Source organism: Peromyscus maniculatus, chromosome 2, assembly GCF_049852395.1.
Source record: "Peromyscus maniculatus bairdii isolate BWxNUB_F1_BW_parent chromosome 2, HU_Pman_BW_mat_3.1, whole genome shotgun sequence".
In the NCBI taxonomy this organism is placed as follows: Eukaryota; Metazoa; Chordata; class Mammalia; order Rodentia; family Cricetidae; genus Peromyscus; species Peromyscus maniculatus.
In genome coordinates this window covers 156,619,663-157,163,504 of record NC_134853.1, presented here as the reverse complement: position 1 = coordinate 157,163,504, position 543,842 = coordinate 156,619,663, and the positions used below count along the sequence as shown (strand labels likewise).

The 543,842-nt window shown below is 47.3% G+C and overlaps 10 protein-coding genes and 2 pseudogenes across 74 annotated transcripts; 4 read left to right on the top strand and 8 right to left on the bottom strand.

The window, feature by feature from the left end:
* Positions 1 to 8,177: 8,177 nt before the first annotated feature.
* Positions 8,178 to 13,812, bottom strand: LOC102918683 (very-long-chain 3-oxoacyl-CoA reductase-like; annotated as a pseudogene).
* A 12,745-nt stretch (positions 13,813 to 26,557) lies between these two features.
* On the bottom strand, positions 26,558 to 29,447 carry Camk2n1 (calcium/calmodulin dependent protein kinase II inhibitor 1). Its single transcript, XM_006980893.4, has 2 exons — positions 29,282 to 29,447; positions 26,558 to 27,898 (listed from the first exon to the last, which is right to left on the bottom strand). The coding sequence occupies exons 1-2, from the start codon at positions 29,445 to 29,447 to the stop codon at positions 27,828 to 27,830; spliced, it is 237 nt and encodes a 78-aa protein (XP_006980955.1). The 3' UTR covers positions 26,558 to 27,827.
* Positions 29,448 to 43,643: 14,196 nt separating this feature from the next.
* Mul1 (mitochondrial E3 ubiquitin protein ligase 1) lies at positions 43,644 to 51,429 on the bottom strand. Its single transcript, XM_006980892.4, has 4 exons — positions 51,055 to 51,429; positions 47,189 to 47,276; positions 46,497 to 46,617; positions 43,644 to 45,397 (listed from the first exon to the last, which is right to left on the bottom strand). Exons 1-4 carry the CDS (start codon positions 51,172 to 51,174, stop codon positions 44,668 to 44,670), a joined length of 1,059 nt encoding a protein of 352 aa, XP_006980954.1. The 5' UTR covers positions 51,175 to 51,429; the 3' UTR covers positions 43,644 to 44,667.
* A 30,565-nt stretch (positions 51,430 to 81,994) lies between these two features.
* Positions 81,995 to 84,399, top strand: Fam43b (family with sequence similarity 43 member B). The gene has a single exon (XM_015999330.3). The coding sequence runs from the start codon at positions 82,463 to 82,465 to the stop codon at positions 83,453 to 83,455; it is 993 nt and encodes a 330-aa protein (XP_015854816.1). The 5' UTR covers positions 81,995 to 82,462; the 3' UTR covers positions 83,456 to 84,399.
* Positions 84,400 to 115,027: 30,628 nt separating this feature from the next.
* On the top strand, positions 115,028 to 142,548 carry Cda (cytidine deaminase). The gene is made up of 4 exons (XM_042272159.2): positions 115,028 to 115,376; positions 128,934 to 129,045; positions 137,982 to 138,039; positions 142,062 to 142,548. Exons 1-4 carry the CDS (start codon positions 115,223 to 115,225, stop codon positions 142,176 to 142,178), a joined length of 441 nt encoding a protein of 146 aa, XP_042128093.1. The 5' UTR covers positions 115,028 to 115,222; the 3' UTR covers positions 142,179 to 142,548.
* An 11,527-nt stretch (positions 142,549 to 154,075) lies between these two features.
* On the top strand, positions 154,076 to 172,456 carry Pink1 (PTEN induced kinase 1). The gene is made up of 8 exons (XM_006980888.4): positions 154,076 to 154,536; positions 162,002 to 162,277; positions 163,022 to 163,122; positions 164,987 to 165,169; positions 165,592 to 165,755; positions 167,529 to 167,656; positions 168,115 to 168,351; positions 170,887 to 172,456. The coding sequence occupies exons 1-8, from the start codon at positions 154,150 to 154,152 to the stop codon at positions 171,142 to 171,144; spliced, it is 1,734 nt and encodes a 577-aa protein (XP_006980950.1). The 5' UTR covers positions 154,076 to 154,149; the 3' UTR covers positions 171,145 to 172,456.
* A 371-nt stretch (positions 172,457 to 172,827) lies between these two features.
* Ddost (dolichyl-diphosphooligosaccharide--protein glycosyltransferase non-catalytic subunit) lies at positions 172,828 to 181,374 on the bottom strand. The gene is made up of 11 exons (XM_006980889.4): positions 179,117 to 181,374; positions 178,884 to 178,994; positions 176,781 to 176,867; positions 175,975 to 176,078; positions 175,767 to 175,861; positions 175,151 to 175,244; positions 174,738 to 174,886; positions 174,160 to 174,307; positions 173,571 to 173,691; positions 173,360 to 173,466; positions 172,828 to 173,269 (listed from the first exon to the last, which is right to left on the bottom strand). The coding sequence occupies exons 1-11, from the start codon at positions 179,274 to 179,276 to the stop codon at positions 173,120 to 173,122; spliced, it is 1,326 nt and encodes a 441-aa protein (XP_006980951.1). The 5' UTR covers positions 179,277 to 181,374; the 3' UTR covers positions 172,828 to 173,119.
* Positions 181,375 to 181,676: 302 nt separating this feature from the next.
* On the bottom strand, positions 181,677 to 220,317 carry Kif17 (kinesin family member 17). 4 transcript variants are annotated; one of them, XM_015999322.3, is made up of 15 exons: positions 219,806 to 220,317; positions 210,126 to 210,272; positions 209,297 to 209,398; positions 204,083 to 204,272; positions 200,433 to 200,885; positions 198,537 to 198,646; positions 191,701 to 191,854; positions 190,645 to 191,201; positions 189,758 to 189,835; positions 188,179 to 188,396; positions 187,426 to 187,657; positions 186,749 to 187,007; positions 185,246 to 185,316; positions 183,722 to 183,842; positions 181,677 to 182,414 (listed from the first exon to the last, which is right to left on the bottom strand). In XM_015999322.3, the coding sequence occupies exons 1-15, from the start codon at positions 220,034 to 220,036 to the stop codon at positions 182,236 to 182,238; spliced, it is 3,102 nt and encodes a 1,033-aa protein (XP_015854808.1). In that variant the 5' UTR covers positions 220,037 to 220,317; the 3' UTR covers positions 181,677 to 182,235. The 4 variants fall into 4 exon arrangements, with proteins under 4 accessions (XP_015854808.1, XP_006980949.1, XP_006980948.1 ...); XM_006980887.4 differs by having other exon boundaries at positions 183,722 to 183,839; positions 185,246 to 185,313; positions 219,806 to 220,233; XM_006980886.4 differs by having other exon boundaries at positions 185,246 to 185,313; positions 219,806 to 220,222.
* A 1,846-nt stretch (positions 220,318 to 222,163) lies between these two features.
* Positions 222,164 to 233,180, bottom strand: Sh2d5 (SH2 domain containing 5). Of its 5 annotated transcripts, XM_042272153.2 has the most exons (12): positions 233,089 to 233,180; positions 232,652 to 232,750; positions 229,970 to 230,147; positions 229,492 to 229,619; positions 229,107 to 229,187; positions 228,722 to 228,796; positions 227,852 to 227,998; positions 226,575 to 226,826; positions 226,249 to 226,423; positions 225,806 to 225,914; positions 225,157 to 225,316; positions 222,164 to 224,092 (listed from the first exon to the last, which is right to left on the bottom strand). In XM_042272153.2, exons 4-12 carry the CDS (start codon positions 229,588 to 229,590, stop codon positions 223,889 to 223,891), a joined length of 1,302 nt encoding a protein of 433 aa, XP_042128087.1. In that variant the 5' UTR covers positions 229,591 to 229,619; positions 229,970 to 230,147; positions 232,652 to 232,750; positions 233,089 to 233,180; the 3' UTR covers positions 222,164 to 223,888. The 5 variants fall into 5 exon arrangements, with proteins under 5 accessions (XP_042128087.1, XP_042128086.1, XP_015854812.1 ...); XM_042272152.2 differs by lacking the exon at positions 229,970 to 230,147; XM_015999326.3 differs by lacking the exon at positions 229,970 to 230,147 and having other exon boundaries at positions 226,249 to 226,420.
* A 6,731-nt stretch (positions 233,181 to 239,911) lies between these two features.
* Positions 239,912 to 270,070, bottom strand: Hp1bp3 (heterochromatin protein 1 binding protein 3). 15 transcript variants are annotated; one of them, XR_013049418.1, is made up of 13 exons: positions 269,921 to 270,058; positions 264,151 to 264,343; positions 263,684 to 263,783; positions 262,251 to 262,404; positions 259,693 to 259,852; positions 257,444 to 257,587; positions 256,134 to 256,214; positions 254,465 to 254,616; positions 249,891 to 249,981; positions 246,672 to 246,924; positions 243,762 to 243,873; positions 242,571 to 242,699; positions 239,912 to 241,622 (listed from the first exon to the last, which is right to left on the bottom strand). XR_013049418.1 is itself a non-coding variant. In XM_076565504.1 (13 exons), the coding sequence occupies exons 2-13, from the start codon at positions 264,244 to 264,246 to the stop codon at positions 241,328 to 241,330; spliced, it is 1,674 nt and encodes a 557-aa protein (XP_076421619.1). In that variant the 5' UTR covers positions 264,247 to 264,343; positions 269,921 to 270,070; the 3' UTR covers positions 239,912 to 241,327. The 15 variants fall into 15 exon arrangements, 14 of the variants coding, with proteins under 14 accessions (XP_076421619.1, XP_076421622.1, XP_076421625.1 ...); XM_076565504.1 differs by having other exon boundaries at positions 246,672 to 246,831; positions 269,921 to 270,070; XM_076565507.1 differs by having other exon boundaries at positions 246,672 to 246,831; positions 263,684 to 263,780.
* A 13,159-nt stretch (positions 270,071 to 283,229) lies between these two features.
* Eif4g3 (eukaryotic translation initiation factor 4 gamma 3) lies at positions 283,230 to 517,182 on the bottom strand. Of its 44 annotated transcripts, XM_076565487.1 has the most exons (36): positions 517,000 to 517,182; positions 464,159 to 464,234; positions 443,520 to 443,648; positions 418,091 to 418,186; positions 416,652 to 416,765; positions 413,476 to 413,508; positions 411,533 to 411,592; positions 402,453 to 402,632; positions 401,895 to 402,009; positions 393,996 to 394,093; positions 391,991 to 392,113; positions 375,232 to 375,340; positions 369,520 to 370,341; positions 344,134 to 344,222; positions 338,544 to 338,787; positions 335,166 to 335,299; positions 333,828 to 333,947; positions 328,115 to 328,285; positions 325,962 to 326,159; positions 321,917 to 322,063; positions 321,306 to 321,542; positions 320,021 to 320,125; positions 318,952 to 319,084; positions 315,172 to 315,266; positions 314,100 to 314,193; positions 310,856 to 310,973; positions 308,359 to 308,576; positions 307,006 to 307,121; positions 301,918 to 302,090; positions 298,279 to 298,404; positions 297,243 to 297,324; positions 295,987 to 296,085; positions 290,432 to 290,578; positions 288,407 to 288,488; positions 287,081 to 287,227; positions 283,230 to 284,387 (listed from the first exon to the last, which is right to left on the bottom strand). In XM_076565487.1, the coding sequence occupies exons 4-36, from the start codon at positions 418,118 to 418,120 to the stop codon at positions 284,206 to 284,208; spliced, it is 4,941 nt and encodes a 1,646-aa protein (XP_076421602.1). In that variant the 5' UTR covers positions 418,121 to 418,186; positions 443,520 to 443,648; positions 464,159 to 464,234; positions 517,000 to 517,182; the 3' UTR covers positions 283,230 to 284,205. The 44 variants fall into 44 exon arrangements, 43 of the variants coding, with proteins under 43 accessions (XP_076421602.1, XP_076421615.1, XP_076421605.1 ...); XM_076565500.1 differs by lacking the exon at positions 443,520 to 443,648; XM_076565490.1 differs by lacking the exons at positions 411,533 to 411,592; positions 416,652 to 416,765 and adding an exon at positions 452,430 to 452,545 and having other exon boundaries at positions 517,000 to 517,146.
* On the top strand, positions 499,828 to 499,918 carry LOC121827721 (U6 spliceosomal RNA; annotated as a pseudogene).
* Positions 517,183 to 543,842: the final 26,660 nt, after the last annotated feature.

Genomic DNA, 543,842 nt, shown 5'->3' with positions numbered 1-543,842 from the left:
TCTTCAGCACAACACAATCTGGGTTAGAACACTAGGAGAACACCCCCAGCAGAGAGTAATTGAGTGAAGCCTAGACATTGATTGCTCTCATCCCACTCTGCCAGTGGTCACTGTATGACCTGGGGGAGAGGCGGGGCTTGGGGCTCACTTCCCCATCTGTTAGAAAAATGAATAGGATGGGAATGGTTTCTGAGCATTTTCTCTCCAATCTGACATTGAGAATCATATGGGGTCTTGAGAGACAGCTCTGTGGTTAAGAGCACTGGCTGCTCTTCCAGAGGACCCTGGTTCAATTCCCAGCACCCACATGACAGTTCACAAATATCTGTAACTCCAGTTCCAGTGGATTCAACACCCCCACACAGACAAATATGCAGGCAAAATACCAATGCATGTAAAATAAATAAATAAATAAATAAATAAATAAATAAATAAATAAATAAATAAATAAATAAGGAATCATTTAAAAAAAGAAAATCGTATGTATTTTTATTACGTGGTGTGTGTGTGTGTGTGTGTGTGTTTGTAGGAGGATGCATGTACACACGTATGCATGTGTGTGGAGGCCAGAGGTCAATGTTAGGCATCTTTTTTGGTTATTCTCCACCCTGTTTTTTGAGACAAGGTTCTTTGCTGAGCCTATAACTCACCAATTCAGCTAGACGGGCTGGCCAGCAAGCCCCAAGCACCTTCCTGTGTCCATCTGCCCGGCGCTGGGACCACAGCGCGTGCCATTCTGCCTGGCTTTCATGTAAGTGCTGAGCATCTGAACTCAGACCCTCAGGCTGCCAAGGCTGTACCACCTGAGCCACCTCTCTAGCCCCTAAACGAGTTTTCCAAAGACTGGACGGAAGTTAAGGAAGGGCGTTTCTAGTTTCTGTGCCTTGTTTTATCCAGGAGGGTGACACTGTTGGCCTCCACATATGGTCGCGGAGCTAAATGAGACCATGTCTGTGCAGGTGGATACAGCTGTAGAGCTCTGAGCCCATTCTCAGGTGAGAGAAGATGACTCAAGCCCTTTGGGAACCCACATGGAGATGAGCTCCACACACCACCTCTGGAAGGCTCCAGAAGCCCACTGGCTGCTATCTTTAGAAGGAAAACCGGGGCCCAGAGAAGCAAGGAGAGTGCTCCTGGGCCAGGGGGGACATTAAGACGAGAGCCCAGTCTTGTTCCAGGGAGGACTCGACCTGCCTCAGCTCAGGCCTGGCCAGAAACCTGAGTCCTGCAGGGTCTGGGATCACCCAAGGATCTAAGTGAGGGTAAGAACCCCCAGCAGGTTCCCCAGCTGCTCTATCCACATGTGAGACCGCGCACAGGCGATGACACCCACCCCCAGACACCCCATGGTGGTAACAATGGTGTTTGAGTAGCAGCTGCGGAGTGGGCGGCTGAGGGAGGTGTTGTTTTCCACTGAGATGCTCACATGCTGGGAGGAGCATGAAGATGCCGCTGCCTGCAGCTACTGTCTTGGCTACTGGCATGACTGGAGGACACCGGTCCTCAGGGAACATGGCAGGGATCCACAGAGTCACCCTCAACTAAAATCCCTGAAGTAGGAAAGGATGTTTAACTGGTCACCCTTTGCTGACTGCCTGTCACTGGCTGAGCCCCACATGGCGGCTAGGAGCTGGGGTTCTCCGGTCAGGTGCCCTGTGTTCAAATCCAGGTTCGGTCGGCTCCTCCCGGTGCAGCTGCAAACAGATTTGAAGCTCTTCACTCCATGGTTTACACGGGTTCGTGATTTAATCACCGTGTCTCTGTCAAATGTCATTGAATAGGCTAAAGGCTACCCGAGATGTCATCAGCACACAGAAGGCTCATAGAGGGCTCTTGGAGAGCACTTATGACGGGTAGGGGAGCAGGACTAGGCAGAGGGACACTTGGGATTTCTCTGCCATGCTGCAAATGAGCTTGGGGCAGAACTGCTCAGGCAAAGCATGTGATCTTGACTTTGGCCAAAGACAACTCCAGGGAGACAACAAGCCTGGGAACTGTGGGGTGTGTGCTTCATTCCTGATGGGGGACTTCCGCAGTGTACAGCACCATCCACTAAAAAGATGCTGAACCTAATAAAAAATAGGTAATATCATCTCCACCTCCCCCTCATCGCCACGGTCACTGTCACCATCATCATCACCTTCCCTAACCCACCACCATCGGCGGCAGCACCACATGACCATTACCATCACCATCATCACTACCACCACTATCACCATCATCACCACCACCACAAGCATCACCACTACCACAAACATTACCATCGTCCACCACAACCACCACCCTAACCATCATCACTGTCATCACCATCATGCAACATCATCCTCCTCGCCACCTTCATTATCACTGCTACCACCACCACCACCATCACCACCACCACCATCACCACCACCACCACCGCTTCAGTCAGAACCAGCAGCAGCGTCACCTTGGGAAGCAGATGCTACTAACATTTTACAAACCAAGCGGCTGAAGCTCAAAGAGCTCAGTTGACTTTCCCAAGGATGCACAGCTCGTGCACGGGGGGCAGCACTGGGAAACCAGACCTATCCCGGGCTGACTGCAGTCCTCAGGCCTCTTCACCACGAGGTCCAAGTCTGACCATCCTAATCCCCCTGCCCTCGAGAGCTGCAGAGACGGCCAACCAGCTCGCCGCGGTCAGGTGCTCGCTTCCCGTCATCAGCCAACTCCAGCATCGAGACACTGTTAGAGAGACAAGGTCTGTCTCTGCTGAAGCCCTCAATGCAAGCCAGGGGAGTCTAGTGCCCTTCACACACCTTCTAAACATGATCGTGTCTACTTTCGGGGAGTAGAAAAATGGCACCCTGGGAATGGAGGCATCAAAGACCTGAATGTCACGGAGGCACCCAAAGCCCTGTGACATCCCTGACCATAGATACCTTCCTAGAGAGACGCCACTGAGACCACTGGGGACTCTGAATGATGACGTGTAAACTCACCTCCACCCACATAGACCGCCCCCTTCCCATCATACCACCACCTTTCACTCCCACCAAGCCTGAGTGCTCTCGTGTCTCCTCCCTACAGACCACACTCTCTTCCTTCACTGCGGCTCCTCCTCACTGCCTAGTCACTCTCTGGACCTGTCTGTTTGCTTTCTGTTGCTGTGATAGGCATGATGTCCAAAACAGCCTGGAGAGGAAAGGGTTTATTTGGCTTACGTCCCGATTGATCATAGTCAATCACTGAGGGAAGTCAGAGCAGGAACTCAGGGCAGGAACCTGAAGTCAGAATTGAAGCCGAGACCATGTTTACCTACCAGCTTCTCACGGCTTCCTCGGCTTGCTGTGTTTATATAATCCAGGACCACCCACCCACCCACCCAGGGTGCACTTTCCACAGTGGACTGCGTCTTCTCACATCCATCATTCATCAAGAAAATGCCCCCACAGATGTGCCTGCAGGCCAATCTAATGGAAGCATTTTCTCAATCGAGGTTCCCTATTCCCAGATGACCCTAGCTAGCATCACATTGACCAAAAATAAAAAATAAAAATAAACTAACCAGCATGGGGCCCCAGCTTAGACAGCAGCTTCCTTGGGAAGCCTCCTCTGAGTGTCCCCAGTGTTCCCAGTAACCTGTGCTTGCCTCTCTCCTAATAACCTGGAGGCTTTGTGAGGGCAGGAGCCACTAGGGAACGGACAGCCATTTCCAGAAGCAGGATCAAAGGAGCGTGATATAAAAACTGTCATTCTTGAGGCCCTTGATCCCTCTTTACCCTGACACAGCATCCCACATGCACCTGGGACTAACAGCCAGTGAGGGAACAAATGATGGTGTGAACGTCAGAGGGTCAGGGAGAGAAAAGAATCTGGAATGGGCTGCCCCAGTACTATAGAGGTGGTCCTGAAGGAGCGAGCCCTTGCCCCAAAGTCTGGACACTTCAGCCTCATCCCTGGTCCCTTTCCTGTCCCATGCCAACCAGAGGAAGGTAAGCTTGGCGTGGTGGGGCACAAAGCCAGCCTTGGCTACATAGTGAGTTACAGGCTATATAAGACACTGGAGAGAGAGAGACAGAGACAGAGACAGAGAGAGAAAGGAAAAGGGGGTGTTCCAGAGGCTACCTCAGACCACACAGCAAACTGCACCAAGCTTGCCCACTTGCTCTAGCCATAAACAGAGCCTAAGCCCCTACAAGATGCCCCTGTAGCCCCCTTCTTTGGAGAAGCAGGTGGAGGAGTCACCTCCTCCCCATTCCTGCCACTTAGAGGCCCTCCAGAAGCTTCGGGAGTCTACGGCCCCCCTGCTCCCACTTGCCAGCTCTCTGTGCCTCTGGGCAGCGAAGCTCTGCTGGGGAGGTGAGCGTGGGAGGTTGGCACCAGGGAGGTTGCAGGTTGGAAGTCAAATTCTAATCAAACCCAGAATCCCTCCCGTCTTCTCCCTCTGCTCCGAGGAAGGTGTTTCTGGCTGGGTTATTACTCATTTGTTCTCAGAGAACTCTCTGTGGCTTTGGAGCTGAGAGGAACTTGTAAGATTGGGAGGAAAGAAATCTCTCCCCGCTGCCCCCCCCCCCCCAGGCTGCTTCTTGCTCTTATTATTGCCTCTCTCTGTCTCTCATCACGGCAGGACCTTTGAGGAGAACCAAGTGCATCTGGCCCATCGTAAAGGCACAAGTTGCTGGAGGGGCCAAGCTGTCAGAAGCCCCAAGGCTGGGAACAGTTTGGGGGGGGGGCAGTGCCATCAGCCTGGATATTGGAGAAATTACAGACGATGGATTCTCACTGCACAGAGGGCAGAGGCCACAGCGGGTGGGACAGGCTTTCTCAGAAGCAGATATCAAAGGAGTTTAAGACTAAAACTGTCTCTTTGCTGTTTGGTTTTGAAACAGAGTCTTACATGTTACCCAGGCGGCTAGCCTAGAGCTCACTACATATCTGAGCATGACCTTGAACTCCTGATCCCCCTGCCTCCATCCCCATTAAGTGTTGAAATTACAGGCATGCATTACTATCCTTGGGTTATGTAGTGTTGGGAATTGAACCCTAAGTTTCGTGCATGCTGTAGACAAGCACTCTACCAACTGAGCTGTATCCCTAGCCCCTCCCCCAAGCTGAGAGGTCCTTTGATTTCCTCTCTTCATAGATCTACCTCAATCTGAGTCACCTTTGAAGTGACTCACATCACCTTTGAAGTGCCCACATCTGGGCACCCTGTTTCCAGTCTCCCCCTAGCACCCTCTGCTCTACCCAGTAGCACAGATGAACTTCAGAAATATGGTACTGCAGCCAGCCTGCGGTGAACTCACCCCGCTACAGCCAGAACTGAATCCAACTCCCTGGACTGGCCTGTGAGATGCTGCCTGCTAGGCTCCCGTTGCCCACTCAGATTCCCTTTCTGTCTTCGCCTAAGTCCAAGCCCCAGCCGCCGCCGCCGCCACCCAGTTCCTTCTGGTCCCCAAAACACGCCAACTCTCTTCCCAAGGTCTTGTTGCAAAAGCCACTTCCAAAAGGGGCTTTCCCTGGCCACCTGTTCTAAAGTAACACCCACCCCTGTCGCCACAGGCCACGTGACCCATCCCCCCAACTCTGGGCTGGAATTGCGCAGCAATCCGAGAGTGTAGTAAACTAACAGAGCTGGAATCACATTCCCCAAATACTCTTCCCTGGGTGGTGCTGGGGCGGCTCGGGCTGGAGGGAGAGGGTGCAGCAAGATGCATTTGTGTGAGATTAGGAAGGAAAGGGAAGCCGCAACTGCTGTGTGTTTGCACATAGGGCCCTCATCACTGCCCTGCTGGCCCATCTTGGTGGTGACAGGCGAATGCCCCCTCCCCCGCATCAGCGATCTTTCCTTTCCATTTCTCCAGCCCGGGGTGAGAATGTGGAGCTCTGTGATGAAGGGCGCGCCAGCCTCTCCAGCAGGTCGCCCTGGGCATCGAGGTCGGAGGTCATGTGCAGGAGGTTCTCGTTAGTTGTTGGGGAGCTTTTGTCTGTGTGACTCAGACCTAGAAATACCTGGGAAGAAGAAACCTGGATTGCCTCCCTCAGATTGGCCTGTGTCCATATGTGTGTGATGTGGAAGGGCCCAGACCACTGTGGGCGGTACCATCCCTAGGCAAGCGGACCTGTGGCCTTTGCTTCAGTTCCTGCCTCCAGGCTCCTCCCTTGATTTCCTGCCTTGGCTTCTGATGACAGATTGTGAGCCAAATACCGCCCCGCGCGCGCGCGCGCGCGCGCGCGCGCACACACACACACACACACACACACACACACACACACACACACACGTCGCTTTGGGTCAGGGTTTATCACAGCAACAGAGAAGCAAACTAGAGGCCCATTTTTCCTTCTCCTCCCACACCCAACTTTCCTTCCCTGATGAACTGCACCTACCCCGCCCCAACCCCAGACACAGAGGCAGCAGCCTGCATAGCCTCCCACCAGTTGCACACTTCAGTCAGCCCATAGAAAAGCCCTGATCCTGCCCCACCTGTGGTGACACCACAGGGCAGATGGAGGCCAGAGACACTGCCTCCACCTCAGCCCTCAGCAGAGCCCCGCCTTTCTAGCTAGCACACTCATGGTACTCCTGATGACAAAGGTCCCAGCTGCCCTTCCCCAGTACTCCAAACAGCATCTGGCACACAGTTGGGTGCTCAATAGTTATGAGTACTATTAGCTGGCACTCTGCTGACTAAGGAGCCACTCGGGAAGAAAAAGATCAATCTCCTACAGGCTGTGTACTTGCCTGGTAGGTACACAGCCCCCAAGGAAATCCACTCCTACCTGCTTCAAACGGCATCCTTCCCAAAGCAGTTCCCCAAGCTGGCCCTAGCTCATGAGCATCCCTTCCTCTCACTGGCCATCCCCTCCAAAGAACGCCTATGGTTCCTGTGCCCCCTGCTCCTTCCTCCCTAGGATCTGGTTTCTGCTTTGTGGAGAGAGTCAGCCATGACCAAGGTCACCCGTACTCAGCTGCGGGTCCCCAATCTCCTCTTCTTCGCCTACTGCAGCCCCCTTTCCCTCCTCTCCAGTGTGGACCTCTTCTGACTCCCAGTCTTTCCTCTGAGTTTTGAGTTTCGCTTTTCAGGACACTTGAGGCGGTACCCAGAGCCTAGATGGGCCAGGCATGCACTCTACCACTGAGCCACACACCCAGCCCCAAGTCTTTCCTCTGATTTTTTCCCCCAGGTTTCGCCTTCCAGTCCTACCCTACACAGTAGCCCCCCCACCCATTACCTGATCCATCACCTACAAAGTCATAACTTCAAAATGAACCCCAGTTTCTTCTGCAGCTCTCCAGAGTCCCCCCACTCCAACAGCCCAAGAAGGTTGGGACCCGTTGACGTCCTGGGGCACAGATGCAACAAGCGGGGATGCACTTTGTAAGCAGATACTCTTGCCACCAAGCTCCACTCCTTACCCTGTTGCTGATCTAAGCCTGTTGAGGCTGTGGGAAGACCTGTGGGTGAGGAGAACCTAGAGCCTCGGTCACTGGTAACACCCATTGCACATCGGACTTAGACATGGGAGGAGCCAAAGGCCTGCTGAGTGAGTGTATGTGTGAATGAGTGCACAAGAGGTAAGGAAAGTTCATCTTTTTCTGCATATTCCAAGTTGCAGGAAGCAGGCTGGGGAGGCCAAAGCACACCTGCAGGGTGGGAACACTACGATCTCACAAGTACATTACCAAATTCCTTGGGGGAAGAAGGAAGGGGTATTTGGCAGTGGTGATGGATCAGCGTGGATGAAATCTTAGAATACCTCCCTATAAGGTCCTCGATAATTAGACCCAGGGGAGGACAACCAAAGGCCAATCAATCTTAGGCCACTGTGGTAGTATGCTGTGTCCCCTAGACACCTGTCACAGCCCAGGGCCGCAGCTGCTTCCTCAGTCACCTGGGTCTCTGCCTCTGTAAAAGAGGACATCTGGTGGCCAGCACTTAGTGTTCCTGGGGTGACTCTGATATGCACCTGGTGCTTGGTAGATTCAGGTAACCCTTCTGCTGCCCTGCATGAAGGCACCCCATCTCTACCCAGCTGATGAGGACAGGAAGTTCAGAAACTGCTAAAGGCTAGACCAAGAACGTGGAACCAGCAAGAGCTTTGCTGAGATCCGAACCAGGCCTGTCCAACTGGAACCTGGCTCTATCCTCCCCTTTCCCACCCCCTCCCTCCTCCCCAGCATGATACTTAAATTTTTAAATTTTTTGGTATGGTTACATCATTTTTTATTAAAAGCATATCTATGAATTCTAATGGGACACCAGCTTAGAATAATGTTATTTTCATGACCCATCACTACCACAGGAGTCTGTTGGGGTGCTGTGCAGACATAAAGAAAGCTGGGGGTCCACACAGGCTGCTTTCCTGGATCCCAGTGGTACCACAGGATGTTGTTGGTCTTGACGTACACTTTGGCCCACTTGCCTTTACATTTCAATCATACTATATAGTGTTCAGTATTTACGTACCTTTGAACAGAAAAGACGTGTTACGAGGTTAACATTTGTTGAGCTATGTGTCAGAAAAACACTCTGTATTTCGATTCTCTTTATGTCATTAGCTACTTTTGAGAACGGTTCCATATAAATACATAAGCTGGAACATATATTTAGAAAACCTTAATCTATGTAAACTGCACTGTATCCACCCATAACAAATCATCTAAGCCCCGTTCCCTCTAATGTTAAACAACAAAAAAGTAGCTAGCCATTACACTTATAGTAGGTTCCAGACAATATCTAAGGTGGCCATTGGCATTCTGGGCCAGAGGGGTTCTATGTCTACTTCTGTCATTCTGGGATTTGTTCCTTTCTGTCAAAGTGTTCCCACACATTTGGCAAGAGCATTTGCATTAAACTTCAAGTTACTTCTGGTTATATCCAGAATATGTTTTTAAAAGCCTCTAAAAGGAGTTTGTTTTCCTACAATTATGCCAACATTTGGCCATGTTAGTAATTACTGAAATAACAGTGGAGACTCTGAGGACAGGCAGGTACCCTGTGTGAACTTGTACAGGTCCAAGCATCAGGTGCCCTGGGTGAACGTGTACAGGCCCAAGGATCAGGCCAAGGGGCTCAATGACTCATGAACACTTAGTTCTTCCTGGTTTTCTTCAGATAGTGATTCTGCAAGGACTCGCTATCGACTGGGTGTCAGATCCCCAGGTGATGGAGTTACATGTGGTTGGTTGTAAGCTACCCAGTGTAGGTTCTGGGAATCGAACTTGGGTTCTCTGGAAGAGGAGCAAGTACTTTTAACCACTGAAACAATCATACAGCCCCACATGATACTTTGTACAGAAAGCTCCTGCAGCTATCTGTGAGATTTCTGATGGGTATGTAATCCCTCCTCTCTGTGTCCAGAGTGTCCAGAACCTGTCCTGTGAGTTCACTGTCTGGTTGAACATATTGAAACCCATGGTTATTTTTTTAAAAATCCAATGAGGCAAGATTGAGTTCATTGAACCCATGAGTGTATGGATCACATACCCAATGGTTTGGGACTGCAAACCTACTGTTTTAATTGCAGACTTCACAAAAATCTCTGCAGAGGGCTTATCCAAAGTCAGCTTGCTTATTTTTACCTGTTTTGTAGCTACAAAGTATGGCAGGACACTCTGCACAAAGATACCCTTGTTCTTATACTCCTCACGGAGGCACTGAGAGAAGAAATCTACAAAAGTCTCAGTTGTAGAGTAGGAAGAGGATGCGGGAGCATGCCACTGGCAGATGAGATGTTGAGAATCGCCCCTTTAGATCTTTCTATCATGCACGACAGCACCAAGGATGTCACCTTGCAAACAGAAAGAACATTAATATTCATCAGTTTCCTGATGGTATTGCAAAGTCAGGAATTTCCAAAAAGTATTCCAGATACTCGTATGATATCCCCATGTTGTTCACTAAAACACCGATTTCAAGACCGGCCATGCCTGTCTTAATTTTATCATAAATATCATCCAATGTAAAGTCAACAGCAATGGTCCTTGTTTCTACTTTGAATTTACCTTTGATTGCGCTGGAAACCTGATTCAGTTTATCCTGGGACCTGCTGATTAGGACAACCTTCATTCCACGCTTTGCTAACTCTTCTGCAAGTTATTTTCCAATCCCATCAGTGCCATCTGTAACAACTGCCTATTCTCTGAGCTGCGGGCCAGCCCAGGCCTCGTTGCCCACGCACCACACCTGGAAGGCCCTGAAAGAGCGAGTATGAAGCCCGAGGGGCCAGGTAGGCCATGGTGCTGGCACCCACCCAGTATAGGAAGCCAGCAACCCGGCCACTGGAAGAGCACTAAATTTTTAAATTTTATCTATAGTTGTGTATATGTGTCTGTATGCATGTATTCTCAGGCATGTGTGGGTAATTCTCAGAGGCCAGAAGAGGGTGTCAGATCTCCAGGTGATAGAGTTGCATGTGGTTGGTTGTAAGCTACCCAGCGTAGGTTCTGGGAACCGAACTTGGGTCCTCTGGAAGAGGAGCAAGTGCTTTTAACCACTGAACCAATCATACAGCCCCACATGATACTTTGTACAGAAAGCTCCTGATGGGTATGTAATCCCTCCTCTCTGTGTCCAGAGTGTACAGAACTTGTTCTATGAGTTCAGTGTCTGGTCACCTGCCTGCTTCTCAGACCAGAGGTGACTCAAAGATCAGACAATATAGCCCTAGAGGCTACTTATGTACCAACAGATTACTGTTGACAGTGGATGGGTGGATGGATGGATGGATGGATGGATGGATGGATGGATGGATGGATGGATGGATGGATGCATCTATGGATAGATGAATATATATATGGACAAATTCATGACTGTAACCATGTATACATGGAAAATGAATGGGTCAGTAGGTGGATGGATTCATTGGCAGATGGATGAGTGAATGGATTCACGGATGGATTGATACATGGATGGGTCAATGGGGGAATGCATACATACAATGCAAGAAAATGGATGTATACATGTATGCATGGGTGGATAGATAGATGGATGAACGAAAAATTAGGAAAGGGGTACCCAGCCATGGTGCACAAATCTGTAACCCTAGCTAACTCAAGAGTCAGGGCCAGTATTGTGCACAGGAGTTCAAAGCCAGCCTGGGCTACAAGGCAAATATCTTGTTTCCAAACAAAACAAGATTAAAAAAAAAAAAACCCTTAAAGGAGGGAGACAGACTGTGGTTAGACCTTAACAATAACTGTCATTATGGCCATTTAAAGTGATATCTCAAGACAGGTGATGAAAACCGATGCAGACCCCTTGCCCAGGGGCCACCAAAAGCCTCAGAAATCACAGAAGCCCCAGGGAAAAAAAAGGATCTAAAGGGGCAGGGCTAGAGAGAGGGCTTGAGTTAAGAGTTAAGAGCACTTGCTGCTGTTCCAGAGTACTGGAGTTCAATTCCCAGCACCCAGGTCACGTGGCTCGCAACTGCCTGCAACTCAGGCTCCTGGCCATCTCAAGTACCTGCTCCGGGCAACCTAGGGTACCTGCTCTCGTGGGCACATGCCCACATGCAGATACACACACCTACATATAACTTAATAAAAATAAATCCTTTACAAACAATCAATCTGAAAGGATCAAATGGCATTAACGCCTTGGAGGTGAGGCCCGCCTGCCAGCATCTCTGCCCTTACCTCAACCCGGACCCCACCCCCCAGGACAGACTCAGATGCACTGGCTGCAAGGGACAAAATTCCAGTTGGACTTGATGAGGCGTCATTACATGCCTACTATGTGCTTGGCACAGCCATTTTCTGGCCAGCTGACCAGCTGGCTGGCTTTCACCGGCAGGCTGGCAGCCTGACAAGCCAACTGAGGAAGTCGGAACTGCTGCCACAGCAGTTGGCGTTTCCTTCTCTGTCAATGCCCTTGTCTCCCTGGATCCTGGAAGTGTGATGACAGCAGTGGTCAGAGTGATTTAGTTTCATTTCTGATGTGGCCCGCCTGGGGACCTGTCATCGTCATCAGGTGGTGACAGTTTATGGCTGTGGGTATTTAAACAGCTTGGCTATTTGTTTCAATAGGCATCATATAAAATTATTAAAGTAGCAGATGAAAGATGGAAGGCACAGCCTGGACTGTTTAAAGAAAGATTACCCATGAGCCATCATTCTGAGAAAGGAAAACATTGGCAGGGTGTGTCCCCAGGGAGTCCAGGTGGTAATTGTGGAGGTACATCCCCTCAAGTCCAAACAAAGGGTACCCCGAGTCTGCGTTCCAGCTACTGTTGTTTGGGGGCAAATAAAGTTTATTCTTCCTGATAATAAAGGCAATACACCTTCACTGTAGAATATCTACAGGACAGCCAGGGCTATACAGAGAAACCCTGTCTCGAAAAAACAAGAAACAAATATCTAGAGGGCTATGATGTAACTCAGCACAGAGAACTTGTTCAGTGTGTGTGAGACCCTGGGTTCCACCCCAGCACTCCAAAAAATAAAATACTTAGGCTGGGGGAGAGATCAAACTGGTTATTGTGGTACACATACGTGGTGATATATTGTGTACCCTAATAAACTTGCCTGAGGATCAGAGGACAGAGCCAGCCACTAGTTTAGACATAGACAGGCAGTGGTGACACACACCTTTAATCCTATTACTTGGGAAGCAGAGATCCATCTGGATCTCTGTGAGTTCAAGGCCATCCTGGGCTACATGAGATTGGTCCAGTATAGGAGAGAAACAGAGCCAGGCAGTGGTGACACACACCTTTAATCCCAGCACTTGAGATCTCATGCCTTTGCTTGGGAAGCACACACACAACTTTTAATCCCAAGAAGTAATACGGCAGGGCAGAGAAAGGTGTATAAGGTGTGAGGAAACAGGAACTCACTCTCTTTAGGCTGAGGATCTCATAGAGGTAAGAACCAGTGGCTGGATGTTCCACTTCTCTGATCTTTGAGCTTTCACCCTGATATCTGGCTCTGGGTTTTTTTTTTTTTTATTAAAAGACCATCTAAGATTTGAACAGCACACATATGTAGTCCAGCATTCGGGAAGTAGGGGGCAAGAAGGTTAAAAATCCCAGGCAAGGGTCAATGAGATGGCTCAGAGGGTATGGGTGCTCGTCACTAACCTGAGTTAGGTCCCCAGAACCCACCTGGTGGAGGGAGAGAACTGACTCCTGAAAGTCATCTTCTGACCTCCACACATACACAATGGCACAAGCACACACACTGAATCAGTCAGTCAGTCAATGAACGGATAGTATCCGCTGAAACATTTGCTCAGTCCCATCTAGCCGTGAGATGTCTTTACGGCTGAGTTCATCACAATAAAGTGAATTTATTAAAATAAATAAATGAATAAAAGTTGCAGGCCAGCTGGGCAACGCAGAGATTTCCAAACCAACCTTGAGTATAAAACTGTCTCAACATAATCCCAGCACTTGAGAGGCAGAGGCAGGAGGATTTCTATGAGTTCATGACCAGCATGGTCTACATAGAGAGTTCCAGGACTGCCAGGTCTACATAGTGAGACCCTGTCTCAAAAAAAAGAGAGAGAGAACAAAAACTATATATTAGCCCATACCCCAGAGAAAATATGGTGGACATTTTCTTCCACCTCTTTATTTCTTCTTATAGAGATTTGTTATAACAAATATGACAAAAGCCACTTACAATAACTGAATCTTAGCATGTGGTGCGAACTATTTTACATACCCTGACAAACAGTAACCCACTGCATCTTCTCAATGCTGCCCTTGAACGGTGCCTTTATGTCGGCCTCCTGTACATGAAGACAGAGACACAGAGAGGCTCAGTTGTCCAAGTCCACAGTGAGCAAGCGGCAGAACTACAACTCAAGCCACCTCAGTCACTGTCTGTACCATCACAGACGCCATCTACATTTTCCTTGTTGTCCTGTGCATATGACATCTGTAGTTTATCAACAAGTTTTTTACTTCATTTATTTTATTTCCTCACACTGGAGGTGGAACCTAGACACCCCCCCCCACACACACACACACACACATACATCCTTAGTAAGTGTTCTTGCACTGATTTACAACCTCAATTCTTGAAATGTCATTTTTGAGGCAGGATCACATGTAGCCCAGGCTGTCCTCTAACTCATGAAGTAACTGAGGATGGCTTTGAACGCCTGACCTTCCAGCCTCCACCTCCCAAGTGCTGAGATTGTAAGGGTGCACTACATCTGGCTCTTGAGTATTATTTTGTGATTGTTGCCAATAATTCCGAGTGGATGAACTAGTTCACTTGGTCATTCATCCCCTCGTTCTGGGTTTTTCCCTGGTTTTTGGGATTCTGTGCCCTGCACAGCACGGTGACTGAAGTGTCACAGAAGAAAGGCCCCTGGCTCTAGGCTCGTGCTCCTGAGAACACGCCCACCCTGGGCACCGGCAGGCAGAGCTGGCCCAGCTCCCTCCTGAGCCCTGAAAGCAACAACTCCTGGCCTCCTCCCCACCCCATCCCCCGTGAAACAGCAAGCCTGGGATCAGAGCTCTGCAGAGACTCCCACTTGGAACTAAATATATTACAAGCATATCCCCACCCACTTCCAGGGAGACGATGTGGGCGGTCAGCCTGTGTGGCAGGGGGCGAGGACCTGACCCCCTCACCACACCTGCCTGCCTCAAACCATGCTTCTGCTGTGGGCATCAGATGACAGCCATCTAAGAGGCCTTTGAAGCTGGAAAAGGACATATGCAAGAGGTTGTTGTTGTTACAACATGAACTCAACAGGGTTCCCTGGGGAACTGCTATGTGCCTGACATTTGTGCAAAGCCCTGAGGAGATGGAGACAAGCAAGGGAGAGTCCAGCAACTGCCCCAAAGGGAAATATGGGCTGAGAGAGGAGGACAGACCAGCAGTGATGCACACCAACCCACGATGGGTTCACAGGACAGGGAAGCAATGGGATTCGGGAGCCTAAGGAAGGGAGGAGGGTACTCCTGGAAGGCTTCCTGGAGGCCGAGCTGTCTCAGCTGACACCTGTCCTTGATCTTAGCCAAGTCATTCAACTGAGCCATGGAGGCCAAACAGGATTTAACTGAATAGTAAGGGCAGGAAACGAGACATAGGTAGGACATTCTAGAAAGAATAGTGAAGCCTGAGTGTTGTGGACTCAATGAGAAGTGGAGGGAGATGAGGAAGACAGTTGTGCGAGGGACATTATTCCTGAAATGAATGTCTGCTTACCCCGGATAGGGAATCAAAGTCAGACTCAAGTAAGGATCCAGTGAGTTTTGTTGGGGTTACTTAAATGAGTATAGGAGAGGAGTTACAAGAACAGAAATGACACAGACAGCTGCATCACCAAAGACACCCCCCCCCAGCATGAATGACAGCTCCCGAAACCTAACACTCTGAAGCTCAGTGCTCGACTTATGATTCACAGGTTGGAGAGTGTCTCTTCCAGGTAGCTCAGCTTGTCTGAAAGTGTCTCTCATCGGTCCTTACATTATATAAGATTGGGGGTGGAGAAACCAGTACATCTGATCAGTTTCAGGGACTTCCTGGGGCTTCTTGGTTGTTTTCTTCATTAAACTGCTTTCTTTTTTAAAAGGATTTTATTTTAATTATATGTGTGTGTGGATAAGTGTGAGTTTGTGCAGGTGCCAGAGGCACAGGACCCATCAGAGCTGAAGTTACAGGGGGTTGTGAGCCACTCCTTGTGAGTGCTCAGAATCAAATTTAAGTAGTCCTCTGGGAAGAGCAATATGTGCTCTTACTATGAAGCCAGCTCTCCAGCCTGACTTCCTGAGCCTTAACATGCTTGAATCTTAACAAGTCTCCCTATGGGATGCAATATTCCGTCTTGCAGGAGATTACCACACACTAGCGAGGACCACACCTTCCCCATTGTCCCATTAACTGTGAGGGAAGCCTGGAAAAAGCACCACACACTCCCTCCCCAGGCATTGTCATTTTGTGGCCCAGGTAGCCCAATGCAATGAAAAGGTATGCTGGACATCAGGGCCCTGGTTCATGGGATAGCCAAGAAGTCTTAGGGGGATCCTGCCTGGCCCAAGCTTCTACCTGCTCTTGGTGTCCATCCTCTAACATCCCCTGTGATGGTTGGTATTGTCAACCTGACAGAACCTAGAATCCCCTGAAAAATGGGCCTCTTGGGTACACCCAGGGGGGTGTCTTGATTGTGTTAATTGAGTTAGGAAGACCTGTCCACTGTGGGCGGCATCATTCCCTTGCTAGGATCCTGGACTTGACATGTGAAGAAGGAGTAGAACAACAGCATGCATTCTGCCCTTTCTGCTTCCTGCCTATGGGTGTGACCGCCTGTTCAAGCTCCTGTCTAGTTTGACTTCCCTTCCCTACCCTTGAACTATGGGCTGGAATAAACTCCCTCAAGTTGCCTTTTCAGGGTATTTTATTATAGCAACAGAAAAAAAATAAGACACCCCTTCCCAACACACCCCTGCCCCAGGAGCACCCCAAAGCTCAGACCTGAGGATGGGTCCCCAGGAAGTTCAAGAGCAGAGCTTGTTATTTATTGAGTTTGTTCATGGTGCTGGACATCCATGATAGTTGTTGCTCTTCCAACAGACCTCTGAGGCTGGGGTTCATAGCTCTATTTTCCAAAAGGGGATCAGAGACCAGAAATAGTAAGGCCCATCCACCCACACGCTGCGTTCAGGTTAATGGAAGCATCAAGATGAGTAACTAGCAGGTATTCATCCTCCTTGTGGATGCCCTTAGATAAAGTATTTCTCCAAACTTTGATGAGTGACGTTAGGACTGCCATCTTTTCCTGCTGCTGGGGTTGTGGGACTTGCTGAGATGTCCACCCAAAGAACATAGCGTGGAGACTGCTTGGCATCCAGGGTAAATCTGGCATCCCTCAGAGTTCACCGCAGAAGAGGATGGATCCCATGGTAGGCGCCAGCCACACTGCACTGACTGAGCTCCCTGCTTTGGCTACAAGAAGTCATGCTTCCCAGCTCTACTGAGACTCCAGGGACACCTACCCCGTCACCCTCTGAGCATCTCAGAAGTGTCCCTAGAGCTGTCAGCCCTGCTCTGTCAGTGGTAGAGGCACTGCCAGGTCTCAGTGGTCCGAGGGAACTGCCCAGGGTGCTCCAAGATTTTCAGTAAGAAAGGGGAAGCAAGGAGTAAGGCTCTGCTGTGTGACTCCACCCAAGACCCTCCACCTCTCTGTGCTTTCATTTCTTCACAGTGGCAGGAAATCTGCAGACTCTAAAACCCATGGTGTTGTGTTCATTTTCTCCTCCACAAACACTGACTTAGACATTATTCTACAGACAGCAGCAATAAACCACACACACCCTCAAGAACCTTCCTTCCAGCAGCGCCTGGGTCCCCGTGTGTCACATGGATCCATTAGTGAGCATGCGCAGCTTAGCTCAGGGCCTGGCACTCCCTACACACGCACCTTTAAAGGTGGTCTTCCCTTGGAATAAGAATTGGATAAGGAAACAGAGGGAAAGCATTTGGGTCTTTGGATTGTAACTGCACGTGGTGAGATGGCCTATCACAGCAGCCTGTGTCCAAGAAGTGACCAAGGCACAAGAAGTGAAGGGCCAGTCACACTTTAAAGTCTCCTAGACAGGATTTCTGGCTCAGCACATGGTAGGAGCTAGCTTCTTGGTTCTGGGCACTGTCCCTGTACTGAGATATTTCCCACTATCCCTGGCTTCTACCTACTAGGTGGCAATAACATTTCCTCTTCCTACCCACGGTGGCCATCAGAAGTGTCTCCAAACATTGCCAGCTCCCCTGGAGGTCCAAGTGAGCCCCCACTGAGAACTACTGCTCTACTACTCTTCAGGATCTGGTGGGGGGGTAGCATTGGTATAGTATGTACCTAACATACATAAAACCCTGGGTTCGACTCCCAACACATGTAAAATGGATGTGGGTGTGCATGCCTGTAATGTCAGCACTTGGGAGGTAAAGGAGGGAGAAGCAGGGGCTCAAGGTCACCCGTGGTTACACTGTGAGGACAAAGTCATCCTGGGATACAGGATACCCTGTAGACAACACACCAACAGACAATGAACTTGTATTCTAGAGTCTCTGTGATCCATTGTCATCCCCTCCAGAACCCCTGTGATTCACTGTCATCCCCTCCAGAACCCCTGTGATCCACCCTCACCCCCTCCAGAACCCCTGTGATCCACCATCATCCCCTCCAGAACCCCTGTGATCCACCCTCACCCCCTCCAAGACCCCTGTGATCCACCATCATCCCCTACAGAACTCCTGTGATCCACCCTCACCCCCTCCAGAACCCCTGTGATCCACCCTCATCCCCTCTAGAACCCCTATAATCCACTGTCATCCCCTCCAGAACCCCTGTGATCTACCCTCATCCCTTCCAGAATCCATGTGATCCACTCTCACCCCCTCTAGGGTCCCTATGATCTACCCTCATCCCCTCCAAGACCCCTGTGATCCACCCTCACCCCCTCCAGGACCCCTATGATCCACCCTCATCCCCTCCAGAACTCCTGCGATTCACATCATCCCCTTTCCTCCCAATCACTTCCCAAAGGACCTGCCCTGGCTCAGGGAAGCCCCAAACTTGCCAGCCTCTGTCCTCTGCTTCTGGACACTCCTACCAAGAGCTCCTGCCCCACCTCTGCCCCTTTGAAATGTTTTATTTTGTATCATATGAGATTGGCACACAGGTGGAGGTTAGAGGAGAGCTTTGGTTGTGCCTTCCCACCTTTTACCCATCGAGCCCCAAACCGTACCTGTGCCCTTCTGCCACCCTGGAGCACCATTTCTGTGCGACCAGCCCTTATCCTAGGAGGCACTCACTCCATCTTAAAGTAACTGTAGCAAGGGTCTGGCCTTCTTTGCTTCCTGTCTCAGACAGTCCCCCAAACCTCCCCCTGCTACCAATAGCACTTTGAGGGCAGGAGGTGATCCTGGCTCTCTGGTGTCAGTGGTGTATTCCCAGCGCTCAGGATCTGTAGAGGACAGCAGTGACAAATGTAACTCACGCACAGTGATATTTGTTACATTGTAACTCAAATGCTCAAGTTGATACCAGGAGCCTGCATAAAGCCACCAGTGAAAGAGCCTTGTCATCCCCATAAGTGGATAGAGGTGAAAAGCATGAGCCAGGTCCAGCTGTTTCCACTTCTGGCTCCTTCCAGAAGACAGTTCCTCAACCCCTCAAGGCCTCAGTGTCTTGGTCTGTGAAATGGAGATAATCTACAGATAGTACTCCCACGGGGTAGGAGTGCTAGGAGAATTGAATAAAGCATGTGCAGAATGCTCAGCACTGTAGTGCATGTCACAAATTAAAAGGCACATAATGGTGACATTGTGCTAGGATACAATGCAAAGGCCACACCCCCTGCATTAGCGTGTGGGATCTGCTCAGCAGTCCTGGAAGCGTCCAGAACAGGAATTACCATCCCAATGCCATAGAAGAGGATGCTAACGTTCTTTGGGAGCCAAATGCCCCTGGCTTGCAACACCTACCAAGTGAAGGAACGTGGGGAAAGCTGCTTCCCTTGGCTCCCTTTGGGACCTAGCCTGGGAGACTTCTTGGGCAGTAAGAAAGAAGGTTGATGGAACCAGAAAGTGGAGACACCGCGGGGGCAGGGAGGGCAGGGAGGGAGGAGGGAGGAGGGCCAGCAGGGAGGCCTCCGGGGAGGCTGCCAGACTCGGTAAATAATTCACACAGAACTGAAGACAGTCGCCGTGCATGGGGGATTGGGCCAGGTCGCAAAGGCTCAGACGTCTGGAGGGGACTTGTGGTCTCTCCTGTCTGCGAGCCAAGAATTCTTGTGGCCTAGGCTGCCAGGAAAGCACTCCCAGGTGCCACTCCCCGCACTGAGGGAGGGAGCTCCCCGGAACTGCCCTGGCGGGGCAACCTGCCTGCCTGGCCGGCATCTCCGCCCAGCCATCCCCATGGCAACCAGCTGGCCTGGTCCAGGGTTCACTGCCAAGTAGATCCTTGGCCTCCCCCTCCCCCAACTCCTCACCCCTACCCCCGCCCCGCGCCCTGCGTGCCTGAGGATGGGCATCTTACAGTCTGTCCCGGAACTGCAAAAAATAGCTGTGAAACCGCCTCCTTGCACTGGGACTGACCAGACCATGAGCATCAGGGACCAAGCCTAGCTGCATTTCAGTCCCAGCTCGGCCACTTTGCAACCGTGGGGAAGCAGGCAGGTGCGATTGTTGCTCTGTGCCTCACTGTCCCTCATCCGTAGAAGGGGGATGAGATTCAGATAATTAAATGGTGAGAGAGCAGAGCAACCATTGGTCTGCAGCCAGAGACTAGAAGAAAAAAAAAATTTTTTTTCACATTGAGAAACAGAGTCCCAGAGAGACAAAATACACTTGCCAGGGATGATGGTCACACAGCCAGCCCGGGCGACTGGCCGAAAGGAAGGACATCCTGAATCCTCTGTGAAGCTCTGGGGTGGGTGCTGACAAGCTGCTGGGACTCCCCTAGAGGCCTACCCCCACCCTGTTGAAACTCAGTCACTGAAAGGTCACAGACCAGACATTGTGGTTTCTAAACCGGAAAAGGCCTCCCTCCAGCAAGCGGTGTCTCCCCAGTGCCAAGCACAAGCCCCACCCCCTCTCTGCCTGCCAGAAAAATTGTTGAATGAATATGGACTTAATTAATGAATTCACTAAGTTCATCTCCTCCATAAAACACCCTCCTAGGGTGAACTCCTGAAACCCTCGGCCACCCAGCTTCGCCCGCAGGGCATCTCTTTCCCTGGCCATTTCCTGCCCTCACTCTCCGCCTCCTCCATCACACCCCTCCCATCAACCATTCTCTTAGGAGTTCCCAGGGCAGACTTCCGGGTCCTCCCCAATACAGCTTGTCCTCCCAGTGGTTTCCTCCCCCTCTTGGTGACCCTTTGTCCTCAAAACAGCTGCCTCTAGGTCAAGGCCCTTGTTCCAGGCTCTGAGGGTGTGCATATCCCCCTTGTTGGGGACAAACCCTCCAGTGTGAGGGATGTCACCTGAGCCAAACCTGTGGATCATGGAGCAGCTGAGGGAAAAGGTTAGGAAAGCCGCCCCCCCCCCCCCCGACCCTATCACCACCACCCCATCACCACCACCCCATATCTGTCTGTCTATGATTCTTAGTCCCTCTGGGATGGGGTCCAGGTCTTTGGATATAAGATCTTTGTCTCCAAGCTGCCCAGCAGGCTTTTGGTCCAGCTGCCAGGCTTCCTGGGTTACCGGCATTGCCTGAGATTTATTTTTGCATATGGTTTGGGATAGCCTCTGCTGCTGAATAAGGACCACATGGTTTTCCCCCTTCTCCTTCCCTCCAATAGGCAGATTGTGTAAACCAGAGCAGCTGCCTGAGTTTCCAAGAAAAAGATTAGATGCTGCACAGTTTCTAACCAGGATGACAGTTTCTCCACAGGAAGTCGCTTCTATTAATTTGTTAAAAATTTCTTTTTTTTTGCACGGCTCCATCTATCGGTCATCTTGCTGCACTGTGGGGTTTTGCAAATTCTGGGTCTTCCTCCCACCCCACAGCATGCCTGGAACTTAGGATTTCTCTGAACTTTTGCCTCTGTTGAATGTGGAACTACCGGACAATGGCTCACTCGATGGCCTGTAAACAAAGCCTCAAGTTGTGGAGGCACTTCTGCCCCTAAAACATGGAGTTTGCAGGGCGATTGCCCTCCAAAAGATGCAGTGTGCAAAAAAGAAAAGGGAAAATCCTGCAACCCAGAATCCTGGCTGACCCCACTGTCTCAGCCCAGATGACCCAGGACAGTCTCAGATGACCCCACTGTCTCAGCCCAGATGACCCATGACAGCAGTGAGTGTCATCTGTCACCTGTGTCTCTGATACAGAGAACAGGATTGGTTACCCCCCCCCCAAAAAAAAAAAACCCATCACTCAAATCACTGGAAAAATATCAGATAAACCCTACCTGAGGGGGTTGACGAATTAGCTCGGTTGGAAGAGTGCCTGCCTAGCATTCGGGGAGTCCTAGATTCTATCCTCGGACCTCAAAAACTGGGAATTTGTGGTGCACACCCAGCCCTTAAGAGGCAGAGCAGATATTGGAGGATTCGAAATTCAAGGCCATCAACTACTACATGCTTAAGTTCAAGGCCAGCCTGTGCCACAAGAGAACATGTCTCAAATCAAATCAAAACACTGGGTACTTGACTTGGAGGCCAGCCTACAAAACAGGTCTCCAGTGCTCCATCAGCAGCCCAGCCTAAGAAACTAACATGATCAAGAGCTGCCCAAGGAGGCATGATGACTAACTGTAATGTGTCCTCCAGTGTGGAAGGCAGGAAGACAAAGGGCATTATATAAAAACTAATAACATCGGAATTAGCTGTGGGGTTTAGTTAGTAACCATGGTCCCATGTTGGCTCCTTAGTCGGGCAAAAATTGCCAGAATAGCACCAGATGGTAGGAATAGAAGAAACTAAATCAGGGTTATATATGTCAACTCAACATTGTCTCCCCAGTTTGTCATCTGTATCATCATGATCATCATCATCATCGTCATCATCATCATCATCATCATCATCATCATCACATTTCTCTATTGGAGGCTGGGAGCACATGCATGCCACAGCACACGTATGAAGGTCAGAAGACAACTTTCCAGAACTGGTTCTTTCCTTTTCCCATGTAGCTCTTGAGGATCGAACTCATACTACCAGGCTCTGGGGCAAGTGCCTTTACCTTGATGGGCCATCTTGCCCTCCATCTGTAGGTCATCTTGAACTAGTCTAGAGCTCCAAGGGTATTTTATTTTAAAGTGGGTCACATGTTTGAGTGCCAGGCCATACCCAAGATCCAGCTGTCTTAGTTCCCCGTTGTTGCCGACATTAAGGAAGTAGATTGCTGATGCTTTAGAAGCCCCAAGCGCCTGTCTTGGGGTTACAATTGCTGCGATAAAATGCCATGACCAAAGAAGCAGCCTGGGGAGGACAGAGGGGTGTTTTGGGGCTTACATATCCTGAGTCACAGTCCATTGAGGGAAGCCGAGGGAGGAACTCAAACAGGGCAGGAATGTGGAGGCAGGAGCTGATGCAGAGGTCATGAAGGGGTGCTGCTTACTGGCGTGTTCCTCTTGACTTGCTCAGCCTGCTTTCTTATAGAACCCAGGACCACCAGCTCAGGGGTGGCACCACCCACGATGGACTGGGCCCTCCCCCATCAATCACTCATTAAGAAAACGTCCTACAGGCTTGCTTACAGCTGGATCTTAGGGAGGAATTTTTTCAATTGAGGTTCCCTCCTCTCAGCTGACTCTAACTTGGGTCATGTTAACGTAGAAACCTAGTCAGCACGGCCCCTCTGTCCCAATCTCACTTACATGGGGGAAATGATCATTTTTGAAGCCAGGACATGCCCCTTGTTTGTTCCTCATTATGCCAGGTACACATGGCAGACACTAAGTCAATACCTACTGAATGAAGCCCCAAGTCTTGTCTAAGGAAGTGACCCAAGCAGAGAGCTAAGGTCATCCCTCCCCAGGGCAAGTCAGTACTGTGGCTCCCATCCAAAGAAGGAAGGCTTCCAGCAGGCTGGGTGGAAGGGGTATGTAAGCTTCTGGAGACTCACTGCCTTTGGGGAACAGGAGCACACATTTATGTAGGAACCTTGGAAGACAATGGTGGTCATAGAGGTCAGGCAGGCTGACTCCATGAAACCATTCCCATCTCCTCAAGCAAACTCCTGCCCTTTGCATCCCAAAGAGTCTACCTCTGTCTTTGAGTACAGTAGCCAAAAACTGTATGCAAAAACATGACAAAAAGCAGGAATTTTTCCAGTGATTTTGGTTACCCACTGCTTGGCACAGCGGATGATCCTGGATGCTCATATCAAGGGCTGTCACTTACTGAGTTTCAGGCCTTGTTCTGTGGAGATAAAAGTTCCCATCTATGGCCGGGCGGTGGTGGCGCACGCCTTTAATCCCAGCACTCGGGAGGCAGAGCCAGGCGGATCTCTGTGAGTTCGAGGCCAGCCTGGGCTACCAAGTGAGTTCCAGGAAAGGCGCAAAGCTACACAGAGAAACCCTGTCTCAAAAAACCAAAAAAAAAAAAAAAAAAAAAAAAAGTTCCCATCTAAGCTTTCCTGATACTTCCTATCATCCTTATGTTATAGAAGAACCAGAAAGGCAAAGACCTTGAGAAATGTCCCAGGTCACAGGCAGGATAAAGGTTTCAAATTCAAGCCATCTAAGTCTTGAATCTACTTGCCACATAAAGCGAGTTCCCCCTCCCTGTGTGCCAGAGTCTCCTCCTGGGTAGACCTTGAACACCCAGAAATTGCTGCCTGCTCTGCAGCCGCATCCCAGGCTCATCCCTTCATCCGTGGCAGACAGCAGGAATCTTTAAGCTTCTCTGTTTTAAAACTTAATTTGCCAGTTCTTCCTTTAAAGATATCTTTGATATTCCTGCAGCCTGTCAGCCTGGACAGGCCACAGGAGCGGACTCCAGGGAGATGGATGCTTATTGAAAACATTCAATTAGCCAAGTTTAAAGGATGCAGCCCTGGATGCTCCAGGTCGATGCTCAGGGGTTTGGTTACCCTCCCCCACCTCCATCTTTTAATAGCCCTTCCCCATATTTATTGCTGCCCTCTCCAGCTACTTCAGGCATATCCAGCGCTTGTTATAATTTGATATCTGCCCAGTCCCCAAAGTGCCTTCTCAACAAATGCTCACCCGATGCTATAGTATATTTAAGAGATTTATTTTCCTTGTTACTGAATGGAGGCCTCAGGAAAGGCAGACTCATTCCAGGCTGAGGACCTACCTTCACTGCCCAGTGGCCTCCAGCAGGAACATTTTAATACATCACTTATTAAAAATGGACCTTTGGCCTTGGCCCAGGGCACCCGGCAGCTCCAGGCGCGAGCTGACCACATCCACACGCTGCCCCCTTCTGACCCCTGACGCAGTCTGTTGTGCGGGATGGTGGAGATAGGCAGGGTTTCAGAACAACACACCAACACAAGGACCTTTACAGGCTGAAGGACAATAGCTGAAGCAGGGAGCAGAGCCAAAGTCTGTCTGCATCCTCACCCTGGACAGTAGGCTCTGGGTTCCAGTGCTGCAACTGCAGCTAACAAACCAAGGCCCTTTGCAGGAGTCGTCCTTCCTGAGATCTGCTTTCTATTGTGCAAGCAGGATACCGACAGCACCCATTCCGTAAGGCTGTTGTGAGCCTGGCATTCAGGAAAAGCCCATGGGAGGTAGGTGGTCTCTCCAGCTTCTTTGGTGGCTGGAAAGTGAATGTCTCTAGATTTCTAGGGTTGCTGAGACAATCGTGTGAGAAAGTGGAAAGAAAGTATTCAGTGACAGGCAGTGCTGTGTGGGTCACTGACAGACCCCCCCCCCAAAAAAAAACAACCATTTCACCTGGCTTCTGTCCCTCTTAGCATATTATTGCTTGAACAAAGAGCAGGCCCCGCCCCTAATTCTCTCCCCAGTACCCCTTGGCCTTCTAGTGAGGAGAGCACACGGCATTGCTTGGCTCTACGGAGCCTACAGACCTTCAATTCCAAAAAGGGGGTGCCTGGGGTCAGGAGGGGAAGACAGCCACTCAAGAAGAGGACCCTGTGCCTGGGAAAATGAAGTTGGCATCTGCAAGCATCTGCAAGCTGGGCACTGCCAGTTCCAGCTCCCCCATCAGTCCCAGTAATGATCACAGGATGAAGAACCCTGGGCTGGGACCCACGGAGGCTGTCAGCCCTGGGAAAGGAGATGAGACATTCGCCCTCCCCTCCCAGCCCCCCCCCCCAGCCCCTGTTCTGCAACCCCTCCTGTGGGGACTCTTACCTGATGTCTGAGTCACACTCAAGCGCCTGTCACTGTGAGCTGTGTTGTGACTCCCTGGCTGACAGCTTTACAACAAACGTATTAAAAGCTCCAGGCAGTGGGGCTTCTACATGCAAAACAGCCCGAGTGGGGGGGGCCCTCCTCCCAGGTCCTCTTCCCCACCCCACCCCCACCCCAGCACCCTGACCCAACACTGCCTCCAGCTTGACAAGAGAGGGAGCTACTGCCCACCTTTGCAGACAAGGTTTCCAGTGGGTGACTGGAGGCAGGCACAGCAGATGCCTCCCTGACCTCCTGGCTATGCACCCCCAGAGAAGAGACTCGTCCTCGGTTAACAGTGGGCTCTAGAAGTTACAGAGAGAGTGTACCCCTCACCCAGCCCCTGGGGTTGTTCAGTGGGTGTTACCAGGGGCCCCACACGGAAGGATTCGGCACACCCGAGTGTTGCTATTCCTCTCCTTCACCCCATGAGGCAGCAGCTCAGGTATCTGCTCTTTGCAGGTGAGGAAACTGAGGCTTACAGAAGTTCCAGTTCAGAGAGCAAGGAAATCAGAGCTGGGAACTGAAGCCTCGTCCAGTCTCCTAGCATCCCTCGGAACAGGACTGACAGCCTCCCGCCCCTACAGGATGGCCAGAACCTTGGGGAAGCCAGAGGAGCCCAATTCGCAAACTCAAAGCCCACTAAATTCATTCTCTGGAAATGACTTGGCCCATCCAGCCCACGGACAGATGTCCTCCCTTCCCCCGCTGTTTTAGCCCACAGACCAAAGCCACCATCTCCTCATTCCCGTCAGATGGACAGCAAGTACCCAAGAAACAAGGCCGAGGAAAGAGAGGAGACACAGGAAGAGTTCTTTATTGTACATCGGAGAAATAGCCCTGTGTGCTGGTTCAAGGTGCAACATACAGAATACAGAACTAAGAAAAGAAGGAGCTGGGGGTGGGGACCTCTTGAGATCCAAAGTTGCAAACAAACCAAAGGAAATAAAATAAAATAAAATGGTCAAAGATTCCTCACGCAAGAGGCATTTTTTTGCAAATACCATGCAAAACAGGCAGCTGGCGAGTCTTAAGAGAACCCCTATAAATAACAGGAAAGACACTCCGAGCATTCCTGTACAAGGACTCAGAGCACAGGGAAAAAGAAACCAAAATGCCTTTTGGCGTTTCAAGATATTTGGCACTCTTGTGATTACATTTGTTTTTGTTTTTTTACAGTTCATTAAAGAGAATCAAGTGACACAAAGTTGGAGAAGGGGAGGGGGGGCTCACACAAGGGACTCCAAGGGGGGGTAGAAAAGCTCAAGCATTTTTTTTCTTTGTTTTTCTTTTTTTTCTTTTTCTTTCAGACATAGAAAACGTGTTGTTGGAGTTAACCTGGGCAACAAGCTTCACTGCAACAAAGAAAACACAAGCTGTGCCCTTCATCTCTTGAAAATAAGACAAGGATTCGCCTGAAGCGTCATTCCTTACAGAAGTTACCTCCTGCTCTTAAACACATTGCTGATAACTTCAAAAGGTGACCGAAGCAAAACAGTATCTACAGAGATCATCTTCCCCGGTTTTCTTTTGTACATCCAAGAATAAACAACAATTTAAAAAAAATAAAACTGGACAGCATGTCACATCCAAGTGCACAGGATCATTTTTGCAAGATTAAATAATGTAAACATTGGGAACAGCCAAATCAGCAGAGACCACAAGCACCTTCAAGGACTCGGTGCTGCTTCAGGAAGTGGTTCAAACTCCAGATCTATAATTGCACAATATTTACCAGATATAAAAAGAAACATATTAATTTTGACAAATAGCTGCAACTGAGACTTTTTTCTTTATATGTGTGTATATAGTGATTTTTTTGTGGTTTTTTTTTTTAACTTTTATTTTTGTAGAGGAGCCCAGAGCCTTCTCCTCTTCCTCTTCCTCCTCCTCCTCCTCACACCTCATCTGTCTGCCGGCCTGACATGAGACACAGGTTGTTGATTTCATCGTAGGTAGCAAGCTAATAATACATTTCAAAGTGCTTTCTCCTCCTCATGCTTTCTGCCAAGAACTGTATGGCCCGCACTCTTCTTTCTCTTTCCCTCAACTCATTGTCTTTGGGGCAGTTAGACACCAGGAGGTGCCTTGTCGGTCATATTTTTCAGCACGTCATCAATTCTATCATCTTCAATAACAACTGCAAAAAAAAGAGGGGGGGGGGAATGTGAGAGAGCTTGGGCCTAGCCAGGGGTCTCAGACATTTGGTCTGTGCCCACTAGGGGGGTGCAGAGGAGGACGAGGAAGGAAGGCTGTCTGCTCCCAGCAGTGTGAACAGCTCCATCGCCCTCGACTCCTGTTCAGGGGTCCCTTCCCTGCCTAGCTCTGAACTGCCCCAACGCCTAACCCGCGTTCTAGCTGTATTCTAAGAAAAAGCGAGCAAAAGGGAGCCGTCCCAGCGGCCAGGCTGCAGCCCGGGCACACTCTGGCCCTGTCCTTTCCCAGCCTGGTGCATCCATTTACAAAGAAGTATCCGAGGCCGAGAAAGGAGAGGAAGGGAAGCTGAGCTCTTCAGGTCACTGGTGCCGATGGACCAGGCTGGGTTCAGAGAAGCCGGGAGCCAGGAAGGGAGGCTGGGATCGGTTCCCACGCCGATCCACCGCCGGAGAGTTCAGGCCTGGCCTGCGCCGGTGTCCCCCTCCCGCTCGCCTTCTCTGCGCCCGGGGCCGGTGGCCTCCGCCCCTCCGCTCTCTGTGCCACCGCAGAGGGCAGAACCTCCCTTCGCTGCTGCCTGGGGCTCTGCCTCCTGCTGTCTCTTCCGCCTGTCTCACCGTCTCCACTTAGCCCTTCTCAGTCCCTCTAAGTCCACGGGATGATCCTGTCCAGCACTCTGGGTCTCTACGCTGGGTCTCTCTGTCTGTCATCCTCATTGTTGCAGCTGCCTCAACGTCCTCCCTAGACTTGAGTCCCCGGCTCTCGCCTTCGCTCCCGCTACAGCTCCCTTGCTGGAGCTTTGTCTCCGGCTCTCAGCCCACCTCGGTTATCTCCTCCCTTCACCTCGGCGACTCAGTCTCTTCGGGCAGCACCCTGCGCCTGGGTTTCTTGAGGGCTTCTCCAGCTCCAATCGCCCAGGCTAGACTAACCTTCTCCCCTCTGGCATGTAACAGTGAAGAAGAGCCCGTGCGACCTGAACGCCCCCTCGTCTTCCCCGCAGCCCCCCCCCACACGCAGACCCCTAGGATCCCCGGGACCCCTCCCCCAGGATGGCAGAGCAGAGCGAGTGCAGCTGCGACTCCACTGCGCAAAAAGGGGGAGGGGGTGTGAAATCTAAAAGCAAACTTTGGTGCGGATGAGGACGCGGGTATAACCCTTGGGCCCCGGTTGCTACTAGAGGCCACCACGCCCCCGGGTGACCCCGAGGCTAGCCGGGACAGATGGGGACATGCGCCCGAGGCCCGATCCAGCTTCCGCCGCAGGAGGGATCCCTAGATCCTGCAGGAGGTCCCCCGCGGTTGGGGGACCCCTGCGCCCCCGCCAGGCCGCAACACCAGCACCGCAGGGGGGTAAGGGACGAAGAACTCACCGCGCTTGCTCCGGCCGATCTGGCCCAGCTTGGGCGGCCGCTTGTTCTGCCCCGCGCCGAAGAAGTTGTTGGTGTCCTGCAGGCGGCACGAGAAGATCTGGCCCACGTCGCCGCCGTCGCCGTAGGGGCTCAGCTTCTCGTCGCCGTAGGGCAGCACCTCCGACATGGTCGCGTCCGGGGGCTCCGAGGCGGCACCTCCTCCGCCCGCGTCCCCGCCCGCGGAGGACAGGGTCAGCGGCGCTGGGGCCGGGGATGGCCGGCCGGGGACGGCCCTCGGGGCTGCCGCGGCGCTGGGGCCGGCGAGAGGCCGGGGGGACACCGCTTGGGGCAGGAGCGCGCAGCCCGCGCGAGCGACCCAGCGAGCGCCCGCAGCTGAGCTGCGCTGCGCTCGGGCTCCGCGCGCGAGTGGCTGCTGCTCCGGCGGCGGCGGGCAGGACTCACATCCTCGGCGCGCTCGGGCGCGGGGCGGGGGCCGAGCCGGGCGGGGCCTCGACGCGCGGGGAGGAGGGTGTCCCTGCGAACCCGGAGGGCGCGGGACCGAGGGGGGCGCACCCCGGGGAGCGCGCGGGCCGGTCCTGCCGCGGCTGCGGGCGGCTGCGGCGGCGGCGACTCGGGGACTGGGGAGCTGCAAGCGGCTGAGGGGGAGGGGAGCGAGGAGGAGGGAGGGCAGGGGGAGGAAACCCGGAGGGAGGGAGGGAGGGAGGGAGGGAAGAAACCGAGAGGGCGACCGGGAGAAAAACAGAAAGACAGAGGGAGGCAGGGGGAGCGGCGGGAGGGGGGTGAGGAAGGAGAGAGAAAAGCAAAGGAGGGAGACTAGATCTACATCGGAGAAGCAGAGCAGAGAAGCTTGAGGAGGGAGAAACAGAGGGAAGGAGAAGAGAAGGGGGAAAGGGAGGCAGGGACGGAGGAGCTGCCTGCGAGCTGCGAGCGAGAATGCCCGCCCAGGCTGGAAGCGAGGCGCCGGAGGAGGGCGGGAGGAGGGGACCCGTGGGCCTCGGGGAGAGATCCCTGGAAGCCAAGCGACGTCACGGGGCAGCGCCGGATCGCGGCTGGCTTCCTGCCCCCGCCCCCTGTCCCCTCCGTCCCGCCCGCGCCTAGGGGCCCCGGTGCGCCCCGCCCCTCCCGGCTCTCGCCCCTCCCGCTCGGTGTTTACCCGTCCCGGAGCCTGTGCGCGCCGGCTCGGCGGGTTGTGACTCTCGAGGGGAACCCAAGGCAGTGGGAGGGGAGGGGAGGGGACCGAGGACGCACAGGCCAGGGAAGGACGCGGATGCTGACCTCCCTGGAGGCCAGTTGCAGAGGCCAAAGATCCGTGCGCACCCGGGCGACCCGTGGGTACGCCTCTCCCTTCCCCCCATTACACTTGTGCCCCACTTAGACCCTGCCAGGCATCCCTAATACCTCACCCTTTGCCCCCGTGCCCACGGATTTGCCAGGAAGGCCTTTTCCTCACTTCTTGCCCCTCTGTGTGGGGCCCTGGCTCCCCCGGGACAAAAGGGAGGGGTGAAGAGGGGCAGCCCCGCCTCCCACAGGATAGGGGAGAGCCTCATTACGCTGGGCTTGCCTGGGATGCCCGGCTCCTAGCGCCCTCTGACTCCGCTGGGGACGTCCGGGGCCTCTACCCTCCTCCGGGACCTCCCTTACAGCAACAATCTTAATAAAGCCCTGGGGAGAGACTGCGGCCTCAAAACTAGAAGCGTGCTCATGCACCCTGAGAGGGAGATCCAGGCAGCCCGAGAGACCTGGAAGGCGCATCTGCCAGCCAGATGGTAACTCCGAGGGGGCAAGGTGCGTGAGGAGTGCTCATTATCCTCGCCTGAGCCCGGGGCACCTGCTCTCCCCGCGGAGACTAGACCTGCTCAGCAGAGCCGGCCTAACCCCAGAGAGGGGTAACCAGCCCAAGGTCGGCCGCCTGCTGGAGGAGGCAGGGCTAGGAAGCTAATCCTTGTCACCAGGCTCCGAGCTCACCTAGCCCCCGCCTCCCCTTCCAGGCAGCAGAGGGGGAGGTTCCCATCAGCATCAAAAGAACTCTCCTTCAGGTTCGCCCTTAACATCGAGAACTCCAGTGAGTGGAGCTGAAGGAAAAGGACGACCGTTTGATTGATGCTCGTAGGTTTAGAAGAGGAACTGCCTGAGAAAACTCAATCTAATCCCCTCCTCCTCAAAAAAAAAAAATCTCTTAAAGGGCTGGCTGGTTTCCAGAGGCTAGACCCCAGGGGGTGAGGAGGAGGAGAAGGTAGAGAAATGGGATCGAAGGCTGTGCCAAGTGGAATAAGCCTGGCCTCTGGGTTCCCGCCTGATCTTAAATCCCAACCCTGCAGTTCCCTAGCAGTGAGACTTGGGGCAAGTGATCTATCCTCTCTGAACCCACCAGCCCCCCCTGTAATGCAGGAAGAGTGGCTGCCCAACTGCGGGTGTGCCCCCTCAAGACAGTTGAAGAGGGAGAAAGCGAAGCCAGGCTCCCGAGGCGGGGCTGTTAGCGGATGCACAAAAGACGAATAAGGAATGGCTTAACCATTCCCGCTTCAGAGGCACCTGCGCTGGGAAGCCTCCCTAGAGATCACCCAGCTCAAGCCTGTAATTCGCACATAGAAAACCAAAGCCAAGAGGGCCTGGGCTAGGCCTGAGTCCCATGGCTTGTCACTGGCAGAAGCAGCAGGTCCCCAGACAATGGGTGCTCCCCTCCACAAGCCTCTCCATTCATTAAGGCTCTTCTGAGAGTCTGCTCTGAGGTTAGCTCTGAAGCCAAGGGCTGAGAGAGAAGACAAAGGCCGAAAGTGCTCTCTGGTTTTGCCCCAAAGCATTTTTCACATCCATTATTGACCTCGAGTCTCAAAATAAGTGCCTCCTGAGGTAGAAAGAGGAGAGGCTGCATTTCTGTTAGTTAACAGAGTGGGGCAGTGACTTGGTGAGTGACTTGGTCAAGGTCACAGTCTAGGGATGGAGCCAGAAGGGCCTCCTTCCTTGCCACAGCCCAACACAAAGCAATTTACAAATTAAGTGGAGGAATCTCCACACAGACTGTGAGGGAAAGGAGACAGCGGTTATGTTTACCTTGCCTTGGACAAAAAAGGTTGAAGGTGGTAGCACTCTCCGTTGCCAACTCAGTGCCCACCCCTTTCGTGACACACACATGGCTTCTGAGCACATGAACACTTGAAAAGCATCTCCAAGGACTCAGTGGTAGAACACTTGCCTAACTCTGCACGATGCCCTGCGTGCTAGCTCCAGTCCTCCTGAAAAACATCTCCACGGTTATTATCTTTAAAATAACAGCCTTCAGAAAAGGGCAGGGCTGGGAGAATGGTCTGGCCCACTTTGCAGATCAGGTAGCTGGAGGTTAAGTGATCCACCCAAGGTCACATGGAAGTTCTGCAAGGGAAATTGGGAGTCTGTAGGTCCATTGCCTGCCTCTGTGCCTCCCATCTGCATCACTCTGTCCTTGACCTTCTGTTTCTCCCAGTCTGTTCCCTCTAGCCTGAGTCAACATATGTCTGGGGGACTCCATTTCCACCTGTCTCCACTCCAGAGGCCCCCAGCTGTGCCAAAGATACCAGATCCTGGGGGTCAGGGGCAGTAAGGTAGAGATAAAGACAACTCTCCCCTGTGCCCAGAAAGGAAGTTATCATTACATAGTCTGGGGACATCAAGTTCCAATCTCTGCTCTGTCACTTCCTAACCCCAAGTTCTATTCACCTCCCTGTGCCTCAGTTTCCTCTCCTATCGTTATTGTTTAAATATAAATTTTCACACCGGTTCTTGTGTCCAATGTTTGATTCCCCAGCTGGCAGCACTATTTCAGAAGATTCTGGAAGCTTTAGGAGGTAAAGCCCTGCTGAAGGAAGTCAATTGTTGGGGACATGCTTTTGAGGGTTCCCTCTCTCACTGATTCTGGCTTCCATGATGTGAACATCCTCTACCACATACCTCCTACCTCTGGGAGCACTGAGCCCACTGGCCACGAACTGAACCCTCCGGAGCTGGAGCTTAAAATAATTCCTCTCCATGAGTTGTTTCTGCCCAGCATGCTGTCACAGCAGAGGACAATGCGTGGCTGCCCTGTCAGCTGAGGTTAAAAACCAGTTACAGTCAGCGGTCTCCTCTGTGAAAGGAGATCAGCCACACACCGTGGGTGCCTGAAGCGAGTGGCTTTCTTCCCGGTTCTGTTCTTTTGTTTTTGTTTTGTTTTGTTTGTTTTTGTTTTTTTAGACAGAGTCTTACTGTGTAGCCCTGGCTGTCCTGGAACTCAGAGATCTGCCTCCTGGTTGCTGGGATTAAAAGTATGTACATGCAGACAGAACACTGTATACATAATAAATAAATAAAGCTTTAAAAGTATGTTCCACTATTCCTGGCAGCTTTTTAGTTTCAGTTTAGACAGGCTCTTACTATGTAGCCCAGGCAGGCTGAAGCTCACGGTCCTCCTGCCTCAGCTGCCTCAGTGCTGGGGTTGTGGGTTAGCATTCCCAGTTCTTTGTGGCTTTTAATAAAGTGCTTCTCACTCTAGTCCTCTGACTATACCATAAACTGGGAAACCTGAGGAAGAGAAGAACTCATCTTCCTTTCCGTTCTCCCAGATGTGAAGTAGAGGGCTGGGACTCTGTGAGGCCCTCGGTTCAATCCCCGGTACTAAAAGGGGGTGGGGGTGGGGGGTAGGGGCCCCAAAGTCCAAGTAGACAGTAACGGCTTGAAGCAAAGACAGGGACTCCAGAGCCTCATCTCAGCTTCTTAGATTTCACCTGAAATTTCATCACTAGGTTTAGGTATTTTCCATGGGTCCTTCCAGCACTTTCTACCGTGAGAAGTTTGTATCTGAAGTCCCTGCTGTACCCTGAACACCCAGAACTGGTGAGACAGAGGAAGGAAGAGTCAGTATAGAGGCTCCCTCTGTCTCCATCCCCTCCCAGCTCTTCAGATTGGGAAACTGAGGCACAGACAAGAGTAGGGAAGAATGTGGCCATTGCACATCCTCTGATGGTTAGGTTCCCAGCACCCACGTGGCGGCTCACAACCCTCTGTAATTTCAGTTCCAGGAAATTCAGTGCCCTGTTCAGCCACCAGGCAAACACTTGGTTCACAAACATAAAAAACACCCGTACGCATTTTTTCAAGCCTTGATTTCAACAGGAATGGAGTCAAACCATAGCTACTAAGGGGGAGGGGGGGACAAAAGAGAAGGTGACCCCATTCCAGCTCAGAGAGACCCCAGAGCTCTGACCCCAAGCTCCTCCCCATCCAGCGACTGCTGTCTGCTGTGCCCGCGTCCTGCTGACTACCCTACACGTATCTCCACCCCCGGGACCTTGGGAAATGGCTGGGATTGTTACCAGATTGTTACTCAGTCTTACAGATGAGGGCACCCAGGCCAGAAAAGTGAAGTGACAGCCCAAAGCCACCCTGAGAGTGAAAGGCCGCAAGCTCCAGGCTGGAGGCCAAGCTCTCCCATTGCTGGGTGGCAGTGCCTCCCTGAGGATGCCAGGAGTTAGGAAAGCACGGGCGGGCTCATTCATCTGCACCTCACCCTAGCCATGGAAACCTGCCCCAGGCCAAAGGAACCAATGAAAGAGATAACTCTCTTCCCAAGATGCAAAGCCTTGCGTGCCAAATTTCTAGGGACCTGGAGGTCCTTCTGATGATGGAGAGAAGGCTGGGCCAGCCTAGAAACAGCACTGTGGTGTCTCTAGTCAGTGTGCCCTCAGGACAGCATGGCCGTGCTTTGCACTTCCAGCCCAGAGCAGCAGAACCAACTAAGAAGGTCCCTGGATCTGGGGTCAGACCCAAGAGAGCTCAAGCCTGACAAAGAAGATGTGCCCACTAGCTGCTGAGCCCAGACTCCCAACCAGAAGGCCAATGAGCAATACTCTGGATGCATCCCATAGGACTCCCAGGAGAGAAAGGAGTCCTTTTCATCACAGGGAGAGACAGCGAGTCCCAGATAAGGAAGACAGCTGCCACTCAGAGGCACCGAGACCAGGCCTCCAGTCTCAGAAGTTCTGCTTAGGAAACCAGTGAAGCTGGAGTTAGTGGGGGCAAACCAGGAACGTCCAGCCTGAGCTCCCCCTCCCCCCTGCTTCCTTCCCATGTAACCTAGAGACTTCACAGCTCTCCTTGAGCCAGAATTCCTCTCAGCCACAAAATGAGAGAGACTGAGGCTCTGTCAAGGTACGGACTCCATCTGTACCTTAAAGCAAGGGCAGAGGACAGTTCCGTGCAGCCCCTGGGGTCTGCAGAGATGGGTAGAAATTCCCGTGTACCAGGAAGAGCTGGTAGCTGAAGGGTAGCCCATGCACAGTTAGGAAGGGCCTGCCTGGCAGCCCCTGAGCAGGTATGGTGGGGTGCAGAGAGCTACTTGATCCGGGGGTGGGGGTGGGGTTGGAAGCAGATCTGCCCAGGTGAGAGACACTGGCCTTGAGGAAGACTTACCTCAGAGAGGTAAGTCTCAGAGGACGCCGAGTCCGAGCACGGAGGAGGAAGGCGGACAGTGCCAATGAGAAGTGTCTCAGTGACAAGGGACAGACACGGAGGAAGCGGAGGAGAAAGGGCAGCTTCGAGCAAGAGAGGCAGGAAGCACCAAAAAGAAAAGAAAAAGAAAGAAAGAGAAGAAAAAGAAAAAAGGTAAGAACAGGACAGAGGGGACGAGAGCGGGCAAAGAGCCAGGCTGGGGAGAAGCAGAATTTCTCCCAGAGAAAAATCAAAAGCTGAAATCTGTGTCATAAGGGTTTTTTTCCCCCAAGCATCCTTCCTCAGCGTGAAGTCATGCGCATATTTTAAGACCGTTTGATGCATTATGCATATCTAGTTGTTGAGTAAGGGAATGATGGCTAGTGTATTTAAAGACTTTAGTGCCTGGGAAACTATAGAGGGAGAAATGTGAGGTCCCCTTCCCCCCGGACTTTTCTGAGTGTCTACAAATTCTCACATTTGCAGCCACTGTCCTGGTGAGCTGGGCGAAGACCATGGAAAATACAGAATTTTTGTTTCATCTTGAGCAGGCTGGGCCAAGGTGGTCCTGGGGTCGACAGCCCAGGGTTCCTCCTAGATTCTCCTCTCAGACTTCTGAAGCCTTGTCCTCCCAGGCCTCAGGGTTGAGAAAATTGCTCAGGCCTCTGGTCACAACCTGTTTCTCTTCCAAGTTCCCCGGAAGCCCTCAACTATGGGGGCACAGCACCACCTGGTGGTCATATCAGATGCTGCCATGTGGGAGGACTCACTTGAGTCCTGGAAAAGGGTGGTACAGAGGAAGACAGTGAATAATCCATTACAAGCTGCTTGCTTGAAGCGCCCTCCTAAGGGGCACCTGGCTAAGGAGGGAAGGCCATGAGGAGCAGGAGAATCTTCTCATTTGTACCCCCGCAGGCACTCAGAACCCGGGCACACTAAGAGCCTCGTAAACATGGGTTGAGCTCTTTGGTGGCCCCCACGCCTGGTGACCCCAGAAGGCATTGAAGAGGAAGAGTAAAAGCCGCAAAGGCCCTCCTTGCGATGCCCGCCTAGGTTACCAGCTCAGCCTTGCCCACCCCAATCAGGGAAGGGAAATGCCAAGTCCCTCGGCTGGCATCTGGGAAACAATAACGCAGCTGCAGGGAAATGACTAATGAGCGCTCCAGGGAGCAATTCGGGACATCAGGCATGGAAACTTATCTCATTCAAAATTGTAAGTTAACGCTATCTAATTAGAGAGGAAGTATGCTGAGCTCCCCGGCTTTCCACAAACGCCATCCTGCGCCTGTGGCACAGCCAGGCCACTCAGCTCCCAGATGCCCAGCTCACAGGAGGGCCCCCAAACACCTCTTCCCATTCTCCATCTTGTGGACATCCAAAAATGTCTGAGCTAGATGGAGCTTTGGAGAATTCTGAACTAAATTACTCCTTTTAGACTTAGAACTGGGGCCCAGAGAGGTTCTGCCACTGGGTCACGATCACACAGCAGCCAGGCATGGTTGTAATCACCATTCTGGAGGCTGAGGCAGGAAGGGCTTGAGTTCAAGGCCATTCTGAGCTGTATAGTAAGACCCCATCTCAAAAGGGGGAAAGAAAAAAAATTACCAGCAATGAAGCAGGACCAGAGAAAACCAGTCTTCCGATCTTTATGCTTGCCGTTGGGGCCAATTGCCATAGCGCCCTGGCTTTCTTGTGCGGAATCCTCAATCCTGGGCAAGTCCTTACACGTAATGCCCCTCCTATACAATTCCCCCTCTTGGTGCACAGGCCCTAAAAGAGGGCCTCCTTCTCACTCTGTGTTTTCCCATGGTCTTGAGAGATCCCTGTGAAATGGTTATTCAACCCCAAAGGGGTCACGACCCACATGTTGAGAATCACTGGCTTAGGTTCCGCCTGAGTGTGTCTGTGACCCACCGAAATATTGGTATCACTATCCCATGGACTGGACTCTTGGATGGACTGGCTCTTGGACTGAATACAAAGAGAAAGGGGGAAGCAAGCTGAGCTTTCACGTTCCTCTGCTTTGTAATCTGCCCAGATGTGAGCAAGATCCGCCCAGATGTGAGCAAGATGCTCTCCACCATGCCTGCCCTGCCATGACAGACTTGAATAGACACCAGGAGTGAGGCCATTGCTGCGATGAGCCTGGACATGTGGCCTGGATCTACAGGCTAAAATCACCCTAGAATACCGTGAAAAGAACTTAAGGGGCCATGGTGGGGGAGATCTGGACCACCAGAATGAGGAGAGAGAAAAAAGACAGCAAAGATTCATCTCATGAAGTTTCCGAGGTGAACAAGAACTCTCTTGGGAACTGGGGCAGGGGCCATCCGTGTTACATTCTGGGTCCTTCTGACCACATCCTGAGAACCTGAGTGATGATAAAATGAAAGGTAACGGGCTAACTTGTTTTGTGGAGGAGATTTCCTTTGTTTTCCGTCTGTTCCACAGTTACTGCTCCCTCCTGTCAGTCAGACCCACAGTGAGAAACAGAAACACATGACGAATGTGCAGCTGGGCGAGTTTGCAGAGGCAGCAGATATAATCATTAAGGAGACTAGTACCATGGAAGAGAATCCTCACACTCTGCCCTGGGACCGGGGGAAAGCGCCCTGTGAGCAAAGGCTCCAACTGTGAACATGTGAGTGCATTTGAAGAGAGATTGGATAGGAATGCAATTGAAGGGGTTTCTTGCCCAAGCAACTGTCTTTGGAGGTGTTTTTCCTGGGTCGGCCGCAAAGCACACAGACGCCACTGCAGCTGGAGTACAAGAGAGCCAAAGTGTGTCTCCAGCGCGCAGCAAAACTTACCAGGTTGCCAATGTGATGCTGTATAGACATGCAAAAAATGCAAGCGTTATAGGGCCAGAGAGGCTTGCAGCGAAGTTCCAGAGAGTGAGTTAATGTAGCCAGTGTGTGTGGCAGGTTCAGGTTCCCTGGGAGGCTCTGAGAAGCCACTGTGTGAAACCATCAAGGTCAAGCCTAAGAGGCAGTGGAGACCTCGGGATGTTAGAGACACCAGGATCATGGGACAGAGGCTGTGTGCTGCCGGTGGCAGAGCTGGAGAGATATAGCCACTCAGGTCTTCTGGAGCATAGATGATGCCATAAGTTCCAGATGCTGGACATGGGCTCCAGGGTTTGGTGTCTGCCCTGCAGGGTTCTGGTCTTGCTTTGACAAACTCTTTCCTTGCTGTGCCTCTCTGTTCCTTCCCATATTTGCTCTCTGTCATTGTCTATCAGGATGGAATTTGGTTATTTCATAGGGCCCACAGTGGAAGAGTTGGTCATGGGTCTTGGGAGAGACATTAAGCCTAGAGTTTTGGACAATGTTGGTTTTATTAAGACTTGGGGCGGTGGTGGCGCACGCCTTTAATCCCAGCACTCGGGAGGCAGAGGCAGGCGGATCTCTGTGAGTTCGAGGCCAGCCTGGGCTACCAAGTGAGTTCCAGGAAAGGCGCAAAGCTACACAGAGAAACCCTGTCTCGAAAAAACAAAAAAAAAAAAAAGACTTGGGGACTTTTAGAGATGAACTCAACACATGTTGTATTGATATGGCCACGAGGGGTAGAATGTTTGTATAAAGTGGTGTGTTCAATGTCAAGGTGACAAGGAGTGGACTTGTGATGGCTAATCATTCCTGTCAGTTTCTCCGGATACACAATCACCCAGGAAACACATCCTGAGTGTGTCTGGGAGGACATTTCCAGAGAGTTCTAACTCAGGAGGGAAGACCCACCCTGGACTGGGAGGCAGCATCCTATGGAGAAGGAAGCTAAGCACCAGCTTTGACTTTCCTCTGCTTCTGACTTGTGAACCAGCCGCCTTGCCTGCCCCACCATGATGGGCTGTTTCCCCGAAAACTGTGATCCAAAATAACTCTTCCTTCAAGGTGTTTTCTGTTCGGCCTTTGGTTATAGCAATGAGAAAAGTAACCAATTGCATCCACAGCTAAGAGCTTAGGCCCTGAAGTACTGGGCCTCAGTTCAGTCTTATTCCTCCTGTGTATTTGGTGAGACCTTCCACCCCTCGGGGCCTTGGTCTCCTTTTATTTAAAGTAAGAATATGATACAGGTATACATGCCGTATTCCCATAACTTGGCTCAGGCAAGAAGGTCAAGAGTTCAAGAAACACCTGTGCTACATAGCTGTGTGAGAAAACAGAACGGCAACACAATCTACTTCCGGGTGAGGAAGGAAGAACATCACACAGTGTGTTAGGGTACCCCATACTGACAGCCTAAAACCGCTCTGCTGAAGGAAGCTGGGCAGTGAGGCTGGGGGCAGTGATAGAGGAGAGTGTATCTTGGGATCTTAGAAGAGCAGGACTCAGGAGAATGACCGAGTGACAGGAGACACACAAGCAGTCGCCAGGGCAAACAGACAGCAGTGAGAGGACAAGGACTCCAGGGCTGAGTCAGCACGAGTGAGCTAGTGAGGGCAGAGGACACCCTGCTGCGGCTAAGGGAACTGGCTTGGGTTTCCAGTCAGGGAGATGAACTTGGAGAGGTGGCTTCCAAGATGCCTGGGAAGAGGTGAGCCTTGAACCTGTAGATAGATGGCAGGGAACTTGAAAAGAGCTTAAAAGAGGAGGAACGTAAGTGACTTAGGGGATCATTCCAGACTCATCTCCCCATGACATGCTGGTTTGCTTCTAATGATCCTCTGATGCGCTCCAGCCGGAAAAACCTCGGACTACAGTAGTGTGTGTGTGTGTGGGGGGGGGGGTTAATAATCATTTTTATGTGTGGGGATGTTTTTTATATGTACCACCTGCATGCCTGATGCCCTCAGAGGCCAGAAGAGGACATCAGCTCCCCCCCTCCCCGAACTGGAGTTAGAGATGGTTGAGGACCACCATGTGGTTGCTGGAATCAAACCTGGGTCCTCTGGAAGAGCAGCCAGCGCTCTTAACCTCTGAGCCATCTCTATAAACATCCTTCCAAACCCACACTGCCATTTTAGTGCCACTGGCACAGGATGAAGAGGTGGGACCAAAAAGCAATTAAACAATTTGCTCCCTCCCTCTCTCTTCTCTCCCTCCCTCTCTCTTCTCTCCCTCCCTCACCATGTGATGCCCTCTGCTGTTATGACACAGGATGAAGACCTTCAGCAGAGGTTAGTGCCACGCTCCTGGATTCCCCAGCCTCCAGAATTGCTAGAAATCCACCTCTGTTCTTCATAAATTACCCAGCCTCAAATTTTCTGCAATAGGAACAGAAAATAGACTAAGAAAATGTCCTTCTGAGATATCCAATGAGCCAAAGAACTGTCCCCTGTCCCTGTCAAGTAGGACTCACTCCTTGACAAACAATAGAATGCACTGAAACACATTCCAGGCCCTTTAGGACAGAACTGGGTGTCATTTTACTTCGGTAGGCATGAAATACACAGTGTTTGATGGATGAACAAATGCCCCTCAGTGACATCCAATTCAACATACCCTCCTGCTCTGCAGGATTCCCCAGCATCAGAGCCACGGCCCAGCTGGCCTTTCTAGGACTTGGGAGCAGGCCTGTGAAGGGCATGAGATTGGCCTACTTTTTTGCATTCCTGTTTGCTTTTTAAATGTTCCACTAGAATTTTGAATGAATTGGGATTCTGAAGAACGCCTCCCAGCCCATCCGCCACCAGGGTCTTCTGGGGAGGGGTTTGACTGGTGGATGATGTGCTGATCCACTGGTAAAAATGCTGTTTATGGTAAGAGTGGTCTGTCACTGTGGGCTCTGCACCTGTGGATTTAACCAACCACAATCAAAAGTATTTATGAAAGAAACTGAGCATGTATATATTTGTTTTCTTTTTTCTTTTTCTTTTTTTCTTTTTTGCTTTTTCAAGACAGGGTTTCTCAGTGTAGATATGGTGCCTGTCCTGGATCTTGCTCTGTAGACCAGGCTGGCCTCAAACTCAGAGATCTGCCTGGCTCTGCCTCCCAAATGCTGGGATTAAAGGCACAGGTGTGCCACCACCACCTGGCCATATTTGTTTTCTTATTCCCCGAACAGCACAGCATAACTTTTCACCCAGTTACCTGGAACTTCCTTATATTAGGATAATCTAGAAATGACTCCATGTGCACAGGAGGATGCATGTGTAACTTAGGCATTCTAGGCCATTTTACATAAGGGCTGAGTATCTGTACATCAGGTTCTCCATGGGGGTCCTGGAACCCAGGACCATGGACACAGAAAGACAAGGCTGTCTTCTGGATAACTTCTCTTACTGGGTTTCCAGGCCTCAAGAGACCCCAGCAAAGGCTGCAGTCTGTACAAGTTAGGCCGAGGCAGCCTGACTTGCCACGCTGGTTCAAGTACTGGAAATGAATTGGGGGTGCCAATACCAACCATGGGGGACTAAAAGCATTAGCACGTAATAGATGCCTGCATGGGTATTCCAAGCCAGCAGCAGTTATTCAAGATGACTGCCATCTAACCCTGTGTGCCAGGGATCAAAGGGGCAGGGAGAGGAACAATAGGCAGATTTGGGACACATCGGTCCCACTGACAGCTCCCCTTCCTGCCTCCATCTCCCTTAGCACCCCTCAACACAACCTTGGCCCTACATATCGGTTTAGACCCCCCCCCATGAGGCTTGTAAAGTGGAAGGAAGGAGCGGCCACAGACGACAGGGGTAATAGCAAAAGTCAGCCCAGGGTCAGCTATGCTGGGACCAACCAGGGACCTGAGACCCAGAACCTGGCACCAGGGGACACACCCACTTCCTGCAGCTGGGAGACTTCTGCTCCCAAGTCTCCCACAGTGGGAGCCACCTGCAGGAGTCCACTGGGGGACAGACGGGCCACCTGCCTGCCTCCTAATCCCTCAGATTTGTTCTTAACTCTGGCAAAGGCAAGGCTCTAGGCCCCACTGGGCCCTTACAGCCGCCACAGAGGAAGGCGAGGGAAGGCGGCCTCTCCCAGTGGTCCCCTCACCCTGCCGGCCAACGGTCTTCACACTTCACTCACTGTCTGTCCCTCAGCACGGTCAAGTCCTCCTCTACCGACTGCTCTTGCTGACACAGGGACTCTGAGGGCCCCACAGGAACTACTTGGAGTTTCCCGGGCAAGACTCTCTCTTGTTCTTTCAGCTTTTTGTTGGCTTCCAGCTCAGGCGGTGGCCACAACGTGCTAGTGAGCTATCAGCCCTCGTGAACTCACTCCCCGTGGCTTGTACAATCATTGGCACAGCCTGAGGGCGGCGGTGAGGCTCACTCCCTTTGTGATCGCAGGGCTGGTTTCTGGGATGTTTTTAACTTTTCTAGCTGTTTGAGTTTTGTGTCTGGGTGTTTTGCCTGCATGCATGTCTACACACCATGTGCATGTCTGGTGCCCACATAGGTCAGAAGAGGACAACGGATCCCCTGGAGCTGGAGCTGGATGGTTGTGACCACCATGTGGATTCTGAGACTTGAACCCAGATCCTCTGCAAGAACAAGCGACACCTCTTAAGCACTGAGCCATCTCTCCAGCCCCAGCTGTTTTGAGATGGAGTCTCCCTATGTAGACTGGGCTGGCCTCGAACTCACCAAGACTGGCTTGTCACCATGCCCTGCTTACTGGAGTAGCAGCTGGTACAACACTGTATACACAGCACCGAATATTAACATCCCCTTGCTGTCCACCAGTGCCCCCCTCTACCTCAGCTGCTCCAGTGTTCCAAACAAGACAACTATGTCAGCAAGGTCAGGTGGCACCCCAGGCCAGCTGTCTAGGGTAGTATTTAGGGCTCACTAGAGTCCCCCGTGGGCATGGCAAGCATGGGGACCTCAACAACCACGAACTGGTTCATCTCGGGGAGCCACCTCACAACCAGAGGAAAACAGAAGTCTCCAAGCTCCATCTCACCCTGTCATGGGGAGCTTCAACTCCACCCCAGGGAAGCCTCCTCTCAGCCACTCAACTCTAGTGAACAAAGCAAGAGACACATGTGACGCAGTAGTCTGTTTAATTTGTGCAGCTCACTCGGACAGCGCACGTACCGGTGTCAGAGCCTGGAAGAAGCCCTTCTCCCCCACGAAGGAGGACAGGTAAATATTCAGAAGAGGAGCTCCTGAGTGGCTCCTGACCGCTCAGATGAAGGACAGTCTCCCATTTCTCTTGCACTCACAGGTGTGTGGGGGGGGAGCGCTGCTGGGGCTGTTGACAGGACAGTGACAGGCCCGCTGTGAGGGTGCCCAACAACTACCTTTCTTTGGCAAAAGCAAGCAGAGAAACTACAAAGGCCAGCGGCCAAGACAGCAGTGACCTTCACTCGCTTTCAGTGAGGCCTTTCCACAGGAAACCAATAGAATGCATTGAAACACAGGCCAGGCCCTTTAGACAGAACTGGTGTCATTTACTTCTGTAGGCACGAAATACACAGTTTGATGGATGAACAACCCCCTAGAAACACCCAGACATGTCTCCTGTCCTCCTGCTGACCTGTGTCCCCCACACGTGGGCCAGGCAGGCATGCTGATCTCACTTCCTGTCGCCTTCTCCACATGTGTGCACACATTACCCAGAAAACAAGTAAAAGAGACACAAGCAGCCTGTCCTGCCTGACAAGTTTTAAGAAATTCCTTGCCATGGACAGAAGCAAGAAGAGGAGTCTGGGCAGTCTCCCAAGAGGCCACACAGCAAGGCCCTCAGAGCTCGGCCTTCCTCCCAAGCTAAGGGAGTCAGCACCCCGGGGAGCAAAAGTCGAGACCCGGCCTTGGTGCTTGGACAATGAGCTGGTCTTGTTCAGTCACACACACGATCTGGCTCCTGAGAGGGGGACCTCCCAACAGCCCCCACCAGGTGCCTGGAACTGGAAAGGGACCTGTCCAGTTGAAAAGCGACCCCAGCTGTCGGAGATGTGGGGCTCGACAGTATCCCCTCCATTGTGCCTAAAGGTACAGCCAGCCCACCAAAGGCCTCAAGATAAACCCTGACAAGGGGAGGGACGTTTACAGGGTGACTGAAGGACCCCTAGCTGTTGTACAGGGGAATCACCCTGGTGATCTCCCGACGACAGATCGGGCACCTCTTGGGCTCTGGCAAGGCGAGGTAGCACTGGCGGCAGGAACAGACGTGCCCGCACTCCAGGAAGACGCAGGACTTGAAGCTGCTCAGACACACGACGCAGGCGCTCTTCAGACTCTCCCTGTCCTCGGGCGAGGCCTGGTTCAGCAGGTGGGCCTCGTGCTCACGGAACTCCTCCTGGAGCTGCTGCTGGCGCAGGCGCTCCTGTCGCTGCAGGTACTGCCTCCGCAGGATGAAGAAGAGGGTGGCGCAGCTGGCAAAGCCGAACACCAGGACCAGAACCTTCCAGAGCCGCACACTGGACTCCTGCCTGTGCAGCAGGCTGTCAAAATCCTGACTGCTCAAGTAGTACTGCATGCCTTGCTTGGGGGGCTGCAGGCGGACGGAGTTGTTGTCCAGGACCAGTTCGCCAACCCCAGTCAGCGTGGCCCCCACCTTCAGCATCTCCTCTGTCTCCTGGATGCCTTTGGGCCGCTCGCCACTGATGTAGTGGCCGATGGCATCGGTGAACGACTGCACGGAGGGGTGGAACTTCTCGTAGATAGTCTCCAGGCCCAGATCCACCGAGTCGAGGGGCTTCAGCACCCGCACAGCCACAGCTACGCTGTCCTCGTGCGGCACGAGGTCAAAGGGCACAGTGTTAGTCCTCTGGTGAATAATCTTGGAATAGTCATTCCTAAAAGAACGCAAGGACGGAAGATGAACTAAAGAGGAACAGGTACCCGACTCCCACACACGGGGCCACCTACATGCAGATACCACCCCAGAACCCACGGGATGGATTCCGCCATTGTAACTGGAGGCTGGTCTCTAAACCAGTCCATTCTAGAGCAGTGGTTCTCAATCTTCCTAATGCTACGACCCTTAAATAAAGCTCCTCATATTGTGACCCCCCCAACCATAAAATGATGTTGCTACTTCATAACTGTAATTTTGATACTGTTATGAATTGTAATGTAAATATCTGTGTTTTCCAAGCTGGGCAGTGGTGGCGCAACACCTTTAATCCCAGCACTCAGGAGGCAGAGCTAGGCGGATCTCTGTGAGTTCCAGGACAACCTGGTATACAGAGCGATATCCAGGACAGGAACCAAAACTACAGTGAGAAACCCTGTCTCAAAAAAACAAAAAAAAAGGGGGGTTGGGGATTTAGCTCAGTGGTAGAGTGCTTGCCTAGCAAGCGCAAGGCCCTGGGTTTGGTCCTCAGCTCTGGAAAAAAAAAAATCTGTATTTTCCAATGGTCTTAGGTGACCCCTATGAAAAGGTCCTTTGACATCCCCAAATGACCCAGAGGTTGGGAACCACTGTTCTAGAGTATTAAATCACTGAGATCATAGCAAGGAGGGTCCACTTTAGATCCTCAGGCTTCAGTGGGCAACAGAGGTCACCTTTAGTGTTTATTCCTTGTGTCGATGTCATAAAAAAATCTGCAGGGGTAGATGGGAAAATGGTTTACTTCACGTGATGGCTCAAAATTATTGACCCAAATCCACAGGTGACTAACATATAAGTGAGTGGTTCTACAGCTGCAGTGTGCTAAGAATCAATGGACTCAGGTCCCTTCTGTAATCCGGAAGTGCCAGGGCCTTCTCTGCCTGTCACTGGCTGACTCACAGGTTCTAAGGGAAGTGCACATTGCACACAGCAGTTCTGGGGGTGTGGAGAGGCAGCTCTGCAGCCTGTCCCCAAAAGGCTAAGGACCCAGCAAGGCCAGGCCCAGCCTCCAAAGACAGAGTGAGCTTCCAGCCGGTGGAGAGTGGCGAGAGAACACGCACCAAAGGTGGGTTGTTCGGTTCCACACCATCTTGTGCTCCTGAAGCGTCAGCCGCTGGATCACCCCCTTACAGTTTTCCACAAACTGGCTGTTGAGTGTTTCTTTAACGGACCGCACCGCTCCTGTGGAGAGAGCAATCATGGTCCTTCTGAAGGACGGCGCTGCCCTGGTTTTAAGGTTTCAGCGTGCGTTTGAGCTGAGTTTCACTAATTGATCAACACAATGGCGTCTGCATCACCGTAAGGCACGTTTGGGTAGCACTCTGAAGATCACCTTAAACAGGCGGCTCATTTGAGTCAAATCATCCAGATCTTAACTATCTTATACCACACCAAGTCTCTCTATAGTAATCAGAGACCCACAATGGTTTGGTCACCTTGCCCAAGACAACAGGCCCCAGCTCCACTCAAAAGCTCTTAGGAGGGCCAGCAAGTGGGCTCAGCAGGTGAGGAGCCACTAAGTCTGACAACCTGAACCCTGGGACCTACTTGAAGGTGGAAAGAGAGCCAACTCCCCCAAGTTGTCCTCTGACCTCCACAAGGGCAGAGTGCCCCCCTCCCCCCCCATGAACAAGATAAAATACGTAAGTACATAAATAAATGTGAAGGGGGGGGGGGGGTGTCAGCCAAGACGGCCTTTACCTACTACTGCAAAGAGGCAGTTGCTGCCACTCACACTAAAAAGCAAACACACCTTCAATGACAGCGTAAGGCACACACTTTCCCGGTGCTTCTGAAAGAATGCCCTTTAAATCTTCACCCAAATGGATCTTCTTAGCTCCCTAAATGCAAAAATAAATAGATATTAAGTTGGCCACTGAATACTGACATGCTCAATCAAACTTAAGCGTGTGGGGGGTGGGGGTGGGGGATGAGGAGACTGGACAGGAGGGAGTATCTAGACGATCCAGTTCCGAAGTCTGGCCCTGAAACCTGACCATACACGAGCGGGTGCTCTGGGCTCATCTGTACCGAGGTTGGAGGTGTCACCATTGGCTTCCTGTTGAACAAAACACTCCTTTAACATGAACACTTTTACACAAAAATATAAAAGGTCTAGCCACTTGGCATACTGTAGATGAACTTCAGCAAAGACGGGACTGGATTAAGCTGGATCCTTGGTAATTTTGAACAACTTCACTTAGGATTCTGTTTCCGAAACTGGAAGGGGGGAGGGACCACAATCTCACGGGATTTTTTGGGTGGGATAAGTGAACCTTGAGGTATGGGAAAACCCAGTGCGTGGCTGACTCGTGGAGCCTTGCAATACTCAGACATTCCATGACCAAGAAAAATACCGGAGTAAGATACAAACTCAGCTCTGTGCATTCTGTAACCTAACCACAAAATGAAAATCTAAACTCAGGAGTCCCGCGGCTTCCCAGGAAGGGTTATTTCATCCTTTTAGGAATTAGGTCTCATGTATCCCAGGCTGGCCTGGGATGCTACATGCATCTGAGAATGTCCTTCAACTCATTTTCGTTGTCCTTTGTTCTAGGGTTTATTGTTTGTGTATTTGTGTTTGGTTTGGGGGGGTTGTTTTGTTTTTTGAGACAAGGTCTCACTGTAGCCCTAGCTCCCTCAAACTCACTCGGTAGACCAGGCTGCTCTGGAACTCAAAGATTCACCTGCCTCTGACTCCTTAGCACGGGGACCTTCTGATCCTCCTGCCCAACCTCCCGAGTTCTTTACTACAGGTGCATCCATCACACCTGGCTTATGGAGTGCTGGGGATCAACTCCGGGACTTCATGTAGACTGAGCAAGCACTCTACCAACTGAGCTATATCCTCATGTCCTGGCAAGGCTTTTTAAGGTCATCCAAAGATGGGCCCAGGAGAGTTCATCAATTCCAAGAGTCTCGAATACAGCCAACTTGAAGTCAAATTGGTTTTGGAGTCAAGAAAGTGAAATCTCAGTTACACTCTGAGCCAGCCACTCCAGGAGTAATTTAGTAATTTAATTAGGTGAACAGCTGGGCAGCTGGACTCCTACTGGGATGCCATTTGTACAGCAGACCCAGTTGCCTCCTCATAAATTGCTTGAGTCCAAAACTTCTTTCACTGGAGGAACTCCACGGTTTTGTTTCTGAGCCCTTACTGAAATCAGCCTGGTGAAAAAGGTCGTAGGTTCAGGAGTCCACCTTTCATACGAGTGCCAAATCAAGCCTTTGGCTGACGAACTGTGAAATTTCAGCCAAAACAAAACCATTAGCTTGTACTGATCATCTACCACTTGTCAAACACCGAGTTAAGAATTGAGATATGAATAAAACAAAGCAAGATTCTCCCCTGACCTTTAAAGGTCCATCTCTCTAGATCAGCTTGACAGTTCCAACAAAACAATGCTGTCAACTAAGAAAGGAGGGGAAAAGCCCAGTGTTACTGGAGTTAGGGTCAGAGCTGTGCCTTGGCATCCATAACTAGCCAGGCTCAACCATCTGTCCTCAATCAGTCTACTAAAAAGGCTAAATAGTAAAAAGCAGAAAAAAGACATTTATCCACGGTAGCCACATTGGGAAGGGGAAGGCAAAGATACCCAGTGGTTCTGCCCCAAATCTTTCTTTGGGTCCTAACATGAAAGTATGGGTTTTTCAAATTTTTACTTTATGTATTAATTTTTATGTACATGAGTGGTTTTGACTGCATGCTTGTCTGTGCGCCACGTACATGCCTGGTACCCACAGAAGTCAAAAGATCCCCCGGGACTGGAGTTACAGATAATGTGTGAGTTGCCGTGTGGGTGCTAACAATCAATTCAGGTTCTAGAAGAGCAACCAGTACTCCTAACCACTAAGCCATCTCTCCAGTGGGAAGCAAGGTTTAAATGGCAGAACTGAGCGGTCAGGTTAAGGTATGGTCCTGCCCAGCACCACTGGCTCAGCCCGTCCCTCCTACCAAGGTCATCCCGACAAATTCCTCCACTGACCCTGCCCAGGTCCTTGGCTTTTCCTTCTCCCAGCAGCAGGAGCTTCCTGGGGGGAATTCCAATTTCTTGGAGTCCACTGTTTCAATAATCTGATAGTCAAAGGGAAGGACACACAGAAGTCCTTACTCCTGCCTGGCTGTTACACTACACTGGAACCCAAAGACCTATCTTTTCTAAGCTGTCTTGGCTGCATTCCTCTTGCCGGGATAAAATACTGGGAGACCAACAACATAAAGGAGAAAGGTTTATTATTTGGGTTCACAGGTCAAGGATTCACTCACTCATGCTGGGGAAGTGTCTTGGCTAGTTTTATGTCAACCAAACACAAACTAGAGCTATCTGGAAGGAGGGAACCCCAATTCAGAAACTTCCTCCATAAGACCCAGCTTCACTAGAGACTGATGGAGGAGGGTGCAGCCCATTGTGAGTGGTACCACCCCTGGGCTGGCAGTCCTGGGTTCTATTAGAAAGCAGGCTGAGCAGCAAATGAGGAACAAGCCAGTAAGCAGCACCCCTCCAGGGCCTCTGCATCAGCTCCTGCCTCCAGGTTCCTGCCCTGTTTGAGTTCCTGTCCTGACTTCCTTCAATGATGAACAGTGATTTGGAAGCATAAGCCAAATAAACCCTTTCCTCCCCAAGTTCATTAGGTCATACTATTTCATCACTTTGATGGAAACCCTAAGTAAGACAGGAAGTCAAGGTAAAAGGAGCTTAAAGAGGATGGTCATGTGATAAAAAGAAATGGTTTGCTTTCTGACTGGTTAAATAAATGAACCTCTAAATTTGCTGCTTTCCGGGTTGGAGCCACACCTGCATGTCCTCCATCTCCACCCCAAACATCACCCTGTTTAAAGTGGCTACTCCCCCTGTGATGGTTAATTTGAATTGTCAGCTGGCCACAATCTAGATTCACTTGGAACCGAGTGTCTCAATGAGGGGCTGTCTGGATTGGGTTGGCCTGTGGGTGTGTGGGCTTATCTGTTAAGAAACGATCTTGACTGCTCTAACTGAAGTGAGAAAGCTTGCCTGTTATGTTGTGGGTGACACCATCCCTAGGTTTGGGCTCTGGACTCTATAACAGAAGAGAAATCAAGCTGAGCACTAAGCATGCATGCCTTTGTTTCTCTTTGCTCTTGACTCAGATGTGATTTGACAGCTGCCTCAAGTTCCTGCCTGGACTTCCCCGCGAGGATGGGCGGTCACCTGGGATGGAAAGCCGAATCAACCCTTTCTCCCCTAAGTTGCTTTCTGTCGGAGTATTCTACCTCAGCGAAAGAAACACAACGAAACTTTCCGTTTTTAACTATCCTTCCACTTTCCTCTGCCTTACTCCAACACTGCTCACTCCACCACACCGTCCGATAACGTGCAGATGTCTCGCTGTCCTAGAATGAGCTATCCACGAGGACAACGACCTCTGTTTCTCTCACAGCAGTTTTTTCGAGAAATAATTTTAGGACAAATCGGTGACGTTCAGGGTAACTCCAGGGACTTCAGAACGGAGGGGCTGGGCAGCCTCGCTGCAGCGGGTGGCCGGGGTCCCCTCAGGTCGTCCTCTGAGGCCCTGTGGATCCCCGGCTCGGCGCGGCTCGGCGCGAGCGGCCGGTGAGGCCAGGCCGGCTCCCGCACTGACCTTGAGCTCCTGGGCGACCTGGGCCTTCTGCCGGTATATGGAGTACAGCACGGCGGTGACCATCGAGCTGGTACCCAGCAGGATGAACTGGCCCAGCGAGGGCCGCGACCCGCTCTCCATGACGACGCCGAGCCGCGCCAGGCGCCTGGAAGCGACCCGCAACGCCTACGCCGCCGGGAAAGCCTTCTCAGAAAGCGTAGGCCCGGCGCCCGCTGATGACGAAAGCCACGCCGGAAGTGGGGGCCGAGCAAAGGGAACCGGAAGGACGATGTTGCCGAGGTGATTGCGATGCTGCGGCGGCCTCATGGGAAACCGGTCGGATCCCAGGAGGACCTCACGGAGCCGCCGCGAACGACTCTATGACCGTGTCGGTTCCACGAGCCGGCTGTGGCCGCGTGGGAGCGCTCCCGCCGGGTTTCGAGGCTTTCTTGCTGGCTTATCTTTAAATTTTATTTTATTTATCCAGTGAGTGGGTGAGAGCGTGCCACCTTGCGTGTGTGGCGAGCAGGATACCCTGTGACAGTCAGGTCTCTCCTTGCACCTTTGTGGGTCCTTGGGATCGAACTCAAGTCCTTAGCCATAGCGGCCAGCGCCTTCACCCACAGAGCTATTTCTCCAGCCCTTGCTGCGTTATTTGATGCCGCCGTCATCAGATGGGGAGCGGGGTAAAGTGTGCGTTAAGTACTAAGGAGTGTTACTCATTTAAGCTATCGGGTGAACCTTGAAACCTGGATTATATTCCGTCCTCTTTAAAGATGAAGAAAATGCGGCCGAGGGGGGTGGGGATGGGGAACATGGTCAGAGCCATAGTGCTGAGGAGAGCTGGAGAGCAATTAGCCCAGCCGCAAAGGCCTCACCTCTGCGCCAGCTGAATCACTAAAGTAGCTCTTAATCTACCACCACCACCACATAAAACGGCATGTTTACTTAATAATAACTGCAACTGCGTTTATTGAATGGCTATTACGTGCCATGTACTGTGATTACGTTTCCTAGGTTTGCATTCTACCCCACAGTGACCTTAGGGACCAAACCCAGGGCCTTAAGTGCTCTTCCACTCAGCTCCATGCTAGCCCCTCCAGGCCAGCATTTGATGCACACCACCACCATAGTGCCGGTTTCAGGAGAGGAAACTGAGGCTCAGGTTAAGAAATAGGCTCAGATCTCTAAAACTGGCTTCAAACCTAGGAGGCCCATCAAGGACTCTTCCAACTCCTCTCAGGCATCTGCTTCCTAAAACAATCAGGAACCCCCAAATCCTCACCAGCACATCTGCCTGCAAAGCCTGTGTTCTTCGAGCAGCATCCTACATGTTGTACTTTGAATTTTTCAAAATGGAAGGATACATCTGTTGTCCCAAATCAACATTATTCCTTGGAGTGTTTTTTTTTTAATAGCGAAAGAATGAAAATGATTAATGTCAATAGTCAGTTGGTTGAATATAATTTGAAATATTTGTTGAGGCAGGGAAAATGTTGGGACATGAAAAAGAAGCCCCTTACCCAGGAATTTGATTGAAGCCCTTTGCCAGAAAATAATTCCAGTGTGGGAAGTGGTGAGACAGCTAGCCAGTAGAGCTTTGTGCTCACTGTCAAGCCTGAATTCAGTTCCTGGGACCCAAGCTATAGGAGGAGAGAACTGACTGCCAAAAGTTGTCCTCTGACTTCAACTCACAAGCTATGGCAAGTACACACACACACACACAGACACACACACACGCACACACACACGCACACACACACACACACTCACACACTGTCTCTGTCCCCTCACCCCTCAACCTACAGGTTGGAAAATAGAAAAGCAACTGCAAATGTGTTTGATTTTGATCCTATTTTTGTTTGTAGTTTTGTTGTTGTTGTTGTTGAGACAGGTTTCACTGTATAGCCCTGACTAGCCTGGGACTCACCATCTAGACCAGGCTGGCCTCAAACTCAAGAGCTCTCTCTACCTCTGCCTCCAGGGTGATGGGGTTAAAGATGCACTCTTCCACAACCAGAAATCCTATTTACTTTTAAAAGGAGATTGAAGAATATATTATTTTCAGGTTTTTTTTTTTTTTTTGAGGCAGGATCTCAGATAGCACAGCCTGGCCTTCAACTCACTATGCATCCAAGGATAACTGTTGTAGAATATTATTTTAAGATGTGTTACATTTGTTTATGCTGTGGAACATTTGCTTTAATGATGCACAGATGTGTTGCATTCTTTTATGTTGCATTGGTTTAACTCTGTGAAGCTGTGTTGCTGTGCCTGTCTAAAACACCTGATGGTCTAATAAAGAGCCAAACGGTCAATAGCAAGGCAGGAGAGAGAAATAGGCGGGGCTGGCAGGCAACGAGAATAGATAGGAGAAATCTGGGAGACAAAAGAAGAAAGAGCAAAAGAATAAGAAGAGGATGATGCTAGGGGGCAGCCGTACAGCCACACAGCCAGCCACAGACTAAGAGTGAAAGTAAGATTTACTGAAGAAAAGGAAAAAGCCCAGAGGCAAAAGGTAGCTGGGATAATTTAAGTTAGAAAAGCTGGCTAGAAACAAGCTAAGGCCGGGCATTCATAAGTAAGAAAAAGCATCTGTGTATTTATTTGCCAGCTGGGTGGCGCCCCCACTCCTCTGCCCCCAACAAAGATCAAAGAGTAAAAGAAAAAAACAACCAACAACAGATGACCTTGAACTCCTCATCTTTTTGCTAACGTTCCAAGTGCAGGGATTACAGGCCTGTGCCGCTCCTGGCTTAGAAAGGCATGCTTTCGGGTCTCTGGAATGATCCACAAAAGACTGGTCATATTTAGTTTCTTCCATAGAAGGAAACTGGTGCCAGGAGAATTTTGGCCTCAGTTAAGATCCCTAAAAGTCTAAGGGAACTCCTCAGGCTAGTGAGGGTGACAGTGGAGAGCTGAACCTCCTGCCTCGGTGTCCAAAACACCCTAAAACCAACAATTCCAGTTCCTGCACCCAAGCTCTGGACTAGACACGAGGAGATGCAGTTATTCAGCCACGCCCGTCTCTCTGGCTGTTTAAACCTTTGTGGGGGGTGGGGGGGGGCGGTGGCGCAGAGGCAGAGACAGGCAAGAGATGTCTTTTGTCCTAGGCCTGATGGCAAAGTGCCACCAGGCCAGGAGTAAGGGGACAGCTATTTATTCTCACCAGGGAAGGAACTTGAGTTCTGTAAACAGAATGGACGGTGAGGTGGCCGACCAATGGGAGCTGCAGAGAGTCTGTAGAGGAAAAAGATGAAAGCTAAGCTGTGGGAAGCTGGAGGCTAGGTCACAGAACACAGAGCATGTCCTTGAGAAGAGAGGCTTGGGGCCAGATGCTGCAGGTCCTTATGTGGTAAGCCAGAACTTCACCATTGTTTGGGGGTAAGATCCAAAACCCCTTGAGATGAGGAAGGCTGTGCTAACTTGTTTAATAATCAAAATTCCTTTATCCTTGGGTCACTGCAAGGGAAAGAACAAAAGAGTGGCCATAACATTGAAATCTAGGAGTGTCCTCACTGCATATAGGTTGGGGGCCCTCGGCTACTGGTCGTCCTTGCCTTATACTCCAGGCCCTTGTGTGGCCTTCTTGGAAGTGTGTTAAAATGCCCATCACTCTTAAAAGAGACGGGTTGGTTGAGGGCCGGGCGGTGGTGGCACATGCCTTTAATTCCAGCACTGGGAGGCAGAGCCAGGCGGATCTTTGTGAGTTCGAGGCCAGCCTGGACTACAGAGTGAGTTCAGGACAGGCTCCAAAGCTACACAGAGAAACCCTGTCTCTAAAAAAACGAGAGAGAGAGAGAGAGAGAGAGGGAGAGAGAGAGAGAGAGAGAGAGAGAGAGAGAGAGAGAGAGAGAGAGAGAGAGAGAGATTGGTTAAAATAACCCAGCCTTTCTTTCCTTTCGTCTGCCTAAGGCTGAATTCCTTCTGGAGTGGTGCTGAGCACATCACAGACAGGCTGAAGTGTACAGCAGTGGGTTACAGCCATGTTAGGGATGAGAGTTGGACAATTTCAGCTGCCGCCAGATGTCCCCAGGGAACCATTTCCAGCTGGGGATGGCTGTCCTCACTGAGTCACAGTGAAGGATGAGCCTCTCTGACTTGGGGAAAATGAGCTGAGCTCCTAAGGCAGGAGAGGGTGAAGGAGGTGACCTGGGCCCGTGCCACTAACTGACAGTACATCACCTCAGCTCCAAGATCACATTTCCCTTCAGAGGAGCAAAAACGGCCTTCCAGTCACTGCATAACATAAATGCCTGTAAGGCGTTTGCTAGGGTCCAGGGACCAAATAGACTTGAGAGCTAGCATGTTAGCACCTGCAGGGACATTGCCAGGTGAGTACCACAGGGAGCAGGAAATGGCAAAGATGACAACATCCGAATTCCCGCCTTGGGAGGACAGCTGACATAATTATCAAAATTATCTGATATATTCAGCATATTTCTTGTGGTGTTAGGTCCAAAATCCTACACATGCTAGGCAAGCACCTCCCACCAAGTTGTGCCCCAAGCCTGAAAATACTTTTTAAATTAAAAAATCATTTTATTGTATTATTATTATTAGTGAAGGTGGTGGTGGTATGAAAGGGGCATGCCCGTGCCGTGGTGCATTTATGTGGAAGTCAGAGGACAACTTTTGGGGGTCACTTCTCTCCCTCCAGTGGGTTCTGGGGATTGAACTCAGGCCATGAGGCTTAGGTAACAAGAGTTTCACCCACTAGCCCATCTCACACACACCAGCACCCCAAACATTTTTAATGAGCATTTACCCCTTCCAGTATTCTCTCTTGTACAGAGATGGGGTGCAGGACTTGCTTCCTGACATCGCAGAGGGCACAAGAGAGACATTTTTCCTTTAAGAAAAATCAGAATTCATAAAATGGAATATGTTATGGAACAGATTTATCTTTATTTTTTATGGGTGTGTGTGGTTTGCCTGCTTGTCTGTACATACACCATGTGTGTACAGTGTCCATGGAGACCAGAAGAGGGTTTTGGGTCCCCTGGAACCACCTAATGTAGGTGCTGGGAACCTGAGAACCTGGACCCTCTGCAAAACTGATGAACGATCTTTCCAGCCCAGAACGGATTTATTTTATAAACAATAACAACAACAAAAGCTAAAGGGAGCAGTAAACTACCAAGCTATGGGTGTCTAGGATCAGTTAATCATGCAATTAGAGCCCAGCTTTGATGGGGAGCTTCCTAACAGCCATGGCAAAAAGGAAAGGCGGTGAGGTACAATTGAGTGAAAAACGAAGCGAACAGCCAAAAGATTGCAAGTCAAGGTCATTTGTGCAGGCCCCAAAAGGAAGGGACCCAGTTATTTATAGGTCAGTGAGTTGATCACTGCCCACCAGTGACAGCTCTGCTATCAGAGCTCCTAAGCATACAGGCCTTGAGAGGTTCTTAAGAGAAATGGCATCCCCATAACACCCAAGCCCACGCTAACAGCTTTCCAAATGCTAATCATCCCCAAGGATCTCTGCAGATGAAGCACATGTTGAAATCTTTCCCTTATGTTTGTTCTGTTTCTGATTTTTTGTGCCAGATGTTGCTATGTTACCCAGGCTAGCCTCCAACTCCTTGGCTCAGATAATCTTCTTGCCTACTGAGTAGCTGGAACTATAGGTTCATGCTACAGTGCCTGGCTTCTTTTATCCAGTTTTTAATTGTTATTTTTGATGTGTTTATAGTGTTGGGGATTGAACCCAGGGCTTTGTGTGCGCTAAGCAAGCATCCCACCACTGTCCTACACCCCCCCAACCCTATTCTGGTTACCAAGAGGTCTTTATATATTCTTGATACAGCCCTTGACCAAATCACATACATGACTTGCTGGCATAGGTCTCCAGCTTGACCTCTCAGCCTGTCACATACAGACACCATGGCTCAGCCAGATGAAGTCACAGAGTTTACCCTCAACTCTTTTACATGCTTGAGTAGATAAACTTCTATGTATTTTTCTGAGATTGGGTCTCATGTATTCCAGATTCACTTGGAAATTACTATGTAGCTAAGAATGACCTTGAACTCCTGATTCTCCTGCCTCCACCTCTCAGTGTGATGGACTGTCTTCCTTCATGCTCACCATGTCCAGTTTATGTGGTGCTGAAGACCTATGGTAATATATTGTGTATCAAATAAAGCTTGTCGCCGGGCGGTGGTGGCACACGCCTTTAATCCCAGCACTTGGGAGGCAGAGCTAGGTGGATCTCTGTGAGTTCAAGGCCAGCCTGGTCTACAGAGTGAGATCCAGGACAGGCACCAAAACTACACAAATAAAGCTTGTCTGAGGATCAGAGGACAGAGCCAGCCACTATATTAAACATAGATGCCAGGCAGTGGTGGCACACAGCTTAAATCCTAGCACTTGGGAGGCAGAGATCCATCTGGATCTCTGTAAGTTCAAAGTCATATGAGATTGATTCAGTTTAGGAGAGAAACAGAGCCAGGCAGTGTTGGCACACACCTTTAATCCCAATGCTTGGGAGTCACAAGCCTTTAATCCCAGCACTTGAGATCTCATGCCTTTGCTACCAGTATTTGGGAAGCACACATGCCATTAATCCCAGCACTAGGAAGGAAGTGATATGGCTGGGCAGAGAAAGGCATATAAGGCGTGAGGAGACAGGAACTTGAGAGCTTTCAGCTGGGGAACCAGAAGATTCATGGAGATAGGATCTTGCCTTCCATTCAGCCTGAGGATTGGATAGTGGTGAGAAGTTTCTCTAGTGGCTTGTTCCTTTGTCTCTCTGATCTTTCAGCATTTACCCCAATATCTGGCTCTGGATTTTTTTTATATTTTTATTTTAGTTTTACGTGCATTTGTGTTTTTGCCATGGGTGTCAGGGTCCCTTGAAACTGGAGTTACAGACGGGTGTGCGCTGCCATGTGGGTGCTGGGAGTTGAACTCGGGTCCTCTGGAAGAAGAGTCATCGCTCTTAACCTCTGAGCCATGGCTCTGGATTTTTATTATAAGACCATTAAGGATTCGTGCAATAGAATCATCCCATTTAGTTCATACCGTTGGCCCCAGAAACAACCTGGCAATTCCCATCCATAATCACATTGCTTATATTCAAATATTTATCAGCAACAGCCCATGTGAAAAACTAGTCTGGAAGCCAGGATTCCTGGATTCAAATCTAGGCTCAGGTCAGCCTGTGACTAGGGAAAATGCAAATTATTTGTTTGAATAAACTCACTCTCTAAAAAAGCCCTTTAACCCTATCTTGGGAAATTTTCAGCTGTTGTTGCAGTTGATAGTTTTGGCCACGTGGGAGCGCCAAGAGCACAGACACAGAAGATCAGCGCCCAGGAGGGAAACCAGGCTCTAAGCATGGGGGGGATGAGGCAGGGAGGGCAAGAAAGATCTGGGTTTTGTTTTTGTTGTTGTTGTTTGGGGTTTTTTGTTTTGCTTTATTTTTGTATTGGTTGATTGGCTTTTTTTTTTTTTTTTTTTTTTTTTTGACACAGGGTCCCATGTATCCCAGGCCTCCATCAACCCTACTGGGTAGCCAAAGATAGCTTCAGACTCCTGCCTCCACCTCTCAGGTGATGCACCAAGGAGTGCATCACCAGGGCTGCTTTATGTGATGCTGGGGATTGAATCCCCAGTCGTGTGCATGTTAGGTGAGCACTCTGCCACCTAAACTACATCCCCTACCCAGGCAAGGGAAATTTAAGGAAGGCACCGAGGTAGCTGTGACCCCTCCAGGGCCCAGGAAATTCTCAGACTCACTGCTCATCAACAGGCCCTGCAGCAGGATCTGCAAATGGTCTTTACCTCCAGCCTGACTTGGGAAGCAAGGGAGCCACATAGCCAGAAGGAGGATACCCACACCCTGTGGATTAGGACAGGGGACTCAGGTCAGGCTTGGGAGTCAGGTGCCTGAGAGCTAGGTCAACCATGTCATCTCTGGCAAGGCCCATCACCTACCTGAGTGTAGGAGGTAGTGGTGGTGTGTTGGTTTAGTTTGGTTTGTTTGGTTATTGAGACGAGGTCTCCTGTAGCTCTAGATAGGCCTTGAACTCACTATTTAGTCCAGAATGACCATGAACTCCTTACGTCCCACCTCATCTCCCAAGCACTGGCCCTGAGTCTGTCCAGTGGATAATGGAGGTAGCTGACTCCTCACGTGTCTTCCTCTGGGAATTCAAACTAATAAAAACTAAGGGAAGGAACGCGTTCTTTTCTCCATAACTTGGATCGCCATTTCAGCATCATGAAGTCCCACTTCTCCCAGCTAGAGAAAGGAGAATGTCCCCACTTTTATGCTATACCGCTGAGTTCAGACAAGCTGAGCCTGCAAACTCCCAGACTGGATCCAACTGTGCATTCTACAGAAAATGTGATGGACCAGCCTGACTCCATCTTAAGAATGGAAGCCATCTTATTACAAGGTCAAAATAAGTTCATTCCTGTTTCCTGTAAAACTTCAGTTTGACCCTGTCCTGACCCGTTGTCTGAATTCGACATGTCCCACACCCTATACCCTGACCTCCACCCTGATAAGATATTCTGCCAAATCATTTTGAAATGTCCTACCAAGTTCCTATGTAACCAAACTCTTGGAAATCCCTAGTCTTGCAGATTCTGAGCCATATAAACCCCACTTGCTCCTGCATTTGATGCAGTTCTCTCAAGCCCCACTTTAGAGAGAGAGCCCTGTCCCATAGAAAATAAAGCTTGCTTAATTTGACCCAAAATTTGGGTAGGTGGTCTTACTCTAGTTCGGGGGGGAATTAACAAATGCTCTGAATATTTAGGTGTGCTTAGCCAATGGGTCAATGTAGAGGATGTTTTTAGCCTGCAATTACAGAATACCAGGAGGGCAGGGAGGTTGTGCACGCCTTTAATCCCAGTACTTGGGAGGCAGGGGCAGGCAGATCTCTGTGATTTCAAGGCTGGCCTGGTCTACAGAGTGAGTTCCAGGACAGCAGGACTACACAGAGAAACCAAAACATGTGTGTGTGTGTGTGTGTGTGTGTGTGTGTGTGTGTGTGTGTGTGTGTGATGGTGTGTGTGTGTGTGTGTGTGTGTGTGTGTGATGGTGTGTGTGTGTGTGTGTGTGTGTGTGTAGAGCTTATATTAGCCAAGAATTCACTATGTTACAAAGTCATTCAAACTCAAGGTTAAGGGGAGACCAGGGAAAAGTCAAGGATGAAAATCTAAGGAGACACCCACCGTCCCATTCATAAAAATGCCTCCTTAAGTCTGCTCTCGAAACATCTTGTTTCACTTGCTCCAATCCTCTCCTTGACTCAACTGAAATTAGTCAAAGGGACTGGAGATAGTTCAGAGGTTCAGAGCACATACTGCTCTTGGGAAGGACCTGAATTCCATTCCCAGCACTCACATCAGACCCGAAACTCCAGCTCCGGGGGATCCAACACCTCGGCCTCCGTAGGGACCTGCACTAGCTAACACGTACATGCTCACACACGTACGTAATTAAAAATAAAATAACTAGCTGGGATAGCTAACCTGGTTAGTCTTTGATATACCTCAATGAGGAGACCTCAACTGGGGGATTCCCTCAATCATTTTGGCCGGAGGTCATATCCATGGCGTATTTTGTTCATTGGTAATTGATGTAGAAGGGCTCAGTTCACTGTGGTGATGCCTTTCTAAGGCAGATGAGCCTCGGCTGTTTGTGAGAACAATGGTTGTGAACCAATATACACCATTCCTCCATGGCTTCTGCTTCAGTTCCTGCCTCCGGGATCCTGCCTTGAACTCCTGTCCTGACTTCCTCTGATGCTGGGCAGCAACCTCCAAGCTGAAATAAACCCTTCTCTCCAAGGTGCTTTTGGTCAGTGTTTTATCACAACAATTGGAAGCAAATGAGGACAGGAAGTTACAAACATAAGGGAAAACCTCAGGCTGCGTGTGAGTGGGAAAGGTCGCATCAAGGCTGGCCACGGAGCACAGATGCTACTCTGCTTGCCGAGTTTGAGATAAGAGATTGCAATGTGGTCCAGGGACAGGAGTCTCAGGGCAGGGGGAGGAGCTGGCCATCTAACAGTGCTTCCTATTTTAAGTCTGAATCATCACACCTTTTATCTACGGAATCATTTTTTAAAATATGTGTCTATGTTATGGCTATTTTATTTTGATTTATTTTAATTAGCATTGGGCCAGTGAGATGGCTCTGCTGGGAAAGGTGCTTGCTACTTAGTGTCATACCTGAGTTTGACCCCCCAGAACCCACATGGGAGAAAATTGTCCTCTGACCCCTCAAATTAGTCCCATGATGCTAGAGTCCACATGAACAAACATATAACATACATGATTTTTAACAAGTTTTTAAAAAATGAGTATCTGGCCTGGGTAGTAGTAGCACGCACCTTTAATCCTAGCACTAGGAGGCAGAGGTAGGCAAATCTCTGTGAGTTCGAGGATAGCATTGTCTACAAAGTGAGTTCCAGGACAACCAGGGCTACACAAAGAAACCCTGTCTTGAAAAAAAAGAAGAGGAGGAGAAAGAAAGGAAGAAAAGAAAGGAGAGAGGGAAGGAAGGAAGGAAGGAAGGAAGGAAAGAAGGAAGGAAGGAAGGAAGGAAGGAAGGAAGGAAGGAAGGAAGGAAGGAAGGAAGGAAGGAAGGAAGGAAGGAAGAAATTATCTTCCATGAGGAGCCAGTGTTGTCTTGGTTATTGCTCCCAATGGGACCTGACCTCATCTACTGGCACCCACACTGGCTCTCCTTGCCCACTTCCTCTTTATCTGTCTCCAGAGCACTCACTACCATGCAAGAGGTAGACCCGCAATGATGAGTGATTATCACTGGTCACATAAATTCATCAAGACCACCAGATTATACTTTCTGTCCACCTGTCATACCCTCAACTCTTTAATATTTTCTGGCACATAGCAGGTGCCCCGGTATGTGTTTGTTAACTGGATGAACTGAAGGATAATCCACCTGGGCAGGCAGGTGGCATGATGGTCTTGTAGATGAAGATGCTGGGGCTCCAGAGGACCACGTGGCTGGGAAATGGTAGCTCCAGAAGTAACACTCACCACCAGAGGCAGGGGCCACCCTCAGAGTCCTTCTCACTGGACCCACAGCCATCCTGGGAGGAAATGTGGGCAGGAGCTTAAAAAACAAAGGAGATGCTCTGGGGTGTTGGGGCTGGTTACTAATGAACACTAAGAGTAAGAAGAGGAAAGCCCTTGTGTTCACGACTCTAGGGTATCACTGATAATAGGAAATTTAGATGGAGATGGGAAAACAAACATCTTATTTAGCACAGACACTGATCCCAAGACACAGCCTGACTTTAACAACCGCACAGTAGGAGGCTGTGCGTCTTCCAGGGAGGAGATGCACTGGTCTGAGATGCTTTGGAGAAACTTAGTGGAGACCTTTCTTCCAAGCCCAGGACATGATTACAGTCTGGCCTGCCTTTTCTGCAAAAGAACCAAAAATGAGGCTGGATTCTCTGGTTCCCACCCCCCACCAGCCTCTCCTCAGTTAACCACCCCCTTCCTTCCTGCGCCTCCTGCATCCCCGCCCCGTTCTTTTGGTCTCAAGTACAACTTGCATGTTTGTTTATCATCTGCTAAGACTTAGGCTGGGGAGCATGGAGCACATCCTGAATCGTGTCTTCTCCGCTTCTGGGGCCCAAGTGCAGGCATATAGTGGGCATTTAGTGTTATGTTCACACACACAGAGCAAGGACCCAGTAAAGAGGGGACAGGTGAATGGGGATGGCTACATCTGTTAGAGATTTGGTGCAGAGGAGCACATGTTTCTCTGTCTACTCCCATGTGTATCCCTGGTGGGGTGCAAGCAACTGTCCAGAGGTTGGAACAGCATCAGAGATGAGAGGGATGGGAGACAGACACCTTCCGTGTGTGTGTGTGTGTGTGTGTGTGTGTGTGTGTGTGTGTGTGTGTGTGTGTGTGTGGAGGGGCAGCACTCTGGCCATGTGAACTTAAAAAGACTTGCCTTTTGACTGGGAGCAGGGGTCCAGCCTTGAACCTCACTATTTCCTAAACTTCCTTGTCCAGTCCATTCTAGAAGGAATCCTGACTGCTCACCTTCCCTCTCTCTCTTCTCCCCAGCTCATAGGCAGAAAGACTACAAGGCACCCCCCCAAAAAAAAAAAAAAACATGCAGAATGGCGGTTGCTATGAGCAGCAGGATCCACATGGTACTTGACATCCATGGTTTTAGAAGTTCGGTTGCTATGGTAACAAATACCATGTTTTCCAGACTAAAGACTAATCTCTGGTTCAAATCTGAGGGAGAGGAGGCTCTTTCTAGACATCTCCTGGAGTGGAGGGGGTGGGAGCAAGCTTTCTGCTGAGGATTCTATCAACATCAAGGAACTGACTCAAAGCTCACTGAGCAGCAGGAGAATCAAGCTACACCCAAAGCCAGTCCAGGCTGAAGGACAGCCCAGTGCCCTCTGGGCAGCTACTCTGGGCACTGTGGTCTCTGCAGAGCACGCACGTGACGGGTGCTTCCTGAGGCCAGCTGCCGTGTCTGGTGGCTAGTGTGTGAAGAGCAGGGCCTGAAAGCCAGATGCTAATTCCAAACCAATATTCACAGCACAGCTGCTGTGAGCCACCTGTAGCCCTAGATAAGGGGGGATCCAGACAAAAGCCTACGCTCTGCCCTCAGGAGTGCAGCTGGAGCTGGGTGTGGCAGCCCATGCCTTTACTCCCAGCAATTAGGAGGCAGAGGCAGAGTTCCAGGACAGCCAGGGCGACGTAGATGTCTCAAAAAAATAAAAAAAGTTTGCGAGACCAGCAGTTGGAGCTCCCCACCCCACCCCAAACCTGCCCACAAGCGTGACTGCCCGAGTTCGGATCCTCAGCAGCCATGTAAAAGCCAGGTATGGTGACACACTGTCTATTATTACCTTAGCACTGGGGGGGGCAGAGACAAGTGGAAAACAGATGCTCAGGACCCCCCCTCCTCCTCTTCCTTCTCCTCCTCTTCGGGCACAGGGAGAGACTCTGTCTCAATGAGTAAGGTAGAGAGGGACTGAGGAAGAGACCTGGCATTATTCTTGGGTCACCACACACACATGCATGCACACACAAGCAAACACACATACACTACATATACACATACACAAAAAGGTGAAATAATTTTTTTTAAAGGACACACATGCTCAAAGCCGGGCATGGTGCCACATACCAGTAATTCTATCGGAAGGCTAAAACAGGAGGATCACAGCAAATTTGAGACAGCCTGGGATACAGGTGAGACCTGTGTTAAGGGGTGGAGGGGGGTTGGGGGCGGGGGACAGATGGTAAACCAACATAGAAGCAAGGGGAAGAGATGGCCACAAGCCTGGCAACCCAAGGAGGATCCCTAGAAACCATCTGAAGGCAACATGAGAGAGCCTACCTACAAAGCTGCCCTCTGACCTCCGTAGGCAGTGTGGTGGGTATGGCCACCCCACACACCATGCATACACACACACACACACACACACACACACACACACACTAACAGCAACAACAACGAAATAATAAAATACTGGCAGATGGGAAAGACAAACGATGACAACTTTTGCCAGCCTGAACACGTGTCTGCGTCTACCAAGCACTCAGGAGGCAGAGGCAGGTGGACCTCTGGGAGTTCAAGGCTAGCCTGGTCTACATAGAGTTCCAGGCCAGCCAGTGCTACATAATGAGACTCTGTCTCAAAATAAAATAAAATAAAATAAAATAAAATAAAATAAAATAAAATAAAATAAAATAAAATAAAATAAAATAAAATAAAATAAAATAAAATAAAATAAAAGGTATCGTGGTTGAGGATTGCACCCTGGATTCTCCTCATTAATTCAAGAAAATCACAAGAGTCCTTAAAAGCCTGGGAAGCCAGAAAGACGGTCCAGCAGGTCCAGGTGTTTGCCGCCAAGCTTGCTGATCTGAGTTCCATCCCCAGGACCCACATGGTGGATGGAGAGAACCAACTCCCACGAGTTGTCCTCTGATCTCCACACATGTACCATATCATGCAACACTCACACACAAATATGTAATAATATTTATTTAAAATAAATAAAAGAACGTGGAGTAGACACGAGGTACCCAGGAGCCTGGGAAGCCTCTGGAAGCTGAGGAAGAAAGGGAGACAGGCTTCACCCAATCTTGTGGCTCTCACTTGGGTGTGTGTATGTGTTTGTGTGTGCATATGTGCGTGAAAGGTTGTGTATGTGTGTGTGCGCGTGCGCATACAGTGCTAGAAAACACTTTGACAAATGTACCACTGAGCTGCACCCTAGCGCTACACCAGAATGGAAGACAACACATGGTCTTGGCCTAGATACTGTTGGTGTCTGCTCTGGAGACAACAGGATACCCACACAGCTTGTGTGGGGTGTATGTGGAGAGCTGCAGCCCAGCTGGAGATCAGAGAGGCTGGTGAGGGTGCTGGTCGAAGGCAGGTGGGCTACAAGCTGCTCTGGGAAGGTGACATTTGGATGAAAATGTGAAGGAGGGTTGAGAGAGGACTCAGGGTATCTGAAAACTGTCCCTGGGTGCGGGGACAGGCAGTTTGGAGAATGAGAAATATAGGGCATTGAGAGTTAGCACTTGCCGTTGTGAAGCAGTCTGTGGAAAAGGCTATGCAGGGCTCAGCTGCCATGCCTGCGGGCTTTGGTTAAATATGGGACAGGAGTGGAACTACCTTCTCAGATGGGCCCCTCTGTTGAGAATAGCCTGGGAGCAAGAAGAAGAAGAGAGAGAGGATTTCCAGGTTATCCTGTCAATCAGGGACAGTAGCTCGGGCCAGTAAGGGATGAGGAAAGAGATCTCTGGAAGCAGAGTTGACAGGGGTTGGCTCACATGGCTAAGATGGGAGGGAAATAGAGGAGGACTCTGGGTCAAGGATAAAGGTCTCGGCCAAAGCAACAGTGCACCCTCAGTGTGGCTTAATTCTGAGTTTATTTGGCTGCCAAGTGGAAAGATGGAAAGAAGCTTGGAATTGAGAGAAGAGGTCCAGGAGACAATTCATTTGGAGATGGTTAGCATATAAGATGATGTGGAGGATCGCCCACCCACCCGCCCCACCCCCACCTTCAAAACTCTAGCAAAGAAGCTTGGTAAGAAGCAGCCCATGGAGAGACAAGGATACCAGGAAGAATGGTGAAGAATGTCTGCAGGAAAGAGCGGTCGACTGTGTCAATGGATGAAGGCTGAAAATCGACCACTGTGTTTATCAGCCTGGCGGCTGGTTGTCCCTGACCTTGAGAAGCGCTCAAGTGGAAGCCAAGGCCAGACGTTAGTGGATCCAAGAGCATGAAAGAGAACAGAGGACAGATTTTTTTTTTTCTACAAAGAAAAATGAGAAATAAGGCTTTGTACTAAAGTGGGATGTAGGGACAAAGGAGGGCTTTGGTCTGCTGTGTTTTGTATGATAGGAGAAATGAGAGCAGGTTTATATGCCGATGGCAGAATGATCCAAAGAGAGGAGAGGGAGCCACAGATAACCGGAGGGAAGTGTAGGGAAACTCGGAGCAGTGACTGAGCAGGAGAGGGCTCCAAGACAAGGCCAGACTGCTGCAAGCAGGGTGTGAGCCAGAGGGAGGGAGGGAGGCTGAGCCAGCACAGATGCTGGTGGGCGCAACCGAGCCTGGGGAAGCGCGCTTCCTTCCGACTGCCCCACTTTTCTCTGGGAAGTAGGAAGCAGGGCGGCAGAGAGTGAGGCTGGGAGGGAAGTGCGGGGGCTTGAAGGGTGAGGAGGCAAGGAGGCACATGCCAGCTGCTGGGAGCCAGGCTAACAGTGGAAGAGCAGCCTCACTGGGGTCATTTCCCATGAGCCTCCGGGAATTTAGTGTGCCCTGGTTTTTCCTTCTCACCCGGCATGGAGGAAGTGGACAGCTGGGCTTAGGCAGATTTGGGGGTTTGCTTAGGCTAGTAAAAGAAACAGGGGGCAGAGTGTTTGCGGGGCTGGGAGAAACTAGAAGAACCCCTCACAGCTGTCCACTGGCTAATGCTTGGAATCTCTGGACCGGTCTGGCAAAGGGCATGAGGCTAAACCCAGCAATGAAAACATGGAGGGGGAAACTGTGAACTGGGCGGAATCATCTTGCTTTACCTGACTGGGCCCAGTGTACACAGGAGTCCTTATTAGTGGAGGAGACCCCAGGAACCTTGCAGCTCAGGCTGAGGAGATGGCTCACATGGCTAAGATGGGAGGGAAATAGAGGAGGACTCTGGGTCGAGGATAAAGGTCTCGGCCAAAGCAACAGTGCACCCTCGGTGTGGCTTAATTCTGAGTTTATTTGGCCACCAAGTGGAAAGATGGAAAGAAGCTTGGAATTGAGAGAAAAGGTCCAGGAGACAATTCATTCAGAGATGGTTAGCATATAAGATGATGTGGAGGATCGTCCACCCACCCACCCCACCTTCAAAACTCCAGCAAAAAAGCTTGGTAAGAAGCAGCCCACGGAGAGACAAGGATACCAGGAAGATGGAGTTTGGTCCCCAAACCCATGTACAGGTCAAGCATAGAGGCCTGCTGGACAGCCAGATTAACCTAATTGGTGAGTTCCAGGCCAAGTGAGAGACCCTGTCTCAAAATAAACACGGTGGGTGGGGCATGGTGGCGAATGCCTTTAATCCCAGCACTGGGGAGGCAGTAAGACAGGTGGATCTCTGAGTTTAAGGCCAGGCTGGTCTACATGGTGAGTTCCAGGACAGTTAGGGCTACATAGTGAGACATACCTCAAAAACAAACAAACAACAAGAACTATAAGGGCACAGCAACTACGGAAGGACACCCAAGGTCACCTGGCTTCTGGCTTCGGTGTGCATGTGCTTACAAACCTGCATACAAGTGACAAGACCGATATGATGGCCCCAGACGCTGGAAGGGGCAGGGAAACAGATGCTTCCAGAAGGAACCCAATCCACTGGCAGCTTCACGGTATCATAATAGAACCTATTTTGGACTTCTGATTTCCACAGCTGTAAGAAAGGTAAATCACTAACGTGAGGAATACCGGAACAGCTACCCACTACAAATCACTGATGGCTTAAGCCACTGAGTTCATCGCCATTTCTGACGACAGCAATGGGACATGAATATGGAGGTGTGCAAGGGACAGCAGGTTAGCTGAGGATAAGCCGAGAACACTGGAGTCAGAAGGACAGTGTGGGACTGCGAGACAGCTCAGAGGCTCAAGGCACTTGTCATACAAACCTGACAGCTTGACTACCAGGGTCCCACAAGGAAGGAGAAAGTTGCCCTTTGACTCACACTAATAATTTTAAAATGAGGAAGGAAAAGGACGGTGAACTGAAGGCCTTGCTGGAGATGAAGAGTCATAAGGGAGGCTCTTCTGCCACAGGGCGACTTAAGGTGGTATTTTGAAGTGGTTACCATTCAAGGCCAAAGGAGATTTAAGGTGGTATTTTGAAGTAGTTACCATCCAAGGCCAAAGGAGATTTAAGGTGGTATTTTGAAGTGGTTACCATCCAAGGCCAAAGGAGATTTAAGGTGGTATTTTGAAGTGGTTACCATTCAAGGCCAAAGGAGATTTAAGGTGGTATTTTGAAGTAGTTACCATTCAAGGCCAAAGGAGATTTAAGGTGGTATTTTGAAGTGGTTACCATTCAAGGCCAAAGGAGAGGCTCTGGGAAGGAGTGTGGCAGAGGGGGAAGAAGACAGGCTCTTCAGGGCGATGGGAGGCTAGGATGCTACAAGACCACTTTAGGGGGCTGAAATGGTGGGTGCTTATGATGCAGGACTGGGATTCGCAGAAATGGTAGGTGAACCATTGTAGAAAGGAGCAGTAGGTGGTTGAGCCAGTGAAGAGGGGCGGGGGGTTCCAGATGTGGAAAATGGATTTTGAGCAACCATGGTTAACAGTACTGTCTCCCGCAGAGCTAAGGACTGGAGAATGGGGCCAGGAACCACCCAACAGAGACACAGCTGCAGAAAGCACTATTCTTGCCCAGCCTCCCAATACTCACCTGGACCAGCTGCCCAGGATGCCTAGAGTCAAGCTGGCCCTGGGCAGTCAGCAAAATAGACCAGAATTCTTATGTGGCAGTGGGATGAAGTGCATGCATGTGAGTGTGTTGGTAAGTGTGCACTTGAGTACATGTGCATATAAGGTCAGGACAACACTCACCTTCTTTTGTTTGGTTGGTTTTGTTTGTTTTTCGAGACAGGGTTTCTCTGTGTAGCTCTGGCTGTCCTGGAACTCACTCTGTAGACTAGGCTGGCCTCAAACTCAGAGATCCGCCTGACTCTGCCTCCCGAGTGCTGGGATTAAATGGGTGCACCACCACCGCCCCGCCTCCCACTTTTGTTGCTGTTATTGTTGTTTTTGAATCAGGATCTCTCACTATTCTTGAGCCAATCTAGTCATCCAGGCTGAGTGGTCAGCCAGCCCCAGGGATCTATCTACCTGTCTCTGCTGGAGCTATATAGCCCTGGCTTTCCTGGGACCCACTATGTAGATCAGCCTGGCCTTGAACCTATAGAGACCCACCTGCTTCTGCCTCCCAAGTGCTGGGATCGAAGGCATGCACCATCAAATCTGGGCATTTATTAATTTTATTTGGTGAGGATGTGTGTGTATTTGGTAGGGAGAGAGGATGAGAATGTCCCAGTGTACATCCTGAGATCAGAGAGCTGCGATCTTGACAGCCCCATAGCAAATATCTGAAGTAAAACCTAAAGGGCTTTGCAGCTCCACTCTGGCCTCCCAGCTCATTTGGCCTCCATGTCATAAGGATATTTAAGTGTCCTCTGACTGGAAACGGGGTGGGGGGTGCAGTATCTTGTTTTGTTGTTTGAGACAAGGTCTCTTATAGTCTAGACTGGCCTTGAACTGCCTATGTGGTTGAGGGTGACCTTGAACTGCTGATCTTCCTACCTCCACCTCCCAAAAGATCAAATTACAGGTGTGCACCCTTGCTTTATGCAGTGGGGGGGGGTCACACTCAGGTTCTTGTGCATACTACACAAGCACCCTACCGACTGAGCTACATCCCAGCACCCTCCCCTGCCCCTCTTACACAGCCTCTCCTTTGGCAACACCTCTCAAATGAAGTTACTTCTTCAGATGGGGTGGGAGTCCTCCACCCTGTGATTAGCTGAGGAGCACTCCCACAGCGCTCTTCCACTGAATATCCGCATCACCACTTGCACAATCTGTTTCATGCCTATATTCCTCCAACACGTCGCATCCCTTTCCCAAACAAGACTCCGGGAACCTTCAGAGGAGGGACTCCCAGGGTCTTGCTCCCCTCAGCACCACCTTGTTCCCCATATAATTTCTGACACATAGCATGCACTCAAGTCACTTGATGACCGAGTATATGAACAGTGGCCAGATGTGCTTAGATGAGGGGCTCCCGTTGGGGGAGAAGGGGATTTGCACCAGTACCAGTTTTGGTGCAAGAGGGTGGGAACTCCAAAGCCACCTCTCTAGCCTGGCTGGAATCCCATCTGCTTTGGCTCAGGGCCTCCCAGCTGCAGGTATCTGCATTCCTGAGATGAGTCTGTATCCAAATCCCAGGCTCTGTTGACACAGCTCTGTTCTTTGCTATGCAAACATGATTTTGCTTGAACTGGACTGTAATTTGATGGATGGACCAAGGGCTTATCTCAGGGGTACAGGTGCAATTTGGGTAGCATTTCATCCATCAACTCTGCCTCTCATTTACATTCATTCCACTGGGCATCTGAGCATCTCATGAATCCTAAAGGTGCCTTTACATCCCAAACCCTTCAGTTAGGAACTTTGTCACACTCCCCCTTTATTTAGCCCCACCCTGAGACAGGGTCTCATGTAGCTAAGATGACCTCAAACTGCCTACGTAGCCAGCGGTGACCTTGAATTTCTGATCCTTCTGCTCCCATCTCCTGAGTGCCAGCATTATAGATGTGAACACCTTCATGCTGGGTTTATGTGGTGTTGGGGATCAAACCCTGGGCTTCATGCATGCTAGACAAGAGCTCTATTAACAGAGATACATCTCTAGCCCTCTCCTTATTTTCATTTTATTGATTTACTTATTTGTGTATGTATGCCGTGTACATCTCCATGTGGCTAAGTATGCATATTAGTGCAAATATATACACCTGCACGTGGACAGCAATGATCACTTTTGGTGTCAATTGCTTTTCACCATTTTTGAGGAGTGGGAGTTCAAGACAAGGTCTCACTATTGTAGCTCTGGCTGTCCTGGAACTCACTGTATAGGTTGGCCTCACACTCACAGAGATCCACCTGGCTCTATCTCCCAAGTGCTGGGATTAAAGGGGTGCACCACTATGCCCAGCTTCATCTTAATTTTTGAGACCAGGTCTCTCAGTGGCCTAGAGTTAATTAATCGGCTAAGCTGCTGGCCAATGAGTTCCTGTCTCTATTTCCCCAGCTCTGGGGTTACAGACATTTGCCACATGCCTGGCTTTTACATAGGTGCTTAGGGATCCAAACTCAAGGTCTCATGTCTACACAGCAAGAACCTTATCAATCAAGTCATCTCCCCACTGATAACAAAATCTCTTTATTTTCTTAGTCATAAATATGCATGCGTAATTTTGTCAAAGGTTAGAAGCATGTCACACCCACATTCAGTTACAACCCTGCCATTCACTACCTCTGTAACCATAGGCAAGTTAATAAACCTCTCTAAGCTCAACTCCCTTGTTTAAATGTGGTGGTTTGAATGAGAATGGCCCCTATAGGTTCATATATTTGTATGCTTGGTCCACAGTTGATGGAACTGTTTGGGAAGATTGGGAAGTGTGGCCTTGTTGGAGGAGTGTGTCACTGGGGGTGGATTTTGAGGTTTCAAAAGCCCATGACATTTCAAGTTACTGTGCGCTATCATTCTCCCTCCCCCCCCTCTCCTTCTCTTTCTCTCTCTCCTTTTTTCTTCCTCTCCCCCTCTCCCTCTCTCTGCCTCCTACTTGCTAATAAGGATGTAAGCTCTCAACTACTGCTCCAGCACTATGCCTGCCTGCCTGCTGTTATACTCCCCACCCTGACAGTCACAGACTTACCCTCTGAAACTGTAAACCCCAATAAAAGCTTTCTTCTATAAATTGCCTATAAAATGAAAGTGTATGGCACACTCTGACACATGGCTTTAGAGAAGTGTGGATTTAAAGGCAAGTGTGGCTCATGCCTGTAATCCTAACACATAGGAGGCTGAAGCAAGAAGATCACCATGTGTTCAGGTCCAGCACAAGCTACATAATGAGTTCTAGGCTTGTCTGGGATATACATTGAGCCCTGCCTCAAAACAAACAAACAAATGGCATATTATTAGAAATGATTATAGCTTCAAAGAAAGTCAATTATATTTTGAAACAGGTTTGTGGCAGAATTAATGATATCCATCAGTGTAAGACATATGTGCAAACATAGATTCTTTAGAAGGATGTTTCTGGGCTGGGGAGATGGCTCAGTGGGCAAGGTACTTGCTGTGCAAGCGTGGGACCAAAGTTTGAATCCCAACGGGGTCACATCCCCATGCCACTCCAGGTGCAGTGGTGCAGGCCTGTAAGTGTGGTGCTGGGTACTCTTAGGTGGTCAGGCAGATCCTGGGGCACTTACTGAACAACTGAGTCCAGCCAATAGAAGAACTCCAGGTTCAGTGAAAGACCCTGTCTCAAGAAGGAGGGTGGAGAGTAATAGAGGAGGTACCCATTCTCAACCTCTAGCCTTCCGATGAGCACACACAAACATGCACACAATTCTATGTGCACACACACACACACACACACACACATACACACACACACACACACACACACACACACACACACACACACGGTGGGGGAGAATATGCATTCATGTCAGGTATAGTGGTGGACTGTATACCTGTAATCCCAACACTTGGAAGTTGAGGCAGGAAGACTGTGAATTCAAGACCAGCGTGGATTATACAGAGAGACCCCATCTCCAAACAAACAAAGCAACAGGAAGAATATTCATGCACAGATGTCTACGAACCCAGCACCGAAAGGCGGACCCCTCTCCCCCTACAACTTCTTTGCATCCCCCTTGCAAACCACAGTTCATTCCGACTCTGAGGCTCTAATCACTTACAACCACCTGGATATGAAGAAACTTGTACTTGAAGAGCATTGAACACACGCCAAAATCTCTAAATAAAACAGTTGCCAGCCTTCAGCAGAAGCATTGTACCAACTGCTATCTGCCTTTCTCAGACAGGAAAGACAAGCCGCCCAAGGTCACAAAGTGAGTCACTGTCGGAAGTGAGGCTTTTTTCCAATAAAAGCGCATGTACTGTCCTTTAAGAATAATGTACTGACCTGCCGTCAGCCAGGAGTTTGCTCTCAGCTGCTTTTCTTGCAGTGGAGAAGATGGGACTCAGTCACACAGCAGGAAGATGGCTTATATGCAGCAACCTTTTGAGGACCTACTATGTGTCAGAAACTGTCCATGGTACTTTTGAGGACCTACTTTGTGCCAGGAACTGTCCACGGTACTTTTGAGGACTTACTATGTGCCAGAAGCTGCCCATGGTACTTTTGAAAAGTTACAGTGTGCCTGGTGCTGTTCAGAGCATTTCCAAGACCATAATGTGTGTCAGGCTGTGCAGGGCACTCTTGACAAACTACTCTGAGCAAAGCATGATGGTGCATGCCTGCAATCCAGCACTCTGGAAACTGAGACAGGAGAGCATGTGCATTCAAGGGCAGCCTTGGCTACATATTGAGTACCAGGCTACAGTCTAAGCTACAGAATGAGACAGGGGAGGAAGTGAGTCTACAATGTGCCAGTCACTGTCTAGGGCACTGTGGAGTGAATGACCAGTACCTCAGACAGGAGCCCCTGCCATCAGAGTGAAGAGGGGCTTATTCATGAATGGAGGAGGATGTAACTGAATCATCACATAAGTGATTAGTTAAGTGCAATTCTGATCAACATTTTGAAGGCAACTTTGAGGAACAAACTAAGGAGAATCAAGAGAAGTCAGGGAAGTGTTGCCCAGAAACACTGCCTAGACAGGAGCAGGTGCAAAGGACCAGAGGTAAGAAAGTGTTCACTGTTAGAGGGACCAGAAGGAGGCATCATGGCTTGGCTGGGGCAAAGAGGTGTTTGTGGGAGGGGGTCACAGGAGAATGGGGGAGGGCAGGGATCACCCAGAGCTTTGCAGGTGAAAGGTTAGGGGTGGTACTAATTAAATGTTCCTGCTGAGAGACAGAGATCTCAAAACTTAAGACAGTAATGGCATTTAGGACCTCCCGGTGTGGCCCTAATCGGGAGCAGATTCACTGCCCAGTTCTGACTCAGGTTCTCAGGAGGCAGAGGGCCGCATGCTAGCGGAGGCTGCAGTCACCCGATGACTAGATTGGGACTAGAGGGCCCCCTTCCAAGTCAGCTCCCTCACAGAGGTGGTGAAAGGTGCTGGCTGTCAGTGGGAGGCCTCCATCCCTGGCCTCTGGGCCCTCTCACAAGGTCGCTGTAGTAGTGTCCTCATGACATGACAGCTGGTTCCTGCCACAGTGAGTGACCCAAGAGAAAACAAGCAGACTGCAACGACCTTCAACCTGGCCCCAGAAATCAGCATCACTACATCTCACCCATTACTTAGCCATCCCAATCCATGGGGGGAGGGACTCCACATAGACATGGACACCCAGAAATGTAGCATGAATCCTTTTTTTTTTTTTTTTTTTTTTTTTTTTTTTTGGTTTTTCGAGACAAGGTTTCTCTGTGTTGCTTTGCACCTTTCCTGGAACTCGCTTTGAAGACCAGGCTAGCCTTAAACTCACAGAGATCCTCCTGCCTCTGTCTCCCGAGTGCTGGGATTAAAGGCATGAGCCACCACCACTCAGTTGTAGAATGAACCTTAAAGGTACTTATTAATAAAATCAAACTCAGAGCCAGATATTGGGTTGAATGCTGGAAGATCAGAGAAGCAGAACAAGCCACAGCTACCTCACCTTGCCAGTTCCTCAGCTGATCCTGTTTCCTCAGACTGGAAGCCTCTGAATCCTTATCCAAATGGATCTCAGCTGAACTGTTGCTCAAAAGCCTGCATGCTTAAGCAGCCAAATGCTGCTAGTTTCTGGTCTTCACGCCTTATATACCTTTCTGCTTTCTGCCATCACTCCCTGGGATTAAAGGCTCACTTTCTGGGATTAAAGGAGTGTGTCACCATGCCTGGCTGTTTCCAATGTGTCCTTGAATTCACAGAGATCCAGATGGATTTCTGCCTCTGGAATGCTAGGATTAGAGGTGTGTGCTACCACTGCCTATCCTCTATGTTTAATTCTGTGGCTCTTCTGTTCTGTGACCCCAGATAAGTTTATTAATGTGCACAATATTTCGGGGAACACAATACCACCACACAGAAGTGAGCCACCCTAGGAGCTATCTTGGAGGCCAGCCACAGCAGGTTTGTCTTCTCAACTCTGTGTGCTCATACCAAGGGTCTAGTTTTGAATTTGCACTCACTTGATAAAAAATAATTCCTACAAAGGCAGAATGTCCACATCAGGGGAAAATGAGGTATTTATTCTAGCTTTTTCATTTGGCAAAAGGAACATACATAAATAAATACATTTGAATTACTGGGTGGATATGCACCAAGTTATTTTGTTATGTTATGTTTTTTTGTTTGTTTGTTTGATTGCTTGTTTTGATTTTTCCAGATAGGGTTTCTCTGTGTAACCCTGGTTGTCCTGGAACTCTCTCTGTAGACCAGGCTGGTCTCAAACTCACAGAGATCCACTTGCCTCTTCCTCCTGATTGCTGGGATCAAAGGTGTGCGCCACAACCAACTGGCTCCACGTTGGTTTGAAGTGATCCTCTTGTCTCTGTTTCCCTAGTCCCTGGGATTACTGGTGTCGGCCACCAAGTCTGAGTTTCAGAGCACATTTACATTCCTAGAATGAATAATAATGAGAAATAATGAGAATCTATAAGCATTTCTTTTCTTTTCTTTTCTTTTTTTTTTTTTTTTGAGATCTTATGTACCACAGGTTGGCCTCTAACTGCAGGCTCAAATGATCCTCCTGCCTCAGCCTCCTGGGTTTCCTGGACTTCAGACACGATGTTACCACACTCAGCCACTATTTGTGTTCATTTCCTGAGCACAAAATTAGAAGGCATCAGGAAATCACTAAGGAAAGCAATTTGAGATGCTCCCGTTCCTGCCAAGCCTCACTCCACAGCAATAAAGGAAGAGAAGTGGCTGACACTACAAGGAGGAACGAGATGGCGGCCACAGAGTATGATTCAAAACCTTTTGGGAGAAGGGAAGGTTGGGACCAACCAGCTCAGCAGAGCAAGAAAAGAATTCCCATCAGCCAACATGCCTGGCGGTAGTAAAAAGAGGGTCCACCAACAGCCAGCAGGGGGAGCCACAAATACCTCCCCCCTCCCCCCCACCCCGCCACCCCCGCCTCTGGCTTGGAAACTCCAGCCCAGGCCCTTAGATGGACGATGCAGGACTGACCTCTAGGCTGCAGAGGCCAGGCACAGCCTAGAATGAGGCGGGCACAGGATGGGGACCCCCTGGCCCCATCAACACACTCAGGCTTATGCACCCATCTCTAAGGCAGGAGACCCTCTAGGGATGCCAGCAAGCCCAGAAGAACTCAAGACACTTCCTCACTGTTCCTAAGAGTTTCTAGTCAGCTCTCCCAACTCTTGGACGGGACTGGACTACAGTGGTCACTAAGAATTTTAGGAAAAAATTGTAGTTGTTCGACTTGTCTTTAAATATATAAGAATACAGAAAAGAAACCCAGGAAGATGGATGCAAGAAACAAAAGATTAAAAATAAAAGACAGCTATAATTAGAAACCCACAAAGGAAAAAAAGTCAGAACAAATTCAGCAAGGTTGAAAAATCAATATGCAAAAATCAATTGTATGTCTCATGCCAACAATGAGCAATCTGAAATGGAAATTAAACTAATTCCACTTACATAGCACCCAAAGAGATAGCTTAGGAATATGACCAAGGAAGCAAGAAACTTGTGCATGGAAAAGAGAAAATCTTGCTGAAGAGGGGCTGGGGAGATGGCTCAGTCTAGACAGTGTCTGTTGGACAGCACGCATTCAAATCCCCAGCATGCAGGGCTCAGCTGGGTGTGTGGTCTGCAATTCAAACTCAGCGGGGAAGAAACAAGCAGATCCCGAGCTTACTGACCAGCCAGACTAGCCAACTGGTGAGCTCTAGACTCAGTGAAAGACCCTGTCTCAAAAGATAAGGTAGAGGGCTGGAGGGATAGCTCAGCCGTTAAAGGCTAGGCTCACAACCAAAAAACCAAAAAGAAAAAAGGAAAAAGATAAGGTAGAAATGGGGAGTGGAAGACACCCAACTTAACCTCTGGCCTCAAAATACATCTGGACTTGAATATATACACACATACCACACCACACACACCACTGTGTATGTGTGTGTGTGTGTGTGTGTGTGTGTGTGTGTGTGTGTGTACAACAAAATGCTGAAAGAAAGTAATGATATAAATTAACAAAAAGACATCCTGTATTTATGAGTTGAAGACTTAGTACTGCCAAGAGGTCAACACTATCTGGAGTAATCTACAGATTCAATGGAAACTCTATCAAAATGCCAATGGATGCCAAACAGCAAAAAAAAAAAAAAAAAAAAAAAAAAAAAAAAAAAAAGGACAGTGGCGCACACCTTTAATCCCAGCACTCAGGAGGCAGAGGCAGGTGGAGCTCTGTGAGTTTGAGGCCAACCTGGGCTACAGAGCAAGTTCCAGGACAGAGAAATCCTGTCTCAAACACACACACACACACACACACACACACAAAAGGTTGTTCAACAAGAGAAAAAGCATCACTGCACACACTGGGACTCAGCTTTGAACATCATTTACCTAATAACCATTAAACACTAGCTACCAGTACATACAACACAACAAAATGTTCTAACTAGTATAAGACAAAGGCTGAAGAGATAGCTCAGTCTGCAAAATGTTTTCACAGCAACCCCCTGGAGACCTCATTTCCATCCCTAGAACCCACACAAAAGAGCCAGGTGCTGTGACAATTGCTTATAATCCAAGCGACGGGAAGGGAAGGGAAGACAGAGGACCCCTGAGGCTCACTGTCCAGCCAGCCTAGAGTCAGCTCCAGCCCAGTCAGAGACCCTGTCTCAAAAATAAACACAAGCCAGGCATGATGGCTTTAATCCCAGAACTTGGGAGACAGAGGCAGGAGGATCACTATGAGTTCCAAGTCAACCCGGTCTAAACAGTGAAACCCTGTCTAATTAACTAATGAATAAGATGGAAAGTTCCTGAAAGAGGTTGTCCTCTGGCCTCTCACTTGCACACTCACTTATGCTGGGACACACACGTGCACACACAAACGAAGAGAAATAGGGAGGTGGTAAATGATGATCTTAAAACAGCAGAGTCTAAGTTAGAAATGGAAGCCGATAGGCATGACTGTACATGCCTTTAATACCAGCTTTTAGGCGGCAGGTAGATCTCTGTGAGTTCAAGGCCAGCCTGATCTACATAGAGATGTCCAGGTCAGCCAGGACTATATAGTGAGACCCTGTATTGGTTTGGGTTATTATTGCTACGATGAAACATCATAACCAAAAGCAAGACGGGAAAGAAAGGGTTTGTTTGGCTGACCCTTCTGCATCCATAGCCCATCTGAAGGCAGCCAGGACAGCAGCTCACACAGGGCAGGAACCTGGAGGTAGGAGCTGATACAGAGACCATGGGGAAGGGGGGATCCCCATCCTGCTTAGAGGCTTGGTCCCCACCTCTTGCTCAGACTGCTTTCTTACAGAACCCAGGACCACCTGCCAGAGATTGCACTTCCTAATGGGCTGGGCCCTCACCATCAATCACTAACTACGAAAATGCCCTCATTTTAAAATTAATGTATTTAAAATAAAGTACAGAGGGAAAATATGTATATAATATATCAGGCTTTGTTTTGAATGGAATCTTTCCCCCCAATCCTTAATGTAAAGATTTTGTGCTATAACTTTTAAAGCCATACAAATAAGAGTGCTAAACTGTGGACTTAAAAGTAGGTGTGTACATAGTTTTAATCAGTATTACTTGGAAAATAAAAATCTAACAACCACAAAGAAAAAGAAAGAAAGAAAGAAATGCCCTACAGACTTGCCTGCAGCCTGATCTCATGGAGGCGTTTTCTCAGCTGAGGATCCCTCCTCTCCAATGACTCCAGCTGTGTCAAGCTGACATTAAACTAGCCAGCACAGACAGGAAGCTTGGGGCTGGGCTTCAAGATGGCTTCATGAGTAAAGATGTTTGCTGCAGGAGCATGGGGTCTGAGTTCGGATCCCAGAACCCATGTTAAAAAAAAAAAAAAAAAAAAAGAGCTGGGCATGGCTGAGTGGGCATCTATAAATCCACATGCTGTGGTGGGCACAGACAGAGGATCGCGGGGCTTCTGCTGCCTGCCCAGCTCCAGGTTCAATGAGAGTCCCTACCTCAAAGAAATAAGGTGGAAGGTGATAAAGCAGGACACCTAATGTCTCCCTCTGGCTTCTCCCTCCCGTGTGTGTGTGTGTGTGTGTGTGTGTGTGTGTGTGTACACGCAAGAAATATGGATATGCATATAAAATGACAAGTGAAATGTGTGAAAATGGCTGTCTTTGGAGTTGTGACTAAGGGTAGGTTAAGAGATTTTTATTATTATTATTATTATTATTATTATTATTATTATTATTATGCCACCTATATGCCAACAATTTGACTTTTAAAAGAAATATAGGAATACACAAATACACACACATAAGGAATAAAAACTAAGCTGGGACAGGGCTGACTGCACACCTGTCTATGAAGCAGTGGTGACTAGCCCTGGGAGCTCTTCCCTGAAACAGAAGCTTCTGGAAGCCCCAAGCTCTGCTTTCATTAATGGCCTTTCCTTGTATGTGAATGGACGTGAGGCTGTGTCTGAGGCAGCTGACTCTTCCAAAACCATGAGCTTAGAGGGAGAAGACCTCCCTCTAAGGGTCTAAGGAGGAGCCTGGGGAGACAGGGAACTGAGTGGGGAGAATCCAGGCATTGTAAGGAGTCTAAAGAAGTGCCTGGGAGGACAGGGATGGAGTAGGGAGACCCAGGAGGCTGGATGAGTTGCTATCCATGTGCACAGGATTAGCAAGTATTAATAGAATAATTGCCAATGTCAAATGTTACTTGGGGGGTGGAAAGACAGCTCAGTGGTTAAGAGCACATACTGCTCTTGCAGAAGACCCGGACTTAGTTCCCAGCTCTGACCTTGGGTCACTTAGAATCACCTGTAACTCAAGCTTCCATGGGAATCTGAGGTCCTCTTCAGGCCTCCAAGAGCACTGCATCCAAGACACATACCCACATACTTAAAATCTTTTAAAAAATTTTTTTTCAGTATTGCATTTGCTGTGTTTTCATATGGTTCCAGATGGGCACATCCTAGAATATGTTTTAAAGGTGGTGGGAACAGAAGCCACACCCCCAGCATGCAGAAAGGTGAACCAGACTGGGAATGGAATGGGGGCTATCCAGGTGCAGCCTGTCTTAAATTCTCTGGTAGGAGGAGCTGCCAGGCAAAAGGCAAGGATAACTGGGGCGTTCTTTTTTCTTTTCTTTTCTTCTTCCTCCCTCTCCCCAACCACCCTCTCTGAGGTAGGAGCTCACTCTGTAGACCAGGCTGGCCTCCAACTCACAGAGATCAGCCTGCCTCTGCCTCCCCAGTGCTGGGATTACAGGCGTGCGCCACCACGCCCTGATCATTCAGCGCGCGCGCGCGCGCGCGCGCACACACACACACACACACACACACACACACACACACACACACACACACACACACACACGGGGATTCACAGTCTTGTCACTGTGCCTACGTACATTCCACCGAGTTTGGCTTGGTTTTGAACTCAGCCGGAGCTCCTTTGAGATCTGGAGGGTACCTTCATGTGACCAGTCCCCAGGACCCAATGAAAGAACTGTGTTGACGGTAGGAAGCTGAAAGGCTCTTGGACCCACATAAGAGCCCTCCAGGAACTCTGGGAACCTGAAGAACTTAACAAACTCAGAAAAAGGCAATACCTGTCTTGCCGAGTAGGGCTGTTTTCCAGTACTCTAGACCACCTCCCCAGTAAGAACCAGTCACTCCCCAGGGGACGGAGCTGAGTGCCTAGACCCTTTGCAGCAGAGGGACAAAGGTTGTAGGGAAGGGCCAGCTCTGGGGTCACTGAAGGGACCCATCTCCTTCCAGCCTTGTGACCCTGGACTGCCTGTCTGGAGGATTTAAGAGATAGTGATTGCTGAACACCTGGGACCTCAGAAGGCATCTCTGCAGATAGGGCATTCATTATCTGTCTAATCTTCAGAGAGCCCGAGGAGGCTGCACTTTGACCAAGGGAAGAGCTTTTCTGCTGCAGCTCCCACAGACTCAGATCGGCCCTGGAAACCCCTCCCCACCACTAAAAATCCTCTCCTCGCTTCTGTCCTGACCACTAGCCGCCGGTGTTGCGGTATGACCAGTCCCTCGGCTCAGGGGAAGCGGCCTGGCCCACGACCTTGGAGGAACCTGGGAGAAAGCTTCACCAAACGACAGTACTTTTCCACTGCACTGCGCGGCCACCTCAGCAGGCTTTGTGCTGTGCAGAGAAGAGGCAAAGGGCGCCAGGCCGGCCCCAGCGGAACCCACCCCAAATCTCCGCTCTCGGAGATGGGAGTAGTAGGGTCGCTCGGTGGGTGAGGGGCAGCAGGCAGGAATCCTAGAAAGAGGAGGGGCTCTCCCTGGGAGCCCGGAGCCCACCAGTGAGGCTGGTGAAATTTGCATCCGTAATTCCCTCCGCAATGTTTTGGGGGATTCCCACTCCGTAGCCACCCCTCTACTTTCCATCCTTCCAAAGATAAAGCTTAAAACAGTTCCAGCCCGCCGGTGCTGGGTCTTGGGAAGCTCGAGTCTGCGTGCGTTGGGGGGGAGGGGGAAGAAAGGGAGGGGACAAGAGAGCTAGCGGTCCCGCCCGGTGATGTAGGCAGCCCAGGGAGGTGGAGCCGCGACGCCTGAAGGAGTTCCCACCGCAGCCGTGCTCTAGGTCTACCTCATCCACCACCAGCCCCTGCTCCAGAGACGTCCCTGCCGCCTCCCGATGGGCGGTAGGGACCGTGGCAATCCCCCCACCTCCATATTCGGACCTGGGGGACATCCATTGCTCCAGACCCCTGTCTCTTCTTGCTTCCCAGACGGCTGGAGTCATTCCTGGGGGAAGCTGTTTCGGGCCAATCAGCCGCCGCACGAGCATCTCGGCGGCCAGCCTGGCTGGGCACCGGGCATCTACGAAGCCAGCCCTGCCGGACACGGGACATCACGCAACGATTGTCTCCGGCCTCCACCCAGCTTGTCGCGAGTCCTGGGCGGTGGACTTCTGAGCTCCTTTGGCCTCCCCAGGACGCGAGTGAGCTCCCCGCGCTCCCAGCCCTTGGGGCCGCCGCGATGCTGCCCTGGAGACGGAACAAATTTGTGCTGGTGGAGGACGAGGCCAAGCGCAAGGCGAAGAGCCTGAGCCCCGGGCTCACCTACACGTCGCTGCTCTCCAGCTTCCTGCGCTCCTGCCCGGATCTGCTACCGGACTGGCCCCTGGAGCGTCTGGGCCGCGTGTTCCGCAGCCGGCGCCAGAAAGTGGAGCTTAACAAGGAGGACCCCACCTACACCGTGTGGTACCTGGGCAACGCCGTCACCCTGCACGCCAAGGGCGACGGCTGCACCGACGACGCCGTGGGCAGGATCTGGGCGCGCTGCGGGCCGGGAGGGGGCACGAAGATGAAACTGACGCTGGGCCCGCACGGCATCCGCATGCAGCCGAGCGAGCGCAGTACGGGGGGCTCGGGGGGTCGCAGGCCGACGCACGCCTACCTGCTGCCGCGCATCACCTACTGCGCGGCGGACGGGCGCCACCCGCGCGTCTTCGCCTGGGTCTACCGCCACCAGGCGCGCCACAAGGCCGTGGTGCTGCGCTGCCACGCCGTGCTGCTGGCGCGGGCTCACAAGGCGCGCTCCCTGGCTCGGCTGCTCCGCCAGACCGCGCTGGCGGCCTTCAGCGACTTCAAGCGGCTGCAGCGGCAGAGCGACGCGCGCCACGTGCGCCAGCAGCACCTCCGCGCGGGGGGCGCTGCCGCCTCGGTACCCCGCGCCCCACTGCGCCGCCTGCTCAACGCCAAGTGCGCCTACCGGCCTCCACCCGGCGAGCGCGGCCGCGGGGCTCCGCGGCTCAGCAGCATCCAGGAGGAGGACGAGGAGGAGGATGCGGAGGAGGAGGACTCCCGGGACAGCGAGGGAGGAGCCCTGCAGCGCGAGAGGCCGGAGGTGCTCAGCCTGGCCCGGGAGCTGAGGACGTGCAGCCTGCGGGGCGCCCCGGCGCCTCTGCCGCCCGCGCAGCCCCGCCGCTGGAAGGCATGCTCCAGGGAGCGTGCGGCCCAGGCTCGCTGAGAGCGCAGGGCTAGGACTCGGGCCCTAGACCCGGCCCAGCAGACTGACCAGGACTCTAACCCGGCCCTGCCCGCTTCCGCCCCCCTGGTCCCTGGCCTTGCTCCTCATCCTAGCTCAGGGTGAAGCCGGATATGCCCTTGATTATTGGGGTGGAGAGGAGTCCACATCTCCCCACACTGGGAGTTTCCCTGGTCCTCCACTGTGGAATTGCCCCCACGCTTTATGCCAAGTCTCCCCACAGACCAACTTGCTCTCTTCCAAAACAGCTTCTCAGGAGAAGGGGAAATGTTTGCGGGAACCCTGGAGGTTGGGTTTTGAACCCAGGACCCCATCTAGGGTAGGAGTAATGGTCCTGCCCTTAGTCTCTTGTTCCCTGTGATAAGAACACCCTGGGGAGATTTCAGATAAGGAAGAGAATGGAGTGGGTGGGGAGAATTGAGGAGAGCCCCACCGAGGACTCCCACCTGGGACCATACACACAGGGAGAAATTCTTGGTCATACTCTTTACCCTTTGGAAGGCTCCTGACACTTCACTGCTCTGCCTGTGAAAGGGACTGGGATGGTCCTGTCTACGTGCAAAGGACAGAGTGGGACAGTCTACCAGCCCTACACTAGGCAGCTATCCAAGCCTCTGCCTTGGCTTTCCTCCAGGGCTTCACTCATCCCCTCTCTTGCAGACAGATAACTGGTCTACCTAGGTACCCTGCCTCCTGGACCAAGATGGAACCTCTGAAGGAGGTAAGGACACATGCCCCAAAGAAGCCAAGGCTTTCAGGCCAAGCAGGTCCTGACCACAGCTGTCCTTCCATGCAGGATGAGGGCGGGAGAGGTGTGAACACAGAGGGGAAGGGAGACCCTGTCCGGGTATCTCCACAAGGCCATCAAAACCCAAAGATCTATGTCATCTACTGATCGATGTAAATAAAGTGGATATGCTTTTGCAGCTCTGTCACCCCTCCCGTGTTGTGTTTGCCAAGTCTGCGGGGGGAGACTGTCATCACGAACCCCAAGGACAGAAGGGCCCAGAAAATAGCCCTCTTTAGCATCTGCAGCCACCTCCCATGATCCCCGCCCCCCCCAGGCTGGGGATCGCTGCCTGGAAGCTGTTCCCGGAATGCCAGGGGAGGAGGCAGTAACATATGCTTTGTCTGAAAACTACACTAGCCAAGTCCCAGAGGAGCAGCCCCTGTCTATCTGTCTGTCTGTCTCTGCCTCCCACGATGTCTGTACACCAAGGTATTCAGATGCAAGTCTCTCTGGGGTATTTGACAGTTAGGTTGTGTGTGTGTGTGTGTGTGTGTGTGTGTGTGTGTGTGTGTGTGTGTGTGTGTTGTGTTGAGTTGGGGGCTTCTCTTTAGCCATGTTATGTGTCATAGCCTGTGTATAGACCATGGCCCCACCAAGTGGCTCAGAGACGAGAGGAGAGCAGAGGGTAGGAGAGGAGGACGAGCCGCCCAGATTCCTTTTGAAAGACTGGAGAAATGTGCCCAGCCCCTGCGACAGTGAGGCTTGAGCTCTGATAGCTTCAGCCCTGGGCTGAGCTGGGCACTGATCCCAGAGCTGCTGAGAGCCTACACAAGTAGCCTGGACTGTGGCTGGTGTTCAAAATGACTCTTTCCCAGACCTACTGGAACAGAGGGTTCAGCGGCCACCGCACTGTGGCTGAACCCTTATAGGGTCAAAGGTCTGCTAGAGAAAGCCAGAGCTGGCTCTTCCCGTCAGGCTGACAGTGACCGACGAGGCAAAGATGTCCCGTCTGTTGCTTCTCTTGTACAGCTAGTCAAGGCTTCTGTTGGTGTTTTTCCCATATAAACAAAAGAAGAGATGACATGTTACTCCTGGAGAGGACTGTGGGCTTCAGGGGAAGCTCTGGAGTTGGTTAAGACAGCCTCACCAAGCAACAAGGTCACAAGCATGCCCTTCTGAACCCAAATGGTTCAGCAGATATTCTTAAGCGTGTCCCACCCATGGGTACTAGGGCTAGGTGCTGTGGCTGCTGGCGCCCTCTCCTGAAGTTGGGATATTCTCACTCAAAACACTTAGAATTAAAGGAGCAGACACTGGGTGATAATTTACAGGCTTGCTCCCAGCCTCTGGCTCCCTCTCCCTCTCTTCTCCTCTGGCAGCCTCCCAACACCAAAGGCATACACACACACTTGTACAGCATCCCTCTTCCCTCACTCAAGCAGTGCTTTCCAGACCTGGAAGGAAAAGGCCTGGGAGTGGTTTTCCTCGCTACACCTCCATTTCCAATATGTGTAGTGGAAGGAGGATTTGACCAACATCTGTCCTCCACTAGTAAAGGATGAGGTAGGACACCACAGGCGAGTCAGCATGGCTCCAGCCGCCACCTGGCCAGGATCAGGCGTTTGGGGGCTGCCCCAGAACCCTGGCAGCCCTGCTATCCAGAGAGGGGGTGTGTCCCGAAAAGCACACCCACTTCTCTGATCTTAGGCACCAGCAGTTCAGTAGCCTGATGCCTCTTTGTAAATCAGGAGTAGGTTAAACGAGCCTAGAACTCACTAGGTACCCTAAACTGACTTAGAACTGACAGCAAATCTTCATGTCTCAGCCTCCTAAATGCCTTGATTTTGGTGCCAGAATTTGGTGAGTTCAAGGGCAGCCTGGTCTACATAGCAAGCTCCAGGCTAGCCAAGGTAACATGAGACCTGTCTCAAAAACAAACAGTGGCCTGGTGGTGGTGGCGCACACCTTTAATCCCAGCACTTGGGAGGCAGAGGTAGATGGATCTCTGTGAGTTCGAGGCCAGCCTGGGCTATAGAGTGAGTTCCAGGAAAGGTGCCAAAGCTACACAGAGAAACCCTGTCTCAAAAAACAAAAAAACAGTGTAAGCCACCACACCTGTTGGACTATCTGTGTATTTTTTTATTTTATTTTATGTGCATTAGTGTTTTGCCATGGTAAGTTTCCCCTAAAACTAGAGTTACAGACAGTTGTGAGCTGCCATGTGGGTGTTGGGAGTTGAATCTGGGTCCTCTGGAAGATCAGTCAGTGCTCTTAACAGCTGAGCCATCTCTCCAGCCCTGGACTATCTGTTTTTTTTTGTTTTTTTTTTTTGACTATCTGTTTTTAAAACACATTTTTCCCGTCTTAGATCTGTTCCAGGTGCACAAGAACAAAGGGGCTGATAGAATGTGGAGTCTTCCCCATCCTGCTCTAACTACAGCAATGTGCACTTGTGTAAGCACCCCCCCCCTTTTTTGGCTGGGGTAGGCTCACACATATTAAGGCATCACTCTACCACTGAGCCTATATTTGGCTGGCTTGAAACTCACTACATAGACCAGGCTGCCCTCAAACTCGCCAAGATCTGCCTGCTGTTCTGAGTACTGGGATTAAAGGCGTGTACCACCACACCAGGCTGTGTGTGTGTGTGTGTGTGTGTGTGTGTGTGTGTGTGTGTGAGAGAGAGAGAGAGAGAGAGAGAGAGAGAGAGAGAGAGAGAGAGAGAGAGAGAGAGAGAGAGAGAGGTCATAAGTTTTGTGTTTTGTTTTGTTTTTTTGAGACACGACCTCTCTATGTAGTCCTGGCTGATCTAGCTCTCACTATATAGACCAGGCTGGCCTTGAACTCACAGATCCTCATGTCTCTGCCCCCAACTATTGGGATTATAGATGGTTGTAAACTGCCACGTGGTTGCTGGGAATTGAACTCAGGATCTCTGGAAGAGCAGCCAGTGCTCTTAACCTCTGAGACATTTCTCCAGCCTCAGATTTTTCTCTTTTTAAGTAATTGGATGTCCCCTGAACTTTCTAGCCTGAGATTTGGGCTGTTGGCTGACTTGGCCTGAGATATACTATCAGAGCACTTTAGAGGTTCTCAGACACAGCAATGGTGGGTGGGAAGTGTGGCCTTAGTGAGGCCTGAAACTTGAGGATGGGTACCAAAACTCTCCTGAGAACTCTGGAGCTGAAATCCATCTCTCCTGATGCCTCCAGAGGGACTGATGAGTGTGACATACCACATACATAGGTCGATGTATATACCAGCCGACCGTCTTGGCTCCCCAGTGTGTATCTCCATACTGCTCCCTGGCTTCCCAGATGTCATGGTCCATTGCTACCTCTAGGCCTTTACATGTGCTGTTCATGAAAGTGGAAATAGTTTTCACTTTGGCTGATGTTTTCAATCCTACCCATCCTTCAAGGTTCAGCCCCATCTACTAGAAAATTTCCTTAATGTATGCTCTCTACTCCTGCCTCTCTAGGGAGGATCTCTGTCCTCAAACTTAACCCAGGGCTTGGTCTCTGCTTTCCCCATGGTCCTTGAACTACTACGACCAAATGTCTCATCCCTCCTGCTCATCCGCCTTCAATTCTGCACTTTCTTGTATATGCATATCTTGTCTACCGTAGGGCAGAGGGTTGGTAGTGCTCAGTAATTACCTGTTGAATGAACACATGAATGAATGAGCCAGATGGAGGAGCCATCATAGGCCAGGAAACAGAGTGGGTGGAGGCACAGTCCCTTTGCCAAGCTTCTGCTGGGAGATTCGGAAGGAGAGCTATCCTCAGATGCCCTGTTCAGATGGACGGTGCCTGGGGAGATCCACAGTGGAAGTGAAGCCTCTGTTCACATGTCTGCTCAGCTCCCTAAAGCCCCAGGTTGGGGTCCTCTCCCTCTCTGAGCTGGGCTCTCCCCCATGCCAGAGCTGATCTTTCCTTCCGAGAGCAGGCCCTGGTGATGGCAACTGGTCTTCCAGACATACTGGCTGAGATTGGTACTTGGGTGGGTGGAGGAATGACCACCTAGCCAGATGCGGTCTCTTGATTAATCCACAGGCAGCAGATCTCAGCTCAGGCTGAGTGAGACAAGGTGAGCACCAGCCTGGTGGACTTGACAGCTGTGTGACTTCAGACAGGTTCCTCAAGACCTTTGGAGCCTTGGTTTCCCATCTCTAGGTAAGCAGACGTCTTAGACGGCTGGAGGATAATGTAACTTGTGTAACGGAATACCTCTCTGTGAGGCAGCTATTGGCATTTTACCTGGAACTCTCCTAAGGCAGAACTCAAATGAGATCAGGTGCCTTGTGCTACAGGATGTCCTTCTGTACGCTGTGAATATGTGTTGCTCTCATTGGTTGATAATAAAGCAGTTTTGGCCAATGGCGAGGCAAGATAAGGTTAGGCGGTACAATCAAACTGAGGACAGAGATGAAGAAGGGTGGAGTTGGGCCAGATGCCAGCCAGGTGCTGAGGAAGCAAGACATGTGAAAAATGAGGTAACAAGCCATGAACCATGTGGCAAAGCATAGATAAGAAATATGGGTTAATTTAAATCTAAGAGCTAGCTAGTAATAAGTCTAAGTCATTGGCCAAGCACTTTTTTTTTTTTTTTTTTTTTTTTGATTTTCGAGACAGGGTTTCTCTGCGTAGCTTTGCGCCTTTCCTGGAGCTCACTTGGTAGCCCAGGCTGGCCTCGAACTCACAGAGATCCGCCTGGCTCTGCCTCCCGAGTGCTGGGATTAAAGGCGTGCGCCACCACCGCCCGGCCTGGCCAAGCACTTATAATATAAGCCTCTGAGTGGTATTTTGGGAAGTGACTGCCAAGTATAATCAGGTGTACAGGACAGAAAGCTCCACCTCCAATTACAGCCTTATCTCTGGAACACCACAATGTCAGATCCAATACCTTGGACCTTTTTCATGTGTCTGTGTGTGTGATGTTAGTGTGCACGTGTGTGTGTGTGTGTGTGTGTGTGTGTGTATGTGTGTGTATGGATGTGTGTGTGTGTATGGATGTGTGTGTGTGGATGTGTGGATGTGTGTGTGTGTGTGGATGTGTGTGGATGGATGTGTGTGTGTGGATGTGTGTGTATATGGATGTGTGTGTAGATGTGGATGTGTGTGTAGGCCTAATACTGATGACAGGAATCCTCTTTCATCCCTCTCTCACCTTATTCTTTAAGTCAGGGTCTCTCTGTTGAACCCAGAGTTTTCCATGCCTTGGGGATCTCCTGTCTCTGCCCTCCAAGGCTGGAGTTACAGGTAGGCTATCACACCCAGCTGACATTTATATGGGATCTAGGGATCTGAACTCTGGTCCTCACACTTTCATAGCAAGTGCGTTAACAACAGAGCCACTTCCAGAGCCCTCGCCTGACTGTTTCATTTTAGTACCCAGGACAAAGCCAGATACATAGTAAACACTCAGAGGTAAGTGCAGGAAGGAAGGAAGGAAGGAAGGAAGGAAGGAAGGAAGGAAGGAAGGAAGGAAGGAAGGAAGGAAGGAAGGAAGGAAGGAAGGAATGAGTATGTGCTCCAGCAATGCTGACACACAAACTTCCCAGTCAAACTATGATGATGCAACTAGCCTGGCAGAAATGAAAATATTCTAGAGACACTTGTCAAAGAAATGGGAATTTTTTTTGTTTGTTTGTTTGTTTTTGTTTTTCAAGACAGGGTTTCTCTGTGTAGCTTTGCGCCTTTCCTGGAACTTGCTTTGGAGACCAGGCTGGCCTCGAACTCACAGAGATCCACCTGGCTCTGCCTCCCAAGTGCTGGGATTAAAGGCGTGCGCCACCACTGCCCAGCAGAAATGGGAATTTTTTGCAGGACTCTTGGGCTGGCAGAAGGGAAGGGAATGAGCCAAAGGGAGTTCTCATCTCAGGAAAGAGACATACGTCTTGTCAAGCCACCTGACGGGATGAGACTAAAGCCAGAACAGTGACAGGTCATGCCTTAGCCAGGCCGCTTAGTTATGCATGTCTTTTGCCTTCTATTTACACTGTAGCATCATTTCAGGGTCACTACATGGGCTTGTTGGGAAGGGCCATTGCATCTTGTCCTGGTTAGTTTTCTGTCAACGTGACCCAAGTTAGAGTCATTTGAGAAAATGGACTCCCTTTTGTCTGAGGGGGGTGGGGTGGGGCATGGGGAGGTTCAAGACAGGGTTTTTCTGTGTAGCCCTGGCTGTCCTAGAACTTGCTCTGTAGACCAGGCTGGCCTTGAACTCAAAGATCTGCCCGCCTCTGCCTCCCGAGTGCTGGAACTAAAGGCGTGTGCCCCCTCTACCACCACCACCCAGCAAGAAGATGGACTCCTAATTGAGGAAATGCCTCCCTAAGATTGGTGTATAGGCAAGTCTGTAGGATTTTTTTCTTGATTAATGATTGATGTGGGAGGGCCCAGCTCACTGTGGGTGGTACCACTGCCTCCGGGCAGTTTGTCCTGAGGTATATAAGAAAGCAAGCTGAGCCAGCCATGAGAAAGCCAGATAGCTTTAGCTTCTGCCTCCAGATTCCTGCTTTGAGTACCTGCCCTGACTGCCCTCAGTGATCGAGTGTGACCCGAGAGTTGTAACCTGAAATAAACCCTTTTCTCCCTAAACTGCTTTTCAGTCATGGTTTTTTTGTTTGTTTGTTTGTTTTTGTTTTTGTTTTTTTTAATCACAGCTATAGAAACCTGCACTGACCTCTTTGTCCCTGTTCCTCATGTGGTCATAGCTGATACATCTCTTTTTCCTGCTTCTGCTTTTCACTATCAACTTGTCTCTTTTAATTGGCCTGTTGAGAACTGGGCTTGTTGGGCCCAGGCTGTGTGGTGGTTTGAATGAGCTGGTGGTGCCATTATGGCAGGTTTAGGAGGTGAGGCTTTGTTGGGGGAAATCATTGAGGTTTCAAAACGCTGTGTCATTAGCAGTGTGTTCTCTCTGCTTTGAGCCTGAGGTTAAAGATGTGAGATCTCAGGACCCAGATTCGGCCACCATGCCTGCTGCTTGCTACCCTGCTCCTCTGACATGACAGACGCTTATCCCTCTGGATCCATAAGCCAAATAAACCCTTTTGGTGGCTTGAAGGAGAATGGCCCCCACAGGCTTAATGTTTGAATACTTGGCCACCAGGTGGCAGAACTCTTTGGGAAGGGTTAGGAGGTGTGGCATTGCTGGAAGAGATGTGTCACTGTGGGCAGGGCTTTGAGGTTTCAAAAGACTCATGCCATTCTGTAGAGGGAGTTTTTTGTCAGACCGCCGGCTCCCAAATGCACAGAGACTTATTAATTATAAATGCTCAGGCGATAGCTTAGGCTTGTTACTAACTAGGTCTTACAACTTAAATTAACCCATATTTCTTTTCTACGCCTTACCATATGGCAGTACCTTTTCAGCACAGCATGTTCATCTCCTGCTTCCTCTGTGTCTACTGACATCCCGTGACTCCACCCTTCTTCTTCCTCTCAGTTTGGCTCTCCCACCTAACCTCTTCCTGCCTAGCTATTGGCCAGTCAGCTCCTTTGTTAAACCAATCAGAAGGCACCTTGGCAAAGACACATCTTCACAGTGTACAAAAAGATTATTCCATAACACCATTCTGGTGTCTTTCTCTGCCTTGTGCTTGTGGGTCAAGATGTGAGCTCTCAGCTACTGCTCCAGCACCATGCCTGCCTGCTGCCATGCTCCTCACCGTAATAGCCATGGACTCTAACCCTCTGAAACCTTGAGTTCCAAATTAAACACACTTATTTATTTATTTTTATTTATTTTTTTTTCAAGATAGGGTTTCTCTGTGTTACAGCTCTGGCTGTCTTGGAACTAGCTTTGTAGACCAGGCTGGCCTCAAACTCACTGAGATTTGTCTGCCTCTGCCTGCCAAGTGCTGATATTAAAGGTATGTGCCACCACGACCCAGCAAACACTTTCTTTTATAAGTTGCCTTGGTCATGGTATTTTTTATCACAACAATAAAAAGATAACTTTATAGGCTATAACTGCCATATTTAGTAACAGTTAATTTTGATTGCCAACCTCATTAGATTAAGAAACGCACAGGGTGGGGCTGGAGAGATGGCCTAGTGGTTAAGAGCACTGACTGTTCTTCCAGAGGACCTGGGTTCAATTCCCAGCACCCACATGGCAGCTCACAACTGTCTGTAACTCCAGTTCCAGGGAACTGACACCCTTACTCAGGCAAAACACCAATGCACAATAAAGAAATTAATTAATAGGAAAAACCGCATAGGGTGTTGGAGAAGCACACCTCTGGGTATGTCTGTGGTTTGATGGATATGATGTTTACAGGGATAATTAGATCCTTTGGGATCCAATCTAATCAGTGAAGGCACTGGTGGTGCCATTAAGAGGTGGCGAAAGTCTGGAGAGGGGACCTGACTGGAGGAAAGAGGTCACAAGAAGTGTCCCTAGAGCTGTGCCTCACTCTGACTCCTTCCTGTATTATCCCCCTGCTGTCTGTTGCCTAAACCACCATGATGTGAACTGCTGCACTCTGCCACACCATCCCCACCACGACCGACACAATCCTTCAAAACCGTGAGCTAAAATAAATCCTCCTCCCTCAGTCTGCTTCTGTTAGGTCCGCTGTTCACACAGAGGAGAGAGATTCCCCAGTGCACAAATGCTTCAGAGCTAGAAGGAAGTGTCAGGGAGAGGTGAGGATCATGGCCATCATCAAGGGGACCCTAGCTAGGAAGATGAGGCCGACACTGTTGCATGCTGGGAATCCTTGAGAAAGAAGACCAAGTGTCCTGGCTTTAACAGGAAGTATGGATAGACTCCTGTTTGACCTGCCCAGCATCATCCCTTACCTGTCTGTAGTAGAAGGTGTTGCTGCTTCTTCTGAAACCCACAGATAAACTCTGTCTCCAGCTTCCCCTCTACTTGGGTGTGATCATGTGACTGCATTAGGCCACTAGACCAGTGTGTGCAACTCTTGGACCTGGATCCTGGGTGTGTGTAAATGGTAGTTATCTTATTCCCATGCCTGCCTGCTAGGCACCTTCACCCACGGTGTCCTTGGACACCATGCACCAAGCATGGCAGAGATTCAGCCAGCCGGGCCCCTCCCATCCTCCCCGGTGCCCACCACCACCAAGAACAGAATGAGCTTTTATCATGTAACGTCACAGACATGTGGGGCTTGCTTTGTTTTGTTTGAGACAGTGCCTCACTGTGTCACTAGACAGCCCTAGCTGGCCTGCAGCTCACTAAATAGACCAGGCTAGCCTCAAACTCAGAGAACAACGTGCCTCTGCCTCCCAAGAGCTAAGATTAAAGGCATGTGCCACCAGACCCACTGAGCCTTGTTTAATGAAGTCTGTAGCTGACTGGCTAAGGAGGGCCAGCTCTTACCCTCCAAGCAGCTGCCAGGGGGTCTTTCATGAGGCCAATCTTCCCACAGCCTCAGACCCCGTGGCTCCAGGGAGCTGACTTTGTTGTGACCAAATCCCTGACAAGAAGCAGTTTCGGGGAGGAAGGGTTTATTTGTCTAACAGTTCGAGAGGACACAGTCCATAATGGGGGAGGCATGGTGGTGGAGGCTCTGTGGGCATGGGAGCATGGATTGTAACTTCTCATTTCTTTACATCTCAGTGGAACAGAAAGCAGAGACTGGACAGGAAACAGGGTGAGGGTGTAAACCTAAGGCCCGTCCTTCCCACCCACCCCACCCCACCCCCTACCCAATGACCCATTTCCTCCAGAGAGGCTCTGTCTCCTAAAAGTTCCACAACCTCATGAGACAGAGCTGCCCAGCTGGGGACTGAATGTTCAAACAGATGAACCTATGGTGAACACTTCACATTCAAACCGTAACGGCATGTGGTCACATTCAGCACCCAGGGGACTTAGTCCTGGGACTTTTGTTAAGTACCCAGGGGACTTAGTCCCAGGACTTTTGTTGAAACTGTGGGGAAAAGAGATGTTCATTTTCTGCTAGAGTTGCTGTGAGGGTGGAAGGTATGTCTAGTGTCTTTGGCAGCCACCTTGCTACCATGAGGAAAGAGAACTTAGACACCAAGGGCTCACAGGGAAAAGCAGATGGGACACAGAACACAATACCAGGTCCTGTGGCATCCCTGGGTCTCAACAATCCTGTTCAAGTCCAAAGTTTTCTGTTCCTTAAGACAATAAGTTCCATTACCCCTGCCCCCCCACCCCGCCCGGATCAGTATGAGTTAAGCTTTCCGTCTCCTATGTCTAGAGAGTCCAGGTCTCATAGTCCACCATTGCTGTAACCATCCAACGGCACTTTCGGAAAAGGAAGATTGTCAAAGCACCTGACTATACAATATCCAGCCAGTCATAGGCTCTAGGAGCCCCAGACCCCTTCTCTACCTGGGCCTACCTGGCCTTCCATCCCAGCTGGCCCTCATCTACCTTCGAAGTCTCCTTTGTTTGTTTGTTTGTTAGGTCTTGGGTTGTTTATTTTGTTGAGACAGGGTTTCTCCATATAGTTTTGGTGCCTGTCCTGGAACTCACTCTGTAGACCAGGCTGGCCTTGAACTCACAGATCCACCTAGCTCTGCCTCCAGAGTGCTGGGGTTAAAGGCGTGCACCCGGCCGAGGTCTCCTCTCTATAGCCCAGCTTCCTTTGCTGTATTTGTTACTTTCTTATCACTATGACAACCCCAGGAAGAGAGGGCTCATCCCGGCTCTCAGTCTGAGAGTGCAGTCCATCATGGCAGGGAAGCTCTGGTAGTGGGCGAGATGAAGTCAGGAAGAGAGAGAGAAATACCAACACTGTTCAGCCACCTCTGTTGTATTCAGTCCCAGCCCCAGTGCATGACATGGTATCACCCACGGTCTACCCACCTCAACTGACCCAGTCTAGAGACTCCCTCACGGACATGCTACCAGGTTTGTCTTCACGGGGATTTTAGATCCTGCCAAGTTGACAATCAATAGTGGCTGTCACAGGTGTTCACAGCACCTGTCACTCGTATTTTGACAGCACCTCCCCCACATCTCCTACACACAGTCCGTCACCCTATCACAGCCTCTAGCCTCCGTCTGGATGCAAGAACACCTGTGGTCACCGCTCTGGACAGTCACCCTCATCTGTCTGCGATGGCTGCGGGGTGAGCACTGGGTGGGGAAGTCATTCTCAGTCGACATGAATTCCTGGTGCTGGGGTGGCTCAGACCAGTAGCGGAGCAAGCCAGTCTTCCTACCCAAGCCCTGGGACCTTGTACCTGTCCTGGCCATGGGCTCTCCTGTGGCTCCCTACTGGGAGGCAATGACCTCAGCAGCCCGACTTTAGAAAGTATCTGGACAGGCCACGCAATGGGCTGGCCTACTGGAGGACTTTAAAACAGCTCTAAGACAAGACAGCTGATCTAGGCATGATGGCTCAGGCCTATAGTCCCGATGCTTCTGAGCTAAAGGCCGGAAGATGAGGCCTTCAAGGCTATCCACAGCTACACAGTGACTTTGAGGCCCACTTGGCTACAGGAGACCCTGTCTCAAAAGCTAAAAACATAAATAAATCAAAGAAATCTGGAGTGAGGTCAGCCGGTACCACCCTGGACTGAAGGGTTTTCTATCTGCCGGACAGAACTCGCCACATGGGAAATGAGTCAGACTTGCAGAGAGGGAGGAATAGACATAGCAGGGATTTCCTGGAGAAGAGAAATGGAAAACCAGGAAAGGGAGATCTCACTGTAGACCGCCCCTGCCCCCATACCGCCCCATCCCTTCTGGCCACAACAGGCTTGTGAGGTGAGGGTCTCTCTGCATCTTTCCACAATATGAGAAATGGCCCAGGACACCCCTGGGAAGGACCCCAGCTGCCTCTGAAGCTGAGAGTGGGAAAGGTTTCAGCAGATGGGATAGTCTGCCTCCCAACATAGTCTGCCTGTGATCTCCTGTCCTTTAGGGACCGAATGGGATCCCCCGCAGCCTTCAGAATCAGACAGATGCTGGGGGATCAAAGAGAACACTCTCTGCCACCTCTCTGCCTTGCTCAGTCCCCAGAGATTTCACTACCACATCAGCCGAGGCCACACCCCGTTAGCTAGAGACCCTTCTCTCCACTCTGCAGGCTCAGACAGTGGTGGGTCCTGGGAAATCTGTAAACAGGACCTCCCTGGGGTAAGCACCACTCAGGAGACAGCCTAGGCCCTCGGGAGAGACTGAAGGCCTGTCTGCAAGGATGCAGCCTGAGACTTTAGACTCCTTAGAGATCTATTAAATTTCATTCAATTCCTCTCCCAAGATCATAAAAGCAACATGTTTTTATTTGAAAGCATAAAATACCAAATACATAAGAAAAAGTGAATACCCTGCCCCCCAGGCACGGCTGATGTCCCATCTCCATACCTCAGCACACACACCCACCCACACCCACACACACACACACACACACACCTACATAGTTGATATTACAGCCTGAACCACCCCCCTCCCTGCTCATGAACATAATACAGGTTTTGCAGCTTATTTTCACGAAAACAGAGTCCTTCTTTGACATTATCCTGCAAGGAGCTGTGTTTACACTTACCTCATGCTTGGCCCTGTAGCTTCCTGGATTTAAGTCTAGCTCGTTCTTTAAATAGCTGCCAGTGTATTCGACCCTTCCTGTTTAGTATGCTGGGGCATCACTGTTTGAAAAGGTGTCTAGTAAGTGTCTGCTGCATGTAGCTCATCAGAACACACTTGGGCTGGAGAGAAGCCTCAGCAGTTAAAAGCACTGGCTGCTCTTCCAGAGGGCCCAGGGGCAATTCCAAGTATCAACACCATGTCTTGCAACCGGGGGCTCTGATGCCCTCTTCTGGCCTCGAAGGGTACTGCACACAACTGGTGCACAGACATATGCCGGCCAAACAATTATACACATAAAATAAAAAAATAAATACGCCAGGTATAGTGGTGCACCCCTTTAATCTCAGGCCTCAGGAAGCAGAGGTAGCAAGGTCTCTGTGTGTTTGAAGCCAACCTTGACTACATAGTGAGTTCCAGGCTACCCAGGGTTACATAGTGAGACCCTAGCTCTAAATAAATAAATAAATAAATAAATAAATAAATAAATAAATAAATAAATAAATAAAAGAGTTCGAGGCCAGCTTCGGCTACATAGCAAGCTTGAGTCTATTCTATCCCACATGAGAGCAGAAAGAGGAGAAATGCAAATGGCTAGAGAAATTATCATAAATGTGAATGGTAATTATTAGGAGTAACTGCTAAAAGAAGACCAAGAAATAATTTTCATTTCTTTGTTTATGTGTTTTAATCATTTATATGTGAATAATAGGGAGGAGGCTGCTTGTGACAGCCTGCATGTGGATTTCAAAGGACGGTTTTGTAAAACTGCATGCAAGAGGCCTTGGCAGGTTTGAGCCAAGGTGCCCCAGAGCGGGCAGCGGCGTGGCCAGTGTAAAGTTACTCACACCATGCAGACATGGTGTTCACATGGGAAGGTTTATTATTAAAGCGGGAGAGCAGAGGGGATAGTGAGGTGAGAGAAAGAGAGGGAGAGATAGCTGGGCAGCGGTGGCGCACGCCTTTAATCCCAGCACTCCATCTCTGTGAGTTCGAGGCCAGCCTGGTCTACAGAGTGAGATCCAGGACAGGCACCAAAGCTGCACAGAGAAACCCTGTCTCAAAAAACCAAAAAGAGAGAAGGGGGAGAGAGGGGGGTGGGAGGAGAGAGTCAGGGGGAGAGAGGGGGGGAGGGGGAGAGAGGGAAGAGAAAGAAAGAGGGAAAGCAGAGGTGTGCACTACCTCATGGCGAGAAAGGGAGGAAGAAGAAAAGGGGAGGGTTTTCTCTTCAAGGAGACGTTAAGTAAGATGACGTCAGGACGCTGGGCGGTTCCCCAAGGGCTGGGTCAGAATGCTAACAGCTCTATGGAGATGGTTGCACCTCCACACAAGTTTTAGGGATTGAGCCTCAGGTCACCACAGTTTTGAAACAAGTGCATTTACCTGCCAAGCCATCTCATTGACCCAGAAAATAATAATTTTCAAATAAGCTATTGAAAATATGTCCATTTCATAAAAAGAAAAAGACAAAGTGGGGGCGAGGCAAAAATCAGAGAACAGGGCTCCCCTGCAGATCCCAGTCTCCCCAGCAGGCTCAGCGGGGCCGGTGCAGCGCTGCAGTGAGGTTGGCTACAGATGCATCAGAAAGGCTAAGAAGTAGACGGAAGCTGAGCTACCTACCGGGAACAGCTCTAGACCCCGGGGCATAGCCGCCAGACAGGAGCGCTGCCACCCCACACCCCCCACCTCCCCACCCCCACCCTCCCACCCCCGCCACTGACTCCAAACCTCGCTGCCCAGGACAGCTGCCAGGACATGAATCCACCAATGCCCTTCACCGCAGTAAGAAGCCAGGACCAAGCTGGCACCAGGGCCATGCCTCTCTGCAGCTGCCACAAAAGAACCAGAGCATGTCTGCCACGGTGCACCCGGAAGAACCCAGGGCCGCCTCTGCCTGGTGCTCAAGTCCCTTTCTGATTTTTCTGCTCTTCTGAACAGAAGCCACATTGAGCAGAAGCCCTAGCTGCCTGGGTGCTGGGGAAGTGCCTTCTCCGGGCCTCAAGGCTCTAGAGCACAAGAAGCCATGACAAGAAGCAGGCAGCTGGAGGGGCACTGAGCAGGGGCATCTTTGGTATCTGCTCACAGCCCACTCATCACTTAGCCTCCATTTCCATCCACCCCACTTCCCCTTCCTTGACCTCCAGGAAAATACCATAAAGTGGTGTCACCTAGCTAAGGTAAACCATGCCAATCAAATAAGAACTGTTTGAAACTGGGTGTTGTCAAGCATGCCTTTAATCCCAGCACTTGGGAGGCAGAAAGAGGAAGATCTGAAGTTAGAAACCAGCCTGGCTTACATAGTGAATTCCAGGACAGCCAGGCCTATGTACAAAGGCCCTATCTTAAAACACACACACACACACACACACACACACACACACACACACACACACACACACATAAAATAGGAGCTTTATTCTTTGCTCCTTAATGATCATTCACCATTCCAGTGATAGCTGCTGCATCCCACTCCTGCATGGGGGATCCAGGGTGAGATCCCTGTCTCCATGTTAGCCACAGCTCCATCTTGGTGATCTATATTTATGCACTGAATTGTAAAGTTTACTACCCAAAAACCTCCCCACCCCACCCCCCCAAAAAATGGCAGAGAATGAAATCAAGGTTTAACACCAGCAAAAAAATTTGAGCATGACCAGTCAAGAAGAGAGAATACAGATAAATTCTGGGGTGCTGGCTTCTGCAATGCATGCCTTGAAGCATGCAAACATCCTCCCCGACCCCTGCGCCTCACTCTGTGGCCTTGGCCTTCAGCATGCCACTTGAACAAGCCAAGGTTTGTCATCACGGATCACCTACACTTCACTCAGGAGGGAGCTGAGGCAGACATTGGCCATTCATGCTGAGCTGATGTCATCCTCTGTTAACTTTTACAAGTGGCCAAGGAGGTTGAAGGCACTCGGGGAGTTTCAGAGGGTCCAGAGACAGATTTCTCTGTGTCTTCATGTGGAAGAATTGGTTACTATGCCAACCTAAAACTTATCTCAGAGCTATTCATTCTCTCTCTCTCTCTCTCTCTCTCTCTCTCTCTCTCTCTCTCTCTCTCTCTCTCTCTCTCTCTCCAACCAAGCATAAGGAACAAGGAATATGCAATTGCCAGATGTGAGTCTCAACTTCCAAACCAGTGGCTTTTTGTGGGGTACCCTGATGGAAACATAGTGCCTTGGTCACTAGAACCTCTAAAGAAACAGAGGCCACGGTCTTGAGAAGCAGGACGCCCCAGTTCCACTTCGGTTTCTGTGATAAAATACCACCATAAAGAAGACTTAGCGGAGAAGGGGCTTGTTTGGCTTACTATTCCAGGTTACAGCCCATCGTTGCGGGAACTGAGGCAGCTGGTCACATCCCAGTGCCAGTCGAGAGCAGAGAGAAATGAACGCATGCATGCTCACAGCCCAGCTCTTTCTCTGCACTTCTCCAGTCCAAACCCCAAACACAGAGACGAGTGGTGCCCACGGCAGGATGGGTCTTCCCACGTCCACAAACCCAATTAAAAAGAAATCCCTCACACACAGGCCAACCTGAGCTAGACAACAATGGGCATCTGTCACTGAGACTCTCCTCTCCACTGATCCTAGACTGTGACAAGCTGACAATTAAAGCCACCCATCACAGAGAACCAAGCTTTATGTCCCCTGAGCCATGGATTATGGAAGAGAAGTGTCTCCTCATACTGGATTCTGGCTAGAACATACGCCAAATCTTTCATTCCAGATACATCTAAGGTTGTCTTTTAGCTGATACTAACCAAGCCTCAGTAGGTCGTGTCACTGGCCTGTAAAGACAGGGGACTATGGTGGCGAGCGTGGGAAAAAAAATGGGGCTTCTGTACAGAAGCAATGCTGTTTGGATACCACGACACTAGATATTTGTTGATCTCCCCTGAGATCACTGGCTGAAGTATGGCAGGCCAAGGTAGAATAAATGTCTGCTTCCCTGGGGACCTATCTGGGTAACATCCATAATGAACCGGTTCCAGTGTGACCAGCCGGCCACCAGATGGCAGCCTGGCCCTCTCAGGACTGGTACCATGTTGAAGGTTGAGTCACTGTTCTTGGCAGTTGGACACAGCTGTGGTGGGGAGACTAAGGTTAGACACTAACTGCTAGACACCTCTGTAAGAGAACCCTCATTTTATTCAGGTCACCCACATTCTCTGCCCAAAGACAGTCTTCTCTGGCTTCTTTGCTATTAGATGAAAGCTTATTATTAAGTTTGGACAATGAGATGTAAATGATGGAGCATCCTTCTTACCATTCCCCCACATTTCCTTCCTGCTCCTCGGGATGAGTCTGTGAAGACCAACACTTCAGTGGCCATCGTGGAGCCTGAGATGAATTTGGGGAAGGTGTGCCAGGGTACACAAGGATAAGTCTCTTCTCTTCTTCTGCCATATGCGTTCCTGGGCTCAAACTCAGGGCATCGAACTTGGCAGCAAGTGCCTTTACCCACTGAGCCATCCTACTAACTGTGAGATGAATTTGGAGATGGAAGGCAGAAGCTTAGAATGTGGAAACTGAGTCCCTGAAGACAGTGTGGGTACTAGGCTGGAAGAGAAACAAAGTTATATTTGATATAAACCAAGCTGGGTGTGGTGGTACACACCTTCAATCCTTACACACCAGAGGCAGAAGCAGGGTTGCTTTGTGTTAATAATAATAATAATAATAATAATAATAATAATAATAATAATAATAAATACCACCATTATTTGGAATTTTCTGTAATGTAAGTTGTTTCAGGGTTTCTATTGCTGTGAAGAGACACCATGACCACGGCAATTCTTATAAAGGAAAATATTTAGTTGGGGTGGCTCGCTTACAGTTCAGAGGTTCAGTCCATTATCATCATGGTGGGACATGGCGGCATGCAGACAGATATGGTGCTAGAGAAGGAGCTGAGAGTTCTACATCTTGATCAGCAGGCAGCAAACGAAGTCTATGTACACACTAGGCATAGCTTGATCATAGGAGACCTCAAAGCCCACCCCCACAGTGACATACTTCCTCCAACAAGGCTACTCCTACTCCAACAAGGCCACACCTCCTAAGAGTGCCACTCCCTATGAATTTACCAGGGCCAGTTACATTCAGACTGCCATATAAGTCACCCCAATACTAACACGTAGAATAAATCATGTGTCAGAGGAGAAATCCAAAATGCAGCAGTAACTGGACATGAGGGCCATCTGGCTGCAAATTCTGTCACCTATTGGTCCCCAGGGTAGATTCAACTCATCTGGCTTGCTAGGCAGGTGTCTCCTTCCTCCCCTGTGGCTCCACGTTTGTCCTTCTCAACTCTGTGTGCTTGGTTGAAGAAAATGACTTTGAAGGAGGAGGGCTATTCTTCACTCCTGGGTTTACAGCATCCACTCCAGGGTTTACAGACTCCACTCCAGGTTTGCAGCATCCACTCCAGGTTTACAGGAGCTCTCCACTCCAGGGTTTACTGCAACAGCTCCTCTTGGTTGTGGGAATCTCAAAATAAGCTCTCAAAATACAGCAGCAGTGGTAATAAATGTAAAAGGAATGAGGCTGCAAGGCACAGGAGGCTGAGGCAGGAGGATTGTGAGTTTGAGGTCCACCTAGCTTCAGAGTGAGTTCAAGGTCAGCCTGGTCAACTTAGTGAGCCCTCAGCTCACATGATGACAACGAATAGCTCAATGGCAGGAATTTGTCTAGCAATACAAGGCCCTTAGTTCAATGTCTGGTGCTGAGAACAAAAGGATTAAGGGATTACATGTCTAATCAAAAGACAAATGTCAGGGTTTCTTTTCAATTTTTTCAATTTTTTATTTATGTGTATGAGCATTTGCCTGCATATGTTTGTGCACTGTGCAGCCTGCTACCCATACAAGCCAGAGGAAGGTGCTCAATAGCCTGGAACTGGAGTTAGAGACAGTTGTGAGGTACCATGTGAGTGCTGGGAATTGAACCCGGGTCCTTTGTGAGAGCAGCTGGTAATCTTCACCACTGAGACATTCTCCTGCTCTGCTTTGTGTGTTTGGAGACAGGCTCTCAGTACTTAACCCAGTCTGGCCTGGAACTGGCTATGTAGACCAGGCTGGCATGTCCCTGCTTCCACCTCTCCAGAACTGGGCTTAAAGGGTACTTTACCACCTCTGGGTCAGTTATTTTTATTTTTAGGACCAAAAGACTAAAAATAAAACAAAGCTTCTCATCTTTGGACCCATCGGATCTATGGCTTTGGAAAGAAAAATTTACTAACTGCTAACAAACATTTACCTTATCATTTTATGAATGTGGGCAACAACTGGCGTCAATTATCAGTTCCAATGACTTTGACCCCAATACAAATTCTGTTTCCATGTCACTTTATTACACTGATTAAATTATTGACTGATAAGTATTTTTTATTCTGACTGTTCCTTCAAAGTAATTAATAAGCCTATTTCAAGATCACACTGTTTGGTGCATTCATTAAAATGTGTGTATATTAGCTGGGGTATGGTACAAACCTTTCATCCCAGCACTCTGGTAGCAGAGGCAAGTGAATCTAAGTCATTTTGAGGCCAGCCTGGTCTACAGAGTGAGTTCCAGGCTACCCCAGGATGTATAACAAGACCATGTCTAAAAAAATTATATACACTAATACCACAAATATTTAAACTATTCTAACAACTCTTTCAATATATTTCAGTATTTTCAAAATGGTTCCCTAGGCCTCACAAGACTCCTAAAGGGGTCTACAGCACAATCAAGGTTGATGATTCCTAAAATAAAGACATTTTTACACTATTAATATCAATATCAGGCAAGGACTAACAATTTTAATTTATTTTTCATTTTTTAAAGATTTATTTATTTATTATGTATACGGTGTTCTGTTTGCATGTATCCCTGCAGGCCAGAAGAGGGAGCCAGATCTCATTACAGATGGCTGTGAGCCACCATGTGGTTGCTGGGAATTGAACTCAGGACCTCTGGAAAAACAGTCAGTGTTCTTAACCTCTGAGCCATCTCTCCAGCCCTATTTTTCATTTTTTTTTTTACATGTATTATTTACTTGGAGAGGATGAGCGTGTACCATGGTGTGAAGGTCAGTGGACAAACTGTGAAAATCAGTTCTGTCCTTCTATCACTGGGACTTGAACTCAGATCAGCAGGCTCCTTTACTCACTGAACCACCTCCCTGGCCCTGACTCTTTTTTAAGAATAAGAAATAGAGAAGTCGGTGGATCTCTGTGAGTTCAAGGCCAGCCTGGTCCAGATCCCAGGACAGGCACCAAAACCATACAGAGAAACCCTGTCTTGAAAACACCAAAAAAAAAAAAAAAAAAAGGAAGGAAAGAAATAGAGAAGTATGTATTTTAAATTAATGAGATATAATAATCACAAACACACACCCTTACAACAGAAAGATATAAAGCAACATTAAAATATACATAAATTAATAGCTGTAGTCAGAAGTCAAAAGACCTCTTCCAGAACCTGATAGACCAGTTAGACGCAAATATGACTCTCTTTCTCTCTCTCTCCTGTGTGTGTGTGTGTGTGTGTGTGTGTGTGTGTGTGTGTGTGTTAGATAAAGTCTCACTATGTAGCCCTAGAAGGCCTTGAAGTCACTGTTAGACAAGGTCAGTCCTAAACTCACAGGGCTATGCCTGCCTCTGCTTCCCAAGTGCCAGGATTCAAGGCCTGTGCCACCCTGCCACGCTGAACATGAAGAACATGATTAAACAATTCCAAATATCATATAGAAATTCATGCTTAGCATATCTAAAATACACCTATTTTTTCTATATTTTACACAAAATAGTCACAAAAATAAGCTTTGTGTTAAGTCACCAGCAAAATGATACGTTACCAGGTCTGAGAAAACAAAAACAAGACGTGCCAACAGTTATGAACTTTTAGATGAAAAAAGTCCCTTCAACTGGTTTACCGAACTGACTTAAGAGAAAACAGAAAACCCTAAAGTCCTACAAACTTTTTTTTTTTTTTTTAACAAATTCTCACTGTGTCCACTTGCCTCAGCCTCCTCAGTTGATAGGGTTACAAGCATGCACTACCAAGTTTGGCTCTGTTCCTAAAGAAATCGATACCTTAATTTTTTTTTTTTTTTTTTTTTTTTTTTTTGAGACAGGGTTTCTCTGTGTAGCTTTGGTGCCTGTCCTGGAACTCACAGAGATCCGCCTGCCTCTGCCTCCTGAGTGCTGGGATTAAAGGCGTGCGCCACCACTGCCCGGTTCTGGTTTGGTTTTGGAGACAGAGTTTCTCTGTGTAACCCTAGCTAGCCTGAATTTGCATAGTAGACCAGCTGGCCTTGAACTCAGAGCTCTGCCTGCCTCTGCCCCTGAGTGCTGGGACTAAAGCCATGAGTCATCACCTGTGGCTTTAAAAAAAAAAAAAAAGAAAGAAAGAAAGAAAGAAAAAAGAAAATACTTAATCAAGATGGGTTTTGTTCTTCTCTGTTTTCCTGGGGACAAGACCTAGAACCTTCCACAGGCTAAGCAAAGCCCCACACCACTAACTCCACCAGCCTCCTCAGGAGAATTTTACAAGGAAAGCTTACCCAGACGGTAAGAAGTAAACTATTCCAACCTTACCCAAAATTCCTTTAGAAATTAGATAAAGGAATTTTCAGAGGAAATTGGAAAACCAATTCTAAAGTAAATGCAGAAGAGCACATTCCAGGGGGAAATGGTGAGGATGTGTCTTTGGAAAGCAAACTTACTCCAAGTTGTGGCCAGAGGACTGGCAAACGGGGTGCAGTTCATGGCGTAGAACTTGGCCCGGATAAATAAAATCTTCACTTTCATCCTTAGCACAAGGAAAAAGAAGAAAGGGGAAAGAAGAGGAGAAGGAGGAAGGGAAAGAGGAAGAAGAGAGGAAGAGAGAAGAGGAAGAAGGCAGGAGGAGAAGGAAGAGGAAAGAAAAAGAAGTGCTGGGCCCTGGTCTCCCTCATTCCCCACAGGTTCCTTGGTAGCTGTTGCCTTGCTTGCTGACCTTGACCAGATGTCCTCCATATGCTGATTCCCTGCCGGTTTCCTTCCTCCTGAACAGCCTTACCAGAGGTTCCTTGTTTGTGTATCCTGCATTTGGCATAAACAGCTAGGATGCAAGTATATAAAACATCTGTAGCGAACTTCTGCCCTCGGGGTTCTCCCACTGTGCTGTAAGCCTGTATTTAAGACATCCTCCCTCCTTCAATAAACGGCATTCTGCTGTGAGGAATGACGGGCTGTTCTTGTCTCTGTTTTTGATCCTCAGCCCCTCGTTCGGACATGGTGAATGGGTAGTAACATGGGCGTTACTGCTGCAAAGAAGGGCTGGATAGATGACACAGGGGTCAAGAGAGCTTATTGCTCTTGCAGAAGACCCAAGTTCAGTTCCCAGCAGCCACATAGAAGCTCACAGCCATCTGTAACTCCAGTCCCAGGGGATCCTATACCCTTTTCTGGTCTCATAGGGCTCCTGCATGTACATGGAGCATATAAAATCATGTAGGCACACATATACACAAAATTGAAACTATAAATAAAATAAATGTATAAGTAAAAATGTTTAAGTAAACAGTTTTAAGGAAGATGGAAGACAACAGTTATGGTGTGGGTAAGAATGAACACACCAGAGGGACAAAGAGAGAGTCCAGTTATTCACATATAACTGTGTATTAGTTACTTTTCTGCTGCAATAAGAAAATACCACAATCAAGGTAAATTACAGAATGAAAGGGGTATTTTAGCTCATGGTTTCAGAAGGACTAGAATCCTCCATGGCAGGGAGGTATAGTAGCAAGTGGCAGGCAAGGTGGCAGGAGAACAGGAAACTGAGAGAAAAAGAAAGAACCGGAAGTGGGATGCAGCTATACAATTCTCAAAGCCTGCCTCTAGTTACACACCTCCTCCAGCAAGGCCACCTCCTAAGCCTTCCCAAAAAGTGCCACCAACTGGAAACCAAGCATTCAAATACCCAAGTGTATGAGGCTATTCTTAGTGAAACCATTACATTCCAATCCTTGGACCATACACAGCTGTACTGTAGATCTCTAGAGAAAGGAGAATATATTCTATTACTGGTGCCAGGATAAGTGGATACACACATGGGAAGGAGTTAACTTAGACTTTTGTTGCACATCAGAATTAATAGAAATCAATTCTCGCCAGCAGTGAGGGCTGGGGCGGGGGCGGGGGCGGGGCGGGGCAGGGGTGCATGGCTTTAATCCCAGCACTCCAGAGGCGGAGGCAGGTGGATCTCTGTGAGTTCAAGGCCAGTCTAGTCTATTGATCGAGTTCCAGGACAGCCAGGACACACAGAAACCCTGTCTCATGGGAAAAAAGAAAAGAAAGAAATTAATTCTCAGTGAATGAAAACTTCGAGGTGAAGATTTAAACCTTCCCAAAGCGCACCCTCCCGCATATGGTCTTACAGATCCATGCACAAAGGACTGGGATCTCCAGGTCTCAAGGTCAACACGTCCCTCATGTCACTAGTTCCCAACAGATGGCCCCCAGTAAGGGGGTACCAGCTTCTAACTCAGGAGTTTGAGGCTTCTAGCTTGCCCTCATTTTAGTTATTTTTTAGACAGAGTCTCACTGTGTGTCACCCCACCCCCCACACACACACCTGCCGCCAGACTGTCCTGGACTGGCTATGTAGACTAGGCTGGCCTTGAACTCACAGAGATCTGCTTGCCTCTGCCTCCTTAGTTCTGGGATGAAAGGTGTGTGCCACCATGCCCGGTTCCCAGTGGTGGAACACCTACCCAGCTTCTTCCTCTGTGCCGCTCCGATGGGTGCAAAGTCACGTCACATAGTCTTCTTTCATTTCTGTGAAAACTGACTAAGGAAGTTGACCAAGCGCTTCCTGTGCACGCACATTACTCTGTTTCCTAATGTGTCTTGCTGATTTCCCATGAAATTTAGTTTACTGTACTAAACTGTTAGAAACTGCCGTTCATGTTTTTTCTGTTTCGGTTTTTCAACCTTCAGCTGCGTTTGTTTACAAAGTCCTTTACTGAAGACAACTTGAGTTTCATGTGGCCAAGTGTGAAGGCTTAAAAGTTTTGAAAAGCTCTTTTTGTTGTTGTTGTTGGAAACAGTGCTTTATCTACAGCCCAGGCCAGTCTCAAACTCCCAGCCATCCTCCTGCCTTAGCTTCCCAAGCACTGGGACCACAGACATAAGCCATTGTCACTCTGGCTTCCTCTGTGGATGCCAGTTGAAGGCTTTCCCCTGCTTTTCTATTGGAATGTCTGCCTCCTCATTGAGTTTGGGGGTTTATATAGTTAGTTTAAATATATAGTAGAGATCCTTATCCTCCAGGAAGTGTTAGCTCCCTGATAACCTGGTCTACACAGGAGCTTTTCCTCCTGTGCCTGGAGAATGCTATATCCAGGACTGAGTCCCAAAGCTGGGTGGGGGTGATCGCATCACGGCTGAAGGGGTGCCAGGAGCCTCTGATAGCATCTTCTGCCACGCCCTCTGTCTGCCATAAACAGCCTGCCCCCATCATTTAAGGCTCCTCCTGGGCTCCTGTCATCAAGATCGCTTTCCCAGGCCGCCCAGCCCTCCCCTCCCTCTAGACTATTAGTTCTTCAGTACTGCCACAGGCCCCGGGTCCTAATTGTGTGTCACAGTGTCTTCCGCCTGCTGATGTTCCGTCCCCTTCACTAGAGTGACAATCTCAAGGCAGGCACCAAGTCTCCAGCACCTCTCATTGCCAGGTGGCACCCAGGGCAGGGCCTGTCACACGGCCTTCATTACAACAGGAATTAACACTTGTTAAACCCTTGCTGGCACCAGGCATCGCCTGAGGGGTGCATGGAGCTCAGCTTGGTTCTGGCAACCCTCCTGCGACTGGGGATGGCTCAGGGGCTAGAATGCTTCCTGTGCTTTCAGAGTTCGGTTCCTAGAACCCATATCCAGCGTCTCACAACCACCGGTAACTCTAATTCCAGAGGCTCTGACGTCCTCTTCTGACCCCCACATGTACCCACACATGTGTAGCACATACTCACACAAAGACACATAAATAAAAACCAGGGGGAAATCGTACAAAAGGACAGCAGTCCTAGGAACTAGTCCATCATTCGGCGTCGCGAGGTTGACAGAGACAAAGCTCAGACAGGTCTAGGCTAGCAGGGAGTGTATTGGCTCCACTAAGGCAATCTACAAGTATGCCTTCAGGCCTGGCTAGACTCAGAGACAGTTTCTTCCCTCTCCCTCTCTCAGCCCTGTTTCTCGGCAGGTGGCTTCACTTTGCAAGCAAGCTCTCTGGACCAGTGGAAGCTGGCTATGATGAGCTGCATCTCAGTTTGCCAACCACAGTGGCTAATACATCCCCGCCAACTCAGCAGAAAGAGGAGGCTTCTGATTGGCTCGTGCTGACGTACCCGCTGACGATGATTGGCGGCCCACCAGGCGCTCTCCCCTGAAAGACCCAAAACAAAAGCTGTAGAAAAGTCTGTCTGAGCAGAATTGTGGCCTGGTGGATCCCATCTCATCGAGGGGACACCACTGTTATCCCAACTTCCTGCGAAGCTAGTGCGGCCCAGAGCTCACTTGCCTCCATCACGGCAGCTGTATACCAGAAACAGAATTACGTGATTGTTCTCATCCACAGGCCTGCTGCCTGGCCAGCCCACTACATCAGCTTCTCTCAAGTTCTGGGGAAGTTGAGAGCCCAGGACTCCAGTGGCAAACAAACTAATGTTCTGGTTTCCTGTCTGTTGCTGTGATAAAAGACTGACCAGGCGGGGAGTAGTGATGCACGCCTTTAATCCCAGCAGAGAAGGCAGAGCCAGCAGGTCTGTGAGTTCAAGGCCAGCCTGGTCTACAAAGCTAGTTCCAGGACAGCCAGGGCTGTTACACACAGAAACCCTGTCTTGAAAACGAAGAGAGAGAGAGAGAGAGAGAGAGAGAGAGAGAGAGAGAGAGAGAGGGGAAAGGAAGGAAGGAAGGAAGGAAGGAAGGAAGGAAGGAAGGAAGGAAGGAAGAAAGAAAGAAAGAAAGAAAGAAAGAAAGAAAGAAAGAAAGAAAGAAAGAAAGAAAGAAAGAAAGAAAGAAAAGAAAAGAAAGACAACTTTGGGAGGAAAGGGTTGATTTGACCCACACTTCTGTCACACAGTTCATCCTTGAGGGAAGTCAGGACAAGAACTCAAACAGAAGTTTAAAGCAGAGACCAGGAAGGAAGGGCGCTAGCTAGCTTTTCTACAGGTTTACGCTTAGTAGCTTCTCATACAGCTCAGGGCCACAGGCCCGGGGAATGGTGCCGCCCACAGTGAGCTGGATCATCCTCTATCAGTTAGCAAGGCACTCCCCACAGACATGCCCACAGGCCAGTCTGATGTGGGTAATCCCTCAGTTGAGATTCCCTTCTCAGGTGACTCTAGGTTGTATCAAGTTGACAGCTAAAGCTAACAGAGACTATCAGGTGCAGTGACGGTCAGCAAACACCACAAGGACACAGGACAGATAAGCTCCCAGGCCTCCATCCATGACCCATAGAAAGTGTGGTAATGTCTTTCCCTCCCCTCCCACTCTCCTAATGACATCTGCCGTGTGACACTGACAACACAGACAGACAGACAGACAGGACAGACAGACAGACAGACACACACACACACACACACACACACACACCAGAGAGAGAGAGAGAGGGAGGGAGGGAGGGAGGGAGGGAGGGAGGGAGGGAAGGAAGGAAGGAAGGAAGGAAGGAAGGAAGGAAGGAAGGAAGGAAAGAAGAAAATACTCTTATTGGATATTCTTCCAGCCAGGCAGTTGGCTTTTCTTAATTTTGTATAAAGTAGAAATAAGAGCATGTTTAGAAAATTCTGTTAGTACTGTTGATCTATAATTTATCTCTAAGTTGCCAAGTCCACTCAACCACCATTCAAACAGCCACCTGATCTCTTCCACGTGGAATGGTTGGGTCGTGGCTGCTTCCCAGTCTCTGCACAGCTGAGTTAGCTATGGATATAGTCCCCATCCCTGACCAAGTGCAGGTTCCGAGCTTTGACGGAGTCAAAGGCTGAAACTAGCCTGGAAGTCATGGGCTCCTAGTGCTGTGGAACCCGGGAGGCTGACCCTGGTGGGGGACCAGGCTTGTCAGCAGTAGCAAGGGACACAGTTCAGCATGACCAGCTATGGATTCTGAGGCATTCTGCTCAGAAGCAACCAGATCTCGATTTATGCCAGGAGGAGTCAGTATGCAACAAGTTTGACTTTGTTTTTAAAAGGTGTTTTGGTTTTTCAGTACAGGATTTCTCTGCAGCCCTGGCTGTCCTGGAACTCTGCCTCCCGAGTGCTGGGACTAAAGGCATGGGCCACCATCACTGGGCTGTTTGTGAAAGTTTTTAATGCAAGTTTAAGCATGAAAGGAGAGAGAGAGAGAGAGAGAGAGAGAGAGAGAGAGAGAGAGAGAGAGACAGAAATGGGGGAGGGGGATAGAGACTTAAGAAAGGATGAGAGGAGCACGAGAGATGGTTAAGGGGCTGGAGAAAGGGCTCAGCGGCTAAGAGTCCTTGCTGCTCTTGCTGAGGACCTGAGTTCAATTCCCAGTCCCCACATCAGACATCTCACAGCTTCCTGTAATATCAGCTCCACGAGATGCAGCGCCCTCCTCTGGCCCCCACTGACGCTTGCACTCATGTGCACACACTCCCACAGACACACTGCACAGAAACACATACTGAAAAATAACAAATATTCAAAGTTTTTTAAAGAAAAGTATTATAGTTCAAACTCAAGAGGGAGTGCAAGCCAAGCATCTCAAGAAAGACAGTAGCTGTGGTGTGTGTGTGTGTGTGTGTGTGTGTGTGTGTGCGCGCGCGTGTACGTGATATTCTGCGGCCTTTGAGACTACACAGCTACACTGTTCAAAGGATTTAAGGTTTAAGTGAATGGTTTTGGTATACCTATTTTCTTTTTTTTTTTTTTTTCTTTTTATTTATTTATTATGTATACAGCATGTATGGCTGCAGGCCAGAAGAGGGCACCAGATCTCATTACAGGTGGTTGTGAGCCACCATGTGGTTGCTGGGAATTGAACTCAGGACCTCTGGAAGAACAGCCAGTGCTCTTAACCTCTGAGCCATCTCTCCAGCCCCCAGGTATACGTATTTTCATTGTAAGAACTTTAGTATATGACATTATAAGGTTGTATTGCTCAGGCCTACAAACTTCTAAGATAAAAATATGGGTTAAAAAAGGTCAAAGGAAAGCCGGGCGGTGGTGGTGCACGCCTTTAATCCCAGCACTCGGGAGGCAGAGGCAGGCGGATCTCTGTGAGGTCGAGGCCAGCCTGGGCTACCAAGTGAGTTCCAGGAAAGGCACAAAGCTACACAGAGAAACCCTGTCTCAAAAAACCAAAAAAAAAAAAAAAAAAGCCAAAGGAATCCCTTCTTTCTTTATTTTATTTATTTGAGATAGAGTTTTCCTATGTAGCCCTTCTAGCCTAGAACTCTCTGTGTAGACCAGGCTGGTCTCCAACTCACCTCTGCCTGCCTCTACCTCCCAAATACTGATTAGCAAAGGCATGCCCACCACACCCAGCCCTTGGAGGAATTAAAGGCTTACATTCTGACTGTAAACAAGGTTCAAAATTTTGCTCGTAAATTTATTGGAAGGAAAAGTACAGATTCGGAGACAAGAAAGAACTACAATTAATCCAAAGTTGACATGTTCTGACTTAAGAATGGTCCATTTCTCAACACTTTGATTTTGAGATATCTCTTTGAGAGAGAGGAAAAAAGGAGAGTGGATTTGGTCTTTATGTCGGCAAACTTCACAGAGATTTTATTGTTGTGTCAAAATTCTTGACTGTTGCTGGGCAGCAGTGGCTCATGCCTTTGATCCCAGCACTCAGGAGGCAGAGCCAGGTGGGTCTCTGTGAGTTAGAGGCCGGCCTGGTCTACAGAGCAAGATCCAGGACAGGCACCAAAACTCCACAAAGAAACCCTGTCTCCGATAGATAGATAGACAGACAGACAGACAGACAGACAGACAGACAGACAGACAGATAGATAGATAGATAGATAGATAGATAGATAGATAATTTGACTCTTGCCAGGCAGGCGTGGAGGCAATTGCCTTTGATGCTAGCACTTGGGAGGCAGGCAGGTCTTATCGGAGGCTAGCCTGGTTTACACTGCTCTGCTCTGGCTGATCTTGCAGAGGATCCAGGTTCAATCCCCAACGTCCATACAATGGTTCACAGCCACCCGGAACTCCTGTTCCAGGGGATCTGATGCCCTCTTCCGACCTCCACAGGGGCCAGGTACACACATGGCGAACAGACATACATGCAGGCAAAACGTTCATACAGTAAAAACAGAGATATAAAATTTAAAAAGAGAAGCCAGGTGGTGGTGGTGATGGTGGTGGTGGTGGTGGTGGCAGCGGCGGCGGCGGCGGCGGCGGCGGCGGCGGCGGCGGCGGCGGCGGCGCACACCTTAACCCCAGCATTTGGGAGGCAGAGGCAGGTGGATCTTTGAGAGTTCGAGGCCAGCCTGGTCTACAGATCCAGGAAAGGCGCAAAGCTACACAGAGAAACCCTGTCTCCAAAAACAAAAACAAAACAAAACAAAAATTTAAAAGAGAGAGAATATGGCTGCTACTTAAAAAAAAAACACCCTCAGGAGTGACGGGTTCCTTTCCTTCCACACGTCCCCTTAACTCCCGCTCTCCTCTGTGTGTGTGTGTGTGTGTGTGTGTGTGTGTGTGTGTGTGTGTGTACATGAGCGAACACGTGTGTCTGTAATATGTGACTGTGGGTGCATACTTCCTACGGCAAGCTCGTGGGGGTCAGTGGGTAACTTGGCTGTGACAGCTCTCCTCCACCTTTGCATGCCGGGGCTCTAACTCGGGTTGTCAAGCTTTTGGGCAAGCATTTGACCAGCTGAGCCCTCTGGCCGGGTCCCTTCCTCTTTTTACCTTCTCAGGGTGGGATGCATAGACAAGACTACCCACTGAATTCTCTGAGAAGCCTGCTATGCCGAGGACACTGTCACCCTTTTCCCAGTAGGGATTACACTTGGCCCCTAAACGTTTATCAATCAGATTCACTGACCTGTCTTCACACTGGAAGTCCCCATCCAAGGAGAATGTGCCAAGCTGGAGGGGTAAGAGCCTCTTGAGATCTGGATGTGGTGCATGGGGGGACCTGATGGAGGGAGATGTGGGGAGAAACTGAGGCAAACCCTGCCCACCGGGCGCTGGCACTGCCAGGTGTGGCCTCATCTGTATACGGTTGAGAGCTAATGGTCCTGGACGCAGAGGTGTCTGCGTGCAGGGGCAGATGCTGCCCCTCCCCCACCTCCTTTCTCCCAGGCACCAGCAGCACACAAGCCCTCACTCAGAGAAGTTGCTGATTCACTCCTGCATGCTGGCCATCTGGGGACATGCGGACGTGCCTGGCTGCACTGCCTGGAATTCAGCCCATTCTATATGATCTTGGCCAGGTCACTCACTTGTGGACAACAACCAGGTTGGTTTAAAGTGTTCGCACAGGCCATTTCTAGATCCTCCCATCAGGCTCCCTGTACAGCATTATCAGCTCATGTTCACAACCACTGTCTGACAGGAGATGCCAAAGGCACGTCCATTTTGTAGCTAGGGAAACTGAGGCTCAAAGAAGTAGTGCAGCTCTCCCCAGGGTCATAGAGAGAGCTAATAAAACAGAGACCTGGAGTCCAAGCCAGAGCCCACTTTAATCCAAAGTTCCCTGGCTTCTGTTGTTATCCTTGCTGCAGACAGAGGAGACTGCCGACCTTCATCAAGGAACCAGCTAACATTTGTGGGAGAGGAAAAAAGAAACAAGGGTATAAATCCATTTCCAGTACCACCAACCCAATGTCCATGAAGAGAAAGGAAGGAAGGAAGGCCGGGCTTCCCTTCAGCTGAGATGTTTTAAATACTGAGTTAGGACAGGGCGGAAATGAAGGCAAACCACCGAAAAGAGAGACGGTCCCCAGGCTTTGTACACCTTCTGTCTTGGCACACTAATGTAGTTGCCTTTCAACCTCATCCTTTATCTCAGTTTAAAAAAAAAAAAAAAAGTCATTGCTATTCCACGGGCTCTGGACACTTTGAGCTTTGGCCTCAGGTCACACAGACCCACCCAGAATCCTCCTCCCTTGGACGGGGTGTCTACAGCCATCCACTGAATTGGCACCCGCCCTGTGACCCACTCATGATCTGTGTTGGCAGCGAGTGAAGTTCTTAAAGGAGACTGACTCACTCGTGGGCACCACACATCGGTCCACCCTGGGACTCCCCAGCTCAGTCCTAAGGGCCATATCTTCGGAGCCTCAGCCCTGGGAGCCTCCCTGCCAAGTCCTGGCCAGCATCCCACCAGCTTGGGAGCCTCTAGGTCTCTGGACTCGCGCAGGGACACACCCCGGGGGAGGAGCCACCTCTCCTGGCCAGTGCAGGCAGCCAGCCAGCATCGGCTTCCTCTCCTCTGCTGCAACCAGCTCACCCACGCCGGACCGACATGGCCCAGGAACGCCCCTCCTGTGCCGTGGAGCCCGAGCACGTCCAGCGGCTGCTGCTGTCCTCTTATGAGGCCAAGAAGTCAGCCTACTGCCCCTACAGCCGCTTCCCTGTTGGGGCTGCCCTGCTCACCGGGGACGGGAGGATCTTCTCTGGTAAGGGCTGGCTCCGTGGTCCCCTCCCTGACATCCTGCATGGGACCCAGAGTGGAGAGTAGAGCCACGCGGTCCCCTCCTCACTGGGCTTCTCAGGCTTCCCGCCCAGGCTGTGGGGCAACTCAGCTGTTTGTTCTTCTACACAGTGCATCTCTGTTCTTAGAAGTCTGGGGTGGGGAAGGGAGTTTGCAGGTGAGGCTGGAGGGAGCGGCCAAAATCAAACGCACTCAGGACCCGCAGGGCAGGAGAGGATTATCCGTTTCAGAACGTCCTGTATGCCTGGTATTCACCTGATTTTCAGCAAATTCTTCCTCTGACCTCCTGGTCTAGGTTAGATCCATATTTAGATGAAGAAGCTGAGGCCAAGAGACAGGTCCTAAGTCACAGGAGGCCCTGGTGATGGGAGCTGGGGCTGGGGCCCTCCAGGGTCTCACCTTCTTCCTGCACATTGGGTGCTAAGAACGACTGATGAGGAGCGGGCATCCGGCGGACAGCATCTTAGAGGAGAGGATCCAGGCACAGTGTGGGTGTCCAGCAGTCTGCACTGAGTTAACACGTATCTGCCCTGAGCTCATTCTTTAGATTCTGGTTTTATAGACACCAGAATGGGCTGCAGGTGGCTGAGGGGTGCTTGCTCACATGCACAAGGGTCTGGGTTTGGGGCGAGGGCAAGAGGAGAGGAAAGAGGAGGAAGGGAAGGAAAGAGGGAGGGAAGGAAGGATCTTGGTAAACTTAAGAACACTCTAGTTGGGATATGTCACGGACAGGAAGCAACAACAGTGCCCCTTTGTAAGTCTTGGTGACTAAGGTTCTGTGGTTTTCCTGAATCACCTGGGCATTGTGTGACACTCTTCATAGGGAGCCTATGACAGACCAAGACACAGATACCTCCAAAGGCCAACTTGGTGAACCAGTGAGATTTATTGGGGTTGCTTACAGTAATATGGGTGAGGGATCACTTACAGGAGCAGAAATGACTCACAGACAGCTGCATCACCAAGGCCCACCCAGCATGGGTGACAGCTCACAAAGCTGGGAACCTGGAGCACAAGGCACAGCCTGCAGGCAGCTCCACAGGTTGGAATGTCCTTTTCATGTGCCTGTTCTAAACCTCTTTCAGACAGCTGGCCTGGTCTTAGAGTCTTCTTTGAAAGTTAGCTCTCTTCATCTGAGAGGGACTCTCATTTTTTATTGTTTACTCTGGCAGGGAGGGGCCCAGTTAATCTGGTCAGTTTCAGGAACTTCCTGAAGTTGTTCTGAGTTCATCTCCAGATGGGCTTTATGGAGTACATGAGTTTGTAGAATCAGGAAGAAGAGGAAAGAGATCTGGGGTGATCTGTCAGTCATTAAAGTGCTGATCTCCAGAATCCACATAAAAAGCCAGGTACGGTGGCTCTCACTTATAATCCCAGTTCTGGGTAGATGGAGACAGATGGATTTGGGGGCTCTCTGGCCAGATAGCCTAGCCTAATTGGCAAGCGCCAGAATAGTGAGAGACTGTCTCAAAGAACAAGGTGGATGGTGTCTGAGGAATGATCCCTGAAGTTGACCTAGTCTGGTCTCTATACACACACACACCTGTACACACACACACCTGTACACACACACACACACACACACACACACACACACACACACACACACACACACACACCGGGAGGAGGGTGAGGAAGAAGAGGTGGTGTTTTGAGAGATACAGGATGGAATGAAAGGGAAGGCTTCGGCCCACAATTTTTCAGCCAGATGGGGCAGGGGAATGATAAGGTAAATGGCCAAAGGCATTGCTGGGTTGTGCTGGGAATGAGGTAGGCAGGGACCAAGAGCAAAGTTAGAAGCTACAATAGAATAAGGAGAACTCTGTAAACCGGATATGGGAGACCTCTTGAAATCCCACAGCCAGTGCAGCCGGGAGGCAGATGAGTGTCCCGGGCGTCAATCAGGAAGCTTTTCCTTGTCAGTGACAAGCCTGCAGGGTCCCTCCAATTTCAGGGCAGACTGGCTCAGGAACTCAGGTGCCATTCTTTGTTTTTTTGAGACAAGGTTTCTCTGGGTAACACTGGCTGTCCCAGAACTCACTCCATAGATCAGGCTGGCCTCAAACTCACAGAGATCCCCTGCCTCTGCCTCCCTAGTGCTGGGATTAAAGGTGTGCACCACTACACCCAGCCTGCCGCATGTCATTCTGATGGGTGTTTGCTTTCTGTTACCTGGCAGGTGGGTCTCTATCCCCTAGGGAACAAGACTACAAGCAGCCTCTGCTCTTCGTTCTGACAGCCATGGCACCTCACTTTAGACCTCATTCCAAACTCACGCTCTTTGGGCTGATCCTCACTGCAGGGTGGACATGCAGAAATGTTACCGCTGAACTGAGTGAGGGTCCTTTTGTCCACTGGGATGGAGAAATCACAAGTAGACAAGGAGGGATACTCTTTTAGCTTCTTAGTGCTGGGTCCCCTAGTGCCCAAAGTTTGTGGTGTGGACAGAGGGACAGAAGGGCTTAGCACTCCAAGTCCAGAGAATGAGTGTGCGTGGCTCCCCACCCTAAAACTCAGAGACTTAGTTTCAGCCGCTCACACGGGAGGCTCACGGCTCTGGGCTTTGACTGCCCATAGCCTGGCCAGTGCTCAGCAGCCAGTGAGTTCCGATATGGCACCTTTGGCTTATTTAAGGTTTGTCCACTACTTAGAGCTCTGAAGCCTGAGGCAGGTAGTACTTCATCCTGGCTTTTCCCTCAAGCTTCTTTCTGCCTTCTCCACACTCTTCCTCATTGTCCCGGCTCCCCTGAAACGCTTCAGCCACCTTTTCTGTCCTTTAGCGTCACAGCCGCCACCACTGTTTTTCTTGTCTTTTCTTTGCATGACCGACTCATCTTGCTCTACCAGTGATAGCAAGCGTCTCTACCTGTCACAAATACTGCAAGAAGGCATACACACACACACACACACACACACACACACACACACACACAAACCCTCAATATAAGCCTTTCATCCACAGACTCAGGAGGAGGTAGGTTTTCACAGGTGTGACGTGCAAACTGAAACACACCAACCACAGCCACTCCAGGTTTTATCAAGACCAATGTCAGCCCTCCCATCTGTCAATCACAAGCCTTCTTGAGTCATCAAGGGAGTGTCCCTTTTTTTTGGTTTTTTGAGACAGGATTTCTCTGTGTACCTTTTGGAACCTGTCCTGGAACTCACTCTGTAGACCAGGCTGGCCTCGAACTCACAGAGATTCACCTGCGTCTGCCTCCCGAGTGCTGGGATTAAAGGCGTGTGGCCGCCACCACCACCACCACCACCACCACCACCACCACCACCACCACCACCACCACCACCACCTGGCTGGGAGTGTCCCTCTTTTGAACTTTATGGGTAAGAGCCTCTGCAGGGTCCACAGAAGGCAGAGGTGGTCACTGGAAGAGTTGTAGGTCGAGGGGCAGGTGTGTCCAACCTTTTGACATTACAAATGAATGTTGTAATTTACATAACAAAACACACACACACACACACACACACACACACACACAAATCTCTCTCTTTCTCTCTTTGGTTTTTCAAGACTGGGTTTCACTGTGTAGCCCTGTCTGTCCTGGAACTCACTCTGTAGACCAGGCTGGCCTCGAGCTCACAGAGATCGGCCTGCCTCTGCCCCCCGAGTGCTGTCATCAAAGGCATGAGCCACCACCACCTGGCCAAAAAAAAAATGTTTTTTAGAGATTTTTTTTTTTATTGTATATGTCTGTCAGTCTGTTTTGTGTGTCTATGAGTCTGTGTGTGGGTATGAACAGTGAGTGCAAGGACCCAAAGAGGCCAGAAGGCATCAGATCCCCTAGACCTGGAGCTACAGGAGGCTGTGAGCTGGCTGATGTATGCACTGGGTACCAGACTCTGGTTTTCTGCAAGGGTGGTATGTACTTTTAGGCACTGGGCTGTCGGTTCAGCCCAAAAAACCTTATAATGCTTTCAAAGGCTACAGTTTTATGTTGGGCCACCAAGCCTAGCCATCCTTGGCTGCAGGCAACCACACGCTGCCCATGGCTATAGGTTGGATGTGTCTGAAAGTTCAGAGGCGTGTCTCACCTGGAGTAAAGGTTTCCAGCTGAGGAACGTGACCTGAAGCCGTAGTCATGCCTTCAGTGGGCGTGGTTAAGCTAGGCTTTGCAGCTAGGGTGCACGTTTCTCTGAAGAGTTCCTGCTCTAGAATGCTGGAAAGAAGGGAGGGTCTGCTGAATGGTGAGCATTCCTGACAGCTTCCCTCATTCACAGAGAAACATCAAAGTAGGCTCCCAGAAAGAACCTGAAATCTCAATACAAAACTAATAATCTCAACAGCGTTTAAAAGAAAAAAAAAAAAGTGTGTGTGTGTAGTTGGGCGTAGTGGCGCACATCTTTGATCCCAGCACTCAGGCAGAGGTTAGCAGATCTCTGTGGGCTCAAGGTCAGTCTGATCCACAGAGTGAGTTCCTGGGCGATATAGTGAGAATCCTGTCTCAAAAAAAACCAAACAGATTCTTTAGTGGGGTACAGTGGCACATGCCTTTAATCCCAGCATGAGGGAGGCAGAGGCAGGTAGATCTCTGAGTTTGAGGCCAGCCTGGTCTACAGAGTGAGTTCCAGGGTAGCCAGAGCTACACAGAAAATCCTGTCTCAAGAAACAAAACCAAAAATAAAACAACAGAAAAGTGTTTGTGTGGTATGCATGAATGTTTATATGTGTGTTCAGGTGCATGTGGAGGCCTGAGGCAGACACCAGGGGTCTTCATCCCTGTCTCCCTTACTCACTGGGGGCAGGGTCTTGCTCACAGAACCCAGAGCTCACCACATTTTAGTCTAGCTAGCTAGCCTGCTCTGGAGACCCCAAATCTACCTTCTGAGTGGGTGCTGGAATTACAGAGAGGCTGCCCACCTGCCATTTACACGGTGTTGAGATTCAAACCCTGGTCCTCATGCTTGCACTGACGCCTTCTTTAGGCACCAAACCATCTCCCCACACGTTACAAGTATTTAGCCTCTGCCCCAGGGACCTAGGCTCCTCTAACTGTCTCTGAAGAGAAAGAATTTTTGTCAGAGGTGAACAAATGGAAGACCTTAGCGGAAGTCCTGGATCTCTTTCCTCATGACTGAAAGGGGCCAGGTGAATAAACGGAGGGCCCATGAAATCAGGCAGGGTTTGCGGGGAAGGGGTCTCCAAGCAACCAGAGGAAACCGTGGAGCATCATGGGGTGAATGGAGAGATTAGGGAGCAGAAAGGGCACGGCCCACTGGGTTTGTAACTTACAGCGGGAGGTGTGTGCTCAGCTCCAATAAACAAAAGCCCAGGCTCTCGGCAGCACGAGAAGGTGGCATCCCACGAAATTCAAAAGCGAGTCTGCCCGCTGACAGCCTTGCTACCACCACCTCAGAATAAGTTACTCCCGACCCCGGCTAGGGCCCCTCACAGATGGACCACCAGGCGTGGCAGTTGATAACTACGGTTGTGTTGCAGTGATGTACCCACTGGCAACCTTCTGCAGTCGCTGGTGAGGAGAGCGAGGCAGACAGGGAGGAAGAGCTGGGGCGGAGATGGACACAGGTGTCAGGACAGGAGGAGTGAGACACGGACGGGCTGGGCAAATGGAGCCCATCTTCATCCCACACAGGGAAGATGCTCCACCTGTGTTCCTGGATGGCCAGGTGAAGCTGGGTAAAGGAGAAGCAGAGAGGACCACTCAGAGCCCTAGGCACATTTCAGGAAGTGTCTCTGTCCTCCTGTGCTCCAGGTGATGAGGCCACCACAGCACCAGAAAAATCTTAAGATATGCCCCAATAAAGACTTGCTTGTGGTTCCTGCCAACTTTTTGCAGGTACCATCTAAGGCAGTGGTTCTCAGCCTTCCTAAGGCTGCGACCTTTTAATACAGTTCCTCATGCTGTGGTGACCCCAGCCATTAAGTTATTCCATTGCTACTTCATAACTGTAATTTTGCTATTGTTGTGAATTATAATGTAAGTATCTGTGTTTTCCAATGGTCTTAGGCGACCCCTGTGAAGGGGTCACGAACCACAGGTTGAGAACCACTGACTTAAAGAGGAGCTTTTTTCTTTAGTGTGTGACCTTGGGACACTGCTGTCCCCTCTCCTCTACTCACCCACCATTTAGGAAAGAAGCAGCTTTGCTGGATGGAGATGATGCTAGGACCTTAAATTCAATCCCCATGTAAAAAAGTCACGCCCAGTGGTGCATGCCTTTAATCCCAGCACTGGGAAGGCAGAGGCAGGAGGATCTCTGTTCGTTCGAGGCCAGCCTGGTCTACAGAGTGAGTTCCAGGGTACCCAGGGCTACACAGAGAAACTCTGTCAAGAGAGAAAGCGGACGGGGCGGGGGGTGGGGTGGGGGGGAACCTCGGGTAACCCCCCCAGCTCTGCTCTCTCCTCTGGGCAAGTCATCCCATTGGGAGCCTCTACTTGCTGGTGTGGTGGAAGCGCCCTACCCTGGCACCAAAACAAATACCATGGCAAATAAGCATGACCCTTTGGATGGGACAGACCAGCATATACATCCTGACTCCTGGCTTTTCCCTTCTGTAACTGGGATTCATAATGGTACCAACCTGGCTCAGGAAAGGACTCACTGACATAGAGAAGCCGAAGTGCTCCAGAGGCCTGGTGGGTGTGTGCTGAGGCCATGGGGAACTCCAACAATCTCATCTTAGAGCCAGAGACGGTAACTTAGCTTCTCTCCAGCCTGTCTCTCATGTGGAGATGACGGTGGCCTGTTTTGTGTCTGTAGGGAAGCAAAACAAGACTGGAGGTCTTTCAGGAAGGGTGTGTGTGTGTGTGTGTGTGTGTGTATACACACACACATATATGTATATGTATACATATATATATATATGTATGTATATCATGATTTGGAATTTAAGATTATGGAGTTTTCTGGAAGCCCTGAATGCAGTTGTTTTCATTTCAGAAATCTGGCTCTGGAGCTGTACGTTCCACTTGTTCAATATTAGTAAATCATTTTAACTCAAGTCACTAGAGCCAAAGGCCACAGCCTGGGGAACATTGACAATGTACATCGATAGTCTCACAGTAGACAAGTCTGGAGGCTCACAAGTCCAAGGTGAACATGCCAGCAGATTTAGTTCTTGGTGAGGGCCAGCTTCCAGTCTTGGCTACCTTCTCTTGATGTCCTTGCATGGTGGGAGAGAGCAACCTGGTGTCTTCTAGGGCACCTTGTGGGTCTATCCTCCGTTATCCCATCATGGGAGCACCACCCTCAAAACTTCATACAAGTCTAGTCACTTGCCAAGGCCTCTCCCTGTTGGTGCACACCTTAAATCCCAGCACTCTGGAGGCAGAGCCTGTTCTTTTTTTGTTTGTTTGTTTTTTTGTTTTTCGAGACAGGGTTTCTCTGTGTAGCTTTGCACCTTTCCTGGAACTCACTTGGTAGCCCAGGCTGGCCTCAAACTCACAGAGATCCGCCTGCCTCTGCCTCCCAAGTGCTGGGATTAAAGGCGTGCGACATCACCACCTGGCCAGCCTGTTCTATAGAAGGAGTTCCAGGGCAGCCTGGGCTACACAGAGAAACTCTGTCTCAAAAAACCAAAGCAAACAAACAAAAACAAAAAACCACCAATGCTGGTTAGAGCTTCAACGAGGGAATCAGGGAGGCATGTAGACATTCAGGCTGTGGCAGTGGCTGAGAACCTTGCTGACCCTCAACCGTGGACATCTACGACAGCACCACAGACCAAGATTGTCCTCACAAATTCACTTCAGAGTTAAATAACAGGAAGATGGTTTCAGTCAAGACGCTCCATGAAGAAAGTTAAAGCTGGGCGATTGGACAGCGAGGGTGGGAGATGGAAGATGGAGGAAGAAAAGTAGCAGGTTCGGGAGGGTTGTCAGGGAAGACTTCTGACGAAGCCGAGTGGGGGCAGCCACGAATCCGGTATCCGAGGACAGAATCACAGCACATTAGGAGAAAGGTGTTAATTGGCTTTATCTGGGGTTCTAACAGTTATTTTATTAGTGTTGATATTATATTAGTATTAGTAATAGTGTGTTCATGGGCTGGAGAGATGGCTCATTGGTTAAGAGCACATATTGCTCTTGCAAAGACATTCGGTTCCCAGCACCCATATCAGTGACTCATAACCCCCTGTAACCCTAGCTCCAGGGGATCTAATGCCTCTGACTTTCTGGTACACGTGTGTGCACATACCCCTGAGGACACCTGCACATACATGCACATATCCACACACATACACATTCTTCTTAAAAGTCAAGATAAAATCTAAACAAATAATAATTAGTAGAGTGCTCTGGAAGCTGGAGATGGAGCTTGGTTAGTAGAGCACTTGTTTGCCTAGCATGCGCCAAGCCCTGGGTTTGGTCCCCAGCACCATGCATGTGCACACCCCAAAAACAAAACTCAGGAGGAGCGTTGTTATGACACTTTTCCTGGGAAAATGTAACACACATCTACTGAACCCAGATAGGGAACCCATGACAGACCAAAGTACAGAGACCACCAAAGTTTAACTTGATGAGCCCGTGAGTTTAATAAGGGTTACTTAGAAGAACATGGGTGTGGGGTTACTTATAGGAGCAGAAATTTCTCAAAAACAGCTGCACCACCAAAGCCCATCCCAGCATGGCAACAGCTCACAAAGCTGGGAACCTGGAGCACACTGCACATCTTGCACAGGGCTCAACCCGTTGGAGTGTCCTTTCCAGGGGTTTCAGTTGGTCCAAACCTCTTCCAGGCAGCTCCATTTGTCGGAGAGTGATTCTCAGCATGCTTTGCTCTTTACTCTTGGGGAGGGAGGGGCCTAGTGAATCGCGTCAGTTTCAGGGACTTCCTGAAGCTAGTCTGAGTTGTTGACTTGCTGTCTTAATGAACTTTTCAGGAGAATGGAATGCTTCAGTCGGGGAGGAAGGTGGGAAGTGATTGAGATAGACTCCCAACATCAGCCTCTGAACAAGTGTGCACACATATGCATGTACATGCATACGTATATACAGACATGTACACGCACACACTAAGAAAATAAAAAAGGAGGAGGAAGTGATATCAAGATGTCAAAAAGCAGTCACTGTTCACTGAAGTCCACCTGTAGTACCACAGTGTACATAACTTAGGTAAAGGCAGGTTTCTGGGTCATCCTTAACTACTTACCTAGTTGACTTAACTAGGTTGAGAGAGAGAGAGAGAAAAGAAAAAGCGTATGTAGGTGAGCAGAGCGGAGGTGGCTGGTTTGTAGGCAGAGAAAGGCTGAAGCAGAAACACAGGCAAAGCCTGACTGGCCCTTTTCAGTCACTTTCCCGGGGGGGGGGGGGGGGGGTTGCGTTGTTGGTGGGGTGCGGTGTCCCACAGTCTTGCAGCGTGTAATCAAATACAGTTGACTTTACAGTAAAGGTTTCTATGTTGTGTAATTTCACATTTATTCTCAGGCTAGTTGGAAAAAGGAAAGAGCTGCTGGTCATAAAATTTCATTGTTCTGCTATTTTTTTGGTGAAAACTGATTCAGTGAAGGTTTGCTTTGGCTCCTAGCTCTGCAGGTCCCTGTCCAAGGTCCAGCAGCCCTGCGCTCTGGGCCTCTGGCCAGGGCCACACACATAACACAGAAGCTCCCCCACAGGCCAAAAGCAGCAAGACAAACAGTTGGTTCCCCATAATCCCCAGGGAGGACGCTCCCTACTGACCTAAGAAGCCCCCACAAGGTCCCACCTCTTACCAGGACACAGAACCTCCCAATAGTGCCACCCTGGGGAGTACTAAGACTTTGGGGGACACTCAGCACCTAAACCATAGCGGAAAGACCAAGACAATAGACAACAGAAAAATAAAACAAACAAGATGAAGTTACTCCAAGTTTGATAAGTATTTTTCTTTTTTTGACATAGGGTCTCATGAAGCCCAGGCTAGCTTCCAACTCTATGTAGCTAAGGCTGGCCTTGCGATCCTTTTGCCTCCATCTGTCAATTTCTGGAACTGCAAGTGTGCACTGCTCTATCTGTCTCTCCTGACTTCTAAGAAGGTCAGATGAGAACTTCATTTTGATTTGGCGACATGGAAGTTCTCAGCACGGGTGACATCATTTGAGGTTCAGTACCTGAAGGGGACTGCCACACAGCAGGGGCTCCCTCGCAGACCCCGCCTTACGCACAAACCACATCCAAACACCTGTTTTCACAGACAGCTCCTTTATGAAGCAGGGAAGGAAAGTTAAAGTGGCCGATTTCTGACTCAGACAGAAAACAGCAGCAGATGACCTTGTAGGTATCATTTGAAGAGGAGAAAGAGGGGAGGTCTGGGTTAGAACGGGCTAGGGTGTGGTGGTGAAGGAGACAGGGGATGAGGGAGAAGGGGAAGGGGACAAGGGAGAGGGGTAGGGATGTTTGTCCCGGAGAGACAAAGGGCTGCCTTTGGACAGAGGGAGGACAGACGTGGCACATAGGCAAATGGCATTTATAAAGGTAAAATGAGAACCCCCACATTAGGATGAGGTGTTTAATTTTGATTGGACAGGTTAATTAGGTGAACCAAAGGGGGCTTCTGATAGCTGGACTTTGGTAGTCAGCCTCAGGAGAAGGAAGTGACCAGATAAGGGAAGAGACCTTGGTGACTAGCTTCAGGAATGTTCTCGGGGTGTTTGAGATCCTGAATCATGGCTGCATTCCTTGGCTTCTTCATGACTGCAGTGACAGAGATACACGTGAACTAAAGGTGTATCTAACTAAACTACACGTGAACATGTAGACTAAAGAAATGCATGCGCTCACATAAGCACATGGTGGAAGGAAGTGGAGAAGAGCCGGGCCTCGAGGACATCTGCACAGGCACAGAGCTTTCCTTGTCCCTCATTCGTCTGTGCAAAGGCTCTCTAACGGTCCCTTCCAGAACAAACGGGAATGTGGCCATCCTCAGCGCTGTTTCAGGGCAGAACAGAAGGTCTACACAGAGAAGAACCCTGATTGGCCAGTTTGGTCAGATGCTCATCTGTAGGCCAGCTGGTAGGAGGATCATGTGAGAAATGATGGCTGCTTCTGTTTGAATACCTGCTGGAAATGAGGTGACCCTTTATAAAATGGAGAAGAAGAGCCTGGAGAGATGAGTCCATCCAGAAAGTGCTTGCTCATGTGAAAAGCTGGCATGGAAGTGTGTACCTCTTGTCCCAGATCAGGGCAGGCAAAGACAGGCAGTGGGGTCCCTGGGCTTGATGGCCACCCAGACTAGATGCATTGAGGAGCTCCAGGTCTAGTAAGAGATTCCTGTCTTAAAAAAAAAATAACAATAGTGCCGAACAATGGTGGCACACGCCTTTAATCCCAGCACTCGGGAGGCAGAGCTAGGAGGATCTCTGTGAGTTCGAGGCCAGCCTGGTTTAGAGAGCGAGATCCAGGACAGGCACCAAAACAACACAGAGAAACCCTGTCTCTGGGGGGAAAATAACAATAGTCAATAAATAAAGAAAGGTTAGGGTTGGAGAGGTGGCTTAGCAGCTCATAGCGCCAACCGCTCTTGCAGAGGACCTGAATTTGGTACCCAGCTCCCTTGTCAGACAGTTCACAACCGTCTGTAACTCCAGCTCCAGGGGATCAGACACCCCGTTCTGAACTCCACAGGCAGCTGCACTCACATGTGCATAGACGCCCCCATACTTGTATACACATAATCATAAGTAAGGTGGGAAGTGATTGAGGTAGACTCCCAACATCAACCTCTGAACAAGTGTGCACACATATGTATGTACATGCATACATATATACAGACATGTACACGCACACACTAACAAAATAAAAAAGGAGGAGGAAGTGATATCAAGATGTCAAAAACAGTCACTGTTCACTGAAGTCCACCCGTAGTACCACAGTGTACACCTGCCCTTCTTCCCCGATATAGGGACCTGTCACTACCTGGCAACTCCGAGCAAGCCCCAGCCTGGCCATGAAACACGCTGGCCTTTCTCCCAGGAGACTTTACAGCTATGGCTAGTGACAGCCATCAGTTCTGGACCATGGATTCTTACAGTCCCAAGAGCTATGAGCTACATAATACATGTATTCGCTCCCGATATGCTGACATAGATCATGAAGGAACAGGAAAATCCAGGAGAAGACACTGACTTTGGCAACAGCCCTATGTTCAGTGACTTCTCTTACAGCTTCCACATCTAATACACACTTAGGGACAAAATACCACAGCATCATAAAGAACACTCGGACTCACACATGGGTAGCATGCCAGGCAGGAACAAATACAGACCCGGTACCTGCAGGAAGATGGTGCCTATCTCTCTCTCCTTGGCAGACCAGGAGGGGGCTGCAGTCCAGGCTGGTGGGCTGCATTGCTCTCTGCTGCAAGGCTGTTCTGGAAATGAGAACCCTGTCCAAGGGTCCCCCGTACACACTAGAGTGTGCCCTCACGCACAGGTTCAAACGGGGGTCCCTAGCTTAGCTCTCTGGGAACCTCTTCCTTGGTCACATCATCACTGGTGACACACTTGCTAAGAGTGTTGGGGAGCTGGAAGGATGGCTCAGAAGTTAAGAACACTGGCTGCTCTCATAGAGGCCCTGGTTCAGTCCCCAGCACCCACACGGTGACTCACAACCATCTGTAACTCCAGTTCCAATGGATCCAGCACCCTCTGTGGTCACCAGGCACACATGTAGTGTTCATACATACATGTAGGCAAAACATACACATAAAATAAAAAATGAGTAAGATAAAAAACAAAAGCGTTCAGACCCATGCCGGCCCTCCCTGTCACTTCCATCTCTTAGATCCAGACCTGAGGCTTCTATGTTTTCTCCTCTGCACACTGGAATGCAATCCATCTCTTCACACTCTGCCACAATCAACTCTGTTGACTTTGTCAAGCCTCAGCATCTCTCTTCGCCTTGACCTTGACCTTAGGGGTGATGAGGCTACTCACCGGCCCAGTTGCGGTGTCTTCTGCCTGGAAACCAGGATGAGACCTTAGGGAAACAAAGACGTGAGCATTCTCGGAAAATCCACTCCACAGTGTGCCCCGGTGTCCCTCAGTGCTTCTGGACACATCGCCCCTCCCTGGCCTGGATTAGGGGAGTGACCTTCTTAGGGTTTGGTTTCTATGGCTGTGATAAAGACCACGAACAAAGCAACTTGGGGAGGGCAGGGTCCACTTCACCCACATTTTCACATCCTAGTCCATCACTAAGGGGAGTCAGAGCAGGAACTCAAGGCAGGAACTGGAGAAGAAGCCACGGTTGGGGTGCTGGGGGGCGGGGTAGTGCTTACAGGCTTGCTCCTCATAGCTTGCTCAGCCTGCTTTCTTAAAGTACTCAAGACCACCAGCCCACAGGTGGCACCACCCACAGTGAGCTTGGGCCTTCCCACATCAATCACCAATCAAGAAAATGCCCCCGAGGCTTGCTGGTATGGGCATTTTCTCAACTAGAGTTCTATTTTCCCAAATGACTCTATCTTGTGTCAAGTTGATATAAAAGCACAAGGGACCTCTTACAACATCCACGTCAGGAAACAGCTCTGTTGCCTGTACCACTGGTCTCTTCTCTCCACTCAGGTTGCAACATAGAAAACGCCTGCTACCCACTGGGTGTGTGCGCCGAGCGGACTGCCATCCAGAAGGCCATCTCAGAAGGATACAAGGAGTTCAAGGCTATTGCTATCTCCAGGTGAGTGGGATAGGCCCGATAGGCAGAACATCATTCCCCCAGCTAACATTTCCCAGTACACAACTCATTCATTCATTCATTCATTCATTCATTCATTCACCAGACCCCTATCTAATGCACATGTTCTTCTTGGCAGACATGGGTAGGCCCTGTGGCTGAGTGCTAGGGATAAGGAGGTAAGTGAGAAATAGTCTGAGGCTGAGGACATGGTTTAGTTGGTACAGTGCTTGCCTAGTGTGCAAAGACCCTGGGTTTGACCCCAGCATCAAATAAAACTAGATATAGTTGCACACCCCTAGAATCCCAGCACTCAGAAGATAGAGGCGGGACGATTAGAAGTTCAAGGTCGGCCTTGGCTGAATAGTGAGTTCAAGGTCAGCCTTGGCTATTTGAGACCTTGTCTCAAAAACGTCAGTGGGATGGGGGTGGGGGAAGCTGGGTCCGTGAGTGGCACACTTGATGCATACGCTTGAGGACTTGAGTTCAGATCCTGCACAAGGTAAAAAGAGTCATGGTGGTTGGCACCTGTGACCCCAGCGCTGGGCAGGCGGAGACGGGCTGATCCCTGGAGCTGGCTGGCCAGCCAGTCTAAAGAGTGAGCTCCGGGGTCAGTGAAAGAACACCTTTCAAAAAATAAGATAGGGGCTGGAGAGATGGCTCAGGGGTTAAGAGCGCTGGCTGCTCTTCCCGAGAACCTGAGGTTTGGTTCCCAGCACTGACATGGTAGCTTACAACCATCTGTAACTCCAGGCCCACAAAGTCCAACTCCCAATTTTGGTCTCTGCAGGTGTCAGAACATGCACGTGGCACATAGACATCCATGCAAGCAAAATACTCACACACATAAAATAAAACAATTAAATATATACATACATATATATAAGATATATGTACAAATATATATGGGGGATAGTAACTGAGGAAGACATCTGGAATTGACATCTGGTCTCCATACATGCATGCACACAAACCTGCATGCACATATACAGGAACACATAGATAACATAAACACAAGGAAAGATAATAATAAAACAAATGGACTCAATCAGTGTTAGCATAACGGGAGGCAGCCCAGAACTCCACCAGTAGCTTAAAGCCCTTCCTTAAACTTTTAGTAGCTTCCATATTGGTAAAGCCAAATTCTTGGCTTTGCTGAGGAAAAGCATTTTAAGACAAATCACTGCAAAGTGGAATTGGAGTTTATTGAAAAAAAACATTTAAAATGCTTCTTAGATTTATTTTATGCGGATAGGTGTTTTTCGTGAATGTTATGTATTTCTGTACACCACACGCAGGCCTGGTGCCTGAGGTCAGAAGAGGACATCGGATCACCTGGGACTGGAGTTACACATGGTTGTGACGCACCATGTGGGCGCTGGGAATCAAACCTAGGTCCTCTGCAATAACCACAACAAGGGCTCCTAACCACTGAGCCATCTCTCCGGTCCTTTAAAAGAGGTTTCGAATGTGGACTTTAAGCCTAAGAGTTAATAGAAAGAGAGGTGCCCAGGGGGAGAGTGGGACATACCGAGAGCCGGTGTGGGCTTCTCAAAGGAAATTTGAACTGTGTTGTCCCAGTGGTGACAATATGAGAGATTTGGAAGCTTTGGGATCTCATCATTCAGGCTGGTTTCTAGGGGCTCCTCCCTCCCTCTAATTTTCTCTCTCTCTTTTCTTTCTTTTTTGTTGTTGGTTTGTTTGTTTGTTTATTTGGAGACAAGGTCTCACTGTACAGCCCTGGCTGCCTACATAGCTATGAAACTCACTGTAGACCAGGCTGGCATCGAACTCAGAGGTCCACCTGCCTCTGCCTCCCTTGGACTAGAGGTGTGTGCCATGCCTGGCGCATTCTTGATTCTCAGCTGCTGAGAAGCTTCAGACTCCTGAGTGAGTGGCCCCGATTCCCTTTCATGTCCCTATCATTTTCCCTGTCTTTCTGGTCTGCCTCAGACTCCATCCTTGGGGTTAGCTAACAGAGCAGGTAGACCCGGGGTGACTCTGCCACAGCAGATATGTTTCTATCCCAACAACATCAAGTACAGTAGAAAGACACTGCCTGTTCACACAGAAACAGCCAGAGGACCTGGAAGTCACTTGGTTGGTGTAGACTCCCTTCCACCACCCCACCTTTTTTTAAAATTATTTATTTTATTACATGTGTATTGGTGTTTTGCCTGCACTGGAGTTACAGATAGTTGTAAGCTGCCTTGTGGATGCTGGGAATTGAACCTGGGTCCTTTAGAAGAACAGTCAGTGCTCTCAACCTCTGAGCCATCTCTCCAGTCCCCAACCACCCCACTTTTATAGACAAAAAAATAAACAAAGCCCTGAGGCCTGAGAAGTTAAGGGACTTTCTCAGGAGTTAGCGGTGAAGCTGGGACAAAATCCAGGTCTTACAGTCAGAGTCCAGGGCACAGTCCACTGTGTTGTATTATGCCAGGAGGCCAGACACTGTTCCCTGCTCTCCTTAAGTGGGTCCAGAACCAGCTGTTCAGCTCTGCTAACTTCAGAAGGCAGCACCCAGGCACAGGTGTTAAAACCAGGGTCTAAAACCGGGCTGGGGCCGTGACCCGGTTACGGTCATGTGAGCACTGACTCTGACTACGTTTCAGGCTAACCCAACTCCAGCTAGGATCTGGCTGGATAAGAATTCTAGTCACGGGCTGGCTCAGAGGTTAAGAGCACTGGCTGTTAAGAGCGCTGGCTGTTCTTCCAGAAGTCCTGGCTCACAACCATCTATAATGAGATCTGGTGTCCTCTTATGGTATGCAGGCAGAACACTATATACATGATAAATAAATAAATATCTCCAGCCAATGCTGTCTCCTCCAAGGGGAGTGTGGTGGGGTCCTGTTGGTGCTGGACCTAGACTGTGTGGCTAAGACCAAAGCCTGTGTGAATGGGTCCCATTACTGATTTAGAGCCCAACAATTCAATGCTTTTGTGGTGAGTTGCATTGGGGTGCCCCTTTTATGTTGACCAGGCAGAAGTAACCTTGGCAAATTATTTGTTGAGGAAGCTGACAGAGAAAACAGTGAACCCAGCCAGCGGAGCCGCTGACCAGGCATCAGTCTTTAGCAGTGTAGGATACGGAGTCTGGAAGAATCATTTCTTCCTGTGAGGGGAGTTGCAGCCTGGTAGAGAAACAGGGGCTGAGAGCAAAGCTGACATGGCCTGTAAACCAGGAAGGACTTCGTGGCTTTTCCAAAACCCTGTGCTCTGTCCTGGTCCGGCCCGGAGGGGTCCAGAGTACCTGGGTGCCATGTTAGAGTGACTGGAGGCAGATATGCCCCGGAGAACCGAGGCGGTGATTCCCAGCTTTCTCTGGAGCCGAGCGCTGTCCAAGCTTCTCTTCGGCTTCCGGAGAATAAACGAGGCTGTGCTAGGAACATTTTGTGCAGCTGAGGACAGATTGGGATGTGCATTGCACTTTATGAAGAAATGGGGAGAAATAACTCAAAGCTGGGCCAAGAAAGTAATGATGTTCTGGGGAAGAGAGCAGAATGGTACAGTAGCCTGCTGGCTCTGTTAGCATTTGCCCAGTGAAAGGCTTTTTCTCTTGCCCATCACCTGCTTTTAAATACGACCAATGGGGTCGTGCTATGATGGGCAGATGTCCTCATTCGACACCGGCAGTTTCCAGCACCCAACTGGCCTACTCTGGATTTTTAACCGTAACCATATCCCCCAGCCAGCAATACAGTCATTACCATACTAATGACTTATTAAATGAGAACATGGATTTAGAAGAGGAATGGGAAATGCCAGCCAGCTCTTATTGACAAAGAACAGGGCTGAGCAGTCCAGTCCCCTCCCTGGGATCACAAAGGATGGAGATGTGTGGGCGTTGGCAGAGCCAGGTAAGATTCTGGGGCCTCTCTGGACTCCTAGCCTCAGTCCTCAGAGTCCATAGGCTTCTGGCTTACCAAGCTGAGCATGACCTTAGTGTGTAACCAAGGTCTGTACAAACCACAGGAAACCCTTGATCTCCAGTAAAAAGAACCCAGGTGTGGTGGTTTGAAAGAAAATGGTCCCCAAAGGGAGTGGCGCTATTTGGAAGTGTGGCCTTGTTGGAGGAAGTGTTCACTGTGGAGGCAGGCTTTGAGGTCTCCTATGCTCAAGCTACACCCAGTGTCACAGACCACTTCCTGTTGCCTGCAAGAGGTAGGACTCTCAGCTACTTCTCCAGCACCATGTCAGCCTGCACACCAACATGCTCCCCGCCATGATAATGGACAAAACCTCTGAACTACAAGCCAGCCACCCCAGTTAAATGCTTTCCTCTGTAAGAGTTGCTGTGGTCATGGTGTCTCTTCGCAGCAGTAGAAACCCTAACTGAGACAGCAGGGGCAGAGAATCAGGAAAGCGTGTGTGTGTGGGGGGGGGGGCTGTCCAGATGCAGCCAGCGTGTCTGGGGGTTAGTGCTCACTCTTGACAGCGATGTTGAGTGACACTGAAAGCCCCCACTCCAGGGTCCCTGAGCCCAGGTTTCAGTCCTTCCCACTGTCCACCTGAGGGATTTAAAAACCTCCAAACCTGGCTTTTTTATTTTACTTTATTTTTTTAGACTAAGTCTCATGTGAGCTAGGCTGGCCTCGAACTCACTTTGTAACTGAAGCTGTGACCCTGAAATTCTAATCTTCCTGCCTTCACCTCTTCAGTGCTGGGCTTGTGGGTATGTACCATCATTCCTGCTTTTTATGTGACACAAACCCTGGTCTCTTGCCGTATAGTCAACCCAGCTATGATCCCAGTCCTCAGCCTGGCTGTTTTTTGTTTTGTTTTGTTTTTTTCAAGACGGGGTTTCTCTGTGTAGCCCTGGCTGTCCTGGAACTCACTCTGTAGACCAGGCTGGCCTTGAACTCACAGGGATCCACCTGGCTCTGCCTCCCGAGTGCTGGGATTAAAGGCCTGTGCTACCATGGCCCATCATCAGCCTCGCTTTTTACGCTGAAAAATTCCTGAGAGGAATAGTACTCTGCTGGGCTGTTGACAGCCACATGAAATGACTTCTGTGAGCTCCCTAGCACATGGCTCATCATCAAGGAGAGCCACAGTTGTGGAGTTATCCTTATGACTTCTGCAGGCTGCAAGGAAAGCAAAGGCAGAATGCATGGGTTCTGAGTTCAAATCCTGATTCTGCCCTTGACCGGCTCTGTGACCCTGACTAAGTCGCTTCTTTCATGATCTCTAACATGTAATAAGAGCCTGCACAGCCGGGGGGGGGGGGGGGGGGGGAGGGGGGTGGCGCACGCCTTTAATCCCAGCACTGGAGAGGCTGAGGCAGGTGGATCTCTGTGAGTTGGAAGCCAGCCTGGTCTACAGAATGAGTTCCAGGACAAGCTCCAAAGCTACACAGAGAAACCTTGTCTTGAAAAACCAAAACCAAAAAAGAAAGAGCCTGCTCACAGGCTCACATCTTTCAGGGCATTGGGGGATTAAATGAGCCGGTTGGCTGGCTCCTCAAGAGCCTAAGCTTAGCATTTGGCAAGGCAGTTCCAGGTAAAGTGAGCCATTGTTCTTCTCGGAGTCCCTGGGGTGCAAAGCTCCAAACTTTCTGTGGTTGAAATTAAAGCTTCCCCAGCAGGATGCAGGACTCCTGACTCAGACCACCTTGTCCAGAGAAGAAAGACAGGGCTGTGTCGCAAAGGGTCTCACCGCCTGTGGAAGGGAGGCTGAGTTCCCTGGGCAACTTCTCCTTGTCTCACCCACAGTCTGTCTTTGTAACTGCATTTCTTTTTTTTTTCTTTTCTTTCTTTCTTTCTTTCTTTCTTTCTTTCTTTCTTTCTTTCTTTCTTTCTTTCTTTCTTTCTTTCTTTCTTTCTTTCCTTCCTTCCTTCCTTCCTTCCTTCCTTCCTTCCTTCCTTCCTAACTTCCTTCCTTCCTTCCTTCCTTTCTTTCTTTCTTTCTTTCTTTCTTTCTTTCTTTCTTTCTTTCTTTCTTTCTTTCTTTTAATTTTTCGAGACAGGGTTTCTCTGTGTTGACTGTCCTGGATCTCGCTATGTAGACCAGGCTGGCCTCGAACTCACAGAGATCCGCCTGCCTCTGCCTCCCAAGTGCCGTGATTAAACGTGTGTGCCCCTGCCGCCCGGCTTGTAACTGCATTTCCCGACTGCTTTGTTCCACTAGCCGGGTGGTGAGGGGCCTGAGGCAGGGGCACTCTGAGGGTCTCTTTGCCACGACTGCCTGGCTTAGAGCAGGCCCTAGATCAACACAGGAAGAAGGAAACAAAACATAAGATGATAAATTGGTAACACCTGCCACCCAGAAACCGCATGGGTGAACTTGATTCACAGAGTGCCCTGGACAGGGCCCCCCATTCCCTCAGGTTCCCATGGGTTTTCTTCTGAAGCAGGAAGTCTTCTCAGGGAGAACCCTACGTTTTCATGGAGCAGAACCATTTTTTTGTTTGTTTTGTTTTGTTTTGTTTTGTTTCATTTTGTTTTTTTGAGACAGGGTTTCTTTTTGTAGTTTTGGTGCCTGTCCTGGATCTCGCTCTGTAGACTAGGCTGGCCTTGAACTCACGAAGATCCGCCTGGCTCTGCCTCCTAAGTTCTGGGATTAAAGGCGTGCGCCACCGCCGCCCAGCCAGAACCATTTTTTGGTTTGCCAGGCACAATAGAGAACTCCTTTAATTCCAGCACTTAAGAGGCAGAGGCAGGTGGATCTCTGAGAGTCCGAGGCCAGCCTGCTCTACAGAGTGAGTTCCAGGACAGCCAGTGCTACAGAATGAGACCATGTCTCAAAAAAATTAATTAATTAATTAAGATAAAATGTAAAACGAACATTCTTTGGACCCTCAGCTCTAACTCAGTCTTTGCAGAATCTAAAAGCTGGCCCCTGATTGCTCTGACCCGTCTTTGTCTGCCTCCACATGGTCCTTGCCGCCTGGGGAGCTGGCCTTGTCCTCTCATTAGTCTAGAAAGTCCTGATCACAGTGGATGTGTGCGTCTTGTTCATTATCGTACCCCTAGCACTGGTGGCAGTCCAAAGTGCCAGGCACACGGTAAGTGGTCAATAAGTATTTGTCATCTGAAATGAGCCGGCTGGCGCCTATAGAACCCTTTGCAGGGAGCTCAGTGTGCTAGGCACACAGTACACAGCACAGCAGCTACTGTTAACACACAGTCAGATTAATTACCAACAGCACAGCGCACTGGGTATGTAATAAAACTACCTGATAAAGTACTGAAATTCTGACAGAGATTGCCTGTGGGAGGGAACAGATGTGCAGAAATTAACCCAGGCAATAACAATATAGCATTCGGAGGCTTATAAAACCCTGGGGCTGGAGATTTAGCTGAGTTGGAAGAGCGTCTACCGAGCATGTTCAAAGCCCTGGCGCCCATCCCCAGCACGGCATAAAACCAGGATGGTGGTGCATGCTTGCAATGCACGAACTCAGGAGATGGAAGCAGGAGGCTCACAAGGTCAGGGTCATCCTCGGCTATGTGACAAGTCGGAGGCCAGCCTGGGCTACATGAGATCCTGTCTCAAAACTAAAGTTTACACATCCTTTAGACATGTTATCTCATTTTGTTGAAATCCTACCAAGTAGAGGACATTGTTACCCACGTGTTACAGACAAAGGAACAATCCCTGAATGACTTAAGATGACTCAGAGCCACACAGTGAACAAAACAGGGAGTTGGCCGAGAGTCAGAATTCAAATCCCATGTTCTTCTAGAGCAGTCACAAAGCTGTGGGCTCAGAAGGGCAGGGACGGTGGCGGCAGGCACCGAGGCCCCTACAGTCAAATCCGTGTTCTCCAAGCACCATCCTTTGTCCTCCGTCCAAGCCAGAGGACTGCTCAAAGGTGCCTGAATTCTCACAAGCAACCCTGGCTGGAAGCATGTGTCTGTCTCTGTCTCTCTAGATGCCAGGAGCCCATTTCTTCTCTGATACACATACATGGTATTCGTCCATGCCCAGGGCCTTCGTGTGTAATCTTTCTTCCATTCCCTTTTCTTCCTTCCTTCCTTCCTTCCTTCCTTCCTTCCTTCCTTCCTTTCTTTCTTTCTTTCTTCCATTCCCTTTTCTTTCTTTCTTTTCACAGACACTTTTACATATGTGGGGTGTGTGTGTGTGTGTGTGTGTGTGTGTGTGTGTGTGTGTGTGTGTGCCCAAGGAGGACACATGAAGGTTTCAACTTCTCTAGAGCTCCAGATGGTTGTGAACCACCCCGTGAGTGCTGAGAATAGAACTCAGGTCCCCTGGAAAAGTAACACGTGCTCTTAACCACTGAGCCATCTCTCCAGTCCCCCCCCCCAGCCTCTCTCTTACATTTATTTCTTTAAAACACAGAACGCCCCGTCCCCAGACTTTAGAATCAACATTCTGTTATCCATCTCACCAAATCTATGACCTCACCAGTGAAACCGCTACCCCGATACACCACTTGTTCTGAAAATTAAACCAAATGACATAGTTAAATGCCTGGGACGGTGATTTTTCACTAAATGGGAATGCGTGGCTCTCTTCCTCCTGTGAGGACAGGCTGATGCCTCCTTCTGTGTGAGACATTGTCTCGCTCCAGTGGTGGGCTTATTACTGCGCATTCTTAATGCATTTTACTTAAAATAATAAGTCATCCTGTTTTGTGTCACCCACTGGGCCGAGCCCTCCTATGAAGGACGGAGACAAGCTCTCCTTCGCCCCATCTCCTGGAGTGTGGGTGACAAGACAGCTAAGTGCCCCTTAAACATTCATGAGCGCACTGATGAGGACAGCGTTGCCACTGCGGCTCTGCTTTCGGAAGCGTGGCCGGCTGCCAAGTCGCCTTCCCAGCTCCCAGGACATAATGCTTCTGGGAATCAGGAGTTGTCTGATGGGGTGTGACCTGATTTGCAGCAGGACAGGGCCTCAGCCTGTGAATCTCAGCCAGTGGCCAAAAGCCTTGTGATAGACTGCTCTGATCCAGTCTTTGTTTTCCCTAGTGACCTACAGGAGGAGTTCATCTCTCCGTGCGGAGCCTGCCGACAGGTCATGAGAGAGGTAAGAGCTTGGGTCCTCCCTGCAAAGCAAGCCTGAGGTCTCTGAGGGCCCACACCAGACTGCCAGCGTGGACAGTTACTGTCCGGGCTACTCAGCTGGTTGACTCCCGAGGCCTTCCCGGGTTCACGTGAGTCACTGGAGATGAACCCCTTTTCAACATACACATACTGACCACTCTCTGTTGTTGATGCCAGGCATTGAGCCAGCTCTGGGGATAAGCCAGGCCAGGCTTGCCCTCACTGAGCTTCGAGCAGCTGTGGGAAAATACAGGAAGAGAAGTCGGGGGAGAGAGGGGCAGCAGAGAACAGAGAACAATGAACTTCAGCCTGCAGGCCAACCCCAGCACGCTTTTTGATTGTAGATAAGTCTGGTAGGGGCACAGCTATGCCCAGTCGCTGCTGCATTGGCGGCGACCACTCTGGCCCTGTGGTAGCAGGGCTGAGCAGTTACAGGAAGGCCACACAGCCTGGGAACCCCAAACACTTCCTATTTGTCCTTTGTCAGCAAAAGCTTTGCCAGCTTCTGCTCCAGGTGGCTCTAGAGAAGGAGAATTCTAGCCAGAAGGGCAGGCGGGTTTCACACCAGCCCAGATGTTTGCTGTGTGATGAACAGCAGAGGGGCAAAGGGCAGGGGTGGGCAGAGCATGGGATGTAGGCTCACAGGCATGGGCTAGGACCCACTCACACGCTGTACCCGCCAGGGAACAGAGGGCATGTTTATTCCAGAATCAAGGGAACCGAGTTATATGCTTAAAAAGGACAAAAAGGAGGCTGGCGAGATGGCTCAGAGGTTAGGAGCACTGGCTCCTCTTCCAGAGGTCTTGAGTTCAATACCCAGCAACCACATGGTGGCTCACAATCATCAATAGTGAGATCTGGCGCCCTCTTCTGACCACAGGCATACATGCCATGCCAGCAGAACACTGTTTACATAATAAATAAATCTTAAAAAAAAAAAAAAAAAATGTACACTGACCAGAAATGGAAAGTCAGTGGGAAAAAAATGATAAAAATGGCAAGTTTTACCTAATGTGTATTTTACTACTGGTTTCGGGAAATCAAAAAATGATTTGGACGGTGGGATGGATGGATGGTTGGTTTTGCTGTCCTGGGGATAGATGGAACCCAGGGCCCGGTATGTGCTAGACAAATACTCTACACCGAGCTACGGCCCATCCCTGACCATGGGTACTCATTCAGGCCCAGGAGAGCTTCTGATGTTAATGTGTGCATTGGGGGATTGAGCCGAGAGGACTTAACTATTCTCAGAGAAGCCTGTGCCCTCTATAATCTCCCCAAATGAAAGCCACGAGCCCAGAGACTCCCAAGCATGGCCCTTGAGCTGTATAGCTTCTTATGAGAATACTCAGAACCTGGCAGCTCCATCAGCCCCACCCTAGCTCAGGATAGAAACAGCTGTCATCATTTTTTTTTTCCAAGACAGAGTTTCTCTGTGTAGCCCTGGCCATCCTGGAACTAACTCTGTAGACCAGGCTGGCCTCGAACTTACAAAGATCCACCTGCCTCTGCCTCCCAAGCGCTGGGATTAAAGGTGTGTGCCCGGCTCAGCTGTCATCATTTTTATCTCCAGTAACGCCAAAGGAGAGCGACCAGCCCATGAGGGGCTGGTATCAACGGCAGCCAAAGCTGACTCCAGACTCCCTGCCTCTGCCTCCTACATCCACTCCTGGGCCACATGCACAGGAAAGTCTGTGGGGTTTTGCCACAGGGTGGGTGTGTGCTGCTGTGTGTTCTGGGAGCATTCCTGCTTTGGAACTCTCGCTGGGAGAAGGGCTGGTTTATCTGTCTTGTGTTTCCTAGCCCTGTACTTCACAGAGCTCATCTCCCAAGTCCAGATGGAGAAGCCACCCCAGACGCATTTCTTTCCCACAGTGAATTTCACCTCACCACCCAGGGGTGGTGAGCACAGCTGCCTAGTGCAGTGACCGCGTCTGAGGATTCCATCAGCGTGCACCAAATCGCTGGCTCCCAAGGCCCCACCTTGACCCATTTGCTTATGGCCATTTCCTCCAAACAGATTAGATGCTGGCAAAGGAGGGAGGGAGGGAGAGAGACAGACAGAGAGAGAGAGAAAGAAAAATATCTGGAGGGGAGAGGGAAACACGAAACCAAATGTGAACAGTGAGCCATGGGCCTGGGAACCAGGAACCTGGCATCTAAACCCACCCACATCTAGCTCACACCCTTAACCTCAGGCACAACCTGCCAAGCAGGAGAATTTCCTCCCTTGAAACCTTAATTCTGGAAACCTCCAAAGATTGATAGTGTCTGGTAACAGCTCAGTGATTCAGACAGATGTGTGGAAGAACAGGAGGCCATGGACTAGCCTTGACTGGCAGCCCACACATCAGTCACGATGCCACAGCCTCTGTGAACTGGGCACCTACTAAGTGCCAGGGTGTGTGAGTCTCACCATGCCTGCCAGGAAGAAGCTGGGTCTGTCGACTCCGTCTCTATCACTGACTTAACTCTCCACCTACCCACCCCCACCCCAATACCCTTTTCTATCACTAAACACCTCATAGATGAAGACAGTGAGTCCCAGAGGACCCACAGCAAGGTGGAGCGTGGGAGAAAGTTCTGAAGATGTGTTCATCTTTGCTGATGTATTAGTTACTTTCCTAATGCTGTGATAAACCACTATGATCAAAGCAATTTAAGAAAAAATGGTTATTTGGGGCTTATGGCTCCAGAGGGTGAGGGGCCATAATGGGAGGGACAGTAGATGGCAGGTATGGTGGCCGGAGCTGGAAGCTGAAGGCTCACATCTAGAACAGGAAGCAGGAAACAGTGAGTGTGCTGGAAACCATGGATTCTGAAACCTCAAAGCCTGCTACCAGTGGCACTTCCGGCAAGGCCACACTCCCTAAACCTCCCCAAACAGGCCTACCAGCTGGGGACCAAGTGTCCAAATGAGACACCACTTCCAAACCACCACAGCTGACTTGATTGCACGAAGCCTCAGTTTCTTCAACAGTAAAAGGAATACAATGATAGCAACCACCTCCATGGGTAGACAATGCTATACTGCAAGTGTAGTATGTTGAGAGTCAGCAAACAGACACAAACTCCTCCTGGAATGAGGCACAAAGGGGAACCTGTAAGGGGCAGTAGATGCTGGCTGTCAGTGTCATTGAAGAAGGAAGCCTAGCTCTGGGGCATAGAGTTTTTTAAATTTATTTTTAATTATGTCTGTGTGTCTGTGTGGGGGTATGTGCATTCCAACACAGTGGCCCACAATGGCCAGAAGCATCAGATCTAGAGCCGGAGTTACAGGAAATTGTGAGCTTCCCAGTGCACGACCTGGAACTCAAGCTTGGCTCCTCTTCGAGAGGACTGTGTGCTTTTAACCACTGAGCCATCTCTCCAGCCCAAGGTGGAGGTACTTCAACAGCCGCTAGGAAGATGGCTCATTTGTGTGCAACCTTGAGGACCGGAGTTTGCATCCCCGGAAACCTAAGTAACCGTGAGGTGGTCTAGGCAGACACCTGCAATCCCGGTCTTTGAAGGCAGAGACGGGATCTCCAGAGCAAGCTGGCTGGACCAGCCCTATGGGTGAGCTCTGGGTTTGATGGAGAGACCCTGCCTCAGTGAATAAGATAGAAGAGCCATAGAGGATGGATTCGAGACCCAACCCTTGAGTTTCCACATGCATGTGCTCCCATGTGTGCCCCCCTCCCCCAGCGTGCATACACACACATGAATTCCACACATACATGAAAATGGAGAAAAGGTATTCGTTTTACGAAAGCTCTTGGGGGCATCCCCTAGGGAATGCTCATGGCCAGTTGACAACAGGCCGTGGACTGTGCTGTTGACCAGTGCTTTTCCCCTGATTCCTCCTCAGGCTCTATGAACCAGGTGTAATTATTGTTACTCACATTTGACAGGAGAGGAAACTGAGGCACAGAGGACCATTAGACAGAAAACAGTAGAGTCAGCCCGTGCCTTCCGTTGCCCTCAGTCCCCTGGCCTCTCACACAATTTTGCTCTCTTTTCCAGTTTGGCACCGACTGGGCCGTGTACATGACCAAGCCAGATGGCACATACGTAGTCAGGACAGTCCGGGAGCTGCTGCCGGCCTCATTCGGGCCTGAAGACCTGCAGAAGGTTCAGTGAAGCTAAAGGATAGAATGCCTGCCTGTGTGGGCCTGGGCTCCCTACCTAAGGGCCAGGTCCTGGAAGATTTCATAATGATGCTGTCCCTGGCTGGGCCTGGAGACACCTGCCGCCTGGGTGGTCCCAAATGGCTAGGCAAGGGTGACCTTGATTCACACACACCACAGTCTCCCCTAGAGTGATGGAAGCTATCACTCAGCCTGAGCCAAAGCCTGCATCCTCCTGGAGACTGGGATCACTCCACCCCACCTCTCCCTCCTGCAGGCCCTGACATTCCAGGCCTGGCCTGCCTCCCTGCCAGCCTCTCAAGGTGCTGTCCTGTTCCGTGTGACTTTTCTGATTAAAAACCACAGAACATCCTGACTGAGAACCTGTTTTTCCTTTTAGTCTCTGTATGCAGCTCTTAGGGGGTCGTTTGTCTCGGGCAGGCTTAGCCATTTTCTTCTGGCAGAGGATATAGGTGATTCCCAGTGTACCTCTCTAAGTGGCATCTGAAGTCAGAGGCCCCTTGCCCCTGTGTTCTTGGGTGGGAGGCCCCTAGGCAGGGTTTGATTCCAGGAGCCCACTTGCTATAGTATGGACATGGGATGGAAGCTGGGTCATTGGGGGTGTGTCCCCAAAGGATATGGAGGTCTCCAGACTTCCTCTTCCTCCTCCTCCACCTCCTAGCTATGAGGTGAGCTGGTCTTTACCACACACTCACAATGATATGCACCTCCCCAGCCAGAGGCTGAAAGTCAAGGGGCCCCCAGCCAGAGCCCCCCAAACTAAGCCCAAACAAACCTCCTCTTCACAAGTTGGTTCTCCCAGACGTTTGTTACAGGGCAGAAAGCTGACCGGTACACCATTTCTAGGGCTGGTTTGGGCTCAGTAAAGACCTGAGTCCTGATGGCACCTGTAGTTGGACTTTTCTTTGGGCTACCAGCTCACAAATAAAGACATGGGGACTTTTTATTAATTATGAAAGCTCGGCCTTAGCTTAGGCTTGTTTCTAACTGGCTCTTATAACTTAAATTAACCCATATCTATTCATCTACATGCTGCCACCCACGTGGCTCATGGCTTTTACCTCTCTCATCCTGAATGTCCTCTGTGTCTGACTGGCAATTCTCACACACCTAGACGACCCCTCCTCTTCCTTACTCTCCCCAGAAATCCCACCTACATCTCCTGCCTAGCTATTGGCCGTTCAGCTTTTTATTACACCAATCACAGCAACACATCTTCACACAGTGTACACATATCCCACAACAGCCACCCCCTGCCACAGCTGTAACGGGCGCAGTGTAAGGGGAAGCGTGGGCAAGGTAGAAAAGAGAGCTCTCTGGACCCACTCAGTGCCACACTCTTTTGTACTACTCTTCGTTTTCAGTGCTCAGTGGTTCTGGGAGTTGGCCGTCACCTCTCTTTTTAGGTCATGGGGCAGAGTAGCTGAGAGCTTGCTCTACAGCCATGCCAGGGCTCAGCAGAAAATCCAGATCCCTTGGGGTGCGGTGGTGGTGCACACCTTTAATCCCAGCACTCGGGAGGCAGAGGCAGGTGGGTCTCTGTAAGTTCAAGGCTAGCTGGGACTACATAGGGAGTTTTCAGGCCAGCCAGGGTGACATAATGAGACCCTGTCTCAACCAGAAGGAAAAGAAAGGTCCAGATCCCTTGGCCCCACAGTGACCTGGAAGCTATGCATTCTGCTGAGGGTTTTGACATATGTGAACTCCCTGCATGCTCACTATCAAACCATAAGTGGTTTTGCTTTTAGTTTATCAATAAACACATCAAACATCAGAGAGGTTAATTCATTTGCCCAAAGTCAAACAGGTGGCAGATAGGTTCTTCCAGGCTTTTCCCCATCCTCCCACAGCCAGAACTGTTTACTGGGTGTCTTTCAGATGTCAAATATGCTGAATTCTGCAGAGAGAACAATGGAGAAGAAACAGTCTGCTCTTGGGAAATGCTCAGTGTGAAGAGAGAGAGGGAGTAGAAAGATTTAATGCACAGGCACTCAGACCATGACCAGGGAGGGACAGGGATGAACACCATGACCAGGGTGAAACAAGCATGTACACTAACCAGAGAAGGACTGGCTGCTTTGTGCATTGGTAAGCACGCATACACACACACACACACACACACACACACACACACACACACATACGCACACACACGCATGCATGCACTAAAAAATAAAATACAATGTTTTTTTTTTTTTTTTTTTTTTTTGGTTTTTCGAGACAGGGTTTCTCTGCGTAGTTTTGCGCCTTTCCTGGAGCTCACTTGGTAGCCCAGGCTGGCCTCGAACTCACAGCGATCCGCCTGGCTCTGCCTCCCAAGTGCTGGGATTAAAGGCGTGCGCCACCACCGCCCAGCAAAATACAATGTTTAAAGAAAGTTTGTGCTTTGGATTAAACAACCTTCAGATTGCATGGTTTGTTTCAAGTTATTTCATTATTCTGAGACTCCATCTCCTCATTTGTAAATGGGACTGTTGTGAGGGCCTGAATGAAATCATGCAAAAGTAAAAGACTCGTATTTAAGCCACATATGGTGGTACATGCCTGCAATCCCAGTGTCTTAGTTGGGGTTTCTGTTGCTATGGTAGAACAGCATGTCCAAAAGCAGCTTGGGAAGGAGGGGGTTTAGTTCATCTTACACTTCCACATCACAGTCCATCCCATTGAGGGAAGTCAAGACAGGCACTTGAGCAGGATCCTGGAGGCAGGAACCGAAGCAGAGGCCATGGTCGAAAGTTTGCTACCCAGAGCTTGCTCAGCCTGCTTTCTTGTATAACCCAGGACCAACCTGCCCACAGCAATTTTTAACCAATAAACACCCTGAAGACTTGACTACAAGCAATCTGATGGAGACAATTTCTCAGTTGAGGTTGCTCTTCCTTGGTGGCATGCACCTTTAGTCTTAGCTCTATGAGAGCAGAGGCAGGCAGAATCTGTGAGTTCAAGGCCAGCCTGGTCTACATAGTTTCAGGACAGCCTGGGTGGGCTACAGAGAGAGACCCTGTCTCAACAAACAAACAAAACTAACTGGGACACCCAGCACTGGGGAAGCTGAGGCAGAAGAGTCATGGCAAGTTCAAGGCCAGCCTGGCAACAGAGTGAACGTGTTAAAAATCAACAGCCCAGTATCAGGTCCTCAGCAAGAAGTCACCAAGTGTCAGGGGAAAAGATTTTGGTACTTTTAGAATGAATTTTGCAATCAGGCAATAGTCCTTACAACCAATTTGATTCATTTTCTCTCTCTCTCTCTCTCTCTCTCTCTCTCTCTCTCTCTCTCTCTCTCTCTCTTTCTCTTGACAAGGTCTCATGTCACCCAGGCTGGGCTCAAACTCACTCTGTAGTCAAAGACAACCTTGAACTTCTGACTCTTGCCGCTCCTCCAATGCTATGACTCCAGGCATACACACTATGGTGCCCAGCTGTATGGGGTGCTAAGGCGGTGTGCATGCTAGCTGTCCACTCCAGCCACTGAGCCACATGCCAGCCTGTGATTCCCTTAACTATACGGTAACAGCTTGTGCTGGTGCTGGGACACAGCAGGAGACAAAATGATCTCCCTACCTTCCCAGAGCTCAGTCTCACGGTATTTCATGTCAGTCAAGGGGAAGACAATGTCAGGGGACAGCTGGCAGAGAGCTCCCCAGAGAAGACAGCCATATTTCAACCAGGGGTTAAGAAAGGTCAAGACAGGTCTTCCAGTTAGGAGCATACAAAAGATTGTTCCGTGAGACTCTGGGGGTTTGGGGTAGGTACAAGACAAGGCACAAATACAGGCACTTCATGAAAGCAGGCATTACTCAACGGAAGCTTCCAGAAATTAGTTGAACAGCATCCCCTCGGAAGAGCTCTAGTTTCTGGCCCAAGAGAGGCTGGGATGTTAAAACCCAAGCGTTTTCACTTGGCAACTAGCTGCGCAGCACACGCGCTGACAAGCCGAGTCTTCAGAGCCGCACATGCTGTTTTTCAGCGTGCTGGTGTCTTCAGAACCCTAAGGCGCAGTCCCAGATTCCGGTGGAAACAAACAGAAGCAGATGTGCCGCCTCTGCTCTTGCCAGCTGCCGCCGCCTGCCTCCTTCAGCCCCACGATGCTTGAGGATTTCCTCTGGGCAGAAACAAGGTCACAACGACAATGACAGACACTAGCGGTACACAGTGCCCGTGTCTCAGAAGAAAGCCACTGTTCGTGAACAAGAAGCTGGGTGTGGTGGTGTGGGCCCGGAATCTTAGCTACCTGGAGGCTCACTTAGGAGGAACATGAGTTCAAGACCGGTCTGGGTTATATGGTGATTTGAGAGCCAGCCTGGGAAATTTAGTAAGATCCCCACCTGAAAAAGAAAGGGCCAAAGATTTGGCTCAATGGTTAAGAGCATTTAGCATGCATTGCTCTTGCAGAGGACTGGGGTTCAGTTCTCAGCATCGACATTAAGCGGCTCACACCTGCTTGTAACTCCAATTCCAGGAGATCCAACACTCTTTTCTGGGTTTCATAGGCACCTAAGCACATGTGATGCACATAATGTCACACAGGAACATGCATATACACAGAAATAAAAATAAATAAAAAGGCCGTACGGGGGTGGCGCACGCCTTTAATCCCAGCACTCGGGAGGCAGAGGCAGGCAGATCTCTGTGAGTTCGAGGCCAGCCTAGTCTACAAAGCGAGTTCCAGGAAAGGTGCAAAGCTACACAGAGAAACCCTATCTCAAAAAAATAAATAAATAAATAAATAAATAAATAAATAAAAAGTAATGAGGCAGGTGGATCTCTGTGAATTTGAGGCCAACCTGGTCTACACAGTGAGTTCCAGGACAGCCAGGGCTATGTAGAGAGATCTTGTCTATAAATAAATAATAAATAAATAAATAGATAGATAAATTGTTTTGTTTAAGGGCTAGGGACATAACTCAGTGGCAGAGCACTCACCTAGCATGTGCAAGGCTCCAACTTCAATCCACAATATTGCAAAAAGAAAGAGAATGATGGGCTGGTGGGGTGTGGGGGTGAGGAAGAAGAAACAGAGCTGGGGATGTAGCTCAGTGGTAGAGTACTTGTCTAGTGTGTGTGAGGCCCTGGTCATTCCCACCATCACGAAGATAGAGGGTGGAGAGAAAGATCATAGAGGGAGATGATAGATAGATAGATAGATAGATAGATAGATAGATAGATAGATAGATAGATAGATAGATAGTAGATAGATAGTAGATAGATGATAGATTATAGATAGATGATTGATGATAGATGATAGATTATAGACAAATGATAAATTGATGATAGACAAATGACAGGTAGGTAATAGATGATATAGATTCTAGATTATGATAGATAAGTGATAGATGGTAGATAGATAGTTAGATATAGATAATGATGATAGATGATAGATTAATGGTAGGTAGCTAGCTTTACTGAGTCTCAGACACGTTCATTTCACAAATGATTACATGAACACAGAGGCTGAACCAGAGACTGTTGATGTTTGATGAAAAACATAAGAGGGGAAAATTAAAAGCTCTACACGTGCACAGGAAAATATAGGGGCAGCTCCCTGCCACTCTGTGAAAATCACCCTGGGACAGCAAGCATGTATTATCTCAGTTTCTCAAGTCAGGATTCTGAGCTGAGTCTTCGGCTCTCTCGAAAAGCTTCAGAGAAGGTGTGAGCCTGGGTTGCCATGTCATCTGAAGACTCGAGTGGGCCAGATCTGCAAAGCTGACACACACAGCTGATGACAGGATTTGGTTCCTCACGAGCAGCTGCTGTTGTGACTGGGTTTCTTGTTCTTGTAGGGCAGTTAGCTAATGGCAGCTGGGTTCTCTGAGAATAAGCAAGCGAGAGGAGCTAAGAAGCACAGGAAGCTGAATCTCTCTGTGGGCCACATACTGTATATTTCCAAGCCACTGTTGGTGACAACTTTTTTTTTTTTTTAGTTTATTTATTTATTATGCATACAGTGTTCTGCCTGCATGTGTGCCTGAAGCCCAGAAGAGGGCACCAGATCTCGTCATAGATGATTGTGAGCCACCATGTGGTTGCTGGGAATTAAACTCAGGGCCTCTGGAAGAGCTGCCAGTGCTCTTAATCTCTGGACCATCTCTCCAGCCCCTGGCTGATGACAACTTAAAGGAGGAAGAGTCTATTAACTTCTGATCTCAGAGGTCAAGTGCATTGCGATGAGGAGGACCCAGTGAGGCTGAGCAGGTGACCGCTGCTGCGGTGGTCAGGGAGCAGACAGGGAACACTCCTGCTCAGCTGGTTTCCCCCCTTCCCCCTTTCACTCTGTGAAGTCCCCAGCCCCCGGGATAGTGGTGAGTCTTCCCTCCACTTAATCCTCTCTGGACACACCTTCAGGGACACCTGGACGTGAGCTTCACCTGCATGCTTCTAAACCCGTCAAGTTGACAATGAAGATTGATCACACCTCCAACTGTTTCCACACATCCTCTGCTGGAAGTGATGCCCTGAGGCCCAGTCCCTATCCTTTGTGCTCACACAGGGCCATAAATACCAGGTCCTGGGCATTCTAAAAATACAGGTGTTGAAAATGTACGTGGGCAAGGAAAAGAGGAGACAAGAAAGGATACCAGTGGCAGGAGGGTCATCAGAAGCAAGCATGGCTGGCCCTGTGTGGGAGTCCACCTGACTGCAAAGGACACCATGCGTCCCGAGACAGGGAGGCTGTGGCATGGCCAGCCTAGCCCCTGAGGTAGCTCTCTCTTCTAAATCAGAAGTTGCACAGCTGCAGGTGTAGCTTCATCAGAAGAATGCTCATCTATAAGCACCAGGCTCTGGATTCTCTCCTCATAGCCACAGTAAACCAGCTGAAGGAAGGCATGCCTGTGTTCCCAGCACTGGAGAGGATCAGAAGTTCAAGGCCACCCTCAACTACATATACAATATGAGATCTGCATGGGCTACATGAAACCCTGTTTCAAGAAAAAATGGGATGGGGGAAAGCAGTAGCGATGTAGGGGAAACTGTGGTGATATATTGTGTACCCCAATATATTGGGTACCCTAATAAACTTATCTGGGCAATTAGAGGACAGAGTCAGCCACTAGATTAGACATAGAGGTCAGAGAGTGGTAGCATGCACCCTTATCCTATCACTAGGGAGACAGAGATCCAGATGGATCTCTGTAAGTTCAAGGCCACACTGGGAACACAACCAGGTGTAATGGCACACACCTTTAACCCCAACGCTTGAGATCTCATGCCTTTGCTTGGGAAGCACACACACCTTTAATCCCAGGAAGCAATATGGCAGGACTCAGATAGGTATATAAGGCATGAGGAAACAGGAAACCACTTTCTTTTTTTTCTTTTCTTTTCTTTTTTCTTTTTTTTTTTTTTTTGTTGTTGTTTTCTGTTTTTTGTTTTTCAAGACAAGGTTTCTCTGTGTAGCTTTGTGCCTTTCCTGAAACTCATTCTGTAGCCCAGGCTGGCCTTGAACTCACAGAGATCCACATGGCTCTGCCTCCTGAGTGCTGGGATCAAAGGCGTGCGCCACCTGTCCAATCACTCTCTCTTTTAGTGGAGGATTTTGTAGGGGTAAGAACGAGTGGCTTGCTCTCTAACTCTCTGATCTTTCAGGATTTACCCCAATATCTGGCTCTGGGTTTTTTATTAATAAGACCATTTAGCAATTTGTGTTACAGAAAACTATTAAAAAAAAAAAAAGCTCAAAATTAAAATTCTGTTGCCTCTGGGCTGGAGCAAGGCTTGTGGAGAGTTGGGACTGGAGACAGCTGCCACTTTTTTCTCGATGTAGCAGAGAAAGTCAGTCCACCGAAGGCTTGTGTTCCTAGAGGACTTTCAAACAAGGGCTGGGGACCCAGACAGCTTCTCATTGGGTGCCAGGGAAGCCAGGTTTAAACACTAAAGCGCCCCCCCCATACCCCTGTTCTTAAAGAACTCACATGTTACACACAGAGAGAGAGTTTCCAGTCCATTGCAGAGAAAGTCAGGGGAGGCTTTGGGGCCCCTGAGTGTGAGGGGCAGATTAGACCATCGCCATCAGAGATGATTGGGGAACAGTAAACGCTCCTGGTATGGCTGGGCTTCAGGGAAGGAGAGGGACAGGAAGATGCCGGATAAATAGCGAAGAACACTCTGTGCCTAGACAAGGATCTTGGACTTTGTCCTAAGAGCAATAAGCCAGGACAGAGAGCCTGGAGAGGACTCTGCAGCAGGTGGCACAGCTGTGTTTTTTCCATGAGTCGTCATCACAGGGCCGCCGAAAATGAACAGCACAAACCACACACAGCTGAACTTCTCAATATGGCGTCTCCCTGTCCCACTGCCCAGCATGTGTCCATCTTGGCCCAGGCACCATGGTGATGCTTCCTCCCTGTAAAATGTCACGGTCTGTCCACTGGGTTCTGATGGTAACCTCTAAGGCCTCCAGCCAAGGAGCTTTAGGGGGAGGATTTTGACCTGGTCTCAGCTTTGCTCTGTCAACAGTTCCAGCAGCCTGCCGCCCCACCTCCCCGCCCCCGCAAGGTTCACAGACAGCGTTTCTGAAATGGGCTGTGGTTAGAGGACATTGCTGCTTTGGGAAAATGTGTCCATCCCTGCCAGGAGGGGACAGAGCGATGAGCTGGTGAGCCAGTGCCAAGGGATGCTGTCCGGAAAGGAAAGGACAAACGCACTCAAAGGCTGGTTTGTTGTTTTTTTTTTCAACTCTTGCCTTTTCCATTTTTCCATTAGCATCGGCTTTCCCCCTCATGTCCTCTGGGAGAAGGTTAAACGATGCTGCTCAGGAATATTATGTACTTTACCAAAACTCAGATGTCCCTTGTGCATGGAGGGAGCATGCTGTGCAGACACAGGATGCCCGCGGCAGGGACGTAGACCAGAGACGGGTCTGGTGGCCTCCCCAGCACCTTTCTGTCCTCTCATTCTTGTCTCTGAGCAGATCAAAACTAATCTGGCCCATAGCTGCTGTCTGATGTGCTGTGGGTGAACGGCTGTCTCGTATAGAATATTAAACCTGCAATGTAAGCAGGAGTCTCCACAGAAGGCCATGTCCCACGTCCCCATTTTGACCTTCTTGGGTATCAGTGCCAAGCTGGGGAGACGTTATAGGGAACTGAGGATTAGCCACCTCTGTGACTCCTGGTGCCACAGAAAGGTTTCCATCCTAGGACAAATGGGGGCTGGGAAGATGGCTTGTTGGGTAAAGTATTTGCTGCACAAACATGAGGTTCTGAGTTCGAATCCCAATGCCTACATAAAAGCTGGGTGTAGCAGTGCATGTCTGTATGCCCAGCATTGAGAGCAGAGGGGCAGAGACAGGCAGATCCCAAAGCTCACCAGCCAGTCGCTCTAGGCAAACAGGTGTGCTTCAAGCTCAGTGAGGGACCATGTCTTAAAAATAAATAGATAAACATTGTAGACAGCAAAAGAGGAGAATACTTGATGTTGGCCTCTGGCCTCTACATGCACAGAGAAGCACATACCTCCCCATAAATGTAAACAGAAAATAGAAGAGAGGTGAAGAGGGTTGGAAGAAAGGTACCTCCTGGGCCCCTATCATAGATGACAGGTGGAGAGCACAGAGGTCCTCAGGCCCTGCCTGGAGCTATGCGCAGACATTACTTTTCTATACAGATCTCTGCCCAGGAATCAGGCTTCACGCTGTGCTTGGCCCAGACCTGTCAAAAGCAGCTAAGACTTCCCCTAAGAAGGAGACGGGAGCACATCCAATTTACAGCAGCAGGTTAATTAACATTAGTCTGGAGAATTCATTTCCGGCAGGCGGGTTACCTATCCCAGTGTAGTGAGACCGGCTGCAGCTTAGAAGAACAAATCCCGAGGCTTATAACAAACACACTCCTGCACTCCAAAGGATGCCCTTCTCAGGCTAAGGACTCATCACAAGCCTCACGGAAAAGGATTATGTTACAGGAGATTAGGAAACAAATCCTGCTGGGGATGGAGCTGAGCGGGTAGAGAGCTGGCCTACCGCAAATGAAACCCGGATTTGATCCTCAGTGCTGCATCCCGTAGCTGGGTGTGATAGTGCATCCTATGACCCCAGTACTGAGGAGGTGGCCCACCACAAAAGTCCTATTGAAATAGTGTACTCCAGGTCTGGGACTCAGGGGTAGAGCATATGTTACAGGAGGCAGCGAGGAGAACAGAAAATTGCACTGCATAGATCCGAGTGTACAGTGAGCAACATGAATTCATCACATGGGCGCACAGGTCATGAAAGAGGTCACCAGCACTCAGCATCCTGACTCCTAACACTATAGATCAGTCTCATTGCCTTTGAACATTTTGTAAATTGAGTAACAAAGTTTGCCCTTTTATTTATTTTTCAAGACAGGATTTCTCTGTGTAACAGCCCTGGCTGTCCTGGAACTCCATCTGTAAACCAGGCTGGCCTCAAACTCCACCTACTTCTGCCTCCAGAGTGCTAGGGGATTAAAGGTGTGTGACACCACACCTGGCTGGAATGACTTTTTTTTTTTTTTTTTGGTTTTTTTGAGACAGGGTTTCTCTGTAGCTTTGGAGCCTGTCCTGGAACTCACTCTGTAGACCAGACTGGCCTTGAACTCACAGAGACCCACCCGTCTCTGCCTCCCGAGTGCTGGGATTAAAGGTGTGCACCTCCACCACCCGGCTTGGAATGGTACTTTTTTTTTTTTATGTCACTATGTATCCCTGGCTGGCCTGGAACTCTCTATGTGGGCCACCATACCCAGTACTCTGAACCTACTTAAGGAGCATATATTTGCATTCTGTGAGTCTACAAGTAAGTGTGAAACTACTGGGTTCTCATCTAAATATCTAAAGATACATATCTTATATACACATACTTTGTACCTACCATTCAAGTATGGGCCCCTTGGCAGTTGCCTGATTTCTATAGATAAACTTCACACACACACACACACACACACACACACACACACACACACACACAAATAAGTTCGTTTTGCAAACATTAGAACCTGAGTTAGATCCCTGGACCTCAGGGGTTTTGTTGTTGTTTTATATGCATGGTTTTCCTGCATATATGTCTGCCCACCACTTGTGCACCTGGTGCCTGAGGAGGCCAGAGGACTGTGTTGGAGCCCTGGAACTGGAGATAAAGATGATTGTGAGCCAGTATGTGGGTGCTGGAAATCAAACCTGGGTCCTCTGGAAAAGCGGCAGCCATCTCTCCAGCCTCCTGGGACTTTTTTTTGTTTGTTTTTGTTTTTGTTTTTGTTTTGAGACAGTTTCTCTGTGTAGCTTTGCGCCTTTCCTGGAACTCACTCTGTAGTCCAGGCTGGCCTCAAACTCACAAAGATCCACCTAGCTCTGCCTCCCTGAGTGCTGGGATTAAAGACATGACCAACCACCGCCCGGCTTTTTTTTTTTAATCTGGAAAGTTGAGTGTGGGGGCACACGCCTTTAAATCCAGCACTCAGTAGGCATACATTGTGGCTTTTGGTCAAGATTTGCCTCCGAGTCCTAAGAAGTTCTGGAACCTGCGACCTGTACAGGAGCATGAGAGCACTTTGGGGGCGGAGGAGAAGAGACAAGGCCCTCAACAGCCAGTGCAGCTTGAACTTCAACCTCGGCTCTAATACCTGCATGCAATCTGGAAACACAGCACTCTTTTATCTACAAAATTGGCACTCTTCTATCATTGGTGGGGAAATTAAATCAGTTTAAAGGTGTAAGTGGCCCGGGATCGGTGACTGATAACAAATATTAGTTTACCGGCTCAATTTCTCCTCTTAACCAGGGCCGGTGAAGTTGTTTTGCAACCGGTCCATCAGGGTTCAAAGTGCAAACCAGCCAGACTAGGAGATGAGCGGACAGCGCCCTCGTGCACGGAGCAGGGGAACTGCCGCGGCCCCGCCCCCCACACCCCCGCGCCTGCGCATAGGCTCCGCCCCCGAAGTTTGTTGTTGTCCCCGGCCTCCCGGACGATTGTGGCGGTGGCAGTGGGATCGGGTCTCCGCGCCACCATGGCGGTGCGACAGGCGCTGGGCCGAGGCCTGCAACTGGGTCGGGCGCTGCTGCTGCGCTTCGCGGCCAAGCCCGGCCCGGTCTCGGGCTTGGGGAAGCCTGGCCCAGCGGCAGCCTGGGGCCGCGGAGAGCGCCCGGGCCGGGCCGCAGGCCCCAGAGCACAGCCAGGCCCGCTCGGGCTCCCCCTTCCCGACCGCTACCGCTTCTTCCGCCAGTCGGTGGCTGGGCTGGCGGCGCGGATCCAGCGGCAGTTCGCGGTGCGGGCCCGGGGCGGCGCGGGCCCTTGCGGCCGAGCCGTCTTCCTGGCCTTCGGGCTGGGGCTGGGGCTGATCGAGGAGAAGCAGGCGGAGGGTCGGCGGGCCGCCTCGGCCTGTCAGGAGATCCAGGTGAGCGCAGCGGTGGGCGGGCAGCCCCGGGCCGGGAGTTGAGACTTTAGGCCAGACGGGGCGGGGAGAGGGCGGAGCCTGGCCGGGAGGGGGCGGGGTTAGGAAAGTGGTCGGGAGTGGGGCTGGGCCGGGGGCGGGCCCTGAGTCCTGGGAGGCGGAGCCATGACTGAAGTGGCGCTATGGCGAAGGCGAGGCTAGGGTCAGGGGCTAGAATCCGGCAAGGACCTGGGGCCAGAGAGGGAGAGGCTACAGTTAGAACCACAGCTGGAAGCGGGGGTGTGGAGGCCCCACGAGTCTGGAGGAAATAGGGAACGCTGGTTTAGGGCGGAGGCGTGGCTAGGAGTAGGTCTGGAAAGTGGTTCCAGAACCATTAAGTTTGCGCCCGCTGACTGGGGGCGGGCACAGAACCAGGGAGGCATCAGGGGTTGTGGAGTCAGGCTCTGAGCCTTAGTGTAGGCGGGTCTGAGGTTGAACCACAAATCTGAGATAGGGCGTGGTAGGAGATAGGGCGTGGGCATTGGGAAGGGCAGGGCCCTGAGCCGTGATTGGGCAATTTCAAGGGGTGGGGTACTCGTGGCATCTTAGTTATGTGTCTAGGAGCATATCACGAGGGCATACCTAGACCTGGTAGTGGGTCAAGGGATAAGATTAAGGTCTATCTTTGACTGAAGTGTAAGTTGGAAATCATCAATTAAGTCGGACTTACTTCCAGTTACTGATGGCCTCATATGCCAGCACTTTGCATTTCTTTTTACAGTGTGTTTTAGAAGAGGTATTGCTAATTATTAGTTCCTGTTACATTATGGCAAGTGGCTTTGAGTAAATTTGTTTTTCTTTTCTTTTGGGGCTTGTGGGGGGTGGAGGGCAGCTCTGATTTGTATATGTAGCCCAGGTTGGCCTTGAACTTCTGACCTTCCTATCTCCATCTCCCAAGTGCTGGGATTATTGGCATGTGCCACTATGCTTTGTATACATTTTCTAAACATCATAACACTCTTATCCCTTGATGTAGCTGTCATGGAGGACACACATTCAAGAAAGGTGAGATGACTTACTCAAAATCACACTGCCCAAAGTCTACCCTCTCAACGCCTGTGCCCCCTGCTGAGCCAGAGTGCCGCTCCAGTTAGCCAAACAATGGGTGAGAGGCTGAGCAGAAACTACAGAGAGGCCTGGGAGAACACAACGCGCATCTAATGTTTTAGTGAACCCGAGCGGGGTTATCACTGGATACGTGGGAGTTCTTCAGCCTTTTAAATTCTTAAAATAGCACAGCGACCTTTCTTTCTACTCCCAAAGTCTTCTAGTCAAGGTCACCCAGACAAACAAAACCAATGGGATGTGTATATTTAGAGATGGGGACTTTATTTTGAGGACTTGGCTCATGCTGGGCTGGCAGATCTAAATCCCGCAGGCAGGCCCAGGGAAGGGCTGGCTGTGCAGTTCACGTCTTCAGGTTGACAGCTGCAGAACTCAGCCTTCTTCTGGGAGGCCAGCCTTTCTCCTGGGGTTTGGAACCACTTGCTGAGTGAGCGTAGCCCCTGAATCTTACAAGGTCGGGCTGAGGGGCAGAGGATAAACCACGATGCTCAAAGATATCGATCAAGGAAAGACCAAGCAAGCATTTCCTCTATCTACTTCCCGTTTCTAATACTGGGATCATATTCCTGTGTCTTACGTAGCTTCACAGCAAGACCCTGTCCCAAGCAAGCAAGCGAACAAATAGAGGTGTGAGCACAGGGGACAAGGAAGCATGGCCATTTGACAGGTGCATGTTAAAATGAGATGAGGTACCCGTGCACACTTACTAGAACAGCTAAAAATCCAAATAAGGACAATAGCAGGTGTGGTGAGGGTGGGAAATGGGATCCCTCATGCCTTACTGGTGGCTGTCGAAAATGAAAAGCAACACAAAATTAAATATGTGTTTACCACACCAGTCTGTCATTACAATCACCAGCATCTACTGGGGAAACAAACATTCACCCAAAAACCTGTGTGCTGCAGTTGCTTTGGGAAATGGTAACCCTAACCCTAACCCTCCAAAGAGTTAAAAACAGAATCACTCCGTCTAGTGATTCCACTTCTCCACAGATACTTGACATGATGGGAAGGGTGAGCAGACCTCTGCACACTCAAGCTCAAGGCTGCTTATTTACAGTAGCCACGGGGTAGAAGTGACCCTGGTGTCCCTCAGTGCATGAATGCATAACCCTGCCTGGCAAAGCTCTAGGACAAGCCTCAGGTGACCACAGGGAATGGGTCCTAGGCCCCATTCAGAATCAAAATCCACAGATACCAGTTCATGTCCCTTCGGTAAGATGGTGCCGGGGGCAGTGGAAGTATACAGCAGGTGACAAAGAGTGGTGTGTACACACAATATAGGATATTACTCAGCCTTTGAACGGGAAGAAAATTCTGGAACCTGCTACAAGTGGATGAACCTTGAAGACAGTATATGGTTCCGGTCTAAAAGCCAGGCTTGTAAAGGTTCACAGTCAGAGGGGAGGGAGAATGGAGTGTAGTTGTATAGTAAGGATAGAGTTTCCGTTTTGCAGGATGAATAATGTTCTGCAGATGAATGGCAACAGTGGTTGTTTAGCAACATGAACATTCTTAACACTGCAGAGCTGTCCATTTAAAATGCTTAAAATTTATGTTCTATATATTTGACAATTTATGCTGGGCATAGAGGCCCATACCTCTACTCTGAGCACTTGTGGAGGCACACATAGGCCGATCTCTGAGTTTAAGGAGAGCCTGGTTTTCATAGCAAGTTCCAGGCTAGCCAGGGATATATGTAATGAGACCCTATCACTAAAGAAAAGAATTTCACAATTTAAATATAAGTCTACTTAGTGCTGTATATAAATGATGGTAGCAAAAGTATTATTATTATTATTATTATTATTATTATTATTATTTTGGTTTTTCGAGACAGGGTTTCTCTGTGTAGTTTTGGTGCCTGTCCTGGATCTTGTTCTGTAGACCAGGCTGGCCTTGAACTCACAGAGATCCGCCTGGCTCTGCCTCCCGAGGTGCTGGGATTAAAGGCGTGAGCTACCACCATCTGGCGCAAACAGGCGCAAACTTATTTATAATACTACAAACAAAACAAATATCCATCCATGCATGAAGAGTAACACAAGCCATGGTATATCCATAATAAAATATTCCTCAGCAGTAACAAGCAGTTGGTAGAGGTAGGGACCTAAATGTACCTTGGGGCCGTGGCTTAGCATGGAAACCTGGGCTCGGAAAACTACACACTGGACGATTCCATTTCTAACTCTCTTGGCACGAGGTAACTGTGGTGGGAAAACTGACCAGGGAAGCCGGAGACAGGGGAGGTGACGGCAGTAGAGATGGTGGGAGAGCCAAGGGGCCATGTGGCCATGGAGCAGCCCTGAGGCCATGGAGCAGCCCTGAGGCTGTGGAGCAGCCCTGAGGCCGTGGAGCAGCCCTGTGGCCACAGAGCAGTCCTGCATGTGGACTGGGCGGTGATCACATGAATCCACATGAAGTAAGATTGTGTGGGGCTGCACACACACGCACACACACACACACACACACACACACGTTCAAATTTTTTAATGTAGTGACAGTAGTGAACTGTGGACCTGTGTCAGTGTGATAATTGTGCTACCACTGTATAGGTGTTGCCATTGGGAAAGCTGGGAAAAGGGTACAAGGGACATTTTGTGCTATTTTTGCAACTTCCTGTGAGAGTAATTACTTCAAAATAAAAAGTTAAAAATATCTTGTTCTCAAACCCTGGTTGATGGGGATTACTCTGCAGATATCTCCCCGCCTTCTGGGGTTTATGACGCAGATGGCAAGGGAACACCCATTTCCATGTATTAAACAGTGAGAAGCTTCAATTCAATGTGTTGTAGCTTCTTGGTGCCTTGGAACTGCAGAAGGCATGTGTGACAGGCTGGTCCCCAGGGCTGGTTATGGAGGAAGGACAGCCCAAGCTGGGCTTGAGTAGATAGGGGTGTGCTGGGCACAGCAAAATGCATATGGGGGTCTGGGGGAGAGTTCATGAAGGAACTCAGAAAGGCAGCTGCAGTAAGTACAGAGAGACACGCAGAGCTGGGGTGTAGGTCCCATTCAGATATCAAAATTCACAGATACCAGTCCATGTCCCTTCGATAAGATGGTGCCAGAGGCCGTGGAAGTATACAGCAGGTGACAACTAGTGTTCAACAGGTCGACCCGCCAGACGAATAACTTTCTGATGGGGAACCCAACCTGTCAAGGCCCTGGGGTCACTGACTGTAAATAACCGGTTGCTCTTGTCTGTAATTTTCTCGTGTGCCACTACATTTCTTCCCTAAAAACTGCTATGGGTGTCTTCCCACTGCTTGTGTATTTATCTTGTGAAAATATTCCATCTATTGGGCACATATGTAGCTGTGGATGGTCAGGAAGAAGATTTCTGCTTAATCTGTATAATTCTGATTAATAGAAATAATACTAGAATATTTTTTATAACTGACACAGGAAAGTAACAGTATTCAAGTCACAAAGACATCTAATTTTAGACTTCAGAACAAATTTAAAACAGACTAGCTGCCCCTGCAGAGAGTACACAGGGACAGATTCTCAGGTGTTTATTGCTGAGTCAAGGTCAGACTTGAAGCAACTTTGGTAGACATAGTCCTCTGTAGTAATTGACTTTCTGCATGTACTCCCAGCCTCAGTTTATGTTACAGGACTCAGGTTCAGCCAACTGTCACTGTTAAGTCCTGAATTTCAATGTCACTTTCTGTCTGGGAAAGAGCTACATGCATGGCCAAGTGTTACTTGCTGGCTGGTCAGTGTGACCTCCCTAGCCTGAGAAAAATGGTGACTAATCATGTGCTATGAGAATGGGTTGGACCCTGAAAATGTAAGTATAATTGTCCAGAGTTTGGCTGTGATAACGGCTGTGTAGAGCTAGGTAGAGAGCTACTGTGTAAAGAGCTGGGCAGAGGGTGTGTGTGGGTGTGTGGGTGTGTGCTGAGAGAGCAGGAGGTGTGTGCAGAGACAGCTGGGTAAAAGATGAGTAGCTATGTAGAAGAGAGGGCTTGTGTAGCTATATAGAAAAGAGATATAGGGGAGTGTGTGTGTGTGTAGAGGAGAGGGGGAGAGGGAGGGAGAGAGGGAGTGAATGAATGAGTAAAGAGTGAGTGAATGATCTAGTAGTGTGGGAAGGAATGTAGCAGAGTAGAGAGAAGAATTGTATATAGAAGAGAGATGTGGAGCTATGTAAAAAGGATTTAACTATGTATAGAAATATGTGGTTCTGAGGAGAGAGATTTATGTATGTAAAGAGAGATCTATAGCTTTATGTTAAGACTGTAGCTGTGTAGAGATAGAGATAGATTTTCAGAAAGAGATTTCTTTTTTTTTTTTTAAAGATTTATTTATTTATTATGTATACAGTGTTCTGTCTGCACATATCCCTGCAGGCCAGAAGAGGGCATCAGATCTCACTACAGATGGTTGTGAGCCACCATGTGGTTGCTGGGAATTGAACTCAGGACCTCTGGAAGAACAGCCAGTGCTCTTAACCGCTGAGCCATCTCTCCAGCCTGAGATTTCTTAAGATGAAGTAAAAGAGAAAGTTATCATCAGAGAGCATGTGTTTCCTTATTTTCCCCTCAGATAGAAAAAGTCTAGTCCTCAGATAGATAAGAACTTTGTACGGTTTTGTATGGACCTATGTGTACCTCCTGTGTGCTGTAAATCATCTCTACATCACTGACAGTGCCTGATGTGGTGTTACAAGGACCTGAACAAATGCCATGTGAAGAGCAGCTTACTGGGTTGTTCATAGAATAGTTGCAAGGAAAAAAAATGTACATATAAATTACATATTTGGAGCTGTGGTGGTGCATACCTTTTCATTCCAACACCCAGGAGGCAGAGGCAGGTGGATCTCTGTGAAGTGGAGGCCAGCCTGGTCCACAGAGTGAGTTCCAGGACAGCCAGGGCTACACAGAGAAACCTGTCTCTGAAAACCAAACAACAAAGACAACATAAAAACAAGGTCTCACTCTATGGCCATAGACAGATGGTTCTCTCCTGCCCACCAGTTCCCAAATAACCACTCAGAGGCTTAACATTACTTATAATGCTCAGCCAGTAGTTGTGGCTTACTACTAACTTGCTCTTACACTTAAACTAACCCATTATTCTTATCTATGCTTAGCCACATGGCTTGGTACCTTTTCTCAGTACAACATTCTCATCTTGCTTCCTCTGCATCTGGCTGGTGACTTCTGACTCTGCCCTTCCTCTTCCCAGCATTCTTAGTTTGGTTGCCCCTCTGTGGTGATATATTGTGTAACCTAATACATTTGCCTGAAGATTAGAGAACAGAACAAGCCACTAGATTAAACAAAGAAGCCAGGCAGTGGTGGCACACAGCTTTAATCCTAGCACTCAGGAGGCAGAGATCAGTCTGGATCTCTGAGAAGCCACCCTGGACTACATGAGATTAACTCAGTCTAGGAGAGAAACAGAGCCAGGCAGTGGTGGCACACACCTTCAATCCCAGTACTTGGGAATCACATGCCTTTAATCCCAGCACTAGGAAAGTTGAGGCAGGAAATGATATGGGTGGGCAGAGAAAGGTATATAAGGCATGAGGAGACAGGAACTAAATAAAGCCTTTTCAGTGGAGGAAGCTCATTCAGCTAGAGGCCTATCAGCTGAGGCTTTTTCAGGCTGAGGAATTGGTGAGGCAAATTTTGGTGGTGGCTGTGGCTTGTTCCTTTGTCTCTCCAATCTTTCAGCATTTACCCCAATATCTGGCCCTGGGTTTTTTTATTAAGACCATTTAGGAATTCGTGTTACACCCCACCTATACTTCCTGCCTAGCTGCTAGCCAATCAACATTTTATTAAGCCAATTCAAGTGACAGATCTTTACAGTGTACAAGAGAATTGTTCCACAGCAATATGGCTCAGGCTCAGACTCATGATCCTCCTGAGTGCTGGGATTAGAGGTGTGCACCAGCATTTTGGACTGCACTTACAATTTTTTTTTTTGAGACAAGTTTTCTCTGTGTAGTCCTGGCTGTCCTGGATCTCACTCTGTAGACCAGGCTGGCCTCGAACTCACAGAGATCCACCTGCCTCTGCCTTCCAAGTGCTGGGATTAAAAGCATGCACCACCACCTTGGGGCTGCAGTTGCAATTTTAAAAGACTCTTTTCCACCTGCAGTTGGTTGAAGCCACGGATGCAGAGCCTGCACTGGACCATCTCTGGTCACAGCGAAGGGATTTGTGAGAAAGACTGTCCTAGACAATGAGACAGAGGCAGGCTAGCCCGCACCCAGGACAAGCCCACACTTAAAGTCAAGGTGGCAGTCTTGGTGAGGACCCCGCCTCACTGTGCCTCTCCCCGTCTTGTGTTTGCTTTGTGGTGGCCTGACTGGAGCCCCCGGATCACAGCGCCTTCTTTTTCCTCACAGGCAATTTTTACACAGAAAAGCAAGCTGGTGTCTGACCCGCTGGACACGCGATGCTGGCAGGGCTTCCGTCTGGAGGATTACCTGATAGGACAGTCCATCGGCAAGGGCTGCAGCGCTGCTGTGTACGAAGCCACCGTGCCCACACTGCCCCAGCACCTGGAGAAGGCCAAGTGCGTTGGCCTTCTAAGGAAAGGCCCAGATGTCCTCCCAAAGGGAGCAGATGGGGAGCGGGCCCCGGCGTTTCCCTTTGCCATCAAGATGATGTGGAATATCTCGGTAAGGATGGACCTTTCATCTTCTGAGCAGGGACTTCTCAAAGTGTCGATCTTCAGGGACGGGAGAGATTTTCCTAGGCTTTCCATAAGAAGGGCCTGTGGGCTTAGGTGTCCGCTCTCTTACATGGGAGTCGGAGCTGTCTGTGGACACTGTAACGTGTCCACCATCCACCAGGCAGGCGTTCAGGACCGACAATAGATTTGGCTTCTGTCAGACAGGGTTAAGAGTCTGATTTTTTCCCCAGTTCGGATGGTGCCCAGGCTGCTGGTCTGTGGACCACTCTGAGTGGCAGCTCTTTAAACCACGGGTTCTGAGCCGATGGTTATTTCACTTGAGGCCAGCCATATAACCATACTGTCCTCACACCTCCTTCTACGACCGGCTCCCCTGGCCAGGAGGAGCCCTGTGCTTCCCCCAAACCCCAACAAGTTGATCCAAGGCTTACTGCTACCTCCCTGTGGCCAGTTTGAGCTGCTGGTGACTGGAGACACCCCTGATGGTGAGCTCTGAAATCTTGGCCTCTGTTCCTGCCCAGGGCCGCTTGACTACCAAGGGTTCGAGGTGCGGGAAGCATGCTCTAAGTAGCACCTCCCTCCAGACTTGCTGCTTTAGGGAGGTTATTTCGCCTTGACTTTCAGACCAGTTCTAGGTTGCAGATGTCTTGGTTCAGATCCCAGGCAGGGCATGGACTTGACATTCCACGCAGGTCTGTGGACTCACGGGTGCACTGTGGGTATGTTCCAGGCAGGTTCCTCCAGTGAAGCCATCTTAAGCACAATGAGCCAGGAGCTGGTCCCAGCAAGCCGGGTGGCCTTGGATGGAGAGTATGGAGGAGTCACTTACAGGTAAGTACCCCTTTGCCCACCAGAGCAATCACAGGTTCTTTGAAAACAAATGTGTCCCTGTTATCTCCCACACTCAGCACCACGTCTGATGTGCCACACAGTGGATGGTTAGTGAATGATGTCCTAGAAGGATTTTCAATTTGTGGGTAAATTAAGCTTGAGAAAGACTGAAGATCATCTCATCCCAGCAAATGATGCGGATGGTTGATTCACAGAGGAGCAGGAGTGAACAGGCCAGTTCAGAATGCTAGACAATGTCCTCATTCCTGCAAAGCAGTGTGTGGCGCCACCTAGTGGTACACGTGCGCTGTCTCCACAGGTGGAAACACTACTGATGTTGGCCACAAGCCCGATGATGTGCACTCTCTGAAACAGCCCTGACCCTCCGTGGCTTTCGTAGCCGTCTGGCCTTCAGTCTGATTTGCCCGGGTGTCTCTGCTTATACAGTTCCAGTTGGCTCTGCATTCCAGCCCAGGTGTCTGTGCCGAGTAATAGCAGAAGTGCTGCTGGGTTTCCAGAGAAACTCCCCAGAGCCCTCGGGCCATGTCCACGTGGCCTTCGGCAGGGGTCTCGGACTCAGCTCCTTGCTGCTTCTCCCCCTCGTTTCTCATCTTGCCCCTTTGCACCCTCCCACTCCTGAGTCCCACACCATCCCCGGAAGTATGAGCTCGGTCTGCTGTGCTCAGGCCGCTCCCGCACACTGCAGACAGACCTAGTTCAGACACATCCCGCCCCTCTCCCACACTGCCTCAGAGCTCTTATGACACCTGCCAGGGCTGCCAGCCTCCTGCTGAGGTCCTGCGCTCCCTGTCACCAGTGACCCAGGGCCAAGAGCAGTGCTCCGTAGTGCAGGACCCACTCCTGTGACACAGAGGGCCAGGACAAGGACACAGGTGGACTCATCCACAAGGCTCCAGGACAGAGCGGGCATCCTCCCGCACTTGGCCTATCTCTGGGCCCTCCTCCATTCTCCTCTCCGCCCTCAGTGCTGGTGTTTCTTCCCTGTGCCTCTTCTGTTCCTGCAGGCCTTTACTTCCTGTGGCCTTCCTTGTGTGCCCTAAGAAAGCAACCAACCTGCCTGTTCCTCCCCCTGAGCCATTAGGATCTCAGATGAACCGATGAGCACATTGCCTTTGGTTCTAAATGCCTACTCTTGGTCCCGTCAGCTTTGGCTTGAGGGGCAGAGCTGGCACACAGGACGCAGAGCCACCCTGTCCACAATGTTAACCGCTGTGCCTCTGTAGGGCTATGGCTATGGGGCACTCTGTAGGAGTGGACAAGGGCCACCACTGCAGCGGACTGCCTCAGAGGCTGGGTCCCTGTCCTCGGAGAGCTAAAAGAATGCCTCCTGTGCTAGATCTCAAAGCTCCCAGCATCATAGCTGGTGCCTGGTACTCAGTGTGCCAGTAGCAAGTGCTAGTTACATGACTAGTTGTGAGCATCAGCACTGCGGGGTGCTCGCTCTGCTGAGCGTGACTGTCGTGCTTTATGTATCAACCCCTTGTACAGTGCATCACTGTCTCATTCCCCACTGCCCACTGCACCCTGAGCTTAGAGGGGATGAATGGGTGACAAGTTCAAGGACTGAGTGTGGCAGCTCCCAGGGTCTCTTAGCCACCGTGTTCTGTGTTCTGCCATGTGGGATGAAGAGATGAGCCGCAGGGTGGACTAGAGGAGCCCCTGAATGTGAGGAGTCACCCCTGTTGGGTCTTGCCCCACAGCGGGTGCAGTAGCTGGAGGAGGGCAGACCTGCCGTGAGTACTGGTAACTGTGAGTGAATGAGTGCCTCTGTGGCGGCCTTGGCTGTCTTCCCAGCACTCGTCTCTGATGCTGGCCTCGTCTGCTGTCCCATTTGCCTGAACAGACGATCCCGAGGCGGTCCCAAGAAGCTCGCCCCACACCCCAACATCATCCGGGTTCTCCGAGCCTTCACCTCATCTGTACCCCTGCTGCCAGGGGCCCTGGCTGACTACCCTGATGTCCTGCCACCGCGCCTCCACCCAGAAGGCCTGGGCCACAGTCGCACACTCTTCCTCGTAATGAAGAAGTAAGCGGTGGTGTGGGGGGTTGGGGGTAGGGACCCTGAAGCAGCTTCTCCTTTCCCATGGGAGCTGGTCCCTGTCCTTGGAGCACAGAGCTTCTGGGAAGAACAAAGCGTGCAGATGAGGGCTGTGTGTAGGAGAGCTGTTGGAGTGATACAGACATCCCACCTTCCAGAATATACTTCCCACCCAGTGCTCTGGCACATTCATAGCTCCCCTCTCGGTGCCATCTAACTGCAGGGGTGGATCTGAGGAGTTGGGGAGCGGCACTGTCGTGGCTTCCGTGTTCCGGGGTCAGGATGGGAGGGATCTGAAGGGATGCTCAGGAACAAAGAGAGCAGAAGCTCCAGAAGAAGAAAGGCCCGGTCCTAGGAGTGGATGAGGCCGTGGGAATTGGGATGTCCAGACACTCTGTCCTCCCTGCCAGCTACCCCTGCACCCTGCGCCAGTACCTTCAGGAGCACACTCCCAGTCCCCGCCTGGCGACCATGATGACCTTGCAGTTACTGGAGGGCGTGGACCACCTGGTTCAGCAGGGCATTGCCCATCGGGACCTCAAATCTGACAACATACTTGTGGAACTGGACTCAGGTAGGTGCTGGCCATACCCAGAGTGCTCCAGGGAGAACTCAGGGCAAGGGATGGAGACCCTGAGGTCAGGGTATGTGTGTGTACATGTGAGGTACACATGGAGGGGGGGGCAGAGGTTGATACCAGGCCGCTTCTTCCACCGCTCTCCCTTACATTTTTAGACAGGGTCTTTCAGCTTTATGCGGGTGCTGGGATCCAAACTTAGGTCCTCATCACTCATCACTGTAACCACTGAGCCGTCCTCCCAGCTTGAATGTTCTACTCTGTACTATCTTTTTTTTTTAATTTATTTATTCTTATTTTATGTACATTGGTGTTTTACCTACAAATATATCTGGGGGGGTCAGATCTTGGAGTTACAGACGGTTGTTAGTTGCCATGTGGGTGCTGGGAATTGAACCCAGGTCCTCTGGAAGAACAGTCGGTGCTCCCAACCACTGAGCCATCTCTCCAGCCCCAAAAGTCATCATTCTCTCTCTCTCTCTTTTCTTTCTTTCTTTCTTTCTTTCTTTCTTTCTTTCTTTCTTTCTTTCTTTCTTTCTTTCTTTCTTTCTTTCTTTCTTTCTTCCTTCCTTCCTTCCTTCCTTCCTTCCTTCCTTCCTTCCTTCCTTCCTTCCTTCCTTTCTTTCTTTCAAGACGTGGTATTGTTCTGCAAATCCCCAGAGAGGGGATTTTTTTTTTTTGGTTTTTCGAGACAGGGTTTCTCTGTGTAGCTTTGCGCCTTTCCTGGAACTCACTTTGTAGACCAGGCTGGCCTTGAACTCACAGAGATCCGCCTGCGTCTGCCTCCCTGCGTCTGCCTCCCGAGTGCTGGGATTAAAGGCGTGCGCCACCGCCGCCTGGCTACTCTGTACTGTCTTTAGCTTCACCACAAGAGATGACTCCCTCCATCTGATGGGTGAGACAGGCAGCAGCTCTCTCCCAGTTCTCAGGATCCTCTCTGGGGATTTGCAGAACAATATCATTGGTCTTGCAGTTCTCAAGCCAGTGAAAGGAAGGTGGATTCTATCTCAGTGAAAGCTGCCTTCACAAACCCAGCTGCCTCTGTCACTGGCAGCACTCAGATAGGAGCCCCCTGCCTGCCTGGGAATGTTCTAAAGGATTTGGAGGAGCCCAGTGGTTAAGTGCTCTCCTCTCTTCCAGTTGACCTGAGTTCAGTTCCTAGCACCCATGTGCAAGCTCCCAGCTCCTTGTAACTCCAGTTCCAGGAGATCTGATGACCTTTCTGGCCTCCATGGGCACCTTCACACACTTGACAGACATACACTAGACAAAAGTAAAAATGAGGTGTTTTTTTAATTAAATTTAAGATTATTAAATGTGTAACTAAAAAGTGAACTGGCTTTTTCAAGGAACTCTGTGTGAACCCCCTTTATCTCCCAAGATCCATTTATTAGACTTATTGGCATTACAAATTCAAACCTAAGACTCCTAGGGTGTATAGACCCTTGGAGATCATTTAACCAAAGCTGAGGTCCCTTGGTCTCGGGGCATATCTAGTTAACTAGAACTGTTTTCACCTCCCCCTCTTTATCTAGTCCACTGTCTGGGCCTGGGCTTGGGTCCTTGTTTCTGGGTGGCATTCCCATGTACCTGTTGCCAGCCCAACTGTGAGCTCACTCATAAAGACTCCCATCTAGGCCTTGCTGGCCTAGGCTCCTGGACACAGCCTATTAGTCCAGTTCATCCATGTCTTGGTGGCTTTTGGAGGGACCTGGGAGGGACTGTAAGGGCAGGAGTAGACCCTGCTGCTCAGCTCTGCTGCCTCTCCAGACAGCTGCCCCTGGCTGGTGATCTCGGATTTTGGCTGCTGCCTGGCTGACGAGCGCATCGGCCTGCAGTTGCCTTTCACTAGCTGGTATGTGGACCTCGGTGGCAACGGTTCCCTGATGGCCCCTGAGGTGAGTCCTGCTGTGTGTGTGTTCTGCCATTAGTGGGTGTTTCTTAGGTTTTCCTGCCCCACTGCTCTGCTTTAACTAGGCTGACCTGAGGTCCCTGGACGTTTGTCAGCATCAACCAGGCAGCTGTGGTAGATCCCCAGAGCTTGATCCAGTGCATTTAAATTCTGGGTTCCAGCCAGCAGTGGTGGCGCACGCCTTTAATCCCAGCATTTGGGAGGCAGAGGCAGGTGGTAATATCTGTGAGTTTGAGGCCAGCCTGGACTACAGAGCGAGATCCAGGACAGGCGCAAAGCTACACAGAGAAACCCTGTCTCAAAAAATTAATTAATTAATTAATTAATTAATTAATAATAAATTAATTAATTCTGGGTTCCAATTTGATCCCAGGTTAGGGGACATGCATGGACACAAATAGTAGGCCTGCTGGGGCCTGATCTCTCACTGTCTGTTTCCTGCAGGTGTCCACAGCCCTTCCTGGCCCCAGGGCAGTAATTGACTTCAGCAAGGCTGACACCTGGGCTGTGGGGGCCATCGCCTATGAAATCTTTGGGCTTGCCAATCCCTTCTATGGCCAAGGCAGAGCCCACCTTGAGAGCCGCAGCTACCAGGAAGCTCAGCTGCCTGAGATGCCCAAGTCCGTGCCTCCAGATGCAAGACAGCTGGTGAGGTCACTGCTCCAGCGAGAGACCAGCAAGGTGAGGCTGTTCCCTGGCTTTGGACTGTGTGAATGATGGCCCCTTGTTCATGTCTGAGTCAAGTCCAAGTTTAGGCAAGCCCTACAGCATTAAACTCTGTCATATACAGGCAAAGGCCAACTACAGAACAGGTGTAAGAAGAAACAGGAGCAGGAAGCTGGCCAGTGAGCCCTTAATCAGAGTCCTAGCAATGCCTCTTTTGGGCTCCATTTGCTCCCCATTTATGGGCTCAAGCCCAGGGCCACATGAATGTTGGGCAAGCACCATGTCCCCATTCCCTCTGTCCTCTTGGCTTTGGTCATATAAGAAGTTGCTTAGGGGGCTGGAGAGATGGCTTAGAGGTTAAGAGCATTGACTGCTCTTCCAGAGGTCCTGAGTTCAATTCTCAGCAACTACATGGTGGCTCACAACCATCTGTAATGAGATACGGTGTCCTCTTCTGGCCTGCAGACATACATGCAGGCAGAACATTGTATACATAATAAATAAATCTTTAAAAAAAAAAAGAAAAAAGAAGTTGCTTAGAAGGATGGGCTGCAGCACCACTTTGAGATCTTTGGCAGCAGTTAACTCTGCAGCTCACACATGATTGAGCCTGTATGATAATGAATATTCAGAGACAGGTAATGCCTGGGGGCACTCACCAACCTAAGACAGAGCGCCTGTGTGGCCTGGGCAGGCATCTCCATGACGGGTAAGGTGACCTGCTGACGTCCTATGCAACCTAAGTCAGAAGCTCATTTATTAGTAAAAGGGGGACCTGTAAAGCCCTGGCCCCCCGTTTGGGGTAACTGTTCCCTTGCTTGCTGACCTTGATATCCTCCCTATGCTAATTCCCTCCTGGGTTCCACCCTCCTGAATGCTTAAGGGAAGTTCCTTGTCTGTGTATCCTGCATAATGGGTATTAACAGCTTAGATGCAAGATTGTAAAATATCTGTAGCGAACTTCTGCCCTCCAGGGTTCTCCCATTGTGCTGTAAGCCTGTATTTAAGACCTCCTCCCTCCTTCAGTAAACAGCATTCGGCATTTAAAAATTAATTAATTAATTTATTTAATTTAATTTAATTTAAAAAAAAAAAAAAAGATGGGCTGGTGAGATAGCTCAGCAGGTAAAGGTGCTTGCACACCTGACCACCTGAGTTCAATCCCTGGAGCCCACAAGGTGAAGAGAGAGAGCTGACCCCACAAGTTATGCTCTGACCTCCACACGTGCCACACATGCACATCCATACATGTCATACACACCCAACGATAACTAAAAAAAACAAAAAACAACAACAAACAGCCTAGGGCTGGCAGGATGGCCCGGTGGATAAGGGCACTTGCTGCTGAGTCTGATGCCTTGAGTTTAATCCCAGGACCCACACTGTAGAAGAGAACCAGCTCCTTCAGCCCCACCCCAATATAGAAGTAAATGTAATAAACACATTTGAATTTTATTTAAATAAGAGTGGCTTAGGAAGAAAAGGATGTGCTTTTGAGAAATGTGTAACAAAGTTGCCCCACGTGGAGGGAAGCCCTGCCCTCAGACAGGCAGGAGCACTGAGGCCAATCTGCCCGAGCCATAATTGCAACAGGTCTGGCTCAGGTGGCTCCTTAGAAAAGCCCGAGACAGACCTGGCCTCAGCCTGCTGCTCTGCAGCCTGCACACCTCTCCTCACTGTTCACACCCCTCACTGTTCACATCCCTCACTGTTCTCACCCCTCACTGTTCACACCCCTCACTGTTCATAGGCTTCACTGTTCACACCCCTCACTGTTCATAGGCTTCACTGTTCTCACCCCTCACTGTTCACACCCTTCACTGTTCACACCCCTCACTGTTCACACCCCTCACTGTTCATAGGCTTCACTGTTCACACCCCTCACTGTTCATAGGCTTCACTGTTCTCACCCCTCACTGTTCACACCCTTCACTGTTCACACCCCTCACTGTTCACACCCCTCACTGTTCACACCCCTCACTGTTCACACCCTTCACTGTTCACACCCCTCACAGTTCAGACTTCACTGTTCTCACTCCTCACTGTTCACACCCTTCACTGTTCACACCCCTCACTGTTCACAGGCCTCACTGTTCACACCCCTCACTGTTCTCACCCCTCACTGTTCACAGGCCTCACTGTTCACACCCTCCACTGTTCAGACTTCACTGTTCTCACCCCTCACTGTTCATACCCTTCACTGTTCAGACTTCACTGTTCTCACCTCTCACTGTTCACACCCCTCACTGTTCACAGTTGCTCCTCACAGCAGCTGCTCAGTGTTAGCTCAGCAACCACACCAGGTAAGGCCTCTTGTACCAGTGCTAGAACCCAGACATGTGGGTTCCCTCCATGACAAAGGTGTCCCAGCAGAGCTGACACAAGCAAGGGTCTGTGCTGTTAGGGAGCAGCTGATGGTAGAGGGTGGAGGAAGGACGGAACTGGGCAGGTCTGAAATGACACCACCCCACCCCCCACCCCACCCCCGCAGCACAGTGCAGACCAAGTGTCTGTTGAAGGCATCCTGACGCACCTTCCATTGCTTTGCAGAGGCCTTCTGCACGTGTGGCTGCAAACGTGCTACACTTGAGCCTCTGGGGCGAGCATCTTCTAGCCCTGAAGAATCTGAAATTGGACAAGATGATTGGCTGGCTCCTCCAGCAATCGGCAGCCACTCTGCTGGCTGACAGGCTGGTGGAGAAGAGCTGCGTGGCAACAAAGCTGCAGATGCTGTTTCTGGCTAACCTGGAGTGTGAGGCGCTCTGCCAGGCGGCGCTCCTGCTCCGCTCCTGGAGGGCTGCCCTGTGAAGGCTCTGTGCAGCGCTGTTACTAAAAGACTCGGGGGCATCTATGTTGTCATGTCATGATGGTGTGTGAAGGCCGAAGGAGGTGGCTTGGCTGGGCGGGTGGGAGTCAGGGGACAAATGGAAGTGGAGGGGCTGGTCAGCCAAAGAGGAGGCCTGCGGTTCAGCAAATTGAAAGAACGACCTCAAACAGTTGAGGCTGTAGACATTCAGTGGCTGTGCGGGTTTGAATAAATCCTGTGGTCCATCCCACTGAAGTTCTCCCATAGAATCAGGAGTTGGCAAGCTGTAGAAAGCCAGACAGGAAGTTAAGTAGTGCAGTGACTCACCTGTCACCGAGGCAAAAGTATAAACAAACAGTGTAGCAGGATCAGCACTGAAATTTGGCTGTCAGTAAATTCTTCATTTTTTTCCAACCACTTAGAAATGCAAAAAACTGGCAGGGTAGTGGGGTGCGCACGCCTTTAATCCCAGCACTCAGGAGGCAGAGGCAGGTGTATCTCTAAGTTTGAGGCCAGCCTGGGCTACAGAGCGAGTTCCAGGACAGCCAGGGCTACACAGAGAAATCTTGTCTCAAAAAACAAAAACAAAAACAAAAAAAGAAAGAAATGCCAAAGCCCATGTTTAGTTATGACAGGCCAGCATGGCTCACAGACACATTTCCCAATCCCTAGGCTAGACGCATTCACAACACCTAATTCTTAAGAAATGCTCACTGATCACTAAAGACAAAGTGTCTGTGCTAAAGACAATGTGAGGCTGAGCCCTGTGCACACACTAGAAGTAGTATGTTCTCCCCACCAGGGAAAACCCCTCAGTGCCACTGCTGACCAGAAAGCACTTCCTGCCCTTGTCTGTCCTCAGTACACAAACAGATGTGATGTAGACAAGGATGGGCCTGGGAGGGAGGGGGTTAGACCTGCACTCCATCACCAAGATCCAAGACAAGGCGGTGGGCGGCAGTTTGTAGTATCGGTCCTCAGTGCCAGGAATGGGCTATTTGACAGAGGTGGCCAGGGTGTTGCTTGGGACATGCTGCCTAGGCTGTGAGCAACTTATGTGCAGGACATGTTGTGTTCAGAGATCAGCAGGAAAAACCGTCCTTTAATGGCAGGGGTGTCTGCCAGGCTGGTCCAAGGAACGCCTGGAAATGTGTTCCTTAGCGACCCCCAGTTGTGTCTGGATTTACCTAGCACAGCAGAACCGGTCAGTGCAGCAGGAGCTAACAGTGCAGCACATTAGCTGGATGGTTGCTTGGCCAGCACGCCTCACAGGAGCTGGAAACTATTAAACGCAAATCCACGTGCAGAGTATAATGTGCTGAGCAGAGTTTCTGGCTTGTAGAACGATTCTTCTACCCCAACAGAGAGGAAGAGTTCACATACAGTTTAATATGTGCTTGACAAGAACATGGGTGGAGCCTGAAGCCAGTGAACATAACTCAAGCTCTTTTTTATTTATTTTATTTTATTTTATGCTTATTGGTGTTTTGCCTGAACCTATGATGCACCACTTGAATGCATGGTGGCCTGAGGCGTCTTTTCCCCAGCATTCTTGGTCCAGCACTGAAATTCTAGTTTCCCCGTGGTGATTCCCACCTTCCCTCTGTGAAGAGTGAGAAGACCAGCAGTCTCCGGCACGTCATCCCTAGACGGCAGCCCTGCCATCATGAAGTGTGAGGACCAGGTGATGGGTGAGGGCATCATCTTTATTTTGTTTTAAAATAAAGAAGTTCTCTTTATTTTAGAAATGGGGGTGGCTACACATACGAAAAATGCCACAGAGTGGTTCCAAGTGGGAAAACTTACAGAAAAAAAAAATGTTCCCTGCCCCCCACCCCATAGTCATCACCTCACTGAGGTAAGGCTGTGCCATTTTCCCATGGCCTTAAAACAACAACAACAACCACCACCCGACCCATCTGTCCAGTGAAATCCTCTGCCATCTCCCTGCTGGGTGATGGAGTCCCGGGTTCTGGCTCAGTCAGACTTCTCCTTCTCCTTCATGTGTAAGAAGACGATGCTGAAGATGAAGAGCCCGGCCATCATGGAGAAGGCACTGGCGTAGTAGGGATAGGCTGAGGGGATGAAGCGCTCATACTGTGTGTGCTGGAGTGGTCTCACTGACACCTGTGAAAGGACAGAGGCAGCGGGCCTTGGTGGCCAGGAGGCCTAAGGACACCCACTGGCCAGCAACGGATTAGACTGCCCCTTGCTTACCTGGGTGGAGGAGTACAGGTGTGTGTAGCCTAGCCGGTTGTAATCCACTTTGAACTGGAAGACACCGTACACATCAGGCAGCTTGAACTGCACACTGTACTTGCCACCTGGGAAGCAGCAGCACTCCGATCAGGAGGGTTTCTCAGAGGGACGTGTGTCCCGAGGCGGGCAGGTGGCTGCTCTGTGTGGCTCTCTGACAGGCATCACTTACCTTTCCTCTTCAAGAAGGTCCTCACAAAGGGGTCAATGCGCACGAACTCCAGCTGGATGTCGTCACCATCAAAGGGGACCCACTTGCCATTGGAGAGCTGTTCGATCACGATGCTGTACTCCTGAGATTAGAGGCTGGGTCAGCGGGAGTGCCCGCAGCTGGACGGGAGCCACTACCCAGAGACAGCGGGGACTCGAGGCCTCCTGCGGCCTGGGAGGCCCCCGCTGCCCAGTCACAGCGCACAGCTGAGCACTCCTGAGCAGGGCCAACGGCCGGCAGCACCTCTCCCTTCCCTGGGCCTGAGGTCCTCAGCAGAGTCCCCGCCATCCTGAGTCAGGCACTGACAAATGTCCAGGCCCCGACAAGTGACCTACAAAGTCCAACCCAGAGCTCCACCTGCCATGTCACTTTTCTGGTAACTGACTTCCCTGCCCATTCAGTTAGCAATGGTGGCCGGCTCTGCATCTCTGTGGACTCTCTTAGGGATAGAGTGAAGATACATACTCATCCTGGGTACCCCTGAGGCTTCTGAGTTAACTGATCCGCCCTGGTCAAAACCTGAGGACCTGCCCACCCCAGGAGCTCTTACCACCAGGTCGGTGACCGTGTAGGCATTGGGTGGGGCCGTCTCGCCCACCCGATGATGGGACACAGGCCCCACTCGGAGGACACCCTCCTCCTTGAACACCCAGCGGGAGAGGGCCACGGCTAGCTCATAGTTGCCTGTCTGAGAATACCTGGAGGAGGGAAAGGAGAGGCTGCAGCCCACTTCCTGCTGGGTGCCTGATGGAGACCACGCCTGCCAACCAGGCCAATGCACTCTAAGTGAGGTTCTGAAAGGAAGCTGCACACACCCACTGGCCCAGGGTTAAAGGGAAAACAATGAAAGCTGGGGGCGGGGCTGCTATGGGTCATCTGCACAATCGGTCCTAAATCATTTTGGTGCTGGTGACTGAACCAAGCCTTATGCCTGTTGGCTGAGTGCTCTAGCAGCAAGCCACAGGACCTTCCAGAAGTGTAGGTGAGAGAGCCACTTCCACCCTGGTGAGCATTGGGGGGGGGGGGGGGGGCAATACCAGCAGCACTGTAACCAAGTCTGCGCATTATGGTGAAGCCCTAAAGACCTACTCCTGCACACAGACCTCATGTTCCCAGCTCTGGCGTTACCTCTGGGCGCCGGGTGTGGCCTTCTGCACTGCTGAGTTGAAGAAGGCATCGCTGAAGAAATCCAGGGAGCCACTGAAGATGACCCGGGCATTGTTCCTGGCCTGGAGTCCTGCGATCAGGAGAGTGTTCTTCCCCACCGCGTGGGGGTACTGGGGACAAAAGGGGCAGTCACCTGGGCATCACCAAAGTACCAGCGAAGCCAGCACAGCAAGTGGACAGCAAGCTGGACTCCTGCATGGCCATGTCCTCCACCCACCCGAGGGAGGACCTAGGACCACTGTTTACACACTGTCCCCAGTCCCATCATCTCTTCATGAGTCTTAGCAAAGCCCACCTCTCCCGCTTTGCTCTGGTTTTCAAATCCAAAGTGCTTGCCCCTGGGCCCAAGAGCTGGAGGCTGCAAAGGCTCTCACCTGGGTGATGGGCTTATCTGGGAAGAAGGAGTAAGAGGTTGAAGAGCCCGTGAGGATGTCCAAGACCAAGGGATTGTCAGGGTCTGCCACCATCCTGCAAGGGAGAGGAAAGCCAGCACTGAGCAGGAAGCAGCTGTAGGACACGGGGTCCCACGCCACCTCCCCCAGGGAAAAGCTCTTCCATTTCTTCCTAGAGAGAGAGAGAGGTCAGCTCTTCTCTTTTGTTCATCATCCATTCAAAGATGTGGTCTCTCTAGCCAGGCTGGCCTGAAGCCCCAATTCTCCTGCTTCGGCCTCCTCAGTAGGGCATACACCACATAATCTGGCCAGGAAAGATACTTTCTCAATAGCCAAGCACTTATGGTAAAACTCACTGCTATCACCTGGGGAAAGGAACATTCTCAACCCTAAATTTGGCTGGGCAGTAGTGGCACACCCCTTTAATCCCAACACTTGTGAGGCAGAGGCAGGTGGATCTGAGTTCAAGGCCAGCCTGGTCTACAGCCTGGGTTCCAGGACAGCCAGGGCTATACAGAGAAATCGTCTCGAAAAACAAAACCAAAATTGGCTTGAAGTTCAAAAACAGAAAGTGAGCCCTGATCCTCCACCCACTCACCCAACTCCTCGGAAGAGAATGGGGTTCAGAGATGACTTCCCAACAATGGTTGGGGCCTTCAGCAGGTTCTCAGTGTCAGCCACGATGAGCGTATGCTGCAAAGGGGCAGGAAAATAGGGTCAAAAAAAGGGCCCCAGGGCCAGGGAGTCCTTCCTGACTCCCACCTGGTCTCTAAGCAAAGCTGAGCTGAAGGGACAAGCCTGATTACCTGGCCAAGGTCTGAGACATCATAATTGTGATGGTCAATGACAGCTGTTTTCTCTTCATCAAATTCAATCCCGCACTCACTGCCCAGCTCCCGAAGAGGGTCACCTGCACAGATCGAAGAGATTGCCTGGCTGAGCCCTATCGGCAGGCCTGACAACGCACATCACGGCTTCTCCATACCTCACCCTCTGCTGGTCAGCTGCAGTGCCCAGCGCCTGCATCAAGCAAGTGCCACCTCCAGGGCTCAGAAGATGATTAGTGAGACTCAACATCAGCCTTCCCCCGTCCCTGCACAAACACACAACGTGGACCTGCACAGACCCCCTTAGCAAAGTCAGCAAAGGCACAGCCCCTGCTGCTTTAGCAGGCCTGAGCCTACCAGTGCTGGTCATCATCCCCCCCCCAAGAAACCCACACAGATGAACATGGCTGAAAGACAGCCTGAGCTGTTTGCTGCTGAAGCTGAGGGACCAACACGTGAGCCGAGGATGTGATTTTCACCGTGCCGCTGTCAAACTTTCAAAACCAGAATCTGGAACAAAATCCACCCACTGTCTCCCCTGACCTCCTTGCTCCCACCAGAGCAGAGGCACCCAACAGAACACAACAAGCAAATCACGGAGAAGACCAACCAGGGTCCTCCCCGTCTCCAGTCACAGGACAGAAGGGACCCAGGGCCAGATAAGCCCTGCAGCTGCCTCCCTGCCTCCCTGCCCGGGGCTCGCCTTGGTAGCCCCCACATATAAAGCTCTCTGAGCTCTGTGGAGAACCCCTGGAAAGCCCTGGAATTTCCTAGGGCAGACTTACCAATGTCGGAACTGGCGGCCACCAAAACACTGCCGCCACCGTCAATGAAGGCACTGATGGTCTCCACGTTAATGTTGCCTCCGAAATCTGAAAGAAGGCCCCAGACACCGTGACCAGACAGTCCTGTCCCCGCTCCCTGACAGCTGGATGGATCTGAGTGGGTTCCCATCGATCCAAACATGAGAGGGAGAGTAGATTCCACATCTGTTACATGGCACAAACCCGTGTTCTCAAAGGGAAGCTCAAGGCAATGCCTCTGTCCTCCAGGTTCAATCACCAAAGACATCCCAGTCACACTTGTTGAGACGAGAACACATATTCCAAGCCACATCTGTTCACTCAGAAATGCTGCCCTTTCCACCCACATTTCAGAGTAACGCTGTTCAAATGCTCAGATGCCTCCAACAGCCATAGCCTGGGCCATCGCTGGCAGGCACCATGCTTGGGGTCACCTTACAGTACTTTATCAAAGTCACTCCGCCTAAGCTGTTTGAGAAGGCACCGCAGAATCCAAAGATGACACTGTCATTTGGCCGTAGGGCCCAGTGGCCTCGCACTAACAGCTTCCTTGTTCACGGTCCCCACAGCACAACCATTCGGTGCTTTACGCATCACCCAAGGGCTTGTTGGTTCCCAGCATTGAAGGGTGAGGGCCTGTCCTGTGCTGGTCAGTTCACTTAGCAATTAACCACGGCTGCCATGAACCTCCAAACTGGCACTGGCTGGGGCTTGGTGAACTCTAGAGTTCTCTCCAGAGTGAGTCTGGCGGTCAACAGAAGACAGTCTGCTTACTTGCTACGTATTTCTTCTGGACTGGGAAAGAAAGACTAGGACAATAAGGGAAAAGAACCACTGTGCCAAGGTTAGTGAGGAGAGCCTTCAACCAGTGACCCATGAGAAGACAGAGGGGCGAGGCGGACAGCAACAGCACACTGGAAGAGCACACTAGCAGAACAAACAACAGGTGTGGAGTCTACTGGGCTGGACCAGAGACCGGGAGTGAGGTGAGGTGACCAGTTACTGGAAGGCTGGGGCTGGTGGGAGCCACTGGAGGATTCTGAGCAGGAGAGTAATGTGACTTCCTTGGTTCCAAGGTGGAGCTGGGTACAGGTGGCATGTGGATCAGAGGGCATTTGTGAGGCCAGGCTGTGAAAGCATTCCTAGACCAGGAGTAGAGGTGATGGGGCGCTTCCCATGGGAGCTGAAGGGAATAGCAGGAGCCGGGGGAAACACTTTGGACAGCTAGAAGAACCCACTCTTTGTGAACTACAGAATATTAAGTAGCTGCTAGGGAAAAGCCATCTGTGTGTCATCGCCTGAAAGGAGGAAGCCGGGACATCTTACCCCAGACAGGGACAACTTTATATTGTGACACAAAGGTAAACTGGAAAGACTATATACCATGCTCACCAAAACAGCAAGGCAAAAGAGAATCAGCCAGGGCTGGAAAGGTGGTCAAGAGCACTGGCTGCTCTTCCAGAGGACCCGGGTTCAATTCCCAGGACCCACAACTGTCTGCAATTCCAAACCAAGAGATCCACCACCTTTTTCTGGCCTCCAAAGGCATCAGGCATACACACAGTGAGACATACATGCTCACCAAACACCCATATAAACAAACAAATAAGAAATAGCAAAACGAACCGGAGATACCTAGCCTGGTGAAAACACATGTAAGGAGGCTACAGCTATGTGAAAGGCACGCATCTCAGCAAGATAAAAATGAGACTCCCCCATCATCTGCTCTTGATCTGGGAACACCAGGCTCTCAGGCCTGGAGGAGTTGTAGTCTTATGATCTACCACCTGCAGAATGGCTTTTTGCAGCAACCCATGTTAATGACGGGACAATTTTTGTACACAGTAAGTCAAAACAAAAGCTTCTCTATCAGGACCTTTGTTAGAGAAAACCCCCTTCTCCATACACAAAGCGTCTATCTTTTTGAAAGATAACAGCTCCAAGGCCCAGGCTGCAATTAACAATTTCCTCTACTGTGCTTCGAAACTCATCCCGAGACTCAGAACATGCCCAGGAACCACAAGAAGACAAAGGAGTCCTGCGCCTCGAATCCAGCCAGCTCTGGGGGTGACGCGCCGCCCTTACCTTCCACAGAGGGGGAGAAGATGATGAGGTTGTCATAGAGGAACTCCCCGTACTTAATGAGGGACAAGCTGGGGTCATCTGCGGTCTTGAAGGTGAGCTCAAAGCCCCGGTCTGGAGAAGAAAAAAAGGAAGCTGGAGCAGATGGTCGGCAGAGGAACCCTCGCTGAGCCGTCGGAGGGGGCCGCCACCCTGGGGCTTCCCAACCCCGGCCGTGCCCTCGTCGCGGAGCTCACCCTTCAGGCTGCGGAAGAACATCGAGTGCGTGTCCCGCACGTTGAGGTTGTCCAGCAGCACGAGGGTGCGGGGGCCGCTGGCGCAGACGCAGCCGAGCGCAGCCAGCAGCAGCCCACAGAGGGGCCAGGCACGGGCGGCGAGGCGGGGAACCATCTTCATCTTCTAGCGGGAGAGGCCGGCACCTGGACACCGGAAGCGCCCCTCGGCGGCCGCCCAATGGCCGCTCGAGGCGGTGGAGTACCACCTGGAAGTAGTCCGGGTACTCTGTGGCCCCCGCGGCCCGTGCCGCGGAGAGGACGGATTGAGAAACAGGGAACACTGCCGGAAGTGCTCCGTCGGAGGCGGAGTCTCTGCACCTTATTGGAAGGATGCGCTTGAGGCTCCGCCTCCTCCATGGAAAAGAGCCAATCCAAGAGAGACAGCTCCGTAGCTGCGGCCAATCAACAAAGCCGGGCGCCTTTCGGCTCCCACCGTGGGTCCCAAACCCACCCAGCGCAGGGGGTCGCTAGAGTTTACATTTCTTTCGCAGGCTGCTGGCCCTGGTCCCCTTGGACACGATTGTCGCCACTTGGACGAGATCGGGGCGGGGATGTCACCTCCTCGCCCCTCACTGGTCTAGAGGGCTAGGAAGCGGGCCCTTACCTATAGGGAGCAATGGGGTGGGGAAGTAGGCTCCCGGCCTGGTCCCAAACAGCAGGGGCGGTCAAGGGACAGGCCTAGCGATTAAAAGGCTCCTCACCGCCCGGGATTGGTGCCTCATGCATTTAACCCCAGCTCTCAAGTGAGAGGCAAAGGCAGGCGGATCTTTGTAACTTTGAGGCCAGCCTGGCCAAAATAGCGAGTCCAGGTCTGCCAGAGTTAGACAGTGAGAGCTGGGGGTGCCAGCAAGATCGCTCACCTAGTAAAGGTGTTTGCCACCCAGACTGACCCCGAGTTCGATCCCTGGGCCCCACGCGGTTGAAGGCGAGAACCGACTCCAGCAAATTGTCTCTGACTTACACACACACACACGAACTCAAGACTCAGGACAAAAAATTTAAAGGGCTAGGACTGTAATTCAGTGGGTAAAATGCTTACCTAGCATGCATGAAGGCCTGGATTTGATCACCAATATCATATAAAATCAGCCATAGTGGCCCACACCTGTAATCTCCGCACTCGAGGCGCAAGCAGCAGGGTAATTAGTTCAAAGCCATCCTCAGCTACATAGCAAGTTTAAGGCCAACCTGGGCTGTATGAGACCCTGTCTCAATATAAATCAATCTTGATATAAAAATTTAAAAAAGAAGCTTCTTGCTGCTAATTTCTCTGCAGCCCAACCCCACACCCACTGACACTGACTTTAGAGGTGTGCCACCCACTGCTCAGGACGCTATTTCAGGTATCCACCTAAACATCTCCACAGCGCCATCCCCGCTCTGCTCGCTGCTCTGAGTGCTGCTGGCCTCTAACACACACACACACCTTGAGTTGCCTATCTCCTGCCTGCTGTTCTTTCAGCTCCCTCCACCAGAGGTGCCTGCCCTCCCCAGGATTCCATCAGAGATCTAGTATCTTCATCCTTGGGGGTGGGGGTGGTGGGGTAGAGCTTTGCTCCCATAGAAACCTGAGCTGCCCTTCCCCTGACTGGTTCTACTGCACTGGCCTTTGGTAGCCTCACCTCCTATCCTGGCTTCTTCGGTGAACTCCTTGGCCCAGGGGTAAGGCCTTGGGCATACCACAGTAACTAATATAAAATAAGGAGGGTGGCAGAATGGGAGGGCTAGCTCAGGCCAGAGCTAGAACACACTCTCTCTAACCCTTCATAGAACACCATGAAGTGGGTGCTTCTCCAGTTGACAGAGGTTGTGGGCTGACCACAGGTCAGGCCTGGGATATCAGGGGGAGAGCTGTTACAGCCCCTGGGTGGGAACAAATGACAGCCAGATTCATTTCTGGCTGTCTCGGTTCACCCAGTTCCAGGACAGGCCCCTGACGACCGTCAAAACCCAAGCCTGGGCGGGAGGGCAGGTAACAGCACTTGCTGCACAAGCTTGAGTGAGGCCCTCGAACCCACAGTGGATGGAGGGCAGCCGCTCCTGGAAGCCCCACATGCTCCCTCAACCAGGCTCACACAATAAAGGGGGGATGCTTGGTGGTTGGGGATGTAACGGGGGCTGCTCAGTGGGCAGGGACGCTTGCTGCCAAGCCTGATGACCTAGATTCAATCCCTGGGACCCACGCGGTGGAAGGAAGGAACTGACTTCCACAGGCTGTCCTCCAACCTCCATATGCACACCATGTACCCCCCTACACACACACCAAATAAATAGTAAATAGACAAATATAAAAAAGAGAAAAGGAGGCCCAGGCTGGGGAGACAGCTCAGCGGGTAAAGTGCTTGAGGAGGGAACCTGAGGTTGCTCTATGATCTCCACAGGCGCATACACTACAACCCAGGCCATTTCTGCCTCAGCAAGCGTGGCTCTGCTTCTACAGTCACTTGTGCTGCTGGTGACAGAACCCCTGGAGCTGCTGGCTTGCAGCCTGAGGAAGCATCAGAGGGTTGGGGAGGGGAGCTTATTCTAAAAGACAGTTTATTAGGCAGCTTAGTGTAAAGCACCTTCTTTGGGCTGTGGTCCAGCCATAGTAGTAGGCAGGCATAGTAATTGGCTCCAGGTCTCCATCTGTGTCCCTGTGTGGCACAGGTTCCCTTGGAAAGGGCCAATCACACAGAGGCCAGAATCTTAGTCATCAATATGTTTAGCTTCATCCAGTGGCAGCTTCTGGGCCCAATGGTGAGGATGCTTGTGAGGGCCCAGTGGCATCTGAGCCCATGGAAGTAGACCCACACTGGCTAGTGTAGGCTCTGTGGCAGGAAAGTCAGTGGGAACATTGGCTGCTGTGAAGAGCTGGAGTGGGCCTCTCTCTGAGAAGGGTAGTCCAACTTCCGCAGAGCTCAGGCCCTGGGCCAAAGTGAGTTCTCTAGGGAACAGGGGAGGGAATGTGTCTTCCCAGGGCTAAGATCCCCTTGGCCTTGGGGACACTGGAGTAGGGGATTGGAGGCCTGGTTGGGGCTTCTTGGGGAGGACTTGGAAGTTTCTAGAAGCCTGAAGACAGGTAGCAGCAGGCAGCTGGATCACAGAGGCTCACTGCCGAAGCTGCTCTTGCTTTTCTTACGCTTGGCTTTGGAGAAGGGGATGTCAAGGGACTCCAGGCGGAAGGGCCGGGGCTGGGGCATTTCAGGGGTCTGGGTGGGCGGCATGGCAGAGTTGTTGCTGAGAGGGTAATTGAGCCCCGGAGGCGAGTTGTGGTGTGCTGTGGAGAAAAGGCAGAGGGCACCAGTGAGCCAGGACAGCAATCACACATGAGGCAGAGGGGCTGGCCATACCCACTCGCTGGCCTGAAGCCCTGACTCTGCAGCTGGGACCCCTCTGAGCACTCTGCTGGGCTCTCAGACCTAGTATCCCTTCTGCGTCTGAAGGGTCCAGAGCAACTGACTGGTGCTCAAGAGGCTCCAGCCTGGTACCTAAGGCACAAAGCCCAGCCCAGCACTTCTATGAGTGTTGACCCTTAGGTCTCAGTTTCCTTATCTGTCACTTGGGCAGTGTCAGGCCCTCAACAAATTCTCATTTCTTCCTCCTCCTTTAAAAACTGATTTAACGTCAGTTTTTAAAAGATTATTATTTAATGTGCATGGGTGTTTTGCCTGTATGAATGTGCACTGTGTGTGTGCAGTGCCCACAGAGGCCAGAAGAGGGCATCGGATCCCTGGAACAGGAGTTACAAATGGTGGTGAGCCACCATGTAGGTGCTGGGAACTGAACCTGGAGCCTCTAAACCACTTAACCACCAAGCCAACTCTCCAGCCCCTTGAAGATTAATCTTATCAACTTGATTGTATTGAGAGACTGTAGCACATACACCTCTGTGTATGTGTGTGTGTGTGGGGGGTTCCAGAGCAGAGTGGTCTCTGGGGTAGCAAATGAGGAAGGAAGACATGACTTGAAAGGAGTAGGACCATCTAATAGGCTGGAGGCCTGGATGGATCAGAAGGCAGAAGAAGGAAGTCCCTGTCAAAAGCTGGTTCCCAGCCACCATGATGTGAGCAGGTAAGTAGGTCTCCACCACCATGGTGTCCCACACAATCTCTAGCCCAAAGTAGTAAATCCTCTGAAGCTGAGAGCCAAATCTTTCAATCTACTTTTTTCAAGGGTGACCTTGAACTGCTGACCCCTTGCCTCCACCTCCCAAGTGCTGAGATGACAGGCAAGCATCACAAGCCTGGTTTATGTGGTGCTGGGGATTGAACCCAGGGCTTTGTGCATGCCAGGCAAGCGCTCTACCAACTGAGCCATGCTCCCAGCATCCTCCTCTGAGCTGTTTCTCTCAGGTATTCATCGTAGCAATGAACACTGACTAACATAATTACCCGCTTTGTGGCCCTATTTCCCCAGCTCATCTCCTCTAATCCCGAGAAGTGGGCATCATGCACCTTATTGTATACCCAGGGAAACTGAGGCTTACACAGGGAAAGGGTTTTTGTATCTGACTCCAAAATCTTCCCCATGGCCTATTTCCCAGTGGGTGTGGAGGAGGGACGCCCCAGTGGGCAGGACACTCACTGAGGCTCTTCATGGGGTCCGTGCTGAGGATCTGGCTGGCCCGCTTGGACCGGAAGTAGTTACTAGCAATATTTTCACTGTCGCTTCGGCTGAGCATCAGCTTATACCGGTCTTCCTCCTGCTGAGATTTCAGAGCCTCGTGAGCGACAGTCCCCCCCCCCCAGCTCTCTTGTCTATGCAGCCAGTGTGTGTCCTACCCTGGGCTCAGGAGCTCCTGGGATGCTTGGTGCTATGCCATGCTCGGCATCTCCTAGGCTGCTGCATCACTCACAGGACTCCTAGGGTAGGAACCCTGGCAGCTTGGACCAGGGACGTCACAGCCTCCTCTCACCTTCCTTGACATGGCAGGGGGAGCGGTACATGTTCCTTCCTCCGGCATCACCAGGGGCAAGGGTGATAGATACCACATAGATAGATAGATAGCCCAAATCCCTCCATGTATACACAATGCAAAAAGCCCCGGCTGTCAGCTACCTTTGTGGCCAACACATCTTCACTGTCCCTCTCCTGGGAAGGCTCTTTTTCAAAACTGCTGTGATGGGCTTGTTTTCCTGAGTCCGAATCTTTTGCACTGGGTAACTATTTCCTTCCATCCCAGTGGGGAGAGAATTCACAGGGCCAGATGTAGGACCCAGACTTGCACCAGTCACAGAGTTACATTATCCTGAACTGAAGTAGGCCTGTGACCAGGGAGAGCCAGCCTCAGTCTTTCCATAAGCTTGGATGTAACGATAGCCTCAGGCAGCGGTTCTCGGCCTTCCTACTGCTGCAATCCCTTAATACAGTTCCTCATGTTGGGGTGACGCCCAGCCATAATATTACTTTCAACGCTACTCTATAACTATAATTTTGTTACTGTTATGAATCGTAATGCAAATATCTGCTATGCAGGATACCTGATGTGTGACCTCCAAATGGGTCACCCACAGGTTGAGAACCACTGACTGAAGGGATGAGATCTTTCTTCCTTTTGGATCGTGACTGCCAGCAGCCATTTCCACCTGCCCTTCCTTGGGGAGAAAGCCTGAAGCTAGCTAGCTCAGAGGCAGGGACACAGGGCAAGACCAGACACAGAACCCTGACTGAGGCCCAAGATTCAGCCATGCCTGAAACTCCTCTACCTGCATGGATCAGTGAGGTCTCTATTTTGTGTTGACTGTTTGGCACCTGTCACTTGGAACTAAAAGTGTTCTGACACACCTCTGTAGTACCAGGCTAAAAATGTCTTCAAGCTTTTTCTTTCTTATGAAGTTAAGTCACTGAGGTAAATCCAGCCGTGGGCGAGCAGGAGACACCACAGGCGGTTACCACAGACTCTCCCTTTGTTCAGTACTTTTGAAGGGGAGGCTCCCCGAGAATCCAGGTGCCTAACATAGTGGCGGGAAAGGGCCCAGGCTCAGCACCTGGCTTTAGTCCCCAGGCAGGAGGGCAGCAGCCTGTGGCTTCCCTGACCCACAGCACTGAGTGGGCACCCCCAGACCCCCCCACTTCTTCTCTCTTCCTCCCTTCCACCTCAGGCCTTACCGTGTGCGGTTCGCCACTGTCCACCGCAGAGGTTTTGCGGGCTGGCTTGTTCTGTGTCCCGGTTGAAACTGCTATGAGAAAATAGAAACTGAGGAGCTGGGCAGAAGGTGCAGTGGGAGCAGCCCTGCTGGGGTGGGGGTCAGGCTGGCCGGAGGCTAGAACCAGGGGACACTGCCCGGCCCTGTGAAGAGATGATGAGGAAGCAGACGGCAAGAGGACCCGGATACAGGATGCCCACACCGCTGATCCAGGCTGGAGTCAGGTGAGCAGGACTGGGAGAGAGGCTGCTGCTACCCAGGGGAAATGGAGCTTGCTTGGGTTTTAATTGGGTGATTGGCATCTGTGGCTACCTGTCACTTCAGGGATGGAGGCATAAATGACCACTGGCCAGGAAAAGGACTACAGGATACCACATAGGAAAGTAGACATACACACACACACACAAACACACACACACACACAAACACACACACACACACACACACACGCACGCACGCACGCACGCACACACGCACACACACAGTGGAAATAGATCCACAGAAAATCTGACTTTACTCTGAGGTTCATCAATCTGGATGAGTCCTTGAGGTCATCTTATCCAATCCCTCCTTGTTAAGCTCAGAGAGGGACAGTGATCTTCATAAAATCACACAGGAAGTCAAGGGCCAGAGCACAGATTGAACCTTGAACAGCTGGTGTCTATCCATCGTCCTAGTATAACTCACTGCACTGGCTGTGAACTTGATCCTATAAGATTCAGTTTAATTTTTCTTTGCTTTGGTTTGGTGGGCTTTATTTACTCATTTTTATTTCATGTGTGCAGGTGTTTGCCTGTATGTCTGTATGTACAGCACAGTGCCAGTGCCCTCAAAGGCCAGAAGAGGGGACTCCATTGGAGTAGGAGTTGCTGGCAGTGTGAGCTGCCAGATGTGGGTGCTGGGAACCAAACTCTGGTCCTCTGCAAGGGCAGCGTGTTCTCCTAACTACTGAGCCACCCTCCAGCCCGTTCTGCTTCCTTCTTGAGGCAGAGTCTCACATATCACAAGCAGGCCTTGACCTCGCTATGTAGCCAAGGATGACCTTGAACTGACCCTCCTGCCTCCCCCTCCCCAATGCTGGGATGCTAGGCATGTGCGACTAGGCCCTGTTCTGAGATCCAGTTTTAACCGTGCTCTTTTGTGGGACGGTCAAGGGATGGAGTGACAGTAGTGACAGAACCAAGCCCCCCTCTGTGTTGGGCAGCTCTCTGAGGCATTTACATGTCTGAGCATACCACAGACCTAACAGCACCCATACCACCAACGACAGTCCCACAGAAGCCACACAACCCCCACCTGTCCGCCTCCAGAACACAACACTTTCTCAGGGCCCCAGTGACTGGATCCTCAGGAATACCATGTCTGTTGCACCCACAGCTTACAGGAAGAGGCCGTGCTTTGTCCCTCTGCAAGGTGGCCAGCCGTCAAAGAGACAGGGGAGGGTGGGGGCAGCCAAGCGCCTGACCTACTGGGAGACTGGTTTTCAGGATGATGGGATCCGGGATCTTCCAGAAGCCGTTATCCTCGTCCCAGCTCGACTCCCGCCGGATCTTCTCCAGGTTGCTATAGTTACAGTCCCGGCGAATGAGCGGCTGCACCTGCTCCAGGAGCTGCTGGAAGAGCATGGAGTCCCGCTCCTGCCGGCGGATGGTCGCCAGGTAATCGATCTTCTCCAGCTGGAACTCCGACTGCAGGTCCTTGATTTCCACCTCCGCGGCCCGGAGCTGAACCAAGGATGAGGTGAGCAGGGAAAGGCAGCTGAGCCCACGTCTCCCGACTCGGTCCCCAAACTACCCCCAGCAGCCACTCACCAACTGCTCCCTGGTTCTCCCTTCCATGTGGTCCCACTGACACTGTGTCCAGACCCCCGAACCTTCACCCACCATTCATGACCCTCCCTTCCAGCGTGTAATGAGTGCCTCCTGCATCCACAGTCCCGCAAAACATTTGTCTCAACCACACCCCGTGGCCCCAGCCTCAGCCACCACGCCCTATCCAGACATTTCTTCTGGAGCATTAGAAGAGACACACAGCAGGCACTTAATAAATGCTTGTGCAGAGAACAGAGGGTTGCCAGTTCTTTGCAAGGAGTGCTGATGCTCAGCTGGGGCGTGGGGCCAGGAGCCTGAGCCGGGGCCTCACCTTCTTCTGCATCTTCTCCAGCAGCTTGCTCTTGGCCCTCACTTCCTCTTGGATGGAGTCGTAGACATTGAGCAGCACCCAGTCCCCGCTGTCCTCGTCCGAATTCTGCAGCGCGGCCACCAGCTGCTTTTTGCGCTCGTCTGCGTAACGCTTCCGTCGCTTGTGCTTCTCCTTCAGGTCCTTGTTCTTAGCCTGCTCGCCCCCCACCACCTGCTGCTCCAGCATCTGCAAGCTGCAGCCAGGAGAAGGAAGGAAGGGGGACAGATCCTGCCACTGGGCCAGCATCTGCCACCCACTCGCTCCCCCACAACCCACTTCACAGAGTGGTAAACTGAGGTGCAAAGAGCTAAAGCTGCTTGCTTAGAAGTGGGTTCCTCCAAACAGTGTCCTGAGGGCTCAGAGCTGAGCCACCCCCAATACTGACGGGGCCTGCAGCAGAGCAGGATCATAGCCCTGCTCCATCAGCACAGGGGTGGCGCGCCACAGTTCTTATCTGTTATGGAACAGACGCATCCCAGCAGGTGACTGAGTGGAAACTGGTGCCCGTGTGGCTCTGGGTCACAGCTCTGCCTGCCTGGCCTGCTGTGGCCCCTCCCCGGCCCCATTGCCCCTCTTACGGCAGAGGCAGGAGGAGGCTGGTGTGGGCTCAGTAGAGGTTGAGAAGCAGGTCTCACCTCCCCCCCAGCCTGGGCCACAATTCCTCCACCTCCAACCTTGGGCACTAGGCTCCTGACCCCTGAACCCGCTGCTCACCGGGCCAGCACCCGCTGCTGATCCACAGGCTGCAGCTCCTCAGTCAGCACAGCCACTTCCACGCCTACACCCTCCCTTCTCACACTCGCCATGGCCAGCAAGGGCTGAGGCTGGGCCACCTCGGCCACCTGAGCCACGTGGGCTTCAGACTCCATCCACACGCCAGTCTCTGCCTCAGACACCACCTCTTCAGCCACCTTCAGGCCTACATCGGGCTCCTGGACACAGAGGGAAACAAGATGGGATGAGACACGAATGAACCTGCACAGTTCACCCCCTGCCTCAGACACACCAGGCTGAGCATCCCTAATTCCAAAGTCTAAAACCCAACATGCATAGAAATCGGAAAAGCTTTGAGCTCCTGGGTGCTCCAAAAGTTTCATGTGTCAGCGGCTGGGGAGGTTCTCGATGATTAATGCGCTTGTAAACATTCAGATCCCCAGAACCCATGTAAATTCCGTGTAACTCCAGCCGCAGAAGGCGAGAGTCAGGGGACCCCGGAGCAAGCTGGCTACTGAGACCAGCCATGTGCGTGAACCCTAAGGTTGGTTGGGAGACCCCGTCTCAGGGAACAAAGTGTAAGAGCAATCGAGAATGATTTCCAGCGTCAACTTTGAGCCTCCACATGCATGTTGACCCGTGTGCACCCCCAGACCTGGGCCCACACACATGCACATGAAAATGAAGAAAAACAAAAGGGCTCGGATACCAGGATGTTATGGGCTGAAGACGACAGGGGTACAACCTGCAGCGAGCTATAAAAAGTTGGACTCAAACTAATTCTTACCACAATCACCCTCACCAACACCCCTGATGGGTTCCCAGCCTCCTCTCTTGAGTTCTCTAACCCAGTCACCAAGGCAGGCAGGATAATTCTCTCAAAAATATGAACTGACTCCAGTGTCCCTTTCCTACTAGAACCTTCCATTGCTGCCCATGGAATTCATCCACAGGAAACTCTGGTCTCCTTCCTGACTGCTGGCCCTCCCCCACGTTTCTTCCAGGCATCCTTGGCACCCCATCTGTCCACCTTGGTGCCCCCCCCACCCCGGGCCAGGACCTTGGTGTCTTGTTCAGGAGTTCTTTGGGCATGAAACACTCTTCCTGGCTTCTCCTCCTGCCTCGGGCTCACCTCCTAGCAGGGGCCTCCCACCATTTTGTCTACCACACCCTGTCCTGTGACCATGCCTGGAGGCTTGAAGGCTATCGTGGCTCTTCCCCATCTGCCGCACTGTCCCAAGCAGAAGACAAAGGGTATCCTATCCAGGTTGTGTGCCACCGGACTACAGGGGGTCCCGGATGGGGACTTAGGACCACCAGGCCTGCCTGCAGCCCTCATCCTCTGTGCATACCTGCCTTTGCTCATATAAGACAAGGGCCTCCAATGCCATTGTCACAGAAGGCCCCCTATTCACATCACCCATGCACAGTGTGGCAGTCTCATTGCTCAGCCATGGGACACCTGCCTGGGGACGGTGGAGGCAAAGAAACCTAGTCCCCAAAGGGAGGGAACAGGTCAGACAGAGCTGGGCCAGGCACCTGGGGGGCCAGGCACCTGGGGGGCCAGGCAGGTACTCACAGTCTCGAGGAGGAGGCTGTCAACCACCTCAGGCTCTGACCTCATGTCACTGGGCTCCAGAAGGTCTGTGGAGGATGACTGATGGTGGGGGAAACAGGTAAGAAAAAAGAGGAACCGTCTGGGCCAGACCCCCTCGACTTCCTCACTGCCCCAATGTCACCTTGCCTCCTTGGGGGTTGCAGACCCACCCATGACCTCCCCTGCCTGCCTGCTGCTGCTGTAGGGGTGAAGAGGTGAGGGGCAGAGACAGGGCACAGGTGAGGACCTATGGTGTTCCAGATGTGCTCTGTGTTGTTTCATGCAAGGCACAAACTGGCATCTCCTCTATTCAGAGGCGGAAACCGTGGCTTAGAGAGGCAAATGGTCAACGTTGCTCCATGAAGTGGGAGCTGGGATTTCAAAGGCTGTTAAATGTGTGTGCATATGCACATACATGTGCTTATATGAAGAAAACAGAGAGAAATGGGGAGAAAAAAAGAAACATTTTCTTAAAACAGGAAGGGACCAGAGATTGGGTAGGAAGGGACAGGGGAGTCACCCCCAAGTCCTGTTGTCTTGAAGGGCAGCCCCAGGCTCCCTGGCTCTCTTAGGCTCAGGATCACTATGGCAACTCAGTAACCCTGCCCCCTTCCTACACACACCATGTCCCATCAAAGGAACGGGTGCCTGCCTAACATGACCTGGGGGCCTCCATCCCAGCTTTCCTAGTGTGTGTCTGACAGAGTATGTGTCCTTCCCAGACCACAGGCCAGCAAGCTCTCCAAACAGGCTACTGGGTCGTGGAGGACACATGTGGACACTGCTGAGCAGCAGAGATCAGCAGCCCTGTGTGTACCATGACCCTGTGCTCCCAGCCCATCCTGCCGGCTCCATAGGACATTAGCTACCTGCTCAAGGGTCTGGGGGACATCGGTCCGGGATAGGTCTGTCATGGCCACCGTAGAGGAGAGTGTGGCTAGCTTGGCTTCCACTTCGGCAAAGGGGTCTTGCAGGCTTGTTAATATCTGCAGGGGCTCCAGTGGCAGCTCATCCTCTTGGACATAGTTTTCTGCCTCCAATGAAGATGCGGCAGCTTCTGGACCAAGATATTCATCAGAGAAGTACCTGCTCTCAGCCAGCACCCCAGGCATGGAGAACTCCACGTTGGAAAGCTCATCCGGTCCAGGGAAGGCCTCAGACATGGAGGAGTCTTCGAGGGTAGATGATTCATTGGACCCGAAAGAAATCTCTGACCTGGAGGGCTCCACCGGGGGCAGTTCCTCAAATGTGAGGGGAGCTTGGCTCTTGGTGACCTCGTCACCAGGCAGGGTGTCGGGCATGGAGAGGATGGTTGGCTTCACCGCCGTCTCGTACTGCACAGCTGCGGAGTACTCGGGCCCGTTGGCTAACTCGGCCCTGGTCATGACCTCTGTCTTGTAGAGCACTTCTGCCTTGAGAACCGCCTCTGCAATAAACACGAACGTCTCACAGACTCCCAGGGGAAGGTGGCCCTACACCCACTGTGTCTCAAAGACCAGCTTGAGTCAGAAGCCCCCCGAGTCCAGCTGCAGTTCCCATGTCATCCATCCCTGCCCTACGGCCTTCTCTCCAGAGCCTAACTCGGCCTTCACCCTCTCTCCCAGGAAGCCATCCCTGAGCAGCACTGATGAGGCCCAGGGACAGAGCACCACAGATAAGTGTTGTGTGACAAGATCAGCTCTGGGCCCAGAGTGCCTGGATTCCAGCCCTGACTCCACTTCCTCAGCTGTGTGGCTAAAGACAAGTTACCTCTCCTCCCTGGGCCCTGTTTTCTCACCTACAGGCGGAGGGTAACTGAGGTCCTGCCTGGCTGAATTGTACAGGGTAGGGAGGCCTGAGCCTGCCATGCAGAGGACCGTCACACATCTGTCACTAAGAGGGCAGTCTGGAGGGGGGCTCCCGAGCTGCGCCAGGGCAGCACACACCTGTTTCCTTCTCCTTACGGAGATTCTCCTCCAGCGTGGACAGCTTCACGTCATAGGAGTTACGCATGGCAGTGATGTCCTCCTGCAGCCTGACGCGAGACTCTTGCTCCGCCTCATAGTCAGCCTTCAGGCGGGCCAGACGCTCCTCATACTCCTGGGCGGTGGGGTGAGAGACACGGTTAGTGGCCACCACTCAGAACCAGCCTTCAGAACTGACCTACAGTTCTAGATACTCAGACAACACAGGAGAGGATGAGGTGAGAGTCCCTTTGTCACATGGGGGTGACAGTTTGCGGGTGACATCCCTCTTCACTGTCCTCTGTGAGGTTTTGATGGACGAATGCTTTCCATGTGTGTTTTCAGCCTAATTCTCCCACACTACACTGCGTCACGAATGCCTTTCCTCATCTAGTTAAGCTTCTACCCAGTGGTACTCTAGCCACTGGTAATGAAGTATGTCGCTATTCCCGGGCTTCCCTCTCCCTCTCCGCTGTCGCCGCTGGCTCCTGTCTCAACAGCATCCCACTCGACCCCCACGTCCACTCTTGCTCCACCTCAGCTATCCCCACACTTCTGCTACCCACCCCTGTGACACCATACCCGCTGCCTACGGTGGGTGGCTTCCAGGTTCATGGACAGTCCAAGCTTCTTGACTAGACCTGAGTCCCCATGTGATGGGACACTGCTGGCCCTTAAACATCCTCTTTTCCTTTTCTTTCTTTCTTTTTCTCTCTCTCTCTCTCCCTCCCTCCTACCCTCCCTCCCTCCCTTCCTCCCTTCCTTTTTTTCTTATCATTGTTTTAAGTTATTACTATTTTAAGTGTATGGGTGTTTTGCTAGTAGGTATATCTGTGTACTATGTATGTGGGCTAGAAAGGGTGTTGGATTTTCTGAAACTAGTATTATAGCTAGTGTGAGCCACTTTGGGTATGCCAGGAATTGAACCCAGGCCCTCTGGATCAATAACTAGTGCCCTTAACCACTGAGCCATCTCTCCAGCTCCTTCTTTTAAAATTAACAACAAGTTTTTGCTGCTGCTGCTGCTGCTGCTGTTTCCTGTGCTGAGCATCGAACCCTGGTCTTCACGTATGGTGGGTGTAATGGGTTGTCAACTTGATTGTTGTTCTGGCTCACTTTAATTGTCAACTTGAGACAACCGACAGTCACCTGGGCAGAGTCTCACTGAGAGACTGTCGATGTTGGTTGGCCTGTGCTCATGCAGGTGGGGATTGTCTAGACTATGTCAACTGTTGCAGGAAGATGCGACCCACAGTGGGTGATACTATTCCTTAGGAAGGAAGACCTGAGTGTGTAAGGGCAGAGAGTCAAGCTGGGAAAACAAGCATGCATGTTCATCTCTCTGCTCTTGACATGGATGTGCTAGGACCAGCTGTCCAAAGCTCCCGTCTTGACTTCTGCAAACGATGGCCTGTAACCTGGAACTGTGAGCTAAAATCAATCCTTTCTCCCATAAGTTGCTTTCTGTCAGGGTATTTTCTCATAACAACAGAAAAGAAATGAGTGTAACTGGCAACCTGAACGGACTGAGAAGCACCCAGATTAGTGAGGAGGCACACCTCTGAATGTGTCTGTGGCGATGCTTCCAGAGAGGGCCGGTGAACAGGGGAGCATCTGCCCTGGAGATGGAGCACGCCATCCCATAAGCTAGAGGCCCAGGGGGATGGAGGGGAAGAAAGGAGGCTGCCAGCATAGTCTCTTTCTTTCTCTTTGCTTCCTGGTCCCCATGAGGTAAGCACCCTTCTTCGTGACACCCTTCCACCGAGACCTTCTCCTGGCCACAGTCCAAGAAGCATAGGACCACTAGACCCTGGACCAAAACCTCCCAAGCCATGAGCCAAAACACAATTTTCATTTCTGAGGTTGTCTGGGTCAGCCCTTCTGTGATGGTGACAAAGAGGCTGGATGCACACGAAGCAGGGGTAGTACTCTGAATCTGGACCCTCAGCCATCCACCGCTTGTTTCTGTTTGCTGTTTTGACTTATTATTATTGTTATTATTATTACTATTATTATTATTATCACATTTGGGGTTCTGGTAACTTGCTCTGCCCAGAAATGCCCACTTCTCTCATGCTTCAGGGGCTCCATGCTGCTCCCCTGGCAAGTTCATTCTCAGGGCTCACAAAGGCCTCCTTCCTAACCTGGCCATTCTGCCATCCATCATGTTTTCTGCTTCCACTGGTCTCTGTCCAGAGAGTTACTGTGAGGCCTCATCAGTAACGTGCGCACCCGGGGATGGCTCAATACATCTCCAGACGCACTTGAACTTCCTAACACATGCAATGCCACTCTCTGACACCACCAGCTCAGTCGCCGGTGTGCTTTGTCACCAACCCCACCCCGCCTCCTTCCTTACTCTCTGGAGAGCCCCATTCTGCACGGGATCAGTCTGCTCAGCCCTGACCCTGTGAAAGCCAGACCTCAACCCAGCCACCTGCACCCAAGCAAAACACACAACCTGCATGAGCACATGAATGCACACATGTGCACACATGCATGGGTATGTACACACATCTGCACGGGCACACTTTTGTGCACACACAGGCACACGTACCCACATATAGCGACACTCCCTTCTATTCTCACTATTAAATGGGGGGACCCTGAGTCACAGGAGGCCTGTTTGTGTGGCTGAGGATCCTCCCAAGTCTCTACCCTCCCTGCCTGTCCTGCAGGGTACAGGAGTTCCCGCCATGGCCTTTGCATACTAAATCCCATCTCCCTCTGTACTAGGCCATTGCTGGCGTTACAGCATGCCTTGGCCCTTTCCATATCTAAAGCAACCCTCCCTCCAGCTACGGCCCCAGTCCCACACAGGTGCTCAGGTCACACTTGCTGAGGGAGGATGGAGATGGAGACAAGTCCCAACCCTGCTTCTGTGTCACGCTCATGGGTGAGAAGGGACCTTGGTTTTTGCCCTCGTGTGGTCTGTGCGAAACAGCGGGAAGGCCACCATGGTGGATGTTCTACAGATGATGCATCAGAGGCCCACAGAGCTCAAACCATCTGCCAGCCACAGTGCCTGTCAGAATAGGGCTCTTACAATGAAAAAACTGGATGACCCTGCGAATCCTCCAGTCCAAACCTCCCCATTCTGACCGGAGGCCGAAGTCCAGAGACATGTCTTGGGCTCCTAGGTGGAATGCCTCCTGGCCAAGGTCCTCTTATATACACAGGGGCTTCATTCTAGGGTCTGACTATGCTAGGATATAGTTCTGAGAAAGTGACTCAGAAGAGAAAGACACACAGGAGGATGAGTGGGAAGGGGGAGACATCCACACCTCTGCTTCCCATCACAGCTCAAAGCAGAAATTCCAGGCTCAGAAATAGAGTCCCGGGACAGCAGTGGCTGGTGGCACCCTCTGATGGCCTATACCATCTACTAGGTTTTAGGCCGAAGCAGGCAACACCCATCGCTTCCAAGAGGTACCTTACCCAGGACTGCCTCTCCAAAATGAGGTGTGTTCTCCTTGGAGACCACTAGGGGGAGGCGACATCCAACCTACCAGACCAGAAGGTGCCTGCCTAGAAGGTTCCATTCCAGGCACTGTCCAGTTCTCTCCTCCCCTGAGGATCTGTGACCCAGATCCACTCATCACTGTAGGATTCCACAGCCACTCCAAGTCACTTGGTATGGCTCCTGGCCACTGATACCTGCAGAGCATCAAGGCTCCTAACACAGGAAGGGTTGCCACCTTAGTGGGATGCTTATAGGCTTAGCACTCCCCAGAGGGGCTCTTCTAACTGCCACCTCCACAACGGACAACCCTGGGTCCTAGAGACAGACAACACCCAGACCTACCCTGGATGGTCCCAAAGCCCAGAGCTCCCAGGACTGGGACCACCAAGCCAGGCCCCTGGTCACACAGTCTGACAGGGTCTTGAGGGCTGGCCCCTAATTGAGGTCATAGCTGACAGACAAGGCCCCCAGCTGTAGACATGGCCAGGCCAGGCTCCGAGGATCTGCTTCTGCCTAGTATCAGGGTTCCCGCTCAGGAAGAGCCAGTTCCCCACAGCGACCACTGAATGTCAGACCACCAGGCAAGGTTAGCAGGCAGCCTTTAAACAGCGGGGGCCTCTAGGACCCACAGAGTCTAGAGTTGAGAGGGACCCTCTGTCATGTCTTCTTTGTATGTATTCCTGGAGATCTCCTGTCCCGCTGCTTCCCAGGGATGCTGGGAGATACATGGTGTGAGGATTTAGGTGTGAGTCATGTGAGGTCAATGCTACACTTATCCCAGGATAAACAGGCCATGTTGCTCTCAGGCCCAGGCTTGGCCACAGCGCCAAAGGCAAACAAACTCCTTTCCACTGATAGTCTGGCCTCTGCCAAGAACCCTCCCACTCCTGGGACACGCTCTCTACTTCCATCAGTCCCCAGCCACCTTTTCCAGCATGTGTGATTGAGGGAAAATGGCCCCCAAAGGGAGTGGCACTATTAGGAGGTGTGGCCTTGTTGGATATGTATGATCTTGTTGGAGGACATGTGTCATAGGGAGGTGGGCTTTGAGGTCTCATATATGCTCAAGCCATGCCCAGTGAGATAGTTTTACTTCCTGTTGCCTGCACAAGATGCAGAACTCTGTTACCTCTCCAGCACCATGTCTGCCTGCACACCACCATGTTCCACCATGATAATGGACCAAACCTCTGGACTCTAAGCCACCCAATTACATATTTTCCTTTATAAGAGTTGCTGTGGTTATGGTGTCTCTTCACAGCTAAGACAGAAGTTGGTACCAGGAGTTGGGCATTGCTATAATAGGCTGGACCATGTTTTTGTTTGGAGTAATATGGTCTTTGGGAGTTTGGGTTAGGAAAGCAGTGGAATTAAGTAATGCTTCATTAATGGGCCATCCTAGTAGGAGCATGGAAGACAGTGGTGCTAAGAGTTATCTGAATTGTGAGGTACCAGCTCAAGAGGGCTCAGAGGAAAAGAGTATTAATTTGAGGCCTAGAGATAGTTCTTGTTATATTTTGGTGAAGAATGTAGCTGCCTTTTGCCCTTGTTCAAAGAGTCTGCCTGAGGCAAAAATAGATTTGGATTAATTCCATTGTCAGAGGAAATCTCAAAACAGTCTAGTATAGACTCTGTTGTGTGGTTATTATTGGTAACTCTAATGAAGATTTATAACGAAAAGGGATAAGCTGAGAAAGGAAAAATAAAATGTACAGGCTGAGAAGAAAAGGGGCACCAGGAAGTGGAATGAAGCTAAACCCTGTGTCCAAGGAGACAAACAGATTAAGAAATGGAATAAAGGGAGTGGTGACCTCAGGACAAGATCCCACCCAGCTAAGTTTCCTACTTGTGAAAAGGAATTAAAGAAAAGCTTAGAGCCAGGTGTGGCGGGGCACACCTTTAATTCCAGAACTTGGAAGGCAGAGGCTGGCAGATCTCTGAATTTAAGGCCAGCCTGGTCAACAGAGTAAGTTTCAGGACAGCCAAGCTTAGGCAGTGAAAGGCAGAAAGCTGGTGAAGACGTTATTGAATGAGGGACCATGTTCCAACCCTAGCAAGCAGCAGAACTTGGTAGCTTCAGCCATGTGGTTCTGGCTTTAGAGCTAAGGAAAGAAGAAAGGAGTTACAGAACAAATCTGCTGAGGCCAGGCATGAGTCAGGGATGTCACTGAATGGAGGCCTAGAGGGACCAATGCGAAGTTGAAGCCTGGATTGCCTCAGAGACTCCAAGATGTTGGAGATGTAGAGCCATGGGATACCTGCCTAGGAGAGCTGCTAACAGGAAGTGGAACCAGCCTAAGGGAGAGAAATATGTTGCAGCCAACAAAGCTGAAAAGAGTTGGAGATCTGAAAAGCGTTTTGACATCAGACATGGATATGCAGAGTTTGGAGTTTGCCCAGCTGCTTTTCAGTCTTGCTTTGGTCCAGCATTTCCTCATTATGTTCCCTTGTGTTTTGGAATGGCAATGTGCATCCTGTGCATTATCTTTTGGAAGTACGTGGTCTGCCTTTTGATTTTACAAGGGATTACAGTTAAGAGATGCATGAATCTCAAAAGAGACTTTGAACTTTAGACTTTTAAATAGGTTTGAGACTGTTACAGACTATGGGGACTTTTGAAGTTGGACTGAATGAATTTTTTGCATTATGATATGGCTACAAAGTCTTTGAGGACGAGGAAGTGGAATGCAGTGGTTTGAGGAAAAATGTCCTCCAAAGGGATTGGCACTATTAGGGGGTGTGGCCTTGTTGGAGGAAGTATGTCACTGTGGAGGCAGGCTTAGATATGCTCAAGCCATGCCCAGTGAGATAGTTCACTTCCTATTGCTGTGCAAGATGTAGAACTCTCAGCTACCTTTCCAGCACCATGTCTGCCTGCATGTCATCATGTCCCACCATGATGATAATGGACTGAACCTCTGAACTGTAAGCCACCCAATTAAATGTTTTCTTTTATAAAAGTTGCTGTGGTCATGATGTCTCTTCACAGCAATAAGACACCCTAAGACACAGTGTTACCAAGGAGAACTTCTCTTGGGGATGCCCCTGGTCCTCAGTTTTCTCCTCACACAGGTTCTTTTGTGACACCAAGAACAGTCTAGGTCAGGAACCCAAGTTCAAATCCCGGGTCCAACTCTTTGATATTCCTGTCTTTCCTATAGCTTTGGAAAAGTTGTGACATCTCTTTGAGGACCAGCTTTCCTAGAAACAAAAGGGGCACCATGGTGCCAACCCCACAGGGAGTGAATCAGGGTGACACCCTACAGGCACTGGCTCTCCCTGGGACACCCTCTCCTTCACACTGGCTCTCCCTGGGACACCCTCTCCTTCACACTGGCAGCTCGCGGGATCTCACCTCCCGGATCAGCTGTTTCTCAGCCTCAGTGTCCTGCTGCACAGCAGTGGGAGACAGCAGCTTCTCCTCAGGCTGGACAGGGTTCAGGGGTGTCTGAGTGGACAGCAGGGCTGGAGAGAAGGAGACAAGAGGAGTCGAGAGTGAGGCACCCAGGAACCAAGCATGAATATGCCCTTATGTAAAATAAAATGCAATTGACCAGCCACCGGAGTGCTCTGATTGGTCAATAAATAAAACACTGATTGGCCAGTGGCTGCAGGAAGTGTAGGCAGGACTAACAGAGAGGAGAAAAGAAAGAACAAGAAGGCAGAAGGAGTCACTGCCAGCCGCTGCCAGGACAAGCAACATGTGAAGATGCTGGTAAGCCACGAGCCGTGTGGCAGGGTATAGATTTATGGGAATGGATTAATTTAAGCTATAAGAACAGTTAGCAAGAAGCCTGCCACAGCCATACAGTTTGTAAGCAATATGTCTCTGTGTTTACTTGTTTGGGTCTGAGCGGCTGTGGGACTGGCGGGTGACAAAGATTTGTCCTGACTGTGGGCAAAGCAGGAAAACTCTAGCTACACCGGAGAGTCCAGGACACTGGAGAAGTAGTGCTGGACACAACTCCACACCATTGTGCACTGTGCACTGGGGAGAAAGCTGAGCATCAGGGTTCTAACCCAGGAAGGGCCCCCATTAGCTGCTGAGTTGGGGACCCACCGGGGATCTGGTACTTCCTTCTTCCCCTCCTGGTATCCCTTTACCAGTGTTGGGGGTTTGCAGTCAGGACAGGGAACGGGGAAGGAGGAGGGGAGGTGAAGGGCATCCTGCTACATCTTGCCACTCTACCTGGCCACCACTGTCCCCCACCTCCCCCACCATTTGAAGGCAGCCAGCAGTAGTATGTGGAGTTAGCTAAGTGCCTGTGGTGTTTGTGGGTCCTCACACTTCACCCCTGACCCTAGCAGGGGTGATTCACATGCCCGGGCCTCTATGGAGATTTTCTAACTGATCAAAGCCTTTTGGACTTGGATCCTCTCTGCCCGGCATGGCTGTCTGTCTGCCTTCAAGTTGGTTCCTCTTCCTCAGAGAGGCAAAGCCTGGGTCTGAGTCTTGTGTGTCCCCAGTGTCCAGCCCTGGTTTTTATATGAAGAACTGTAAGGGAGCTTTGCATGGATGGGTGGGTGGTGGGGAGGTGGGAGGGTTCAGGAAGGAGAACGGATGGGTGGCTATGTGAACAGTTGGGGGATGAAATCTGAATGGGTGGAGGATGGAGAACGGGGAGGAGGGGAGGAGGGTGTTGGGAGGATGGATGAGCAGGGGCTGTGTAAGCAGTGGAGTGAGTGGAAGGGAGGCAAGCATGTGGGAAGGTGTGGGGGAGGGGTGGCTTGTGGACAGGGGGGGGCAGTGGGCAGATAGCTGGGTGTAGAACGGGTCAACTGAGGCAGGCGGGCAGGACCAAGGGGCTGATGCTAGACTCTTCTATGCTCACTGTTCCTAAGAGACAGCATCAGAACACTCTGGTGTCTCAAGGCCTGCAGGCCTGTGCTCCAGCCCCAAGTGTGTATGCCTGCCAGATGACAGCCTGCAAATGTCAGGGGCAATTACAGGAGCTTGGGTGGGATGTGGGGAAGTGAGTCACCGGGATGCTAAGAACACAATGCCCCGGACACTGAACCAGGGGGACAGATGAGTAAGCCTGAGGTGGGGAGGGGGCTGTGGGCTTAGGGCTGACTGGACAGGCCAGCCAGCCAGGCCTCTTTCTGGGGCCACAGGCAGGTAGAGGCCATTACCACTGGGGTATGCTAAGTGGTGTCAAAGTACTTGCCCTTGGGATTCAGCGAGAGTGGGGACATTCTGATGGGAAATCTGCTTGGCCCCGCCCCCTCCCGCAGCCCCAGGCTGTCCCACCTGAGAGCTGGCCAGGGCCCATCTGCTGGGCCAGGATGGCCTTCAGCCTCTTGATCTCCTCCTGGTACTCTCGGAGCAGGGCATCCTTGGGGTCTTCATTAATGCGTGGCTTGTTCTTGATGTTCTTTGCCCGGTTGGCATAGCGCAGCGTGCTGAGGCTCTCGTCATAATTGTTGTCCGCCGGGGACAGGCAGGCCACCATCAGAGTCTTGGTGTTGCCGCCCAGCGAGTCCTGCAGGAGTCTCGTCAGCTTCGAATCCCGGTAAGGGATGTGCTTGCAACGTCCGTCCACCAGGGCCGAGATGACGTTGCCCAGTGCTGACAGTGACAGGTTGATCTTGGTGGCCTCCTTCAGCCTTTCCCCCGTGGCCCCCGTCTTGGATTGCCGCTCACTGCCCGCCAGGTCTACCAGGTTGAGTTTGCCTGCACGGAGGTGGTCTTTACCCCGCTCATCTGCAGACAGGCAGGCAAGGAGCAACAGCTGGTGAGCTCCACATCTTCCCAAGATGAGGGTGGCTGGCTACCAGGCCCTCGGGACCTACCATCCGCCTGGGGCTACATTTGAGCCTATCAGGAGTCTGTAAAGGAGGGGCTGCCATGGTACAGGTAAGAAGACTGAGGGTCAGCGATGGTGTGGAACTTTCCAGGGCCACACAGAAGCCAAGGAGGAAGTGGAAGGGGGGCTGGAGAGATGGCTCAGAGGTTAAGAGCACTGGCTGCTCTTCTAGAGGACCCAGGTTCAATTCCCAGCACCCACATGGCAGTTCACAACTGTCTGTAACTCCTGTTCCAGGGGATTTGACACCCCCACACAGACATATATGCAGGCAAAACACCAATGCTCATAAAAAAATAAGTCATTTAAAAATAAAAAGAAGCCAAGGAGTGGGGACAAGGCGGACACTCGGGGCTGCCTGACTCCGAAGACAAGGGTCTGTTCTCTGGGGACAGCAGTCTCTTTTACAACAGTTTGGACAGATTTCCTATGAGGCCAAAGGCAGAGGATGGCGGAGGGGAGATGGAAAGGTGGCAAGGGAACTGTACCTTCCGTGCAAAAACGACTGGCTTTGAAAGACAACCCTGCCCCCTTTCACACTGTAGGGCATAAACACAGCCACGCAGCTCCCTCACCCTGCAGGGACCCATCTGCAAAGTAAGACTACCCTTGAGTGGCATCCTACCCGGATTGGATGTGAGAGTCAACTGGCCACATAGTCTCTGACCAGTGCAGAGCAATCTTAAGGGAGAGAAAATGTTTGCTGACATTAGATGGTGTGAGGATTTGGGTCTGTAAATCTTTAAAAAAAAAAAAAAATGGAGCAGTAAGAGCCTAGCAATGTTTTTGGAGAGCACTTGTAGAATGTACCAGTGTATGTCATGAGCCTCGAGTATGTGTGTGCCCCATGCTTTCACAGTGCACACCAAGTCTAGCCTGAGCAAATGAGTCTCAGAGCAGAAATGGCCTTGGACACAAAGGTATCCTGGCACTGTGAAGCCAGAAACAATGTAAATGCCTCATGGATGACCGCTGAGGGGTGAGTGGAGCATCCTCCATCCGCCACTCACCGTCATGAAGACCTGGCAATGAGTCATAGGGAAAAAGAAAAAGAAAAAGAAAAAGAGGAGCCAGAGAAAACAGACTTAGCTGTATGGCCGCATTTAGATGTCAGCCTGCCCTTCAAACCTTCTGCAAATCCCAAGAGTGCTCATGATTCTCTCTCATCCATTGAGTCGGGCAGCTCTCCTGCCCCATTTGCAACTGTGAGGTGGGTGTCCTCTTCAGGTGGGTATCCCCAGGAACACCCAGGTTGATGTCCTTCATTCAAGCAAGTACCAGGGCGCTGGTCTGGGGACAGGTTGCCCAGGTTGCTGAATGGACAGTATGCAGGGAGGTTCTATCAGCCCTGGCCTTGACCCTGGGTCAGAGGTCTCTCCAGTTATGTTCCCAGTTGGGCTAGGCTGCTTCCTGCTCTGTGCTCTCTGCAGTTCTAATTGTGATGAACTACACACTAATGCAGCTGCAGCCTTAGTAGACAAGGTACCAGGAGGCTCTGGGTTCAAACTCTGGCTCCTCCACTTCATGGCTGGGGTACCCTGCATGAGAAAATCTCTTCACTTCTCAGAGCCTAAGTTTCCTATGTGTAAAAGGGGAATGATAACACCTGCCTCGAGGACAGCCTCAGTTACAGAGGTGAAGCGTAGGAGCCCTCACAGAGTATCTGCCCTCACGTAGCATCTCCCTGCACACAGCATTTCCCTCACACAGCATCTCCCTGCATTCAGCATCTCCCTGCACACAGCATTTCCCTCACACAGCATCTCCCTGCACACAGCATCTCCCTGCACACAGCATCTCCCTGCACACAGCATCTCCATTCACACAGCATCTGCCCTCACACAGCATCTCCCTGCATACAGCATCTCCCTGCATACAGCATCTGCCCTCACACAGCATCTCCCTGCACACAGCATCTCCCTGCATACAGCATCTGCTCTCACACAGCATCTCCCTGCACATAGCATCTCCCTGCACACAGCATCTCCCTGCATACAGCATCTGCTCTCACACAGCATCTCCCTGCACATAGCATCTCCCTGCACACAGCATCTCCCTGCATACAGCATCTGCTCTCACACAGCATCTCCCTGCACACAGCATCTCCCTGCACACAGCATCTCCCTGCATACAGCATCTGCTCTCACACAGCATCTCCCTGCACACAGCATCTCCCTTCACAAAGTATCTCCCTGCACACAGCATCTGCTCTCACACAGCATCTCCCTGCACACAGCATCTCCCTGCACACAGCATCTCCCCTCACACAGCATCTCCCTGTACACAGCATCTCCCTGCACACAGCATCTCCCTGCACACAGCATCTCCCTGCACACAGCATCTCCCTGCACACAGCATCTCCCTGCACACAGCATCTCCCTGCACACAGCATCTCCCTGTACACAGCATCTCCCTGCACACAGCATCTGCCCTCACACAGCATCTCCCTGCACACAGCATCTCCCTGCACACAGCATCTCCCTGCACACAGCATTTCCCTCACACAGCATCTCCCAGCACACAGCATCTCCCCTCACACAGCATCTCCCTGCACACAGCATCCAGCTTACAGGTACCCAGAATAACACCAGTTTCTTTCCCCTTTCTCAGCAGCTCTGCCAGGAAGAGGAAGAGGCAGGTGAATGAAGGGCAGAGAACATTACTGAGAAAGAGGAGGCCTAAGTTACACACAGACCTCTGGCCCTTCAGGTTTTCCAGGGATGAAATCCAGGGTCTGGAGCAGGCTACTCAAGTACTGAGCTCGAGCCCCAGCTCTGAGACTCTGTCTTCTCACCTGTAAAATGGAAGTGTGAGCTACTAGCTCATGGGAGCTGAAAAGAAATAGATGAGATCATGGGTGCATGCTGCCTGGCACATGGAAGTACTCAGTGTCATCTACCAGTTTTGAGATTGCTGGTGCAGATCCAGGAAACAGGTCCCAGCACAGGGAGGACCCTCGTCTGTTTCCTTCAGGCAGTTAAGGGCATCTTTTCCCAGTTCTCTAGGCTTCAGAGAGGTGAGATGCCCTCCTAGCAGGAGTGGGAACCTGACTCAGAATGCCTGGGCCACCCTCTGCCCGCAGCTGGCCCCATACCCACGGCATAGATCTCGATGCTGATGGTGAAGATGGAGTGTGAGCGGGAGGAGTCCTTATTCATCAGGGTATAGCCAACCGCACGGTTCTTCCAGCCGGTCTCCATGACGCGCTCGCACTGGGTCACGTTATGCACCGTGTGCATGGACAGCCCCTTGACATACACACCCTTCTCGGGGTGCTCCTTCAGCTGCAGAGAGGAGCAGGGAAGGCTGAGATCACCAAGGATCTCCAATAAACCCAAAGGCGGGACCCTGTCCAGGCTATCTGTGCGCTCTTAAACCATCCTGTAATAGGCAGGGGGCTCACTCCAGTGGAGCCGGCTGCAAACCTACTCCTGCCTCCTACCCATTGCAGGATCTTGGGCCAGTAACATCCTGAAGCTCAATATGCACATCTGGAAAATGGGCATGACATACCTATTTCATGGGCATGGTAAAGATTCAGTAAAGTGCCGGGCGGTGGTGGCGCACGCCTTTAATCCCAGCACTCGGGAGGCAGAGCCAGGCGGATCTCTGTGAGTTCGAGGCCAGCCTGGGCTACCAAGTGAGCTCCAGGAAAGGCGCAAAGCTACGCAGAGAAACCCTGTCTCGAAAAACCAAAGGAAAAAAAAAAAAGATTCAGTAAAGTAAGGCAGACAAGCTTTGTATGGGACCCTCAGCTTCTGGAAGAGGATGGGGCTAGCACCCGGGGCTCTGAATGTATCTCCTTTGTCCTGTCCACATGGCTTCTGATATCCCCTCTTCTGATATGACTGGGGCAATGGAAATGTTTCCTGACTCCTGGATGATGGCAGGTGGAGAGTCGTTTGTTGCCCAAGCCCACACGGCTCTCAGCTCAGCCCTCGGAGGTGGCAGCGAGTAAGCTATGCATGCCCTGGATGTTCCCGGCTTCCTTTCCAGGCAGCCAAGGAGCTTTGTTGCTTACTCTGAGCAGTGAATGCAGAATTTCTCAAGAGGAAAGAAAACCACACTGGTAAGAACAGAATGAAGGGCTGGGCGCGGCAGGGCACGTCTGTAATCTTAGCACTCAGTGGGCAGAGGCAGAACTACTGCAAATTCGAGGCCAACCTGGGCTACACAGCAAGACCGTGTCTTGGCCGGGAGAAGGAAGGAAAGCAGATCAACAACAAGTGTTTGCCCGCCAAGTGGCCACGCCGACTGGAGCCCAGAAGGCTCAGCGGTCTGCTCTAGGGGTCCCAGGAGTCCAGTGGGGACACAGGCTAGCTCTAGCTGCTTGGGTGTGAAGTCCCATTGGGGCTGGTTCTAGGGAACAGATAAGTAACTGAGGCACAGAAAGGTTAAATGACTTGCTGAAAGCCATACGGCTGTCAGTGGGTTCAGTGGCAGAGGCTTCAGGAGCAGGATAAAGAGTCACAGAGGACAGGCACAAAGGACAGGCTCCTGCAAACAGAGGCAGGCAGCACCCAGAAAGCGGACTACATGGATCCCACTACACTCCCAGGATCTAGAGCCCAGCTGGGGGCACACAGCAGGTCTGGTGAGTGTCTGCTCACTTTCACAAAGAGCATACTGGGCTGGAGAGATGGCTCAGTGGTTAAGAGCACTTGTTACTCTTGCAGAGGACCCGGGTTCAATTCCCAGTGTTCACATGATGGCTCCCAACCATATATAGCTCCAGTTCCAGGGTGTCATAGCTCGACAGCCTCTTCTGGTTTCTGGAGGGCCTAGACATGTACACAGTGCACAGACAAACAAAATCCATACATACAGCAACATACAAACATACATACAGGCAAAACACTCATAGGTGTAAAAATAAAAATAAATCCATCTAAAATTTTTTTTGTTGTTGTTAAAAAGAGTTAGCCGGGCGGTGGTGGCGCACGCCTTTAATCCCAGCACTCGGGAGGCAGAGCCAGGCGGATCTTTGTGAGTTCGAGGCTAGCCTGGGCTACCAAGTGAGTTCCAGGAAAGGCGCAAAGCTACACAGAGAAACCCTGTCTTGAAAAACCAAAAAAAAAAAAAAAAAAAAAAAAAAAAAGAGTCTATTTAGGATGGGCAGTGGTGGTGCATCCTTTTAATCCCAGCACTCAGGAGGCAGAGCCAGGCAGATCTCTGTGAGTTCAAGGCTAACCTGATCTACAGAGCGAGATCCAGGACAGGCACCAAAACTACACAGAGAAACCCTGTCTCGGAAACAAACAAACAAACAAGGGACCCTATTTTAAAAAGCATTATTATCTACCTTCCTGTTTATTCACCAGGACTCAGGCTAGAAACCTGCTAGATGAGGGACATCAGCTGGCTTCTGCAGACTTGAGTCACCTCAACTACGAAATGGGGATAACCCCCATCTCTGTAGACTACATGGAAATTAAGAAGGAAACAGGCCTGTGGTACCTTAGGGGGCTCGGTGGAAGCAGGTCATGAAGAGGACAGGGATGCTGCCTTCAGCACGAGTAACCTCGGAAGGCAAAACCAGCCCCTCATCTCTGATACCCTCGGGGTCTTTCCCACTGCTCTTACCCACACCCACTGCACATTCGGTCCTGGGGAGGTGCTGAGTGACAGCTGACAGCTGTACATCCTATCTCCCCTCAGTGACTGCTCATCTAGGCTCCAAGAAACCAGAGCCAGGTCTCCATGGCAACCAGCTGTGCTATGGCAGGGATGGAGAGGGGCACAGGCACATGGCTATGACTAGTGTCCAACTGGGAAGGGATATTCATTAGCTCTCCCCCAGACGTGGCTCAGGAGGGACTTTGGGAGGCCCCTGCAGGCTCTACTCCACTCCATGATCTATTGGGTGGAGATGTGGGGCAGTATTTATACTGGTTTGGGGGAGGGGAGGGGAGCTGGCTTCCCCAAACCTCCTGCTGACCTTCCCTGACTGAATAACTCCTAATTGTAAAACGTACCAGGCCCTATGCTAACCACGGGCTAAGAGCTTGCTCTCTGGAGCCTCGGGTCCCAATCCATTCCCACTCTGTGTGTTCTTTGGGTTATACATAGGTGCCTGAATCATAGAGGATGAGAACAGGATTCTCCTACGCGTACAGGAAAACCATCTGCATATCACCCACAAAGCAGCCTATCAAAGACCCAGTGCCTGCAGGGTGTGCACCGCTGAACACATCTATCACCTGCAGCCCCCAAGGCGGCGGGCTCCCTGAGCGAGGCCTTCCCAGGGTCCAGGGTAGCCAGGAAAGGATAGAGTCCCCACGGCACCCACATAAGTTGGTTGGAAGGTCTGTGGGCAGCAGGGCTGTGACCCTGAGGGTAGCCTTTCGGAGCTCCCAGCCCCCACCCAACTCTCCTGCCTGTCTCTCTGGCTGAGGGTGAGTCATGACTTACAGGCTCCCAACCCTCTTCTGGTGAGGGGGATGCTGCAGGTTGGTGGTAGAGGTTCCTGGCAGGGAGGGCAAAGAGCCGCCAGGCTTGGGCAAAGCCCGCTGCAGGAGGATGGGCGGGGTCTTGAGTGGATGGGTGGAAATTGAGGAGAGGAGGAGGGTCCAGTACAGTGTGTGACCTGGCATGCTGGTGCACATGGGTTCTGCCCAGTGAGCCTTTGCTGAAAACCATCAGTGGACCACTGTCCTCCCTCTCCTAAAGCTGGAATCACTGGCTTCCTAGTGGACCCTGGGGGGTGGGGGTGGAGGCTTGGCCAGATCATAAGCATCATGGCTGGAGGGGAAATCCAGCGGTATCCCAGCACAGATGAGGGGCAGCATCTCAGACTGGCCTCTCCTCCCTGGAGCAGGCCATTCGGTTTGTCAGTGCCCCAGGCAGGAGCAAGACCAGTACCACTGGCCAAGGCCAAGGTCAAGGGGTCCCAGCTGGGACTCCACACCCTCTCACTGGTTTCTAGTCCTGGCAGCATTTGCTTGCTCATTCTCTCTCTCTCTCTCTCTCTCTCTCTCTCTCTCTCTCTCTCTCTCTCTCTCTCTCTCTCTCTCTCCCCTCTCTCTCTCTCCTCTCTCTCCTCTCTCTCTCTCTCTCCCTCCCCCTCCCTCCCCCCTCCTTTCCCCTCCCCCTCCCTTCCCCTCTCCCTCCCTCTCTCCCCCTTGCTCACTCCCTCTTCCTCTTCTCTCCCTTCCTACTTCTAGGTTTCCTTCCTTCCTTCCTTCCTTCCTTCCTTCCTTCCTTCCTTCCTTCCTTCCTTTCTTTTTCTTTCCTTTTCTTTTTTGACAGTCTCCCTGTGTGATCCAGGTTGGCCTGGAACTGGCAATCCCCCTGCCTCAGTCTGCCCACTTCTAGGATTATAGCCTGGGCCATTAAGCCAAGTCCGGCAGGTTCCCGATCTCCCTGGGTGCCCAGGCAGTGACGCAGGTCCAGCCTACCTGGACAGAACCCTCCCGGGTCTTCCAGCTCTGCCTCCACCTTTAGGAAGCAGCACTCTCCACCCTAAACCCGTTCTGTGAGGAGACTGAGGACAACTTACAGAACGTGCCTGAGGCTCTCTAACTAAGCCAAAGCCCATCTTCACTGCCATGAGTGTGGCTCATCTGTCCTTGACTCTGCCCCTCAAGGGCTCCACTTGCGCGCCCCCTGTCGTTGCTGGGTTTTTCTCTAAAGCTCGCCTACTGGACACCCAGCGGGTGCTGACACTATGCCGAAGGCTTGCTCTGCTCACTGTCTTCAATTCTCAATACCCCTTTTCAAAGTGGACCAAGATGATGGAATCCTAGCCATATAAGCATCAGTAAAATAAGGTGTTTGAAGTTCAACCCCTTCACTTAGGGAGACCTGGGTTCAAGTCCAGGCTTAGCCACTTGCTGCACTGTATAACCTGGACAGGTAGAGGCTCTCTCAGCCTCCTTTCCACTCTGGTAAATTAGAGATGACAACAACCACCAGCAAGATTACTCCAAAAATGAAGTGGAAAAATGCACCTGAAGAGCCAGTAAATAGTAAGTAACTCATCCCTTTTTTAGGCCGTCTAGTAATTTTTATCAGTGGAAGTGTTTTCTAAAATAGAAATCTATTGGGAAACTCCACCTTGTTTCAACAGAGGTGGCCTTGCTCAAGGTGATATCCAGCCTGTGTGGTGGCAGCAGACACAACAGCCCACGTATTAGGTTCTCTAAGGACTCAAGTTCAAAAGGCCCCACTCTGACTGGACATGGTGATGTTTGTCCATGGTCCCAGTACTAGGGAAACCGAGGCAGTAGGATCCTGAGTCCCAGCACCGTCTGATATTAGCCTCTCCCCTGCGACCTTTCTGACCACCCCACATGGCTTCTGCACCCACCTCCAGCTTCTGCTTGGTGTCAGCGCCCAGCAGGTCACGGACATCTTCATTGTAGATCTCCAGATAGGAAGCCCGGACCAGGAACTTGGTGTTTTCTGCACACTGCAGGAAGCAGAGCATGAATAGATGGCTGGTGCCAAACCTTCCTGATGCTCAGGCCACAGCTGAGACATGGAGGAGGAGGGAGACATCAGGCCACATGGGGCCTCACCCCCACCCTACCCCGCCTGCCCTGCTGGCAAGCCTTCTTCTCCAGCTCCAGAACCCTCAGACCTCCAAGCTGGCTTATGGCTATCTATCCAATGTGCTGCCTACAAACTTCACAGGAAGGGAGATGGAAACCTGCACCCTACTCAGGTGAGAAACCGTGGTCACAGTTTCAGTGACTGCACCTGGACCAAGTCCTGGCTTTGGGCTGAAGAGTGGGAGCCTCTAGGGCCACCACAATTGGGAGTTGTCTAGTCTGGGGTCCATGAGGTTAGTATACAAAGAGCTTCCCACAAGTTTGGTCTTTAGTAACTGCTCAATGAATGGGGAAGCCATGACTGTTATAACCACTTCCTGTCACCATGTTCAGAGTCATCATACAAGAATGTTGAGTGATTTTTAACATTCAAAGACAGCAGGAGAAAAACACACAACCAACACTCTCCTTGGTTTTGTTTTTCACCCATGATCTCTTCAGAACCCAGGACTTGCCTCTGTTGACCCACGCAGAGTCAGGACCAGGTTCTGACTGCAACCCACAGTCCATGCCTCTGCCATAGGTACCCTGGGGGCCATCTGTGACACTTAGCCTTACCTCTTCCCATGTGAGGCCCATCCATACCTGAACACTCTCAAATACGTGCTCGAAGGCTCTGGGAATGATGCCTCTCTGGCAGGGGGGATCCGGCAGGCCCTGCATGGTGAAGGATTTCCCACTGCCTGTCTGGCCATATGCAAAAATAGTACCGTTGTAGCCCTCAGTGACACCCTGAATGAGAGGGAACCAAGGTCAGGTGTTCAGATGACAGGTCCAGGTGGGCACCATGGTCCCCAAGCCCATGGACTCCAGTGCCCTGCCAGGGTCCCCATGGAACAAGGCAGCACTCTGTCCTCAAACAATGGTCTGATGGGATTAAACATCACGCCAAGGTTGGGGTTATCTAAAAGCCCGTGCTGGGGGGCCAACTTGGTTCAAATTGTATCTTGGTTCAAATTGTATCTCCATGCTTGTTTTGCTTCTTCGTGCACTGTTGGAGACAGAACTCAAGGTCTCACATATGCTAGGCAAGGGTGCTACCACCAAGCCACACCCTCAGCCCATCTCCACTCTTTACTGGACTGGTCTTGGACTTGGCACATGGGCTCTCAGTCTCCTCGCCCGTCATAAAGGATGAGGACACAGCCCCTTCCTAAAGCTGAATCATCTCAGGTATTAAGTGTGGCAAGTGCAGGCACGGACAGGTGCTTGCTAGATGTCTGCCGGGCATGTGGGGAGGGCAGACACAATGCTTCTCACCCAGGCCAGGGAGGCGGTGCACACAGGACAGAAGTCCAGAGAATCGTGAAGGGAGGGAGTCAAAGAGAGGAAGCAGGAAGGCGTGGGAAGAAGCAGGCAAGGCCTTCTGGATAGGAGGGGCAGGACAGAAGTCGAGCTGCTGCCGAGGAGGCCTGGACAGGGGACAGGTAACTGACAGGAAGAGGAAGCTCTGCATCTACAATCCGCCTGTCTCCTAGGCTTAGGAAGGAGACAGGCGCTGTCTCTGTAGGGATGTTACCTAGTTCGGATCAGCAGTAGGTCTGAGAAGCTTATACTGCTTGCCATTGTGGCCGAGTAATGTATGAGTGCACAAGAAACTCATAGCAGAAGACAGCTGACATATTAAAAGCCAAATAACACCAAATATTCCTTGATATTTGACTTCTCTGCTAGAAGAATTCCTTGATCCTTCTTCTAGGTATAGCTTTATCATATGCAGCTGAATCTCTATTTCATATTCTTGCAGCCTGCAGCAGATCCGGGCCAAGGGGGCACAGGAGAGTCCATCTCTGGCAGGTGCATCTGGGAGTGGGGTATGGATGAGGAGGCCGAGAAAGAAGACAAACGGTACCACTTCCACGGCCACTCTCTCATGGTCCCTTTATTCACCCCGCGGGTCCTAGCTGTCTTTTCTGTCTCAGGAACTGAACCAGTTCTGGTTAGAGGGAGAGGGAGCTGAAGGAGGTAGCCACAGTCCCTGTCCTCAGGGCTCTTGGGATTACAGGGAGCAGAACTAACTATGGAGCATCTGCGATGGTTAATATTGTCAACTTGATGGGATTGAGAGTTACCATGGAAACAAATCTCTCGACATGTCTATGAGGGGGCATCTAGGTTAGGTTAACTGAGGTGGGAAGTCAAGGTCAGGTTAACTGAGGTGGGAAGACACACCCTAAACATAGCAGTACCAGCCCGTGTGCTGGAGGTCCAGGTTGAGCAAGGAAAAAAGCTGAGCGTGACGTCTGCTTCCTGACTGGATGACTGTGACATAGGCCTCACACTCCTCACCAGGCCCTCCCCCACTGTGACGGGCTGCTAACCCAAACAAAACCTTTTTTCCTGAACTTGCAGTTGTCAGATGTTCTGACTTAACAAGACAGGAATGCTGCTGGCACAAGATGGCTGGTACCCAGTCAAAGCCCCCGCCCCCGGCCGAGGACAAGTGCTTCCTTTTCTGCAGTAGAAATGGGCAAGTCCACCCAATCTAGGAAAACTGTGACCACACTGGGGTCCTGCAGCTCCTCAGAGGTGGGGGGCTGCATGCAGGGGTGGGGGCTTGAAAATGGGGACAAATGACTTCCGAGAAAGGACCCAACCCTGTGCCGGGCTTCTCAAACCCACATGCAGCTACAGTGGGACAGTCACATGACGCCCCTGGAGAAGATGAAGCAGTTGAAAGAGTGTCACTGTAGCCAGAGTCCAGGGAAGGGACTCTACGGAAGCATTCACAGTCACAAGGCAGAAGCTCCATTCTCCGGGGTAGCCAAGAGCCTGACTGGGGAGGTGCTGGTGCAGCTTGGGGGACTGAGTTTATTCTTTCACAGGGTTTCACACATGCTTGGCAAGTGTTCTACCCCTGAGCTACACATCTTATTTGTGTGGGGAGGGGAACTCTTGCAGCCAGCACGATCTCAAAATCAGCAGCTGAGGATGACCTTGCACTACTGATAGCCTGCTTCCACCTTCTCGGGAGCTAGAATTACAAGCAGAGGCCACTAGGTAGGGGGACTGAACCCAGGACTGTGTGCTGAGCAAGCACCATATCAATGGGCCACATCTCCACCCTGCCCCTCTTTGCTCTCTCTGGTTTCAGACGGGCCTGGAATTTCTTGGTATCCTCCTGGCTCTGTCTTCCAAGTTCTGGGATTATAAGTGTGCACTACCACAAGGGCCCTTCACTTCATTTTAAAGATTGGAATGGAGCCAGGTAGTGGTGGCATATGCCTTTAATACCAGCACTCGGGAGGAAGAGGCAAGTGGATCTCTGTGAGTTCAAGGCCAGCCTGGTCTACAGAGTGAGATCCAGGACAGGCGCCAAAACTACACAGAGAAACCCTGTTTTGAAAAAAACAAAACAAAACAACAACAACAACAAAAACAAAATAACAAACAAAAAAGATTGGAATTGAGATGTGTTTTAAATATAAAATACCAGAATTCACAGTCTTTTTCTTTTTTTCAAGAAAGACTTTCTCTGTGCAACAGCCCTGGCTGTCCTAGAACTCACTTTGTAGACCAGGCTGGCCTTGAACTCACAGAGGTCTGCCTGCCTCTGCCTCCTAAGTGCTGGGACTAAAAGGGCACACCACCATGCCCAGCTACAGACTTCACAGTCTTAATTTAATTAACATAAAATACATTAACTCTGTTATAATCAGTTTTATTTCACTCCTCTTAGGTTTTAGAAGGCCACCCCTGGGGGAGCTAAAACTGTGCATGTGGCTCAAGCCAGCTGTGTAAAGCAGCTTTACTGATGCATTTAAACTTAACGTAATTGAAAATTATTATAGCCGGGCATGGCGGCGCACACCTTTAATCCCAGCACTCAGGAGGCAGAGGCAGGTGGATCTCCCGTGAGTTAGAGGCCAGCCTGGGCTACAGAGTTCTAGGACAGCCAGGGCTACACAGAAAACCCCTGTCTCACAAAACAACAAACAAAAAAAAAATGATTATGGCTTGAATCAGAAGTGTCCCCCACAGGTCATGTCTTGAGTAATACTGTTTGGGGGTGCTGCAGAATCTTCAGGGGCTCAGCTGGCAGACGCAGGTTACCCGGAACAGGCTTTTGAAGCTTATAACCCACTCCCTAGTTCTGGCTCGTCTGCCTGCTGAGTGGCGGTGTGAGGGGTCCTGCTGCACTGAGCCCTGAAACAGTGAGCCACAATACTCCCTCCCCCCTCCCTTCTGTCAGGTATGGGGGTCACAGTGATGCAGAAGTAACCGATATGCTCAGGTCTTCCATGGTACCAGTCTCCGTCCTGTGGCCCCTTGCCACCTGTGTCTAGTGGGTACCTCACTGGTAAGTGCACAGACAGAGCATTTCCATTGTTCCAGTATGTTCCATAGGACAGCATTGCCCCGATAAAGTAGAAAACGACTTTAGGTGTATTTCTAAGATGAAACAAAGATTTTTTTTTAAAGTCTGACATGGTAACTGATACTCTGGGGGGTCCTAGGGGACAAGCACATGTGAGGCAGGTGCCCAATGTCCACCAATTGGTCACTGTATACCGCTGCCCCGTTCTGTCTTATTAAACTATGAAATTTAGTGGGTTTTCATGAAATCAACTGTTGATTGTTGTAGAAGATTATTTTAAGGTGTGTTATATTTGTTTATGCTCTGGAACACTTGTTTAATGATACAAAGATGTGTTGCATTCTTCTATGTTGCATTGTTTAACTCTGTGAAGCTGTGTTACTTTGCCTGTCTAAAACACCTGATTGGTCTAATAAAGAGCTGAACAGCCAATAGCTAGGCAGGAGAAAGGATAGGCAGGGCTGGCAGGCAGAGAGAATAAAAAGGAGGAGAAATCTGGGAAGGGAGGATAAAGGAGCAAGAAAAGGAGGAGGGGAGGACATCAGGGGCCAGCCACAGAGTAAGAAGAAAGGAATACAGAATACAGAATAGAGAAAGATAAAAGCGCAGAAGCATAAGGTAGACAGGATAATTTAAGTTAAGAAAAGCTGGCTAGAAACAAGCCAAGCTAAGCTGGGCATTCTAAAGTAAGAATAAGCCTCTGTATGATTTATTTGGGAGCTGGGTGGTGGGCCCCCAAAGAAGAAAAGATTAAAAAAAAAATTGCACAAAGTGGAGCTTGAATTTCCATAAGGCCTGAGAAAGCTTTAAATAAAAAAAAAAAAAAAAAAAAAAAAAAAAAAAAAAGACATGGCCCCTTTAAGAGATTCTGGTATACAGCAGAGCAACTAAGTAAAAGCACCTGCCACAGTGTCAGGTACCAGCATTCCATAGCTAGGAAGAATGAGTTTTAGGCTTGCCTCTCAGGAACCTAGAAGTGGGCGGAGCCAGCCAATAGGGCTGCTTGGAGGACCCAGCTGTAGTTTAGCACTTTAAAGTTTGCTCACATGGTAAAAAAAAGGTTAAACGATATGCGGTAAAAGAGATCCAGACAGAAAAACACCTCTAAACAGGTTCCAGTGTGCTTAACAATGGTGTAGGCTTAAGAAAGAAAAGAAAATGGGTATAGAAAGTTGTAGAAAGAAATAGTTTAAAAATAATAAAGTCTTTAAAGAAAGAATAAAAGTAATATAGAAGAAAAAAGCCACGTAAGATGGGAAATGCACAGAGAGTCTGGATCCTGTGTGTTATTGCGTTGGTTTCGAATGTTTTGATGGTTGACAAGCAAATGACAGCTGTTGAGAGACATGGGACTGAAAGAGGAACTGATGAAATAAATCAGCTTAGATATTTTAAGAATGCCTTAACTTTAAAATAGAACTCAAAAAATGTATTTGTCAAATGGAAGTCAAAAATGCTTTGGAGAAGAGGTCTTGCTTGTTTCCACAGGAAACAAGAGGCTGTGGATTCGTTCCAGGTTAATATGGATCAGGTTTGATCAAAACAGACCTCTTGAAACTTGACAGGTGATATCTATCAACACAGGTTATAACTGGTCTACCCAGGACTTGGCCATTATCTCAGTTTTTCTCAGGGACCCATAAAAGATGTCTTTGCCCACAGACAACAGGAAACAGTCTGAAGAACACGACACCCACATTCCCAAGAGAAGGGATGGGTGGTCTTTGGTTATTTTGTGAGTTATAGATATTCATTATCATTTAGTGAAATATAGTACATTGATACAAATGTAAAGTTATTCTTGTTATACTGTATATATGTTTCTACTCTTGTTTAAGGTATTGTAGTCATGAAGTTCATTTTAAAATGTAAGGTAAAATCCTAGTTTTAAAAGTTATTATAAATTATTTAGGATAATCTAGAAACACAGGTTAGCAGTTAGTCATTTATAACAATCAAATTTGTAGATATTTTAGACATGTTTTCAAGGTCCTACAGAGATAAATTTTAGATAAATGGTCTTCAAACACGTCAAAGACCTATAGAATATGGCATTTAAAATGTTTTGTTAACATAGGGTTTTTCACGACAATGAGACACATCTGTTCCTGGCAGCACCAATTTACTTCAGAGAAGATGATGGGCATTGGAGAAACTCCTTATGGAGTTTGCTTTTGTTGTGGCAAAGCTAGCCATTGGGAAAAGAAACTGCCTTTGCCTGGACTGCCTGACAGTATGCTATACAAACTGGACATGCAGGACACACAGGAAAAAGACCGTTGAACTTTGCCAAGACAAGACAGGACAGTTCTTTGCGATTCTTGCTTCACAGAGCAGTCTGCCAGACCTTCTGCAGGACACAGAAGAAAGCAACTGATGAACTTTGCCAATACAAGGCAGGACAGTCCTTCAAATTTTCTGCTTCACTGGAAAGTCTGCCAGATATTCTAGGCCTTTAGGCTAAGATGGATGCCCCAACATTGCAGAGGAACTTTGGATGACTGTCCAAGGCAGCAAGATGTCTCTGTTATTAGGTAATATTACATCCTTCTGGGTCTTTGATGGAGTTAAAGACTAAATAATTAGAGTTTCAATTTTCCCTATGAAAGTAAATTAGGTATAAAACTTTGAAGTCACTAAGATGGGATGGATGGTGGAGTGTTTTCTCTAAATTTGCTAAATACAAATGGACCGAATATTGCAAATGTAATTCTTACTTGGTAACTGTTTTTGTTGTATACAGTTTTACTATGTTAAAGTTAAAACCTTTCATTTTTATTTAGACAAAAAAGGAGGAAATGTTGTAGAATATTATTTTAAGATACATTAGGTTTGTTTATGCTGTGGAACATGTTTAATGAAGCAAAGATGTTGTATTCTTTTATGTTGCATTTATTTAACTCTGTAAAGCTGTGCTATTTTGTTTGTCTAAAATACCTGACTGGTCTAATAATGAGATGAATGGCCAATAGTGAGGCAGGAGAAAGGATAGGTAGGGCTGTAGGCAGAGAGAATAAATAGGAGGAGAACTCTGGGAGGAAAAGATTAAGGAGCAAGAAAAGGAGGAGGACATCAGGCACCAGGCACCCGGCTACACAGCAAGCCATGGAGTAAGAAGTAAAGAAAGGTATACAGGGATAGAGCAAGATAAAAGCCAGCCAAGCTAAGGCTGGGCATTCATAAGTAAGAATAAGCCTCTGTGTGATTTATTTGGGAGCTGGGTGGTGGGCCCCCAAAGAGCAGAAGAGTAAAAAAAAAAAAATTCATCGATCTCTCTCTCTCTCTCTCTGTGTGTGTGTGTGTGTGTGTGTGTGTGTGTGTGTGTTGAGATCAAACCTAGAGCATCACACAAACTGGACAAGAGCTCCACACTTGAGCTGTACCCCCAGCCCAGCAATGAGCTTGAACTTGGTGTTATCCTCAGCAAGAATCCTCATGACAGCACTTTAGACATGCTACATATTTCCTTCTACTAAACTAAGTGGAAACAATTGCACTATGTCTTCTGTATGCTCCCTCCCAAACATCTCCATGGGTAAACATTCTACCACTGCTTCTGCACAGGGGCCCGGGGCCACCCTTCTCGGACTGGTCATGATAGAAGCTGCGGTTATGCAGTCGACCAGAAGTAATTCATCAAGAGGCAACTCTGGCGAAATCTGTCAGGGGAGGAGATGGGATGGCAGGGCTCCCGGTTAAAGGGGCAGGGAAGCTGGATCAGGCAGGATGGGATAGGAGTCAGCCAAGGGTGGGTGTGGAGAAGGAAGCCCCGGGAGAGTTGAAAAGCTCAGACAGGGACAGGAGATGAGGGACAGAGCCTGGACGGAAGGGATGGAGGCTGGAAGGGAAAAGGCAGAAAGTGGATCTGAAGTATAGGGAGAGCGTGGGATAGGAGCTGAGGGAGGACCCCGGGTAGAAAGCCCAAGCTACCTGCCAGAAAGCCCTGGAAAGGGACAGAGCAAGCAGGCCCATGGTCTACCCAGCCATTGGTCTCACCAGCGCACCTGCTCCTGGTGTAAGCAGCAAGGGCCCGTTACCTGCATGTGCTTCCCATACAGTTCACTAATGGGAGATGGAGCATGGAATTTGGACACAGGGATCCAGAACTGTCCCTAACTTGTTCCATGACTCCTCAGGCCTCAGCCATTTCTCTGACAGGAATGACTCCAGCTCTTCTTGTGAAGAGCTGACGCTACACTCCAGACTTCCCCGATGGCCTCCCACCTTCCTGCTTGGCTAGCATCCTACAAGGTCCCATCTCAGACTTGCCTCTCTCCGTCCTCTCCTCCACCTCTTCCGAGGTTTGCTGGCCTCCCTGTGCTCCCCTGACCCCTTTACCACCGATTGCTAACAGTTAGCTTAGCTGCTTCTCCCCTTGATCTTGATGAGGGCAAGTCCTATGGCCTCTACAGCCCCTCCCCATGCCCAATCTGGGGACTCACAGTGGAGATGCTTGTGTTTCTTTACACGGATGGGCGAGTAGATTAATGAATGAATGGATCAAATCTGAGATCTGGGGAATGTCCAGAGATAGTTCTGCACAGTGGGACTCAGAAGAGAAAGCTGGAAGAGAGATCCAACAGGCCTGTCACTATGTCCTTAGTGTCTTCCTCTCTGGGTGGGACTTGCTTGGACACTGCGTAATCCACAAAGAAGGCAACTGAGGCCTCACCCTGACAGCCCTAGAAAGAAGCAAGGCCAAGGAAGAACACGAGTTCAAATCTTCAAGATGCCAACCCTGGAGAGAGGAATGCCCATGATCTGCAGGGTCGCTGGGACAACGGTAGGACTGAAAACTCCTGGGAGGCCTCGGAGTGGATGGGACATTCTGAAGACCAAGAAACAAGAGTGGAACAGATTGCTTTGGAAGCACAAACTTCAGCCACTGAAGACATGGAAGCAAGAGCTGGTCCTTTACTTGATGGAGATTTAGACAACCAATATACAAGAGGGACCCAGTCAGATGACCTCTTGGGTCTCCTCTAGCCTGGAAAACCCGGCCAACAGCTAGACAACTGAGCTATCCCTGAGAGACTGGGACTGTCCCCTTGGGGGCACTGTCCATTGTCCTCTGAGTATTCGGAGGGAATCATCTCTTGTTGTGTGCTCTGTGGTCTACATTCCCAGTCAGAAAGCCTTGGGAGTAGGGTCAGAGTTCAGCAGAGCAGACACACACTTGACCCTAGATTCTAATGATGCATTTGCTCCTGGCTCAGCGCCAGGCAGCCTGGAGGCTTTGGACCACACCAGCCCTCTCAACAGGCAGGAGAGGTGCAACAGCGGAGAGAGGGCCTGCCCATCAAACTGAAAGCATCTATGTCAAACGTTTTGAGAATGCTAGGTCAACCAAGTCAATGGGTTTCCCTGCAGCAGAACTCTTCTGAACCTCAGACACTGGAGCATGTTCAAATGACAAAGGGAAGCCCCACACTTTTCCTTCTTTAGAAAGAGGAGTTTTCTCCACTGCTCTCAAGAGGAGAGTGCAATGAGGAGGACTTTGTTTGTGGGGCTGAAATGGGAGCAAGTGTGGACCACCACCTGACAGAGAAGAATCTTGAGACTCTTGGGAAGGAAGGAGGCTGGGGGAAATGGCTGGAGCTTTCAGGATCCTGCAGGTCTGGAATGAGGGCAGAGGGCCGGGGGGCCCTGGGTCTGGAGTCTGTGGTTAAGGGGCTGCAAGGAATGAAGGTCAGGATAAGCTGGTAAAGGCTGCAAAGGACGGGGGTGTGGACCAGCTGGGGCGCTGGGTTCAATGGGGACACCACACTGGGGACAGGTTGCAGGTGTCTGCAGCCAAGGACAAGCCTACAGACTAACCTGCCGCTATCCACCTGTGCCCAGCGCCTTCTCGCTTGGCTTGGGCGGCAGGGGCTGGGCTAACCCACCTATCCCGTCTCCACCTTCGGGGAGCCCCGAGCCTGGCCCTGCAGTCTCGGGGCACCCTCACCTCCACCAGCGGGTAGGCGATCTCGTTGTAGATCTGCTCTGTGAAGTGGTCCATGTAGTAGGCGCCGTCGAAGGTGAACTGCTTCGGGGGCTCGTCGGCCGCTCCCGGGTTCTGAATGAAGCACTGGCCGCGTGCGCAGTCCACCGTCACCACCGTCTGACAGCTCAGCTCGCGCTCGCGCTGGTTCATGGGCCGGCAGCGAACCACCACCTTCACGGACTCCGAGGCCATGGCGCCCCACGAGCCCCGGGGGCGTGGCCAGGTCCAGGGGGTGGAACCAGAGCCCGCGCGGGGCGGGGCTTGGCGGCAGGGGCGGGGCCACAGCCGGGGACCAGGACTCCGCGCGGGGCGCGCTGGGAGCAGCAGGGGTGCGGCGGACAAGTCTCCGGGCTGGAGCCCGGGCCGCCGCCTCCCGCGCCCGGGCTCGCCCGTCCCTGAGGCCGGGCCCGGGCGGGGAACGGGGGATCCGCGCTGCAGGCGCCGCCGCACGACCCGAGCCCCGGAGCTGGCCGGGCCGCGCTCGCGCTCGTGCACGCCGTCTCGGCGTTCGCCGTTGCCAGGCAACGTCCGTGGCGTCACAGGGCGGACCGCGGAACGCTGAGTGCGAAGGAGAGCCGGGCTGCAAGCTAGCCACTTGGGATGCACCCGGTGGTTGGGCCAGGCTGCAAGCTAGCCGCTTGGGATGCACCGGGTGGTTGGGGCGGCCCTGACCCTCCTCCCTATCTCCCAGGCCTCGCAGCTCCAGCCCAGAGGCTCAGCAACCGGGCAGAGGTGGCCAAGCTAAGACCTGGAACTCATGCTTGACTCCACCTCCCTCAGGGGTTAGAGACTGAGAGGGTGACAAGGACTTCGCTGTCCACAGTCCACAGTCCATAGGCAGGGTGAAGCCGCTGGATGATAGGGCCAGTCTTAAGAGTCCAGATTTAGGCCGGGCGGTGGTGGCGCACGCCTTTAATCCAGCACTCGGGAGGCAGAGCCAGGCGGATCTGGGACAGGCGGAACTCTGTGAGTTCGAGGCCAGCCTGTTCTACAGAGCAAGATCCAGGACAGGCACCAAAACTACTCAGAGAAACCCTGTCATGGGGGGGGGGGGAGAAAGTCCATATTTTAAAAGACACGAAAACTGGACCAGCGAGATGGCTTTGCTAGTGAAAGGCACTTGCTGCCAAGCCTGACGGCCTGCGTTCTCCTCGAGACCCATATAGTGGACCGAGAGAACGGACTCTTGCAAGGGGGCTCACACACATAAATAAATGTTTGGGGGTGTTTTTTTTCTGGGGGGAGGTTGGTTTTTCGAGACAAGGTTTCTCTGTGTTGCCGTGGCTGTCCTGGAACTAGTTCTGAAGACCAGGCAGGCCTCAAACTTAAATAAATGTATTTTTAAAAAACAATTGAAAAGCTCAAAGCTTTAGGAGGTAGTCTTTGTGTTGGGAAGAGCACACAGCCTAACCTCCTGGACCAGTCTCAGGCACCAACCACCCGGTTGCAAGGCTCCTGTGGGTTCCTCTGCAGAAACACCCTGGTGTCAGTCACATGACAGCCCTCTTGCAAACTAGCAGGGGAAACTAACATTGGAAGGGAACACACACACACTGACTACAAATGGACCGGCGGTTCTGTGGATCGTCTTTAAAAGGACCCTCTGCCACTTGTAGGGAGTCAGGACAAGTATCTTAGATCCCACTGGAGCTCAGGTCAGGTTTAGGCAGGCCTGGGCTGTGCAGAGGCCTCCTGTGCTTTGCTGGAGCAGTAAGCAAGCCCGTGTGTGTGTGTGTGTGTGTGTGTGTGTGTGTGTGTGTGTGTGTGCGCGCGCGCGCGCGCGAGTGGGTGCACTTTGTGTGTGTGTCCACACGTGGGTGCACTTGTGTGTCTGCACATGGGTGCACTATGTGTGTGTGTGTGTCCACACGTGGGTGCACTTGCATGAATGCACAGGTGAACACTGAACGTGGAGGCTGGGGGACAACTTGCAGGAAATGGGTCTCTCCTTCCACCACATGGGTCCAATGGATCATACTCAGGTCAGCAGGTGTGTCAGAAAGCACTGAGCCTTCTCACTGGTCCTTAGATCTCTCTCTTAGAAGACCTCTCCATTAGAACAAGGGAATCTGTGGCTGATATGTAGAACTGAATGGTATTGTAAAATAAAATAAAAGGGAAAAAAAAAGGCCTCTCCACCAAGCCCACTTCTTAATTCAGTTTTTTCTGGACCTTGGTGGCCAGGACCTCTGTCAGGCTCACCATTCCATACCATCTGTGGTATGTTTGGCAAAAAAAAAAAAAAAAAAAAAAAAAAAAAAAAAAGCAAAACAGGAAAATGTCGATGAAGATCTAGCCACTCAAGGAATTGCAATAAACTGTGAAGAAATGTGTTTTATTTCTCTTGAAGTCCACACAGGGGGGCTTGATGACGGTTTGAACAATTAAGACACAGTCTGAACACATGGGCTCCAAACTGTTTGGTTTGGAAGAAACGTTAAAGGGCCTGGGGAAGGCTGGTCCCTTGGACGTGTTGAATATCCCCTGGTATTGAATATCCCCTGGTATTGTACACATCGGCAGTTCACACTATGGACACCCTCCTGGAGGTGAGCCCTGGCCCGAAGTCTGGACCAGTCAGTTGACAGCCTTCCTTAGGTGTAACTTTCTGGGGCTGAAATCCTAGGCACAGGATATGTTAATCCCTCTGTTCCCACTGGGGACCAGGCCCCACTCGGGGAGTGGGAATGCCAGTGGAATGGCCATGGAATATCACCCACATTCAGTTTGGGTGTGTGTGTGTTATCTCCTGTCCTTTCTCTCCATCTCTCATGAGACATGTCACTTGAAAGAAATGACAATGTCCGTAACTAAGGGCTTATCCTAGTGTGTGTGTGTGTGTGTGTGTGTGTGTGTGTGTGTGTGTGTGTGTGTGTGTGTGGCAGGGGTGATGGAAGCCGGAAGCACCATGCCTGGCCTGCCTCTTCCTCCCAGGTCTGTCTTCTCTTTGTTCTGTAGAGGCTGCCCACTTCTCTTGAGATCCAAAACCCCAAACCTGTGGCTTCCACCAAAGCCTGTGGCCTTCAAGGCACTGAACACAGACATCCTCTCCCACCTGTGCCTACACCTCTGCTTCCAAAAGAAGTCTGTTGTTTTTTGTTTGCTTGTTTGAGACAAGAGTTTCTCTGTGTAGCCCTGCCTGTCCTGGAACTCACTATGCAGACCAGGCTGGCCTCGAACTCAGAGATCCACCTGCCTCTGCCTCCTGAGTGCTGGGATTAAAGGTGTGCGCCACCACCAGCTGATTAAGAAGTCTGATCTTTTTGGGTCGATTCATACATTATGCTGAGTTGACTTAAGGGACACTTGGATTTGTCATTGCTGGCTGGGCCACTGCCTTCCTCTAGAATGTGTCCCTGGACCTCCCCCTGATAAAGCCACACCCTCCTCTGTGGGGCTTGGTTAGTACTAACTAGTTCTCCGTTGCAAGGGGGGCTGCCTTGCTGATGAGCAGGCCAGTGCGAGCCATGCCCAGTGGTCGGCACTGTGTTAAGGCCAGCATGAGGTGGCTTCCCAAAGCAGCTGCCGAACTGCAGTTTGCTCACTGCAGGGGCCACGCGGTGGAGTGATACCCAGAAATGAGCTGAGGTGGCCAACCTGCAACTCCCTAAGCATCTGTTCCTAAGCATAAGTTCCCTGTGGGAGCTCTCTGGGGTTCCCCTCCAACAGAGCCTTAGCTGCCTCCAGCAAAGGCTGTGCCCACATCCACGAACTGCTGGGAAAGCCTCTGCACTAGGAGGACAGTGGGAACCTGACAATGGGCACCACCCAAAGTCACCTCGAGTTGCCAGACCCTTAGCTCTACCCGCTTGCTCATCCTGGTATCTCAGCTGGCCCTAGGTCCTGGGAGAAGCCCTGGGATCTCCATCTCCAACCTCAGAGCTCCCCTCCCATGGGCAGGGAAGTGATGGAAGGCTGATCGAGGGGCAGAGTGACCTGTTTGAAGCTGGTGACCAGTGAGTGGGGTGCAAGAGGGGCACAGTGACTGCCGCAGCCCAGGGCCCAAGACAAGGCTGGGCCCACAGGGGACTGAGGCCTTGCGTCCTAGCCCAGGCCTTGCAGTTCTGCCTCGGACTTGGCATGACTGAGGGGCCGCAGAGTCCGGGGGAGCCTGCCCTCAGGACCACAATCTTGCTCTTCATAGGTGGGGTTGAGACGGCCCATGCTGAGTGGACAGAAAAGGCTGCGCTCCATCCCGGCGTGGCTCTCCACCAGGGCCTCCAGACTGGGGAACTCTGCTGGCAGGTGCTGAGGAGGAAGGGTCGGTAGCTCTGGTCCCCTGCTCCATGGTTCATGCCATGTAGCAACACCCCACCCCCAGCCAGGTCTCCCACCATATGGAGGGATAAATTCGGAAAGATGGTATGTGCGGTAACCATGGACCCAGTCACCATTTCCTCGCCCTTCCCAGTCTGGGCAGGACTGAGGCAGTTGTCTTAGAAGTACAGAGGTCATGTAAAAGCTTTGCCAGCCCAGTCCTGGAGGCAGACCAGGGACTCAGAGGCTTGATACGTTTAGGTCAGTTCTCCTAGAGGTAACCCCTGAAAGACGCCTCTAGAGGGAGGGCCCCAGTGGGCAGGAACCTCAGTGATTCTCCCTGAACTCTGTGGTCAGCACCCAGCCAGCAAGAACAGAAGGAAGGGCTGGTGTGGTGGCGCACGCCTTTTGGGATATGGTGAACTCCAGTCACCTGACACAGTCTTTCAGTGACAGGCCAGCACGTAAGGAATGAGGTCGGAAAAATGAATGAGTGAGGACATGAAGGGCTCCCTCCGGGCATGCACAGTAGAGCCCTACATTTTTTCCCCTTGTAGCCACAAGGCCGAAGGACCAGAAATAAAATGGGGTTGTGCCAGATCTCCTGTATGATAGATAGGGCATTGCTTTACCAAAGCAATGGGACCCTGAAATGAGAATTGGGGATATTCACTCCAATCTGGATGAGTCCTGCCAACCTACTGTCTCCACACGGCTCCTCTCACCAGCAGAGGCAGGTGGATCTCTGTGTGTTCGAGGCCAGCCTGGTCTACAGAGCGAGTTCCAGGACAGCCAGAGTTACACAGAGAAACCCTGTCACAAAACAAAACAAAACAAAACAAAACAAAAAACAACAACAAAACCCCAAAAGACAGAAGCAGAGCTAGCAGGGCCAGGAGTGGACTAGGAGGCGGGGTGGGGCCAGGGAGCACCTGGCCGAGGAGCAGGATGAAGTGAGGTGGGCTTAGGAGCCCAGGGACAGAGTAGAAATTCAAGAGATGGCGCCCGCATTGGGGTGGAGCTGGAAGCCTCTCAGGGCAACCCCACAGTCTCACCTCTAGGCAGTACCGGCCCAGGTGGTTCCGGAAGACCTGGTGAGGCACCACACCACACTGGGTCCGTACAGACAGGCTCCACTGGTCACCGGTACCTGGCTCTGGCCACAGCAGGAAGGCCCCATGAGCATCTCTCCGCAGCAGGGCAAGAGCACAGGACCTGGGGGAGGAGCCAAGGTTAAGGCCACCAGTCTGACCTCAGACCCAGACCGTTGTCCTCATCAGGGACAATACTAGCCCCAAGAGCTTGGTGGTGGCAGAGGACACTGCATATGTGCTCTCAGAAGTTCTGGACCAGATCAGCCACTCAGTGAACATAATTCGAAGGAACTCAAGGCCTTCTGGGGACCCGACTTGTTGACAGCAAGGCCCTGGTCAGGAGAGGTCTGAGAAACCTCAGGAAGGCTGGCAGTGACAGGCCGGACACTGAGGGTTTCACCTGTGTCTTGCTCTTCTCCCTAGCCCCATTTTACATTCTGGAAAACTGAGGTTCAGGCAGAGGAAGTCCCTGGCCTCAGGTCACTAGGCTGGGAGCATCCCACATTCACCGGTTAAAGTCCATACACTCTGTCTATGCACCCTGAGTACACATGATAAGGAGCCTACCTCAGGTTGTTCATATCTAACCCAAGGGACAGAACTCCCTTACCTGGAGAGGCCAGCAAAGGCCCAGATGTTCTCTGTCAGGCTACCCTCATTCTCCACCAGGCACGAGGGGCCACCAGGGCTGCGGGGCCATGCCTCCCATGCAGCTGGAACTGTGGAGACCACAAAGGTCAGAAGGAGCACGATAGACCCTCCCAAGGCCAGACCTGTTCCTCTACCACACACCCCCATCCCATCCACGGTTTGTCTCCCCACCAAACCTTTCCCCAACTGTCACACATCTGCTCCCCCAACAGAAACTCTACACTCACCAGTTAAAGTCCATACACAGCTGTTCAGTTGCCCTCCAGCCTGATGCACCCTCACAGGCACAGGCAGCCATGGGGGGGGGGCCCAAGGGGGCAAGGCCTCAGCCTCAAAAATCCATGCATGAACCCCCAGCCCCTGCCAAGTCCACTAGCCAGCCAGCCCCCTCCTCCAACTCACAGGCCTCCCGGGCTGAGAGCTGCAGCTGCATCTCATAGGTGCAGCCTCGGTAGGCCCCGGAGCGGATCACCTTGCTGCGGATGGCCTTCTTGCGCACCAGTGTGGGAGAGCAGTAGGGGTTCCCCAGGCGAGTGTGACGGGTGCCCCCACGGCCCTCGGGCTCTGGCAGCTCCTTCTGAGGCACCAAGAGGGGCTTATGGGCAGGCAGATTCAGATCCCTCTGTCTGAGCCCAGGTGAACCCTGCAAGGAGCCCACCCCTCCAACACAACCAACCCCCAAGCCCCTGACCCTCCCCCATCCACTTCCTGACTGGGGTGGTGCGTACCCCACTGTTGCCCAGTAGCCCTTCTGCAGGAATTCGCCGGAAGGAGACCAGGGCGTGGACATTCTGTGACAGCTGATCCCGGCTGAAGGGCTCTCTCACTAGGGCAGGGGGTGCCCCAGGGCTGCAGAGCGGCTTCGGGGACATGTCCCCCCCAGAGCCCAGGCAGGACTCAGGCTGCGCCCTCTCCTCAGGGTGCTGTGAGAGGTAAGCCAGCTGGAAGGAGCGGCAGAGCAGCAGGTACAGGATATGGACCTAGGACAGGAGGGGGGCTCAGCTGCAGCCGCTTCCTGGGAAGCTCCTCAGGCGTCAGTCCACTCTTTAGGGCTGCAAATGGCCCGCTGGCTTCTGACGCCCCTCCCAAAACTTCCTGGGGAGACTCCTACTTAGCCCTCAAAATCTCACCACACGCAGCCTCTGCTACCAGCTTTCTCTTGTCGGTTCACTACGAAGTCACTTTGTGCCAGGCATCGTGATGGGAGCAGAGAGCACGAGCCTGGACACACGGCACTCCTACACCAGCCTCCCCAGCCTCCCCGTGCTCAGGCCCTCAACACCCCCAGGAGGAGGAGCTAAGAGCCCTGAGTTGTTGAGTGAGCCAGGGTGGAGCATGGAGCCCACGTGCCTGCTTCTTCATCCTCACCTCCCCACGATCCTCTGAGGAGTTAATGAAATGGGGCACTGAAGACTCTCAGCACTTGTCTGGGGCCTGGACATGGAGTCCATCACTCACTCACATACTCCAGACCCAGGCTGTTGGAACCATCAACTTCAGCCACCTGCCTCCCAGGGTCCGCATCCAAAGGTGGGACCAAATGCCGGAACTCACTAAATGACAGGCTGTCACAGGTCTGTCATCCACAGGGACCACACCAGCCTTGACCTCCAGTATACCTGCCCATGACTACCAATGTCTGCTACACAGAGCTACATGGGACCTGTCACCTAGGAACAGCTCAAAACCTGGACCACGCCTCTGCTGTTAAAGGACTCAAGTGTCTGTCATCTGTCACCAGGGACAGCCCCGTGCTGGAGTACGGCTCATGTCACAGGTGGGCTGGGCTAAGGGTGGTGGGGACAAGCCAGGATGAGGGAGGGAGGGCGCGTACTCCACAGCAGAGGAAAGTCCCAGCTAGTGCAGGGGATGTCAAGGGTGCCGACTTACTACACACAGTCCCGGGGGAAGAGCCAAAGGCCAGTGTGGTGAGGCCCGGACTCACCGCCGCCGCCCGATAACAGCACTACCCCTCAGGGCACACTACCCTCTGGGTCTCAGGTACCTCTCCAGGCTGGCTCCCCACAAAGAGGTGGCAGAAACGCTTGCTGGCCGGGCTGCGCGGGTTCCGGGCAACGAAAGCAAACTGACAGGCGGCTGGGCACCAGGTGGCATAGAGGATGCGCTTCAGGGCATGGGCCATGAGGAGCACCTGCGAGGAGGCATCGTGGTGTGTGGCAGTGGCCACCCACCGCCTGGGGCGAAGAGACCCTTCTTCCCCAGAGGCCTGCCAAGCCCCAGCCCTCAGCGCTCACAGCTCTGGGCCTGCCAGACAGGTAGGTCAGGGTGGCCACCCCAAGTTACAGAACTGAGGGACAGAACAGTGACCAGTCAGTGATCTCTAGCTGGAGCCACACAGGGGCAGTGGCGGCAGGTCCTGGGGTTCTACACTGGTATCTGGGGTAGAATGCTCGGAGTTCAAATCCTGGCTCTGCCACTCACTCTCCACGTCTCTTGGCGTCATGTCAGACAGCAGCCATGCCTCAGGCAGGTGATGTAGGACCCCAGGGCACCACCACAGCTGGCACTGGGCCTTACGTAAGAGGCCTGCAGCTGTGGGTGGCACAGTCTGGCCTGGCAGGAAATAGGCGGCCATGCCGGTTGTCCAGTGCGTAGCCAGGGAGGGACAGACAAGCACGCAGGAGCTCCCTTCTATCTCCAGCCCACGGCTGTCCACAGCCACCAGCCAATGCTGGACCAGGCACTTGGAAAGTCTCATAGGGTGTTTGTCCCTGATATTTAGGATAGAAAGTGGCCTCTAGAGAAGATTCTGGAGGGCTAGGCAAGCTTGTCCTAGGGGTGGCATGGGGCAAACTGTAAGACAGACCAGACCCCATCTGGTCCCCACTGCCTTGGCTCCTCCTATCTCTCCTACCTCGCCCTCCCCACTGTAGACCTTGAGACCCTGGAGACTGAATTTCAGGATGACAGCGCGGCGTCTGGAACAGTCCTGAGGGGAAGAGAGTTGACAAAGGCAGGTGTCACTTCCTAGTTCTGGCCCGATGCAGTCCCGCCACAGTGGCCCTCATCAAGGCTGCTCAGCCAGTTCTGACCCCCAACAGTCATGCTATGACCTGTGGGGCCTGGGTCCCAGGCATCTAGGAAGAATCCTGAAGCCTGGAACTACTGGTCACCTCTCAGAAGACCTCTGGTCCCACCCTCCCTGGGCTTCTGATGCCCATCTGAATGAAGTGTGTGCTGGGGGGACTGACATTCACGGTGCCCTCAGTGACTTGGGTTGTGCTCCCCAAGTCCCTCACCTGCAGTGCCCAGAGCTGCTGCTGCACAAGGTACACACCCTCCTGGGTGTCCAAGTCGTCCACAGGAAAGGATCCCACGTACTGGTGGGGATGGGAAGAAGAAAGACGGGGGAGTAAGGGCCACGACTCCAATGCACAGTACTCCACCCTGCAGGCAAGCTGTGGGTAGTGACCAAGCACTGTCCTTGAAGGCCAGTGTTCTTTGTTAACCTTCTCAGCAGGTGACCCTGGTCAGGTCACAGGGGTCTCATCTTCTCACCTACACAGACGTTTGTATACACACATCCACTCCAAAGGAGTCCTTGGGCCCCAGGTCCTCCCCAACCCCAGGGAGTAGCCACCCCACAACTATCTTCCAGAGCACACAAAATGGACACCCACCCACCTGGGCAAACTTGGCAATGCACCTGGGCCGGTAAGGTGCAGGCCCGCAGTCGGAGGCCCTGCGGGCTCCGGCCCCAGCCCTCTGCATGGTCCCCAGCATGCCCAGCTTCAAGCTCCACGGAGGGAAGGCTACGAAGGGCAGGGGAGAGGTTGGTTTTCAGGCAGGTAGGTTGAAGGCTCCCTGTCAGGGGCTGGTGTGTTCATTCATTTGCTGGCTCCAACACTCCTTCATTCATTCAAGCAACCAACCAATCCTCACTGAGTGCCCATCGACATCCTGGGCACAGGCCAGAGACAAAAGACACACTCTGCCTGCTTAGAGAACAGCATTCTCGGGGAGCATGATGGGAAACTAGATAATAAGCCTTAAACGGGTGAGATGTGGTAAAATGGAGAAGCGCAATTGCGTGGGGCAGGGGACAGATGGGGGTTCATGACGGCTAAAAGCTGCACTGGGAGAGGTCTGGGGAGGGACTGACCAGAAGTGGGATGGCTCACGGCATGGGCCACTGAGCTACAGCTCGGGTTGGCTGGACCCTCTGTGGTAGAAATTTGGATCCAGCTCTTCTTTAGTGCCAGAGGGAAACTGGTGTCTGCCAGTAGTTCTGCCCTCTCAGGAGGCTGAGGCAGGAGGGCCAGAATCACTTGAAACCAGAACTTCAGGGTCAGTGTGGATGAGAGGAGAGAGAGAGGAGAGAGGAGAGAGGAGAGAGGAGAGAGAGAGAGAGAGAGAGAGAGAGAGAGAGAGAGAGAGAGAAGGTGTCATAGGGAAAACAGAAGAGTCTGAAGAGGCCACTGAAGAGCAGGATGACAGCAGTCAGCAGGGAGGCACAGAAAAGGTGTGTCGTGGCCTGAGGGAGACTGCCAAAGCAGCGGGCTGCACCCGACTCAAGATCAGCCTTAGGTCTGAGACTTTATCCCATGGACAACGGGGAGCCACAGCAGGCCCTGGGGCAGCGACTGCACAGGGCAGTCCAGCTGGATGGCTAGCACTGATAGTATCAGGAACCCGTTTTCAAGGCTGCTGGCTCGCTGGTCCAGCCTGACTCCAGTCCCTTTCTGAATCCCAAAGCCCTTTGCAGGTATGAAAAAAACAATCCCCCCAAATGATGCACTGGCACTAAGTGGGGTGCAGAGAAGACGGACAACTACCCAGGGGACTGACAAACAGCACTCCTGCCCTGCCCTATCGTGTTCTCTGGGACCCACGGCCAGATCCACGGGTCGGGGGTGGGTGAGGGGACAGGGAGGAGCAGACGTCATGTGGAGCAGACACATAAAAGACCAGCTATTTCAAGGCAGAATGGACGAAAGTTTCGGCTGGGGTCCCCACAGACTCAGCTCCCCCAGCGACGACATAAGTCACGGCCCCTCTCTCTATTCACACCAGCTTCTTGCAATTACAGACCTGGATCAGAGAGGCCTGGGTACAAGTTCTGTGTGGCTTTGGGGCAGCTGCCGTCCCTCTCTGTGCCCACACTTCCTCACTGGCAAACCTTGGTAGGTAATGTGAGGTGCCTGGCGTGATGTCTGGCACAGGGGATGAGGCCCCCAAGCCTGCTGGCAGGAAGGGAGCTTGGGAAGACAACAGAGCCTAGAGCTTTCAAGACTCCAGGCTGGAGTCTCTCACGGCCTCTCACACCCCCGCCCCCCAGGGTGAGGCTGGGAAGATTGCCCTACAGGCTTTGACTCCCCCCAGAGACCAGGGGTTAGTAGTGTGGCCTGGGTGTGCCACAGCGTCAGGAGTGCTTGGAAAGGGAGAGACTAGGATGTCTTAAAATTGACCCTCACCGGGTGGCGGTGACATATACCTTTAATCCCAGCAGAGCCAGGTGGATCTCGGTGAGTTTGAAGCCAGCCTGGTCTACAGAGTGAGTTCCAGGACAGGCTCCAAAGTTACACAGAGAACCCCTGTCTGGAAAAAACAAAACAAAACAAAACAAAATAATAAATTGACCCTCTTAGAACCCAGGAAGGGTCCTCCATCTCTGCCTGCCAGTGACCTTCAAGCCCAAGCTCAAGCCAGGGAGCAGAGGCCAGCAGGCATTTACAACTTTCAGTCAGGAAGAGCCGGGAAACAAGGCTGCAGCCTCCCCTCAGAGCCCGCCTGGACCTCCGAGGCTGCCGCCAACCTGTGTTCTCACCCCCCTTTCTAGTCCTGCTCATTTTTTATCACTTGTCTCAACTGCAGCTGACGTTTGTGGGAAGCAAAGCACGCTCCTGCCACGGGCCACCCGCCCCTCCCTTCCCAGCAGGCAATGAGGGGGGCGGGGGCGGGGGAGGAACAGGGTGAGAAGGACAACCACAGAAGAGATAAAGAGAGCTGACAGGAGCCTTCACACCCTCCTGGGCCACACAGCCCCTCAAGCACCAGGCAAAGGGGGAAAGAACCAAGGGTCAGTACTCACACACAGAGACCAGCTTCCTGAGTGTGTGTGTGTGTGTGTGTGTGTGTGTGTGTGTGTGTGTGTGTGTGTGTGTGGTTGATGGGGTAGGGGTGAGGGGTGAGGGTTGGACAGCACTCTCCTAGTACCTGGTCCTTCCCCATCCTCTTCATATTTAGCCTCACAGAAACAGGAACTTTGTCCCTTCTGCCTCCCTTCCAGTCTGATCCTTAGACCAAGCAGGATGCCAGGGCTCGCTGAAACCCTGGTAACAACCGCACACCCAGCTCATCTCTTTGAACCAAATCAAAGTTATCCACAAGGGTCTTCTGGGCCAGAACCTTCCTTACAAAAAGACACATTTGGGATGGCGCTGGGCTTCTATTTTCTGGGTGGTGGTTCTGCTTAACTGGCTAGGTTGACAGGTCCTTCTATACCTCATAGTCAACTATCCATCCCCTCAGGGTACTGGAGTCTTTCCTGCCTGCGTGCAGATCCCAGCTACTTGACCAAAGACACACAACACAGGATAGGGAGCTGGCCAACCCAGGACTCTGCCTAGGCATGGCAGTGCCCTTCTGCCTAGAGGCTATGGGTCCCGGAAGCAAGCATCCATCCTTGGTACACACTGGGTCTGGGTCTGTGCAGGAATAGGTGCCGCAGGAAGGGCCACTAGTATCCCCATAGCCTGTAACAACTCAGGTGCTGGGGACCACACTGTTTAGAAAGGCAGAACTCCCTCTCCCGTGCCCAGCACACCCGATAGCCCCCACTCACCCACACACACAGGTCCTGGACCCGCGCAACCAGGGACAGGACTGAGGTTCAGCAGGGTTGGCTAGTGTGACCTTGGCCTGCCAGCCTCCAGTTCCTCAGCTGTGGAGGGAGGGGACCACGAAAGGCAGTCAAGTCCTGGAGCTATTCATCAGCTCTGGACGCGCGGAGCACACTGGCTGCATGCGGAAGACACCGACGCGATCGCGCGCGCGGAGGTGCGGGGCGCGTGCGAGCGTTGACAGCGACCTCGCAAGCGTCACCGTCCCCACGTTAGGTTTTCGGAGAGGGGGGGGGGGGACTCAGGTGCCCCGGTGCCAGGAAGGAAGGGATGGAGACGATGGCTAGGGTGATGGTAACAGTCCGTGGCGGGAGGTGGGGGTGCGGTTCGCTTCTGAGCGACCCTCCCGTCCCCCGGCCCGCTCCCCGCACGCACTCACCGCCACTGTCGCGCCTCTTGGCAGGTCTCACAGCTCGGGTCCCCGCAGCCTGCTTGTCTACCCAGCGCTGCGTCCGCCCCGCCCCCGCGCCGCGCACCCCCAACGTGGCCCCGGGACCCGACCCTCAACATCACCTGGCGGCAGGGCCGCCCTCACCAGCCAATCGGAGCCAGCGGAGTTGCTCCGCTCGGCTGCGCTGCCCAATCAGAAGCTGCGAGGGTCCCTGGCTCCGCCTACGCCGAGGCTCGGGCTGGCTCCGCCTTGTCGCTCCTCCTCCAAGAAGCCATCCTGTCCCTCAGAGCTCAGGGTCTCGCCACTCGCCCCACGGTACTTGGAGCGCAAAGGTCTCCATCTCCATGCAGGGCCCAGCTCCGCTCGATTGCTCCTTGACCACGCAGTTCCACACCTTCACACGCAGATGGCAGAGGACTTGGTGGCACGTATTCCCTTCCCGTGGGGGGATTCACTGGGCTGCTCATCTGGGGTCCAGCACAGAGCGCTGACCCTGTCCTTAGGACCGCACGGAAATCCACTTAGATGGGCAAATGGTGAGTGAATTTAGCCAGCGCACGCATAGAGGGAGGGCCCTTCTGATCCCATCAGGCAAGGAGCGCTGTAGGTGGCCCAAATAAATCGCAAATCCCAGCCAGGCAAGCACTTGGTGTGTATTAAGCCCGAAATCCGCAAAGAGAACGCATCAGAAACTGCCCGTGCCCCACACCATAGAATTCCAGGACATCGGGGTTCTGGCCCAGGGGGAGTAACTGCTGTCCCCATCTCAGGGGACACCCGGGCAGATGGCACCGCCAATGAGAAGCTGGCCCTGAATCTGTTGCCTCAGAGGAGTTCCCAGGGGCAGGCTGGGGACTGGGCATCACTTGTCTCTGCAGAGCTCCTGGCACCGTCCCAGAGGCAATGGTGAGGTGTGATGGTTAGAGGCCCAAATCACAACGGGAGCTTCCTCACTCTCAAGTGGGACTCGGGTAAACATTTTAATCGCATGAATCCTCAGGGCCTCTCCACAAGGTTGTTGCCACCCCTGACTCACAGCCAGGTGAGGATTCCGCAAGGCGCTGACAGAGCACAAGGCCCGGCCTTGCCTGGTAAGTGAAGGTTCAGTAAATACAGTTATACTGTAGCCGTGAGTTTCTTTTGTCTGTGTCCTGGCGAGCGAGCGTTTACCAACTCGCCTGTGCTGAGGGCTAAGGGACCTAGCTGAGAGTCTCCAGGCTAGGACCAAGAAGCAGCAACGTGGCAAACTCAGTTTACCAAACTGGCAACGTAGGATACATAAAAAATGAAAGGGCAAACTCCCAACTTTTAAAAAGAAAATAAATAAGAAATATTTGAAGTACCTTACTTCATTTAAATTTTTTAATTTGGATTATTTTTAATTGTGAGCTATGGTGGTTCATTCCTTCTTTCATTCTATTTATCAGTATGGGTGTTTGGCCTGCTGATATGTCTGTGTGCCACATACATGCCTGGTACCCTCGCAAGCCAGAAGAGGGAGTCAGATTCTCTAAAACTGGAGTTAAATACAGTTGTGAGCTCACATGTGGGTGCTGGGAATTGAACCCAGGTCCTCTGGAAGAGCAACCACTTAGCCATTTCTCCACCCAGATTTATGAGTATTTTGTCTGCATGCATGCTTGGGTCCCTCAGAGAGAAGAGGGCCACAACTCTGGAACTAGAATTACAGCTGGTTGTGAGCCACCATGTGGGTGCTAAGAATACAACCCAGGTCCTCTGCATAAGCACCAAGTGCTCTTAATGGCTGAGCTATCTTTCCAGCCCCCACAATAAAAACAACCTTTTTTTTTTTTTTTTTTTTTTTTTTTTTTAAAGAAAGGAAAAAAGTGACTGGAGATATACTTCAGTGGTACAGCACTTCTCAGGCATGCCCAAGGCTGAGTTCAGTTCTTAGCACTGACGAAAGAAAAACCAGGCAAGATGCTCAGTGGGTTAAGGTACCTGCTGCCAAGGCTGATGACCGGAGTTCAATTCTTAGGACCCACATTGTGGAAGAAGACAACTCCTAACAAGTTGTCCTCTGCCTTTCAAAAGCCCATAACCTTACATGTGCACATACAAATAATAAACAAGATGTAATTAATAATAATAATGGAAATCCTGTAGGCTGGAGAGAGGCTCAGTGGTTACCAGATCCCAGGTTCAATTCCCAGCACCAGCAGGCTGTTTGTTTCACAGCCACCTGTAATTCCAGTTCCAGGGGATCCAACACTGTTTTCCGGCTGCCTTTGGCATCAGGCACACATGTGGTACACAGACACCCATACACATAGAATTCAAAGGTGACAATCTTTGGAGGTGCCAACCATCTCTGGGCAAGCTGACCTAGTCCCACTGAGAACTGTAGCATGAAGCTAGAGTCCCCACCTCGTCTGCCACGTGTCTAATCCTGCATTCCTAACAGCAAGCTCTCTGGAGTTTCCAGAAGCAGCATTTCAACTGGATGGGTGACTCACCTGTGCAGGAAGCCTGGTGTTACCCATATAGAGCATGGAGAGGAATGTCAAAAAAAGACAGGCCGGGGCGGGAGTCATGATCGCCACATGCATTAGTGCGCACCTTGCAAGTCATGGTTATTTCCTGATGAGTCAGTGACAATCACTAAGCCACACAAGTGGGAGCTTGCTATCACAATCTCCCCTTTAATCGAAAATCCCGGAATCTGGCTGTGCGCTTGCCAGCTGACGGATGTGAGTGGGAGTAACTGCACATCAGCAGGAAGCTGCTCTCCAGCTGGCTACAGGGCTGGGTGGTGCGTCTCCTTTACCCAAGCACCCAGTGAAGCCAGTGCCCCAGGAGAGATGCCGTGCTTCCAACCAGGCCTTACACTTTTCCAGCAGAAAGGAGAGGTCTGAGCAGAGGGGGGCGTCTTCCCAGAAACATACGAGTTTGTTGCTAAGACAGACTGGGCATCTGAGGATGCATTTCCTACAGGAAGACTGCGCAGTACCCAACCCACTCTGTAACACCTACATTGAAAAACGGAAGCCGCTAAGATGGGGTTTTGTTTTGTAGCTTGCACACTGAACACCTTCAGTTCTGCCCTCAGCCCTGCTGTTGACCCAGGCTGGCAAGGATGCCTGCTGATGGCTGCACAGGCCTTGGAAACTCACATGGAGCTGCCTGGGTTTCTGACCACTGAGCCATCTCTCCAATTCTTCACCACCGTATGTTATCAGCAAGACTGACTTATTCAAACAGATCCAAGTTTCCAGATTGGTGAAAGGGAGTGAGGCTGCCGCACAACCCCAGATGGAGACGACCAAGGGGAGGATGGCAGGAAATGGGTGATGGGTAGTGGGGGACTGCTATCCAGCTCATGGCTGTTAAGTGAATACATCTAGGTTCTGGAACTTCTCTTGGTGGGCATCATGGAAAACTGCCAACCTAACATGGGGTTCTGACGGTCACCATGTTTCCTGGGAAAGCTCATCCTGTGTACTGGGTGATACTAGTTCTGGAGTAAACTGTGAGAGTACCAAACAAAAAGTATTCCAGGGCTAGTAGCTGAGAGTGGCCGAGTATCTGAACAGAGTCCTATAAAAACCTTAGGGTCACCTACATAGCCTCTGAGGGACTATATGCCCTATCCCCCCAATAACCAAAAAAAAAAAAATCTTTTCAAAACCTTCAGGCCACACAGATAGTATTTCCCAGGAAATCAACAGCCTAATGTTTTGGCAGCAGTCAAAAGCTACACTGAAGATGGATATAGAGGTTATTGCCTATAGACCCAGCACTTAGAGGCAGAGGCAGGAGAATCACTGCAAGCTCAAAGCCAGTCTGCTTTGTAGGGAGTGCTAGGTCACCCAGGGATAGATATCAAGACTCTGTCTCAAAAAATCCAAACAAAACAAAATGCCTGCCAGCCACCCTGACTTATTTGCAAACCTGCTTTCTGATGACTTCATTTCCCAGTGTTCATAAACAGTTCTTTGCTGTGGAATAATCCTTCTATACACTGTGAATGTGTATTACTCTCACTGGTCAATAAAGAACTGACTGGCCTATTCCTGGGCAGAAAAAGATTGGGCAGGAGAGCCAGACTAGGAGGATGCTGGGAAGGAGGGCAGAGTCTGGACATGTGAGCAGCAGCAGAAAGAAGCAAGATGGACATGCAGTACGGAGAAAAGTTACCAAGCCGCATAGCAAAGCATAGATAAAAATATGGATTAACTGAAAATGTAAGAGTTAGCTAGTAACAAGCCTGAGCTACTGGCCAAGCATTTATAATTAAATTAAGCCTCTATGTGGTTAACTGGGAACGGCTTGTGGAACAGAAACTTCTGCCTTCCAGTTCTTTCCAAGGGTAGAGATAGAGTCACTGGGCTGAGAGACACTTGGGACAATTCAAAAGCTTAAAAAATAAAAAAAAAAAATAAAATAAAAAAAAGCCTAGGGGGAAGCAATCAAAATGGTTCAAAGTGCACAGGGTTGGGGACAGCAAGACATCTCAAAGGGTAAAGGCACTTGTCACCAAGCCTGATGACTTGAGTTAAATCCCCTGGTCTGATATGGTGGAAGGAAAACCAACTCCAAGTTGTTTCCTTATCTCCACATGGGTGCCATAGCACATGAATACACACTAATTTTTTTTAAGTGCACAGGTGCTAACTCCACCTTGCCACCTACCTGTGACATACTATAGAATCTTTTCCTCCCATAAATTGAAGACAATAAACCATGACCACAGAACTGCTAGGCATGCGACAATACAATACAAAGCCTGGCATATAGACATGGCTACTTTTATTATGGAATTTTTATTAAGTGTTTGGGTACATCCAAAAGTTTGGTCACCAGGTAGCTGGGAGGTGGCAGAACCTTTAATAGGTAGCAGTCCAGTGGGAGAAGTTGTGCCCTTGCACCCTGCCTTATTGGAGAGCCAGTGTGTGATGATGTGAATGAGAACGGGCGCATAGGTCCCCAGTCGGTGGGACTGTTTGGGAAGGATAAGGAGGTGTGTCACTGTAGGTGGCTCTGAGGTTTCGAAAGCGCGTGCTACTCCCAGTTAGCGCTCTGCTTTGTGCTAGTGGATGAAGAGTGAGCGCTCGGCTATGCTCCAGCACCACGTCTGCTGCTGCGCTCTCTGCCATTGGTGGTCATGGACTCTAACCCTCTGAAACCATGGGCCTCAAATTAGACACTTTCTTTTATAGGTTGCCTTGGTCACGGCGTTTCTGTGACAGCAATTGTAAAGTAACTAATACAAACTAAAGGCTTTCCTCCTTATAGATTATTACATAGCAAACCAAGTTTATATCCAAGCCAAGTGTTGCATTTGTTTAGATCTTGTTTTCACAGAAATTTCTCACAAACTATTTCCAACAGACATGACTGAAACCACTCTCACTGCTGTGATGACAGGCCTGGACCACCACGCCTGTCTATTCTGAAATGTACACAGGATTAGATCTCCTGTAATTATGGCTCGTGTGGACCAGGTCTAACCCATGCTAAATGCCTTGTCACATTACTATGGAAAGGTATCTGAGAATGTAGCTTAAGCCAACCATCCTGCTTCCAAGCACCTTCAGAGACTCATTTACCAAAGAATTTGTAGCAGGTGCCTTCAGAGTCTATGACACACCGTAGATCAGCTCACTAAGGCCAGAGACCCGCCTCTTGCATTTGCTCTTCCCATGTAACACGGAAGGGAAAATTATAACTGTGTTCTGCTGAGTGCACAGATTTAAAAGTCAAGACGTTTTCTCCAATGCCAGTGTAAAGAAACTGTGTTTGACAGTTGGGACTTTCCAACTGAATAATCCAGTCTTTTCCCTTCCTAGGATGTTAAAGCAGACTGTCCTAACCAGAACTTCTGTGCATAGAATTCAGAGCTAAGGGAGACCTTAAATGACCTCAACTTCTCAAACTACACGTTAAGTACCTGACGTACATACAGATACCAGCTGATCACTCAGCAAACCTTTTCAGAAGCAGTATCATAAAAAAGATAAACCAAACCTCCAACTTTTGACTCCAAAACAGCAGAAAATTGTTGACACAGGCAGCAACAACACACTATGAGTAACCATTACCTGGCAAACAGCACAGGAGAAATTCAAATGCTTTTTAGAACAAGGTCTCTAGTGTAGGCTACTGTCTTTGGCTGTGCTGTAATTTTTTTCTAGTCTAAGGATTTCCCTGAATACTGAATATTAATTAAACTCTTATGTTATCAAGAAAAGTCTTTCATATAAGATGATTCTTTAAGAAACCTTTCATTTGACCCAGGCATGGTGGCAAACACCTTTAATCCTAGTACTTGTGTGGCAGAGGCGAGTGGATCTCTTTGAGTTTGAGGCCAGCTTGGTCTATAAAGTGAGTTCCAGAACAGCCAGGGCTATACAGAGAAATTCTGTCTCAAAAAAACAACATAAAACAAAACAAAACAAAACAAAAGAAACCTTTGATTCATTAAATAACCAGCACTCAAAATATCTAGAAAGGAAACATCACTGACCATCAAAATAGGCTGGAGATTGTCTTAAAAAAGGAAGCAAAAGGATCTGGAGGGATCAGCGGTTAAGAGCACTGACTATTCTTCCAGAGGACCCAGGTTCAATTCCCAACACCCACATGGCAGTTCATAATTGTCTGTAACTACAGTTCCAGGGGACCCAACAACCTTACATAAGCAAAACAACAATGCACAATAAATAAGTTAATTAATTAAAAAAAAAAAAAAAAAAAGGAAGCAAGCAACGGTATCCCTTGCAGGAGTAGAGATTACAGGGCAGGCAATGTAAGATACTTGTGAGTACACTGAACACTTTTCAACGTTAAGTTGTAGTTCAGCAGCTTTTAAAACTTCATGTTTATTCATATTTCTCAAAATATATGTACATAAAAAAGGAAGATTTACAACAGGAAAGATTGCCTTACATGCAACACAAATCCCAATGACTCATGATGGGATCTCACAGGTTATGATCCAATTCAAGCCCGTTTTCTAAAGTCCATTTCCCAGCCATATATGTAAGCTGCGGGGATCCCAGGAGACACTGCAAGTGGAATGAATCTCAAACAAACACCTTCTCCTCTGGCAGTGTGTAAGGGGCCAGAGGATGTACATCAAAAAGTTTAAGACAATTAAAATGTCAAGTGCCACAGGGAAGGAATAAATGATAAGCAGAAACTGTATTTCTCATGTAGAAAGCTAGTGCTATTTTACACAACTTCACAATATCCTAAAACAAATACAAACAAAAGGAGGGTTAGGTAGTACAGCTTCATTTGCTTCCCCCTCCTCTCTTCTGTTAAAATATCTCAAAAAGGAAACCATTTGCCTGATATCAAAAGTGCTATGGGGGAGGGGGGCACACACAGGTGAATCTGAAATCTGGTTATTTTAGCAAATTACATGTTTTACCACTTAACATTTCTACATTAGCAATGGGAACTCTCAAACATGGGTTGACAACTTATGCCCCAAATATTAAAAATATATCTAGACATTTGATCGAGAACATTCTGTCATTTTTTGGTAATATAAGCAACACCAGAATCAGATTCCTCATATTTCTGTACTTCCCCTTCAGTCAAAACCAAGTGGTGCGGACAACTTGTGCTTGCTGTTAAGGGGACGATGCTCTGGGCAGCAAAGCGTGCTTGGCAATTGGTCAGAGGACAAAAGGAGCGGAGATCTTCAGAATCTATGGGGCCGCAGAGACTAGAGCTTCTTTCCAAAGCTAAAATCTCTGGCTCAAGCTGGCTCAAGCTGGTGAGTGGAGTGATTTTACAGCCAGGGTTAATCACCACAGCTCTAACTAGTCTCCAGGCAGGGGCAATGCCTCTGTGAAGTGCGCCTGCCTTCTCTTGACTTCCAGCACCTGACCTGTCGGTGCTCACTACAAATATAAATCTTTACAATTGTTTAGATTAACTTGAAGGGAAAACCCCAAATCGGACCATAAAAAAAGAGAAAGCATGAGGGCTGGGGTTAGGAGGAGCAAAAGGACTAGGGCAGATTACAGAGTTCAGCAATGTCCAGGATTACTGCAGAAATTAAATGATGAAGAGCAGGCACTGAGAACAGCACCTAAGCTAACATGTCTACATTGGTTTGTTTATATTCCTTCCCACAATGCTCATACGGGAAGAAAAAAATAAAATTAAAAGCATCATAACTAAAACAAATGCACACTGACCTTATAAAATAAGATTTTGAATTTTATCATGATACCCTTTTTTCCTATAAAATTTACTTTTTTGCCTTGAAAGCCTTTTTCATGGTCGATCTGCCCTTGCTGGGCAGTTTCACTTCCTTTCTTGCACTGGCTGTGGACTTTTTGGAGGAGCTCCCACTAGGCTTCTTGATGATTGAGGGCGAGGGTCTGGCTTTCTTGGCAGGGGTCTTGGCCTTGGGGGGGGCTTTCTTGGGTAGTGGCCTCACTTTCCCTCTCTGGGCAGCAGGGACTTTACGCGCAGGCTTGGACCCTCTCTGCTTCATGGATGCAGTCTTTCCTTGAGACTTGGCTGGGGTTTTCTTCTGTAAGCTGTGAGAACAGAAGAATAAAGGTATTCACTCACTGCAGGAGAGAGTCACTTTGCCAGGACAAGTTCCTTTTGCTTAAAGAGAAGTAGCTTATATAGAAATCACTATGTTGCCGGTCGGTGGTGGTGCACGCCTTTAATCCCAGCACTAGGGAGGCAGAGGCAGGCGGATCTCTGAGTTCAAGGCCAGCCTGGGCTACAGAGTGAGTTCTAGGAAAGGCGCAAAGCTACACAGAGAAACCCTGTCTCGAAGAAAAAAGAAAAGAAAAAAGAAATCACTATGTTAAAAACAGAAATTTGAGACGGGCAACGGTAGTGCATGGTTTTAATTCCAGCACTCAGAGCCAGGCATATCTCTGTGAGTTTGAGGCCAGCCTGGTCTACTGAGCGAGATCCAGGACAGTCACCAAAACTACAAAGAGAAACCCTGTCTCGAAAAACCAAAAAAATAAAAAAAATTTAAAAAAAGAAATTTGACTTGATTTCTCAATACAGGCATTACACGAATTTAACGGAATCACGGAAGTCTACAGCTGAATCCCTTAGGATAATATGGAATTATTTTTCTTTGAATAAACTATAGACATATTTATGATGTTTGACCAAAGATGACATTACTTATTCACACTGCCTGAATTTTCAAGGGAGGAGATCATTTAAATGTTACCCAAAGAATCTGAGAAGGATCTTAGTAGTTAAAACACATTCCTATGCTTAGCCCTATTAGTACCACTGTATTTTGAGTGATACTAGACAAGCACTCTACCACTGAGCTATGTCCCTGGGCCTTGTTTTACTTTTTGAGATAGAGTTTCAGTAATTGCCCACACAGGCCATGAATTTTCAATTCTCCTACCTCAGCCTCCCTAATAGCTGGAATTACAGGTCCAACTCCATTTTTAGCTCTGAGATATTGATTATTCTGTCTCAACAGGTTCCTCATTTCATACCTTCTCTTGGGTGGTGGTTCTTCATCCTCAGAGTCTGCTGATGATTCATCTTCATCTTCATCCTCATCCTCATCTTCGTCTTCATCTTTAGAACCATCTGGCTCTTTCTTTGGAAATAGAACTCCTGGGCTAAGGAGGGGAAAGGTAAAACGAAGTCTCACGTAGGATAAGGAAAGTAATGTGAACCTAGAGCCTATCACCAGACATACCCACTTCCGGTCACACTCCCTCAAACATGTAGTTAGGTTACAAATGTCTGTTTAGAATGGAACTTATTTTGAACACATGTACAAAGTCAGCATAAGTCTAGGAAAGCTCCACATCACAGTTCGTCTCCTCCCTCCCATCATGTCGTAAAAAGGACTCGTTCATTCAGTAAGCAGTCACTAACCCCCTGCCGTGTGGCTCTGTAACCAAACACACAGCAGGGAATGGTCTGCAGAGCAGTGACCATGTTTGCCTTACAGTACCAGCAAATAACTCAAAGGCTAATAAAACTCGTCAAAGTTTCAGAGAATTTGGGCAAGAATCTTGTCCTCTAAACTCTTCTTTAACTTTTCTTATTAGTATGTCCATTAAAACATGTATATGACCTAACTACTCAATTTACTATTTAATGTCTGAAAACTCAAGTATATATATATCTATGTTTTTAAGAATTATGTAATAAAGTGTCACTGCAGAGCTGCTGAAGCGAGAGCCTCACAGCACAGGCTATGGTCTTACTAGAAATGAAAGGTAAGAGCGTTTCAGTACCAGCACACAAATAGATACACGGCTGTTAATAGCTTCATGTATGTTTCTGTTCCAACAATTAAATACGTCATCAACAGGAGACAGGTTTTTCCAATAAAAGTTTGAAGAGGGCCGAGTTATGATTCGTGGAAACAGGCAAGGTTCTCCCCATCTGATTTTCTGGACAATTACAGTATTTCATTCTCTGAGGGTAATCTGACTGTTGCTACCATTTCAGAAGATGAAGAATAAGCAGTCAACTCTCCAAGAGCTGGCTAACCAGCAGCTCTTCTAGGACAGCAGAGATGCCTGTGCTAGTGTGAACCTTTTGTAGTCGTTATTTTCAGGTATTTCCAGTTCAGGGTAACAGTAATGAGGCAAATACATGGATCCAAGGCTGTAACCCGGACGCAGATTCAAGCACACAGCGGCCAGCGCTTCGCTTTGGGGACTCACCTGGGGTGATAGGGGAAGCACAGCTGGAAGGTGCCGCTGAACCCCTTCCCCGAGATCTGCTCCATCCACCCGTTCTTCTCACACTTCTGCAGAGTCTTCTTCAGCAAATGCACTTTACCACAAATTCAAGAATAAAGAAAAAGTTTAGATATTCAGATTCAGTCAATCAACCACAATTAAATGCAAACCAAGTCAACACTGATCACACACAGTAACTAGTATATGTAAGTCCTTTCTGCCTAAATGTATCAATTAGTTCAGAAAATACTGCCAGGCAGTGGTGGCGCACACCTTTAATCCCAGCACTTGGGAGGCAGAGGCAGGTGGATCTCTGTGAGTTCGAGGCCAGCCTGGGCTACAGAGTAAGTTCCAGGAAAGGCGCAAAGCTACACAGAGAAACCCTGTCTTGGAAAAAAGAAAATAATTATTTTGTGCCCATAAATTTGACAAGATATATTGAAAAAATACAAAGAGGCAAGAGAACCTATTGAGTCACAGAAAAGGATAACAAGTGTTTAGAGTGAAATCAATGTCTTGATTCTAGAGGTCAAGAATCTTGTCCTTGGGCAGTACATAACTGGTTAATAACAATTATGAATTAAAATTTCCAATTCTACTCATCCAAGCATCTAATGCGTAACCTCTATTATACACCAATGTCATCTCAGAACTCTATATTAAGATGAGCAGGGGCTGGAGAGACAGCTCCATTGGTAAAGTGCCTGAGTTCAGGTTCTTAGCACACATGTAAAACACAGACATGGCAGTGCGCATCTGCAACCCTAGAACTAGGAGGTAGAGATAGGCAGATTCATGGAGCTCAAGGGCATGTGAGGCCACATTCACATGAGTACGCATACTAACTATACACACAAAGACATAACACACATACAAAAGAGGAATAAAGTGACAAGACAATGGAATAGCTCCTGAGGACTTATAATTCTCATTCTCATGCAAAGACACATAAAAGTATAATAAGATAATTAAATTAATAAAAGACAAAGCCTTAGTATCAGTGAAACTGAAAAGGTTACTAAATAGGCTTCCTGGCTTGTGATGGTGGTATCTATAAACCCAGCTACTGGGGAGGCTAGGGCAAAGGATTTTGAGTTTAAAGCCAGTCTGGGCTATACCCCCCAACATTTCTCTGCATAACCTTGATGTCCTGGCACTTGCTCTGCAGTTCTCTCTCTGTAAGCTGGCCTTTAACTCAGAGATCTGCCTGCCTCTACCTCCCAAGTGCTGGGATTAAAAGCATGTGCCACCACTGCAAAAAAAGGAAAATTCTTCAGACCAAGTGTAATGGCACGTGCCCTTACATTAAGTACCCAGGAGGCATACAGATCTCTAATTTTGAGGTCAGCCTGGTTTGCACAGTGATTTCTAGGCCAGCAGGGCTCATAGCTGAGACCCACTCTCAAAACACAAAAACCCACATACTTCAAAATTATGTTCCTTTTCTTTTATTAAGATGGGATGTTGCATTGTTACTAGACTGGCCTCAAACGACTGGGCTTGAGTGACCCTCCTACCTAAGCCTCCCAAGTAGCAGAGACTATATAGCATGGACCATCACATCATGCAAAAAATAAATAGGGGCTGGAGAGATGGCGCAATGGTTAAGAGCAGTAGCTGCTCTTCCAGAGGACCCAGGTTCAACCCTCAGCACCCATATGGCCACTCAGAACTGTCTATAACTCCAGTTCCAAAGGACCTGACATCCTCACATTCAGGAAAAACACCAATGCACATAAAAATAAATAAATATTTTTAAAAATTTACTTAAATAAAACATACTAGTTTGTCATTTCTATTAGTTACACAATTTCCATATTCTAGACACTAAATCCTTACATGCTTTCCCAGTAGCTCTTGATAAGGGGTCAACTTTGCCACTCTCTCCCAGAACATTCGAAAATGCTGCTAAGTATTGAATTACAGTCTAGTAATTAGTCTCTAATCTCAAAGCACTACTTCTGGTAAACGTAATATACTGTGACAAACTACATCTCATTATAGGGAGTAACTGCAAATTAACCAAAAGCATCAGTAATACCAGCAAACCTAGCATCCGAGGATCCTGAGTTCCATGCCAGCCTAGGTGAAACAATGAGACATTATCTCAAAAATGAAACCTTAAGGGGTGGAGAGATGGCTCAGCAGTGCGAAGTGCGTTCTGCTCTTCCACAGGACCTGAGTGTGACCCCAGCACTCATGTTCAGGCTGCTTACCAGCACCGATAACTCTAGCTACAGGTGATCTAACAGCCTCTGCATGTACTGACACATGTGGCACACATTCATTCACACAAACATATACACATACACGTAATAAAAATAATGGAAGAGCAAAATCTCTTTAAAAAGCATAAACATCAGTGAAAGAGAAGTCTTGATTACTTCGAATTTTTTTTCCTTTTTCTTTTCTTTCTTTCGTTTTGTTTTTTGAGACGGGGTTTCTCTGTGTAGCTTTGGAGCCTATCCTGGAACTTACTCTGTAGACCAGGCTGGCCTCGAACTCCGAGATCCACCTGCCTATGTCTCCAGAGTGCTGGGATTAAAGACGTGCATCACCACCATCCGGCTTTGTTTCTTTTTATAAATAATAAATCTGTAATGCCTCCCCTCTTAATAGAATTTTGAATTTTTATTTGTATTTTATGTATGAGTGCTCTGCTTGCCAGCAGAGGGCATCAGATCCTATTACAGATGGTTGTGGCTGCTGGGAATTGAACTTGGGACCTCTGGAAAAGCAGTCAGTGCTCTTAACCACTGAGCCATCTCTCCTGCGTGCCCCCCGCCCCCCTTAGTTTTCAGTCAGTAATAAATGCTTCAGCATTAGTAGCATGATCTTCTCTATGAGAACATTCCTCTAGTCCCATATAATGCACATAGCTCTGACTCTTACTTTGATAGTTAGAATTGGTCCCTGGGTGGTTCTCCAGGACGTACTTCTTCAGAGCAGTGGTGGAACAGGTCTTCGGTTCATTCATGGCAGCAATGGCAGACAAGATTGCATATTCCATCAGGCTTCCACCAAGCAGGGGTTTCTCCCCTGATTTCTTCAGCTGTTTTCCAAGGAGGAAGAGAAAAGCATCAAGACAACACTCTCCCAAAGCAGGTCAAGACAAGACTCCTCTGCACCAGGTGGGTCGGAGCTCCTGCATCAGCACAGATATGTTTTACAATGAATTATCAGGTCAGGGCTTTCTCCTCCCGCTCACAAGGTTTCAACCTCACTGAGGAGTCCCAACCCTCTCTTGGATTATTTTCTTCTTCCATCAAACCCTCCAACTACCCTAAAACAGCAGTAGATACTGTAAACCCAAAGAGATTGACATCTTCATGCCTACATCCATTCTACATCCTTATGCCCTGTGCCATGAAAAATACTGACAGATATTTAAGGGATCATACAACAGAAAATTACATGGCCTAATTCCAGGCTGACACTAAGAATTAAAGATTACTAACAATGAAGATGGACATGGTGGCATATACCTTTATCCCAGCAGAGGTAGGCGGATCTCTGAGTTCGAGGCCAGTATGGTCTACACAATGAGTTCTAGGACAGAAAAAAAAAAAAAAAAGTAACAATAAGCCAAATAGGAAAAGAAAACCACAATGCTTTATAGTACTGGCTTACTTATTTTTTTGAGACAGGGCTTCAGGTATCAAAGTCTGGCCTCATACTTATATATAAAAATGTAGCTCATTCAGCAAACTCTTGTCTAGCATACATGTTGGTGTTGTTCAAACACCAACAGCCCATAAACCAGTGACGGTAGCATATGCCTGCAACCCCAGGATTTAAGAGACAGAGCAGGAAGATCAGAAGTTTAAAGTCATCCTCAACTATATATAAAGTTCAAGGCTAGCCTGGGCCTGTCTCAAAAAAGGAAACCCACAAAAACAGAGAAAATATTTCAAGTTCTATATTGATTAGGGACTTTTATCTATAATAAAGTGTTCCCTAAAAATGCTCACATTTTTTGTTTTTTATTTTCTTTGAGACAGTTTCTCTGTGTGGCCCTGGCTATCCTGGAACATACTATGTAGATCAGGCTGGCCTCAAACTCAGAGATCCGCCTGCCTCTGCCTTCCAAGTATTGGGATTAAAGGTGTACGGTACCATGGCCCTGCTCAAATGCTCATTATTTTTTTAAATGGGCAAAAAGACAATAATAACTATTTCACCAAAGGAAATGAACAAACAACCAGTAAGCTTGGTATTAGTAACCATTAGGAAAATGCCCATCTACACCTCAAGAGAGAACACTTCATCTCTACTGGCATGGATCTTGCACCAAGGAAAATAACAAGGTTGGTGACAACGACATGGAGAAACCACAGGTTCAACAGGTATGTAAAAATGGTGTAGTCCTACTCACTCTATGGCTAGCAAGTCTACTCCAAGCTACCGACTTCACTGAAATAAAGCATATATCTACACAAGGCACTTGGATACAAGTGTTCACGGTAGTATACATAATTAACTAAAATAGTAGAAATAATCCAAATATGCAACTCACAGGAGGATAAACTAGGTACTGATAGAAGCTACCACATGGAAAAACTCAAAGACATTATGCCAAGTAACAAGCCAAATACAAAAGGCCACACAATAATTTCATCATATGAAATGTGAAGCAGACCTTATAGGTTGTCTGAAGCTAGAGGTAAAAATTAGAAGCCAGGTGGTGGTGGTACACACCTTTAATCCCAGCACTTGGGAGGCAGAGGCAGGTGGATCTCTGAGTTTGAGGCCAGCCTGGTCTGCAGAGCGAGTTCCAGGACAGCCAGGGCTACACAGAGAAACTCTGTCTCAAAAAACAAAACAAAAAAAGTTAATGTAAAAAGTCCAGTTTTCCAAAATTTTATTATTAATTTATTGATGGGTATGTATGTGGATGCACACATGCCATGACATGTGGAGGTCAGAGGACAACTTGCAAGAGTTGCTTCTCTCACTCTACCACATGGCTCCTAGGACAACTCAGGTCATTAGACTTGGCAGCTGCTGAGTCATGTAGTGGTATTTGCTCCGCCCATGACTTTGGGCTATATGGTCCAAAGGAGGCGGTGCTTCTTGCCTTTTAAGTGACCTCTGGAAAGGAAAGGGAGAAGGCACCACCTCCTTCCTGGTGTAATTGAACTTCCGGGTGGATTCGCTCCCAGTCAGATCAGAGGATGACTTCAGCTGTCTTCTCGGTTCTGTATTCGTGAGTGTAGTGCTTCGATTTACCCTAATAAATCTCCCCAATACTCCTTAAGACTCCATGGATTCTCGAATTCGAGTCATCTTTCTATGTGGTGGTATTGTGTTCCCCAAAATATTGTGTACTCTAATAAATTTATCTGGGGTCAGAGAACAGACAGCCACTAAAAACAAAGGCTAGAAAATGGTGGCACTCACACCTTTAATACTAGCATTCCAGAGATAGAAATCCCTCTGGATCTCTGTGAGTTCAAGGCCACATTGGAAATAGACAAGCATGGTGACACACACCTTTAATCCCAGAAAGCCAGCCTTTAATCCCAGGGAGTGGTGGTAGAAAGTAGAAAGATATATAAGGCGTGAGGACCAGAAACTAGAAGCATTTGGCTGGTTAAAGATTTTGGCTGGTTAAGCATTCAAGCTTTGAAGCAGCAGTTCACCTGAGAGCCATTGGGATGAGGACACAGAAGCTTCCAGTCTGAGGAAACAGGACCAGCTGAGGAACTGGCAAGGTGAGATAGCTGTGGCTTATTCTGTCTCTCTGATCTACCAGCATGACCCCAATAACTGGCCTCGGGTCTGATTTTATTAATAAGAACTTTTAAAATGCCTGCTACATTTCTAGTTCTTTCTGTTTTGAGACATGACCTCACTTTGTAGCTCTTGCTGGTTTTGAATTTGAAATCTTCCTACCTCCTCCGTCTCCTGTAGCCTGGGATTACAGGTGTGTGCCACCACGTCTGGTTCTTAGTTTTAATTTCTAATTTAGTAAATACTGATAGATGTTAACACATATAAACAAAATCTCTTGAAGACAGATTTATTCCCAACACAGTTTTGAGAAGAGAAGAGGTTCTGAAACCCAAACCTTGCAAACCATTCTCAACAATCAAGACTCCGGCTTCTCACCTGGAATGTCCCTGAAGCCCCTTTGCCGGTTATCTGCTCTAACTGGCCTCTCTCCACTGCTCTCTGTAGAGCATTCTTCAACAACTGGGGCCTGCAGAGAGAGACAACAGAGTGATAAATCTGTCAGTGAAAGGAAACTGCAGAAATAGATCCAGGTCTATTTCCAGATCTAAACTGGTAATTCCTGTTATGTGTATATCCTTTCAAATGAACAAAGTAACACCAAACTGATGGCATTCTGAACAAGTAGAATTTCTTTCCTCTTAAAGAAGCTATTATTAGCCGGGCGGTGGTGGCGCACGCCTTTAATCCCAGCACTCGGGAGGCAGAGCCAGGAGGATCTCTGTGAGTTCGAGGCCAGCCTGGGCTATCAAGTGAGTCCCAGGAAAGGCGCAAAGCTACGCAGAGAAACCCTGCCTCGAAAAACCAAAAAAAAAAAAAAAAAAAAAAAAAAAAAGAAGCTATTATTGACACATACATAATCCTTACCACACAGAACAAACTTTTCTAATTGCCATAGTGTGCCAAAACCCTGTAATCTAGTACCATCAGATAAATGCCCTAAGCAATGAAAGAAAGCAAAGATATCTCTTTTTCCCCCAATGGGGGCTAACTTGCTATGTTGCCCAGGCCACACAAGGTTTTGGCTTTAATCATACCAGCCAAATTCATGTGTGTGATATGTTAAGAATACTTAAAAAAAAAAAAAAAAAAGTCATTTTGGAGGTAACTGATAGGTCCTGAGGAATAGCATCTGAAGTGCTCTGGCCTCCCATGTACGTGTACATACATGTGAGCTTGTACCCCCCTCACACACATGCACACCCAGTCACCCCCAAAGGAAAAACAAGGTAGTAAGGGATCCTACGAGCAACCTAACATGGGACGATAAGCAGATAGCAGTCATTTATGCTGACTCCACTATGATCGCAGACTTCCAGACTATAGGACTGTGGGAAGCAAACTTATCTTGTGTGTAAGCCAGCACAATGATGATGACGACAAAGCAAATAAAGCAGCTCACTGCGATGACTTTAAAAACCTGAGGTGGCCAATGACATGGCTCAGCCAGTAAAGGCCTTAAGCCTCAAGCCTTAAGACCTGAGTTCACCTGCCGGCACTCACACTGTAGAAGATCAACTTCCACAACTGTTCTGTGGCATTTGCACCTCACACAAATACATAGTAAAAACTTTTTTTTTTCTTTAAGAAGAAAAAAAAAATTAGCCAGAGATGTAAAGAGCACTGGCTGCTTTTCCAGAGGACCAGGTTGAATTCCCAGTCCCCACATGCTGGCTCACAGCCAACTGTAACTTCAATCCCAGGGGATCCAACTCCCTCTTCTGGCTCCTACAGGCACTGCAAGCAGGTGGCTCATAGTCATACATGCAAGCAAACATTCAGATATAAAATAGAACAGCCTGAGATACGTGAGATCCTACCTAAAAAAAAAAAAAAAAAGAAAGAAAGAAAGAAAGAAAGAAAGAAAGAAAGAAAGAAAGAAAGAAAGAAAGAAAGAAAGAAAGAAAGAAAGAAAGAAAGAAAGAAAGAAAGAAAGAAAAAAGAAAGGCTGTCAGGACTCCATTGTGACTGTTGAGAAAAGCAATACGCTCTTCCAGAAGAAAAGGGGGTAAAGAGCTTCAATAAAAAGGTGATGGAGCCGGGCGGTGGTGGCACTTGCATTTAATCCCAGTACTCGGGAGGCAGAGGCAGGCAGATCAGGCAGATCTCTGTGAGTCCAAAGCCAGCCTGGTATACAGAGCAAGATCCAGGACAGACAGCAAAACTACACAGAGAAACCCTGTCTCAAAAAAAAAAAGTGATAGAAACTGGGCAGTGGTGGCGCACGCCTTTAATCCCAGAACTTGGGGGTCAGAGACAAGCGGATCTCTGTGAGTTGGAGGCCAGCCTGGTCTACAATTATGACAACCTAAGGGACTATTCTAAATTTTCTGAAAGCCAGATGTGGTACATGCCTTTAATGCCAGCTTTCAGGAGGAAACGACAAAGGCAAGTGGATTTCCGTGAATTCAAGACCCTCTCTCAAACACATAAACACTCGCACACACAAAATAACATACTCAGAATTTTTGTTTAAATGGTAAAGATAAGCTATTTCTGTATATTTATTAAGCCCTCTCCCCTTTTACAAGTTTTTATCACATTGATTTTTGTGGGCACGTGTGTGTAAGTCAGATGACAATCATCAAGAAGCAGTTCTCAGCTCTCTTTCTACCATGTGGCTCCTGGGGACCATACTAAGGGTATCTGGCTTGGCAGCGGGCGCCTTTATTCACTGAGGCATCTCTGAGGCCTCTACTTACTATTAAATAAAGCCCAAGTTCTCATTTGCTCCCCAAAATCACAGCAAATAGAAAATGCATACCTAAAGCTGATATAAAAGTTGTTGTTTTTTGTTTTGTTTTTTTCAAGACAGGGTTTCCCTGTGCAGCTCTGGCTACTGGAACTCACTCTGTAGACCAGGCTGGCCTCGAACTCAAGAGATCTGCCTGCCTCTGCCTCCTGAGTGCTGGGATTAACAGCATACCACTGTAAGGCCAAGTTCTTTGTTTTTTTAATATTTATTTTTATGTTTATGGGTATTCCGCTTACATATATGTACGTCTTCACTATGTGAATGCCTGGTATGTGAGGAGGCGTCAAATCCCCTGGAACTGGATGGCTGTGAGTGACCATATGGGTACTGGGAATCCAACCTGGGTTCTCTGAAGAATAGCCAGTGGTCCTAACCATGGAGCCATCTCTCTAGCCCATCATAGAAAGAGTTACAGGGATGGAAGAGGGCTCTGTGGGTCTGGTGGTTTGAATGAGACTGGCTCCCAGGGGCTCTTATGTTTGAATACTTGTTCCCAGTTGCTGGAACTGTTTGAAGGATTAGAGGGTGTAGCCTTGTTAAGGGAGGTGTGTCACAGGGGTGGACTCTGAGGTTTCAAAGGACTGGTGCCATTCTCTCAGTGTGCCTTTGCTGTGCAATCATGGAGTCTAATCACCTGAACTTGTAAGAAGCCCAATTCAACACTTTCTTTTGTAAGTTGCCTTGGTCATGGTGTGTTGTCACAGCAATAGAAAAGAAACTAAGACTGAGTAAAATGCTTGCCACATAAGTCTAAGGATTCAAGCTCAGATAAACAGATACCATGTAAAAGCCCAGTGGGTGTGGTGGTCCATCAGTATTCGCAGCTTAGAGGAGGCAGAAACAAACTCTTGGATCAAGCTGGTTAGCCAGACTAGCCAGAGACAATTCAAGTGGGACAATCAAGACAGACACTCACCATCTACTTCAGATGGCTAATGTGTGCGGATGCATCTGGACACACAAACACATGCCCCCATATATATACCAAATGCACATGTACAGATGTGTGAGAGTGTGGTAGTACACACTGAGTCCACTTAGGAGGAGGAAGCAGGGGGATTAGCAACTCAAGGCCATCCTCTCTTACATAGTAAGTTTGTGGCCAGCCTGGGCTACATGAAACCTTGTCTCAAGACAAAACCAAACCACAGTAAGAGCCAGGTGATAGGGGCACCTTTAATCCCAGTGCTTGGGAGGCAGAACTGCTGAGTTCAAGGCCAGCCTAGTCTACAGAGCTAGTTCTAAGACAGCCAAGGCTACACAAAGACATTCTGTCTTGAAAACCAACAACAACAAAATAAACAACAAAAGAAAAAGTTACAGATGACTCTATGTAACCACACTGTTTGCAGCAGCAACTGGATCACAAACATTCAGGCGGGGAAGCTATACCTACACTGAATGTACACACTTTTCCCTTACCATTATTTTGTATATTATAATACCTATTTATATAACAATTATATTAGGTATTTTAAGTGTTCTAAGGAAGATTTAAAGTATACAGGAGGGCGAGACCAATGGTGCAGGCCTATAATGCCAGCTACTTAGTAGGCTGAGGCAGGAGAATCACAAGTTTAAGGTATGTCTAGGCAATTTAATGCAACATGTCTCAAAATAAAATGTAAAGAAGGCCAGGATACAGTTGTAGAGGCTTGCCTAGCATGCACGAGGCTCTAGCTTCAATTTTCAGTACTGCAAAATAAACATACAGAAGCCAGGCATAATTCTATTACTAAGGCAAAAGCACAAAGACTATGAGTTTGACGACAGTCTAGGCTACACAGTGAGCTCCTATCTTAACAACAACACAAACTATACATGAAGATGCATGCTTTATCACTGACAGACAGGACTATGTAAAGCATATGCTTGAACATTTGTAGGACTTGGGCATCAAGGAGGCTACTGGAACCAAACCCTCCACAGGTACTGATTGAGGGACACCAAACTCTAGTAGGATCATGTGAGAGTATGTAGTTTGGGTTTAAAAAACAAACAAACCAAAGAAGAACAGCAACAAAAGCCCTTACACATGACAAAAAAAAAAAGAAAACATGGGAAATTAGGAGACAAAAATAAACCATACAGGAAGTTTTACTTCTATTTCCCCCGAAAGAAACCCTTCTTAATATTTCATCTATGTCCTTCTCAAGAACAGGACGCCCTGCTTTGGAGTCCAGGGCATGGCTAGTACCTGATGTCCACCCTAAGCTTAGGGTAATACTGAGACACGTATTTCCTGATGAGACTGTAGGACGCTTCTTTAGGCTCACAAAGTCGAGTAAAGGCCAACGGGAGAATATCTTCCAGTTTGACTTGTGGTTCTGGATCCACTGCTGAACCCTTCTGCAACACAGCACCAAAAGTTAATCCTTACACAACAGACAGCTGTCAGCCCACGTTACCTACAACTCCAGGGCTTTCTGCCATCGCTGTCAGGTCAACTGGCAAATAGGCAAGTATACTTTCTCCCATATTCAAATAAATCAGAGGATAAGGTACAGATTGTAGCAATTGTCAGATAATAATTTCAGATTCAAAGAGTAAAAATACACACAGAAATCAAAAGGAATAATTGAGTTATTTAAAGGTTGACTTTCACTCTTCATTTCCAGTAACAAAGAATCAAGTGCAGCACCAGGAAGCATACCACCAAGGCTCATTTTCAAGTGCTATAAAATCTATTTTAAAAATGGTATGAAAGCCAGGTGGTGATAGCACACACCTTTAATCCTAGCACTCGGGAAGCAGAGGCAGGCGGATCTCTGTGAGTTCCAGGCCAGCCTGGTCTATAGGATGAGTTTCAGGACAGGCTCCAAAAGCTCCACAGAGCAACCCTGTCTTAAAAAAAACAAAATCAGTATGAAGCTATAGCTTGTGCTGCATGCCTTAGTCCAGCATTCTCAAAGCAGGAAGATCTCTGCAAGTTTGAGGCCAGCCTGGTTTACATAGTGAATTCCAGGACAGGTAGGGATATGTAGAAAGACCCTGTTCAAAAATAAAATTAAAATTACATTTTAAAAGTTATAAAACTTGCAGAGTTGTGCCAAGTGGTGGTGGTGCATACCTTTAATCTCAACACTTGGGAGGCAGAGGCCAGTGGATCCCTGTGAGTTTGAGGCCAGCCTAGTCTACAAAGCGAGTTCCAGGACAGCCAGAGCTCTTACACAGAGAAACCGTCTTGAAAAACAACAAAAACAAAACAAAAAACCTTTCAGAGTTGTAAAAATGATAAAGACTATCAGGATTCTAATCAATGATACAAATACTATTTCACTTAAAAATTTTTTAGCCATGCTGGGTAGTGTTGGCGCACGCCTTTAATCTCAGGACTTGGGTGGAACAGGCAGGCAGATCTCTGTGAGTTTGAGGCCAGCCTAATCTACAGAGCAAGTTCTAGGACAGCCAGGGCTGTTACACAGAGGAACCTTGTCTCAAAAATACAAAACAAAAAATTTTTTTAGCTTTTATTTGTTTATCAATGGAACTGTTTTGGGTGTTAGTACTTACAAAGAAGAGAAAACAAAAGGAATCTGAGTACAGTTTAGGTCCTGATGGGGCAGAAATGTACTTATATATCTCTTCTAGCTTAAAACATATTTCACAAAAAGTAGTGTAATTCATACAGCTGCCCGTAATTCAATATAAGGCATTGAAGATGATAGGCTTAACAAGGCTGGAGTACTAAGCTTTGCAACCTGGCTGTTCTTCGCACTTATCTGGGGAAATTACTTACAGTGTCTCTAGCCCTCAGTGGAAAGGCTGTGCTTCAAACAGCACTACTCACACAGGCCCTCGATTAATGCTGCTGTCTTCAGGAGTGGTAATAGTACTTCAGCATTCAAAAAGTGCTGCAAACTTACCTTTCTGTTTCTGGATTTCTGAGCTGTTTTCCTTGATTTCTGGACCACAACAAAACTGCCAGATGCACCTTTTCCTTTTACCTAAAGTACATGAGATTTAAGTTACTCCAGGACTGAGTTAGTAACTTCACACTAGAAGGTTATGAGCAGGAGGTAAAATGCTGCTTAACTCTGGAGAGGAAAGAACAATGGAGTTGAAGAGATAAGACACCACACTAGCCCGTCAACCCTGGACAACCCTGTAACTCAGGCTTATCTGATGATCAAATATTTCACAAAAATAAAATCTATTTATTAATCATATAAAAAAGTAATCCCCACACAATAGGAATCACTTTATTCATCAATGAACCCCAAAGCATCCACCACAAAGAACACACTCAACACTATGTACTAAATGAACAACTCATGGAGGGTTCCTAGGCAGAGTTTAACTGTCTATCACAGATCTAACCCCATCACAACCTGTAGAAAGTTATCAAAGAACCTCAGGAGCTTTTGGAATGTGATAAATTAGGTCCTAAGACTAGCTCTTTTTGCTACCATGGGATCTTAATGGTTATTCTTACCACTGTGGACTTCTGAAGAGTACTTGATGAGATAAACTCCATTTTCATCTTAAGGCTGTCATGGTTTTATCCCAGGACAGGGTAATCAGGACCTTATGTGTGCTCAGGCAAGTGTTCTAGCTGGAGCTGCAATGCCTACCCTAAGCTGTTCCAAATCTAAGCAATCCTTTGTGAAGAACTAAGCAAAGCAACACAGATTATGCCTGAAATCAGGGTCATTCTAGTGAGGCTTTAGCTGATGCTCTTTAGCACTCAGGCATTAATAGTTTAGATAATAATCAATTAAGGTGAATCTACTGAAAAGCCAATTTATTAAGCAACCAGTTGAGTCACGTATATTAAGTTTTAGAGGTAACAGACCTAAGACTGCAAACTTCCTTCTGTTACTGCAATAAAGTATTCCTTAACTTTATTATCATTTGTAGAGCTATGTAATTTCAAGCATAATCCAGTCTCCAAAGACCCAACCAACAGTACAACAGGCAGAGAAAAATCACACCATTGTATTGCTCTATTAAGAGTGACCTACAAAGGCAACTGCCATCAGTGTTCTGAGGCCTGTCCTCACATAATAAGACTAGGTCCAGTTGAATTATTTCAGTCATGTACTTACTTTTAAAAGAGAAAAATATACCTAACTTGCTGACACATGACGTATATATCTAACTTACTGATACATGACGTATACACCTAACTTAGCTGATACATGACGTCATCTCACTTTCTACAATGGTGTAGTACCTGTTTGATGACTCCTCTGTTTAGCTCTCTTTTCAGTGCTTGCTTAAGAAGATAGCCCCTTCTCTCCAGATCCAGAGAAGGGTACTTATGGATGATGTACTTTCGAATAGCAACCACTGAAGCACCACTCTTCTGGAAGCATGCCTACAAGATTTTCAAATCATACATATTAAACTAGTTATTTTTTATTAGAGACTGAATCATCTTCAAAATAAGTTCTTTTAGAAATGAACTAAATGGCAAAGTGGTAGGGAAGAATGAACAGTGCTTCAGCTAGCTCAACTGAAGCACGTAAAGGCCGTGGAGAAACAAACAACACTAACAAGTACTTCTGCAACAATTTTAGTTTTGCAAAACCACAGGAACTGCTGGCTATGGTGGCTCGCACCTGTAATCTCACCTCTACAAGGCAGAGGTAGGTGCACTGCTGCAAGTTCAAGGCCAGCCTAGGCTACACAGTGAGACCATCTTTAAAAACCAAAACAAAAAGCTGGGTGGTGGTGGTGCCCACCTTTAATCCCAGGACTCCGAAGGCAAAGGCAGACGGATCTCTGAACTCAAGGTCAGCCTGTTCTACAGAGGAAGTGCCAGGACAACCAGGGCTACACAGAGAAACCCTGTTTCAGAAAAACAACAATCAAAAACTAAAAATAGTCAACCCCAAACCATCTAAATTCTGAGTGGGGCTAGTGCCTGGGCAGGAACTTCCTGGGCTGTATAACTAGAAAAGCACCTGAGCAAATACATGCATCTATCGCTCTTTGGCTGGCAGATGTAAAGCCACCACCTGCTTCTTCTTTTCTTTTTTTGGTGATAGGGTCTCTCTACGTAGTCTTGGCTGCATGAGATTCTTCAAGAGAGGCTATGTACAGGAGAGAGATGACAAGGCTGGAATGCTAGCTCAATATGCTCTTGGACAGGACCTGGACTTGGTTCCCAGCACCAACACAGTAGCTTACAACTGCCTGTAACTCCAATTCCAGGGTGGCCAATGCTTTCTTCAGGCCTCCCAGGGCTCCTGGACACATACGAAGACAATGAACTCCACGGAAATAAAAAAATGAAATAAATCTTCTTCTTTTAAATACAAGGTGGGGGTGGGGGATTTAGGCTTAACTTCCATAAGGCTTGATGTATGATCCCCAGCAGGGGGATACTGAGAAGAGTTACATAATAAAGGCAGTGCAAGGTTAGACTTTCATTTGGTGCTTGTCATGGCAGCAAAAACCTATAATCTTGAAGAAGAACCCCAAGTTCAAAGTCATCCTTGACTATACAACAGGGAGTTCAAGGCCAATCAGCTTGTGCTCCATCAGGAAATCCACCCTGACCCCCTAACAATATCTGAGAGTCACATATGCTAATGAAAGCCAATGAATACACTGAAGTCATAAGGCTATGTAAGAAGGCTCCTTTTTGCAACATTTTGAAAGGGTCAGTGAAGAAACAAAGCAGTAGGATTAGAAGTTTCTTATTTTAGGTATGAAAAGTGTTATACATGCCAGGCAGTGGTGGCACACGCCTTTAGTCCCAGCACTCAAGAGGCAGAGGCAGGCGGATCTCTGAGTTTGAAGCCAGTCTGATCTACAGAGCAAGTTCCAGGATAGCCAGAGCTGATACACAGAGAAACCCTGTCTTGATAAACCAAAAAGAAAAGAAAGAAAATTGCTATATATCAGATGCTCAGCTGTACAAACAAAACTAGGAAATAATTTTTAATAAAAATTCTGCATGTTTTCTAATGATGCACACATCTGTGAAGTGTGTACAGGTGCCCACAAAGGGCATCTGGACCCTGGGAACCAGAATTACAGATAGTCATGAGCCAATCAATGTGGGTGCTAGGAATAGAACCCAGGTCCTCTGTAAGAACAGCAAGTGCTCTTAACCACTGAATCTCTCCAGCCCCTTAACATGAGTTTCAAAAACAAATGTGCTTTCAGGGAATGGTGGGACATGCCTCTAGCAACCCCACCCCACTCCGAAATTGAGGCAGGCAGATCTATAAGATCAGCCTGGTCTACTGGGCAAGTTCCAATACAGGCAGGGCCACGCAGAGAAGCCCTGTCTTAGAAGAAAAAAAAAGTGCTCATCAAATATAATTACAGTAGAAAAACATTTGCCTCCTATGATGTATATCCTTTAGGAAGCAAAGCAGGATTGCTGATGTCCAGACAAAATAAGCTATTTTCAAATAAGGAAAAATGAAGAGGGTAAACCTGAGTTCATTGCTGGAAATAACAACTTGCCTTAATGGCCTCAGTTAAGATTGCATCCATCTTGGGCCGTGGGGAGGAAGCCATCGGTGTTTGTCTCTGGGCCCTGGCTAGCTGGCTGGCAGAAAGAGTAGCCCAGGAAGGTATCGTTTTTTTCACTTTCTTCTCTTTTTCTTTAGACTGCTCTTTCTCACTTAAAAACAAAGAGTTTTCATTATGCAAGATGAACTCTTCAGAGATAGTCAACATTCTGTATTCACAGATCTCACACAGTTGCATTCTGCACCCAAAGACTATATCTCTATCTATCTATCTATCTATCTATCTATCTATCTATCTATCTATCTATCTATCTATCTATCTACACACACACACACACACACACACACACACACACACACACACACACACACACACACACATTAAGGGGCAATAGCATCTGTACTGAACACACAACTTTCTTTCCCACTCATTACTAGTCACCAAGTCACACAGCACAACAACTGTATACAAAGCACCCACAGTGTATTAGGTATTAGACTACACAGGAGGATATACCTCAGTTACATGTAACACTAGACCAACTTACAGGAAGGACTTGAGCATCTACAGATCTTGGTACTGTAGGGGTCTTAGAACCAATGGCCCTCTAACATCAAAGAACAATCAGAAAGAAAAAAAGAAAAGGCCACAGAGGGAGAGCCAGGGGTAAGGGCTGTAATCCCAGCTACTCAGGAATCACAGTGACCCTAGGTTCAAGACTAAACTAGCCTAGGCTAGATAGCAAGTTCCAGGATAGCCACAGCTACAAAATGACATCTTGTCTTGGGGGGAAAGTTTTAATTATTTACATTGAGATGATATATAAAACAAGCAAAAATCTACAAACTATAACATTAAAAACTTCCTGGTACTATAAATGAATCAAGAGGTTCCTCTTAGGTATGAGCTAGAAAGCTGTTTCTCTTAGGAACAGGCAAGAGCAATCACATTAATTGTCACTAAAAACGAAGTGAAAATTCTAGCTGAAGAGACAGTTCAGTGAGAAGAGCACTGGCTGCTCTTCCAGAGGACCTGGGTTTGATTCTAGTCCCTATAAAATGACTCACAGTCATCTGTAATTCCATTTCCAAGGGATCCAACACTGTCTTCTAGCTTCCATTAACACCAGGCACACACATGCACAAACAGGCAGGCAAAACACCCATACACATAAAAAATATATATAATGGTAAAAATAATAAAAATTAGTAATCACTACAACAGATGCAATGGGATATGGAAAAAGATCTTAAGGTCCTAAGTATATAATTTTAGCATGTGATGTCTCAGTCCCCTAAACAGTAAAACAAGATCAACTACCTTCAAGAATAAAAAGTAAAATAAAGAATAAAAAAAATTTGAAGCCCGGCAGTGGTGGCAACATGCCTTTAATCCTAGCACTCGGGAGGCAGAGCCAGGCAGATCTCTGTGAGTTCAAGGCCAGCCTGGGCTACAGAGTGAGTTCCAGGAAAGGCGCAACGCTACAGAGAAACCCTGTCTTGAAAACAACAACAACAACAACAAAAGAATAGGTATAAAATCACCTCTTCTTAGCTAGGGGTTGGTGGCCCATGCCTTTCCTCCCAGTACTTGGGAGTATGGCAGAGGAAGGCTGATCTTTGTGAGGTCAAGGCCAGCCTGTTTTACATAGTGAGTTCCAGCACAGCCAGGAGTGTTACACAAAGAAAGCCTGTCTCGAAAAACAAAAGGAAAACCAAAAACAAACCAGACAAAGAAAAAAAATGAGAATAAGAGATTTCCTGAGTAGCACATGGGAGAAGTGTAATTATTACTACTCTGGTTATACAGGAATTCTTGTTTGTGCATATGTGATGTGGGTGCTCACAGAGGTCAAGGTCAGTACTGGCTGTCTTCCTCAATTGCTCGCAAACCTTTTTCTTTTAGAAGGAAGCTAGGCATATGGTGGTAAATACCTGTAACTCAGCACTGGAGATGCAGAGGCATGAGGTTCATGATTGCAAGTCTGAAGCCAGCAGAGTTGACATAGTGAGTTCTAAGTTAGCCAGGGCAACACAGTAAGACTTGCTCACAATGTGTCTGTCCCTCCTCTGCCACCACTGCACACAGATATAAACCAACCGCAAATCTTACTTCCAGAGCTCAGTCACCAGATAGAGGGCTTATGCTGCTCTTGATGTGACGTGACTGAGTACTCAACAAGCACACACAAACAATCCACTGCTGGCACAGAGGCAGGAACAAATGGTGAAGTGTCTTTCAAGTCAGGTTTTTGTAGTTACTTACCATTTCTTACTGAGTCCATCAAAGCTTAAAAAGTATCAAATGTTCCTTTAATGCACAAAGACATACTCCAAAGCAAACAGGAAATGCTTACTCAGACTACCATGCTAACTAACCACTACCAACTCTAAAAGGCATAAAAGTGCATAGGAAAACCTGATCAAACAGTAATTTTAAAAAGCAAATAGTACATGCCCAGCACCAACGGCTTGTTCTGTACACTCACAACCTGACTGCAGTCTCCACACAGCCTTCAAGTATAAAGAGCGAGAAAGCAGGACCCTTACTCCTTTTTGGTTTCCTCAGGAGACTTGTTCTCTTCCTTCTCTTCAGTCTCAGGTTCCCCCTTGGGCTGCTCCGCCTCACTAGATGTAGCAGGTGGCGTTTCATTCTCTTGTTCTTCCACAGTAGAGATAGATTCCTCTGAACTTCCATCTGGTTCTAAAACACAAACCCCCCACCGACCCGGTAGTCAATAAAAGTCACAGACATGTTACTTAACAGACCTGCCAACTGTTCAAATTCACAGACACATTCCAAAGTCAATCACAGCTGTGGAGCAGGAGTGTCACTGTTATACGACCCTCGCCTGGCGCCCTCTTCATCCTGTTAAGTCATCTGAGCTGCCAGACCATTATGTGAGAAATACCCACGACTGCATGAGCTAGGCAGAGGTGAGGAAAGGAGTTTCAAGGTCACACTTGTCTACACAGCAAGTTCCTGGGATCGCTGTGTCAAGCCCAAACTCTATCTCAAAACAGAAAAAATATTTTAAAAGAAGTAGAACCTAAAATTTGGACATAATTTCTGAAAATTCATGATGGAACCTGGATCAGCTACTTCTTATGAGTGAGCAAAGAATGTAAGGGTTTGGTTTTGGGGGCAGTGTCATGCTATATAGCCCTGACTGGTCTCAAATTCAAAACCACCTTTCAGTCTTCACAGTACCACACTTCATTCTACCACATGGCCAGAGATGCAGTGGTAATCAACTCACCTGCCCACATCACTTTTTAAATTCTGACTCTCACATTCCTTATTACACCTTAGGCATGGATGCCCAAACGGGGTACAGCACTTTAAGATTTTGAGACAAAATCCAGGTTCAAAAAAAAAAAAAAAGCCCAGACAGGGAAAGAATGGTATGCTCATTTTGGCAAACCCAAGATATAGAAGAAAAAAAGGAAAGGGATAAAGAAAGCAAGCAAAAAGATCACATGACAAAGACTAACAGGGAGCCAGAAGAGGAGGCTAGAAAGAGCATGAAGGAACAACATTTCTCAGGCTGATGGGCCTAGTTTTCTGTCCTCCACTCTGTCCTCCTACCTGACCGGCTCATCTCTCTCCACTAACAGATCACACCCACGTGTTTCCCTATGGCCTCCTGATGATCCCACTGCCCATCCTAAAAGCCCAGGCCTTCCTGAATTAATTCCAGAGCCATCTCTCCCAGGGCATTATTATGTCTAAAATGTCACACCAATTGCTCTTCATTTTTGTTTTCAATTCCAAGAACATTACATTTTACTTTCTTAAGGCCTTCAAATAGAAAATGCACTCTTTACCCACAGGGTCCAGCAGGACATACCAACATCTACTACTTCTCTCTTCAAATACTCTTTAACACTGCATTATGAACACGAGAATAATTAAGTTCAAAAAGATTTATGGAATACTTCAAATTGGAGTGTTCTGTCTTTTTAAATTTACTTTACTTTACCTGGCTTTTCTTCCTCCCCTTCAGCAAGCTTGCTTTTGGGTGGAGTTTCCCGGGTAGAATTCACAGCTCGTCGTATTGGCATGGTGCTATCCTCTGCCTTCTAAGAAAACAGATGCCCATAATCACACAGGATAGAGTTCTCTTCTGTCTCTCTCAAGGGACCTAACTGGGTGTTAAAGATGTAGGAGAATTCTTCAAGTCAACTCTAGGATCTGATGCAAATTACTATTAACGAGTTAATTTTAAATGAAAGATGATTTTAAAAATATTCAAAATATTTTATTTTAGACAGAACTTCAAATGGAAAGTTATAGGTAATCTGGAATCAATTTAGAAGGTTGAAAGTTTTATAACAAATTTGAGGGGAAGGGGAAGACGAACAGAACTTTGTATCTATGAAGAACCCAGCAGAGCCTGAAGTCAGGGATTGATCCAAGAGTGAGCTTCAAGAATGCATCAGCCCCTACCTCACCTAACTTGTCCGCGTGGATCAGCTGAGCTCCTACTATAAGTGGGAGTGCTTTAGGATGGACGAGTTCACCTTGAGACATATCAGTCGCCATTTAAAATAATTTCTAGGCCTGAACACTGGTGACACTCTGAAGCCTCTGCTGTTAATCACAAGGGTTTTTCCTAATGGCTTCAGTGTGGAGAGTCAACCTAAAGCACAGAAAAGACTTGGTGTGAAGATCAACAGAAACAAACTAAACTAAAACGTCTCAATTCAATATTCCAAAGGGAATAAATACAACTAAAACTTTACGTTAGATGACTTAGTTATTACTAAAAAAGACAACATTATTAACATATCAACAATGTAAAGCAATGACTAAGAGGAATGCGTAAGCCACAGCAGCTTTGCAATTTCCACAGGAACAAAGGCAGCAAGGACAAGGGTGGGCTAAGGAACCTGACTCCAACCCCTCTTGCCATCCATCTGGAATTCAGGAAGGAGACTAAGCGCAGGTCTAGCCAAGAAGCAGTTTAGTAAAGATGATTTTTGTTATCATTCTTATGGGGTCAAGAAAATTAACTGTAATCTTTACCTCTATCTCCATTAGAGAGTAAAAATTTTCCCCTCATTAAAGGGAAAACTGAAGGGTAAAATTTCCACTGAGAGGCCGGGCGTTGGTGGCGCACGCCTTTAATCCCAGCACTCGGGAGGCAGAGCCAGGCGGATCTCTGTGAGTTCGAGGCCAGCCTGGGCTACCAAGTGAGCTCCAGGAAAGGCGCAAAGCTACACAGAGAAACCCTGTCTCGAAAAACAAAAAAAAAAAAAAAAAAAAAAAAAAAAATTTCCACTGAGAACCTAACACTGAAGAACCTCCAGAGCCAGGGAGGTGAGTTTAGATCACCACCTAGACAACAGAGTATACATCCAAGATCTTGTCCTAGTGTAACATAAGCAAATGCACACAGAAAAAAGAGCATAATCAAATAGCCACAGAGAAAGTCAAGCATGGTGGCACATGCCTGCAATCCTAGAACTCAGGAGGCTGAGGCAGGAGGCAATACATACTGAATTCTGAATTCTAGGCCATCGTGAGCTAAAGGATGAAATCTTTTCGTAACAAGTGAACAAACAAGCAAACAAAATCGCAAAAAAACCCTCATGCACTCACCCAAATTTACCTGATCGTAACACTCCTGAGCCTTAAAAAGGAAAAAAACAAAAACAAAAAACCACTAATGGGGGGGGGGGGATGGTTCAGTGGGTAAAGTGTTATGAAAGCATGAGGATCTGAATTCCATCTCCACCACCCATGTAAAAGCTGCATGTTTGGTACCCATCTGTAACCCCAGCACTGGGAGTATAGACAGGCAGATCCCCAAAGCTCAACAGCCAACCAGTGAAACTGAAATGGTGAGGTTGTGGTTTCAGTGTGAGAGACCCTGTCTCAAATTATAAGATGGAAAGCAACTGAGGAAGACTCCTGTCTGTGACCTCTGACCTCCACACATGCACACATATGTGCACAGCATGCACACAACTCTAATCTAGGACCCTGATTTTTTTTTGGTTTTTTGAGACAGGGTTTCTCTGTGCAGGTTTGCGCCTTTCCTGGATCTTGCTCTGTAGACCAGGCTGACCTCGAACTCATAGAGATCCGCCTGGCTCTGCCTCCCGAGTGCTGGGATTAAAGGCGTGCGCCACCACCGCCCAGCTGGACCCTGATATTCTATAATAAAAATTCCTTAGTAGAGGAAAATGGTTATTTAAGTGTTTAAGAATCCATGCTCATGAGCAACTAACAATGATGGGGAATAATTAATTTCTTCTTTAATCTCTAACTTTTTAGAAATCTAAGACCTTTTATCCTGTTATGTAATAGTCCCAGGCCACAACAAACTAGGGTAAAATTTTAAAACATTAAACAGAGTGCTTTCAGTTAGAGAAAAATCTTCTGCAAACACAGGTGGCAATTCCATACTTCTCTATCAGTTGCAAAGAGAGCTGAAAGAATGCAAGCTCGGACAATGCACTCAACTATAACCCCCAGCACTATGGGAGGCTGAGACAGGATGATCCGGAGCACGCTGGGTCCTACTACCTCAATCTGCCCACTCCCCAAACATACAAATATCTTATTGACAACAGTGAATTAGAAATATTTACAAAGATTTAAAATTCCTAACAGCCCAAAGCATGCTGGATATGGTGGTGCACTTATTTAATCTCAGCATTAGGGGGTAAAGGAGCAGAGGCAGAGAGATCTTTGACTTTGAGACCAGCATGGCCAACATAGTGAGTTTCAGGACAGCTAAGACAGCCGGGGCTACACGGAGAAAACCTGCCTCAAACCCCATCCTCCAATACCCCTTAAAAAATAAAATAAAAAAGGCCAAGATGGCTCAGGACATTACTTGGGTTGTTTGCATGGGGATTTCAATGCAAACAAGCAGTATTTATGTAGCAATGTGCTTCCCCTGAAAATTATAATTAAAACTAAGGCAGTATTTTCCCAAGCAAACACGATATAGAAGTAAAACACTATGATCACATGATCCTTTGTAAAGTGGCAGGGCTGATGAATTCTTCCTAATGTACAACATCACTAGGTGGGTGAACATGCTATACAGGAAAACATACAGAAACACACAAAGCTCCCAAGTACAGTATCCATCCACATGGTTAAGAGAATCTACTATTGAAGGTTGTCTCTGACCTCAGCACAGGCATGGTGTTGAGCACATTCCCCCCGACTCAACACCCCAAATAAATGCATGTAATAAAAAAAAGTCATAAAACACCTATAGTTAGGGGCTGGAGAAATGGCTCAGCGGTTAAGAATACCAACTATTCAAGTTCAATTCCCAGCACCTACATGGCAGCTCACAACTGTCTGTAACTCCAGCTTCAGGGGATCTGACACCTTCACATCAATGCACATAAAATAAAATTAAAATAGCCGGGTGGTGGTAGTGCATGCTTTTAGTCCAGCCTGGTCTACAGAGGGAGTTCCAGGATAGGCTCCAAAGCTACACAGAGAAACCCTGTCTTGAAAAAAACCGAAAACACCTATAGTTATTTGGGGGAAATATTTAAAAACATCTGCCTCAGCTCTTAATTTCTTTACTAAGGGCCATAGAATGCTAACCCATAGTATTTTTTGTTCTGTAATAGGTTAATAAGTTGTTAAATTCATTTTTTGTTTGTTTTTGATACAAGGTTTCTCTGTGTAACCCTGGCTGTTCTGGAACTCGCTCTGTAGACCAGGCTGGCCTCAAGCTCATAGATATCTACCTGCCTCTGCCTCCTAAGTACTGGGATTAAAGGTATGTGCTACTATGCCCTGCTTAAATTCACTTTTCATTAACAGCTAACAGAGCCAAATAGATGGTCAGTCAGGACTGTTCTAATTAATATTATCAGCGTACCTTGTAATTGAACTTTTTTTTTTTTTTTTTTTTACAGCATTCTGATGAGATCTTTCAGACAGCTTAACTAGCTCCCTGATAGGGATTTTCGTGGGGAGGGGGGGAGAGGGGGGTTCCTGTAGCCCAGGTTGGCTTCAAGCTTGCTACGTAGCAGAGGATGCCTCTGAGTTTCTAATCCACCTTCCCAATGCTGGTAGTACAACTGCATGCTACTCTGGAAATGAGGCAGGTATTTTTTTTACTGAGTAATGGATACAAACGGAGTGCCTAAAACACAGCAGGGTCAGAATGGGAGTTTAAAATGTATTTGCCAGAGAATGAAAATTATGTTTTTTAACATGTGGAAACCAAAATGTATTTTCACCTGTGGCTTATAAAGTTCTCCTGTGGCCACGAGTTTTTTGGGTTCTTTTTAGTTGAATGTTAGAATAGTAACAGAGATTTACTTTTGACAAGCTAAATGCCTAAGTTGTTTTATTATAGGCAATAAAGGACTTGCAGAAATAGAAAGCCCAATTCCATGGTTGTAGTTTATTCCATTATAAAGGGCAATATGTCTAGGGCTGCAGCATGTGTCTCAAACTACTGCTATCCTTTACAATTTGTGTTTTTAGAAAAGGGACCAGCATCTCATAAGTTACCACACACTCCATACAATACACATACTTTCTAATGTCACTAATAGAGAGCACTAAATACCTCCAACAGCTCAGTCTGAGTTTTCTCACTACACTCAGATAAACCATCGTAATGGCTGGCAACTTTTCCATCTCATAAATCAGCATGCAGTGATGTCTATCTTGACTGGGCCAGACGCCGATGATACAGGACTGACTCCACATGTTGGAGTTAAGGCTGGCATCGACATGGGCTTCAGTAACTTCCTAGTCAACTTCCAGTCGTCCATCTTCCAAGTTAATTTGAAAACTAGGGCCAAAACCCCAATCTTCAAGCTGTTACACATGAGGTAACAACACTCTGAGGTAACAACAGTTCACACCAATCCCCCCAAGCACTCGAAAAGAGGAGGCTGAAACAGGAGGATCACAAGGCAGCAGTGAGTACAGATAGGGAGACCACCTCTAAAACAAAACCTGAAATAAGCTTTGAACAAATTACGGTGAAACTGAAAGGGGTACGAGCGTTTTTAAAAGCTTGTAACCGTTTTATGCCTACGCTGACTAGGGAAAAAAAACAAAAACCGTAACGCATTTCTAATCACTTCTAGGCCTTTAGGATAAGATCAAGTGAAAACGACTGTCACTCTAAGATGCTTGCGCCTGAGGTCGCAGGTAAAATAAAAGACTCGCTCTCCAAAGCAATGGACAGTGGGAGAAGTGCAGTAAGAAACCGCAGACGTGACAAGCGATTCAGGCTGTGCGGGAGGGCTGAGCCTCAGGGGCGTGAAGACTGGCTAGGTCTGGATCAGCTCGGGCCCGGGCAAAAAAAACTGACACTGACAACCCTAGCTGCGTGGGCCTAGGGAGCGCCCTGGGGCTGAAGGAATTGTAGGCACGCGGGGACACGGAAGCGCAAGGCCGTCATGGCAGCGATGGCAGCGGCGGCGGCGGCGGCAGCAAAGCGACAGCGCCCACAGAGGATGAGCATCGCCGGGAGGAGCAGCGAAGACAAAGGCGCGAGCGGTCGCGTGACACAGTGGCGGCGGTGGCGGTGGCGGAAGCGCAGAGCGGGGGAGCGGGGGCCGGGACCTGCGCGGGGCTGCCGGGGGCGGCAGCGGCGGCTCGGGGCAGTGACCGCTCCGCGCTCCGATCCGCGGGGGACTCGGCAGCACCCCGCGGGGCCTCAGCTCCGCACACTCACCACTGGGAGCTCCGTAATGGCGGCCGCGGCCGCGGCGGGGGCGGAGAACCCGGAGGGGCGGGCCCGCCGCAGCCAGTCACTACCGCCGGCATCTTTCGAACCGGCTGGAAGACCGTTGAGAGTGGGCGGAGGGGAGGGCGCGCCGGAAGTCGGGCCACGGGCCTCAGAGCATGCGCGAATTCGCAGCCAATAAGGCGCCGCGGGGCACGCCGGCGCATGCGCGCTGGGACGCGCTGGGGGGGGGAGCACGACCAGGGAAGAGCTGCCCCTCCTCCCCAAATCCAAACAAAACAAGGGCGGGAGCGCGCGCCGCAGGGCCCCGGAGGCCTGCGCGGCAGGGGCAGGGGCCAGGTGGCAGGCGCGACGCGAGAGGGCGCAGCGGCCGCGGCGGGCGGACAAAAGGCGCCGGCTCCCCGGCCCCGCGCCCCGCCCCCTGCGCCCGGGCAGCAGTGGCGTCAGCGCCCAGGCCGGAGGCCTCCGCCACTCGTGCCGGGGGCCCGCGTCCAGTTCTCTCGCGCCAGGTCCGTCCCGCGTTACCTCTGAGCTCCGGCGACCCGGCGCCCGCGTCCCACACGGCCTCTCAGCGTTGCCGCCGCCGACCGCCGACGCCGACTCCGACACCGCTGTCCTCCAGGCCGGGCACCGAGCTCTGCCGCCCCGCCCCCCTGCCCGCGGCCTCGCGCGCGCGCCCCCGCGCCGGCCCCGCCCCCCGCGCGCTCCCTCGACGTGGGTCCCGGGCGGGCGCGCGGGGGCGCGAGAGGGCGCTCGGGGACGGCGGGCAGGGGGGCGGGCGGCGCGGGGCGGAGCGCGGCGCGGCCGGGAGCTTCCCGGCTGTGTCCTGCGCATTCGGTGCGTCCTCGGTCGCCGACCCAGGGCCCTTCGTGTCTGGGACTCCAGCCTCCCTTAAACGGCGCTAGACTAAATACCATCCACCATCCTGAGGACTGGCGGTGTAGTGACCAAGGACTGGAAGATGGTTTTCTCCATCGCGAGCCTGGTCTGCCCGAGCTTCCCGATCGGCACTTCCCTCCGAAGAGAAACCACGGAACTAGGAGGAGGGAGATGCCTTTGAATTGGCACTTTACGTTGGGATCCGCTAATTCGGGCAATTTATACACCACCGCTGTTGAAAACGAATTCTTGCAGCTGGAGAAGTAGTTCAGTGGTTAGGAGTGCTTGTCTAGTATGAAGAAAGCCTTGAGGTTCCATTCGCCAGCACCTCACAAAGACTAGTGTGATGGCGCAGGCTTGTAATGCTAGCATTCAGTAGGTAGAGGCAAGAGGATCAAAATGTCAAGGTCATTTTAGGTACGCAGCCAATTTTGAGGCCCGCTTGGAATGCATGAGAGCTCGTTGAAATACGGAAAGGGAAGTAAAGGAAAGATGGTAGGTGTAATTCTTCAAAGCCAGTTTTGGAAAGATCCAGTGTGTGTAAAGTAGCGTGAGTCTTGTGGATATGGAGCTAGTAGCTGATGCATTGCGCCCGAAGCTCACCCGGGCGGACCACTTTCTAAGGGCTTATTTAGGAAACCAAACACTTCCAGTCCTCTGACCCTGCCATAGCGGCCAACACTCCAAAAGTTCTAAGTCGATTAAATCTCCACCATTAAAAATTCCTCCCTGGTGAGTGTCAGCACTGGTGACATTACCAATTCCCTGGGGAGATCGGAGTTGGATTTATGAGTTGGAGGAGGGTGGAAAACGATCAAATATATGGTATGAAAAAAAAATTTAAATAAAAATGTTAAAGGGGGAATTTTGGTCATTTTGAGGGATTGTTTTCTTAATAATTCTATTCCTTTTAAAATCCTCTTTAAAATGTTTTTACTCATGTATATGGGTGTATGCCTGTTTGTATGTGTACCAGTTGTGTGCAGGTGTCTGAGGATTGCACCCCTGGGAATTGAGTTACAGTCAGTTGTAACTGCTGAGAACCAAACTAAAGTTCTCTACAAGAACAAGGGACCTAAGCCACTGAGACACCCTCCGTCCCCTATCTCACTTGTGGTGGTTGGAAAGAAAATGGCCCCCCAAGAGTGGCACTATTGGGAGGTGTGGCCTGGTTGGAAGAAGTGTGTCACTGTGGGGACAGGCTTTTTAGGTTGCTTTTGCTCAAGCTTCCCTCGGTGTGTTAGTTGACTTCCTGTTGCCTATAAGATAATGACTCTCAGCTTCTGCAGCATCATGTCTGCCTGTACACCACCATGCTCTCCACCATGTTGATAATGGACTGAACCTCTGAAACTCAAAGCGAGCCACCCCAATTAAATGTTTTCCTTGTAAGAGTTGCCGTGGTCATGGTGTCTCTTCACAGCAATAGGAAACCTAACTAAGGCACCACTTTTATGTATTGATATACTTGAAAACTTCCTGCATTGGTATGTGTGTGTCTTTGAGACAGGCTCTCTCTATGTAGTCTTATCTGGCCTGGAACTTACTATAAAGACAGGCTGGCCTCAATGTCATCTGCTGCTTCCTTCATTTTTAAGTCCTTCCTCATGCAAGATGATTCCAATAAGAATTGGGCAGCATCTCCACAGATTTATATCTAAAGTTTAAAATATATAATTACATTTCCAAGAAGAATGATAGAACAAAAATGTAAAGAACATATAACCATGTACTTGCTAGAAAGTGAAGTTGTAAGTATCAAGATAGTACTTGCAACCTGGTGCGCTGGCACACCCCTTTGATACTAGCATGCGGAAGACAAAGGCAGGCAGAGCTCTCTGAGTTCAAGGCTAGCCTGTCTACACAGTGAGTTTCAGGACAGCTGAAACTATGTAGAGAGACCCTGTCTACAGGGGGAGGGGCAAACACACACAAACACACAAGAAAAAAGCTCTGGGAATGTCATTGCATCCTTTCTAACTTTCAACAATAGCTAAGGTGTATGTAACTTAGCATGCAGCAAGTATTCCGAATCCAGTCTGTTATTAAGGTAATAATTTCTCTTTTTTTCTCCCTCCCTAGTGAGATTTAGAGATGTATGGCATGTAAGTCTGTTGGACTAAAATCTCATGTTTATATAGGAAATGACAGGTAGCTCTGGAGCATCGGGCATAAAGATGGAGCAAGTGGAAACAAACCAATAAGTATAATAACTATATACTATATATACAGACAATAAATACATTGATAATGTCTAGGCCATTAATAATTGACAAATTCAGAGAAAATACTCCATATCTATCCTATATTGGTGAGACAAAAGGTTATACCTAATTCACTATTCTAATTTGCATTACTTAAACTATCTTTTAATGTCTCTCAACCTTATACACTTTAGTGAATGTCTTTTTTTTTTTCTTTTGGTTTGTTGAGACAGGGTTTCTCTGTGTAGTTTTGGAGCCTGTCCTGGAACTTGCTCTGTAGACCAGGCTGGCCTTGAACTCACACAAATTCACCTGCCTCTGCCTGCCGAGTGCTGGGATTAAAGGCATGTGCCACCACTGCCTGGCTTAGTGAATGTCTTTTCTGAATCTGGTAACAAGGAAAACTATAACTATAAAGTCTTCAACTCTATCAGAGACCCAAGAAGGAAATATTACCTGAGTAAGCAGGAAGTACAAGCAAGTGATGTCCAAAAAAATGTGAAAATGACAGAAACAGTTGCTGCCTGGACAGTCACCCAAGGTTCCTCTGTAACTTTAGAGCACCAATCTTCATCCTATAGGCCTAGCATATCTGACAGACTTATCTGTGAAGCAGGATTATCTGAGGGGCTATCCTACCTTGTTTTGGCAAAGTTCAGCGGTCCTTTCTTTTGTGTCCTGCTTGTCCCATTTGGACAGCATACTGTCAGCAGTCGAGGCAAGAGCACTTTCTTGTCCAGTGGCTGGCTTTTGCCACAAAGTAAACTCCATGTGGAGTTTCTTCAGTGCCCATCATCTTCTCTGAAGTAAACTGGTGCTGCCAGGAGTAGACATGTCTCATTGTCATGAAGAACCTATGTTATTAAAACATCTTAAATGCCATATTCTGTAGATTTCTGTGTGTTTAAAGATGACCTATCTAAAATATATCTGTTTGACCTTGAAAACATACCTAAAATGACTACAAGTTCGATTGTAATAGGTGACTAATTACTAACCTGCATTTCCTTATTATCCTAAATAGTTGGTAATAACTTTCTTTTTTAAGAGTTAATTTTTTTTTTATTAAGAGATTTTCTATTCATTTTACATATCAACCACAGATTCCCCTGTCCTCCCTCTTCCAACCCCCCAGTAATAACTGTCAAGGACTAGCAATTTGCATTACATTGTTAAACAAGATGTATAATACCTTGAGCAAGATTAGAAATATATGAACAGTATATTCTAAAAAATAATCTCAACTTTGTATAAATATACAAAGACCCATATCAATGTAAGATATTTAAAACAAGCAGTTGCTTTTTAAAAGTAGATTCAATAATCTACCCTTTTATCCTATCTATATCCCCCCTTTTTCTTTTCAGAGTAGATTCAATAATCTATCTTTATCCTATCCTATCATTTCTATATCCCCCTTTTTCTTTTTAAAACAAGAACTCTAGGGGCTGGAGAGATGGCTCAGAGGTTAAGAGCACTGGCTGCTCTTCCAGAGGTCCTGAGTTCAGTTCCCAGCAGCCACATGGTGGCTCACAACCATCTGTGGTGAGATCTGGTGCCCTCTTCTGGCATTCACCAAACATGCAGGCAGAACACTGTGTACAGAATAAATAAATCTTAAAAAAAAAAATAAATAAAAAATAAAAATAAAAATAAAACAAGAACTCTGAGTCTAATCTGTGTTCAGCTTTTTTCCTGACCATTACCAATAACGACTTGTAACTACCATAAACAATGACAAATATCGGTAACACACTGAACAACCAGAAACCACACACACCACCTCTTGGGAATGTGGGTGTTCTGTTCTTAAATTTACTTCCTGCTGTCTGGGGGTGAAGGCATCTTTAGGGGATCCTGAAAAGAAAATTTGGGTTAACTGTCAAGTCCTGAGAGAGGTAGCTGTTTCATTGTTATCTACTATGACAGGTAACAACTAAACTGCATTTGACGTGGGGACCTTCGGGAGGCCCCTCAAGGAGTTTCCCAATGGCAAAGGGTTACCTTGACTGTCCCTTGTTGATCTACATTAGTCCAATGCCTGGCTTTGCCATACCTTCTGCATGTTCCAGAAGAGAGGGGCTTTCTGTTGGGATTATTCTTAGGAAAAAACATTGTTTCTAGAAATGCCCTGCTTACAATCCCTTTTTAGGTGACCTTGTTTACCACAATTGAAACACTTGACATTTTGATTTTTCTTCAAACCTCTGGAAATCACCTTTTCTATCCAAGCATCATTGTGGTCATGAGATTGAATATTGATTGTATCTCAGATCAATTCCTCCAAGGGTGTTGATGTTGCTTTTAATGGCCTAATTACCCTTTTGCATTGTGAACTAGCATTTTCAAAAGCGAGAGATTTAATTCTTTGTCTAGCTTCTGAATTTGGTATCATTCTATTTACTGCTGAAGGCAATCTTTGCAAGAAATCAGTGAAAGCTTGGGTATATGGCCATGTACAGTTGGTGGTAGGCCGGCCTTCCAGGTTTGTTTATCTTTTGACGGTTCTCTATGTAGCCCTGACTACATTGTCCTAGAACAATGTAGACCAGGCTAAGCTTGAACTCACAGAGATCCTACTGCCTCCACCTCCTGAGTGCTGGGATTAAAGGTACATACCACCATGTCTGGCCAGCTTTCAGTTTTTAATCTTTATTTTTCACTTTTATTGATAAACTTTCAGGTTTGTTTTTTTCAAGAAAGGGTCTATGAAGCACCCTGGCTGTCCTGGAAACACACTCTGTAGACCAGGCTGGCCTCGAACTCAGAGCTCCACTGGCCTCTGCTTCCCGCCGCCACCACCACCCAGCTCTGTCAATTCATTTCTAGCAACTCATGCTTCCCACTACTATTTAGTCATCCAAGTAACAACTGACCCCCCACCCACCCATACACTGATACAACACCCCCAACTAATTCTTTTTTTGAGGCAGGGTCTATGTAGCCCTGGCTGTCTGAAACTCAGTATGTAGATAGACCAGGCCTGTCTCTGCCTGCTAAGTGCTGGGATTAAAGGTCTGAATCATCAGGTCTGGCCCTCCCACCTCCTTTCGAGACAGTGTTCCATTGCTTAGCCAAGGTCAACCTGAACTTCTTATCTTTGGCCTCCACCTCCCAAGTGCTGGGACTACAGACACGTGCCATCTTGTCCTTCCCATGCCATGCTTGCCTCAGTAGGAAATCTCACTTTGATTCTAACCTGGACTCAAAGGATCTTCCTTCTGGAGTAGCTGGCACTACAGAGGTATGCCATTGGGTCATGCAGACAACTGTGATGTGCATGTGTATACACTTGCTAATGCGCACACAGTACACATGCATGAGTGTGCTCTGGAACAATTTTTGTACACTGCAATTAAGTATTACTTTCTTTGGTTAATAAAGAGCTGGCTGGCTGATGGCTAGGCAGGATTTTCAGGGCAGAGAGAACACTGGGGAGAAAAGCAGAGTCAGAAGAAATGCTATGAGATACAGAGTGAGCAGGATGGGAAGTACAGGGCAATACATAGATTAATAGAAATGGTTTAAGTTATAAGAGCTAGTTAAAAAACAAGCCCAAGCTATCGGATAAGCATTTATAATTAACAATAAGTCTCTGTGTCAGTTTTTCTGAATTGGCAGTCCAAAAAAGGTCCAACTACAGATGGTGCCCAAATGTCCAGCACCTATATTTATATAAGACCTGAGAAAGCTTCACAAAAGTTCTAACCACACAAAAACAGAGCCAAATGTGGCTTCTTAGTCTCATTTCTCTCATGCTGGCAGTGGTACAGAGAAGCATCTCCCGGCCAATGCCTGAGGGCTTCAGCTGCCAGTGTGAGTGCTGCCAGAGTAAGCCCCACCAACACGCCATGAACTAGGCCTCATGGCAGGTTTAAGTTTTGCTCCTGCAGACAGAAAAGATTATAGATATGCAGTAAAGAGATTCAAACAGAAAAAAAAAAAACTCTAAATGGATTACACCTCTAAATGTTTAAAAGTGGACATAGGTTTGGGAGAGAATAGAGAAATGGTATACACAGTCATAAAAAATAGTTTAAAAATGATAGTCTTTAAAGAAAGGGAAAAAGCTACACAAAGATAGAAAATACATGGGGAGTCTGGATTCTGTATGTTATTGTGTTGTCTTTAGATTATCTGGTTGCTAATGAAGGAATGTTAGCTGCTAAGAGACACTGGATTGTGAAGGCTGCTGGATTAAACCAACCTATATCTTTTAAAACTGTCTTTTGACTTCAAAATGGAAGTCAAAAGATGTGTTTGTGTTGCTTTGGGGAAGAGGTTGTGCTTTTGTTTCCACAGAAAACGAAAGGCTGTGGATTCATTCAAGGTTTGATCAAGTTTGATTAAGGAAGACTCCCTGAAAGTCCTAGCTACAGACATAAAGAAATAAACTTACAAAAACTACAAGACATGTAACATATATTTTACCTACTCAAACATAAAACAAAAAATCATCTGTGGCTAACTTGCATACAACACACAGTCTATACTTATGTTAATTCAAATATGTATGTTACCTTTAAAAGTTTATGTATTTTCAGAACAAGGAGACCAGAGAACAATGAAAATGGCTGGCCCAGGTGATCCAACATCTCAGAGCACCTCTGTTGCAGTTTTCTCAGAGTTCTGCATTCAGAACAGCTTCAAGGTTAAGAAGATCCAGCCTCACAGACTACTCCAGCCAAGACTTAACCATTATTCTAATTCTTCTCACGGTTGCCCAAAGATGCCAGTGCCAGAAGACAACAGGAATTTCTAGAGCAATAATGCCCACATTCCCAAAGATGGGTTATGGATGTTTGTCATCATTTAAGCAGGGTTGGTTACAAGTTGTTATTGATCATAGTCAGGAAAATAGCTAAGTAAAGGAGTTAAATTCAAAGATCTCTTTCTAAAGAAAAAAAGGGGGGGAATATAATATAGAAATGATGAGATAAAAGGGTAGATTATTGAATCTACTTTAATCCAAAAAGCAACTCCTAATCTGAAAATATTTTACATTAGTATGAGTTTTGGTTTATTGATAACAAATTCAAAGTTAGTTTTGTTATACTGTATGTATGTTTCTACTATTGTTTGGGGGTATTTTGCTCATGCAACTTACTTAAAAATGTAATGTATAACTAAGAAATACAGGTTAGTAGTCATTTATAATAATCAAACTTGTAGTCATATTAGGTATGTTTTCAAAGTTAAACATATATTTAGATACATGGTCTTCAACACTTCAAATATATACAAAATATGGCATTAAAATTTTTTTTATAACATAAGGCTTTTCATGGCAGTGGGACATGTCTGCTCCTGACAGCACCAATGTACATCAAGAGATCAGCATCAAAGAACATCCATATGGAGTTTGCTTTCTTTATGGCGAAAGCTAGCCATCTGGGCAAGAAACTGCTCTTGCCTCAATTGCTGACAGTTACTGTCCAAACTCACCAGCAGGATGCAAAAGAAAATGACTGCCAAACTTGTGCCAACACAAGGTAGGACAGTCCTTTAAAATTCTGTCAGACATTTTTTGTAGGCCCAAGTTGGATGCCCCAATGTTACAGAAGAACTTTGAGTAACTGTCCAGGCAGCCAGAAGTCTTTGTCGTTAGGTAACATTCCACCCTTCTGGGGTCTTTGATGGAGTTAAAGACCAAGTAATTAGACATAAAGTTTTCCTTAGTTATAATGGTAAGTAAAACTTACCATTATAAAGGCACAAAACTTTAGACTCACAAAAACAGATAAGAGTATTTTCTCTAATTTTGCCAAATCCAAATGTAACTGTAATTCTTACTTAATAACTGTTTCTGTTATATATAGTTTTGCTGTGTTAAAGTTAAAATCTTCCTTTTTAATTAGACAAAAAGAGGGAAATGCTGTAGGACAATCTTTGTACACTGTAAGTATGTATTACTCTCATTGGTTAATAAAGAGCTGACTGAGAGAATGTTAGGGAGAAGGGTGGAGTCAGAGGGAAGCAGAGCAAGCAGGATGGGAAGTATGTATATGAGGTAAATGAGCCTGGGGCAACACGTAGATGAATAGAAATGGATTAATTGAAGTTAAAGGAATTAGTTAAAACAAGCCTAAGCTATCGACCAAGCATTTGTAATTAATAAGTCTTTGTTGTTTTCTGTGAGTTGGCAGCCCAAAGTCTGACAACATGAATGCTCATGCATACACAGTGCATATGCAGGAGCGCTATTGTATAGAGGCCAGAGCTGGAAGTCTTTCTGATTACTCTCACTGTATTTACTGAGGCAGGGGACCTCTCACTGAACCCAGGGCTCATCATCTTGCCCTAGGAATCCCATCTCTTGGGCATCAGGATTACAGGCAAGCTTCCACACCTACCCTGCTTTGTGGGTGCTGGGGAATGGAGCTCCAGTCCTCAGGCTTGTGGAGCCCTGCACCCACTGAGCTGACTCTCCATCCCTGGGTAACGTTTTCACACTGCAGTGAACAGATTTCAGTGGACTCTGAATATTACCAGCTGAGGGAAAGATAAACCATCATACCAGGAAGGAGAAATAATTCCTGTCATTATCAGAGATCACAGAGAGATACCCAGACACAGACACATACAACCATTTCTCCTTCCCTCATGCCCAGGGTCTCATACATGCCAGGACAGCACCCTCTTTTCTCCATCATCAGCACTTCAGGGCTCCTAAGTCTGTTGGCTGAGGCCCATGTCTTCTGTGGCAAGGTATTTCCTTCAGTAAAGAGTGTGAAGAGTCTGCACACCAGGATGCTGAGGCAGCCCAAGAACAGTAGGTTGTCTTGGTCTCTAAAACCACCCGCACCAGATGCCAGGCCTTGATTCCAGGTTCGGACAGGTAAAATACATAATTAAGTGCTCAGAACAAAAGGGTGTTAGACACCAATGACACAAACGAGCCTATGCCAAGGTTTAGACAAGGGAAGTTATACTTTAGAGTGTGAACCCCCACCTTTCTGGTTTTGTTTTTCAAAACAGGGTTTCCCTCTATAGCCCTGGGTCCTGGAACTCAGAGATCTGCTTGTCTCTGCCTGCTGAATGCTGGGATTAAAGGCATGCACCACTACGCCCTGCTCAAGCTTTGTTTTTATGCAGAACAGGAATTTCCCAGAGCAGAGGCTGCAGACCTTACTAGATGCTAAGTAGTTTCATGTTTGTTTCTTTCTAGCTGGTGCTGAGAATTGAACATAGGACCTCACCTGTGCTAATACACATTGCCACTGCCTGTATCCTCAGCCTGTTAATGTCTGCTTTAAAAACTACTTCATGACCCAACTGTGATCTACCCAAGAATCTAAAATGCATTTGTTTTGAAAACCTGCATTTTTTGCCCTCCCCTTAAAAAGAACATCTTTCAGCCAGGTGGTAGTGGTGCACACCTCTAATCCCAACCCTTGGGAGGCAGAAGCAGGCAGATCTCTGTGAGTTTGAGGCCAGCCTGGGCTACAGAGTGAGTTCCACAAAGGCGCCAAAGCTACAGAGAAACCCCGTCGAGAGAGAGAGAGAGAGAGAGAGAGAGAGAGAGAGAGAGAGAGAGAGAGAGAGAGAGAGACAGAGACAGAGAGAGAGAGACAGAGAGAGAGAGAGACAGAGAGAGAGAGGTTTCAAGTTACTGAACAACTGTCAACTGTTTTCAGTGCACCTGAGACACTTAACAAACTAGACATTTAATGAACTGCTCCTGAGGTAAAGATGTATGTAAAACCACCTTGTGTTCTACCAATGAGTCACAGCCACAGGCCCCAGAGAGCTTTTGTGTCTTGGAATAAAGGCAAGCCAGTTGTTGCCTATTATTGCTTCAGAGTTTTGTTACTGTGTATGTTCCATGCACATGAATGTGCTAAGTGCACCCATGCAGTGTGTGCAGAGATCTGATCAGGGAGCCTTAAGAGCTCTCTGACTTACCACCTTCAGACAGGCTTGCTCACTAAAATGCTGAAACATTCCTTGTCACCTCTGGTCATAGCATACTCTGGATCGGCATGTCTCCCCCTTCCCAGTTACAGGCACACAAAACCACGCTCACCTTTTTCCGTGGGTGCTGAGGAATTGAACTCAGGTTCCTTAGCTTGCAGAGCAAGCACTCTTAGCAGGAGGACATCTCAGCCCTGGTTTCCCCCTAGACAGATTCTCACTCTTTAACCCAGGCTGATTTTGAATTTGCAGCCATTCTCCTGTGTCAGGGTTTTCTGTCCTGGAATTACAGGCACAAGCTAACCATATCCAAGCATTACTCATTTTAAACTGGATCCCATGAAACCATGCTTTCCTGGAAGAGGCCTGTGAGGGTAGCAATCCAAGACTGTGCATTCACCTAACAAAAAACATTCTTTGTTCAAAACTTCATTGAGTCTAGAACCGAGAACTCTTACTCCAGAATGACTTTGGGCTCAAAGCAAGTCTTCTGTCTCAGTCTCTCATTAGTCACACCACTTAGTCACTGCATGTACACACACATGCAAGGCCAGAAGAGGATTGCCTATCTTTCTCCAATGGCTTTCACATTGGACCTAAAGTTTGACTGGTGGCCAGTAAGCCTCACCGATCCTCCCATCTCTGCTCCCACAGTGCTGGAGTTGCAGGCAGGCATGCTATCCTGCTGTGGGATGGTCTGTATGTCAAATCTGTTGCTCTGATTGGTCAGTAAATAAAACACTGATTGGCCAGTGGTCAGGCAGGAAGTAGGTGGGACAAGGAGAGAGGAGAATTCTGGGAAGCAGAAGGCTGAGGCGGAGAGACACTGCCAGCCACTGCCATGACCAGCAGCATGTGAAGAAGCCGGTAGGCCACCAGCCACGTGGCAAGGTATAGATTTATGGAAATGGATTAATTTAAGCTATAAGAACAGTTAGTAAGAAGCCTGCCATGGCCATACAGTTTGTATGCAATATAAGTCTCTGTGTTTACTTGGTTGGGTCTGAGCGGCTGTGGGACTGGCGGGTGACAAAGATTTGTCCTGACTGTGGGCAAAGCAGGAAAACTCTAGCTACACTATCCCACTTGGCTATTATGGAGGTGCTGAGGATTTGAATGCAGGTCTCCATACTTGCGCAGCAAGTGATCTATCCACTGAGGCATCTTTCCAGAGAGCCTCCCCTCCCCCATATATCTCAGGCTGTCATCATTCTCCCTGAGTGCTGGGATAACAGGCACATGGTCTAGGAATGGCTTTAATTTTATCAAACATTGCAACACAGCATCAAGAAAGCCCAAAGCAACCTCGTGGTATGTATGTATATATCACACGTACACCCCTGCTCCAGTGGATGACATTCCAAACCATATTTCTACCATTGTGCTGGATGTGTTAACCTGATTATTTTTTATCAACTTAAATTTAAAATAGTGATGAATGGGCCAGTCTGCAAACAGCCATTGATTTCCAAGATGTACTCACTATCCTACCTTCTCCCTGCATCTACCCCTACCCCACACTTGAAATCACATCCTTCAGAAAGCCTGCATCCTACAGGAGCTTCCTGAATGGGAATCCTCTGCCCAAGGGTCCCGGAGACATTACCACATGACACCATTCAATCAGGTGACTTTTCTGAAGCTTCCAAGTCACTCAGACCCTCCCAAACCACGCCCCATGTCCATTTCCATGGCTGACACTGCCGGGTGCCGGGACGTTTAGCACTTGGCTCTCCACCACAGGGGAACAGGCTGTGTGACCACACGTGACAGGATTCTGAGTGTGCTCAGCCTCAGTCCAGCAAAGCAATTTATCACGGTGGAAGGCTGCTCTGGTGCCACCGTCGGAAGGTCTCCTGTGGACATTTTGTTAGACAGAAGCCAGCACAAATCTACATTATGTGGATATGAAATACAAAGTATTTATTTGGGTGGCTATTTATTTATCAGCCTGGCTTTGCTCATAAATCATTTCGTAGGGTGAAAGCCCAGAAACTCGGAAACTCCATCTCCGAGTGCCACTTCATGGAGGGGAAGGGAAGAAACAGGCCAGCAGCGACAGCAGACACAGACCCAGCAAGTCACCAGAGGCTCCCTACCCACTGCATCGCCTAGAATGATGAGGTCTTCCCTCCAGGTGGATGTGATATTAAACTCCACACCTATGATAAAGCAGCATTTAGCACTGGATTTTTCACTTTATGTGTGCATGCCTATGTGTGTTCACACACATGCACACACACTTACCTTGAGCACAAGCACACATGTGGACCCAGGGGTCAAGCTCAGGTCATCATGCTTGGCAGTGAGCACTTTTACCCGCCCAGACATCTTGTTGGCCCAATTTTTTACATTCCTTCCAAAGGTAACTTTAGGAGTCTTTTTTTTTCCCTAAATGATTTATTTTATGTGCATTGCTATTTTGTCTGAATGCATCTATGTGAAGGTGTTGGATCCTCTGGAGCTGGAGTTACAGCTGCCACGTGGGTGCTGGGAACTGAACCTGGGTCCTCTGGAAGAGCAGGCAGGAAGTACTCTTACCCGCTGAGCCACCTCTGCAGCCCCACCGTTTGGATTATAACCACTGTAATGATTAATGGGAGATTTAAAAACCAGTGGTATTACTGGGGTGATCTGCTTGCCCGGAGTCGTAATATACACAGCCGCACTCCTACCCAGGCAAAAGCACCCTCTTTCCACACTGGACAGATTCACACATGGCCCGCACACACATCATCACGCCACAGGGTCAGAAGCAACTGGGATTAGGCAGTAAGCGGCCAGACAGCGCCTCCCCGCTGGCACACACGTGACGGCCGTCAAAGGAGACGTCCTACTTTAAATTTGCAAGGTTTGTCTTTATTTTGCTCCTTATATTTTGAAAGTGAAAAGAAATAGTATTGAGTCAGTTCCTTTTTATGTTTTTAAATATTTGTTCTATGTATTTACAAGCCTTAAGATTGCGCTAACGATTTCAACGGTATTCAGGGTATTTTCCAGGGTGGTACTTTTTTTGAACAATTCTTGAATTTTTATGGTCCACAGTACTTTCTTCTGTTCCAAGGTGATGTATGTTTTGATTACTAGTGTAATTTTTAAATTTTCTGAAGCAAGCTGAGAGGCAGGCAGAAAGATCTGATGCCAGGGGTGGGAGTCGTGTGTGTGTGTGTGTGTGTGTGTGTGTGTGTGTGTGTGTGTGTGTAAGAGAGAGAGAAGGGAGAGAGAGAGAAGGGAGAGAAAGAGAGGAGAGAGAGAGAGAGAGAAAAGGATCTTTCTTACCTTGTTCACCCCAAACCTTCTCAAATCTGGACTAACAGCTATGTCTTAATACAAATGTGAGGTGCGTCTGAAGGGAAGGGGAAATTTATTTCTCTGCTTTTCTATTATACAAGTTGTTTACAGAAACTGCAAATTAAAAAATTACACACTGGCATTTGCAGTCCTTAAAATAAATTAAAAGTTCTCAATTTTTTTTCCTTTCCTTTTTTTTTTTTTTTTTTTTTTTGCTAAATGTGTTTTTTTTTTTTTTTTAAAGTATGAGTCCTCGTTTAAAAAGAAAAGATTAAAACAGAAAATATTTTCTATAAATAGTACATGTATTTTGGTTTGCGAGCTCCCGCCCTCAGGGGTGCTGGCTCCGCGCTCCAGCACCTTTAGCCTCCATGATCACCTGTCTCCTTTGCCCTCACCCACTCGTGCACACGTGGGGTTTCTGCGAGAGTTGGCCTTGCTGCACTGTGATTGGCGAAGACGTGAAACTTTTTAAAAAAATACTTAAATTGTTTCTTTTGTTTCGTTTGTGTATTTGAAGTTTTAGTTATCCTCGGACTCCTCTTCTGCTTCCCGCAGCCACGTGAAAAATGCCGTGACGGATTTGAGGGCCACGCCCTTCCCACTCTGCTCTGCGGGGTCCTTGCTGCTCTCCCATTTGTAGAAGGCGTCCTCTGAGATCACCTCCTCGTCATACAGGCAATCAAAAAACATCCGGAGCAAATCTGCAAGGAGGTAAAAAGTGCTATGGGTTTGGGCACTGCAGTTGCAAGGGAAAGCAATGATGTGCAAATGAGTAAGTGAATGCATGCAATGAGTGAATGAATGAATGTGGTCAATAAGTGAATCAACACAGTGAACAAATACTCACTTCCCAGGACCATGCACCACACACTCTTGATGCTGAGGAACGTAACACCCATTTGCAGAGAAAAAAACCTAAGCAATCTATATTGCTTTTTTTTTTTTTTTTGGTTTTTCGAGACAGGGTTTCTCTGTGTAGCTTTGCGTCTTTTCCTGGGACTCACTTGGTAGCCCAGGCTGGCCTCGAACTCACAGAGATCCGCCTGGCTCTGCCTCCCGAGTGCTGGGATTAAAGGCGTGCGCCACCACCGCCCGGCTCTACATTGCTTTTATATCTTTTTTTTTTTTTTTGGTTTTTCGAGACAGAGTTTCTTTGTGTTAACAGTCCTGGCTGTCCTGGAACTTGCTTTGTAGACCAGGCTGACCTCGAACTCACAAAGATCCACCTGCCTCTGCCTCCCAAGTGCTGGGATTAAAGGCGTGTGCCTCCACTGTCCGGCTATATCTTTTTTAAAAATTCAAATCCAACTATGTTCAGATATGGAGAAGCTGTTTCCTATTATACAGATAGCAAATTAAACACTTCACACATTCAAAGGCTGTATTAAAAACAAAGAGTGACTTTATATGAAAAACATGGGACGAAGTGATCTCTACATTTTGGTGTCTTAAATGTCTCAACTGCCTGAATAATTGAATTATTCTTCTCTTACAGTGGAAATTTGTATTACTACTCAAAAGAGGGAGAACATTGGTAGAGGTATAAAGCTCCTTTACATGTATTTATTCTTCCTTTTAAAATAGTTCCTTGGAACTGAGTTCAACCCACAGCACAAGTAAAAAGAAAATTCCTTCATAACAGGGTTTTACTATGGAGCTCTGGCTGGCCACAAACTCACTATGTAGAGCAGGTAGCCTTGAACTCACAGAGATCCACCTGCCTCTGCTCAGTGAGGACCGGGATTAAATGTATGCGCCATCACCCCTGGCACTTAAGACTCACTTGCAGCCAGCTTCCTGATCATCACACTAATGGAAGAGGCAGCGATAAGTGATAAATGCCAATAAATATGAGAGCCAGAGAGATTCATAGTTACAATTTTTAGATTGATCTTTGTAATTATATTAGGTTTTTAATACTGAAGTAAATCCCCCCCCCCAAAAAAAAAAAAAAACCCAACGAAAATAAAATCAAAACAACTCCAGTCGATCTACAGGGAAATGGAGTGAGGCCACAAGTCTGATGGCAGCCGGATCCCAAACTAACAGTTCCCAAGATGACTGAGGTCGCTCTAACGGGATATCTAATGTTAGCTTGGCAGCTGCTTCATCAGACAGCAAGCATTTCATCTGCAACGGCTCAGAGAAGAGCACTATCCTGTTGCATGACCTCACATGACTCGGAGAGAAGGAAAGACAACTACAGTTTCTGATACCCTCTTTGATTAAACTCTGAGGGAAACTTGCTTTTCTTTGATATCCCAGGAAGATCTACAAGCACTTTCACTTTCAACAAAGGAAAACTTTGCAAATGTCCTAACACAAGCAAAGCATCTGGGAACCACTCAAGGCCATCCCCGAAATAAGCCTGCTCCATCCACGTGCACAAACTGCAGTCAATTCCTGAGGACATCAGTGGTTCTCTGGGCACTAGCACCTACTACTGGGGTGTGTGGGTGACTCAGGATGCTCAGATCGTTGGCCAGCCTCAGGGGTATTTAATATGCATCCAATATGCCCACATGGGGCTACTTCAATACAAGTTAAACAAAATGGAAAGTTCTCAGTCACAACAGCCATGTTTACATGCACCATGGCCTCAAGCATCTCAGGATGACTAGGTCGCCACACTGAGCAGTGTATACACATCCACTTTGACCAGAGGTCCATCAGACGTGGCCTACTGAGAGGATCAACTCTCTACACGAGTTTTACTTCCTGTCTTTGCTTCTGAGATATATTCTTACACAGCAGCCAAAGCCTTGAAGCTCTGCTCCTCCTGTCCCAGCCATACCCATCTATGTTGGGATGATGGGGGAAGCTACCCACCTAGTTCAACCAGACTTTTTTTTAAAATTATATTTAAAATTTTATGTGTTTGGGTGTTTTACCTGCATGTATATACATCTGTGCACCATGTGCATGCCTGGTGGCTGTGGAGACCAGAAGAAGGAGCTGGATCTCTTAGAACTAGAGTTAAAGAGAGTTGTGAGTGGCTGTGGGTGCTGGGAACTGAGACTTGGGTCCACTGAAGAGCAGCCAGTACTCGTCACACTTGAATTCTCTCTCCAGACCCTAAACTAGACATTTTCCCCCCTGGCTTTTCAAGACAGGGTTTCTCTGTGTAGCCCTCGCTGTCCTGGAACTTGCTCTATAGACCAGGCTGGCCTTGAACTCACAGAGATTCACCTGCCTCTGCCTCCTGAGTGCTGGGATTACAGGCGTGTGACACCATGCTCTGCTAAACAAAACTTAGCATTTTCTCAAACAGGTTTTCCCACAGCTGGTTCTACAAGTTGTTGCAAGTCGCCCTACTGTCCATGTCCAAACCCCAACTTCAGGGCTCACAAGTCCCCCGATGAGCTGGGCTCACGGCACCAAGCTGGACACTTACTGGCAGGCTGGTCAAGTTTGACTATTGATGCTTGTAGTGCATAGAGTGCTTGTAGCTCCTTCTCCGTGTCTGAGTCTAGGTACTTGAGTAAGATGGGCACCCTCTGCTTGATCACAGCAGTGTCCACTCTGAAGGTAGAACAGTCGGCTGGAGAGACACAGGAACCAGAATGAGCACACAAGTGTACATCCACTGCTCTGAGCACAGCAGACACACAGCTGTGAGAGGCAAGGAAAGCAAAGCCCGAATCTCTACGTTCTTCTTCTGCTGGGACGGGGGACTGGACCAAGCGTCTCACACACTTGGCAAGCACTTTCCACTGAGCTACATCTCCAGACATCCCTGAACTTCTCATTTTGAGACAGGGTCTCACTAAGGTGCCTAGTAAGGCCTTCAACATTCTCCATAGCCCAGGCAGGCCTCAAGCTGACAATCCTGCTGCCTCGGCTTCCTCAAGAGTTGGGATTATAGGCCTCTGACACTAGATATTTGTAATGGTACAGTCTATAAAAAGTGATATAAAACCTGAAGGAGAAATGCATGTTGAGTACAGATGTCCCAACTTTTGTTTGTAATTATAATGAAACAGCACCAAGGTTTTATGGCACCTAAGAGAGCCACATTAATCAGATATTCCACCATTAAGTTGGAGAGCGGACAGATATGCTGATTAGCTTGATTTAAACATTCCACATTGCAGACATTCCTCAAAACATCACTTTTACCCTATGAATGTGTACAATTATAATTTGTCACATCCATTAAAAATATTACTAATTAATAATGTATAAATTCAAATAAATACTTTAAAAATACAAAAATAAAGCAAAATTGGGAGCTGGAGCTATAGCTTGATGGTTAAGTGCTCATGCTTATAAGGCATAGATATTTAAAGGATAAGCCAAATTTGGTCACATGGACCTATAATTTTAACACAAGGGAGGAATAAGCAGGAGACCTTGGTTAGCCTGGGCTACATTAGTCCCCACCTCAAAAAAAAACATAAAAAATATTCAACCCATTCAGGAATGGAAAATATGGCCTTGATGACTGAAAGAAAAGTGGAAGGAAAGATCTATGTGGACCCAAAAAGCATTAAACAATTTTGCTCAACTGCAGAACATGAGGCACGCAGGTGAGGTGGAGGCTGGGTTCTTACTGAGAAAGCAACTATCCACCCCATGATTGAGACAGCACGTAGCATGATATGATGCCACCATTTGTACAGAAACTGCAAGAGCCAAGACAATATAAAATCAGATGATGAAGGCAAAGCCAACAATCTGTGTCAGATGCTCAGAACTGTGGTCAACAAACGTCACTCACCTATGATAGCTGCTTTGCAAACGGCCGTCATTAAAGCTCTGAGGAACGCAGGTGAGCTCATTTGGCTTTCGTCCAGATTAGCCTGAAATGAACACAGAACACACGTGTCTATAAAAACGCTCCAGGCAGCCACTCAAGTTTAAGGAACTTCCTCCCCTGTGCTCAGTCACACAGCACCGTGTACTATGCTCATTTGGAAGTGTAAGCATTCAACAACAGCACTCCTCAACAACACCCACAGGAGGAGACCGACTCATGTCTACACATTTAAAGCCAACCGCACCACAGGTGAGTGTGCTTGCCTATGTCTTTTAATTCTAGTACTGGGGGTTGGGGAGGGGGGAGGAGGGAGGACAGAGGCAGATGCTCTGAGCTCTAGGCAGCTTAGTCTACAAAGTGAGCTTGAGGCCAGCCAGAGCTACACAGTAAGATGCAGCTGCACCTGACTGCAGTGTAGCCTGGACCATGTTCTCAGCACTGTGCGACTGCGTACTTGGACCAATACTGCTGTTCATCTTCATCTACAGCAAATGGGGCTGGTTTCTAGCACAGCCTGGAACAAAGCCTTCAGGTGTTGAGAAACTTGTTCCTCTTTTCTAAGGATGTCAACAAACAGTGCATGAACAGTTGTCAAATGAAGTCAAAGGGACCCGATTTAATTCCACTGTGTACATCTTGTTGCTTAGGCTTACACTAAGAAAGTGTTTCAAGCGTTTCAACAGTATCCCATGGTCTTTTCCACAGAAAGTCAGTCTGAACACAGTGTCTGGCAAGAAATACTGAAGATGTCATTGTCCATTTCTGTTTCTGAAAGCTTAGCCACCTAAGGCTATTTGAGACAGGCCAGTGTTGACAGGCTTTATAACTGAGACAGAGCAAGGCAGCCTCTTCCTGACACCTGCCCTCACATTCCACTCTGCAGGAACTTCCAGGATCAGCAGGGCAGGCAGGCAGATGGCCAGCTTTTGGGAACACCAGTAGCTAGGAAGGACCTAGAGGTTTCATGGCCAGGTCAACCAGAGAAACAGAAGCATGTGGAGCCATTGTCACATCTGGGGAGGCACTGTGGGGAACAGCAGGTGACAAGAGACATGCTGAGAAGATGTGCTGCACCTGCTTTATGCCTCTTTAAAAGTACTTAGCTGGATCGGTACCTGGCGGTGGTAATAGTACACACCTTTAATGCCAGCACTCGGGAGGCAGAGGCAGGCGGATCTCTGTGAGTTCCAGGGCAGCCAGGGCTATACAGAGAAACCCTGTCTCGAACCCCCCCCCCAAAAAAAAAAAAAAAAACCAAGGACTTAGCTGGCCATGGTGAAGCACTCTGTGCTGAGACTGCGCTCCAGGCCCACCTGGGCTACAATAGAGACCTTCTTTTGAGTTGTAAGTGAGTGACAAAATATGGAATATATTCTAATGGAATGAGACCCAGAGAAATGGGTTTGTGCTCTGAACAGATTTTTTTTCTTTTTCTTTTTCTTTCTTTCTTTTTTTTTTTTTTTTGAGACAGGCTTTCTCTGTGTAGCTTTGGAGCCTGTCCTGGAACTCACTCTGTAGACCAGGCTGGCCTTGAACTCACAGAGATCCACCTGGCTCTGCCTCCCGAGTGCTGGGATTAAAGGCGTGTGCCACCACCGCCCCGGCAACAGATTTTTACTTGACTTGTTAAAGACTGAAATTGACTGGGCATGGGGGAGTACACTAGAAGAGGCAAGGAGATCTCTATGAGTTCGAAGCCAGCCTGGTTTACTTAGCAAGTTCCAGGCTAGCTAGGGCTATACATAATGTGACCTTGTCTCAAAAAAAGCCAATAAACAAATAAATAAAATAAAAATGATAAAAAAGAATCAGCACTTATAAAAACCCTCCAAATGGTCTTTGAATTTCAGACACTCTGTACACATCGACACAAAAGCCACAGTGCACCAAGGATAAAAGGTCTGAAGTAAAGAACTGCCATATGAACTCTGAGGACCCCACTGGCCATTCTCCTGAGAGACAGCAGAGCATGGGCCGTGTCTGTACCTCTACCCAGTCAAATATCCGCTCGTCATCCGCTCTGTCCTCCATGATGAGTTTCTCCAGCCGCTGAGACAGTTCCTCAGCAGAGAGTTCTTTCTTTGAAAGTGCTTCAGAGGAGCAGGAACCTTCGGACTCTATAAAGTCCAATTTCTGGAACCAAATATGAAACCCTGATATTGTTCAGTGTGATGATTACACGAACATAGGTATTGCTCAATCTGACTATTACATGAGACAGAGGTACTATTGAAGGTGGCGATTACATGAGTCATTGGTATTGTTCAATTACATGGTCAGCGAGGCCAGCCATGAGGCTGCTCTGTCCGAGAGAAAATAAGAAGCAGGTGCCACTCCACACAGAGCCTTGAATGACTGTTACTCCAGCAGTATTTCCATGAGTTTCCAAACTTTCCAAAAAACTGTAATGGGGGACAGGGAGATGGCTCAGTGGTTAAGAGTGCATAATGTTCTGCAGAGGACCTGAGTTTGACTCCTTGTACCCACTAGGGTATAATCACAACTGCCAATAACTTTCAGCTTCATAGTGATCCGTCGCTTCTGACCTGAGGGCATCTGCACTCAGAGACACATACACCTAACTGAATCTATTTTTAAATTAAAAAAAATCTATTTAATATTTGTATCTATACGTATACATGGTAGAGAATAACTTTAAAAGGTTTTTTATTTTTAATTATATGTCTTTGTGTCCATGCAAGTGCAGGTGCTGACCGAGTCCAGAAGAGGGCGTCTGACCTCTTGGAGCTGGAGTTAAGGTGGCTGGCTGCAGCCTGACGTGGAGCTGAGCTCTACAGCAGCAGCATGCATTCTTACCTGCTGAGCTAGCATTCCACTCCAGACTCTGTCCTTCCACCTGGTGTGGGTCAGTCACCAGGCTTGTGTAACGAGGGCCTTTACCTGAAGCCATCTTGCCAGGCCAATTTTCAAACTTTTATATTATGCATTTCTATTCCCCATAAAAGGGCAAACTAGCTCCCTATGGTTTTCTCTGCCTTACTCCCTCCAGATCGCTGTGAACTGTAGTCTTACAGGGAGCTATGACACAGGAGTCCTTGAGGGCTACGCCTGCAGCTTCTCTGTAACCCGTCTGGGGTTAGCTCTGAGGAGAACGGCGGCAGCTCCAGGTCCCAAGGACCCTAACCATGCTAAGCACAAGAGCAAGAAACGATGCTATCAAATGTTATGGTAACAGGGAGCTGACAAATCAGGAACCAAAAAACATACTTTTCAGTCAGGCAATAAGATATATGGCTATGGCTTTACATCATCTTTACACAAAAACCATAAACAAACAAAGAACTACTAAAGATCATCCAAATCAAGTTTTCTCCAGTGCTTTTTAAAAATTTGGGATTAAAAACTAAAAATCAACTCATTTGAATTCAGTTTTTGATCCTAATGTTTCATTTCTTTCACATAATCGCCTCTTCCCTTTCTCTCTCACCCGCCCCCTTTTGGCAGGCTTTGAGTGGACATGTCGATATAACCATTTTGTCATTGAGCCACACCATCCCTGGCCTAACATTGTTAAGGAGTACTTTTCTCTAAGGTTTTTCTGAATCAGTGTTGTTAACAGCCCACTCTTCACTTTAATACACACACAAAATCATAAGACAGCAGCCATCCTTTTGAAGGCTAGTCCATCAAAGGCTGAAGAGATGGCTCAGTGGTTATGAGCTGCTCTTCTAGAAAACTGAGGTTCAATTCCACCTACATGGTGGCTCACAACCATCTGGAATTCAGCTCTAGGAGATCTGACCCCCTCTTCTGGCCTCCCTGGGCACCAGGAATGCACCTGGAGTACATATATCCATACAGGCAAAACACCAATACATGTAAAATAAAAGCTACCAGTGTTGTATAGTTTAAGATTTCCACAACATGATTCTAATGCTGAGGGATTAAAGCATCTACAAAGAAAACCTCCCAACATTCCACCAGAATTTACAAAACTTACTTTGAGCTATGAAGCAATCAACAGTATTACAATGTTAATAAAAGTAAAAAAATTTAAAAACAAAGGTTTAAATTACCACTGACACAGGTAAAACTGGAAGGAAATACTTGCATCATAGAGTCCCTGTGTTGCTATAAAAGTTACCTCTCTTCCAGTGCCTCGAGGCCTGGGCTTTCACTTATACCTGAGTTCACCACAGCACCTTTTGTTGCTGCGGGTTTTGACATAGGGTCTCTGGGGAAGTTTGGCTGTAACTGGCCCCCATAACCTCATAGGGAGTGGCACTATTCAGAGGTGTGGCTTTGTTGGAGTGGGTGTGGCCTTGTTGGAGGAAATGTGTCACTGTGGGGGCAGGCTTGAGGATTCCTATGCTTAGGATACCACTCAGGTGTCTCAGCACTTCACACTGCCTGCGTGATGTAGGACTCTGAGCTATTCCTCCAGCACCATGTCTGCCTACATGATTCCATGCTCCCCGCCATGACGATAATGAACTGAACCTCTGAAATTGTAAGCGAGTTCCCTCAATTAAATGCTTTCCTTATAAGATTTGCCATGGTGTCTCTTCACAGGAATAGAAACCCTAACTAAGATAGTCTCATAGCCCAAGTTGGCTTCCAATTCATTATGTAGCCAAAGATAACCTTTTATTCCTTACCCCCTTCCCGGAGTCTCCCAAGGGGTGGATTATGATGCCGGACAGCACTGTCTTTTAAATCACAGGCAACAAAAGGAATGTAACCTGAATCAGAGGGCCACTTTCAGGGACAGGCTATTTTGTGGAGTTCTGTAGTGTGTAATATTACTTAGTCTTTAAATATGCGGTAGAATTCAGAGACAGACCACGGACCCTCAAGTTTTCTTTGTAGGAACATTTTTAACTACACACTCAATTGCTGCTCTAGGTATTTGTTCACTTCAAATGAGGCTAATGAATGAATGCATCAGCATAGTTTACTCATCAACATTTACTCACTTTTGGAACAGAACTCTTAATAGTGTGGCCTCTTTCACTGGCAGTAGTGATCATTTTTGCCTTATCTTTAACTTTTTTCCTGAAACTTTTCTTCTAGCCCTGTGGTGCAGACGTTTTTTGTTTTGAGACAGGGTTTCTCTGTGTACCCCTGGCTGTCCTGGAGCTCACTCTACAGACAAGGCTGGCTTTAAACTCACAGAGATCTGCCTGCCTCCTGAGTGCTGGGATTAAAGGCATGTGCCCACTGGGGGAGCTCAAGGACAGCCTTAGCTACCTAGGGAGTTGAAGACTAACTGCTCAGGCACCTCTCCAGCTCCGCCGATCTCACCCCTAAGATGAGCACATCCCTAGTGTACCTAGACTATAGACAGCCATAACTAAAGCCAGTGCACCACAACCGATGGTGTCTTTAGCCCAAGACGACTGTTCCTTTCTTCTGCTCTGTTATACTGCTCAAGCTGCCCTCAAATTTCTGATAAACAATTAATCCTCCTGCACCAGGCTCCTGAACAGCTGTGATTCCAAGAGCATCCCATAGTGCACAACTCAATGGGCTACAAAGCCATGGGCTTGACATTTACTTATTTAAACTGACATTATTTTGCTATGGTGGTTTTATTGTTGGTTTAATTTTTTTCCCCTTGGAGACAGGGTAGCTCTGGATAGCGTTCAAGTTCACGGAGAGGCCTTGCCTAACTCCTGTGTGCTAGCATTATGTGCACCAGTAGGTACGCCATTACTGATTATGGTACAACTGGCCTTAGCTTCAGTTTTCCCTAAGTAACTTTGTTTGTCTGAGACTGATTACCTGCAGATTCTACTGTTAGATTCCTAGCCACTCCCCAGCTACATGACCACACATGCGCTGTCCATCAGACAGGCAGAATGCTTAGCCATCCCAGGGCCTTGTGTCCTATTTAATCCGTGTGTTACCTGATCATATAACTCGGTGAGCATCGTGATCACATGAGCCCGTATGTGCAAGCTCGGGAGGGGGGGACCCATAAAAGCAGATTCCCCCCATTCTCTCGCCCCCCTTTTCCACAGTTTGCTCCTAGTAGGCCTACTGCACACCCCCTCGCCACCCTCCCCTAATAAAAACTCTTATAGTGGGTTTCGTTGTACCTCATGTTTTCTCTTGCATGGTAAATAGTGCCGCAAATAAATAACACCTACCTCAGCCCACAAGAGGTGGGATTCCAGGTTCGAGGACACAATGCTCAACTTCAAGTGTTTCAGGATTTGAATTTGCAGGAGTCTTGTCTGCCTCAACTTAGCATGCCACAGTTGCTTGTTTAGCAATAGAGTGCACTGATGATGCACTCTGGCATGTAAATTTCTGCATTTGGCTATCAAATCGGAGGTTCTGGTTTTAATGCCCCTCCAATTTTTATCAATGGGTTTTTAAACAGCATGTCTACAATTCTCTGCCTTATAAGTGGCATTCTAGTCCTTGCCCACCCCCCACCCCCCCCAATACCTACCTCATGGCTTCAAACTGGAGCTCAGAACACTGGCAGCTTGTGATATCACTACTTATCAAATCCACCTCTGGATCACTGAGAGTTTGCTATGTATTCTTTTTTAAACTGTGTGTGTGTATACATGGGTATAGTCATGTGTGTACATGTGCATATGTGTGTGTGTGTGTAGGTCAGAGGACAACCTTGGGTTTTGTCTCTAAGGAACACCACCCATCTACTTTGTTTTGAAACAGGGTTTCTCACTGGCCTGGAACTCACTTTTCAGGCTCAACTGCCAACAAGCTTTACCAATCTTAAGTCTCTTACTCCCCAGTGCTGGGATATGCGTACACACCACTACCTGGCATTTTTACAGGAGGTCTGGGGATCAAACTCAGGTCCTCAATGCTTGCATAGCTTCCTGGTGTTGGGGAACTGACGAAGCCCTGAGTGTGTGAAGTCCTTGGTGAATGTGCACCATCTCAGGGACTTGAGATGCCTGAGGGAAATGGCAGAGTCTTCCTTTCTGGCCCATGTATATATATTGATAGTGTGTGCAGAAATGTCCACTATAGCCTTCCCCCTGAGATATTTATGCCCTGAAGATATCCCCCTATAGAGACTGCTCCTACTGAGATTCATTAAACCTGTCTCCTCATTTATCTGAATGCAAAAATCCCACCACTCTGTTCAACCCTCTATAACCAACACTCTGAGCGTCTAGGGTAGAATAGATTCTCCATCTGAAAGGTCAGTCCAATCAAATGAAACTTTGCTCTATATGCATCTAAATCGGCCCCAGTCATGTCTGTTCCTGAGATATGCTGGATGTGGTACCCGACACCTAAAATTTTCTTCTGACTGTATTTTGACTGTATGCTCAGAGGAGCCTGAAAACACAAACTTCAAACGCTGCCTTCACTAAGGCTCTCATTTTTGTCTTTGTTGCTGAAATGTTGGGGGTCAAACCCAGGGCTCTACTACTGAAGCAACATCCTAGCCCCTCAACAGTACTACTTTGATTTATTTATTATCATTATCATTGTCATCATTTGCAGTGATGTGGAGAGAACCCAGGGCCTCACGAATGCTACACAAGGGCTCTAACAACCTCACACCATCAAAAGGAACTGTTACTCACCTGCTCCAAGAGAAAGTTATGTACATCTTCCCCTTCTGGTAAAAAGTCCTTCCAGCTGAGGTCAGCCTCCCTCCATAAGGCACCTACTTTCTTATGGCTCTAGAACAGATATAAACCATGCATGCATCAGCTTTCTTTGAAAGGAGGAAAAAAGGTTTGCTGGACGTAAAAAGTGCAGACCTCTAGAGTTACTCCCCTTACTAATGGGATGATAATCTTTCAAACAGAGATGTCTGAATACATGTAAATGTAATGGTGATTCTGGCATGGTGGCCACACAGATAACCCTAACAATTAGGAGGGTGAACTCATCTGAGTTCAAGGCCAGCCTGGACTACATAATGAGTTCCAGGATAGTCTGTGCTACAGAGTTGACCTTGTCTCACAAACCTAAAAAAAAAAAATACATAAATAAATAAACAAAATAGTGAATGAATTAGTATAACTGCTTCTGAGTCAACTATTCATTTACTAGATGCTTAAGTTAGGCAACTGCCAACAATTACTAACATCCTAACACACCAAGTTTACATGTTTACACTGTTTCCCCCTCCCAGACAGCTCTGACTATATACCTTCTCCAGTCTGTACAGACTTGGAAGGCTTAGTTATCTTTAGATAGCAGACATTTAACTGAAAATTTCACCATCCTGCACCATCATCTCACCACCTATTTCTAACAGGGTAAGAACAGCACCTCACTAGTCAAAAGTAATAAAATCAACCATTTTGTCACTCCTGTCTCAAAGTTTTTTTTTTGAAAAGGTTATTTTTATTTTGTGAATGATGAGTGTTTTGACTGATGTAGGCCAAAGGGGCACATAGAACCCCTGGAGCTGGAGTCACTATGTGGGTGCTGGGATCCAAACGGGGGTCCTCTACAAGAGCAGAACGTTCTCTAAATCCCTGAGCCATCTCTCCAGCCCCACTCTCCAAGTTTTCTTATTGAAATCCATTACAAGTATTAATACAGCTGTTTTGTTTGTGGAAAGACAGACTTCCTTGACACGGACAATAGGCATCGTGAGAATCTTTCCAACCTCAGCAGTCCATTCTGGCTGAGACTGGACAGTTCTTCCCAAAGGTCTTGCTAACACGAGAGCAGAGGCGGTGCTGCTGGCAGAGTCGCGTCAAGCAGTTCTCGTCGTCTTCCCAAGATCAAGAAAGGACACAAGTCCTCACACACGGAGCCCCAACCTGTCCACATCCCTGCCCTTCTGACCACATCACTGGGCCGACACTCAGCTAACACTCACCATCTGTTTGCATAGAAGGTGCAGTATTTCAGAAAGCAGGACCCCAGCTCTTCCAACGGGAAGTAAAGGCTTGCTAAATTCTCTGCAGAGGACGAACAGGAGCGGCAAGTAAGTACCAACATAGTTTCTGCTCTAGAGCAGCAGACAAATGATGTGTGCCAAATACAGAGTACACAGGCTAGCCAATCAGACTTCCGGCTCACCTCCGGCTTTGTGGATGAGCAGGAGAGGGCTGTGGAAAGCCTGAATTGTCCTTATCATTAAGCACTTCAGTGACTACTTACCTACGACATCAAATGAAAGCATGACACTCATTTAAGGCTCAGTAACAAGGACATTTAAGACAGAATTTCCTTTTCTTTATGGTATTTTCTAAGTGAGGTAGAAAGAGACCATTTTTCCATAGTCTACACCCTCCTTTCCTAAACTAAGTTCTCTAGGGTCAGTATTATAAATTCCTCAAAAAAGGGTTCTTCTGACAATAACTGAGACCATGCCTAATTAAATCATCTTTCTTGCTTGTTTCCCATGAGGGTCTCACAATCCCCAATGTGCACTTTGCGAATCTTTAAGAGGAGGGTCATGTGATTTGCAGAGTGGGACGGTGTGAATTGCTGTATGAGCAGCAGTGTTCTGAAGGCGAGAAGCATTAGTTAGTAACACAAGGCAGCACTGATCCCAATTTACACCCAGCTCAGGACACTGCCATTTTAACTGTGAGCCTATGACATAGCAGGGCAGCTTGGAAAAGGCAGGCACAAACCAGACTTACAGGAAACTTCCAGAAACAACCCCACCCCCCACTCTGAGCTGTGTCTGCAATGACTACCACCCTCCAAGGACCACACAGCTCTTGTTTCCCCAACATATCTCCAGTGTAGACAATGTAACAATTTCTCCTTGAAACTAAAGGCTAAGAATGACAGGCTGTGTCCATGAGTGTCCAGAGGTGCCAATGGACAGCATATGCCACAGAGTAAGGGAGTTTTGAGTCAGTTAACTTGATAAGACATTGAAAAGAACAAATACAACTTACAGGATAAGTTCTCTCATGGAAATTCCCCCTTCTTTTAACATGGGGGTGACCAGTTCAGCCAGGTACAACCAAATATGGGGAATATCAATAGCCATGTCATCTGCCAATTCCAGGGTTTCAGAAAAACTGAAAAGAGAACAACAACAACAAAAAACAAAATCACTGAAAATGAATTTAAAAGTTAAAATTAAATAAAGACCCAAGCCAGTAAAGCACAAGTTTGTGTGTGCTAAGCATGTCTTACGTGAAGGGACTGGTCAGCTGCAGAGGAATGCACAGACAGGTTCCATACTCTGGAGCTCACACTAGCCTGGGGAGAGGAGACCTGAACAGGTCAAGGCAACCTGAAGACTGAGTGAACATCGGGATGATGTGTGCCAAATACAGAGTACACAGGCTAGCCAATCAGACTTCCTGCTCACCTCTGGCTTTGTGGATGAGCAGGAAGGGGCTGTGGAAAGCCTGAATTTGTCCTTATCATTAAGCACTTCAGTGCTTCAGCATGACCAATAGCACCAGAGGGAGGGCAGAACAGCTCTGTCTGGAAGTGACTTCTGAAACACTTAGATAGCCATGTAAAGTGTGGGTAAGAGCTACCACAAAATCATGGACTAAACACATGCTGGCATATAGCCAGAGACACAAGGGAGGAGAGTCAGTCTTAGAGACCCACAGCATGGGAAAGCTGGAAGAACTGAGTGCATGCTGTTATAAACACCACCACAGGTTACACGTTACGGGGGTCTGAGAGTTTTGCTGGCTTTTGTGTTATGAAATGTTCTTAATGTGAAGTAAAATAAAGGGAATTAAATATAAAACGCAGGAAGGCAGCTGAGCACCACATTCCTGCATCCCCAGCTGTTTGGAGGCTAAGTTCAAGTTCAACATGAGCCGTAACAGAGCTTAACACATCTCATAAACACAGGAAAAAAAGAAAACAACTGGAGAGAAAAGGCTTCTCGAGAGTCGGCACAGTCGTGTGGGCTGAAAGCTGCAGCCATGGGCTTAGTGCAAACAATTCAGAGCTTTGTTAACCCGGTTCCCTTTTCTTTCTTTTTTTTTTTTCTTCTTTTTGGTGTTTTGAGACATGGTTTCTCTGTCTAACTGCTGTTCTGGATCCTGCTCTGTAGCCCAGGCAGGCCTTAAACTCACCAAGATCCGCCTGGCTCTGCCTCTAGTGCTGGGATTAAAGGTGTCCACCACCACCGCCCAGCAATGGTTTTCCTAAGTAACACATTTTAAAAGCAGAGGCAAGAGACATGCAGAAATCTGTCAGCTATGTCAAGAGGAGAGGGAACAAAGGGCAAGCCAGGAGCAGGTGACTGTCGTGTCCATGTCCTTATACAACACATATGCTTTTCCACTGCAACTCCACAGTCCAGAGGCCTCCACACGACTTCATTTTCATGTAAAAGGAGCTTTCTTTACAGCAGGCGCCTTTCTTGAGCTGCCGTTTCAGAACACTCGGTAGTGCAGCTACATCATCTAACTGTGGTGTTCAGGCATCCTGATGCCAACATTTTGACCTCACAGCTTGCGATGCTTTGACATCCACTTGCTATGCAGGAGAGACTTGCCCACGCTCTCATTACGGACACTCACTCTGATTGATGTTAATGTGTCACTGGGGGACACCATCTGGCGGAACTGGGTTAACCACCTGATCCTGCCCACTCATCTTCTGTGGGCTCTCAGCATAGAGTGAGCTATGTAATGTCCCCAATGGACAACTGGAGCTGTCCTGGTCATTCAACAATACATCGTTTCCATCTCATATCACAACTAGAAGACATACACACATTCTTGACTCTGACTTGTGTTTCCACTTTGCAGTCAGCCAGTTTACCATGGAGCAGTTTACGTGCTGATAAAAATACCTTTTCTTCTTTTTCTTCTGAACACAGGGTTTCATAGAACAGGTTCACAGGTATTTTCTCTTCTTCTTGTTCTTCTCCTTTTTTTTGTTTTTTTTTTCGGGACAGGATTTCTCTGTGTAGTCCTGGCTGTCCTGAACTAGCTCTCTAAACTGGGCTGTCCTTGAACTCACAGAGATCCGCCTGCCTCTGCCTCTTGAGTGCTGGGATTAAAGGTGTGAGCTACCACTGCCTGGCAGTACTTTCTTTTCAAGTTTACATTGTTAAGATCCTTTTAGAAGAAAATTCTTAGGTATGCAAATTGCTTCTATTTGCACTACTAAAGGGTAGTATCCACTGTGGGTTAAGTGACCAAGAAGCAGGTCCATGGCTGTGCCCATGTATGCAGTATCACCATGTCCACAGGACTGCACAGGCTGCAGCAAACTGCTCTATACAACAAACAGCAAAGCACTGAAGAAGGAAATCCCTAGGTCTAAATCTAACCAAGGAAGTAAAAGACCTCCACACCGGGACCCTGGCGGGAACCTTGAGGACACTGATGACAATGTCAAGACCTCCACACAGGGACCCTGGCGGGAACCTTGAGAACACTGATGACAATATAAAGACCTCCACACTGGGACCCTGGCGGGAACCTTGAGGAAACTGAAGAAAAATGAGGGAAAGAAAAGCCATCTTCAGACCATGGATTAGAAAAATTAAAATGATAAAACATCATTATCACTTAAAGTGATCCACAGATCCGATGCAACCTGTATCAAAATCTCATACATAGCTCAAAATAGGGTTTTGAAAAGCCCAGAACTTAAAATGTCTTAGAATCACAAAAGACCTTAAACAGCAAAAATAATGGAGGAAAAACCCCAAAACAACAAAACAAAATTAAACAAAACAAAGCATGTCTCGAAAGAAATTATCTCTGATTTCAAGAAATTATTTCAAAAAAGTATCATAAAGCAGTTGTAAGAAAAAGAGTGACACTGGATAAAAGGAGACACACTGACCAATGGAAGAGAAGAGAAAAACCAAAATAAGCCCCGCACTCAGCCAGTTCACGGTCAGCCCAGGGCTGAGGACGCAGTGGGGACAGGATGGTCTCCACAAGCAGAAGACCAGGCTGATCCTCCACCCCGTGAAAAATGACTTAGAAAGTGGGCTAACGATGTGCATTAGACCTGGCACTATCAGAAGACAAGGCAGCGGTGCCACAGAGCTAATCCAGGCAACTCCAGGGCGCAGACAACCCCGGCAGCGCTAAATGAAGAGGACTGCAGAGCAAAGGGAAGGAAGCACAAGGTGTGGACAGACAGACTCACAGAACAGCAGGCAGCACTTAGAGCTGAGCAAGAACTCTTCACTACCCACCACCAGGAAAGAACCAGTTTCTACTGTGTGTCATCCCAGCATTGGGGAGGTAGAGGCAGTGGGATTAGGAGCTAGTCTGACTGGGCTACGCAGCAAGGACTCTAGTCTCAGGTAATCTCTGAGACCTCCAGATCATTTCACATAGACCTAGAGGTTTCTGGAGGAGGATCACTGACTTAAAGCCTTGTGATAATGAGCTGTGGGTATTCTGGTCAGGTCTTTTACATTACAGACACCAGACGGAGGTCTCGGAGAAAACCAGAAGATGCTAGTCTAGCCTAGTCTACAAACTGCCATTACATCAACCAGCATTGCATATGATGTTAAAATACTACAGTGTACACAAAGGTCACTGATGGAAGCCATTCCCCATCAGCTCAGGTGGGAGGATACCAACCCTTTGAAAAAGTCCTGCTTGCTGAGTTTTTCTGACTGCACCAGCTGATACAGTAAGTGGCCCATGTGATCCCTGGTGATCTGGCTCCGCTCCAGGGTGAATTCCACACCCACCTTCACAAAAACATGCAGTGGGCCCTGGGCACTCAGCTCCTCTATGCACTGCGTGGCCTCCTGTTCAAACAACAAATAAAGGCTTGCTTCAAAATCGACTTATGTTAAAAGCAGAACAAAGCTTTATAAACAGGACAGTTTTCAAATCTAAGTTTTTTCTTTATCTTATTTAATGTTAAAAAGAATTTTATATCAAATTGCTAAAAGATAAGAGAGGAAAGAAAATGTTGAGGTGTGGTGATGTGTACAAAGAAGGCTGAGGCAGGAGGATGGCTATTGAGTTAGACTCTATCCTGGGCTACTGAGTACAAGGCCTGCCAGGGTGACACAGTAAGGTCCCACATAAGTAAATAAAAAAACATATATATATATAAAAAATCTGAACATGGTGGCACACATCTGTAAGTCTTAGCTGTGCTCAGCTGGTTGGAAGGCTGAGGCAGGAAGATTGCTTTATCCATTTTGAAACTGAGACTGGGTAATACAGTGGGAATTTGAGCTCTCTTCCCCTCCAAGAGGATAGCCTTACATGGCCAACACTTTGTGTGCTTTTTAGATTTATTTTTGTATTACACATGTGTATATGCATGTGCCTGAAAGTATGTATGTATACCACATGTGTGTAGGAGCCTAGCTAGTATCAGATCTGCTGAATCAGAGTTAAAAGTTGGTTATAAGCTGGCACATGGGTGCAGGGAACTAACCCTGGATCCTCTGCAAGAGCAGTAAGTGCTCTGAACTGCTGACCAATGTCTGCAGCCCCTAGGTGAACGGTTTTATTAAAGGTAACTCAAAGGACCAATGTCAAAATATGTTTCTAAACAGAGTGTGATGGTTCATACCTGTACTCCTAGCACTCAAGAGGTTGAGGCAGGAGGATTGCCACAGATTTTGAGGCCAGTCTCTACTACAGTATGAGACCCTGTTTCAAAAAACAAAAACAGAAAACATAAATATATATATATATTATTTTATACTGTGCTTACTGATTTTGAAAAAAATATTTAATTAACATGTATGATAATGTATATTGACAGTGCAAAGGTGTGTGCCATCATACATCATTTTAAAAATCTGAAAACAAGATACTATGAAACAGAAACTCAATACCAAGATTCAACGACCTTAATGTGAGTTGGGAGTGGTGGTGCACGCCGTTAGTCCCAGGGCTGTTACACAGAGGAAAAACCCCAAAACGAACAAACATACCTCCCCCACCCCCACCCCCACAAACAAGACCTAATGTGGCAACTAGGCTATCCTGCCTTAGAAATGCCAGCACTGGTACAATCTTCCATTACAGAATGTTACATGGAGCATGGAGTGACTTGGCTAGGCAATTCTCTGCACTGGAGAACAAAAGCCCGTCAGTCTAGCCTGCCCAGTCTCCAGTGCATCTCTGCCCTCAGCTACCACAAGGGCTGGTGGAGGCGAGAAGGGTGGTCACTGACAGCAGCAGAACAGAGTGTCCGTCCACAACTGTCTCTGCTCTGTCTTCCCGAACATTCAAAAAGCTTACACTAGCCGGGCGGTGGTGGCACACGCCTTTAATCCCAGCACTCGGGAGGCAGAGGCAGGCAGATCTTTGTGAGTTCGAGGCCAGCCTGGGCTACCAAGTGAGTTCCAGGAAAGGCACAAAGCTACACAGAGAAACCCTGTCTCGAAAAAACCAAAAAAAAAAAAAAAAAAAAAAAAAAGCTTACACTAGTGCACAGGATGTCTTCAAGTGTCCACTCCCGCCCCTAGCACAATGCAGCTTTTTGTTGGTGAGTTCAACTGAGAACTGACACCCCAGGCCATGGCGTCTCTTTAGAGCCCTCTAGCTTTCCACAATACTGACATCTCGACACACTCTCGCCAGCTGTCTTACGGCCGCTCTTTCTGCTCGCCTTGTTCTTTGCAGGAGAAAGCAGGAATGCAACTACTCAGTCTCCAGGCTAAAACCTGAACTATTTACTGTCTGGGCCCCTGTGCACAAGCGAAGCCCCGCTGCAGTGTGTCCCGGGAGACCCATGAGTGTGACTCAACGCATTTGCAGATGACATATCACAAAGCAGGACGTGGGCTGGGGAGACAGCTTAGCCACGGAGCATGTATGGAAGCCAGCGGACAACTTGCAGGAATCAGTTCAATCCTTCCACCATGTGGGAGCAGGGGATTAAAGCCAGGCCGTCAGGCATGGCGACAAGCCTCGTCAGCTGCCAAGCCTTCTCACTGGCCCGGCTTTCCTTTTTCTAGCTTCTGCTTCTTTATTATCTATGTTCACAGTCTGGTCAATTTCCCCCACAATATCCCACTATGCTATTTATCATTTTACTGTAGTAAATCGAGGTAGCAGTCTCTAAAAAATGAGGTTGAAACGCTCGAAGGAATGCAGTAAGTATAGAGAGTACAGGTTAAAAACTTTTGTGTTAGAGGCCAGCCTGGTGTACACTGAGTTCCAGGACAACCAAAGCTACACAGTGAGACCCCCGTATCAAAATAAGAAACAAAAACATGTATGGTAGAGCAAGACAAATAGGAAGTCTTAAATTCTGGCTCTGCCTATTATTACTATGTGATTGCAAGAGTATAATAATTTTTTTAGTCACATACACCACTCCACTTCCTAGCCTTGAACTCACTATGTAACTGACCAGCTCCTTCTGTTTACACCTCCTGAGCGCTGGGATTGCAGGTGCACCCTACCAAGTCTGCTAACTCTTCATCCCAATTTCCTAAGAGAATGAAGGTATGTTTGCATGCACGGATATATGTACACGAATATGCACTTTGGAACTGCCAGTCACAAAATAAAGGCTCAGCAAATGTTACCCTGCATTAGGACTGATAACAGTGATCGATAACAATAGCATTTAAAGGAAGGAAGCCCTCCCCTGGAGTGAGTTCTGCAAGTCTTTGTTCTAGCATACTAACACTGAATAGGAAATGAGATCAAGCCATTTGTAGTTTGCAGCTGACCTTCCACAAGTTACAGCTCGGTTCTTTCTGTAAACATGGCTTTCACCATAATGGAAACTTCAGGGCTCACGCTCTACTGGCAGAGCACTTGTCCCATATGCACAAAGCACTGATTCTGATCCCAGTGAACACACGAACCAGGCATGGTAGCATGCGCCTGTAACCCTAGTTCTATGGAGTTAAGGCAGCATGATGAGGAGGTTGAGGTCATCACTGGCTAGATACATAGGGAGTTTGAGGTCAAAAACACTTTAGGAGGGCAGCGTAAGATAAGGATCACGCAAAGCAACACATAAAGACTCACAGGAGAGCAGCCAGCACCCAGCAAGCAGCCAGGAAATGTCTCCATCACTGCTCAGTCCTCACAGCCCATCTGTACACACAGCTGCCTCCTGCAGAGAACAATGAAGCCTACCTGACTCTACCCATCCCATCCGGCTGAAGTGGCTCAGCTGTTCCCGAGGGACAGTAAGCACTTCCCCGTGGACTCTCAGTTTGCAGGATCAAAGGTTTGTCATGCACTAACTCTGACCATCTTCAAATTAAGTCTGAAGCCAGTCTCCACATCCTTCTTCCTGACCTGCTCCCTGGCACCTACAGCAATTCTTCAATTTCTCCTAAGTCTTTCACATTCCTCCACTTCCATGCCAGGAGAAAAAAGAACGACCCCAGACCCTCTCTGTCTAGGAAGGTGGCTGAGGAGTTAACAGCCTGGCAGTGAACTCTTGGCTGTTCAATCCATGCTGTGAGCCGAGCCTTTAGCGGGTGAGCCGTCCCTCCAGCCCCAATCAGTGTTTATTCCGCTCCGCTGTCAAGTCTCTGCGAACACTCTTTAATCTTTACCATCACCAAAAGGTTCTTTTCCAGCTGGGTCTAGTGGCCCATGCTTGCAATCCCAGGAAAACGGAGGCTGAGGCAGAAAGACTGCCTCAAGTTCAAAGCCAGCCTAGTCTATATAGTGAACTCCAAGTTAACCTGAGCTACACAGCAAGACCCCATCTCGAAACAAAACCCCATGCTGGTGGTCCAACCCCAGCAACTGGGAAGTGGAGGCAGAAGCCAAAAGTCAGAGCCAGCTTTGGCTACAGAGGGAGGTGGAGGCTGGCCTAGGCGACATGAAGCTCTGCCTCAAATGCAACCAAAACCAAAGCCAAACCAAGCCAAACCAAAGCAGAACTCCTCAAAACTGAAATAAACTTTTCCTACTTCCAAATTCTGGATAATATTAGAGGTATAAAGGTTGAAAAGCTGGGACATACATAATCAAAGTGATTTTGTATACAAAAGCAGATAAGGACTGTGCTGTTCAGAAAAATGAATTAGGAGAACTAAAGCCAAAGTATTCACACTCTCTAACAAACATTTAATAGAAAGGACACTTCCTGACCTTGAGTAGCCAACTAGACTGTGTCACATGACCTTTGCCAGGTCCTCCAGCTCAGAGGACATCTGTGGTGTTACCTGCTGTCTCCGTCCCTGGATACTGATTAGGTGATTTTGTCAGGCAGGAGGCCTGTCCTACCAACTGCCATGTACAGTCTGGGTGGAAAGATCAGAGGGGCAAGCTACAGGAGGGTCTTCAAGTGTCTCAGGCCCCCTGACTCTGAACACTCTCTGTCCTTCTGTGCCTCAGTTTCCCACTTACAAAATAAAGAGAAGAGATGGCAGTTACAATTCAGGTCAACCTAAGAATGACGAGGATACGTCTAGGGGCCGAAAGGTGGAGCTGGGAGCCTCATGGTAATATGCTGCCTCTGCCCCTAACGCCACGGTCAGTTTGGCCTCCTCTTGATGACACTGACTAGGATCCATTCTCCCCCACCCCACACACATCAATTTAAAACATGGTACCTGGCCAAAATGCATGAGCTGAGCAAACTGAACCCTGAGGACTTGGACAACTTAATCTTTGTTTTATCTGCTCATAATAACACTCTTAAGACCCAAGCCAAGTTACCATGGCTCTCCAACATGGGCTGCCTAGGAGCTGTTCCCCTTTGTTACCAGCATCTACCTTGAAGTCATTGATATGTAGGAATTCATCAATGATAGATTTGGACTTCCTCTCCACTTCCTCTTCTGACAGAGCAGGCTTGTCAGGGGGTGACACTGCACACATGTCTGGTTTCACTGTGAATGAGATGAAAAAGAGCAAGAAGTCTCAGTACACTAGGATCATGACTGGTAAGATTTGCATGCTCTTACACTGGTTTTGCCATGGAGACGTTTTATAGACAGCAGTTTGACAGTCAGACACAGGACAGCAGAATCAAGAAGCTGTTTCCATTACAACAGATAGGCACGGAGTAACATTGTGGTCTGCTCTACAGTCACGAACAGGAGTCAGGGACAAGGTGAACCTTCAGAGCCACGGCTCGGCAGTTTCTCTATTTTGTTTCCCTGCAACTGCTTCAAGAATGGGTACTCAAAGGCCTGCAGCACACACGAGGACTGAGGTCCTGCGTGCCAGCGCTGGCTGCCCCGGCACAGCGTGGGACCTGTGCAAACACGCCGGCTTCTCCCACTGCAACTGTGTGCATGCTGCTCCCTCAGCAATGCTCCCCTCGCTTCCCATCTGCTCATCTCTACGAGTCATCCTCATGAGCTCTAAGACCACTCAAAACCACTGTATCGGCTTCGCTCCAAGGATTTCTCCATGTTAACGTCTCATTTTATTTTTCTAGGAACTGTAGAGTGTAGGTGTGTAGATAAAAAAAAAAACAGCTCAGATTAAAGACACAGCACCACCAGAGCAAGTTTAGAGCACATGTATGCTCACTCCACAGAAGTTACCAGGGAGACAAGGCGGGAAAAGACACTCTGGTACCTTCTTTTTGTTAATCAGGACTAAAGCAGGGGTTTTAGCCAGCACAAACCCTCTAAGGACGATGGACATTGAGGTGTTGAAAGGACTTGTGAGAAACTCAGAAGGATGAGCATAAAGAAAGAGGAACTTTGTCATCATGACATCCCAGAGACAAGGATGACGGTAAGCCCTGTGAAGACAGCATTTCACAACGAGACCCACGGCAGAAATGACGGTGCTGTGCAGGTGTTGCCTGTGGGCTTTGAATTTTACCCATACGTGGAGTCGTCGTGGTTTCTTATTACTCCTTATTTTCCTTTATTTGTCTGAGAGTTGTGCCTGCACCATGTGAGGACTGTATCTGTCAGAGCAGAAGCAGGTGCCGGGACTGGAGTCACCCGTGGCTGTGAGCCACCACGAGTGCTGGGAACGGAAGAGGGTCCTCTGGAGGAGAGCCAGAGCAGCACCGCTGTGCCATTTCTCACTTCTCCAGCCCCTGTATCTGCTTCTGAATTTAAGGCCAACAGCCAGGTCTGTCTTGTGTCCCCAGAGCCCTCTCACCTAGCTCCCTGGTCTTGCTTCGGTCCGCCTCGGAGCTGGCCCTCTCGGCATCCACGCCTCCAGTCAGCTGCTTCACGGTCTCCAGCATCTCTCTGCGCTGCTCCTCCTGAGACTGGTTGTCCAGCAGATCTTTGCTACTGCCCCTCAGGAAAGTGTTGGGACGGGCTGCTCCAGCGGGAGTTGGCTTGTCACTCTTCTCTCTGCCCATGCTCCCACGACTTAAAAACAAAAGGACAACGTCCCGCTTCAGATTCAAACCACAGAACAACACTGTAAGCATTGCCAATTACTGCGGAAAACGCAGCTTTCTACATAACTTTATTTTGAATCTTAACTTATTGTTGTGAGTGCACACACATGCTGTGGCATTCATGTGGAGGTCAGAGGGCAACTGTAGGGAGTCAGATGTCTCCTTCACCTTAACATGGGTACTGGGTGAAATTCAGGTTATCATCCTTAATGACCAGCTGATCCTCTTTCCAGCCTCCCACATGACTTTAGATACAAGGCATCGATTGTATTTCAAAGTATACTAACTCTCAAAACAGGTACAAACCTGAGTTTCCAAAGAAATACTTGCTAAGATGTTTTAATTTTATCTTCAGTAGGAAAAAATGATACTTAATTATTTTTTAATTTTTGTGAATAGTCTGATTTTTTACTTAAAATAATTTGATAGATCTTATATATAAAGTATGACAGTTTTATTTGCAAGGATCAAAGGCAATCTGTAAAAACTGCAGTATGAGCCGGGCAATGGTGGTGCATGACTTTAATCCCAGCACTCGGGAAGCAGAGGCAGGCTGATCTCTGAGTTCAAAGCCAGCCTGGTCTACAGAGCAAGTTTCAGGACAGTCAAGGCTGCACAAAGAAACAAAGACAATAACAAAGAACCAAACAAATGAACATTCCAGTATCAGGAGTCTCTCATAGGTGACGGCTGCTGAGGGTGGCAGAGTCTGCTCTCATTAGCCACATGAGTTGTGGTGCGATGCCCATGCTCCAGAGAGCTTATGAGCGGCTCAAACTCTACAAAGAAGGTTTTATATATCTCTATATTTGTATGTATACATCTGTGTATATGTATGTATGTGTGTGTGTATATACATATATATATATATATATATATGTATGTATGTATGTGTGTATATATATATATATATATATATAAAGTAGAAGGTATGAAGTTGGGAGGAGGATGGGGGAGGAGGGTCCAGGGGGTTTATACAGAAATGAATATATCTAAATCCACTATATTCATATATGAAATCACCAAAGACTCTACCATTAATAATGAACAAAAAGACATTGAAGTCGGAGATGATGAGACGGTTCAGTAGGTCAAGACGCTTGCTGTCAACCTAACGACTTGAGTTTGAGCTCCAGGACTGCTTCTTTCTGGTTGTCCAGAGTTCCACACACAAGTGTGGAGGACACAGAGCCCCGTCTCCAGGAGCCCCGTCTCCAGGAGCCCCGAGTCCATCACAGACAAGACGCTCTGGACATTGACAAGTGCACAGGCCCGTACGGCACAGCTGAACTCAAGAAATGTTCTTTTCAATTGCATGGTTTTGAGTGTGGAGGTCTGGATTAAACCCAGGGCCGTAAACTGGTTAAGATACGCCAAGCAGTTTAGATATGCCCCCAACTCTACTAAAACATTTTAGGAGTCAGTGTCGATTCCTTACTGATTTATAGAACTCTGAAGTAAGAGCCAGTGATGAAGTGTAAGCTGAATGAAGGGCAGGAAATGAAATTACACAAGCCCAGACTCACAACCTAAGAAACTCCAGAAACTTCCAAAGGCTGTGATTTATCTGCGAGAAGCAGAAGGGACCTTTACCAGTGAAAGCCACGTGCTTTTTTATTATCTTACGAGAACACTGCATGTCTCCCTGCCAGTTTATTCAGACAGTTCTTGACTGTGGTGACTCTGCAGAAGGGTGAGGGGTGAGGGGTGGAGGTGGACAACTTGGGCTGGACAGAAGTCTACCCAAAGAACATATACAAGCACATGAAAATCAGAACCACCAGAGTCCACAGAAGCTGCGGACCACAGTCCAGGTGCTTCTGAACAGCGGTGGTGTGCTCAGCAGACTGCTCCAGAAGCCTCAGGAACCAGCGACATGTTCCAGACAGCTACTGACGGAATGAATTAAGTAACTTAACACAGAGACAGAGGAGATGGTTGGCTGGCGGCTGCTTGTGTTCCTTAATTTTCAAATCCTTGCTTGCAAGGATATTCCCACGCTGGAGGAGCTTTGCAAGGCCTAGACTGCCCGCATTGTTCTCTATTCGGGCAGCCGGGCTCTCCTAAGGAACAAAGGAAGGCCAGAGAACCTGCTCTCCCCTCATCCCACCCCAAAGCCAATACCTGATTATATTCCTGCCTTATTAATTATGGTGTGTCAAGATTAAAGAAGACATTAACTTTAGGGATGACAGGCATGCGTGCAAGGAGGACAGCCATTAGCAAATGTGAAAAGTAAATTCTCACCTGGTTAATGCCCTTCGGGAATCAAACTCTAAAGGTGTGGCTGATGGGGACCCTGAAGGTGCTGGAGGTTGCAGAGGAGAGAATCTATTTAAACTGGAAGCACTTGATCGTAAGGCATCTATAGGTGTTGTAGATTTAGGAAAAAAACACAAATCACATGGTTATTATGCAAATACCCTGTTTTCTTGCCTACTGGGAGTAAGGAGTAAGACCAGGAATTTCTTCCTTTTAAAATTTGAAACAGGTCTATGTTGTCCAGGTGGGCCCCGACTCTTGGGACAACAGGTGAACTCCACCCCTACCCCCCACCCTTGTTCCTTTTTTGATAAGATCTCATATAGGCCAGTCCAGTCTGGAACTCACTATGTAGCCGAGGATGACTTTGAACTTCAGATCCTCATGACTCCCATCTTCTGAATGCTGGAATCACAGGCACTCTACACCACACCCATTTCCTGAATTACTAAGGCTCAAACCCAGGGCTCTGTGCACGCTAAGCAGGCACTCTACCCACTGAATCGCACCCCAGCCCAAGGGCAGTCACGTCTTTATGCAACAGAGTGGAAACAGACAGTTTATAAGTGAGAGAGCCAAGAAAGGTTAGAGCTCAATGCCCGGCAAGCCCTCCCGTCCAAAGTCCTAACCAGGCCCATTGCTTAGCAGCTAGCATCAGCCAAGATGAGGCACCCCGTGGGGGAGGGGGTATGGCTGTAGACAGTGATTTCTAACAAGTGCAGGTGACACCTATCATATTCTGACAAGTACATTTTAGGGTCTTAGCATATCCAAGAGCCTAGATTTCTGTTCACCACAAATTTCTGTCCTTAAAAACATATGCGCTCGCTCAGGTGTGGTGGTCTGTAATTTCAGGATGCAGGAAGACTGAGGCAGAGTCAAGGAGTTCAAGATCAACTCAGCTACACAGTGACTTCAGGCCAGCCTGGGCTACATGGGATCCAGACACACACACACACAACAAAGCTACCAATCAACCAGCCGCTAAGTATGTAAGACACCCTGTGCAGGGGACAAAAACAGGTGTGGTAAGCAGGAGAGAGAAATGCACCACAACAAACCAAGACACACTGCACAAAATTAACCAACGTAATGCTGTGATTTATCTGAAAGTATACAAATAAACAATGGGATTTAAAATAATTTAAGAAAACTTGAAATTTCCTAGTTTTCCTTTGGATTGCTGCATTTCTCCAGCTGTCAAGACAGGTTTATGACTTTTTCCAATTTGGTCACATGTGCTGGAGGTATGAATTTGGACCAAGATAAAACAATAATTGTAATAAAAACATTGTGAGATGCTGGATGGTGATGGCGCACACCTTTAATCCCAGCATTTGGGAGGCAGAAGCAGGTGGATCTCTGTGAGTTCCAGGCCAACCTGGTCTACAGAGCGAAATCCAGGACAGCCAGAGCTATTATTACACAGAGAAATCCTGTCTAAAACAAAACAAGACAAAACAAAACAAAAAACAACAACAACAACAAAAAACCAAAACAAAAAAAAAACAGTATTGTGAGGTTTTGTTTTGTTTTTTGCACATAATGCAATTAGATTGTATGGTTCTTGAATGTGAACTTTAAATAATTAGCTCCAAGTCATCCTCCTAAATTCTTCCAGATACACTTGCAACCCCTCTCAACTTCCTGTCTTTCAAAAACAAAACAAAACCCCCAAAACAACAACAACAACAACCCGCCAACTACACTTGGTGCTCCTTACATACTAGGAGTGTGGAGCCTTCAACTGGATCGAGGCAGACCTACAAGGGGCCACACTTTTGTTTGTTTGGTTTTGGGGTTTCTCTGTGTAGCCTTGACTGTCCTGGACTGTTGCTGTAGACCAGGCTCAATTGGGACTCAGAATTCAAGTGATCCACCTACCTCTGCCTCCTGAGCGCTGGGATTCAAGTCGTGTGCCACCACTGCCCAACTCTTAGAGAAAACTAATTCTCACTCCCTCAAAGACCATCAAAGGTGAGTAGTTCTTCAATTAGGGTGGGGAATGTGAGCTTTGTAGATGATAATATTGTGTCCGAATGTCAAAGATCAGAAACTGCACTCATTCTTAGTCCAAAAGTCAAGCCTGCAAATAAAATACCTGCTCCTCCTCCTCTGCTGCGAACTGGTCCTTGTGCAACTCGGCCAGCGCTCCACCACTAAGCCACATACGCAGCCTGCTCTTTGTTTCTGTTTTTGAGATAAGGTCTTACTACCTTGTAGCTCTGGCTGGTCTGGTACTTACTGGGTTGCCTAGGTGTCCCAAACTTATGGCAGTCCTCCTGCCTCAGTCTCCTAAGTGCTAGCATTATATGTGTGCCACCACACCTAGCTGCAAACTAGCTTTTTGAAGATAGTTAGTGTCTTGCTTTGCAAGTCAGGCAGGCATGAACAGGGGATCTTCCAGTCTTCCATCTCCTAAATTCTAGGAGTTCAGGAATTTGAAAAAAACACTTGATGCTAGCCTGGCACATCTTTAATTTGAGCACTCAGGAAAAAGAGGCAGGCCAATCTCTGAGTTTCAGGCCAGCCTGGTCTATGTAGTGAGTTCCAGTCCAGTCAGGGATACAGAGTGAGACCGTGTCTCAAAAAACAAAACAAAAACAAAATACTTAAAAATAAAACAAACCGCTTAACTGAAAAAATATTTTCTCGAAAGTTTAAATGTTAGTCAGGTGTGATGGCACACCTTTAATCCCAGCACTCGGGAGGCAGAGGCAGGCGGATCTGAGTTGGAGGCCAGCACAATCAACAGAGCAAGTTCCAGGACAGCCAGGCTACACATAGAAACCCTGTCCCAAACACCAAAACAAACAAACACACACTTAAAGTGAACATGGAGAGGGCAGGAGAGATGGCTCAGTGGTTAGAACACTGGCTGCTCTTCCTGAGGACCCGCATCAGTTCCTAGCACCCATGTGGCAGCTCCTAACCACATGTAATTCCAGATCCACTTCTCACCTCTGCAGGCAAGTTGCATGCATCTGGTGTACACACAAACCTCCAGGCAAAATGTTCATACTAATAAAACAAATCTAAAAAAGTTTTAAATACTGGCAAGAACCCTACAGAAAAGGAAGCTTTTATGTCATGGTATCGAGAGCCACTAAGCAAAGTCCAGTCAGATAAATCTACAGACCTTTCTCTTCCTAACAGTTCCGGACACTGGGAATGCAAGGCAAGGCAATGGCGTTACCGCCCAGGCAGCTGGAGAGGCCGCCGCACATACCCGTCTCGCTCGCCTTTGCTCCACCGCTGCTGCCTTTGCCCCAGCTGCCCAGCTGTGCCTTCGGAACCAGCTGGATCTTCTCATCAATGGTGGGCTGCAATCAAAGTGGCCAAGGGTCATTCACAGATCAATTCTAGAATGGCTTTCTTCAGTGCGGGATAAACAATTTTAGCAACACACTCTTTCAGTTTCAGTTTAAGAAACATGAATTTAGCCAGGCAGAGGTGATGCACACCATTAAGCAAAGCTCCACACTAGCCTAGTTTACATTAACCAACTTCAGGCCAGCCTGGATACCCTGCCTCAAAGTAAAACAATCATAAACTGGAGCTGTGCTCGTTAAGGTGGGACCCCTGGGCCTTTAAACCTTATCTTTTTATTTTACAATACTATTCAGTTCTACATAATAGCCACAGATTCCCTTGTTCTCACCCTTCCTGCCCCCCTCCCCTTCCCCCCATTCCCACCTCCTCCAGATCAAGGTCTCCCTCCCCCAAGGACTGGGATCGACCTGATAGACTCAGTCCAGGCAGGTCTTTAAACCTTATCTTGGACTGGGCAACAGAGAACAGCATGAAGGCCACACTGATTTCCAGGGTGTGCATGGGTCCTCTGCTCAAAACGGCTTATCAACTTGCCAAATGGAATACAGTTTCAAATCATTCTTCTAATACAATGCCCAGTGATATGCAAATCGCCTCATCAGTTTGTATATATAGCCCTGGCTGCTCACAAACTCAAAGCAATCCTCCTGCAGCAACTTCCTAAGTGCTAGAATTACAGGTGTGTGCTGCCACACTTGGCTCTGTAAACTGCATGTGTATGTTTAAAATTTTCAAAACACGCACGCACACACGTTTGCAGCTTGTGGAGGGGCAGGGTCTCATGTAGCCAGCTTGTGGAGGGGCAGGGTCTCATGTAGCCAGCTTGTGGAGGGGCAGGGTCTCATGTAGCCTAGGCTGGTTTTAAACTGCTACATAATTGAGGATGACCCTAAGTTTCTGATCCTTCTAAGTACTGGGATTACAAGCATGCAGTCAGTTTTATAAATCCTTTAAAGCATCGTACTTACCTTAGTGATTTTCAAGAATTTGGAGGGGTCCAGAACTCGGCTGTTTTTGGCGCCCTGAACAGTATTCCATCCACCTTCATCCACTCTTTGAACGCCTGCAGGGGGGACAGAATATGTCAATCCCTCATCACTTCAAGTTAGTTTGGCACTGAGTGAGCAGTACTGTAAACTGACGGACGCCAGTCAAAACCAAGGACATGACAAATGAAGCTATTAGAATATTAATGGTAGTCCTGTTAAGAGAAAGTTTATTTTTCTGTTTTAGAGACTGAGTTGTACTGTGTAGACCAGGTTGACTGCATATAGATGTGTACCATTAAACCTGGCCTGGAGAATCTTTAATCTGCATAGCATGAAATAGGCACTCTGACTCTCAAGAAAATTTACTGATTTAGGGGAAAAAAAAAAAAAAAAACCTACACAAATGACTACTAGGTATTAGCCAAGGCAGGCAAAGTCTGGTATTGGCAGAGTTAATCATAACTGCATCTACATCTTGGGAAGCGTTGGATGGATTCCCATCTAAATTTTCCACTCTCTCTGACCTGTAGGCGCTCAGGAGGAAAAATCCTGACTTCTGTTCTCTCAGTTTTCATTTCTAATTGTCAGACCTTGCCAGGCCCACCTTTAAAATATATGTGAAGCCAGGTATAGTGGCACATACCAGCCACCTCAGAGGCAGGAGAATCAGGAATTCTAGGCCAGCCTGGGCTACACAGTGACTTCCAGACTAGTGATAGATAATACATGGCAAGATCCTGTCTCAAAACCTCATATAATGCAGGATGGATTTTTACGTTGCTGAGTTCAATGTTAGCAGGTCTCCTTAAGCTTCCCAGATCAGGTAAGAAGCTTTGCTGTGGCTTCCTAGCTTCTGATCTGTCCTGGCCAACAATGTGATTCCACAAAGGACAGAAATCTTGCTGCTGTTCTGTTTGAAACACCTCTGGTTGTCGTCATCTCAATGAAAAAAAAAGACAAGATTCTGTACAAAAGGCCTACACCGAGCTCTGAGTTTTCTGGTCCCCGCTGCCTCTGTCCTGTCTTCTGGTGTGATCCTTTACCATCTAGGCCCAGAGCTCTAACCATGGACTACTCCTGTTTCGGAAGGCACGGCTGCAGGCCTCTGTGCTTTCTCTACCCTGTCCTATTTGTCCGTCCACAGATGTGCACACGACTGCCCGGCCTCCCGGGCTTCAGGCTCCCTCAGCCTCCTGTTTAAAATCCCCTGGGAGGGCGGGACGGCTCAACAGGTGGAAGCAGCTGCTGCCAGGCCTGAGGACCCAAGTTCAATCCTGGGACCCACACATGGTAGGAGGAGAAAACAGGCTCCTTCAAGTTTTTCTCTGACCTCCAAAGTATGCTATGTAATAAAAAAAACCTAAAAAACTGCACCCACTACCCTTTAAACCTTGCATTCCCCACATTTCTCTTCTCAATTGTTCCATGACACAGTTGTTTGATAAGTGGTATACTCTACTCCAGGATTTATTTACTGCTGCTCAGCACATGACCTAGTTAAGTGACAGGCACTTGGAACTTGATGAGCTGCTGTGAACCACACATGGACTGTGTTACTGGATGTTAGTGACCATCAACACACTTGTCTCTTCTTTCAGTGACACCTACATCCTTGCTCTTTCTCATCACTTTGCTGTTGGACACTTTCTTCTTTTAGTCACACATGGGCATTTCCTATGAATTAGGCCTTAAGAAAATCTCTGATTTTCTCCATTTTGCTCAACAGTAAATAAAGTCCATTACCTGAAAGCAAGCTGCTAAGTCTCCGTGGGGCAGCCCACGTAACGCAAATGTAAACTCTGCTCTCTCTAGAAGCCACAGCTCTCCTGCCTCCTCTATTATGGAGGATACTATCTACGCTAAGTCCTGGCCAATAGTAACTGAATGCTCACTGAGCCAGATGTCCTGCGGGACAAGGTACAATTCTTCAAGTCCACCTTGCAATCCAGTGCCTTGTGCAAGATCACAGAGCTGTGGAACAGCAGAGCTGACATTTGGAGCCAGGCAGCTCCAAAGTTCATGTTTTCAGCCATTGCCCTCCTCACCCCAAGCACGCATGTCAACCACTCAGCAATTCTCCACAGAGATGCTCACTACTGTGGCTATCATGCTCACTGAACCACAGGGCACACTAACACGACCTATATTCCCCTCTGACAAGCTCAAAAGAAAATGACTCTTTGGGAAAGGTTTGGAAGGTTTCTTTGGAAAGGTTTCTGCTTCTGCTGCTCCGAACACTCAGCTGGAGGTCCATTTCAGAGAGAAGATGTCTTCTGCGTTGTCTTGACACAGCTGCACCTGTCTCATCCTCTAGCCTGTTTCTTTTTAAATTTTATTTTAATCTTATGTGTATGGGTGTTTTGCCTACATGTATGTCTATGAACCATATGCGCTTGGTGTTCTCAGAGGCCAGAAGTGGTTGGATCCCCTAAGATTAGAGTGACAGATGCTTATGAAGTGCTGGGTGGTGGTGGGAACACAATCTGGGTTCTTAGCAAGAACAGCCAGGGTTCTTAAACACCGACCCATCTCTGCAGCTCTGATTCCATCTATTTCTATTGTTACGAAGTCTCAGTTCCTTACACACAGGATTTAGAAAACTGTCACAAGGTGGAGTGTTGTAAAAAAATTAACTATGTAAAGGTGTGTTACATTTGTTTATGCTGCATTTGTTTAACGATGTAAAGATGTGTTGCTTTGCCTGCTTAAGGTACCTGACTGGTTGGTCTAATAAAGCTGAATGGCCAATAGGCAGGCAGTAGAGGAATAGGTGGGGCTGTCAGACAGAGAGAATAAGTAGGAAGAGAAATCTAGGCTGGGGGTGGGGGAAGAATGAGGGAGAAAGAGAGGGAGATGCCTGGGGTCAGGCACCCAGACACACAGTAGGACATACAGAATATAAGAAAGGTAAAAAGCCCCAAGGCAAAATGTAGATGGAGAAACAGGTAAATTTAAGTTATCAGAGCTAGTGGGACAAGCACAAGCCTCCATGTCATGATTTGGGTGCTTGTCGGTGACCCAAAAGAAAGCCTGCTACAGTGGAGTTCAACAAACCTGTCTGACTGGAGCTAACAGGAGATCAAGTGCAGCTAGCCTGCCTGGCACACAGAAGGTAGAAGACTCTACTCAGAACCACCCCACCCCGCAGAGATAGTCCAGCTCTTGTTAAATACCACTTTCTTGACACCCTTCCTTTGTTTACACACTTAAAATGGGCAGAAATGAAAACTAAGTCCCCGATCTCAGTTCTCCCAACAAACATTGTCCACCCCGTCCAAACACTGAAATCACACTCCAATCAGGCTTGTTTACTCTTTTTGGAAGTGAATGTTTATTTCATTTCACAACTGAAATCCTTTCAAATACCAGCCAGGTTTCTTCCATTTTCCATCTCTCTCCTCCCTTAAAACTTCACATCATTCTTAAGTCTAAACTTTAAAACCTTAATGGAGAATGCATCCTCACTGAGGACACCCCGTGCATGCACTGGACAGGATTTCCTGGAGGAGAGAGCTTTCTACTGCTTCTCTTACCTCGCACGGGACAGCGTGGAAGGGAGATGCTCACTGCAGGCCTATGAACGCCTGGCTTTGCATAATCAATCAACACACATTTCCATTCTGCACTCTCTTATTCAATGGTTAGTCTCAGGTGCCTTGATGTTGCTTGACAGCCAATCTCTGTCCTTTGTGACCTGATTTCCAACTCGTACCTAACAGTGCCCAGCACTCCACCCACCCCGGTCATCTCTGCCCTCACCTGGTCTTCTCTTCTCCTTGGTCATCAGCTGCTGGACTTTCCTTTGCTCTTCTTGTTCTTCTATTTTGGCCTCTTTGTGAATCTGTTCGATAGTTTTTGGCCCCTGATCTGCTCTCCGGGACACCCAATTACACTATGAAAGTAGCAAAAAGGTTACCAGTCAAGTAATGCAGAATTTTACCAAAAGGGCCAGGAATCTGGCTTGGTGCATGGCCCTGTGTTTGGTCCTTGACACCACATAAGAACAATAATTTTCCAAATACAAATATATTAAAAGCCTATACTTTTGTTAGCTGTATACACCTTTAATCTCAGCACTCCGGAGGCAGAGGAAGGTGAATCTCTGGGCGTTCGAGGCCAGCTTGATCTGCAGATCAAGTTTCAGGATGGCCAGGGCTACACCAGAGAAACCTGTATTGACACCCCACACACACACACAAAAAACCCACCACCATCACACACAGACACACACACACACACACACTCCCGCAAAAAAAAAAAAAAAAAAAAAAGCCTATAGCAAGTCTATAGCTTTCCATCACGGGAACCAAAGGAAGCAAATACAATACCTACAAAATGGAGAATTATGCTAGTTTCTCAGCTGCTCATAGATGACGTGTGCTCTAGGAACTCTAGCTAAAAAATGATGGACTCTAGCATTGTGTGCAGTGCACATTCCGACAATAAAAGTCAGAGGATACAGGTGCCGGTACAGCCGTCTTTCGTGTCTACCTGGAAGAGGATTCCCCAGGACCATGTATGACATGAGGGTTCATACCCAGTTTAGAGGATTCTGAGTCAAAGGTGAAAGAAATCATTTTTATTCCTTCAATAACATGAAGGTACCTGACCTACAATGGCCACACACACACACACACACACACACACACACACCCCAACCCAGTAAGCAGCAACCCCCACAGCCTCTGCTCCAGTTCCTGACACCAGACTCTGGCCCTGACTTCCTGGATGATCAACTACACTGTGCAACTGTAAGCAGAAATAACGCTCTTCTCCCCAGGTTACTTCTGGCCATGGTGTTTATTGAAACGATAGAAACCTAACATACCAGCCTGAGGTCTATCACATCCTGAAGCATGAATCGAATCCTGGATGAAGTTTTTCTTTCTTTGACAATTTTCTCCATCTGGTTAAAGTACTGGTCCATACGTGGCTGCAATACATAAAACCACCAAGATTTCTGGCTGAGAAATTCAATTTTCTTTTCTTCATGTACTTTTGTTTTAGTTTTATTATAAAGGGTCTCACTCTGCAGCCCAGGGTGCCTTAAATTTGTGATCCTCCTGCCTTAGTCTCCTGAATGCTGGGATTACAGATGTGTACCATCATACTAAGGTACCAAGTAAGTTTTTAAGCGATTTAAGAATAACATCTTGCCAGGCTGTGGTGGCGCACACCTTTAACCCCAGTACTTGGGAGGCAGACACAGGCAGATCTCTGAGTTCAAGGCCAGCCAGGGCTACATAGTGAGACCGTCTCTATGGTGATATTTTATTTGTACTGAAATATGATTTTATTTGTATGTTAATAAATAAAGTAGCTTGGGGGTCAGAGCTAATAGTAAGCCATAGCAGAAGCCAGGCGGTGGTGGCATACACCTTTAATCCACATGACAGACAGATCTCTGTGCGTTCGAGGATACAGCCAGCATGGAGACACATGCATTTAATCTCAATACCAACCATAGAAGACCTGGAGGTCTGTACAGACAGACAGTGACAAGGAGGTCATTTGGTTGGGTTTACAACCAATGAGAAGGCAGAAAAGAAAGTCTATAAAAAAGACAGAGACACAGGAAGGAGGTCTCTTGTGGAGGGAAGGACAGGAGTGGCAGTGAAGGGTAAGGTTTTTAGTGCTTAGCTATTACTCTGACCTCTTGGCTTTCATCTCTGCATTGGCTCTGTGTTTCTTATTTAACAAGACGGTTACATCTACACGTCTCAAAACAAGAAATAAAGAGACTTGGGGCGGCATGGTGATGCACACATGCCATCCCAGGGGCTCAGTCAGCCTGGGATAGACAGTGAGAAACAAACAATCCTACTAGTTCTTCTTGCCTTTCATTTTCAGGCCTGGGGCGGCATTTCTTAGCCCATTTCTGCTTCCAATCTATGAAATGGTTAGGGGAAAAAGACAAGGACCAAACAAGCTAGGGAATCTACACACTGACCTGAATATAATTAGGGACCCCCTCACCTTAGATCTAAAGCAATGAGGCAAGGAGAAGGGCGCGAGGAGCAAACACACAGGTTGCCACTGGGCAGGTGAACTGTTGTGACAGCCCATCTCCGTACTTGACTGAGAGCTGCCCGCAGCCTTTGCTGGGGCCTTACCTTTGCTTTCTCAAAGTCCAGGTCTTTGCCAATGGTGGTGAGCAGGCGACACAGGCACTCCAGGGACTCTTCATCATGGTTCTTCAGCAGCTTCACCACACAGTCATGCATGATGGCCTCTGTCAGCATTTTGAGTTTAAAGAGTTCTCCAATAAACTTGATGTTGCCGATGGATCTCCGCCGGGCTTTGTCCTTGGCTTCTTCCAGTTCATCATGAAGCCTTGTCCTTTCCTCTGGCTGTTGTGTAAAAAGGGGTGAGAGCATCTAAGACTTGGGGCCTTATGCTTTCTCGAACTCAAATCCTCTTTAGGGCTCTGACACAGGACAATGAAAGCAAAAAAGAACTACATGTGGAAGTGTGCATTCATCAAGATCTGTGGAACCCAGCAACCTCTCTATAGCCCGAGGTCAGGCTGACTTCTGGTGTGGAACTGAGCACCCCAGACATTTGGCAATTAAATTCTCTGTCTCTTTCTGTCTGCCTATCTGTCTATCCCTCCCTCCCTCCCTCCCTCTCTCTCTCTCTTTTGTGCACCGGCAACAACGGGTCCCTTCACAGGTGTCCTAGCTGGCTGTGCGACAACTGACAGTACTTGATGTGAAGTCCTTACAGCACTGGCAGCTTCCAGTTCTTTCTGCTTTTTCTCAAAGACATCATCATCTGCTTTATCTTTTTCAAACTCCTTCTGGCAGCGATTTAGCAGCAGCTTCCGGAAATTCACCGTGTTACCAGGTTTCTCCGCCATGGGTACCTTCAGCTGCATTGAGGGAGGAAAGTATAAAGGCAGCTATATTAATTAATGCAGACAGACACATGGGTAAGCATTCTGAAAAACGTAGCTTCAGTTATTTCCACGGTGCAGTGAAAAGCTGTTCTTGATTCTTAGGCAGAAAAGATACACACCCTCATGTACACCTTCTGTCTTTTGTTAATATGGAATCTGTTACCCTGCATATAGCTAGACTCTGAAACTGGGGAGGGTGGTCTCTGCTTCAACCTTGTTTATTATTATTGTATTACATGAAGTGCATGTGTGTGCGCCCATGAAGGACTCTCACTCACCACATGGGTTACCAGGATCAAATTCAGTTTGTCAAGGTTGTGCACAAACACCTTATCCTCTAAACCATCTCACCAACCTTTTATGTCCTGATAGGATCTCATGCAACCGAGGTGGCCTTGGCTTCTGATCCTCTGGATGTACCTTCCGAGGGCTTGAACTACAGGAGTGCCCCACCATGCAGGTATTTATACAGTGATGGGGTAGGAGTTTGTGAATACCAAGTACCCTACCACCTGAGCCACACTCAAAGACCCTAGTTTAAAAAACAACAACCAAACGATTTAAACAATATTGGCTTAAAGGAACAAAAAGAAATAACAAAGTAAGGGAGAATTTCAGGGCCACAGTAAAACCTGGGGAAGGCTAGGGCTTTTAGACTATTGCCCTAACTTTTCCCAGAAGGATGCCCTCACACTGGACCATACTTACCATGACTATCAATATGCAGGAGGGTGTTTATTTTTCATTCATTTTTCTTTTAGAGACAAGCAGACTTGTTGCCTAAACTATTCTTGAAGTACAATCCTCCCAATTCAACCTCTAGAAGCATGGACACCCAGAACACCCAGCCTTCGTAGGTGGCAAAAGACGAAAGTGTTATCAAGCTTGGCCTACAATTAGCCATTTTAGATATTTCTTGACACACAAAGACCAGAGTGGAAGGCTAGCCCACACGGAGGCAAGCACTGAGGGTTTCCAGCTACACCCAGTAATGACTGCTTCTAGCACCTTCAATGGCTCCCTCCTATCCCACACATCACCTGTGCCCGAACAGAAAACTGTAGCATCCATTCCATTAAAGTATGAAATTCTCCTGAGCAGTTACTGTGCAATATGCAAAAGGGTTTTTCTGAGCTCACAAAGTAGATCCAACAGTTCTGAAATTAACACAGTGCCCAGGCTGAGTGGGTGAAAAAGTTTTTTGTTTTTTTTCAAACAGGATGTCACCAGCTTAGGCAGCCTGAAGCTCATTACAGAATCCAAGCGGCCTCAAATCTGGACTCCTGTTGCCTCTGCCACCTCAGTGCTGGGGTCACAGGCGCGGGTCACCGGTCTATCGTCTCCTTAGTTTGTCTGTAGTAGGGATGAAAGCACTAGGCAAGTACCTGATACCAGGCTCAGTTTTATTTATGTTTGAAATAGCATCTTCTGTAATTCAGGCTGTCTTGAACTCACTATAAAGTCAAGATGACTGTGAACTCCCAATCCTCCTGCCTCCACCTCTGCCTCCCAAGTGTTGGCATCAGACATGCTGGCATCAAGATTAATTGAAAGAGTTAATCTAACACTAGCTGGTAGAGCACCAGAGGACAGAGCCCTGCTCACCGTAGAACACTGGAGGATAGAGCCGTGTGCTCACTGTAGAGCACCGGAGGATAGAGCCGTGCTCACCGTAGAGCACCGGATGATAGAGCTGTGTGCTCACCGTAGAGCACCGGAGGATAGAGCCGTGCTCACCGTAGAGCACCGGATGATAGAGCTGTGTGCTCACCGTAGAGCACCAGAGGACAGAGCCGTGCTCACCGTAGAGCACCGGAGGATAGAGCTGTGTGCTCACCGTAGAGCACCGGATGATAGAGCCGTGCTCACTGTAGAGCACCGGAGGATAGAGCCGTGCTCACCGTAGAGCACCGGATGATAGAGCTGTGTGCTCACCGTAGAGCACTGGAGGATAGAGCTGTGTGCTCACCGTAGAGCACTGGAGGATAGAGCTGTGTGCTCACTGTAGAGCACCGGTGGATAGAGCTGTGTGCTCACCGTAGAGCACTGGAGGATAGAGCCGTGCTCACTGTAGAGCACCGGATGATAGAGCCGTGCTCATTGTAGAGCACCGGAGGATAGAGCCGTGTGCTCACTGTAGAGCACCGGAGGATAGAGCCGTGCTCACCGTAGAGCACCGGAGGATAGAGGCGTGTGCTCACCGTAGAGCACCGGAGGATAGAGCCGTGCTCACTGTAGAGCACCGGAGGATAGAGCCGTGCTCACTGTAGAGCACCGGAGGATAGAGCCGTGCTCACTGTAGAGCACTGGAGGATAGAGGCGTGTGCTCACCGTAGAGCACCGGAGGATAGAGCCGTGCTCACTGTAGAGCACTAGTCAAGTGCTCCCTCTGATGCAGACATACATGCTTGACTGGAGAGAAGACATCTTGTCTCTAGAAGGACAAAGTTCCAAGACTGATAGGGCTGTTCGACAATTATGGTGCTCAAACAGAACTGAAAAGGAAGGGCAGCTGGGTGCCGAATTCACGACAGTCAGCGCTATTTCAGAACATACAGAGGCTGTGCTGGGCCATTACCCAGCAACCATCTTCCAGAAAGCACACACTGGCCTGAGAAAATGTACGTGGACGGCATCTCTAGATGCTGGCAGGGGGGGGATGAGGAAGATCCTGGTGAGAAGGTCAATCTAGTTCAGTACTGGAGGCTCAGGTTGTATCAATTAACAAAGAATAAAAAAGCAGGGCTGGGGACACTGGTCAGCGGTTAAGAGCACTTGCTGTTCTTCAGAAAGACCAGAGTTAAGTTCCCAGCACACACATCACGCCATTCACAACTGCCTCTAACCACAGGCGATATGACAACCTCTTCTAGCCTCCCAGGCACACACACAGGTGTATGCACACACTTTTTCCTGATTCATAGTCTTAAGGAACTTGTAGATCTGGGTCAGTTTTCATGTTTGTTTTTTTTTCCCTTTGAAATGAACAAATCTGGTTGTGGTGCTCATACACAGTCACAAAGTGACTTAGTGACAGTGAGTAGTGGGAAAATCACGAGATGGCTGATGGAGTAAGCACTCGACTGGCCCCATCCTGCCTCTGTCGCATCCCGTTTCCCTTTCCACAACTTTCTCTGGCAGTTAGAAGACTGTCTAAGCAGGAATTTTATGCTTATAGTGTTTTGAAATTTTATTCAGTTGCTATTCTTTGAAGAAAAAAAAACCTAGTTATTTATTAACGTGTTTGTTGTTTATATGTATTTTATGGGTTGAATTAAATGTCTGTGGACAATTTAAGAAAAGGAAGTTATTTATTTTTGTGCTTTTTATTGTTGAGATAGGCTCTTACTCTGTCTCCTAGGTTGGCCTAGCACTCATTCTCCTGAGTAGGGGGATTGAAGGTATGAGCTACTATGTCCAGCAAGAGAGGAAATAATCAGATTTTAAACATTTTTGGTGACAACAATCTTTTCATTTCCGGAGACTAGAATTAGAACAGTTAATTTAGTTTTAAATTTAGTTCATGTTAAAGTTAGCATCTGCTCTAGTTCTATAAGATGACACTCCAGAATAAAATTGTTGCCTAGGACATAATTCTACATTACTTACTTAAACCTTCCTCAGTCTTCCCCGGGTTGGAGGAAATCGTAAGCCTATGTATGCCCATTTCAATCGAGTCCATACACTCCCCAGCGGTGGGGACAGATATTACTTTAGCCAACTTTCTTTTTAATCACTGAGGACACCACACATGAGCACTAGCAATATATCCTCCCCTTTCCATTGCCCCGTGACACTCTTCGAAGAAAGTGTAGCAAGTGGAGAGTATCCCTCTCGGCGGGTCTGCTTTTACAGCTTCCTCCCCTCTTACCGTTACCAGGCATCGACACATGTTTGCATAGGCCACGGAGAAGCTGGGCTCATCAATAGCCTTCTCAAAGACCAGGTCGATGACTCCTTTCAGCCGCTCCTCGGTGTCCACAGTAAGTCCTGACACTTGCTTCATTAGCTGGTTGAACATCTGTGGTGTTAGTTTATTTAAGATACTCCGAACTTTTCTGAAAAGTTCCTGGGAGGGTTAAAATAAACAGAGCATTAACTAGTCTTACATATATCCATGTTAACAATGAAGGCCAACTCCTACCACCCGCTTTTGGTTACTGAGCATTTTAGGAAGGAATGACTTCAGTCACTTAAAGGTCAGGAAAGTCATCTGCAGTTTTGATTCTTTGTCCTGATGGCCCCAGGAATTCCACCTGGGGTTCCCAGTACCCTATACAGGCTCAGCCGTAAAACAGCCGCCTCTGCATTTCTCAGACCCCAAGACAAGGTGCATGTAAAACTTGAAAACAGTTGATGTGACCTTTGAATCACTACTGTTTTTAGAAATTTATTCCTAATTGGGGTTAAGTAAAAAGATTTTAATTAAAAAAAAAAAAAAACTTTAAATAATATAGAAATGAGCCAGGCGGTGGTGGCGCATGCCTTTAATCCCAGCATTTGGGAAACAGAGGCAGGCGGATCTCTGAGGCCAGCCTGGTCTACAGAGTGAGTTCCAGTACAGGCTCCAAAGCTACACAGAGAAACCTTGTCTTTGCTTAGAGCCAGGAAGGGTAGTGTGCGCCTTTAATTCTAGAACTTGGGAGGCAGAAGCTGGAGGGTATCTGACTCACTGTTGATGTAATTTAAGTTTCTGCCAAAGTTATCTACAATTTAATTCAAATCCTAATCTATGAAGGCTTTCCATGTTTTCTTTTGGAGTTAATAAAGGAGTTAATTCTATACTACACATGTAAAGACAAAAAAAAAACAAAACAAAAGTAAACACTCCAAATGGGTTCATTTCTCAGCATCCACATGGCAGCTCACAACTCTATTACTCCAGTTTCAGAGGATCTGATGCCCTAGAAATTTCTAGCCTCTGGTAGGACAAAGCACATATGGTACACAGACAAATACGCAGGCAAAGAGCTCTGTCCTCAGGTGACAGACTGATCATCAGCATAACTAAAACAAAACATCATGGTTCTGCATCAAAGTAGCCAGCCTGGGATACGTAGCCAGTTCCAGGATAGCCAAGGCTATGTACAGAGACCTTGTCTCAAAACGTAGACAAAAAAGCTGAGATGCAGGCTCAGCAGGCCAAGGGGCTTGGCTCTAAGCCTGAGGAACCGAGTCCGCTCCTCTGGGACTCACATGGTGGAAGGACAGAACCAATACACAGACAAATCGATGTTTGAAAAAGTTGGGATGGGAAATCAGTGCTTCAGGCAGATTAATATGGAGGAAGCAGTGGCAGGTATAGGAAAATCAGAGGAAAAGGAGAAAGAGATTAAGGAAGAGATAACTAAAAAATAGTCGCCTCTAACTTCTAGATTAGAAATCAATGCCTGGCAAAGGTTACAGTGACAAGCTGTCTGGCTCAGGAGAGGATACAGCTGCTTCGTCACTAAGAGGGTGTTAAAGGGAAGCAAGCACTCGCTGGGTCACATTCATGAAGGGCTGTAATAGAGCAAGACAAGGGACAGGAGAGGGAGGGGCAGAAAGGGAAGTGACGTGATCACATTCAAAGTAGAGGACATGGATGAAAATGTCATAATGAAACCCATTACGTACAATAAATAATGTTAATAAAAAAAACTAAAACGGAGAAAAGCAAGCCTCCTATGAACACAGTGTGAGCCACAGAAAAGGACACAGCAATTTCTTCCTTCTATCTTTGCTGTATTGGGGTTCAGGCTACAGCCTTGCCCAGGCTAGGTAAGCCTCGACAAGAGTGACATTTTAGGTCCACCAATAAAGAATAAACAGACTGTCATTCATGAGCCTTACAGAACAATGCCATTAGAAAAAAGGGATACAAAGCCAGGTGTGGGGGCTAGCAGTTTTACTGAGGCAGGATCTCTGTGAACTGGAGCCAGCCAGGGCCCTGTCTCCAACAAAACAAAACCTTTCCACATGCTGACGAGGCAGAACTTACAGAGGAAGGCTCGAGCTCACAGAGTACAGGTGCAGCCCCCTCACCTGCGTTTTAATGCTTTCGGGGTCGTCGGCAAGGCTGTCCCGCTTCTGGCTAGGCTTCCAGGCGTTCTCCGCCTTCCTCAAGTGCACATCTTCTTTGACAGAGACGGTGATGATCTTTCTGGGCTCCCTTCTCTGGCCAGGCTGAGACCTCCGGGGTCCAACATTCAACAACTAGGACAAGAACATTACATCCATTCAGGGAATCCAGAACAGCCTGTGTCTGCAGGGCTGCTCAAGCCTCATGTTCACAACAAACCTTCTAGATGAAAAGACCAGGTATTATGTGTTCAAGTTAGAAATAATCTTAAGGTATCAGGAGGAAGAAAAATGGTCTCTGAATGTCATCACTACATCTCTACCTCTTAAAGGGCCAAAAGGATCCCAAAATGGTGTCTGATAAGCTACCATTCCCACCCAGGAAGCCTGGAGTCAAGAGAAGCTGCGCTGTGCAGGCCATGGGGCTGTATCACGGCTGCGGCAAGGACGGGTTACTTCCTACTCCACGAGCATTCACAGGAGCAGCCCCCAGTTACACATCTGCCCCAAACACTATCTGTCTAAAAGAGAAAAAAAAAAAGAAAAGAAAATAAAGAAAAAGGCCAGGCAGTGGTGGCACACACCTTTAATCCCAGCACTCTGTTGGCAAAGGCAGGCAGATCTTTGTGGGTTCAAGGCCAGTCTGATCTATACAGTGCGTTCCAGGACAGCCAGGAGTAACCCTGCCTTGAAAAGCCCTCCCCCCCAAAAAAAAGGGAAAGAGGAAACTATTTGTGTCAGTTGTGGTCGCGCATACCCACACACCTGTCATCCCAGCACATTGGACAGAAGACAGAAATGTCAGCCTGGGCTACATAGTAAGTACTAGGACAGCCTGAGCTAAGGATGAGATTCTGTGTCAAAAATCAATTAATTAGGTATAATTCTAAAACCATAAAGAAATCCATACAAAAGCTGAATTTGTGAACTTTAAGGGTAAAATTTAAATACAACTTTATCATTAAATTCTGTGACACCCACTTTAAAGGCAGACCATTGGATTACCTTATTTTATTAATTCGATGGCAGCTCTCTGTCCCTGTGCTACCACACTACATGAAGCACTGATGATGTAATGGTCATCAAATTAAGTATTGTTAGTGCAAGAGGTCAAGCTGTGCAGGGCTGGTGAGATGGCTCAGCAGTTAGGAATGTTTACTGGATGCCAGGCAGTGGTGGTGCAAACCTATAGTCCCAGCACTTGAGGGAGAGAAGGAGGATCTCTGCAAGTTCAAGGTCAGCCTGGTCTGCAGAATGAGTTCCAGGACAGCCAGGGCTACATGGTGAGACCTTGTCTCAAAAAAAAAAAAAAGGTGTTTGTTGGCAGACCCAGCCTCTGAGATGCGCAGCTCACTACTGTTTCAAATTCCAATCAGGAGAGACCTGACGCCCTATTCGTGCTGCCTTGGCGCTCTACTCAGGTGCACAGACACAAACAATGAACACACAAACCATTTTAAAAGGGGTGGCGAGTTGTTAAAAGCACCTACTGCTTTTGCAGAGGACTGGAGTTCAGTTCCCAGAACCCATGACAAAGCTTACAAATGCCTGGAACTCCAGTTCCATGGCTGCCTTCTGGCCTCTGCAGGTACTGCAGAAACCCACACAAAAAGACACGTGTTTTTTAAATTCTAAAAAAAAGTTTTAAAAGCTGTATTTTGTATGTAAAACTAGCAGCAGCTACCTTAAATGTTTGAAATCAGTTTCCTTTCTTGTTTTTTTTACCTTTTCCCCCCTTTGAAACAATCTATGTAGCCAAGACTGGCCTTGTACTCACAGAGATCCATCTGCCTCAGCTGGAATTCAATGTGTGTGCCCTTTCTTGGGACACAGGCAGGGTCGCCTGCTGTTCAGAGTGTCTGAACTGGCTCCAGGTCTGCTCCTGTATGACCGGGCTCACAGGGGAGCACACCACAGCCAGCATGACTTTTCACGAGTAAGCATGAAATGGGCACTAAGCTCTGCCAGTGCCACACACTGACAACCTACATTTTCTTCTGATAAACCATTCAGATGCTGTAAATGTGGCCAATAGATCTTAAGAGGGAAGAAAAGAAGCTTGCCTAAGACAAACCACAACTGTATCTCACTTAGTAACTCAATGTTGCCCTTTTAGATACATAGAGAACTCTGGGAAAGAAAACTATGGACTAAATTGCCATGTTTCATAGAAAAGGAGTGTCCAGGTTACCTATGGTCCTAGGGTAGGCTGATAAGCTTAGAAGCATTTCCAACTAAATGCTCTGAGCCATCTCTTACACCAACCGTCAATCAGGCATTAGAAATGGTAGTGCTGAGTGGGCTCAGGACAAAAGTTCAAATCCCTATTAATATTGTCAGACATGTCCAGTAAGGACACAGATGGAGAGATGGCTCAGTGGTTAAGAGCACCAACTGCTCTTCAGAGGACCTGGGTTCAACTACTAGCACCCACATGCCAGCTCACAACTAACTGTAACTCCAGTTTGAGGGGACCGCACACCCATGGCAAGACACCAATGCACAAAAAAACTCAACCAAACAAAAAAGCTCTAACAAACAAAAGACAATGTGGTTTAACGGAGAGACACTAAAGACTTGGGAGAATTCCATCAGGGACAGTTGCTGAACCAGGCTCGAAGGACACTTACTTAGAAATGAATCTTCTTCATAGGCTCTAGGCCAAACAGCTCTGTTAAGACATTCACTTAGCCAAACACTGTCTGGATTTTATGATCCAGGTGACGTTCCTGAGGCAGACTATGTGGGTAAGTACCTTTTTCAGAGCTGAATATAACTCAAGAACAATGATATTTTGAGATGCTTAATTTAACCCAAACTTGGATATAAAAACACATTAGAGCAAATCCACTTGAGTAAAATGAAATTACATAAAAATCATGTAGAAGTCGTGGAATGAGGGACTGAGAAGATGGATCAGGTATTAAAGTGCGGGCAGCACAAGATGAGGACTGGAGTTCAGAATCCTCAGCATCCATGTAAATAAAAGACAGGCATGCACACAGGCAACAGTGCACATCTGTAATCTCAGTGATGGTGGGTCAGGGCCGAGACAGGTGATCCTGGATCCGGTGTAGCTGAAACAGCAAGCCCTGGGTTCCACAAAAGACCCCATCTCAAACAATAAGGTCAATTGTGATAGAGGAAGACACCAGATAAGGGTCTCTGGTCTGCCCAAGGACACACCCCCCTGCACATATGCACCATACACACATAAAGGTAGTCATTTACAAAGAATACTGCAAACACCAGTGAGTACACCTGGAGGCTATAACGGCAACATCTCTTCACCGGCTTCAGTTCCAGAGGAAAAAGTCACCTGTGTTAAAAGGGTCTATGAGGCAAACTGACTACTGAACTTCTGTGAATGTAGAAAGCTGAATGTCACAGGTCCCAAGCCAAACTGTCCTGGGCTATCTTTAGCTCCATTAGTAAGCCATTCGTTGTCCACCTGTGTTTGACCTACCATCCTTGTGACCATCAGGGAATTCTTTTTTTATTTTTTTAAAAAATTTATTTATTTATTTATTTATTTATTTATTTATTTATTTATTTATTTATTTATTATGCATACATTGTTCTGCCTCTATGTACGCCTGCAGAGTAGAAGAGAGCACCAGATCTCATTACAGATGGTTATGAGCCGTGATGTGGGTGCTGGGAATTGAACTCAGGACCTCTGAAAGAACAGCCAGTGCTCTTAAGCTCTGAGCCACCTCTCCAGCCCCATCAGGGAATTCTTTAGGCATGTGCTAACAAACCACTAGCTTCTAATAACTCAGGGGACAAGAATGTCATTAGACAGCTGTGAGGCCAAGATTTTCCTGCTTGGTCATAACCCCTTAACCTAAAATCACCAGCAGTGTATTTGAAGAGTGACATTCTTTTGTTGTCAGTACAAAAAGTCACAGAACTGCCACCAAGTTAGAATATGGTATTTCAATCTGTTTCCTTGGGCTCTAGAATAAACAACTGTTTACTTCGAGATGAGAGCTGTAGTTTGCACTGCCACGATAAATTACCCAATTCAAAGCACTTACTTTAAGAACACAGAATATTCTTTAAAAACAGTACCAAAGAGTGAATGACTTAAACCCCACCCACCTGTGGGGTGACAGTGGCGCACGCTTTTAATCCCAGCACTCGGGAGGCAGAGCCAGGTGGATCTCTGTGAGATAGAGGCCAGCTTGGTCTACAGAGCGAGACCCAGGACAGGCATCAAAACTACACAGAGAAATCCTGTCTCAAAAAACCAAACCAAACCAAACCAAACCAAACCAAAACACCCCAACCAAAAACCCCACCCACCTACCCACATACATTTGAATGCCCACACCCACACATGGAATCCTGTGCCATGGTTATTACAGACTGAAAATGAGGTGCTGGAGTGACAGGTGAGCACCATCATGTCTACACCCAGCTTTTCACAGGAGTTCCGTTCTGGGGACTGAACTCAGGTCCTCAGGCTAGTGGCAAGTACTTTGTCACCTCTCAATTCATTTTCTATTTGTAGTATTCTACAAGATAGAGATTGTTCCCAACTCACATGGCTTCCTCTGGTTCAACTATTGGAAACAATGAATGACAAGCTGGCAATAAAAACTGAGAAGGTATTCTGCAAGGAGATACCTTGATTTGTACCATTCATGAGTGACTTGTGAACAACACTGAGCAAAATGGGAGGAACACAGGTGTTTTCATCCAGAGAATAACCAATGAGCCCCACCCTCTACAAAGCAGTGAGCAAGCAGAGCCTGCAGAATCTGGCACAGTGTGGTGCCCAGTGCAGACCCACTGGTGATGCCACTTCCTCCTCTGAAAAGCCTAGCACTGTATATATGGCAACCTGTAGGTTACCAATACTACACTATACTACACTTCCATGGATGACATCTGCCTAAATTTCGACTTCACGGCCTATAGTAAGTAAGAGCCAAAAAAAAACAAACAAACAAAAACAAAAAACCAACAACACACTACAATACCATAGACATGTCTAATATATATATATATATAATGGACTGGAGAGATGGCTCAGCAGTTAAGGGTACTGGCTACTCTTCCAGAGGTCCTGAGTTCAATTCCCAGCAACCACATGGTAGCTCACAGACATCTATAATGAGATCTGGTGCCCTCTTCTGGTGTGCAGGCAGACATGCTGGCAGAACACTGTATACATAGTAAACACATAAATCTTAAAAAAGTGATTATAAAAAGATCCAGCACACCCTACAGGTCAGCTCTTTGGGGCTAGAGAGGCCTCTCCAGTGGAGTGCAGCCTGGGGCTGTGCTCAGATCGAGAACTGCAATCCATGCCCGCACTTTGTAAATCTGTACGAACAAAGTCAGAGAGGATTAGCTGGCTGCCAAGGGAATCTCTAGAACACCATGAGGCTCAGCATCCTACCAAGGCTGGTGCTATCGCTAAAGCATGTGCAGGTCACATCAACAGGACACAGAAACAAGGGCCAGACCAAGTTAGTGCAGGAAAAATGACGCAGACGTGCATTGGGCATTTGCTTTAATATTCACATAGACATTACGGAGGGTCGTCTTTGCCTCTTCTACTTCTTCATCACGGGACTCAGCATACAAAAGCCACTCCCTGTCCTCAGACAGGATGTCTACCACAGCTTCCTAACTGACTGGGTTGTTGTAGGGAACAAGCACTTACAGGCACGCCTCTTCCACCAGGCGTCTGCCTTCCAAAATCTGCAAAGGCTGGGGTGAAGTCGGGTCCGCGAGGCAAAACGCGAGGGTCCAGGGTTCGCATCGGCAATCGGGGCTGGTTGATCTGCATGCATGAAGAAGCACAGAAAAGCTTAAAGCACACATGTCCCGGCGCATTCAGTGCCAGCGATGCTGTGAGCTGACGAGGAAAACCCTGATTCTCCACCAGAGAAACTAGCTCCTGGAGCACAGATGGCAGTGACTGTCCCGGGAGGACTAGGATTAGACGTGTGGGGCGAGTGCTTTCCCCATTGCCCAACCCCACGCCCTTACTCTCTGTACTTAATAAACAAGCTCCGACGTTAATAATTTTCATTGTGCACCATATAAACCAAATGTAAAGAGGAAGGCTGGAGAGATGGTTCAGTGGTTAGAACACTTGCTGCTCTTACAGAAGACTGAAGTTTAGTTTCCAGTACCTACATACATGGCAGTTCACAACATCTATAACTCCAGGCCTAGGGGATCTGACATCCTCTTCTTGCCTTTATGGACACTAGACACATATGTGATACACACACATGCATGCTGGGAAATACCCACACACATAAAGTAATAAATAATACCAAAAAAGTCAAAAGAGGAGGGATGTCTATCTCTATGCAAATGACTAGGAACTTTAATCACTTGAATTAACTATTGGGAAAATTTTGATATATACAATATCTGAATTAAGACTCCTGCCACTGAAGTTTCATCTTGTAAATATCTCCTTCTTGGGTTTCCGACCCCTCCTTGTTGCTACTCTATAATCAAAGTTTAGAATCTGAGCTCACGAATGCAGCCTTGCCTCCTCCAACTCACAGGAAGTTTATCACTAGAAGCAAGCCACAATAAACAGACACATTAATACATTTTAAAAATCAACACTCAGGGCTAGGGAGTAGGCTCAGCAGTTGAGAGCACGTACTCTGGCAGGGGACCAGGGTTCAGTTCCCAGCACCCTCACGTTGTGGCTCACGACTATCCTCAACTCCAGATCCAGGGGATCTGACACTCTCTTCTGACCTCCTTGGGCATTGGAAACATACATGCAAGCGAAATACTCATACACATAAAATAAATTTTAAAAGAAACAACAAAAAAAAAGTCAGAACTGAAATAAGGGCCTAAACATGACTTTCAATACACTAAAAATGATAATAACTTGGGACACCTAGTTCTCAAGCATTCCATGTCATATGTGGATGCTTGTGACCTAACAGTCCCTAAGAACTGCTCATACTGCGCCTGTGTGCACTAACACTCAGACCACCTGGCTTCCCCTGAGCACGCAGCTTACCTTGTCGAGAACCACGTCGCTGATGGGAGGCAGGCCCTCTGGTTTTTGGATACAGGGAGGCATGTACTGGAAGTCCAGCAGGAACTCCCTGTCATATTGCTTCTTGCCTTCTGTATCCGCAGGCTTCCAGGACTCTAAAGAGCAGCATAAGCAGAAACCATTTATCCAAACCTGTTTCAACAGCTCCTCAAGGAAACAAAGGAGCCAACTCAAAAAGTCAACACAGGACGACAGTTTAAAGAATGAACACTCTAAAGCAGCCTTGGCTCTTTCAGAACTGGGAAACCACTAAGTATAAAGACAATCTGAGGCAAGGGGAGCAAGCACTTTCTACGTGTCCTCCTAAGAACCTCTGGCCAGGCTCATGAGGACACACAATAGTGCTTACTAAATAAAGCTCAAGCCAGGAAGACTGCGGAAACAAGGAATTGGACAAGACTTTAGCTTTCTGGAAAATAAGGCTGGAGTGTGGTTGCTCACATGTAAATGTTACTTCAGAGGGGAAAAAAAAGACACAAAGCAAAAACAATTTACTTCAGACCATGAAAATCCAGCCAACTAGATAGATGATTTTCATCTTCGTCTTCAGTTTAATTTGAAGAAAGCTGAGGGTGCCCACACCCTTCCTCTAAAACACCCTGACTCCCGGGGCCCTCTGAAGCTCAGCCTTCAGAGTGCTGGGGTTACAGTGTGAACCACCAGGACTATCTTAGTTCTGATCTTTAATATGAAATTTGAATTAGTATTTTGCCATAGGCATTTGCCTCTCTATTTGCATTATATCAACTGTTTAACCTAACTCTTGTTAAAAAAAAAAAATCAGTTAAAAAATTTAATTATGTATATATGTATGTTTCTGTGTGGGTTTGTACACATGAGAACAATGCCTGCAGAGGCCAGAAGAGAGAATGGGATCCCGTGGAGTTGGAGTTGCAGGCAGTTGTGAGCTGTTTGAAAGTTGAGGCCAGGAACTGAACTCTGGTCTACTGCATGATCAGGATGTGCTTTTAAGGGTGGAGCCATTTCCAGATCTTCCAGATCCTTGGCCTTACCTTTATTATAACATTAGAGAAATTCTATGTTAACTTTTATTGGACACTAACTCTCTTTCTCTCCTTCCCTTTTTTTTTTTTTTTCTTTGACAAAACTCACTGAAATCAAGCCCCAGTCTGCAGTAGTGGTGGAGGCGCATGTCTTTAATCCCAGGCAGAGGCAGGCGTATCTACAAATTGGTCTACAGAATGAGTTCCAGGACAGCCAGGGCTACACAGAGTAATCCTGTCTTAAAAACAAAATAACAAAAACAAACAAACAAACAAACAAACAAACAAACAAAAAAATCAAGCCCCAGATCAGGTCAGTGTAGCAGGCTAGACCCTTTGTTCTTGTCATTCCTACCCTAAGAGACTATAAATCCACAAATATCTCTAGATGCTATGAAGATATTTTCAAACTAGGTCTGTTTTACATAACTATATTTAATTGAAAGTGGTAAGTTATCAGGATCTAGGGTTTAAACCACTCATCCCCAACCTTTACTGCTGGATTACAAGGTCAAAGGCAATCGGATAGCTGGACCCTGTAACTGGGCAAAGACCACACTGTCTGCACATCATCACTCTCTTAAGAAGAGAAGGCTGGTGGTCACCATCAGTGTTTAGTAATCTGGTACAAGACTAGATTGCCAAAACCGAGCTAAAACACTACTCCTGAAGTTTAAAAAAGAAGTTTTTAGACAAATTTATTTTAGTTTAATAGTTGCAAAATTCTATGTGCAGTAAGAATGTTAATACTACGATTTCAAAAAGCCCACCCACAGGAGTGCAGTGGTAATCGCAGGTCTCCTGGAGGCTGAGGCATGAGGACTGCAAATCAAGGTCAGCCTGGGATAGAGTGAGCGCTGCTGTAGCCTGGGATAGTGAGCACTGCTGTAGCCTGGGATAGTGAGCGCTGCAGTAGCCTGGGATAGAGTGAGCGCTGGAGTAGCCTGGGATAGAGTGAGCGCTGCTGTAGCCTGGGATAGAGTGAGCGCTGCTGTAGCCTGGGATAGAGTGAGCGCTGCTGTAGCCTGGGATAGAGTGAGCGCTGCAGTAGCCTGGGCAACATCATGGGAGACTGTCTCAAAAGTGAAAAGTAAAACAGGGCTGTAACGCAGCTCAGTGGCAGAACAGTTCCCTAGCATTAAAATTTCACTAAAAATTAAAAAATTAGTTCTTCAAGGTGGGAAGTAGAGGCTAGCGGGTTCCAAATATTCCTGAGCACACAAATGTCAGAGGGCCTAGAGGAAGTAAGAGGAAGAAGCTGGGGTAGACAGGAGCAAGGTGCATCGTCTACGTTTATGAATGGTCCAGAGTGCCAGGCCAGGAGGGCAGACGGTGCCCACAGTCCATCGCTGGGGAGCCGAGGTGGGAGGACGGACACAAGTTCAAGGACAACTGCGCTACAGTGAGATCCTGGATCAAATCAATGAAGGAACAAGGACTTAGAAAGATAAACCCAATGGGACTGAGTTGTTCATGGCTGCACTTGGTCTTATGACAGAAAACCACAGTGACATTTTTCATTTATTTTGCTTTATAATATTACTGCTTATTGCTCTGTAATTAATTTCACAGCTTGTAAAGGAGTTAAATGCAGCAGTTTGAAACATCCTGGCCTGGGCTATCTCCAAGTCTCAAATTTTTACATTCTAACTCTGCAACTTTACTTTGCACTGGCAAAGAAAGAAAGTTTTCATCAATCCCAAACTTCCCATCCAGGAAGCCACCTCTCCACAGGTCGACAGCAAGGCCCTCCCTCCATAAGACCCCACAGCAATCACGGCTTACAGAACGACAGGGGTGGGGTTGGTTACTGGGGTGCTGAGGACAGAGCCAGCCCTCCGTGAGGCCAGGTCAGGGCTTGAATGCATCCATGGTGTCCAGATGTGAGTGAGACCCTCCAGGGCTCACCAGCCCAACGCTTCAGCACCTCCTTGCTGTAAGGTGTGCATTCCACCTGAATACTTCAGTCACTAAGAGTGAGTTCGGTCAGGGGAAAACAGAACAAAACATCCGAATCTCAAGTGTGGGGACACCTACCTTCAGGGCACTGGCTACAACTATAACACCCCTTCAGATCAAAGACAAAAGCTTCATCTTACTGAACTGTGACAACCTGCTTTGCAGATCCCCACTGTCTCCTATTCTGGGGCAGTAAAGGTTTGGATAGGACTCCAGATCTACTAGTAGTCACTGACCGCCATCTTGGGCTAAGGTATCTGTCCTGTAAATCTTCCTCTATGATGAGCTTCTGTCATCAGTGAATCTCTGTGGAGACATTTCCTTAAGACTGCACAGGAGGAAAGGGACAGACCCAGGGAGTCAGAGGCCCACGTACCTGCTTTAAATGGGAACGTGGTCCCGTCCCCAGAACTATCAGTAGAGCCTGAGTGGGCATCGCCTCCTTCGCCCTCAGAAATACTCTCCGCGCCATTGCGCAGAGGCTCAGCTTCTTCGCCATTTTCTTCCCCAGCCTTCACTCTTTTCAGGGCAGAGGGGTCTCTCTCAAAGGGAGACCCTTGGCTCTTCTCTTGCTCAGGTTCAAGTGCTCTGTCAGCTGGAAGCTCTTCTTCAGCTTTAGGCTAGAGTGCAAGTTAACACAGAAGTCACATTACAATATCTATAAGAAAGGCCGACACCTACCATCAAAACAAAGGATACAAACCCCAAACTCCACAGGAGACATGCCACTCAACCTGAGTGTCTGTGCTCCGCACACAGCACGAGAACCACCTCACCACCTACCACATGACACAGACAATTCAGACAGCTGCTGAAATGCTTCAACCTGGGACTAATCAAGGCTAAATGTAGCCAAGGTTAGTGTAAAAGAACTGCTAATTTTTTTTTTTCCTTTCCTTTTTTGAGACAGGGTTTCTCTGTGTGTGGTACTAGCTGTTCTTGGGACTCACTATGTAGACTAGGCTGGAACTCAAGCATCTGCCTGCCTTTGCCTCCCAAGGGCTAGGACTAACGGTGTGAGCCACCACACCCAGCTAAGAACTGCTAGTTCTTAAAAGCTGATGGCCGTGAAGGCGCCCTACTCAGAAATCTAAGCAGGTATGTTCCTCTTGCCACCACAGCTCATCACAAATCGAGAGACAATGGAGGGCAGAGGCTCCTGCACACCTCTAGCTTTGAAACAGAGGTTTAAGGAATTAAAGAATTGAAGTCGTGAACCAGGAGGATCTCTGTGAATTTGAGGACAGCCTGGTCTACAGAGCAAGTTCTGGGACATGACCAAGCTACACAGAGAAACTCTGTCTCAAAAAAAAACAATAAAGAAAAGAATTAAAGTCTTATAAAGATAATCGTATTCTGCTTTACAAGGAGGCCACAGGTTAAAAAACTACTTAACTTGTAAGAATCCGAGACAATGCATGAAGAACACACACAAAAAATCATTTCTAGAAAAAAAAAAAAAACTCACAGCAGTGTCTCTCTGGGGAGTCTATTTTATAGGCCAAGAGAAACTATTACCCTTCAGTTTATTTTTACCAAAGGTCTTGGTGTTGGGCAACATGTTGAAGGTCTTCAAGAGCAGCCCAACTCTTGAGCCAGAGTTCTCTGCGAAGTGAACGTCTGGTAAAGGGGGCACTCTGAACACAAGCCTTCCCAACCAGCACTCACAAGGAAGGGATTCTGACGGGACTGAGCAGACGGGCAGGGGCTGCTGCAACAGAGCAACGTCCTACACACAGGATGCTTTACCTTACCTGATTCCTGTTAAGTCAATTTTGTTAAACTCAAACTAGCAATGTTTTCCTAAAACACATCAGGTAACAAGGAGAGACAGATTTTAGTCTTGTATCATGTAGAGACTTGAGGGCTAGCCTGTGATACATGAGACACTGTCCAAAGCAAAGCAAGCAACCCACACATTCAAATGCAGACATCAAATACCAAGAAAATAGACTGGAAATGATTTTTTTTTAAAGCAGGCCACTTTCAACTTTTGAAAATAAAAGACAGGGTGAGGCTGCATCACTAAGCGAAGGGCCTCCGTTTCATGCACCTGGCAATCTAGTATGCTTGGGTAAACTGACAATGACCTTGAAACACAACTTTCCATTTCAGCGCAGGTCACCCCGGAGATTTCACTGCTAAACTTCCAGCAGGCGGGACCACGGTATCTATCACTATACCATATCACAATTCTTAAAATTCTTACTTAAGATCTTGCAAAATGGAGAGGTGACAGCCATTTCCTAAAACCAGTAGCAGGCAATCATGCACAAACGCAGACCTGACACTTGGAAATCCAGTCTGTAACCACAGAAAGAAGCACAAGACACCTATGGTATGAGCAGTAAGCCACAATGTAAGGACACAGGACCACTGAGGAAACACACAATGCCACAGGGCTCAACCTTTTCAACTGGAAAACTGAATGTAGATGTTTGTCTTCTAGCTGTGTGAAGCCAATGAACATCTCTTCTAGCCAATGAACATTGTCTTTTTGTTTGTTTTTCGAGACAGGGTTTCTCTTGTGTAGCTTTGCGCCTTTTCTGGATCTCGCTCTGTAGACTAGGCTGGCCTCAAACTCACAAAGATCCATCTGGCTCTGCCTTCGGAATGCTGGGATTAAAGGTGTGCGCCACCACCGCCCGGCTAATGAACACTGTCTTAATGGTTTACTCAAAAAATCTGATGGAGCAGGAGTGGAGGCACACTACACGGCTTTAAGCCCAGCATTCAGGAAGCATAGAGGGGGTGGATTACTGGGCATCCAAGGCCAGCCTGGTCTAAATGGAGAATTTCAGGCCAGCCAGGACTAGAATGAGGACTTTTCTTTAAAAAAAAAAAAAAAAAAAAAAAGGGGGGGGGGATAAACCAGATGAAAGCATATCATTGTTACTAACATTCACAAAGCTGTTATTGGCACTGTCTGCCTATCACAGGAAAGTCAGACTGTTAACTGTGTATCCAGTAACTGATGAAAGGATCTGACATTTTTTTAAGGACAGGCTCTCCCATATGCCTGAGGCTGGCCTTTAACACTCTATGGAGAGGCGCTGACCTTGAACCCCTGACCTGCTTCCCAAGTGCTGAGATTACAGGTATGCATCAGCACTCACTTTAATACAGTGTGGAGGACTGAACCTCAAACTTCCTGCATACTAAGGAAGTCCACTACTAAGCTATATTCCCAGCCTGAAAGGCCCTAACATTTAAAACCCATTTTAAGATGGCTCAACTAGCAAACTTCATTGTTACTATTATTACTACATATTTGTGTGTGTGTGTTTGTGTACGGGCACGTGTGCTTCTGAGAACGCAAGTGCCACCATTTGTGTTGGAAGGTCAAAAGACAATTGTGGGACTGGGTTCTCTCTCCCCATGCGGTCTCGGGGTTCACGCAGGCTGTCAGCCCGTCATAACAACTGCTTTCACACGCTGAGCCGGCCTGCTGCTCCTCAAGGAGCAGTTTTAAAATGAGTATTTTCTTTCATTTGTTCTGTTTTTGTTTCCTTTTTTAGAGACAGGATTTTTCTGTGTAGACCTGGAACTCACTCTATAGAGCAAGCTGGCATTGAACTCAGAGATCCACCTGTGTGTGCCACCAAGCCTGACTAAAATTAGTATTTTCATGTACATTTTTAAGGCTGTAAATGACTGAACAAAATATTTGTATGGATACCAGTCCCACACAACCTGAGCCTTATTTATATTATTTTTAAAGGCTGAGAAAATACTGTAAGAAAGGGTGAGACTCATCAGCGAAAACTAAAGAAAAAGCATCTTGTATTTAATACACTGCTCTAACGATCATTATTTCAGGAAAGGCACAGGACTATGATTCCTGAATGAAGACTATATAAAAAGGAGAAAACATTTTAAAAATGACAAAAATATTTCATTTATGTGTGTGCAAGTGTATTCTTGTGAGCGCAGTGCCCAGAGAGTCCAGAAGAAGTCATCAGACCCCTTAGAACTGGAGTTATAGGTGGTGGTGAGTCATCCACTGTGGGCGCCAGGCACCAAACTTGGGTGTTCGGGAAGAGCACCATTCTCTCAGCCACCTAGCCATCCCTCTGGCCAAGAGACTTACATTCTACACTGAGTTAGAAGGAAGTGGCTGGTTCACAAGGAACAGAGCAGTCCTCAGACCCTCACCACACATAAAACACATCCTGGCCCATGGCCTAGTTTTGGCTCACCAACTGTTTTCATAAATTGAACAAGTTAAGGATAATTTTTATTCTTGCTAGGCTAGGGTTGAAATACCAAAAAAATATGTGTCTTTTAAATACAAATTCAAATTTCAATTCTATCAGTAAGTTACTGAAACACTACCACATTTCATTCACTGACAGTGTGTACTGTGCCAGGCCTGGAGACATCCACACTAAAGAAAAGAGTGGTGTGTGAAGGTCCATCCGTTCAGGATTCAATAACGCCTACAAATGGGTCCAGAGCACAAAGGACAAAAAGTAAACAAACTAAACCCAGCCGCGTCCCCAGAGGAATCTGTGTGACGCTCAAGCCTCACCCGGACTGTGTGAGACTCCCCAGCCTCTAGGAAGTATCTTATCCTCTGCAGGAACATCATTTTCTCAACAAGCTTCAAGGCAGGCACCAACTACTTGGACCTCTCTTAACTTAGTGCTAAATCTTGTTCCTCAGAAGCACAATGATGTCACACTCATATACCTTTTTAGTGGTTGCTAGGAAACTCACTGTGACATCAACAGAGCATCATGTAAGGACAATAACAGGACAGCAGAAGCAACAAAGGATACCACTAGATGTGTGAACAAGATGGAAGTTTTTATTAGAAACCAGGGTCTCACAAGAAACTTAGTTACAAGCTGCCTTAGGCAGTGAGGTGCCTCAACAGGTAACACTTGCCTTGAAAGGCTGATGACGTGGGCTGATCCCCAGAATCCACACACAGGTGCAAGGAAGAACTGACTCCACAAGGCTGTTTTTGACACATGTCCCATGGCATAAAGGCAGGCCCCCACACACAAATAAATACAAGTTGCCGTGATAGAGCAAGGCTGAGAATTTCTCCCCCCAGTTCAAGCCCAAGTTATAAATAAGCCCCCTTCCTTTACCAAGAAAAAAAATACAGCAGCCCCTAAAACGTAATCCCATTGTATCTTCAGTAACATTTTAAAGTAAGAGTTTAAGGGACTGTCAAGAGAGCCATGACTAAGTGCTGGGCATAAGGAATTACTTGACTTTGGGTCCCCAGAACTCAAAAAGGAGCCAGGCACACCTCTGGGGCTCACTGACCACCCCACCTAACTCATCTCCAGGTTTAGTGCCAATAAACTAAAAAGTTATGGTTGAAGAGACAGTAAGACACCCAACATTGACTTTCGGTTTATACACACCCAGTGTCCACTCATGCACCTGGATACACAGATCCAAAGAAATCGACACACACAAACAAATAAAACCAAAATTAAAACTACACACACACACACACACACACACACACACACACACACACACACACAACTAGGGAGAGTTGACTAAACCTGACTATTTAGAAGAGGTATTCTCAAAGAAGAGCAACCATTACTCAAGGAAATCAAATGTTATTGAAAGTTTTTAAACAAACAAAAATCCCCAGACATTAGTTTTTGAGCTTGATAGATGAAAATCTGATTGGAAAATGTTATTCAAGAAAGCCACATGTTGCCAGGCAGGGGTGGCACATGACTTTAATCCCAGCACTCGAGAAGCAGAGGCAGGTGGGTCTCTGTGAGTTTGAGGCCAGCCTGGGCTACAGAGTGAGTTCCAGGACAGTGAGGACTGTTATACAGAGAAACCCTGCTTCAAAAAACAAAAACAAAAACAAAACAATAACAACAAAACCCAAGAAACCCAAAAGAAACAAATAAAAAAAAGAAAGCACGTCTTTATGAAATGACACCACTGGTCTTGGGACAAGCTCAGGAGGGGCTGTCACTCACCTCCGTCTCTGCCTCTAAAACCTCGTCTGGGGTTCGGGTCCGATCTTTCGCTTTCTTCCATGTCTTTGGTGCAATGGTGGCTGTTTGCACTGAAATACAAGATCAGTTCTGTTACTTACCTCTGCAGTCTGCTGGTGATTGATAGATCGAAAACATCTTTGCATTCAAACCCAGCAGCACAGAGAAATTCACCTATGGCCAGGAGCAAGATGACAGCCATGTGAACACTTGTTCGGCAGCAGCCTAGCTACTGCAATGTAAGGTAAGTGTGTTAGACACAACGCAGCTTTCCTCTGGTGGCCTGGGTACTCCGACATGGCATGAGGCATCTGGCCTGTGATTCAGAAGTGACAGAGCATTCCTAATCAAAATCCAGAACCTAAAGTTTTGTTTTGGGGAGTTATTTTTGAGACAAGATCTCACCATGAAGCGCTGGCTGGCCTGGAACCCTATGTAGACTAGGTATGTCTAAAATCAGAGAGAGCTACCTGCCTCTGCCTCCAGACTTTGAAGCAGCTGGATTTTTAGGCTGGAGATCCTCCTCTAGCCATGTCTGCACACACTTTTCTGAACTGGAAATCTGAGGTCTGAAAGGCTGCGGTTCCTAGCACATCAAATCACGGTGACACAGACCGGCATAAGAGCTAAGTCTACACCTGAGTCTGGTCCTACCAGGCCACTGTGTGATCTTAAGCAAGGGACACTTCTGGATCTCCTGCATAAAAATGAGGTCAGGAATTTGTTTGTGTAAGGGTTTCCTATGGGAGGCAGCTGTGACCAACACCCACTTTCATCTCAGATCAATATCAGTGGCCAAAGCTTTCCTGGTGCCGGGGAAAACCGACCAAATAGATAACTTTTACCAGGTATTTCTATTGGATCAAAATTCTAAACGGAAGATTGAGTTCACAAAAGTTTTTCTCTTGTTTTCAGTGGTGGTGGTGTGGAGGACTAAAGCCAGGAACAACAGCCATAAACGATTAAAAAAATATCCATTAGACTTATGGAGCTCTCAGAATTAGTCAATACACAGCTATGAAATGTATCTACAATTTAGCCATCATGGGGTAGGCAGAAACTGTTAGAAGGATGCTGCAGATGGCAGTCCAGACGGAAGTCCATGGGCCATTCCAGAGGACTAAAGATGGATAGAACTTTGAATCAGGAAGGTCACTTAACAGAAACACAACCAGAGTATGCAAGCGCAGAAGAGAAGCACTCCATGTCTCCATGACCAGACTGTGTCAACACACAAACTATTTAGGGGAACAAGGAAAAGAAAGGGGCCGTCAAAATACACAAAATTACTCCACCATTCCAGAAATGCTACAAATCCTGGAGGCCTATGATGACAAACCTCAAGGCAATTTATCTTTTTTTCTTCAGGGACCACACTCAGCTAGAAAATATTAGGGCAGTTACAATTTTCCCCCCTAGCTTATATGAGGTAAAACATTTCCTCAGAGTACAGAAGCTATAGGAGTGTGTATTCTGGAGTTCCCTGTTTCTTATGGGTCTTTTGGTCGGACACAGACACAGCCTTCTTTAAACAATCCTCAAGAACAGTTTTCATGTTCCTTCACTTTACAAAGAGACATGGAGTTTGAAAAATCTCAACATATCAAGTCTCATTTATTTTATATTGGCTTGAACTCAGTCCTAAATTCCATTCATGGAAAGGGCAAGGACAGTTGAGGGAATGAATTTGGGGGCGGGGTGGTGGTGGTAGCTAAATAAAGAAATAGTTATCTATAAACTACAAAAGACATGAAAACTTGTCAAAAGTAAATCAAGCACACCCAACATGAAACACTGAAAACATTTCTCCCAATGAGCTATGAAATACACTGAAGACTTTTTCCCTTTAATCTACTACGCAGCAGAAACTGTGACTAACTGCTAGCCACCTTCTTCCAGGGCTAAAAAGTTATTTAAAGACTCTGAAGGAGTAACCTGTGCAGCAGTGGAGGTGGGAGGTGGATAAAGAAGGAACACACACCCTTGTAAGAGAGACACCTGCCTTCTAAAACACTGACTGGTTTACAGACGACTGCTCTTCATGACTCACGGTGTGTGTGTGTGTGTGTGTGTGTGTGTGTGTGTGTGTGTGTGTGTGTGTGTGTGTGTGTGTGTGTGTAAGTGTAAATCTGGGTGAGTTGAGGGGGGTGTTGAGAAGCGATCCGCTCTAAAGGGAAGAAGTTAGGAGGAGAGGCGGAGCTCCAGACTCCGATTCCAGGGCTCTGTGAACCAGGCGAAGAAGGCAGTACAGTCAACACATCCACTGCAGTGCAGACACGCGACAAACCCCAGCAGGCTGTGGTGCAGGCGCACTGGTACTATCTTCCATGCTATCAGGGTGCATGGGCCCCGTGCGTGCTATGACAGTGAGCCACACCAGCTGCCTGAAAGGGGGATTTCTGACATTTCCAAGACCAAGATAGGGGTTTCTACTCATCCTCATGAACGCTGTGTAAGCGATGGAAATCCCGAGGTGTTCCTAGCCATGTGAGCCTAGAGATGCCCCAGCTTCTCCATATATGAACAACATTTCTATAGGCATACATAATCAAAATGTAAAATAGTAATACAAACAACCTTCACATTATTATTTTATGCTTCTCCAAACTGTTACAAGTGAAAGGGAAAGTATTTTTTATGGCACAAATTGTTAGAAGGTCTTATTAATAAAAACAAACCTCAAGCCAGGTATTGGAGAGAATGCTGAGAGATCAGAAGTAGAACCAGACATATCCAACCTCACTTGCCAACTCCTCAGCTGATCTCGTTTCCTCAAACTGGAAGCCTCTGAGTCCTCATCCAGAATGAATCTCAGCTGAACTGCTGCTAAAAGCCTAAAAGCTTAACCAGGCTCTAGTTCCTGGTTTTCACGCCTTATATACCTTTCTGCTTCCTGCCATCACTTCCTGGGATTAAAAGTGTGTGTCACCATGCCTGGCTGTATCCAGTGTGGCTTTGAACTGCTCTCTGACCCCAGATAAGTTCATTAAGGTGCATAATATATCGGGGAACACAATATCACCACAATTTTCTTCTTTCCAGAGTTCTTTCCATGAAGTGACTCATTTACACACATGGAAAACTCAAGGGAACACTAGAACTTAATTAATGGATTTTCAGAAGGCTCTGCCTTATCTGGAGGTTTTGAATGTAAGTCAGGGGAGGAATTAAATCAGGCACACTCCCACTTTTAACTCATACCCAGGCACAGAATTCAGACCCTACATTATTGTGCTACATTGAGTAGGTAAATGAAGAGGTAGAGCACACTCACCTTCCTGGTGCCTACAGAAGGTATAAAGAACAAGTTGTGCCAGTTCTCATCCTCATCACACTCTGGAGGCCACCCTTCACTGCGTGTGTGCACCGAGGATGCCAGCACTCCAGCTGGCACAACACCACCACAACTGCCCTCTCAAGTCCTGCTGCGGCATGCTGGGGCGTTTCTAGCTTTTCTAAAGTTGTCCAAATAACATTTCCAAATGTGTAAGAACCGAACAGGAGGAAATCACAGCGACCTCTTCACTTGACAGCACAAATTCTCTACTTGTCAGATTATCTGTGACAAAAAGTCCGAGCAAAACCACCTCAGGGAGAGAAAGCGGGAACTGGAGGGGAGCAGTTTCTTATGGTGGCCAGGACAGGAGCAGACAGGAGCAGAGCTGTGACAGCAGGCGAACCCCTCCATCCCTTTCCATCACACATGGGCCCTTGGCACAGTCAGGCCAGGTCTTCCCTTCTTAGCTAACCTTCTCTGGGGATGTGTTCACCTCAGCAACAGGCTCCACTCATCTCCAAGGTGCTTTGGACAGTCAAGAGCACAGGGAAGAGTAACCAGCACGTTCCAGAAGCCTGACTCATGTCAGAATGCACTTCAGACATAATCCTTTGCGAGATGGGGGAGGGAAGAGAGGGCCCTCATAAAGCACAGGCAACGCTGAAAGCCATCTTATCCGGAAGTATCACAGGCATTTGCGCCAATTTTATTTCTATCATTTAGAAATAACAGCTACAGGCGGTGGTGGCGCACACCTTTAATCCCAGCACTGGGGAGGCTGAGGCAAGTGGATCTCTGTGAGTGTGAGGCCAGTCTGGTTTATAAAACAAGTTCCAGCTAGGGTTGTCAACACAAAAAAATCCTGTCTTAAAAAACAAAACCAAAACAAAATAAGGAGATAAAAATAACAGCTATATATACATTTCATGTTTAGTTTACAGTCTGGTTGTATTTTAACTGAATTTTAAACAGGAATCTATTTAATGTATTGGCCTTTTGTGGAAGGTTCCTAAAGACCAACTGCTGAAATTCACTCTGTGAAAAGGGCCAGGAAAAAACACCTTGCCCCTGACTAGACCCAAGGCCTGGGCTTGAAATCCCACCAATCCCTGAGCTTGCCCCAGAGTTAGGCTGCAGAATCCCACCAATCCCTGAGGACCCTGAGAGCAAGATGCCATCAATCCCTAGCCACCCTAGAAAGCTCCACCTACATAAGGAACCCCATATAAGCTCTGTATCCTGTTCAGTTTACTGCTGCTTCTCACCCTAGCGTAGCCACCATGCTGGATTTTTCCTTCCCAATAAATCATCTCCTGGAGGCGGTGTGTTGTGCATGACACTTCCACCTGATTGGAGCCCAGCTGTAACAACTTTTGCTCACCGAGAGCAGAGCTGTAACACTTTCCCGGAGGGAAACTTTCCCCTAGGGGAACCAAACTGTACCCCTGTAACACTTCAAAGAAGCTGAGCCTTTGCTGGGAATCCCTCCCCTGTGGGAGCAGAGTTGTTACACTTGCATTGGAAACCTTTCCGTGGAGCAGGGCTGCAAGCTGTTACGCTTACAGTAACTTTGTGGTGTTCCTTGGATCACATTGCCAGAATACCTTTCCACCAGAGATGCAACACGTACATTCACTCCACTAAATGCTGTTTAACTCTAGTTCATATTAGTATTCTGGGCGGGGTGGGGGAGGGGGTGAGGGTGAGTAATTTTTCAAAGTAAGTGAATCATAGGGACATGACTGAGGCTTAAGATATATCAAGTAATGAAAATACATAAAGGTACAGAACCAAGAAAATTGAGTCATTTAATTAAGTGCATTTAAGGAGCAAGATGTGGCTCTGTTGAAGGCACTTGCCACCAAGCAAGATAACCTGAGTTCACTTCATAGGTCCCATAAGATGGAAGGAAAATGCATCAATTCCCACAAGCTGTCCTCTGAGAGCTATACAAAGTGTTGCACCTGTGTGCAGACTGACAGAAACACACACAATAAATACAATGTTAAAAAGACAGTAAAGAGGAGGAGCAGATTAAAATGTCTGACTAGTCTATAGAAAGTCCCTATCAATATATAGTTAACAGGTTTGAACCTTCACATCCAGCACAGAGCACAGCAGAGCTTTTATGAGCCACTATTGGTGGCAGACCCTACAATCTGGAGCATTCCCTATGTCAGGGTCATCAATTTACAGGTGATCGTGTCCTTACTCCTGCCCATAGAACCCACGCTGTATCTACATCCCTGGGATGAATTTAATCAGCACTGTAACTCAGAGCCAAGAAGTCGTCTCAACAGCTTTGTCTCCCTGTCACAATCGGACTTCTCACCCAGGGACCAGGCTCTGGTAACTGCCTGCTTGTCATAAAGACCTGAGCTGTGCTTTGCACTTGAATAGAAGCAACTAACAGATGGCCACTGAAATTACCACAATTTAGGATGAACTAGGCTGGTACCCGACAAGATGGCTGACAGTAAGAAGAAACACAGTTTAGGGGGATGGTTAACGGCGGCTGAGGTAGAAGAACTTCATGTTTAAGACCAGCATGGACGTGGGAGTTGAAAGCCATGGTGGGCTACACAGAACACACTTGTGGAAAGAAGCCAACTGCTGCTACCGATACGAGGAGGACAGCGGGAGTTACAGCCACAATCTAACAGCACAAAGGACAATTAGTCAGTCAGCTCTTCCAACTCATCACGGATTTACTCATCTAGCTGATTCAAGCATGGCTCATAGAGGTCAGCGGACAAGGAGCTGCCCTCGCCTGTCAGCACCCGGACTAGAGGGGAAGCAAGGTCGCAGGGTCGGGCTGAGGGTTCTTAGGTTCTGAGGGCTCTCTCCTGAGCCGTCCGTGGTGCTCGATCCAGGACTAAAGTTTGTTTCATAATAAACGGTTTTTGTTGTTTTTTGGTATTTGTGTAAATTCTCTGGACTGTGAAGAGACTTCACTCTCCTGTCACAATCTGGTAATGAGGGTGGACAGAGTGGCTACCAGCTGAGAGCCTTAATGACAGAAGGGTTCTCCTTCCCTCCCCTTCCGTCCTCCAGTTGAAGACTAGTGTGTCCAGAGTACAGGGCTCAGGGCTCAACTGACACAAACCCGAGTAAGCACTTCACCCGCTGAGGAGGGCAAGCACACTGCCCAGGCGTACACATCAACAGAGTAGAATGTTCCAGCAATGGAATTCTCAGAGAGTTCCCACCCTAGACACCTGCTTTCAGCCTTTCTCATCCATCCCTTTCCCTTCGTAGCTGTTTCCCTCTTAGCTCTCTGCCCTTCAGTCAGCACTAAATTCAAGTCCTCACTTTCCCAAGCTCTGGGCCGCCACCAGGTTTCTTTAGGGAGTGTAATCTAGTTTGTCGTGTCTCCCCACCCCCACCCCCACCTTGACAGGTTTGTTTGATTGTTACAGCAATTCCCATGGAAATCTAGAAAAAACAAAAGGTAGATTTATCTTGGAAACAAGGATAATCTGGGAAAGAGAAGAGAAATTCTCCAGTGGAGACTGCAGGGCATCGGGGCCTAGGTCTCTGATACCAGTACTCGGGAGGCAGAGACAGGGGGCTCTTGTAAGTTTCAGGCTAGCCCGGTCTACATAGTGAATTCCAGGATAGCCAGGGCTACAAAGTGAGACCTTGTCTAAAACAAAACAAGACCAAACCACCCTACCACACACAGCGAGCGCATCAAATTGCCAAGAATCCCAGCAACGAGGCAGACGCATGACCGCTGATGCGGAGGGAGAAGCACTCAGGACTCTGCGTCCGGCCTCTGAGACTCCTGTGAGGTTGGTAACTGCTCCTTGGTCTGTTTAAAGCTTTTCAAGGCTGAGCATCGGGAACAAAAATAGTAAGTATAATACAACCAAAGATTCAGCCTTATGTTCTACCAAAACCAGATGTCGAGACACAACTGAGAGTTTTCACTTCTTCCTTGAACGTTACTGATCAGCAGCAAGGCTAAGCAGTAGGTGACATCCAGGTGAACACTACTGATGCCTTCAATAACCACCTTAGGTTATTTTTCCTGTTTGTTTCTTTAATTTTGTTTCTTATTTTATCTTAAATTTCCTTTTTTTGAATTTAACTTACTTTTAAGTTTCTGAAGGTGGATGCTTGAGGCCAACACAATGAAGATATTTTCCTTTCACAATATATTCAAAGAGTGGTTTAAATTTCCATCTAGCCGGGTGGTGGAGGCGGCTCACGCCTTTAATCCCAACACTTAGAAGGCAGAGGCAATCAGATCTTAGATTTTGAGGCCAGCCTGGTAGCAGAGTGAATTCCAGGACAGCAAACGCTATACAGAGAAATCCTTTCTTGAAAAAAAACCAACCCAAACCAAACAAAATAAAAAAGCTTCCATCTAAAAATCAATACTGCCGTATGCTATGTAGGATCCCATCACTCAAAATGCTCAACTTTGCCTTACAATCCTCTGCATGGCAAAGTGCCCTTGTAGATATAGTAAAATTAAGCACCATCAGATGGACTGGAATCCATTAGACACCAAGTAACCAAAAAGTACAGAAGGTAGGAGGATTAAGGGACATGTGAGTAGGGGGACTGCCCAGCAAGGAACAGTGGTGGGACAGGCTCCCCAATGAAAGCCCCAGAAATGCAGGTCTCTGGGAACCTCCACTGCATCCCATTGTGGACCACTGACCTACAAAACTGTAAGGTAATTAATACGCACTGTTTGTCACTAAATTTACGACAGCTACCGTAACACAGCATCAGAAACAGTCCACAAACCTTGCTGTGCCGGCTTCTCATTCTGCTACAGATAAAAATGTTTTTGCATTTCCCTTGGGCTTTTCCTCTGACCTTCCAGAAAGTAAGGCACCTGGTGTCTAAGTGCTGCCAAGACTTGCCCAAGGGATTTTCTCAATGATTTCCAAATTGAATTGCACCATTGCAAGAGAAAATACCTGCTCTGACTTGACGTTTGAGGAACAGAAGACACTGATTGTGCATGTAGGTCACAGGACAGCTTGTGGCAGCTGGTTCTCTCTCCATGACATGGGTCTCTGGAGGGAAGCAGGTTATCAGGCTTGGTGACACACACCTACACCTACTGAGCCATCTTACTGTCCCAACTAGAACACTTTATTAAGAATTTAAATGAACCACAACCAAGTCTATCTGGGTCAATCTGTCATGTGCACTTGAATGTATACTACATGTGTAAGGGTTTCACAAGAGGATTTTTCGAATCTGTCTGTTAAGTGAAGTTGCGAGAGTAACCTGTTCATTTGTCTTACACGGTTACTGCCTGTTGGTTGGCTGGTCTTATCAACTTGCCAACTCCTGGTCTCCACTGTCTGGACAGACCAAACAGTGACAGTAACAATGACATGGACAAGGTCTAAGAGTTCTACCAGAATGGAAAATATAGGTAAACTCAACCTTTGTCTATTCATCTTGAGTTATGTCTTCTCAACTCACTTACTGGTAAATTCTACCAAATATTTGAGGAAAAAACAGTATGTAGTTCTAATTCATTCCATGAGGTCAATCAATTAACCAGATACTAGCAAACAGCACTGGAATATATACAGATGCAAGAAGGAAAACCAAATAGAAGCAACCCACCAAGTTTAGCAGTTGGAAATTCAACAATATTTAATGTAACAGGCTGGAGAGATGGCCCAGCAGCTAGAATTTCTTACCACACAAACCTCCCAATCTCAATTTACTGCCTGGAATCCATGGGCACACGCGTAGGTCCATACTCTGACACACAAACATACATGCAAACACAATAATAACAAATGAAAAATTTATATTTATATCATGATCAAGTTTTATCTCAGGAAAACAAATCTGGTTCCATACATATTAATACAAATAAAAAGTAAACTGTAAACCGAAGGTTCTCTCCCGAATAACCACTCAGAGGCTTAATATTACGTATGAATGCTTGGCTAATGGCTCAGACTTGTTACTAGCTAGCTCTTACATTCACTCATATTTCTTATCTATGCTTTGCCATGTGGTTTGTGGCTGGTTACCTCATTTTCTACATGTCTTGTTTCCTCAGCAGCTGGCTGGCATCTTCTCAACCCACATCTACATTTGGCTTCCCCCCCAGCCTTATTCTGTCTGGTTACAGGCCAAAACAACTTTATTATCAACCAATGAAAGAAATACATATTCACAGCATTCAGAAGGATACCCCACAGGATTTCCACCCTTCTGTCTAATCAAAAAGGAATGTTTAAACTTTAGCGTGGTAAAATTATATTCAACAAAAAAGCAAGTCCTAAGAACATTTCATTGGATGCAGGGAGAGCACTGAACCGATTCTACTTATATGCCCCAAATAATGTCTTAGCAGCAAGAAAACTCGCCAGCTCACTGGGTAAGTAAGTAAAGGTAAGTGACTTCGGGCTTTCTCCCTGCACAGGAAGAGAACGTGGATATCTGTTTTCACGCTATTTAATACCAGACTAGAGGTTCCACTGTTTTAACAAATAAATGAGAAATACCAAATCTAGTTATAAATGTTTTGAGAAAACATAAAACTAGTAAGAGGGGGCTGAGACGGCTCAGGACCTAAGTTTAATCCTGGGAACTCATTAAACAATTGATGGAGCCGGGCGGTGGTGGCGCACGCCTTTAATCCCAGCACTCGGGAGGCAGAGCCAAGTGGATCTCTGTGAGTTCGAGGCCAGCCTGGGCTACCAAGTGAGTTCCAGGAAAGGCGCAAAGCTACAGAGAAACCCTGTCTCGAAAAACCAAAAAAAAAAAAAAAAAAAACCAAAACAATTGATGGAAGCCAGGCACATTGGCACATGGTTTTAATCCCAGCACCCAGGAGGCAGAGACAGCCTGGTCTACATGGAGAATTCCAGGACAGTCAGCGCTACAAAGTTGGCTCAATCTCCCACCTTATTTAAAAAAAAAAAAAAAAAGGACTTCACAAAGTGTGTAATGGTGCATGTGCACACATACATGACTAATATATATGTGCAGATAGACAAACAATTAAGAATAAAAAACTCGTCAGGCGGCGGTGGGGCACGCCTTTAATACCAGCACTCGGGAGGCAGAGCCAGGCGGATCTACAGAGCGAGATGCAGGACAGGCACCGAAACTACATGGAGAAACCTTGTCTAGAAACCTTCCCCCCTCCAAAAATAAAAAAAGAAAGAAAGAAAGAAAAAAGGTTTATGTAAAATTTTAGTCTTTGAACGCTATTTAGGATAATAAAGAAATGCATGTTAGATATGTTCTCAAGGTCACACAGAGATCTATATTTTAGATAGACAGGTGATCTTCCAACACATCAAAGACCTACAAAATATGGCATTTAAAATGTTTTAATAACATAAGGCTTTTCTTGACAATGAGACATGTTTGCTCCTAAAGACACCAATCTGTTTCAAAAAAGGATGATGGGCCCCAAAGAACCTCCATATGGAGCTTGCTTTCTTTGTGGCAAAGCTAGACAATGGGCAACAAACTGCCAAGATAGATTAGGACATTCCTTCAAAATTCCTGTTACACAGAAGTCTGTCAGATATTACAGGCCTGCAGGTCAAAGACAGATGCTCGAAATGTTGAAGAGGAAGTTTCATCCAGGCAGCCAGATGTCTCTTTCATTTTGGAAGTGGCTTGCACTGAACTTCCTGTTTCCTCAAGTAATATAATAATCCTCCTGGAATCTTCTATGGCATTGAAGACTAGATAGTTATAGTTTCCTTAGGTATGACAGAAAGTAAAGTAGGTACAAAACCTTGGGCTCACGAAGATAGGATAAATAATTGAAGTATTTTATCTGAAATTGCCAAATACAATTGGCCACCACCACCTGGTCAATAATTGTTCTTATTGTTTACAGTTTTATTACAATAGAGTGAAAACCGCTCCTTTTTATTTAGACAAAAAGAGAAATGTTGTGGAATATTCCTTTACACTGTGTGAAGATATTTCATTGTGATTGGTTTAATAAAAAGCTAAACGGCTGCTGGGCGGTGGTGCACGCCTTTAATCCCAGCCCTTGGGAGGCAGAAACAGGTGGATCTCTGTGAGTTTGAGGCCAGCCTGGTCTACAGAGCGAGTTCCAGGACAGCCAGGACTGTTAAATAGAGAAATGCTGTATAAAGGGGGAAAAATGGGGGGGGGGGAGAAGCAAGCTAAATGGCTAATAGCTAGGCAGGATTTTCAGGGCAGAGAGAAGGTTGGGGAGAAGGGCAGAGGCACAAGGAGTTGTCAGCCAGATACAGTGGAAGCAGGAAAGCAACATGGAAAAAGTAAAGGTAATAAAACCATGAGGCAAAAAGTAAATTACTAGGAATGGGTTAATTTAAGTTGTAAGAGCTAGTTAGAAACAAGCCTAAGCTATCAACTGAGCTTTCACAGTAAGAAGTCTCTGTGTGGTTATTTGTGAGCTGGCAGGTGGGACACAAAAAGTCAGCCTCCAAGTATCATGCAAAGGCATCTAAATTTAAACTCCAAGGGTCCAGGCACTTACCTGCACATACCTATTTGCATACAGGCATGAACGTGCAGGGTCATACGCACACATATCTCTAAAAATATGTATATAGCAAAGAGTAGAAGACTTACACATTATACTTTAAAACATTGCTAAGACAGAGACTTACATAAGTGGCAAGATACACGATACTGAAGAAGAGAAGCCCCAATATTACCCAGATGTCAGTTATGCTTTAATTGAATGCAAATCGACCAGGGCTTATCTTATTGTTATTTTACCAGGCAGGTTCCTGCTATGAAGTCTAGAGTGACCTGGAACTCTTTGTAGTATAGCAGGGGAATTTTGTTATGTTAAAAAAAATTACAGTAAAAACCAATTGTAAAAAATAAATAAAAAATTAAGGACTTAAAAGAGCCCCCCCCCCCCAAAAAAAACCCAAAAACCAAAAACCAAAACAACCAACCAACTAATCCCGTAATGAACAAGAAGAACGGACTCAGGAACTAAGCACTGTCTGATGTGAAGACTTAGCACAGACCTTACTAATCATGCCAGCGCAGGGATTGTATGAATAAAAGTTACCTGCAGTAAGGTACAGAGGCACATGTATGTAATCACTATAATCTTGGAACTCAAGAGGCTGAGACAGGGATTTTGGTGAGTCCCAGCCAAACTGGGCTACAGTGCTAGGTCAATGAGGAGAAGAAATTAGAAAATCCTGAAACATACATACTATGTGGTAAATCTACTCAGGAATTTGATTGCTCACGTACATAACATCATGGATAAGTTGAAGAATTAAAATTGTTATAGAGCTGAAAATGCAGATTAGTTCACAGTGGGAGAAAGTGGTGTCTGGGGTTGGGATGAGGGTAAAACAGGAAGCAGGGATTTATGAATAGTAAAGAAAAAGCTTTTTGGAGGTATGAGGATGATATTTTAAGGTAAGGTTTCTCTGTATAGTCCTGGTTGTCCTCGAATTCACAGAGATCTACCTGCCTTACCTCCTGAATGTTGGGATCAAATCCATGTACCAACAACACCCACCTTAAAGAAACATTTTTATTTATGTTCATGCATGCGTGCACGTGCATGCACAGTACAGAATAGGTGGTTGGACTCCTTAGAGCTGCAGATGCAGGCATCTGTGGGATACCTGGCTTCTTTGGGATCTAAACTTGGGTCTTCTAGAAGGGCAGCAAACGCTCTTACCTGCTAAACCATTTCTCCAACCCCAAGAAAAACTTTTCAGGTAAAAATATGGCCATGATCTTGATGGTAGACTGCTTATATAACAAGAGTAAAAATGGTTGTGAAAATTAGTGAAATATGTGAAATAGTTGTATGTTACCCCATATCATAATCACGTCTCAGTGACAGTGTTCAAGGATTTGAGTCGTTAATAAAACAGTGCACCTATGCAATCTAACAGCATGCTCACACACACTGGGTGCTTTATGAAATACCGGCATGTACACAGCATTTCCCTTTATGAAAAGAGAGTCTGTGGTTTCCAAGACACCCTGGTCCTATTTCTTCAGATTTCTGTTGCTTTAAAACTTTTGTTTTAAACGACAAAAGTGTCAACTAGAGCCGGGCGGTGTTGGCGCATGCCTTTAATCCCAGCACTCGGGAGGCAGAGCCAGGCGGATCTCTGTGAGTTCGAGGCCAGCCTGGACTACCAAGTGAGTCCCAGGAAAAGCGCAAAGCTACAGAGAAACCCTGTCTCGGAAAAAAAAAAGTGTCAACTAGAACAAATAACTTTAACAGTAACACCTATCTCAACTAACTAATCCCCACCCCCAATGACTACGCAAGCTTCCTTCTCACTGCCTTTAAGAATACTCACCCTGAGGCCAGAGATACTTGTACAAACCTGCAAAAGAGAAGCCTGGATCCCAGCACCCACATATCAGGCTGGGCACGCCCAAAATACCTGCAACTCCAACTCTGAGGGATCTGACACCCTCTTCAGGCCTCTGCACATTCAAGTAAAATACAACTTTATAGATTAACTTATATCAGCTGTGCAACATTCCAGACGCTGTATACACCATTCTTTTTTCAAGACCCTTAAGGTTTTGATGTTTTTCTTGCTACAAAGCCACATACAAAAGCACATGCACACATGCATGCACACACTCCAATGTTACTTTCACTCCTGAAATGTACCAAAGATTAAACACATCTTTCTCTTTATATGTTTATTTTATATCTTGTCACATTTGTTTTCCCAAAAGTTCAGTTTATATTCTAGCTCCCATATGACTTTCACATTTCTGCTATTCTCACAGGGATTCAATAATGTATTTCTTAAATTATTGACTAAAAACAGTATTAGAAAGTGAGATTGCAGCGCATGGTAATCTGAGCACTTTGGAGGCAAAGGAAGCTGGATGTGTGAGTTAGAGGCCAGCAGAAGGTCCAGGATAGCCAGAGCTAGAGAGATACCCTGTCTGGAGGGAGAAAAAAAAATAGAGGGTGATAATCTTTTCCTACTTTTATAACTACTTGTTTTTCTGTAAATTTACTAGTTATATCACATATGGAATATATAAACTAACTATATCTCATGGAATATGTAATTCATTTATTTCCCTTAATGAATATGTCAATTTACTATTTATATCCCCTATGAAATCTTGCCTTAGTTTACTTTTCTTTTCCACTGGCAACTGTTCTGTATAGGTAACTAATTTTTATTTCTTGCCTCCTGATGTCCATTTTGCCAGCACAAAATACACATTTCTACTAACTGTGACTTTATACAGAGTTTTCTCCAATGACTATGTGCTACCTTTGAAAAATATGCCAATAGGGAAATTAAGAAGGACAAGTGCTTCCATCCTACACACAGCAGAGACAACTGGGCGGAAGACACAGCATCTAAAAGTCAGGGGTGGCCATGGCATGTGTAACTAACTACAGCTCTTAGAAGGCCGAGAACAAGTCCAAGACCAACTCAGGCTACATAGAGATCCTGTTCCTGAACAAAAGAAGCCCAGCACCCAGAGGAACTGCTGGGTAGGTGAGCTGCTCTTTTGTTCTAGTTAGCGAGTTTGAGGTCACAAAGAAAGAATACTAGACCAAAAAAAAAAAAAAAAAAAAGCCGGGCGGTGGTGGCACACACCTTTAATCCCAGCACTTGGGAGGCACAGCCAGGTGGATCTCCGTGAGTTGTTCGAGGCCAGCCTGGGCTACAGAGTGAGTTCCAGGAAAGGCACAAAGCTACACAGAGAAACCTTGTCTCGAAAAACCAAAAGAAAGAAAAATAAAAAAAAAAGAAAAAAGAAAAAGAAGAGAAAGAATACTAAAAACAAGACACACCTTCCTTGGAGAAGCCCATCAGATGGTTCATCCTGTTGTTCACAGGCCTATTCTGTTCAACAGTAGAATGGGAATGCTATGGTGTACTGGGGTGGATTTTAGCTAGCCTTCTGTAGATAACTGTCATGACACAAAATTGAAAATGGGGACATCTGACTGACACAATTTTGACCAATTGTATAACATTTCAATAAAGTAGTAAAATACTTGAAAAATCCCTATAAAATTTCAAGTGGACACTTGAATATAAAAAAAATATATTTAGTAGCTGATGGTGCCACTTTTAATTCCAGCACTAGGGAGGCAGAAACAGGAAGATCTGGTGGCGCATGCCTTTAATCGCAGTACTCCGGAGGCAGAGGCAGGCGTATGTATCTCTGAGTTAGAGGCCAACCTGGACTGCCAGGAATGCACAGAGAAACCCTGTCTTGAGAAACGAAACAAAAAACCACCAACCAACTAAACAAAACAACTAGCCATTTATATACTGGGTTCTAGGCCACTCAGAGCTACATGTGAGAGCCTGGCTCAGAAAAGAAAAAAATTTTCCCCTAATTTTTGTTAGTGAATGAACAGATAGCTTACTTTGGGGGAGGGGAGATTTAGGTACACAGAAAAAAAAAAAAAAGAAACCAACTACATCGGGGAAGAGGGTGTGAACCACAGAAAGCAACCAATGTGGGTTACCAGAGGTTTGTCCACAGAGAAACGTGGTACCTATTTCCAAGAACACAAAGGTTTTGTTTGTTTTCCAGATAGGCTTTCTCTGTGTAGCTTTAGAGCCTGTCCTGGAACTTGCTCTGTAGATCAGGCTGCCCTCAAACTCAGAAGGATCCAACTAATGCAGTCTTCACAAATTTTCTCTTAAATACAAATTGTACACATCTGCACACACGACTGTATGTATGCAGAGGTCAGAGGACAATTTTGTGTTTGTTTTTTTTTAAAGATTTATTTATTATGTACACAGAAGAGGGCGCCTAATCTCATTACAAATGGTTGTGAGCCACCATGTGGGTGCTGGGAATTGAACTCAGGACCTCTGGAAGAGCAGTCAGTGCTCTTAATCTCTGAGCCATCTCTCCAGGCCTGTGGTTCTTTTTTTGCATGTCTATGTGGGTTCTGGGGATCCAACTCAGACCTCCAGGCTTGCATTGCAAGCCTTTTTACCCAACGAGGCATCTCACTTGCCCTTGCAGTTGTTTTTCTTGAATTAAACTATTTTGTAGTGAGAACTGAATTAGAATCCTGAGCAAATGAGCGTTTCCCAGTATACATGTTCAGTTCTTACTGCAGAAACCATGGCACTCTGTTTTCTCCATTTCATCTCTCTTCTGACCAAAGCAAGGTCTTAGGGCTGCTTTTGCTTCTATTCAGCCTCAAAGCCGCGGCCTGCACATAAAGACCTGATGACAGACAGGTGTGTTTTGTATCAGGGTCTCTTGCTCATTTTCTGGGGGTTCTGCTTTGGGATCCATGAATCTATGTCACAGAGAGCCCCCATCACGTACTGTCACACCGGATGCATTAACATCCATTTGAAATAGCCTGCCTTCCTGCTCTTCCTGGTAACAGGCCTTCTGGATCATCCAACATACGTGGTTGTTTTATGTAACAGATGTGCTGATGGAGATTTGTACAATTTGTATTTGAGAGAAAATTTGTGAAGACTGCATTAGACAATTTAAAATTAGTCTATACGAAGTCCCTAATGATTTATAAAGAGAAAGCGAATTCATAAAGAACAATCTAATTTTCTTCTGAACAAGAATTTGTTTTGTGTAGGACAATTTATTTATAAAGCAAATAAAGAGGCCAAAAAGGCTAATGTAATTTTGACCTAGAACTAGCGGTTAGAGGGCGTATATTATGAGACTGTACAGAATACAGGAACTACAGGTCGGACGCCACTGGTACACAGCTGGAAAACAGCAGTGCAGCGGAGCCGTCTCCTGTGAGCTGAACTGCTGCACCTGCTCACATGGCCTCTTTACAGACGCTGATCTCCGGCCTCAGTGAGCCCAAAGCACAGCTGCTGGGCTCCAAGCCACGATGAGGTCACAGGACTGCCATCATGGGCAGATTAGTCACCCGTCATCAAACTGGACTCCAGCATGAGCAGCTGGTTCTGGAGTCCTGTGTATTTAGCTGATTCCTGCTGCATCTCAGTGTCTCTTGTCGCATTGCTCTATGGCCTGCGGCCTGCGATGGGAACAACAGAAGGAACTCACACAGGCTCCTGGGCCTCTCCGGCTTCAGCCCATCCGTCTATGTGTCTGGCAACTTCCTGAGGCTGTTTCCCCAGTCCCTTTTGCCTACATGGCTGAGACTGGCGTTAACTCTTCGTTTCACAGCGTGTTCTCTCAATCCATGGTGCTTGCATCTATTTAGTGACAGAACTGACAGTCCCAAAGGGTATAATGGTTTTTATCAAAAATGTCAATGTCCTTATTCACCTCTGTCCTCAGAATCAGCCACACATTTGCAGTGTATAATCCCGAAGTCTCTCGGCCTATGTTCCCATCTCAGGACTGTTTTAAGTAACAACTTAAGTTGACAGACTCTAGTCGTCTTAAACAGTTATTAAAGGGATTAATTCTGAAATGAATTCACTTACATGAAAGTGAAACCACTAAGGTGCTTGACTTAAGATTCCACTTCAAGACCTTTCACATTAGCTGAAAATTTAGGTCCATTTTCTGCTCTATTGTGCCAAAATGTTCACCGCACTTCATTGTGTTTTTGCTTTTCCATACTAAGACTCGAATGCAAGTTAAGTGTGTTATGTGAGTTGAAGCATTTTTTGAAAAGGGTTTTATCTTACTGATCACATCTAATACGGCAGATGCTTAAGATCCAGCAAAGAATGAATGACCACCAATCAAAAGCACATCTAAGGGCAGGAGCTGGTTGAGTGTTTGTGTTACAGAGCTGGAAGCTGGTGAGTGAGGAAACTTTCCTAGAGAGAACAACCCAGGAAGTAGAGACGAAGTGGGAATTAGAGCGCAGGTTTTCACTACAGAACCTGACATTCCCACACAATTCACACATTGTTCCTGTGCATTCTCTGAATTCCAGCTCCACTTCCATCCTGCTTTCTTCATCTCTGTTACTTGTAGAAGGTGGGATATGGAACTCAGCAAAGGAGAACAGTGTGAGGAGTATGTTTTGTCTGTCAGCATAGGGCACAGATGCCAAGTCATTAAGCAAATGAACTGGTAACTTGACCAGTTTACTTAAAGTAGGTTTGCTCCAGAACACTCAGCTAAGAGCAGCCCAATGGGCAATTCTGTCATCCGTGAGAACCCAGATCACAGCAGCGAGACCATTAGCATTTTTTAAAGTCTGCATATTATTATAGCTCTTCACACACCTTCAAAGGCTTGTTTACCTTTATTAAGTACTTTTGTGCTCCTTTTATCAGAACTGACTGCAGTTTAAGGTAAATCTAGAACAGATGCAGATATATAGATCACGACAGCACCAACTTAGAACTCAGAGGAGAGACTCCAAGACAAAGAGTTAGCTTTACTTCCATAATGCTCTTCATTGCTGAATGAGATGGTCACCATGAACATGCAAAGCGAGAAGAGAAAAACGTCCCAATTGCTCTTCTGGGTCCATACCTGGGCCTACAATGTGCAAGTTGCTGAGACCTTAAGGAAAACCTCACAAGCCTGACACACCCCAGTGGAGGCCACTACTCCCACAGCTCTTCACAGAAAACCACTCAGAGGAAAGGGACTCCAGTCTCTTCTGCAGTTCAAAGGTCAGAAGATTAATGTGAAGTGCAAGTGCAAATCACCTGAGCAAATGAAATGAGGTTATTACTCAGCTTAACCCTATATATTCTACAAAGTTACACGAGCGAGGATTTAATAATGATCATAGTTAGGCCACCAGGATTCTTGGCATTTAATGGTAGTATGAAATTTGAGTATTTTTTCCTCCTTTGTCCTAAATTGTGGGTAAAAAGAGGCAACCAAAAAGGGGGTCTGACTTATTTAAAAATAAATACAGGAGCTGGAGGCATAAATCAGTAGGAGAGCACATGACTGCATGCTCAGGATTCCAGGTCTGACCCCACCACCTAATAAACAAGAACACACGCACCAACAGTTGTCAGAGGCCTGTGCTCTATTGCCAGACCAGGCCTGCAGAGAACATTGGCACCGCTTACTGCAACCGGAGCTGCCCAAACGCTTCGTGAAACCAATAGTATTAAATTATAAATCTAAGAAAAGACACATTTTCTGTAATCCACTTATATGAAAATTTGACCTGAGGGCCCAGGGAGGGGGCGCAGCAGGTAAAACTGCTTGCTGTGGAGGCCTGCGGACTTGAGTTTGATACCCTGAAACCACAGTGGAAGGAGATAAGCAGCTCCCGACCTCTCTCCTACTCACTCTCATCTCTTCTCCCTCCCCACACAAAATTAAATATATATTTAAATAAAATTAAATACAAATAAAATAGAATATGAACAAATAAAATAACAAAATTGTACGTAAATTAAATTTATATCTATATAAAACTAAGAGAATATATACACTTCAAAACAATTATACAAAACAATTGTGTGGAAGGTAGGCAACGGTTAACTAACATGCATGAGGCTCTGGCTTCAACCCCCAGTATTCCCCATGTCCACCCCTAACCTCCAAAAAACCTCAGTCATACACAAGACAAATTTCTGAGGAATACTTACATTCTCCCCATTCATAATGGTTACGAATAAGTGAGGTAATAATGAATAAAAACTGCCAGAATAATCTGTAGTTTCTCCCCTTACGTATCTCGCAAACCGTTCTAATACTGTTCGAAAGTTCAATGTTGAAGCTCATGAAAGCATGGCAGTTCTGGAACAGCAGAGATGATGGCTGTCAGGCAGTACTGTTTGTCTCCGGAAACACCGAGCGCCACCGCACAAGCAATGGCCCTGCTGTAATTCACTGCCTCGGTATGTTGAGTCCAAGGTGCTATGTGCATCACACAAGGGCTGAGAATCAATGGGAAACTGGGTAAACAGGATCAGCACAGTTCCTGCTGTTTAAAATCTATTCTTGGGCAGGAGAGATGGCTCAGCCGTTAAAGGCTAGGCTCACAACCAAAAATATAAAATCCATTCTGACTTAGTATGAAACACTTTAACTCCTGGCAACATCTGTCTAGCCAACTGTTTTTGTTTGGCTGTAGTGCTAGCTGTCCTGGAACTCACTAGGCTGGCCTCAAACTCAGAGATCTACCTGCCTCTGCCTGCAAAAGAATTCAAGATAACCAAAAATCCAACGTATTACTAGCATAAGCTAGTTGTATATGAGCATTTTATGGAATTTCATAGTGGACATTATGTACTGCCATCGCATTCCCACCCTTTCACTGTCCACTAAACTCTTATCCTTTCTTAGACCTTTGTTACTCCCACTAATCCCTTAGTAATTTAAAATGTTGATGACAGAAGCTTAGAATTACCATAGAGGCTAGGTGATTTGAGGAGGCCACACACACATTTAGTGTAAGAAGCAGGCTAGGGCGTGAAGGTGAAGTCTGATTCCGCCTGCCACTCTCCGGCCATGAGACCCTTCCCCAAGGCTCATTTTCTCTGTGGCAGTAGGTGGTTGTGAGGGCTGAAGAAGTCAATCCCAGTGTCTGATCAACAGCGAGCATTTATTCAGTGATAGCTATTGTAACTAAAGTTTTTTTTTTTTCTTCCTGCAACAAACTGGGTTAGTTATAGGTCACCAGATATTCTAAAAACTAAAATACTGGCATGGTGGCAAATGCTTATAATACCAGCACTAGAGAGGTTAAGGCAGGAGGATTTGAGGTCAATGTGAACAAGGAGTTCAAGGCTACCTTAAGAACGGGCAGTGAGACCTTGTCTCAAAAATAGTTTATTTACCAACAACAAAGCCAACCATAAGGGAATTAACTTTGATCAAATTGGTACAAAGACTGGCAAAATCAAAACTAGAGAAAACAATGGCAGAAAACGTTAAGGTCAGCCCGAGAGCATAGATATTGTTCTCTAGAAACAACTGCCTTTATAAGTCCTGGATGTACATCCAGAAGCAACATTTTATATGGAAGACTTTTCAGGGAAATGTGTATTGAAAATACAATTCATTATAAGCCCTCTGCATGCTAAATGACACACACTCTCTGCTGCCACTACAGTGACTGAGAAGATCCATTAAAAGATGTGGAGACTCCCATCGATAGTCCTAGGCAGGAATATTTGTGTGAGTTCAAGGCCAGCCTGAGCTACACAGTGGTTTCCACAATAGCCTGGAATATAGTTTAAGACATCTCAAACACACACATTCAAAATCTGTAAAAACTGTCCAAAAAAAGACGGACTGTCTCTATGAGACTATGCTTCACCATAATTTCTTGTTTTCTTTGGGCAGGGTCTTGCTGTTCTTGCTATGCAGCCCTGGCTGACCTAGAACTTGCTAAGTAGCCCAGGCTGGGATCTGACTTGCAGCCACCTTCTTGGATTGGCCTCCTGACTGCTGGCCTTACAAGCATGCACCACCACATCAGCTTCTTTTAACCATTACACAGATTTAAAGGACATGAAGTAACATTGAATTTTCGCTCACAATTCCTATTCTTGACCAAGAATTTAAGTAATAACAGTGGGCAGATGCACCCCAGGAAAACCCAAGGGGGAACTGAGCCACTAGATGAATGCCCAGGATTTCACTCAGTGGCTGCCAGCGCAGCAACGGAGGGGACATTTTTAAGCTTTGATGCAGACACAAACGAGGTAGAGAAGCCTTCACTCATCTCTAAGGACCACTCAGCCTAAGTCTGGAAAAGCTTGTTTAAAGGCACTGCTTTAAAAACTGATGTGTGTGGGGGCTGGAGAGATGGCTCAGAGGTTAAGAGCACTTCTTGTTCTTCCGGAGGTCCTGAGTTCAATTCCCATCACCCACATGGTGGCTCACAACCATCTATTAATGGGATCTGGCACCCTCTTCTGGCCTGCAGGGATATGTACAGACAGAACACTGTAAGAAATAAATAAATAAATCTTTAAAAAAAACAACTGATGTGTGTTGTGGGCAGTGATAGGGACAGTGTAAATCCCTGTTCCCAAGGCTTTAGGACACAGGACTCTAGAAGACCACGGGGGAAGGTACGCAGGAGTGCAGAGTCTGGGCCTGGGCCTTGAGCCAGCAGCAATGAAATCTTCCAGTGACATTAATTCTGACGAAGTCAAGCAAAGGTCACAATAGGGAAGAAACCCCAAGGCTATGGTTGATCTTCACTAGTCAAGCTGACTGACTTTTCTTTCTCTGAGTGTGCATTATGTTTTTCTTACAGCTGACATTAAGGGAGTATTACTGAATCGTTTGTCCTGCATCACAGTATCCTCCTTGTATACAAGTCTACATCAAAAAAGAGCACACACAGCAACTTATCAATGTCTTCCAAACACACTCTTACTTCCTCTGAGGAAAAAGCCTTCCACTTCCCAGCTTACAGAATCGGGAAACCCAACACCTCTCTCCACTGAACAAGAGGCTGAAGTTCCTGGAAACTGATCCCAGGCACTGCCGCTGCAGCCACCCTTTTGGCAACGCTGGGGATGGTGTGGGGTCACTACAAGCAGTTTACACTTTTATACCAGGAGATGTTGAATCTCTGTAGGGATCTGGACCCGAGAGCCACACATAAAACCCAGACTCCAAGATGACTGACAGCCTCAGTCAATGAGCAGCTCCAGTACTCACAGCTCAAGGAGGCTTCACACTACCAAGTTTAAATTTAGTTAAGGACATCCAACCCATGCTTTGTTACGTAGGACATGTGACAACATCAACACAAGTGTGTCACATGGACTTGCCGTCAAACTATAACCAGAAAAATTTACCTGAAAATGAATTTACAAATTTATAAAAAAAAAAAAAGAGAGAGAGAGAGAGAAATCACACTATGAGAAAAAAAAATTAAAGGGTAACTATAAAATTTCAAATAATTGTTTGATCAACGTCACTACTGTTTTAAAAGTGTAAATCATGTGTACTGCTGGTATTCTACAAAACCACCTCCTGGGTGAAAACAATGTGTTTTTTTTTCTCAGTTTGGAAACCCAGTTTCACTATGAAATACACCTATGTCTGCCAGGTGTGGGTGTACATGCCTACAGGAGGTGGAGGCAGGAGGATCAGGAGTTCAAAGTCATCTTCAGTTACACAGAGTTTGAGGTCAGTTTGGGCTTTGTGAGACACCATCTCAAAAACCAAGAAACCAGCCTAAAGATTCCCAACACCACAAAGGAATACCCCATTAGCAAAGGGCCTGGTGATCAAGTTAAATCAGCATAAAAAATCTGGCCGGTCTTGGACACGGGTCTGAGTCTACAAAGACAGACACACACAGTTCTCATCTTACATGGACTGAGTCCTTCTTTAACCCCAATTATGCAGAACGGCAGCATCCTGATGCACCCAGGACCCCCACCTGGAACAGTGCAATGAAGTGCTTTCCAGAAGTAAGTACAAGTTCTCTGTGCCACGACCACTTCACCAAATTTATCTACTAAACAATCAGGAAAAACCAAGTGGCACCTGACTTCAGCACTTCGAACTGCTGATAACTGAAGGAGGTGCCCATCAAGCACAGGGCACACTCATTTGTCCATGTGAACGCAACTCACTAAGGAAAGTGGCTCATCCGCTGAGGGCAGAGAGCACAAACCACACAGCACAGTGCAGTGCTGCAGAGAATAAGTCAGCATTTATATATTCTGGGCTGCTCACTGCAGAGTCATATGGTAAGTGCCAGGTAAACTTTGGTGTTTGATAAAAAATTTCAGGCTGGAGAAAAGACTCAGCAGTTAAGAGCACTGGCTGCTCTTGCAGGGGACCCGGGGTTCATTTCCTAGCACCCACATAGCAGCTCACAACCATCTGTAACTCCAACTCCAGGGGATCTGACACCTTCTTCTCATCATAGGTATGCATGTGGTACACATCCATACATGTAGGCAAATATTCATACACATAAAGCAATCTATACATTTTTAATTGATAAAAATCAAAATCCAATCATCACAGCTAGGTGATACTACATTAAAAAACAACTTGAAGCCGGGTGGCAGTGGTGCATGCCTTTAATCCCAGCACTCAGGGGGCAGAGCCAGGTGGATCTCTATGAGTTCGAAGCCAGACTGGTCTATAGAGCGAGATCCAGGACAGGCACCAAAACTACACAAAGAAACCCTGTCAAGACAAATAAACACCCTCCCCACCCCCATTTAAAAAAAAAAAAAAAACCTTGAGGGGGCTGGAGAGATGGCTCAGTGGTTAAGAGCACTTGACTTGTTCTCCCAGAGGTTCTGAGTTCAATTCCCAGCAATCACATGGTGGCTCACAACCATCTGTAATAGGATCAGATTCCTCTTGGTGTGCATGAAGATAGAGCACTCATATACATGAATAAATATTAAAACAAAACAACTTGCCGGGTGGTGGTGGCGCACACCTTTAATCCCAGCACTTGGGAGGCAAAGGCAGGCGGATCTCTTTGAGTTTGAGGCCAGCCTGGTCTACAGAGCGAGCTCCAGGAAAGGCGCAAAGCTACACAGAGAAACCCTGTCTCGAAAAACCAAGAAACAAAACAACTTGAGTTGTGGAAAACTATAAATTTCAGAATAAAAATGACTATATAAAAACTTGAAAAATAAAACTTTTTTCCTTTCAGCCTTATCGAGACAGGGGTGAGACACAGCCCTGATATCGCAGAAGTCACTTTGGAGAAAGAATAGCCATACCCTCCTCGCTGACCTCCTGAGTGCTAGGATTACAGGTGCACACTATCACTCGCAGCCTAAAGTGAAGTGTTCTCCACCAGCACCTGTAAGCTGTGATGTTCTCAGCACCATTTCCCTTACTCAGCTCTTGAGGGCGGACTTGCAGTCACCAACTGGTTGGTGAGTCTTAAATTCTGGGAAGAAAGGGTTGGGGCTACAGACCATGGTCTCCACTCCAGCCTTGAAGCAACAGATCAAACACTGAGGAAATGAGTTTCAAAAGAAAACAAAACAACTCAACATGTATAGAGACATATACCTTGGAGGCATTTAGTGTATTTGGAAATTCTCATTTGCATTTTTAGACAATGGAGTAACTCTTTGCAGGCTGTACTAAAAAATAAGCACACCACTGAAGAAATCAGACTAGGAATTTCTGCATTCATTCGATGTTTCTGGAAGTCAAGGAAAGTAGCCAATTCAAAAATAACTCCATCACAGCCTCCTCTTCATGGTCAGCATAAAATCACTAAGGGCAGACTGGCTTACCTGGGGCAGGGCTCCTTCGTGAATTTAAGGTCTGAGAATCCACAATCTCCTCTGTTTGCCCATCTGCTTCTGCCTCTGTTTTGTTCTGAGTCTCGTTTGCATCCTCGCTAAGGCAAGTTCTTATGCTCTCTCCCTCTTCGGCGACTCTCGGGACCACAGTGGCAGCAACAGAACGAGCAATGGTGGCGGAAATGACAGGGGTGCAAGGGGGAGATGTTGGGGGGGTCAGAGGCGCTGGGGAAAAGGAAGGCAGCGTGGAAGGGGTAACAGGAGTCGGGGTACACTCCGCTTTCATTTCTTCCTGGGGATGTTGCAGAATCTCCAGTTCAAGAGTCAATGGCAGCGCTTCCTGTTTTACCATGTCCACAATGCTTTCCTTGGCTGGTAATTTTTCACCAACGCCATTCATTTCATTAATTAGATTAGTACTAGAAATGAGCTGAATATCGTGAAGTGCTACACTACAGGGTTTCTTGCATATATCATTGTCATCTGTTAGTGAAGGGTCTGAGACGGCTGTGCAAGATGTGGGGCTGGGTACAGGAAGTGCATCTTCTTTTGAGGAAGAAAGGTCACACTTGTCCTCGAGAACTGTGGTGAAGAGTGGCTGGCTGCTAAGGGCAGCGGAAGTAGGGGAGGGAATAGAACTCCGGGTAAGTGGAGGAAGGGTGGTAGGCGATGATGTCCGAGGAGGCTCTGGGGTGGGCTCTCCTGCAGGAGTCTCGGGCACTTGGCCTGCTCGCTCTTTCTTCTCCCCACTGAGGACGAGCCGAAGCACTGTGGAAGAAGACTGGAACACTGGATCTGGTTTTGGTTTTTCTTCTAAGGAAAAAGAAATAAAGAATTTTAAGAATAATTTTGAACCACAGACTACATAGTACTGCCGTAGGTCAAATTAATGGACAGCAAAACAGACCAAAATATTGAATTCCAAAAACACTGTCCTGTTTCTTTTCTAGCCACACTTACTAGTGCTTAGTCTCCAGATCACAGGATGCTTATTTCGAAGAACAGAGGTAATCAGTTCCCCAAATGATGATGTCACAAGTACAAGAGGAAGTCTCATAAAAACTAAACTTAAATCTTTCCCATTTTTTGAGACAAGTCTTACTAGGTACCCTGTGATCATGATCCTCTTGCCTCAGTCTACAGAATGGTGGGATTACAGGCATGTGCCACCATACCCAGCCAAGTTCAATGATTTTTTTAAGGTAAAACTTCTATCTCTTCTCTATCTTATTCCCTGACTATTATAAGCACAATACTGTCTGGGCATACCAGTATGAAAAAAAAAATAATTAGAAATTTAATTGTTATAAACTCCATTTTTATGACCAATAACATTAAGCACGTGAACATCGAAGGTAGTTTCCAAATTAACTTCCATTTCTCAGAAAAGCTCCTAACCAAAAGCAACAGTGGTGTGGAAACAGAATTATCTGTTTCTTTAAAAGTAAAGCAGTTCCTCAAAGAGAACCAAAGTTAATGATCAAATAAACCAAACAGAGAAAAAGAACACTGGTCATCTCTATGTGGGAAATATTTTATATAAATCCATAAAAAACAATCTCTGTACACACAAAATAAGATCAAAGTAGGAAATGATAACCATAAAGGTACCGCAAGTCTAAAATAAAAAGGAGTGCTAATCGCCGTGGCTATAGGGGTCCAGGTGAACATCTTGGGAATCCCTGTGAGAGGAGAGCTCCTGACATCGCCAGCTTAGGCTCCCTAAACTTCCAGTTCTCCTCTAAGACAGAGAAGGCCAAGAGACTTTCCTGTCAATGCTGAAAACACAAATGTAACTACAGGGCAGTGATGTCTGTGAATGAGAATCCTGCTACCCATGTCCAAAGGGAAGGAACGTATCAGCACACTAGGGGGAATGCGTTCATAGCTTCAGGACTCACTGGAAGTGATGGGCATGGTAGCTAAGGCACCTGCAATACTTGGTGTTTCTCATCATCGTAAAGTAAGAGCAGTAAGGGCTCAGTGCCAAATTCCTCCGATTCCTAAGTTGCCGGGGCAGAAACCAGAACTACATGGGGACCGTATGCGTTCATTATACACGTGTGTGCTCTCTGTCCATCTTGCTTAACAGATATACACTTATTACATAGCTCTGATTATCTCCCATTTTGTGACCACTAAAAAGGTGTGACAGACATTTATTAGGTAGAGATCAAGAATGGCAAGCATCCTCCACCTGAGGGACAGTCCTGCCCTGAATGCTAACAGAACTCCTGCCGGATAAGGGCCTAAAGTTACAATAGTTTCTGAATGCAAAGCGAACTTCTTCAAAAATCATTACAGCTGACTGTAGGGAGTGTTGTGCCTTCTCTATTAGCTCACTAGACCCTCTTTCAACACACCTGACTGAAGGGAGCCTCCCCTTCAGGGAACATAAAGTACCCTCGATATATGATGTGCTGTCAGAGATAAACATTAGTTAAAATCCTAGTGCACTGAATAGTTTTCCTCTTTAGAACATCTTCGAGCTATTATTTTATCTTTATAAATTGTTAAACTAAAGGGAAATGTGGCATCTGTGTGTAACATTTGACTTGTTAGCCATTCAGCTGCTCATGTAAAAATTCTGAGAAACCAGATTAACAGTGGCAGTTGGCATTTATTAAGCACCTAGCAGAAAGTGGGTTAAATAGCCTGCATACATTGTTCCCTTCATTTCTTCAAACCACTATCAGAATAGAGACTACTGTCTGTCCCTGAAGCTTCACAGAAGAGGACACTGCGGCTTAGGCATTGGTCCTGGGTCCAGAAGCCATCTAACTAGCAAATGGCTCAAGTCTGATTTCAAAGCCCAATTTTTGCAATCAGGGGTGAAAAGGCTTGTGAAAAATAAAAGCAGTTAGATGGCTCAGGCAGGAGGGACATCCTGTTACCCAGCGCCAACCCTCAGCAATGCGATATCCACTGGCAAGACAGAAAACGAACCCATGGGGCACAGCACACAGACCCCTGTCAGGGAGAACCGTGACAGGGAAGTCTCTCTGTGCAGCCCCAGGCCTGGGGCTATGTATATAGACAAGGCTTGCCTCAAACTCAGAGATCTGCTTGCCTCTGCACCAAGGTATGTGCCAGCACATTCGACTTTCAACAACTGTTTTAAGTAAATGCATTCCTCTATACTTCATCATAAAAAGGGTTTATGATTGAAAAGCAAGCATAAACAAAATAGAACAAAATAAAAACTCTCAACTCTAGCTAGCACTTTCTAGTATTTGAACTGCAAATAGTAGTAATAAATAGTTCCAAAAGCTACTCTGAGGCTGGGGGTGTAGCTCAGTGTGTGGAAACCTTGCCTAGCACATACAGTAGCTGGGACCCCATCCTCAGTACCACATGAGCTGGGTGAGGTGCTGCAACAACTGTGATCTAAGAACCCAAGAGATATGGCAGAAAATCATGAGTTCAAGGTCATCCTCAACTACACGAAGATGTAGAGGTCAATTTGGGCTATATGAGACCATGCTTCAAAATAAAAAAGAAACAAACAAAACCCACCTAGTCAAAAAATTACTTCACATATTGGCAATCTATGAGAATACCTGAGTGAATATGAAGTGAGTATAAAGATTATAGCAGTCACAAGGAGCTGCCTGTCAGTACTATAAAATATACTTAAAACACAGATTTTCAAGGCAATCTCAAACGTTTGCCCATCCACCCACATCTGTAACATGTCAGGTTTTTTTTTTTTTTTTAATTTAATTCAAATTTCCTTTAAGCAAAAGAAAAAAACCTGAGGGGATTCTAGAATTCTTTATCTTCCCCTCTTGAAAATGTCAAAAAATATGTATTTTTAAAATTTGAGCATTCTTTTTCCTAAAACAACTACAAATAATGCTGTTTTTCAGATAAGTCCAAACTATCATTATCTAGTATGTTAAGGCTGATTTTTAACTGATCATAGCGTGGAAGAAATGTGCAAGAAACATGTAGTTAACGGACTGGTGCTTAAGACGGCTAGCATAAAAATCAGTTACATCTGTACAAAGGTGCACTAAAATTTTAAGGGAAATCTCCTAAAAATTATTTGTTACTAAGAGTAAAATCAAAGGAGATGTCTGCTTCAAATGCTTTACCGCCTGGTGTGGCCGCACACAGCTATACAATCCCAGAACCACAGGGGCAGGAAGACCACGAGTCTGAGATCAGCTTGGGTTATTTAGCCAGTTCCAAACAACCTGAGCTTCAAAACCAGACCCCTGTTTCAAATTTTTGTTTTTTAAAGTGCTTTATCACTAGAGACAAAAAAGTAGTTTCCCTCAAACCCACAACAGCCTCTGTACGGCTGATGGCTTTGGTTCCTGAACTTAGCATTAAGCAGCACACATGGACCTTATACAGCTCTGTGGCTGACAGGCCAGTCTTCAGAAGCGTGCCCCCTAAGAGCTTATTTCTTACCTTCTGGTTTAAAATCTTATCAAAGATTTAATGCCACTTGTCAATACTCAATGGGTGTGTGTGTGTCTTTTCATCTCGTGGAAAAACCCTGAAATCAGATGGCGGCACCTATCTGTAATCCTAGCACCCAGGAGGTTGAGGCAGGGCTAGAGGCCGGCTTGCACTATGGAGCAAGTTCCAGCCTTCAGTGGGAAGCTTCGTTTAAACAAACCCACCAACAAATGAACAAATAAACTGAAATCAGATGTATTTAAAAGTCCATTTTTCAAACATTTGAGTATAATTAGTGTGTGAAACAAAACCCTCTTTAAAAGTAAAAATATAAAAATGGAATCATGTTAAAATTTAAAACATTTGCTAAAATATCTCTATTTTAAGAACAATTCCAAGTATCTTTTAAAGAATAATGATTAAAAAGTATATCTAAAAATAACTTACTATAGTAGAAGAGACTTGGACAAAGGCAGTTAGCACATAATGGTTTCTACTCACTTGAGAGTGAAGCCAGAAGCAGGAGAGAACACCCTTGCTACCCTGGGCTCCCTGGTCCCAAATAGAACTAGTCCTGAGCACAGCAAAGGTAAAGCTAAAATCCACAAGTCAGGAAAGAAAAGACTGCATCTCACTTTCTAGGGTGAAATTTCCTTTAACGTTCCTGTTTCTATTCCAAAAGGTATCGTATTTGTTTTCAACAAATACCTGGCAGCTCCTGATCCTGGTCAGTAGCCAGGAGCCTCAGTATGATTCCTGCATCAGCAACAATGGCTTAGCATTTTACCAAGCAGGTGGAGACTTGTCCTTATAACAACTCTGCCCCTGGCACACCAGTGAAGAAACGAGAAAGCCCAGGTGAGAGGCCTCAGCAGGACAAAGCTGGAGCCTTGTGTCTGCTTCCAGGGCTCCAATTCCCTGTTCTCTACTGGGGTGTCCTAGAGACATGCTATCTTCTATAAGAAATAGGGACATCCCCAAGGAATGGTGAAAATATAAACCACTGCTGTTCTTGTAAAGTAATATATACAGAGAGATGTGCTTTAGTTAATCTCCCCATGAAAACTTTGTTTAAAAGAACAAACAACAACTGAAGGCAGCTAAGCATTTACTTACACATAGATACCAAGAGCGAGGCAGCTGAAATGCAAGACCCCTTCGCCTAGTTTCCTGGAGTACACTACACCTACAAAGCAGTGTCTGAGTCACCCTCAGATGTCTGAAGGAATACCAAGAGCAACGCACTTAATAAGAGAGACTAAAGATAGAGGGAGGAAACAGTCATACACAAACCTTGCTTCTGGTCGCTAGCTGCAGTGACAGGGGTGCTGGCAGCAAGATGAGCGCTCTCCACAGTCCCATATACCACAGGGCTGTGCTCGGGGACCTGGCTGGGCAGCTGCTGGGATTTGAAGTACAAAAAAGGGTGATAATGAGCGCGCGAGCAGACATAAAAACTAGCAACATGGAACCCAAGCAAGGAGGGGAGACAGAGAGAAGCCAGAGGTCACAAAATTAAAAGAAAAGCGGGGTGGTGGGGGGACGGAAGGGGGACAGGGGACAGGGCAACTGAATAAAAACGAGACAGAAGGACAGAGGCAGCAGGGAGGGGAGGAGAAGAGATGATTACTATTAACCACAGCAAGAGAAGAGAGCACACGAGTCTGCACACCACTCCAGCGTTCCTTCCAAGCACACAGTGACTTCCAGCAGTAACAGCTGCCACAGGGGGACAGTCCTCCCAGACTGACTAAAAGTTCTGGTCAGCTCCACTTATAAAATACAAGTAAAGCACTTCACCTGCCCAAAGCAGGGCAGACCGAGCACATGAAGACTTTAAAATCTGCTTCCAACAATCAACATAGAAAGGCACCATGACTATTGCTGCCCTTAACCTCTCAGATGAAACACAATGCACAAAGTAGCTGAAGGCATGTCCACCTTCATGACAGCATCCTTTGCGGAAGCTTTGAACTTGAAATCAAGGAAAGAAACGCATTTACACTAGGCCATTCTCTTGGGCTAAAAAATGCCTACCAAAATTGGAGCAAGCAGGTAGAGGAAACTGTATTGTGCAACTTAGAGAGAACGAAGCTGCACAAAAAGGACAAACACCATCATCTGTATCCTATTCCAGGCAGGTGTGCGTGTGCACTTGAGGGTCAATCGAAAGCCACAAAAGAAAGCAATGTTGCCCGGCAGCAGTGGCGCACGTCTTTAATCCCAACACTCAGGAGGCAGAGGCAGACGGATCTCTGTGAGTTCGAGGCCAGCCTGTTCTACAGAGTGAGATCCAGGACAGGCACCAAAACACAGAGAAACCCTGTCTCGAAGGCAAAAAAAGAAAGCAGTGTCTCTCCCTGGAGATCTAAGTCCCACTTTTGGTACCCCAGCATCCTACACTGAATTCTACAAAGACTGCCACAGAAGCCCTGCACTGCTCTATGTGGGGAGGGAGCAAGGGAAGATGATTAGGACATGGGTATGTTTAGGTCAACAGGGCCACCTAAACATGAGAGTAAGTAAAAAGTATTTTCAGTTCATGTCTGTCTAAAATTTCTTAAAGTAGAACTATAAATGGAAAAGATCATTTACAATAGAAAACAAATAACAATACTTTTTATACATAGTGCATGTGTAAAGGGGAAAACATTAGAAAGGAGAAAAAATGCTACAATTTTGCACATGTATTAGACATGAAAGTGTTCACATTGCACAATTATTTTTCAATGATGGCTACAAAAATTATATTAAGAGATGAAGTTGCTATTTTTATTTTGAATCACATAGAAACAAAAGGGAACTACCACAATTGTCCCGAATTCTTATTTTCAGGGGAAACAGATGATAAATAAGAAATTAGGGGGCTGGAGAGATGGCTCAGAGGTTAAGAGCACTGACTGCTCTTCCAGAGGACCTGAGTTCAATTCCCAGCAACCACATGGTAGCTCACAACCATCCATAATGAGATCTGGTGCCCTCTTCCTGGCCTGCAGTCATACATGCTGTATACATAAATAAATCTAAAAAAAAAAAAGAAAAAGAAAAAGAAATTAGGAAGGCCTCACAGTCAAAACTACAATGTTGATTCTGTTCAATTCTATCAGCTAAAAGCAGATATGGAAAGAGAGGAAAGTCTCCAAAGTAGTTAGTGTTCACCATCAATTAACTACACACAGGAAAGAAAGATTTGCACAATGTGTTGATTATTTGAAAGAAAGAAAATACCCACTACTTCAACTGCCCTGAATATTGGGAAGTAAAACCCAAGTTAATGAGCTAGGAATAAACAGCTTAAGACAGTAAACAGAGACTTAGATCCCCAAATCTCTAAAGCACTAAAGACTTTCTACCTACAATGCCCTAAAACAGTATGAATGAAATAACTATTGTTTACTTATTTGAAACAGGCTCTTGCTATACTGCCCGGGTGGCTCTGAAGACCTAAACTCAAGCAGTCCATGGCTCAGCCTCCAGTTAGGGAGATGGGTATGCATACTCTCTGGCTGTGCCACTGCTGGGATCCCAGGTCTCCAGCATAGGCAAGCATGCTAATCCCTATCAGCCCTAGAAACAAGAGTCCTCAACAGAGAGAGAAAGAAACAGAAAGCCTCAGGCTCAAGGAAACTACCCTTTCAAAAAAAAAAATAAAGGCAGTTGACTCTGGTGGGTGGCGCATGCTTTTAATCCCAGCACTTAGAAAGCAGAGGAACGTGGATCTCTTGAGTTCAAGCCCAGCCTAGTCTACAGAGCAAATTCCCTCAGATCTCATGGATCTATGTGGAAGAAGATTCACAAAGACTTTAAGAGTCAGAAGTAGTAGGTAACTCTGAGAAAACTCCAAGGCAGGCCCATGCCCAGGAGTAACTGGCCAACACAAATGGATTCCATTAGGGGAAGGCAGGCTTTTTGTTTAATTTTTTTTTTTACTTATTGTGTGTGTGTGTATGTGTGTGTGTGTGTGTGTGTGAGAGAGAGAGAGAGAGAGAGAGAGAGAGAGAGAGAGAGAGAGAGAGAGAGAGAGAGAGAGGGAGGGAGGGAGGGAGGGAGGGAGGGAGGGAGGGAGGGAGGGAGGGAGAGAGAGAGAGAGAGAGAGAGAGAGAGAGAGAGAGAGAGAGAGAGAGAGAGCGAGCGCGAGCGCGAGCGCACAAGCACTCAGAGCATATGAGTGAAGTTGGGTGGATAGGGAAGAGAGAAAATGGAGGGTCTGAGGGAAGGGAAAGAATGACCAAAGTACATGAAAAAATTGATAAAGAAAGATGGATACTGACCAAGAGAAAACACCCAACACTGTCCTCAGAGCTCTACGCACACTCACATGATGGCAACTTGCACAAGTATGTACAACATATGCATTAATAAATACCATGCACCCTTAGATACACACATGCATACCGACAAGCACACCTATGCACACACATAGCACACACAACTGAGATGACATCTTGAGTTAGCAGGAGTTCCAAGCGCAAGCACCTATTGGGAAAGTTGGAAAGGTACAACCTCTGAGGAAATGCTGTAAAGCCACAACCTCTGAGGAAATGCTGTAAAGCCACAACCTCTGAGGAAATGCTGTAAAGCCACAACCTCTGAGGAAATGCTGCCTGCCAATGGTTCAGCTGTGTCATGAAGATCCACTAAAGGGTCTATGCCACTTAAAACTTGGACATTTTGTACCTGATAATATTAGGAAAATGACAATATCAACACAGCAAATACTTTAACGTCATTCTTTATTAGTTTTTTTGGGATTTTTTTGTTTTGTTTTGTTTTTTCGAGACAGGGTTTCTCTAGCTTTGGAGCCTGTCCTGGACCAGCTCTGTAGACCAGGCTGGCCTCGAACTCACAGAGATCCACCTGCCTCTGCCTCCTGAGTGCTGGGATTACAGGCGTGCACCACCACTGCCCGGCAGTCTTCATTAGTTTTAATCTAGCATAATAATCAACTTGTTCACCATGAGCCCAACAGAAGACTATTCTATCTTCCCAAACCATGAATAATCATGGACTGTTTCACCCAATGAGTCATATAAATCAGAAGTACACTAAACCAACACTCTAATATGAGCATCTGGACCCATGTAAAGAAACTGGGTTCCACCAAGAATACATTTACACATTCACAGGATCCCCAAACCATTTACTTAGTCACATTCCCTACCAGTGAGAATAAAAAATGTTCTGAAAGGACGGCTTGAATGAAAATATGAATAAAGATGCTAGAAAGTCACAGTTAAAGATCAGGTCTAAGTCAGCAAATCTCCTCACATTGCTTCAATGGGTTATCATTTGTGCCAGTGCTAAGCTCTATGCTGCTAAACCTTGTGAAGATCCACATTGTCATGGATAGGAGGAAACACGGAAACACACACACACACACACACACACACACACACACACACACACACACACACACACAGGAATTTAAATGATAGCAGAAGGTAAGATCCCAAGAACATATAGGAGATGACTTTTCTTTCTGGCTAAGATGCTCACCCTTAATGAGGATTTACGAGTCAACAACTAAACTTCTGGACCCAGAAGCAAAGAATAGAAGCCCTGGGCCTAGATACAGGAGGAATCCACTCCAGAAAAGCAGGTTAAGGCAGGTACAGGTTCAACCTATATAATCCAATCATCAACAGAGGCTGAGACAGAGGCTTACATAAATTCAAGCACAGCCTGGGGGTAAGTCTTCTCTCACAAAGCAAACGGACAAAGGTATCTGTGTATCTCCCTGCTGACAAAGCAAGTAGCCAGCATGGCAGCATGGAGCTGCCTGCTGCACTCGGGAGGCTGAACAAGAGACCTATGGGTGTGAGGCCAGTCTGGACTGTGATGAGAATCTGCCTCAGAACAATAAAGACAAGGCAACAAGAATCTGGAGTTGTTCTCAATACTTGAAAGCCCACTGTCTGCCCAGAAAGGGTTACGACCCTCAGCATTCCAGCAAGGGGTAAGCAAGTACGGCACAGGGTGCACTGGCCAGGTCTACACTTACCTATAATGTTACAAGATTTCAAGCTTGAAATAGCTGGGGCAGAAGAAAGCCAGAAAAAACCAACACTTCATTTTTTTTTTTTTTTTCCGTTTTTTTTTTTTTTTTTTTTTTTTTTTCGAGACAGGGTTTCTTTGTGTAGCTTTGCGCCTTTCCTGGAACTCACTTTGGTAGACCAGGCTGGCCTCGAACTCACAGAGATCCGCCTGGCTCTGCCTCCCGAGTGCTGGGATTAAAGGCGTGCGCCACCACCGCCCGGCTCCAACACTTCAATATATGAACTGTAGGTTGGTGCCCATGAATCCCCTGTATTGGAGCAGACACTTGGTCATTTACATGCCATGCACAGCTGCTTCTCTGCTGGAATGTTCTGACTCACAGTGCCAGAGACAAGGCAGCCCATGATAGAAAACGTGTACCCACCCTATTACCAGTGAGAGGAAGGAAAGACTTCCAATAATTATGTCCAAATAAGCAGTAAGTTGGGAGCATTCACTGCCAAAATGAGATAACACTAGACTGTCACATATTCTATCTTTCCAAGTTTAGTTGATTTTCTTAAAAGCCCATTTAGTAACTTTAGAATAATCCTCATATAAAGTGTCTCACATATTTAACATATATAGATCCAGAGAATAAATAAGTATGGCCTTCACTGAGAAACATCAAGTCAAATAGCAAATAACAGCACATTTAATGATGCCATGAGGAAGGAAGAAAACATGCTTCTTCCGTAAGTGAGACAGAACTGCCCACAGGATGTGTTCACCATATACAAATACTGAGAGCCTATGGGGAACAAAGACAAATGCTGTGGATGACTGACTGATAAATAAAACACTGATTGGCCAATAGCCAGGCAGGAAGTATAGGCGGGACTAACAGAGAGGAGAATTGAGAGAACAGGAAGGCAGAGGGGGAAGGAACACTGCCAGCTGCCGTCAGGACAAGGAAGATATAAGGTACCGGTTAGCCAAGAGCCGCGTGGCAAAGTATAGATTAATAGAAATGGGTTAATTTAAGATGGAAGAAGCAGATAACAAAAAGCCTGCCACAGCCATACAGTTTGTAAGCAATGTAAGTCTCTGTGTTGGTTGGGTCTGAGCCACTGCGGGACTGGCGGGTTAGAGAGATTTGTCCTGACTGTGGGCCAGGCAGGACCAAAAAACTCTAGCTCCAGATAAATGTTCCACAAATATCTGGTCAAAGGCGGAAAAAAAAAAAAACCATAAAATGCCCAAAAACAATCACTAGAATTCACCTGGCATAATGTGATATTGGCGGGCTAAACAGTTCAAAGTCAGCACAATCAGGGTCTTACTGTCTGAGAGGCTACATTTCAGAAGTGGTGGAAGGCTGAGTGGAGGGGGAAATGGGAATGGGAGGTGCTGCGAGGCCTAGGCAGGAAGTGCAGGAAGAAGAATTCCGGGCCAAACGGAAGCTCATATAAAGGCTCTGAGCAGAAGACTATCAAGTGAATGGTCAGCTCGTACGGAACAAGAGGAAACCTGGAAGTGGCAGCAAGCTAGTGGAGAGGAGGCAAGCAGTCAGAGCACAACAGGACCTAGAGGTTACACGTAGGGTTTAGGTTTTCATCTCCACAGCAACGGGCAAGAGAGGAATGGACTTTCCCCAGCAACATGACACAATCAGAAGTCTGCTTTAAAAACTAACTCCAAGGGCTCACCTCTTAAAATCCTAGCGGCTCTTACTGAGGACCTGGGTTGTTCCCAGGGCCCACATGGTGGCCATCAATGGCCCGTAATTTCAGTTCCAGGGCATCTGATGCGCTCTTTTGACCTCCACAGGCAGCGAGCAGGCACAAAGTACAAATACATACATACAACCACTCGCATGTACAAAGTAAGTATTTAGAATTTTAAAAGTAAAAATGAATTCTGACTCCTCACAGAGGGTCAACTGGAGGGAAGAGTAAACAGACACATCCCTAAGGTTAATGCTGCAGTATGAAGGAAGCAGTCTATGTGGTGTGAGGGGCTCAGGGAATTTTAACTACATGTAGGAAGGAACCTGACAGGCCTTAGCCACTCAGTACATACAAGATGCTGGGAGGGCTTGCTCTATGAAGACACAGGGTGAGCAGGAAGACAGTAAGATGTGAATTCTCTTACATATGAGCGTAGGGAGAAAAAGACGACAAATTCAATTGTTAACCTCGAAATGCTATAGCACACTACATTATAGAGATGAAGTACAAAGTTGGCTAAGTGTCTTAGTCAGGGTTTGTTTCTATTGTGTGAAGAGACGCCATGACCACAGTAACTCTTAAAAAGGAAAACACTTAATTGAGGTAGGTGGCTTACAGTTTCAGAGGTTCAGTCCATTATCATTCTAGAGGAGAGCATGGAGGCATGCAGGCAGACATGGTACTGGGGAACTAACTGTCACATGTTGATATGCAGGCCACAGGAAGTAGACTGTCTCACTGGGCATGGCTTGAGCATATTATGAGACCTCAAAGCATGCCTCCACAGTGATATACTTCCTCCATCAAGATGTCACCTCCTCTAATAGTGCCACTCCCTTTAGAGGCCATTTTCTTTCAAACTACCACACTAAGGAACCCAGAACTCTTAAGAACTCCCACTAATGCAATATGGAATGGCACAACTGATCACTTCCTAACCTGGGAGTGGCCACAAGGACCAATGATAGCAGCAGTAAAGGGACAATGAGCAACAGGCCAACTCTCCGCCGCATTACAGACCCGAGGACTGGAACAGTATCTCTGAGATCTTAGATGGGGCAGGGTGGGGTCTAGTCAAAGCAAAGCCCTCAAACGCAAATCACTGAGTAATATCTAGACTGCCCAGCATGGTGCCACACACCTTTGTAATCCTAGCACTCAGGAGACAAAGATGAAGTATCTCTGTGAGTTCAAGGACATCCACAGCAACAGTGAAACTTGGCCTTAAACAAGACCCCAAACAAGAAATTTGAGAACATAAACATTTAAAAGCTTCTATCTATCAAAAAGAACAATTAATGAAGTTAAAAGAAGACTACCAAATAGGAGAAATGTACCATTGCTGCAGTTCCTGTCTGTTAAGTTTGCTGCTAGAACGGTAACTGCCAATGCTCCAGTGTAGTGGGGTACGGCCTGATTTGGTGACTACGTCATGAGGGCTCCCGAATGTGTTCAAGTGTGAAGAGAGGGTCTATCAGGGTCCGATGGGTGTGATGGCAACTGCCTTTCGTCCTAGCATCTCTCTGAGTTTGGGGCCGGGCTGGTCAGACGGGGCTACATAGTGAGGGCCTGTCTCCTACCAAAATCAAAAAAAAAACAAACAACGAAAAACCCCAGAACTGTTGTGGAATATTGAGATGCGTTACATTCGTTGATGCTGTGGAGTTTTGTCTAATGATGCAAAGATGTGTTGCATACTTTTATGTTGCATTTGTTTAACTGTGAATCTGTGTTACTGTGTCTAAGTTTTAACCTGATGGTCTAATAAAGACCTCAATGGCCAATAACTAAGAAGGAGAATAAATAAGCAGGGCTGGCAGGCAAAGGGAATAAATAGGAGGGAAAAAACAAAGAGCAAGGCACAAGAAAAGGAGAAGGAAAGCAGGATGTCAGGGGCCAGCCACCCAGCCACACAGCCAGCCACGGAGTAAGAAGGAAAGAAAAATATATAGAATAAAGAAAGGTAAGAACCTAGAGGCAAAACATAGTTAAAGAGAAATGGGATAATTTAAGTTAGAAAAGCAGGCTAGAAACAAGGCCAGAAATTCGTAAGTAAGAGTAAGTCTCCAATTTGCAGGCAAAAGGATGGAACTTGAAAATATCATCCTGAGTGAATAAGGTAACCCAAACCCAGAAGGACAAACATGGTATGTACTCGCTCGCTCATAAGTGGATACTAGATATAAAGCAAAGGACAATCAGACTGCAACCCACAGATCCAGGGAGGCTACATAGCAGGGGGGACCCTAGGATGACTGTGGCTTATAATAAGTTTTGGTTTTACTCAATCACTGGGCAAGCCTCAGTGAAACATTTCACTATTAGGATAAGAATTTGTACTGTATCAAGCTGATAATAGAAAAAAAGAAAAGAAAAGAAAGAAAGAAAAAAAAGAATAAGTCTCCATGTATTTATTTGGGAGTTGGGTGACAGGCCCCCAAAGAGCTTAAAATATATATATATAGAAAACAAACTAGTGAGTCTGTTATAACAGCACCCTCCCTTCCGAACTGCCGGCACTCACTCTTACTGACTGGTTGGTTGGAGCCTCAGGCTTGCCCCTGCCTAGTCCTGGAAGCCCCATTCCCCTTCTCCCTCCAAACCCCACCCGCTTAGTCTCCAAACAAAGGAAAGGCACCAAAAAGCCAGTTCAGCATTCTTGGCGGCTCATTGCAGCTTCCGCCCCTGAAGTTATAAGCCACCCAAGTCCCGCCTAAGCACGCTCAGCTTTTGACCATACTTGAGCACAAATTCGGCTTGCAGTAGACAGGTCATCCCCCCTCACTTACAATCTGTAAAACTTTCCTGCCCTGGTCTAGATGCTTTACTTCTCTGGCCTCTATCTCTGAAATCAGAGAACCCACATGGGAGCTGCTGTACTCAATATACCTGTTGTCATACTGTGTCATTTCAGCTTGACCTGCCTTACTGCTTCGGAGGAGAAACTGATGGGGGGGAAGGGGGGCATGACAACACGTGGTAGAAAACCTATTACTTTCCATTCACCTTCTGCCATGGAATGATACAGAAGGAAGGACTAAGCCAGAAGCAAACACTCTTGGACCTCATTGCCTTCACAATCACAAGTCAAACAGACTTCTATGGTTTCTTCACAAGAAGAAACAGACTTCTACAGTATTCTGTTTCAACAACAAAAAACAAACTGAGCCATGTATGTCAAGGGATGTCTTTAACATATAAAAGGGCTCTTGCAAATAACTCAAATATTACCCCCCAAACAAGTGTATAAAAGATAGATAATGTAGGCTGGGCAGTGGCACACGCCTTTTATCCCAGCACTTGGGAAGCAGAGGCAGATAGATATCTGGGAGTTTGAGGCCAGGCTGGTCTACAGTATGAGTTCTAGGACAGCCAGGACTACATAGAGAAACCCTGTCTTGAAAAACCAAAAAGATGCTAGTTAAAAAATAGCTTACACAAACCCAAATGTATGAAACATATGCAAATGCATTCATACATACACATGCAGTGAAAGAGGTCTGAAAAGACGCCATGGGACCTCAAGACCTGGGTCACGGCTCCCTGTAGATGTACAAACTTAAAATAATATTTTTTGTTCCTGCTTTTTTTGTAAAGACAGGTCGTATGTATCTCAGGTTGGTCTTGAACTCACTAGATAACTGAGAATGATCTTCCTGATTCTACAAGCTCTGGGATTAAGGGCATGTGCTACCGTGCCCAAGTAAGCTGCTTTAATTTTGTAGACTTGTCATAAAGGATTCTTCACATCTATGGGCATCAGTTTCTGAATGGTACACTGCTCACTGCCTGACATTTTTAAAGCAGGTAGAAGAGGACAGAACTGTACACATGCCACTACCACAGACCTGCTTTCTTACTGCTACGATTCCACAGTCCAGAGGACATGTAAGGTGAAGCCTCACACTCTAAAAGCAAAGGCTAACTCAGAATTTGATGAACTTTAGTTTACATAAGCAGGAAAACAAAATCGAACAAGATGAATGGTTTATGTAACTAACCTAAAGCACGCTTCTGCATAGCAGTGTGAGGAAGTGGCCTGAAGTCAGTGGAGTTTCCTGATTGCTTTAAAAAACAACAACAACAACAACAAAAAAAAAAAAAACAGGAAACCTGAAGTTGTATTTTTAAAATTAGATATCTTACCAAAAACAGCCAAGTGAAGGTCATTTCTCAGATACACTTTACCCTTAACAACAGGCCCTGGTCACCAAAATATCATTTAAACACAAAGAATGCACGCCAGCTTAGTCAACAAGGCTTGCCACATTATTGACCAGTACCATATTTAATTCATGAGTTGGTACGAACACTCCTGACTGTATTAAAGAGAAGAACAATGTGGTTCAACTTCACAGCTCCCGTTTTACTGCAGTCAGTCACCATTAACAACCGGGACAATGTGCTTCCCAGAAGAGAGTGATCAATTCACCAGTGCCAATGACACAGATGATAAGATGGTGATTTTCAAGTGAAGACAAGACTTTTTACATTGTTCTGCCTCCAAACTGTACACGCAAGATCTTCCCTCCTCACTGTAGTTTATACACTAATAACACAATCAGCAGCATGCCTATGCCTCAAGTCAACAAGAGGAAGCAATTAACTATTAAAGCATAAAATGACTTAGCAACAAATGGTCCCAGACTTCCATTTCCCAGAGGCCTGTGTAGAGTACGTAGTTCTGAAAAGGGCAAGAGGCCTTCTGGCTTTGGCAATTCCCCAGACTACAGAAGAGGATTCACCTTTCCGGATGTGCAGCAATCCAGTTCCCACCCTTGCCCTGACCCTTTCCCAAGGGTCACCTTTGCTCTACTCGAAGGGTGATCCTGAAAGGGATGAGAAAGAAAGGGGAAGGAGGGGTGAAGGGTGAGAGGGAATAATATGTAGAGCAAATTTTAAAATGTATTTTGGGGCTGGAGAATTGGTTTAGTACTTAAGGACACATGTTGCTATTGTAGAGGACCCAGGTTCAATTCCTGTGCACCCACATGGCAGCTCATAGCAATCTCTAACTCCAGTTCCAGGGGATCCAACACCTGTTCTGGCCTCCATAAGCACCAGGCATGACATACTACACATATATACATGTAAACAAACACTCATACACATGAAATCATTTTTAAAAATAAATAAAATATAATGTATTATTAAAGGAATTTGTGATATACTAGCTATTCCATTGGACATGGACAGCTTTTAAAATCCTACCTATCCAGTGTCCTCTGTTTCTTTTCACTGGGCAGCTGGCAATTCTGAGGAGAAGAGCATCCCTTGGGCATGAATGCCATCAACAATAGCCAAGTGACTTGCTAGGGAAAGGGGGAAGTAACGACATTTCTTCTTTCCCATTGTAATATTTAAACAGGGACTCAGAGTAGAATCTTTGTTCACAGGTGAAAAGGGGTGACATTCTCATGTAAGGTCAATGTAAGGTCACAGCAGAGCAGAGACCAGCACCATGCCTTCTGCTGACCTTCGGCGGTCCATGTATCTACACTCACACATGACAACCATACGTTCTAGCCCATAGTCACAGGAAGCATACTTTCTACAAGTGTGACACAGAATCTGCAGTTACACAAGAGGTCATTTAAGAATTTACTAAGGAAGACAGTATAAAGTTCTAGTGATGCTATATGACAGATCAGCAGCAGTGAAAATCCCCTTTGTCCTCTGTGCCCCAAACTCATTCCCCTCTATCAATTCTTAGCTGGTACCACTGATGATCGCCAATGAAACAGGCCTGAGTTCCACTCACACTCTGTAAGCTTTGCCCAGGTAACTTCCATGTGTGGCTGTTTATCATGGAGGCTTCATGGTCCTCATCTCACTGATAGAAAAGCCAACACATCCATGATGATAAAACACAACCCAAGACAGGAAAAGAACTTCCTCCTTCCCCCAGCCTTCTTTGCTCGTGTGCACCCCATGGGGATGCCTACCAGAGAACACCCAGGGACATTATGGAAGGCATGGTCCACTCTTCTAACCTTCTGTCTTTCTTCCTCACTCCACCCACCAGTGGAGCTCTTTGAAGACTTTCTACTTCCCGTGATCTACTAACAGGATTCCTGATACCTACAGGATCCATGAGCAATGTGTGTTTTGATTCCAGTATTTTGGGTTCACTCAGCTGACCCATAGACCCAACTCAAATTGTGTTATCATCCTTAACAGAGAGGCTTCGATACCACATCAGGGGAAAAATTACAGCACTCAACTATTTGCCAAACTCCCCCACATACACTCCGACATTATATTTTACCACAAACCGCAAAGCTTGTCTTGAGGAGTCGGTCCGTTTCTCCTTCCCCAACCTCCGGGAGTCCTTCATACTATCTCACTAAACCAGCAGTGATAGGTCTCTGAGATGTGCCCCTCTGGAGTCTAGGCTCTGCTGTACGACTCCTGAACACAGAGCATGGAGGCCGAGATGCTAGTGATTGGCTTTGCTCTGGCAGCACACGCAGCTGTGTCTGGCTTAAGAGAGAGAGGTGATGGGGTCCCACCTATCTCGGCGCTGGCCAGATGCCAAGCAGGATTAAAGCACTGTTACAGTTTCTTGCGGGTGAATGGACATGTCTGTCATGCTGTTGCTCAGGAGGCTGCGCAGAAGGACTGCTATGCGTCTGAGGCCAGTCAGGGCTACTTAGGAGACCTTATTTCAGAAAAGACCAAGAAAACAAGTCACAGCCACTCCTGGTAGGAAGAGACTTAAGTCCGTGCTGGGAGCACTCCTTCTGACAAATAAGCAGAGGTAATTAGTAGACTCCCTAGATAGGAGCCATAGACGCTCCTCTGCTACCCTGACAACCTGGAGCCAACGGGCTGTCAGTTCAACAGCCGGGCAGACAAGCTTTATGATAGCAGTGGCCATTAGGAACACTCCGTGAATCCCGGGGACGGGGGGACGGGGGGGACGGGGACGACGACCCTACACAGCTACAGATGATGGCCCCAGCTCTTGAAGACACAGCCAACCAGGTCTGCTTCAGTTGACAGTTTGTGCTAGCACAGACCTTACAGGATTCCAGATGACCCTGCAGCCCTTTCCATCTGGACACAAGGGGAGCACTTCACTTGCTGGCCTAGCAGAAAGGCTGCTGTAACGGATGTTAAGGAGGCAAGGCTAGGATCGGAACAGACATAAACCTTTGTTTGCATGCAAGGTGAGTTGTGATCGCCTCAAACACCTTTCCTCCTGCTATTTAAGCAAGCTGTTCAGGCTCAAGGATAGCCTGCAGGGGACGCTTTCAAGTGTTATCCTTTCCAGTGATGTGGCAGGAGGGCCACTAAAAGGCTTCACAAGTTGTACCTTGCCTACTTTCAGCTGTGTGGGCTGAGCTCACAAGACAAAAAGAAATAGTAAGGTGTCTTCAAGGGCCGAGAATGTTAGCAGGAATGTCACTGAGAGATGAACAGGCAGCAGGCTATGCAGCACAAGAGGCCAGGCCGTTACCGCTGCCTGGCAGCAACAGAAAAAGCTGCTGAGCAGTTCAGGGTTAGGCAGGACACAAGGTTTACGGAAGATGGCATGGGAGGGCAGAAGACCGAGTCGGAAGGATGAAGGTGGCTGAGGGAACACAGGGTTACAAACTGTGGAATCTGCTCACTAGGAGAGTTCCAGAGATCTGTTAGGTCTTTCTGAGTTCTAACACTGCTGCTAAGGGTTAAGGGATCCGGACTGACAAGGCCTAAACAAGAGCCCCTAACGCTGACTGCATCAAGGGCACAGAAATCCCAACTTCCTAGGCCTACATAAGACTGTTAACACTAGAGGGCGCCACCTGCTCTCAATCACCCAGGGAAACAGACCAGAGCCAGAACCAGCTCACCTACCTACAATTTTATCTGGACAGAGCAAAGGGACCATAGCTGACAAAATGGAAACAAAAGAGGGTATGCTGGGAGACCAAAAAGACTCTCGGCACTGCGCTGTCACACAGAAGGCTGTCCCCACCACAGTTCTTAAGCCATGAAGTCATTCAAGATGGATCTAAATAAAGGCTGGGTGTGACAGTGTACACCTTTAACCCCAGATAGCTCTTTGTGAGTTCGAGAACCAGCCTGGTTTACATAGTGAGTTCTAGGACAACCAGAGCTACACAGTGAGACCCTTTCTCAAAAAAAAAAAAAAGAGGTGGATCTGGAATTGTGTCTAGTTGTGTATTCTCTAGCTTCAATGCTGAGGGCTTGTGTTGGTCAGCATGTTCTTTCTGGTAAAAGAATCCAATGCCAACATCAGAACTTGCAGCCTTAAGGAAAATAGCAGACCAGCTTCTCATACATGGAGTCAATTTTTTAGCACAACATAACAAGGTCAGTCCCCGTTTATGTGCACAACTTTCTATGACTTCCCAGAAACGAAGCCAGGAACTGTCATGCTTCTGCTGCTGTTTTTCTTATGAGGAAAAATACACATACCCATTAAAAAGTTATGTATCCATCCCACAAACTCCATGCATACACAACGACAAGATTTCTATGTGTGGATTCAAATGCATGTCACTTATCAAAAAGACATTTATGTGACACAGAAGAGACAATACTCCAGGAGAAGAACTCCCACTGCGATCACTGAGTGCATGTCTCCACCAGCAGCAACTGCAGTCAATGCGTGTCAGGACACACGGACACCGCCACCTATGTTCACGCCCACGGTCTCGGGAAAAGAGGGGAGGACTGAAGAAGAGATAGAAAGCGCAGGCTCACACTTGCAAGATTAAAAAACAGGGACATGATGGCTGGAGAGATGACTCCACTATCCAAAGCACTCACTGGTCTAACAGAAGACCTGAGTCAGGTTCCCAACACCCACATCAGGAAGCTTACTGCAGCTTATAACTCCAATTCCAGGGGGTACCATCTTCTGGCCTCTAAGGGTACCCATACCGAAATCAGATATTCACACAAACACATACACACATACATGATTAAAAATAAATCTTAAAAAAAAACATACACAACAAAAACTAACCAGACACACCTTACACCAAGAATTTAAATGCAAAAGGAAATCAACTTTCAAGTTGGGAATTTAAAGACAAATGATAAGCATTGTCAACTATACCCTACTTTAACTGACATTTGAAAACATGCTCAAATATGAATGTCCTGATCAACCAACTGCAAACTTTGCTATAGTGTTAGCTAGACATGTTGGACACGTCTAACAGACCATCCAGATAGGTCATTTCAAATTAGAAACTCTCCCTATTGCATGCTCAATTCTAGAGAAGAAACCATACTCTTAATTCTTCAGACTTGAAATGTTCATTGAGGACCATTTTTTAAAAAAGAAGTTCTATAACAATCTTGAAACTCTTATCTTGGTGGCCACATACTCTTCTCTTCTCTGAAATGTCGACTGAGACAAACCATCATCCAGGGAAGATCATCATTTCCAGGTGAAATACACCATTACACCACAAAGCCCACTTCAAGCTGACTCAAGTCCATGAGTTTATAAGGGTTCTAAATCGCACTAGCCATCATCACCCTCAATATTTAAGTGTACTTCTTCCATGTACTTCTTTCTATGACTATAATCAAGTTGGTGGTTCTCTATTCTGACATGTCTTCTGTATCAACCTGTTTGTACATTGGTTCTGGGGATTCTCACCTTCCAGCCACGGAGGAAAAGCAAACCATGCCCTTAACAACTGCTTCTGTCTGTTGAACTTAGGCAACTGAGCAAACTGGAAAGTTACCCAGCAACGAAATAAAGTTTCACATTTGGGAAACCAAGTTTTTCATTACAAGTTACAGTTTGCTAAAAACAAACAAACAAAAAAACTAGCTCCTCCTGGAATGCTTGGATTTCTTCCAAGACCGTAGCCACATTCTTTACCAGTCCCGACAAAACTTACGTACAGCTCTTGTGAATAACCAGAACTGGTAAACTCTATACAAGAAGCTTGTCTGTGGAGGTCTTGACCAGTGAGATCCATCCAAACTCACTCTAACAGAGGCAATCATCTGAAGCATCGCAGGCTTCGATTCCAATGTCTGTCTCATCAGGCTATTCCACAGCTTTTTCTCCCAAGGTTCTAGAGTGAACTCATAAAATGCTCAGTCAATGAGGTGGTTTCCACACGAAAACAGCTCCTTTGGGTATCAGGAAGAGTGGCAGCACCAGTGCTCTGAATGTGAAGCCAATACACAGAAACATCACCAATAATACCTTACAGCCACTTGGAAAGAGAAACGTGTCTGTCTGAGCGATCTTCAGGCTACGAGACAACTGACAGAGTGGCCAGCAGAGAAGCGGCTACAGGAAGAGAGAGCCAGTAGAGGTTAGTGAACACGTGCCCAGCACCCACCACCATGCTCACTCTACTTACCTGAGGAGGAGTGGGTGTGGATGTGGGTCTTCCTATAGGTGGAGTGGGATTTCTGCTGCCACCTCCAGACATAATCTCCTCTGTTATGTCTTTACCTCCCTGATTTGGATCTCGAATTCTTATCTACAAAGTTAAATAAAATGGTAAGTATAAATCTAGGGTCTGTGTACCAGGTTTAGACGAGGAATTAAAGGTACACATGAAAATAACTATCAAATGTGTTAATCTCCTAACTGGACTGTACTTCAATCACAGAACCATATAGGGTCATTTCCAACACACGTAGGCAACAAGCGCAGTAAGATCTAAATGTAATAACAAGGAAAGTAGGACTGAGCTGACTGAATTTCTAGGTCAAAAAAGTAAAATACCTATGCTTGTGTAAGAGTGCCAACACACTGATTTTACTTATACTTCTTAATAGCAAGGAGAGCCAGAGATCGCTTAGGAATAACAAAGCTCCTGAGTAGGTTTTTGCTCTAAATGGTCCTCTGAAGTTCACTAGCAAATTATACACAATTGCTATGATTTCGTAGTAGGACTTTACTTGCCCATAACTTTGTATACTTTTATAAGGATGCTGGCTGCAGGGTGCTCTGTACACTATGTGCACATCTTAAGGATGCTGGCTGCAGGGTGCTCTATACACTAAATGCACATCTTAAGGATGCTGGCTGTACTGTTGCTTTTTCCGAGTAAATGTCTAGACCCATCACTCAGGCTAAATTGTGAACAGAACAGTTCAATGTTATATCCTACATCTTTACAGTTAAATTATCAAAATACCACTAGGAAGGATTAGACAGACCTAAATGTACTGACAGAGGATCACTAAGTTAGAAATGGAACACAGCACAGTGGCACATGCTTCCTGTTTGAACTTCCAAGGGCTCTTCATGCTTACAGATGTCAAAGAGGATGGTGCTGTAATGAGGATGGAGTTCCTGGGTCCAGGACCTCAGAGCTGGGACAGTGGTGAGGGAAGTAGGCTCCCTTCTCAAGTGTATTAACGGCACAGCTTAGTAAGATAAACTGGTTTCTTGAAAACTTCAGAGTCTTCACCATCTAAAGGCATCAGAATATCTAGAAGACTACAGGGACATAGCTGTTCATTATCAGACCTTTTGTTTAATTTTCAGTGTAGCCCAGGCTGGTCTCGAACTTGGTCAATCCTCCTGACTCAGCCTCCCCAATATTTGGATAACAAGTGCGTGCCGCCACATCCAGCTTTCAATTTTCTTATTAAGGACATTTATCATCACTACCTTCTATTTTTGTTAGCATCATTTCTTCCTGCATTGCAGACCGCCATTCAGTCAACGTTATGATACGGACTTAACCCTTTGAAGCCCCATTCTTGCCTGCAGTGTCACGCTAAACTGGAGCGTTCTGTTACTGGGACATGTTCATGAGTCATTTGTTTCTAGGCAAAGGACCAAACGAGAATCTTTGGGGAGTTCTAGGAGCACCATGTCCTCCTGTGTATGTTCTGCTAGGTATAAGACTGGAAGCCAGTCTCCTACAGAACATTCCACAATTCCTATTTTATGTCACTGTGCTCCTAGGCTCCTCTGTCTTACTAGACAGAGGCACCACCCTTATAATGTACTGTAAATAAGTGTATTTACTAAATCTAGTTGGTGTCTCTGTCTTCCAAAGGTTTTTCCCTCCTTGTGAGTCTTTAGGACTTTGGCTCCTTTTACTTTGGCACTACTTGTTGCTCAGCACTGCAGTAAAGGAGAGTCAGGAGCTGAGAAACGAGCCAGAGGTGCACTCCAGCATGCAGTCTGCCCAGCTGGGCAAAGGTGACGCTGAAGGCACGGGGATGCAGTTTCCAGCCAAGTGCCCACAGAAACACTCCAGGCGGAGTGAGAGGTGGCCTTACAAGCGGGAGGCAGAAATGGCACCGTCACCTTTGTAAACTGAGGGTAACAATGACTGGATATGCTTATTTAAGTAATGATTATATGCCCCAATTTACGACACATCAATGAAGATCTCTTACAGTTTTTTTCTCTCTCTTGGCTGGAGGGGGCTGTTGCTGCGTAGGCACTATGATAGGTGCTGACTGATACACTGGCTGACTTGGGTAAAAAGGCGTTCCTAAGGAATCAGAACAAAATGAGAAGCAGTCAGTTATTTTGTCAAACACTACAGGCCTGCAATGGTGCGGTACTCTTACCAAGCTCCTGGGGAAATAAAGGAAACTGCTAAGGACTCATCTTCCGAAATAGGTTCGTGACTCTGTGGCCCAGGCTGACCTGAAAGTCAGATCCCCGTGCCTCTGCCTCCTGATCCATGGGATAGAGGCCTGAGCCATCACAAACCTGGAAAGCATTCTCAATCTCTCTCCTCCAGATACTAAAGTAGTCAAGCAATTATCCCTAAAATATGTAATATCTCTAAACATCCACAAAAAAAAAAAAAATCTAAATGAAAACAGCTCAGTGCCCAATTCCTGGAGAGCAATACCAGGATTATCTTTCTCTTTCTCAAACACAACCTGGTTACAGAGCTGCTTTCCAAAAAAACAACCTTGTCCTGGGGCCCATGGCCGACACCAGTGACTGTCTTTCTGGGCTTTTGGTTTGGTCTGAAGAGCCACACACAGACTGCAGGCCACTGGCTAGGCTCCCTACAAGCCCTTAAGGCAAGAGCTTTAACAAGACAGCAGAGAAGACAACATCCTCCCAAGAAGAAGAACCAAATTCCAAGCTGAGTTCCACTTCCCGCACACTTCTAAGGCTACACCTCCCTCCTACCTGCCCCTCATCCTATTCCCAGCCCTCAAACACACTGACCACAATCACGTCAAAGCTAAACAACAGACTTTGTTCATACCTTGACTCTACTGACCAACGGGCAAAATTCTCTTTTCCCTAGACCTACACACACAAGGGTTTGTTAACACCCAAAAGGTAGACTACTGTTCTAATTACTGTGAAATCACGGTTCACAGAGTAGGAGGAGGGGGCAGATTGTAAAGAACTGCAAAGGAAAACCTAAAGATCTGTTGAAGCCTGGATAACAGGATGGAAGAAAACATATTTAGAAAAGAAAAATTGTTGAAGATTTTTATTTCTGTTTTGCCTGAGGGAAAGAACAGAGGGACTACTCAGTGAAACATGGAACAAATGGATTTCAATTCTGGAGCTGAGACGATTACTCTTCAACAGACAGGTATGAACTAGATACCCTATGCATGTCTGGTTACTTTCATCCAGGGCATCAAATAATGAAGGCTGACACAGACCTTCCTACGTAGTCAAGACAGACCTTGAACTTCCCATTCTCCTGTCTCCACATTCCCAGTGCTACTCAAAGCCTGTATCATGATACCTAGTTTATGAATCCAGGGCTTTGTGCATATTAAACAGGCATTCTACCAACAGAGTTGCATCCTCAGCCTCTAGAGTTATTAATTTTGTAAAGACTTTTTTTTTTTTGAAGACAGGCTTCACTGTGTAGCCCTGACTGTCTTTGAACTCAGAGATCTACCTGCCTCTGCCTCCCAAGTGCTGGGATTACAGGAATGGGACACCAAAGTACTAAAGGCTTTTATAATGAACACCACCAGAACCAGAGGACTAGATCAACCAGAAAAAGAGAACAGATAAAGAAGCCCAAGATGACATCTTTGTGAGAGGTCACAGAAAAAAGAAAAGCCTGAAGAGTGATGGGGGGGGGGGGGGGGCGCGACACGGGTGTATGCTGTCATCCCAGCACTGAGAAACGGAGGAAACAAGATCCTGAGTTCAAATTCAGCCTGGGTTATAGAGTAAAACTTTGTCTCAAAAAATCAAAGAGACAAACAGGAACAGGAACAGGAAGTATGTAGCTCTGTGAGCCTGAAGGCCTAAGCTCTGTCAGAGAGAAAGATCCTAACCAAACCTTCCTGGAGCGAAGGCTCAAGAGGGAGTAGGAAGAAATAAAAAGAAGGATATGAAGACGGATAACCCTCTTTTTATTTCTTCCCTAAAACGTCTGCTGAGCACAGGAGCGGTGGTGCATGAATTCCATCCCAGCATCAGGAGGCAGAGGCAGGCAGGTCTCTAAGCTCAAGGCTAGAATTCTAGGCCAAATAGGGCTGCACAGTAAGACTGTCTTTTATTTTGTTTGGTTTGGCTTGGTTTTTGAGATGGAGTTTCTCTGTGTAGCCCTGGATGTCCTGGAACTCTGTAGACCAGGCTAGCCTCAAACTCACAAGAGGCCCACCTGCCTCTGCCTCCCGAGTGCTGGAATTAAAGGTGTGCACATTACCACCCAGGCTAAGACCCATGCCTTTTAAATTTAACATTTGCTTAAAAGAGAAACACAGAAACAAGACTGTAACTAGACAGGAGGCTAGAAGCCCTCGGCCCCACTGTTATGGTTAAGGACTAGGTATAAAGGGTGCCTTCCCTGGTGATGCTGCAGCAGAGAGAAGAGCTAGGGAACCACCTTAGGGGTGTGGGTAGGCTGGAGTCTGATGCACAAGAAGGAACATCAAAGGTCATCACACTGTAACTGTCTTCAAATGTAGCTTCCTGAGAGCTGCACAGTGCCAGGCTCTTTGGGTATCTGTGGCATCTGGTGAAGTAGTTTCGAAAAGACCTATGCAGTGGATCACACTACAGCTGCACAAAGTTCAACGGGAATGAAACCCTTCTGCTCCCCGACTCCCTTACATCAAGCACACCACTATCACAAGAGACTCAGACTGGCAGTTTCCAAACACCCTGATAGGTCATCAGCTCCTCCAAAGACAGACCCTCCAGCTGGATGCAAACACTGCAGGACCAGCAGCACAGGCTGCTCACCTGGCCAGACTTTCCCGACTAAGTGAAATAAGATACAAAAGGTGACAGGGGTGAACAGAACTGGTGAGAAGCTGCTTTGTCACACAGCCAGCAGACAGCTGCTCAATGAATGAGGTGCACACTGCTGATCTCGGCACAGGCTAAGCACAGAGAGTCAACACAAAGCCTCCTCAGCTATGGGCACCGCAGAGCAGGAAACTGACGCACCAAATGACAGTTCTCTTTTTATGAACTAACCCGAATCCTGAGCCAGCTGAAAACACTTAGGACACATAGCTATTAGAAATTTTAATACAATGAGAACATTTATCACTTAAGGTAGTTCATGTCTCTTGAACTCAAGGTTCTAGAGTGGGAAATGGGATAGGGTTGCTTAGAACAGGACTCAGTCAACAACAGCCTACAGGGGAAACCTATCATTTATTTTATGATCAGCTGTTACACTGGAGACCCCTCCATCTAGTAGCATTTACCATCTGCAGCAGAGAAGAGAGGAGCAAAAACAGGGACCAGTCTTGAAAGCCTGAGACGCCCACCATCTGGTCCTGACCCCAGATGATCCCAGTGGTTCCCAACCCAGACCAACTGAAGATTAGGAATGATGTGTGCAAAACTCACACACTAACTAAAAACCTCGAAATACACATATATCCTCTTTTATTTATTTTTCTAGGACAGGGGGCCTAGCTAGCCTGGCTTCTACCTCGAGTGCCGGGATTATAGACATTTGCTATCATACCCAAAACTACTTATACACTCTTAAAAGTTTCTCAACTTGAGACCTTTATGAGTAACTGCTGCTATTTTTAAGTTACTTGTTTCTTTTTTTCTTCTTCTTCTTCTTTTCTTTCTTTTACTTTTTGTTTTTTTTTCGAGACAGGGTTTCTCTGTGTAGTTTTGGTACCGGTCCTGGACCTCACTCTGTAGACCAGGCTGGCGTTGCACTCACGGGAGTTCAGCCTGACTCTGCCTCCCGAGTGCTGGGATTAAAGGCGTGCGCCACCGCTGCCCGTTACTTGGTTCTTGTTGAAACAGGATTCCAATATAAAACAATATTGACAGCACAGAATTTTTTTAAAGGTCTTACTGGCAAATTAGTGAGTAATACTAAACTGTAACAATCCGTAAGGTTTAGATTTGGATTTGTTTTAGGTATTAGTTACTCTACTTGCCTAGAACATTGAAAACTCTGAGAACTACTGATGTGCTCATACTCTGTATTTAAGGTTTCACCTTACTGGTAAAATTCCAAGCCTAACAATGAACTGTGTACTGTGAAATGCTGAAAGACAGAAATACCTTGACATCTGCATTCTACAAAATACCTAACACAATGTCTTGCATATCATAATTCTGAAAGAAAAAAACAGGAAACTCTGCACTGGTCTTAGAAATGAAGATAATGTAGTGATTAAACACTCGGCATGGCATAAGTGCAATACAAAGATCACTGACCTCACAATGTACTCAGGAGCTGTGTCACCATACATCAACATCACAAAACACAACAGTTCTTTGCTGGAGAAGGAAACAAATGCCTCTTGGGAGACCAGTTTCCCCACTCACAGCATGGCTCAAAGGTGCTTGCAGGGCTCTACAGCTCCAGAGGCTCAGGAAAAGATGGAAAGGTGCATGAGGGGAAGCGTATCAAGAAGACACGAGTAGACTGGGCTGAACCTGCACGAGCACGGCCTGTCCAACGGCCCCTTCTCTTTCGTCTTCTTAAGCGTTATCACTACTACACTCCCCATACCCTTAAGAATCTAAAATTCTGTCAACATGGGACATCACTCCCTAAGGCTGGCCTGAGTGTTCAGTACTCTACTTTCCTCAAAGCTGTAAGAATGCTTCAAGAATACCTTTCCAAAGAATGAGGAGGGAGAATCATAAACCTGGAAAGCAACCCACTAAGACCCTGGCTAAAAATCCAGCTTTTATAAAGGATGGGAAGGTATCTCTATGGTAGACGAGTACCTAGGTCTCCTCCCAGGAGACAAGGACTAAAGAGTGGAACCCAGAGCCAGGACCCCGTCCCCACATCCACTCTGAATCTACAGCCAAGAGAAGACTGGGACGGTGAGGGGAAAAGATTTGGCAGAGGCACGGGAAGAAAAAGAGACTCCAAGAAGGAGGGTAAGAATACCACAGCCACACCACGAGATGTGTGAAGTGTCGACAACTAATGGAACTGGTGGGCCAGAACTCTGAATTATGATACAAAGCACATTAACTAGGAATACATTTTTTTTAACAGCAAAAAGTTTCCATCCAAATGAAGAAAGACTGTAGTAGAAATGTAATTTATGATTCCTTCTAAAAACAGACTATATTATTTTTAAAAGAAACAAACAAATGTATTTTTTAAGGCGAGGAAGGAGGGAGGGAAGATGTCTGGGTGAGGATTCCTGCCAACATGCCCGATAGCCAGATCCCCAGAATCCACCAAGTAGAAAGAAGGGACCACTCCTGCAAGTTGACCTGTGACGTCTACATACACACGTGCGTGCATGCACACACACGGGAGGGGGGCGGGGGAGAAAATAAAGTAACAAAACGGAAATGTGATTATGAACACACTGAAAGGTGTGTGAGTCTTCTAAACGTCCAGTAATTTTATGATATGAAATGCATGGACAAGAAAGTACACGCTGTCCATGCCTCCTCCTGAGCTGCTCTGGTTTTCTGCACTCTGTTCTTCATCAGACAGAGTTTTCATCACTGTCTCGTTTCCTCCACAGTGAACTAAGATCATTTTGATGTAGCAAACAGTGGTTTAGCATAGATACGTTCTGCCGACTTGATGGCTATAGGACATGCCTAATAATTTCTTTGTGGGGAAGGGACTCTCAGAAGGAACAGATGTCAATCACACCTGAGCTGAAACTGCATGTCGACACAGGGCTGCTTCATAAAGGCGAATAATAGTAGTGTACTTGGAACACAAGGAGAAGTCTGGTTTTTTAAAAAGATTTATTTATTTATTATGTATAGTATGTTCTGCCAGTGTATATGCATGTAGAACAGAAGAGGGCACCAGATCTCATTATAGATGGCTGTGAGACATCATGTAGCTGCTGGGAATTGAATTCAGGACCTCTGGGAAGAGCAGTCAGTGTTCTTAACCTCTGAGTCATCTCTCCCAGACAAAAAGTCAACATTTTGTTGCTCTTTTGTTTTTGTTTTATTGAGATAGGGCTTCTCTGTATAGCCCTGCCTATCCTGGAACTCATTCTGTAGACCAGGCTAGACTTGAACTCGGAGAGCTACCTGCCTCTGCCTCCTGAGTACTGGGGATTAAAGGTATGTGCCACCACCGCCCAGGTAGAAAAATCAATGTTTAACATGACAGATGGGAAGCTCATATGACTTCCGTCCTAGTTCCCATATGTGACACAAGAGTCATATTAAGAGCAACAGCAGGCACTGTCTCGAACATGGAGGAAGAATTTAGTATACTATTTTAGAGTCAAAAGAACACTTTAGTAACCTGTGAGGAAACTGCATATTGGAATTCAGGAGGGAACCACTCAAAACAGTTCTGTCAATCAGAACACATTTCCTTCAAAACATGGAATTTAAGGGCTGGAGAGATGGCTCAGCCGTTAAAGGCTAGGCTCACAACCAAAAATACAAAACATGGAATTTAAAGGAGTATTAATTTTAGCATGTTTACTCTGAAAATCTCAGTTTTTCTAATTAGAAGATTTTGGATAGCAATGTTTATTGTAAGAAACACAAGTTAACAGAGCTGATCTCTGCATTTGAGAAAGTTGTTGAGGCTTTAAGGTTTGTTTGTTTTTGAGCTGAGGACCGAAACCAGGGTCTTGCGCATGCCTAGCTCTACCACTGAGCTAAATCCCCAAACCCGAGTTTTTAAGATTTTATAGATTATGATAAATCATTTTTAAATAGTGCCACGAGGCAGAACAGACTTATGAAATGGAAAGGTTTCACACTCTTAAGAACCTACCACGAAAAAAGACTGAGTTACACCGGTACAAGTAACCATAAAGACCACACGATGCCACTCAATCCAGACTGTGGAAACTTCGTAAGAGGATCAATGTGTTAAGCGACTGAAGCCTGGACGCCTTTGCTGCGGCTGCACTGCGGAAGACCACTGCGGCTGCATCTCCAAGCTTCACTTCCTAGTGTCCACTCCATTTTCATCCTTACATGTCAGTGTCCGTGGAATGGAACAAGTGCAGTACCCACAAAGTGTGTTAAACAAGCACTCTGGCCGGGCGTGGTGGCGCACGCCTTTAATCCCAGCACTCGGGAGGCAGAGGCAGGCGGATCTTTGTGAGTTCGAGGCCAGCCTGGGCTACCAAGTGAGCTCCAGGAAAGGCGCAAAGCTACACAGAGAAACCCTGTCTCGAAAAAACCAAAAAAAAAAAGAAAAAAAAAAAAAAAAAAAAAAAACAAGCACTCTGCATTAACTCACATGGCCAGTATTAGTTGGCATTTGCATCTGTGCACTAAAGCTGAGGCAGGAGGATTCTGAGTTCAAGGACAGCCCAGGCTACCCACTGAGAACCTGTCTCCCCATCTGCTTTCCCCACAAAAGCATCTTTTAAGATTTCAAGCATTTTTATCTCAAGCAATCCTCAGGACTTCCCAAGACAACAGCTCTGGCAGAAGATGTACATGGAAGGACCACGTCGCCCCTGGCCCAACTCCCCAGAGTAGCCACTCACTGTTCCAGGGGCTTGGAATATCTGCTTCATGGACATTACATGAAGTGGGGGATAGAGTGGGCTGAGGATAAAAGCTCTGGGACAGAAGGGGGGCCGAAGTCAAGGATAGGAGGTAAATGTACACTATCAACAAGGCCCAATAAAAATGTGCGTGAGAGCTGCTTGGTGGGAGACGTCAGAAACCGAGCACACGGGCTCTAGAGGAGGGCCCCTCACAGGCCGCTGACTACATGTATTTCTATAGTAATCTCCCTTGTAAGTCACCCCCTGAAGAAGCTCTCAAGACAAAAGAGTCGGTAAGATTTATTTAAAAATCCTGCAAACCTCTAAGTGGCAACAACTAAGGAGGCCCAGCAGAGAGTAGGACGAGCATGACAAACGGGCAGGGAGGGCTGGCCTTTTACTCACCGTAAGCATTAGCAAAGTCTCCAGGTCCTGGTCCAGGATAAAAAGGCCCTGGCCCTGGTGGCTGAACCGGATACTGCTGTGGGGGCCCCACGTAAGGTGGCCCACCGTGGCGGTACTAAAAGAGAGCACACATTTGCAGATGACACACAGGGAGCGTCTGGGAAATAAAGCACTGAGTACAGAGACTGTCTAGAGGACGTGAAGGCGTGGGTGTTCAACACCTTCCAAATGCCTGCTTGTCCATGACAGACAGGGACAATGAAGAGCGGGGTCTTCCCTGACTGAAGCCATGCACCAGTGTACAGCAGCCAGGCTCACTACAAAGGGATTTCAGGCTGGCAGTTTTCAATGACATGAAGGAACACCACAGGAAAGATGTTAGGAAATAATTTCTCTATCAACTTGAGAATTTGTGTAAGAATCTCTGTATAGCTTTATGAAAGTAGACAAAAATGGCTAGACTTGCAATCAGTTAAAAAGTTCATAGGCCACTAAAATCCAGGGTATCGGTCACCAACCCCACCCCAACCTCCATTAGAAGCCAGGCTCCCCCTTTACCTGTGGTATACAGTACTGAGGCCCTTGGGGCACAGGGTACGGCATAGGCAGATGGTTAACCATCATGATGTGCTGATTTGCCTGATAGACGGCAGTGGGAGTCTGCGCACCAGGACGGATGGAAGGGCTGCTGTTTGGGATGGTAGCTCGGGGTGGCTGGAGTTGAGGCCTCTGGAAAAACTGGCAGAGGGAGAAAGAATGTTTGGTTTTTCACAAAGGGTAATAGATAGATCTAGTATCTTGAGTTTTCTCCCCACCACTACTAAACTGATCTACTTAAAGAGCTGTAATATGCAGAAGACAACAGGCTGTCTACTGAGTTTATAAAGTACATTCCACATTGAATCAGATTTGATCAATGTCTCCAGACAACAGTGCAGTCTCGACGCTTCAGCATCATCTATTAATAGTATAAGCCATGCACCATAACTATTCATTTTAACCTCAACAATGAAAACAACAAAATAACTGGTGTTTCTCAAAATGTTCTGTTTTATAAAAAACATTGACTTCTGGAGAGGGAGAGGGAGAGGGAGAGGGAGAGGGAGAGGGAGAGGGAGAGGGAGAGGGAGAGGGAGAGGGAGAGGGAGAGGGAGAGGGAGAGGGAGAGAGAGAGAGAGAGAGAGAGAGAGAGAGAGAGAGAGAGAGAGAGAGAGAGAGAGAGAGAGAGAGAGGCTCAAAAATCAAATCATTAAAAATTAGAAGCAGTCAACCTAAGAGAAAACTGCCAGCCATATCTAGAGTACTTAGGAGGACAAGAATCTCCACAAACACAAGCATTTTCACCCAAGTCCATCAAGCCAAATTAAAACCAGCTGTAAGGCTGTCGTATACAGAAAGAAGCCTGTCAAAGGGTGGTACAACCTCACTCTTAGCTGAACCCAATTTTGCTTTCTCAAACATTTTGCAATAGATAAGCTCTAGAATGACCTAAAATGAGCAAAGCTCACCCCCCCAGCCCCCAGATGGCAGCCATTAGTGTAGTTATGCAGAATTCTCACTGCTTAAAGCTACATCCCTATAGTGCATTTCCAGTATGACTATTCATTAGCAACCGCTTTGTAAAATAACAAGAAGGCAGAGAAATAAAGAGGCCATGCAGAACCTTGTTACCTGGATGGGTCTGAATCCTCCCTTCAATTATGAAGCAAGCAGCAGCAGGAAACAGAAAGAAAGCCAATGGAAAAGCTTATAGATCAGTAGGAAGGGCAGGATAAAGCATGCAGCTCAACAAAAACAGCTTTCTGTTCAGTAATTCAGGAGAAGAAAGAAGACTAGAAAATCAGAATGGCAACCTCCACTTGAGGACTCTAGTAGTATACATGAAATCAAAGTTCTGATTATTTAGTTGAAAAAATTAAAAAAAAAAAAATGAATCCAGTGACAAAAATCCCACTAGCAGCTTCTGGTTATAGAACACCTGGTAGCTAATGGACAGCTGGGACTACTGACTCTTCATCTGGGCTCTTAAAATGCCCAACTGCGGGACTCTGGATTATTTCTCAAGAATCTAGCTCCTATCTTAAATAAGGCATAAAAAAAACCTCGTATCTTGCTCTAAATCAGAGAGCTCTAATACCAAGCTGAAAACACCTGGTCGAGCTCTGAAAGCCCCTGGATCCCCTCCTGATTCTGGACTGAATGTTGCTTTTGACTTTGGCCCTCTCAGGTCTTTTCCATCCTTTTGTTAATAGGCATTAAGATATTCCAGGTGGCTGGGTGGTGGTGGTGGTGCACGCCTTTAATCCCAGCACTCGGGAGGCAGAGGCAGGCAGATCTCAGTGAGTTCGAGGCCAGCCTAGTCTACAGAGTGAGTTCCAGGAAAAGGCACCAAAGGTACACAGAGAAACCCTGTCTCAAAAAACCAAAAGAGAGTGAAATTGAGAGATAGATAGATAGATAGATAGATAGATAGATAGATAGATAGATAGATAGATAGACAGACAGATAGATATTGAGATTTCAGGTGTCTGAGTAACTTTTCCTCATGTGCTAAAGTGGGAAAACTGTAAGCTTGGGCCCAACCTCACTCCCATCATCCTTCGAGAGGGAAAGCCCTGAAGAGGAAGAGCAGTGGATAGAAAGCTGGAGCAGGAGACCCGAGTGGGTGGGCAATCCGATGGGGAGCCAAAGAGGAGTGGATGGAGGTGAAAAGAAGCACAGGGCAAGGCTGACATCTTATGAAGAGGGCTGGGGGTGAGTGACAAAACTGTAACCAAAGTCCCCTGGCTGCCCAGCTGCACCGACAGCACCGTTCTGTTGGCTGTGAACAAGAAGGCGGAAATGGCGGTCCTCCTCCATGGCCAGCAGACACATTCGCCTGACCTAACCTGTGTTGTAAATACAGTTTTAGAATAAACTTCAGCATTTTTACTTCACTGTCAACGTAACAGGAGGCACGAAAGCGCTGCTGCCTTTAAGGAGTGAAGAGTTATCCACCTGCTCAACTACTGAGCACTGCAGGATATAGGCAGGAGGAAGAGATCCAGGCTGTGAGATCCCATCCCTTTCCAGCAACTCCAGAGGCAGTCAAGACAAGAAGAGCCACAAACCCACAGGGGCGCCATCTCCGTTGTGAGCTCACCAAATGACATTACACACGCACACTTCCACAAACCCACAGAGGCGCCATCTCCGATGTGAGCTCACCAAATGACATTACACACTCACACTTCCACAAACCCACAGGGGCGCCATCTCCATTGTGAGCTCACCAAATGACATTACACACACTTCCCCTCAAGAGTCATGGTATAGGATGGGAAGGAGACAAGACAAGAAAGTACCTGGCTCACTCAGAAAAAGCTGCAGGACAAGTCCTCCTTCTTCCTATACATGAACGCTTTTGTTACCAGTATCCCAGCTATTCTGATGGGATTCTTAACCAGCTTATCCAAAAAAGTAACCGGGGTTACCTTATTCAAATGGGTTTCTAAACAGTGTATTTTCTTCAGTCATGCTGAATCTCAATGTTTCTAAGAAAACGTCTGATGTAAATACAGCCAAGCCAACACAACACAAAATGCGTAGTTGTGTTGATGAGACATTGTTATTATTTCAACTTTGAAAGTAGGTGAAAACATACTGATACAGACACATTAGGTGACAACATACGAGCTCTCTAGCATTAAGGAGCTACCAACCTTGGCCCAAAGCTTTTACATAACACTAAGTCACCCTCACTGCTGACCTCTCAGGCATGGGCTACTGTGAACACCACGGATCCAAACTGGGAGGCAGAGTTTGAGTAGAGGGCCGGTGTTCCTCATCTGCAGTTGAAGCAGTTGGGCTCTTAGCCCCTGATTGTTGGCTGTTGCATATAGTACTTCTCATGAAATAGAAAGTGATCAACCCCAAGGAATTTATTCATTTCAAAGTCAGAGGGGACTTGGTGGGATCTTGATCCAGTACACTAAAGTATAGTACATCCCTAATCATAACCAACTAACCAGAAAAAAAGTCATTGATTGCTTCACAAAATGACTGTCTCCTATTCAAGACAATACCTTTCTCCTATCTTCAAGACTAATTATGCCTTTTCAAGAAACAGGCACTTTTTTATGTCCATGTCCACTCTTCTCACACCATCTGAAAGACCTACTAAATTTCACCGTATACCACTTTACAAAGACCAGCTCTCTAGGGCTTATTGGTTCCTCTTACACAGAGGTGCGCGCGCACGCACACACACACACACACACACACAAACACACACACACACACACACACACACACACGCACATACACACACACACACACACACACACACAGCCACAACACATATACACATGTACACGTATAAGACTACAAAAGCTGTTATGCCAGCAAACACAAAATAGGGGCTGAGTTTCTTTTTCACACCCCTTCCTAACCATTCAATGGTATATGGATTCTATTTAATAGTGGTGCACGAAATGTACATTATTTTTCAGAGAAATGGGCATGGCAGTAATCTGCCAGTTATTAAAAGAAATAGAAGAAACTTGGGCAATGAAACGCACAACTGTATCACAGTTAAGTGAGTGTCAGACACTGTGTATCTTTCTTTTTACTGGCTCCAAAGTACTCAGTCTGCATCATCTATCACTCATTTACTGTTTATCCCTAAAACACGACAGGTTAAGTCTAACCCTTCTATGGAACTGACAATTCTCAGGTATCGGAAAACTGCCATCACATTTCAAGTGATCAGTACCATATGCAGCCAGCAGCTACAGTAGTGAGGGGAGTGAAGAGTTACACGCCCATCATCACACAAAGTTCTATTGAAGTGCTGCCACAGAGGACTGAGTCAGCTGGAAGACAGTGGGTTCCAAGGATTCTGTCAGGAAGATGTGCTCTGTCCGGGAAAAAGTCTACAAGTGAACAACCTTTAAGAACACTTCATTCATAGTTTTAAAATAGACTGGGATGGGACTGGAGAGGTGGCTCTGGCTGTGGTTAGAGCACTGGCTGCTCTTGCAGAGGACCCGGGTTTAGTTCCCAGAACACACATCAGGGGGCTCCCAGTTGCCTATAACTCCAGGAGCTGGGGGTGGGGTTGGAGAGGGGATGTGAGGCACTCTTCTGGCTCATGTGGCTCAAGCACATGCACACGTGGGGGGAGGGGGTTTCAGAGACCTTTTACTATATGCCAAATATTTTAAAACTTGAACATCCACACAGCAAATCAAGGATGTTATTATCAAACCCATTTTGGAGAGAATGTTAAAGCCCAGGATACTTTGTGGTGAGGCTAATAAATGAATGCCAGCTTTGCTAACACCCACCAAGTACTTGCTTCACTACCTACCCTACATTCTACACCATTCTGCCACTAAGACACCAGCTAAGAGCCCATCGTGGTCATTCCCCACGCTCAGTACCACGTGTTAGCACAGCTCTCAGGCCTGGTCTGTGACCCTATTCACGTCTACTATACTCAGCTGTACCAGGTGTGGCCTGAAGCCTTTATTTACTTTCCACATCTAAGAAACTGTCCACAGTAAGGCACACATAGCTCAACGGTACACTTCTCAGCAGAGAAACCTTCGAGCCTGTGATGAAAAAAAATAAATCACAAGCAAACTGGCTTTTCTCTTTGAGCAAAACAAACGAAGCTACAACAGGAATCCACACATTTTGGTGTTCCTCTCCAGTGCAGACTGTCCACCACACTTGGTTCATCCTCTGCTCACACTAACAGCCATCCACTTCCAACAGGACATATTAGCCAGCATTTGACAATACCACACAAACACAGGGCATAGAACCAACTGCAAAAGGATTTTGTGCTTGGAATACTTGGAGACACCAACTTCCTGGTTTTCTCTTAAAAGACAGCAGGGCTGGGCACAGTGGTATATGCCTTTAATTTTAGCACTCAGAAGGCACAAATAGGTGAATATCTGTGAGCTCGAGGCCAATTTGTCTACAAAATGAGTTGCAGACCAGGGAGGGCTATACAGTGAGACCCAGTCTCTTATAGGAAAAAACAAGAAACACAAACACAAATAGACAAAAAACCAAACACTTGATTGTATTGTGAAACCCAAAAGCAAGGTGAGGGTAGGAACATAGGAACTCCAAACCACAAGTACGTAAATTTCAACAATCAAATACATCAAACAACCACAAGAAAGACCAAGTGGGTCACTCACTTCTGCTCTGCTGTGGATATCGCTCCGTATAAATAAACACTGTGGCTAGTAGCCAGACAGGAAGTATAGGCGGGACTAACAAAGAGGAGAAAAGAGAAAACAGGAAGGCAGAGGAGAGACTGCCTGGAGCCGCCGCCAGGACTAGCAAGATGTAAGGTACCAGTAAGCCACAAGCCACATGGCAAAATATAGATTAATAGAAATGGGCTAAATGTAAGAGTAAGAGCTAGACAATGATAGGCCTGAGCTAATGGCCAAGCAGTTTAAATAATGTAAGTGTCTGTGTGTTTATTTTATAAGTGGGCTCCGAGACTGGCGGGGCTTGGTGGGACCCAGAGAGAAAAGCTCTCCAGCTACACTGCTCTCCCAGCTTCTAATCACTTGGAGATTTTCAAGCAAGAAGGAAAGATGGCTAACATATTTCTAAAATGGCTCAGCAGACATCTGCTTCTCCCTTGGATGAAAAGGTAATGCTGGAAGTTCTGCAGTTACAAAACGCAAGAGTAGAAAAGGCCTACGTCAAAAGAAGGCCTGCCCACTCGGGTCTCCCTCCACCAGCGTGGAGACTGCTTCGGGCCGTGCTGGAGCACCGAGGGCCATGCTCCCCCGTGCTCCCCCGTGCTCCCTCCGTGCTCCAGCAGCCTAACGCTAGCCTGCCAAGTACAGCCAAGGACTTTGTAAACAAAAGCAAATCCAAGAAGCAGATTCCACAGCAGTTACTTGACTCTATTAAGAAAAACAGAATGTTCAATATTTAAAATCTTGGGATTTTCTGTAATTCAAATAACTCTGTTTTACAGAGGAAAAGAAAAGTATAGTTTCTGACTATATGAGAATGTTTTCTTTTCACAAGGATCCCTCCAAATAGTGAGCAAATGATAACTCACTGTCTCCTTTCCACGTCTACTGGAACACCAAGTCACAGCGAGGCACACACTTACTACACAACCATAGGGAACATTCTCTAATGTCGGTTTCTTTACAAAACACGAAAGGATAGAGATGACAAGAAAGTAACCACTGATGAAAGAGGGACAAATCTCACCTCCAGCCTCAAAACCCTCGGGGTGGGGGTTATGGGACTTTCTGAGTTAAACATGTCCCTGTCTACTCAGTTGGCTTACAACTTGGGGTGTACTTGCCTCAGCCTCCTAAGCGCTCTCTCTCTCTCTCTCTCTCTCTCTCTATATATATATATATATATATATATATATATATATATATAAAATAATCACACCTTTCCAATTCCAAGGCTAATTTGTTTTTTTCGGGGGGAGTGGGATGGGAGGGGGTTGTGGCCCTAGCTATCCCGAAATATGTAGCCCAGGCTGGCCTCAAACTGACAGAGATCACCCTGCACCTGCCTCCGAGTGCTCGGATCAAAGAAGAGCACTACCATGCCCAGCACTGAAGCCAGTTCTAACTCCTGCTCTAATCCTATCAGGTCAAAGCAAACAAGCACAGGTGAAAAGTCATTTGTGGCTTCAACTTCAGACTGCGGCCCAACAATCCTCCAAGATCCGAGGACAAAGATGGACATGTGTATTTATGGACTTTCTCCCTGAATAGCTTTCACTATGCAGCTGTCTATGTCCTGTTTTGTATAACTCTGTAATGCTACGTCTCTACCCGCCTCCCTCTGTGAGGAGAAGGGACACGCAGACTCATCAAGTCCCAAAGGGGAGATGGCACCATCTCCACGGGAGTGTCTGGAACGAGTGGGCGGATTGTTTATTTCCTACTTGTCACTTCAGAACTGACTGGCAGCTGGAAGCCAAAGACTGCTACACATACTGCAATTTCCATGATGGTTTTCCACAAAGGATTATGCCATATGCATTCTCTACAGAAAAACAGACTGGCCGGGCGGTGGTGGCGCACGCCTTTAATCCCAGCACTCGGGAGGCATAGCCAGGCGGAACTCTGTGAGTTCGAGGCCAGCCTGGGCTACCAAGTGAGTTCCAGGAAAGGTGCAAAGCTACACAGAGAAACCCTGTCTCGAAAAACCAAAAAAGAAGAAAAAAGAAAAGAAAAGAAAAACAGACTGAACTGAGGTCTCCTCTTTCCTGTGGAGGCAAGAGAGCAAACTGTTCCTTTCAACTGACGTACACCATCCCAAGGCTGGCACAGACACCGCCCGCTGAAGCGGTGCTTCAGCCCCTCAGTCTCCCCATAGGAACGACTGCTGCCCCTGGAGCAAAGGATCTGTCCTGCTTTCTGTTACAGTCTCATCAGGCCAGCCTTGACTCTACAATGCTCCTGCCTCAGGCCCCACCATATGCCTGGCTCAGAGTTCCTTGGTCACTGAATTCTATGAGGTGCAATGAGAAGAATATAAATGACATTTGTACTAGGAACATCAGCCATCTGAATTTTCTGTATTCAAAAGTAATGCTCTAGGTTTCTACACTGCATCCCAGGAACTCTTCTCCAAAAATGACCTCAAGAAAATATTTTCCTTGAGGCTAAAGTTGGTAGAGTGATTTCCTAGCATGGGTTTAAGCCCAGGCAGCACAGAGACCAGGTGTAGATCATCTGCTTACAATCCCAGCACTGGGAAGGTATAGGCAGGAAGATCTGAAGTCAAATCATGGGTTGGTAAACTTGGTGAGCAGGCAAAGTGCTTGCAGGGAGTACAAGCCTAGAAACCCAAGTTTGATCCCTTGAATGCATGTAGAGGTAGAATAAAAACACCGCCTCCATAAAGTGTCCTCTGGACGCACACATGCTCTCGCGCTCTCGCTCTCGCGCTCTCGCTCTCTCTCTCTCTCTCGCTCTCTCTCTCTCTCTCTCTCTCTCTCTCTCTCTCTCTCTCTCTCTCTCTCTCTCACACACACACACACACACACACACACACACACACGTCCAAACAAACAAAAGAGGTCCTCCTCAGCTACATAGTAGGCTCGATGCCAGCTTGAGGTACTACCTAATTCCCCATCTGACCCAAGCAAGCAATGACTTTTCTTCTAATGAATGCAATACATGTGTATACTTCTCTATTTAGCAGCAGAATGTTTTAATGGGTTACTTATCTTATAAATAAAGTTTTATTTATTGAGAATTTCGTCTTTTCTTTTAAAGCAATCAAAGGGAAAAAAAAAAAAAAGCGGGTTCTTGTAAACACTGTAACAGGAAGAAAGGCCAACCACCAATAACACTTCCTTACACAGGAGCATGGCTACCGAAGTCAATCTCATCTCACAAAAATTTCTGAAATTACATCACATACCTCATGAGAAAGTTTAGAAAATGATTGCTCAGAGCCAACAGTTTGTAAATGGTTTAATGCAGCTGATCCCAGGCAGCAGAAACACAAACCTCTCCTTCAGATTAACCATCTCACAGAGCCTGTCACTCTACTAAGGGGGCGGATACTAGTGACAGGCTCTGGGTTCAGGATCACCCTCATGTCAGAAAGCTGTACTTCGCACCACCTACCAAAAGAAGAGGAGAAGAGCGGCCAAAGGCAATCCTAATTACTGCTACTGGCGGTCTTCCCTGAGAAAAACCAATGTTTAAGAAACACAAAGGTGAGTGAAGAAACTCAACAGTGCCCCTTACCAAGGAACTCAAAAGGTGTTTTCCTTCTCTCTAGTTAGTTCACGAAATCCCACTTCTTTTCACTCTGCTTCTTAGGGACAGATGACCCTAGTTTCTCTCTTAGGAGTACTTTGGTTTCAAGTATTTGATTAAAATATAAGCTTTATCTCTGCAGAAATGAATACAATCTTAAAAATTATATTAATCCTGGATCTTGAGGGATGGCTCAATGGTTAAGAGCACTGGCTGCTCTTGCAGAAGACTCAGATTTGATTCCCAGCACCCACATGGTGGCTCACAACCATCTCTAACTCCAGCTTTAGGGGATCCAATGCTTTTATTTGGCCTCCAAGAGCAAAAGTACACACATGGTACAGCCATACATGCAGGCAAAACAGCCATATATACTAAATAAAATATATGTAAAAACAATGACATTGTACTAATTCTACCCATCCTGAAGGAACTGTATTTCTAAGTAGGAGCAAGCACATGGTCCACTGTATCCTGCCGACCACTTCATTTGCGTTATCTTACTAATCTGCACATTCTTCCTTCTAGAAGCATCATTCTCATCCTAGAGAGGAGGAAACTGAGGCTGAGGGCAAAGAGTAACTTACCCAGCACACTCAATTAATCAGGGAGAATGAAACCTACATCTGGCTAGTGCCAACAATCCAAAGTCTTGGTAGCAGTGTATCTCCAAGCTGAAAAAATACCCAAATCATATTCCCCCCCCCCCCCCCCAGAAAACCAAAGAACAGTCATCCATGCCATATCTATGCTTGGAATGCCTCAGAATTTGGTGGCCTTGTCTCCTCCAAATTGTTAAGACTACATAGTAAGAAATGGAGCTTTGTATCAAATCACTTACTGGAATGAAAGATTCAAAGCGAGGCAACACCCTTTTTGTGAGCAAGAGAAATCCTGAACATAGTATTGTGGGTTAATGGAGAAAGGGTGTCCACACCTCATGTTTCTCAAAAGCACTATGTTGACTAAAAGCATCATTAACAGGAGCTGCCCTGACTGACTGGGCGAGCTGGGTCAGATGCTGTGCAGCCCCATCTCCTGAGGAGGGTGCTGGCCCTGGTTCACTTGCTTCACACAGCAGGGGCCTGAGGCTTAGTGCAGCTGGTCACATGCAGCAGGGCCGGTAACTATGAACCCCAATAGGTCAGACTCTAACCCTGATTCTTCCTACTACACCAAAGAAACGTCTTAGAGCACTCCATGGAGAGTTGGAGACAACTGGAGTCTTTGTTTCTCCTGTAAGGTCACCTTTTCTACACACCTGCAAAATTACATAAAACTGCTTTCTGATTTTTGTAAACTTTAATTTCTGTAACCTTCTCATCTTATAGAATCAGTAGTCTAAATCATTCAGATTAAGTAAGGCTGAAGAGTTCTATGTAGCAAACGAATGGACCTTGTTGTTAATCAATTTATTATGAGGTCTAAGTTAGTAATTCACAAGTGGCTTTAGAAACACTAATGCTGCTCTATACATCAGTAGCAGTTACAGCAGAAGGTTAACAGAAACCCTTAGAATGTTGCCTGCTCCATTAGGTTAAATTTATTAACAAGTGTCTAAATTCAAAGTAATCTTTTCAAGGGAAGAAAAGAAGGTTTTTAACTTTGCTATAAACATAGGCAAACAGGCGTGTTAAAAATAAAATATGGTGAAACTAATGAAAATCAACTGAATCTGACCAGACAGAGGCTGCTCTGGGAACCAGAGTCATCAGGGGAGTCACATGAGGTGGCAGCATTCTAAGGGTCAGCAGCTACTAAGCCCCACATATTAGTCAGGGTGACAGTGAGGGGCAAGGGTACAGTACCTGATGATGGGCAGGTCGAGGCCCCGCTGCAAACTGAGAGGAAAAGGGAGAACAGACACAAAAGGAAAGGCACAAAGAGTCAGAAACACAAGAGAAACCAAAGTTACACAATATACAACAAAAGAAAAGATCAAAACCCACAAGAGAAAAATAAAAACACAAAACAGTAAAGGCTTTGCTACGGGACAGTGACAGACAGGCACCAAGATCCAACAGGGCCACACCACCACCCAGATCTCCTGTCATTCAGAAGCTGGGAAAAAGCCATTAAGCTACGAGCACCTGGGTGCTCACTCATAGGACTAGCATGAATAAATAAAACCTCCCCCCACCCCCCCAAAAAAAGATGCAAAGGGAAGTTTGAAACACTAGGTGGTTGTATTCAAACAAACATAAAAATCAAATATGTGCCATGAAACTGTACACAGTTGGAGGACACCAGGAATGCTTTCAGATTACCAAAGCACAGTGAATGGATGCTGAGGAAGAGACTACAAATGTCTTTAAATGTAATGAGTGTCTGATACACAAGCTTGATGTGTGCGTGTGCTGAAATGCAATTAACTAGTAAAGCTGAATAGTAGGCATTTTAAAGATAAACAACCAGTCAAGAGAAATGCTCTCTAAGAGAATTAGTCAAAATGGCATTATTATAAGCTGGAGGAAAATGGGCAAGAAGTACAAGATTTCAACTCTCTTTGCAGCTTAGAGCAAAAGCTGGAAGCCCCGCTCCCCCCCAGGCGCCCCCCCCCCACGCGGCCTGCTTGCCGAGACAGCGGACACTGGCCACGAGAGAAGGGAACCGGGATGGGATTTCCAGCAGCTGACACGTATCTCCATTCTCTCTTAGAACACTTTCTCAGTCCAGATTTAAAAAAAAAAACAACAATCAAACCTCTGGATTTAAATCATTTTTCAGCAAAATGGCTCTGAAATTGGCTAGTAATAATTTTAACTAAAAAGGACAGAGAGAATCCATCATACAAGCCACATCTCAATGCTAAAACCTCTCTAGCTCCACTGCAGCCGTCTCCTCTATCAGTGAGGAGAAACTGTTGCCTGGGAAAGCAGTTCTGAGTGCAAACCACACAGGCTCTGATTGACAGCACTTACGGACTAAGTATCTGTGCATTCACAACCCCAGCGCAACCAGGCGCCAGGCTGAGGGAGGCCACTCCTGCCTCGGCACCTCATTTACCTCCAACAGGAAGACACCTTTCTAACTCTCCCCGCTATCCTGTGCTCAAAAAGTCCAACAATGAATGTCACGGAGCACACGACCCCAGTATGGGAGCCCACTAAACACATTTCTGCCAAGAAATCCTACCTCAGAAGCTACAATGTCACCAAGTGGTTAGAAAAGTGCCTTGATGGTCTATGCTTGCTCAAGGTGTGTAAGAAAAGCTGCCAATTTTGGCAAATTGGCTTTTCAGAATGATAGAAGGTAGCAGCTAGGGATCTTCTAGAAATTTCAAAGAAATTGAGGTTTTAAATGATCAGTTTTTCATTTATGAGAACAGAACAAACAGATCATTCCTCCACTGTGGGCATCAAGTTTCAAGATTAGGTAATACCATCCATATGCTACAAATGTAGAGGGTAGAAGGAGAGATCTCTGCATGATACATTTGAAGAAAACAGGAGAGAAGAGCCACTTCAAAGACCGAGCTGAGCACAGGAGTGACGTCTTCTCCCTGTTCTGCAGAAAGGCCCCAATTCTAAGATTCTAACCAAAAAAAAATCAACTTTAGACAATTGCAAAGTTCCAGTCAAGAGAGAACTATCTTGCTAAAGTGCATGCATGTGTGTGTAAAGGAAGGCCCTGGAGCTCCCCTGGACTACTCTGGACTGGTCCGCGCTGGCTGGCGGGTTTCCCTGTGAAGTGTCACCAGTCTGACCCTAGGGATAGCTGTAAGCAACAGAACAAACTGTAGTCACTGCTGGCCCATGTTACAAATAGAAGCTTGTCTCTTAAAAGGCCTCACTCTGAGATGGTGAGGATTCCAGCTACAGGGAAAGCAGCCTATGTGAACTGGAACCCAGTGCTAGTGTTGCTCAGCCACACCCTCCCCTGTGTGCAGTCGGTAACTGAGTATGGCCAATAGAGCCAGGACTGGTTACTACGAAAGTCCAATTGTCCCCACTCCAAATAGACTTCACATAACTTCACTGTTTTTCTCAGGCCATTTAAAAATAAACTGTAGTTTGAAGAGCTCCATCAAGAAAGTGGGGCAGATGGGCAGCGTTTTAAATGTGGAACAAGATTCTCTATATTATGAACGTAACTAAGAGAGTACGCATCAACTAGAAATACAGACAGGAAGAGAACCTGAAGGAGGGAGGGGCACTCGGAGGCGGCAGGAATGAAAAGCAGATGTCCGGGAAGGATGACAAGGCTAGCCTGTGCAGCACTGCCGATGGCCTCTGAAAGCAGAACTAGAACGGGATAAACCATCACTGCGAACAAGCTGCAGTGCCCCGCAGCGCAGCCCAGGCCTCCCCTGCCAGTCCAAGCAGCTGGAGATGAAGAGACAAGACCACGGCAACTGGGATGGAAACAGAAAGTGCAGTCCCGCCACGTCTCCCCCCATGCGACCCTCCCGGCACCAGCACAAACCAAGGAAAAGACAGCAGACCCCAACAAGCACCAAGAGCAGTACGGGCTGGTCTAGTCTTGCACTTGCTTTGGGGCATGGAATGGAATGTGGTACGTGTGGATTTGGGTAATGTAGGTGCTAACGGTCACTACCAGAGGAAATGGCAAAAAAATTGCAAAAGGATGGCATCTGAGAAGTTTATGACCACAGGAAAAAGTGGCTGATAACTGCAGACACTGCCCCTTGATAATCAATTATAACATGTAAAGGGTAAAGACAAGAAGCCTTGAAATTTATCATTTAGATTCAAATCAGAAAGGGATATTCCACTTCACATTTAAAATAAGGGGGGAAATGTAAAACCCAAATTATTCCTGTCTAATTCCCAATCGAGGGACCCACCCAATTTGTTAAGGTTTTCCCACTGCGCCTGGCAGAAGCTAGCATGCCAGGCTGGACTTCCATAGAAGACGTGATCAATGCGTTTCTGTTCAGCAGCCAATATACGGCTGTGGTCAGAACTAGCGCGTGCCAGAGGCACCGCTGCCTGCAAGAAGGACAGTTTGTTATATTGCTTACAATGCAGTATTTTATCCAGCCTCTTCCAGCCAAGGACCTGTAAACGGGAGTCTGTTCCAAAACCTTCCTCCTCTTCCAGTTGTCTGTGCAATGTATTGGCACTGTTCTGCTGGGCTGTCAAGAAAACTGGTTTAGAGATGCAGCTCTTCAGTCAGGTTTTTGCGCCAAGCTCTATCCATGTAATTTCACTCTGATTTTCTTCCCCAATCATTAAAATGGGGGAGGGGAAAGGGCCACAGAGTTCTCTGCAGTAAGAGCTTACCATAATGTTCCATGCTTAACGATCAGAACCGGGGCCTATTGAAATGGATCTGTTGAGATCTCAGGCCCATCCAATAGCCAAGTATCCACATCCCCAAACCACTCTCAGAACAAAAACTTGCACCAGACGTTAGGTTCACCATTTCAGTGAAAAAGGAGACAAGCAAGCAGGCAACAAGGACTCAAGTCCCACAACTCTAGAAACGGTTCCTCTGCCCTCTGGGGAGGACCAGGATCTAAGAACAGGTGTTGGAAAAGGCACCAAGGGAGAGGAAGGCAGGAAGAGGTGAGAAAGACAGGCTGCTGTGTGCAGTCTAGACTCTCCTAGTTCTTTAAGCAGGTCTCTGGAACATTTCAACAATTCAAACTTCATGCATGAAATCAAATGAGCAGGAGCTAATGCAATGACCTTCCTATGCTACAAGCAAAAAAGCAGGGTTGGGGTGCAAAAAGAAGACCCCTGTATTCCAAGAATACACAGAGCTGAAGGACAAAGAGGGATGTGGGGTACAATGAGATGTTACAGACACCTTCTGCCCAAAGCTACTCATGCAGGGAAGGAAAGGAAACGACGCTAACAGTTGGACAGCTGAAGCCACTGTGCACTGTCAAACAGGAGGATGACCTGGAGTCCATCTTAGTAAGTGCTGCAATCCACATGAGGGGTGAACAAGGAGGATGACTGCATTTACACCTGTATGACAATTAATTTACCACTCAAGAAATGAATACACCTGGGTGGGTATCATGCACGTGATCATACTGTCAAATGGTTAGAACGATCTGGTGGCACAGGTTCAGAAGCCCCACTTCCCACAGCGCTCAAGTCTGAGCCAATCAGTAAAACCCAATTTGCTTCTAACATCATTCTGCTTCACTTTCCTCAACTTTGAACACTACAAATCAAACATGAAGAACTTAAAAGAGAAAAGCCTGAATGTACTGGATTGTGTAGAAGGAAGCTCATGGCACACACAGCTCTACCCTTTCCTCCCTAGGAAATGTAAACACCCAGGGCACCTAGTTGTCCCAAATGCAAGTGCTGCCTGTTACCAGCACTGACAGTGTAGTGGTGCTGGTGATGATGGTGGTGGTGAGGAGTCTGCCCAGAAGACAGTGAGTAGTCATTAAAAGATCACAGCAGCTGCCCAGAGGAGAGAGCAGCTGCTGACACTTACCGGAGACCGGGTCTGAGGCTGGGAATTCATTGTCTGAGGGGCTTGAGGGTAGACCAGTGTGGTTGGACCTGCATTCTGTCCAGAGGGATAAGGGGTCTGTCAGAGAACGGCAAAAACAACATTTTTTAAAAAATAAATATGACACGGCAAGTCAAATCCAACACATTTTTTTAAAGTTCATAGAAGTGGTTTGCATTGTGGCCTGCAGTTATTTTTTTTAAGTTTTAACTTGATCATAATGTTCAGCAACTTAGATCAATGGAGATTTCAGAGGTTAGTGTATACCTCCTGACAGAGATGTCAGCAACCCAAATCTAGGTACAAATTTTTCAAACCATCTACTTCTTGTGTGTGCATGCTGTATAGGAGGAGGCTAGGAATGTGGAGGCCAGAGGGCGATGGGCAATGCTTCAGGAGCAACCCACTCCCCAACCAGTTCACAGCAGACCGACGGCTAACACTGCCTCGAGTTCTGTCCTTTCTCAAATTCTATTACTAGCCCCAAACTGAAAAACCTGGTCATGATTATTACACAGTCAATACTTAGAAGACACTGAACAAGCTGATTCAAGGTTATCTTTTATCTTACCAAAAATATTTCATCATATACTACACTGAATGGTTCAACATCAACTTTTTCAAAAGGTATGTGAATTTCTCCTTTGTTTCTTTGTTTGTTTGTATGTTTTTTGTTTTTGCAAGACAGGGTTTCTCTGTGTAGCTTTGGAGCCTGTCCTGGAACTCACTCTGTAGACCAGGCTGGCCTCGAACTCACAGAGATCCACCTGCCTCTGCCTCCTGAATGCTGGGACTAAAGGCGCATGTTGCCGCCGCCGCCACCACCCATTTTTTATCAATTTTGGTTAATAGAGATCAAAAGTATTTCTTCAAACATTTGGAAATACTTTGAAAATATAGTATCAAAGCAAACATCTTAAAGCCTGGTACTTGAGGGACGTAGGTGTAACAACTGGGAGTCTGAGATCAGCTTGGACTAAACAGCAAACCCTGCCTCAAAAGCCTTAAGATGCTGTGTATAAACATACAGAAATGTTCTCTGCTCAACCTCAGACTCTGCAAAGCATGCTATGCCATTGAAAAGGAAGCCATGGCCTTTGCAGGGATCATGCTGGAAAATGCTTGACAGCCATAGTGACCGACAAGTCAAAATTTTAGTAATGTCGTCAACACATTGGCCAACAAAGGCCACACATAGCCAATGGAGAAGAACATGAATTGACATTTAGGGACAGGGCTTTTCCACTTAGTAGTAACAGCACACATCTAACCAGAAGTACTGTAAATGCTGTTTCCTATGTACTTTCAAACCTGCATCACTGCTTCAAAACTATTATAACATTGCACCACCAAGAATTTTATTTTCCTGTAGCTTAAGCATCTGCTCTAACATATTTAAAAAAAAAAAAAAAATCCAAATCCTTTTCCTATTTATATATTTACACTGGTGCAGGCATACATTCACACAAACACATACAGAGCATAGTGTCTGGTGCAGGAACACACAACACAGTGCCTGGTGCAGGCCCACACAGACAACGCACAGTGCCTGCTGAAGAAACATGAACATACATAACTCACAGTGCCTGGTGCAGGTACACACACACACACACACACACACACACACACACACACCCCACAGTGTTGGTGCAGGCACACACACGCACACAAAACACCCAGTGTCTGGTGCAGGTATACACATACACACACACACAACACACAGTGTCTGGTGCAGGCACACACACACACACAACACAGTGTCTGGTGCGTGCAGGCACACACACACACATACCACACAGTGTCTAGTGCAGGCACACACACACACACACACACACACACACACACACACACACACACACACACACCACAGTGTCTGGTGCAGGCACACAAACTGTTCTGTTACAACATAAACTACTGTGCCCTCAGCAACATGTGCTGTTCATCCGTGGCGCTGGGTAAGGAATTCTGCCAACGTCTCTCACTGGGCATTTATTTCTCCTGTTGTACTCTAAGCAGTGTAAGGAATAGATGCCTCCATATCCTTTATTTCTTTCCTACACTTAAAGAACGATTAATTACATTTCTTGATGGACTTTTCAATTTACTACTGTGTTTTACTAAGAATAATGCAAACACTCGAACAAAAAACATCCTTTTTAATATTTATTTTATTTTTCACTATGTGAACATGTGTCTGTGTGTGGTATGTGCATGTGTGAGTCTGGTACCTGCAGAATCTAGAAGAGGGTATTGGGTACCCTGGCGCTGGGGTTACGGATAGTTGTGAGCCACCCAATATGGGTCCTGGGAACTGAATCTTGGGTGCTAATCAAGAGTATACGCTCGCTCTTAACCACTAATGAATCTCTCCGGCTCCAGACCATCCTTTTCTTAGACTTGAAATTGTTTCTTTCTTCTCAGCTGTGACTGCTCCTCCCCCATGTGTTCATGTGTCACTTCCTGCATGTAGAGGTTACAGTTAGTTCTCTCCTTCTGTGTGGATCCTGGAAATGCAACTCTGGTCATCGGCCTTTACCCTCTGAGCCACCTTGCCAGTATTGGTGGAAATATTCTTTGACCTCGCTTCCTAACATCAAATGAATGGAGGGCTAGGGATAGATCAATGAAGTATCATTTCAAGAATTATTGGCAGTTTTGATAACTCTCCCTTGACAATGACTTTCAAAGCCATCACATGACTGTGCCTGGAACTCAGTGGCAGGGCAAGTGCCTAGCACACACCAGGCCCTTAGATTTAATAACTGACACTACACAGAGAAACTCTGTCTCGAAAAACCAAAAAATAAATAAATAAATAATAATTTATCTAACTTTATTTATATGCATTGGTGTGAAGGTATCAGAGGTCCTGGAACTGGAGTAACAGACAGTTGTGAACTGCCATGTGGGTGCTGGGAATTGAACTCAGGTCTTCTGAAAGAGCAGCCACTGCTCTTAACCTCTGAGCCATCTCTCCAGCCACTGCTCCAAGATTTTAAACATAACTCAGAGCTAAAGAGTCATTTCTTGTTTTAAGGCAATCTGTTCACCTTACATAAACAATGCCATGTGGACTGAACTCGATACTGTGTGAGCATGAGAATGTACACACACAAGACCGAGCACCCGAGCTGCCGACTTCCCAAGACTGTCATCAGGTAATCTTCATGACACTGACCTCCCACCACGCTGAAATTCTATTTCTAGGAATACAGTCTATAGATAAAACCTCATGCTTTCACCAGCCTCAAATGGGAACATTCTACATTCCTAAATAGAATTTTATTATTTTTATTATTATTATTATTATTATTATTATTATTATTATTATTATTGTTATTGTTACTGTTACTATTATTTGAAGACAAGATCTCACTATATAGCCCTGGCTGTCTTTGAACTCACTATGTAGACCAGGCTGGCCTTGAACTTACAGAGATACACCTGTGTCTGCCTGCCAAGTGCTGGAATTAAAGGTGTGGGCCCCTATGACTGGGGAGAGAGTTAATCCTAAAGAATTAGGTAAATGTACATATATATTAACACCATGGCATCTTACATATACAAATATAGGTATGAGAAGGAAGATCATACGTTCTAGGCCACTCTGGGCTATGGAGTGGGTTTAAGGCTAGTCTGAGCAACTTCCTTAGAAATAAGCAAAACAACAGAAGTGGGGATGGGGAAGACACTGGGCCTGTATCTAATGGCAAAGGCCTGCCAGATGTGTAGAAGTTTGGGTTCCATCCCAACACCAGGGACAACTGTTTAAACTATCTTGACTATTGGAAGCGCACAATACAACAGTGCTTTATACAGCTACTAAGGCCCCTCCAAAACTTTCCCTTTTGCAAATCAGAAACTGACTATACTTGATAAGCACTGACCATGCTTCTTTTGTTTGTTTTATTTATTTATTATGTAGTTCTGGCTGTGTCCTCCAGGGAGATCCACCTGCCTCTGCCTCCCAAGAGCTGAGATTAAAGGCACCCAGCCCTGACCATGTTATTTACATGCAAATTAACTACTCAATTACAAGCATTAACCATTCTGTTTACATGCAATTTAACCACTCAATTTAAATTTAATGGTGGCATGTGCCCAGCATTCGATCAAGCACAGGTGTAGAAAGAAATAACTAGTAAGCTTTACTCTCCTGATGTCAACATTTTCTGTCATTACAAAGGGCTGTAACTCCTCTTCTACAGGAGTTACAAGGTGAATTCTACTGGAAGATGTGCCCAACAAGACTGCACATGGGTTGCAGACTTCAGAAACAGACACACAGAACTAAGATGTCTACTTTTACAATGGAAAACAACAAATTTAGCCAACAAAAACATACAGTTCCTGCTGCAGTTCACATGTTGGAGAGGTTCAGCAGTAGCCAGCTAAAATTTCCAGTCTGAGAAGAAAAAGCAGCTGTGAAGACGTACACAGCCTTCAAGACGCAGGTGCACGCAGAGAGCCAAGCAAGGCTCACTTTACAGCCAGGACGCTGAGAAAAAGCAGCTCAAACTTAACTCCAAAAGTTGCTGAAAATTCACCAAATCTGAATAAAGATGAGGATATTAAAAAATAATCAAAATTCAATGGGTTATGAAGGGCAGGGGGAACAGGCTCACTTGGATTCCAGTTAAAACTGCACTGTGGAATGTCCCAGGGAAGGTGCTGTGACTCAAGTGCTAGGGAGAGCGAGCTCAGGCAGTAAAGCACTTGCCTTGAAAAGAAGCAAAACTGAGTTTGATCCCCAGAACTCAAGGGGAAATGCTAGGTGTGGTGACCCGCACTTGTCAGCCCTGGGGACAGCAGATTTGGGGATTGGCAGACAGCAACACAAAACCATCCGTACACACCAGACAACCTACACTTACTGGTTTGCACAAAACACAGCTTGCAGATCTGTCTGTACAGAGGATGATGAGGAATAGTACTTAAGTTTCATTTCCACGGACGTAGACTAAGAATCCAGGCAGGAGACACTATTCTCCTATTTTAGAAAGCAAATATTTCCTCATTTTACATGCAAGAGGTGTGTGTGATTTGAAAACAAAACCAAAATGCCCCAAATGCCAACAAGAAACACCAGACACTGAAAAAAACTCAAGGAAAAGAAATCATCTTCACATGGCAGCAGGTGGGGCAAAGGAGGTTCGGTGAGGCAGGAGGAACAGCAGCCTCGCTTCCTGTCCCTAAATCTGAATTCATCTCTGTACAGCACGAGTCAACCTAAAAGTTTTATTATTCGTTCCGTGAAACAAATTATTAGTTCAGCACACCGCCTTACATTTTTTAGAACCTTTTTTAAGACATGTATTTGTTTATTACGTGTGCCCACATGCATACCATGGCACACGGGGAAGTCAAAGGACTTGTGGCCGTCAGTTCTTTCTACCACAAGAGTACAGGATCAGGACTGGAGAGATGGCTCAGGGCTTAAGAGCACTGGCTGCTCTTCGAGAGGACCCAGGTTCAATTCCCACATGGAAGCTCACAACTGACTCCTGTCTCTAACAAAACTAAAATAACTCATTAAACACAAGTGCACAGTTAATTGTGCGTTGTCTTTCTATCTATACAGCATGGTGTGAGTAAACTAGCATGGTGACCCAATACCCCAACTCAGCCAAGGACTAAGCAAACAGAACACTGCACTTCATTTCTAATGAATCCAGGCTTCCTTTTGTCTTTAAAAATAATCTGGAACTTGCCGGGCGGTGGTGGTGCATGCCTTTAATCCCAGCACTCGGGAGGCAGAAGCAGGCGGATCTCTGTGAGTTCGAGGCCAGCCTGGGCTACCAAGTGAGTTCCAGGAAAAGGAGCAAAGCTACACAGAGAAACCCTATCTCAGAAGAAAAAAAAAAAATCTGGAACTCATGTCAATGGGGTACATATGCTGACCCTCAAAGAGCAAGGGCACCCAAGTATCAAAAAGAAGTGCCAAGGAGAACAACTCCTTGCTTCCCAGACAAATGTGTAACTATGCCTGCCTGGGTTCTCAGTGTTCTTGCCCGCAAAAGCCAGAATATAAATAGGCTGGTGCATCACAGTCATAATCACATCTAGACATACCAAAGACTCAGTCACAGCACACGGGGTGTAAACACTCCTCTGGGGGAGTGCATGCAAACCCTAATGTGAGCGTTGCTACCAGTATTCAATAGCAAGGAAATCCAACAAATCCGAAGAGCACTTGCTATAACTTCTTAACCACGAAAAGAGAGTTCTTACACAAAAAACAATGACTGCATCAGTGATGGCACCAAAAGGGCCTATTTGAATTGAAAACAAAATGAAATGGTACCTAATTTCTTTCTAGAGAAGAAGGATATCTTCCATTGCTATTCTGCATTTAAATAACAAAGCTCCCATCATAACGTTAGAAGTAGAGTAATAGTACAAGAGGAGAATATAATACCATTTCTAAAGGGAAGCACTGGGTCTCCATTATGACTTCCATCTTACAATACTAAACTAATATAAAAACAAAACAAACACAAGCCCCACAAGTTATATTTAGATCATGGCTGAGCCTGCTAAGTCAACACTGCCTGCCTGCTATGTAACGTGACTCCACAGAACTCACCCTGAGAATAAACAGACATCACATGAGCAGGTTCAGAGAAGAGCTGCGTCACCTACCTACCTACCCCACCCCACTCCTGGCTCTCCATTTTGATTTCCAGAAACTTGGTGGAAGCAACTGCAGTCCCGTATCTTTCGGCTGCTCTTCCCATTCTAACGAGTAAGTCCATTTCCTTGATTAGGTTGGCAGGACACTTTAACTCAAGTGTACCCAGTCTGCGTCAGAGGCAGCAGTCTCCAGTTCACCTGGAGGCAAGGAGCAGGCACTCTACATGACTTGTACATTTTGAACATGAACAATACATCCCTAGGGCTTCAATCTAGCTCATCCTGAAGAGTAAAACTGCTTCATTTTCCTCTGAGGATGGTCATTACATCACCAGTAATCAACATTTGACTCCCAAAATCGGTTTCTTCAGATCAGTATAAGAGAAGCAGTTCAGCAAGTGTATGGGATTCTGGTTGGTTGTTGAGAACAGTGAGACAGATGAATAGATGGGAAAAGATATCAGTGAACAAGCAAGTCACAATTCACTAAATATCCGTGAAATGCAGGTCATTACAGGTATGTGGATAACAAGAAAAATGTACAGAGGAGAGGATTTCACCAGGAGGTTTCCAGGTAGCTTCAACAATGACAATTTAGCAAACAATGACCTTCAGTCATCAGTGTAAAGAGAGCAGCATCCTGGGGAGGCAGAACAAGGCACATGGTGGAGCACAGAGAACCTAGAAAAGGAGAACATGTTACCTAAGCAAGAAGTGACCGCAGGGAAGAACTAAATGAGGCGGAGTGAAGTCGGAGAATGAGGTTTTAGGGACAGACTAAAATCATGTGTCTGTCAAGGGAAACAGGAATTATCTTAGAAGATGCTCAATGAGGCAGCATTTGTTATCCTCAGATGTGTTGAACTAGGAGAACTATTACACAAAAGAGAAGCCAGGACAGAGATCAGTATAGATAGCTGATAAAAGGCTACTAAAGTAATAGATCAAGTCTATGGTACCTGCAGCGAATGAACCTGAACAAACCAGGTAAACAGGACAAATAATATACCAAGTAGGGTTAGCAAGATGGCTTACCAGGTAAAGGTACTTGCTGACAACTGGGTTTGACTCCGGAACCTACACAGTGAAAGGAGAGAACTGATTCCCACAGGTGTGTGCACGCACACATAAGCACACTCATGCACCAAATGCTAAAACTACAAGTGAGGAAAGGTACTCAAACAGCAGGAGCCTCTGAACCAGCAATCAAGGCAAAGCTCTGATGCTCCTGAGGGAGCACAGAACTCAACGCTGAATGGCCAGGACACTGATAAAGCACTGGGCCCAGAACCCCTGTCCCTTGCTCTTGGTGCCACTGTACAGCCATACTGGTCTATTGGTCTATTTCTCCACAAAGATGATTTATGCTTGCTTGAGGCCTTCTCAACAGACAGTTTTCCTGATCTGGATTTTTAAAATGTAAGCAATAAATTCATTTGTATTAGTTAATTAGTTAAACTTCAACTGTCAAAAGGAAATCCCAAATACAAAAGCTAGGGAATATAAAACATACAGAGAAAAGTTAACCCCAGAGGAACCTATGAATCAGGACACAAAACAACAGATTTTCTGAGAGAGAAATGATAGCTTTGGCTCAAAACCAGATAATTAAAAATTGGGGCGGGGGGGGGAGGGGTCACTTAAAGTAGGACACTGGGCTGACAGATGCCTCACTGGACAGTACTGACCACCACAAGTTGTCCTCCAACCTCTACACATCGGCTGTGGCACATGCACACACAGTCATACCACAAAATAAATAAACAAAATGTAATGAAAATATTCCAATGAAATAAAAAGATAAACAATGTCAAAGTACAGGACATAAATTCCTGGAATATCGAGTTTACTTCCTGACAGGTATGTACCTATTTTAATTATACAAAAACCTACAAATTTTTGTTTGATTGTTTTTGTTTTGTTTTTTGAGATGGGACTTCTCTATGTAGCTGTCCTGAAAATCAATGTGTAGACCAGGCTGGCCTTGAACACATGGATCTGCCTGCCTCTGCCTCTCCAGTGTTGGGAATAAAGATGAACGTCACCACACCCAGCCTACAAATTATTTTCTAAGTTAGAAAATATGAGGTGAATATAGACATCTTTGTCATGTTCTTAATCTTTCAGGTTCAGCAAAGATACTCCCTGAGGGTTTTCCAGGTGAGGCTTCAACTCTGTTTCCTTCTATTTGGTTAACTGAGTGCTCCTATCAGCAGTACATTGGGCTGGGAAATGCTTCTGTGTCAGCTGAACTGATGATCACTGTTTATCATTCTTTATGCTTGTGTGATGGGCTGCAATGATCAGTTTTCAATATTGAACCATCCTTGCATTCCAGAAATAAATTTTATATAGTGGTGAGGTAAATCTTTAAATACACTGCATTTAATAAAACAAAACAAACAAACAAACCACTTCACAGGGGCTGGAGAGATGACGTCTCAGTGGTTAAGAACCAGTATTGTTCTTTTAGAGGACCTGAGTTCAATTCCCAACACCCAGATACAGTGGCTCACAGCCACCTGTAACTTCAGCTCCAGGGCATCTAATGCCCTCTTCTGGCCTCCACAGGACCTGCACTGATGTGCACAAACCAAATCAGAACCCCCCCCCCCAAAAAAATGAAAAGTACCATACATTTTCATAATAAATTAAAAAGTTCAGAAAACTAGGGCTAGAAAAAAACTGCCTCAGTATAACAAAAGCCATACATGAGCCACAACAAACATTACACTTAATGGGAAAATCTAAGCACTGTTCCTGAAGATGAGAGACAATAGAAGGACTCTGATCACCAGTAGAAGATCCATGAAACAGGAAAGAACAGGAAAAATTTGAAACCCCATACAAGAAAAGACAACATAAATGTATCTGCTCATTGATGATACAAGTTTTCTATATAGAAAACCTTAGGAAGGCTGTGATTACATCTCAGTGGTACAGTGACTGCAGTTTATCACAAAGCCTTGAGTTTGGTACTCAATATTAACTAGATGGGGGGAAGGACCACCCACAGGTATCTCTCACTATCCCCCACACACAAACATACATACTCCACACACAAACTATCATAACTAATAATTTCAATTAAGTAGGGTACAAAGTCAACATACAGAAATTATTGTAGAGATGCAGCTGTCAGAAGAGAAAAATAGAAAGCTTCAATTACAAAGTATTTAAAACAAGACAATGTCAAAGTGGTGACTAAACTACAAAAGTGACGATGAAAACTATAAAACTTTGCTAAGAGAAAAGTTAAGGAATGAGTAGGAAAATGCTACCTATTAACAGACCACGATGCCAACCCTACCCAAACAGGATCTATACATTCAATGCACTGGGATGCTCTCTAGAAACAAAAAGTTCATCTGAGTGCTAGAATGGGCCAAGGACTCTAAACAGCAAAAACAGCCATTATAAGAAGTCAGCTGTTAGCCGGGCGGTGGTGGCGCACGCCTTTAATCCCAGCACTCGGGAGGCAGAGGCAGGCGGATCTCTGTGAGTTCGAGGCCAGCCTGGACTACCAAGTGAGTCTCAGGAAAGGCGCAAAGCTACACAGAGAAACCCTGTCTCGAAAAAACCAAAAAAAAAAAAAAAAAAAAAAAGAAGTCAGCTGTTACTCCAAGGTATTTTATATATATATATATATTTTTTTTTTTTGGTTTTTCGAGACAGGTATTTTATATATTTGTGGCTATTGTAAAGGGTAATATTTCTCTGATTTCTTTCTCAGCCCTTTTATCATTTGTGTATAAGCGGGCTACCGACTTTTTTTGAGTTGATCTTGTATCCTGCCACTTTACTGAAGGAGTTTATCAGCTGCAGGAATTCCCTGGTAGAACGTTTGGGGTCACTTATGTATACTATCATATCGTCTGCAAATAGTGAAAGTTTGACTTCTTCCTTTCCAATCTGTATCCCCTTGATCTCCTTTTGTTGTCTTATTGCTCTAGCTAGAACTTCTAGTACTATATTGAATAATATGGGGAGAGTGGACAGCCTTGTCTTGTTCCTGATTTTAGTGGAATTGCTTTGAGTCTCTCTCCGTTTAATTTGATGGTGGCTGTTGGCTTGCTGTAAATTGTCTTTATTATGTTTAGGAATGTTCCTTGTATTCCTGATCTCTCTAAGACCTTTATCATGAAGGGGTGTTGAATTTTGTCAAAGGCTTTTTCAGCATCTAATGAGATGATCATGTGGTTTGATTCTTTTTTTTTTTTTTTTTTTTTTTGGTTTTTCGAGACAGGGTTCCTCTGTGTAGCTTTGCGCCTTTCCTGGAACTCACTTGGTAGCCCAGGCTGGCCTCGAACTCACAGAGATCCGCCTGGCTCTGCCTCCCGAGTGCTGGGATTAAAGGCGTGCGCCACCACCGCCCGGCTTTTTTTTTTTTTTTTTTTTTTTTTTTGGTTTGATTCTTTTGAGAAAAAAATTTATAAGGATTTATAAATTTAAAAGAATTTATAAATTCTTATTTATATAATAATTTAGTTGGGTAGCCCTCGACTTGAAATTTTATCACAATTCTACAAAAATCAAATCAGAGTAGCGCTGGTGTAATAACAAGATTTCTGACAAAGACCGAGTGAGGTGCCTAGAAAAAACCTCAAATACATGGGAAATGACCACCCAAAGAGGCTGTGATTTTAATCAATGGTACTGAGAGAACAAAACAATACACAAGCCTGGCAGGGAACATGCAGGCTAGGAAGTGGCTCAGGGAAGGGCAGGTCCCACTGCTAACACTCACCAACCCAAACTAGAATGCTACGGCATGGGCCTTGTGCCATAGACAAAAGCTAACTCAAAATGGGTCACATGCCAAAGCCTAAGATCTACAACCCTGCAACTACTAAGGAATCAAACCACTGGAGACCAACAACCATCTGAATCGGACTGTCCCAGCTCCAGAAATAACAGCAAAACTGACAGCGCTGAGGGAAAGGCCTCTGCACACCAGGGAAACAGTGACCCAGAGCTTCGAGAGAACGCCATCAGCCATCCATCAGGGTGGAACAGCCACAATGTACACAAGTCAGCATTTAGGATGGCTCAGCATGTCAGGCACTTGCTGTTAACCCTCCGCAAGCTTGTGTCCACCCTTCAGAAGCACAAAGAGACGGAAGGAAGGAGAGAACCAACTACACAGATATCACCTGGCCTCCACAAGTGCACCCACACACCTCACAAAATAAAAGCCTATATATATCTGCAAAAGCTGATTATGTGCTTAACTACAGACTAATTCCAAACCCACAGGAGCAGACTGAGACCGGACTGGCAGAGGCAGAGGACAAAGGGGCCGCTGTCCATAACTTCCCTTCATGCAGGCCCTATGGCTGCCTCAACAGAAAGGCTGCTGAGTGCTTTTAGGAAAAGCTCACAGTCACTCTTTCTGTTTCAAAAACTTCCACTTCTGAGGAACTTTCTGGATTTTTAATGCACTGTATGTACACAGCTTTACCTGAAGGATGGATTTTGTGATTTTTTTTTTAAAAGATTTATTTATTTATTACGTATACAGCATGTTTGCCTGCACACCAGAAGAGGGCATCATTACAGATGGTTGTGAGCCACCATGTGGCTGCTGGGAATTGAACTCAGGACCTCTGGAAGAGCAGTCAGTGCTCTTAACTTCTGAGCCATCTCTCCAGCCCGGATTTTGTGATCTTTTTAAACAAAACTACAGAGGTAGTGGGAAAGGCACTTGGCACATAAGCGTGACTACCTGAGTTCTATCCCCAGAAGCCACGTAAAGGAAGGACTAACTCCATAAAGTTTCCTATGTCCTCTCATGACCACACATACACATACACCTTGCGTGCACACACACACAATTAAAAGCATATACTATGAAAGAAACAAATTATACATAGCAATTATACTGAGAGTCACACTACCAGACTCCTAAAACATGAAGCAGCAAAAATTACATCAAAACCTTTAGTAAAATACAGTATCACAAACTAACATTAAAGAGGTAAGAAAAGGCACTAGAAATCTGCTACAGAAATTCAATAATGTCAGCTTTAATCCTAGCACTTGGGAGGCAGAGGCAGGCAGACTTCTGAGTTCTGGTCTACAGAGCAAGTTCTAGGACAGCCAGGGCGACAGAGAAACTCTATATCAAAAACCTGGGGACAGGGGAGAAAACGACTTGGAATTGTCCTAACATTCACAAGAAGCTCGGTATAAAGGGAAAGCAATGAATACACACCCAGCTTCTGCCAGGGTCTTCATGTCTGTTCTTTGCTTTGGTTTTACAGCATTCGACATTCCTGTTCCTGTGAAAACCTGAATTTATTCCATGTCTCACAGTTAGTTAAGAGTAGAACTAAGATTCATGTCCAGTTCGCTTTTAAAAAAAAAAAAAATTGGCGGTCTGAAGAGATGGCTCAGCAGTTAAGAGCTCTTCCAGGTGATTTGACACCTTCACACACAGATGTACATGCTGGCAAATGGGTGCACAGGAAATAAAAATAAATTAATTAAAAAGAAATTTCTTGAGACAAAGTTTCTCTATAAAGCCCTGGCTGTCCTGGAACTCACTATGTAGACCAAGCTGGCCTTGAACTCACAGAGATCACCTGCCTCGTATTCTCAGTGCTGGGATTAAAGGTGTGTGCCACCACGCCTGGCCCGGTTCAGTATTTTTTAAATGAGATACTGGGGAAATTACTCCTCAGTCGGTGAAGTGCTAGCACAGCTTCCCTTTCACACCTGTGACTTCTGTTTCCCATACGTGACACCTGCTTCCAATGCTGGAGTTACAGAGTTACAAGCATGTCCCAGCACACAGGCTGTCTAAGCTGCCTTCATGGCACAGCAACTGAGAACTTCTTTACACTCAGCAAACTGTGCGGTCAATCCCTTTTTAGCTATCTAACTGAAGGAAAATCTTCCCAAGCCTTTTACAAAATGCAACTACTCTGCTCCTCTCCAGGCCTCTCCACACAGTGCTCCAGTGGAGAGGTTATTCATTTCTGAATGAAACTGCTTTTCAACACCAGGGGCCGTGTACAACTGTCGAGGGCTATCTGCCACAAATACTACTCTACTTAATTGTGGCTTGTGCAAAGTTGTGAATGAATGTTTTAGGTAATTCATCCATTCATTAAGACACAGTACACATTTAGTCCCTATTAAAGCCATCCAATCACCCTTACTGTTACCTTATAAACACATAGCTAATGAGCATTGTCCTCAACAAACTGAAACAGCGTTAGTCATTCATTACCACCCATTTCAACAGCTCTACTTGTCACCTTCAGCAGCCCAAGTCAAAATATTTATTATTAGCAACAGAATCCTAGAATGTGGCAATTCTGAAAGCAAACTGGTTTCTCACCATACTCTGTAAACTGAAATACTAATAACACAGTATATAAAACAAAAAGAAAACAAGCATAAAAACAAACAAAAACCCCTTCATCACTCCTGTTACATTTCTTTACGCACTTTAAAATCACCTGCTTGCAGAAGGACAGTATTTCACTGTATCTAAACACTGCCCATGTTTCCACGAATGCTTATTTGCTGACTGTATTTTAGAAACATTTGGTTCCGAAAAAGAAATCACTTGCTCAGAAAAAGTTGATACGTTCTCTAGGTCAAGCCCCCAGTGAGTCCTGACAGAGAAGAGCTAGATAGATGACTGAAGAACCCCTTCCTCCTCAGAAAAAGATCTCCACGGCAGACTTGGCATTCTATGTCCGCTTCTATGTCCGCAATACAGTTCTACTCCAAGTTTCTCAGTATCAGTACTCACTCTCAATAAAGAAGCTCTTCTCTTTTACATAAACAAAGCATTCACACTGTAAAACAGTCAAAAGGAGGAACCGCAAAATCTCGTTTATAACTAATTTTCACTGGCCAAAGATTCAGGACAGGTCAGCTGCTCCAAATCCTAGGAAGGGTTCACTGCTTTTAAAACACTTGGAAACGACTGAACTTCAGCTAGAAACCCACCAAGACCTAACTGAACAGAAGGAAAGGCACCTGCCATCAAAACCACACAGCACCTCGGGATATAACCCGGCTCTACCATCAAAAGCGACCGACAAATGCAGCCACAGAAGGAATACCTCTTGCAGCACTAAACAAATATGGCTTCAGTTAGCAAGGCATCTCTAGACGAATAAACAGCCTCGTCTCTTCGCTTATGTCTGTGTGTGCTCTAGGATGGGGCTGTGAGCTCCTCAGGAGCAAAGGGCACTTTCCACGCCTGCCTTCTCAAGGCTGAGCACTCATCACGGTACCCAGGCTGAGACCCAAGCAATGAAATGCGCCATCTGTGAGGAATGGGACTCAGTACCAGTTGACTCCAGTCAGAAGATGGGACTAATAACCACGGGGTGAGCCTCATTTTTGAGCAGTAGCATCATAGGGAGCTCCACAGACAACCACTTTGTCTGTATAATTAGTTCAAGGTGACATGCCATGGTTTTCCCTGGGCAATGATAGACTCATCTAAGAGGATGGCACTCAAGAGTCCATGGATGTCTGGGTGCTTCACAGTCTCACAACAGTAACTATACTGTTCACCCTACAAAGCCCAGTTCCTTCTCTGATGCCACGAAACATGAGGTGCCAGCAGGAAGATCCTGCTGCTTCACTGAGTCCCCAGGCACCCGAAGACATTCACAGCATCTGCTCGGCTGGGCCTGCACCTGCTCTGACACCCTCTTCTCTGTGCTGCTTCTCCCGCTAGCCCCACCTTTATTTAGTGTCTAGATACTTTTCATCCAAAATTATCTGCAGTGACAGCTCTCATCCTATGCATCTGCCACAATATACATAATCTTAAAAAATATATACATAATCTTCTATAGGTCCTACAACTCTTCTTCATTTTTGAATGCTGAACAGATAAATGTTTTTGTTTTTTGAGGCAGGGTTTCTCTGTGTGGCCCTGACTGCCCTGAAACTCATTGTGCAGACCAGGCTGGCCTCGCACTCAGAGATCCACCTGCCTCTACCTCCCTGAGATTAAAGGCATGGGCCACCACTGCCAGGCCTGTGCAAATAAATTTTGATAAAGCCCAATTGTTTAGCAAAGGTGTTTCAAGCTGACTGCGTACAAACTGGAATATACTGTTTCTTTTTGTGTGTGTTCAGCATGTGTGCCCACAGGTATGTACAAGCAGGTTCATGCCCATGTGTAGAAGACAGACATGACATCAGGGTTAGCATGCTCGGTTGTTCTCCATCTTATTTCTTGAGACAGGGTCTCGCATTAAACTCCGATTTCATCGACTGACTAGACAGCTGCTCAACAAGCCCCCAGGATCCTCCTGTTCCTGCCTCCCAAAGCTTGAAAGCCATCACACCGGCTTTTTATGTAGGTGCTAGGGATTAGAACTGAGTCCTCCTACTTGCACAGCAAGCAATTATCTACAGAGCCATCTCCCAATCCTAAAATACATTATCAATTATTTCATTTCTCTTTTGTGTGTGTGTGTGTGTGTGAGAGAGAGCGCGCGCGCGCGCACACACACACACACACACACACACACACACACACACACGCACACACGCGCGCGCACACGGGTATAGTTGTCCACAGGTCAAAAGAAGATGTCAGATCAACAGGTAGAGTTACAGGTAGTGTGAAGTGCCTGATGTGGGTGCTAGGACATGAACTTTGATCTCCAGAAGAGCAGCAAGTGCCCTTAACTGCTGAGCCACATCTTCAGACCAGAAACAGTATTTCAAAGGACATATTGTGAATGACAGTTGTGTTTGCAGAATGAGTTACAAAAGTCTTGCACTCTAAAAACGAACCTGAAGCACAGCAGCGAATTAGAGCGTACAAGGAAGAGAGTCAAGAAGCTGGGAGCTGCAGGTAGAGAATGTGGCTCAGTGGCGGAGCACTTAGCTCAGATGGGTGATGCCCCAAGTTCAATTCTCAGTACCAGAAAAAATACATAAAAGCTAGGAACTGGGGGTGCTGACTTGGCTGCTTATGAAGGATGCTATCTGAAGATGCGAGACAAAACATTCCACCTATCAAATCAATGTTTCAATCTACAAAATGGAAATAACCATACGTGTGTCACAAGGTGCCCTGAAAACTTAAGTGTTGACCATCCAGCTATCTTCCTGGCAACCTGGAAATAAGAGTATCTATAAACACTACCTGTGCTCTGCCATGAACAAGTCAAGTTCTGTGATCTGGGAAGAACAGCTTTTGGTATTTTAGTTACAATTATTTTAATGTTTGCAGAGTCAGATATGCCTACCATCCGTCTCTAATCTGAGCAAGATATGGTGTGTTTTAGAATTTGTACTTCTGACTCCTTAAGACGGAGAACCCTTACAGCACTATCATCCAGTGTGACACCTTCCTTTTCAAAGATCCTACAGAGAAGGCCACTCTTCAAGAAAGTCTTTAGTCCTTACAACTTCTAGAGTTAGGACAAGCTAAACAGAAGACAAAGATCTCTGTGTATGCACCCATATTTTTGATAGTTTTCAATTTATATAGATAATGCAAAGCTTTATAATCCCTCTTTCTAGTACTTGGTATTTGTCTCCACAGTTTAACCTTCTGCCTTTACTGATGCTCAAGATGCCTTAACCATTCTCAAAGCAGAAAAGGCAAGAGTGATACCTGCAGGTCAGCCCTCCATGCAGCTCATCTTCCCAGGCTAGCCTCCAGCGCCTCAGCTACTTCCTCCCTTCTGAAGGCTGCAAACAGTTATGTAAATGAGCCAGCTGGCTTCTGAGTCATCACTTCTGTTCCCAACTTCTCCATTTCCAGTGTGAACCTTGAAGTACTCTATGAACTCTTCACAGCAGCCAGAATTTCAGTCACTTCCTAAACATGGAAACTAGACAGCTGACCTCCCTCACTCCAGGGGAGTGGCAAATGAGAGCTGTTGTTCAAATACTGGTTTCTATTACTGTCTACTTGGTAACCCAAAACATTTCTCTCTAAACCTACTCTAGTATCCTAAAAGAAGAACATCTTCATGTGTGTACAATGTAAAAAACTTTGCAACAGGCAAGAACAGCCATGGCGGCACACAGCTGTAATCCCAGCTCTAGCAAGGATGAGGCAGGGGGATGGAGAGCGCAAGCCAGCTTGGGTTACACTGCAAAACTCTCAGGCAAGCAAACAAACAAAAACAAAGTCTACTGCCACATGCTTCTTTAGCAATCCCATTCCCTGAGCAGATGCCTTGAGAACAGAGTCAGGCACTGATGCTCTGAACACAGGGAACTACAGCCTGGACTCCATGTCCTCTTAGTTCTCTAAGGCTAAGAGAAGAACATCATCAGTGAAATAATAAAAAGTACAAAGTGGACATTTCACACTAAGGAATAACTTGGATTGGAGCCAAGGGCAATGAGGAGCTCACATAACTCTAGACTACAGAGGTGAAGGGTACCCTGTGATAATGGGCACTGAGGCAGCCCACCACCTTGGTCCTGGACTTCATTCCTAAGCATCCTCTAAACACCCGGCTTTTGCACTACCACCATTTCCGTTTCACTTCTGCAGCTCTATGATGTCAGCTGCTTCCTGCAGTATTAATTTCTACATTACATCAGCCTCATTTTAATCATTTAGTCAATATAATAAATGGATATTTTGAATCCTCTCTCTTTGAAATACCTTGATGTTTTTCTTCCCAACATTATTTTGTCAACTACATGCTGCTCTTACTAATTAGGTTATCTGGTGAAGGCAAGCATCAACTACAGTGAGGCCTGTCTTGGAATGGATGGACAATCCCAGAGGTGTTCAGACATAACAAAGTCCTGGTAATATAGAATGATGCCTGGAAATGGAGCCCTGTGAACAATGAACAGAAAAGACACTCATCTTACCTGTAAAATATGACAAAATATTGGCAATATTAATTTCATATATATACGTAATTAGTGGTCATCTATGGGGAAAAAATCTATTGAGTAGATAGAAAAGGAGGGTGTAATTCAACAGATTATTTTGTGTAGGAAAAGCAAATGTGGTCCATCAACTGGTAGACAGTTTAGAAATGATCTTTGCACTTGGGAGGCAGAGGAAGGCCTGGACTAGAGGCCATCCTAAGTTACATGAGAACCTGTCTCAAAAGAAATGGAAGAAAGGGAGCTGTTAAATACTGTTCTTCACAGTTCACAAACTTTCAAACAACCTTCCTTCCTATTTGCTCCCTTTAAAGCCTTCACTGAGTTGTCCTGCCCCACTCCCTACACCCCTGGCTCCTCTCTGAGTGGGGTGCTCATTCCCTCTGCTGACCTTTCCTCTGGGGTCCCGTCAGTCCACCCTACAGTCTGCTCCAGTACATGCATGAGTGCGCAGAGTATTTCTGCCAGAAATGCTACCAGCACTTGGAGTAATCCAACTGTCTGATGCTGGGGGATGGTCTGTATGTCAAATTGCTCTGATTGGTGAATAAATAAAACACTGATTGGCCAGTGACCAGGCAGGAAGTAGGTGGGACAGGGAGAGAGGAGAATTCTGGGAAGCAGAAGGCTGAGGTGGAGAGACACTGCCAGACACTGCCATGACCAGCAGCATGTGAAGACACCGATAAGCCACGAGCCACGTGGCAAGGTATAGATTTATGGAAATGGATTAACTTAAGATATAAGAACAGTTAGCAAGAAGCCTGCCACGGCCATACAGTTTGTAATCAATATAAGTCTCTGTGCTTACTTGGTTGGGTCTGAGCAGCTGTGGGACTGGCAGGTGACAAAGATTTGTCCTGACTGTGGGCAAGGAAGGAAAACTCTAGCTACAGTCTGAATTCCTAGTTCTCTAGAAAAGTAATCTGTTTCAGGACTTTGACTCTAGCTCAGTGGCAGAGCACCTGCATCACAAGCTGATCCCCAGCATGGCATTCAAAACAAGAGACAAACTACTACCCACACTAGTTCTCCTTCCCAAGATTCACCTGCATGTGGCTGATTGCTCTGAGTGGAAATAGCAACACCTGCGACTATCAAAAAATACAAATAAACAAACAAACAAACCATCTGCATGTCTCACTAGTTCTAGAAAGCGGCAGCGCTCAGATTTACGGGAAGGACAGATCTATGGGAAGTACAAGTGTCCACTGAGGGAAACCTGCATGGGACAGGATGGCATGTTTGTTTTAAATAACTTTCTCAAAACATTCAGTGACAAGAAGGGGGGGGGGGTGTCAAGAAGAGTCCCTAGTTGTGTCCAGAAAAAAGTGTTCTCTCTCCTGGCAGAACTGAGGTGAACGTGAGGAGCATCAATCCAAAGCGGGACCCACATAAAAGACAACAAAGGAGTGCCTGTGATGCCCATGACACACGGAACCTGACTGGAGGTTCTAATGTGGATTCTGCCTGTGTAGATGATGCAGTTTTGCCAAGCAGAACTCCAACCTTTGGGCTCAATGTGTGCAATCTGGGTTTTTTTTACTATGAACAGCAGCACTTAAAAAAAATCAAGCATGGAATTGATTTAAACTACTGGGTTATTTTTGCAGCTATGTGTGATGCAATGCAAGGAAAAGCACAATGAAATCAGCACCCAAAAGCTGCTCCAGGCTGGGGGATCAAGGTAAGTTTTCAAGTGCTCAGATGAGGTACCAACAGAAATGCTCTAGGCAAAATCCTCCATTATAACCACAACTGCAGCTGTCCAGTAGAGAGAGGCAGAAGATGACAAGGGAGTGGAAATTCCCCAGGTGCTCTGTCACATTAAGCCACCACAAAAACAAATAACCACCACAATTGTGCAACATACCACAAACAAACCATTTGGTTGTTCCAGGTATTTATAGCTTATTCATTTTTTTTTCCTTCTCTTTTGGAAACTTGGCCTAGAATCCCTGATCCTGCTGACTCATCCCTCAGTGCTGGGATTACATGGATGAATCACAACAGCAGGATAATATTTACCTATATTAACAACAACTGGGTAGACAGATAGATGACAGTACCTGTTCTAGCTGAATATGATAGTATACTGTAATTCCAGCATATCAGAGACTGAGGCAGGAAGATTGTGAGTTCAAGGCCAGCTTCTGTTTATAGTAAATTCCAAGCAAGTTTGATCTACACAAGACCCAGGCTCAAACAACAAGAACAAAAGAACAATAGTTTCTGAAAAATTTTTTTCAAATGTGTTTTAAGTATGATAATATATTACCAAAAACTAGCAAACAGCAGTTGGTACCAACAGGGCCTGCATGTTGTCAGCACTACAGATAGCAAGAAGCCCTCAGCTGCCCCCAGGATGGCTCCCACACATCACTCCCTCCAAAGGCAAGAGGAAAAGAGGGAGGGACTGAGAAAGGGTCGGTCATTAAAAGGACTTGTTCCACCACCCCCATCAGGTGGCTCACAGTCATCATTAACTGTAGTTCCAAGAGGGCTGACAGACACCCTCCTGGTGGCCTCCTGGGCACCAGGGATTCATGTGGTACAAACACACGTATGTTCAGGCAAACAATGTATATACATAAATTTAAAAGTCTTCGGGGTTTTTTTTTTGTTTTTTTTTTTTTCAAGACAAGATTTCTCTGTGTAATAGCTCTGGTTGTCCTGGAACTCGCTCTGTAGACCAGGCTGTGCTCAAATTCACAGAGATTCACCTGCCTCTGCTTCCCAAATGCTGGGATTAAGGTGTGCTCCACCATCGTCCCTTTTAAAAGATGGAAAAGAAACATAAAAACTGTAAATTTTACTTTGATTTCTTTTTTAAGGAAATTCAACACTCATCTATTTTAACAACAAGATTAATTAACTTCCCTACATAGTATGGCTACTTGTCAAAGTCATGAAACTACAAATGTTTTCCTCATAGAAATGGAAAACTTTAAATACATAAAAGCTACCAATAAGTAAAATGATCAGTCATGTTAATAATCAAAAGATAAAAAGTTTGGTCTAAACCAAAACTAAAAGTTTGGCAAAAGCTTATAATTCTTGCTAGGGAGAGACTGAAATAGAGGACTGCCTCAAACAAGGCCTGCCTGAGTAACTTAGTGAGACCCTAACTCACAACATTGAGTAAAAAGAGGACTATGGAAATAGCTCAGGGGACACACCTGTCTGGAACATCTGTGTGTGTGCACACATACACACTCTCACTCTCTCCACTTACTGGGTCCACTCATCAAACTAGGTGTGATCTCAGCAGACAGACCACAAAGGATCCTAAGACAATAACTGGTAGCCCTTTTCCTTGCTTCCAAGCTCTTCATGTGTTCTAGTGTCTAAGAGCTGACGAAATGGCAGAAAGGATGGCTCTTGTGGCCTCGAGACTAAAACCAAGAACATTCTTTCTGAAATGCAAACTGTGCAATCCTAACAAGCCCTGACTTCTGGGAAATTGAAGCGCTTCGGCCAGCTGCTTGGTCAGATCACACACTGAAACAGCGAACTTCTCGGCTGGGGAGGACGCTCTCCCCTTATTTACCAACTGTCAGTTGCTTGCCTTTCAGCTCAAATGTTGCCCTATTTGCCTGTCATGGGAAAAAGGATCTGGCTCTATAAATATTTCAGCATCAACAGAGGACACTACACAGGCAACCTTCAGGAGCTACTGCCTTCTGGCTCCTGCCACCCCAAGAGTGGCTCCAAACTCGGGTTCCTCTGCTGATCAGCTCCCGGATGGGCACAACTTGCTCTGTCCAGATGCACCGTACAGTACAGCGGGCAGTAGTGCTCAGCAGCCAACCGCTAACTACACGGCAGATTTGTAGCAGAGAACCTTCCTGAGAACGGCTTTCCCTCAACAGCACAAAGGGAGAACTACAGCCCACTCCAAAGGGTAGATCTCCACCAGGGCCACTCAGCAGGCCGGATCACTCCCTTTCAACGGGGCCCAGAACCTCCCCAGAACCAGGAAGGGGACACTGTATACCTGTGCTGGGTATGCTCTGTCAACTTGACACAAAACAGAGAACCTCAACTGAGAAGATGCTGCTGTCTTAGTCACTGTCCTACTGCTGGGAAGAAACACCATGACCAAGGCAACTCTTTTTTTTTTTTTTTTAAAGATTTATTTATTTAGTATACAGCATGGTCAGAAGAGGGCACCAGATCTCATTATAGATGGTTGTGAGCCACCTTGTGGGTGCTGGGAATTGAACTCAGGACCTCTGGAAGGGCAGTCAATGCTCTTAACCTCTGAGTCATCTCTCCAGCTGCAAATGATTTTTTTTTTTTGGTTTTTCGAGACAGGGTTTCTCTGTGTAGCTTTGCGCCTTTCCTGGAACTCACTCTGTAGACCAGGCTGGCCTTGAACTCACAGAGATCCACCTGCCTCTGCCTCCCAAGTGCTGAGATTAAAGGTGTGCGCCACCACCGCCCAGCCCAGGGCAACTCGTACAAAAACATTTCATTGGGGCTTGCTTGTTACAGTTTCAGAGGGTTAGTGCACGATCATCATGGCGGGAGCCTGACAACAACTGGAGAGATGGCTAAGAGCTACATCCTGACCGAAGGGGGAGAGAGAGAGAGTGGGAGATAGGGAGAGGAAGAGAAAAAGGAAGAGGAAGGAAGTGGGGTGGAAGGGAGTGAGAGAAGGAGACAGACAGACAAGGCCTGGCATGGGCTTTTGCAACCTCTAAGTCCACCCCTAATGACATAGCTCCTCCAACAAGGCCACCCCTATGTGAACTATGGGGGCCATTCTGATTCAGACAACCATAGCCTCCATCCCCTTGGCTTGTCCGCTCAACTCACTCAGGGTGGTGCCATCCCTGGGCAGGTGATCCTGGATACTATAAGCATGGAAACTGAACAAGCCACAGGAAGCAAGGCCGTAAGCACTGTTTCTCCACAGCCTCTGCTCCATTTCCTGCCTCCGGGTTTGTGCCCCACCTCCCTTCAATGATGTACTGGAGGCTGTAAGCTGAAAGAAACTCTTTCCTTTCAAGTTGCTTTTGGCCAGTGTGGTGGTTTGAAAGAAAATGGCGCCCAAAGAGAGTGGCACTATTAGGAGGTGTGGCCATATTGGAGTAGGTGTGGTCTTGTTGGAGGAAGTGTGTCACTGTAGAGGTGGGCTTTGAGGTCTCATAGATGCTCAAGCCATGCCAAGTGAGATAGTCTATCCCTTTGGCCTGCATATCAACATGGTGCTGACCTCAGCACCGTGTCTGCGTGCACACCGCCATGTCCCACCATGATAGCCTGACCCTCTGAACTATAAGCGAGCCACCACAGTTAAATGTTTCCCTTATAAGAGTTGCCATGCTCATGGTGTCTCTTCACAGCAATAGAAGAACCCTAGACAGCCAGTGTTTTCTCAAAGAAATTGAAAGCAAACTAATATACCACATCTAAAAAATGGCACAAAGCTCAGGAGGTCTTTTTGCATTTTCTGAGCAGTGAGTGAATGCTGTATTTGAGTGTGTGGCTGACTTAGAGAGTCACTGGGGAGTTTTACATTTTCAGTGAGGAAGAAGACAAGGAAACTGCAGCAAGCACAGCTGTGGGCCCAATTCCCACCACGGGCGACTCCTAACCGTTCACCCACGCTCGCTCTAAGGCCTGGACCACTGGCACTGCAGCAGCTCTTTGCAGAGATCAGTGCAAGAGAAACAAGCTTCCCAACATCCCACAGGACAAGCTTCTAGCAGGTTCCAGAGGAAGGACCTCGAGCAAGCTCAACTGCGCTGCAGCAGTTTCGAGACCCTTCCACCATGAGGAGTCACAGCTTCAACATCAGCCGAGGAAAGGGGCTTCTGCACACATCTGCCCTTCTTACACACTTGCAGTCCTTTCTTCTCATTCCATCCATCTCTACTACAATCGTTATACTTAATTCATTATATTCAATTTCTCTACTCAAGCTGCTGCAACTTCTGTCTTGATGAGATTCAGACTAATACATCTTAATTACAGGTTGGACGATTCTGTCCAGAAGCTAAGTAAACAAGTAAGGGTTTAAATATTTAAAATTGAGAGTTCTATTACATAAAAACAAATATTTCACAGAGTCCATGACAAATTAATTCATATAGTCCTTAATAGAGCAACAGACTGATTATGGTCTAGCAAATTATAATTCCTGATGGGAACATTCTATAGTTTATGATTAACAACCCCAAATGTCACCAGTTTTACAATTGTTTTTATTAAATTTAGAAGCTCCCCAATAGTCAAGTTCTAAAAAGCCTAAAATATGAAAACGTAAGTTTTAAATGTAGGCTGGAGAGATGGCTCAGCAGTTACAAGCACTTGTCCATCTTCCAGAGGACCCAGGTTCCTTCACCACAGACTTCCTAACTCTAGACCACTCTTAGCAAAGGAAACGAGCATGTGATCGCAGCATCATCACCAGCTGACGGTATCTAGGGCAGGACCTGAGATACACTAAAGCCGGATGAATGTCTGTGCTGCCTGCCCATCAAGTAAAACCTGGTGAGAGCCCCAATATGTAATAAACCCAAGAACTCCTGCAAAAAAGCAAACCAACAAACAAAAAACTCATTCAAGTTACCTCATAGAAAAGGTCATCCGCCTTTCCCGGAAGGAGACAAGCACTGTCCCCTCTACCAGAAAGGAATGGGAAGGGCAGAGGACAGTGAAAGGCAGGTTCAGCACATCCCAAGTTTCTTAATTAATTTTAGAGTCACTGACCAATTTCTCAAACAAATGATAAAAACTAAATATTTTTTAATCACTCCAAGATGAAAAGCATAAAGTGCCAGCTGCCAGCAGACACAGAGAACAAGAGACCCAAGCCTTCGAGGGCTAACCGTGAGTGAACAGAGTTGCCTTTAGAGAAACTGAAATACAAGGATTACAGGAAATGTCTTTTAAAAAGAAAACCTGCATTTCTTACTTGAGAGAGTCCAGGGGACGATGCATGTCCCGGGGGCGTGGCCGCAAGATTGGGGTGCCCCTTGTTTATTTCATGTGCTGAGTAAGGGGAAGGGGTTGGGGGTCCCGGTTGTCTTGCTACCTGTGTTACCTGTGAGGAAATCAAAAAACAGTAGATTAATCACCTGATCTAAGTACAGCTGAAATCATTGTTTAAACTGGACATAAACTAAGTGCTAGACTGAAGAGGGGCTTACTATCTCAGAATACATGAATATGTCCATCTGTTTGATAAATTGTTAGTCTCGCCGGGCGGTGGTGGCGCAGCCTTTAATCCCAGCACTCGGGAAGCAGAGGCAGGTGGATCTCTGTGAGTTCGAGGCCAGCCTGGGCTACCAAGTGAGTTCCAGGAAAGGCGCAAAGCTACACAGAGAAACCCTGTCTCGAAAAACCAAAAAAAAAAAAAAAAAAAAAAAAAAAGATAAATTGTTAGTCTCCAAACAAACCAAAAATCCTAAAACAAAAAATGTTAAAAGAAATGAAACTTGAAACTGTATCAAGTGTTTTCTAAAAGACACAAGAAATGAATGGCTATGGGAGTGAAGAGATTGCAGAGGCCCAGCTTTTCTGTAGCATGAGTGAGAATCACATGACTTGTTTGTGGAGACGCTCCGAACAGTCCCTTTCCTATAACGCCAACACTCTGGAGGAGTGCGTGCGCAGGAGAATGCTGAAATCAGGGCTGTCTTGTGCTACACAGAGAGGCTGTCTCGAGAGAAAGGGAAAGGCTGGAAGAGAGCTTCTGGCTAGCATGCCATCAAGCCTGGAGTCAAACCCGTGCAGCACATCAACTGGGTTTGACGGTGCTTGTCTGCAACCCCAGCTCTTGGGAAGCACAGGTAGAAAGATCAGGAGTTCAAGGTCATCTGTGGCTACATAGCAAGCTCAAATTCAAGGCTGGCCTGGGCTCCAGTACACTGTCTCAAACCAAAACAACTGTAAGACATGGACAAAAGCAGTTATATTTCCCAATTAAAACTGGCTCCCAACTCACTTCCCAAACTGTAGATGGCACGAAAGCACACCTACAAGTCGATGAATTACGTAAGAGCAAGCACTGTTAGAAAGCCCTCTGCCTGACTACAGGCTAATATAAATGTTCTGAGGACAGGCAAGGCAGGCTGCGCTACTCTTGTATGGTTTGCTTGATCAGATGTATTAAATGTATTTTCAATTGACTCAGTGAGTAAAGTCCTTGCTACAGAAGCATGAAGACCCATCCACATTTGATCTGCAGCACCCACAAAAAGGGTGCATGGCGACTCGTGCCTGTAAACCCCTGTTCTGGGGGAGAGAAGGGCATGGAAACTGGGGAGCTCCAAAGCTCAACAGTCTGCCTGTCTAGCCCAAGGCTCATTAAGAGACTCTGCCTCCAAAAGTAAGGTGGACAGCCATGAGTGGGCCAGCTATCAGCCTCTGGTCTCCACTCACTCGGGCACAGGAATGCATGCTGTCATGCATACGCATACATACACACATACACACACACACACACACACACACACACACACACACGGAATCTAATACCCCCAGCTCCCCTAGACATTCTGAAATCTTGAACTTACTGAAAACTGCAACAGGCTTGTGAGGGTTGTTTTTTTTTTTTTTTTGAGACAGGAGTCTCTGTGTAGCTCTGGCTGTCCTGGAACTCCCTCTGTAGACCAGGCTGGTCTTGAACTCACAGAGATGCTCCTACTTCTGCCTCCTAAGTGTTGGGATTAAAGGCATACACCACCACAGCCCAGCTGACTTGTGAGTTTTCCCTCAAAATTTCTCCCTAAAAATAATCTCCTACAAAATCAATGAATGACATTTGATAGCAAATCATAAAAATAATGCAAATTAAACTGTTCATTAAGTACATCAATTCATCTAACACTGTCTTAACTAATTTGGTCAAATACAATAATTTAGAACTACCCCAACATACTACCATTTTCAAATAATAATTACAATGTGTGGTGAGGCGTGATCCTGAACATGATAATCCTTTTTTAGGAAACATGGGGCAGTGGCCAGACATAAACACAGATCTGGGAAGAATAATCACTAGGGGGTGTGGCCAGGCAGAAACCAAAACTAAGGATTTCGTATATAACCCCGCTGACTTTCCAATCACAGTATGAGCTAAAAAGTCATCCACTCTATCTGAAATACAGAAGCAGTCACTGTGAATGCAGCTCTGAGTCACCGCCACAGTATCAGGAAATTGAGGCAGTTCAGATGTTTAAGACCCACACAAAGCACTCCATCATACGTGTTTATGTCTGATGAAAACATGTAATTAAGCACAGTAAGAAAATATTTATGAAAAAAATATGACATCATTCAGAGTCCCATCAAGTAAATCAGTCTCTTTTTCAACAATAAATTGTCCCTATAAAGGCAAAGGGCATGTAGCTTCTATCAAAGTCACCATCCATTACTTTACTCTAAGCCTGATTGGTGGGCCACACTTGTAATCCCAGACAGGAGGATCAAGGATTCAAGGGTAGCCAGGGCTATACACAGAATTCCAGGTCACTCCGTACCACAATGAAAGATCTTATCTCCAAAGGCCAAATAATAAAACATAAAAGGGCTGGAGAGACGGCTCAGCAGTTAAGAGCACTTATTGCTCTTGCAGAGGACCCGGTTCAGTTCCTGGCACCCACGTGGTGGTTCACAACCATCTGTAAGGCCAGATGGATTCTAGGGGTTGTTTCTGTGCTTAAGCATGACTTGAGGATTCATGGAAATGCTTCTTTCATTTCCCTATCATCCACCTATCTACCTATCATCTATCTATCTATCTATCTATCTATCTATCTATCTATCTATCTATCCATTTGTGTATTTCAATTCATGTAGTATCAAACATTCAGACAAGGTATAATTTCTTTTTTCTTTCTTTCTTTTTTTTTTGGTTTTTCAACAAAGGGTTTCTCTGTGTAATAATCCTCTCTGTCCTGGAACTCACTTTGTAGACTAGGCTGGCCTCAAACTCACTGAAATCCAACACCTTCTGACCTACTTCAAGTAGACACACATGCACAGTGCACAAACATGCATGCAAGAAAAATGCCCACACATACATAAAATAAATAGCTCTTTAAAAGAAATACAAAAACAAGTCATAACATTCAGATGGGTGCAGTCCCACACAAAATGGCCACATTTAGCCGGGGTGACCGACAGGTGCCTGAACTTTGCTTTCAGATGTAATAGCCCTCACTAGTTTCCTATCATTCTAGCTCTTCCGTCAGAACATGTATTTCCCCAAACAAAAGGATACTAGAAAATAATGAAAGCTGATCTACTCAAGAAATAGTATGGGTCTGTCAAGATGGCCAGTGGTTAAGGCACACAGAGCCCAGAGACTCCAGTTTGGTATCTGAGACCCATAAGGCAGAAGGACAGAAGAGTCATCCATTGTGTGTGTGCCGTGTAGCATACACACCCGCACACACAGACACGGAGGAAATGTAAACTGTGTATAGTGTTTTCTAAATAAACTAGCACGGTGGATACTAAGACATATTTAACAGCATGACAGTTTTCAAATTTTGCTATCACCATCCATCCACAAGAAGGAAGAACAGACGATGGGAGGAAGTAGAGAGGAGGGCTTTCTCCCTTTTATTGTTCTACACTTATTAGGTTGGACTACTTGCAATCCCAGTTATTTCAGTACATCTTGACCTTTTATAAAACAAGCAATTCCCCATTCCTCCTACCAGACTGCCTCATCCAGCCCTAATAGAAGAGGAGGGGCCTAGTCTCACGGCAACTTGATATACAGTGGCTGGCTGATCTCCATGGGAAGCCAGCCTGTATCCAAAGAGAAATGGTGGAGGAGGACTGATGAGGTGCAGGGTAGAGGTAATTAGGAAGTGGGGAGGGAGGGGAAACTTTGATTGGGATGCAAAAACAAAATACACAAACAGACAGATTAGATAGATATTTTAGATGGATGGATGGATGGATGGATGGATGGATGGATGGATGGATGGATGGATGGATGGATGGATGAATGGACAGACGGACGGACGGACAGACAGACAGACAGACAGACAGAGATAATAGATGGGGGGATTAAAGAAGCATTTCCATGAATCCTCAAGTCATGCTTAAGCACAGAAACAAGCAGACTCCATATGTTTTATGATGAACTCAGAAAAGGGTTCAGTTACAAGGGCTGTACCAAAGAAGCAGATGAACTGTTTATTTTGATAATGAAAGTAACAATGAAGCAATGATACCTCTGTATGGTGATATTTTATTTGTACTGAAATGTGATTTTATTTGTATGTTAATAAATGAAGTTGCCTGGGGGTCAGAGCTAATAGCAAGCCATCTCAGAAGCTGGGCGGTGGTGGTGCACGCCTTTAATCCCAGCCCTTGGGAGGCAGAGCTAGGCGCATCTCTGTGTGTTCAAGGATACAGCCAGCATGGAGACACACGCCTTTAATCTCAATACCAACCATAGAAGACCTGGAGGTCTGTACAGACAGGCAGTGACGAGGCGGTCATGTGGTTGGGTTTACAACCAATGAGAAGACAGAACAGAAAGTCTTTATAAAGACAAACACACAGGAAGTAGTTCTCTTGGCTGAAGAGGATAGCTGCAGAGTGAAGGGTAAGGCTCTTAGCTCTGACCTCTTAGGCTTTCATCTTTGCATTGGCTCTGTGTTTCTTACTGAATAAGACGGTTACTTCTACACCTCTATACTATTATTTATGCAAAGCAGTGCTCTCAAAATTGAAACCAGATGATAAGATCAAAATAGCAATCACTTCTGAAAATGATCTCTGTGTCCTGTAGTATCAAACATTCAGACAAGGTATAAGTTCTTTTTTTTCCTTTTTTTTCCCGGTTTTCCAATAAAGGGTTTCTCTGTGTAACAATCCTGTCTGTCCTGGAACTCACTTTGTAGACTAGGCTAGCCTCAAACTCACTGAAATCCACCTGCCTCTGCCTCCCAAGTGCTGGGATTAAAGGCATGAGCTACCACCGCCCAGCTAAGATATAATTCTTACAACAATTAAGTTCAACCATTCATTTACATGCAAATTTGCTTTTATCTTGAATACAAAGAGAGAAACTGTGTGTCTGTGTTTCACTTTCCTAGGTATAAAAACAATACATCTTAGAAAGTATCTAATGTAGTGTTTAATAGACGGATTTCCCGCCTACTGCAATGTCTTTTCATATACTAAAACATTATGACCTCATGACTCAATCCCTTACTGGCAACCCTAGCCTTAGCATGAGGCTTTGGGAACCTTTCAAACTCAAACTATTACAAAAATGGCAGAGACCAAAAGTAAAATGCTCCCAACTGGCTCTGTCTAAACAAAAGAATGAAGTGGAAATTGTTTTTTTGTCAGAAATCCTTCTGTATTATTTCTTACAAACCATATGTATTCCATTATTCTGATCATTTTATTAAGATGGACAAATGCCAATAAGGTTTTTAAGTATCAGCATAGACAAGTAAGACAGCAAAGACCTTTAAGCACGGGTACTCAACACAGTATAATTTGCAAATACAATACTGATATAGAGCTGGGGATGTGGTTCTGTTGGCAGAGTGCTTGCCTGACATGCATAAAGTCCTAGGGTCAATCCCCAGCACTGCATAAAAGCAGGCACAGTGACACAAACACTCAAGAGGCTCAGGCAGGAGGACTGGGAGGTCAGGGTCATTCTCAGCTAGAGTTGAGGCCAGCTAGGCAACCTGAGACCTTATAATTCCCCGCTTAGTAAGTATTGGAGTAATGCAAATGTCATGACTGGAGAAACAGTAATAAGCAGAGGAGAACAGCAAGAATATTGATTACATCTTTTCCCTGAAAAAAGTCTCTTCTCAATATGCCTCAAAGTTAGAAATTATTTCTTTCAGTATCTTATGGTACATCCATGGTCTACTAAAACAAGGCACAATTCTACATAAAACAATATATAAGATAGGCTAAGAAAAATGCAGACTGTAAGCTGTGTTTGAAAGTATGAGTTAAGGGTGCTAAGATGGCTCAGTGGGCAAAGGGGCTTGCCACACAGGCCTGACAACCAGAGTTCGATCCCCAGAACCTATGTAAAGGTAGGAGGAGAGAATCAGGTCCACACGCTGTCCTCTGAGCTCCAGTGTGCACCATGATGCACATGTCCACATATATCCATCAAGCACACCAGAAACAATTCAAAATTTTAAAAGTTTTAATAGTTTAGCATGCACATTTTCTGTCTACAAAAAAACACTTCCCTCTAAAATATAGGTGTTTCTCTAGAAAATGAAGTGGTATCACAATTTAGTTCCCTTTATGTTTTTGTTACTATTTAATCAAAAAAAACAAATGTAGGGCTATGAATCTGCTATCTGACTATTACATTTGTGACAGTAAAATAATCACACACAAAAAAACCAAGTCAATTGGGAAACAAATAACTACATCCTAAAAAAATGTCTATCTCCAGCGTTTTGTCTTTTTTCTGTGTGTGAATGGTGTGTGCAAGTGCAGGCACCCAGGCATCGTGTGCAGCTCAGAGAGCAGCTCTGACAAGTTAGTTATCTCCTTCCAACGTGGTGATCTGGAGATCAAATGCAAGGCACCAGATGTGCTTGGCAAGCCATTTTAGCGGCCGAGCCATCTCACCAGGCTAAGGAAAAAAATAATACAAAAATGGGTGGCATGAGTTCATTAGCCAGATGGGGCAGCACCCCCACCCCTTATATTTTAATGTGGATTTCTATTTTTCTAGCAAGTATATATCATTTCAAATCTGCTATCTGGAACTTGGCAGTTTCCACATTGGTCTATAAAATTCCATATAAGATGTCAGAGTGTGGCACACATCTGTAACCCTAGTCTGGGATACAAAGCCAGACTGAGGCCAGCCTAAGACTCCTAGCAAAACCTTGACACCTGCCCACCCTAAATAAAAATGGCCAGAATGAGCCAGTGGATGAGCAGAGGAGGGGGACTCACGCTGGCAGTCCCCCGTGTGTCTGCAGCCCTGCAGAGCGGCAGCGCGGCTCTCCTAATCTGTTCCTGTGCAGTCCTCAGGGACAAACTCAGTGAGCACTTGTGGCCTGCTTGTCACCAAGTGCCCTCTTGGGCATTTAAATACAACTATTATTGCACTATGACATTAATTCAAAATATCATACCTGTTCTATGGCTACTTAGGGATTAGATTTATTTAGCTTAACAACTCATGAACACCTCAGGTGGCCAAGGCAGCCTTACAACATGGTAGGTAGGTCTCAATTCTCTCAGTGCTAACAGTAACCTAGACAACTGAAATCTGAGTCTAACTCCATCTACTACAACTACTGTCCTGAAGACAGAGACAGGAGATTCGATCCTACTAAGAAAGTCCATCAGTCAGAAAAGCTATGCACAATCGCACTCCACAGGCTGACAATGACGGCCCCATGTCTTTTTTTTTTTTTTTTTTTTAAGACAAGGTTTCTCTGTGTAGCTTTGCGCCTTTCCTGGGACTCACTTGGTAGTCCAGGCTGGCCTCGAACTCACAGAGATCCGCCTGCCTCTGCCTCCCGAGTGCTGGGATTAAAGGCGTGCGCCACCACCGCCCGGCTCAAGCCCCATGTCTTTTTCAAGGATTACTTACATTGATATTGTTCAGTTTTGTTTTTTGCTGTCCCTATGGTCAAAAGAAGATCTGAAAACAGTTCATTTATTATTGTAGTTTTGATTTCTTATGATTTGGGATTTCTGACTCAGGGTCTTACATTACAACAAAGGTAGAGTACCCTGTAACTATGTAGCCTAGACTGGCCTCAAACTCACAACAATCCTCTGCCTCAGCTTCCCAAGAGCTGGGCTCTAGGCTGTGTCCAGCCAATAGGACAGCACGTTCTCTTTCACAAGTTCAGAAGCTCACTGTCAAGGGCCTTGGCTTTCCCCCAAGGGCAGAGCTGCAGGAGCACTGGAAGTTACCACTGAATGTAGTAAGGGCTGCCTCGGAGTCAGGTCCATCTTTTTTTGGTTTGGTTTTGTTTGGTTTGATTTGGTTTGGTGGTTTTTTGAGACAGGGTTTCACTAAGTAACAGTCCTGGCTGTCCTAGAACTCACTCTATAGACCAGGCTGGCCTCAAACTCACAGACATCTGCCTGCCTCTGCCTCTGCATTGGAACTAAAGGCCCGTGACACCACCACTCGGGCAGTTTCCATCTTAAAACATGACTTTTACACTTACACTCTGCTGTTCCTGCTGCCCTCACATTGTTCATGACCCAGTTACATAACTGACCCAATGCAACTGGTTTTAATTACAGGGTACCAGTGGAGCTCTGTGCTTAGTATTCAACAATAAATAATAAATTCGAATGTGTCATCAAAATCATATTGTTAAATTACTCTGGAATAGCACATGTCACAGAACAGTGTCACTAAAGTCCCCATCCTGAGGTTAAGTGACTTATCATTACCTTCCAGACAAAAACTTACAACGGAAACATGCAGACTTTAAACATTTATTCCAGGAATCTTGTAAGTAGGCCAAACAGCATCAAGAATGTTGATCTTGGAGTCAGAGACCCAGGCTTGAGTATTGGTGTAGCTGCATAAAAATTTAGTTTTTTGGACTACAGTTGGCTCAGTGGTTAAGAGCACTTGCTGCTCTTTGCAGAGGACCTGGGTTCAAATCCCAGCACCCACATGGCAGCTCACAACCATCTCACATCCAGTTGGGAGATTGGACACATTCTTCTGATCTCCAAGGGCACATAAAATAAATAAATCCAAAAAAATTTAGTTTCTTTTTCTGCAAAAGGGAAACAAGACCTGTCTTGCAATGGCACAGATCGGAGTGTCTTACATGGCTCTTATTTAAATGGAAGAAATTACACAGTGATTCAAACTGACCTTGCAGAACTGTACAATCTGGGCTGTCCACCTTCAAATAGTGTCAATCACACATCTGGAAACACCCTGACCATAATGCTACTTCTCCCGAATGGAGACACTTACAGCCCATTGCCCTATGATGCAAGCAGAACTCTAGTTACTGACCAGTCCACTGCACTCCTGCAGTACACTCAATAAAATACTTTTTCTTAACCTTAAAAAAATTAAAAAATAAAATATAAAATAAAGGTTAGCATGTGAACCTATTTATGTAATCCATTAAATGATGTTGGCTTCACAATGCTGGTATAAAGTGTTCAAACACGATAGTTATTGTGTTTGTTACCAACATTTAAAGTGTTGGTTTTAAAATCCTAACTGACAGCTTCAGACTGAAATAATTGGTACTATGATTTTGATTTTCACACCTGGGACAATATGAGGGCTTTAATCTAACGCAGCGGTTTCCAGTGTGCCCCTAGACTAGCGGCCTTGGCAGCACCTTGGGAACTGGATCAATATGCAGACCTACAGATAGTAAGGCCCCAGCAACGCTGGTACAGCACCCCAGTGTCCTGCTTGCTGTTTTCAGCCCATAGAACCATACCACAGCTCAGCCGCAGACAGCCTACTGGACACGGACATGCTATGCTGTGTGACCAGTGTGGACCAACACAGCCTGCTGCCACAAACATCGAGGTCCGAGCTTTCTCCCCAACAAGCACTTCCTTTGCTGCCTCAGTCTACCCTCTCCACAGCCTACATTCCTGTACTCTACTCTTCTGATGTTCCCACGGGCTACAAGAAAGCTTGAAATCCCTGGGGAATGATGCAGTCTACTCTGCCAAATTTTCAGATAGCCAAGAACTCACCTCCTCAAACAAAGATGCTTGTTTCCATCACGTACCCAGTGTGAACAGATCTGCTCAACACTGCACACCAAAGGTAACCTAAACCTTTTTTTAGGCACACATTCAACATTATGACTACCTAAGCTTTCCACATATTTTTTTGGTTTTATTTGTCTTGAGGCAAGGTCTTTCGATATACAAACCAGGCTGACCTGGAACTCTATATTATAGAGACCCAGCTGGCCTTGAACTCAAGAGAGCCACCTCACCTCTGCATCCCAAGAGCAGAGATTAAAGACATGCAAAGCCAAGCCCTGCTGTTTTCTACAGATTTGTAGAATCAGGGCAGTACACAACCAGCACTGTATTTGAGGCCACACCTTAACTCTCTTACAATTCATGCCCTCAAAATTCAACAAACAATATTCTGATTCTGTTAGGTCCCCTACCGTACTCCGATGGCCTAAGCCTCTGTGCCCTTTTCAATTACATGGGTTCTGCTCATGTGTATAATTTCAAGCTAAATCTCATCTCAAGACATTAATTCCTTAATTCAACACTGCCTCCATGGCTGAGTTTCCATGTTTTGCCAACCTTAAACTGAAAGGCACTGTTGGCTTGCTTTTATCAGAACATTCTCCGCTTTCCCTCAGGACAAGGAACTTGAAAACAGTATCTCTAGGTGGTGGTGGCGCGCGCCTTTAATCCCAGCACTCGGGAGGCAGAGGCAGAGGGATCTCTGTGAGTTCGAAGCCAGCCTGGACTACAGAGTGAGTTCCAGGACAGGCTCCAAAGCTACACAGAGAAACCCTGTCTCGAAAAATGAAAGGAAAAGAAAGGAAAGAAGGAGAGAGAGAGAGAGAGAGAGAGAGAGAGAGAGAGAGAGAGAGAGAGAGAGAGAGAGAGAGAAGAAAAGGAAGGAAGGAGAGAGAGAGAAAGAAAGAAACAAACAAACGAAGAAAGAAAGAAAAGAGGAGGAGGAGGAGGAGAAAAGAGAAAAGAATAAAAAGAAAACACAGAACTTCCCAGGCAGTGTTTCAAACATGACAGAGGAGCAGACTGTGGTGGTGCACATACGACTTTCTGATTTGCCTCAGTCAGAGGAGTCTGCTTTTGTTTAGGTGTTGCCAGTTAGTTTGGGCTTTTTCCATTTTCAGTGAGGCCAAAACTATTTTTCTTCTCCACGTTCTACAGCTTGCGCTTCCCTGTGTGAGTGCACCCTGAGTTCCCAGCTAAGGTCTAGGCAGATGAAGGAACCTCCCTCTCCACTGCCCTTTCTTATCTGGAACCTACCCTGCACAGAAAAAACAAAAGCAAGTGCTAACTTTTGCCTGCTAATGTCAGCACTAGGGAGTTAGAGGCAAACAGAGCTCTGTGAGTTCAAGGCCAGCCTGGTCTACAGATGGCATTCTGGGTTCTCCAAGGTTACACACTGGATCCCTTCTTTTAAAAATGTGTAAATAGCCGGGCGGTGGTGGCGCACGCCTTTAATCCCAGCACTCGGGAGGCAGAGGTAGGCGGATCTCTGTGAGTTCGAGGCCAGCCTGGGCTACCAAGTGAGTTCCAGGAAAAGGCGCAAAGCTACACAGAGAAACCCTGTCTTGGAAAACCAAAAAAAAAAAAAAAAAAAAAAAAAAAAAAAAAAAAATTAAAAATGTGTAAATAAACAAGCAAAGAAGAGGAAAGAATCCTTCCCCAAAGCCTGTCTGAGCCAAACGTTTCACACTCTGACTACCCTGCTTGTACTAGAACTCAATTAGCACTCCAGATAAATGTCTGACCAACCTTCAAATTGCAATGCGTTTCTTCCATAAAGCTTCCCACCCAAGTCAGCTATCATAGCCTAAGAACCTACCAGAATCATACATTTAAATACTAGGCCTCTTTCACACATGTGTATGTACATGTATAACATCTTTTCTTTCTTTCTTTTTTTTTTCTTTTTTTTTTTGTTTTTTGTTTTTTGTTTTTTCGAGACAGGGTTTCTCTGTGTAGCTTTGCACCTTTCCTGGAACTCACTTGGTAGCCCAGGCTGGCCTCGAACTCACAGAGATCCGCCTGGCTCTGCCTCCCGAGTGCTGGGATTAAAAGCGTGTGCCACCACCGCCCGGCCATGTATAACATCTTAATAATGAAGGAAAAAATAGACACACACACAGCCCTGAGCTGGACTTTCAAAAGTCTCTTCCTTGAGGAAGTTTAAAATAATTACTTCACACATGATTGTATTTTTTGGAATATTTTTTAATTATGGAATATTATTAATTAAAAATTAAAGAATGTTTATTTAAAGAGGATTGATGGCTAACGCCTTTCTTTAATCCCAGCACCCTGGGAGGGAAAGGCAAGAGGATCCCTGGAAGCTTGAGGCCAGTCTGATTTATATATTGAGCTCCAGGACAGCCAAGACTACAGAAAGAGACCCTGTGTCAAAAAAAGCAAATAAATGCTGGGCAGTGGTGGTGCAGGCCTTTAATCCCAGCACTTGGGAGGCAGAAGCAGGTGGATGAGACAGAGTTCGAGGCCAGTCTGGTCTACAAAGTTGAGTTCAGGACAGCCAGAGCTGTTACAGAGAAAGCCTGTCTCAAAAAACAAACAAACAAACAAAAAACCAAATAAATAAAAAGTATAAAGGGGCTGGAGAGATGGCTTGGAGGTTAAGAACAATTGTTATTCTTTGAATTCCAGAGGGACCTGAATTCTGTTCCCAGCATTCACAACCACCTGTAACTACAGCTTCAGGTGATCTAATGCCCTCTACCAGCCTCTAAAGATACTACCATACACATGGCACAGACATATAGACCCATCCATACACGTAAACTTTTAAAAATACATCTTGAAAGAATAAAATTGTACCACTGGTTTTATAGTTCTAAAAATTAATATATCCAATGGATCTTTAGAATCTTTAAAACCTAAAGAAATAAAATACCCTTCTATGTTATGTTCTATATGAAAATTGAACAACTATACATACATACTCAGCCTCCAGTACTAGGGACCTAACCCAAACGCCAGCCACCAAGCAAGGGCTCTACCATGCACTGGGACCCTAGCCCCAGAGTCACAGTGAAACACAATGGGCAAAGCCCAAAACTGTCCATCCCGCTCAAGCTGTGGCCTGCAGGAGTCCCAGACAGCCAGGCGTGCTCACAAAACCGAAAACAGCATCAAGTGCAAGGTACACTGGCCAGTGTCTACCCAATTACTGTTAAAAATCAGCGCTCCACTCATGCCACCAATGTGTAACAGTAATACATCCACCCTCTAACATCTTATGTCTATTTTTTTTTTCCTGAAACTAACTGCACCTTCATTCAGTACAGTACTTACAGCCCCTCCAACTCCTGAGGACCTGTCTGGCCACTACCGTTCCACGGAGTTGCTTTGCTTCTGAGCAATGATTCATGGGACACTTTATAAAATGGCTCAGGGGATGGAATATTCCACAGCTTAGAGAAACACTATCAAAGTGCTCTGACACAGATTCTTTCTAGTCTTATCTGAGAACCCTGAACGCCATTCCTAACTGGCATTTACCAGCTGAGCACTCCTTTACATTTCCAAGGTTAATCCTTCTTCTGAAGGAGGAAAATCAAGCAAATACATATTAAATAATATTTTAATTAGGTCTCTGATTTAACATTTAATGAGAAATCCACATGAAATATTAACGAAGAATCTAAACCTTCATAAATGTCATTCACTGGCAGATCCAAAGACAAGCCGGCAGACAGACGCAGACTGGTGACAACAGCCTGAGTGAGGGCCGATGGTGCAGACAGGCGGACTTCAGAGGGACTTCAGGACAGGGAGAGGTTTACTAGGAAAACATCTGCTCTGGCTTGCAGTCAGCAGACCTGAGTCTGGATCCCCAGTACCCACAAAAGAGCAGTGCCTGGGGGCACAAAAATAGTGCATTCCACGAGTTCGCGGCCAGCTAGACAAGCTGCAACAGTGAGCTCCAGGCTCAGGGAGAGACTCCCTCGGAAGACAAGTGCTGTTGGCTATTTTATTACTCTTTTTTGGGGGCCTGCCACCTAGCTCCCAAATAAATTCACACACAGAGGCTTATTATTACTTATGAATGCCCTGCCTTAGTTTGGCTTAGTGTCTAACCAGCTTTCCTTAACTTAAATTATCCCATCTACCTTTCGCCTCTGGGCTTTTCCCGTTCTCTTACTTCTGTAAATCTTACTCTTACTCCGTGGCTGGTGTGTAGCTGGGTGACAGGCCCCTGGAGTCCTCCTCCTCCTCTGGCTGCTAGGTTTATCCCTCTTTTCAGGTTTCTCCCTCTGTATCTTTTCTCTGCCTGCCAGTCCCGCCTATCCTTTCTCCTGCCTCACTACTGGCCAGTTCTTTATTAGACCATCAGGTGTTTAATACAGGCACAGTAACACAGCTTCACAGTTAAACAAGTGCAACATAAACAAAAGTATCACACCTTAAAATATTCTACTACAGACAAGGTGGAAACCCAGAACAGTAGTACATTTTTTAATCCCAGCACTAAGGAGGCAGAGACAGTCTGGTCTACATAGTGAGTTCGAGGACAGCCAGAACTACATAGTGAGACCATGTCTAATGAACAAACAAACGAAAATGAATAAATAAGTCAGTAGAAAGCAATAAAGTCACCCTACATTAACCATTGGTGTCTACATGATCAAACACAGGTTCAGTCCAGACACTCCAATACACAAACATGCACACAAATGGAAGACATATCACACATATCACTCACACACACACACACACACACACACACACACACACACACACACACACACACACACATACACACACACACACACGTATGTGTACCCAAAAAGCATGCATGACAGCTCTTATCTATAAATGCCTATAATTTTGGGAGGTTGAGACAGGAAGATGCCGTCAGTTTTAGGCCGGTCTAAGTTCAATCTAGTCCCTGCTTCAGCTATATAGTAAACCCTGCCTCAAAAACAGAGACAAAAGGAGACCCATGGCCACACCCAAACCCTAACACTTGGGCAACTGAGGCAGGAGAATAGTGGGCTCCAGGGTAGCCTTGGCTACTTAGTAAGACTCGGTCTTCTCGGGATGAATGCCAGCTGTCTTGCCATTCTTATGAGTTCTCAAAAGTTACCGATGTGCATATTCTGAACGTGCGCAGTGCGCTGGGCATCAGCTTTGTCTCTGTGTGTGTAAATAAATCACCACTTGGCTGGTCTTACAACAATGGACTGTTCTGTAGGTGACAGCAATCAAGCAGATTCCCACCTGGCTGGGCACTACTGCCCAATAAGAACTGACTGAGCCAGGTCAGGCTCCTCTGCCATAGGACCTCCACTGATGTGCGGGTCTACTCAGTACTCAGTGGCTGGGGAACATTACATCCAGCTACAGGATGGAAGAACCGGGACTTGATGATAGATATAGAAAGTGTAAACTGCCTACAAGGATCAAGACTGTGACAGCATGAAAGCAATTCCTCTTTGAAGAGCAACTTAAGCAGCACACAGCAATCTTTGAAAATGAATTAGTAGGAAAGCCTTCTTTCTGGTCACCCTGAAGACAGACTTCCACCCTGAGAGCAATCACTATTCAATTACTACGTCTAACTACAATCACATTATTCACTGGCTGAACAGTCACAAAATCTGATTTCTCTAAATACAGAAGGCAAAATTCTGCAACATGACAGACTTACTGCACGGCCACACTACAGCAAGTTAACCACAAACCTCCTGCAGATTAGCTCCTGCCTGCCCCATCTGCCGTCTCTCCTCTCCTCCGGAATACGCTAGCACAACTGTTCAAGTATTGTTTGAATGTTCATGGTTCAGTAATGGGATTGATCTCTCAAACCAGACATTGATAAATAACTGAATTGATAAAATAACCTAACTAATCATGAAGGCATTCCAATAGGCCTGTGCAACTTTGGGTACATTTTGGATGACCAGCAGAGCATCTATCAGAAGTAACTACTCAAGTCTACAGAAGATGACCAACCAGAGTGCTGGAAACTTTCTACACTGGCCACGAGTAAATACTGCCTTTCAAGGAATTTAACCAACTCAATTCAAGTGGCATAATAAGCACCACATGCCAAGGAGGTAGGGGAAGAGCTAAGGATTAGCCTTCATTTGATGGCACACAAATGGGGCAAATGAAAAAAAAAAAAAACAGAAAAACAATGACCTAATATCGAATCTTGAGACCTCAACTAGGCACTAAAGACTTGAAAGGACCCAGTCACATACTTCCCTCACAGTGGCAATAATGTGTACACTAATACAAAAGTCAGGAGTGGGGAACTTAAATTATTCAGAATGTAAATAATTTCCCAGGTGTAGTGGCACATGCCTTTAATCCCAGCACTCTGGAGACAAAAATCAAGAGGATCTCTGAAAATGTGAAGCCAGTTTGACATGGATAGCAAGCTCCAGAACCACCACAGATATATGGTGCCACTAATGCAAAATAAACAAACAAGAAAGAATGTAAATAATTCATTAGAAATGCCAGCACTCCAGAGGTAGAAGCAGGTCCAGATCTGAGGGTTCAAGGACAGCTTACTTTACATCACAAGTTCCAGGCCAGCCATGGATACACACAAAGGCCTTAACTTAAAGTAAAACAAATGTAATTTTTAAACTGGGGAAGAAACCAGCGACTAGGAAGGCTAGGGTAGACGGATAGCTTCACCCCAATAGTCTGGGACCATTCATGTAATATAGAAAGAACCAGACTTTAAAAAAGCAGAAAGTAGCTGAGCAGTGGTGGTACACATCTTTAATCCCAGCAGAGGCAAGCCGATTTCTGAGTTTGAGGCCAGCGAGTTCCAGGCTAGCCAACACTACACAAAAACAACACAACACAACACAACACAACACACACACACACACACACACACACACACACACACACACACACACACACACACAGGAGGGGAGGAGGAGGTGGTGGAGGAGGAGGAAAAAAGCAGGTCATCTTTTCTGTTGTTTTGGTTTGTGACTTCTTGAGACAAGGCCTCACTGTGTAGCTCAGCTAGCCTGGAATTCACTCTGTAGAGCAGGATTGTGGTGATATATTGTGTACCCTAACAAACTTGCCTGAGGATCAGAGGACAGAGACAGCAACTAGACTAGACACAGAGGCCAGGCCGCGGTGACACACACCTTTAATTCCAGCACTTGAGATCTCATGCCTTTGCTTGTGAAGTACATACACCTTTAATCCCAGGAAGTAATATTAATATGGTAGGGCAGAGAAAGGTATGAACAGGAACTCACTGTCTTTAGACTGAGGATAAGAACTAGTGGCTGGCTGCTCTGTTTCTCTGATCTTTCAGCTTTCACCCTGATATCTGGCTCTGGGTTTTTTATTAAAAGAAGATCTAAGCACAGGGTGTTGATGGGGCACACCTTTAATCCCAGCATGCAGGAGGCAGAGGCAGGGGGATCTCTGTGAGTTCAAGGCCAACCTGGGTTACAGAGTGAGTTCCAGGAAAGGTTCCAAACCCACACAGAGGAACTGTCTCAAAAAAACAAATAATAATAATAATAATAATAATAATGTTAAATTTAAAAAAGACAATCTAAGATTCGAACAACACAGCCTCGTAGAGGTCCACCTGCCTCTGGCTTTGCCTTCTGATTACCGGCAGGAAAGGCAAGCACCAACCACCATGCCAGGCTGAGAACATCTTGTTTAAGGGTAGTTTTTAATGCTTGAAGTTCCTTTTTCTTCTAGAAGAGGCACAATAATATACAATGTGCACATGTTACATGTATGACAGGAACTTTGAATATTCAAAGTCAAGGAACTCTCACAAATAAACCCACCAGCTGAGAGTCAAGCTTGTCTATAAACTTTAGAGGAAGGTTCGGTGGGTAGAAGACCTCCCTTGCAGGCACTTCCATCACAGAGTTTTCATGGGCTTGTCTTTAGAGTATGAATTACACCATCAAATGTCTTATTTACGAGCTATCTCAATAACTGCTAAATGTCTTATTTACGAGCTATCTCAATAACTGCTTTTTTCGTAAAGTTAGGGTACCTCAACCATGACTCCTAGGCTGACCTGGAACTCACAATGCCCTTGGCTTACACACACACACACACACACACACACACACACACTCTCACTCTCTCTCTCTCTCTCTCTCTCTCTCTCTCTCTCTCTCTTTCTCTCTCTCTCTCTTCCCCCCCCACCTCCATGAAGTTTTGGGATTAGAGGCATGTATAGGGTATACACCTGTTCTTTGAATGAATAATTTCATTTTCAGAAAGGTAATCTACAGAAATCATAGCCATAATACAGAAAAAATTATAAACTCAGTTATTTTATAACAGCAAAGAATTGAAAACAAGTCATCCTTGGACCCCAAAGTAATGTTTGTTTACAGGAAGCTGACTTGTGTCAACCAACTATCTCCCTTGGAGATCAGCCCCAAAGAATAGGACCAATAAATAGGATTGGCTTGATCAAGGCAAACTCCCAAGGCATTACATAGACTCTTCTTTCCCTTGCATCATACACTAAAGTCATCCTTATACACAATTGACTTTATTTTCAAAACATACACTAGAAACATTCATTACTTCCACGTCCAAGTACAGCACAGTCACCTTTGCCTGTACTACAACAGACCCCCCTTCTACCTTACCACACTGCCCACACTGTAGCTACAGTGACAATTGAAAAGGGAAATTAGTTCCATTTCTCTTAACCCTCCTTGTGCATTCCATTATACCAGGACTAAGTTCCCAAACCTCTACATGGCCTATAATTCCCCCAAGTAATCTGACGCCCCAAGTCCGACCTCTCCACACCAGCATCTGCACATTTTGAAGTTTCTGCCCACCCTACGGACATTCCAGGGGCTCTGTACTGCAGGTTCTTCAATCACGGGTGCTCTTTCTCCAGAAATGCTTTGTTTTGTTTTGTTTTCCCTGGCAGTGAGAGTCTGACTCCAGAGCTGTGCATATGCTAGGCAAGTGCCTATCAAGTAGCTCAAGCTAGCCCACAACTCCCGAGGATTGGCTTCACAGTGTGCACTCTACTCCTGGTTTTCCAGTTCCCTCAAATGCCTTTTCAAAGAGAATGTTCTAGAATGTGTTAGCTAAGTGAGCATATCCATTCTCTACCCTTTTATCTTACCTTGTTTCCACCACAGCACTAATACACTAAACTGTGTAAGTCTTTACTCTGTTAAAAGACGGAACACCCCAACTCTTTCAGGTGTGTGCACTTGCCTAAAATTTCCGAGACCCTGGGTTCAATCTCTAAATACTGTGCAAAAACTAAATTGATTCAGAACTCAAACTATTAACAATCTTATTTAGACTACAGTCACTTATTGACCCATTTCCTTCATCAGACTCTAAGTTTCCTTACAGCACAGGAATAAATGGCAGATAGAGAATGGGATATTAATAGATGGGTTTGTCACATCTCAAATTCTCATGGGTTCACTGGAATACATCATTTTAATAACTGAATTATCTATCTGTATAATGAACCTTCTCTTACAAATTCATCATTCAAACCATAATTCAAATCTCATCCTTGTGTTTACTTAGCCAATATTTATGCATATTTTATACGTAATCAGGGAGGGGAAAAGTAAAAGAAAAACCCTCAATTAAGAAAGGGAAAACTAGCCGGGCGGTGGTGGCGCACGCCTTTAATCCCAGCACTCGGGAGGCAGAGCCAGGCGGATCTCTGTGAGTTCGAGGCCAGCCTGGGCTACCAAGTGAGCTCCAGGAAAGGCGCAAAGCTACGCAGAGAAACCCTGTCTCGAAAAACCAAAAAAAAAAAAAAAAAAAAAAAAAAGAAAGGGAAAACTAGCCGGGCGGTGGTGGCCCACACCTTTAATCCCAGCACTCAGGAAGCAGAGGCAGGCAGATCTCCGTGAGTTCGAGGCCAGCCTGGGCTACAGAGTGAGTTCCAGGAAAGGCACAAAGCTACACAGAGAAACCCTGTCTTGGGGGGGCGGGTAAGAAAAGAAAGGGAAAACTAGCTGGGGCAGTGGTGGTGCACTATTAACACAGCACTCGGGAGGCAGAAGGAGGCGCATCTCTGTGAGGCCAGCCTGGTCTACAGAAGTAGTTCCAGGACAGCTAGGACTGTTATACAGAAAAACTGTGTTGAAAAAACAAAAAGAAAAGAAAAGAAAGGGGAAACTATGAGTTCAAGGCTACCCTGGTCTACAGAGTGAGTTACAAAGCAAGTTCCAGGACAGCCAGGACTGTTACACAGAAAAATCCTGTCTCGAAATACAAACAAGCAAAAAGAATATTCAATAAAAATTTAAAATCAGGAGGCTGGAGAGTGGTTAAAAGCATTCACTGGCTGCTCTTCCAGAGGCCCCACATGGATTCCCAGCACCCACATGGCAGAGTACAACCATCTGTAACTCCAGTTCCCAGGGGATCTGATGCCCTCTTCTGGCTTCCGAGGGAACTACACACACAAGGCGTACAGTAGACATGTAGGCAACCTCCATACACATAAAACAAATACAAACTAGAAAATAATAATTTAAGATGAGTGTAAAAATTTAATTACAAAAAGTTGCAAACACAGCATCATGGTAGAATTCCTAAGCTCCTGCTATGCCCAAGGACCTGGGCTATACCCCAACACTACCAATGTAAGCCAGAGTTTAATACATGCAGAAAGAGGGAAATGGGCAGTGTGGAATCCAACCCAGTTCATCACAACACAACGTTCACCTCACTCCAACTCCTTAAGATTACCATGGTGGGTAGGGTTAACCGGTCACATCATACACATCTGATTCTCCTGGGAATCGGACTGACCTTCCACCTCATGCCTACGTCAATCCAACCCTGTTAGGATTCACACAGAAACATGACCAAGACGCTTGGAATGCTCACCGTGCTGTAGACTGTGGAGACTGTGGGAGGGAAGAGCCGATCCTCCAGAGGCTGTTGTACGGGTCCTCTAGGAATTCTGGAAGGCGAGTTAAGGAGAGAATTCAAATGGAACTGCTTAGCAGTTAGAGAAAATTTTGCCAGTGACCCATGGTTTTTACCCAACCTGTGGTGCTGTATACTTACTACTTCCAAGAAACTGAAAAATTAAGTATCTCAAATTCTCTAATGTGGTCATTGGTTCCCACGATAAACTTCCATTGGAAAGCAAACAATGGCTGGAGTCCCCAAGCCTTAAGCCCAGAGACTCGACCACCTTTACTTTAGACAGAAAAGAAGTGCAAGCAACGTAACCAGGAGAGCAAGGCCAGCAGACGGACGGACGGACGGACGGAGGGCAGTGGCGCCTCCTGCCTCAACTCCCAGCACCTGCATAGCTGAAGCAGGGCTGCCGTAGTGTGAGGTCCGCCTCACGAACGGATGACAATGCTCCAGTCTGTTCTAGCCACACAAGCTCAATTGTTCCCGTTGTCTATGAACTTTTTAATTGAACTAATTTCTCTACATCCTACCCACCAGCTTCCCATTTTCATTTTATTATATTATTTTTCTTGTTTGTTTTTTCAAGACAGGGTTTCTGTGTAGCCCTGGCTATCCTGGAACTCACTCTGTAGACCAGGTTGCCTCTGCCTCCTGAATGCTAGGATTAAAGGAGTACACCACCACTGCCCGACAGGTTTCCCATTTTTAAAAACAGGTTCTTCAGCAATCACTCAAAATATTTCAGAACACAAAGGCATTAAAAGACAAAAGACTATCATTTTATTTTATTTAACTTGAAACTAGGAGATAGTATTAAGTGAAAGTCCATGGAGTATACAGCAGTGACAACTGGAGTTCAGAAGGTCAACCTATCAGAACCAAGGGTTCTGTCTGAGGAAACCATCATGCAAGGTGCTATGGAATTCCTGCCTTTGGAATGAACTGGCTGTCTCTTGATGTAAATTTCTTGTGCAATAACAGCCATGAGTCTCCCCATTTACTGTGCATCTCCATGTTATGTGTACATGTGATCTCACGATTGCATCTCAATCTTGGGCACAACTTTCCCTATTCATTTGGGGTAATTGGATAACTTTTCCCAGCCGTGTTTATTTTTCATTAACATATATATGGCCAGGGCCATTCTCTGAACAAAAGTATTTCAGCAAAGATACCTTTTTCCAAGGACAACACTGTACATAGATAAAGATTAGTTCATCTCACCCACAGAGAGAGAAAAGAACCACTAACAATTAAATCCTCAACCCCTTACCTTCACCCCGGGTTATTTACATAAGACCCTAACTTAAGAGATTTACTGCTCACATTCCTGGGATGAAGTTTTAGCCACTTGTTAGTTCCTGAGTTAAGGCAGTTACTTCCCACTGACCCAAGGAGATGCTGTCAAGGGCAGGGAGGCCATAGGTGCCAAGCTTCTTTCTTGCTAAAATTAAGTTTTATTCTTCCTCAGCCAGGGGCTATTCCTAGATTCCCTAATTGATCTTAGCTTTAGTTGACCCTGCCAGAGAACTCCCCTTTAGTCACTCCCCTTTTGGGTTGTAATTGGAAGCTGACATTTATTGCTTTATGTGTGGACCCTGTGACCCTGAAAACTTCCAGCCGGAATTGCTTTGCCCAAGAAATACCGTGTGGGTATATAGACTGGTTGTCGGAGAGCATTGGGAGGATTGATGGAGAAGAACAAAGATGAGGACAGAGATGGAAAGAACTAGATAGACATGAGAGAACAGCAGAAGGGACTGAGAACAGGAAAAGGGACTGAGAGGAGCTAAGTATGAGAACAGAAAAGGAGCTGCGTAGATAAAAATTGAGAAGAAAAAGTGAACGGACTAACGAACTCAGAGTGCTTAGATTCATTGAATATCTTCAGATCAGATCCTCGGCTGGTTGTTAGACTCTTCCTGGGAGAGTCTGGGAGACCCTGGGAGAAAACAAAATACAGGCTGGACCCTTTATTGTTTACGGGAAGACAGGAACCGTCCTAGCTGGTGTGGCACTATTTTCGAAGAGAACTGCTTATACGATCAGACATATGTAAGAGGGACAAAGGCACAGCACTGTCCCTGCGTGATGCCATGACATGCTGGACTATGCACCTTCTACAACAGCTACAAATGGTACAAATTATTTGACTTTCACCTATTTTGTTTTAAATTCCAACAATTCTGTAATCTGATTCCAGCTGGCTGATTTATTTTTTTAATTATTGTATCATAAATCCCAAATGAAAAAATTTCCCAACAAATACTTAATACTTCTTGTATAATGTTTCTTTCTAATTCACGTCGAGAGTTGGGAAGACAAGCTAAGAGCTACAGCAGGGGTATGACTCTCAGCTATGATCCCAGCACTTGGGAAGCTGAGGCAGGAGGATCACTGAAAGCTCAAGGCCAGAATGGTCAACAGAATGAGTCCTAGGCCAGCCAGGGTTACACACTGAGACTCTTGTTTCGAAGAAAAAAAGAGAGCTGGAGAGATGGCTCAGGAGTTAAGAACACTGGCTGTTCTTCCAGAGGCCCTGGGTTCAGTTCCCAGCACCTACATGGTGGCTGCTCACAACCATCCCTAACTACATACAGTTCCAGGGGGATCTGATGCCTTCTTCTGACCTCCACAGGCACCAGGAGTGTACATGGTTTGCGTGTATGCGCACACGCGTGCACACACACACACACAAACACACAAACACACAAATACATGCACTTCTCATATATATGAAATAAATAAATCTTAAAAAATTACAGAGTGAATGAACAAAAGTAGTGGGCTTTTGTTTGTTTACATTTTAAGAATGACTCTAAGTTGCCAAGTCTGAATCATTAGTAGATTCTCTATTTCCAAGCAGCCAGCTCAGATGACCCAAAACAAAACAAACACACCCTGTGTTTCAGTGATTAAAAAGTCTAAAGAGACTACAGCTGTCTCTAGACAGTTTTTAAACTAGCAACCTCACACAATAGTTAAATACTTTGCACACACGCACGCGCACACGCGTGCCAAAGCACTGTAAATGCTGCACTGGGAAGCAATGGGTCTTAAACATTTCATAAAGGAACCGCTTCATTTTAACCACACACAACATACACACCATTCAATCCACATGCACCCTCCACATTCACACACACACCGTCCACATGATGCACACTGCATGCACACACAATTTAAACCCACAAACTACCCATACACAATCCACACATACACACAATATACATACACATGGCACACACACTCTACATTATACATATATACACTATACATACACTCCACACACTATACATACACATATCCTACATGTACACTCCACACACTATGCATATAAACTACACACAGCACACACTATACATACACTCTCCATACAATCCACAAACACATTATATATACCACACATACATTACGCTACACACACACACACACACACACACACACACACACACACACACACACACACACACAGTAGTAGAAAGGAGAAGCCTATCATGTTCCAGGACGACGTCCTCATCATGAGCTCCCAGCTCTTTGAGTCGGAAGGGCCGCTGAGCTGAAACACACTTCACACTGAGCTCCACAGTGTGTGAGGAGATGACAAACGAGCCATCCTTTCTTCTGCACTGCCAACTCCATTGCTTTTCTCAGGAAGGACTAATTCTCAAGATGGGCGCAGCAGTTCTCAAGGGAACCCAGTGCTCTGCCTGAGAACCTAAGCCACTCAAGAATCCTGCTCTCTGTTCCTCGGCTAGCTAATCAGATGACTATAATTACAAGATTGCTAGAGACATCATTTGTCCATGTTACAGGAACATTCTTCCTCTGTTCCTACAATAAAGAATGCTGACTTCATTTTTATATTCTATGAATTAACAACTAAAAACTGCACACTATATAAAAACAAAACTGCAGTACAATCAAAAAAATTAAAAATTAAAAAAAAAAAAAAAGAAAAACCAGTCAAATAGAATGTAGCTCAAGTCTGGTTACAAGCCCAACCAATTTAAAACCAACCTAAGGAGTTCTGTGTGGTGGCTGTAATCCCAGAGCTCAGGAAGAAGAGGCAGGAGGCCAGCCAGGACTAGTCAGAGAGATCTCTTCTCAGAAACTAAGGAGACTGAAGAGACAGCTCAATACTCACTTGGTCTCACACGGAAACTCAGTTCAGTTCCCAACACTCCTATCAGGCAGCTCACAACTACCTCTACTCCGGCTCCTGAAATCAAGTGTGTACACACACACACACACACACACACACACACACACACACACACACACACACACAAAATAAACAAACAAATAAATGTAAAGTTAATTTAAATTGAAATTCTTAAAAACTCTAAATGAGCCGGGCAGTGGTGGCGCACGCCTTTAATCCCAGCACTCGGGAGGCAGAGCCAGGCGGATCTCTGTGAGTTCGAGGCCAGCCTGGGCTACCAAGTGAGCTCCAGGAAAGGCGCAAAGCTACGCAGAGAAACCCTGTCTCAAAAAAACCAAAAAAAAAAAAAAAAAAAAAAAACTCTAAATGGGACTGGAGAGATGGCTCAGAGGTTAAGAGCACTGGCTGCTCTTCCAGAGGTCCTGAGTTCAATTCCCAGCACCCACATAGCAGCTCACAACTCTCTATAGCTCCAGTTCCAGGGGATCCAGCATCTTCACACAGGTATACATGTAGGCAAAACACAAATGCACATAAAATCTAAATAATTATATATATAAAAAACACTTCCAAACAGGTATTTTTATTAACTTTTAGTTAAGCTGCTGTTTAAACCACATCTCCACTTAAAAACCCTAGAAGGGTCAGCCAGAGCCAAGCACTGGGGATCTGTTCAAAGACAGGTGAGTTCCAGAAGGAGCATGTAAAAGGCTTTTAGGGCTGACTTGATTGCACCAGCCTGCAGCTGAGTGCCAGCTCTCACACAGCTGTGTCCCCCGCGTAAGTCACAGACTGCTGATATCCCTTTAAACTGAAAGTAAAAAGCAAATGTTTTCTTTTTAACTTTTTTAAGATTTTGAAAAGGCTTCTTTGTATTTGTGAGTGTGAACCAGGTGTGTGGGAGAGCCCTCAGAGGCCAGGAGGCCAGCAGATCCCTGGAGTTGGAGTTTCAGGAGTTGTGAGCTGCCAGACCAGGTGCTGGGAGCCACACTCAGGCCTTCTGCAGCAGCAGTGTGTGTTCTCAATTGCTGAGCCCGCTCTCCACCCCCTAGTTGTTATTTCTTAGCCTGAATTACTATGATGGGTATTTTATAATGTAAATCAACATGACTAAGTCAACTCTGAGTGCAACTGACAAGAGAGTTGCCAAGCCCACCTAGGCTGGTTAACACCTGCAGTAATCTGTAATCAGAGACCCCTTCAATGGTGCCACGCTACATTAACTCAAAAATGGTCATCCAATGAGGTCATCAGACAAAATCCAAAGAGCTTTTCATTCACACTGACAGAGAACCACTGTGTATTTGAGAGATGAAATATGATTACTCATTAATGCTCTTCATGGAAAAAGAACTAATTGATATGTCCGCTGGTGTGTTCTGCAGAAACATTCAGTAAATAAAGTGGCCACAGTGAGTGGCTCTTTTTGCCGTCTGCCTGGGGCAGGCCCTCTATGCAGCCTTTGGGCCCACAGCCACACCACTCTTCACCTGAACCCTTGGGGTCTCCCCATACCTCCCCTCCACTCCCAACAGTTCAAATCACCAGCAAAACAAAGACTCCTCCCTCCCCTGCTCCCCCCCCCCCACTCCATCCCCCCTCCTCCTTCTCTTTGGCAGTGGTAGGTTTAAGAAGCTGAGCACAGGCCTCAGCCACTACTACCAAGTGTTTCCATTGGCTATGTACTACAGCAAATGACAGCCCAACCGCTCTGGTTGGTCCCTCGCATCCCATAAAACCCCTCAATCTGTGAATGAGTCAGGCAATCCCAGATGCAAATGAATCTGGGATCAGTTCCGGACTAACAGAGGTTTACAAAATCTCTAACACACGGGCCTCAGGAAGCAGTCAGTCCCCATCAGGCACCGACGGTCCATGGTTCAGCTTTTCAGTTAGCCTACTTGCTGCCTGCCTGTTTGCCACCACAAGAGCTAAGGCTAATTTCAGGAAACACTATGGTTCTTCACGAAAAATACAGGAAACAGTAATGCCTAAGGCAAAGAGTTCCGTATACTGTTGACAACATTTTATCTGGTAACTGGCAGAGAAGGCACAGAAGAAAGAGATCAAGAGCTTGGTGTCTCTCCAGCAAAAAGGTCAAAATGAAGCCCAATGCTTCAACCAACGACAAAATCACCAATGTGCCTTGGGCTTCAGGCACACTTACACATTAGCTTGGGGACATGCAGGAGAGTTTCCATTGTGTGCACTCTATTACAACCCCATCCTAAGACAGGTGTCAGGCATCACCAGCTTCGGATTCTAGTTTGTTTGGCCTTTTTACAAGTTTTGATTTGGTTTAGTTTCAATTTTTTAAGACAATATCTTGTTACATAGCCTAAATCGGCTTCAAACTCACCTCACAGTCTAGGCTGGCCTAGAATTCTCCATCCCTCTGCCTCAGCCACCCCAGGCTAGAATTAGAGGCCTGAACCACCACACCTGATTCCTATTTGCATTCTTTCAAGACTCTTTAAGCTGGGCCTGGTGAATACAGCTATCAATCACCCAGCACTCAGGGCCAAGGCAGATGCAGGCCATCTTGGACTGACTATCTAGCAAGACTACATCTCAACAATAAAATTTTTTAAAAATAAAGTTTCCACTTTACATTTTCTGATATAACATAAAAACAGCAACTATCAGGGTCAGAGAGATACCACAGTGCTTAAAGGCATGTACTGCTCTTGCAGAGGACCTAAGTTCAGGTCCCAGCACCCACACTGGGCAGCTTACGACCACTTGTAACCCTTAACTCCAGCTTTGGGGGAATGCAAAGCCTCTGGCCTCCACTGCACCTGAACTCAAATGCCCAGATGCGCGCGCGCGTGCGCGTGCGCGCGCGCGCACACACACACACACACACACACACACACATCTTTAAAAAAAAAAAAAACAGAACTAAAATATTACCTGGCACTGGTGATTGATTCTTGTAGTTCATGAATTATTAAGCACAGTAATGCCTTAGGGAACTGCAGCCATACAAAAACAAAATATGTGAGTTTTAAATAATAGAAGATTTTTAACAAGACCAAGGTTTCCAGGGTGGCACACTTGGATGTAAAAGGATGCCTTAGCCCAATAAATAACAGGGAAGATTTAGCCTTTACATGTATTTCAAGAAACTTGATTTTCCTTTTGCAACTGTGAACTGTTAAATAATAAAGATGGAAAGTACCAACAATGAGGTCGAGGGTGGCAAGCAACAGGGCCAGTGCCACCCAACAAAGGCCCTGCACAGTGGCTCTGGAGACCCCACACCGTGAAAGCACTCTTTGTTTCTCTGGTGAATACAAGTCCTTTCAATGTCACAGTATATAGTTTAAGAAGAACAAAAAAGGCGAGTGAAGTGGAGGCTGGGTCCGCTTCTGCAGGGACAGCTCCTCAGCTCCCAGCTCCCTAGACTGGGCTGAAGGTCCAGGGACGATGCAGAGCTTTGCAAGCGTGCAGCTACTGAGTGTGTCTATCGACAGAGACCAGCAAGAAAGACTTCACACCGTTCCCACTGGAGTTCTAGAAGCTGCATTCCCGCTTCCTACTGATGATTCAGAAGAAACAGAATGTGCTGTCAGCTACCTCTGCGGAGGACTCCCAAGAATAATGCCATCAGTTTTGCCAGATAGGACACCAGAAAGGCTCAAGACAGACATCTGTGCTGGGAGGTGGTGGCGCACACCTTTGATCCCAAACACTCTGGAGGCAGAGGCAGGTGGATCTCTGTGATTTGGAGGCTAGCCTGGTCTACTAAGCAAGTTCTAGGACAGCCTGGGCTACACTGAGAGACCCTGTCTCAGGAAAGAAAAAAAAAGAGAGATAGACAGACAAACATTTGCATCAGGTGTTTCTCAGAAGACATCACCAAAGGAACTTCTTTAACAAACGGCATTCCGTGCTGTGTCTGCACAGCAGCACAACAGAATGTCATCTCCACGCACTATCCTTATTACAAGGAAGCAAGCCTTGGTATAGATCACAAGCGTTCTGATCGATGCCACTCTTCACCAGCTGATACAAGGGTGAAGCTGCCACCACATTAACTCAAGTGGTTGAGAACACTGCAAACGCGTACACACCACAGGGGACTGGCATCGGGACGGCTTCCCTCTGACCGCCAGCAAAGCCAAGACTCCTTCTCTACTATCGGTAAAACACAGAAATGGTGTGCCTCATATCTGTCTTCATGCTCCATCTCTCTAAGATTTTATAAACACATTTGGCCAATTAAGGCAGCTACCTGACAACTGTGACAGCAACAGTAAGAAGCCAAGCCGACGCAGTTTGCACCTCCTTAGAAGGCTCATGGCCTGAAAGCAGTCACCTCCTATGCATTTCAAACGGCAACTGAAACCATACTGACTTGTGAAATAAAACGGTATTTCAACTAGGCCTGGTGGGTACTTGGAAGGCTGAGGCAGGAGTATAACAACTTCAAAACCTGTCTGGACAACTTAGAGAGACCTAAGTAAAGTCTAAAGTAAAAAGAGGGCTGAGAATACAGCTCAGTGGCAGAACAATGTGTAGCATATACAGGTCTAGGTTCAACCGCTAAGCTTTAGGTACATAACGCACTTCAGTGAGAATAAAGGAATATGATAAAAGAATGTCAGCTATCTTTACGTGGTAAACAAGACAAGTGTGGAAAGCTCATGTTGTAATCTCAACATTGGGGGGGCTGATGCAGAATTGCCCTAGGTTTAAGACAGGTGTGGTAGCTCATGTCTGTAATCTCAACATTTGGGGGGCTGATGCAGAATTGCCCTAGGTTCAAGGCCAACCAGAGCTACACAGCAAAACCCTATCTCAAAACCAAAAAATAAAAAGCATTTTGAAAAACAAGGCAAATAAAATTAAAGATATAACCATAGTCTGCAGCTCTGCAGCCACGCTGTACTACTCAGTGTTTTTTTAAATAGCACCACCACTACTGGAGGAAAGTTCACACTGGACAAGAAGTATTGCAACCAAGCACCAGGAAGGGTGTGGGACAGGAAGCACTTGTCCCATATCCTGATCTCTGAATCCTCAAAGTCAACAGCCTCAAGTTGTTCATGCATCTTTTCAGAGAATGTCTACACGGACACTTTTTAACAACCGCTAAAGGCTGCTTCTAAAATTAGTGATTATTCTAAAATGATCCAAAATACCCAATAACTAGAGGCTTGGGAGAGGAGAGGAAATGTCTAAGCTACCAGTCATTCATAATTACCAAAACATGACGAAGACGGCTAGAAAAAGGCTAGAAAACGGAGCAGGTGATGGGGACTAAAGCCTTTATCCCCAGTCTCCAGGAGGCAGAGCAGAATCAGGAGGATCTGAGTTAGAGGCCAGCCTAGTCCACATGGCAAGGCCCAGGTTAGTGAAGGCTACATAGTGAGACCCTGCCTAAAATTAAAAAAATAAATAAATAAAAAGATGCATGTGTGTTTGTTTTTAGAAGATGGGGGATGCTTACTATACTGCCCAGGCTAAACTCCTAGGTTCAAGCAATCCACCCTTCTGAGGCGATGGAGTACAGGCATGTACCACCACCATGTTCAGTTCAAAAAACAACAGTTTTAAACACGCACATCCTGACTGACTGATGGGACATACAAGACTATAGTACTGCACACAAATCTCACCAACTCATATGACCCAAGATGCTTTGCAGTACAAGGGTAAGAATGTGAATTTTAAAGTCAGATCTGAATTGGAATAATTCCAGGTCCACTGCCAAGCTTATATTTCCTAAACTGTACAATAACAGACATGTGGTTTTTGAGATGGGTTCTCATTTAGCCCAAGCTGCCTCTAAATCACTGAATATCGAGACGTCCTTGAACTTCTGACGCTCCTGCCTCCGCCTCCCCAGTGCTGAGATTACAGGGTATTTTAAGATGGTAAGAAGGCCAGCACAGGGCTAAGAAGTTCAACAAATGGGCACGCTTGTTACCCCACTCCTAGCCTTCCAAGGGGGAGCTCTCACAGCAGCTGTAAATCATCTGGTTTTGGTTTTGTTTGAGACAGGATCCCACTACTACAGAAATGGGTTTGCCACACACTTGTCCTTCTGCCTCCACCTGCCAAGTGCAGGGGTTACAGGCCCGTTGGTGAAGCACAGCTCCTACACAGGAATACTTTGCACACATAAACAGCCATGAAGCAGAGAGTAGAGCATTTTTTAGCGATACTTAAAATAAGTATAGATTCTGTTCCCTCAATCTGCAGGTGCACATGTGCAATGACAGATAAATCTTTTAGAAATATGGAAAGTCAGCGTTATTATTATTTTAACCTAAAGTTGAATGTCTCAAGAAAAGAGCACACTTGCCCTCCTCCACAGCCTTGGAAACAACTCATCCTCAACCCTCAGCCAGCAGAGGGGTCTCCGCAGCTGTTTTACTGTGGACTCCAGCTGAACACACACGACTTCACCACAAAGGACTACTTCCTTTCCTGCCCTCTGCTAAGCTGTCCTGCCAAAACAAGATGCACAGATTTCCAGGGAGAACGGTTGCTTCCCTCTCTGCTCAGCTAGAAAATCCTTCCACCATGATTCCCTGTCTGCTTTACAGTCACAAACCTAGAACTACGACATGAGTTGTTCAGACAGAGCGTGTCCCTAAATGTCCCCCACACAGGGATGGCCAGCACCTTGCACTTGGCTTGAAGCACTTCCTTCACGACACTCAATGTTCACCACCTGCCCAGAAGTCCAATGAGCCACAATCCGACGACTTAACTTCCCCAGTTCCTTCACTGGACAATTCAACTATGCTCCATAACCACAACTATGTGGCAAGCAGGAAAGAGGCTGGAGCAATGGCTGAGAGCACTCACATGGCTCCCAGCACCCACAACACAATGGCTCTAACTATAGATCCAGGGAATCTGATGCCCTCTTCTGGCCTCCAAGGGTAAAACAAACACACACACACACACACACACACACACACACACACACACACACACACACTAACATCTTTAATGAGGAAGGTCTTTTAATGAGTAATGTTTCAAGTAATCTGCTTCAAACATGCTCAACAAGTAAGTCTTAAAATGGTACCACTGCTAAGAGTCAGGGAGGAGAGGTTCAAATCCTAAAACCTGAAGCCAAGTAAGAATGCACACTGCTAATAATAAATAATAATTATAGAGGAAATAGAGGAAATAATAAAATAAATAGAGGAAAAGCTCATTGCTCCACTTCAGTCTGCTCCAGAAGAGCTGCAGCCTGATTTAGGGAAGAGGGATTATAAAACAAATATAGCAAGTTTATGTCGAGTACTCCCACCAGGCAAAGTATTCACCTGCTTGTCACTTAAGATCCTAAAGAGCACATACATAAACAGTATGTGCTATTAACAGACCTACATTACACCTTAGTGATCACACAACTCTCCCCAAGTCACATGGCCAGTAAGACTCAGCACAGACTCTGCTCAGGTCACCAAGCTCCAGTCCCAGCCAAGCCTGTGGCCACTATCCTCTACCACCTCCCCCCAAAATGAACTTCCATGTTCCAGAAACAAGTTCAACGACAAGCATTCAGGAGATCCTAACAGACTTTACCGCATTGCCCTTCCTGCCACGCACTCTGGAACAAGGAGTCAAATAACCAACCCGCTTCTCAAATAGTGAGAAAACCAAACGGTGGAGAACACTGGGCACATAACGGTTTTGGTTCGTTTATTGTGTACAAAGTACATGGGAGAGACTTTTTCACATATCCTAAATTAACAGACAACTGTTTCAAAGTTAAAGGTGGTCCTTTCAAAACCTCATCTGATACACTTTCACACACCTAATGCTTCAATACTGCCAGTCAGACCGAGATTTTTCTCATCCCAGTTTGTGCTAATTCAGGATCAACTGTGATTCAATTACCACAGTCCAGGCCAACAATACTGAAGTTCCTTGTCAGCAAGTCACACAATTTAAATGTGTGAAACACTTCTTTCCAGTGCATTTAGCACAGCAGCTGGGGACTGACTGTTCTGCCAGGCCGCTTCACCTGTGATCTGAGCGAACGGCGCTGTTGAGCAGCAAGCCGGGTCCAGGCCGTTCCCCCCCAGCCTGGAGCCGGCCCAAGGGGAGAAGTACAGCAGTGAAGGCCAGACGCAAGCCACATCATGTATTCAGGCACACTGCACACTGCAAACAGGGAAGTAAATGCAGCAGAATCCACTCGATTCCAAAGTGGATTCCTGAGTCAGCGAGACAGACTGGTGGGTAAAAGGTGCTTGCTGCCAAGCCTGACAACCTAAGTTCGATTCCTAGGTTCTACATGGTGGAAAGAGAAAACTGACTCTCAAAAGCTGTCCACTGACCTCCAAACAGACCTAGAAGCAAAATAAAATATACAAAATAAATAGCCCATGCTATACATAGAGTATGGTGGCCCATGACTTTAATTCCAGCACTCCAGAGGCAGAGGCAGGTAGATCTCTGTGAGTTCAAGGCCAGCCTGGTCTGCATAGTGAGATCCAGGATTGCTAAGGCTCCATAGAGAAACGACCCTGTGTCAAAATAGATTAGATTAGATTAGATTAGATTAGATTAGATTAGATTAGATTAGATTAGATTAATTGATAGATAGATAGATAGACAGACAGATAAAGAATAACAAGGATTTCTATGCAAACTGGTATTCCATGCCATGGTCAGACTTTTCCACTAAGAGATATCTTCTGTATTTTTCCCATTCTCTATTAACAATGAATTATCTAAATATTTAATAGTTTGTACAACACTGGTCTCAAAGACCTGCAACTTTTATTTCTATTTCATGTGCCTTGCTGTTTTGTACATCTGTATGAGGGTGTTGAATCCCCTAGAACTGGAGTTACAGACAGGCATGAGCTGCCATGTGGGTACTGAGAATTGAACCCGGGTCCCCTGGAAGAACAGCCAGTGCTCTTAACTGCTGAGCCTTCTCTCCAGCCCCAATCTGCAACTTTTCTTATTTTTATTTTTTAATTGGTTTTTCGAGACAGGGTTTCTCTGTGTAGCTTTGTGCCTTTCCTGGAACTCATCCTGTAGACCAGGCTAGCCTCGAACTCACAGAGATCCGCCTGCCTCCGCCTCCAGAGTGCTGGGATTAAAGGCGTGCACCACCACCACCCGGCTTGCAACTTTTTTTTAACCTGTCCTTGGTCACACTGATTCCGAGGGTAGAGCCAAACAAACAAACTAATAATAATAATTGCCAGGCAATGGCGTGCACGAGGGCCTGTAATCCCAGCTGTTCAGGAGGATGACGAAAGAGGACCACAAGTTTCAGGGCAGCCTGAGCTACAGAGTTTTAACAAACCCTGAAGAATGAAAGAGAAGAAACAGGAGAGAAGGGAGGAAGGACGCAGGTCAGGGGTAGAGCGCCTGCTCAGCATGCAGGAGGCCCCGGATTCACTCTCCTGGAGGCACTAGACCAAAGCTAAACATCGTGAGACCCCTTGAGGATGTGGCTCAGTTGGCAGAATGCTTGCCTGCCATCAGCGCCTGGACTTGATCCTTAGCACTTCCCCAACCTGGTTAAGGCTTGAATCTCAACACTGCAGACGTGGAGGCAGGAGATCAACAGTTCAAGGTCATCCTCAGCTTGGGCTCTGTAAGACTCAGTCTCAAAAACAATATAAACAAAAATAAATTAATCAAAGAACACCAGAAAAAAAGGAAGAAAAGAGAGGAAGACTGGTCCAAGGCCTTTAGTATCTACTCTGAAAGACATGAGAACACGTGCTCCAACCATCAGACTTAAATTTACTGACAGTAAAGGAAAACAGGAACTGAGGGCTGACACTGCAAAGGACAGTTCACTGTAAAAGCAGAGAACGAAGTTCCCTGGAAGACACGATGAAGCAACATTCTGCCACTCAGGTCCAGAGAGAGACAGGACACCCCCCACCCCAACGGTGTCATGCCCTGCAGACAAGAAGACAAGCAGCAGGCACTTCCCGAGAGCACTGTTGGGGCTCACAGCTTTCTGATGGTCTCAACATCAGTGCAAGGGTTGGAAACACATCCACGCCACCCTCCAACGGGTATTTATGAAAGGCTGAGCGTTTACCTCCATAGCACACACAGAAAGAGGGTGTGGCAGCAGACACAGAGCACCCAAGCAACAAGGTGACTGGCTAAGCCAAAAAATTCAGTGAGCCTTGGTTTCTAGTGAGAGATAAAGTGAAAAACAATCAAGGAAGGCATTTGACTTCAACCTCTGACACACGCACGCACGCACGCACGCGCAAACATGTATACCCAAAAACTTCCTTAAAAGACTGGAGAGATGGCTCAGCAGTTTAAGGTGCTGCTGCTATTCCAGAGGACCCCAGTTCAGTTCCCAGCACCAAGACTGGTTGGGTCACAACCTCACGTTAACTCCATCTCTGTTGGGTGGCCCTGCTGGTCAGAGGTTGCAGTCTGTCATGGCCTGGCAGTTCTCTCCAAAGCTTGACAACAAGAGGGACTCCCTCCCTCCCAGAGACTTCCTGCTCTCTACCTGCCCTTATCTGGATAATGTCTCTAAGCCGGGAGGACTGACCTTATCCGAAAGCTGTTCCTAAGCCTGGATGCCTAATTTACCTCTAGCGTGACCCTTGGCACAGTTTCCTGCGGAAAGTTCTCCCCTGCTGCACATATGGCAACTGAGACTTGTACAGGAGCTTGGCTGTAGTGTAGGACCGCTGCCATACACCACGCCTTGTGATAGAAGTGTGCCACTTAATGAAATGAGGGCTTGTCCCCAGGCTTCCCAGTCCTCTATCTTTCCTATACTCTGGAATAAAATTGAACTGATTCACTGAAGTTATCTCCCGGAGCCGGGAGGGGTTCCACAGTCTTCAGAACCCTGTTCCCCACTTCGGCTCCCTCCCACCTCAGAGAGTGGCAGCCAACAATCCTGAGGAAGAAGGAGAACCACACATCTCCAAGGCTTCCAGCACTCGTTGATGGCATCTCTGAGCACCTGCACACATGTGGCATATGCACACAGAGATGTATAAATAAAAATAAATCTAAAAAAGATATTTGAGAACCCCAGAACTGACGTAGTGGAAGGAGAACTGAGTCCTATCAATTGTTCCTATGTATGCACACATTCATGCACATGCGTGTGCGCACACACACACACACACACACTAATAAACAAATGGAAAACTAATAGCCAAGTGCTCTGGCTGTATGCTCCATAAGAGCGAACACTGGGATGGGTAGTGCAGCTCAGTGGTACAGCACTCCACTGCCTTCATCTCTCACTGGGAATTTTTCTTTTTGAAAATAGCCTTTCGGGTCTGGAAAGATGGCTTAGTGGTTAAAAACAATAATTGCTCTTCCAGAGGACTAGGGTTCAATTCTAAGCACCCACATGGTAGCTCATAAATATCTTTAACTCCAGTCTCAAGGGCTCTTACAACTTTTTCTGGTATCCCTGAGTAAACAGACATACATGTAGTCAAAACACCCATATACATAACAATAGTTAAGTAAATAATAGAAGTAGTTTTCCTGGACCCAGGGACAGAACTCAGAACAGCACTCTTACTACATGACCCTGTTAGATGCCAGCACCACTCAGACAAACATCCTCTTCCTAGAGCAGCAACTGTGTCTCAATCTCTCCATCCTCACCCCTTGCATCCTCCTCCTCCTCCTCCTCCTCCAGGACGCTGACATGATGATGACAGGGACTTTACGTTACAGTGTAAGTTCAGGAGAAGATGCTCATGTACACCCGCGCCACAGGCACAGCTCTCCATACAATAACTGGTACACGCAAGCACGACAGAGGGCCAAGAAGCAAGGAAGTGGCTTTCTTCACCCATTTATGTCCAAGGACATCTTGTCTAGCAAACTCATGCTAATGAGACCTTCTAGGACTCTGGGGTTCAAACAAGTCTTATCATATACTCTACCACCCAGTTCCCTTCTCCCACAGCACTCACAGAAACATCATGCCTGACTTAGAAAGCTTAACCGCTTGGCTCAGGGAGAAACGGGGATTCTTTCTACTTGAACACTCAGGCCGCTGTAGGGAGCACTACTAAATCACATTACACAGACAGGCTGGAGAGAGGGGGGAAGAACGAAGGTGGTCGGTGGAGTTGTCAGACGACAGGCACACTTACTAATTCCCATGTGAGTAGTTTCTAACATCCCAAACCCAGAACTCCAGCAGTAAGAAACATCACCTCACTGAGGATGCATCATGACCTCTGGGGGACTCCTCTGGAGGATCACCTCGCCAGGGCTTCGGTTAATTTTTTTCTTGTTTGTTTTTCAAAACAGGGTTTCTCTTGGCTATCCTAGATTTGGGGCGGGGGGGGTGTTGATCATGTACAGTTGGCCTGGAACTTACTATGTAGATCAGCTGGCCTCAAAGTCCCAGGGATCCACCTGCCTTTGTCTCCCAAGTGCTGGGATTAAGGTGTGCACCACCACGGCCAGCCACAGTTCTGTGCTTCTTGACAGTGCAGGCTGTCAGTCTCCCAAACGGAGGCCCTAGACAGACTACCAGTCCACTCCCACTTGCCAGAGCTTTCCCTGAGATGCTTTGGAGAGCCAGAGAGCTCTGTTTTGACTAAACAGACCTTCCTTGTTTGCTCCAAACTTCACTTCTAAAGACATGAAGAAGAGCCTCATGAAGGTCAATGTTACTTCAGAGAACAAAGACGACATGTGGAGATGAAGTATGGAAAAGTGTCTCACCTCCGCAGTTTTTAAAAGCAATCTTAGGGGTTGGGCGGTGGTGGCGCACGCCTTTAATCCCAGCACTCAGGAGGCAGAGGCAGGAGGATCTCTGTGAGTTCGAGGCCAGCCTCGTCTCCAAAGCGAGTTCCAGGAAAGGCACAAAGAAAGCTACACAGAGAAACCCTGTCTCCTAAAACAAAAAAAAACAAAAAACAAAAAAAAAAGAAACCCTGTCTTGGGGGGAGGCAATCTTAGTCTTCTGCAGGACACAGAAGCTACACAGCAGTCTTAGAGACCAGGATAAAGGCAGAGCCACAGCCCAAGGCACTTTGTCCTGAAGCCACGTCGCTCTGCTAACTGAGAAATATCTAATCTGCTGTGAACATAGTCTCAAGTGGGGACAGTTTCTTCTAGAAACACCAAATCCAACAGGTGGTGAAAATGGAACTGAAGAGGGAAACAGCATTCAAAATGAGGTCAGGGCTAATTTCTTCATATATTACTTCAGAAAACCGACCTGGTTTAAAAAAAAAAAAAAAAAAAAAAACATGTAGGTCATGGCAGGAAGCTTAGTGACCAAGTGTGCTCTACACTGTCCCACTGCTTCCTCAGTGACAGTAGCACTAGGAGAGTTCACTGAGAAGTCACTGAGGAAAGGTTAGACCACTGCAAGATCCTGAGTTTCCTTTCTACTAAATCAATGGAAAGTGTTAAAATAATGTTAAAGATGGGATGTTAACAGAAAACAGGAGAAATAAAAAATGAGCTGCCAGTAGACAGGGCTCAGCTCTTAAAATGATCCATGATTAGAAGACACAGCACAGAATTAAAAACTGAGGAACCAGGGCATGGCTCTAGCAACAAGCACTCCACTAGCTGCATGGAGCCCTAAGCTCCACCTCCAGTGATTCGGGAAAGCTGGTGTTTTGACTCACACTTGGAATCCTAGCACTCAGGAGAGGCAGGAGGATCAGAAGTCCTCGGTCAACCTAAGCTACATGAGACATCTTTTAAAAGGAGGGGCAAAGAGAAGAAAAAGAAATGATCCAAATCAAACTAATGTTGAGAAAATACTGAAGGCCAAGTCAACATGATCTACAGAGTGAGTGCCAGAAGTACAGAGAGAAACCCTGTCTTGGGGGGAAAAAAATAAAAACAAAGTAAGAAAATACTTAGTACGATAACCTAATTTTCCAAAAATAGTCAAAGACAGCAAACCAATAAACTCAAGAAAATTTCAAGACAATTAGAAAACCAACCAACAAACACTCTGGCACATCAAACAGCTTGAAGGCAGCCCAAGGAAAAGAGCACACAGCCTCAAACAGGAAGAGTGGCTGCGGCAGGCCCCTCAGATGCTGCAGGAGACAGACAGAGGCTGCAGCAGGCCTCCTCAGATGCTACAGGAGACAGAGGCTGCAGCAGGCCTCCTCAGATGCTGCAGGAGACAGACAGAGGCTGCAGCAGGCCTCCTCAGATGCTGCAGGAGACAGAGGCTGCAGCAGGCCTCCTCAGATGCTGCAGGAGACAGAGGCTGCGGCAGGCCCTCAGATGCTGCAGGAGACAGAGGCTGCAGCAGGCCTTCTCAGATGCTGCAGGAGACAGAGGCTGCAGCAGGCCTCCTCAGATGCTGCAGGAGACAGAGGCTGCGGCAGGCCCTCAGATGCTGCAGGAGACAGACAGAGGCTGCAGCAGGCCTCCTCAGATGCTGCAGGAGACAGACAGAGGCTGCAGCAGGCCTCCTCAGATGCTGCAGGAGACAGAGGCTGCAGCAGACCTCAGATGCTGCAGGAGAGAGACAGAGGGCTGCGGCAGGCCTCCTCAGATGCTGCAGGAGACAGAGGGCTGCAGCAGGCCTCCTCAGATGCTGCAGGAGACAGAGGCTGCAGCAGACCTCCTCAGATGCTGCAGGAGACAGAGGCTGCAGCAGGCCTCCTCAGATGCTGCAGGAGAGAGACAGAGGGCTGAGGCAGGCCTCCTCAGATGCTGCAGGAGACAGAGGCTGCAGCAGGCCTCCTCAGATGCTGCAGGAGAGAGACAGAGGCTGCAGCAGGCCTCCTCAGATGCTGCAGGAGAGAGACAGAGGCTGCAGCAGGCCTCCTCAGATGCTGCAGGAGACAGAGGCTGCAGCAGACCTCATCAGATGCTGCAGGAGACAGAGACTGCAGCAGGCCTCCTCAGATGCTGCAGGAGACAGAGGCTGCAGCAGACCTCCTCAGATGCTGCAGGAGACAGAGGCTGCAGCAGGCCTCCTCAGATGCTGCAGGAGAGAGACAGAGGGCTGCGGCAGGCCTCCTCAGATGCTGCAGGAGACAGAGGCTGCAGCAGGCCTCCTCAGATGCTGCAGGAGAGAGACAGAGGCTGCAGCAGGCCTCCTCAGATGCTGCAGGAGACAGAGGCTGCAGCAGGCCTCCTCAGATGCTGCAGGAGAGAGACAGAGGCTGCAGCAGGCCTCCTCAGATGCTGCAGGAGAGAGACAGAGGCTGCAGCAGGTCTCCTTAGATGCTGCAGGAGAGAGACAGAGGCTGCAGCAGGCCTCCTTAGATGTTGCAGGAGAGAGACAGAGGGCTGCGGCAGGCCTCCTCGGATGCTATAAGAGAAGAGATGCGTCTCAGGTGCCTCAAACAGTGAGAGGAAATCCATCAATCCAGAATTTCATATGCAGCCAAGACTTTCCAAATGACCAGTGTGGCGGTCATTATCAACACAATGAACCCTGTGTGTGCAAACTAAAGAGAGTCGACAGATAACTTTCCTTGAAACTCAGTATCTAACTGAGGTTTCTACTGCTGTGAAACACCATGACCAACTGAAACTTGGGGAGAAGAAGGTTGTAGTTTATAGCTTACTGTGAAGCACAGACCATAGACCAACACTGCTCCCTGGCTTTCTCCCCAAATTGCTCAGCCTACTTTATCATCCCATCTAGGACCATCTGCTGGAGGGGGGACACAGTCCACAGTGGGCGGGGCTCTTCACATATCAGCTTTAATCAAGAAATGCTTCCTAGACTTGCCTCTAGTCAACCTAACGGAGGCATTTTCTAATATAGGCTCCTTCTTCCCAGATGACTGTTGGATTATGTCAAGTTGACCAAAAAAAAAAAATCTAACCAGGACAAAGAGAAAACAAACAAACAAACATTTCCAGCCTTGAAATGCAGTTAAAAAAAAAAATCCAGAAAGGTCCATACAATCAAAAATTCTTCTAAAAACCCTTCCCATTAAATTCTGATTCTTTCTATCCAAACTGTAACTCCAAATACTGTAAGAAAACTAAAGCAATTAAAACTAGGGGCTCAGGGTTTGGGGATTTAGCTCGGTGGTAGAGCGCTTGCCTAGCAAGAGCAAGGCCCTGGGTTCGATCCTCAGCTCCAGGAAAAAAAAAAAACTAGCGGCTCAGGGCTATGCCAAGGCTCTGGGTGCCATCAAGGGAAGGAAGGGAAAGGCAGAAGGGAAAAGGGAAAGGAGGAAGGAGACAGGCAAGGAAAGCGGGAGCACAGGGGCCAAGGTTAGGGAGTCTATAATCCCAGCTACTTCAGGCAGGAGGACTGCAAAGTCAATGTCTTCCTGGGTTACAAGTTCAAGGCCAGCCAGGGAAACTGTGGAAACCACTCCGGAAATACAGCTTAAGGGTAGAGCATTTTATACAGCCTATCAAAGGCTCCACAGGACCACAAAGAGTAAAAGAGGATGAATACTGTTCTCTAAATAATGAAACGAGTTTTGTTTTGTTTTGTTTTATATATTTGGCATGTAAGCATTTTAACTTGCCCCAAAACAAAATAAAAAATCCTATTACACAAAATGACAATGTTCTAGAATTGACTAATATAACTGACCAGAGTAAATCTAAGAACAGCGATTTCTTAATTATTATTGAATTTATTTGTTTACTTGTGGAAGGGGTGCCACATGCATGTGGTATGGCAATCGGAGGACAAATTGCAGGGTTAGATTCTCTCCGTCCACCATCTGGATCTCAGGAATGGAACCTGGGTCATCAGGCTTGGTGGCCGGTCCCTTTGCCAGCTGAGCCATCTTGCTGACCACAGTAGCACTACATTTCACAAGCAGCTGAGGTCAAGCACAAACTCTGCTTTCTAAATGACAGTGTTGTACCCCACTGACTGGCACATTACAGCTACTTCAAGGAAAAGAGCATCAGTCATCAAGACGGAAGCATAAACCAAGTGGTGGCGCACACCTTTAATCCCAACACCTGGAAAACAGAGACAGGCGGATCTCTGTGAGTTCGAGGCCAGTCTGGGCTACAGAGTGAGTTCCAGGACAGCCAGGGCTACACAGAGAAATCCTGTCTCAAAAAAAAAAAAAAAAAAAAAAAAAAAAAAAGCCAAAAAACAAAAACCAAAAAAGATATAATTAAAATATATATATAAAATCATAGACCAGACCAGCCTCAGAAGCCAGAAACAGACACACCATGCTGGAGGTTAGCCTGGATTATATCATGAGACCTTGTTGCTGGGGAACTTAGTTCAGTGGAAGAGTGCTCACCCAGTCGGTGTAAGGCCCTAGAGTTTGTCCCCCAGCAATGCACACAAAAGATGGTACCCACAACTCATTTTGACCTATACCTATCTAGCTGGAGTCTTTTAAACAATGAAAAGTTAGATTTCAAAAATACTACATTTTTTAAAAATCAGGCAGACCAGAAATAAAGCGGTAACTTAACAGCAGCTGAGAAGCTCTTGAGAAACCAAGCCTACGTGCATCTGAGTTCACAAGTATTAGACTGTTCCTGGACAGTCTAACAAGGTATTTATTGGTGAATTACTAAGTACCATAAACTTGAATCAAATACACTCTTAAGATGTAATTCTGTTATTTGGGTTATGACTCAATTATACTGTTTAAAATTCTTTTACATGTGAGCATGTGGGCTGGAAGAAAAAGGATTTTGCCAGACTACATCTCAAAAAACGACTTCATTCACAATCCTGCTCAACAGCTAGCAAATACACAGCAGGCTTCTTTTGTTTCCATTTTAATGAACCACTGTGTAACTATTTCATTCATATGAATGTATGTCTGACAAAAAATAATTTAAAGCTAATCTGGTCTTGGCAGGTATCTTTGTCATCTATTTCCCAGAAAGCTGCAGAAGGAATAGTCTGTAACAAGCAAAGGATGAGTCAGGCCTGGGCACCCCTGACTCACATATGATGAGCCCATCAATGCCAGGTGTACATTCTCAATGAACTCCTCCCCACTTAAGTCTGCTAGCTGCCCCCAACTTCTGCTTCTCCCCAATTTCCTTAATAAAAACAAAAGGGTCGAAGGGGCTCGGGCAGGTGTTCTGAGACACCAGGCGATTCTTGTCCTCCCCTTCTCCTTCCTGCTAACTGGAATACACCCAAGGGCCACAGTGGCTTAGGAATGGATACCATGCTAATTAGGGATACTCAGATTAAAAGAAATACTTCTGTGTTACACCAGGGAATTTGCTAATACATTCACTCCTGCAGCACTCACATCTTTTTTTCATGGTTTAAAGGCTTACAGAATTTCAAAGAATGCTACATCTTACTGGTTTGCACAAAGTTCCTCCAGAAGAAACTGCAAACTAAGAAAGCCCACGACAGGAGAGCTCAGCAGCAGAGCACTTGCCAGGCATGTGTGGGGCTGTTAGCCTGATTCCCACCCAACACCACCAAAGGAGAAGAAAGTTGACTTTATAATGGAAGGAAAATGGGTAGTGGCTGTCGGTGGCGGCCATTAGTTTGTTAGCCTGACTAACTGCATGCAGGTAACAAATGTCCTAGGAGGATGTCAAAAGTAATGCAGAAATAAAAACTGAAGGGCACACCCACTGAGAAATGAAATCAGTTCAGTTCTTCATCTCTCTAACATGCAATACTCCCCAAAGTATCACTGTAACAGGGGCTGGCAAGGTGGCGAAGTGAGTGACCATGCTTGTCGCCAAGTCTGGGAACCAACTTCAATCCCAAGAACCCAGATAAATGTGAAAGGGAACCAATTCCACAGCGTTGTCTCTACAAGTACACAAGTGCCACATACACACATGAAAAAAATCATAATAAGAGAACTTTAAGAAAAAGTATTACCAATAACTATGCAACCCACAATTTTTTTTTTTTTTTTTTTTTTTTTTTTTGGTTTTTCGAGACAGGGTTTCTCTGTGTAGCTTTGCGCCTTTCCTGGAGCTCACTTGGTAGCCCAGGCTGGCCTCGAACTCACAGAGATCCGCCTGGCTCTGCCTCCCGAGTGCTGGGATTAAAGGCGTGCGCCACCACCGCCCGGCTACAACCCACAATTTAATATCACATGTAATATTTAAGACCTAAATTAACATCCAATTTGGGACTAGCAAGATGGGTCAGAGGTTAAGAGCACTGGAGAGGTCCTGAGTTCAATTCCCAGCACCCACATGGTGGCTCACAACCATCTGTAATGAGATCTGGTGCCCTCTTCTGGCCTGCAGCCATACTATATACATACTAAATAAACCTCTAAAAAAATTAATACCCTGGCGACGGGATTCCCTATCCTTTCAGTAAAAAGAAAAAAAAAAAAAAAAAAAAAAAAAATTAATACCCAACTCACAATAGCTGTTCTTTTCTTTTTCTTTCTTTCTTTCTTTCTTTCTTTCTTTCTTTCTTTCTTTCTTTCTTCCTTTCTTTCTTCCTTTCTTTCTTCCTTCCTTCCTTCCTTCCTTCCTTCCTTTCTTTCTTTCTTTCTTTCCCTTCCTTCCTTCCTTCTTTCTTTTTCTTTCTTTTTTTCTAACTTTCTAAACCAGAGATCTTTTTCTACCTATCACCCACAGCTCTGAAATCTAATTCAGGTCTGCCCCCCTTTTTAGGGGGGTAGGGGGACTCAGTTTTGCTGTGTAGCTCACTGCCCTCCAATTCTCAGACTTCATAATTCAGTCTCCCAAATGCTGAAATTGCAAGTGCATCTTTTTTTATTGTTTTGTTTCTTTGATAAAGGGTTTCTCTTTGTAGCCCTGACTGTCCTTTGAGGCCAGGCTGGTCTACACAGTGAGTTCCAGGACAGCCAGGGCTAAAGAGAGAAATCCTGTCACTGAAAACAAAGAAAAGGAATGTGCTTTTCCCTGTAAGGCAGAATGTTGTCTAGACATATGTGGATCGCTCACAAAGGTGAGCTTGAGTGCCGCCCTGCCTCTCCACAGGCTCGGACCGTGAGCTGAAGGAAAGCAGCAGCAGCCTGTGCATGGAGACGCACTCTTCCCTAAAACCCAGGACCCCAAGTCTACACAATGACCCAACAACACTCGACAGAACCATAAAACCAAGCAAGCCATTTTCCAAACGGCACACTCCATGTTAAAACTATACAACAGCCTCTTCAAGCTTCAGACACAAAGTTGGGCATGCCAGAATTTGCCTACAGTTCCAGCACAAGGGAGGCAGAGGCAGGCAGATCTCCACTAAGCTGAGGCCAGCTTGTTCTACACCCTGAGTTCTAGGACAGCAAAGGCAAAAAAAGGCACTGATAGACTATGATGGAGGATGGCTCCTTATTTCTCTATTTTGTAAAAGCTTTGAAACTCTGGTTAAACTTTGTATAAATAAGAATAAAAACAGGTTAATAGCTACTAAAATAAAAAACGACTGCTGTAACATCACCCAAAGGGAAGTAATGTTCAAGGTTTTTAGCAAGAAGAGCTGACACACAGTCTCACTAGATACCCAGCCAGGCTAGCCTGGACCTCCCAAGCCCAGGTTCAGCCTCCTGTGCACAAACCACAACACTCAGATAAGGAGGGGCTTTCAAGTACAGTTAGCTACCTCTCAGTTTGAGGATAATTAATAAATTCTGGCTGGAGAGGAAAGCTGAGTCAGGAAGGGCTTGTCTTGCATTCACAAGGACCTGAGTTCAACCCCTAGAACACACACTTAAAAAAAAAAAAGTCAGGCGTAGTGGCACTTGCCTTTAACCCAGCACTCAAGGCAGAGGCAGGCAGATCTCAGTGAGTTCAAGGCCATCCTGGTCTACATACGAATTCCAGGACAGCCAGGGCTAGGTAGAGACCCTGTCTCTTAACAAAAACACAAAAGCAGGTGTATGGTTAGAGGCCGAAAGTCCCAGCACTGGGGAGATGGAGACAGATGGGTCACACTGTGGTGGTTTCAGTAATAAAGCCCCCCCCCCAACCCCGTCATTTACATCCGAATGTCTGGTCCCAAGCTCATGAATGTCTGAGTAGGACTAGGAGGTGTGGCCTTTGGTGGAGGTGTGTCACTGGGAATGGGCTTTGAGGTTTCAAAAGCCCATGCCAGGCCCAGAGTGCCCACAGTGCCACTCTCTGCCTGTGAATCGGTTACTTTCTTTTGTTAGAGCCGCCTTGGTCACGGTGTCTCTTCACAGCAATAGAACAGTGACTGAGACACAGAGCGACACATTACATTTTAAAGAATCATAGTAATTAATAACAAATAAGAAGAAAACGAAATCTGTTTATTTTGGTTTGGTTTGGTTCGGTTTTCTGAGACAGGGTCTCGCTATGTAGACCAAGATGGCCTTAAATTCACAGAGATTCTCCTGCCTCTAGCTGTCTCCTCGGGGCTGGGATTAAAGGACACCAGCCCAGATGTCTTATTCTTTAATTAGCATTGATCGTGCATCTTGTGCAGGAATGGATGCACTTTGGTCCCTTTCACGGAACTGAGTGCTTTAGATAACTAAGGAAACGGAAAAGTGGCTGTGGCTGGGCACTAGTGGCCGTGCTACACCCACGGGCCCTCTCTATACCTGGCTCTGAGAAAAGTGAATGTAATCAGTGCATCACTTTCAACTACTGCATTCCTAAAATGTGGCTGGGAGCAGCTCTGCCACAAAGCACTTCCCTGGCCCGAGAGAGGCCCTGGGTTTGATCCTTCCACAGCACACACAAGAAATTTAATTCCAGTAACTGAAGTAAAAGTGCTGTGCATGTAAAGCCAACCCTGGGGTCCCACTGGGAAGTGAGAACAGCTGGGAGAGGAACTGCTGTAATGCTCTGTGCTCCAGAAATCTTTACTAAGGAAATATCTGAAATACTGACAATCATCTGCACAGAGACAGTCCCAGCAAAACTACTGGACAGCCACAGAGAAAGACCTCTGACCTATACGGACACAAGTACAAACATCTGCACACACATGCATCACACACACACACACACACACACACACACACACACACACACACACACACACACACACGTTAAAGAGGAAAAGCCTTTTTTGTTTTTAAGATGAGAGTGTCTTACTGCCCATGGAGATACATTATTTCCTCCTGGTGTTCTACATCACATCATGTCTGTCAAGTCACAGACAAAAAGAACAAGAACTCAGGCAGCCAAAAACACATCCATCCACCGGGCAGTGTATCTGTCTGGGGAGTGTCCCAGAGAGACAAAGAGCAACTTCCATTCCCAAATCCACCACACCCCCCTCTCACCTGGGGCTTCTTTCTGAGGTCGGAGTATTCCTCACCCCAGCTGCACACCAGAAGAGACCTCTTTAATTCTGCCCCATTTGCTACTCACTTCACTCTTAATAACCATTTGCATTTCATCCAATTCACCAACTAATCAGCAATCTGCATCATTCTGCACACTGCTGTCATCATCTGCCAGACAGGTACGCCTTGCTGCTTCCGGCGGCAGCCAACACTGCCCGGTGAGCGACAGCATCTGCCGAGGTTTCTTGCTGCGGCAGAGAAGGGGTGGGTCCCTTGCTGAGGCTATAAATCCCAATACTAGTGGCATTTCCTCCCAACTGCAGCATCTCTACACACTCTCCCTCCAGCAACCCCCATTCTGGCAACAATGCCTCAAAGAATCCTAACCCAGGGCACTGTCCCCTCAGCTCCTCCTCCTGCTTCCTCCCAGGAAGCACAGCCGAGTCCTGTACCGGCCCTTACTGCAGTAGCAGCCATTTTTGGTTCAGCTCTGCTGAGCTCCAGCTGGAAGACAGGACAGAAGAACAGAACGGCAAAGGACTCTGAAAAGGAAGCTGTTGAACACAGTGTCTCAAAAACACTGCATTCCTTCACGTCACTAAAATACAGCCTTCCTTTATAGCACATGTGCAACTTTCAACTATTTCCTCGATGGCAATGGACCAGCAGAGTGTGGCTACAATGACACTTGACGAGCTGGGTTTCTGTTTACAGGTTGTCCGTATTGTTTTGGGATGGAGGGAGGTTCAGTGCTAGAGATCAAACCCAGGGCCTTGTCCATACCAAGAAAGCACTCTGCCGGGTGGTGGTGGCGCACGCCTTTAATCCCAGCACTCAGGAGACAGAGCCAGGAGGATCTCTGTGAGTTCAAGGCCAGCCTGATCTACAGAGTGAGATCCAGGACAGGCACCAAAACTACACAGAGAAACCCTGCCTTGAAGAAGAAAAAAAAAAAAACAAGCACTCTAACACTGAACAATGTTCCCAGTAATTTAAACCAAACAGAAAATCCAACAAGTGCTGTGAGAGGAAGCAGGATCAGAGGTGGAAGCCTTCCTCTTCCTCTTCCTCTCCCTCAATTCCCTGGTGAACCTCCATGAATGCTATTCTAAATCCTCTTTTTGCTCTTAAAAACAATCAATATAACTTAATCTGTCTTACAAATATAGGCCCTTATAGACTCGAATGAGGTTTATTTCATTTTTCAAGACAAAGAACGATCATGTTTGCAATTAAAAAGCAGTACATGAGGACTGAGGATGCGGCTCGGCGGCAGAACCCTCACCTAGCGCGCACACACACCAGGACCTGGTTCAAACCCCAGCACCAGGAGAGCAGTATGTAATTAAACAAGTATTACTTGTTATGTAAAAACTACCTAACTCACTAGACAAGCCTCTGCACACTAACATAGAAAGCACTTTTTCTACCCTTATAATTCTTTGTTCCCCTGGGTGCGTATGAGTCTGCTAAGTGCACAGGCCACAGCACTTACACAAAGGTCAGAGGAGGGCTTTGTTCGGTCAATCCTTTCCTTCCACATTCTGGGGATGGAATTAGGTCCCAAGCTACTGAACCATTTCACTGGCTCCTCCAGGCATATTTTAAAAATAAAATTTGAGCCGGGTTGTGATGACTTACACCTTTAATCACAGCACTTGGGAGGTAGAGGCAGGAAGAACTAACTCTCTGAGTTCGAGGCCAGCCTGGTCTACAGAGTGAGCAGTTCCAGGAAAGCCAAAGCTAAACAAAGAAACCCTATCTTGAAAAAACAAAAAACCAAAGAACAAAAGAGAAAGAAAAGGGGTGGGCTGGTGTTCACTGCTGCAGCGCTTGCCCACCTCGAGTGAGACCCTGGTGTAATTCCAAGGACTGCAAAAACAAAACAAAAACAACAGGACTGACTTGAAATCAGTCAAGCCGAAATCAGTTGCAGAATATTAAAGGATATCCAGGGCTAGAGATCTTATCTCCTTCAGTGGTAAGAGAGTACTTGTCCAGCTGGATCAGGCCCTCACTGCAGCCAGCACAGCAAGATGAATAAGTACTAAACAGCACTTACATAAAGTTCAATTTCTCTTGTATCATCTATGGGAACAAAAAGAAAACTCCCCGGTCAGCTGTCTCTCACCTGCCCTGCTAGGGAAAAGAGACTGGGTGGGCATCTGCTTTGGTTCCAATGCTAGATACTTATTTATAAACAGAGTATCTTCAGACAAAAGCTTGTATCAGAATCAATCTTGATTTACCATCCAAGATTTACTATCTTGATTTACTATCTTGAATCACTGACGGTTTACTATCTAGGAGGCTAAAGGTGTAGTATAGTGGTATAGTGCTTGACTCGCGGACACACACACACACACACACACACACACACACACACACACACACGAGAATAAAGGTTCAAGTTCAAGGCCTGTGTGAGCTATGCAATGAGAAACTGTCCCAAAAAGCAAAGGAAAAAAACAAAAACCTGGTCCAGCCCTCTAAGCATCTGGGCATCTCCAAGCCCCACCCCAAGACTCAAGGATGAAGGAATTAAAAGCGCACGGAGGAGGTTCTGCACACTCACATCTGTTAGTGACAACAATCAAGGACCTCTGAACTGCAGTAAAGCTCAAAGCAACAGTGGACTTCCAAGCACTGGGAAAGCTGAGGAACTAGGAGGTGATTTTGATGGCAGGTTATAACAGAGAAAGCCTATCTCTAAAGATAAAAAACCTAAACCACTGACGGAAGTGCTAACACATTTAAAAAAGCATTATCAAGTATCGAGTGAAACTGTAAGACCAGCAATGGGGAGAATGAGGATCCCCAGTTCAAGGCCAGTCTGGGTTCCACAATGAACTCCTGCCTCAAAAAAAAAAAAAACAAACAAATAAATAAATAAATAAATAAATGCCTGTGACTGGAGAAGAGGCTCAATGATTAAGAGCAATGGCTGTTCTTCCAGAGGACCCAGTTTCAACCCCTAGCACCCATGTGGAAGCTCACAACCCTTTGCAAACTCCAGTACAAGGTGATCTGACGCCCTCTTCTGGCCTCCTCAACCACTGCATGCATGTGGTACACAGGCGAACATTCAGGCAAACAGCCATGCACATAAAATAAAAGTAAAAATAAACAGCCAGGCGGGAGCTGCCCACCTTTAATCCTAGCACTCGGGAAGGCAGAGGCAGGTGGATCTCTGTGAGTTTGAGACCAGCCTGGTCTACAGAGCGAGTTCCAGGGCAGCCAGGGCTACACAGAGAAAGTCTGTCTCAAAAAAATAAATAAATAAATAAAATAAAAAATAAAATTTCAAAAAAATTGCCAGGTAAATGAGCTTATACACATATTGTCGTGTGGATTCCTACATGTCCCACTGTTTCCCGCTCCTCTCGTTACAGTCTCCCTGGCACAGTGGTCCCTCTTCCCTTCATCCCACAGTCCTCCTGAGGTATACAAGAGGCATTAACTGTATGCTACTCCTGCACCAAGCAGCTTTCGGACACCATCTGAAGAGTCTGAAAAGTTCTCATCTCCAGGGTTCCTACACGGACATCCTGGCTCCTTCACAGACTTTATATGCTCTCAAGCCCAGCAGTGCTAATTCTAACCCAAATGTGGCGCCTGCCCTTTTGACAGCCAAGAGGATTTCATGACCTATTCTACCCTGAAGAGCCCAGTGCTCTGTATTCTCAATCCCAACATAAAATGATGCTGGTTGCTGGGAGCGGTCCGAGGCTGGCAGATGAGTCAGCAGGTGAAGCCACTGGTGAGAAGCGGTTTCATTACACTTTGGACAACAGAGATGCCAGCAAAAGGCAGCTGCCATTGTTTACATTGCTGAACATGCTGTCAGGCTTCACAGGCTTGTAAAGCTACCCACTGTCAGCAAGTCCCAGTCTCCTTAGTTAAGGTTAAGAAGCATCAAGCTTAGCGAGGAACTCTGAAAACGCTGCGTACAATCTCCTTTCCCGAGCACAACTAACACGTTTAGCCACCAACCAGGTCACTGGTTCAAAGGACTCATCATTTCCGAAGATCTGTGGACCACAAAGCAGGTAAGTGAACACTCAACAACCAACCTTACCACTAGAAGCCTGCCTCTAGTGGCAATAAACCCAGCTCTGCGTAGACAGACATCGTTCTCAGACACGGCAAAGTGCTTCAGCAACACACAAAACGACGTCAAGGGCACTAAACTACTTAAAATACAAAGAGAGGAACTGAAAACAAGTGGGTGAAATGGGAATTGCTAATCTCTTTGTGACAGCCACTTTCTGTCACAAAGCACCCTGAGCCAGCCACTCAGTGAAACTCTCTTGTCTGCTTTTGAATGCTCACCCCTCAGTTTCACTTCTCAGTGCCAAAAGCGGTCATCTTTAAGAATCCTTGTGCCGTAAGATTTCCTTCTCCAAACCCACTTTTCCAAGTTTTCACTTTCAACAGAATGACTTCATACACAATTATGGTGATATTCTATTTGTACTGAAATGTGATTTTATTTGTATGCTAATAAATAAAGTTGCCTGGGGGTCAGAGCTAATAGCCAGCCATCGCAGAAGCCAGGCGGTGATGGTGCACGCCTTTAATCCCAGCCCTTGGGAGGCAGAGCTAGGCGGATCTCTGTGTGTTCAAGGATACAGCCAGCATGGAGACACACGCCTTTAATCTCAATACCAACCATAGAAGACCTGGAGGTCTGTACAGACAGGCAGTGACGAGGCAGTCATGTGGCTGGGTTTACAACCAATGAGAAGGCAGGACAGAAAGTCTTTATAAAGACAAACCCACAGGAAGTACCTCTCTTGGCTGCAGAGTGAAGGGTAAGGCTCTTAGCTCTGACCTCTTGGGCTTTCATCTTTGCATTGGCTCTGTGTTTCTTACTGAATAAGACGGTTACTTCTACACACAATGGGCAGGGCAAGAGGCTCTCAGGAGCTCAAGAGCTCAGGACCAGTCCCCCAAATCCCACTTAAAAAAAAAGAAAAGAGCCTAGAAATTAGCCATCAACCATGAGGCATGAGACCAGCTGAGTATCAATAGCTCCTCCTGCTTAAAGCTGATCATCAGTCTTGCCCAGGGCTAGAGAGGCAGGGGCAGGCAGATCCCTGAGTTCTGAGGCTAACGTGGTCTACAGAGATGTTGTGTCCAAGCCAGCCAGTGTTACACAGTGAGATCCTGCTTCAAGAAAATAAAATAAAATAAATATAAAGCCTGATCAGTTAAGGGTGAGGGATGAGGGAGGGTACAGCTTGGGATGAGAGTGAGTATTCAGGGTCCTGGCTGCCAGGATACAACACTTAACACTATCAACTGCACTTCATTCCTCATTAGCATTTAAAGATCTTTTATCAAAAAATATGGGGCCAGAGATAGGGCTCAGCAGATTATGGCAGCCACCACACAAGCCTGGAGGCCTGAGTGCTCAGAACCAAGTGTGCCGTGGACCATAAGCGCACGCGCGCGCGCGCACACGTACACACACACACACACACCCAGGAGTTAATAACAACATTCAATGTGGATTTGGGGCTAGGGAGAAAGGCCAATGTAAAGTCACTGTGCAAGTACAAGGTCCTGAGTTCAGATCTCCAACAGTCACATAAAGGCTGGGTGTGGTAGTGTAGGCCTGTACTAATGGCCAGAAAGAGATGGATCCCAGGGGGTTGCTGGCCAGCTAGGCTAACCAAAACAGTGAGTTCCAGTCTCAGCCTCTGACCTCTACAAGCATCCTCTTAAGTAAGCACACTGTACACTCACATGTGAAGGGAGGACAGGGAGGGAGGGAAGGAGGGAGGGAGGGAGGGATTCAGCCCAGAACAGTGGCTCAAGCTTATAATTTCAGCACTTAGGAGGAGGCGGCTGAGGAAGGATGATCAGTTCAAAACCAAACTTGGCTACAGAGTGAGTTGTAGGTCAGCATGTGATATATAAGACCCTGTCAAAAACAAATAATAACAAAAAAATGTATATATAGTGAATTTAAATTAATGATTTCAGCCAGGCATGATGGTACACACCTTAAATCCTAGCCCTCGGGAGAGAGGTAAAGGCAAGCAAATCTGAGTTCCAGGCCACCCTGGTCTACATAGTTACAGGCTAGATAGTGCTATATAATGAGACCCTGTCTCTAAATGAATGAATAAACGAACGAACGAATGAATGAATGAATGAATGAATGAATGAATAACTATAAAGTTAATAATAATAGTTAATAAAGTTATTTATATTAACTATTACCTAGGATTAAGTAATTTATTTTTAAAGTTTTAAGTATGAAATGCGATTGCAGAAAATAAAGACATAGTTAGATGAAACTATTGAAGCAACTGGCTTCAGACAAGGCACAACCAAGGCACGTCAAACAAGAACAGACTTCTTCTCCAGTCAGCCCCGTCTTTAAATGCAGTGTTAAGCTTCCTGTAAAGTCCCATCACTCTGACTCCATAAGGGGAAAGCTTTCACAGCTGTCCGGACTGGCAACAGCTTCCTCATCACATCACCAGCCACAGCGCAGACTCCTCAAAACATTCACCTTTCCACTGTGCTGACATCATCACAGACGTGTTTTCCAACCCTTTCTGCTCACACGGTTCCTTCTCACTGCAAACCCCTTCAGGTATCTCCACTTCCTAGATGAACTGAATGTTCCGCTCACTTCAAGCCCAAGGTATCCTAAACTGAATAGATGTCTTCTCTCAAAGAATGAACACAAATTCTCTCCTTTCCTTTATTCATTCAATGACAGCATCATTCTCGTCTCCAAAGCTAGGAGTAGGAGGCAGGAGAGATGGCTCAGAAGAGCACTGGCTGTTCTTACCAAGGACCCAGGTTCTATTCCCAGCACCCACACAGTTCACAACTCATCTTAACTCCAAGGTCCAAGGGGTCCTATGCCCTCTTCCAACCTCTGCAGGCATTAGGCATGCATGAGGTACATACATAGAGACAAAACACACACACACATAAAATAAAAACCTCAACAAACAAATGGGAGAAAAGCACAGATTCCACAACTAGACAGCCCAAGGGCCTCCTAAACCACCCACACGTGAAACTTTCAATGTTTTCCACCAGTCGGTCTTCTGACCACAGCAAATTCACCATGGACCATTTTCTAACTGCTGAGCATGACTCCAAAGGCTCGTGACATTTCACTCACCTGGGGATGGCCTTCTGATAACAAAAATCCTACTTCCTGTCCTCTAGCTCTCAATGACTGGCAAGGCTCAGCTCTGCCAACTCCCCTGGGAGAACACGTCAGCTCTCTCAACTGTCTGCTTGATACAGAGGAGGCAGGGATTTCTTCTCCACCCCTCAACAGTAAGTACACATGTAATGGACTTTTGCTTCCTTTGCTCTAATCCCTAGCACCCAAACAACTGCCCTCCAAGCCAGGCACACCACACAATGCCTGAAGTAAACGTAAGGATGGATTAACAAGCGTTAGCTAATGTCTACCTCTCACTGCCGTATGCAGGTTGACACACAAGCACATGTGCCACCACACACACACACACACACACACACACACACACACCTACATACTCAAACAAGTCCATACACTACACACAACACCCCGCAACACACACACACACACACACTCACACAGAAAGGTTTCTCCTCTATTTGATCAATTATAACCCTTTGAAAAGGAGACATGAATTCCCTTCCCTGCTTTAGTAGATGGCAGAACAGAACCTGTCAATAGTAACAGGCTTTACCCACACTCACACACTGCAGACTCTCTGTCTTTATTATTTCAGAGTTGACTGAAATATTACTATTATTATTATCATCACGTGTATAGGTGTTTTGGCTACATGTATGTCTGTGAACCATGTGTGTACCTAGTGCCCTGAGAGGTCAGAAGAGGGATCAGATATCCTGGGACGGGGACTGGATAACAAGTGGTTGTAGCCACTATGTGAGTGCTAGGAATCAAACCCTGGTCCTCCAAAGAGCAGCCTGTGCTTTTAACAGTTGAGCCATCTCTACAGACACAGATTTTTTTTAACTTTATTTATTTTGTTTTGTTCTGTTTTTGAGACAGGGTCTATGTAGCTCAGACTGTCCTGGAACTCACTCTGTAGACCAGGCTTGTCTTGAGCTCACAGAGATCCACCTGCCTCTGCCTCCTGAGTGCTAGGATTAAAGATGTGTGCCACCACGGCCCAGCTAAATTATTTTAAAGTTCAAAACTATTAATATTATATGGCTATCAATGCAGTTCAGCCAGTCAAACCAAGTTCAATCCCTCCCTAAGATCTACATGGTAGAAGAAGAGAACCAACACTCAAATATTGTCCTGACCTCCACATAAGCGTGCATATCCATGCACAAGCACAATAAATACATAAACAACTGTGATTTTAAAAACCTACTAATATTACTTGTTTGCCTGAATACTTAGTTGCACAAATGAGAAGTTACTATAGAAATGAAAGCCACAGAAAAATTAAAAGAACAGTAAGTTAATATGTAACTAATTGATAAAACTGTCTGTCTCCTCCCCTTTTTCTATAGTCATTTTTAAAGTAGGATGTCTGTCCACACAGACAGGCTTTGTATCTAGAGTGGAAAAGGCAAAAACAGAAACCTCAGCACAGTGTGCATGCACTTGGCTGCCATCGGTGCAGACCACCACTGTCACCAGATGAAGATGACAGCTGTGAGGGTTCCACTGTCAGTCTCCACTTTAAAAGGAGCTCTGTGCTCAGCAGATAACAGCTTGCTGCTTCTGCAGTAGACCTGAGTTCGGTTCCCAGCAGCAGAATCAGTGGACTCACAACCACCTGATCCTGTGGACATGTGCACCAACACCGACACCGACATACACACACACACACTCACACACACACACACACTCACACACACACAAAATAGTAAAAGAAAGCTTTTCAAAGGAGCTATGTACAGTTATGAAAAAGCTGCTTTGCTGCTTCCTCCCCCTCTCTCACTCGCTCTCTCTCTCGCTCTCTCTCTCTGGAGCACTTTTAAGCAGTCTGAATAAACCGACTTCACTGAAGAAGTGCCACTTCAGGTGACACCTGAACCCAGCCCTCAGTGTAAGACTCAGGCTACAGCTCTCCAGACGCACAGGAGCTTCCAGTGTGTGCTCCTGCCACCAGCCCCAGGCCTCCGGAAGCTGAGGCCAACACGTCCTTTTACAGAAGGAATGTATTCCTGGGGAAAGGATTCTGAAGGCAGCCAGACAGTGCTGAGCCTATAATCCCAGCACCCAAGAGACTATAGGGTCAGTGCACAAGGACAGTCAGAGCTACATACCTGTCCATGACCAGACAGGGCTGCCTTAGCAAGTTCAAGGCCAGCCTAGTCTGTACAATGAGCTCTCTCAAGTGCTCACTTCAGCAGCACACATACTAAAACTGGACCGATGCAGGGTACCATGGCCCCTGCACAAGGATGACACACAAATTACATATTTTTCCATTACCATGCGCAATCAATGAACAATTGAATTCCCTTGGGGAAAGAGTCTGTTTTTCAAATGACTTCCCACTGTGAAAATGCACTTGGGAAGCTGAGCAAATACCTGTACTATATGAGGCCAGCCTGCTACATACTGCACTCCAGGTCAATCTGCGCTACAGAGTAAAACCTCACCTCAAAATAAAAACAAACCAAAATTCAGCTTTCAGGCTGGAGATGCAGCTCAGAGCACGGTGCTCTCTCGGCATGTATGAGCCAAGTTCCCCACACGCTAGGCAACAGCCTCGTACAGAGAGGACATGAGAGATACATGCATTTAGAACCAAAGGATTTCTAAAAATCCAAGCATCCATTTCCTTAAAAATTTAGAGGAAGAAAATAAAATATAAACCATTCCATACTTGAAGGAAGATTACTTTTTTTTTTTTTTTTTTTTTTTTAAAGTTTTTTAAGGCAGGGTTTCTCTTTATAGACTTGGCCATCCTGGAACTCACTCTGTAGACCAGGCTGGCCTGTAACTCATAGATACGCTCGACTCTGTCTCCTAAGTGCTGGGATTAAAGGCATGTGCCGCCGCCACCGCCGCCACCACCAGGCTTTGAAGGAAGATTTTGATCCAGCATGGTCTCTAACTTCTTTTATAGCCAAGGATGACCCTGAACTTCTGACCCTCCTTTCTATTTTCCCTAGAAGTACCTGGTCCCAACCATTTTACATGGTGCTAGGTTCAAACTTAGGGCCTTGTCATTCTAGGCAAGCATTCTAGTACATAAGCTACAGTCCTAGCCCTTCAATATTATTTTTATATTTCAAGTCAGGAGTCAAAAGAGTGATTTGAGTAGTTTTTCCCAAAGCACAATTCTCTGCTTTAAACATTATGGGTAAAAACACCTAGGAGGGAAATTAACCAATCCGATGAACTCCAAAAGCATACTGCAGTGTTGGTAAGATGATCTACTCGGTAGAGCACCTGCACTACAAAGATGAGGACCAAACTCAGACCAAGCTTCCACACAAGAAAAACCCAGGCCTAACGATGCACATCTGCGACCCCACCCCCACCCCGAGTTTACTGACCTGTCAGTCTAGCTAATCGGTGAGTGCAAGTACAGTGATAGGACCTGTCTCAAAGGTAAGCTGGGAAGTGACAGAGGAAGACACACAATGGTGACCTCTGACCTCTACATGTACAGGCACGCGCAAGCGGGCAGACACACGGGGACACATACACACACAGTAAGGTGCAGAATGTTCCTATATACAAACTCCCACCAACCCACTAAGGCTCCTGTAAACTTTAACAAGAACCAGCCGGCATGGCTCAGCTTAAGAGCACTTGATGGCCAGGTGATAGTGGAACACGCCTTTAATCTCAGCACTCGATCTCTGTGAGTTCAAGGAAGGCCAGCTTGGTCTACAGAGCAAGTTCCTGAACAGTCAGAGCTACACAGAGAAACGCTGTCTCGAAAAACCAAAAAGCACGTGATGGTCTTCCAGAGGACCAGAGTTCGGTTCCCAGCATCGTGACAGGCAGCCAGATGTCTTGCCAGCTCATAACCAACTTAACTCCTTGCTCCCTATTCTAGCACCTGCCTATATATGAGTACACACACACACAATTTTAAAATGAATCGTTAAACAATTATAATGAAACTCATCAGGTCACTAAAAATTAGACATGAGAACCTAGAAGCTCAGCAGGTAAGGGCACCTGCCACCAAGACTGAGAGCCAGAGTTTAATCCCTGAGCCCTCACTGTGGAAGGAGAGAACCAGCTTCTGTATCCTGTCCTCTTACCTCCTCATGTGCACTACAGCACTCATGCACCCACATACATGTACACACACTGTAAATACATGTAAATAAAGACATAAAAGAGAGGACCAGATTCAAAGGAGTAGGAAGGGACAAAAAGGAGCTGGGGGGAAGGTGATTATGACCAAAATACATTGTGTACATGTACGAACAGGCATAATGAAATCCGTTATTATAACTAACATGCTATTAAAATGGAGGAAAGATTTTTTTTTTAAACAGGCTGGAGATAGCTCAGTGGAAAACAAGTATAAGGCACTGGGTTTGATCCCAGCACCAGAGTAGAGAAGGAGGAAGACACCAAGAGAAAACAAAAAGAGGAAGGATTCTGGAGCAGAAAAGAACATTAATAGAAAACCTAGTAAAAGACAAGTGAGGTCTGGAGCTTATCTTGGTGAACTGTGAGTATATGTCTGTCTGTCTCTCTCCTTTTTTTTTTTCTTCCAGAGAACACACAGAGTTTCTCTGTAGTGCTGGCTGTCCTGGATCTTACTCTGTAGACCAGGCTGGCCTTGAACTCAGAAATCCACCTGCCTCTGCCTCCTGAGCATTGGGATTAAAGGCGTGCGCCACCACTGCCCCGCTCATTTCTTGCTCTTACTGATCAGCTAAGGTTATAAAACAAGCTAAGATTAACAAAGTGGGTACAGGATAAGACAAGGCCAAGGGGCCCTTCGACTCCTCCAGCAACTTTCTGTAAGTTAAAAGTTAGTTTCCGGCCAGACAGGGAGCTCTCACCAGGTAAAGCATCTGTCAAGCAAGTAGAGAACCTGAGTTCATGTCCTCAGAACCCACTCAATGGCCCCAGTGCTGCTATGGGGAAAGGGCAGAGACAGGAGAATCCCAGGACATTCATGGCCCCGCCAGCCTGACATTCACAGCCACAGAGTTCCTGTCTCAAACAAGCTGGAAGGCAAGACCCAAGGCTGTCTTCCAGACTCAAGTGGATCATGGACATGCACACCAACACTCACACAAACACACATGAACACACGTCAGAAACACATATCCCAAAATAAGCAAATAAGCAAAATCAGTTCAATAGTTCTTTTTAAATGAGGGGAGTTGACAAGAATTTGCTCCTATTTCAGTTCACATGTTAATGTCACAGACCTTTACAACTTGAAAAAAAACTAAATAAATGATTAAATACAAATTATTGGACAAAGGGCTACCTCACAAAGCATTTCAGTAACACACCTAGAAATAGCATGAAGCCTTCCAATTTCCTAAGTTCTAAAACGGAAACTAGGTGGAGTAACCATTTATCAGGAGCATAACAAGGAGGTATTTGTCAATGTTACAAAAGCTCTCAAACCACTCAGATTTTACATAAAATAAATGCTTAGGCAAGTAACCCTTTCCTCGCTAAGCTTCTTAGGCAGAGGGAGGACGGGGGCAGAAAGCTGACTCCAAAAACCCCCAAGTTCCCTTTCAACCTAAAAAAAGGACAGCTGGAGAGATGCTCAGTGGCTAAGAGCACTGCTGTTCTTGCAGAAGACCTGGGTTCAAGTCCCAGCACCCACATGATGGCTCACAACCATCCTAACTCCAGTTCCAGGGGATCTGATGCCCTCTTCTGCCCCAAGAACACCAGGCACAAACATGGTACACAGATATACGTGCAGACAAAATAACCCAGACATATAAAATAATAAATTTTAAAAAAGAAAAAAAAAACAGCTCATGGAAAGACTCTTTAAACACACTTCAAACTTTACTCTTCAAACACTTTTTTTTTGTTTTGTTTTTCAAGACAGGATTTCTCTGTGTAACAGTCCTTGGCTGTCCTTGAACTTGCTCTGTAGACCAGGCTGGCCTCAAACTCAGAGCTCTGCCTGCCCCTGCCTCTGCCTCTGCCTCTGCCTCTGCCTCTGCCTCTGCCTCCTGAGTGCTGGGATTAAAGGTGTGCGCCACCACATCTGGCCTCAAACACTTTATTTGTTGTTGTTAAATTCACTCAAATGTATTTTTAAATTTTCTAAATGCTGAGCTAAGGTACACTTAGATGTCCCGACCTTTATGATTCTTTTTGTTTTTGTTTTTTTTGTTTTGTTTTGTTTTTGTTTTTGTTTTTTTGTTTTGTTTTGTTTTGTTTTTTCGAGACAGGGTTTCTCTGTGTAGCTTTGCGCCTTTCCTGGAACTCACTTGGTAGCCCAGGCTGGCCTCGAACTCACAAAGATCTGCCTGCCTCTGCCTCCCGAGTGCTGGGATTAAAGGCGTGCGCCACCACCGCCCGGCTGACCTTTATGATTCTTAAAAAATATTAACTTCCTTTTCTTATTACTTGGATGTGTGTACAAACAAGTCATGTATGTAGGGGTGTTCAGAAGACAGAAGAGGGTATCAGATCCACTGGAGCTGGAATTATAAGCAGTTGTGAGCCACGCAACTTAAGGACCCTCTTAACCACTGAGCCACCTTTCCAGAACCCCCTCTGTAATTTTTTTTTAATCAAGAATGAAATCACTGACTGTCCACACCAACACCCAGTTTTTACTGTTGCCTAAGATTTCAGCACACTCAGCCACCTACCACATGAGAAGGGTCTAGGCTAAGGGCACATGTTCCTGTCAGCTTTAGAAGCAACAGTTACCTCAGGAAGTTGAACTGCTTCCAAATTCTATTTCTGAAAGAGCGACAATGTAATATTGAGAGTATCAGCTGCCTCAATTAAGCCTCAAGAATTCAAAAATTTTAATCATTAGATACTTGATGGCATTAAAATTCTGCAGGTTAATGAAGATCCACTTCCTCTGCATATTTATTAGTGACGTACTAAAAAGCAGATATAACCTTACTGCTCTATTATTTAAATTTCAAGAGAAGAGCTTTTGTGTGTGTGTGGAATGACTACACACTGACTATAATCCATAAAGCCCGTGTCGTATTAACCTCACACGGTTACTCAAACACCTCTCTTCCTTCTCTGAGAGAGCGCCACTATGCAGCCCTCACTGATTTGGAACTCCCAATGTAGACCAGCCTGGCCTTGAACTCATGACATTTACCTGCCTCTGCCTCTGCTTCCTGAGTGCACACACAACATTAACATGTGAAAAGGCTGAATGCGAGATTGTATTTGACAGAAGCCTTAAATTCAGAATGTAGTAAAAACTCAAAGGGGCAGGACAGAGAACTCAGCAGTTAAAAGCACTTGTTTCTTGCTCTTCCAGGGGACCCAAGTTCTGTCCCTGGCAGTCAGGTGGCTTCCAACTACCTATTAACTCCTGCTCCAGGTGATCTGATACCTCTTCTGGCTTTCTCAGTTACCTTTACACACACATGCACACCTAGCTAGCTATAAACAGACATACATGCATAATAATTAACCCTTTTAAAAGTGGAGGGTGGACCTCAAGTTCTAGGCAAGCCTGGGGTACAGAAAAATAAATGAATGAATGAATGAATAAATAAATAGATGACTGGTGTAGTTTAAATAAGAACAGCCCCCCATAGGTTCAGAAATTTAATGCTTGGTCACCAGGAAGTGACTGGCACTATCTGAAAGGACTAGGAGGTGTGGCCTTTTCAGAAGAGGTGTGTCACTGAGTGTGGGCTCTAAGGTTTCAGAAGCCGAGGGCAAGCCCAGTGACCATCTTTCTTCCTGCTGCCTTTGAGGATCCAGATGTAGAACTTTCTCCAGCACTAGTCTGCCTGTGTCCTGCCATGCTCCCTGCCATGATGATAATGGACTGAATCTCTGAAACTGTAAGTGAGCCCCAATTAAATACTTTCCTTGTAAAAGTTGCCATAGTCATGGTGCCTCTTCACAGCAACAGAACACTAAGACAACTGGGTAAAAGATATGAACAGATTATTTCTGACAAACGACAAACGACCAATACAACATGAAGAGGTGCTCATGTTCATTAGCCACTGGGGAAATACAAATCAAAACCACAAGGAAAAAAGCTACACATGCAGTGGGAAGACCTGCAGACAAGTAATGACAAAGACAGACAGACAACCGCCACACCCATGCACAGCTATAAGATAACAATGATGTAGAGGCACAGGGAAAGCTTGTCAAGTCCTCAAAGTGGGAGCCCAAAGCTTCCTCATGGAACGCAGCAACTGCACTAGTAGGTTTATACCCAAGAGAAACCTAAGCAGGCTTTTCGGCTCTTCATTATCCAACAGCCAAATGTTCCACACAACTCAAATATCTACCAACCGGAAAATGAACAAAGATGGAGTATGCAGAGCACCACTTGATGCTGACAGCAGAGAGGGAAGTAATGATGCACTCTCCAACACGGATGAACTCTGAAAGCAACATGCTAAGGAACAGACACATGTGACGAGACAACTCATTTCATTCCTTACATATACAGAAGGCTCGGAAAGAGGTGAATACCTACACACAGAAGTACTAACTACTGCCTAGGGCAAGAACTAAGGAAAACAGGAGGCCTAATGATCTGCTCCCTTTGGAAGTGATAAAAATGTTCTTAAACTGTAGTGATGGGGGCTGGAGAGATGGCTCAGTGGTTAAGATAATTTGTTGCTCTTGCAGAGGACCCGAATTCTATTGCCAGCACTCCAGTTCCAGGGGACAGCACTTCCTTCTTTCTGGCCTCCACAGGCAATGCACACATGTGGTGACAGAGACGCAGGCAAAACACCCAGTGACACATAGAGAAGCTGGGGTGATGGGTGGATTCAAAACTACTGCCTGTAGACTCTGAATGAGTGACTCCCAGCCTATCCCACTGCATGTTCATTAGATCTTAATAAAACTGTTTAAACATAAGCAAGATGTTTAGCACACACCTTTAATCCTGGCACTCAAGAAGCAGAGGCAGGCAAATCTCTGAGGCTGAGACCAGACCAGTCTGAGTAGCAAGTTCCAGTCCAGCCAAAGCTACACAGTTTGACCCTGTCCAATCACCCGATCAACCAACCAGAAGAAATAACTGAAGGGGCCGGCATGACAGCAGAGGTGGTGAGGGTGCTGGCCATGCAAGCCTGGCCGCCCAAGTTCAATCTCCAGAGCGCAAAGGGCGAAGGAGGAAACAACTCCTGTAGTTTTCCTTTCACACACACACACACACACACACACACACACACACACACACACACACACACACACAGTTTAATGGGAGGAGTGGGCTGGACAGTAGATGGCACTGCTGTCACTAACACTTGATGCTCTTAAAGAACTGTGTTCCCAGCACCCAAGGCAGGCAACTCTCAACTATCTCTAAGTTCAGCTCCAAGGGACAGCACTAGTCTAAGGCCTGGAAGTCCATGGTGAACGGGACAGAGGACAAACACATCTGCCTCGTGGCACTTACATTCTATCAACAAACGCTAACATCTTAAGAGTTGGGCTGTATCCTTGTCTTCCTTATCCTCTTGAGACAAACTCTCACTATTCCTGAGCCAAACTGGAGACCAGGAAGCCAAGCTGTCCTCCTGCGTAGTGCCCCACAGCACTGGGTGACACACATGAATGTGACTGCTCCTCGGTTTTAATGTGGGCTCCAGGGCTTTGAACTCAGATTCTCATGCTCACACAACAAACACTTCCAGTCACAGTGCCATCTCCCTAACCCACCTATTGTTTTGTTTTTTCGAGACAGGGTTTCTCTGTGTAGTTTTTGGTGCCTGTCCTGGAACTTACTTTGTAGACCAGGCTGGCCTCCAACTCACAGAGATCTGCCTGCCTCTGCCTCCCGAGTGTTGGGATTAAAGGTGTGCACCACCACACCCAGCTTTCTGTTTTAACTTTTTATTAATTATTTTGTGGATTTCATATCTTGCACCCCAATTCCACTCATCTTCCTATCCTTCGTAATCATCCTTTGCCCTTGCAACCTCCCCGTCAAAAAAAAAAAAAAAAATTAAAAAAAAATCTTTGTTGTGAAAGCTGTAGTGTGTCCCAGTGAGTCACACAGTAAACCCTTTAGTCCATACGTCTTTACTTGTAAACGTTCATTGCAAGGAGTCATTGGTCCAGTTTGAAGCTCTGGCTTATGCTACACTATCAATACTGGATCCTCACTGGGACACTGGGACTCCTCTTGGATATCCTGTTGTTGCCCTGTGTTGTGGAGATCCTGCAGCTTGGGATCTGCAGGACCAGCACCTTAAGTTGCTCCTCAGTTAATATATAGCCAGACATCCAACATCCTTCTCTGGCTTCCATGTGTGCACAGGTGCACACAGATCACATACACACCACAAACCCAAAATTAAAACGTTTTAAAACTTGGGGGTGTCCTACAGTCCAGTAGTAAAACCACTGCCAAGCATACACAAGTCCCTGGGTTTGATCTGGGGGCGGGGATGTCTTCTTCAGACTCACTCCAAGCCCCTCATACTCTAGATCCATTTTCTCAAGCATTCCACGACCAGAATCCGACGCTCGCAGCACTCAGGCGGGACCCTTAGAACCCAGTATCCGCTGTGCTTGTTTCAGAGGGGTCCTACTTCCTCTGCACATCCAGACCCTGACCCTTTTTCTTAACACCCACTTTGCAGTCAAGTTGTTTGTTTTCTGGTGGTGGTGGTGGTGGTGGTGGTGGTTGTGGTGCTTTTTTGAGACAATGTCTTATGTAGCCTAGACAGGCCCCCACTTAGTATGTAACCAAGGACCACTTTGAACTTCTAATCCTCCTGTGTCCGCCTCCCATACCCGGTTTGCAAGTCTCTTTTCTATTTTTAAAAATTATTTATTTGCTGAGTGTGTATGTACATGTCTTTGCACCAGACAAACCAAGTGAAAAGACAGCTTGTGGAAGTCATTCTCTACCACATGGGTTCCTGGGACCCAACTCAGGTGGTCGGGTTTGGCAGCAAGCGATAATCAATGTTCTGGCAGCAGTGATCTGGCCAGTCCTCGAGTTCCTTATAAACTGTTTTCCAGGGCCCAGCGACGCCCAGCGAAGCCCAGCGAACAGACAAGCGGTGCCACCTCACGTTCTCAAAGCTGGAGCTCAAGGACTCAGACTGCTGGGTAATTTCCTGTTTCTTCCCAGCCAGCTGGACCCTGTCACCCCTTCCTTCTCTTTGTCCCCACCGCAGGCCTGCGTCCCTAACACCAGATCCCTCGCACGCTATCCCTCCTCTCATCACTCACTCCTCACAGAAACACTTCTGAAACTAAGTTAGGGAACCAAGGAGAAGCTGGTCTTGGTGGCTAGAGGCTGAAGCAGGAGGACCACCATTAGTTTGAAACCAACAACTTATGCTACATATCAAAATCCTATTATTTCAAAAATACCAAAAAAGAAGGCAGGCATGATGGTGCATGCCTTTATTCCCAACATGGGAGACAGAGTCCAGGAGATCTCTGAGTTCTAGTCTACATAGTCAGTCTCAGGACAATCAGGGCTACACAGAGAAAACCCTGTCTAGAAAAGCAAAAGCAACAACGAAGAAGAAGGAGGAGGAGGAGAAGGAGAAGGAAGAGGAGGGGAAGGGGAAAAAGAGGAAGAAGGGGAAGAAGGGGAAGAAGGGGAAGAAGGGGAAGAAGGGGAAGAAGGGGAAGAAGGGGAAGAAGGGGAAGAAGGGGAAGAAGAAGAAGGAGGAGGAGGAGGAGGAGGAGGAGGAGGAGGAGGAGGAGGAGGAGGAGCAAAAATCTAAAACTGTACATAATCTGACTGTATTTTCCAAAAACTAAGAGTTTAAGTCCATTAAAATTCAGACCCATACAGAGCGGGGAGCTCAGCTCAGCAGCCAAGCATACGATTAGCTCCCTTGAGTACAGACAGGACACAACCCTGACACAGGTGCATCAGCGAACCACAAGAGCTCAGTGGCCATTCTCTATGAGACCCCCTTAGAAAACAGACATGGTGGCACACGTGAATACCAGCACTAACGGCTAAATAAAGCAGAAGCTGACTCTGTCCAAAAACAAAAAACAAACCCCTTCCCAATCTTAATCTTCTAAGGTTGACAGGAAGTGTTTCCGAGCCAAAGTCTTACATCACAGGGGCAGAGGTCTTATGAGATCAAGTGAGAAGACAGACAGACACAGACACACACACACACACACACACACACACACACACACACACACACACGGAATTTTTACTCGTTTCTGTTTTTTAAATTTTCTGCTAAAGCCAGGCACAGTGACAGTGCCTTTCATCCCAGCACTTGGGAGGCAGAGGCAGCAGATACCTAAGTTCGAGGCCAGCTTGGTCTACACAGTAAGCTCCTAACGTTACTTCGTACGATAAACCTAATTTTAATCTGACTACACTCTGACTATACATGCTGCTCCTGTGACTTCTGCATGACACCCGAGTCCTCACCCCCATATCTAAACCTCAAACCCAAGCCAGCACCTTCAGATTTGTACACTGGGTCAGCACTACTCCATCTCAAAGGAAATCACACAGGATTTTCAGTTTAATCATGCATCAGTACGAAACAATGTCAGGACAACACTGAAGGCTGAAAATGAGTTACGATGCCATGCACATTACCCCTAAAACCAAGCACTAGTCTAAGGCCTGGAAGTCCATGGTGAACGGGACAGAGGACAGACACATCTGCCTCGTGGCACTTACATTCTATCAACAAACGCTAACATCTTAAGAGTCGGGAAGCACACAGTGGGCTCAAAACACACAAAGAAGCTATAGATAATAAAGGTCACAAAAACTGACAAGTTTCAAATGCACTTAAAATAGACTGAACTATCTCCGATTTCAGCTGAGGCACCAGAGAGTGAAAGGCTCCTCCTGGTTGGCAGCAAGCCAAAGAACTGGAAGTCATCTGAGAATCCCGAAGTCTCATGGGACCCTGCGGCGGCATTTCATCCACTGCAATCTCGGCTGTGCTTCGGTCCTGCTGAAGTAATCTGCCTGCCTCACAATCAGGAAACCCTTGCCTACTCTAGTAACTCCAATGCTCTCCCTAAACTAAAATAGCTCTCACAGAGTTTATTCCAGAACCAACTTCCTCTCATACCTCGTAATGTACTCACTATCCTTACCCAGAGTGACCTAGTCACTGACTGTGACAGCCTTATTTTATAGTCTCAAACCATGCCACAACCAACTTCATACAGTCTACAGTATGACATCACAGAGACATTTCAGTCTCTGGCTAAATCTAGTAGGAAGCCCTAAACTAAAGGTTTCTTTTTCTTTCTTAAATTTTAATTTAACTTTATTTTATGTGCACTGGTATGAGGGTGTTAGATCCCCTAGAACTGGAGTTACAGACAGTTATGAGCTGTCATGTGGGTGCTGGGAATTGAACCCCAGTCCCCTAGAAGAGGAGCCAGTGTTCTAAACCACTGAGCCAACTCTCCAGCCCCAAACTAGAGATTTCTTATATGAGCAAGCTATCTTCCTTGGGTCCAAGTTAACATTCTTGGAGGACCAATAAATTGCCACAGAAACATGTCACTGTCCACCAGACACACAGAGATATCATGAACTGGTCCACATAAGTCCTGTCCTATACTTGCAATAGCAAAACACACCTTCAAGCGCATCTTCAAAGTCCCAAGCCCTTGGAATTCAAGGTCACTGACCCCTTCACTGCCGAGAAAAGGAAAAGAGATGCTCCCAAGTATTCAACTGGACTATTACAACATAATACTTCTAGAGACAGGAGAGTCAGAAGTTCAAGGTCATCTTCAGTTACATACATACAGAGTTTAAGACCAGCCTGCCCTACAGAAGACCCTGCCTCAAAATTAAATTAGTAAGAGCAAACACAAAACCACCAAATTCAAAACCAGCACTTCTGAATATAGCAAGCTCGATCTTGTATTTTAAGGTTAATGGGGCAATGGTCTTTTTTTCTTTTAAAGATTTGGTTATTTTAGATGTCTTACTACTTTATATGCACCGTGCATGCGTGCGTGCGTGCGTGTCTCTCGTGCCTTGGGGTCTGGTCAGAACAGGGCATCAGATCCCCTAGAACTGAAGTTAGAGACAGCTGTGAGCCACCATATGGGCTCCTCTGCAAGAATAGCCAACGCTCTTAATCACTGACCATCATCCAGCCCCAAGGGCAATGGTCTGGTGGGGTAAATGGGAGGGTGACACTGAGGGACTAGTGGAGCACATATGCTCAGACCATCATGTAGAAGACACCCTGAATCTACAGCAATCACATCTACGGTACTTCCTCTAGCTCCCCATACTGGGGTAGGCAGACATAAAAGCAGTATGACCACAATCTACTAAAATTCCCTGCAGCAGCCACAGAACTGGGAAGAGCCAGGTGGGCAGCTGGATCAATCCTTACTCATGGGTCTAACCTGCTCAGACATCAACTTCCTCCACGAAGCTCTAACTCTTCTGTCTGCAGACCAGACTCACAGCCAAGTGGTCACTGAGTCCTACACCTCAAGAGTATCCTATCTATTTGCCTGTTGGAACCAGTCTCTCTGAGGGCAAATGTTATCATCTCAGCCCTGGACCTAGCACCAGTCTGGAACACAGTAGATGATAAATAAATGAGGAAATTCAAAAACTTACACTGGAGCCTCCAGAGAGACAGGCAAAATGTGTTCATTCTTGCCATTACACATAAAACACAGTTTTCAATTTTAAAGAACATCCCTCTCAAGATGATCAGAAACATCAATGTAAAACAGCAACTTATTAGTGCCGAGGTAGCCTAAACTCAGTCTGACCAACACCCACCCACTCTGTAAGCAGTCAACCCACTGAAGGCAGGAGCAGCGTGCACGACAGGCACCTGGGGACTCGATCCCCATTTTGCATCTGCCTCCCTTTCTCCTCCTCATGAGGATCTGCCTTCAAAAATTTGTGTCGCTTGCCTTGGTTTGAAACAGGGTCTCACTGTGTAGCCCAGAGATCTGCCTGCCTCTGTCTCCCAGCATTCAAGATTTGACACTTGCTCGCTGGAGAGGCTTAGGAATGGAGAAATACTCGATACCAGGGCAGCCTCTGCATTCCAGCCGCTAGCTATAAAGGAATTTTGCTGGAGGCCTTGCTGACTCCTGAACAAGCAGAACCCCGAGCTAACTCCAACAGAGGGCCCCTAGGCTGTTAGACTCAGTGAGGGAAGAGCATACTTGTCTAGCAGTATGTGGCTGTGAACTAATTAAAACCCTGGGCAGCAGGGCTGTGTTCTCGATTACTCCACATGGTTTCTCTCAAATACAGGAGAAAACTGAGTCTTCCTCCCAGCCCTACACGCAAACTGCTCACCCAGCTGAGGAAGAGGGGTGCCATGGGCTTGGCCTTGGTCATTAGTCTGCCACACACTACGTTTCACTAGCACAGGAAATGTAACTAACTTCCCTGAACATCAGTACCCTTGTCTGAAAAACAGACAACACCTACCTTATCAGACATCTTGGAAAAATTAAATAGACTCCTGCACATATGACTTCTAGAGCAGTGGGCATTATTATCCAAATAATCTAGTTACCAGAAAGGCAAAAAAAAAAAAAAAAAAGACATTACAAGCTTCTCCCGTAAGGAACCACTTAAAATCGATGGGAGAAAAAATTAAAAACAAGCAGAAAAAGCAACAGGAATATCGCAAAGACCGAGAACACTTATGACAAGGGAACTAGAGACACAAGTCATCTTCTGGTCGACACGGATCTCCACCTAGATCTGCTCCTGGGAAATCTACTGCCTCATTTTCATTTTCTTTTTCCTCTTTCTTTTTTTTTTTTTTTTTTTTTTGCTTGTTTGTTTGTGAAACAGGGTCTCTCTACATAGCCCTGGCTGCCCTGGAACTACCTCTGTAGACCAGGTTGGCCTCAAACTCAAAGAGATCCACCTGCCTCTGCCTCCCCAGCGCTGGGATTAAAGGTGTGCACCACCACAGCATGGCATAATCAGCAAATTTCTTTTTTTTAAAGATGACTTATTTATTTGTATTTTATGTGCATTGGTATTTTGCCTGCATGTATGTCTGTGTGAAAGTGTTGGATCCCCTGGAACTAGTTACAGACAGTTGTAAGCTGCCATGGGGATGCTGGGAATTGAACTCTGGTCCTCTAGAAGAGCAGACTGTGCTCTTAACCACTAAGCCATCTCTCCAGCCTTCCCTGGCTCATTTTCTTAACTGGCTGCCCCAAAACAGTAAGAAAACTCCCCAGGAGTGTCAGCAACGCTGAGAGAAGTCACACCCTGAAGTCTCCCATACAGGGAGAATACTGTATTCCTAACATATGGAACAACCCTTCTGCTCAAATGGGCACCTAACTCAAGTTCATTTATCCAGAATTTTCTGAAAGGTAGGTAGGCAGGCAGTCTCAATCTCCAGAGCTGGGATTTAATGGGAAACCCAGAAACCCCCTGAAGAATTTCAGTAGAAAGTCTGTGTAAGGACAGCTCCTGAGACAAATGTCAGTTCTTCTGTCAGCCAGAAGAAGGATGTCCACTGTCAAGATTCTCAACAGAGCCGTCCCAACCGCAACAGAGAGCTGAGCCTATCTCAAGCCAGATATTCCCAAGCTGTGATTTCACCCAGTAGAAGCTTCAAGCTGGCTTCTGTTCCAGAAACCCTCGGCCCATTCTTGCTTTTAGCACGTTTCGTGTGAGGTAGGGTTTTTCTCCTCCCAGCCCTGCCATCCCAGCCCTCGCTCTACCAGGAGCCATCCTTGGACTCTTTGCAGTCTATGTGGCCATTTCTCCTTCCACTGGCTTCGAGGGTCCTTCCTGCTGTGCAGAGCTGATGCCTCCTTAGAAATAGCTTCAGGTTTACATTCCAATCCCTTGTTTCCAACACTTCCCTTCATTTCGATTGACACTTGAACACTCAGTACAAATGAAGGACACCTGGCCAGACAACCCCTTCCAATACTTTAATATACAGCTTAAGCTTATTAATTTGAAGCAAGCAATTGTACCCATCTATTCTGAGATCTACTCAAGCCACGGAGAGAGCAACTCCAGCTCTGCTTTCAGCCCAGGGCTTCACGGGTACAACTTGCTGCATGATCATGGCGCTTGCAAACCCAAATGCCCACATTCCCTCCAGCTGGAAAGCAGAACTGCTCTACTTCAATCCATTTCCGACCTCTTCCATTACCAGGTGACACTATTTTACCACTGATGTGTTCCGAGAAGCCTGCAGCCTGTGCTTCATTTACTATCTAGATAAACGCTTACAATTTAGCAATGTAATCTTGCCAGGTGAAAGGCAGGAACCGTAGAATACATCAAGTGTAAAATGTCAACTGCCATGACATGGGGCAAAATGCAACTCTAAAGCAACAGAGTTGGAACCAATATTGTGACGAAAGATTTAAAATGACGTCCTCTGAAAAGGGCACCTTAAACTTACTCATCTTTAACAGCTGCATCTTCTAGGCTAAAGAAAAGATAAAAATGCAACTGGAAGCACCAGTCACCACTCCCAGGCTGTAACCAGCTGTGTGTGAGTCTTCCAGTCCTTCGACTGTGAAGTGCACGGAGAAAAAGCACAGTTGGGATACTCAAGTCACCCGACTCAAGCCAAAGAAGCCACCAACTTCACCAAGGGCTGTCACATACAACACCGTGATTCCCTACTTGCTATTCTGTATGTCACGAGCACATACTATGTGCTTCCTCTGGTTACCTCCCTAAAAGAGGCAGGAGGTAATGAATAACTCACTTGGTCCTGAGACAGAAACCTACAAGCACGGTCCATCAAGAAAAACAACCCTAAATTTAGGAAGGAATTTGAACTAAGTATGAAGTGAAGCTGGTAGATGAAGCGACCCAATTCTACCCTGAAGCAGGCTAAGCAGCCAACCTGCTCCTTCACAGGCCAGCAGCTGCGCATGTGGGTCAGAAGTAACTGGGTTTTCCATGAACACTAAACATTCTCAGCAGTGAGCGAGCACTTAACAGAACCACGCAGGGTCAAAACGTTATGAAATCAGTGCACACACCACACTGGAGCTCTGAAAGATGTGGACTAACAACACTTAGAGAACACAGAAAGGACACTTGACAGAAAGCAAGCCATGACCTGAGGTGACCCAAGGGAAGTGTTTTTCCCTTCTCAAAGTAACCAATACAGACAAGAATCAAACTAGACGGAAAAGATCTGCGGCCCTCACCGCCGGCACCTACTAGCTCAAACAGCCCGACTATGTCTACAGTCAAATACAGGGTGACAGATACCCAAGTCACAGCACAGCAGACATCCAATAATCATTTGTTGATTTTCACAAGTACAAGGGGCGGTAGGGAGGAGGGCGAACGAAGAAATGGTATTCTCAGGTAGGCAACAAACACCTTGCTTGCTAGGTGGTGGTGGTGGTGGAGGCGGCGGCGCACACTTTTAATCCCAGCACTCTGGAGGCAGAGGCAGGCAAATCTCTTGAGTTCGAGGCCAGCCTGGTCTACAGCCAGGGCTACAATACACAGAGAAACCCTGTCTTGAAAAAACCGAAGAAGAAAAAAGAAAAACACCTTGCTGAAGCTCCATGGGAGCCATGAATTCGACGTTTTATTCTGATTAAAACACCTGGTCACCACGATTGTTTCAATCAAAACTGTACCAACTTCGACAGCATGAAATTAAGACACATTCTAAACTAGACTCTTTCTCAGGAGTCCTGGAACCGTCCAGACATTAGGCCTATAGCGGGGCGAACTTACTAAATAAAGCCCTTGGGGGAAAAAATGTTCAGCATAACACCAGTCTTGGAAGAAGTGACACTTCTGGGGGTGCTGGGTAATGTGAGTTAACTTCCTCTTCCTTTCAAAAGGTCAAAGACAGGGAAGAGTCCACTGTAACATTTCCTCCTTAGCCAGTTCCACCACAAACCACAACACAACTCTTAATTGCTTAAAAAAATTTTTTTTAAATACATTAGCCAGAGGTGGTGCTTTTTGTACACTTGCACTATAGGCAGAAGACCCAACTTACCTCGGGAACGAGCTGATTCGTTTCGAACAGGAAATTTACCTTTAATAAAGTTTACCGTGGATTCGAAATAACAGAGAGGCCACCGAGCCCCGCAGAAGGCAGGGCCTCCCAACAATCAGAAAAGCCTTGCCTGCAGGGCTGGTTCCAGGCACCAGCAAATTCTGCCCAATAAAGGGGAGGGGGCTTTCAAGGGCAGGGTTCCCCCAGATCCGCAAGAGCTGCAGAGGCAGGGCCCGGTGGAGCTCGTGCGCACGGCACCGCAGAGGGTCCCGGGGTCCCAGCAATGCTGCCACCGGTGCACCCCAAAAGCTCGGGCCAAACCCGGAGCACCGGGCTTGAGCGGCTGCCCGTCCCTTCCCTGGCCGGGCTGTGGCGGCAGGCAAGGAGGTTCCCACTAAGGGTCGCAGCGGACCGCTGGAAGGTGAAAAGGATACTGTTGGGGCGCCGGGGTCTGGAGGGCCCTGATGTTCGGGTGAGGAGGGGCCGCCGCTGCCGCTGCTGCTGCCGCCGCCGCCGCCGCCGCCGCTGCCGCCGCCGCCGGGTGAGGAGGCGGTACCGCCGCCGCTGCCGCTGCCGCCGCCGCTCCGGTGCCGGGTCCGGTTCCTGCTGCAGCCGCTGAGCCTGATTTCAGAGCCGGTTTCTGCGGTAAACTCATGGCAAAGCGAAGCCACCAACCCCCCCAGAGCGGGACCGGGCGCGCCGGGGTGCAGGGGCCGGGGGCAGCGGAGGGGCGGGATGGGGGCAGACCCGGGGAGGCGGCGGGAGCGGGGGGCCGGGGGGAGGCTGGGAGGAGGAGGAGGAGGGGGCCGGGACCGGTCACACACGCCCTCCGCCGCCGCCGCCGCCGCCGCCGCCGGCAGCAGCAGCCGCCCCGCGGGCCAGCACCACCGGCTGCCGGTCTCCGTGACAACGCGACCCCGGGGAGGGGGGGGCCGGACCCGGCGGGGGCAGGAGGCGGAGAGACCGGACCTTTCACGGCAATATCCTCATGGGCCGGCGGCGGGGGGTCTCTGTCCCCCTCCCCGGGGGAAGCGGCGCCCTTCTCGGTAGCGGGGCTCGGGCGATGCGGACGGATTTTCTTCACTCAACGAGCAGAGCATCCAACATGGCGCTGCGGCCGCCTCCAGCAGTCCGGCAGGACGGCCGCTCGGGGCTTTTCGGCCTTTTTCGGAAAGGCTCGGCGGGCCGAGGGTAGAAAGCTCCTTCGGCTCTTTCCGGAGACAGGGAACGGCCGGGGTTCTTCGGGAGCTCTCGGGAGCGTCTTCGGCCGCTGCTCGGGAGAGCCGCTGGAAGCTGACTCTATTTCTCGGGCAAGATCGGTGATCTGGGGCTGCTGAGGCTCTCCGCCGCACGGTGCCCGGCGGAGGGAGAGACCAAAGGAGAGGTTTTTAGGGAGAGAGCCCTCCCCTGCGGCCCAGCCTGGAAGAACAATAGTAACGGCACCCGAAGCCAAGGTCCCCCGAGACCTACCAGCGAGCGTCGAGAGGCGCCGGAGCGAGAAACCGAGTCGCTATAGGGAACGGCTGAGCCAGAGCGCAGGGCGACTGATAGGAACCCGCCTGCCGCAGGGACTTATTAACATAACAGATGCTACTTGCCGGCACTTGACGTCGCAAGTCACGGGCATTATGTCGACACGTCGTCCTCGGATGCTCTTAAGTGCGAAATGGAACGAGGAGGCCTGGAGAAGAAAAGTGACTTCCCCAAGGTCACCCAGCTGGGAATGAATGGAGCGAATCCAGAATCTGGATTCCACCTTCTCTGAGATGAACCTTGCCTTCTAGGATGCAAACGGACCTGCCTCACCAACAACTTTGACCCAGGGCTCTGTAGGGTGGATGAAGTCTTTGGCCACAACCTGTAGTCGGCTCCCCATCATCGTTTGCTGGGGTGACACTTCTTGATAAGGTCCCCTCCTCCCACCTCCATCTACACTTTACACACCACACTTGCACCCCTCAGTAGGAGCCGTATCCCCAGCACACAGTAACATTAAGTGAAAAGGAGTCACAGGCATCTATGAACTATGAAGATTCAGAGTATTTCGTTAGCTTATATAGTCCCAAGAAATAGGTCATATCCATTCTTACTAATGAAGAATCTGAGGCCAAAGAGGCTTGACTATCATCCATACAAAACAAAACCGAAAAATGTGAGGCTCAAAACTGACAGATTTTGCTAAGGCCCTGTGACCAATGTAGTGGACAGAGGTAAAACTAGTGCCCTGGATCTGAGGACATACCTAAGTGGTAAAGAATGCTTGCCTTGTAAGCATGAGGACCCAAGTTCAGTCCCCAGAATTTACTCAGAAAAAGTCTAGCATGATGACCTAGCACTGAGGAGCTGGTGACCAACAGATAGATCCCTCAGGCTCACTGGCCAATGGGCACACTCTGGTGAGATCTAGGCCAGTGACAGACCCTTTCTCAAAAATAAAAAGGTGGACAGCACCTAAGGAAGAACACCTGAGGTTGTCCTCTGGCTTCCACACACGTGAGCATACACACACAAGACTACTAAGACTGTTCTGGGCAATGGTGGTGTGTAGCTTTAATCCCAGCCTTGGGAGTGAGGGCGCAGAGGCAGGTGGAGCTCTGAGTTTGAGGCTATCGTGGTCTACAGAGTGGGTTCCAGGATGGCTAGGGCTACGCAGAAAAACCCTCTCTCAAAAAATCCAAAAAAAAAAAAAAAAGATTGTGTTCTGATTCCTACTACATTGGTGGGTTCGGGCGCTGGGGTGTAGGTTGGTATTTCTGGGTTTGTTTGTTAGCTTGTTTTTTGAGAGAGGGTCTCAAGTAGCTCAGGCTAACTTCAATTCCCTATGTGCCTGAGGATGACCTTGAACTCCTGATCCTCTTGCCTCTACTGGGATTTTTTTAAAGCTTTACATGTAGTGCATACTTAATTCATGACAACTCCTGGGATCCCCAGATGCTCCCAGAAGGGTAAAAGAGCACCTGGATGGCATGTTCCCCACCACCTCTACCTGGCTGAGCCTCCTCCCCATCTCCTGACCAGGACACAGCAGCTGCTTCCTACTACGGCGTCCTCAAGTGTGGAGTTCCCACTCTTCCTCAGGCTTGAGTAACTCCAAGGGAAATTCCCAGGTGGTCCTTCAGTTCCCCAGCTTCTCATCACAGGTTCTGAGATCTCAGACTTCTTTATCCCAATCAAAATCTGTTCCCAGCGGAAAGATTTGACTTCTTGTTTACAGTAGGCTGATAGCAGATTGATAATTGCTTAATTGTTATTCTTTTCTGAGCCAGTTTCCTTTTTTTATCTTAATAATAGCTACAAGCATCATGCAATTAGCATGGGCTGGGCCTCTGCTAAGCCTTTTGTGAGCAGTATCGCTTTCAAACAGGATAGATCCTGGGCAAAATAATGTTAAAGTGTGTAGATAAGATTCTGACCTCAGGCAATCAGGCAGGAGAAGCCCAGAGAGCAAAGTCATAGAGACAGGGCTCTCTCCTTTCATCTAAAGCATGAACCTTGGGGCTAGAGCTGTAGTTCAGTGGTAGAGCCATTGTCCTGATTTCATCATTTCTTAAAAAGCTGACCCTGGACAATGGTTGAGTGTATATACATATAGAAGAAGTCCGACCCTTCTCAACACTCCCACATCCCACAGAGCCGCTAACACCGAACGCCTACCATGTGTAGACATTTTTCATAGGTTAACTCATTCTCCTGACAACACGGTAAAATGAGTGTTACACCTCCTTCACCAGCAAAGAAACTAAGACTCCAAGACCTGAAAAGGTCATCTGTGTGACTTCTAAGTGGACATCCTGGGCTTCAAACCCAAGGCATTACTTCTAGATCAGCGTAGCAACCCTCTCATCACAGATAGATCCTGGCAAGAAAACGGGATTTGGGTGTTAAAGAGAGGGCTCACAGGTTATGGGCGGTGGCTGCTCACCCAGAGGACCCAGGTTCAATTCCCAGTACACATGGCAGCTCACAACCATTTCTAACTCTAGTTCCAGGAGGGAATCTGATGCCTTCTCCTGGCATCCTTGGGTGACAGGCATGTACATGCACAGACGTTTTAAAACACCCCTACACATAAAAATATTTAAAAATCTGATTTGATCACCTTGTCCATTAAGAGCTTTCTATGAGGACCATGGAAATAGCTTAGTAAGTAAAAGCTCCTGCATTCAGGCCTGATGGCCTGAGACTCCCCAGACCTCCATTGTAGAATGAAGGTAATAGGAAGAGGCCCAATGTGGGAATGGGGCTTTGTTGCCGAGAGACTAAGGTGGCTACTAACTAAGGTTAGAAGAGGAGCCTGGATTCCGAAGGATCTAGGATTTAGGCTAAATTTGAAGGCATTTTGGTGTTGGGGGGAGAAATTCATGGTATTCATGGAAGGCTCTTGTTTTCATTTAAAATGTGTGTATATGTATGTGTTTACATGGGTGCTGGTGCCCACAGAAACCAGAAGAGGACATCAAATCCCTTGGTGCCGAAGCTAACAGGCTTTTGTGAAGCTACCTGATACTAGTGCTGGAACTGAACTCAGGTCTTCTGTAAGAGCTGTACACATGCCCAACTACTGAGCCATCTCTCCAGCCCCTAGAGAAAGGTCTTAATCCCCTTGAGCCTAGGTTTTCCTCATCTGTAAAACAAACCCCACCTCCTGGAGTCTGGGGAATAAACACAGAGTGCTTACCCAGGGATTCCCTGGTGCACAGTGATTTTTTTTTTTTTTTTGGTACACTTTAACCATTATGATTCATTTATGCAAAGACATTTCATTGTCCTTTAAAACTCCCTCTGATGTGGCTAGCACCCAAATGGGATATGAAATTTGAATGACTTAATAATTGTAAATTGCCAGAGGATTTCATGTTACACCACAGGAATCCTGGGCAACACAAGCCAGGCTCTGCCTCACCACACAGGGAGAAAGCAGGGCCAGCATATCCTAGAACAGGCAGACCTCATGCCCAAGAGGAGTGTTGTGGATGGCTAACAGCTATTCCCAGAGCCCACCACAACCTGTGGCAAAAACCTGTATTCTCTGGGCACTGAAAGGAACACTCATGTTATGCATGTTCTCGGAGGCATTGCTGTTTGCACAAACAGAAACTGGCTCTGGGTTCAGGAAACACTTAAATTTCTTTTCTTTTCTTTTCTTTTCTTTTTTTTTTTTTTTTTTTTTGAGACAGGTTCTTATTGTGTTGCCCAGGTTGCCTTATAACTCTAACTCCTGGGGTCCAACAATCTTTCTGCCTCAGCCTTCCAAGTGAATGAGACTATAGGCACATCACCACATCCAACCCCTAGAAGCTTTCATTCTTTCCTTCTTCCTCTCTTTCCTGCCCTCCTCCCCAGTGTTAGGGATGAACCCAGGACTTCGTGCATACTAGGCAAACTACCACTGAGCTACAAGCCCAGCTCTATTTGTGTATGTGTATTTTGTTTTGTTTTTTGTTTGTTTTTCTGAGACAGGGTTTCTCTGTGTAGTTTTGGTGCCTGTCCTGGATCTCACTCTGTAGACCAGGCTGGCCTCGAACTCACAGAGATCCACCTGGCTCTGCCTCCCGAGTGCTGGGATTAAAGGCATGAGCTACCACCACCCAGCAACCCTTTTGGTTTTTTGAAAGAGTCTCACTCTGTAGCCCAGCTGGACTGAAATTCCTTCTGTAGCCATGTTGACCTATAACACAGGAGCATCCTCCTACCCTACTCTGTGCTGGCATTACAGGCCTTAGCCAACACACATGGTCCTTTCTCTTGATGTATTTTGTTTGTTTGGGTTTTTTAAAAAGGTAGTGAAAAGTTTCTGTACCCTAATATTAAATCTCTCCACCAATGCAATAAGCCAAATCAAGCCAAATTAAAAATAAAAGACCAGGTTTATTGGCAAAATGCTCTGGGTAGCCTTTTCCTTTCCCCCAGCGATAAGACAGGTAGAGGAGACTGGGAAAAACCAGGTAGCTGCTCTCTAGGAAGCAGCTTTATTATCCTGTAGGGGAGGAGCCAGTGCTGGGGGGGGGGGGGTGGAATGGGGGTAGTGAGACTGAAGCTGAGCTTCCAACTGAACATCACAACCTTTTTTGATATATGGGCACTGGTTCAAGTCTGGCTACTTCCTGCTGGCATGGGACAATGTGGGAAGGGGGAGTCAGGAGTCAGTGGGCTCACACTCAGTGGAAGGTGTAGGGGAAGAAGCATTTGATTAACTGCCATCCTGGAGACCTCAAGGATCTGTTTCTTGAGGAAGAGGAGAAGACAAGTTGCTAGGAGAAAAAAATAGGTTGTTATCACCGGCCCTATGAATGGCACTAGCCATGGAGAGAATGGAGTTTGCCAGTAACAATGGAATGGAGATGTGCCCTGGCTATACCAACAAAGATGGATGAGCAAGGCAGAAGAAGATCAGATAAGCCCTTCATTGGGTCAATTTAGAAAACCAGAGGGTGGGAGATCCCAGTTACTGGACAGACCATTTATCCTGGATAGGGGCCCACTTGAGCCTGGAGAGATGGTACCAGAGTACCATCCTTGATATCCCAGGAGCTTGGCAGCTCAAGGGGTGATGAGGATCATGGTGTAGTGTCCTGTCCATCGGTGTTCTAGAGACTTAAGAGATAGCTGTTTGAGGAGTACTCGGTCCCCCAGGGAGAGTGGGGTGGCTCAGGGGCAGTTGGGTCCGTTGGTGTGGGGGCAGGGAGATAGCTGCCAGCATGTGAATGGAGAAGGGACCTCAGGAGGGAGAGGTAGGGGAGATACCTGGCCAGTGGAGGGGTCTGGCCCAGGAGGTGGTGACTGAGGAGGAAGGGCCTTTTCTAAAGGAGCTCAAAGGGCCTAGGCCTGTAGGAGAGCATGGGGTGGCCTGGAGTCAGGCAAGGGCCATGGGAAGGGCCAAGATAACCTGAGTTCAATGGACAGATTTGGTGAATTATTTTTGGATGGGTCTGTTGGCCCTCTCAACATTTCCTGAGGATTGTGGGCATTAGGGAACACAGAGCTTCCAGGAGATGTTGAGAGCTTCCACTCAATGACCCTGGAAGTGAAGGCTGGCCTGTTGTCCACTTGGATGGTCTGTGACATGGCAAACTGAGGGATGATGTGTTCAAGGAGTGTCTGAGCCACCACATCTGCTGTTTCCCTGGAGGTGGGAAAGGCCTCTATCCATCCTGTAAAAATGTCAACAAGAATTAAGAGATAATGGAGCTTTTTATGAGTGGGCATGTGGGTAAAGTCAACCTGCCAGTCCTCGCCCGGTTGGTGTCCTTGAAGCTGGTGCAGGGGCAGACATATCTGGAGGGCCCCCTTGGGTTGGCATTGGTACACATCTGGCAGAAGGAGTGAACCTGTAAAATACGAGCTTGAAGATGGGTGGGGTCAAAAAGGGGCTCTAAGAAATGGAACAAGCTTTGGGGCCTGTGTGTAAGGTCTGGGGGATGTCTGAAATGATGGACAGTGCCTGACCTGGGGGAGGATGAGGTGGTTGTTTAAGTAGAACCATCCATCCTTAGTCTGTGTGGCCCCGTTTTTAGAAGTTCGTCCCTCTCCTCTGGTTGATAACAGGGCTGATAGGAGGGTGTCAGAATCAAAATATGTTCTGTTGATCCAGTGGAGCTGGAGGCCAATCCCGAGCTACTGAGTCAGCCCTGGCATTGCCTAAGGCCACTGGGTCCTTGGAGGACTGATGTCCACAGCAGTGGATTATAGGTACCTCTGCAGGGAGCTGGAGGGCCTCCAAGAGCTTGGCTATACAGGGTCCGTTAACTATGGGAGTGCCCCTGGTAGTGAGGAAGCCCTTTCCTTCCAAAGGACAGAATGGGTATGGGCTATTAGAAAGGAATATTTAGAGTCTGTATAGATAGATGTCAGCCTGTTGACCCTTGGCTATTTGGAGAACTTTAGTCAAGGTGATTAATTCGGCCTTTTGTGAAGAGGTCCCCATTGGCAGGTGGGTCACTTCAACTGTTTTAGTGAAAGTGACCACTGCACACAGTGCCTGGCAGTTTCCTGATGTGTCTATAAGAGAGCTCCCATCAACAAAGGGGTAAATTGGGGGTTTGTGAGGGATTGGTCTAGATAGAAGACAAGGCCAGGGTGAGCTTAAGGCCTCCACAGCCTCTGGGCAGAAGTGAAATGGGGTACCAGAGGAAGAAGAGAAAGGGAGGAGGGCTGCAGGGTTTAGGGCAGGGCTGGAGGCCAAGGTAATTTGGGGGTTTTCTAGAAACAGTAAATGAAAAGACCTGAACCCGTGAGGGTCCTAGGAGGGAGAGAGAAGAATGATTCACAAGGTCTGAGAGGCAGTGGGTAGAACATACAGTGATTGGCTGGAACAGGGTGATCTTGAGGGCTCCCCAGTCACTGCTGCTAGGGTTCTTAAGCATAACTGCCATCCACACATGGGGGGGGGGCGTTCCTAGTTGTTTGGACAGAAGAGCAACAGCCCGATTTGAAGGCTCAACAGGTTGGACTAGAACCCCAGTGGTCAGGTAGAGTCTGGAAGAGCTAGGGCAGTGGCTGTTAGGAGGGCATCCCTCAGTAAAGAGAGGGCTCACCGTGGTTGGGGGCTGTAAATCCCACAGGACTCGGACTCTGTCGGAGGTGAAGGTCTTAGACCCCGGGTTGCGTTGAATACCCAGATACACCACGGGGGGGGGGGGCGCACATAGCTGAGCCTTAGATGGGGAAACATGATATCCCGGGGCACTGAGGTAGGTCGGGAGCAAAAGGGGGGCCTGTTGGGAAAGAGGCAGGAGGAGTCACAGAGAAGAGGATCATCTATGTATTGGAGGAGTGTGCTAGGACCGGGGTCATAGGTGGAAAGATCCTGGACCACGGCTTGGCCAAAGAAATGAGGGCTGTCCCGGAAACCCTGGGGGATGCAGTCCATGTAAGCTGTTTGGAGGTCTGGATGTCAAGGTCCTCCCAGGACAGTAAAATGGGAAGTTGTAGGAGGAATGGTAGGAATGGTAGGGGTTGTAGGGGTTGTTAACCACAGGGTGTGTTGGAATAACTGTTTCGTTGATGAGGCAGAGGTCTTAAACTAAACAGAAAGCATCGGAGGGTTTACGCACTCAAAGAATGGAGGTGTTCCAGGGTAAGTTGATAGGAATTAAAAGACCCTGAGACAAAAGGTGGGTAATAATGGGCTTGAGACCTCAGTGATGGGTTTTAGAAATAGGAAGCTGGGGTCTGGAAGGGAAGGAGGAGGGACTCTTAAGGAGCACTAGGGCTGGATGGTGGTGAGTAGGAACGCATACTTGGGGATCTACTAGATAGAGAGGACAGGGACAGGACAGTCTGGGGTAGGGACCTGTGAGGCTATTAAGGGGAGAAGAAGGTGGGAAGCAGGAGAGAGCGTGGGGGCCAAAGTGAGTGTGGCCCCAAAGTGGCTGAGGCTATTATGACCAAGCAGAGGTACAGGGCAGGCGGGTATGACTAGAAAGGAGTGTGAGAAGAATCGCCCTGCAAGAATACAGGGATGTGCCAGGCAGTGGTGGCACATGCCTTTAATCCCAGTGCTCGGAAACAGGCAGGTAGACCTCTGAGTTCTGGTCTACAGAGTAAGTTCCAGGACAGCAAGGACTAAATAGAGAAACCCTGTCTCACAAAACCAAAAAAAAAAAGTTGGCATCCAGTTTTTGGGGCATGAATTCACAAAGTTGCTTGACTGTGGCAGAGGCCAGAGATGCGCATGGCCAGAGTCTCGACCCCACCTGGGCCAGAGTCCCCACCCTGCTGGCTAAGTTTTGGTTGATCCTCTCTGCAGCAAACTCCACAGGTTTTGGGGCTCCAAACCCCACAGGAGTTCGCTGCTTTCACACACTCCTCTGTGCACATGGCTGACTCCACAGGCACAAGCCCAGGCCCAGGCTCAGGCTCCAAACATGCCAGAATTAGCTGCTTTCCCACGTTCCCCCGTGTAGACTGCTGGCTCTTTGGCTTCTCCCCTTGCCCGGTGGGTCGTGGCTTTCTCTGGGCCCCCTCCTCAGGCTGCTGCCACACCGTCATCTGAACAGTCATTGTCAGCAGACTTGATGAGTCAATCGGGATTGCTTAAAGGGAGAAATTAGTTAAAAGGGAGTTTTTTCCCACATTAAAAAGAATGGGAAACACTCTTACAATGGAAGGAGTTGGTCTCTGTTTGATAATACATTAGACGGTTTGAAAATGAAACAATTAAATGAGAGGATAATGAACTTAGATGGGTTTGACATAATGTCAATTATAAACATTATCAGTTTGATAAAAACTTATTAAAACAGATAATAGAGATATTCAGACCCAGATAGAGGATTTTTTTTTTTTTTTTTGGTTTTTCAAGACAGGATTTTTCTGTGTAGTTTTGGTACCTGTCCTGGATCTTGCTCTGTAGACCAGGCTGGCCTCGAACTCACAGAGATCCACCTGGCTCTGCCTCCAATGCTGGGATTAAAGGTGTGTGCCACCGCTGCCCAGCCAGAGAGAGGAATTTAAAGGAGAACCAATTTCAGCATTGCATTATAAGGTTACAGAGAAATAGCCTAAGGCTTTCAAACAGCCAACCTTAATTTATCCAGTAACCTTACAGGAACTACCAAGACTGTGTAAGAGCTGAATGGACTCCTGTGCAAATGTTAGATCTGAGGAAACTCAAAGAAGCAATAGTCTCAGATGGCATGCACTCAATGTTTATGAAGCAGATGTTAAACTCGTGGTCAATTTTCAATAGAATTATCCCTCCAGACTGGAGAGATTTGGTTATAACAGTCTTAGAGAGTGGTCCCCAATTACAATAGAGGATCTGGTAGAAGGATGAGGCTAAAACTATTGAATAATGAAGTAGGAATAGAGGTATTGAAATTTGCCAAAAACAATTTCTTGGGAAGGGTGATTATGCTGATGTACAAAGACAATCTTTTGTTTGTTTGATTTTTTGTTTTTCGAGACAGGGTTTCTCTGTGTAGTTTTAGTGCCTGTCCTGGATCTTGCTCTGTAGTAGGCCAGGCTGGCCTCAAAATCACAGAAATCCGCCTGCCTCTGCCTCCCGAGTGCTGGGATTAAAGGCATGCACCACCGATGGCCAGCAAAACAATCTTTATATGATGACCACACCCTGGCTTTATGCCCCATAGCAGCCTTGAATGCTTGGGACAGAATTGAAGAAGTAGAAAAGGGGCTGGAGAGATGGCTCAGTGGTTAAGAGCACTTACTGCTCTTCCAGAGGACTTGGGTTCAGTTCCCAGCACCCACATGGCAACTAACAACTGTCTATAACTCCAAAATCTGACACCCTCACACAGACCTACATGCAGGCAAAATGCCAATGCACATAAAATAAAAATAAATAAATTAAAAGAAGTAGAAAAGAAAGTTGAGTCATTTATTAAAGGTATACAGGGCCCAAGAGGAACCTTCACTGATTTCTTACAAAGATTGACTTCAGCAGTGAATAGAATGATACCAAATTCAGAAGCTAGACAGAGAATAATTAAATTTCTGGCTTTTGAAAATACCAGTGTACAATGCAAAAGGGTAATGAAGCCATTAAAGGCAAGATCAGCACCCTTGGAGGAATGGATCTGAGATATAATCAGTATTGAAAATCCTGACCACTATGATGCTTGGATAGAAGGGATGATTTCCAGAGGTTTGAAGAAAAATAGTATAGTCAAATGTTTCAATTGCAGTAAACAATGTCACCTAAAAAGGGACTGTAAACAGAGCATTCCTAGAAACAATGTTTTTTTAAGGAATAATCCGAACAGAACGCCCCTCCCTTCTGGATTATGTAGGTGTGGCAAAGGCAGACATTGGACTAATGAATGCAGATCAACAAGGGACAGACAAGGTAATCCCTTGCCTTTGCTGTCAGGAAATATCCTGAGGGGCCTCTCACAGGCCCTCATGTCCAATTCCATTCAGTCCTTTTCTGTCATCATGGAGGAGACTCCTTCCCAGAGCAATTAGAGAATCTAATGCCTATTGTAAGAAACCACACTGCTCTGGATGATAGAACGAACAGCTATAGAAGAGAGAACAAAAAGTCAGGAGAAATTATAAATCAAAATTGATAAAGATTAGATTGGAAACTTCCCCAAAGTTAGGGTTGTGCAAGGGTTTGTTTGTTTGTTTGTTTGTTTTTGTTTTTTCAGGGTAATGAAGGCTAAGGAATCTGAAGAACATTGGACAAATGAAACATCTGAAGAAAAAGGACAAATCATCCAAAAAAAAAAAAAATGTCCCAAGAAAAAGAGTAAATTGGCCCATTGGTATATCAAATATCTAACAGGATAAAATTTCATAAATCTTCCTGTTTCTGCTGTTCTCTACAGAAACATAATGCAAATGGTTTTTATGTGGTCCCAGTTCAATAAAAATTAAAGCTGGGCCGGGCGACAGTGATGCACGCCTTTAGTCCCAGCACTTGAGAGGCAGAGCCAGGTGGATCTCTGTGAGTTCAAGGCCAGCCTGGGCTACAGAGTAAGTTCTGGGACAGGCTCCAAAGCTACACAGAGAAATCCTTTCTCAAAAACCCAAAAAAAAAGAAAGAAAAAGAAAGAAAGAAAGAAAGGAAGGAAGGAAGGAAGGAAGGAAGGAAGGAAGGAAGGAAGGAAGGAAGAAAGAAAAAAGAAAAAAGAAAAAAGAAAAAAGAAAAGAAAAGAAGCTAAACAAAAAAGATTAGACTCAGGGTTCTTGTTTGAAAAAAAAAGGAGACTATGGATATGATAAGATAAAAAGGTAGATTACTGAATCTACTAGTTTTAAATACATTGGATTGGATTTTTTATATTGTATACAAATTGTGTGTATTGATACAAAGTTGAGATTATTTTTGTTAGAACATGCTGTACATATATTTCTAATCTTGTTCAAGGTATTGTACCTATACAGTTCATTTAATGATGTAATGCAAATTGTTAGTCCTTGAAGGTTATTATCATCAACTATTTAGGATAATATAGAAATGCAGATTAGTAGTTAGTTACCTACTACAATCGAACTTGTAGTCAGATTATGTATGTTTTCAAGGTCAAACAGAGATATATTTTAGATAGATAGGTCATCTTCAAACACTTCAGAGATCTACAGAATATGGCATTTAAGGTGTTTTAATAACATAGATTCTTTTTGTATGACAAGGAGTCATGTCTGCTCCTGGCAGCACCAATATACTTCAGAGAAGATGATGGGCATCAAAGAAAAACTCCATATGGAGTTTACTTTCTTTGTGGCAAAAGTTAGCCACTGGGCAAGAAAATACCCTTGCTTTGACTGCTGACAATATGCTGTCCAAAATGGACAAGCAGGACACAAAATAAAAGACTGCCAAACCTTGCCAAGACAATGTAGGAAGGCCCTTCAGAAAATCCTGCTTCATAGAAAAGTCTGTCAGATATGCTAGGCCTCTAGGCTGAAAATGGATGCCCCAACGTTGCAGAGAAACCTTGGGTGACTGTCTAGGTAATCAGCTGTTTCTGTCATTTCTCACGTTTTTTTGGTAGTTGTTTGCTCTACACTTCCTATTTACTCAGGTAATAATATTTCCTTCTTAGATCTCTGATAGATTTGAAGACTAAATAGTTATAGTTTTCCTTGTTAACAAATTCATAAAAGAAACTCACTAAAGAGTTGTAAAGTATATAAGTTTGAAAGATATCTAAAGATAGTTTTTGGTAGGTAATACAAGTTAGGATAGAAAATGAATTAGGTACAACACTTTCGACTCACCAAAATATGATAAATAAATGAGTATTTTCTCCGAATTTGTCAATTGTTAATGGGCTGGACATTATTAATGTAATTCTCCCCCCGCCCCTGAGACAGGGTTTCTCTGTGTAGTTTTGGTGCCTGTCCTGAATCTCACTCTGTAGACCAGGCAGGCTGGACTCGAACTCACAGAGATCTGCCTGGCTCTGGGATTAAAGGCATGTGCCACTACCACCCAGCTTATTAATGTAATTCTTGACTGTATATGTTGTATATAGTTATTGTATTTGTCTATAGTTTTTCTTATATTAGTTATAATCTTTTATTATTTTAACAAAAAAAAGGGAAATGTGGTGATATATTTATAATCTAAAAAATAAAGCTTGCCTGAAGATCAGAGGACAGAACCAGCTACAGAGGTAGGCATAGAGATAAGGCCGTGATGACACACACCTTTAATCCTAGCACTTGGGAGGCAGAGGCAGAGATAAGTGTGGATTTCCATGAATTCAAGGCCACACTGGGCTACATGAGGTTATTCCAGTCTAAAAGAGAAACAGCTAAGCAGTGGTGGCACACATCTTTAATCCCAGCACTGGGAAGGTTGAAACAGGAAGTGATATGACTGGGCAGGGAAAGAATATAAGGTGGGAGAAGACAGGAATTAGGCCCTTTCAGCTGAGGACTCAAGGGGAATTTAGTCAGAGGACTCATGGAGTTGGCGAGGTGAGAAGTGGCTGTGGCTTGTTCCCTTGTCTCTCTGATCTTTCAGCATTTACCCCAATATCTGTCTCTGAGTTTTGTGTTTTGTTTTTTTTAAAGATTTATTTTTATTTATTATGTATACAGTGTTCTGCCTACATGGATGCCTGCAGGCCAGAAGAGGGCACCAGATCTCATTACAGATGGTTGTGAGCCACCATGTAGTTGCTGGGAATTGAACTCAGGGCCTTTGGAAGAGCAGCCAGTGCTCTTAACCGCTGAGCCATCTCTCCAGCCCTGTCTCTGGGTTTTTATTATAAGACCATTTAAGATTTGTGCAAAAAAAAAAAGTGCAGGGAAGTGTTACAGTCTTAGGCAGAAATAAAGGGGTCCCATCCACCCCATGACAGGAATTGGTGAGGGAATTATGGGACCTGAGTGAGAGATAAAGACAGAATAGGTAGCGCCTGTGTCCACCAGAAAAGTGATGGACTTACCTGCTACCCGGAGCATTACCCCATGCTCAGCAAGGGTGATGGATTCTCCAAATCTGGGTGGTGTCAGTCATCCACCAGGCTGAGGAGTTCAAAGGCTGGAAGATTCTCAGATGCCAGTGTTCATGAGGCTGGACCTCTGAGGTATGGCATAGAGGATGAGCCCCCATGGGGGCATTCCAGTTTCCAGTGTCCAGGCTGCCGGCAGAGAGGTCACGGCCTCAGCGACAGCACCAGGACCTCTGGCCTTCCTGGCTGCATTCAAAGCAGGCTCCTGACAGAGCTGACTCAGACTGAACTCCAGCAGGATGGAGCCTTGTGGACTTCCCTTGTCCCCTCATAGGGGCACCAATGGCCTCAGGGCAGCTGCCAACGCGTGGGCTTGGAGCGTAGCCTTCTGTTGAAGCCAACCCTGTCTGGAAGACTCAGTTGCCTCCTCTTGGGCATCAAAAACCTTAAAAGGTTTCCTGTATGGGCGTTTGGGGACCCTCCTCAGCCCTTTTTAATTTCTACTATCTGGTGCTGACTGAGAAGGAAAGGGGTGGCTAGGACCAGAGCTCCCCCCGGGGAGGCTGAGTCAAGACAAGTACATTGGACCACCGTCTCTTGTAATTGATGTAGAGAAATGGCCAGATTTTTGTCATCTCACTGTGTAATCTCTCAGATTTTATCAAAATTAACAACTTTGTCCAAGTCCATTTCCATACTCTGAAGGAGGCAGCAGACTATGAGGTCCTTCCTCTGGAGGCCATTTTGACCTGGCTGGTAGTCCCAGTAGGGTTCTGCAGCTGGCACCCCAGGTCACCCACAGGGATCGCATTGTCCACTAAGTGGGTTTGGTCTGCATAGTGTCTAGCTGCTTCTTGGGAGTGAGGGTGGAGGCCTGGATGACATAGAGGTCTTGCCAGGTCAGGTCATAGGCTTGGGAAAGATAACTAAAACTCCTTGACATAGACAGAAGGATTAGCAGAGAAGGAACCCAACCACTTTTCTATCTGTGAGACATCCTGAAGGGTGTGTGAACTCCAACAGTTCCCTCAGTTCTGGCCACTTCTCAGAGAGGGCAGAGGAGGACAGGAGGTAGTTTAAACACCCTGTAGGCACGGTCTTGAGCATCTCCGGGGGAGGAGCCTCCACTTGGCGGGCTTTCTGAGAGGGGATGGGGTTTGGAATGGGGGGGAGTGAGACCTAAGTGGAGCTTCCAACTGAACCAGTGGTATTGCTATACAGTTGAGACTGACCAGATTGGCAATTCTCATGACTGGGCTCCTAAATGTTGCAATTACAAGTATGTGTGTGCCAGCATATCTGGCCTAATTTCTTTCTTTCCTTTTTGATGCGTGCGTGCGTGTGTGTGTGTGTGTGTGTGTGTGTGTGTGTGTGTGTGTGTGCATTCCACTATGACCATATGGAGGTCAGAGGTCAACATCAAGTGTCTTTTACTGCTCTCCACTTATTTTTTGAGACATGGTCTCTCATTGTACTTGGAGCTTGCCATTTCAGAAAGGTGAGCAGGCCAACCAGGGCCCCCCACCCCTGCCTGTCTCCATCTCCTTCCCAACATTGGGGTCACAAATTCACACCTCACTACTAGACCGTTACTCAAGTGCTAAGGATCCAGGGTCATTTGTACAGCACTTTACCTTCACCTTGACCATCTCCACAGCCTCTTCTCTTCCTCTTCTCCCCTCCCTGAGCTGCGTCTCAGTATTGTAGCCCAGGCTGGCCTCAAGTTCACAGTCCTCCTGCCCAGCCTCCAGAGAGCTGGGCTTACAGGTGTGTACCACCATTCCTAGCTCCAGTCTGATTTTTTTTTTTTTTTGACACAAGGTCTCACTATATAATTCTGACTCAGCCACATGGTGGTGGTCTTTTAATCCCAGCACTTGGGAGGCAGAGGCAGGTGGATCTCTGTGAGTTCAAGGACAGCCTGGGCTACAGAGTGAGTTCCAGGAAAGGCTCCACAGCTACACAGAGAAACCCTGTCTCAAAAAACCAAAAAAATAAAAAATAAAAAAACTTAGAAAATAACTCTGGCTGCCCTAGAACTCACCATGTAGACCAGGCTGGCCTCAAACTCACAAAGATTCACTTGCCTATGCCTCCAAAGTGCTGAGGTTAAAGGCCTATCTACCACACCCAGCCCTAGGCTGATATTTTTAATTTTTAAAAATTATTTATTGGTCCAGGCAGTGATGGCACACACATTTAATCCCAGTACTCAGGAGGCAGAGGCAGGTGGATCTCTGTGAGTTCAAGGCCAGCATGGTCTACAGAGTGAGTTCCAGGACAGGCTCCAAAGCTACACAGAAAAACCCTTTCTTTTTTTTTTTTTTTTTTTGGTTTTTCGAGACAGGGTTTCTCTGCGTAGTTTTGCGCCTTTCCTGGAGCTCACTTGGTAGCCCAGGCTGGCCTCGAACTCACAGCGATCCACCTGGCTCTGCCTCCCGAGTGCTGGGATTAAAGGCGTGCGCCACCACCGCCCGGCCGAAAAACCCTTTCTTGAAAAACATAAACAAAAACAAACTCTCTCTCACATATGTGTGTGTGCGTGTGCTGGAGAGGTGGCTTAGAAGTTAAGAGCACTGGCTGCTTTTCTCTTCCAGAGGACCCAGGTTTGATTCCCAGCACCCACATGGTAGCTGACAACCATTTGTAACTCCAGTCCCAGAGCATCCAAAACCCTCTTCTGGCCTCCATAGGCACCAAACATGGAAGTAATGCACAGACATATGAGCAGACAAAACATACACATAAATCAAATAATGGAAAAAGTTGATTATTTTATGTAAATATGTATGTGCCTAGATGTGTATATATATATATGTGTGTGTGTGTGTGTGTGTGTGTGTGGTGTGTGTGTACTACATGCATGCAGGAACCTGTAGAGGTCAGAAGACAGCATTGAATGCTCTAGACTTAGAGTTACAGATGGTTATGAGCCACTGTAGTACTTTGAATTTAATTGGCCCCCATAAGCTCAGGGAGTGACACTATTAGGAGGTGTGGCCTTGTTGGAGGAAGTGTGTCACTGTGGAGGTGAGCTTTGAGATCTCATATATGCTCAAGCTGCACCCAGTGTCTCAGACCACTTCCTGTTGCCTTCTGATCAAGATGTAGCCAGCACCACATCTGCCTCCATGCTGCCAACCACACCCATCATGTCCCACCATGATGATAATAGACTAAACTTCTGAAAATGTAAGCCACCTGAATTAAATGTTTTTCCTTTGTAAGAGTTGCCGTGGTCATGATGTTTCTTACAGCAATGGAAACCCTAACTAAGGCAGCCACTATGTGGGCACTGGGAACTGAACCTGGATCCTCTGGAAGAGCAGCAAGTGCTCTGAACAGCTGAGCCATCTCTCTAGCACCAACCCTCCCCCATCCCAGTGTGATTTCTTTCTTTTGGTTTTTTGAGACAAGGTTTCTCTGTGAAACAGTCATGGCTGTCCTGGAACTCAGAGATCCACCTGCCTCTGCCTTTGAGTGCTGGGATTAAAGGTGAATGCTATCATCACCTGGCATGCATGGTTTCTTTCTTTCTTTCTTTCTTTCTTTCTTTCTTTCTTTCTTTCTTTCTTTCTTTCTTTCTTTCTTTCTTCTTCCTTCCTTCCTTTCTTTCTTTTTTTCCTTTCAAGACAGGGTTTTTCTGTGTACCCCTGGCTGACCTGGAACTCATTTTGTAGACCAGGCTGACCTCGAACTCAGAGATCCTCCTGCCTCTGCTTCTCAAGTACTGGGATTAAAGACATGAACCACCACCACCCAGCCTGGCATGATTTCTTTCTTTCTTTCTTTCTTTCTTTCTTTTTTTTTTTTTTTTTTTTTTTTTTTTTTTTTTTTTTGGTTTTTGAGACAGGGTTTCTCTGTGTAGCTTTGGTGCCTTTCCTGGATCTCACTCTGTAGACCAGGCTGGCCTTGAACTCACAGAGATCCACCTGCCTCTGCCTCCCAAGTGCTGGGATTAAAGGCATGCACCACCACCGTCCGACATGATTTCTTAATTTAAAGCCTGTGAGTCTTGGTTCATAGAGTCCTGATGATATAATCTTTATAAAACAAATACTTTCCAAAACATTGGCAGGCCAGAACTACGTGGTCCTATTGTTTGTTTTTACTGGAGGAGCCAGCTTTTTGGCATAAAACCCAGCCATGTTAATGCCAAGAAATGCCATCTCCCTTAGCCACAGAGGTTATGTGGTTATGTTATGAGGCTCATCTCTTTGATACATACCAAGCCTTGCCAAGAGCATGCTCAGTGTGAACCCTGATGGCCCACACTCAACACAATTAAGTGTAGAGATGGGGAGCCCAAAAGAAAGAAAAGCAGCATTCGGGAGGCAGAGGTAGGGAGGGTCAGGGGTTCAAGGCGGACCTCAGCTATTCAGTGCTTCCGGGCCAGCCACACGAGACCCTGTCTCATAAAACAAAAGGAAGCAAAGCTGGATGTGGGATCATGCTCTTGTCATTCCAGCCCTTGGGAGGTGGAGGCAAGAAATCCAGGCGCTCAAAGTCCTCCACAGGTACCTAGCAAATTGAGGCGAGCCTAGGCAATCCTAGACCCTGCCCCCCAAATCAGAGAGCTAGGGAGGTGACTCAGCAGGTAGGTCACTTACAGCCCAAGTGTAAGATTGCAGGTCTGAGTCCATGTAGAAGCTGGGTGGGTGTGACTGCCCTCCTGTGGTCCTAGTGCTTAGAAGTGAGGGGGCTGAAGAGATGGCTCAGAGGTTAAGGGCACTGACTGCTCTTCCAGAGGTCCTAAGTTCAATTCACAGCAACCACATGGTGACTTCCAACCATCTAAAATGAGATCTGGCGCCCTCTTCTGGCTTGCAGGCATACATGCAAATTACATAAACTATATGAATAAATACATATTTTAAAAAAATAAGTGAAGACATGGGATCCCTGGGGCAAGCTGCCAAGAGAAGCCAACCCTGTGTGAGACAGCTGCCTGATGTGGCCCTGTGGATTACACATGCACGCGTGCACACACATGCCATGAGTTGAGGGGTTGAGGTGGGAGGATGTGGGGAGGGATGCGGAAGACAAAGACATGGAGACTGAGATTTGTTGGTATTCCAGAGTCAGGAGGGCTGCAAGTTGGAAGCCAGAGTGAACTGGGGCAGAGGAGAGAGGCAAGCTTCCCTTCTAAAGCTGGCATGGATGAAAGATGAAATGTTGCAGATATCATTTGCCCCAAGACCATCAGCAAAGCTCAAGGCCTGGTGAGAGCCCCCTTGCAGCTCAGCTCCTTCCTGATGGCCTGCAGAAGCTGCCAGGTTGCCTCCACCTCCTGAGCAGAATGCTGGGATTGCAGGCATGTGCCATATAGCATCCCACTGCAGAGTCCGTGATTGAAAAGTGGCAGATGAGCCCACCTTCTTCCTCCTTGTCTAGGAAATCACTCAACATGTTTAGGTGGCAGTGGCTGGACCTGGGGACAAGGTGATCTGTGGCCATGCTGGTGCCAGGCTTCCTCCCTTGCCCTGTCTGCACTACAGCTCAGTGAAAGGTCTCTGGACCACTGTGCTGGGGTATTTCTTTAAAGGACAAGCACATAGCATCTGGAATCTAGAAACCACATTGTTGTCCCTGGGTGGTCCAGCTCTCCCCTGGCTCTTAACCTGAAGCCATTTAAATATCCTGCCAAGCTGGATGCCTCCGGGAGGCCCTGGATTCTATCCTGCCTGTACCTAGTGACTCGAAGAGGAAGCTGGATTTCCAGATGTCCACAGCTGGTGCCAGGCTCCAGGCAGGCGCCAGTGATCTAATCTTCGTGGGAGCTGGCATGGCATGCTGCACTTCCCAACACCTGGAAAAAGCCTGGGGAATTGCTGTACTCTCCAAGTCTTTGGCCAGCAGCAGGAGAACAAAAATAGCATTTACAGTTAGAACTAATTCTGCAGATGAATGTCTTTTGGTTTCCCAAACTCAGTGATTTCTTGCCTCTCTCTTTTCTCCTCACCGCATGCTTTTAATCCCACAGGAACGGGAAGTTGAAGGACGTGCTTGGTGCTCAGCGTGTACACAGCCCCATGGGATACTAAAGAGAGCCCAAAGTTCTTGGCTAAACGCTTGTGGCCCTGTCACATCTGGCTCTAGTCATCCTGGCTCCTTCATTCTTCTGGTTCCCCACCCACACTCCGAGCATCCACTTTCATTTTTTCCCAAGGCTTTCTACCCTGTTCCTCCTCCCACCTCCACCAGCTCCTGTTCCTGGAGTACCTACAAACTCCTATTGATCCTTCAAAACCCAACTCAGAGCCAGCCACGCACCTGTAATCCCAGCACTGGGAGGGAAAGGCAGGTTTGCCAAGAGTCTCAGGCCAGTGTAGGCCACATAGCAAATTCCAGGACAACCCGGGCTACATAACAAAAACCTATCCAGAAAAAAAAAAAATTAGAAACTGAAACAAATTAAAAACTATTATGCCAAACAAAACAAAAACAAAAATTACCATGCAGTCGTATAATACAACTCTGTCCCAGTTTCTCTTCTCCTTTCTTAGCCAGATACAATTCTTCCCTCCCTTCTGCTCCTCCTGTGGTAGGATGCTATTTTCTTGTGGTTCTGTTACACTATATTAGTAAGCGGCTTACACAACTCAGTGCACGATACGTGTTAGGTACCCAGTAAATCACACACACACACACACACACACACACACACACACACACACACACACCACACACACACACACACACACACACACACACCACACACACACCACACACACACACACACACACACACACACACACTCTAGATCAGACTGGCCTTAATCCCCCCATGTAGGTGAGAGTCAATAAACGTTTGCCCTGCCTCTCGTCTGAGAGCAGGGCTCACAGGCGGACATGTCCCACCACGCTCAGTTCATGCAGTGCTGGGGACACTAGGCAAGCACGCTGCTGACCAAGCTACACCCGCAGCCCGTGAATTGCTTTCTGCCTCATTGTGAGACTGGGTCTCACATAGCTCATGCTGGCCTTAGACTTGCTGTGTAGCCAAGGATGACCCTGAAACCCTGCTCCTCCGGCCTGCTAGCATCTCCAAGCTGCTTGGATTCCAGGTATGTACCGCTACACCCAGCTGCACAACTTCTTTGAACATAAAGAGAAACCTCTTACGCCTTTAATCCCAGCACTTGGGAGGCAAAGGCAGGCAGATCTCTGTGAGTTTGAGAGACCAGCCTGGTCTACAGAGCGAGTTCCAGGACAGCCGGGGCTACACAGAGAAACCCTGTCTCGAAAGAAAGAAACCTCTTTCATGCCTCAAAATGAAGGCTTCCAAGTCTTTCTCCCAAGGACAGGGGCTGTGGCCTTCACTTTTGTCACCAATGTCCAGAGCCTGACTCACTGGAACACGAAGAGGGTCTCCAGATACTGGAGGGATGGTATTGATTCTGTCATCTTTTGTAACCCTACACTGGCCAATTTGGGGGCCATTCTTCACTTGGGAAGGAGGGAGTCCTCTTTCTTCCTGGTATGCCTAGAGTCCTTTCCTGCCGGGAAAACGAAGCTCTGTTCTTGGCACTGTGACCAGGGACTTTGGGATTAGGGCCCAGGGCTGACCTACTTCTGCAGGATAGGAAGTGGGTTTTGGAAAACAGTGGATCATGGCACTGAGCCCAGTTCTGAGACCGTAGTTAAACTGTTTCTCTCTCTGGGCCTTGAATTCTCTCATCTGTCAGAAGAGGCCCGTGGGTAGTTCTGATGTTCCAGCAAAGCTATGAGAGCAAAGATCTAGTAAGATCCAGAGATACATAGGATGTTGTCAATAAATGAGGCACCCCTGCCTTCCTGGTGAGGATGGCACATGTAGTCCCAGCACTCGGGAAGCAGAGGCAGGTGGAGCTCTGTGAGTTCAAGGCCAGCCTGGTCTACAGAGTGAGTCCTAGGACATCCAGAGCTACACAGAGAAACCCTGTCTCAAAAAGAAGAGGAGGAGGAAGGGAGAGGAGGAGGAAGAGGAAGACAAATGAGGAGGAGGAGGAGGAGGAGGAGGAGGAGGAGGAGGAGGAGGAGGTAGTACAGGTTGTGAAGCCAGGTGACCTGGGTTCAGATCTCTCAGCTCATTACCTGGGTCCATCAGTCTTTTTATGTCCAGCAGCGTCAGAATGAACGAGTGGAGGGTGCCTGGTGGGGACTGTGACTCAGCCATAGAGCAAGGGCTTAGCATCCACAAGGCCCCAGGGGGCAAAATCAGTAAGTGAGAGTGTAAGTCCTCACGACGTGAGCCAGCTCTCTTCCTGCCCGACAAGCTCTCACCTAAATTGGCCAGGACCCCGATGCCACCAGGACTCAGTTGCTCAGGAGAAGAATGTTCAGGCTTCCATTCCTGGCTGACTCTCACTCCAGTCCTGGCCGAGAATTGAGGGGAAACCTAACTGCAGTAAATAGACTAGAGGTATGCAGAGTATGGCATGGCTCCAGTGTGTGTACCCCCAAAGCTCATGTACTGGAAACTGAACCCCCAGAAATTATATTGATGGGACTTACTTGGAGGGTGAATCTTAGAAAGTAATGAGGAGTCAGTGAGATCATGAGAGAGTGGAACCCAGTGATGGTGTTCGTGGAATAATGTTCGTAGTGTGTATGTATGTTCACATGGACATGCATGTGCGAGTGTATGCACACGTGTGAGTGTGCACGTGGGGCTAGAGATCAACCTTGGATGTCATTCCTCTGGAGACACTCACCTTGTTTCTCGCGACAGGGTTCTCCCTGGCACCTGGTGCTCACCGATCGGCTAGGTAGGCAGGCTTCTGATTACCAAGGGTGTGTAAGTCTCTGCCGCCTCAGCACTTGGATTGCGAGCACACACCACACGGCTGGCATGGGTTTACATGGGTTCTGAGGCTCAAACTGGGATCCTCATGTTTTCGAAGCAAGCACTTCCGTGACGGAGCTGTTACTGGGTTTTGAAAAGGAGACGGAGAGGCAGGGTAGATGGGTTCAGTGGTTGAGAACACGTCCTGCTCTTGAGAGGACCTGACCTCGAGTCCCAGCCTCCACATCAGGTGGCTCACAATGGCCTCCAACTCCAGCTCCAGGGACCCAATGCCCTCTTCTGGCCTTGTGCAGACAGGTCCCCCACATGTGCACTGGCACATATACATGATTAAAAGTAAAGTGAGTGGGCCAGGCATGGTGGCATACACCTTTAATTCCAGCACTCGGGAGGCCAGGCAGGCCGAGGCAAGCCTGGTCTACATAGTGAGTTCTAGGACAGCCAAGGCGACAGAGTCTGACCCTCTCTTTCTCTCTCTTTTGGTTTTTCTAGATAGGGCTTCTCTGTGTAACAGCCCTGGCTGCCCTGGAACTCACTCTGTAGACCAGGCTGGCCTCGAACTCAGAGATCCGCCTGCCTCTGCCTCCTGAGTGCTGGGGTAAAAGGCGTGCACCACCACTGCCTGGCTTTTGAGACCTCGTCTCAAAACAAATAAATAAGCCAGTCTGTGGTGTCAGTTGCAGCAACAGTGAACAGATAAGGACGGTGCGCAAAGCTCTGGATCTGGGTTCGAATCTTGGCCTCGTACCTCCCTATCTAGCTGGCTCCTCTTCTCCAAATCCCAGGTGCCCATTGAGAATGACTATATCCATCTCACAGAGCTGACTTGAGGAGTGCATGCTCACAGGCTTCCCTCTGGGGCCAGGCCTCCGGCCAGCCAGTGCTCAGGGCATAGCAATTCCCTTCCTCGCCCTCTGGCTAGCATTCGGCCCCTTCCCCAAGCTGGCCCTGCACACCGAGTTCAAAGTGGCCACCGCGGCTGTCATTTCTTGGCTGTCTTGTGTCTTTTCAGTCACATCATCCTCCAACCCTCAGAATTTCAAAGGAGGAAAAGCCCGTGTGTTGGGCCACTAGGGTTGGCAAACGTCCCAGAGGATCTTGTCGTCCAGTCACTGAGCTTGCTGCTCAGTTCCTCAGTCCCATTCACTCACGTCTGACAAGGTCAACGAGGAAAGCACACAGCGGCGATCAAAAGGGCTGTCAAAAGCTCCCAGGGGCCACTCTCCCCGTACGACTTCAAGCCACACAAAAGTGCATGCAGGGGGTGCTCCATCAAAGCTCCCCCACTCTCGAGCATCCGTCATGCCCAGAGATACCAAAAACCGGTTCCCATGACAACACTGCTGCAAACGTTATATATAAATATGTGTGTGTGTGTGTGTGTGTGTGTGTGTGTGTGTGTGTACACAGCCACCCAGAGATGCATGGAAATAAACTCTTGGTACAACCCCCCTCCCACACTCCAAACCGGAAATAACCTTCAAGGATTGGTTACTGGAGGGAAGGCTTTTGAATAAACAGGCTTCCAACCAAACCGCCTCCCAGGGACACCTGTTTTGGTGGGCATCTGGTTTGTTTCCTGCACCTGGAATAACGTGATAAATCACTGTCGAAAGAACGAATAAATGATGGGTAAAAAAGAAAAGAAAGTTGGGTGTGGTGGCGGCGCACGACTTTAATCCCAGCACTTGGGTGGCAGAGACAGGAGGATCCCTGGGAGTTCAAAGCCAGTCTGGTCTACAAAGCAAGTGCCAGGACAGCCAGTGCTACACAGAGAAACCCTGTCTCAAAAAACCAAAGGAAAAAACAACAGGAAGCGGGTATAACATGTCGGGGCTAGAAGCATCCTGCTGGATGCCCAGTCACATCTAACCTGTTTTGGTTTGTTTTCTGATAGAGAAACTGAGGCTCAGGAGGAGGATGGAATTGCTAGGTACTGAAGAATCTGTAATCTCAGCATTAGTGGGGTAGAGGACCTGAGGCAGGAGGATTGTAAATTCAAGGCCATCTTGGGCTCAATAGTGAGTTCAACCTCCGCTTGTGATGATACATAGCAGGATCCTCTCTCTCAACTGATTAATTAATTTAATGAAATAAACCATTCTGGAGAGGACATGGCCATTGCCATCATGAACGCACCTTAGTTGTGGTGACCTACATAGGATCAAGCCAAATGGATCAGTGCTCATTCTGGCAGGGCAGCCAAGTTGGACTTGGTTACAAAATAATACACAACCTGACCCCTAACCAAACCACACACAAGAAAAGGACAGGGCATGAAGAGTTTGGGGTGAGTGACCATGATCAAGATACATTGTTTAGCCGGGCGGTGGTGGCCCACGCCTTTAATCCCAGCACTCGGGATCTCCGTGCATTCGAGGTCAGCCTGGGCGACAGAGCCCAGTTCCAGGACAGGCCCCAAAGCTACACAAAGAAACCCTGTCTCTGGCGGTACACACCTTGAATCCCAGCACTCAGGAGGCAGAGGCTGGCAAATCTTTGTGACTTTGAGGCCAGCCTGGTCTACAGAGTGAATTCCAGGACAGGCACCAAAGCTACACAGAGAAGCCCTGTCTTGAAAAACAAAAAACAAACAAAAAAATTACTAAACATTTTATTGAATAAATGGTTAGACATAAGAATTTCTCATTCCCCAAATTCCCCTTTCTCTATAAAAATCCAGGTATATAGTAGTGGTACACTGGGCTTTATGAAAAAAAGAATACTCTTTACACTAACCCTGTCACTGTGTAGTTATGTGATCTTAAGCATCACATTTTTTTCCTTGTGGGCACGTCACTCTGGGCCTCTGTTTCCTTAACTTTAAAATGGAGATGGTAATATTTTCCATTTGTTTCACATGGTTGCTTATCAGTACTAGTAAAATTATTTCATCACAAATGGGCACCTACTGCATACCAGACAGTGTTCTAGGCACAAGAGACACAATAGGAGCAAGCTGAGCAAGGTTCCTGTCCCCATGGCTATTGGTGAAATTATTAAGGCCACTCCACATAGTTAAAAGGGAGGTTTATTTTGTGGGGTAACTTACAAGTGAAGGGATAGGTAACAGGGTCTGGGATAGGTGTAGTGCAGTCCGACAGTGTTCTCTGGAGAACTCTGCTCAGTCTACCTCCAGTGTTCAGGGTCCAGGAACCAAGAGAGCCATGCATCCAGATCTCGGGTCTTCAGGGTCCTCTCTCGGTCCCGCTTTGTAGGCGTGACAGTTACCAAAGCCTCAACGAGGGTTGGAACTTCCAGATCAAAGCTGGAATGGCTACCCACTACACCATGGCTGTTGGAAGATGGGTGATTAAGAAGATTGCTGATACAGGAAATTCTTTCAGAAGGTGCTATGTTCTATGTAGACGTTAACACAAAGAACGTCCTAAGTAGTAGGCTTAATTCCTTTAAAAGAGTGTGTGTGCAGTGACCTAAGGAGGTGATATTCAGTTGAGATATGAAGAGGGAAAAGATATGTCTGTTGTTTCATTGTGAGGAGAAAGACTGAGGCAGAGGGAAGAGCAAAGGCCCTGGGGTTGGGAGGGTGAGAATGAATACCAACATAAGCTGGGGGAAGTACTGACCTGTCACACGGGATGACTGGCCAGCGTACA

Bases quoted from the DNA above. Each gene is read 5' to 3' on its own strand.
- Camk2n1 (XM_006980893.4), bottom strand. From the start codon at position 29,447: ATGTCGGAGGTGCTGCCCTACGGCGACGAGAAGCTGAGCCCCTACGGC. The intron at 27,899-29,281 runs GTGAGTTCTTCG...TTTTTTTTGCAG, and splicing joins GATCGGCCGGAGCAAGCGCG to TTGTTATTGAAGATGATAGA.
- Mul1 (XM_006980892.4), bottom strand. From the start codon at position 51,174: ATGGAGAGCGGGTCGCGGCCCTCGCTGGGCCAGTTCATCCTGCTGGGT. The intron at 47,277-51,054 runs GTCAGTGCGGGA...TTTTGCATTTAG, and splicing joins AGGTCGCCCAGGAGCTCAAG to GGAGCTAAGAAGATCCATTT. The intron at 45,398-46,496 runs GTGCGTGTTCTC...GCGTTCTTTTAG, and splicing joins AACCGAACAACCCACCTTTG to GAATGACTATTCCAAGATTA.
- Fam43b (XM_015999330.3), top strand. From the start codon at position 82,463: ATGCTGCCCTGGAGACGGAACAAATTTGTGCTGGTGGAGGACGAGGCC.
- Cda (XM_042272159.2), top strand. From the start codon at position 115,223: ATGGCCCAGGAACGCCCCTCCTGTGCCGTGGAGCCCGAGCACGTCCAG. The intron at 115,377-128,933 runs GTAAGGGCTGGC...CTCTCCACTCAG, and splicing joins GGACGGGAGGATCTTCTCTG to GTTGCAACATAGAAAACGCC. The intron at 138,040-142,061 runs GTAAGAGCTTGG...TCTCTTTTCCAG, and splicing joins GCCGACAGGTCATGAGAGAG to TTTGGCACCGACTGGGCCGT.
- Pink1 (XM_006980888.4), top strand. From the start codon at position 154,150: ATGGCGGTGCGACAGGCGCTGGGCCGAGGCCTGCAACTGGGTCGGGCG. The intron at 162,278-163,021 runs GTAAGGATGGAC...GGTATGTTCCAG, and splicing joins AGATGATGTGGAATATCTCG to GCAGGTTCCTCCAGTGAAGC. The intron at 167,657-168,114 runs GTGAGTCCTGCT...TGTTTCCTGCAG, and splicing joins GTTCCCTGATGGCCCCTGAG to GTGTCCACAGCCCTTCCTGG.
- Ddost (XM_006980889.4), bottom strand. From the start codon at position 179,276: ATGAAGATGGTTCCCCGCCTCGCCGCCCGTGCCTGGCCCCTCTGTGGG. The intron at 178,995-179,116 runs GTGAGCTCCGCG...TTTCTTCTCCAG, and splicing joins GTTCTTCCGCAGCCTGAAGG to ACCGGGGCTTTGAGCTCACC. The intron at 176,868-178,883 runs GTAAGGGCGGCG...GCCTTCTTTCAG, and splicing joins CTTCTCCCCCTCTGTGGAAG to ATTTCGGAGGCAACATTAAC.
- Kif17 (XM_015999322.3), bottom strand. From the start codon at position 220,036: ATGGCCTCGGAGTCCGTGAAGGTGGTGGTTCGCTGCCGGCCCATGAAC. The intron at 209,399-210,125 runs GTATGGATGGGC...TGCTTCCTGCAG, and splicing joins ACGTATTTGAGAGTGTTCAG to TGTGCAGAAAACACCAAGTT. The intron at 183,843-185,245 runs GTAAGGCCTGAG...CTGAAATCTCAG, and splicing joins ACAGTGGCGAACCGCACACG to CAGGAGGAAGACCGGTATAA.
- Sh2d5 (XM_042272153.2), bottom strand. From the start codon at position 229,590: ATGCTGGGGACCATGCAGAGGGCTGGGGCCGGAGCCCGCAGGGCCTCC. The intron at 226,827-227,851 runs GTACCTGAGACC...CTCCTGTCCTAG, and splicing joins TGGGGAGCCAGCCTGGAGAG to GTCCATATCCTGTACCTGCT. The intron at 226,424-226,574 runs GTACGCACCACC...TTGGTGCCTCAG, and splicing joins GGCTACTGGGCAACAGTGGG to AAGGAGCTGCCAGAGCCCGA.
- Hp1bp3 (XM_076565504.1), bottom strand. From the start codon at position 264,246: ATGGCGACTGATATGTCTCAAGGTGAACTCGTCCATCCTAAAGCACTC. The intron at 257,588-259,692 runs GCAAGTTGTTAT...AAAATCTTGTAG, and splicing joins TCTTAACTGAGGCCATTAAG to GCATGCTTCCAGAAGAGTGG. The intron at 242,700-243,761 runs GTGAGTCCCCAA...TCCCCTCCTTAG, and splicing joins TGCTTCCCCTATCACCCCAG to CCCAGGAGTTCTATTTCCAA.
- Eif4g3 (XM_076565487.1), bottom strand. From the start codon at position 418,120: ATGAATTCCCAGCCTCAGACCCGGTCTCCG. The intron at 315,267-318,951 runs GTGAGGGCAGAG...TCCCCCCTGCAG, and splicing joins CAAGGAGAAGAGAAGACCAG to GCGTTCAAAGAGTGGATGAA. The intron at 297,325-298,278 runs GTAAGTTGTATT...CGTCCTCTGCAG, and splicing joins TCCATGAGAGAACTTATCCT to AGAATTTAGCAAGCCTTTAC.